Source organism: Prunus mume, linkage group LG1, assembly GCF_029339155.1.
Source record: "Prunus mume cultivar Tortuosa linkage group LG1, ASM2933915v1, whole genome shotgun sequence".
In the NCBI taxonomy this organism is placed as follows: domain Eukaryota; kingdom Viridiplantae; phylum Streptophyta; class Magnoliopsida; order Rosales; family Rosaceae; genus Prunus; species Prunus mume.
The window spans coordinates 16,571,047-17,124,627 of NC_142698.1; the positions used below are offsets into that span (position 1 = coordinate 16,571,047).

At 37.3% G+C, this 553,581-nt stretch overlaps 74 protein-coding genes, 6 long non-coding RNA genes, 2 other non-coding genes and 12 pseudogenes across 123 annotated transcripts; 52 read left to right on the top strand and 42 right to left on the bottom strand.

The window, feature by feature from the left end:
• Window positions 1–3,125: 3,125 nt before the first annotated feature.
• Window positions 3,126–4,175, top strand: LOC107882045 (uncharacterized). The gene has a single exon (XM_089044059.1). The coding sequence runs from the start codon at window positions 3,340–3,342 to the stop codon at window positions 3,979–3,981; it is 642 nt and encodes a 213-aa protein (XP_088900185.1). The 5' UTR covers window positions 3,126–3,339; the 3' UTR covers window positions 3,982–4,175.
• A 7,628-nt stretch (window positions 4,176–11,803) lies between these two features.
• Window positions 11,804–11,911, bottom strand: LOC148921159 (small nucleolar RNA R71). Its single transcript, XR_016123428.1, has one exon. It is a non-coding gene; the product is annotated as a small nucleolar RNA R71 (small nucleolar RNA).
• A 2,043-nt stretch (window positions 11,912–13,954) lies between these two features.
• Window positions 13,955–24,080, bottom strand: LOC103344531 (leucine-rich repeat receptor protein kinase HPCA1-like). Of its 2 annotated transcripts, XM_089043275.1 has the most exons (20): window positions 19,754–19,852; window positions 19,079–19,632; window positions 18,639–18,765; window positions 18,462–18,533; window positions 18,191–18,265; window positions 18,011–18,082; window positions 17,759–17,920; window positions 17,572–17,646; window positions 17,396–17,467; window positions 17,232–17,303; window positions 17,059–17,127; window positions 16,891–16,965; window positions 16,701–16,772; window positions 16,475–16,609; window positions 15,917–16,386; window positions 15,678–15,827; window positions 15,437–15,576; window positions 15,126–15,345; window positions 14,785–15,020; window positions 13,955–14,692 (listed from the first exon to the last, which is right to left on the bottom strand). In XM_089043275.1, exons 2-20 carry the CDS (start codon window positions 19,161–19,163, stop codon window positions 14,180–14,182), a joined length of 2,892 nt encoding a protein of 963 aa, XP_088899401.1. In that variant the 5' UTR covers window positions 19,164–19,632; window positions 19,754–19,852; the 3' UTR covers window positions 13,955–14,179. The 2 variants fall into 2 exon arrangements, with proteins under 2 accessions (XP_088899401.1, XP_088899406.1); XM_089043280.1 differs by lacking the exons at window positions 17,759–17,920; window positions 18,011–18,082; window positions 18,191–18,265; ... (2 more) ...; window positions 19,079–19,632; window positions 19,754–19,852 and adding exons at window positions 22,880–23,041; window positions 23,133–23,204; window positions 23,331–23,405; ... (1 more) ...; window positions 23,738–23,861; window positions 23,978–24,080.
• Window positions 24,081–25,536: 1,456 nt separating this feature from the next.
• LOC103344530 (uncharacterized) lies at window positions 25,537–26,502 on the top strand. Its single transcript, XM_008248127.2, has one exon. The coding sequence runs from the start codon at window positions 25,645–25,647 to the stop codon at window positions 26,365–26,367; it is 723 nt and encodes a 240-aa protein (XP_008246349.2). The 5' UTR covers window positions 25,537–25,644; the 3' UTR covers window positions 26,368–26,502.
• On the top strand, window positions 26,402–26,704 carry LOC148921160 (uncharacterized). Its single transcript, XM_089043288.1, has one exon. The coding sequence runs from the start codon at window positions 26,402–26,404 to the stop codon at window positions 26,654–26,656; it is 255 nt and encodes an 84-aa protein (XP_088899414.1). The 3' UTR covers window positions 26,657–26,704.
• Window positions 26,705–26,715: 11 nt separating this feature from the next.
• EMB1138 (DEAD box RNA helicase (RH3)) lies at window positions 26,716–31,910 on the bottom strand. The gene is made up of 10 exons (XM_008248125.2): window positions 31,178–31,910; window positions 30,644–30,780; window positions 30,140–30,554; window positions 29,824–29,922; window positions 29,164–29,388; window positions 28,612–28,989; window positions 28,319–28,462; window positions 28,136–28,231; window positions 27,734–28,035; window positions 26,716–27,203 (listed from the first exon to the last, which is right to left on the bottom strand). The coding sequence occupies exons 1-10, from the start codon at window positions 31,601–31,603 to the stop codon at window positions 27,119–27,121; spliced, it is 2,307 nt and encodes a 768-aa protein (XP_008246347.2). The 5' UTR covers window positions 31,604–31,910; the 3' UTR covers window positions 26,716–27,118.
• A 1,217-nt stretch (window positions 31,911–33,127) lies between these two features.
• LOC103344528 (organic solute transporter ostalpha protein (DUF300)) lies at window positions 33,128–37,230 on the top strand. The gene is made up of 7 exons (XM_089043294.1): window positions 33,128–33,479; window positions 33,640–33,984; window positions 34,564–34,637; window positions 35,037–35,186; window positions 35,509–35,794; window positions 36,006–36,239; window positions 36,343–37,230. Exons 2-7 carry the CDS (start codon window positions 33,829–33,831, stop codon window positions 36,706–36,708), a joined length of 1,266 nt encoding a protein of 421 aa, XP_088899420.1. The 5' UTR covers window positions 33,128–33,479; window positions 33,640–33,828; the 3' UTR covers window positions 36,709–37,230.
• A 1,208-nt stretch (window positions 37,231–38,438) lies between these two features.
• LOC103344527 (uncharacterized) lies at window positions 38,439–39,330 on the top strand. Its single transcript, XM_008248123.3, has 2 exons — window positions 38,439–38,594; window positions 38,778–39,330. Exons 1-2 carry the CDS (start codon window positions 38,577–38,579, stop codon window positions 39,183–39,185), a joined length of 426 nt encoding a protein of 141 aa, XP_008246345.2. The 5' UTR covers window positions 38,439–38,576; the 3' UTR covers window positions 39,186–39,330.
• Window positions 39,331–45,079: 5,749 nt separating this feature from the next.
• On the top strand, window positions 45,080–46,417 carry LOC103344526 (ubiquitin carboxyl-terminal hydrolase-like protein). Its single transcript, XM_008248122.3, has one exon. The coding sequence runs from the start codon at window positions 45,426–45,428 to the stop codon at window positions 45,954–45,956; it is 531 nt and encodes a 176-aa protein (XP_008246344.2). The 5' UTR covers window positions 45,080–45,425; the 3' UTR covers window positions 45,957–46,417.
• A 7,841-nt stretch (window positions 46,418–54,258) lies between these two features.
• PHYA (phytochrome A) lies at window positions 54,259–59,709 on the top strand. 2 transcript variants are annotated; one of them, XM_008248121.3, is made up of 5 exons: window positions 54,474–55,051; window positions 55,664–57,730; window positions 57,889–58,705; window positions 58,827–59,117; window positions 59,291–59,709. In XM_008248121.3, the coding sequence occupies exons 2-5, from the start codon at window positions 55,675–55,677 to the stop codon at window positions 59,499–59,501; spliced, it is 3,375 nt and encodes a 1,124-aa protein (XP_008246343.2). In that variant the 5' UTR covers window positions 54,474–55,051; window positions 55,664–55,674; the 3' UTR covers window positions 59,502–59,709. The 2 variants fall into 2 exon arrangements, with proteins under 2 accessions (XP_016652244.2, XP_008246343.2); XM_016796758.2 differs by having other exon boundaries at window positions 54,259–57,730.
• Window positions 59,710–60,463: 754 nt separating this feature from the next.
• Window positions 60,464–63,357, top strand: LOC103344573 (F-box protein PP2-B15-like). Its single transcript, XM_089048134.1, has 3 exons — window positions 60,464–60,853; window positions 61,833–61,888; window positions 62,175–63,357. Exons 1-3 carry the CDS (start codon window positions 60,560–60,562, stop codon window positions 62,491–62,493), a joined length of 669 nt encoding a protein of 222 aa, XP_088904260.1. The 5' UTR covers window positions 60,464–60,559; the 3' UTR covers window positions 62,494–63,357.
• Window positions 63,358–68,517: 5,160 nt separating this feature from the next.
• Window positions 68,518–73,271, top strand: LOC103344524 (Glutamyl/glutaminyl-tRNA synthetase, class Ic). Its single transcript, XM_008248120.3, has 5 exons — window positions 68,518–68,844; window positions 68,943–69,184; window positions 70,748–71,868; window positions 72,062–72,526; window positions 72,825–73,271. The coding sequence occupies exons 1-5, from the start codon at window positions 68,669–68,671 to the stop codon at window positions 73,041–73,043; spliced, it is 2,223 nt and encodes a 740-aa protein (XP_008246342.2). The 5' UTR covers window positions 68,518–68,668; the 3' UTR covers window positions 73,044–73,271.
• Window positions 73,272–73,895: 624 nt separating this feature from the next.
• LOC103344523 (germin-like protein subfamily 2 member 4) lies at window positions 73,896–75,376 on the bottom strand. Its single transcript, XM_008248119.2, has 2 exons — window positions 75,152–75,376; window positions 73,896–74,654 (listed from the first exon to the last, which is right to left on the bottom strand). The coding sequence occupies exons 1-2, from the start codon at window positions 75,258–75,260 to the stop codon at window positions 74,110–74,112; spliced, it is 654 nt and encodes a 217-aa protein (XP_008246341.2). The 5' UTR covers window positions 75,261–75,376; the 3' UTR covers window positions 73,896–74,109.
• A 2,177-nt stretch (window positions 75,377–77,553) lies between these two features.
• On the bottom strand, window positions 77,554–79,528 carry LOC103344522 (Pentatricopeptide repeat (PPR) superfamily protein). Its single transcript, XM_008248117.3, has one exon. It carries the CDS (start codon window positions 79,402–79,404, stop codon window positions 77,599–77,601), a length of 1,806 nt encoding a protein of 601 aa, XP_008246339.2. The 5' UTR covers window positions 79,405–79,528; the 3' UTR covers window positions 77,554–77,598.
• Window positions 79,529–79,728: 200 nt separating this feature from the next.
• Window positions 79,729–84,102, bottom strand: LOC103344521 (5'-3' exonuclease family protein). 4 transcript variants are annotated; one of them, XM_008248115.3, is made up of 18 exons: window positions 83,961–84,102; window positions 83,752–83,868; window positions 83,613–83,671; window positions 83,380–83,439; window positions 83,210–83,263; window positions 83,072–83,120; window positions 82,927–82,974; window positions 82,743–82,808; window positions 82,593–82,643; window positions 82,236–82,355; window positions 82,078–82,162; window positions 81,881–81,962; window positions 81,656–81,770; window positions 81,500–81,556; window positions 81,362–81,408; window positions 81,220–81,274; window positions 80,464–80,651; window positions 79,968–80,108 (listed from the first exon to the last, which is right to left on the bottom strand). In XM_008248115.3, the coding sequence occupies exons 1-17, from the start codon at window positions 83,970–83,972 to the stop codon at window positions 80,478–80,480; spliced, it is 1,251 nt and encodes a 416-aa protein (XP_008246337.2). In that variant the 5' UTR covers window positions 83,973–84,102; the 3' UTR covers window positions 79,968–80,108; window positions 80,464–80,477. The 4 variants fall into 4 exon arrangements, with proteins under 4 accessions (XP_008246338.2, XP_088908382.1, XP_008246337.2 ...); XM_089052253.1 differs by having other exon boundaries at window positions 83,564–83,671; window positions 83,961–84,065; XM_008248116.2 differs by lacking the exon at window positions 80,464–80,651 and having other exon boundaries at window positions 79,729–80,108.
• A 2,437-nt stretch (window positions 84,103–86,539) lies between these two features.
• LOC103344519 (protein NRT1/ PTR FAMILY 4.5-like) lies at window positions 86,540–90,109 on the top strand. Of its 2 annotated transcripts, none has more exons than XM_008248114.3 (6): window positions 86,540–87,088; window positions 87,182–87,269; window positions 87,371–87,588; window positions 87,674–88,090; window positions 88,201–88,325; window positions 88,772–90,109. In XM_008248114.3, the coding sequence occupies exons 1-6, from the start codon at window positions 87,086–87,088 to the stop codon at window positions 89,679–89,681; spliced, it is 1,761 nt and encodes a 586-aa protein (XP_008246336.1). In that variant the 5' UTR covers window positions 86,540–87,085; the 3' UTR covers window positions 89,682–90,109. The 2 variants fall into 2 exon arrangements, with proteins under 2 accessions (XP_008246336.1, XP_088899442.1); XM_089043316.1 differs by having other exon boundaries at window positions 87,001–87,069.
• A 3,357-nt stretch (window positions 90,110–93,466) lies between these two features.
• LOC103344518 (pectin acetylesterase 12) lies at window positions 93,467–97,719 on the top strand. Its single transcript, XM_008248112.2, has 12 exons — window positions 93,467–94,190; window positions 94,689–94,771; window positions 94,998–95,127; window positions 95,230–95,303; window positions 95,702–95,788; window positions 95,870–95,994; window positions 96,103–96,163; window positions 96,340–96,393; window positions 96,548–96,625; window positions 96,746–96,851; window positions 96,963–97,108; window positions 97,220–97,719. The coding sequence occupies exons 1-12, from the start codon at window positions 94,004–94,006 to the stop codon at window positions 97,334–97,336; spliced, it is 1,248 nt and encodes a 415-aa protein (XP_008246334.1). The 5' UTR covers window positions 93,467–94,003; the 3' UTR covers window positions 97,337–97,719.
• A 610-nt stretch (window positions 97,720–98,329) lies between these two features.
• LOC148921161 (pectin acetylesterase 12-like) lies at window positions 98,330–101,377 on the top strand. The gene is made up of 12 exons (XM_008248111.3): window positions 98,330–98,713; window positions 98,852–98,934; window positions 99,130–99,259; window positions 99,354–99,427; window positions 99,754–99,840; window positions 99,915–100,039; window positions 100,153–100,213; window positions 100,340–100,393; window positions 100,520–100,597; window positions 100,702–100,807; window positions 100,913–101,055; window positions 101,148–101,377. Exons 1-12 carry the CDS (start codon window positions 98,473–98,475, stop codon window positions 101,244–101,246), a joined length of 1,281 nt encoding a protein of 426 aa, XP_008246333.2. The 5' UTR covers window positions 98,330–98,472; the 3' UTR covers window positions 101,247–101,377.
• Window positions 101,378–105,756: 4,379 nt separating this feature from the next.
• LOC103344517 (transcription factor MYB61) lies at window positions 105,757–107,852 on the bottom strand. The gene is made up of 3 exons (XM_008248110.2): window positions 107,459–107,852; window positions 107,239–107,368; window positions 105,757–107,148 (listed from the first exon to the last, which is right to left on the bottom strand). The coding sequence occupies exons 1-3, from the start codon at window positions 107,589–107,591 to the stop codon at window positions 106,017–106,019; spliced, it is 1,395 nt and encodes a 464-aa protein (XP_008246332.2). The 5' UTR covers window positions 107,592–107,852; the 3' UTR covers window positions 105,757–106,016.
• LOC148921162 (uncharacterized) lies at window positions 107,732–108,285 on the top strand. Its single transcript, XR_016122910.1, has 2 exons — window positions 107,732–107,861; window positions 108,108–108,285. It is a non-coding gene; the product is annotated as an uncharacterized LOC148921162 (long non-coding RNA).
• Window positions 108,286–114,965: 6,680 nt separating this feature from the next.
• On the top strand, window positions 114,966–119,124 carry LOC103344516 (uncharacterized). Its single transcript, XM_008248108.3, has 2 exons — window positions 114,966–115,269; window positions 116,147–119,124. Exons 1-2 carry the CDS (start codon window positions 115,219–115,221, stop codon window positions 118,787–118,789), a joined length of 2,694 nt encoding a protein of 897 aa, XP_008246330.2. The 5' UTR covers window positions 114,966–115,218; the 3' UTR covers window positions 118,790–119,124.
• Window positions 119,125–119,373: 249 nt separating this feature from the next.
• Window positions 119,374–124,222, bottom strand: PIF3 (phytochrome interacting factor 3). 3 transcript variants are annotated; one of them, XR_016122912.1, is made up of 9 exons: window positions 123,232–124,215; window positions 121,837–123,076; window positions 121,647–121,748; window positions 121,463–121,528; window positions 121,049–121,114; window positions 120,413–120,946; window positions 119,867–119,996; window positions 119,663–119,753; window positions 119,374–119,584 (listed from the first exon to the last, which is right to left on the bottom strand). XR_016122912.1 is itself a non-coding variant. In XM_089043336.1 (8 exons), the coding sequence occupies exons 1-8, from the start codon at window positions 123,288–123,290 to the stop codon at window positions 119,749–119,751; spliced, it is 2,202 nt and encodes a 733-aa protein (XP_088899462.1). In that variant the 5' UTR covers window positions 123,291–124,222; the 3' UTR covers window positions 119,374–119,748. The 3 variants fall into 3 exon arrangements, 2 of the variants coding, with proteins under 2 accessions (XP_088899462.1, XP_088899459.1); XM_089043336.1 differs by having other exon boundaries at window positions 119,374–119,753; window positions 123,232–124,222; XM_089043333.1 differs by having other exon boundaries at window positions 119,374–119,753; window positions 121,055–121,114.
• Window positions 124,223–147,374: 23,152 nt separating this feature from the next.
• LOC103344514 (hydrophobic protein RCI2B) lies at window positions 147,375–148,148 on the top strand. The gene is made up of 3 exons (XM_008248105.2): window positions 147,375–147,567; window positions 147,672–147,771; window positions 147,948–148,148. Exons 1-2 carry the CDS (start codon window positions 147,487–147,489, stop codon window positions 147,753–147,755), a joined length of 165 nt encoding a protein of 54 aa, XP_008246327.1. The 5' UTR covers window positions 147,375–147,486; the 3' UTR covers window positions 147,756–147,771; window positions 147,948–148,148.
• Window positions 148,149–150,089: 1,941 nt separating this feature from the next.
• Window positions 150,090–151,266, top strand: LOC103344513 (hydrophobic protein LTI6B-like). Its single transcript, XM_008248104.3, has 3 exons — window positions 150,090–150,457; window positions 150,558–150,654; window positions 151,003–151,266. The coding sequence occupies exons 1-2, from the start codon at window positions 150,368–150,370 to the stop codon at window positions 150,639–150,641; spliced, it is 174 nt and encodes a 57-aa protein (XP_008246326.1). The 5' UTR covers window positions 150,090–150,367; the 3' UTR covers window positions 150,642–150,654; window positions 151,003–151,266.
• A 1,717-nt stretch (window positions 151,267–152,983) lies between these two features.
• LOC103344512 (anaphase-promoting complex subunit 11-like) lies at window positions 152,984–155,286 on the bottom strand. 2 transcript variants are annotated; one of them, XM_089043340.1, is made up of 3 exons: window positions 154,232–154,249; window positions 153,988–154,106; window positions 152,984–153,271 (listed from the first exon to the last, which is right to left on the bottom strand). In XM_089043340.1, exons 2-3 carry the CDS (start codon window positions 154,043–154,045, stop codon window positions 153,156–153,158), a joined length of 174 nt encoding a protein of 57 aa, XP_088899466.1. In that variant the 5' UTR covers window positions 154,046–154,106; window positions 154,232–154,249; the 3' UTR covers window positions 152,984–153,155. The 2 variants fall into 2 exon arrangements, with proteins under 2 accessions (XP_088899466.1, XP_088899467.1); XM_089043341.1 differs by lacking the exon at window positions 152,984–153,271 and adding an exon at window positions 154,560–155,286 and having other exon boundaries at window positions 153,980–154,106.
• A 1,870-nt stretch (window positions 155,287–157,156) lies between these two features.
• Window positions 157,157–158,036, top strand: LOC103344572 (agamous-like MADS-box protein AGL80 pseudogene; annotated as a pseudogene).
• Window positions 158,037–161,207: 3,171 nt separating this feature from the next.
• On the bottom strand, window positions 161,208–165,813 carry LOC148921163 (uncharacterized). 2 transcript variants are annotated; one of them, XR_016123274.1, is made up of 2 exons: window positions 165,595–165,813; window positions 161,208–161,554 (listed from the first exon to the last, which is right to left on the bottom strand). It is a non-coding gene; the product is annotated as an uncharacterized LOC148921163 (long non-coding RNA). The 2 variants fall into 2 exon arrangements; XR_016123273.1 differs by having other exon boundaries at window positions 161,208–162,041.
• On the top strand, window positions 163,791–164,586 carry LOC103344571 (agamous-like MADS-box protein AGL80 pseudogene; annotated as a pseudogene).
• A 3,263-nt stretch (window positions 165,814–169,076) lies between the features above and the next one.
• LOC107880536 (uncharacterized) lies at window positions 169,077–169,675 on the bottom strand. The gene has a single exon (XM_089053684.1). The coding sequence runs from the start codon at window positions 169,603–169,605 to the stop codon at window positions 169,201–169,203; it is 405 nt and encodes a 134-aa protein (XP_088909810.1). The 5' UTR covers window positions 169,606–169,675; the 3' UTR covers window positions 169,077–169,200.
• Window positions 169,676–171,243: 1,568 nt separating this feature from the next.
• LOC103344510 (D111/G-patch domain-containing protein) lies at window positions 171,244–176,282 on the top strand. The gene is given in 9 exon segments (XM_008248099.3): window positions 171,244–171,395; window positions 172,175–172,253; window positions 173,944–174,154; window positions 174,432–174,586; window positions 174,816–174,959; window positions 175,063–175,166; window positions 175,281–175,288; window positions 175,291–175,433; window positions 175,955–176,282. Coding segments are annotated over 8 exon segments (912 nt in total). The 5' UTR covers window positions 171,244–171,395; window positions 172,175–172,184; the 3' UTR covers window positions 176,033–176,282.
• Window positions 176,283–176,394: 112 nt separating this feature from the next.
• On the bottom strand, window positions 176,395–180,179 carry LOC103344509 (aspartic proteinase-like). Its single transcript, XM_008248098.2, is given in 16 exon segments — window positions 176,395–176,621; window positions 176,717–176,805; window positions 176,910–176,929; window positions 176,932–177,028; window positions 177,126–177,257; window positions 177,259–177,283; window positions 177,614–177,678; window positions 177,766–177,879; window positions 177,964–178,028; window positions 178,248–178,287; window positions 178,388–178,556; window positions 178,680–178,792; window positions 178,900–178,994; window positions 179,073–179,133; window positions 179,217–179,565; window positions 180,020–180,179. Coding segments are annotated over 15 exon segments (1,518 nt in total). The 5' UTR covers window position 179,565; window positions 180,020–180,179; the 3' UTR covers window positions 176,395–176,536.
• An 869-nt stretch (window positions 180,180–181,048) lies between these two features.
• Window positions 181,049–182,876, top strand: LOC103344508 (40S ribosomal protein). Of its 4 annotated transcripts, none has more exons than XM_008248097.3 (3): window positions 181,049–181,208; window positions 182,170–182,370; window positions 182,589–182,876. In XM_008248097.3, the coding sequence occupies exons 2-3, from the start codon at window positions 182,223–182,225 to the stop codon at window positions 182,729–182,731; spliced, it is 291 nt and encodes a 96-aa protein (XP_008246319.1). In that variant the 5' UTR covers window positions 181,049–181,208; window positions 182,170–182,222; the 3' UTR covers window positions 182,732–182,876. The 4 variants fall into 4 exon arrangements, with proteins under 4 accessions (XP_008246319.1, XP_088900291.1, XP_088900292.1 ...); XM_089044165.1 differs by lacking the exon at window positions 181,049–181,208 and adding an exon at window positions 181,284–181,862; XM_089044166.1 differs by lacking the exon at window positions 181,049–181,208 and adding an exon at window positions 181,284–181,858.
• Window positions 182,877–183,008: 132 nt separating this feature from the next.
• On the top strand, window positions 183,009–185,970 carry LOC107880535 (putative proteasome inhibitor). 2 transcript variants are annotated; one of them, XM_089044163.1, is made up of 8 exons: window positions 183,009–183,726; window positions 183,826–183,994; window positions 184,106–184,207; window positions 184,361–184,444; window positions 184,993–185,080; window positions 185,203–185,341; window positions 185,448–185,615; window positions 185,734–185,970. In XM_089044163.1, the coding sequence occupies exons 1-8, from the start codon at window positions 183,546–183,548 to the stop codon at window positions 185,754–185,756; spliced, it is 954 nt and encodes a 317-aa protein (XP_088900289.1). In that variant the 5' UTR covers window positions 183,009–183,545; the 3' UTR covers window positions 185,757–185,970. The 2 variants fall into 2 exon arrangements, with proteins under 2 accessions (XP_088900289.1, XP_088900290.1); XM_089044164.1 differs by having other exon boundaries at window positions 185,239–185,341.
• A 1,702-nt stretch (window positions 185,971–187,672) lies between these two features.
• On the top strand, window positions 187,673–190,582 carry LOC103344507 (putative L-cysteine desulfhydrase, chloroplastic). Of its 2 annotated transcripts, none has more exons than XM_008248096.3 (2): window positions 187,673–189,220; window positions 189,826–190,096. In XM_008248096.3, exon 1 carries the CDS (start codon window positions 187,864–187,866, stop codon window positions 189,214–189,216), a length of 1,353 nt encoding a protein of 450 aa, XP_008246318.1. In that variant the 5' UTR covers window positions 187,673–187,863; the 3' UTR covers window positions 189,217–189,220; window positions 189,826–190,096. The 2 variants fall into 2 exon arrangements, with proteins under 2 accessions (XP_008246318.1, XP_088910505.1); XM_089054379.1 differs by lacking the exon at window positions 189,826–190,096 and adding an exon at window positions 190,273–190,582 and having other exon boundaries at window positions 187,731–189,220.
• A 1,535-nt stretch (window positions 190,583–192,117) lies between these two features.
• On the top strand, window positions 192,118–194,230 carry LOC103344505 (putative L-cysteine desulfhydrase, chloroplastic). Its single transcript, XM_008248092.2, has 3 exons — window positions 192,118–192,291; window positions 192,406–193,797; window positions 193,921–194,230. Exons 1-3 carry the CDS (start codon window positions 192,235–192,237, stop codon window positions 193,933–193,935), a joined length of 1,464 nt encoding a protein of 487 aa, XP_008246314.2. The 5' UTR covers window positions 192,118–192,234; the 3' UTR covers window positions 193,936–194,230.
• Window positions 194,231–195,590: 1,360 nt separating this feature from the next.
• Window positions 195,591–197,382, top strand: LOC148921164 (putative L-cysteine desulfhydrase, chloroplastic pseudogene; annotated as a pseudogene). Its single transcript, XR_016125135.1, has 2 exons — window positions 195,591–197,010; window positions 197,134–197,382. The product of XR_016125135.1 is annotated as a putative L-cysteine desulfhydrase, chloroplastic pseudogene (transcript).
• Window positions 197,383–197,903: 521 nt separating this feature from the next.
• On the top strand, window positions 197,904–199,856 carry LOC103344506 (putative L-cysteine desulfhydrase, chloroplastic; annotated as a pseudogene). Its single transcript, XR_016126015.1, has 2 exons — window positions 197,904–199,495; window positions 199,623–199,856. The product of XR_016126015.1 is annotated as a putative L-cysteine desulfhydrase, chloroplastic (transcript).
• Window positions 199,857–203,172: 3,316 nt separating this feature from the next.
• Window positions 203,173–205,398, top strand: LOC148921165 (putative L-cysteine desulfhydrase, chloroplastic). Of its 2 annotated transcripts, XM_089050142.1 has the most exons (3): window positions 203,173–203,438; window positions 203,553–205,008; window positions 205,135–205,398. In XM_089050142.1, the coding sequence occupies exons 2-3, from the start codon at window positions 203,564–203,566 to the stop codon at window positions 205,187–205,189; spliced, it is 1,500 nt and encodes a 499-aa protein (XP_088906268.1). In that variant the 5' UTR covers window positions 203,173–203,438; window positions 203,553–203,563; the 3' UTR covers window positions 205,190–205,398. The 2 variants fall into 2 exon arrangements, with proteins under 2 accessions (XP_088906268.1, XP_088906263.1); XM_089050137.1 differs by lacking the exon at window positions 203,173–203,438 and having other exon boundaries at window positions 203,466–205,008.
• Window positions 205,399–206,051: 653 nt separating this feature from the next.
• LOC103344504 (uncharacterized) lies at window positions 206,052–210,244 on the top strand. The gene is made up of 4 exons (XM_008248091.2): window positions 206,052–206,316; window positions 207,070–207,416; window positions 207,507–209,470; window positions 209,850–210,244. The coding sequence occupies exons 2-3, from the start codon at window positions 207,073–207,075 to the stop codon at window positions 209,455–209,457; spliced, it is 2,295 nt and encodes a 764-aa protein (XP_008246313.1). The 5' UTR covers window positions 206,052–206,316; window positions 207,070–207,072; the 3' UTR covers window positions 209,458–209,470; window positions 209,850–210,244.
• Window positions 210,245–211,782: 1,538 nt separating this feature from the next.
• LOC103344503 (uncharacterized) lies at window positions 211,783–214,970 on the bottom strand. The gene is made up of 2 exons (XM_008248089.3): window positions 212,386–214,970; window positions 211,783–212,263 (listed from the first exon to the last, which is right to left on the bottom strand). The coding sequence occupies exon 1, from the start codon at window positions 214,836–214,838 to the stop codon at window positions 212,652–212,654; it is 2,187 nt and encodes a 728-aa protein (XP_008246311.2). The 5' UTR covers window positions 214,839–214,970; the 3' UTR covers window positions 211,783–212,263; window positions 212,386–212,651.
• A 1,227-nt stretch (window positions 214,971–216,197) lies between these two features.
• LOC103344502 (nuclear envelope-associated protein 2-like) lies at window positions 216,198–220,372 on the top strand. The gene is made up of 6 exons (XM_089043355.1): window positions 216,198–216,394; window positions 217,077–217,434; window positions 217,597–217,700; window positions 219,050–219,511; window positions 219,609–219,710; window positions 219,919–220,372. The coding sequence occupies exons 2-6, from the start codon at window positions 217,209–217,211 to the stop codon at window positions 220,081–220,083; spliced, it is 1,059 nt and encodes a 352-aa protein (XP_088899481.1). The 5' UTR covers window positions 216,198–216,394; window positions 217,077–217,208; the 3' UTR covers window positions 220,084–220,372.
• Window positions 220,373–221,041: 669 nt separating this feature from the next.
• Window positions 221,042–223,866, bottom strand: LOC103344501 (uncharacterized). Its single transcript, XM_008248084.2, has 4 exons — window positions 223,666–223,866; window positions 221,992–223,449; window positions 221,694–221,880; window positions 221,042–221,615 (listed from the first exon to the last, which is right to left on the bottom strand). Exons 1-4 carry the CDS (start codon window positions 223,793–223,795, stop codon window positions 221,429–221,431), a joined length of 1,962 nt encoding a protein of 653 aa, XP_008246306.2. The 5' UTR covers window positions 223,796–223,866; the 3' UTR covers window positions 221,042–221,428.
• Window positions 223,867–225,982: 2,116 nt separating this feature from the next.
• HASPIN (Protein kinase superfamily protein) lies at window positions 225,983–229,919 on the bottom strand. Its single transcript, XM_089044058.1, has 15 exons — window positions 229,796–229,919; window positions 229,626–229,713; window positions 229,418–229,519; window positions 228,973–229,075; window positions 228,288–228,838; window positions 228,028–228,151; window positions 227,832–227,941; window positions 227,591–227,702; window positions 227,323–227,415; window positions 227,179–227,240; window positions 226,969–227,099; window positions 226,800–226,870; window positions 226,664–226,716; window positions 226,478–226,544; window positions 225,983–226,280 (listed from the first exon to the last, which is right to left on the bottom strand). Exons 1-15 carry the CDS (start codon window positions 229,809–229,811, stop codon window positions 226,155–226,157), a joined length of 1,809 nt encoding a protein of 602 aa, XP_088900184.1. The 5' UTR covers window positions 229,812–229,919; the 3' UTR covers window positions 225,983–226,154.
• Window positions 229,920–231,502: 1,583 nt separating this feature from the next.
• LOC103344499 (uncharacterized) lies at window positions 231,503–233,962 on the bottom strand. The gene is made up of 2 exons (XR_515096.2): window positions 233,757–233,962; window positions 231,503–231,880 (listed from the first exon to the last, which is right to left on the bottom strand). It is a non-coding gene; the product is annotated as an uncharacterized LOC103344499 (long non-coding RNA).
• A 5,860-nt stretch (window positions 233,963–239,822) lies between these two features.
• On the top strand, window positions 239,823–244,320 carry LOC103344497 (putative receptor-like protein kinase At5g18500). 2 transcript variants are annotated; one of them, XM_008248082.3, is made up of 9 exons: window positions 239,823–240,210; window positions 240,492–240,563; window positions 240,960–241,644; window positions 241,742–241,846; window positions 242,105–242,227; window positions 242,300–242,470; window positions 242,615–242,744; window positions 243,131–243,343; window positions 243,886–244,320. In XM_008248082.3, exons 3-9 carry the CDS (start codon window positions 240,980–240,982, stop codon window positions 244,009–244,011), a joined length of 1,533 nt encoding a protein of 510 aa, XP_008246304.1. In that variant the 5' UTR covers window positions 239,823–240,210; window positions 240,492–240,563; window positions 240,960–240,979; the 3' UTR covers window positions 244,012–244,320. The 2 variants fall into 2 exon arrangements, with proteins under 2 accessions (XP_008246304.1, XP_008246303.1); XM_008248081.3 differs by having other exon boundaries at window positions 239,834–240,210; window positions 240,457–240,563.
• A 1,804-nt stretch (window positions 244,321–246,124) lies between these two features.
• LOC103344496 (pleiotropic drug resistance protein 3-like) lies at window positions 246,125–253,563 on the top strand. Its single transcript, XM_008248079.3, has 24 exons — window positions 246,125–246,507; window positions 246,850–246,973; window positions 247,158–247,243; window positions 247,352–247,436; window positions 247,608–247,767; window positions 247,857–247,933; window positions 248,052–248,105; window positions 248,201–248,291; window positions 248,426–248,727; window positions 248,813–249,091; window positions 249,208–249,521; window positions 249,618–249,778; window positions 249,865–249,968; window positions 250,114–250,267; window positions 250,360–250,488; window positions 250,586–250,656; window positions 250,768–251,100; window positions 251,195–251,485; window positions 251,580–251,663; window positions 251,770–251,903; window positions 252,145–252,372; window positions 252,476–252,647; window positions 252,746–253,000; window positions 253,125–253,563. Exons 1-24 carry the CDS (start codon window positions 246,125–246,127, stop codon window positions 253,389–253,391), a joined length of 4,338 nt encoding a protein of 1,445 aa, XP_008246301.2. The 3' UTR covers window positions 253,392–253,563.
• Window positions 253,564–253,640: 77 nt separating this feature from the next.
• On the bottom strand, window positions 253,641–256,176 carry LOC103344495 (S-adenosylmethionine synthase 2-like). 2 transcript variants are annotated; one of them, XM_008248078.2, is made up of 2 exons: window positions 256,025–256,176; window positions 253,641–255,124 (listed from the first exon to the last, which is right to left on the bottom strand). In XM_008248078.2, the coding sequence occupies exon 2, from the start codon at window positions 255,113–255,115 to the stop codon at window positions 253,943–253,945; it is 1,173 nt and encodes a 390-aa protein (XP_008246300.1). In that variant the 5' UTR covers window positions 255,116–255,124; window positions 256,025–256,176; the 3' UTR covers window positions 253,641–253,942. The 2 variants fall into 2 exon arrangements, with proteins under 2 accessions (XP_008246300.1, XP_088900082.1); XM_089043956.1 differs by having other exon boundaries at window positions 256,013–256,176.
• Window positions 256,177–257,484: 1,308 nt separating this feature from the next.
• TRNAF-GAA (transfer RNA phenylalanine (anticodon GAA)) lies at window positions 257,485–257,557 on the bottom strand. The gene has a single exon. It is a non-coding gene; the product is annotated as a tRNA-Phe (tRNA).
• A 412-nt stretch (window positions 257,558–257,969) lies between these two features.
• Window positions 257,970–262,441, bottom strand: LOC103344494 (uncharacterized). The gene is given in 9 exon segments (XM_008248076.2): window positions 257,970–259,026; window positions 259,029–259,836; window positions 260,025–260,087; window positions 260,226–260,315; window positions 260,418–260,466; window positions 260,557–260,765; window positions 261,129–261,431; window positions 261,676–261,860; window positions 262,280–262,441. Coding segments are annotated over 8 exon segments (2,439 nt in total). The 5' UTR covers window positions 261,844–261,860; window positions 262,280–262,441; the 3' UTR covers window positions 257,970–258,277.
• Window positions 262,442–265,908: 3,467 nt separating this feature from the next.
• On the top strand, window positions 265,909–268,350 carry LOC148921166 (uncharacterized). The gene is made up of 4 exons (XR_016123170.1): window positions 265,909–266,317; window positions 266,853–266,973; window positions 267,066–267,116; window positions 268,137–268,350. It is a non-coding gene; the product is annotated as an uncharacterized LOC148921166 (long non-coding RNA).
• Window positions 268,351–270,210: 1,860 nt separating this feature from the next.
• On the bottom strand, window positions 270,211–271,485 carry LOC103344493 (peroxidase 5-like). The gene is made up of 2 exons (XM_008248075.3): window positions 271,194–271,485; window positions 270,211–271,083 (listed from the first exon to the last, which is right to left on the bottom strand). Exons 1-2 carry the CDS (start codon window positions 271,407–271,409, stop codon window positions 270,316–270,318), a joined length of 984 nt encoding a protein of 327 aa, XP_008246297.2. The 5' UTR covers window positions 271,410–271,485; the 3' UTR covers window positions 270,211–270,315.
• A 1,842-nt stretch (window positions 271,486–273,327) lies between these two features.
• LOC103344492 (FACT complex subunit SPT16) lies at window positions 273,328–277,471 on the top strand. Of its 2 annotated transcripts, none has more exons than XM_008248073.2 (2): window positions 273,328–273,644; window positions 274,012–277,471. In XM_008248073.2, the coding sequence occupies exon 2, from the start codon at window positions 274,024–274,026 to the stop codon at window positions 277,240–277,242; it is 3,219 nt and encodes a 1,072-aa protein (XP_008246295.2). In that variant the 5' UTR covers window positions 273,328–273,644; window positions 274,012–274,023; the 3' UTR covers window positions 277,243–277,471. The 2 variants fall into 2 exon arrangements, with proteins under 2 accessions (XP_008246295.2, XP_016646773.2); XM_016791287.2 differs by having other exon boundaries at window positions 273,348–273,644; window positions 273,980–277,471.
• Window positions 277,472–278,449: 978 nt separating this feature from the next.
• On the bottom strand, window positions 278,450–283,025 carry LOC103344491 (FACT complex subunit SPT16-like). The gene is given in 4 exon segments (XM_089050348.1): window positions 278,450–279,879; window positions 279,882–281,911; window positions 282,449–282,539; window positions 282,805–283,025. Coding segments are annotated over 2 exon segments (3,225 nt in total). The 5' UTR covers window positions 281,842–281,911; window positions 282,449–282,539; window positions 282,805–283,025; the 3' UTR covers window positions 278,450–278,614.
• A 605-nt stretch (window positions 283,026–283,630) lies between these two features.
• On the top strand, window positions 283,631–290,993 carry ERMO2 (Sec23/Sec24 protein transport family protein). 5 transcript variants are annotated; one of them, XM_008248070.2, is made up of 14 exons: window positions 283,631–283,761; window positions 284,699–285,883; window positions 285,967–286,105; window positions 286,589–286,779; window positions 287,306–287,413; window positions 287,513–287,716; window positions 287,909–288,140; window positions 288,453–288,602; window positions 288,710–288,866; window positions 289,194–289,321; window positions 289,405–289,727; window positions 289,807–289,995; window positions 290,209–290,449; window positions 290,547–290,993. In XM_008248070.2, the coding sequence occupies exons 2-13, from the start codon at window positions 284,762–284,764 to the stop codon at window positions 290,440–290,442; spliced, it is 3,177 nt and encodes a 1,058-aa protein (XP_008246292.1). In that variant the 5' UTR covers window positions 283,631–283,761; window positions 284,699–284,761; the 3' UTR covers window positions 290,443–290,449; window positions 290,547–290,993. The 5 variants fall into 5 exon arrangements, with proteins under 5 accessions (XP_008246292.1, XP_008246293.1, XP_016651888.1 ...); XM_008248071.2 differs by having other exon boundaries at window positions 283,654–283,761; window positions 284,705–285,883; XM_016796402.2 differs by having other exon boundaries at window positions 283,670–283,761; window positions 284,702–285,883.
• An 875-nt stretch (window positions 290,994–291,868) lies between these two features.
• Window positions 291,869–295,588, top strand: LOC103344488 (RNA polymerase II subunit B1 CTD phosphatase RPAP2-like protein). Of its 2 annotated transcripts, none has more exons than XR_016124414.1 (6): window positions 291,869–292,637; window positions 292,817–293,572; window positions 293,674–293,864; window positions 293,965–294,228; window positions 294,623–294,806; window positions 295,075–295,588. XR_016124414.1 is itself a non-coding variant. In XM_008248069.2 (6 exons), the coding sequence occupies exons 1-6, from the start codon at window positions 291,977–291,979 to the stop codon at window positions 295,177–295,179; spliced, it is 2,136 nt and encodes a 711-aa protein (XP_008246291.2). In that variant the 5' UTR covers window positions 291,872–291,976; the 3' UTR covers window positions 295,180–295,588. The 2 variants fall into 2 exon arrangements, 1 of the variants encoding a protein (XP_008246291.2); XM_008248069.2 differs by having other exon boundaries at window positions 291,872–292,637; window positions 294,648–294,806.
• Window positions 295,589–296,379: 791 nt separating this feature from the next.
• LOC103344487 (shaggy-related kinase 11) lies at window positions 296,380–300,389 on the top strand. 3 transcript variants are annotated; one of them, XM_008248066.3, is made up of 13 exons: window positions 296,380–296,592; window positions 297,279–297,454; window positions 297,573–297,665; window positions 297,781–297,840; window positions 297,945–298,217; window positions 298,541–298,615; window positions 298,782–298,838; window positions 298,928–299,068; window positions 299,149–299,199; window positions 299,392–299,487; window positions 299,567–299,650; window positions 299,839–299,941; window positions 300,034–300,389. In XM_008248066.3, the coding sequence occupies exons 2-13, from the start codon at window positions 297,341–297,343 to the stop codon at window positions 300,117–300,119; spliced, it is 1,233 nt and encodes a 410-aa protein (XP_008246288.1). In that variant the 5' UTR covers window positions 296,380–296,592; window positions 297,279–297,340; the 3' UTR covers window positions 300,120–300,389. The 3 variants fall into 3 exon arrangements, with proteins under 3 accessions (XP_008246288.1, XP_008246290.1, XP_008246289.1); XM_008248068.3 differs by having other exon boundaries at window positions 296,384–296,592; window positions 297,303–297,454; XM_008248067.3 differs by having other exon boundaries at window positions 296,400–296,592; window positions 297,282–297,454.
• A 583-nt stretch (window positions 300,390–300,972) lies between these two features.
• Window positions 300,973–302,399, top strand: LOC103344486 (C2H2 and C2HC zinc fingers superfamily protein). Its single transcript, XM_008248065.3, has 5 exons — window positions 300,973–301,205; window positions 301,338–301,399; window positions 301,655–301,736; window positions 301,855–301,923; window positions 302,027–302,399. Exons 1-5 carry the CDS (start codon window positions 301,076–301,078, stop codon window positions 302,134–302,136), a joined length of 453 nt encoding a protein of 150 aa, XP_008246287.2. The 5' UTR covers window positions 300,973–301,075; the 3' UTR covers window positions 302,137–302,399.
• Window positions 302,400–310,539: 8,140 nt separating this feature from the next.
• LOC103344570 (polygalacturonase At1g48100-like) lies at window positions 310,540–312,550 on the top strand (annotated as a pseudogene).
• A 2,496-nt stretch (window positions 312,551–315,046) lies between these two features.
• Window positions 315,047–317,957, top strand: LOC103344569 (polygalacturonase At1g48100-like; annotated as a pseudogene). The gene is made up of 6 exons (XR_016123242.1): window positions 315,047–315,459; window positions 316,308–316,475; window positions 316,576–316,620; window positions 316,713–316,921; window positions 317,013–317,094; window positions 317,190–317,957. The product of XR_016123242.1 is annotated as a polygalacturonase At1g48100-like (transcript).
• A 1,803-nt stretch (window positions 317,958–319,760) lies between these two features.
• LOC103344485 (Peptidase C15, pyroglutamyl peptidase I-like protein) lies at window positions 319,761–322,750 on the bottom strand. 2 transcript variants are annotated; one of them, XM_008248063.2, is made up of 5 exons: window positions 322,590–322,750; window positions 321,354–321,681; window positions 320,702–320,806; window positions 320,550–320,597; window positions 319,761–320,259 (listed from the first exon to the last, which is right to left on the bottom strand). In XM_008248063.2, exons 2-5 carry the CDS (start codon window positions 321,612–321,614, stop codon window positions 320,020–320,022), a joined length of 654 nt encoding a protein of 217 aa, XP_008246285.1. In that variant the 5' UTR covers window positions 321,615–321,681; window positions 322,590–322,750; the 3' UTR covers window positions 319,761–320,019. The 2 variants fall into 2 exon arrangements, with proteins under 2 accessions (XP_008246285.1, XP_008246286.1); XM_008248064.2 differs by having other exon boundaries at window positions 322,510–322,742.
• A 1,112-nt stretch (window positions 322,751–323,862) lies between these two features.
• G6PD4 (glucose-6-phosphate dehydrogenase 4) lies at window positions 323,863–328,038 on the top strand. Of its 2 annotated transcripts, none has more exons than XM_008248060.3 (12): window positions 323,863–324,073; window positions 324,852–325,074; window positions 325,185–325,462; window positions 325,665–325,759; window positions 325,901–326,015; window positions 326,137–326,342; window positions 326,425–326,533; window positions 326,637–326,674; window positions 326,771–326,891; window positions 326,957–327,159; window positions 327,279–327,479; window positions 327,568–328,038. In XM_008248060.3, exons 1-12 carry the CDS (start codon window positions 323,918–323,920, stop codon window positions 327,803–327,805), a joined length of 1,983 nt encoding a protein of 660 aa, XP_008246282.2. In that variant the 5' UTR covers window positions 323,863–323,917; the 3' UTR covers window positions 327,806–328,038. The 2 variants fall into 2 exon arrangements, with proteins under 2 accessions (XP_008246282.2, XP_008246283.2); XM_008248061.2 differs by having other exon boundaries at window positions 323,867–324,073; window positions 325,200–325,462.
• Window positions 328,039–328,679: 641 nt separating this feature from the next.
• On the top strand, window positions 328,680–329,561 carry NIMIN-3 (NIM1-interacting 3). The gene is given in 2 exon segments (XM_008248059.3): window positions 328,680–329,302; window positions 329,305–329,561. Coding segments are annotated over 2 exon segments (345 nt in total). The 5' UTR covers window positions 328,680–329,025; the 3' UTR covers window positions 329,373–329,561.
• Window positions 329,562–329,976: 415 nt separating this feature from the next.
• On the bottom strand, window positions 329,977–331,796 carry LOC148921167 (uncharacterized). 2 transcript variants are annotated; one of them, XR_016123244.1, is made up of 3 exons: window positions 331,309–331,690; window positions 330,974–331,060; window positions 329,977–330,341 (listed from the first exon to the last, which is right to left on the bottom strand). It is a non-coding gene; the product is annotated as an uncharacterized LOC148921167 (long non-coding RNA). The 2 variants fall into 2 exon arrangements; XR_016123243.1 differs by lacking the exon at window positions 329,977–330,341 and having other exon boundaries at window positions 330,398–331,060; window positions 331,309–331,796.
• Window positions 331,797–357,014: 25,218 nt separating this feature from the next.
• LOC103344567 (GDSL esterase/lipase At1g09390-like) lies at window positions 357,015–360,454 on the bottom strand. The gene is made up of 6 exons (XM_089048150.1): window positions 360,398–360,454; window positions 358,355–358,616; window positions 358,004–358,201; window positions 357,745–357,905; window positions 357,348–357,612; window positions 357,015–357,247 (listed from the first exon to the last, which is right to left on the bottom strand). Exons 1-6 carry the CDS (start codon window positions 360,452–360,454, stop codon window positions 357,015–357,017), a joined length of 1,176 nt encoding a protein of 391 aa, XP_088904276.1.
• A 5,033-nt stretch (window positions 360,455–365,487) lies between these two features.
• LOC103344565 (GDSL esterase/lipase At1g09390-like) lies at window positions 365,488–367,286 on the bottom strand. Its single transcript, XM_016792292.2, has 5 exons — window positions 367,049–367,286; window positions 366,662–366,832; window positions 366,349–366,509; window positions 365,951–366,215; window positions 365,488–365,846 (listed from the first exon to the last, which is right to left on the bottom strand). Exons 1-5 carry the CDS (start codon window positions 367,284–367,286, stop codon window positions 365,614–365,616), a joined length of 1,068 nt encoding a protein of 355 aa, XP_016647778.2. The 3' UTR covers window positions 365,488–365,613.
• Window positions 367,287–372,682: 5,396 nt separating this feature from the next.
• LOC103344564 (GDSL esterase/lipase At1g09390-like) lies at window positions 372,683–374,315 on the bottom strand. The gene is made up of 5 exons (XM_008248158.2): window positions 374,039–374,315; window positions 373,726–373,896; window positions 373,413–373,573; window positions 373,016–373,280; window positions 372,683–372,915 (listed from the first exon to the last, which is right to left on the bottom strand). Exons 1-5 carry the CDS (start codon window positions 374,313–374,315, stop codon window positions 372,683–372,685), a joined length of 1,107 nt encoding a protein of 368 aa, XP_008246380.2.
• Window positions 374,316–376,391: 2,076 nt separating this feature from the next.
• On the bottom strand, window positions 376,392–379,024 carry LOC103344475 (GDSL-like Lipase/Acylhydrolase superfamily protein). The gene is made up of 5 exons (XM_008248054.3): window positions 378,659–379,024; window positions 377,657–377,827; window positions 377,322–377,482; window positions 376,925–377,189; window positions 376,392–376,819 (listed from the first exon to the last, which is right to left on the bottom strand). The coding sequence occupies exons 1-5, from the start codon at window positions 378,933–378,935 to the stop codon at window positions 376,587–376,589; spliced, it is 1,107 nt and encodes a 368-aa protein (XP_008246276.2). The 5' UTR covers window positions 378,936–379,024; the 3' UTR covers window positions 376,392–376,586.
• Window positions 379,025–381,471: 2,447 nt separating this feature from the next.
• On the top strand, window positions 381,472–384,498 carry UMAMIT25 (nodulin MtN21 /EamA-like transporter family protein). The gene is made up of 7 exons (XM_008248047.2): window positions 381,472–381,749; window positions 382,710–382,772; window positions 382,856–382,972; window positions 383,054–383,306; window positions 383,425–383,583; window positions 383,797–383,948; window positions 384,059–384,498. Exons 1-7 carry the CDS (start codon window positions 381,568–381,570, stop codon window positions 384,249–384,251), a joined length of 1,119 nt encoding a protein of 372 aa, XP_008246269.1. The 5' UTR covers window positions 381,472–381,567; the 3' UTR covers window positions 384,252–384,498.
• Window positions 384,499–385,273: 775 nt separating this feature from the next.
• LOC103344450 (ADP-ribosylation factor-like) lies at window positions 385,274–388,919 on the top strand. Its single transcript, XM_008248040.2, has 7 exons — window positions 385,274–385,407; window positions 386,122–386,278; window positions 386,383–386,453; window positions 387,825–387,944; window positions 388,246–388,364; window positions 388,490–388,571; window positions 388,662–388,919. The coding sequence occupies exons 2-7, from the start codon at window positions 386,131–386,133 to the stop codon at window positions 388,665–388,667; spliced, it is 546 nt and encodes a 181-aa protein (XP_008246262.1). The 5' UTR covers window positions 385,274–385,407; window positions 386,122–386,130; the 3' UTR covers window positions 388,668–388,919.
• Window positions 388,920–389,438: 519 nt separating this feature from the next.
• LOC103344563 (vignain-like) lies at window positions 389,439–390,737 on the top strand. The gene is made up of 2 exons (XM_008248157.3): window positions 389,439–389,825; window positions 389,961–390,737. Exons 1-2 carry the CDS (start codon window positions 389,786–389,788, stop codon window positions 390,572–390,574), a joined length of 654 nt encoding a protein of 217 aa, XP_008246379.2. The 5' UTR covers window positions 389,439–389,785; the 3' UTR covers window positions 390,575–390,737.
• ABCI20 (non-intrinsic ABC protein 9) lies at window positions 390,682–392,179 on the bottom strand. The gene is made up of 3 exons (XM_008248031.3): window positions 391,552–392,179; window positions 391,222–391,452; window positions 390,682–391,135 (listed from the first exon to the last, which is right to left on the bottom strand). Exons 1-3 carry the CDS (start codon window positions 392,143–392,145, stop codon window positions 390,917–390,919), a joined length of 1,044 nt encoding a protein of 347 aa, XP_008246253.2. The 5' UTR covers window positions 392,146–392,179; the 3' UTR covers window positions 390,682–390,916.
• Window positions 392,180–394,983: 2,804 nt separating this feature from the next.
• LOC107881422 (WAT1-related protein At5g07050-like) lies at window positions 394,984–397,131 on the top strand (annotated as a pseudogene).
• A 9,368-nt stretch (window positions 397,132–406,499) lies between these two features.
• LOC103344562 (putative cinnamyl alcohol dehydrogenase 1 pseudogene) lies at window positions 406,500–407,188 on the top strand (annotated as a pseudogene).
• LOC107880433 (WAT1-related protein At5g64700-like) lies at window positions 406,960–409,529 on the bottom strand (annotated as a pseudogene). Its single transcript, XR_016123254.1, has 4 exons — window positions 408,412–409,529; window positions 408,157–408,314; window positions 407,711–407,862; window positions 406,960–407,559 (listed from the first exon to the last, which is right to left on the bottom strand). The product of XR_016123254.1 is annotated as a WAT1-related protein At5g64700-like (transcript).
• Window positions 409,530–410,697: 1,168 nt separating this feature from the next.
• On the top strand, window positions 410,698–412,907 carry LOC103344426 (SNARE-like superfamily protein). Of its 2 annotated transcripts, XM_089044274.1 has the most exons (4): window positions 410,698–410,859; window positions 410,956–411,124; window positions 412,085–412,141; window positions 412,491–412,907. In XM_089044274.1, exons 1-4 carry the CDS (start codon window positions 410,800–410,802, stop codon window positions 412,685–412,687), a joined length of 483 nt encoding a protein of 160 aa, XP_088900400.1. In that variant the 5' UTR covers window positions 410,698–410,799; the 3' UTR covers window positions 412,688–412,907. The 2 variants fall into 2 exon arrangements, with proteins under 2 accessions (XP_088900400.1, XP_008246244.1); XM_008248022.3 differs by lacking the exon at window positions 412,085–412,141 and having other exon boundaries at window positions 410,699–410,859.
• Window positions 412,908–414,845: 1,938 nt separating this feature from the next.
• Window positions 414,846–415,380, bottom strand: LOC103344561 (uncharacterized). The gene is made up of 2 exons (XM_089048167.1): window positions 415,105–415,380; window positions 414,846–415,031 (listed from the first exon to the last, which is right to left on the bottom strand). The coding sequence occupies exons 1-2, from the start codon at window positions 415,378–415,380 to the stop codon at window positions 414,846–414,848; spliced, it is 462 nt and encodes a 153-aa protein (XP_088904293.1).
• Window positions 415,381–418,229: 2,849 nt separating this feature from the next.
• On the top strand, window positions 418,230–433,856 carry LOC103328489 (uncharacterized; annotated as a pseudogene).
• A 17,614-nt stretch (window positions 433,857–451,470) lies between these two features.
• On the top strand, window positions 451,471–452,829 carry LOC148921168 (uncharacterized). Its single transcript, XM_089048176.1, has 2 exons — window positions 451,471–451,595; window positions 451,700–452,829. Exons 1-2 carry the CDS (start codon window positions 451,508–451,510, stop codon window positions 452,827–452,829), a joined length of 1,218 nt encoding a protein of 405 aa, XP_088904302.1. The 5' UTR covers window positions 451,471–451,507.
• Window positions 452,830–465,980: 13,151 nt separating this feature from the next.
• Window positions 465,981–467,709, bottom strand: LOC103344415 (galactinol synthase 2). The gene is made up of 4 exons (XM_008248011.2): window positions 467,210–467,709; window positions 466,732–467,052; window positions 466,513–466,647; window positions 465,981–466,425 (listed from the first exon to the last, which is right to left on the bottom strand). Exons 1-4 carry the CDS (start codon window positions 467,534–467,536, stop codon window positions 466,192–466,194), a joined length of 1,017 nt encoding a protein of 338 aa, XP_008246233.1. The 5' UTR covers window positions 467,537–467,709; the 3' UTR covers window positions 465,981–466,191.
• A 2,073-nt stretch (window positions 467,710–469,782) lies between these two features.
• CRB (chloroplast RNA binding protein) lies at window positions 469,783–473,397 on the bottom strand. The gene is made up of 10 exons (XM_008247955.2): window positions 473,091–473,397; window positions 472,831–472,965; window positions 472,566–472,652; window positions 472,381–472,471; window positions 472,208–472,262; window positions 471,497–471,557; window positions 470,709–470,930; window positions 470,492–470,608; window positions 470,315–470,404; window positions 469,783–470,220 (listed from the first exon to the last, which is right to left on the bottom strand). Exons 1-10 carry the CDS (start codon window positions 473,202–473,204, stop codon window positions 470,041–470,043), a joined length of 1,152 nt encoding a protein of 383 aa, XP_008246177.2. The 5' UTR covers window positions 473,205–473,397; the 3' UTR covers window positions 469,783–470,040.
• A 295-nt stretch (window positions 473,398–473,692) lies between these two features.
• LOC103344380 (Clathrin adaptor complexes medium subunit family protein) lies at window positions 473,693–477,003 on the top strand. Of its 2 annotated transcripts, XM_008247983.2 has the most exons (8): window positions 473,693–473,875; window positions 474,074–474,173; window positions 474,312–474,422; window positions 474,511–474,600; window positions 474,911–475,158; window positions 475,632–475,841; window positions 476,079–476,286; window positions 476,549–477,003. In XM_008247983.2, the coding sequence occupies exons 1-8, from the start codon at window positions 473,841–473,843 to the stop codon at window positions 476,792–476,794; spliced, it is 1,248 nt and encodes a 415-aa protein (XP_008246205.2). In that variant the 5' UTR covers window positions 473,693–473,840; the 3' UTR covers window positions 476,795–477,003. The 2 variants fall into 2 exon arrangements, with proteins under 2 accessions (XP_008246205.2, XP_088900167.1); XM_089044041.1 differs by lacking the exon at window positions 473,693–473,875 and having other exon boundaries at window positions 474,084–474,159.
• Window positions 477,004–477,038: 35 nt separating this feature from the next.
• On the bottom strand, window positions 477,039–479,058 carry PPD1 (Photosystem II reaction center PsbP family protein). Of its 3 annotated transcripts, XM_008247968.3 has the most exons (5): window positions 478,842–479,058; window positions 478,476–478,611; window positions 478,267–478,353; window positions 477,728–478,165; window positions 477,039–477,469 (listed from the first exon to the last, which is right to left on the bottom strand). In XM_008247968.3, exons 1-5 carry the CDS (start codon window positions 478,868–478,870, stop codon window positions 477,248–477,250), a joined length of 912 nt encoding a protein of 303 aa, XP_008246190.2. In that variant the 5' UTR covers window positions 478,871–479,058; the 3' UTR covers window positions 477,039–477,247. The 3 variants fall into 3 exon arrangements, with proteins under 3 accessions (XP_008246190.2, XP_008246183.3, XP_088900168.1); XM_008247961.3 differs by lacking the exon at window positions 478,842–479,058 and having other exon boundaries at window positions 478,476–478,547; XM_089044042.1 differs by lacking the exons at window positions 478,476–478,611; window positions 478,842–479,058 and having other exon boundaries at window positions 477,728–478,158.
• Window positions 479,059–479,672: 614 nt separating this feature from the next.
• Window positions 479,673–484,030, top strand: LOC103344392 (alkaline/neutral invertase A, mitochondrial). The gene is made up of 6 exons (XM_008247993.3): window positions 479,673–480,955; window positions 481,398–481,557; window positions 481,772–481,983; window positions 482,417–482,910; window positions 483,003–483,051; window positions 483,314–484,030. Exons 1-6 carry the CDS (start codon window positions 480,161–480,163, stop codon window positions 483,638–483,640), a joined length of 2,037 nt encoding a protein of 678 aa, XP_008246215.2. The 5' UTR covers window positions 479,673–480,160; the 3' UTR covers window positions 483,641–484,030.
• Window positions 484,031–484,657: 627 nt separating this feature from the next.
• On the bottom strand, window positions 484,658–488,306 carry LOC103344404 (protein RTF1 homolog pseudogene; annotated as a pseudogene). Its single transcript, XR_001678181.2, has 2 exons — window positions 488,130–488,306; window positions 484,658–486,843 (listed from the first exon to the last, which is right to left on the bottom strand). The product of XR_001678181.2 is annotated as a protein RTF1 homolog pseudogene (transcript).
• Window positions 488,307–488,677: 371 nt separating this feature from the next.
• PGN (Tetratricopeptide repeat (TPR)-like superfamily protein) lies at window positions 488,678–490,991 on the top strand. Its single transcript, XM_008248154.2, has 2 exons — window positions 488,678–489,432; window positions 489,604–490,991. Exons 1-2 carry the CDS (start codon window positions 488,821–488,823, stop codon window positions 490,837–490,839), a joined length of 1,848 nt encoding a protein of 615 aa, XP_008246376.2. The 5' UTR covers window positions 488,678–488,820; the 3' UTR covers window positions 490,840–490,991.
• Window positions 490,895–494,372, bottom strand: LOC103344558 (pentatricopeptide repeat-containing protein At3g62890 pseudogene; annotated as a pseudogene). The gene is made up of 2 exons (XR_016127628.1): window positions 491,117–494,372; window positions 490,895–491,004 (listed from the first exon to the last, which is right to left on the bottom strand). The product of XR_016127628.1 is annotated as a pentatricopeptide repeat-containing protein At3g62890 pseudogene (transcript).
• Window positions 494,023–496,550, top strand: LOC103344338 (protein AGENET DOMAIN (AGD)-CONTAINING P1-like). The gene is made up of 3 exons (XM_089048180.1): window positions 494,023–494,079; window positions 495,099–495,518; window positions 496,319–496,550. The coding sequence occupies exons 1-3, from the start codon at window positions 494,023–494,025 to the stop codon at window positions 496,331–496,333; spliced, it is 492 nt and encodes a 163-aa protein (XP_088904306.1). The 3' UTR covers window positions 496,334–496,550.
• A 237-nt stretch (window positions 496,551–496,787) lies between these two features.
• Window positions 496,788–497,552, bottom strand: LOC103344327 (plant/protein (Protein of unknown function, DUF538)). Its single transcript, XM_008247937.2, has one exon. It carries the CDS (start codon window positions 497,445–497,447, stop codon window positions 496,956–496,958), a length of 492 nt encoding a protein of 163 aa, XP_008246159.2. The 5' UTR covers window positions 497,448–497,552; the 3' UTR covers window positions 496,788–496,955.
• A 2,091-nt stretch (window positions 497,553–499,643) lies between these two features.
• Window positions 499,644–505,182, bottom strand: LOC103344316 (Metallopeptidase M24 family protein). The gene is given in 15 exon segments (XM_008247928.3): window positions 499,644–500,022; window positions 500,340–500,400; window positions 500,783–500,838; window positions 501,054–501,124; window positions 501,456–501,546; window positions 501,670–501,762; window positions 502,145–502,179; window positions 502,182–502,251; window positions 502,361–502,427; window positions 502,637–502,740; window positions 503,023–503,229; window positions 503,663–503,755; window positions 504,141–504,404; window positions 504,575–504,649; window positions 504,992–505,182. Coding segments are annotated over 15 exon segments (1,431 nt in total). The 5' UTR covers window positions 505,040–505,182; the 3' UTR covers window positions 499,644–499,926.
• Window positions 505,183–505,816: 634 nt separating this feature from the next.
• On the bottom strand, window positions 505,817–507,134 carry LOC103344304 (calmodulin-binding protein 25-like). Its single transcript, XM_008247919.2, has one exon. It carries the CDS (start codon window positions 506,837–506,839, stop codon window positions 506,072–506,074), a length of 768 nt encoding a protein of 255 aa, XP_008246141.1. The 5' UTR covers window positions 506,840–507,134; the 3' UTR covers window positions 505,817–506,071.
• Window positions 507,135–507,734: 600 nt separating this feature from the next.
• LOC103344287 (rhodanese-like domain protein) lies at window positions 507,735–511,447 on the bottom strand. 2 transcript variants are annotated; one of them, XM_008247905.3, is made up of 9 exons: window positions 511,167–511,447; window positions 510,847–511,008; window positions 510,551–510,656; window positions 510,231–510,426; window positions 509,945–510,026; window positions 509,759–509,841; window positions 509,360–509,492; window positions 508,891–509,056; window positions 507,735–508,745 (listed from the first exon to the last, which is right to left on the bottom strand). In XM_008247905.3, exons 1-9 carry the CDS (start codon window positions 511,359–511,361, stop codon window positions 507,931–507,933), a joined length of 1,938 nt encoding a protein of 645 aa, XP_008246127.2. In that variant the 5' UTR covers window positions 511,362–511,447; the 3' UTR covers window positions 507,735–507,930. The 2 variants fall into 2 exon arrangements, with proteins under 2 accessions (XP_008246127.2, XP_016651139.2); XM_016795653.2 differs by having other exon boundaries at window positions 508,891–509,059.
• Window positions 511,448–511,784: 337 nt separating this feature from the next.
• LOC103344276 (importin subunit alpha-4) lies at window positions 511,785–516,874 on the bottom strand. Its single transcript, XM_008247895.2, has 10 exons — window positions 516,458–516,874; window positions 515,905–516,001; window positions 515,713–515,804; window positions 515,490–515,621; window positions 514,889–515,074; window positions 514,569–514,732; window positions 514,359–514,437; window positions 514,072–514,200; window positions 513,091–513,218; window positions 511,785–512,466 (listed from the first exon to the last, which is right to left on the bottom strand). Exons 1-10 carry the CDS (start codon window positions 516,674–516,676, stop codon window positions 512,091–512,093), a joined length of 1,602 nt encoding a protein of 533 aa, XP_008246117.2. The 5' UTR covers window positions 516,677–516,874; the 3' UTR covers window positions 511,785–512,090.
• A 10,683-nt stretch (window positions 516,875–527,557) lies between these two features.
• Window positions 527,558–529,586, bottom strand: LOC148921170 (uncharacterized). Its single transcript, XR_016122142.1, has 3 exons — window positions 529,327–529,586; window positions 528,606–528,675; window positions 527,558–528,513 (listed from the first exon to the last, which is right to left on the bottom strand). It is a non-coding gene; the product is annotated as an uncharacterized LOC148921170 (long non-coding RNA).
• Window positions 529,587–545,365: 15,779 nt separating this feature from the next.
• Window positions 545,366–547,316, bottom strand: LOC148921171 (importin subunit alpha-4-like). Of its 2 annotated transcripts, none has more exons than XM_089042141.1 (5): window positions 547,214–547,316; window positions 547,004–547,082; window positions 546,717–546,845; window positions 545,736–545,863; window positions 545,366–545,592 (listed from the first exon to the last, which is right to left on the bottom strand). In XM_089042141.1, the coding sequence occupies exons 1-5, from the start codon at window positions 547,225–547,227 to the stop codon at window positions 545,556–545,558; spliced, it is 387 nt and encodes a 128-aa protein (XP_088898267.1). In that variant the 5' UTR covers window positions 547,228–547,316; the 3' UTR covers window positions 545,366–545,555. The 2 variants fall into 2 exon arrangements, with proteins under 2 accessions (XP_088898267.1, XP_088898269.1); XM_089042143.1 differs by having other exon boundaries at window positions 545,390–545,469.
• Between the last annotated feature and the right edge of the window lie 6,265 nt (window positions 547,317–553,581).

A 553,581-nucleotide genomic window follows, 5' to 3' on the forward strand; every position in this document is an offset into this window, starting at 1 on the left:
TTAATTTTTAAGTGTTATGCATACAAAATAAAAAAACAAAAATAAATTGGTTTAGAAGACGAAATGTTTGGATTACGTCATGCATAGATTTTAAAAAATAATATTTTTATTTTAGTAAAGACTTTGCGTGACGAAACACACTTTGTCGCTCAAGACTTTGTGCAATGAAGTTTATTGTTTCGTCGCGCAAAGTCATGTTGAGCGACGATGTATTGTCGTCGCGCAAAAGTTAGTCACGCAAAGTGACTTTGCGCAATGAATTGTTTTTCGTCGCGCAAAATTTGGTCTCGCAAGACTTTGAGCGACGAAGTTTTGAATTTCGTTGCGCAAAGTGACTTTGAGCAATGAATAATTTTTCGTCGCGCAAAATTTGGTCACACAATGGTTTTTTTTTACTAGTGGTGGTTTACAAGATAAAGTATATTTAAGGTTAATAAACAAACTAGCCACAAATCGCCGTCTAGCCATACCAATAAGACCCTCAATTGAAGTTTTACAATAGAGTCCGACCACAACGACCGAATTGATTATCTTCATGCATAAGGATACTAGATTACCTAGTATAAAAGATTTTAAATTCCATAAAAAATGTGAGCTACATGAATCAAAAACTTAATATTCGGCAACTCAATTGATTGAGAGCATTTAGATTTAAACCCGAGATTTTGTGTTAGATTCTCCTCTTCCTAGAGGACACATTGGGACAAATTCTACTTTAGTTTGGATGGAAAAGAATCCTTTGTATCCCAAAGCAAACATAGCCTGGCCTACATCTGGCACACCTAAAATTATAGTAGCAAAACCAACCATGAACAATAATTATGATATCTTACAGCTTCTCCTATTCCTGTTTCTGAATTCAGTATCCCTCCTTTCCTAGTGCCTTCAATAGTGAGTTTGACCTAATTACCTTTGAGAGGGCAATCCCAAAGCTAATAGAATGTTATGAATCCTATGAAACAATTCAATTGGGTATCTCCTTAAGTTGTATTGGGGCATTTTCAGATAAAATTTTACACATTAATTCAGCCCGTGTGATAAGTTGAAGATAACATCCATACAACATGAAAGGCCGAAGATGACATATTTAAAAAAATATATTAAAAAAAATAAAAGATTAATGGATTTAATGTGGCTGTCGCCACTGTTGGTGGGGATTTAGAGTTGACATATTTTACAATGTGCATGTATGATCGGGACATATTTGCATGTGGGTTGGTTTCGTTTCTTGGTTCACGCTTCATTCATGGAGTCGAAGACGAAAGACAGAGACTAGCAGAGAGAATGTGTCAAAATAAACAACATACACTGTGAAGGGGTAAGATTTTTTGTCAAATGATCAAAACCACACAATCTCAATTAAGGGGATGGGAACAAGAAATCTTGACTTTTTAAAAGTTAGCCAGTTGGCCTGAGGCATGCGGACCTTTTCAAAGCACGATTTCATGACATTGGCTTGTTTGATGGAAGAAGCTTCACCAAATAAAATCTGATCATATGTCAAGAAAGAACAAATGGCATATCAAGGAGAGAGAATGATTCTCCATTTTTACAATATTGACTTGACTTGGAAGAACTTAGATGAAGCTACACAGGCATCCCAACTTTTGCACCATTTTCCACAAGTTGGCCAAAAGCTCTCATCTTAACCATTTAAGATTTTATAGTTTGATGGGGAGGCTGACAGAAAGTAGCATTTTTTTTTTTTTTGGTCGAACAGAAAGTAGCATTTGATGCACCAGAACTGCTGCTGCAAACTGGGTTCCCGAAAAGTCTGCAACATGCAAAAGTGACAACCAAGAGTGATGGTGAGGGGAAAATACACAATTATCATAGGAAATCAAGATCAAGGCCCATCAATTGTCTCACATTAATGTATTTTTGTATTCATAGCCCAGAGTTATTCTGGAAATCTGATTGTTCTGCAGATCAACAAGCTGCAGTTGTGGGTTGTGTTATGTTTCCCTATTTAGATCGGTGCACTAGATGTTATGTTACATAAGGTTTTGAGAAGAGTTTAAATTAAGTTACACCTTGATGCCCAACACCTTATGGAATAAGGAAAGGTTTTGAAGCCTATTAAGGGTCTTATTTATTTCCTTTTATGCGTGAATCGATTTGGTGAGCTTGGAAGATAAGTCAAGTCGGCCCTTGGTAATGAGTAGATACGACTTGACCTAGCCCTATACAACCTTAAGGCCCTGCTCTCATTAGACACGTTCTTTAACATATTCTCATCATAAAGAGAGAGCTGAAACAGATTCTGAGAGAGAGCAGAAGTCTTGAGCCGTTCCTATTCTTGCTAGAATTCTACTGCTACAGATTGGATGAGTTCAGAGGTTGTGTACTATAGGAAGCTGGCTCCAGGTATGTCTTCGTGTCTCTACGTATTTCAAATTGTGTGAAAGATCTTGAATATGTATAATAAAGAAATCTAATAGTTGGTATCAAAGCACATGGTTATACACACACACTGAAATCGTTGTTCAAGCATACCTACAATGATTTCATATCTGTGCATACTATTATTTCATATTTGTTTATGCTATGATGAGTTTTTTGGTTATGTTTAAATTTTGAAGTTTGGTTAAACATGTTCTCTAAAATATCAAGAATATTGAAGAATCTGGAAAAACATGTTTTTTATTTGGTTTTCATATTTTCAAAATTTTAAACACATTTTTGACCTATCAGATAACCTTAAAACCCAAAAAATGCCTTGCGTTACTTAGGTCATTACCTATTCAGAAAGGTATTTTGCGTTAAAAATGGACACCAAAAACCCCTAAAACACTGTTCACAGTAGTTTTTTTTTTTTTTCCCACTATTCACTGCAATGTAGGGTTTTTCCTTCTTGAACTGTATTTGTTTGGATATTTTCTGAGCTAGATAGATGTTTGTTTTTGCTCTGAGAATCAACAAACTTTTCATAACAAAACCAAACCTAAATACTCAAATCCTAAAGAAATAACTAAAAATTGCATCATACCTAAATTGCTTGGTAAGTTTATTCAACAAATAGAATTTATCAAGTAATTTGTTTGTGATGGCACAAGATAACATGTAATCTGTGTAAGTTATAAGTAATCTCTTGCCACAAATGTGTGATACTTAATTAATGAAGCTTGCATGTATTATTTGTTAGTTTTGTGAATAAGTAAAATGGAAAACTACTTTCTCTTAACAAATTGAGAATCGGTTTTATTGGAAAGTATTCATACTTTTCTCTTGCAAATCCTTACAGCTTTGAACACTCCCTCAATTCATTTCTCGCAAATTGAAACTCTCACTGGATCGAATTTCAAACGATGGAAGTTCGATCTTGATGTTGCACTAGGCATGAGTGATATCGATTATGCTATGACTCAAGAAGAGCTGACCAGACTTGTTGCAAATTCCTCTGCTGAAGTTAAGAGGGTGCATAAAGCGTGGAGGATGGCGAATAAGGTTTGTCTGCTAGTTATGAAGAAGACTATAATGGAAGCCATTTTTGGTGGAGTTCCAAAAACAGAAAGTGCCAAGCAGTTCATAGAATCCATTGAGATGAAATTTAAGGAATCTGGCAAGGCTGAAACGAAGAACCTCATGTCTAGGCTGGCTAATACGAAGTATGAAGGAGGAGGCAGCATAAGAGAACATCTCATGGGACTCGTGGATATTGCTGCCAAATTGAACATGTTGAAAGTACATATTGCCCCAAACTATCTAGTACATATTGCGCCAGAATCCCTACCTGATGAGCAGATGAAGTTCACCTACAACACCCTGAAGGAGAATTGGACAATAGATGACCTAATTACAATTGCTGTTCTTGAGGAGAATAGGTTGAAAGCTTATAGTGGTGTGGTTGATGTGGTCACTGCTAGGAAGTATGGAAATAAGGGTGCTGCAAAATTGAGAATAAAGAAGCAGAGTCAGTCTCAAAAGAACAACCATCTTGGCGTGACCCCTACCACTGAATTCAAGTGCTACTTATGCTAGAAGGAAGGTCACATGAAGAATTGCAACAATTACAAGAAGTGGTTCGAGAAGAACAAAAACAGAGGTAATAAAGAATTAGTCCTAGTGAGTTTTGAGTCTAATTTAATGGATGTTTCTTCTAATTCTTTGTGGTTAGATACAGGTGCCTCGATTCATATAGCTCATAATGTGCAGGAATTCATAAGAAGGAGAGAACCAAGAAAGCATAAAGTTAAAGTGTTTGTGGGGGAATGAAGAGCAAGTAGATGTGGAAGCCATTGGAGTAGTGCAGCTGAAATTGGATTCATGATTATTTTAGAGTTGGATAATGTAGTTTTAGTACCCTCAATGAAGAGGAATTTGATTTCTGTTTCAAGATTATCAAGACTTGGTTTTGTTTTTCAATTCAATAAAGATGGCTTTGCATTATCTAAGAATTCAAATATTCTTGCGATTGGTTTTCTCTCAAATGGATTATACTGTCTTAATTACAATAAATAGGGTGAAGTTTTAATGGCTGCATCGAGTGAGAAAAGGATTATAAGTGAAGGAACATCCACTAGGTTATGACATAGAAGTTTAGGGCGCATTTCAAAAGAAAGAATGAAAATTCTTATTAAGGAACAAATCTTGCTATCATTGACTTTCAGTGATGACGAAATTTGTATTGAATGTATTAAAGGAAAACTCATTAAGACTAAGAAGAAAGGTGCAACTCACAGTAGTGATCTTTTAGAAATCATCCACACATACATTTATGGACTGTTCCCTCATCAAACAATTGATGGAAATCGTTATTTCATCACTTTTATAGATGCTCACTCTCGTTTTGGTTATCTATATCTCATAGCAGAGAAGTCTCAAGCTTTTGAGATGTTTAAGATTTTTCAAACTGAAATAGAAAGGCAACTTGAAAAGAAGATCAAAATTGTGAGGTCAAGACAGAGGGGGTGAATATTATGGATGTTTTGATGAAGGAGGACGACGAGCTGGACCTTTTGCTAGGTATCTACAAGATAATGGAATAGCTGCTCAGTACACAATGCCAGGAACTCCGCAATAGAATGGTGTGGTTGAGAGAAGAAATTGGACTTTGAAGGATATGGTTCGTAGCATGATTTCGAAAACTGATTTGCCTAAGAGTCTATGGGGAGAAACTATCAAAACAGCAAACTACCTACTTAATAGAGTTCCTAGCAAGTCTGTGCCTAAGACGCCTTTTGAAATTTGGACTACCAAAAAGCTTAGCTTGCGACATCTTCATGTATGGCGTTGCAAGGCTGAAGCTAGAATCTATAACCCTCAAGAGAAGAAGCTTGATCCTAAAACGATTAGTTGTCATTTTGTAGGTTATCCCGCAAGGTTAAAACTGTCCAAACTGTAGTACTCGAATTGTTGAGACAGGTTGTGCAAAGTTCATAGAGCATGATGAGAATGCCACTGGGAATGCAGATTTTATTTTTGAAGAAGAAGGTGATGTAGTTGTGATTAAGAATGCTGAACAAGATGTTACACCATTGATTCCTTTAAGTGAAACTGTATTGGAAAATCCTCAGTTTGAAGAACCAGTTGAACCACAAGAACAAGCTATTGAGAATCCTGAGCTGGATAATCCACAAGAACCAGTAGAACCAAGGAGATCTGACAGACCAAGAAGATCCACAACAAATTCAGATTATGTGTACTTACAAGAAGCAGATTTTGACATTGGAGATGAGGCTGTTCAACAAGTTTTAAAGAAGCAATGAAGAGTCAGAATGCAGATAAATGGAGGGAAGCGATGTTGAATGAACTTGAAAGCATGAAGAATAATCAAGTATGAGAATTAGTTGAACCTCACAAGAGCTAGAAATTGGTAGGCTCGAAATAGGTATTTAAGACAAAGAAGGATAAGTATGGAAGAATCGAAAGATTTAAGGCTAGATTGGTAGCCAAATGATTAACCCAAAGAGAGGGAATTGACTACAATGAGACGTTTTCTCCAGTTTCCACCAAAGATTCTTTCCGCATCATTATGACTTTAGTAGCGCATTATAACTTACTTTTGCATCAAATGGATGTCAAAACTGCCTTCTTGAATGGTGAACTAAAAGAAGAAAATTATATGAGGCAACTTGAAGGGTTTGCAAAGGAGGGAAAAGAGCATATGGTTTGCAAACTTGGCAAGACAATTTATGGGTTGAAGCAAGCAAGCAGAATGTGGTATTTCAAATTTCACCAAGCTGTTTTATCTTATGGTTTTGAAGAGAACATAACTTACCAGTGCATTTATCTGAAGAAGTGTGGGAGTCGATTTATTTTTCTGGTGCTATATGTCGACGATATACTCTTGGCTACAAATGACCACAACTTACTAAAGGACACTAAGGAGCTACTTTTAAACAATTTTGAGATTAAGGATTTTGGAGAAGCTGTTTTTGTGTTGGGCATTGAAATTCAGAAAGACCGAGCTCGAGGCCTACTAGGCCTATCATAGAAAACATACATTGAGAAGATACTCAAGCATTTTGACATGAGTACGTGTTCTTGACAGAAAGTCCCATTAGCAAATGGAGATTTAAAGAAGGAGCATTGCCCCAAGAATAAAGAAGAAGAATAGGAGATGAGGAACAAGCCGTATGCTTCTCTAGTTGGAAGCATTATGTATGCACAAATGTGTACAAGGCCAAACCTAGCCTTGTGCATTAGTAAGATAGGGAGATTTTAGTCAAATATAGGAATGCAACATTGGATAGCTGGGAATAAGATTTTAAGGTACTTACAGAGAACCAAGGCTTATATGTTGATTTACAGAAGCACGAAGAATTTAGAGCTTGTTGGTTATGCTGATGCGAATCTTGGGAAAGCAGAGGATGATTACGTCTCTACTTTAGGTTTTCTTTTCAAGATGGCAGGAGCAACTATTGCTTGGAAGAGTGCTACACAATCTGGTGTTTCAAGTTCAACCATGTTTGAGAATACATAGCATGCTATGAAGCCACTTCTCATGCAGTATGGCTAATGAATTTTATTAAGGACATCAAGGTGGTGGACTCGATTTCTTGACCAATATAGATATATAATGACAACACTGCGGCTGTTTTTCACTGCATGAACAACAAGATGTCATATGGACTTCAGCATATTGACAGAAAATATTTAATAGTGAGGGAGAAGGTAGCAGACAAACTAGTCAGGTTTGATCATATCAGAACTCAAGATATGATTGTAGATCTGTTCACAAAGTTTTTGCCTTCAGAAGCTTTTTTGAGACATGTTGAGAGCATGAGATTATTTCCTAGCTTTGATGCTGCAATCTAGTAGGAGTCTTGTTCCCATTCTGACATTTTTACTAGTTTGTTTATTTTGTTGTTTTCTGGATTGAGGGATTTGCATTTATGGATGTTAATTTGGTTGACAGTTTTATTTATTATTGAATAAATTCTAGGGAGTTTCACTAAAACACCCAAAATGGAGGTTGAAATTATAAAAAAACCCAACACCCAAAACACTTTATAAACACACCCAAAATCCATCATTATACACACTCAAAACCCATTTATAAACACACCCAAAAAGTTGACTTTGGGGTTGATTTTGGGTGTGTTTCTATGTTTAAATAGTGCTTGGGTTTTTTTATAAATACATGTCTATGATTGGGTTTATTTATAAATTTGTATAAATTCTACCATTTTGACTATTTAGATGTATAAACTTATTATGCAATTTTGTTTATGCATGTGAGTTTATGGTCTCTTTTTGAGAAACTATTGTTTTAATAACATTGCATATTGACTCTTGCTAAGTCATAAAGAGGTACTTGTACTGAAAAAGCATAAAGATACACATTAAGGATCACATATTAAGATTCATGTTGTAGGTGCTTCATGTGTTTTGAGATTGCATTATGTGATTATAGATGCCTTGGTTTTAATAAAGAGAGCAGTGCTTGTCTATAGTTCGTTGTCTAATCACTTTTCATTGTAGCTTGAGGGGAATGACTTAATTTTTTAAACTCATGGCCAATACAGATTATCAAACCTTTCGGAATACAGAAGCTTAGTGATCTAGTGCTTGATCTAGTGGGAGAATGTTATGTTTTCCTATTTAGATCGGTGCACTAGATGCTATGTTACATCAAGTTTTGATAAGAGTTTAAATTAAATTACACCTTGAGGCCCAACACCTTGTGGAATAAGGAAGGGTTTTGAAGCCTATTAAGGGGTCATATTTATTTCCTTTTATGCGTGAACTGATTTGGTGGGCTTGGAAGATAAGTCAAGTTGGCCATCGGTGATGAGTAGAGACGACATGACCTAGCCTTATATAACCTTAAGGCCCTGCTTTCATTAGACACATTCTATAACCTATTCTCATCATAAAGAGATAGCTGAAACAGATTCTGAGAGAGAGCAGAAGTCTTGAGTTGTTCCTATTCTTGCTAGGATTGTTGCTGTTACGGATTTGATGAGTTTAGAAGTTGTGTACTCTAGGAGGATGGCTCTAGGTATGTCTTCGTGTCTCTACGTATTTCAGATTGTGTGAAAGATCTTGAACATGTATTTCACAAGCCTTTCTTCTATTTGAACAACCATCAATTTATTTTTGAGGCCAATAAAGAAACTTGGAATTGAATTTGGATCCAAAGTCAATTAACCTCAACTTTTCTCTTTTCTTTCACCAATTGAGTGAAGTTCTCTTCTGTTTTTTTTCTTTTCAATATGTAATATCCCTTCCCAAACTTAGCATGGAAAACACATCCAAATTAAAGCTCATGAGTTCCCTACAAAGGTAAATTCTTGTTTTTCAAGCTAAAGTTAGGAATTATAATTGGTAAAATGCATGCATACGGTTAGCTTGAAAGGCGCAAACGGTTCAAAGAGGGCCTTAATACCATTTCTTAAATGTCATGTAATCAAATTGCATAACAATGAATGACTTTTAAGTGCCTAGCCAAGTCAATGAATAATGAGATCAAACAACAACTCAGATGACAAGAAAATAAGAATATGTGTATAACACTCATGAATTGAAGTACAAGGCTCAAAGCTCACATTATATGGTTATACAAGTCTAATTCATGCTTGATACAATTCTTTGGATCATGCAAGTCCTTCAATTGGAGAATTATGAAACAAATGGCAAGTGCATAGAGGGTTACAAACATATCATGCTAGAACGTTGCCATTTAGTGAAAAATAATATTATTATTATTTTTAGCATTTTCAATCAAGTCATGCAAACATTCATCACAATCTCATCATATGTGTCTAGAAAATGACTTGAAAACAAAATGACTCAATACTGAAAAGAAAACAAGAATTTAACTGAAACGAAAATGACTTGCTACCCCTTCCCTAACTTAGAAATAAACATTGTCCTCAATGTTAAAAATTTAGGCATCAGCAGTGTTATAACTAGAAAGGAAAGGGATTAAAGCAATTAAATAAAAGAACAAACAAGAATTAAAACTACAACACAGTTGCAAAAATTAAAAAGAAACAAAACAAAACAAAAACCAAATAAAACAGGAAGCCCTAACAATAGTCCTACGCAAGCGGAAATCCAACCCATTGGAACGCCCAAACCAACTGAAAACCCAACCAAAACAAAAGCCCAAACGCTTTTTTGTTTGTTTGTTTGTTTGTTTGTTTGTGTTTTTAAAATTCAAAGAAACGTGATCAGAAGCAAAAGGAGCTAGATTTCTAAAAAGGAAGAATGTGGGCCCTGATGTCTCGGCCCTTGGTAAGTCAAGGGCAAACAAAGCGAGAGACGCATTGATATGCAAAGACCCCTCGCACATCCCTAAGCCAGAATTATTGGCTTCTTAGGAAGGCATGACAACTTTTTATTTTTTTAAAGTGTTGAAAGGTAGAATTGCAATTAAAATGGTTGGGGAATGGGTGAGGTGACAGAAGGGGATAGGCTGTAAGGGCCGCGCGAAACTCAGAAGCGCAATGGCTAGGGTTAAGCAAAAACTACGTCTATAAAAGGCAAAGAGAAGGGGGGAAAAACACAAACTCAGAAACACACAAAAACAAACAAAAGAAAGAAGAAAAAAGTGAGAAATCAAATGGCATCTTCTTTCCCATTTTCGTTGGATCTCAACCTAGCTCCACTGACTCAGACATGGGGTCAAGGAGCAGCACCAGTATGGATGCCCTACTTTGCGTCTTCACAAGGAACTGTGAATGTAAACGACTCAATACTCCTAGACAAAGATGTCGTTGTTGGAGTTGCGAGAAATTTAGTGACTCCTAGAGATATACGTGTGCTTGGGGCAAGGGATGACAACCGGGTCGTGAGTGATGCCCTGGCAATGAGCATGCAGAGTACAACATGTATTGCAAGTGTGGGTTATCGCCTAATTGCGAAATCCAATGAGGTGGAGGTGCTTAAGGCTCAGTTGGCGGCAAAGCGGAGTGTGGTTGAGGAATGTCTGAGTATTATAAAAAGCTTGAAATGGGAGAGGTCAAGGACGGTTGAGGTGAATCGACATCAACTTGAAGTTTTACGGGAAGAGAATAAGAACCTATCAAAGATGGTAGATTTTTACTCTCAAGACATGTGAAAGCAGCTGGAGGCCCTAGATCGACCGGTTAACGCAAGCAACTAGATTGTGACAGGAGTTGTGCTCAAGCTAAGAGTGCGATCTTTAGTAGCTCAAGTGATGGGCCCCAAGAGGTTGTGCGTGAAAAACTAGAAGAGGACATGTAGAGGGCCAAACTAAAAGCTCCTATAGTTGAGACACAAAGCACCGTGAAGAAATGATTTCTGTTGTATTATTAGTGTGTGTGTGTGTGTGTGTGTGTGTGTGTCTTTTTGTTTGTTTGTTTGTTTGTTGTTTTTTTTCCTTTAACTGGGAAATAAAAGAATAAAGTTTGCAAAAGAAAAAGAAAATACCCTTCCCAACTAGAAAGGACATTCAAAAACACAATGCACCAGAAAACAGAGAGGAAAAAAAAGTAAAGTGGAAGTAGAAATGCTTCCCTTTAAATAGACGTGACCATAAATTGGCGGGAAGTGAAGGGATCCAAGAGAAAAGGGCAATGATAATAACACAATAACTCTGTTATTTTCTTTACACTGCTCTCTATGGATACGACGCTCTAACTTCCGAGCTACACTGTTATACGACACCGTCACTTGAGTTTTGCAAAGTGATACAAATCAATTGGCGCCGTTGTCGGGGAGCGGCTTGTCAAAGAGTACAGAGATCCCCTTGGTCGGAGGTTTGCTGGTTATGTGAAATTCTTCACATCTTGTACACTTATTTCCAAACTTATCTCATTATTAATATATATTTTTGTTTATTTTTTTTTCCTTTATGCGACCTAGAGATCATCTAGGAAGATTTGTTAAAAAGATTGAAATTGTTAATTCTACTTCAACTTCTTTAACTGAAACATTTGACCAATCTGAAAGCATGGTAGAAATTATGAATAATGAACGAGAGGTTAATGCTTAAATTGTGAATAATGAAATAAGAGAAGAAGTAGTTGCACCTAGAACTTTAGATACATTATTGCATCTTATTCGTGCACCAAATCCTTCATGCATCATGTTTCCACCTAACATGCCAAATTATGATTTTAAACCTGGAATGATTCAATTGCTACCAATTTTTCATGGTATGGAAAGTGAAAATCCTTATGTGCATGTTAGGGAATTTGAAGAGGCTATTGGCACTTTTTACAATGGTCAACTTGATAGGCTTAATTTCATAAGGTTAAAGTTCTTTCCTTTTTCCTTAAAAGAGAAAGCTAAAAGTTGGTTATATTCATTAAGGGCTAGGTCCATAGGTTATTGGGCAGAGATGACCCAAGCATTTTTTAACAAATATTTTCCTAATCACAGGACAATTGCTCTTAAGAAAAAAAATCTCCAATTTCTCTCAAAAGGAAAATAAAACTTTATATCAAACTTGGGAAAATTTTAAAGAGCTTTTGAATTTGTGCCCACGCCATGGCTTTGAAAACTGGCGTTCTTGCTAGCTATATCTATGAGGACTTCTCCCGTGTGATCGCCAATTTGTTTAGTCTATGTGTAATGGAAATTTTATGCAAAAAGACCTTGATGATGTCCTAGAATTTTTGGATGAAATTGCTGAAAAAGCCCATCAATGGATTGCTCCCAGTCTAGTTGAAACCATTGATCGGTCAAGAATTGCCACATCGTCTACTAATAAAGGAATTTATAAATTAAAAGAAGAAGATGATTGGAAATTAAAATTTGAGGTTTTGACTAAAGAGATAGCCGCTTTAAAAATTGAAAAATCAAATTTACCTCAACCTGTTTATCAAGCTGATGTTAATCAAGTATGTGATTCTTGTTATGAAATTGGTCATACTTGTTTAAAATTGCCCAATTATGAGGAGCGTTGTGCTGCTATTGGAAACTTCAAACAACAGTATTCTCCTTTTTTCAACACTTATAATCCAGCAACAAGGAATCATCCAAGCTTTCGTTTGAGCAATGAGTCACAACCTCAGGTAAGTGACATGAATTCTTCCAATAATCAGTTTCAGGCACCTAATGCATTCACATTTAAGCATGAACAACATAAGCAAAATCAAAGGTATGATACTTTGCTTGGTCAATTGGTTGAAGAGTCAAATCTCCAAGTTGACTAACTTTTTGGCTATTAATGAAAAAGGAAAATTTCCTGCCAACACTCAACCAAATCCAAAAAGGGCTAATTCTTGTGAATCTTCACTCGAGCATGTAAAGTCTGTTATTACTCTTAGAAGTGGTAAAATAATTAACACACCAAGCTTAATAAAATCTACGAGTAATGATAAACTTAACATGTCCAACTTGAATGAATCAAATGAATATCATTTTCCTGCTCCTTTTCCCCAAGCTTTAAATCCTCCAAAGAAATTGAGTCGAAATTTCTGAAATTTTAGATGTCTTTAAAGAGGTCAAAGTGAATATTCCTTTGTTAGCTGCTATTAAACAGATTCCATCCTATGCTAAATTTTTAACTGAACATGTGAGTGCATTGTTACAATATAAAATTCCTCCAAAATATAAAGACCCTGGAAGTCCTACTCTTTCGTGTGTAATTGGAAATAATTTTATTGATCGTGCATTACTTGATTTGGGCTCCATTGTAAATTTATTGCCTTATTCAGTGTACCTGCAGCTAGGTCCTGGTGAGCTTAAACCTGATCAATCAGTAAGGACACCGCGAGGGATTATTGAAGATGTGTTGGTTTAAGTGGACAAATTTTATTATCTTGTTGATTTTATTGTTTTTGATAATCAAATTCCTGTGATTTTAGGACGTCCTTTCTTGGCTACGTGTGATGCTAACATTAATTGCAGAAGTGGAGTCATGAAACTTTGTTTTGGAAATATGACTATGAGGAAAGTTAATGTTTATAAACAGTCATCTGGGGAGGAAGATGAACCTGAATCTGTGAATTCTATCTCAACTTTATCGCATGATCAATTTGCGAAAACTAGTTCAGAAAAGTTTCAAATTAATTCTAATGGTTCTAATTTAACAAGAAATTCACAAATGACAGAACTTGATTCTTTACCTTTTTCATGAAACTTAATTTATTAAGATGAATTAAAGGGTGCATTACTCGGATATTTCGGAGCTTATTTTGTATTAGGGTTGCATTTTCCATGGTTATTAGCATTTTCAGAGGACCATCCTAACACATAAAGTTCTTAGATGACCAGGGTGGAAGAAAGTTGACAAATGTCATAGCAGTAGAATGGATGCCGTTACTTCTTTCGGCCCTTAAAGATTTACAATTAAGACTTTCCAGCATTACTACTCTCATGTAGATAATACAAATTCCGAGCATTAATGACGATTTTTGTACCATATCCGCCAAGACCAATCTGACAGCCGTTAAAAAAACAAAACAAAACCTGAAATCAAAAGATCAACACCAAGAATGTGAGTCCTAACACAACACAATTCTGAAGGTGATCAGGGTACGAAACTCAAAGTAGTAAAATTTCGATGCTTCTTTTAGGTCTTACTAGAACTTCCTTGCACCCAATCCGAAAAATAAAATTATAAAAAAAAAAAAACATTGTAGCATTCGAGTTTGAAGCCCATAGGAACATATTGTAACATAACACACTAAATTTCTATTTGGCAATTGAAATGACAGACCACTATATATTCTTTTCCTGTATCTACTTACATATATGGATAGAGAAGAGAAGGTACAATTACAAACGAAGAAATTAACTCTGCTGCAGGCCTTTGCTACTACTTGGGTTCAATCTTCGCCGAAACTGCGTATCCGCCACTGTAATCAAAGGCACCAGTGCTGTCATTCACTTCCTTTTTCGGCAAGCCATCGTTGTACGGATGCTTAGGAGCTCCTTTTGATGCTGCAAATTCTGTGGCTGATGAAGATGCTGATGTTGAGTTTGTGTTCATGCCATCATTCTGCAGAATGGTTTCAATAGCCTTCACAAGCTCACTCATTGTGGGGCGGTCTGCAGCTGATTCTTCAACGCATTGCAGGGCCAGCTCCAGGAACCTCCCAAACCCAATAAGGGTTCCAGAGTTTCGAATGCTTCGATCCATTAACTCCCTCAAACCATAGTGTTCTTCATCATTCTTGTCCATCATCAATCGTACCTCACGGACGATGTATTTTCCCTTCTCAATAGGCTGCCTAGCCGTTATCAATTCAAGCATCACCACTCCAAAGCTGTATACATCACTCTTCTCAGTTAACTGTTGAGTCATGTAGTATTCAGGATCAAGATATCCCTGCAAGAACAAAACAGAAACTTAAGAGTAAAAACTCAAGAATGTCTCAATGGGATGAATATATGTTGAAATGGTAATAACGTAAAGCTTACCAGTGTGCCTTTGACCTGAGTTGAGACATGCCCTTTTCCACTGTCAGCTACCAGCTTGGACAAGCCGAAATCTGCAACCTTTGCAGTTAAATGTTCATCTAACAGAATGTTGGTGGACTTGACATCTCTGTGAATTATAGGAGGATTTGCAAGCTCATGTAGGTAAGCTAGTCCTCTTGCCGAGCCAAGAGTGATGCGGAGTCTCCTCTTCCAATCAAGATGAATACCAGATCTCCCTGCAATTCATATTTAAGCAAAGGTGAAGTTGGTAACTATGTCTATTGCGAACAAGTTATCTCTATGCAATATGAAATAGCTGAGAATAAAATCTTTGAACTAACCTGACAAGCTTTCCCTGAGTGTTCCATTAGGCATAAACTCATAAACCAGCATCTGTTCTCCTTGTTCAAAACAAAATCCCAAAAGGCCAACAACATTTTTGTGATGAACTCGTGAGAGCAACTCGATTTCAGTCTTGAACTCAAGGCCACCCTGCATTGATCCTTGCTGAGCTCTTTTGATTGCCACCACTTGTCCATCAGAAAGCATGCCCCGGTAAACCTATGGACAACCAACCAAAAGGTAAAAAAAAAACATCCTTCACCTTGAAGCAGAATTCATAGATGTTACTGAAATACTTGAATTAATATACCTTCCCGTATCCGCCAAATCCTATCTCATTACTGTCAGAGAAATTATTTGTGCATTTCTTAAGCTCATCATAAGAAAACCATCTTGCTCCCTTTAACTGTGGTGCACCACCACTATCTTTTCCGCTTGGTGCCCAAGAAGCTAGAAGATAGAGAAAAGGAGTGATATAAGCAAACCAACTTCTAATGTCAATGACAGAATTTCAATGTACCCAATTATAAACAACAAGAATAATTAATTACCAAAAGGTCGGCTTAATCCAATGGCTCTTTCTGCACGTTTCTTTTGCCTAATGGCATATATTCCCACTACCACGAGGCCCAGTACAAGAACTACACAACTAACTGATATCCCAATAATAACACCAGTGCTCATAGAACTTTTATTCCCACCTGAAACAATTTTGGGTTTTTATTGTCAGTTTAATCAATCTTCTAATGCAGGGAAATGGCATACGAAGTAACGATGCGATTTAAATTACCTGGGAAAGTATAAGGAGCTGGAATAAAATAATAGGGTCCAAACTCCGGCGGTGGTTTGTAAGTTTGGTTGCTCAAATCAAAACCAATCCTTATAATCTCTGACCTATTAAAATAAGTTCCTGTAGGTGGAAAGAGTGCCAGCTGAATTTGAAGATAGTCATTAATGTCGAAGAAAGGGTTTTCAAGAGAAACTGAACCAGGAGTGAGGCCAAGTTTATCCCATAGACTAATTTCTAGTGAGTGAAATGTATTCACATTTGACAATTCCCTGAAAGAGGGTGCTCTGAAATACAATGTTCCTTCAAAAGGATATGCACATTGACAACTCTGAGGGCTGAGCTTCTGATTATCGGGGCATGTAATGCGTGCACAATTCGAGCTAGTAGTATACGTTTCTGTATCTTGTTGCGGAAGCTGACAGAATGAATTTGAGCTAGTTCCACTGGTGCAAACTGGGTTCCCTACAAGTCTGCAATATGTAAAAGTGACAACTAAGAATGGTGTTGAAAAATACACAACCATAGAAAATCAAGATCAAGGCCCATGAACTGTCTCACATTAATGTATGTTTGTATTCATAACCCAGAGTTATTTTAGGAATCTGATTGTTCTGCAGATCAACAAGCTGCAGTTGTGGACTGATGCTATCACCCAAGTTCAATGTATCGTTAAACGTATTGTTTTTCAGTTTCCTGTCAAGGGTTAGAAAAAAACATGAATGGCAAGTTTCCTAAAATTACAGTCAAAACTTGATGCTTTCTTCAGTATTCTCCTTAAACTTACACTTGCTGCAATGATGTGATGCTGAACATCTTCTCTGGCACAGTCCCTTCAAGTGCTCCAAATTCTAAAACGCTGTGTTCCGTAAAAGTAGAGAATTTCAACAAAAAATTACATGAGTTTTCCGGGTGTCCTTTTCCAAGACTCATTCATGGATACTAAGACATTTTTGTGTAACCTCCTAAGGACTTACATAGTGGTGATTGAGGGTAAGTTTGAGAACCAAGGTGGAGCTTCTGATGGGTCAAATGAGTTGTTACTCAGGTCTCTGAAGTAAAATCATTAGGATTTATCAGTACAACAAAACAACAACTTGCAGGAAACTTGAAACTTGAAATGACAGCTCCATGCCACTACTCACACATAATTGAGGGAACTCATTCCAGTTAAGTCCGGTAGAGGGCCTGACAAATTGTTGTGGGCCAAATTTCTGGAAGAGAACAAAAACTCATGTAAAAGATGGTTAAGAATAATTAAGACTAAGGTAACTGTTAACAGCACATTAGAGTATCCTCTTAGTGACTTCATACTCACAGTTCATTGACATTTGTTAGGCTGCTGATATTTGAGGGGACATTTCCTGTCAGAGCATTTCTATCAAGCCGACTGTTGCAAACAAGAAGGTTTTGAATCCAATAAGTGTTAAGAAGCAGATACTTATATGTGAAAGAATAACAAAATCGAGCTGTTGTACTCACAGAACCTCAAGAGTCTGAACGAGTGCTATGGTTGATGGAATCTCCCCAGTAAATTGATTTCCATCAAACAAACTGCAGTTGAAGAATGACAAGCAGTTAGATAAATAAAAGTATAGAACATAAACTGACAGATGGCATCTGGCCAAATTAAAAAATGATCGATGGGATCAACTTACATGTGTATCAGTATCATCTTAGGGCTGAAAAGTCTGGGTGGAATGGTACCTGAAAGCTGGTTCTTGTTGAAATGGCTGCATGTCCATATTATCAGTTTAATGTTTATGCAATAAGCAATGGCATAATCCCTATTAGAGTTTCATTTTTTCACAATGGAGAGAGTTTGGGAAATGGAAAAATACTCACAAGTGTTTAGCCTTGAATAGTTCATCTAAGCCCGAGTTATCGGGGGTTGAAATTGGTAGAGTTCCAGTCAACTGATTGTCTGCCAGGTCCAACCAGAAAAGTTTGGAGAGTTTACCCAAAGAAGGAGGTATTTTACCAGTAAAGTTATTCGTATTCAGAGCCCTGAAAAGAACAAAAGATTTATATAAAGTTGGGAAAGAAAAAACTTAAAATGGTTTGCACTAACAGTATAATTATCAATTCAATTCTTACAAGAAAGTTAGCTCTCCAAGATTGCCCAGAGCATCTGGAATATTGCCACTGAAGCCGCAGCCAGCTAGGATCCTAAAAGATGAAAAGAGTCTTGTATACTTATCCAATATAAAAACTTATATTGCATATACAAAGTTCAGAAGGTGCAAATATGAAAATTGCTTGCTAATTTGTTCTTACAGGATATTTAACTTGCTCAGATCTCCTAATCGTGGAGACAGAGAACCCGTGAGGCCTTGGTTGAATGAAAGGTCCCTGCAATGTTAACGTTTCTACTTCATTACAAAAAGGATGCCATGCTAATCAAAGATTGAGTGATAACAAAATAATTGATACTGCAAAAGAAATATGTTTTATGCATAGTTTACATAATCTGTTGCATTGCATCTGGGTTCAATTCATAATGTGCTGCAAACATAATGCTGGTACAAAGAGAAGCAATTATACTCACAAGGATCTTAATTCAGAGAGTCCCCCGATATCGCCTTCAATTTTTCCTTTCAAGGCCATTGCTGATAATCCCCTGCACATAAAAAAGTGCAAGGTTGAAAATTTGTGTAAGAAAGTAAGTCACCAATACCCAGAACTACAAGGATCACATGAAAATTCAAAGATGAACAATGCTCACAATGCGGTCACCCTCGAATTGTTGCAGGTCACTCCTTCCCAGTTCATTCCACAGGGATCATTTGATTTGTCGTTCCAGCTGGGTGGAAGATTCGTCCATGCCCTCTTCAAGGATATGAAAACAGCAACTGGACCAACAGACTTACAAATCAATCTACTACCTTAACGCAAAGTTTGTACACACATATGTGCAGGATGTTCAACTTACAATCAAAATTTAGCCAAAACATTAAGAAAAGCTTGCATTAAACACAAACTAAAAGGACTAATTACCAAGTTTGCATGCAAAAACATGAGAAACAGGAGGATCAACATGATATTGCAAAGTGTTTCCTAAGTCAACGCATATCCAGGCCAAAGCTCAAACTACCAAAACCCCAATTTCCCATTAACTAGGAAATCAATAAATGGACAAATAAACATTGATATTTGAGACCATACCATCACCGGGGTCTGTTTCAGAAGAGATCATATGAATCCCAGCATAGCAGAAAGCCAGAAAGAGCAGCAACCGCATGGTTGCCATGGTGGTGAAGGAGCAAGCAAATCAAGAAAACTAGTGTCTCTGTGAGGCTGATCAGCTAGTAAGCAGAGGTCAAAAAAAGCACATTTCTATTTACCCCAGATGGTCAAAAAAGCACTTTGCAAAGACTTCCCTCCTCACAGACACACCCGTCAATTCAATTCCTTCCACTCTACCAACTACACCACTAGAAGATTTTTATTTAATGAGTCCTTGACAGCATGCATGCATGTATGTACATGCGCATGTACATGTTCCCACCAATTCAGAACAAGTTTTGCTTTGAAAGCTTGATTTGGTGAGTCGGGTTTTTTCAACTGTCTTCAAAAAATACTTGCAGGCACGCAGAGAGAGAGAGAGATAGAGAGAGAGAGAACAGAAAAAGATTTGGGTTGGCCCCTTTGAGCTTCTTTTAAATGATTAAGCCTTGTCTTAGAAGCCAACCTTTGGCCTTAACAATAAGCACCTTCCACTAGCAAAAAAACCCACCAACCGAAATCATCACACAAAGTCCAAAAAAACATCATCATCTTTCCTCTATCAAAATCATCTGATAGCAGCAAAAAAACAAATAAAAAATGTGGAGGTTTTACCGTTTCCTCCGCCCGCCAGCGCATTTTCGGAGGACAAGTCACATAATACAAACACAGTTAAGCAGAAACAACTCTCTCATGAGCAAAGCTAGCATCTTTCGAATGGGAACAAAGCTACACAATTCTGAATATACGCCTAAAGTCTCCACTTTTTAATCAAATTTTAATTAATTAATTAAGTTCCAACTTGCATTGATATAATTTAATGCGTACAGTTGGCTTTAGGTGAAAATGGGTCCCACAAGCTGACATGAAAATCAAGGCTCTCGGGCGTGGCCGGGACCAAGTCATGGTTTGGTCCACTTACATGTTGAAGGGCAGAAAAGGTTTTCATTTTCGTAAGAAATGGATAAAGACAAGACCTTTGTAACTCAATGTTTTGTGGTGGCAGTTGAGGCCATTTTTCTGGTGGTAGGGTCTTTTCCTTTGTTTTACTTGGTATTCAAGCATTTAATTTAAGATGAGATCTACATGATGATTGTTTTCACAAAACAAAAATCTAATTCAAACAGTCAACTTCTATGGTAGGACTGTTTCTAAATACAACCAAGTTTATTCTACGAAAGATAAAGTATATTTTTTGTGCCAAGGGGTCAAAGGTTAATAAACAAACGAGCCACAAATTGCCGTCTAGTCATACCAATAAGAATCTCAATTGACGTTTTACCGATTCCAAAAAAAAATGAGCTACATGAATCAAAGACTTAATATCCGGCAACTCAATTGATTAAGAGCATTTAGATTTAAACCCTAGATTTTGTGTTAAATTCTCCCCTTCCCAGGGGACACATTGGGACAAATTCTACTCCAGTTTGGATGGAAAAGAATCCTTTGTATCCCAAAGCAAACATAGCCTGGCCTACATCTGGCACACCTAAAATTACAAGTAGCAAAACCAACCACGAACAATAATTATGATATCTTACAGCTTCTCCAATTCCAATTGCTGAATTCAGTATCCTTACTTTCCTACTGCCTTCAATAGTGAGTTTGACCTAATTACCTTTGAGAGGGCAATCCCAAAGCTAATAGAATGTTATGAATCCTATGAAACAATTTAATTGGGTATCTCCTTAAGTCGTATCGAGGCATTTTCAGATAACATCCATACAACATGAAAGGCCGAAGATGACATATTTTTTAAAAAATATTAAAAAAAATAAAAGATTAATGGATTTAATGTGGCTGTCGCTACTGTTGGTGGGGATTTAGAGTTGACATATTTTACAATGCTCATGTATGATCAGGACATATTTGCATGTGGGTTGGTTTCGTTTCTTGAGGGTTCACGCTTCACTCGTGGCGTTGAAGACGAAAGACAGACTAGCAGAGAGAATGTGTCAAAGTAAACAACATACAACGGTGAAGGGGAAGATTTTTTGTCAAATGATCAAAAAATCTCGACTTTTTAAAAGCCAGTTGGGCTGAGGCGTTTGCCTGAGGAACTTTTCAAAGCACGATTTCATGACATTGGCTTGTTTGATAGAAGAAGCTTCACCAAAATAAAATCTGATCACACTTAAAGAAAGAACAAATGGGATATCAAGGAGAGAGAATGATTATCCATTTTTTACAATATTGACTTGACTTGGATTGGAAGAGCTTAGATGAAGCTACACAGGCATCCCCACTTTTGCACCATTTTCCACTAGTTGGCCAAAAGCTCTCATCTTGATTGACCATTTAAGATTTTGTAGTTTGATGGGGAGGCTGACAGAAAGTAGCATTTGATGCACCAGAACTGCTGCTGCAAACCGGGTTCCCGAAAAGTCTGCAACATGTAAAAGTGACAACCAAGAGTAATGGTGAGGGGAAAATACACAATTATCATAGGAAATCAAGATCAAGGCCCATCAACTGTCTCACATTAATGTATTTTTGTATTCATAACCCAGAATTATTCTGGAAATCTGATTGTTCTGCAGATCAACAAGCTGCAGTTGTGGGTTGATGCTATCGCCCATGTTCAATGTATCGTTAAACGCATTGTATTTGAGCTTCCTGTCAAGAGTTTAAAAGAAATGATCAGTTTCATAAATTTACAGTGAAAACTTTGATGCATATATTCTTGAGTGTTCTCCCTGGAACTTACACCAGTTGTAAATTTGGAAGGCTGAAAAGCTTCTCTGGCACAACCCCTTGAAGTGATCCAAATTCGATGGCCCTGTGTGTGCCATAAAAGGAGAGAAGCTCAACGAAGGATTTCAAATAAAGTTTTCAAAGTTTCCTTTTCTTAGACTTGCAAAGATATACAAAGACTTTTATACAACCTCCTGAGAACTTACAAAGTGGTGAGTGAGGGTAAGGTTGAGAACCAGAGTGGAGCTTCTGATGGGTCAAATGAGTTGTTGCTAAGGTCTCTGAGAGTAAAACATTAGGATTTGTCAGTACAACAGAAAAACAAACAATTTGCAGGAATATTAGAACTAGAAATTATAGCTCCATGTCTTCTACTCACACATAATTGAGGGAATTCATTCCACTTAAGTCAGGTAGAGGGCCTGACAAGTAGTTGTGGGCCAAATTTCTGGAAGAGAATATATAAACCATGAAAAATCTGATAAACAACCAACAAGATGATGGTTAAATAGAACAGTAGAGTCTGCAAAATTGATACTCACAATTCGTTGACATTCGTAAGGTTGTTAAGATCTGAGGGGACACTTCCAGCCAGAGCATTTGTATCAAGCCGACTGTTCAAACAGGATTGTCTTGAGTCCAGTTGTTGTCAAGAAGCATATACTTAGAAGTGGAAAATAAAACAAAGAAATTCAAGATTTGGTTTTACTTACAGAACCTCAAGATTCTTAATAAGTCCTAATGTTACTGGGATAGTACCAGTAAATCTATTTCCGTCAAGCAACCTGCAAGCGAAGAATGAAAATCAGTTAGACGAAATAAAAATAGAGAACATAAACTAGTCGATGGGATCAACTTACAAATGTATCAGTGCCATCTTAGAGCTGAAAAGTTTGGCCGGTATGACACCTGAAAGCTGGTTCTTGTTCAAATGGCTGCGTGTTCATAAAATCATTTTAGTATTTATGCAATATACAGTGGCATAATCCCTATCAAACTTTTACTTTTTCACAATGGAGAAGAGTTGGGATATGGATAATTGCTCACAAGTGTTTAGCCTTCAACAGGAGGTCTAAGCCAGGGGAATGGTAGGTCGAAATTGGAATTGTTCCAGTCAATTGATTGTCTGCCAGGTCCAGCCAGTAGAGTTTGGAGAGTTTGCCCAAAGAAGGAGGTATGGCACCAGAAAAGTTATTTGAATTCAGAGCCCTGAGATGGACCAAAGATTTGCATAAAGTTGGGAAAAGAAAAAACTCATTGACTTGATGCACTAAAAGCATGATTACTAATATTTTCTTACAAGAAGGATAGCTCTGCAAGATTGCCTAATTCATCTGGAATTTCACCATTGAAGCTGCAACCAGCTAGGATCCTAAAGGATGAAAAGTGTCATGAATTCTCATTCAATATATATAAAAATATAAAAAATGTATGTTGCATTTTGCATATACAATGCTCAAATTGGAAATATGAAAATTGCTTGCTCATTTGTTCTTACAGGATACTTAAATTTTTCAGATTCCCTAATCTTGGAGAGAGAGGACCTGTGAGGCCAGGGTTGAAGGAAAGGTCCCTGCACAGTGTGAGTGTTTCAGCTTCAATAATCAAACATTAAGATATCAAAATAACTGACAATGCAAAAGAAATATGTTTCAAGTGTATGCTTTACTTATTTTAAAACTCACTTCAAATTGGCAGTATTCTGCAAATGCAATGCCGGTAAAAAGAGGACAAATCATACTCACAAGGATCTTAATTCATTGAGTCCACCAATGTCACCATAAAGTTTCCCCTTGAGGCTCATGTTTGATAATCCCCTGCACATAAAAGCAAAAATTTATGGTAAGGGAAGAAAGTGATATCATTGCCCTTTAACTACAAAGACAGATCAACAGCACCACTCACAGTCCAGACACCCTTGAATTGTTACAGGTGACTCCCTCCCACCGGGAATCACAGGGATCATTTGACTTGTCCCAACTGGGTGGCGTATTTTGCCACGAATTCTTCAAGGATAGGAGCACAGCAGCTGGGTCGACAAGCTTATAAATCAATCAAACTACCCTTAAGAGAGCTTTTAGGCATATATGTGCAGAATGTTCATTTTTCAATTAACATAAAAGAGGAGATCATGCAAGAACATACCATCATTGGGGTCTGTGACAGAGGAGATCATGCAAATCCCTGCAGAATAGAAGATAGCCAGAAAGAGAAGCATTCGCATGGTTGCCATGGTCAGGATGTCAAAGGCACTCAGCAAAGATTTGGTTTCTTTCTCTTCACCCTTCTTCTTCTGTGTATGTAACAACTGCAGGGTGCAGCCCTTGACTTTTTTGACTTCTACTGAATGAGGACTGAGTTGCAATGCATACATTGGCAAAAACAAAGTCCCCTTCCCAGTAATTTAATTAACAATGCTTTTCTTTCTGAACAAGGAAGCCGCTTTAGTCGATTGATTTTATATAAACAATGTGGACTGTCTAGTGCTTTTACCGTTTCCACCGCCTACCCGCGCATACCAAATTTCCATTGAATTGGTACAAACAGAAGCTCCAAGAAACCTTATCTGCCTCTTGGAAATTAAATTTAGCTATCTTCAACCAATCAGCCACATTTAGTGAGTAATTGGTTTGATGGATTCAATGATGGTGAGAGCTAGCTAGTTTATGTGACAGATGTTTCATGATCTCTTTACACATTTGAATTTATGTGTTTAGACTTCAAAGACTCTAAAATCCCTCTGTTGGAGAAAACCTGATGTCGCTACGGCAGAATTTCAAACCGATAACACATTGCCATCTGTTTTAACTTTTCGACATAATATTGCATGAAGTTTGAGATGACATCCCCTTGCACAGAAACACTTCTCCCTCAGTTGAGCTACTAGTTGAACCCTTCTCCTAATTGCAGCATAAAATTTCATTCAAGCTTCTAACTTTCATCCCAAAATAAGAGGCTTGGGATCAAAATCTTCCCAACCTTAACACTCTCATTCATTTGACATTGGTAGTCAACTTAACAACACGTAACTAATTTTGTGTTTTCCAATAATTCTAATATTTTTTTTATGATTGCATTCATCAACAGCAGTATCTATGTAAAGCGTATAGCCGATCGGCTATACTAATTATCATTTTAAATAATTAAAAAAAGACCACCGTAACGCCGGGCGGCTACACTGCTTTAAAAAAATTCCAAGTATAGCCGGGCGGCTACACTATTTATTTCATAAAAAACAAAAAGAGGACCAGCCTATCGCCTTGCGATTCGGCATCCACGTGCCAACATTTTTTTTTTAATAAAAAACGTTGTATAGCCGGGCGGCTATACGCTTTTTTATATTTAAAAAAGAACGGCTATACTATTTATTTTATTTTTTTAAAAACCCGAGCTGGCGACTGACCCCGTGCCACGTGTCAAAAATAGTACAGCCGCTCGGCTATACTATTTTCATATAACGTCACCACGTGTAAAAACGTATAGCCGTGTGGCCATACTATTTTTTCAATAATTAAAAATCGTAGTATAGCCGGCTATACGCTTTTCATAATAAAATATAAATAAGGGGACCCGCCTGGGGCTTTGCGCCATTTTGCCACGTGTCAAAGAGTACAGCCGGCGCGGAGAGACTATTTTTTAAAATAAAAAGTAGTATAGTCGGCCGGCTATACTGCTTAAGTATATTAGGATCAATGGGCCCACATGACCCACTAGACCCCAACTGGAACCTTCAGAAACTGGGAGTAGAAGCTAGAAACTCAAAGCCCAGACGCCTGGAAGACGCAAACTGATACCAGGAAGAAGAGAGATCAATGGCAGGGACGTTAGTATCTAGGGCCTTCCTTCTTCTTACCGCCTCTAACTACAAGTCCAATCCTTTCTCCTTTGTTCTCAGTAAGCGTCTCATAGCCATAGCTGCAGCCAACCACTCCAACAAAACCATCTCTTTTGCTTCTTCTTCTTCACTCACAGAAAACCACCACAGGAGGTTGCTTCTCCCACTATCGCTATCTCCTTTTCGTACCTTCAATAGTGTTAGGTTCTTCAGCTCCTCTGAATCCAGCACCAAAGTCAATACCAAGGTTAACTTCTCTCTCCCTTCAGACGACGAAGACGATGACGAAACGACGACGAAAACCCCCACCAAAGAGATCGACAAGTCGAAGCTCCCTACCCCGTACGACCCTTTCAACAAGAAGCCCACCATCGAGGACCCAGAAGACCCAAAAGACCTGCAAGAAGTCTTCCACAAGATGCGCACCGATGGCCTCACCAACAATGCAGTCAAGATGTTCGACGCATTGTCCAAAGACGGCTTAACCCACGAGGCCCTGGAGCTCTTTGCTCATATCAAGGACAAGGGTCATATGCCAGACGTCGTTTCACACACTGCCGTCATAGAGGCCTACGCCAATGCCGGCAAGACCAAGGAGGCTCTCAAGGTGTACCTGCGCATGTTAGCCTCTGGGGTCGCCCCGAACGCCTACACTTACACTGTTCTCATCAAGGACGCTGGCTGCCGACCCCAGCTGTAAGTTCCTTGGGGATGCCAAGAAGTATTTGCTGGAGATGATGGGGAAGGGAATGCAGCCCAATGCCGGTACCTACACGGTGGTGTTCGAGGGGTTTGCGAGGCAGGAGGAGAGGGCAGAGGAGGGGAGGGAGTTGCTGGTGGAGATGAAAGGTAAGGGGTTTGTGCCGGACGAGAAAGCTGTGAGGGAGGTTCTTAAGAGCAAGAGAGGGCCTGTGGTTAGAAGCGTCATCAACATTCTCTTCGGCCAAGTAGATAGATTTGCTCGTTCTATGTTCTCGTTTTTGTTTTGAAGTTTGGAACTTGAAATGAAATGCCAATTCAAACAATTCAAAGTTAAATCTCTGATGACTGGTGAGAAACAGAGGAAATATTGCTCTTCAAAACAATTCAAACTTTAGGACATGAGACATAACTTTTTCTTCAAGAAATGTTTAACACCTACGTAAATTTAAAAACACACCTACATTCACTGATTATAATGTCAAACAAAATACATACGTGAGAGAGAGAGAGAGAGAGAGAGCAGTTCAAAATTAATTCCTATAGCTCTTTTAGAAGTATCGTTCAATTTGATTCTTGTAAACACGCTGGAGTAGCAGCATCTCCCAATCTCATTGACCACGGATGCCCCACAAACACAAATAGCGGCGGCAGCAGCAGCCTCTAACCCACCATGGTGCTGGAAAACTTATGTCTAAGGATGCACGTAACCCACCAATGGTTCTGCAAAACTGATGTTTACGGATGCACATCTAATATCCTTGCTTGGTAGGGCATTCTGATGCCCTGTGGCCAGACCTCCCACAATTGAAACAGGAACCTCCAAAGCTTCTGGAACTGCAAATTCAGATATAATTTCAGTTGTGCAAATTTGAATATCAATCAAGGAGCAACCACTACCCTATGGGACCATAAGTTGAGAAAACCTTATTGATTTGAATATCAAACAGTAAGCTATTCTAGTAAATTAAAAGTTCATTATGCCAGGAATGCAATCTCTTTCCATCTCAGTTAGTTGAGCCCTGACTAATACATAACGCCGGTTTAGACCCAAGTCTCATTTCAGAGAAGGCAATTGATTATTAGCATAAGAGTAGGGAGGGAAAATTTTGAAAGAGAGATTAAAAACAAAGAAAAATAATTCCCAAACTCATCAACAATGTACACTAAGAACTGTCGTTGCTGGCTCATAAGTTCATAACAAGTTCAGACTCTGTATATATTTTACCAAGTGAGCACATTCTTCTACTTGAGATTATAAGATCACTGCACTATTAGATGTTTTTAATTTGCTAGCGTAACGGTTATTCTTCTTTCAATGTTAACTCAAGAAAGAATGAGAAACTTGAAATGTGTAGATAATATACCTGTCTCGGGATGATGACCTGCTTGATGGTCTACCTCCAATAAGCCAATCATCATCTATGCTTCTTGAAGTCCGAGATTGACTGTTGCTATTTCCATAACTTCGACCACCACCTCTACCACCACCTCTACCACCACTCCTAAATGAATCATCAGCACCATCACTGGAACCCCAACCCCTGGAACTTCTAAAACCTGATGATCCTTGACGATCCCTAGAACCTCCCCGTCGACTATTCCGATCTCTGCCTGAAAATCTGCCATAGTAGTCATTCACTGGCCCATCATCTTGCAGAGCTGGCAACTGACAACACAGAATAATACATGCACATAAACATCTCTGTTAGTAGTTTTTTCATGCAAAAGCTGCTATTATGAGAAAGTGACCGAAAGCAAAAGTAGACCTTGGTTATCTTGGAAATAGTGTTTCCAGGAGGTATTTGTCTATTTAGTAACTCTTTTGCAATCTCTTCTGGAAGATCAAAAACTGCTCCTTGAACCTGATATTATCACCATCAAATTTTTTTTCAAGTGAAATGAATTAAAGCACTGGATCAAAATAAGCATGAGATGTTGTAAATACAAACCCTTTCGTCCGCAATTATATGTATTTTTCCAACTTCATCAGCAGCTGCAGAATAAACATCTGAAAGAAACCCAGTGACAGATCTAGCAGACAGGAACCCTCTGGCAAAAGCTGGATCTCTAATAATTTGCAATGTCGTCCATCCCTGCATATAATTTTCCAGTTCAAATAATATAACAAAATACCAGAGGAAAGTTCCAAAACACACACACCCCCTAAACCCTAAATCTCACTCCACCAAGAAAATAAACAACCTAAACAGAAAATTAAGCCTAAATTGACTTTGATAATTACCTGCTCGTGAGTGATAAGGGACCGGGATGATGGAGGTCGAGAAAATCCACTCAACTGTGCTAGTGCAGCAGCAAGGGCATTTGTTCCCTGTTCATCAATCAATTTCTGTGCAGTTGGTGTGAAAAATTGTACAGATTCAGGATGAACTCCACTGAGAGTAGCAACCACGTGCTGAGCAGAAGATTCCAAAACTTCTTCAATAGTTGGGGGACTAACAAACTCAAACTTGCACCCCACATCACGCTCAAGAGTTCTAACTGTTCTCCTCTGGTTGTTAGTAAACATCAGAACGGCAGTACCTTGTTTCCCTGCACGTCCAGTACGCCCAGAACGATGTACAAATGTCTCTGAATCATTGGGAAGTTCATAGTGGATCACCTGGAAAAAGAAAAGGAAAAAAAATTATTGAGGCCACAGGCTTATCAAGGTGTTGGCAACTGAACTCTGGTAAAGACATACAGAGTGGTAATAGTTTCATATAAACGTGTACTAGGACCAAAAGAAGTATAATTAAAATTTGATTAGGAATCATAGGTAACTCCTGGAGCTTACCAAATCAACATTGGGAATATCAAGTCCACGGGATGCAACATCAGTGGCAACAAGCACAGTGAATTTCCCTTGCCGAAAACCATTTAATGTTCTCTCTCTTTGATGCTGCGATATATCTCCATGCAATGCCTCAGAAGCTATGCTAGTTGTTAATGACATTGAGACTTCATCAGCATCTCGTTTTGTTTGTGTAAAAACAATGGTCTTCCCACCCTTTGCATAAACCTGAAGATATGACATTCTTCAGTGCTATGCGATAAATGTTCCCTTTTTGAAATAATGTATAACTATGCGGATCCATCTTATGACAGGTTATGAGATACCATGGCAATAGTTAAGTTCTATCAGAAAGCCATGCATATGAAACATCTGTCAGTTCAAATAGATATAATCAACATCACCATCCGCAGTTATGAGAAAATTAGATACCATGAGGCAAGAAAGTTCTTTTTTTTTTTTTTTTTTTTCATAGTATGTCAGTTATGAGATATCATGACAATGATTAAGTTCTATCAGAAAGGCATGCATATGAAACATTCCTCCTTTTCAAATAGTGGACTTGGCTGGCTGAGATTTCTAACACATCAGAAGTTACAATATTTCCCTATCTTGTTCAAAATGAGCCAAAACAAGACAAAAATAAAGAGTTCCAACTCTTACCGTTATAAGGTCACTAAGAATGGTCCGCTTTGAAGATCCAGTGGTTGATAAAGCATAAAGTTTGATCCCTTCTGCAAGCTTCTCCTCTTGGTCACCAACCTTTGGAAAATAAGAAAGGATTTACTTTCCACTTTACAATATAAACATAAGAAATGCCGAATTAGGACTTTGACATTACTTTAAAGTTTAAACAACTACAACTTCCATTGGCTTTAAAATCCAGTATACATATTTGTAAGCTTAACTCCATGCCATATTCTAATTGCACAAGATTATAAACAAAGAAAAGAAAGAAACCTAAAGAATTAACATTTACCAAATCAATCGTCAATGGGTTGTCCAAGTATTTCCGTGCTAGTTTTTTCACCCAAGTAGGCATAGTTGCAGAAAACAGCATGCTTTGCCTCTGAGTTGGAAGCTTTTGCAAAATTACTTCCACATCCTCCTCAAATCCAACAGCAAGCATTGAATCAGCTTCATCGAGTACCAAATATTGAACTTCGCCCAGTTTGAGGCTGTTACCATTAATCAGGTCAATAATTCGACCAGGAGTTCCAACCACCACATCAACTCCACGCGAGAGAGCACTTTGTTGTGTTATGTACGAAACTCCCCCATACACACAAACAGTGTTTAGATAAGGTGCAGATTCTTTAATCTCCTTTTCCACTTGTTTCGCTAACTCCCGAGTAGGTGCAAGGACCAGAACTCTAGGAAGATAACCAGTCCGCCTATAAAAGGAGAAAATAGAGAAATTCATCAAAAGATTTTCAAAAAATAATATTCTTTAGTTCTAATGTGTGAAAAAAAAAATTGGTACCTATGAGAACTTCTTTGTTCATCATCCTCTGTGAGGCGCTTCAGTATTGGAATTCCGAAGGCTAATGTCTTTCCAGTCCCAGTCTTTGCACGAGCAATGATATCTCGACCTTCCAATGCAGGTACTAGCACAGCCCTCTAAAATTTTAAAGAAAAAAGTAAGTAGAAAATCATCATACACATACCTAGATAAACATTTTTGGATACATAAATATAAAAATGTTAAATTTGACAAGAAAAGGTCACTGTGTGATGAGATTAAAATATTTACGCGCCAATAAGACAAACAACGCAACATGGGAGTATGAACAAAGAAAATGCAGGTAGATAATGGATAATGTTATGAAGGGCACCAAAATGTTTTAATCTGCAGAAAGCTTACATACCGCCATACAAACACACAATCTAAAGGATGATGCTCAAAAGGGTTGTGACAAAAACTAAATTAGAGTAAGTTCATCATTGCAGGAAAAAAAAACATAACTTTTAAAATAAAAAGATAAGAAAAGCAAAACCAGAGAGAGGAACAAAGTACCTGAATGGGGAAAAGGCTTGAAATGCCACGTTTCTCAAGGCTGTTGACGAGGCGCTGGGGCAAACCCAACTTGGAAAGAGCGAGCTCATCATCATCACTGGCAGCAGAAGCTGGCTCAGTTTCAGAGTCATATTCCGAGTCCGAGTCCAGAGAGTCTTTAGAGAAGCCACCGAGCCCTTTGAACGCCTCTTCACTGAGCACCGAATTGGGCGTTGCAATAGCTGAAGCAACAAGACTAGACTGCCTGACCAGGCCACTCTTGGCTCTCAAAACACTGTTAAAGTGAGGCCTATCTGGAAACGCAAGAGAAAGAGAAGGGCTGCTAGTTGTAGCTGTTGTTGTTGTCGTTGAAGCTGCTGCTCTTCTGTAAAGCTCACTACATGGAGTCTGGGGATAGATAGAAGAAACGCCTATAATAGAAGTCATTTCTGCAACTATAGCAGAAGCGGCTTTGCTCTGTTCGCTCTAACTCGCCCTTCTTTCTTCTCTTATCTCTTTGACCCCAACGTGCTCGCTGAAAGTCCCAAGAGAAAAACAAGAAGAAGAAGATAGAGGATAATGAGAGAGACAGAGAGGCTCAAAGATAATTTAGGTCTGAAGATATGGGAACGATGAAGGGGCGGCCTCTGTAGGTTTAATATAGAGCGAAAGAGAAGAGTGAGTGTGAGAGGGAGATAAGGCCACACTACACCCTTTGCGAATGTATGGCCTCCCAAACCTCCACCTCGGTTTTAATGTTTCGCAGAGCCTCGGATATTTCTTCTCGGGTCCAAATTCAAATTGCGACTTGACCCGAAAACGCCGGGCTTTCTTCTACCCGGTGCCGGTAGTTACTATTATTATTATTATTATTATTATCCTCTTTCTTTCTTTTTTTCTTCTGTTTTTTTTTTCTTGAATCCAACCTTTCTAGGCACTAGTGTATTGTATTACAATGATCTAAACCATTTATCTTTTACGTATTGCATATAAATTTAAAATCATTTGACCACTCAATATGTTTTAATGGTTTTCAATTTATTTAAGGGTTAGTTTGAGAATGAAACACTTCTATCTATGAACGTATTTTTAGAATCGCTTTATTAAAGAAACGTCAACATTTTTGATCCACAAGCATTTATAAGTTTTTCTCTCGAGCACTATTTAGAAGCTCTATGAAGCACTTTTAATCCTTTTTAAAGCATTTCCTAATATGCCCTATTTTATTTTATTTTTAACGAATGACCTATAATTAAAAACTTAAAAAATAAACGATTTTGATAATTAAAATAAGGATAGACCTCACAAGATGTTCTAGCAACCTTCTCTCTAACCTTCTCATTTGGACCTTCTCCCTTCTTTGCTTGACATGTGTCATTCTCCTTACACTTAAAACAATATCATTAATATATTATACTAGCTAACTTTTGTTTTCCAAGTTTACCCTTATTAAATGTATTCAATTTATCCAAAAACATTTCACAACTTTCTTACTATCTTATTAATTTTTTTCTAACGTCAATCATTTTTTTTAAAGAACATATATGCTTTTTTTTTTTCAAAAAAGAGGAAATGTCCGTTTTTTTTAAAACACGAAGGACTTTTTTTTTTTTTTCTTTTTCTATCTAAACCCTTTGTTTGTTTTTTTTAATTTATTTTAAAAAAAAGGGACATTTCCTCTTAAAAGCAAATATGTTCTTAAAAAAAAATTAATAAGATGGTAAGAAAGTTGTGAAATATTTTTAGATAATTGAATACATTTAATAAGGGTAAACTTGGAAAACAAAAGTTAACTTGAATAATATATTAATGACATTGTTTTAAGTGTAAGGAGAATACACATGCCAAGAAAGAAAGAGAATTAGAGAAGGCCACAAGATTCCCCTAAAATATTTGAGGAATACATAGAAGGATACTGCAATTCTATAATTTTATAATTCTATATCTGGGGTCAGTTGGAGTTCGATTGCCAACCAATTATGGACTGACTCACACTATTTATGTTTAAGGGAAAATTAATATATATTTAATTAATTAATTAGGGGTCATTATTAGGTAACGTTAACATAAAAAATTTTAAAAAAGGTTGGAGCTATTTTCATAATTTTCATGGTGTATTTTGTTGATTAGTTGTACAGCGGGACTGGAAGGGTTCCAGCCAGTAAAGCATTTCCTGTGAGGCCTTTGCTTGTTCCTCCTCCTCCTCCTTCTTCTTCTTCCTTTGATCTTATCGCAGGCGACGGTTTCACATCTCATTCGCAGATCTCCAAATTGACCTTCACGCCTTGACTACCTAATTTTTAGTTCTTCAAACGCTTCAAAGGTAAAGTTGCCTTCAAGCTTTCGCCTTCAATTTGTCTTCCCAATTAAATTCAGTCAAAACCCTTTTTTTTTTTCTCCGCAGCCAATTAAACGGAGATGTTTGCCCGTTCTCGATTTCACTTTTTTTTTTTTTTTGATGAATTTATTTTCAACGGTTGCAGGCATTTCAAGCAATTCAAATAGAGTGTGAGGGTTAGGGTTTACGAATTCCCCACCCTTCCCTCACTTTGGTGGAATTCTTCGACTTCTAACAAGCGAAAATATTGCTTAGAGATATTGATAAACACTTCTGCTCAGGTTTTGATCATTGACTAGCTCAAAGGGGCTTGGTTTGATTAGAGGTTTTCAAAATGGCGGCATCCGTCCCAATCTACCTGAGCATTGTCGCTTTTTTCTGCACTGTTGGAGCCATGGCTTTGGCCATTTCGCACATCTACAGGCACCTCATGAATTACACAGAACCTACTTATCAGAGATACATTGTCCGAATTATCTTTATGGTCCCAGTGAGTATTTAACGAAGAAAACCCCACTTTGAAATGTTGTCATTTGTATCATTTGGATTTTATCATACCCAAATTTTCTTATCAGTTTCGTTGCATAGCTTTTTAGAGCTACGGTTACATTATTTCATTCGACTTTTGTGTGAAGTTAACTGAATGAATTTCTTCTTTGTCATTTACTGAGTTTTCGGCATGTCAATGTTAATCGTGGAGTGGTGATTATCTTCTGGTGCTGTTTTCAATTTCCTTGTGTTGTTTACTCTTGAGGTTGCTGCTTGCATGTGCTATGTATAGATTGTTTATGCATGAGCCTTTTAAGAAAATTTCCAGCATAATTGAAGGGATAAATGAACAATACGAGGGTGTGTTGCAATTGAGTGCTCCAGGACCTTGTAGTTCCTGTTGGTTCCACCACTTCCCCACCAAAAATTGAGGAGAACAGCAGTTTTCTGTGTTTTTTTTTTTTTTTGTTTCCTTTATTCGTCTTGGTTTTGAGATATTTTAGAGGTCGCACCTTGGAAATGCTTGTTTCTGTTGAATTTTTACTTACGTAACCAATGTGATCTTTATTTTCCTTGACAGATATATGCATTGATGTCTTTCTTATCCCTTGTTTTACCTGGGAGCTCAATCTACTTTAATTCCATCAGGGAAGTGTAAGTGTTTCTTTCATTTGTATGAAGCTCCCACTGTACATGTAATTACTAAATATTATGTTCCTTCTCTGCCCTTGTTTCCCTTGTTTAAATAAGAACGTAAAACGGGGAGAAAATAAGGTGATCTTCAGGTAACATGATAGGATAAATTCAACAATTTCACACTTCTTCGAGGAGTATTTCACCATTTTACCCTTAACGTCTGGCTATGAGGGTGACCTCTTGTGGAGAGGGATTTGTGAACCCAAGGGCAAATTTCCCCCTCCCATTTGCTACTTCTCTCTCTCTAACCTGTTTATTACAAGCTGGGGCTTAAGTATCTGTTTCTCTGAGTAAATGTAGGCAATTACAAGCTGTATCTTTTATCCTCATGCTATTGCTATATTCTTTCTGTTTCAGTTATGAAGCGTGGGTCATTTATAATTTTCTGTCGCTGTGCTTGGCATGGGTTGGTGGCCCAGGATCTGTTGTCCTAAGTTTAAGTGGTAGGATTCTAAAGCCTTCGTGGGTTCTGATGACATGTTGCCTCCCTCCCATACCTCTTGATGGGTGAGTTCACAATCTATGCTTAATTTGCCAATATCTGCAAGCCAGGAATTTCCGGTGTAAGAAAAATCACAGAATTCTATTATTACATGGGATCTGTGTACTATTTTCAAATGTTAGCAGTGCTCTTGGTCTTTCATGTATTACTTGTAAATAGCCTTGTTTTTATTTACATATATAAAATCAGAATCTCTACATAATAGGCAGAGCACTGCATAGCTAAGGAGATCTCTGGAAAATATGGAGGTTTCTTATATAACAATATGTCATAATGTTGTATTTATGAGATGATGATGAACTCATACACTTAAAACTGTTAATGCAGGCGTTTTATACGTAGGTGCAAGCAAGGCTGTTTGCAGTTTGTTATACTGAAGCCTGTATTAGTTGCCGTTACGCTCATACTTTACGCAAAAGGGAAATATGCAGATGGAAATTTCAGTCCAAATCAGTCGTACCTGTATCTCACTATTATCTATACAATCTCATACACGATGGCTCTTTATGCTTTGGCATTGTTTTATGTGGCTTGCAGAGATCTGCTTCAGCCATTCAATCCAGTTCCAAAGTTTATTATAATCAAATCTGTTGTTTTCCTCACTTATTGGCAGGTAAACATGCGTCTCACTTTATTAGTGGCAAAATTTTTAAAGATGCAAACTTTGTTTGGTGCCTTGTGTGTTAGCAATTTGCACTTATCTGTGGATCGCATGCTTATGCATTAAGAGCAAAAGATGTAGAATGTTTTTTTTCCTGTTGATAGGGAGGCTCATGTTGCAAACTTATTCAGTACGTTTCTGACTCTTATTGTCTACCTTTTAGGGTGTGTTGGTTTTCCTTGCTGCCAAATCTGGATTAATAAAGAATGCAGAGGATGCTGCTCAATATCAAAATTTCATAATATGTGTTGAGATGCTAATTGCTGCTGTTGGTCATCTATATGCATTTCCCTACAAGGAGTATGCTGGTGCAAATATTGGCGGGCCTCGAGGTCTGACTGGAAGCCTTGCACATGCCTTAAAATTGAATGACTTCTACCATGATACAGTCCACCAGGTGAGCCTTTCAAATTGTTATTTCTGCCATGGCCTAGCATAGATGGTTATATTTCTCTTTTAACTTGGCTCAACCTTTCTGATGAGTATATGTAACTGTGCAGTTTGCCCCTACCTATCATGATTATGTACTTTACAACCATAGTGAGGGTGATGAGGGAAAGAGGAAGTATCGGTCACGCACGTTTGTGCCGACTGGGCCAGAGATGGATGCTGTCAGAAGAAACAAGCACATTTTTGGGAACAAGATAGATGACATACAGCTTTCCAGTCTCTCATCTTCTAGTTCAAGCACTCCCAATAACTCTGGCCCAATCCCTGATTCTGCAAATTCAGATGCAATGAAGTCTTCCCTGCTTGTTGATACCTCAAATGCTTCATCAGTGCCATATGACATGTCACTTATTGACTTGGACTTGACCAGCTACCCCGCAAAGGTTCCTTCAGCAAATGAAGGTGGTACTAGGTGACAAGAACAGACTGTGGTAGCCAGTTATGAAGAATGTTCATACCGGGAAAGAAGTATTAAAAGGGTTATGGGGTTTCGGTGAAGCTTCATTTGCTTAATTGTGTGGTGATATTGGTGTTGGTATACTCCGTCTACCGCTCTTCAGTTTGATGCTCTGTCATCACAAACATCAGGCTTCCCACTGAAATTGTTTTCAATGGCTTGTTAGTTCAGTGTGCATTGTAGATACAGAAAATCTAATTGTCATACTTGCTAGATCACAATAGGAAACAAGAAATTGATTTTGTTTTTTTTTTTCCTCCTTTTTTGGTTGCCCAATGAAGAGTTCTGTTGCTTATTGGATTCTCATAGACTTGATATCGAAATTTTTTTTTCTGAGTTGGGCCTTGGTACATGGTTCGTCTTGTTGTTCCTTTTGTATTCTTGCCAAACAATCAAGGAGATGAGAGAGCAGTTTTAATTGTAGTTACCAATAATGATTTTACCAGTTGCATGGCAGTGCAATCAAAGATGTTTTGATATACTCCTATTATGTATGTGATTGTGCAGGTTTGACTATCCTTTGTTATTGAAATGATTGATTGAGGTTCTGATTCTTACATTTGATGAGGCAAGGATGATGCAGACTGACCGTGCTAAAATGCTAGTCTGGCAACCATGACTATCGGGTTTTTCGTCACGAACGAAAGCGATAGTCTTCTGGATATGATTGACTATTAATTTTTGTGTTTGCTGAATTAGCTTAGAATTTTGTTTAGTTTGCTGAGGTGGAGCAGAGTTTCTTAGAGAGCCTTAGACGCTAAGTCCTCCCATGACTCTTGGTGCATCTGGTTTGAAACTTGAGATGTTGTCATGAGCACGGGAGTTGAAAGAGCGACTATATAAATTGCAGCATGACCTACTTATAATTCATAAATAGTAAACTTGTAAAGGTAGAACATGTAAAATGTACGGGTTGGTTAAGACTTACATTACATGCATTAATCTCTTCTATAATTGGTATTGACTAACTTTTTAATAACTATTGGGGAGTTGATGCATTCTCTTTATTTGGTATTGACCTTTTATAATAATCGTTGGACAATTTTCTCATCTCACGCAAGTCACTCAGCAGCCTTGGCTTATCTGTCTTACTCTGTTGCTGCTTCTTCAAACAACTCAAAGCTAGTTTTATAATGGCATTTTTTAAAGTATTGAAGTTAGAACTCAACTTGGTTGAGGATTAATGCTCAAATGGCATAAACTAGTCCTATCATCTACATAAACACTCCTAATGAAGTGAAATCTGGCTATGTAGAATCCATTTTTTAGGCTATTATTGGGTTGTTTTCCTTAAAAAAACATATAATTAAGTGTAATCGGTTGCATATAACAGTGTGTTTATTTCTCTCATAATTGTGTGTAGTTGCAACGTAATAAGAAAGATAAATACAATGTTGTATAGAACCGGTGACTGAGAAGTTTTCTCATATTCCGAGTGCTGATTAGAATAACCTGAAAAGATGATCAAGTTGGTAAAAGCAAAAAAGTTAAAAGGATGATGGCATCATAGCATCATAGAACCTAACGATCCCATTTCTCTCATGCAATAACAAGAGTGAAGGAAAGAAAGTCCAAGAAGTAAAAGGGAAAGCCAAAACACAAAAGGCACGTGACCGTCTATCTAAAAAGACCATGAGCTTATCCGACCACGTGTTAAAGTAAAGAAAATTACTATATAGGATTGGGGAGAGAGAGAGAGAGAGAGAGAGAGAGAGAGAGAGAGGGATGCTAATTTAGAAGAGAAGAAAAAGCAATGAGGCAGCAAGCAAGCCAAGCAGTCTTGGCTAGCTAGCTCCTGTGGCGGCCCACTGCTCGCTTGCCCAACTTATGACTTCACCAACACAGGTTCGTATAATTTATGCACTTCCAGACTCTCAAACCAACCTTTATATTTCTCTTTAAACCCCCCACCCTCTTCTTCAACCTCCATCTCATAACTCCTCTCACACACCCAAAGGAAAAGACAACTAAGTCCTCTCTCTCTCTGTTTCTGTCTCTGTCTCTCTGTTTTCTCTGTTCTCCCTCTAGCTAAGTTCCTCAATGGCCGCCCTGTGGGGACAGAGCATTCACCATGTGGGCCCAAACCCATCAATCAGTAGAAGTAACTCATTGAATAGCAGCAGCAGCGGCAGTGGGTGCTATTACAACAGCTACATGGAGCTGAGCAGCAACAACTACACGATGATGGAGAAGAGGCAGCTTTTTCTTAGAAGCTATCAGTTCAGCAGGAAGAAGAGCCTGACAGAGAGGATCAAAGGGTCTTTTTGCAAAGCCAAGAAGGTCATATGGCTGAGGCTGCGTTCAGCTCGGAAGCTTAGGAAGTTGGTCTGCTTTAGACTCAGATATGGACTTGCCTACCGGAGAAGAAGACTCTGCCGTCTCCTGAACAATTACCACCATACCCGCAAATGCAATAACTCCTACTGTTTCTGGTAGAAGAAGTACTGGTACTCTTGTAATTTCTATTTTTTTTCCCTTTTTTTTTTCTTTTGGTTTTCTTTATTTTAGAAGAAAAAAGTGCCAAATTTTGGTGTTGTTCCCACGAGTTAACTAGTTATATACATTATTTCCATTCTATTTATTTGGTGATGCTAGTTTTTAATGTCATGCTATTTTTTATTTCTATTTTAAGGGTGGGGGTTTGGGGTAATTTATATATAATTGGTGTGAGAATCCCAAAATAATAAAATCTTAGTTTATGTATGATGAGATTGAGAATCTCAAAGTAGAATGGAATGGATACCATCTTCTAAGGGTTTGGTTTCTGGGTTACACAAAGTTTGAGGTCCATTTTTGGCTTGGAATAAGGCAGCTGTTGGCCTTAGCAAAGAGGCAAATGGGAACAAAAATTTGTGCAATTCAATCAAGTTGAAAGTTTGAACTCTATAGGGAGGGCAAAACCCAAAAAGGTCAAGCAGCAGCTCAAGGATCCAAGTTTGAATGAAAGATGAAGCAAAAAAGTCATTGTTGGGGAACTGTGACTTTTGCACCTTGCATTGCATGCTGCCCTTAGACTGTTTAAAGTCCTGTTGAAATTGATCACAAAAGCAATAGCTTTTACCCTTCATATTCTGTTTACACTTTGCCCCTTTTTCTTTTGCTTTTTTGGTGAAAACCCTTTTTTCCTAGTGATCCACTGGTATTGCCATCTCCACTGTTGCTTGCTGCACATTCAGATTATTAGGGCAAAGTGAGGTTGAGGTTGATTGGTATTTCCGTCACTAATTTTATGCAGGATAAATTAATAAGAGCCAACCAGACTATGTGACTCAGCTTTAAGTGTTCTATAAGCTAGACTGCTTATCTTATTAAATTCCAGCTCATCTGAGTTAACCCTTTTTCTTAATCATGATATTCTTGATTAAAAAGTGTTCCTACTGCCAAGATTACGCATAAAGATCTAATCTTTTTAGTACATTTTTTATTACTGGCAGAAGAAAGTGGCATGGTTGAGCATGCTCTTGCTCTTTATACAAATATATTATCACGGCATGGCTTCATTGCAAATCAACGTCAGATGTTGGTGGAATATATGAATGATAAAATGAGCGGGCTAGATTGATCAATATTTTTTTACACTCTGCAGCAGCATGACAGATGTATAAAAGGGTTTTTTCTACAAAGTGCTTATCTTTCATCTTTATGGGTTGGCTGGGTTTGCAGAATCTTTCATTTCAGATGCTGATAAAGACAGATACCATTAACAAGTTGAGTTGGGAAGCAATTTTAGGAGGGTTATAATTATTTTTGAGAAAATGAGATAAAAATTAATGGAATTAATACAACATTATTGTTTTCATGGACAAGACAACTCATCGTCAAGATGAATGTGCTCAGTTGACAATTCACCCAGTGGAAAAAAGGAAAAAACTTGCGCAAGAAAAGGATATGTGTTTGCTCATCATCAGGAAAAATAGGGTTTCTTAGAACATATATTAATCTTCGGCGACAAAGTCAACCAGATTTATAAAGTGACTGCATGGCAACGGTAACATACTTGCTAAGCAAAATGAGATGTGGAAAGCTCTTTATATATTCGTTTGACTCTTAAGTAGATCTGACAAGAAGGTTCTGCAGACTGCAACAGGGAGCTTAAATATCTAGCTGGAAAATATAGACAGAAGCAAAGTCATAATTCTTAAGATGGCATGAGTCATGATGAGGCACCTACATTTCCTTGTTCCAACAGTACTAATATTCCTCTAGTTATGTTCCCAATATTAATTCTTATGGGAGGGTATTTAACTTGTCAATTAATCTTGAGGGTACAGACAGATGTATTTCCTTAATCTGTGCAATTGATTAACAATTGGGTTTGGCTCCAGAGTATATGCCATAAGGTTGAATATTACAATACGAGCTATTTAGCCTATCAACATAACCAAGCTCATAATTTAGTGGTACTTTTCTTCTTAATATTGAAAGAGATTTTAAGTTCAAATTCCCTTTCCCGTAAAACCTTAAAGCTAAAACATGATAGAAAGCTTTCAATTTTGGATGGCTACAGTTTAGGTTTGGCAGTTGACGGCATGATATGAGAGAGACCAGAAGTCAATTAACAATTGGTATCATGAGAGACACCAAGTGGCTAATTGTTTGGTCTGCTAAACTTTACAGAACTAAAAGTTGAGAGAGGGAGGGTTTTTTACGCATCCTGATTAGATGGTGACTTTTATAAAAATTTTAGGAATTTTCTTATTGAGAGGAGCGATAGCGTACTAAATTCAGACACACTACACAAATGCTATGACTCAAACCTAGAATCTTGTCCAAGGAAATAAAATACTTCAAACCACTACACTAGTGGGTCCTTTACAGTGAGACCAAACTCATACCTTTCCACTAGTGCTCAATTTCTAGGCCTTCTTTTGGACTACATTGTGAAAATTTCAGATAATTTAGTTCTTGGGCTTCCTCCCTTTAATTAGGTCAACTACTATGGCCTTTCAAAATTGATCCCACGGAACTGATGAAGGCCCAACCAATATGGTGCAGCTTTTCTTAGTCAGACCAAAATAGGGTGCACAAAAAACCAACATGACACCTTAATTAAACCATTGCCAATGCCCAACCACTATTTTGTTCAATGAAGGACAAATTAGACCAACAGATCATAATCTTGACTTGATTATGGACTCATTAGTATCAGATTAGTAAAGAATCAAGTAAATCAGCTTTTGGCTAAAGATCGCAACTGCAAACTTCACTTTCTTTAGCAAATGATTGGCTCTGATTTTCAACCCTAACATGGACATCAATCATTGCACATGCCTGTAATATTCCTCTAATCATATAACAATTCCTCCATCTCATTTTAATAAACTCAAGAGAGCAAGAGAGCAGCTTACAATCACAGAGGTGGTTATGTATGTGGTGGTAGCCATGTGTTAAAAGGCAGATATACAAGGCATTATATCAATGTATCTGTCTCTCTTTCTCAATGCAGAGTATATTGAGCTAAAATATGAAGGTAGCCATGTGTCATAGGGAATCTTAATGTTACAATGTAAGTAATACCAGTCTCTTTCTGTTACTATTATGTGTTTGAATGAACATTAAAACCAGAATCTTCATACATTGCCTCCATTTAGCCCCCACTAGCTCTTCCTCTTTATATATCTGTAGCACTCAACAACACCAGAAGTCCTACAATCTCACCTCCTTTCTGCTTCTCCTATCTTCTTGGTCCTCAGTGCAGCAGATGGGTTTCCAGGACATTGTTGGGGGAAGGTTGGGATGTCAATATGAGAAGCTAACCAAAAGGAATGAAAAGGTGGGAAGGCCTGGAAGGCATTGGGTGAAGAAAATTAATGGAAGACTGAAGGGTCTGCGGTTATCGCGCTCCCGGAAGCTTACTTTGAAGATTTTTTCTTCAGTTGTATGGCCAAGCAGGTTTGCAAGGATATGCGGTGACATTGTGAACAGAATGAAAGCTGATGGAGCATATCCCAGTATTATCTTCTCCACTCAATGGGGGCTTCCAGTTCTGTCTCATTCATCTGTCAGGGCCTGCAGCATCAAATGCACCCCCAATATTGTACCAATTAGGAACTGTATCAAATAGCATGATACTTTGATTGTTATTGTACATTTCTCTGTCTCAAATCATATAATTGCTTTTCTTATTTGCTTTCACTCGGAACTAGTTTTTATGGTCTAGTAGACAGAATTTACAGTTCATGAAGCAAATGGAGCATATTGCATAGTTGTCCTACAAATGACTCCATTAGATTTCTCATAATTTATCCATTCACCATTTAATATAAGGGAAGCAGATATGGAGGAATTTTTATATACTTGGTGGACTAGACATGGTAATTCTAATTGATCAATTACTGTGAAGGAATTAGTTAAGATTTGCTACAGCTGAGATGATTATTTTCCGGCATAGAGAATCGAAGATAATTCATATGGCCGACCATAAGGTTGGGGTAAAGGCAAGGATGATGGTGATGATAATGATATTCATGCCAACACATATTTTCATAAGAATTACACAATTTTTTTAAAAATAGAAAGAAAAAAAGGGGTACCAATATGACAATTACATGTAAAGGAAAGGTGGAATTTGATTATGACAGGAACAGACTATACACAATGTTAAAGAAGTTGAACAAAAGCAAGGCAACCAATTGGCCGGGCCCCTTAGATGATCCCTTCCTTGTAGTTATTACAAGCAGACGTTTAGGTGGTTTTCCTGATGGAGATAGCCTAATGCACAATAAAATCAGCATTTCCCTACTAAAGCGACCTTTTAGATGCAAAGCCAGTCATGAATAGAAAATAAGAGTCTTTGAGGCTGAAGTTTGGCATGAGAAAGTGCCTTGTAATGTCCTTTGATCCCATCTTCTGTCCCTTCTTCGCCAAACGCCGTAGTCTTGGTGGCGGTGTAAGGCTTTCCTCACACGTCTCTGGCTCCTCCTTGATAGTTGCTAGCTTACTCTTGAGTATTTCCTCTATGTCTTTCCAGGAGTCAGTCCGGAAATTCTTTCTGCTCATGCAAGGCACCACCCGCAACATTTTTCGGTATGCCCTCCTCATCTGCTTTCAAGTTGAGTTCTTCTCGGACAAACTAGGTTTTTAGCAGAAAGTGGTCATGATCACACTAGTAATGCTCTTCTCCTTGCCTATATATAAAGGGAGAGAGATAGGATGTGAGAAGAGGGAGGGTTGAGGAAAGTGGGTTAGGGTTGTATTAGTTGGCTAGAAAATGGAAAGAGGAGGGACCAAAAGCCACAACCCTTGCTCCTTTACAGCGATGGTTCAATCATAATGATCAGCTTTTGTTCGTTAACCTTTATAAGACCAACCAAACCTTTATTCTATTGAACACATCATGAAATCCGTTTTCTAGTTTTGAAGTTGTATGCATATCTTGAACAAGGAAAGACATGTCTGCTACAAATTTCATGGATGACACTCTGTTCCTGGAAAGCTAAAGCCTTATGTCTACAAAAGTCATCTGCAGAATTATGAAACTGAAACACAAAGAACCAAATAATAGTGATAAAGACTTGTGGAAAGCAAATCAGGGTGGTTGGGAACACATTGGTGATCAGCAAGTTCAAAACCATATCATTTGATCCCATTCCAAATTGTTTATTAGAAGAGATTTCAGAAACCACACAAAAAATTTATGCCAATCTTCCAGCCTGTTGATACATCATGTTATTGAGGACATACAAAATCAAACCACTGATTTAATTTGTCCAACTGTCATACCTTACCAAACCTTTACTTTGTACCAGAAAATCTTGCAACTTACTTACATGTGCCAAACTTGTCATTATTTCTGTTCTTCTTGCTTCTTTTTGAAGTCAAAACTTCGAGTTTGAAGTGAACTACTTCGGTAACGTGTGAATCTACTAGACCACCACTGCATATTCTCAATCTTGGTGTTCCATGGTCCCAAAAAGCTCCTACTCTCTCATCTCATGGTTTGTGGTGCCAGTCTCCTAATGGCTCTGCTAAGAACATGTAATCATTAATTTACCAAGAAACGTGGAAGAATTCGATATTGATTGATGCGAAATTCATAATAAACAGCACCTAATTGTTATTTGACAAATTTTGGCAAACTAATTAATAAAATCTTAGCATGAGAAATGTTCACATGAAGCATCAAACAATTAAGAAGATCAGAATCGTGCGTTCCTGCTTGTATCAGAGGATAAAAGGACACGTGGAAGATTGTCATTTTCTTAATTAATCAGCTAGTCACCAAGTCTAAACCTAACAACAGGACCAGGCCATTTAAACCATCAAAAAACCACCACGTGTCCTCTGATCTCTATGATTAAGTGGTCAATTTAGAATCATACAGGGAAGTTTTAATTTGTTTTCTATTTCTCATGTGGAAAGGTTTAAAATTTAAATTCGGTCTACAGTTTCGTGGGTCGGAAATTTATAACCCAACGGTGTTTGCAACTCCTTGAGCCTCCTACAACTTTGGCGGAGAAATCGAGCTCCCCCTCATCTGAAATCTCTAATTTCTGTCCCTTTTTCAGGGAAAAACGATTCAAGTCGAATTCTCATCTGGGTCACCTCCATTTCCTCTTTTAGTCCAACCTTTTTTTTTTTTTATCAAGTTCATAACTTTAATGATCCATATATTATTGGTCCTTTTTGGAGTTTGCTTTTAGCGGTAAAAATAGTGAGATTGATTATATAAAATTGATGTCTTTGGTTGATAAGGAGATAGCAAGCGTTGGTGGCAGTGGTGGAGGCTCTGTGGGCGATGATGGTGACGATGATGATGAAGAAGAAGGTGGTGGGTCCCCTGGTAGATGCAAATGCGGTGATGGGCATACAAAGAAGCAGAGAGGGTTTAGGGGTAGTGGGTTGTCAAGAAATTTTGGAAAGGCCAAGCAGGTGGTCCTGCATCCCTTCACAAGATCCAAGAAGCAATTACCCAGAAAAAACAAGACGAGGGCTTCTTCTGCACCTTCTTGTTCTGTGTCTTTTTGTTCTTTTTCTTCAGGTAAGAGGTTTGGAGCTGGTGTTAATGGCGGTGGCAATAAAGGTTGTTACTTTTGTTTCACGCAACCCTCTACTCCGGGTTCACCAATTGGGTCTCAGACCAGCGACCCAGAGCACCCGAATTTCACTTTTGGGATGTTGAGTGCTTTTATGGAGAAGAATGATTTCTTTTCTAAAGAGTGCAATCCCCACTTGGATATTGTTGTCTCCCCAAATACTACCGATTGAAGGATATTTTATCTTCCTACACTATTTTGTTGTTGTTGTTGTGTGGAAGTGATTGTTGAGAATTTTGTCAAAATGAATTGAAGAGGTTGTGGAAGTTTCATACTGATGACAAGGCCGATTGGATTTTTTTTTTTTTAATTTAAAAGCCTTGTTGTTCTCTCTTTCATGATAGTAGGTGTACCTTATGGATGGATTATAGATGGTTTTGGGGCATTTTGACAGTTTGATATGTGGTGTGAGAATGTGATAATAGATGTTCAGTGCATATTAGTTTCAAGAATATATGCTAGGGCGGCTCTTAGACAGCAGATGCAGAAACCAGGCTTGATTTGGTTTCAAGAATTTATTCTTCTTGTTTTGCTTGGTACACAAATGCCTATCACATCTTGGGGAATTTGGGGAAACCGCATGCGTCCCACATTGTTTCCTGAAGAAATTGAAGCTTTTATTTGATGTTTGAATTCTTTCAGTTTGTAAATTCATTCATGCCTTTTGTTTTATGTGCTACTGTTTTCTGATATTGGGTAGACTCTAAAATTTGTAACTTTCTCAATCCAATGAATGATGAGCCCAGGCGTGCCTCATTGATAGGCTTCTTAGAAAAGATATTGCCGTCGTCCTAATTAAGCATCTGCGGTATGTCTTTTTCTACCTTTATTCTGTTTTGAGTGAGCTTTGGTCATCTGAGTGGACTTCATGGATTCGGTTTGAGAATCTCTTTTATGGTGCAATGTTGAGGTGGTCAGCCAGATGTTTAGGAATGTCATGCGTTCATTTTGAATAAGCTTCTCCAAATGCCTAAATTGTTTTTCAGCCTAAAATTGAATCAGGCAGCACAGTCTCTGCTTTTGCCCCTTGATCAACTTCTAGGTCATCGATTCTGTATTGAAAATTGTCAAAAAGATACATATTTTAACTAATCCTTAGATTGCAATGACAAAGATTTTCTCACAAAAGGATTTTGATTTCTAAAATCTTTGGAAGAGGACCATACAAAGTTTACAAATTTAGTTATATACCCAATCTTAGACATAGTCTTATAAAGAAACCCTATACCATTTAAAACTATAAACACATCCGAAAAAAAAACCTCAAAAATAGACAAACTGTAATTTTTTTCAATTTAATAGCTATTTTTTACCTTATTTGTATGTGTAAAAAACCTATATTGCCCTTGTACTATGGATTTAAGAAAAAAATCAAATCTGCCAAAAAACCAAATCAGATTCATTTCTTCCTTTCTCGCTGGTGCTTTCTTGGAGTTGGAGCAAGAGGAGCTTCTGTTGAAGCTCAGTCTCAAGTCCAACTATATTTTTCATTCATGATCTACAATTTTCAATATTTCACCTTTGATTTCTTGTTCTAAAATTGTGCTTTTATTCTTTTTTTTCTTCTTTTTCGGGATTGTTCGAAACCTTGAACGAACCTCGATCACATGCTCCTAGCTCTACTCCTCTTTCGCCACGTCGTCATCGTTATCGTCGTCGTCGTTTGATTTGGACTTGAATTTTTTATCTTTTGCTTGAATTTTGTGTTTTAATTCGGATTTTAGTTGATTTCTGGAATGTATTTTAAGTTTTGATGATCGATTTATCTTTTATTACTATTTCAGTTATAGATCTCATTTTTGTTTAACAGTGTACTTCAATGACAGAGTATTAATAATGTACTTCTATGACATAATAGTATTAACAATCAGAGCTCGGCTTGTTTTTAATACTCTGCGAATTTTTTATATAATAAATTGTTTGGGTTAAAAAAAAAAAAAATCTAGGCTCGGCTTGTTTTGAGTTGTTCTAGTTTGTTCTTTCTTCATCATTTCTTTGGTAGACATGCATTAGAAATAGCAACATGACAATAAACTAGCAATGCTATTACCCTAGACTGGAACATTACAGGAGTAGACATGCATTAGAAATAGGATGTCATAGGAACTAGCAGTGTTATTACCCTACTAGAACATTACAGAGGTAGATATGCATTATAAATAAGATGTCATAGGAAACTGGTTGTGTTATTACCCTAGACTGAAACATTACAACCATTAATCAACATGACAGTAAAGGTGTGGAATATTACAGTCATTATCAACATGACATGTTAATGAAGTTACGGTTTTTGAGATGTTTTGTTGGTAATGAATTGTTTGGGTTTTTTATTATTTATAAAATTGGGTTAGACTTGTTTTGGGTGCTTTTTAAGTTTTTTGTGTTGAGGTTCTTTTAAGTTGATCAGTGGTTGTCACGTAATTTATAGGAACCTCAACACTAATTTCTTATGTAGTAAATAGGTTTTATGTGTGTTTCTAAAGTGCATTTCATGTGAATTTTTTATTATTATATAATTTCAACCCCTATTTTGAGTATATTAGTGAAGCTCTCTAAAAAGTTGACCTTACTTAATCTCTCCAAGCATGTTGTAGTTTGGTTTTGAGTATTATAGCAGGATTAAGCCTTTTAATCAATTACAATTTACAGAACTAATTTTATTAGCAATGCTCCTTATTACTTCTTAGAGACACTAAGCTAATGCAATTCAATTTATCTGGTTTCCAAGATATTTTGGAGGATGCTGAAAGAACACAAGGTCAATTACTTTGAGCCTGTTTGTAAAGGCACACCCTTTTTGCAACAAAGACATTCTTTTTGCCCAATGGGATGTATGTGGATTTGAAATTAACCCCTTGGATGTTTTGTTGCCTAAATTTATACAAGCTAGACTGATGTCAGATATGTATTTGCTTTTCTGAAAGAAGCAGTTTAAAACTGTGAATTGTTTGATGCAATACTAGATTATCCTTGAGAGCTAAGACTAGTTGTGTTTTCTGGAAGTCAATTCGTAGTTCACAGGAATGAGTTGGTTCTAGTTAAATGACCAAGCAAAGCCAACAAATTTTTTCATAACAACGTCAAAATTCAATGGACATGCTTCTATTCTTATAGATAAACCACATATAAGTTCAGAATGTTGAGTACATGGTATCAAGAAACTACCTGTGTGATATGTATAAAATATAATATTTTCTATATTCCAATATACAGTCAAACAATATTGATAGAATATTTTCAGGTTGTATGTCATTCTCCAAAATGAGGTATTTATAATACAATGATGTAACCCTAGTAGGGTCAAACTATGGAAAAAGATAAAATCCTAATTACACAATATTTATACAAAATGAAAGAAATATAGTCATAATAAACTAGGAAATAAATCTCATAATTAAGTTAGAATCTCGCTAACACTCCCCCTCAAGTTGGAGCAAAGATGTCATGCATGCCCAACTTGTCAAGGGAGTTGAGAAAGACCGTAGTAGACACAGCTTTCGTAAGAACATCTGCCAATTAATACTCGGATGATATAAACGAAAAAGAAATAATTTCAGCATCCAACTTCTCTTTAACAAAATGTCGATCAACCTCCACGTGCTTTGTATAATCATATTGCACAGGGTTATGCGCAATTGCAATTGCAGCTTTATTATCACAATACAAATTCATGGGTTTTTGGGGTCCAAACCCAAGATCTCTCAACAATCTTCTCAACCATAGTAACTAGCACATACCTTGAGCTATCTCACGGTACTCATCCTCTGCACTAGACCTAGACACCACTTTTTTCTTTTTACTCCTCCAAGTAAAAAGATTATACTAACAAATGTGAAATACCCAGACGTAGAATGTCTATCAGTGATTGAACCAGCTCAATCAACATCCGTATACCCTTCCACATCTGTATGACCATACTTGCAAAACATTAACCCCTTACCAGGAGTTACTTTTAGATATCTCAAAATGCACATCACAACACCCATATAATCTTCACTAGAAGAATGCATAAACTGACTCACTACACTCACTGCATATGCAATATCAGGACGTGTATAAGCTAAATAAATCAATTTCTCCACAAGTCATTGATAACGCTCTTTATCTATAGAGACTTGATCATGATACACCCCAACTTATTATTTTGTTTATTAGGGTATCAATTAGTTTACAATCTAACATTCCAATCTCTACAAGTAAATTCAAAATATACTTTCTCTAAGACAGTAAGATACCATGTTTAGATATAGCAACTTTAATCCTAAGAAAGTACTTCAAATCACCCTATGATTTCATCTCAAACTCGGAAGCCAAATACTTCTGAAGATTTTGAATTTATGCCTGATCAACGCCAGTCATAATCATATCATCAACATAAATAATTAAAGCTGTCAATTTACATTTATGACGCTTTAGAAACAAAGTATGGTCTACGTTACTCTGCACATACCCAAATTTTTTCATAGGTGCTGCAAATCTCTCAAATCATGCTCTTGGAGATTGTTTTAATCCATATAAGGACTTCCGCAGCTTACACACAACACTCTCTTTAGAGGTTATAAGAATACCAAGAAGGAGACCCATGTAAATCTCCTCCCTTTATGATCCTTTAGAAATAAAGTATGGTATGAGTTACTCTGCACGTACCCAAATTTTTTCATATGTGCTGCAAATCTCTCAAACCATGCTCTTGGAGACTGTTTCAATCTATATAAGGACTTCCGCAATTTACACATAACACCCTCCTTAGAAGTTATAAGAATACCAAGAGGGAGATCCATGTAAATCTCCTCCTTGAGGTCACCATGTAAAAACACATTTTGGACATCGAATTGCAATAAGGGCCAGTCGCAGTTAGCAGCCAGGGACAATAGTACACGCACAATATTGAGCTTTGCCACTTGAGCAAAAATCTCCAAATAATCCACTTCATAGGTATGAGCATAACCTTTTGCTACCAGTCTAGCCTTGTAACGGTCAATGAAACCATCAGCCTTATGCTTCAAAGTAAACACCCATCTGCATCTAACAGCTTTCTTCCCTCGTGACAAAGGAATTAAATCCCATGTTTTATTTTTGTTCAAGGCATCCATTTCAACATTCATGGCATCCGTCCATTTGGGGTTAGATAAAGCATCCTACAGCTTAATTAGCACACATACACTAGATTATTGACACAAATATGATGCGTATAGACAAATGATGAGTTGACACATAGTGGCTAATGGGATATTTAGATTTGGCATGTATATCATGAGAATATTGTACTTTAGGTGTCCCACGAGTGGTTCGTGGGGGTAACTAATAAGTTGATACAGGTAGATCATTAGAAATTATCTCACTTGATTCACTATCACGAGTAGATTGTGGCACTGACAGGGCAGAGGGGGTATTGTATCGACCTCATCCATACAAGAATCACTGTCACTATTTTCATATACAGGCGACTGGTCACTTACTTCAATGTGACCGATTGTTTCAACACCGAGAGCACCTGCTTCATCTCCATATATAGGCAATCGGTCAAGTTCCAAAGGGCGACCGGTCGTTTCTTCACAAAAACCACATGTTTCATCTTTAGATATGGGTGACTAGTCGCTTGCTTTAATGCAACCAGTCGTTTCCTTCTCGAGATCAGTATCTTCAAAAACATTATTCTCCAATTCAAGTCCAAGATTCTCTAATCCAAGAGTCTCCAATTCACTCCCTATCTCCCCCTGAATTGAAGAGGAGGGAGAAACATAATATGACACTTCTTTATGGAAAGTCACATCCAAAATAATATGCACCTTCTGGGTAGGTGGATGATAGCACTTATAACCATTCTAAGTAAAAGAGTAACCAATAAAGACACATCGCAGAGCACAAGGATCAAGTTTACTCCATTGATTAGAGTAGACATGAACATAGGCAACACACCCAAAAACTTTAGGGGGTAACTTGGAGACGGAGACAGGGGAAACATGGTTACCAAACACAGCATGTCTTTGAATCTTGAAATCAAGAGCCCGGCTTGGAGTACGATTAATTAAATAGGCAGTAGACAGAACAGCATGACCCCAAAGATGATAGGGAACATACATATCCAATATGAGTGAGCATGCAACTTCAAACAATTGTCGGTTCTTTATTTCAAATACACCATTTTGTTTAGGAGTAAAAAGGATTGTCGTTTGGTGAATAATACCTTGAGTATGGAAAAAAGACTCCAAAGTATTATTCACATATTCGCCTCCATTATTAGTCCGAAATACTTTGACCCGAGCATGAAACTGAGTATACAGCATTGTACAAAACTCTGGAAGAATGGAAGCAACATCATGTTTATTTTTCAGCAAGAAAACCCAAGTGAATCTGGTACAATCATCAATAAATGTGATGAACTAACGAAATCTGTTTGAAGTAACACGAGCTGGACCCCACACATTAGAATGCACTAAATCAAAAGGTTTTACAACTTTACTGTCACTCAAAGGAAACACAATGCAATGACTTTTAGCCAAAATACATGTCTCACACTTAAAATTGGACTCATCACAAGAGCGGAATAAAGATGGAAATAAACGCTTAAGGTAGCCAAATGATGAGTGTCCCAAGCGACGATGCCATAACGAAATTTGTTGTTTGTCTTTAACACTACAACTTTGAACAGTATTAACGACACGATCAGGAACTAGGCAGAAGGCAATGTCAAATAATATAACCCCCTATCCATTTACCATGTCCAATCGTCTCGTGAGTATTGACATCCTGAAAAATGCAATGTGTATGATAGAAAGTAGCATAAGTATTAAGTGTATCAAGTAATTGACCAATAGATAACAAGTTATAATGGATATTGGGAACTAATAACATACGAGACAATAACATAGTAGGAGTGAGAGAGATTGTGCCCTCACTAGTAATTGGAGAGAGCAAGCCATTAGCACTAATTATGTATGGGTCACGGGTGTTACTAGATAACTCATCAAAAAATTTAGCATCATAAGTCATATGATCAGAAGCACCAGTGTCAATTATCCAAGTATTGAAGCTAGTACCTGGAATAGAGTCAGAAACACACAATTTTGTAGAAGAAGCATCAACAACATCAACAATAGAGTTATCACCCATAATTGCAGCAGAAACTTAACATATCACGGTAGAACAAAGGAACATAGCAGAGGCACAAATATGTCAGATGCACGAACACGATAGAGTACACAGCTGAACACAGCAAAAGCACAAATACGGTAGATGCACGAAGACAGGAATAACACGAACACAGTAAAGGCACGGACACTATAGCATAACACACAAACCCAGGAAGGCACACACGGCACAGGTAAAAAAATGTATATATATATATATATATATAGGGCTAGAACACAGTGGACACAACACACAGGTCACCAGAAAACCAGGCTCTGATACCAAGTCAAACAATATAGGTAGAATATTTTCAGGTTGTATTTCATTCTCTAAAAAGATATATTTATAATACAAGGATGTAACCCTAGTATGGTCAAACTAGGAAAAAAGATAAAATCCTAATTACACAATATTTTTACAAAAAAAATGAAATATAATCATAATAAACTAGGAAATAAATCTCCTAATTAAGTTAGAATCTCGCTAACATATACTACATGATCATGCGACCTGCACAAAATGGATGAATGATGTATAACTTGCTCTCTTCCAAGACATGATGGTGACGGGAAGAAAAATTGCTCACGTCCAAGTATTTCGCTTTCATTTGTTGATCACATTTTCCGAAGATTGGTACAAATGGTTTTCACATCCTTGCACTCTCATTTTCAACAAAAATGTACAACCAACAGATAATTCTCCACCGTCAAAAAATAAGAGGGGAACAACGACAAATGTTATCATGTTCAAATGTCTATCCTGAAATGCTCATTGCTATAAGATGCTTAAGAATATGGAGTGCAAAAAAGGGAAAAGGTTTTCCTTTTTCTTTTTTTTTTTATGGCCGGTGAAAAGGTTCATGCTGAAAAGTGAAACTGTATCTTGGAGACTTTATGTCATCAAATAATATCTCTGAGACTTTTAACAAAGATGGGCCTCAGTGTGATCAAAATCCATTTCCGATTTGGACCTAACCCATTAATATTTCACACACACATTCTGCAAAGCTCCACACTTAATTTACGGGACCAACTTAACTGCCTACGAATAATGTCCCCAACTTGATTACCTACAAGCCGAGTAACCCCACCCATCAAACGTGACCATAAGGATAAGGAAGAAGGCAAACAGATGGACCCTACACACCAACTGCGTCCACGCATGGGCCAAATCTAGTGGTTTGCGTCGAATGCCGGTTGCTAGGAGAGATGACCCTCGTGCAGAGGGACTGACCAACGCACAACTGAGCTGAGAGTGAAACCAACAATGCAACATGGCATACGTATTCTCACACTACAGAAGACTGTATCTGATATATAATAATACACTGATACACAGCAAACAGGATTGGGTTCTGCACGTGACCCCCATAAGTCCCCTTAGCCTTTCTTTTGTTGTTATTCGAGTTAAAAAAAGGCCATGCCTTTTTATTTTGTTTTCTTATCCCGACTCTCTCTCTCTCTTTCTCTCTCTCCTCCACCACTCTGCTGTGACCCAGCCTAATTTCTTATTAGTTTATTCATCACAGTGAAATAATATCATCATGCTTAACCACGCCATTGATATATTCTATATAACCTGGCCAATGGGTTGGTTTCTCTTTCCAATTTTCAGTTGGGAACCGCCTGATTTTCTGAATGGGAAACTTGTTTGGGTCAGCAAGAATATTAAAATGAGATGATATCTATTTATGGGTTGTCATCAACCACCTCTGTTTACCCTTTTGGAAAGGAAACCATATACTAAACCATTCCCTCCCGTTCCTATAGAACTTGCTAGCTTTCCAGCTACAGCTCTCTCTTGGATCCATTTCTTGGGCAACGGTTTGTGTATCAGAGTGGACCCATTTGAGGATTTTGCTTTCTAAAATAGTACATCTTTTGAATTTTATTATATTAAAGGCGACTCCTTTAACTGTTAAGTGCTGCTACTGGCTACTGGGTTTGGTGTCCGGAGACAGAGGAGGCTGTGATCGAGATTAGTGGGATTGAAGTTTGAGACTTCAGAGGATATTATCTTAACATTTTCTACCAATCCCAAGTTTTTCTCTGTCAATTTGGTTTTCTGTATAAGTTGGGTCACTTGACTCAGTTTGCAGCTGAGACTAACTGAATTCAGCAGACTGCAGCTAAAAAGGTTAGGCTGTTTTCATTCCTTTGCTTGCCTATCTTTATTTCTGTTTAATAGCAGCTATGTGGTTCTGATTATTTATAGGAAGTTGGTGTTTTTCCTTTTTGATGCTATAACTGTTGTTTACTCATAATCTGTATAAATTTAATTTGGCTTCTTTGATTACTAGTTGTTTTGACCTTTTCTCATTTGGGTTTCCATTAATGAACTAATTGGTTCTTAATTTTTTGTTCAAGAGACCAAAGCGACGTGGACTTAAGTAATTGTTCGCTTTCAGTAAGGTTTCTGTTAGTATTGTTTCATTTGTTTGTGTCAGTTGTGGCAAATGGGACAAAGACCTTTGTTTTCTAATGTTTTGGGAAGAAAGAGGTTTGTGTATCGAGTCGCATAATAAAAGGCTGTTCAAAAGTAGATGTAGTCTTGTAAGTATGTTAGCCTGATTCTTACTTTTAGTATTACAATGATCCTCATGGTGATGGCTGTGATGAAGATTAAATCAATCATAAGTAGATTCAGCTTAACTATTTTATGGAATCAATACTAGCAGTATCTTTAAAAGGGGTTCATATTGTTATGCCTCTTATATCTTTCCAAGTAATTGTGCTTTTCCGTTCTCAGTTTATGTGAGAATGTCTTCTTCAAGACCCAGCGACTCATCCACCAATTCAGGGCGGTCTAGACACAGTGCTAGAATTATTGCTCAGACAACTGTTGATGCCAAGCTGCACGCAGATTTTGAGGAGTCAGGTAGTTCCTTTGACTACTCGAACTCGGTGCGCGTTAGTGGTTCAGTTGGAGGGGATCAACAACCTAGGTCAGACAAAGTGACCACTGCTTATCTCCATCACATACAGAAAGGCAAGCTGATCCAGCCTTTCGGATGCTTGCTAGCCTTAGATGAGAAAACTTTCAAGGTCGTTGCATACAGTGAGAATGCCCCTGAAATGCTGACTATGGTCAGTCATGCAGTCCCAAGCGTTGGGGACTACCCTGTTCTTGGCGTAGGAACAGATATAAGAACAATTTTCACTGCCCCTAGTGCCTCTGCATTGCATAAGGCCCTTGGATTCGGAGAGGTTTCTCTCTTGAATCCCATCTTAGTCCATTGCAAGACCTCTGGCAAGCCTTTTTATGCAATAACCCATCGAGTAACGGGCAGTTTGATCATTGACTTCGAGCCGGTGAAACCTTATGAAGTCCCTATGACTGCTGCTGGGGCCCTGCAGTCATACAAGCTGGCAGCTAAAGCAATTGCCCGATTGCAGTCTTTGCCTAGTGGGAGCATGGAGAGGCTTTGTGATACAATGGTCCAAGAGGTTTTTGAACTGACCGGTTATGACAGGGTGATGGCCTATAAATTTCATGATGATGATCATGGGGAAGTGGTCTCTGAGATTACGAAGCCTGGCCTGGAGCCATATCTGGGTTTGCATTATCCATCCACTGACATACCTCAGGCTTCACGGTTCCTATTTATGAAGAATAAGGTCCGAATGATTGTTGACTGTTGTGCAAAACAGGTGAAGGTGCTTCAAGATGAGAAGCTTCCATTTGATCTCACATTGTGCGGTTCAACCCTAAGAGCCCCACATAGTTGCCATTTACAATATATGAAGAATATGGATTCTATTGCATCTCTTGTTATGGCAGTAGTGGTTAACGAGGGGGATGATGAGGTAGCCAGTCCTGATTCTGTTCAGCCTCAAAAAAGAAAGAGACTTTGGGGTTTGGTAGTATGTCATAATACAAGTCCAAGATTTGTTCCTTTCCCTCTCAGGTATGCCTGTGAGTTTCTAGCTCAAGTATTTGCCATCCATGTCAATAAGGAAATAGAGTTGGAAGATCAGATGGTTGAGAAGAACATCCTGCGCACCCAAACGCTGTTGTGTGATATGTTGTTACGAGATGCACCCTTGGGTATTGTGTCACAGAGCCCTAATATTATGGATCTAGTGAAATGTGATGGAGCTGCCCTATTATACAAGAGCAAGATATGGAGACTTGGCATAACTCCAAGTGACTTCCAGCTTCATGACATAGCCTCGTGGCTCGCTGAGTACCATATGGATTCCACAGGTTTGAGCACGGATAGTTTGTATGACGCAGGGTTCCCAGGGGCTCTTGCTCTTGGTGATGTAGTATGTGGAATGGCAGCTGTGAGGATAACTTCCAAGGACATGCTCTTCTGGTTTCGATCCCACACTGCGGCAGAAATTCGATGGGGTGGTGCAAAACATGAATCTGGTGAGAAGGATGATGGTTGGAGAATGCACCCTAGATCATCATTCAAGGCTTTCCTTGAAGTTGTCAAGTCAAGGAGCTTACCTTGGAAGGACTTTGAAATGGATGCAATTCATTCTTTGCAGCTTATTCTGAGGAATGCATTCAAAGATGTTGAAACTGTGGGTGTAAACCCCAATGCAATCCATGTAAAGCTTAGTGACCTAAAAATTGAAGGCATGCAAGAACTGGAAGCAGTGACAAGCGAGATGGTCCGTTTGATTGAAACAGCCACAGTTCCAATTTTGGCGGTTGATGTTGATGGGCTGGTTAATGGGTGGAATACAAAAATTTCTGAGTTAACTGGTCTTCCTGTTGATGAAGCAATTGGAAAGCATTTGCTCTCGCTCGTGGAAGATTCTTCAACTAAAATGGTGAAAAGGATGTTGGACTTGGCGTTGCATGGTATGTCATAACCCTATTTGACACCTTAGGCATTTTTAGATTGTCAAATATTACTAGCACGTATGCATGTTTGGATTCTTATGTGAGTTTATCTTTTTTTTTTCAATTGCAGTCTTCTATTTGTATTAAGTTCATCCTTTTCCTTTTCTTTTGATCAGGCAAAGAGGAACAAAACATCCAATTTGAGATAAAAACACATGGTTCTAGGAGTGACCTTGGTCCCATCAGCTTAGTTGTGAATGCTTGTGCCAGCAGAGACATTCGTGAAAATGTTGTGGGGGTTTGTTTTGTGGCCCAGGATATCACTGGTCAGAAGACGGTGATGGACAAGTTCACCCGGATTGAAGGTGATTACAAGGCAATTGTACAGAACCCAAACCCGTTGATCCCCCCAATATTTGGTACTGATGAATTTGGCTGGTGTTCTGAGTGGAATCCAGCGATGACGAAGTTAACTGGGTGGAAACGAGAGGAGGTAATAGATAAAATGCTGTTGGGGGAGGTTTTTGGGATCAACATGGCCTGTTGTCCTCTGAAGAGTCAAGAAGCTTTCGTAAATCTTGGTATTGTACTTAACCATGCCATGACAGGTCAGGTATCCGAAAAGGTTCCTTTTGGTTTCAGTGCTCGCAGTGGAAAGCACATAGAATGCCTGTTGTGTGTGAGCAAGAAATTGGACGGTGAGGGCTCAGTCACTGGGGTGTTTTGCTTCTTGCAGCTGGCTAGCCCAGAGCTGCAACAAGCACTCCATGTCCAGCGCTTGTCAGAACAAACTGCTGTGAAGAGATCGAAAGAATTGTCTTATATTAAAAGGCAGATCCGGAATCCTTTAGCTGGTATAATGTTTTCTCGGAAAATGATGGAGGGTACTGAGTTGGGAACAGAGCAAAAGCAGCTTCTGCATACTAGTGCCCAGTGCCAGCACCAGCTCAACAAAATACTAGATGACTCGGATCTTGATACCATCATTGACGGGTAAGATAAATTCCAGTCATTGACGAGATTTTTTTTTTCTATTTTAACCTCACATTAACACAACTACTTCATGATATTCTTGGTTGTCTTAATAATTCTCTGTTTTCTGATCCCTTGACAGCTACTTGGACCTGGAAATGGTGGAGTTCACTTTGCATGAAGTACTGCTTGCCTCTGTTAGTCAAGTCATGAGTAAGAGCAATGCCAAGAGTATCCGGATTGTCCATGACGCAGCAGAAGAGATCATGAATGAGACCTTGTATGGGGATAGTCTTAGGCTTCAACAAGTCTTGGCTGATTTCTTAGCCGTTTCAATTAATTTTATGCCAACCGGAGGCCAGCTTAATATTGCAGCCAATTTGACCAAAGATCAGTTAGGACAATCCGTTCATCTTGTGCATTTGGAGCTCAGGTAAAGCTTCACAACTAAATTACAACATTGATGTGTCTGAACTATGTCTTAACATGTATCTTGTACAAACAAACGGTTTTCTGATCTCTACTATTGATCTCATGTACAAGTGGGTTGCTTGTATTACAAGTTGAGCGATTAGTATGAAATGCTGAATAATATTTCTGGATCAGGATAACACATGCAGGTGGTGGGATTCCAGAAGGATTGCTGAACCAGATGTTTGGAAACGACATAGCCATATCTGAGGAGGGCATTGGCCTGCTCGTGAGCAGTAGACTGGTGAAGCTCATGAACGGAGACGTAAGGTATCTCAGGGAAGCGGGCAAGGCAACCTTCATCATATCCGTGGAACTTGCTGCTGCGCACAAGTTGAGCTCCTAATCTAAGACAATTTTCGACGGAAAATAACACAGATTCTCTCAAGTGTACAGCCTATATAAGGATTGATAGTTGAGGGTTTGCATCTTTGATATGCCTTATAATTTCAATTAACGTTCTTTTTTCTTTGGAACATTCGTTATCGCTTTAACTTGTAAATATGCACGTCTGTCTCAGTCTTGTTCTTTAAATGGTCTTACCTTGTGATGAATTTGCACAACTCTAGAGAAATATGTGAAGAAGATTAGAAAAAGGAATGGTAAAAAAGATTTTGCAACATTATATTGATGTTTAAAGCTGTCCGTGCTTCCATCGAAGTCATTCGCAGTGAAACCATGAATTTTTCGACAAGTGGACTAGCTATGTTAGCTTAAAATGTAATTTTTCTTTTTTCTACTTACAATTTTTATATTTCTTCTATAAAAAAAAATATTTATATGTTCAACAAAATAATATTTCCCTACATTTGTGTCGTAGGTTTTTTTTTTTTGAAAAGTTAGTTTTTGTTTTTTGTTTTTTTTGTTTTTTGCAATGACGAACGCAAAATGAATAATAGAGACAAACGACGAGGCTAATAGAGATTCATGCAATCTATACAATACAAATACATTATGATCCTTGAAGCTTACCTATATATATATGATAGAGCCCAACACAATACAAAATCTAAAGTTAGGTAAAACCACACAAAAAACACAGCAGCTCAACTGTGGCACACCAGGTGCACAATAGCCAGCACCAGCCATTTATTTTTCTCTCATGATATGTTCAGTTTCATAATGTTGTCATGATATTGACTGGAACCAAAAATATGTTCACTGTATGTTGTCATGATATTGGCCAGGCCCCAAAAAGAAAATGTTGTCATCTTAACGACAGAACTGGCAACCCTTTGCTACAAATTTAGTAGCTTAAGCTTGCTATAAATATAGGTGCTTCCCTGCATGCATTATCACACCAGTCAAACAAAACTTGAAACATCTTCCAAATCCCCATTGTTCCTGCTCTCTCTGTGTCCTACACTTCTTCTCAAACTATTTGGACATTACCACTTTTGAGAGATGAATTTGGCTCAGTTGCCCGAAGACTGCTTTGGGCATATTTTATCATTTACATCTCCCGGAGATGCATGTCGTTGTTCATTAGTTTCATGGTCGTTTCGCACCATGACTGATTTGGATAGTATGTGGGAGAAATTTCTGCCATTCGACCATGCTGAAATTCTATCTAGATTAGTGTGTCCAATAACTTATTCCTCTAACAAAGAGTTGTTTATCAGGTTATGCAGTCCAAATCTAATTGATGGTGGTAAGAAGGTAAACTTTCAATTATTATTTGCATTTAATTTGATTTTAAAATGACAACATCATAATTAAATAATTCTCATTCAAGTTAGAATGAACCTAATGAATGAGTTCAAATATATATATATATATTATTTTTTATTTTTTTTTTGCTTTTCAATCTTTTTAACTTAGTGTTGTGTGATGCCTCAAGGTTGCCTATGCATAATATGATTCAAATATTAAGACCATCTCCAACCATGTTGGAGCTAAACTCAAATTTTCACCTTTCAAAATACAACTATTCATGTATTTTCAGGACTCAAAATTTTTTTTCCTCCAACCTTGTAGACTCATAATTTGAGTCCTCAACTTTATTTGTTTAAGAATGATTAACCCCTAAATTTTGTTTCTTGTTAATTTTTCTTGACATTATTTTTGTTTCAACACTCGTGATTTAATTTTCTAAACATTTTAACCTAAAAAAAATAAAATTCCAAAACATAATTGAATTTCACTTAAAAAATAAAAATAAGTACAATACCATACGTATGCCCGGAATAATTCGAACTTTTCATTGAATTATGTAAGTGTGTTTAAATTATCTAAGTATTTTTAAATAAACGACAATCATTAAATTTTGCCGTTGAGATTGCTTAAAATTCATCATGATTATTGATTACAAATATAGTTGTTGGAATATTTAAAATAAAACAAAACAAAACAAAACAAAAACAAAAACAAAAAATAAACCAGCAATATCAGATTTTTGGCACAAAGTTGCTAAACAATAGAACCAAAGCCCAAGAAACATTGTGCAGCACATGGGCTTCAGTTAGAAAAAAAAAAAAAGCAGATTTTGGGCCCACAAAATTATCAGTCCATGCAAAAATGGGACTGGAATTCCACCCAAGATTTGAGATTTCTCAAATTTCCACCCCCCAAAATACATGGGTTGGAGATGGTTTTTGGAGGCTAAACTCAAAATTTGAGTTTCCACCCCAAAGGTTGGAGATGGTCTAACCATATATATGCGAATATATGTATGTAGGGTCAAGAAATTGATCCAATATTTGACGAGAGAATACATGGAAAATACCTCAAAAGGTTCCTTTTGCATTGACAGGCGGTGGATCAAATATGAATTATATAATTGTTTGAGCCTAAATTGGCACAAAACGGGGTGAACAATAATCAACTAAAATTCATATTTGTTCCATTGCCTGCGGATGCACTAGTGGCTTTAGAAGGCTATACCACACGAGGTTTTAATTAAATGGTTAAATTTTGAGAGTTTATTTTTTCTTTTGTTCTGAAAAACATGGATTTATATTATATCAATCCCAATAATTATTTTCCTGACTGATTAAAGCCTTAATTACTCTCAATAAAGCTTAAATGCTATTAAACACGAATTCAGATTTGCAGAGGTTGCTGAACTCAGAACCATTTGGTGGCTGGAAATATGTGGCACAATGAACACCCAAATGCTGTCACTAAAAACCATCTACGGGGCCTATCTTATTGCCAAGTTGGCTGATCGTGCGTATGGCTTAGACTCTTTGACCTCTGAGGTTTCACTTGAAGTTGGTAACTTCAAATCACAAGGTACAGTTTACTTGAGCACACGCCATGATCAAAGTAGGGAGCAAGCTGCTGCTGTTGATTTAGAACATGAACATTTTTTGAAGCTTCGAGATCCAGGGTTTTAGAAGGAGATCATGGAGGAGGTCTCTGTGCCAGGATGGCTGGATCGAAGTAGAAATAGGGAGCTTTTACAATGAAGGCTGTGCCAATAATGATGTACACAAGGCCTGATTTGTCATATTCTATCAATACTGTGTGTCAATATATGACCACACCTACAAAAACACATTTTGGTTTGGTCAAACGTATCTTGAGGTATATTCAAGGTACGATACAGTATGTCATTTACTTCACTACAGGCCCTTCGCATCTGCAAGCCTATAGTGATGCAAACTGGGCTGGAGACTTGAATACACGCAGGTCTACTGCAGGATTTGTGATATTTCTTGGTAATAATCCTATTTCTTGGCAGGCTAAAAAGCAGGGATCTGTGTCTAGAAGTTCGACTGAAGCAGAGCATTGGCCAATACAGCTGCAGATTTAGCTTGGATTCGACATGTCTTGTTGGATTTGAAAGTATACTTACCTGAGTCTCCTACAATTTCATGTGATAATTTGTCTGCATTGGCTCTTAGTTCTATATATCACTCACGCATCAAGCACCTCGACATTGATTTCCATTTCGTGCGCGAAAGGGTGCAAAGGAATGATAAGAACTAGTTGATGTCTTTACTAAAGGACTACATAGTCCTGTTTTCTTGAGCCATTGTGCAAACATGAGGCTGGGCAACCTAGAGCTAGGTTTGAGGGGGAATGATAACAGTAATAGTTAGCTAAAGAGTTTGTTAGTGTTGGCATGTGTGGTTCACATAGTTTGTTAAGCATTAGTTATAGGCTAAACATCTGATATAAAACACTATCTCTCTGTTATCTCATTACTTTCTTATTTTCAGAGAATTTTATGAAATTTATGGTAAGCTTCATATTCATGAGCAAATTTAAATTCTGGGGTGTTAGTGTAAATAACTATTGTTAATTCCGCGAACAACATTCATTGCTGCATGAATTAAAGGTCCAGCGTAGTTGCATTGAGAAAAGGAAACAATACTAGAAGAACACATAAATATCAAATATAAACTTTGCCTTTTTGTAAAACAAAATATTGGGAATGTTATGTAAAATCATTGCGGGGAGACTTTGGAAAAGACCTAATGAGAGAAATTTTTTTAAAAAAGCAAAAATGGACAAAATTGCCCTTATTTATTTTTGGATTTCCTAAGAAATCCTTTGCAATATGTCTTTAGTTTGAAAGTTAAGAGGTTTTTCTGTTTTTTTATAAATAAAAAAAACTTTAGTTTTTTTTCCAAAAGTGAATTTTTTTTTGTGTGGCTAAAACCTAAACTTACTTAATGATAATTTAGCAGAAATAAAGAAAACAGAGTAAAACCCTACATCAGAAAATCGATCAAAAACTAGAGAAGAAAAGGCTAAAGAAAGACGCCTAAGTTTTCCTGGAAGAGGAAGGACGGAAGAAGAGCGTATGGGACGGCCACAAACTGGTGACTGAAACAATACGGTTTAAGAGCATCTCCACCCACAAGGGCAAAGTCTAGGGCAAGGGCAAGCAAGGGCTGTTACTATTCACATGAATAGTGTCAGCCTTTGCATTTGTGGTTCCACCCACAAGGGCAAAGTCTAGGGCAAGTCTAAGGCAATTACTATTCATTGTACTTTATTTTCTATTTTTTTATAGTTTAAACCATTAATTTTGATAATCTTTTGTAATTAAATTTTCGGATAAGATTTTCACCCTCTAAAATTGTGCCACGTCTGATGTAGAACAAATGTCAGATTTTATCGCTTGAGCTAGAAAAAGGACGTAGTGGGAATTTGCAGATTTGTCGTCCAAGCTCCGATTAGGACGCAAAATACCGTTCGGAAAGGGAACGACGCCACGAGTCAAACTCACTGCTTTGCTGTGATGTATGATGGATTTTGGCATTTTGAGGTCGTTTGGCCTTCCAAAACGGCATTTAAAGTTTCGTAGTTAATTTTCAGTATTTTAGATTTTAATAAAAATTATTCAAAGAAAATTCCTTTTAAAATTGTGCCACGTGTCAAATGTTAGATAACATTTTCAGATATTTTTAAAAAATTTTAATCTCAGATTTTAGATAAGATTTTCACCCTCTACAATTGTGCCACGTGTCAAATGTCAGATAACATTTTCAGATATTTTTAAAAAATTTAATCTCAGATTTTTGATAAGATTTTCATCCTCTCAAATTGTGCCACGTGTCATCTCTATCTTCTAAATCCGTCTATAAACTAGACCTGATTTTCAAACCTCTCACACCATCTCTTATCTATTCCTTCATTTCTCAGATTGTAGAAAACACATTCTACTCTCAATGTCAAACTGTTGAGGGTGTTGGAGAGGCAACAGAAACAAAGGGAAGAAACAAGGCGTAGACGTGCTCAAGAAGATCGGGAAGCCGATGAAGAAGAGGAACTACTGCTTGCAGCAGCGGTGTGTATGATGGATCAATCAAGGCAAAACCGTCGTCCTCGTGCCCCGAATGTGGACAGACGTAGGGAGTCTCGGGGTAAGAATCTCATGGAGGATTATTTTATCCCAAATCCGTTATATCCTGCTTCTAAGTTTCGAGAAAGATATAGAATGCAACCACATTTGTTCCAAAAAATCATGCATGATATTTGTAATTACGACACATACTTCATTCAAAAGCATGATGCTGTTGGAGCTTTAAGGTCTTATCCCGGAGCAAAAAATGCTTTGCGGATGCTTGCTTATGGGGCATCTGCAGAGCAGGTGGATGAGATTGCAAGGATGGGAAAATCTACTGTCCTAGAGTGCTTGGTGAGATTTTGTGATGCAGTGGAAAATTTGTACACGAGGGAGTACCTTCGCAAACCAACGCCAAGAGACCTGCAACGGCTTCTACAAAAAGGCGAGGCCCGAGGTTTCCAGGAATGATTGGAAGCATCGATTGTATGCGCGGTGGAAGAACTGTCCTCTGCTTGGCAAGGGGAGTACGGGAATCGGAAGGGCCAAAAAAGTATAATTTTGGAGGCCGTAGCTTCATTCGATTGTTGGGTTTGGCATGCCTTCTTCGGGGTTGCCGGTTCTCAGAATGACCTCAATGTCCTTGGTCAATCCCCAGTGTTCGATGAGGTATTGCGAGGTCATTCCCCCCAGGTCACGTACCAAATCAACAATACCGTTTACTCTAGTGCGTACTACCTTTCCGACGGAATTTATCCTAGGTGGACGACATTCGTGAAAACAATTCCGAATCCCCAATCCGAGAAGGAAAGAAACTTTGCTTCCTTTCAAGAAGGTTACAGGAAAGACGTGGAGAGGTGTTTCGGTATCTTGCAAGCTCGTTGGGCAATTATTAGAGGTGCTGCTCGGATGCTAGATGAGGAGGTGCTGCGGAGTATTATGATGACTTGCATCATCCTTCACAACATGATTGTGGAGGATGAGTATGACTATGATGCTCAAGAGGTGTTTGAACCCGATCCAATGAACACATCGTTGACAAGAATATATGAAAGGCCGATTGGACCAAATGGACTACCACTGGAGCCCGAACCCATACTTCGGGATGGTCAATTCAACAACCCCATGATTGATCGGTATCAAGAAATGCAATCTTCATATGTTCACGAGATACGTCAACGTGACTTGATCGAGCACTTGTGGGAGATGAAAGGCAATCACAATGGATGAAGTCAAGATTAGTGCTTTGTTTGGAATTATGCTTTGTTTTTAATTATGCTTTGTTTTGTGTGTGGTTTTGTTTGGAATTATGCTTTGTTTTTAATTATGCTTTATTTTGTGTGTGGTTTTTTTTTGGAATTAGGCTTTTTATTATTATGCTTTTATGTATGGTTTGTTTTGTGTGTTGTTTGCAATCAATGAAGGTTTTTTTTAATTAATATTTGTTTTGATGCTCAAATGTTTTTAATAAATAGTCATTTAATTTAATGCTTTTTTGATTGAATAAAAAGGGAACAATACAACAAATTAAAGGATAAGGGAACAATACAACAAATTAAAGGATAATACAACAATACAACAACTTAAAGGATAATACAACAATACAACAATACAACATATGGCAAAGGTGTTTCAATTGCTTCCTAATGGTTTTCATCATTTAACCAATCCGTATTGCTAGGTCCGTCGTCATTGAAAAGTTTTTTCCTCATCACATCTCTTCGTCGTAGCTTCCAATAAGCCTTTGTTTCGGGAGACATATGGCTCGTATCCATAGCCATGATTTTAATCTCTCTATCCTCTATGTCTTTTTCTTGTGCCATTTGTTGTTGGAGAACAAATGCTTCCTCTCGTGCCTTGTCCATTTCATCTCTTTTCAAGTCTCTCTCCATTCTTAGTGAGGCGCTCTTAGCTATTTGCTCCAATAATTGTACACAATCATTGGTCGAAGTGGCCCCTCTCTTGGCCTTTGCCGCCTTTCTCCCAATAGGTCTTGGCGGACGTGGCACAAATGGTGACTCCGTTTCCATTGGGGAGTCCAATGGAGAATCGGTTGATGTTGAATCGTGGAGTGGCGTCTCATTCATCACAACCGGCGGACCGGTGGGAATAATTTTGAATCTCGAACAATCCTTCACAATTTCCCAACATTGGAAATGCACGAAACTTTTTTTGCCTTGCCCCATGGCACCGAACCACATTTGTGCTTGTACCATCTATTAAAAATAAATAATTGGAAGTGCAAGAAACAAAAATTATTATGCAAGAAAATATAAACTATTTTGAAATGCAAAAATAAAATTGATTATGCAAGAAAATATAGACAAATTAAAGGTGCACCAAGAAAAAAATTATGCAAGAAAAACAAATAGAATATGCAATAAAAAAAGTGACATTGAATTGATTAAAATGGCAATTATAAATATTTTACCTCATCGGTCAAATTTTGACCGCTTTGAATGTTCGCCTTTGCTTTTGTCAAGGTATTTCTCCATTTCCCTAACTCTTTATTAAGAAGTTTTCATCTACTAGACAACGCCATTTCGGTCCGAATAGAACCCGATCTTTGACAAAATTCTCCATGAATTTTGCTCCACATGTGATGAAACTTCATCTCATTACCCGTGATAGGGTCATGACTAATGTTCACCCAAGATTGACACAACGCAATATCTTCATTCGTTGACCACGAGCCTCCGACTTCAATAGAAGATGCCATTTGTTTTTTTTTATACAAATGGAAAGTAGTAGAAAGAGAGTAAAAAATATTGGAAGGAGAAGAGTTTGTATGGAGAATTGGTGTGGAAGTGAAAAATGTGAGTGGAGATGAACAAAAAAATTGGAAGGAGAAAAGTTTGTATGAAGAATTGGTGTGGAAAGTGAATAATGTGAGTAAAGAGTAAAAAATATGGGATGGAGAAGAAATTGTATGAAGATTTTAGTGTGGAAAGTAAATAAAATGGTTAGGTATTTATAGAGAAAAAATACAGAATTTTTGGATATTTTTTAAAAAATTTCAGATTTTTTCGATTTTTTGCAATTTTTAGCCAAAACGAGGACCGTCGGATTTCTGGAAAAATCCATCGGAGAGTCCCCGTCGCGCCACGTGGCACCCGCCTCGATGGTCGACGTCGTGGCGTCACGCCGACGGAACTCAAATTTTTTACGTTGGCGCGTGTAATTCACGCGCCAACAATAAAAATTTGAATTACCGTGTCTTTGGCGTCGGCGTGGACGCCACGACGCCACCAATCGGCCGGCAAGACTTGCCCTTGGGCTTCTCGCTCATGGGACCCGCCACCAAAGCTCACGGGCCTGCCTGAGCTGTCTCGGGCTGCGTCGGGCAGCCTTTCCCCCGGGCCAAGTCCTGCACTGGAGATGCTCAAGCCGATATAAAAGAAGGCAATCGTAAGTTTTCGTAATTTCCTATTATGACCCTAGGTATTTACATGAATTACAGTTTTGATTTGGGTAGTTGACAACAACTGGGCCCAATGTTAGAAACCCAATATTGTATTTCTGTGTCTAACTAATTACTATTCAATTAAGGCCCAATCAGAAGGTAAAAGGCTTCTTCCTCAACCAAAAAGGACTTCGCTTTAGGTTTTCCTATTTATATTAGGAAAATACTTCCCGGAAATTGAAACAAAACAGGAAAACTGGGTTCAGACCCTGTAAATACAGAGCCATTCCTTCTTGCACAAATCGCATTCAGAAACTAGAACTTTCTCGTCTCTCTTGCTTCGCCTTCTCCAACTAGAGCTCCAAGTGAGATGGCTTTAATGGAAAGAGATAGGGAAACGATTTTGAGTGAGATTAAGGTGCTTTCGTTCCCCGCCGAGAGCCCTCCGCTCTCGGTGCTCGTGGCAGCCAAGCTCGCCGGAATTTCTCTCCCCACCGACAACTCGCTATCCGCTGATTCTCCTCATCTTTTGCACTTCTCCGATGGGTAAACCCTAATCCCTATTTTTATTGTGCTATTGATTTGTTTGTATTGGTCTTTGTTTTCAAGCTTGGTTGAATGTATTTCTTCGTCCTTCGTTTTAGGTTGAAATTACATGGAACTTTTGTGCTTCTGCGATATATCGGTCGAATTGCTAACTTGTATGGGGAGAATGCAATCCAAGCTGCTCAGATTGATGAGTGGCTTGAGTACGCGCCTGTGCTTTCACAGGGTGCTGCGTTTGAGAATGCATGCAAACATTTGGATGACTATTTGGGAAGCGGAACTTTTTTCGTTGATCACTCTTTTTCCATTGCCGATATAGCAATCTGGTCAGGTCTTGCAGGTATTGCTTTGCTTCTCTCACTCTCTTTACCTCTTTAATTCTTATGTTTATTTGCCATGGTTATGTGAAGAATTAGAAATTGAAGGATAGGTCTCAAACTATGGATTACTGGGATTTCTTTATGTAAACATTCATACACTACTATAAAACAAAGACTAGCTACTGCTTTGAATTTGTGTCTATTGTTAATTTTAGATACAATTAATAGCCCCCTTTAAGCAATAGCAACTATGCAGCCACCATTAACTTAACAGTGTCCTAGCTTGGGGTGGGTATTGCTCTAAAGAGACCATTTGAGTCATCATTCCATCCGATTATACAAAATAGATAAATAATATATTTGAGTGATCAGTCCCTTTATTATTTTCTTTTAATATCTCGTAAGTTTAACTGCCTCTTTATAATTTTCTTTTTAGCAATTGATATATCAGTCTCCAAATGCATTTAGATATTTTTTTTAAAAACTTTCACACTTAGTAATAGTTGGTGCTGTGCAGCGGTTTCTTCCTTTTGATTTGAATTCATTAAGTTTTTCAATTTGTGATGTCCAAGTATCCAATAATAAGTGTTGTCCAGTGGTTTCTTCTTTTTGCTTTGAATCAATTTTTTGCCTTTCAATTTGTGATGTCCAAGTATACAATAGGATTCGTAACATGGTTACATTTCAACAAAAAACCATTCTCACTAAGCAATCCCGTGGATGAATCACACATAATTTTTTTATTTTGTTTTTTGTTTTCTTAGGAACAGAAGAAACCCAGAGGTTTAACCTTGAACTTGAACAACCATTCTTCTGTTCTGTAAGCAATCTTTAGGCCTAGGAATCGACCACAGTTCCTATAGTTCAAAAATCAGTTTGTAAGGATTGCATATAAAAATAATAATGTCAAAACAGAGTAGGTTGAAGAAAAGTGGGTGAAATAGAACCAAATCTTACCAATCACCCATGTTTGTTTGATCAATTGACAACAGCAAGGCAGATCGCTATTAAAAAGAACAAAACGGAATGGAAGACCATATCATTTGTGGCTGAATACGAGTATTAAAGCTTAAAAAGAGAGGGATTTTTAGATTTCAAAAATTGAAATTTTGGGGGAAAAGTTTTATACATGTCGTCAAAGCCTCAGTAGTAGTAAGTTATACTGTTGGAAAATGAGTTTTATTTTATTTGTTCTCATAATTCGATATGAGTGCGGAGGCATAGAGAGTCCCACCAGTCATTTGTCTGAGTTTGTGTCAGATAATATTTGTAACTGATAATATTTTTTTTGGATAAGAATTTGTAACTGATTACATGTTCTCCATTTAATCAAAAAAGTCTGATAAATTCAATTCCCACCACAAAAAAAAAAGAGACTGAAATTCAATTAAGTTGATTTGAGACAGAAATCTGAATGCCAACTTGCTAGAACGTACTGATGATCCCATTTGTACCCATTGTTCTCTAAGTAGTAACAGTCATTCATCTTTTGGCTGTTCTCAGTACTTAATATCGAGTTTTCTAATAGTGAATTTGTAACTGAATTCTTTTTTATATGCTTAATTAAAATCTATGCTTTGCAGGAACTGGGCAAAGATGGGAAAGTTTGAGGAAGTCAAAAAAGTACCAAAACCTTTCTCGGTGGTTCAATTCGCTATTAGCGGAATATGGTGATGCCCTGAATGAAGTCACAGCTACCTTCGTTGGCAAGAGAGGCTTGGGAAAGCCAACAGAAACTAAATCAAAAGGCACTCAAGCCAATCAGGAATCAAAGAGTGTAAATGGAGATGTATCTGAGAAAGGTAAAGCAGGAAGCAGATCAACATTTGAAGTAGATCTGCCAGAAGCTGAGATGGGAAAGGTTCGACTGAGATTTGCACCCGAACCCAGTGGCTTTCTTCACATTGGGCACTCAAAAGCAGCTTTGTTGAATCAGTATTTTGCTCAAAGGTATCAGGGTCAGCTTATTGTGCGATTTGATGATACAAATCCTGCGAAAGAGAGCAATGAGTTTGTGGACAATCTTCTCAAGGATATTGAGACTTTGGGCATCAAGTATGAAACAGTTACCTATACTTCAGATTACTTCCCTCAGTTGATGGAAATGGCTGAGAATTTGATTCGCCAGGGTAAAGCATATGTTGATGACACACCACGTGAGGAGATGCAGAAGGAAAGGATGGATGGCATTGAATCAAAATGCAGAAACAACAGCGTAGAGGAGAATCTAAAACTATGGAAAGAAATGATTGCTGGTTCTGATAGGGGTCTGCAGTGCTGTGTCCGTGGGAAGCTGGATATGCAGGATCCAAACAAATCTCTTCGGGATCCAGTTTATTATCGTTGCAATCCAATGCCACATCATAGGATTGGATCCAAGTACAAGATATACCCAACTTATGATTTTGCGTGTCCCTTTGTTGATTCTATAGAAGGTATTACCCATGCACTTCGATCTAGTGAGTATCACGACCGCAATGCTCAGTACTATCGAATTCAAGAGGATATGGGACTGCGAAAAGTGCATATATATGAATTTAGTAGGTTGAACATGGTTTATACACTTCTCAGCAAGCGCAAGCTTTTGTGGTTCGTTCAAAATGAGAAGGTTAATGGATGGGATGATCCTCGTTTTCCAACTGTTCAAGGAATTGTGCGCAGAGGTCTTAAAGTTGAAGCTTTAATACAATTCATTCTTGAGCAGGTAAGACACTAGTCTGTTTTAATACGATGCACGAAAGCAGTTATGATCTATGCCTAACATATAATGCCTTCCTGCTGCTTCTTATGTCCTTACACCAATTGTTTTTCCATACTTGGTACTAGTTTATTTGTATACAATGTCCACTCTTTTGAATGTTTTAATTTCATAACTGATTTTTATACTCATGTTTTAGGGAGCTTCAAGGAATCTCAATCTCATGGAATGGGACAAACTCTGGACCATTAATAAGAAGATAATTGATCCAGTATGTCCAAGACATACTGCGATCGTTGAAGAGCGTCGAGTGTTGTTGACGCTGATTAATGGCCCTGAGAAACCTTTTGTTCGCATCATTCCCAGGCACAAGAAGTATGAAGGTGCTGGAGAGAAGGCGACAACATACACAAGGACGATATGGCTAGAGTCTGCTGATGCAGAGTCCATCAAGGTAGATGAGGAAGTGACCTTGATGGATTGGGGGAATGCCATTGTCAAAGGGATTGAGAAAGACCAAGATGGAAACCTCAAACTCACAGGGGTTTTGAATCTTGAGGGGTCCGTCAAGACGACGAAATTGAAGCTTACGTGGCTACCCCAAACAGATGAACTAGTTAAGCTGTGTTTGATGGAGTTTGACTACCTGATCACAAAGAAGAAGGTTTGTTCCACTCAACGACTGTAAAATTATCATATTTTAGCATTTTATGTATTAATAATGTATGAATCTAAAATATATTGGAAGTTATTAATCTGTGGATTGTACAATACCTTGGATTTTCTTTTCATAAGGATGGATAGGGAACTTGTAGGGTTGGGGTTAGCAAAATATCTCGACTAACAACCATATGAACCTTGACTCATGCAAATGTGATAGTTTTGTGTAAAGTGATTTGTTGCTTATCCATGGTGAGCTGATTCTGTTGTTACTGTTCGTGTTTTGTAACTTATGATTACAGGTTGAGGAAGGAGAAGATTTCCTTGATGTACTTAACCCCTGTACAGAAAAGGAGACTGCAGCCCTTGGGGACTCCAACATGCGAAATATCAAGCGAGGGGATATATTGCAGCTTGAGAGGAAAGGTTATTACAGATGTGATGTTCCCTACATTAGGTCTTCAAAGCCAATCGTTCTATTCGCAATCCCCGACGGCAGGCAGCAGACCGGATTCAAGTGAAAACTTTCTGTTTTTTAGTGTGTTTCTACTTCCCATTTCAGACATGTTTAACTGCATTACTGATTGTTGATTTCATTTTTGACTGAAAACTTCATATTATTATGGAATGATAGAACCTTAATCTAAAACTTTGACGAATCAAAACAGGGCTTTTGGCCTTTGAGTTATACTAGTCTTGTATTTATAATGTTTTGTAATTGTTATATGAAACGAGACTTTTGCCGCTCATACTGGATCTTAAGGTGTGTATGGATGCAAAACATTGATGGATGAGCCTCAACTTGTTTTATATTGTGTTTGAATTGGCAACCACGTTGCAGTGATTTTGATATTCTGCCAAAAGACAAGGACTTGGATAAAGATGAATGCGAATATTGTTTACTTTATACCATACCTTTATTTAAACGTTAATACAAAATAAATATGCCCATGCTTCACTGCCGGATTTCTGGTCTATTCCAGTGGAAAAGAAACCCGAGTAGCAGAGCAGAAGCAACATGTTTTCTTTTCTTTCTTGTTTCATAATCATTTGGCTGAAATATTTTGAACTGGATGGGCTTTTCAATTATTTTTGGGGTTGGTGTGTCTTACCCGGAACATACAAAAACTTCTCATTAGCTTAGTGCTTGGATATCCTTAATAAGTAACAATTATTTTGGCATAATTTCATTTTCCAAAAAAGTTCATTTTTTACGGAGAGGACTAGTATTTGCATGCTAGAAGAATGAGAACAGAATAGAACTTCGAAAAAATCCACAAAAAGGTTGGTGAATTTCTGATAAGAAGGTGGACCAAAATGAACCAAGACTTAGGGAGGGTATCATTTCAAATTAGGTAGCTAGTCAGTGCAGCTGTTTAAAGACAAGTGTATTATTAGGAACCACCATAATAACAAAAACACAATTACAACAAAACAATTTTGCAGGAACCACCGGATCAACTACACCGTGCAAACAAATTTGGACTATGAAAGAAAGAAAATACGATGCCGTCTTATGAATATGAACTATGGCACATTCCCATCAAATTGTAAAACAAACACAAAACACAGGGAAATTAAAAGCCTCTAGGCCTTGGGAGCGAGCCTTGACTTGATTTTCTCAATGTCCTTGGTGCCGACCCGGAATGTCTGGGTCAAGACGTGATCCGGCACTTCCGGTGTGGCGGCGAACAATGTGAGAGCAATGTTCGCGGTGCCCTGCAGCTGAGAGTTAAATCCAGCTATCACAGCAGCAGGCACTTTCCCATTGTTCTTCTGGAAGTGAACCAACCCTTTTGGGAACACAAAGACTTCACCTTTCTTGATGGTCTTGGAGATGAGCTTGTTTGCTGTGGTTATAAACCCAACGTCCAATTCACCTTCAAGCACAAAGACAATTTCTGTAGCTCTAGGGTGAGTGTGAGGTGGGTTAATGCCACCGGGGGCATAGTCGATTCGAGCCAGTGAGACTCCGAGAGTGTTGAGGCCTGGGACTTTGAGCACATTGGCTGCAGTCACCAGTGAGCCAAAGGTGTTGTTGGTGAGGCCTGGTTTGGCTAGCCCAGCGGTGAAGAAGTCCTCTGCTGTTGCATTTGCTGCGTCCTTACAGACGAACCCATTGACTTTCACCCCTGTTTATTCATCACAATTCACTTAGGATCAAGCAAAACTTCCACTAAATTTTTTACTTAATTTCTAGAAAACATGAATTGGGTTTTTTTAATCAGTTTCAGGTGCTTTATTAGCTCAGTTTGCTAATGAGCTCATGATTACTAAGCTTAAAAACATTAAAGTGAAAAGAGAAAAGTAAGCTAAAACAACAAAATTTAATTAAACAATGGGTAAGCATAGCCGGCTAGAATATTGACACAGCTGCAAGTTGCAGCAATTATAATCTAAAGAAACGTCAAACAATCTTTCCACAAATCATTCAACTTGAAGCTCCACAAACAGTTACTAAAGGGAAAAGAAAAAGGATGAACAGGGTCCACTTCTAATAATAGAGGAGAAAAAGAAAAAAAAAGGTGGGATGCTCAATCCTTTTTCCATGGTTTTTGGTGTTCACTTTTAGCACTATAATACTGAACTATTTGAAACAAAGATGAGGGTTGAAGAAGAAGAAGTGTACCCGCAGTGAGGTCGGCGACACAAATGTCTTGAAGCAAGTCAGGATCAGCAGCAGAGTTGCCAAAGACCATGGCAAAAGCCACAACAAATAGTGCCAAGAGAGCCGCCATTGTTGCTGCTTAGAAAGAAAGGCAAACTAGTCAAGAGGATCAAATGTACAGAAAATGGTGTGTGAATGAATAGGAAGGGAGAGGTAGGCTGAGTATTTATAGCGGAGGTAGTTGAAGGTTGAAAGCTTGATGGGAAATATTCTTGTTTTGCTGGTAAAAATATTTGTTGTGTGTTTTGTGAGTGAAATTAAAGCATGGGGCATGCCTTCTTTTCTTTACACCCAAAGCAAAGTCATCACCACACACATTCCTCCTCTTGGCTTTGGTTGATCCTTCTCTCTCTGTTTCGGGAGCGTTGACCTCATTTGCGGCCATTTGCGCGTCCAGCGGATCTGCCACACATGGATTTCTTACTTTATTTTATCTTGATTTTTGTTTATGATTAATCTTATTTTAATGCTTAATTAATTGTAATTTAAAATGAAATGCTAGGTAGTAGGTACGATTCTTCCCAACACGACTGTCCAATTCTATGGCTCTATCTTTATGCACTCTGTTTTCTATACGCAATGGGATTTTGGACCCCATGAGAAGCATCACTCACTTTCACATTTAAACAAAAAATTTGTTCAATAGTTTATTGGTAATTGGATAGTTTTATTCTTCATGAGTTGTGATTAGGTTGTACTATTCTTTTCTTTTCTTTTTTTGAGACAAAGGCGATGGTAATTTTATTGATGATGAGTGAAAACAAGTATAAAAATCGGACTATGTCTTAGAGGATTAGGCGAGTACTCTACACCAAATGAACATATGGTCGTCGGACTACATTATAGCCTACTCTCTCAACCACGAAAGGGAGAAGGAATCTTGCCTCCGATAGAGCAGTCCCGCCCCCCTATGATCATACACGTAAAAACTATATTTTACAATCCTCAAACAAAACATCTAAAATAAAATCTGGTGGCTCTTCAAACCAAGTGACAGAAGCACCAATATGTAAAGCAAATCGAGCAATCCGGATGGTCATACTCGTTGTATAATTTACAAAGAAGTTAATTACTTTCGTTAATTACTCCATATAATTGGATTGGATAGTCTTACTGTTCATGTTGGCTTCTAATATACATGGTAGTTACATTCATCAACTTCTTTCAATTTTCAAACAGCATATATCAAACTCTGTGACTACGTTCAATCAATCATTCATATTTTTAAGTTAAAAGCTCATTAATTTTTCCCATTATTACTTCTTAATCTTAACAACTGCTTACCAATATAAGTTGTTACAATTAAAAACACATTATGATAATAGCAAGTTTTGGAAATACCCCAAGGATGCAAAAGAAAAAACATGCATAGGGGAATCACGAATATGGTCCATAATTCACCAAGGAAATAGGACAATCCATAGGGTCTTAATTATTTGTATCTCAAGTTTTTTTTTTTTTAATATATGATAAAATGCTAAGCGTTTGCAAAGGATAAAATAGATCAAATGACATAGCTCCAACCCTTTTTATTTTAAAGAAAGTTACAAAATAAACAAATTCCTTTCATGTGAAAGGTTGCCATTGTTGTTTGGTTGAGTTGTTAGAACGTATGCAAAGCTAAGACTGACTCTATCCATCCTCCAACCCAATTAACCTACTCCCAGTAGGGTCACACAAACTCTTTTAATTAGACTTCCTTCCTTTAGCCGTTCTCTATTTATTTCTTCTCACTTTTTGTCCTCTTTTGGAGGTTGCTTCCCACAATGGCTTTTCTGTCATCTGTTACACTGTTTGAAATAGGTTCATAACTGCAACCAGCTCCCCATGGTTGGAGGGTCTCCATCTCCAAAGTTCAACAATCATATTCTCAAGGACTACGTAGACTGTAACTAATGGTTTGCACTATTTATTGGAACTTATGTGTTTGGCAAACAGCTAGATGTCATTGGCTTTAAGAATGATTAGTTGGGTTTCTTGAAAGCGACCGACATAATGTGATGGTATATTGGAAATTTCCAAATGCGTAAATGGCAGGCTGAGACAGAGGAAATCCAGAACCAAACACCATGTTGAAAAGTTATGAAGAGGACAATCATGTTGCATGCTGCATTTGATATTGTGAGTCATTCTGTTTTAATTAAAAAAATAAAAGGAATTTAAATATGCAAGCCAATAGTTAATTGCCATTGCTATTATGAAAGAGTTGACAATCCAACACTCAATCGAACTGGATAAGGATGACGATTGGAACCTTTCTTCAGGAAGAAACACAAAAGGCATCTTTTACTTGTTCATTAAAAAGAAATACACATTGATGTGTTAATTTCCACTTGCTTGAAATCTAGAACTTGAAGACTGGATTTATAATGCTCAGTTGTTTTTATTCAAATCACTTGGATAATAAGTCACCAATAATCTTTACATGAACATAATCCACCCTTGAAGTGATGAAACCGAACTCGATCCCTGACAACTATTTCTCTATTGAATGCTTGGGAAACGAATTTTGTGAATGAATGGCAATCTCTACAAACTCTGAGGTTCTTTACTATTCGTAAAGATGTTCCTTCTGGGGTTCTTGCGAGGCCAAAAGCAATTGCCAGCTTCTCACTGTGACATGAACTGGAAGTTTCCAAGCAATCTGTGTCTGTGGAGGTAAATTCAGACACTGTGATAAGAGATCCCTCTTGCACATAACCATGCAGAGCAGCTTGATGAACAACAACCCTCAGCTTTTGATAAATTTCATTAGCATCTGGATGTGACTTGTCATCCACAACAAACTTGTGAACCTGATCACCAACTTCAATCCAGCTCCAACCAGGAGTGGTTTTCACTCCCTGGGTTTTAATCAATTTTCTCATCCTTGCAACACCATCTGCATCTTTTTCTCTAAAATAAATCGTAGCAAGAAGTATGTAGTCCCCTGCATTTGATGACCCTAGCTGGATTAGATTCCTCATAGCAATTTCTCCCATTTCTACATTTTTATGAATCTTGCAAGAGCCAAGCAGAGTCCGCCATAGGACTGGATCGTCCTGAGCACGCGAAGTTTTAATAACTTGAAGCGCCTTTTCGAGCATCCCAGCTCTGCCAAAAAGATCCACCAGGCACCCATAATGTTTGATTCCAGGTTTAATATTGAACTTGGAGCTCATCACGTTGAAGTACTCAACACCCTTCTCTACCAAGCCTTGGTGACTGCATCCACATAACAAACCAAGAAATGTGATGGAATTTGGCTGCACTCCTGCCATCAGCATCTGTCCAAAAAAAGAGATTGATTCGTCCCCACGACCATGTACTCCATACCCAACAATCATGGAGTTCCATGTAAAAACATCACGATTCTGCATCCTCTCAAAGACACTAAGAGCACTATCCAAGTTGCCACATTTGGCATACATATCTATAAGCGCATTCCCAACATAAACATTTCCCACAAGCCCCTTTTCACGAGCTATTCTATGCACTGTAACTCCTGTATTCAACGCACCCAAGTGAGCACAAGAAGATAGCAAGCCAACAAGAGTAAAACCATCAAGACCCACATTTTCTTTTCTCATAAGATTATACGTTCTCAAGGCCTCGTGGTGAAGACCCTTTTGAGAGTAACATGAAATCATAGAGTTCCAAGAAACTAAGTCTCTTTCAGGCATATTATCGAAAACCCTCTGTGCAGTATCAATCGAACCATTACAAGCATATGATCTTATAAGATTGGTGCAAATAACAACGTCGTTCTCATAACCGTAGCGAACCATGGCTCCATGAACCTCTTTGCACTTGGTCTGGGCCTTAACTTTCACGCAAGCCTTGAGCACAAACGAGAAAGTGAAGGTGTCAGGACAAGAATCAGAAGCAGAGGAAAGCATGTGATTGTAGTAAAAAATGGCTTGAAGAGGAGATGGGCTTTGGGAAAAGCCTCTGATCATGGAATTCCAGTCTTGGGTTTGTGGGTTTTGTATGTGATGATGGAAGAGAAGCTGAGCGTAGGCTAAGCAGCCCGAGACTGAAACAGCACAGAAGTTGAGCAGTTTGTTTGAAATGGCGGGTTGGTGTTGAAGACCGTTGGTGATGACGTGGGCATGAATTTTTTTGAGCTTTATGAGGCTGTTGCATCCTTGCAAGAGGGCAAGGATGGCTTTGGTTTTTGATGCTTGGAAAACGTCGTTTGGTAAAGGCTGTGATGGTAGCATGGCATGGCACATTGTCAATCGACTCCGTTTTGGGTTTGGGTGTGAGTGTGTAATGTTTTAAGAATAGTCAAGCTTTTTGTTGTATATTGTATTTTTTTTTTAATCAGAGCTTTTAATTTTTTGAGCTTGTATGCTTACCAGAGCCTTTCTGGTTAACAAGAGTGAAGATCCTTGGTTACAGTACGTCTTTACGGCTTGATAAACTGGTTTGAGCATTTGACGTCTATTTTATGTTGCATTTCAACTAAAAATATGAAGAAAAAAGCCTACTTTAATGGCTTTCCGGCCATACTCGACTGGTAAACAGCAGCTACCACTAAAAAAAGACAGTTCTAATTACATGGACATTCCAAATTTGTCATTAACTTGTTATCCAGGAAGCAAAGCCATATAACAATACTTCAAGTAGAGTAGACTGGCATACATTTTCCTTTCATTTGAAAATTGAATTTAAACAGTAAGTAGTTTGAATAGAAGCATATACCCAAAATTTCACATCAAACATGCTCCAGAAATCAACCTAAAATCTTGCAATCCTAACATAAGAAACCGGAACTGTGCTAATCCGTCGCGAGTCAGTTCAACTGATCAAAATGCAATTCGCTCAACTTGTCTGGTTTGAAGTTATAATGCAAATTTGACTATTTCTTCTTTCTACCACCACCAGCTTTTGGCTTTTTGTTAGCAGGTTCTTTGGCAGTGTTCTGTGGTGTTTCCTGTCACAAGGATAAACGGAATATTAGAAAAACAAAACCATAAATGCTCAGATTGAATAGTTTCTTGCTACACAGTTTAAGATGAAAGCTTTACAGTTCTCAACCTCAACCAACACACCACCTTTTCTAATAGTCTATGGGTTTTTGTTGGACATGTCAAGTGCATTTGTGACAAAAGAACCATCTAAGACAAAGCAAAACTGAAATATTCAATGTAGAAGCTTCGTTTTCATAAAGTTGGGCATTTTTGGTTGTGGAAAAACTTGATAGCAACAATTCATTTTCCCATTATACTGATGATATGATATAAATTAAAGGAGATAGGCATAAGCATAGATTGTCTCCGAAGCTTCACCAAGGTTTTCAGCTTCATGCGCCAAAACAGACACCTCTGGTTAATGGCGTGGAGTGCTTCAAGCCTAAACCAAGAATTGTCAGACTTATACTGCCACTGACAGTGGGCCTGAATGAATTACAATCTTGCAGAGAGAACATCTTATGCTTGATTGCTGGTTTGGGAGATTTAAGCACACAATTTGTTTCCTGTCATTCAATGTAGCAAGAAATTACAACAACCTGTTGGGTCCCTTTGTTCCTTTCATGAGTTAGGGAGGAAAAGGCAATCTGACAGAAATAGGTATCAAAATTGAAGAGAGGGAATGTGTAATGTGCAAAGGGGGTTTAAAGATTCAAACCAACAAGCAGTGATCAGATGGACATCACAAAATTTATTAAAACTTTCAACACATGCAAATTGCTTGCAGCCTTACAAGATTCCCCATTTCAGCAATTCAATAAAATGTGCCAGGGAAGACCACTTGTAAGTACATAGCAATGATGAGTAAGACCAAGAAAGAACTCTTAAGGATCAAATAAAACACAAAGAAAAGTACACTAAAGAAAAATGATATAACCAATTAATGCAGGCCAAGATATGATAATGAAGAATTAACAATCTACGGCATCTTGATGCAGCCAGAACTAGAAGTCGCATCTTGCGCATAATACAGAACCAGTGTAAGAACGCAGAAGAGTGTTGTCTACCTCTAATCCCGAATATAGACACAGTGAGAAGAAAGATTGAAGGCTAAAATGCTTAACAGAACCATACCTTCCGTTTAATGGGTACAGATGGGTTAGCGGTTGGTTTGAAAAAGGATTCTAGTCTGTAAATGACAACATGAACAATGGATTAAAGCCCAATAAATAAAGGAATTCATGAATTCATATCTATTCATCCTAGAATCACTTACCTGCCCTGTGACGACTTGTTCTTGGCTGCTTTAATTTTTTCTATTGCCTAATCAACAGAGAATAAAGCTTAGAAGATACTGAAATAGAAGCAACATGATCTTAGGGAAAGCCTGTAATCTTGATGAGTAGGAGCACACCTTTGTTACTCTGTCACTGTTGAATCCATTTTCATTCACCAGAAAGGAAATCAGTCCCTGTAAAATTGAGAAGTCAATTTAGGTACTTTGACATGAAAGAGTCAAAACAGGGATGATGCATATGATATAACAATTTTCAACTTCGAACGTATTTACTTCTTCATCTGGAGCACTCCATTTAATCTCAAGTTGCTCTTCATCACTTAATGCAACTGGTTCCTTAAAAAGCCTCCGAGCCTCTTGATATGGCCAATCCTCTGGTATTTGGTACCTGAAGATTAAAAAAAAAAAAGATGTAGAATTACTTTCCCAAAGTTCCTAATAGTGCAAAATCATATTAATGCATTGAGTCTATTTAAGCTGAAAACCCTAAAGAGAAACCTCTCTTTGTTTATGTTCTCCAGTATATTCTCTATGGAGCCATGTTGACGGATGAGCTTCAAAGCTGTCTGTCCTCCAATCCCTGTAAGGACAAATTCATAAGGTACTGAATACTACAATTTCAAGCCAACTACAAAAACGAGTATCATATATCACAGAAAATGAGGTCACAAACTAAATTTAAAAATCCAATATACCTCGGATACTGTCACAATAATCGCAGCCGGAAAGAATGCACAAGTCAATGAATTGATCCATAGTTAGATTTAGCTCCTCCAAAACCTGAAACAAGATCATCCTTAGAACAGTGAATTAAATATTAGGCCCTCGTGACAGTCTTCAAAGTTGTAAGAACCTTGGCAACTTCGAATTCCATGACTGGGATTTTTCTTGAGCTAGGATCCATTAAATGACGAAGAAACCTAGGAGCTCCAAATGTTAGGGAATCCATGTCTTCAGAGGCCACAGCATAAACCTATAATACATAAAAGGTTAATTATTAGTGCATATCGCTAAGAACATATTGGGGCCATGGAAAAAAAATTATCCTATTAGTTCAAGAAAATTTGATGGCATAAGTCCCCCTTGGCATGAAGCCTTTCTGCAAAAATAGGATCCGCCCAAATTCTGTAGAAACATAAGAAATGAAACTCTAAAATAAAGTTCGTTCTTGTAAGATTCCTTAAAAACTAATAACGAGCTGATCACTTGCCTTTCCTGATTTGCAAAGTGCAGCGCACTGTGCTTCTGCTTCTGAGGGAGCCTGTGAAAATCAAAGCATTATTTACTACAAACATTAATCTCTGTTTTCGCACTGAAATTCACATATGCAGCAGCTTACTTAAAATATAAGAAGTCCCACCTCAATTACAGGCACACCCATGAGCCTTAAAAGTCTTTTGCAGTCGTCATTGTGCTGCTTTGTCACCTGTCAAGACAAGTGGCACATGACCTCAAACCTTCTATTTCTCATGTAACAGATATTAAGTGCCGTGACGGTAATTATGATAGTGGATAGTAAGAAAGAACACAGGTAATGAACCCACCTTTACTGTCCGTTTACTATACTTCTCAATGTCTTCCTTATTGCCAACCTGCAAGCAATCAATGACAAGAAAAAAGCAGGCGTGAAATGCAATTTACAGTTTCTTAAAATTACCAATCAAAAGATCAGAAACATGATACACATACCTCCACTGCTGCTGCCAAATCTTCAGTAGCATCTGCTCTCTTTGAGTAACTGCATAACAAGTTCAGTATGACAAAAATTATTGGACAAATGCATTGATCAGTAACCATGGTTAAGGAATTAGGAAATACAATAGCTACCGTTTTGCCAGCTCTTGTTTCTTCAAATCTGGAGGCTTCCCGTCAAAAACATAGCTGAAAACAAATTTTGGAAAGACACTTGTTATGCTAGCTTTTTCGTTGGATAGTTCAACATGAAGGGCAATGTCAAGACTAACAAAAACAAAACTCAGGGTAAAGAAACAAATTACAGTGGCTTAATTCCAGCTTCCAGAAGCCTAATGGTCCGGGAAAACATGCCTTGCAGATGACTACAATGAACCCGACAAATAAAACCCATGTCATTATTCGAAAAAGAAAAGGTTCTTAGCAAAACCTACTTAAGAAAACTACCAAAACAAAATATAATCAAACTTTATCTAAACACAAACTCACGAAAAGGCGCCTTATGTCACTGAAAGCGAAGAACTTTAGTAAAGGGTACCTAGTAACTTCACCAGCCTCATTAGTGAGCATCTCAGTCCCACTTCTTCCCACAACAATCTACACAATTCGACACACAACCCACATCAAAATTGAGCTTCTTTAAACAAAATACATACAGATAAAGGGGCGGTACATACAAGAAACTGGTAGATGCTCATGCTAGCATCAATGGCAATCTTTCGGCCAAAGTAGCTCTCGAATTTCTGCTCTTTCATGGCCTTTGGGGCATTGTCCGCCAACAGCTTCGTTAAACCCTAACACACCCATCCACAATCATTTTTATTTTTTAAAAAGTAGCTAATAAATCCCAGCATAAATTGGAGAAGAGTGCTGAAAAAAATTGTACCTTTATACCCATTACAGTAGCTAAGAGAGAGAAAAAGAGTAAAATGCAGAGAGAAAAGAAAAGGCTTTTTGGCTAGAGGTTAGGGATGAAACTGCTTCCCGCCTTACTCCCAAAGGCCAAAGTCCCAAAGTCCCAAGTGAAGTGTTTGTCTTACACACAGGACAGCGTACACGTGTAACATAGGGTGGGTGCACCATGCACACGCACAAAGATTACTTCTTCTTTTTTTTCTTTTTTGGATTTTGGGCTTACCAAAGTGTGCATTGGTTAGCCAATTATATTTGGGCCCTGAAACTTGGAACTGTTTTGAGATTGATTTAGGATCATGGGCTGTAATTTTAGCTTTTACATGAACCACACAAGGCCCAGGCTTATTTATGAAATTTATATATATAAAGCAAATAAAGCAAAAGGCAGAGAATGGTGAAACATTCAAAATATCATAAAATACCATTGGTTAATCCAAACATTAAGAATTAAAATTATTAATTAAATGAAGATAATATGGTAAATTCACACTTTTTCATATTTAAAAAAATTAAAATTAAAAGAAAAATTAGATAATGAATCCTATTTTTATGGAACACAACTACCCATTATCTTTTTTAATTCTAAAATAAATTAAATTTTTTTTTTTAAAAGCCTCTGTCAAGCGAGGAAGCACGTGTGGAGAGGTAGTATATATAAAGCAAAAGGTAGAGAATGGTAAAACATTCAAAATACTAAAAAATGCTCTTAGTTAATGCAAACATTAAGAATTGAAATTATTAATTAAATTAGGATAATATGGTAAATTTACACTTTTTTATATTTTTTAAAATTAAAAGAAAAATCAGATAATGGATCGTGCGGAGAGCTAGTACATAATTAAACAATTGAAATGAACATGATTTTCTTTTTCTTTTTTGGCAGTGAAAAAGAACATGAACCTTAACAGATAAAATCTGACAAAACATGTACTTGCCATAAGCCCATGACAAATAACAAATGTGCACCAAACCAACCAAAAGCTGCAGCAGGCAAACAGGCTGTAGCTGACAGTAAAATCTTCAAGTAAAAGAAGGGAAGGCAGAGGAGAAGGTGGAGCATGAAACAACTTTGGAAAAAGGCATATAGAAATGAAAGAGGAATGGAGATAAGGGAAGATGATGGAAATGGAATGGGAGGTGGGGCAATCCCTTAGCTGTAATTATGGAACAGAATATTGATGGACAATGCAATGCAATGCACAGAGTTCTTGTGATGTGGAAGCATCAGCAATCTTTGTTGTGACTGCCTTTTGTTTCAGCAATTTCCTTGAAGCAAAGTTCAAGCCTCAATGCTCAAGGTGCCCACCAAATAAAGTTATCTTTCCTTTCCTTGTTTGGAGCCTAATAATCAATCTTTGCCCCACTAAAGTTGAAAGTGACATCAATTAATTGAACCTTTCTTTGGTCCTAATGGATTGAACTTCACCTCAACCTTTCTTTTCTAATTGATTGAACTTCACCTAATTGATTGAACAGAGATTTTTTTTTCTTGACAATGCATCCATTCGGGTGATTTTTTTTCCCTCTTCAAGACATAACTAGTTAGTTGTATGGCCACCCAAAGAATTTTATCATTTCTTCTAAAGTCTCTTTTAAGTGCTTTATCAAATGACATTTTCATCTTGCTTGGCAGCAACTTATTAAAGTATTTCTGGATGAAAAAGTGAACATAGAAATTTTGGATGAATTAATATATACATTTATGGATGGACCCAAGACCTAAAGGTTTAAGCTTTTAGACAAGTTGAGGTCTCTTTCTACACATGTGTTGAGGCCCATTTGGTAGTCTTCCATCTCTTCAAACTCTAGCAAACAGGTGGGAAGTATCAAGTATGGGAGCAGGAACTGCAGGACCCAGAAAGAATTATAAAAATATATTTTATTTCATGAACTTTGGATAATCTTTCTGTCTTGATAACTAATAAATCATATCTTATGGTACCAATTAGAATATAAGATCGATGGTACCAATTTGAAACCTTGCTTCATCCGTCACGGCAAGTGTGAAATTACCAAAGTATGCCAAATATCAGTCTGTTATTGGATAATGATTTCTGTGATTTGATGAATAATGCATAGTTATTATCAGGCTGATTTTGAAACTGCAAAGACTTAAGAAAAGGAAATCTGCAAGTGGATCTGCATAAAGTTTTGGGCATGCTAATGAGAGATAATCAAACAAAATAATTAATGAGGATCCAGAAAACATGATGAAATATCCTTTTGAGCTGTTCTGTCAACTCAAAAAGTACATTTGGAAAAATGCATAGGAGGGTTCATTTCATGTGCTCCCTTTAAACTTTTTCAACTGGGGAAGAGATGCTTCAAGCTTGGTCCCAGAGTCTCCTTTACATGGTTGGGATTGCCCTAACAAAATAGACTTGTTATTTGTTAAATGATTGCTGCACTGACAACAACATTCAGACTTGACCAATTACTAATCACGATCATGCAAAAACACCATCAAGTTATTATAATGGAATGTGTTCAATGCATTTGCTTTATTAAGATTTTCTGCAATATACTTTTGGCCCTCTTCTCCTCCTGCTTATGTATTTGCTTTAGTGAGATCTTCTTTCTTATGGGAAAATGGGTGAAATTGCAAATGGAATGCTTTTTATTTGCTTGATTTAAATGTGCTTGATAAGAAAGAAAATAAAAACAGAGATAAATATCCTAGTAGAAAGTATTTGACAGAGCAGTAATTTTGGCATAACATATGAATGCCACTGGCAGTTTGTTGACTACTGATAATAATTATGGTTAAAAATGAAGATAAACTAGACATTTAAATATACCTAGTAAAACATGACATGTTCTTGAAATGAAATGGACAAAAATTCACAAACAAAAAATAAATATAGAAATTCCAAGTTGCATTCCTCCAATTGAGGGACACACTATGACAGAGAGAGACAGAAAGAGACAGAGAGGCAGAGAGACAGAGACATGAACTGAGAGAGAGAACAATAAGGCGAACAATCTGATGCCTTAAACGTTAAATACTAGGCCTCTTTGCAGGCTATATGTTCAAGGCCTCTTGTGCCGAAAACATATTCTCACAACTTTATTCTCCTCAAGTTTCAAGTTTCAACCATGGTAAGTCAAAACACTTAATCCATCTTCTCTGCTTGTGTGCGTTTGTTTTTGTTATACTCTTGTTCATGTGTTTCATAATGCTGTCTACAACAGGGAGAAGAGAATGCCAAGGCAAGCTACAGCTCCCTCCGCCCAATGGACAAAAAGAAAGGAGGATTTACTGCTTCCAGCTTCATTTTTGGTAAGCAACCATGAACCATTCACAGCATACTATCAGGTTGTTTTGTTATATTCGATTCACATGTTTTCTTACATTTTGCTTCTTTCTTCTTGTTCATGTAGTCTTGCTGGCATTGGACAACATGGGGTTTGTGGCAAACATGGTGAGCATGGTCCTCTACTTTATGTTTGTGATGAAATTTGATCTGGCACACTCTGCCAACACTCTCACAAACTTCATGGGATCAACTTTCTTGCTCTCCCTCATCGGCGGCTTCATTTCTGATACATACTTGAGCAGGTTCACAACATGTCTGATTTTCGGTGCAGTCGAAATACTGGTAACAAAAATAAAGTTGGTCATTCTTCTTCTAGTTCTACTTCTACCTATGGCACCAATTTTAATAAAACTTCCTAAACATATAGGCTTTGGTGCTGATGACAATTCAAGCTTATTCAAAGGATTTGCACCCAAAACCTGGTTGCAAGTCAAGTTGTGTCGAAGGTGGTATGGCCTTTATGCTCTATGCATCCTTGTGTTTGCTAGCATTGGGATCAGGTGGTGTGAGGGGAGCGCTGCCGGCACTTGGTGCAGACCAGTTTAACCGGAAAGAGGAAGCGAAATCACTTGCAACATTTTTCAATGGGCTCCTGCTCAGTAGTACACTTGGAGCAACTATTGGTGTCACAGCCATTGTGTATGTTAGCACCAATGTAGCTTGGTATTGGGGTTTCTTTATCTCAACAATTGCAACTTTTGTCGGGTTTGCTGTGCTTGCTATTGGCAAGCCTTTCTACCGCCTGCAAATCCCCGGAGACAGTCCCATCATAAGGATCGTTCAGGTCTCTCTTTCTTTCTAATCAAACTCTCTCAAATCTAATTACATGAGCAGACATAATTAGTACACTTTTTTAATTACTGACACGCCTATGATGTCTAAATGATTTCACAGGTTATCGTCATTGCGATAAAAAATAGACGTTTACCACAGCCAGGGAGCCCTCAAGAACTGTATGAGATCAGTGAAAAAGAGTCAAATTACTCTGAAGAAAAAATTGCACACACTGATCAGTTCAGGTGACATATTACATTAATTCATGCTTAAAGTTCACCAATAGTGTCCAATAAACTCACATTCCTGCATGCCTGCCAAATATATTCAAACAAGACTCACCAAACGGCATGCCAAGATTCTTCAAGTTTCACATTCAAACAAAAAAGAAACAGAAAATCAAGAAGCACCTTGATAATACAATGACAAGTTGACATCACAGTTTCTGTTAACGTGGGAGGGTTTCCCTTTTGAAGTTGACTTGTTGACCATGATATATGTTTGCTGATTTGAGGGGTGAAAATGATGTGGAGTTTTTGGAAGCTTTTAATCAAAGTTTTTGACTTCAAAGGGTACCAATTAAGCAGATCACTTCACCTTTTGAAAAATGCTTGTCACATTATAGCTTACAGTACTCAACAAAATTTCACAGAGATGAGGTAGTTAATTACTGCCTATTAATTTTGAACAGGTTTCTAGACAAAGCAGCCATACTTGGCAAAGACACCAAGCCCCAACAATGGGTGGTTTGCACAGTAACACAAGTGGAAGAAGTCAAGGTCCTAACAAGAATGTTGCCCATTCTGTTCAGCACCATCATAATGAACACTTGTTTAGCACAACTCCAAACATTCTCAGTCCAACAAGGGAACGCCATGAACCGCTACTTGGGCTCTTTTGAGGTTCCGGCGCCATCAATTCCTGTCATCCCTCTCCTTTTCATGTCCATTCTCATCCCAATCTATGAGTTCTTCTTCGTTCCTTTCGCTAGAAAGATCACAAACCATCCTTCAGGCATCACGCAGCTTCAACGCGTCGGTGTTGGACTAGTCCTATCTGCAATTTCAATGGCTGTAGCCGGCATTGTTGAAGTGAAGAGAAAAAACCAAGTCCACAAGGACATAACAAAGCCCATAAGTCTCTTTTGGCTTTCTTTCCAATATGCTATCTTTGGAATTGCTGACATGTTCACTCTAGTTGGACTGCTAGAGTTTTTCTACAAGGAAGCACCAGCAGGCATGAAATCTCTCTCCACTTCATTCACATGGCTGTCACTTGCATTTGGTTATTTCTTGAGCTCCATCTTTGTTGATGTCATAAATGCTGTGACCAAAAGAATTGCTCCAAGCAAACAAGGATGGCTGCATGGAATTGACATCAACAAAAACAATGTGCACCTATTTTACTGGTTCTTGGCCATCCTTAGCTGCATCAACTTTGCAAACTATCTTTACTGGGCTTCATGGTACAAGTACAAAACAGATGAACCTGCTTCTAAGATTCAGCTGAAGCCTTTGAACCAGATCCCTCTTATCAATGGTGGCCCAAGTACTCAAGACAGTGTAATAAAGACTAAAGAAGAAAAGGTAACAGCTTTATGAAGCCCAAAAAAGAAAGCATATAGTAACCAAGGGGAGGAAGCTCACTGAAGAACAATGTGCTGATGAGGGTACTGAGCTCTGAAAAGGTTGAAGAAGAACTAGAGATAATTAAACTTATATTTTTATATTTTTAATTTTTGGGTTCAGTCTCTCTTTGATCTTATTTTTGTGTGTGTTTGTAATTGTAAGATAGTTTTTGGGTTTGGGACTGAGAATGAGTGGGGTATATTATATAGGGATGCTTATAGGTTTTGAGTTGCTCACTACTTCTGGCTTGACATGTTTTGAACTGTGAATTTAAGGATGTGTGGATTGAGGATTGAGAAGGGCCTTGTGAGGATTTTATCAATCCCTCCGTATAATACAGATGTATTTTAATAAGTTTTCTACTCTCTTTTTATAAATAAAGAAATGAAGTGTTCTGCAAATGACTCACTAGTGTAGTTGTTTGTAGCAATTACTCCTTTAAGAAAGGTCTTGGAGCTAGGACTCGAATCCAAGACCTTTCAATATGAAATGTCTTTCAAAATTTGGTCGAAATTGGGCTGAGCTGGTGCACTGAAGCTGAATTTATCAGGCTCAAAATCAACTGAGCTCAATCTTTCTTGGCCCAAACAAGATATGCCTTCACCTGTAAAAGTTGAGACCCAAAATACCCAATATATAAAAAGCTCTCCAACCCAAACCCAAACTTTAAATTCACAATTCCATCTTTCTGCTTTATTAGGTCAACCATGCGTCAGCATGAGAAGGGCACATGGAAGCATTAAGCAACTTTGAGGTCAAGTTAGAAAGTCTCAAGTAATCGGATAACACTTTTTGTTATCCTCAATTAATAACGCAATGACATATAGAATAACTTTTTTATGTGTTGTTGTGTTATTGGTGGGGATAACAAAACAGTCCAAACTTTTCTTATTTTCTTCTTTGTAGGGCAGTGACCATTATTGAAGCTTTTCTGAGAGTGAAATACTAAGACAGTAGGACAAGGACAGTGCCCGTTTTGTATGCCCTACAAAAGTACATGCTAAAAATCTGCAGGCATTTCATTACCCATAATATAATTGACATTGTTTTATTGATAAATAATAAAAGAAAATACAAATCAAAGTGATATTTTAACTACTCTAATGTATAAAAAGGAGAGTTAGACTCCAATATAAGGGACTGACCACACTACCTTGATCACCTGACCTAGCCATATATGTGAAAGTTCTTGTGTATTTGTCTTAGATTCGGATGATGGGTTTTGTTTGTGTGGTCAGTATAGAATATAGGATACCAACTAAAGAAAAAATTTGGAGTGCAGAGAGCAGACCCAGATTTTTGGTTGAGAAATATGCAGTGCGAGACAGAGCTTGGTGGGCTGTTTTGCCATCAAGCAGGCTTCAAAAGATGCATCATGTGATTATGGGACCAAGAGCTCAAGCTCACATGGCTCCCCTCTTTTCATTAATTCGATGGTTTTTATCTTCTTTCTATATAAACTTGGATTCATCATAAATTATTGTGTCTCTTACACGTGATTGGGGAGACATTTAATGGTTTATAATTTGCCAAAAAAAATGCCTGACATTATTTTATTTGAGCACTGTATGTTTTTATATTGAGAAAGAGATGGATCAGGCTAACTTTGACCATTTTCATATGGAAAGCAAATCACCTTAGATCTATAACGCGAAAACATTCATCTTAATTAGATCCCTTATGCTAAAAAAAGCCCTTTCTATATTTTTATCTTTATTAATAGATTAAAGAATTACAACAGGGAACAAACATCTTCCCTCCTATTTAAGCAATTACATAACATGGCGTTTTGAATAAAATTAAGGTCACCTCGAACTAAACAAAACTATCCCCATATTACTTAAACCAGACCTAGCAAGTCTGTGTATGCCTCTCAATGAGCAAAATTGAAACAAAGAATCATGAAGTTTTTATCTTTTATTCTCCTCTTTGCACTGGTGTATTCAATCCATACTTATAAAGATTTTGTAGAAGCGAACGACTTTCATAGAGTTGAAAAATTCTTAAATACATTCATAAAGTTAATAAAAGTCACTAGTAAATCGATAAAATTTTTGCTCTTAACAATTAGCCTTAAAAGTACTGAAAAGTCATTCATTTAATAAGCTTTTTAAAACTCATTAACTTTTTGGATACCACCAAAACTTTTAAAGACTTTTTGAAAGTCATAACTGGATACCACCAAACTTTTATAAACTTTTTAAAAATGTAAATTGAATACCTCCAGACTTTTAAAGTCATTTAAATTGGATATTATTGTACAAAAGACATCCAACCAATCAAAAATTTCATATGAATCACAATATCGTGAATTCAGTAACTATCCCAATCACATGCAAATTTTCTGTCTTTCCAATTCCCCTCTTGATAGTTAAGTCCAATTTTGCAGGGTTTTTATGTACTAATTACCACCTTTACATGGCAAGAGGCGCCGCACAAAACAAAAGTCTTCCCTTCCATCACAATTCATTCTAATGACAAGCAAGAAAACATGTTTGACGAAAGGTAAAGTAAAACATCAGTCGCCACCAGCAAGCACACATAAATCTCCACTAAAAAATATTATTGATTATAATTTGACCAAATATGTGAATGTATTTGCTTTTACGTGTGCGTGTGTAGGGATATGAGCATTATTATAGAATTAATGTGTGCATGACAGTTGCGTAAACGCAAAGGATATATAACTTAATTCAATTAGAAGAAGGAAGCATCAGTCGCATCGAAGTCTTTACTAAATTTGTGTGTCGCTGTTGTTGGAAGCATTAGTTTCTAGCTGGTAGCTGGTTTATGGGTGGACGGGAAGGCATCAAGGCCTCAAAGGGGCCTTGTTTAATTTGTTCATTTCGAACATGCCAAGCTTTTTCTGTTGGATTTGATCATTGAGAGAGCTGGCTATGTATACTTTATAAGACCCTCTCCAACCATTCACACCAAATCAAGCTTTCCTCTTAATTTTATCCCCATAATTGTCGGCAGCCTCACTTGAGTTAACTCCTTAAAAAAGAAAATAATTCATCCCTCTTTTACAATTGAGGGAAAAGTTAACAGTTATCTTTATATCTAAGAACTTGTGTTTGAATCTCGATATCCCTACCTAATATCGTTTTCGTAAAACAAACCTTGCTATTTCGTATCCTTAACTATTTCGGGTTTTTTTATTAATAAAATTCAAGAGATGGTTAGGTGAACAATCTCATACAAAAAGTAAAATCTTATGCTTACCAAAGTTGGAGAAATCTGCACACACATTTGGGCAACTTAAAATACTATTTAAGAGGAAACTCAGGGGAAAAATAGGAAGATGGCAGAATTACAGATCCATAATAATAGTAATAACATGTACTGTTTTCCATTAATCACCGGATAGACAGATTCACTATATTTTCAGCGAAACACACTGCACAAAGATCCGAACTCCAAAAACTACCATCAAGAGCAAAAGATCAGCTGAAACCATGAACAGGGTAGCTCCATAGATTATACTTTTTCTGACCAAAAGAATGAAAAATGTGGCCCCTACTTTAGTATGAGCCATTGATCAAGGCGGAATTTTCTGATATATGATTGTTTTGTGCAGAAACACATAAACCTGTAGGCTGTATGCATCTCAAGCAGACAAGCACGGGTTCCAGTTGATTCCATCGGTGGCCATAAAGCACACAACTTTAGAAGTTAAAACAATTAATGTAAGCCCAAAGAAGAAGAAAATCATTGAACCCCACACATTAAAGTCTTAACCATCTCAGTGTGGTCCTAGTGTGTCGCTAATCATATTCACCTCTCTCTCTCTCTCTCTCCAGAGTTCAGAGAACCAACCACTACTCTTCCCTCCTCCTACGTGGACCCCACTTTCGTTATATAATGTCACCGTCCCCGGTCCATCTTTTGCTCCTCTCTCAAATCAAGGGTCCAGATGGTCTGTGATATCGCTTGTCCAGTTAGTACTGTAGTTTTTGTCTTGCCCTCCTTCTAATCTTACGTAATTTAGATTCGAAACGTGCCTCCTGTGTAATAAAACCTTAAAAGGTTCTCTCTCTCTCTCTCTCTCTCTCTCTCTGATTTATTGAGTTTGATTTCCTTCCATAGTTGGCTCTCAACCTGAATACTTTCCCTCCCATAAATGTTGTTGTAGTTACTTAAACCAGTCACTAACTCTATGGCCAAATACGCATAACATCAGGGCAAATCAAAGTTTGCCTTTTTTTTTCTTCCTCTCTTTAGTTTTCTACTTTTTCTTTATTACATTTTTCAAGAGTTGGGTGGCAGAGGTATTGAAGCAGAGGAGAGCGAAGATGAAGCTCTGGTGGGTTGGCATTGTAATATCACTTGTTTTCAGCAAATGGGCTAATGGGTTTGTAGAGCACAGCTTTAATGAAACAGAGCTGTCTTTCTTGGAGGCCTATGGAGAATCCAAGGTCGGAGCTAACTATCTCATGGTAGGGCTAACCCTCATTCCAGGAGCTGGAGCCAAAAGAGCAGGTACACTTTACACTCCTATGTTTATCTCCATTGTTGATAAGTTGATATACATTTTGCATAGTGCTTGATTTAGATAAAGATGGTGCCTTTTATCTAGTGGCAATCTTAATCTAGAGCGTTTTCCCCTCCATTTCTTTATTTGTTTATTGTAGCTTGTATTGCAGTTTTTCCTGAAAACTTTGCACTCTTGTTTGTTGCTTGTGACACTGTTTTTTCTCCTTCCCCAATTGTAATCAAGGGGCCTGAGACTCCTTGTAAGATTCTCTCATCTGTGCCTGCTGGAATTATTAGCATATTATTTTGCGTGAGGCTGATGTAATTGTTGGTAGATTTGTTTACCCATTTTTTCCCCTTACATTGTATCTGTCCCTGTTTTGTTTTAAATTTCATTTTGTAAGTCATGCCTTATGCATTATTCTTGGAATTTTTATATTATTTGAGCTCTGTCTCAGTTTTGTTTTGGCCTCATTTACCTACTTGTGTTTTTGGCTTTTGCAGTCTGCTTGGATGGAACCTTACCCGGGTATCATTTGCATCGTGGATACGGGTCAGGAGCAAATAGTTGGCTCATTCAATTGGAGGTTTGTGATTGTGAGATAAACCAAAAACAAGGACATCATTTAGCTATCCATTCTCTTGCATATTTTTGCATATCAAAATCTTAAAGATAGTTTCTGCAAAAAAAATTTATGCTTTTTATCATGTTACCTTTTGGTTGATTGATTGCCAAATAAGCCTATCAAGTACTTGGATTTTACTGAAAATTGCTTAATTCAGAATTTGACTTGACTAAATATCTTGTGTCAGGGAGGAGGTTGGTGTAACAGCATTAGAAATTGTGTTTACCGAAAAACAACCAGGCGGGGATCGTCAAGATTCATGGAAAAAAACATAGCATTTACTGGAATACTAAGCAATAAAGCTGAAGAAAATCCTGGTTTTTCCCTCAAACTTAATGCTAACTTGTCAAGGGCTATACTTGCATCTACCTTTTTCTGGTTCTGTGTTGACCCTCATCTTATCATCTATGGGATTGCAGATTTTTTCAACTGGAACAGAGTAAAGCTTCGGTATTGTGATGGTGCTTCTTTTACTGGGGACGGTGAAGATAAGGTTAGTAGGATGTTCTCACCGTTTTCATTTTTCCACCAAATGGTGGGATGTTTATAATTTGGTGGCTAACAAATTGAGCAATGAAAATATGAATTTGGGATCTCACACACACCGCTCCAGTTCCACCTTGATATAGTTGTTTTGACAGTGTATTTGTGCTTTCCCGTGTGGTTTTAAATTGACCTCATTATACTTTTCTATTTTAGAATATCTACAGAGTTACTCAAAGTTTCACCATAAGAAGAGTGGTAAAAGGTTGGAGAAAGAGAATGCCTAATCTTATATGACTTAAAACAGATAAATCCAACATAAATCTGGTAGTTCTGGATGCTACCTCAACATAAATCTGGTAGTTCACATGCACACCAGATGCTAACAGACAGTGATTTTGATTCTAGGCCAGACAACTTCAATTTAGAGGACAGCGTATATGGTTGTCTGCAATGGAAGATTTGAAGTCAAAGGGCATGCGCTATGCCAAGCAGGTATAATACTACTTGCTTATTGTATATTCTCATTCCCGTGTTACGGCACTTCTTGCAGCATATTAACCAATTGTATTTCAGGCTCTTCTTTCAGGTTGCTCTGCTGGCGGTCTGGCAGCTATTTTGCACTGTGATGAGTTTCGGGGCTTATTTCCAAGAACTACAAAAGTGAAGTGCCTGAGTGATGCTGGATTGTTTCTTGATGCGTAAGTGCTAACATTAATACACTTTCCCTTTCCAGCACTGTTCACATAAAGACATGCTCTAGCTTATTAACACTTAAATTTCAAATGGTGATCCTGTTGGAACTGCAGGCCTGACGTTTCTGGTGGACGCACACTCAGGAATTTATATAATGGTGTTGTTGGCTTGCAGGTATTGGCATGATTTTAAAGATTTGTAATCCACTCCCAATCCATGTTTTTTCTTTTTCTTGAATTCCATGAAAGCAACAATATATTTTGTGCATAGTGATACTGTTTCACTCAGATCTAATCTGTGGTAATGTATGTCTTTCATGTATGCTTATGGTATTAAAATGATTGTCCCAGGGAGTGCAACATAATCTGCCACGGTTTTGCACTAACCACCTTGATCCTACTTCGGTAATCATTTCTTTTTCCTTTTTATATACATATTTTTGTTTGTAGTCCTTGATTTGAAAATAGGTGGAAACATCGAAAAGTTACGTGCACTGCTGCTCCCCCCTAAACTGACACAGCTTCTCCCCGCCCCCTTTTATTTTATCTTTCCTTTCAGTGCTTCTTCCCACAGAACTTGATCGCCAACATCCAAACTCCACTGTTTATACTCAATGCAGCATACGATTCATGGCAGGTAATTTTTCATTTCTATAACGTCTAAAATTTTGGTTCTACCTGATGTCCCATACTGTACATCAAGTGAAGTACTCTATTGAATGACTGCATTAAATTATGTTTCCCCACTTGAAATCAGATACAATCCAGTTTAGCTCCAGCATCAGCAGATCCTGCCGGCTTCTGGCACGAGTGCAGATTAAACCATGCAAAATGTACTCCATCACAAATCAATTTCTTGCAAGGTGATCCCATATTTGAGGAACTGTTTTAACTCTTAAGATTTTATAGCTGCTTCAGAAGCAAATGAACTAAACTTGTGCTGTTTGTTATGACTTTATGTTACTTTAAAACAGGATTCAGGAATCAAATGCTGAATGCAGTAAAACGATTCTCTATGTCTAAGAAAAATGGGTTGTTTATTAATTCGTGTTTTGCGCATTGCCAAACTGAGAGGCAGGATACATGGTTTGCTGATGATTCTCCAATTATTGGAAAGAAGGTGAGCCTGATGCAACAGAGTTTATTAAGTTTGCTTACAACATAAATCTCAAGAAATCTCATGAAACAAGAGTTTGAAATTCTAATCCTATGTGTGATCGACGATATGCAGGCAATCGCAATAGCTGTCGGAGATTGGTATTTTGACCGAACAAGTGTGAAGGCTGTTGATTGTCCCTACCCTTGTGACAATTCTTGCCACAATCTGGTCTTCCAAAGAGCAAATTAATGGATAGGCTCATTACATGGTCAACCCTTTGAGTCAACTTAATTTTCTGTTACATTACATAAAATAGTTTTATAGTTCATTTTTCTTTTCAGTCCAGAGCTTTATGGTTCAATTGAAATCAATAGAAGACAATAAAATGGAAGGCTGCTGAGAAGTGCAAAATGTCATCAGCAAGCGTTTCGCATTGATGTAATGTTTTGGTGAAAGCTCTTTATATCTTGGATTATGTTCCAATAAACTCTTTCTTGTATTAGCAAATTAGTAGTTGGAGAGGTAGACAAAAGTCACTTTTCTAAGGTGTTATTTTCCTCCACTCGCAAGAGTTTGTTGATAGGTTTATGTGAAAATTCTGATTCTGGGTTCTATTTAGAATTTTATGTAAAGGTTTAGCCATTTGATTTCTGCTAGCATAATCAACCAAACACATAATTAAGAAAATTAAATAAAAGAACATCACGAAATTAAATGGTTCAGTGTTGAGCCCTACTTCTGAAAGCAGGCACAATCAAATCTTCCACTGTATCAAGTAATGGGCAGCGAGAATCATCCCAGAAAAATATCAATCAAAATTGAAGAGTGTTAGTAATTTGATTATCCTGATGGTTTTTGTGTTAGTCATTTGATATAAATGACTTAGGAAGCACTGTTCCTTACATATATGACTAATAGACTAAGGTATTTTTTTGGGTCAATGACTTATAGACTAAGTTGGGTAAACTTTCATGCCGATAAAAAAGAGGACGGCCTTTGGACTTAATTTAAGTAACTTTGAAGCATGAATTGTTGTTGGAAGCACTGAAATAAATATAGATGTCTCCAGCCCAGCCTTCAGAAAACTCATGCTCACACCAGTGAACATTTCCTCTTATCTTTCCCATTTGTGGGCAGCTTTAGTTGAGTAATCTCCCATAAGATCTTGTCTCCTCTGTTGCAGTTCCTTTACGTCTATGTTATTTAGATGCCTATCTAAAGCTTTCTCGGTGTAATATAGAAGTGAGCAAGAATTTAAAAACTCTCTGAATTGGTAAATTTTTTGATGCGTACGTCTGGAGCTGTGAACAGCTTAATCCTATTAAAAGACGTGACGTTCATCGAAATTGTTTCCGGTTTAGGAGCTGAGTTTCATTTTTATAGCTATGTTTTCCAAGACTTGGGTGGCAGAGAGATTGAAGCAGAGGAGAGCCGTGATGAAGTTCTTGTGGGTGCTTGGTCTTGTAACAGCACTTGTTTTCAGCAAATGGGTTGACGGGTTTCTGAAGAAGAGTCTTAATAAGACAGAGCCGTCTTTGTTGGAGACCTATGGAGGCTCCAATGCTGCAAATAACACATTAATGGTAGAGTTAACCCTCATTGAAAGAGCTGGCGCTAAAGGAGCAGGTATACATTTTCTAAGTCTTTGTCTTAATTCTTCTTTCTTAATGATAGTGACTTCAGATAATTAATGGTTTTTATTTGAGCTCGGTCTTATATTTGTTTTGGCCTAATTTTACCTACTTGTGAATTTGGCTCTTGCAGTCTGCTTGGATGGAACATTACCTGCTTATCATTTGCATCCTGGACATGGGTCAGGTGCAAATAGTTGGCTCATTCACTTGGAGGTTTGTGAGTAAAATCAGAAACAATGACATCTTTTCAAATGTTAAGTATATCTTAAAGACAGTTTCAGGAAACTTACATTTCAGAGCATGATGTAACTGAAACTATCAGATGACAAGTTACATGTTTCCTTTTAGTTATCTTTGTTTTCAGTTGATTGATCGCCAAACAAAGCCTCTAAGTCCTTCTTGTGGCAGGGAGGAGCATGGTGTAACGACACCCGGAGTTGTTCTAACCGCAAAAATTCAGCATATGGATCTTCATCACTCATGGAAAAAGAGAGGGCATTTACTGGAATACTAAGCAATGAAGCTGAAGATAATCCTGGTTTTCCCCTCAAACTTAATGCTAAACACCTGCATCTGCCTTTTGTCCTGGTTTGGCCGTCTTGACCCTTATCATATCACATATGGGATTGCAGAGTTTTTCAACTGGAATAGAGTAATGCTTCGCTATTGCGATGGTGCTTCTTTTTCTGGGGACAGTGAAAACAAGGTCAGTAGGATGTTCTCGCCTTTTACATTTTCCCACCAATTGTTGGTACTGGTTATAATTTGGCTTTGAGCAATGAAGATGCATATTTAGGATCTCACAAGCATTGTCTCAGCTTTATATCGTTGATTAGGCAGTACATTGGTGCTTTCCTATAGAAATTAAGATTGACTTTCTAGTTTTTATTTTAGAGTTGCACAAAGTTACACTATGAGAAGAGTATATCAAATACTAAATTCAACATGAATCTGCTAGTGCTACAAGGTACCTCAACTATTTCTGTTGATATGTGTATATCAAATGCTAAAACGTAGCGGTCCTGGTTTTAGGAAGCAAACCTGCAATTTAGAGGACAACGTATATGGTTGTCTGCAATGGAAGATTTGATGTCGAAGGGCATGCGCTATGCCAATCAGGTATACCATTTCTTCTTGCTCAGGATCTATTCTTTTTCCCTTCTTATGGCACTTCTTGCAACATATTGTTTTAGGCTCTTCTTACTGGTGGCTCTGCTGGCGGTCTGGCATCCATTTTGCACTGTGACGAGTTTTGGGGCTTATTTCCCACAACTACAAAAGTGAAGTGCATGAGTGATGCTGGATTTTTTCTTGACGCGTGAGTACTATTAGTAATGCTCTTACTCTTCGCTGCATTTTTTATATGCAGACATGTTCCTAGCTAGTTATTAACACTTCAATTTTCATTGGCGATCCTGCATGGAATTGTAGGGTTGATATTTCTGGTGGACGCACACTCAGGAATTTATATACTGGTGTTGTAGGCTTGCAGGTATTGACCTTACCAGATTTGCAACCAACCTCCAAACCCTTTTTTCTTCATATGAAAGAAACACACGTACATTATGTCTTCTGCATACAGAGTGATAAACTGAGAATTCTATGATTGTTGTCCCAGGGGGTGCAAGAGAATCTGCCACATTACTGCACTAGCCACCTCGATCCTACTTCGGTAAACAAATTTTTCTCTCTCTTCTCTTGCAGTTTTTGATTCGAAGATAGGTGGAAAAATAAAATAAGTTGTACGCTTGTTCTTGCTCTTAAACTGAAGCAAATTCCAACCTTTCTTGCATTGCAGTGCTTCTTCCCTGAGAACTTAATCGCCAACATCACAACCCCGCTATTTATACTCAACGCAGCATATGATTCATGGCAGGTAAGTGTTCATTTTAGTAGGGTCTTACTCTTATCTGAGAATTACTAATGGACGGACTTTTTCTGAAATAATGGATTGAATTGTATTTTCCCACTTCAAATCAGATACAAAACAGTTTAGCTCCTTTATCAGCAGATCCCCACGGCGACTGGAACGGTTGCAGATTAAACCTTGCAAGTTGTTCTCCATCCCAGATGCAATTTCTGCAAGGTGACAGGCATCCCATATATGAGGACTTGTTTGAGCTCTTAAAACTTGTAGCAGCTTCAGAAACAAAGTAACTAAAACCTGTAAATATTATGTTTCTTGAAACAGGATTTAGGAACCAAATGTTGGATGCATTAAAACAATTCTCAATGTCTGATCAAAATGGGATGTTCATAAATTCATGTTATGTGCACGGTCAAACGGGGCAAGGTGCATGGTTTGCTCCTGATTCTCCTGCTGTTGGAAACAAGGTGAACCTGTTCTTCCATTCCAACACAAACACATGTATACATAGATAGAGTTTCAAGACATGATCCTAATGTTATGTTTCAAGATGTTGCAGACGATTGCAGAAGCAGTTGGAGATTGGTATTTTGACCGAGCAGAAGTTAAGGTTGTTGATGAAACTTGCCGCCATCTGGTTCCTTCAGTGACAGCATAGTTATATGATTATATCAATTGGCTCATTTCCATGGTCATCCTATTATTGAGTTATTATCCCCTGTACTTAATAAAACAACTTTGTAATGCAATTGAAATCAATGGAATTCCTTCTGCGACGAACATTGAAAATTGACACTACCTACACTAGATGTTTGCATATGTGGGCTTTATAACACTTCAGTCCAAATGCTGAAGCCCAGTACTATTCAAACCCATCTAAGCATACGTGGGCTTTTCAGACCTCAATCAAAAGTTTAAAGCCGAATGTTATGTCAAAAACCAGTCTCGCCAGCGCAATATGCAGTTGGATTATTAACCCAAACGGAAATTTAGCATATCCATGTCGGGTTACTGTGGTTTAATGCACCGCACAGTATTTTGTGAGAGTTGAACATAGCACTACTCCATACAGTACAGGTTAAACAATTCTACCCTTTACACTATATCAAAAGCAAAAAGAAGAAAAAAAATCACTGCAAATTGCCGCCGTACAACCCGTGGTGATTTGTATTTTACAAAGAACATCATCAACCCTGCAAAGCTAGCCTATGAACTATGAGATAAATAGTTTTGATCTTCCTCAGTCTGATAAAGTAGGGATCAATTGGTATCTTTCTTCAACAACAACAACCAAGACTCAGAGACTTCTCTTTGTACGTATCTTTATATTCTCTCTCTCTCTCTCTCTCTCTCTCTCTCTCTCTCTCTCTACATATATATAAAAATATACAAGTCTTCTCTGCTTTGTTATATCCTATTTGCTTTAACTGCTTCTCTGCTCTGTGTTCTGATTATAAAAATATACATGGTTCGAAACCAGACAAAGAGAGTTGATTTAATTTGTGATATGTGTTGCATTAATGATCCTAATGCCATGTTACCCTTCATAATTTGCAGCATATTATAATTAATGTTAGCTAGAGCCTAGAGAAAGGTCTTGTGTGCAGGAATCAAATTGCACTCAGTTCATATTTTGGGGAGTTGAAAATTAACAATCATCAATGATTGTGCCAAGATTTGAGACTTCCTCTAGAATTATTGGGATTATGATTAATTATAAGATTCCTTATCATTAACCCCTTGATTGTCTGCAGGGATGAACAAAAGCTCATGAATAATGTAAGTCTATATTGTATTGCTCTCCTGGGCCAAAGTCTTTTTGGTGTTTTCTTATGCTTTCAAGTTTCAATCCAAATAAAATAATCTGTACATTGAAATATAAACGGTGGTGGTTTAATTAATCCTTAGCTTTAATTTAAAAATCAAAGTAATATCAAGTACTTAAAATAAAGTACTTCTCATGATATTAACAATTAACAATTTGCCAGTTGGTAAGGAACTATATTAACAAAACCACAAAGTCATGGGAGGAGGTAATATATATATATATATATATATATATAGAGAGAGAGAGAGAGAGAGAGAGAGAGAGAGAGAGAGAGTTCTCCCATGTTCCCAAGGCACATAAATAAATAAATAGATGACTTTGTGCATGCCTGTGCTTGACATGAGATTTCTGCTACCAGTGGGGCTCATAGTTCCACTGTTAAACCTTTGTCTTTATAAGAATAAGTTGTTACCAGAACAAAAACTAAATGGCCACAAAAGAATATTTATTAGATGGTTCATCAATAATTCTTTGAAAACTATAGGGACCCAAATCAACTTAGGGAACAAGCTACAAGAAATGGGCTCATTCTAGCAAGTATTTTGAATTTATCCGTGGTTTATATGGAGTAGCGAATAGCCGTGCTCTTAAATCAAAGATTTATGCATTTCATTTAGCATTGATGTTTAGGCCATGCACTAGCATATTGTCAAAATGAGAGACAAGATGCTGGTTTTTCTGTGCTGCAGATTCTTCGATCGAATCTCTGCCAACAAAGAACAGCCAATTATTTTTAATCTTTTTTAATCTCCTTCTGAACCTCAAAGTGTTTAGGTGAAGAACATTCCATGAAAGTTGATTCTAATACAAGAAACATATTTAACTTTGTTTATTATGTTTTTGTCAACTTGTAGAGTTTAAGAAACCACAATTCCCCTACTGATTTCAAGACCCTTTTTTCCCTGACTTACCTGTGCCTGAATTCTTGTTCATCTTTATTTCTCTGTGCATACATGGATTATATGTGGTAGCTTTGAGATATATAAATCTTTGCAGCAGAACAAAATCTTCTGACAAATAATATTTTACATAAAATCATCATCTCCTCCACAGAGCAGAACTCATCATTGGGTTAATGATTATGAACACATTCATCTCATCAGTTGATAGAAAGTATTAAGCCTTAATAGTTTAGAAAAAAGAAAAGTAAGGATTCCAATTAAATTAAATTAAATTACACACTGGGTCATCTTGGTGTAATCCCATCTTCTCCTCTCTCCGTTTGGCCAATATTTGCAATGCTTTTTGTTCTTTACCAACACTCTTTAATTTGTAGGGCCCCAACAGATAGACCCAATAATTTGGTTCACATGCATGTATATATAGAAACCATACATATAACATTTATATATTGCCCTGAAATAAAGAAAAAAGATATTCGAATAAATAAAAATAAAAGACTTAGACATATTCCACGAGGGAAACTGTACAATGATGTATGTGTGCATGGACAAACAAAATGGTGCCTGTCGTGTATTTTAGAGGAGGAAAGGCGTGGCCTTTTTCCTTGAATAGGCTTTCCTTGAAATATACCCCAAACCCAACCCATGCACTATTGTCGTCTCTTTTTTTTTCCTTTTTGGAATGAAATGTTTTCAAATTTTGCCGACGGGGTCTGATCCCGTGGAAAAAGGTCTCGATAGTGTGTGTAAGAAACCTCCTCTCCTCGTAGCTTAGGCTATGGCTTGTATTTCAAAAAAAAAAAAATCAAAGTTTATCAGATTATTCCAAGGCCAGAACAGTCAATGTATACATACAGTAATATCATGATTTTACAGGCATGCATGCACATTGTTTCTCTTTTCTGTGTTTTTATTCTTTAACTGACTTTAATTCTCCTATGTACCATTGGGTTGTCCCCGAATTGTCAATTATGAATTCATATACATTTATATATGTTTTCCCTATCTGTTTTCATTCCCTAGAGCAAGATTTACCCTTGTCTTGCTCCATAAGGCGAAGATGCTTGGTGATGAATTCACCTCTCTTTCTTTTGGACCCTCACTCACTCACTCACTGTTATGAATTTTCATCTGATGAGCCTGCACTGCACGGAGTCTTTTCTGTTATCTTTTTTCTACACATCCCACTGAAAACTCTCTCTCTCTCCTTACTTCTTTTCTTGAAGTTTCAGCATCTTGGAGGGACCCAATTCTGTGGTTCCTCACAGAAGTAGTAAAAGTATAGGCCCACCCTAGGGACACCGCACACGGTATGCTCTTGTCTTGTGATATATTATAGTACGAAAAATTATAGCTAGCTTTGTCACAATATGTCACCTCTCTCCTCCTCCACCTCAATGCCACTGTACACTTAAATATCCTCCTCATTTTTCTTTTGTACTTAATGGGAAATTTTCTTCAGCTCTCATGTCTTGAAGATAATAATCTCTAGTCTATTTGCCACCCAAGAAAAACAATCAGACAAGAATTTATGGCCGTTGTTGCATTGCAAGTCATTTCTCATATATATTTTTTTCTTCACCAGTACTAGCAGGTGGATTTCTATAAACATATGATGTGGGAATCTTGCCTTGCCTCCCTCATTATTTTTATTTATTTATGCTTGGCACACCATGAACTTTATCAGCTTGTAGTAAAAGGAAGACAACCATTATTTCATGTCTTCATCAGCCATTGAGTCTTGGAGGGAGAGGAAGTGACTTAAAGACTGTTAAAAACATGAAAAGTGAAAAACATCTCCATCTCTAGGAGACATTGATAGACATCCATTTAAGAAAAATGCCCGCTTGAATTTCTGCACTGGAAAATATAATTTTTCTCTATCCATATTATTTAAATGTGAAAAGAATCAGGAAAGAAAGTGATGTGTATATATAAACAATATATATAACATCTAAATATAAATTTTAAAAAATGGATCCCAGGAAACCAAATATATTTGGATATCTTGCAGACGGAGTCACAATCACCTCTGGACTTCAGATTTGAAAAGGTGAAGGCGAAAGTGAAAGTAATGATACTGGTTGTGGTTGAAACTTTGTATATTTGGAAAAACTTAATTTTATTACTTACATAATTCTTGTACTGTATGACCTATGCTGGTGTGACAAGAATCACATGACATTCCACGTCAGTAGAATATTTCTCCCAGAAGAAAAAAGTGGGGGGGGAAGGGAAGAAAAAAAAGCATATACAACCACTATTGAATTTTCATCCACCACACATTGAACCCCAATAAATGTTTTTTGCTGTTTTCAATTAAATCTGCAATAATTGAATGAAGAACATGAAATATATATTTCATGCACAAACCTAAGCATTTGGATGAACATAAACCTCAGATGAAGATATCACAATATATATGGTGATTAACAATGAAATATAAAGGCCGATAAATTTGGTATTGGACGCATTTACAAAAAAAAAAAAAAAAAAAAATTCTATAAGCACACACCTGTAAATTGTAAAACCAGAAGAAGTCTTACTTCCAAGCCCTCTCTCTCACTCTCTCTCTCTCTCTCTCTCTCTCTCTCTCAAACTGACAACTTCTGATGATGATGTTGAAATTTTTTGTTCTCAAAGTTAGCTAGATAGAGTAGGTTGTCCTGCACCTGATGATTTTGAATGATAATAAAAACTAAAGGGTCTGTCCAAAAGCTACAGCAAGTCTCTGAAGATCCTTTGTACACATCTCTGAAGCTTGAAAAGCTTGTTGGTTCTGATGGTGCCAAGTTGAAGCTGTTGTTGTTGCACTTGAACTGCTTGACAAAAACTGCGACGTTTCTGGTTTGACCTGATCATGAGTGTATGTATTATTATGTTGAAAGGCTTGATGATGGTTTTGTATAGCGGTTGTTGTTGTTCCCATCAGAAATGGACTGTGGAGATATTCAGACCATTTTATCTCTTCTGCATCGTCAGATTTTACAGGCTCTGGCAGGCCCCAAGAAAAAGCTGCAGCGCTGCTGTCAAAGAAGCTGTTGCTGCTGTTGTTGTTGTTGTTGTTGTTGCTTTGCAGTTCCATGTTGCTGCTGCTGCTCCTGTTGCCATTGTTGCTGAAGGTGTTTGAATCCCAAGTGGATGAATTATCAGAGGGGAGGCTGATGGAAGGCTTCACACGTGTTGGGGGAGTTGTGAAGATTGATGAGCTTGATGACATGGTTGGAAGAAGACTTGGTGTCATGCTAGAACTGAAGTCTACCGGTAGCATCTCAGAAGACCTTGGATTTTGATTGAGGAAGCTGAAAGTGGTATTTGGATTTACTGCTAGCCCCATATCTGATCCATAATTGGATTGGTTTTGATGAAAAGAGAAATACCCCACCAAATCATAGGGCCTGCAACTGCTGGTGGAGCCTTCATGTGAGGTGGTACAAGCTCTGTCCAGGAAGAACTCTTGGGTGGGTGGATTAACAGCAGTCAAATTCTTGCTGCTGCTGCTGCTGCCATTGTTACTGTTGTTGTTGAGGACCTTGGAGCTGGAAGAAACCTCAACCGGGTACCGGTTTTCGGAGACTGCAAGTGGCTTTGAATTCACTGCCTCAGCAAGATTGAGTTCATTTGATCCCACAGAGGCTTTCTCATTGCTTCTGTAGGTTGGGGAGAGCTTGCTAATCTCTTTGTCATCTTGATCAAGTGCCTCTGAGAGTGGTTTGTGAGTGTTGGGGTCAATGCCTCTTTGTCTCAGCTTCTTCTTAATGCAGGAATTCCATAAATTCTTTATCTCATTATCTGTCCTTCCAGGTAACTGAGCAGCAATCTGAGACCATCTGACATATAGCAGCAGAATTGATTTTATTAATTGCCCAGAAGATGAATTGAAGAAGGAAAAAGAAAAAAACCAAGTTAACATAAAGTACCTGTTTCCAAGAACTGCATGAAGTTCTATTATCAAATTCTCTTCTTGCTGTGAGAATGGCCCTCTCTTCAAATCAGGCCTCAGGTAATTTATCCACCTTAACCTGCAACTCTTCCCACACCTTTGTAGACCTGCCAATATATCATACCACATGTCACATAAAGAGAAAGACCTGTAATTTTGTTCCCTTAATTTGCAAATTAAAAGACAAATTAGAGTACCTGCTAGCTTAGGCACTGAGCTCCAGCAGCCATGACCATGCTTGGTGATGTAATTGAGAAGCTTATCATCCTCCTCAGGAGACCAGAGGCCTTTCCTTAGCTTCTGCTTGTAGCAACAAGAGTGCCTCCCCATGTGGAGTCCAAGACACCTGCAATGCTGGCAGAAACTTTATAAAAGTGGCTAAGTTTTTTGTATATATGGAGACCCTGATGTGAATTTGTCAGCAACAGGAGAGGAGGCTTTGATATGTATGCTTTCTAGGAAGTGAAGTGGTGGAATTTGAGAACAGAGAGAGAGGACAGAGAGAGAGAGATGATAAGGAGTTAAGAAAATGAAATGGCAGCCTGGTAGGGAATCAATTTAATAGGAGGAGCCTCAAAGAGAGAAGTCACATTCATGAAGGTGATTGGAGATTGTAGTTTGAAAATTAGTGAAATTGGCTAAAATAGCCTCTCTCTTTTTTCACAATTTCTATTCTAAAATAGTCTCCCTTGCATTAAAGAGGCACTATAGGAACGACAAAAAGACACTATATGAGACGGGGCTATTATAGAATAAAAGTTGTAAAAAAGGGCTATTTTAGCACAAACCCCTTTGAATTAACATTGCATTTTTCTTAGAGTTGGGTTCCTCTACTTTCTACTGCAGGGTCCAAGTCAGCTTCTTGACCTACACACGGTGGGCTCCACCGCTATCCGACGGTCCAGATTGCAACTGAAAGTGCCTAGTTGATGGATAGGATCATATGAGTGAGATGGAGCTCCAATTATTTGACTTCGATAAGTCTCATCAAGGTTTGAGAATTTAAGAATTTGGCTTCACTTCTTGAGCATTTTTTGAAAGATATATAATCCGTCCATGGAAAAGCTTGGACTAGGAAAAAAAATAGTCTTAGAAGCGCGTGTTAATTAAGGTTTTAGGTGATGAAAATGAACCAGTCTACAAAACATATTTGGTAAAAATGGAAAATGACAACTCTTTAGTTCGTATTGAGTTTTAAGCAATACCCCATTTCATCAAAACTCTATCCAAAGATTCTTAACACAAAAACAGCCACGTGAATTTGAAAAGGGAAAATTTCTCTTGAAAAGAAATCTCCATGACTAGTATCCTTTGCTAATATAAGCTAGTGTAATAAATGATTGATAACTAAGGCTCAATGTATCCATTATTTAGAAATATCTTTTACACTTGTAAACCGTTTCATATGTTATGTCGTTAGATTGTTAATCTGAATGGTTGATCAAGTAAATTCTTGCGTATGATTTAATCCTTATTTATCATAAGATTATGTATGATAAATATTTTTTTAATTATATGTATTATTAAAAGTAGAATACTCCATTGCTACACACCCCTTTATTGACTAACTTTTCTGTGAGATACTTCTCGTATATTATATTGACCTCCTTTTTTTTTTTCCTATTTGCTTTTGGGTAATTTCCCCAAATCATGATTACTTTGAAAAGTTTCATAATTGATTGCAAAAGAATGAAATATTTCCAAGATATAGCTAAGAAATTGGGGTCTATTTATGCTTTCCTAGAAAATCACTCAAATCCTGCCAAGTCCTCTGTCATGCATCTCTTGTTTTCCAATTTACCTCTTAATTTTCTTTCCATTTCATTCAGTCTTCTGACCTCATTAGCAACTTGTATGACTATGTGTAATGCCAATTAAGGGTATGAAAATATGAAAGAAGTAACTACTAATTACAGGCACATTCTTTTTATATTGAAAATGACAATAAATAATGACAAAGGCATAGCTGTCCTTTATTTGGTTGATTAAGTATTTTGAAATCTGAATGAAGACAAATTGGTTGAATTATTAAAATTATTTGCATCAGATGAGTTCTCACAACAATATATCAGTTCATTTAAGACAATTTGTTTTTACCATTCTGTATGAGTTTGTCTATATGGGCAAAAACATAAGAAAAAGACCTACAACTTTTGTTAGCAGAGGCTTCTATTGGACAATATTGGTATTATGAATGATACAGTTGCATAATTTTTCTTTAGTATAAGCGATTGGGGGACGGGGGTGTCTCTGGGTTTCAAACTTCGGCCCACATGGGTGGAGTGGAAGAGCTCAACCAACTGAGCTATCCCCACTGGCATACAATTGCATTATTGAAGTGAAGCAAAATATACAGTGGCAGATGTTGTACGCTAGGACCTTAAAATGGTATATGAACAAATTAAATTAATCTTCTTTATAATAGTACAGATAAGCTAAATTAATGTAAAAACCAGAAAAAGAAAAAAGCAAAAGCCAAAATAAGGTGACGACTAAAGCATGTATATGTCTCCTTTTATAGTTCTGGATGGCAGAATATTCTATGTGCAGAGTATGCATGGCATACAAACATCCAAACAGGTGAATAATAAATAATTTTCCCAAATAAATTAACAATTTCCTTAAACACATTCCAAATTTTTAGAAAGAGGTTTAATCTAATAATAACTTCTTCCTTCTTTTTTTTTTTTCTGTGATAGCCTGTCAAGTTGTTCTTGCATTATGAAGCTTCCCTTGACCTTAGCAATGTCTGAATTCAAAACATCCTGCTGTGAATTGAATATTAAAAATGGTTCACAGACCCCATGAGAAGATGCTTGTAATCTCCATGCCTCATCATGAACCATATGAGCTGTTCTTACGAAGTCAACTATTGTTACATGTTTATTCCCTTGTTCTTTTTGCTTGATATATCATATGTTTATTAATCTGTCGGCTTTGCTGTCATTTCTATGCTTTCACTTTTATTTAATCAATTAATTATCTGCATATTGAAACTGGTTTTATCTGTGTGTTTACTTCCTAACTTATAATAATTTTTATCTTTTTGACCCTCCATTCTAGGGAATGAAAATCTCTGTCTTCTGTCCTCAAATGATTGGCAGGTTTTTAAAATTTCATAGGCCCCTGTACACACTTCTTTCATCTTGGTTAAATTAATGGGGTAACTGAGGAGTAATTTTTCGATGCGACCGTAACACCACAAAATCTTGTAAACAAGTTTATTCATGTTGACATTGATGAAAATAGTGATCTGTTAACGGATTAATTTTTCGATGAAACTGTAACACCGCAAAATCAGGTGAACAGACTTATTCAAGTTGATATTGATGAAGATGGTGTTTACATTACTGTGTAGTCGTCACCAAGAACAAGAGGTGCATATTAAGGGGTGTCTCTTAAGCACTTTAAGTAATCATGGCCAGACAAAGCTTGGGACAGATCTAATCCAAAATCGCTTCGAGAAATTAATGTGCATTTGTATATTACAAGTTGCTGAGCTGGATTTTGGCTAGAGAAGGTTGAATTGAATGAATATACTCGAGAACTTAACCATATGAAGGCAAAACATAGGTCCCCCAAGTTTAGCAGTTGCAAGGAAGAACACATCAAAATTGAACTTGCATAAAGAAAAAGGGTTGTTGTGGGGCTTTGCTAATCAATATTTCTACCCTTTAATTAATCTCAGTTTATTATATTGGTCCACCGTGTACCATGCCATAAAGGAGAAAGAGAACCGTTGAGTAGAAGAAGGCCTAATCTGCAAGCCTTTTGCAGCAGAGAGAGTTGTGTGGTGATGTGATGTAAAATCAATAATTTATTATTTATAATTTATAATTTTTTTCATAGGGGGAGACAGTGAATTTGTTTATTCAACAGTCATCACAACACCATCATTGTGTTGAGAGCTTTCCCTTAAACTCAATGCATTTTTCTCTTTCTTTTTTCTTTGTTTTCTCATCTTTTTGCATGTTTCTAAATCTGTATTAATTAATTAAATTACCCTCTATAAGTGTGTCATGGTTTCTCTGTTGATTTGAAGTCATTAGCATTGAGTCATAATTTCGACCAAGTGAAAAAGATCAGTGAACAGTTTTTGGTACATCAGCATTGTGTCACAAGTTAAGTTTCACATCAGGTAAGAATGAGTTTGATCTTGTGGTAATGATGGTGTAGGCCGGAAGCATCACCTAACATGCTAGTCTTTCGGGTCGGATGACAAGCCCCCAGCTTGTGACTAACGGTATCAGAGGAGACCCAAATCCGTTACGCGGAGTCACGCAACTTGTTTTTGTGATCTGGCTAGACAGAAAAGTGATATGTAACAACGTTAACAACTTAACATATAGGTAGTTGGTTTATCTACTCTCATTATTTTCCTCATTCTGTAAAAGATAAAGCCCTTTTGTACCAGTTGATTCTTGTGAGCTCACTTTACAGAAATCTTCCACTCAAGGGTTTTCCAGAATTCAGACTACTTGAGGCACATGTATTCTGTGGAAAGAAGATTAGCTAGTCTTATCAAATTTAGTTCTCTGTATCTTAGACAAAGTGTGAGTCATCAAGTGGGCAGGCTTTGATAACTATTGCTACTACTTTAACAAATTCATCATTCAAGCAAGTGTAAATTATACCATCTAATTAAGTAAAGAAAAGGCACTGATGCAAAAGGCCTGGTTGATGGGAAATTTGTAAATGAAATTCATGGAAAGAAAGATTTGGAAGATCATAATTAGAAAAGAAAGTCATTGAAATGGAGGGAGACACAATCCATACGCCCTTGAAAGATGGAGATGCCCTCTTTTGCATTATCCCGGAAGCCATCTTTTCATAAGCTTAATTCAAAAACAGACAACTAATTGACAGTCAAGAAGAGCAACCCGTGCTCCATATACCACAGAATGACACCTTATATTCCTAAATAAATTCTTTTTAACTACAGATGTTTATTTCCATCCACTCAAATTAAGGCAGCAGCCAATCTTCTTCCCACATTTTCTCTGCTGAAGTCTGCAAAACCAGGACAGCAGCCGAATTTTTCCAGTTTCTTGGGATTTTTGTTGGGTTTTTTGTGATTAAGCATGTTTCTGCATTAAGATTGTGAGTGAGGACATATCTTTTTCAGCCATTGCCCGAACTTTATGGCTAGAAATTGGTACATGGAAAACACAGGTGAGAAGGAAAAAGAAAATGTGGGGAAACACTCCACATTGTGTTGCTGGGCAAATGGATCTAATAGAGCCTTGAAAGGTTACATTTGAGATGACCCTAATGTATCTACTCAATTGGCCCATTCGCGCCAGTTGGAAACATAAGCACATGGCTATCTCATGAGATTTAGTTAAATCACAACTAAACTTAATTATCTTGTCAGAGAGTGTGATGATGATGATAGAAACATGAGCATCAGCATCATGAGCCATGACGTTTTCTTGATTGCCGTATAGGGAAGCTTAAGATCTCAAAAACAATCATGATTAAGTAAAAATGCCACTGTTCTTTCCCATTAATCCCCGTGTATTAGTTTTTTTAATAGCTTATTAGCAACACTTAATCATGCAGAAAGGGATGTAGCCCTTGATTTGTGTCAAGTTAAATTACAGAGTACATTGGGCAATTGACTTTAACAAGAAGGCAACATTATAAGAAGTGTGTTTGAAAGCCATTTAATTAATCCCATCAATTATCAAAAAGCTTTGTCTGGTTGAAATGCTCCCCTATGTACCCCATCCTCGAATAATTACATCTTTGCTTTTGCTTTATAGTGGGAAATGATAGTCAACTTTCTTGCCTCAGTTACATCATTACTTCTAATTTTGGGGGAGAGCCCCTGCCCTTAATGAACTGTTCGAGATTCTAATGGGAATGCTATGAGAAATTGAGCCTTCTCAATCAGTGTGCTTTTGAGAACTGATGGCATACTCTCATTGGTGCTTTCCTTAACAGATTTTGATTAAAGGTGTCTAATCAAATTTATTATGAAAAAAAAGGAGAAATAGGAGGTCCATGACAGATTGTTCAAAATCTAATCCATCACAGTACTAGGACCTAATTGGTAAATTCCTATATCTCATTGGCAAACATTTGATAGCTATAGTAGGTGGCGGCTAACCGTTAGTATACATGAATTCTACTATAAATGCATATGAACGGTTGACAATCATTCACACACGAGCATGAATGAATGAATGTATCTAGCATTCGCCTCAATATTATTATTTTCCCTTGACCACCCTTCACATGTACCATTTGCCCAACATGGCATGACCCTTTCATTAGCACAGCCTACTTAGAAACTGACACTTGGTTAGGGCTTCCTCACTTTTTTGGCTTTGGTTTACACTCTAGAAGTACCAGCATTATGCTTAAAGTTACACTTGGTGTCAGTAGAAAACCCATTGTTAAGCAGATTCAGGGCTAGCGTTTGAATCTTGTTATCCAGCATGCAATTTTATAGGTTATGAAATTACATTTTGAAAGATTTTCTAAGTTTAAAGATAATGGAATCAATGGACTGTTTGAACTTTGAAACAAACCATCTAATGGTGATGAAGACCTCATCTAAGGCTCTCACTATATAATTCTACCCTAATGGTGTATTCGAAACACCTAAAAATTACTCCATGGTATCGGGTCTCTTCTTAGAGTCTTGATCTGCATCTTGGTTTACACAAAAATAAAAAGAAAAAGAGAGAAAAAAACATCATGGATATAAAGTCTCTCAAACGCAAAAATCGAGATGAAAACAAAAAGGCCCAAACCCAAATTCCTAACAATCTTAGACTTGCAGAAGTTCTAAATGCTACAGTCGTCTTTTATTTTTGGGAAGGAAGAAAAGCCTCATGGCTATGAAGCTTGCCATACCATGTGATGCCCTCAAACGACTTCTGGGCTTTTGGTCTACGAGGCTCATACTTCTTTTGAAATGAAAAAGCGAACGCTCTTCAAAATGAAGCTTTTGCATCTGAGGCCCACAGTTCTTTTTCTTTTTAAATTTGGTGAGCTCAGTTGTTAGCCACATGCTTCACTTTTTCCTTTTTTCTTCTTTTTCTCTCTCTTTTATTCTTTTGCATATGAAAGGTTAATAAAAAGTTTACCAACAAAGTCTAAAAAATGTGATTGGGACGTGTAATTTTCTTCAGATTCAACCATAACATAATAGTATGCACTATCCACTTCTTCATATGTCATGATAAAAGAAAATTCAAATTAGAAAAACAACGCACGGATAGAAATAAAATCAAAAGATACATAAAGAAGCAAAAATTTCGTCTAAATGCATTTTCGTAATCGCAATCAAGCGATCCTCAAGTCAAAACTTCAATAAAAATATGTGAAAAATACCTGCGATCGAGTTTATAAGTCTTCCTAGTCCTCGCTACCTATATTTAAATACTACGTTTCTGATAATAATAAAAATATCTGTATTTCTTCAACTAGTTCTCCGTAGACTAAAAAAATATGCATAAGTTACACGTAGTGGATCCCAGCTTCATGGGATTGATTGGTGCTGTGCATGGCCGCCATGGCCCAACATGGACGCATAACTTGTTCTTGACCCAAAAATAATTTTCAGACCGTTAAAACGCAGGAGGCTCTGGTGCCGTCCACGCCCAACTGTGGCTGTCACTCGCTCCATTTATATATATATATATTTTTATTTCTGTTGATAAACAAAAAGTAATTAGTTTTCCAAGCCTAATCATTGCCAGTGTTGCCAGGACCATGTGATGTGGCCTGCCAATTGACAACCTGTTTTTCATTTGTGTGTGGTAGCTCTTCGTCTTCTTCTACTTCCCGTAACTTCACTTGGCCTTTTTTGGGTCGTTCGTTGCCAACAGTCTTGTTCTTCCTTTCCTTTCCCTTTCCTTTTCCTTTTTTATTGCCTCTGCTTTTCACTTGAACATCTTACTTCCTGCTGCTTGGTACAAGTGTTAAGCTTGCTCTTGATCCTCTCATGGCTACAGAAACTGCTGCATCACATCATGTTCCTACCACTGATGACGAGGTTAGTTCCTTCAGTGATCAAGTATGATCCTCCTTTCAGGGATTTCAAAGTTCATATGATCCAGAGTTGATTTTATGTGTTGTATTGTCTTATGTTTTGTGAGCTATAATCCATCAAAACCCAGTTATGATTATGCTTTAATTTGTTATATTTTTCATGTTATTGGGTATTAATTGATATTTTTCATGAATACCAACTTGGAGCATCATGCAAGTAACCTTGTCTTTCCATGGTTTGTGATTTGGAGGTGTCCTGCTTTTTACTTATATTCATATTGGATACATATATATATATATATATATATATATATTTGTATACCTTCTCAGATAAGAATATATAGGTATGCAACTTTCAAAGTAGGGGTTTCAAAATCTATCCATCTCATGAATAGCCTGAAGAAGATGATAGGTGATATGTGTTTTAGATTTTCAACAAGTGATATATTTTGAAATTTTTACCATGAAAATAATTCAAAACAAGTAGAGATATGAATAACACATAAAGGGCACCATCTTCTGTTTAGCAGAGGATGCCACAGATATCTTATTCAATATGATGCAGAGCTTTTTAAACCCAAAACAAAGTTTCCAAGTTCTACACATATGTGGTTGGCTTTCCTATTTGAATTGGACACAGAGATCTCAGTAACTAGTTCTTATCAAATTTATTTTTGGATGAGATTATAGATGCCCGAAGAGATTAAAAGCAATGCTTGTAGTGCTCTTATTGCCAGTTTCTTTACTTGATCTCTTTTGTGTATGTTTGATTAATACCTATGCACCTAGCAATACTTGGCTAGGTTGCTTATTTCTATGTGAAGCCCTCTTCCTCAATGGATTTATTTATTTTACTACTGATCATCTTTTAATCACTGCAGCAAGTTGAAAAGAAGGTGCGTGAAGAAGAAAAGGCTTCTGAAAAAGAAAATGCTTCTTTACCCCAAGGAAGTGGAGAAGAAATAACCAAAACTGAGGATGCAGCAAGTCTAGCAACACCAGCTGAGTCTGAAGGTGTTGATCATAAGAAGATTGAGCCTCCTGTAGTTGAAGCCATTGAGAAAACTAATGGTGCTCCTGTGCCAGATGTTAAGGTGGAAAATGAATCCATTCCTGATTCACAAACACCCGCTATTCCAAAGCAAGTGGCTGATGCTGCTGAGAGCCCAATAGAGGTTAAGACAAACATTGACTCTGTAGTAGGAGAAGCACCAAAAGAACCATCAGTAGGTATCATTGAAATAGGCCAAGTGGAGCAACCAAAGATAGTTGATGCTCCTCAATCATCAGTTGAAGCCATTGAGAAAACTAATGGTGCTCCTGTGCCAGATGTTAAGGTGGAAAATGAATCCATTCCTGATTCACAAACACCCGCTATTCCAAAGCAAGTGGCTGATGCTGCTGAGAGCTCAATAGAGGTTAAGACAAACATTGACTCTGTAGTAGGAGAAGCACCAAAAGAACCATCAGTAGGTATCATTGAAATAGGCCAAGTGGAGCAACCAAAGATAGTTGATGCTCCTCAATCATCAGTTGAAGCCGTTGAGAAACCAAAGGAGTCAGTAGCAACAGTCCTAAAAGAGATTAAAGACTCAGAGCCAGAGCTTGCTATTGCAAAAGTGGAGGAAAAACCAAAAGACCAATCTGAATTTTCTCAAGTAGAGAAAAACCACGATGAGGAGCCTGAAGAGCGCATGCAGGATGAAACGGTGAAAGATGAAGGGCCTGTAGCTGACAAGGTTGAGCATATCACATTCTTGGAGCAAGGGAAAATTGAAACAGTCAATACACCTAGTCTAGCAGTGGAGGAAGAACCAGAACAACCTAAACTTACAGCAGAAGAGAAGAAATATGATGAAGTTGAGCCTGGGAAAAGTGTGGAGGATGAAAGATTAAAAGATGAAGGATCTTTGATTGGTAAGGTTGAGGAGCCCACATTCCTGGAAGAAGGGAAAACTGATAAAGACGATAAGCCTAGTCTAATCGGAAGTCCAGAAGAGGCTTCACTTAGTCGGGAGGCTCAAATCAAGCTACAAGATGAAGGGGATTCTTCTCTACCTGAAGTCACAGAAAAGATCACTACTGAGGACCAAAAGAAAGAATCAAGTGGGGTTGATGTGGTTGAGAAGCTAGCAGAAGAGGCAGCAGTGGAGACTGAAAAGGTTGGAAAAGAGAATGTGGAGACAGGAAAGGTTGAAAGGGAGAATGTGGAAACTGAAGATTCAACTCAACCAATTAATGAAGACCAAAAGAAGGAAATAAGTGGGGTTGATGTGGTTGAGAAGCTAGCGGAAAAGGCAGTGGAACTGGACACGGTTGGAGAAAAGGAGGTGGAGACTGAAGACAATGTAAAGGAAACTATAGAGGATGAAAAGAAAGAATTAAATGGGGCTGATGTAATTGACAAGCAAACAGAAGAGGCAGAGGTGAAGTTCGAAAAGGTTGAAGGAGAGAATGTGGCAAAGAATGTTGAAACTGAAGATAATGAAAAGAGGAATGTTATAAGTGAGGATTTAGCTAAACCGATTGAAGAGGAGCAAAAGAAAGAAGTTGGTGGGGTTGATGTGGTTGAGAAGCTAGCAGAAGTGGCGGCAGTGAAGTTGGAAAATGTAGAGAATGTTATGAGTGAGGATTCAAGTCAACCAATTGAAGAGGAACAAAAGAAAGAAGTGGGTGGGGTTGGTGTGGTTGAGAAGCTAGCAGAAGTGGCAGCAGTAAAGTTGGAACATGTAGGGGAAGAGAAGGTGGAAAAGAATGATGTAATTGAAGAGAATAAAAAGATAAATGTGATAACTGAGGATTCAACTCAACCAATTCAAGAGGACCTAAAGAAAGAATTAAGTGGGGTTGATGTGGTTGAGAAGCTAGCAGGAGAGGCAGTGGTGGAAATAGAAAAGTCTGGAGAAGAGAATGAAACAAAGAATGTGAAACTTGAAGAAAACGAAAACAGAAATGTGATTAACGAGGTTTCAACACAACCACTTGAAGAGGAGGTCAAGAGCTCTATTTCTCCCCCTGAAGTTATAGAAAAATCATTTGAGGAAGCTGAGAAATATGTTGAACCTGCAGTGAAAAAAGAAAGAGCAGAACAGATAAAAGATGAGACTCCAGCTAAAGTTGAAACCAAGAAAGATGAGAGTGTGGAGGAAAAGCAAGATGAAGTTACTAGAGCTGTTGATGAACCACTTAAAGATTCCAAGCAATCTGAGTCAGAAGTAAAGGGAGAGGATAAATTGGAGGAAAAGCAGGATGAAACAGATGCTGGTAAATTGGAAAAAGTCGATGATGATGTTGCAAAATCTAAACAGAATATAGAGCCTCCTCCCACCAAGGATGGTGATCAAACAAAACCCTCCCAGGACCTGCCAAAAGAAGTTCCAGTTAAGCCCTCTCAGAAACAGTCAAATACCATTTTGTCGAAGGTAAAGCAGTCACTGGTGAAGGCAAAGAAGGCAATCATTGGGAAATCTCCAAGCTCCAAAAACCATGCCTCTGGAACCAAGGATGATATTAAAGTCAAATAATGAGATGGAATATTAGTTTGCATATATCACTTATTGTCTCTTCCCTCATTCTTGTGATGTTTATATGATTGTGGGTTCCCCCCCCTGGTGTTGCTGCTCACTCTCAGCTCATGGCTTGTGTTTTGATGGTAAAAGAATGTGTGCATATAGAACATATAGGCTCCTGCCAGACTCAGTAGTGTAAAGTGGTGTGTATATTGTTAGTATCTTCCCCTCTTGACACTTGATTTGAGTTGTAAATTGTAAGTACTCTCTGTGTTGGTGCTTGATGTTATCGCCAAGAAAGAAGTTTAATATCGTGAAAAATGGAATGTGGATTTATGTTCAAGTTTCAATCATCATTTTCATCCAAATACCATTTACTTTTGCCAATAGCTTGCATTTCAGTTGAAAACAAAATAAGATTGCAAGCCCAGTCAAGATCTATGAAGAATTGGTCGAGATTGGGAAAGACGACGTTTGCTAGCAACAACTAGGAACAAGCAAAATGAACATGGAACCATCTGAATAGCCAACAATCCTTGTTAAAGATTGTACCATATTTCACCAAAATGGCTTCAGAGAAAGAGAGAGTACAACATATGTATTATTAAGACATTACTCTGATTGTCATTAATTCAAAGAATTGTTATAATATGTCCAAAAACACACATTTGATACATATATTTCCGGTATATTCAACTCTTATGCTTTGCTGCATTACCTCCCCGGCTACAAAGTGAATGTACAAAAGCTAGAAGGGACTTCAAGTCTTCTCAAGGTACCAAAATCTGTGCAACATGTAATCGTGCTCTCCTGAAATTATAATTCAGATGGTTATTGCAAAGGTTCAAGATCGACTCAGAGGTGCTTTGTACTTTAAATTGTATCTACCCGGATCTGAAACAAGCAAAAGATCCAATCTCAAGATGCTGCATCATGGATTTCTCTCCTCCAACCACAGATAGAAGTAGAACTGCTTAACCTGAATGTACAAGTGGAGATAAGTTCATACTTCGTCCAAGAAAATGAAGTATTACTGTGTTGTGTATGTGAATATAAAAATTTGTGTATACGAGAATGCCCTTATACACTCACTAGCTGTTCTACTAAGCACAACGTCATTTCCGTTAGAAGATCTGTTAGCTCTGTTGTTATCGACATCGGCCGCTTGAACATTATTTCGCACCAAAGCAGGCTGTCCAAAGCCCTCATTAGTTGCTTGGCACTGGCAACACCAAAGAACAATAAAAACTTGATTTAGGCATGGAAAGAACACAAACTCCAAAGGTCTAAACAATTATATAAATCCTAGGACTTGTCCACCTATTACCAATTGTTTTTGGATTAGATGCTCCAACTTTAACATTGTGTCAAAGCAGGAGATTGTTTGGCTCAATGTGGTCATATGTCAAGAGGGGCATGTTGAAAATATAGAATCCAACATTGAGAATTTCAAAACTTGCATCTCAGCATACAAAATCTTGGGGTCTTTTCACCCATTGTTAATTTATTTGGATTGGATGCTCCTATGTAAGTGCAAAGAATCCCAATAAACATGCAGCATCAATTAAACAACCAAACTCTCAATCATTATCATATATTTTTACAAAAAAGAGTTCAGTTCATAGTAAATGCACAAACCTGACTAGATGTCTGATTCATAGAGCTATTGGCATTGGTGTTCTGCACGACTTGAGAGTTCATGTTCTGAACTGAATCCTTTGAACCAGAAACTGGAGCTGATTCCGCATTTTCCATAGGGCCTCCTGCACCACATGCATTTAGTCCTACAGATGACTTCATAAAGGGACCTCCTGATGAAGGAACTAAGGGCGGCCGTTGCATCGGCATGGGAACTCCTTGACCAGGAAGCCCAAACATCTGAAGGTTAGATCCTACCATTCCATTGAAGGCAGGATGCCCTGCCATAGGTGAATTAGGGAAATGTGCTCCTTGCATGGGGGGCACCTGAAGCATAGGGTAACTAGGAGATCCACCATTCATGTCGGGCATACCCATCCCAAAACCCATGCCTAATCCCATCCCCATCCCCATTCCCATTCCCATTCCAAGACCCATGGGCGAGAAATGAGCCATACGGGGTGCATGCATGTGCTGCATTCCTGCTGGAAACATCATTGGTGGCATATACAAACCAGCTCCCATTGACATAATCTGCAACGAGATTGAAATAATACCATGTTATACTTGAATATCCAATTTCTTAGACATTAACATGAAAGATGAATAAACTAAGGAGTGATAGAATAAGTTTACCTGTACCTGGAGCTGAAGTGTCTTCAAATATTCAATAGCCTCATCGAGCATTGAAGCTTTGTCCACCTTATTTTCCATAAAGAAATGTCAGCATAACCAAATTACAGAAGAAGATATTAACAAAAAACAGGTTATGCTTAAACTTCCATGACTATCAGTACCATTCATTATAACAAACAACTAACAAAGTTTCAGAAAGAAAGAAAAAAAAGTTTGAAAGACTGGACGTACATTTCAGATTTTAATTGATAGGCTTCCCTAGACATGGATACTATTTTAAAAATCGTTTTCACTTCCAAAAGTGTTCAAATTAGGTCATGGATTAACACCAAAACTGTAAACTTCTAAAGTCCATCAAACATCACAAGCAAATATCTGGCAAGACTAAAAAACTTTCAGGGAAAAAAATCCAACCTTATTGCAATTGGGTATGAGTTCTTGTAAAGCACGCATCTTCTCATTGATTCTATCCCTTCGCCTCTGTTCACAGAAATCCAGAACGAGTACAATTAAATAATCTTAGAGTTTACAAACAGCACTATGGAAAGAGCTAACATGTTCTCTGTCATGAATACTATTGATGATTGGTTTTGCTCACCCTTTCTGATAAATTATGCACTTCTGCTGCTCTGCTTCTCTTGGAACCCATGCCCCGAGCATGAGCTATTTTTTTCACACCCACAGATTCTTCCTCCACATCCTGCACATGAGGAGGTTTTCTTGGTTTATGGAGGGAAAGGAAACAGTAAGGAACTCCAAGAAATATTGACTACCAACTTTCAACTTACGTCACTATGGCATTCAGACTCGTCAGTATCACGAGATTTTCTCTTCAAAGCATGTGTTGGGTCATCTGAAGCTCTCTCTACACTATTGCCTGAGCAAACAGATGAAGCAACAACAGGCTCCAAAGTTTTTTCACCATCCCGAAGTACCCTATTTGCACTTTCACAAGGAATATGATTGGTGTTTGTGTCATTCTTAGAGGCATCCTCTTGGCATGCCGCCTCAGACTGTTTAGCAGCACATGATTCCTCAAGAGGCTTAGCTTCTGTTGGTTTCAATTCAACATTGGATGTCACTGTAATATGTTGGCATTGTGAATTTGACTCCTTTGGTAAACCGCTGCTTGAATCGATTAGAGTTGACTCAGGAGGTTTGTTACTAGTTGCAGCTGAAACCTTGCCCTTATTTCCAATCCTTTCCATGCTTGATAAACCTGAGCCAGCCACCACACCAATGCTCTGAAGATTAGATTTCACAAGAGCAGCTGGTCGTGAGAAATGGGAAAAGTTCACTACGGATGAATTATTATTACTAGGCATTACTGGATCTTGCCTCTGCATTTTTATGCCAGGAAAAACACCTGCAGATGAAACCTCAGTTGAATTCTTGCAAACAGTAGGATGGGTGGCACTACCCGTATTATCACCAACAATATCCGAAACCCTTGATCTGAAAGATGGAAATAATGATTGGGATTGCTGTGATGATAATGGGTACAATTGACTGGTACCAGTTTTAGGTCTGCTAACATCATCACCATCTACTGAAGTAACCTTTGGCGCATTCCTTTGCTCCAAATAAGCACCTTCATGTGCAGAGTTGGTATTGGAGTCCCTATATACCTGACTAGAACTACTCCTTTTATCCACTGAGGCAAGATTGCTATTGCTGGAAATCTCATTTGCAGTGACAGTGGATAATTCAGGCAAAAATTCATGACAGTATTCATGATGTAAAGGTTCATCAATGGAATAGTTCAACCAAGGCAATATTTCATCATCTTCACTCAAACCCATTTCGGAAGATGGCACCGACAACGGAATTTCATCCAATACAGACTCCACCGATCCAAACTTCCCTGTCTTCGCAATGTTGCCATTTCCTACATCTTTATCTCGATTCTTGGGGGTGTAAGATGGTAAGCTATTATTACAAGTTGGACTCTTTCTAGTTCTACTAGACTGGCCTTGCATCATAATTTGACCATTTTCCCATACTAGCTCAACAAAGTCATTTACAGGTCTGCATTAAATCCCACAAGGTGGAAAAGTGGGGAAAAGAAGAAAAATTTCCGCAAATGTTAAATGGGAAAACAGAACACATCTCAATGACACCAAAAAATAAATAAAAAGAGAGGTAAGAGTGCAAAGATGGTAAAAATGTGGAACAGAACTTACTCAAAATCTTGACTTGAATCAACCCTCCCGGCCATCCGATAAAGCTCGGACAAAGGCATGGTGAGGAGCTGTAAAGCACTGTGTTATTCTGAATTGCCACAAAGCTTCAAGAACATAGCCATTATTGGTAGCTTCTACACAGTAGGCTTGATCTAGGTGTCGAGTTCAAAGCACCATAAATAAGTATATATTATGTATATATATAGAATGCCAAGAGGCAAGAGTGTTTGAAGACGTAAACTCCCAACCAAAACCCCACTATAAGACAGTCCCAGTTCAACTTATAGTGGAGGAAAAAAAAAAAATTATATTCCTTGCAGTTATAATTTACAGAATAAAATCTTTCTTTAAATACTAAAGTCTCTATCAGTAAGTAAAATAAAATATACAACTTAGTTTTAAAAACATAAAAGTGAGCAGTCAAAGTAGTTCTTTAATGGCTGCCAAAGATCCCTAAAAAACCTCTAATTTGAGCTCCTTTGAGTTAAAAATTAGTTCTTTTCACTTTTTTTAGTCATTAAACGAAAAACCCAGAAAAGAGATTACATCTCCTTAAATTAATCAACAATCTTAAGCAAAACCCCAACTACCCAACAATCTAAACTTGAAGAACAGCTGAAAATCTGCACTACCCACTAATACCCATCTAGAAATATAATCATATACACGTAGGGCATTAACAAAAGGGATACAAGAAACTTGATTTTGGGGAAATCAGAGTTCCTCGAACTAGTCAAATTACACCAATCCACATGGTAAATCAGAAAAAGCTCTTAAGAGTTAGTAAAACTGAACTCGAACAAAGAGAACCCATGATTTCACACGAGAGAGAGAGAGAGAGAGAGAGAGAGAATCCACGTGGACGGTGGACGTAGAAGGCGGCGAAAGGCTTGCAGACTTGCAGGGGGACCAATGCGTAGAGAGAGAAAAAGAGAGAGGGAGAGAGAGAGAGAGTGGGGAGAGAGATACAAAGTTTCAACTTTCAACTACCAAAATTTGGCTGACGCCATTTGTGATGTTAACCATGGTCAAACTTCTTATCATGTTATAACCTATTTACCTTTGAATTTTGTTTCCGGTACTATTCTTTAAAATATATATATAAAAGTTATATTGAAGGATGTAAAAATCGAACATCTTGTTAAACGATAAATACTCTTAAGGGACATTTTAGAAAAAGCAGAGAGAAAAATTTTAAAAAAGAAAAATGAAAATTATTTATTTTTAGATTTGATATTTGATTTGAAATATTTTATTTTTGAAAAACTTTTTCAAAAGTGAAAATTTTATGTCTAAAACTTAAAACCTTACTCCTCTTAATTACTTCAACTACGAACTTATTACATATCACTAATTAGGTTTGTTTGTACTATAAAGAAAATCATATTACTCAATACACCCATCCAAACCAAACTCAAATTGTAACCTTAAGTTTCTTCCTTTTTTGGTCATAGGAGATAGGTGATGATAACTGCCACCACTAAGCCATAGTCTTGTCAACTTGTCATTACCAAATCCGATCACGATCTTTGCTACTGGCTAACCTAAAACATGGTGCTGCCATGACTTCGATGATCATTATTTTCTAAACCCCTTTTTGTTAACTTAAAGATAGACACATTTATAATAGAACTAAAATCTTCCGTTGTAGATTACACTTGAATTATTTGTATGTACTTGGTGTGGTGAGCCCTTCTTCCCTATCCTTTGAATTGATTTCCTGATGTGGTTTGATCATGGAAGAAAGGCCCACAGCTGGGTAGGTTTGTTTTTGTAGTAAGATAGGTGCATTTGGTGTCTCTGTTCTCTGTACTCGAATAGAATAGAGAGCATATTATCCTTTCGGTATTTCTATATGTTATCTTATCGAAATTGGATGTGGATTTGGGTTTTGTAGTTGTGGACTTTATGCCTGGATTTTTAATACAACAACAACAACATCATTATCATACGTACATGATACATCCATTGTTATAAATTTGTTTGGCTGGTGACCCTACTTTTTACCTTTTCAAATTTCAACATATGAAATTACATTAATAACTACGGTTTAAAGGCATAATAAATAAGTCTTTGACTTGCCCATGATGGGTTTTTAAAATCTGCCTCCCCTTCATTTTGGGAGAGACTTTACTGTTAGTGCTGGGATGTAGCATTCGCGGTGGTGATGTAATAAGCTGAAGTTTACTTGTACAAAATAATGTTAGTCCTATTAATATGAATGGGATTTGTGCACCATGAACTAGAATAATAATCCTTGTTTATGAAACCGACACCATATTGTAGGACCTCAAAAATCTACGGTTTATAATCGTCGCGTGAGTGTCTGTGTTCAGGTCAAACAAAACATGTAAATCATTGTTTTAAATAAATATATATTTTTTTAAAGTAATAAAAAGGTTAAGACAAAAGAAGGATTGAGCTTTATAACGTCATCTTATCCAAAACAATTAGTCTCAATTGCTTTTGAATGAAAATCATGATCCAGTCTCATTGAATAATTGAGTCTTATTGTGCAATCCCTTGATTAAGGTAAACAAAATGCCACACTTGCCCTTTAATCCACCAAAGCATAAAAATTTATATCAAGGACATGATTGCCTTTTCCAATTGATGTAGGATGTATCATAAAGCCAGCAATTAGGGGACACCAAAATCCCAAACTTTATACTCTTCGATTATAGGCAGGAACCCCACCAAATTGTAAAGTAAAAAACATATAATACAAGTTCAACAAAAGTGATAAGACAATCTGGAAATAAAGTTTGTAAAATCTATTAAAAACTGAATCTAAGCCTAATTTTGAAATGGTCTGTATCCTTTAAAATGTTCAATGAAAAAAGAAAAAGAGAAAAAGTGATAAGATATGATGTCTTACATGAAAGATTAAAAAAAAAATAAAGCGATAAGATATGTAGTTTGTATCGGTCATTTGTGATTATTGATTTTTTTAACTGAATTATAAATGCAATTGTTGAATTTCTCAAAAATAGTGAGCCGATTGATTGGATGGGTTTCGATGTCTTCAATGAAGAAGACGATTTGTCCTTTCATTTTTGCTTTTGCTTCATATGACAAGAAAATGTTTATCCAACATGTGCTTGCTTACTACCATTATATTTACATTTACAGTAGAAGTTGAAATTTGAAAAATCCACAAAATTAGGGTTTGTGATTCCATGTGGACCACCACAATGGGCCCCAAGCATGGGTGATATGGGCAATGTCCACGCGGAACCTTACTGGTTTTTTGTCCACGTGGACCCTTTCCTGACCCAACAATTGGATTTGGCACCTTCCATAGTGGACCCAATTTTGTGGAGCATCTTTTCTCTCATCTATTGTTTGGTTCATGCACCATTATTAATCAGAAATGAGATTGTAATATGGTCTTTTTTATTATAAATTTTCCAGAGATTAAAAGATTTGAGGTCCTAAAATTGACTGATCAGAGAGAGTTGGCTGGACGCTGGAGGTTTTGGATGTGGAAATTGACTTGTAGAGCAGGAAAGAGATTTGGAGGGTGTGGAAATTCACGTGCATGTGTGAACTTCACGTGACACTGTTTCCATGTCCATAGAATTTGGTATCCAGCAGCATAGAGCCTGTGCTGACATGAGCCCACTGGGTCTGTGATTTGCATGACATTGCATGGTAGGGTCTCTAGGTTTCTTCCACGTGTTCAGCCAACCAAGATGTCAAGACCCACAAATTATTTCTCAACTTCCCTCCCTCCGTTTCATTGTCCTAGTGTTTCTATTTCTGCTCATGTTATTTATTAGAGAATGAGAGAAAATAAAAAGCGGGACAATGAAGCGGAAATAGAGAAGTATTTATTGTAGGGAATGGCACTCATGATTGACATTGCAGTCATGGGAGCCACATATCCATTTTATGAGAATGAATTTACATCTAATTATCTTCTTTAATCTAAAGCACATGGATTACAAAAATTAAAACAGTACTTAGATATGTGGACAGAGATTCATGGGGAAAAAAATGACAAATTGGGTTTGCCTAAACATGTTGGAAATGGCATGCATGAAGATCCCAAGTAAGAAAATTATGAGAGAGAGAGAGAGAGACAGAGATGGTACTAAGATGGTAAAGAAAATATATACAGGGCGAAAAGATACGGGAAAACCAGAGGATAATATAAGAAAATGAAAATGATGAGGCTTCATGGGATTATAGAAGAAACCACTGACCTCTAAATAAATATAAATGCATGCCTTCTTCTTGGCTGCGGAGCCAAGATTTTAAATGGACCCAAAACATGGATCATGCTTTATCAACACTAGCAGTTTCTGCTGGCCATTGTCTATGCCTCCCCTGCAATCTGCACATGACCACCAGACCCATATATATATATATGTGTGTGTGTGTGTTTCTGATTTATTGTGACTGAAATATTTGATTGCTATGAATGAATGAATTTAAGGATATGCAGAAGCACAATGCCTGCAGGGTGCTGTTGAAAACAACAACCAGCTGCCTGCTTTTATTTTTTCTCTTGTTTTCTGGTTTCACCGTTATCTGAGATTCATGCAAATTGCTTCTGCTAGTCTTATCAAAAAAGGGCCTTCACATAGCATTTGCAGAGCTAAAATAATATTTTAAAAAGCATGGTTCCAATTATGTTGTTGACTGTGCTGATAAGATGATTTTTTCACTCTTTTTTTTTTTTTTTCGATTACACTTTTTTTGGCTTTTTAATATTTTTTAATTAATTTTGTTTTTTTGTTCTTTCTCTTTCTTATTCTACTTTTATCTTACAATTTTCTTTAATAAGAAGACATGTACAATCACTTACTAATATTATGAAAGAATAAAATTATGAGATTATTATACGTACCTTGCTCTCTGCATATCTAAGCTCCTAATGACAGTTTGGTTAGTATCATTATTTGGTTCTTCGACCTGCTAAAAATTTATTATCTATTAACTACAACAAAGATAAATAGTACTCATATACTTTATATAAAAAAACAAAGAATTTGACATACAAATACTTACATTTCTATTTATTTATTTATTTATTTATTTATTTATTTATTGTTAACTTTTCTTAAATTTAGTTATGAAAACCTTGATGTAGGATAAAGGTATTGGAAAGAGAAAGAACAAAAAAGAACAATATTAATTAAAAAAGTATTAAAAAGTAAAAGAGAGTGTAAGTGGAGAAAAGAGAAGTGGAAAAATCAATTCCTTTAATCAAATAGTGTTTAGTAAATGTGTGAACAAAACAACCTCTTTATTTATTTATTTAGGACATTTCTTATCGAGATGGACGATAATATACTAAACTCACACACATCATACATATACTAGAACTCAAATCCAGAACCTTTCATAAAAAGAACAATTACTCCAAATCACTACACTAGTGAATCCTGTACTCTTTATTTTGATTTTTAGTGTGTACAAACATGACATATGTACTCCAAACCACTTTAAGTAGAGAAGAAGGAAGAGGGCAGCCTTTTCGTTTTCCTTTTTTATAATAGTGTTATGAGAGCAATCATTTTTCAGGTTTGTGTAGGGCCCCATATATCTTTTTCTAATATATTATCTGATCAGCCCATATTGCTTCTCCGCCATGTTTATTGTGATGTTCAGGATAAAAGTAAAATAAACAGAAATCAGATATCCTAGATAGGGGGGACAACTGTAAAATACCAACAAGCGTGTGGGAGGAACAAAGTCAGAGGACAATATTTAAGCAGAAGATAAATGACAACTTGAGTCATTTGACCCAACCAAGTGATGAGAAATTATGATCCATTGATCTCTTTGGGTTTGGTAGGGACATTGCTTTTCCAACTCTTCAAGGTTTATATGATTGCAAGTTTGGAACTTCCACACATTGTTGTCTCAGTAAAAGACTAATGAAGGTGTTTGTGGTAGAAATGTATTGGGGTGAAAAGACCAATTTGTTTACTGCTTTATGATATAGTCTGAGACAAGGATGATAGAGTAGATGAGATAGGGTTACAATCTTAGCAGATATGCTAAAATACTGTTCTTGCAATGCAACTTGATCAGATGATGCAAAGGCAGATCCAAAGCAGATCAATTGAGCATCAAATCTCAAACTGCTCCACATTTGCCTATGCAATTTGCTGCTTTCACCATATTTTTTTCATGATTGAATAGATTAATTGAGCAAGACATGCAGATTGCATATAAATTCCTGCTTAAGAATTAAAAAAAGAAAACTAATCCTTGTAAAGCGGACTTATAACTAAGTAGGGTATTAAAGTGATTGTGATGTGACGGAGACTAAATTAGGTGGACAAAACAGAAAAACAGTGAAAAAAAGAAGAAGAAAAGTTTACAATGTGTAATTCATCTTCACAAGTCTCAGTAGATTAGCAATTGTTAACATCAGATACTAAGTTTACCTCCTAATTTGTGCATCTTGTCTTCAACAACAGACAATGGGCCCTTGAAGCAGAGTGATTCTTTAGCAATCTGGCCCCAATGGCCCCATATCCAGAAGGAATGATATGATCGGACAAAATGGAATTTAGTGAGGCAGCATTGTGAAGAAGATTCCATTACAATCAGCACAGGACATTGCAGAAAACATCGGAAATAAACCTGCACTGCTAGTTGTAGAAGACAGAAAAAGTAATTAGGTCCTAATTTGAGTCATAATGAGCTTAAGAAGAGATTTATAGTGACATCAGATTGCATGTTTAAAATATTTGATTGCACTGCATTTTGTTTTTGTCTGACTAATGGACTGTTTTAACATGAATTATTAAAAGGAAGGTATCCTGTTACAGATTATCGGTGCTTTTTCTTGAACAAGTATCAGTCTAAGCAGCCTTTCTTGTATGTATTTTGGTAATCAAATTCAGCAGCAGAGTTGTCCAAAAAAAAATAAAAAATTCAGCAGCAGTAGTTATTGACTTCCTTCTCAAAAGATGCATTTACCAAGAATCAAATTCCAATGACAGCTTATTATATAATAGTGATAATGCCCATACTGCATTGCAATTCCTCTCTCTCTCTCTCTCTCACTCTCTCAAAATATATATATAGACACACGTATGTATGACTACTATTGAAAGAAAAAGAACATCTTTGCCTTCCTATGAGGAACGACTGGAAGACTTATGCCCCATATTTTTGCTCCATTTTTTTATTACATAAAACTAAGACAGAGCACCTGTGCCACTATTGAACTCACCATGTGAAAATAAGGAACCAATTAAATGCCTCAGATTTGACGAGTGCACAATGCATTTGCTTTGCTGGTCATGGGATCCATACCCTAACCAATAAATAAATTAACAAAAAGAAAACAGATAAATAAAGAAGTAATTGCAGAGGGAAAAAAAAATAGAGAAAAAGGAGGATACAAGGGTTTCAAAATTACAAAGCATCAACCTCAATCTCTTAAAAAACTTGAAAATTTAGCAGTTGGACGGAAGTGTGTCCTCCTTCTTGCAAATAAGTTCGAATCCCCCTGCCATAGTTTGAAATATCCATTTGTCAAACAAATAAAAAGTAATATACTATTTGCAGAGAACAAAAATTAGATAATAGAAGGATACAAAGGATTTCAATCACAGAGCATAAAAAACAGCAAAGCAAAGCAAAGCAATATTTGAAACGTTTCCATTCTCATGGTGAGTTCCATTCTCAACTGTTTTTAGGAAATATTTGAAACGTATAGCCGCGCGGCTATACTCTATATTAGAATATTTAAACCGGGTGCGCAGCTATACTCTGTAAATATATTCGAATATTTAAACCGTATGGACGTGCGGCTATACTCCGATATTCGAATATTTAAACGGTATGTCTAGTAGGCTATACGCCTTAAATATATTAGAATATTTAAACGGTCTAGCCGGCCGGCTATACTCTGTAGATGTATTAGAATACTTAAACGGTATAGCCGTATAGCCGAACGGCTATACTCTCTAAATATATTCGAATATTTAAAGAGTATAGCCGCTCGGCTATACTCTGTGAATATATTATGTTTTAATTATTACTTATTTAGAGAAGAATTAGTATCTAAATATTTTAATTAATTTAATAAATTACTTATCTTCAATAATTTTGTGGAATTTCATATTATTTAAATATCCTAGAAAATTATTTTATAATTTTAAAAATGAATTCTATCCTCCATAAATTCAAGTCTCGAACCAAAAACCATAGCTATTGTTTGCCCTGGAAAACGTGTTTTCACATTTGTGATACCATGATGGCCAACACTACAGCACCATTATGCATGCGCATCTCCATCTTGACCCATCATATTAATTTTTTGTTTTGTGTTTTTACACATAGATTTGTTATTAAGCTTGATCACAAATGACATTATTGTTACATTGATGTATGCAATATCCAAATATATATTATGATTCTATGAAAAAAAAATCTTATTTATTTATTTTAACTACTCTTTGCTATAAATATTCAGCCTGGCTCTCCCCCTTCGTCTTATGGATTCATTCATACACATTTTCTACTATCTGCTTCTTTTTCTATTCGATTTCTTTCTGACAGTGGGTATGTTGGCATTTATTGTGACTTTGCCATTGTCTTTGGCAACTCTGCTGCTGATCCATACTTCGCTTCAAGACATTTATGTGGCCGAGTTAACCTCTTCTTCTTTATATTCCCAGTTTCAGTATAATGGTGCTAAAAGTGTACACATAAAATCATGGGAAATTTTAGTGCAAGTTTTGTTTAATCCTAAGCGAGTCCGGGACCTAAATGGGAAAGACCTGGCGAGCGAGATGGCTCAGCAAGAGAAGTAGCCGGTTTCATGGTGGGTCCCACCAGGGGCAAGCCCAAGGGCAACCGGGCTAAAGCTCGAGTTTTGTGGACGTCGGCGCTAGCATCACGCAGCATGGTAAAGCAGATTTTTCTGTTTGTGCGTGAATTACACGCGCCAACGGTAAAAATTGATTGTCACCATGGCGTCGGCGAATCCAACGGTAAAGTGCCACGTGTCGCGACAGGGACGCCGATCTTTTTCCATAAATCTAACGGTCCTTGTTTTTGGCTAAAAATTAAAAATTTTGAAAAATTTTGAATTTTTTTAAATACCAAAAAATTCTGTATTTTTTCCCTATAAATATCTAACCATTTTATTCACTTTCTACACCAAATCTTCATAAAAACTCATCTCATTCCAATATTTTTCACTTTCCACACCAAATTTTCTACTACAAAATTTCATTTGTGCAAAAATACAAATGTCATCTTCCATCGAAGCCGGAGGGTCGTGGACAAATGTTCGAAGATGTCAAAATCTTGGCAACGAGGTAAAAAAAAAAAAAATTACGTTTTATTCAATTTAATGTCTTTATATATATATATATATATTTCTTGCATTTCCAATTTCTTTTTTTTAATAAATTAGTCAAGGCAAAACAAAAAAGAGGAAAACCATTACACATGGCTCCTCAAGTGAACAATGTCCGCATCAGTTCCGGTGGTGCGTTCCGTGTTAAAAATAATGGCACTATTAAGTCCTCCGAAGGAAAATACTCCCCCACGTCGTGATCCGGTGGAACCGCCTCCGTCAATGATGGAGTTGTCCTTGTATTCCATTGTGTCGGACTATGAGGACCAAGAATATTTCAATTGTATGATGAGTGAGTAGGTATTTCAATTGTATGATGAGTGAGATGTGAATTTTATAATAAATATGGACATGTGGTAACCGAAAATTTTATCCAAAAATTTTATTTGAAAATTTTATTCGAAAAATGTTATCTTAAATTTTAAGTGAAAATTTTATAATAAATAGTGACACGTGACAACCGAAAATATAATCGAAAAAGCTTATCAAAATTAATGGTTTAAAGTATAAACAAATAGGAAATAAAGTACAATGAATAGTAATTGCCTTAGACTTGCCCTAGACTTTGCCCTCATGGTGGAATGCAAAGGCGACACTATTCATGTGAATAGTGACATGCTTGCCCTTACCTTAGACTTAGCCTTTGTGGATGGAGATGCTCTAAGTGAATTGTGAATATTCAAAAGAAATTAAAGTCAACGTGTTCATCTGACTTCTTCAACGCCGCCTAGCCAAAAGCCTCATCATGGCGGATCACGTTGGGACAACAGTCGGACGAAAGGTTGGAAAAATGGCCTGGGACAAGAAACCAAGCTGGCAAAGGCTCATCAAATTTTTTTAAATGACATGGCCTCAAAACGACGGCGTCGTTTTGAGCCAGTTAAAAATAAAAATAAAAATAAAAAGCAGAACAACAACCTTGCGAATGCCCCAAACCCTTCATTTCCAATTTCACACTTCCTCTCCCCACCCTCTCAAACCCTAACCTCTCCCCCAACCTCCCAACCTCCAACAACCTCCATCATCAACTCTTCGTTGGGCCACCAATCACCGCCGTTCGCCGCCGTCCTCCTCCCTCCTCCATTGTTTTCAACTACAAGTAAGCTTAGCTATGAAATTTATGGAAAATGTTTAATATATATTGTTGTTGTTGTTGATATTAAAATTTATTGTTGTTGTTGATATGAAATTTATGGAAAATGTTTAATGTATATTGTTGTTGTTGTTGATATGAAATTTATGGAAAATGTTTAATTTATTGCTATATGATTATTGAATTTATGCTTTATTGAGTTAATGCTTGAAATTTATGGATATGAATAATATTGATATTTTTTGTATGTAATGAAATTTATGGATATGATATGAATCATAGTGATAATCATATTAATGTAGATTGGTTGAGTTTATGCTTGATTGAAAATGTGAATTGATTGAGTATATTGAATATTAATTGATATTTGATATGATAATTTAGTATATTGAATATTGATTGATATGGGTTTATGGAGTATATTGAATTTTGAGAGTGGGTTATTGACATTTTCATATTCATATGATAATTTGGGTAAAAATTAATGATTGATTGAATTAATTGATTTGTAGATTTATGGAACGATTCTTTAAAAGAAAATTATCTACGGATAGTCCTTCTCCGTCTAATCCGGGTAGTTCAAATGCAAGACCAATTGAAGTAGGTGAGATCTTAGCTAATCTTCAGGCAGACCCTGGACTAAGAACTCGAATGGTGGATTATAGTCCTAATATTCGAGATGTTTATTCATGTAATTGATGGACAACTTGTGGAACTAAATGATCGCTTCAACGAGGTAAGTACTGAGTTACTTACTTGTTTGGCATGCTTGAGTCCGAAAAATAACTTTGTAGCTTTTGACAAACGAAAGCTAGTTCGTCTTGCTCAATTTTATCCTTATGATTTTTCGGATAGAGACTTATTGATGCTTGAAGATCAACTTGGTGTTTATATTCATCATATGCGTTCGAGTATTGATTTTCTCAATTAGAAGGATTAGTAGTCTTATGGAAAAAATGGTGGAGAAAGGAATGCATTAAATATTTCCTTATGTGTATTTACTTCTTACATTGACTTTGGTTTTACCGGTTGCAACTGCTTGATGGAGAGGGCATTTTCCGCCATGAATATTATTAAAAATCAGAATGGGAGATCAATGGTTGAATGATAGCTTGATTGTTTATATTGAGAGAGATGTTTTGCTTGTATTGATAACGAAACTATAATGCAACGTTTTCAGAATATGAAAACTCGTCGTGGACAATTGTAACTTGTATTATTGGTTTTGTTATGAATTATGAATGGAAGTACTATCTTTTTATCTTTTTAGCATTATTTTCTTTATAGAAAAATTTCAGAACTTTTACACTAAGCCCCTTGGCCACATAATCCTGGATCATGCAGCACCTTCGTTTAAATGGAGAATACAACTACAGAACAATGTGTCTCCTAATTTAAATTGCACCATTCATGCCAGTCTTAATTTGCATGCAATTATATTTTTGCACTTCCTCATTTCCATTTTTAACTGCACTGAGAAAAATAAGATGTCCAGCTATAATAACATCCTTAACAATGCAGAGTTCCTTTTTCTTCTAGCTTCTCTAATAAATCTATAACAAATTCATATATAAGAAACAACTCCAAAATAAAATTTGGGATCTGATTGAAGCCATTGCATTGGAAACATATATAGCTCAATGTGATATTTGCTAGAATATCTATTGTTCGAGAGTGAATTGTTCCGGAGATCATGCAAGATACACCGAACTTATAAATAAAAGTTCAATATAAAAATTTACACTTAATCATAAAGGTCATCGTATCAAAAGTCACAATTAGCGTGCTTTTGAGAACTGTTGTCAAGCTCTCATTTGTGATTTGCTTCTTATTATAACTTCTTTCTTGTATTTGCTTCATATGTTTCTATTTTCTTCATTGAGGTGGGCTTATAGGATGAATGGACAGCTAGGTATGATGAAAAGTTACTTATAACTTTTGCTCAACTCCTCCCTGTTCAATGGAGCCGGATTGCCACATCTTGATGAAAATGATCATGATGTGTGGGAGTCTACGGTTGGGAGCATGAAATGCATAATCAATTATATTTGCTGATTAGTTTTCTCCAATATCTTATTTGACTCTCATCACTTTGATTCACTTTGATATATGTTATAATATTTAACAAACTAAATTTACATGATGCGATGTTCACAACAAAAAACATTTTTATCTATAAACTATTCATGCGTTTGAAAATTATCACAAAATTCTAGTGAGAAAAGAAGACACAAGAAATTTATGGAAGACTTTAGCCAGGGTTCAAAATTATCACAAAATCCTCATGAAATTTGTTGGAATTTTGAGCACTTGTTCCCAAACAAAATTTTTTAAACCATAAGGATTGCAATTGCAGATCAATTTTGACGTGGTAATAATGTATTAATATAGTTTTGTTAGAAGTTTAACATTGCCATTTACCAAACTGTGGCTAACTAGCTAGTTCCCTTTAGGTATGATAGATTGCTTTGAGCCACTGTGATATTGGTATATTGATTTGGAAGTTTTGAGATTGTAATTAAGGAACCAAAAAAATACGTGGGATTTGGAAGCTCTCAGTTCACACTGACTCCAAAGGCACATGCAAGCAATAATTTATGATACAAGTCTGAAAATTTGGACATTTTTGTAACTCAAGGAAAAAAAAAATACATGGGGTTTGGAAGCTTAAAAGTGTGGTTGCCCACAAAATCTCCCTGTAGCCTACAGGCTACTCCATTAATGTAACCTTCTTCTACCAATTGCTTCCGAACGTTGATTTGTAAGTTGCAGTATTGTAAACCCGCACACCTAACCAAATTAATTAGGCTCATGCACAAACAATAATATAATCACATTTTTTTCTCTGCTTCATAAGTAAATTAAACCGATTTAAGATTGGTGGGTGGCGACATGGATAAGGCTTTTTTTTAATTATAAAAATTGTAATTAATTGTCATTCATAAGATTTGACCTATGTACTAAGTAGTTTCATGTTTTAATTATTTAGCAAAGTTGGTTTCTAATTTCAATAGGAGTATCGGGATTCCTATAATTAATCAGTTGATTATTAATTTATTTCCTAATCCTTGTTTTGTTTGTATTCCCACCTTTATAATCCTAATCATATGTTGATTATATAATTTATTTGCCCTAATAGCCTTACGTACTTTGTTTGTGCATTCTCTTGAGAGGTCACCACTGTAAAAGAAGCTTGACCCTCCTTTACACATGGTTCGTGAAGGTGACCTTATGTATTGCTGTTGGAGCTTGTTTCCCAAGTCCCTATCGCGCATATAGGCATATTGAAACAAACACCTCCCTCTCTCTCTATATATAGAAAGTAAAGTGGCCTAGTTTTTGTACAGCATCTAGCCTTCTACGTACGCTTCTACTTATAAGGTACGTCATCTGCAATCGCAAATCTCCATTGGTTTCTGGCACCATGTGTATGAGAGGTGGCGGCACCAGGTCCATGTGTACAAAAAGAAGCTATAGAGCAAGAATATCACAATACCTACCCTCCTCCTATCATGACCATGATCATGATCATCAGTCTGACTTTAAAAGATCCAAAAAATTGCCAATATCCTCATCAAAATTCACGAGTATTGATGACCTGCCTGACCACATATTGGTTGAAATTCTTTGCCGACTCCCACAGAAATCCACTTCTCAATACAAGTGCGTATCCAAAAATTGGTATCTTCTCATCTCTGATCCTTATTTCTTTCGTCGTTTTCTATGTATTCAACGTGAACGCCAAAACCCCATTAAACATACCCTCATCTTCTCGGATGATACAGATCGGAAGACGGAATTTTTTTCAATAGAGGAGCAGTTGGGAATACACAGCAAACACAGGCGCAAGTTCTCTTTCAGTTTCCTCCCTTGCTATGGAGCCACAGGAAGAGACGAACCACTTGTGGTTGGGACATATAAGGATCTAGTTTGTTGCTGCGCAACTTGGTTCAATCAACGTGACTACTACATCTGTAATCCCTACACTAAGCAGTGGGTTGCTCTTCCTCCTACTCCTCGATGTCACAAGGTAGTACGAGTGGGATTCATATGCAGTCCTAAGCAACCAAAATGATGATGATGATGACATTAGTATTGGAGATCAAAAACAAGAATCCTACAGGTACAGGTACAAGATTGTGCAAATAATAATTCCTAAGATTAAGAATGCGCCTAATTCCTTTCAGTTCAACTTGCAAATGTTTTGTTCTGAGAGTGGTAAATGGACAGAGGCAGTTGCATTAAGCCCACGAAGTTTTAGTTTGAATCGTTTGTCTGATGATGCTGGTGTTGCTCACAATGGGATGTTGTATTGGCGGGGGTATGAATTTATTTTTGGCTTGGATCCATTTTCCAATGATAACCCTAACACTAGTAGTAGTATGATTACTGATGATATTGTTAACCACCATACATTTCGTTGTCGTTTCATTGGTAAGCCGGATGAAGAGCGGCGTGCACATTTTGATTTCCTGGGTGTGTGCCGAGGGCGCCTGCGAGTGTGCCTGCTGTTTCCCTATAGAACTCCGGATGGTCGAAACCACCATGGTGTTAGTATCTGGGAGTTGAAAGACGTCAACAACAAATGGTGTTTGGTACACAGAGTTTGTTGGCGTGACTTGTGGATATTGACTTACTTTCCTTACACACCAAGGATTCCTATTTTATTTGTAATTGATTTACTTTAATTCCTGATTTCCTACTGTAAATAGATTTAGGAATTTATTATTTACTTGCCCATTCAGGTTTTGTTGTATTATAAATATGACCTCCTACAAGGAGAAGAATACATAGAAAATTCCCACAAACAAATATTCTCTTATATTTTTCATATTTTAGCATGGTATCAGAGCCACGATCTTGGAATTGCTGACTCTAGTTTCAAACCCCGCCGCCGCTATGGGGGTTGATGATTTTTCAACCCTCATGGAGGTAGCACCGCCGACTCCTTTTCTCCTTCTCAACCAACCATACCTAAGTTGAGTGCCCAAATGGCTCGGCTCCTACAGATGCAGACTTTGGCCCAATTTGATCCTGAATCGAGATCCTATTTTGACGACCCCAACCCGACCTCGACTATGACGACGGCGACCCCGACCCGACTCCGAAGACGATCTCGACCCCAACTCCGATGATGACCACAACCCCGAATTTGTCTATGATTGGACCTCGATCCCGATTTCGACTCTAGACTCGAGCTCGGATCCCGATCCGAATTCCTACTCTACCTATATCCTATGCATCTTCCGCTGCACATTATGACTTCTCGACTAACGACACCGACACATGGACTAGATTGCGCATATTGTGGTGATCCGAGACACACTCGTGAGACTTGTTTTAAATTGCATGGCTACCCCGATTGGTGGGCTACTCTTAAAGATCGAGGACAATGCAATACGACCGTAATGGTACTGGTTATGGATTCCATACTTCCGATAAGATTGATTCCGGAGTTGGATAATTGATTCCGGTGCAATCGATCATATGACGTTTGATCACGATGATTTTTCAATACTACACAACCTCGACGAACTGTATTGCAAATGCCAATGGCGTTACTTGTCCTGTGATGTTGCACTCTCATCCTCTCTCACACTGTCTAATACTTTACTTGTTCCATCTTTATCTACTAAATTGTTGTCCAGTTAGTACTGAACAATTGAATTGTTGTGTACTCATTTACCCGAGTTTTTGTTTGCTTCAGGATATTCACACTAAGGAGATTCTTGGTCGTGGTACTAAGAGAGGGGGGCTATATTATGTCGATGACTTCAGTCCTGGCATAGCTAACAGTGTGACGCATCCTTTGATAGCAAACAAAAGCAAATTTGGTTGTGGCACCGTCGATTGGGACATCCGTCTTTTAGTTATATGAAGCATCTTATACCATATTTATTCTCAGGTTTCAAGGACTCCGACTTCACATGTGATACTTGTATTTTGGCTAAGAGTCACCGTGTGCCCTACCCGTTGAGTACGAACAAGTGTACTACTCCATTTACGTTAATTCACTCGATGTCCGGGACCTTCACCTATCACTTGCTCCTCCGGTGTTAGATGGTTTGTCACATTCATAGATGATTGTACACGGATGACATGGCTTTATTTTGAAGAATAAAAATGAAGTGTTTTCCGCTTTTAATCATTCCACAAGCAGATGAAAACTCGTTTAATGCTCAAATTGATTCTTCGCTCCGACAATGGTGGAGAATTTGTCAATCATGACTTTCAAACTTACTTCCAACAACATGGAATTATCCATGAGACGACTTGTCCTCAGACACCGCAACAAAATGGTGTTGCTGAACGAAAGAATCGACATCTTCTTGAAACCGCCCGAGCACTTCGATTAGCGCTCATGTTCCTCGCCATCACCGATGATGCTATTGTCACTGCAGTTCACCTAATCAACCGCATGCCTTCTGGTGTATTGACTTTTAAAACTCCCTTACAGGTGCTTGCGCAATACAGACCTCGCCCTCTGTTTTGGTACTCACACCTCGAATCTTTGGATGTGTGGCTTTCGTTCATCTCCACAAAAATCAATGTAGCAAACTTGATCTATGTGCGCTTCGTTGTGTTTTTGTGGGTTATGCCACTCATCGAAAGGCTACCGTTGTTATCACCCTCCTACCCGACGTACCTATGTCACTTTGGATGTGACCTTTCGGAATCTGATGTTCTTCCATGACCCATCATCCAATTCTACGCTTGGGGAGATACGAAATGAAGAGCTGGAGCAACTTGGAAAACGAAGAAATTCTCCTATGTACAGAAATAATTGATCATCCCAGTCGGAGCACAAGATTACTCTCTGCCAAAGCGACCAATCGCTCATTCATAGCGATCAATTACCGACCCACCGATCCATACGAAGATATTTCGATCCGAGTCTCACACCTACTGGACAATACTGAACAACAAGATGAAGACCCCCTCTAACTCAACAGTACCAACAGACCAATCTCACGAGAATATCCTTGAGGTAAGTACTCCTACTAGACTTGTGCATTTAGAGGATAAAACTATTGGATATCAATTACCTTTCAGGCAAAATCGTGGGAAGCCACCAAATCGCTATTCACCTGATATTAGCAAGACATCCAAGTATCCAATTGCAAATCATGTATCTACGAGAAGCTGTCATGAACCACTCAAGGCTTTTGTGCATCGTTGTTGCTATCCATATTCCAACCAAGGTCTCAAGCATTGAAAGATCCTAAGTGGGTCCAAGCTATAAAAGAGGAGATGAAAGCTCTTGAGAAAAATCAGACTTGGACATTGGAGACTATACCACGAGAAAAAGACTATCGGATGTAGATGGGTGTTTACTATAAAACACAATGCAGATGGATCTATCGAGCGATACAAGGCAAGACTTGTGGCAAAAGGGTACACACAGACCTATGGTATAGACTATGAAGAAACCTTTGCTCCAGTTGCAAAGTTAAACACCGTCGAGTCTTATTGTCCATTGCATCTAATTTGGATTGGCCACTACACCAGTTTGATGTAAAGAATGCTTTTCTACATGGCGAACTCACGGAGGAGGTGTACATGGACATTCCTCCTGGTTATAATACTACTCAGATCGAAGCAGTTTGCTACAAAAGCATTGTATGGGTTGAAACAGTCACCACGTGCATGGTTTGGACGGTTCACCATGGCAATGAAGAACAATGGTTTCAAACAGTGCAACTCAGATCATACTTTGTTCTTGAAACATCGGAAAGGGAAGGTAACAAAGATTAATAATTTATGTTGATGATATGATTATTACCTGGGAATGATAAACAGGAAATATCACATTTACAAGACTATCGGCTGCGAGTTTGAGATGAAAGATCTAAGTGGACTCAAGTATTTCTTGGGAATTGAGGTGGCTCGATCTGAGGCATATTTTCTCTCAAAGGAAATATGTCTTGGACTTGTTGACAGACACAGGAATGCTAGATTGCAAACCTGCGGACACTCCTATTGTTCGAATCATCATCTTGGAGAATATCCGAATCAAGTTCCAACTAACAAAGAAAGATACCAAAGGTTAGTGGGAAGATTGATCTATTTGTCACATACTCGACGGACATTGCTTATGCAGTGAGCGTTGTCATCAATTTATGCACTCTCCAAGTGAAGACCACATGAATGCGAGTTCTTGGATACTTAGATATTTGAAGTCTGCGCTGAAAAGGACTTATGTTCTCAAAGCATGGTCATCTAAATATTGATGGTTATTCAGATGCAGATTAGGCGGGTAATGTGGATAGAAAATCCACATCGGGTTACTTCACATTTGTGGGAGGTAATTTGGTGACATGGAGGAGCAAGAAACAGAATGTAGTAGCTTTATCAGTGCAGAAGGCGAGTTCAGAGGCATGACTAAAGGGATATGTGAACTTCTTTGGTTAAGAAAGTTGCTTACTGAACTTGGGTATAAACCTACATCAACAATGAATCTCTTTTGTGACAACAAGGCTGCTATAGCCATTGCACGAATCCGGTTCAGCATGATCGTACTAAACATGTTGAGGTGGATCGACACTTCATCAAACGTAGCTTGAGGCTAAAGTGTTTCAGTTTCCTTTTGTGAAATCCGAGGATCAATTGGCGGATATTTTGACAAGGCGATTTCAAAGCATTCCACAATTCACTGGATCGTTGGGCATTGGCGACATCTATGCACCAACGTGAGGGGAGTGTTGGCGTGACTTGTGGATATTGACTTACTTTCCTTACACACCAAGGATTCCTATTTTATTTGTAATTGATTTACTTTAATTCCTGATTTCCTACTGTAAATAGATTTAAGAATTTATTATTTACTTGCCCATTCAGGTTTTGTTGTATTATAAATATGACCTCCTACAAGGAGAAGAATACATAGAAAATTCCCACAAACAAATATTCTCTTATAGTTTTCATATTTTAGCAGAGTTTACACCGACCAAATTGTTTCTGAAACTCCACTGATGAGTCGACACAAAAATATAAGCTTCTCAAAAAAGACTATAATGGTGCAAGATTTCGATCCAAATAACGAGGATATCTTGTATCTACAATTGTTTCAACGCCAAGTCAAGTACGACCTTCGTACTAGAACTCTAGAGGTCGTTATGCTTTGGCCATATAGTGCTATTGTTTGTCCTGGAAAACATGTTTTCACATCTGTGATACCATGGTGGCCAACACAACAGCACCAATATGCATATGCGTCTCCATCTTGACCCATCATATTAATTTTTTGTTTTCTTTTTTACACATAGATTTGTTATTTAGCTTGATCACAAATGACATTATTGTCAAACTGATGTATGCAATATCCAAATATATATTATGATTCTATCAAAGAATCTTATTTATTTATTTATTTTAACTACTCTTTGCTATAAATATTCAGCCTAGCTCTCCCCTTCGTCCTATGCATTCATTCATACACAATTTGTACTCTCTGCTTCTATTTCTATTCGATTTCTTTCTAACCAGCAACAGTGACGGGTATGTTGGCACTGTTTATTGTGACTTTGCCACTGTCTTTGGCAACTCTGCTGCTGATCCATACTTTGCTTCAAGACATTTATGTGGCCGAGTTCACCTCTTCTTCTTTATATTTCCAATGTTTCAGTATAATGGTGCTAAACGTGAACACATAAAATCATGGGAAATTTTAGTGCGAGTTTTGCTTAATCCTAAGTGAATTGTGAATATTCAAAAAGAAATTAAAGTCAACGGGTTCATCTGTAAGGACGCACACACAGCAAATGCAACAGCACAGGACTTCTTTAACGCTGGCCTAGCCAAACCAGAGTTCATGTGTGTCCTCTGGCCTAGCAAAATTTGATATCATGTGTGTCCTCTTTTAAGATGTCCAGCTATAATAACATCCTTAACAATGCAGAGTTCTTTTTACTTCTAGCTTCTCTAATAAATCCATAACAAATTAAAATATATAAGAAACAACTCCAAAATAAAATTTGTGATCCAATTGAAGCCATTGCATTGGAAACATATATACCTCGAGGTGACATTTTCTACGGGATTTAATGTTCGAGAGTGCACTGTTCTGGAAATCACTGCAAGATTCACTATACTTATAAATAAAGTTCAGTATAAAAATTTACACGAAATCATAAACGTCCTTAGATCAAAAGTCACAATATATTGGTAGTCTGTCCAGGAAATCAAATAAAATTCATTTAAATTAATGGTACTGCTACTTTTTTATAGTGGGAAATGATAGTCAACTTTCTTGCCTCATTTACATCATTACTTCAAATTGTGGGGGAGTTCCTCTACCCTTAATAAACTTGTTTGAGATTCTAATGGGAATGCTATGAGAAATTGAGCTCAATTATCTGCGTGCTTTTGAGAACTGGTGTCAAGCTCTCATTGGTGCTTTGCTTAATAGATTTTGATTTGCTTCTTGTTGTCGCTTTTTTTGCTGCTTGTTTCTATTTTCTTTACATGTTTCTAGTTTCTTGATTGAGGTGGGCTTACAGGATGAATGGACAGCTCGGGATGATACCAAGTTACTAACTTTTGCTCAACTCATCCCTAGTCAGAGGAGCAAGATGTTGAAGTGGATCGTGCTGATGTTGCAATAATCAATTATATTTGCTGATTTTAGTTTTCTCCAATATCTTAATTGACTCCCATCACTTCAATATGTTATAATGTTCACAACAAAAACATTTTTATGTATAAACTATTCATGCGTTTGAAAATGATCACAAAATTCTAGTGAGAAAAGAAGACACAAGAAATTTATCTTATCACAAAATCCTCATGCAATTTGTTGGAATTTTGAGCACTTTTTCCCAAACATTTTTTTTGAAACCATGAGGATTGCAGATCAATTTAGAAGTTTAATTAACATTGCCATTTACCTAACTGCGGCTAACTACTCATTGTGACAGTAAGCTAACTGTGGCTAACTAGTTCCCTTTAGGTTCTGATTGATAGATTGCTTCGAGACACTGTGATATTGGTACATTGATTTAGTGTTTCAAAAAGTTTTCCCTTGTTTTGATTAGAAGAAACATACTGCTCCACAAGGTTCTAGAGTCCGACAAGAAAGGGAAACTTGAATAAGGCTTTCATTTTTATGAAATGTTTGGGACATAGATTTTTATTGTAAGCTGAAAGTATTTACAGTCTATTCTGGTATCATCAGCATATCAAGTTATAACTTTTCAGCAGCCAAGAACCATTCTACCGTGCAAGTCATAGAGCAAAGCAGATGTGCTAATAATTTATTGAAGTATTTCCTTCCCCAATAAATGCGTAACGCTAGACGTTTGTACCACATTTGCAAAGAGTAAAGGCTAGACGTTTAATCCCCTAACCTTGTTTGCACCATATATGACTGGACCATCTCGTCAAGACATGTGGCATCAAACAAAGGCCCATGAAATCCAACGTAGTTGCTAAAGCCCACAAACTGCCATCAGCAAGGTTGACCTTCGGTAACCTACATGCCGATCCCGATTATTAAGGTACCAACCATGTCACTACCTCTTTTGGACACGTGGCAGCCTCTCAGGTGATGATTACAATCCCACATCGAAATAACAACCCAAGGTGCTCCACCCCAATGGTCTAAAGATATGGCTTTTGCCCCAATGCACCAAGTAAATAGCAACTTGGCACTAGTAACCTTATTATGTCCAATTACTTGCTCTCATTTTCCTTCTACTTACTTAAGCATTAGAGGGCCTTCTACCAGTACCACACCGATGCCTAAGGTCTCACCGTTTCTCTTTCTGTTCTCCTTGTAGATAACTCTCTCCTCTGCCGAGGAACTGACAAGACCGAAGGCAAAATCACTTCTAAGTTGGGTCCAAAAGTATAGGATGCATCTCGTTCCTACAAAGTGCACCTTTGGCATATCCTCCGGCAAATTTCTAGGCGTCATGATCAGTTAGAGGGGTGATCAGTTGTCGATTTCATCTTTGTGCTCACACCTTCATTGGTAAGGGTAGGCATGGGTTGGGTTGGGTTGATTTTAGTCACAACCTGATATATAAGCGTTTATCATTTCTTGGACCTAAGACCCGTTCATTATTAGGCCAACCCAACCCAAACCTTTGGTGATTGGGTTGGGCGATTCAATCGGGTTAACTCAAAATTAAGCATATTTTTATGTTTTTGTTTCAACCATAACTCAATCCGTAAATAGTGGTTTATGATTTTTTTAACCCAAGACCCACTCATTTTTAGGCCAATCCAACCTACTATCATAGGGTTAGGCAGTTCGGTAGGTTGAATTGAAATTGTGCCCACCCCTACTCATCAGTAGATGACACATCATCCTCTGCCTCATCAGAGCCCTAAACCCTACACCAATTAATGGCACATATGGCCCCACTATCCCTCTGTGGGCGTTACATGTTGACAGATCATCCAATTGGCAGGGTAGCATCGCTGACCCTGTTCTGACGGCACCCGATCAAGTCACCATCGAATACGCCATTCACTTCCAATTTAAAGCGTCCAACAAAGAGGCCAAACATGAATCCCTCTTGATCGGCCTTCGGCTAGCAAGAGATGTGGTTGTTCAATAGACAAACATCTACATCGACTCTCAATTGGTTGTCAACAAGATCACTATCGAATTTGCGACAAAGGACACGTCCATGATTGCATACTTGTTGCAAGCTCACCAAACTAAGGTCCATTTAGTATATAGAAAAGATATTTAAAGATTACAAAGCCTAATGGTTTTTTTTGAGTGGTGATTTCCCCACTCCTTTTTCTCATATTTTATCCACTTACACTCCTTTTTTATAACTAGTGGAAATCATTGCCCTTTTTTTGTGTGTGTATATATATATATATATTGGGCTTTATGGCCTAGATGACTCAACCATGTACTTCTCTTCAAAACCCATGTTACTAACTAGGCCCCAAGTTTGCAAACCATTACATTTGATTCTACATTGAAATATGAGATGCCCAATTTAATTGTAACACTATCGCCCCAATTTAATAATTTAAATAAAAATTTCTCAAACTAATTCCCAATGAACCAGGCAACCCTTTTCTTTTTTTCTTTTTTTGTTTTTTCTTTGGGATCCTGTTATTGGGCAGGTAGTCAAATGAAAAAAAGGTATTTTTTTAGTCGGCAAAATGTTATAAGCTATCATATATGTTTCAATTTTACAATGCCAAATTGTTGTCTTTTGGCATTGTAGTCAAATAAAACCCCACGTCGCATGTTATGGATGTGGGCATCAACATGAAGATTGAGAAGGACGGCGTTTGGATAAGTTTTTCTGTCGTTTGGAAAGAGCCTCCATCACGGCCGTTGTTGCAGCGCGCAGTGGCAACGTACGCTCCGTTCGATCTTCCTTACAGACTGGTCTACATTCCAGTGGGTCCCACCTTGCACCCAACAATCAAGTGGAATGATGTTATTATTATCATGTGAGCTCCCTAAATATCTCAAAAACCCTTAGATATTTTATGCGTATGTGACACAATTTCTTATGAAAAAATAAATTAAAAAATTATGTCGGTAGACACAATGGTCCATTCAGAACAAGATGAACGCGAGAGCCAGACACGTGTCACGCTCACCTATTTATGGAACGTAGCTGTATAAATCATTTTCCTTTATTCGGAAATATGTGCTGTGTGTGCACCCAATAAACAGCCTCCACGTAGTGGCGCCCCACAACAGCAGAAGGAGCAGACTCTATATAAAACCACACTCTACACTCTCAAGTTCCTGTCAAACAACACAAAGCAGTTGGATTTTTTCTCAGAGTTGATCTAAATTTTCCTCAGAAGAACCAGAAAGAAAGAAAAGAAAAACTTCATTAGAATGGGCACAGCAACTTTCGTTGACATCATCATAGCCATCCTCTTGCCTCCTCTTGGTGTCTTCCTCAAGTTCGGCTGCGAAGTCAGTATTTTTTTCACATAACATATATTTGTGTGTGTTTTAAAGACAGAGTTTTGATGTTGTAAATATATGCTTATGTTGGGGGCGGATTTATGATTTTTCAGGCGGAATTTTGGATCTGTTTGATTTTGACTCTTTTTGGTTATCTCCCTGGTATTATCTATGCCATCTACATCCTCACCAAGTGATCCTTCAACAATTTCTGTAAGCTTTTTATTTATTTATAAATATTTCTCTTACTTTTACTTGAAGGAGAAGTAAGAAACAGGAATGAAACTGCATAATTAAGCAAACATGTATGCCTTTCCATTGGGCCACATGACGTGACCTGCACTAACAACTGATGAGCTTCCTTTTGGTTGTCTTTTTTCGATGGACAGGTGGTAGAGATGTGAAGGGCAGCTGTGTGTGTGTTTTGTTTCTGTATGGAGGGCTTGTGTTTTCAATTGTTCACGTATAGAACCTAATAAATTATCTGGTGTATGTAGCCAAACGGATTGTTCATTTGTTTTTTTTTTCTTTTTGTTTTTTTTTTTGGGATTTTAATAAGAAATTGTAGAGGCCTCATATTTGACTCACAATCCATTTGCTTTCCAGAATGAAATCTCTACCCTATTTTTCTCTGTTTGTCAAATTAACTTTGTGCAAAGACTAAGTAGAGAAGGGAAAGAAAAAAAGATCTAATCTTGCTTCTTCACATGAGCTATAAGATTACCAAGCCATGTTTGAGAATTGGACCTGCATTCCACGTTCCAAAACATTTAACGTCATTAATTATATATAACTGATTACACTTGAGATTTTCTCGTCGTATTGTTAGTTTCAACAAACATTCAACCCGCTCGAAAAAATTCAACCGCGCATAATACATTTTTCCCTCATACATATCTAATACCATCTCCGCAAGCTCGTACGGTAACAAATGGGCCCAACGATTGCTCCATTTTTGTTTTTGGCGCAACCATTTTACGAAGAATATTGTCCAATTATTTCACCGAAAAGAAGAACATGGAACAATTAAATTGTAATAATAATCTAATGAAGAAATTCTCAAGCTAATTCCTATGTCCCACGAGACGAGAAACCCTATCCTTTTTTAATTTTTTAATCTTTTTCTTTGCGATCCTTTAACCTTTAATCAAAAGGCAATTCGCCAGCTAATCAAATCAAGAAATAAAATACAGTATTTTCCACATTAAGCATAATGGGGGAATCAAAACCTTCAAAACTATCACGTATGTTTCAATTTTATAATAGCAGATATGATTTAAACATCGAATTGTGTAATATTCTTTTGGTTCAGCCCATGAGCTCCATAAGTCGCACGTGGGAAGGGTCAAGTCTTATGCATGAAGATTGAGAAGGACGGTTACGTCACGTGCATAGTGTGCATGAATCATATTTGAAGCCTCCATCACCGCCGTTGTTTCAGCATGTCGCGGCAACCCACGAGCCGTTAGATTTTGGATACAGCCTGGTCGACATTGCAATTCAGAGGTCCAGCCCTCACGCGCCATTTCATGCTCCCGGAAAGTTACTATAACATTTCGTATAGAACCCCCGACGAAATGTTATTAATTATCATAATCTAGTATTAGTATTTTGGTACAAGAATACCAAGAAAAACACTTGGACCAATTACAAAGTTACAAGACTATCGAAGGTGACCAAAATCCACAATCAACAAGAAATCCAAGCATGAAAAAGAAAGAATGTTATTATCAACAATGTAAGTTTTTTAATAACGATAATTAGATCTCGAGTGTAGGGACAAACGTGCTTACAATTACATAATAACTCTTCAATTACGGTTATAATTTTAGTAGGATTTATCGATTCCATTATATAACTTAACTACTTGCACAAAAGGCAAAAGCTTTTCATGTTAAGGACCACATTTCACTTCAAACAAAACAAAAGGACCCCATTTCCACCATTTAAAAATTTGAGGGTCATGCCAAATACTAAAATTTAGCAGAAGTCAATTGTTACTTCAAAAACTCAAATATGCCACACTTTTATATATGTCATCGTCAACATATGGCACACTTTGGATAAGGGTGAATTCTATGTTTGGTTATCAGCGCCCATTGGATTCTAACAATATCCATCTTTCCATAACTATAATCTAAGTTTAAAAGCAAATATTTATTTAGGATAATGTTTGCTTCCTTTCATGTAAAGAGATACTTCTCCTTTATGCGAATCACAATTTGACACGCATATGCAAAAATAATTCATCAAAAACACACAAAAATCTTCTGCACGTATGTCACACTGCTATTAACAGGAATGTAGGAGAACTCCTACTTACAACGGTAAGTAAGAGGGAAGGGGAAGCTATACTGTACATGCTTTGACATTTTTTTGCATGAGTACACAAAATGGTCGATTAGGTTTAAGAAGAAGAGGAAGAAGAATAAGCACATGGGAGAGTGACATGTTCACCCATTTATGATTCTATTGGACCAAACATAGCTGTATATGATTCTTTTTCCTTTTTTTCTTTATTCGTATTCGGCTGTATAGCCTGTATGAATCTGAGAACAGAGAACCCCCCCCAAAAAGTAAGATTTACAGGGCTAAGGAACCGCGTACACACTGTATCTACACCCAGTGGCCAATGCATGACCTCCACGTGGCTCCTCAGCAGCAGGAGCAGCTGTATATATAACCACTCACAGTCTTTCAGTTTTTGTCACAACACAAAAGCAGTCTTCTTCTTGCACTGTCAAATCTCACGAAGTTCTCATTTTTCTTTAAAAGAAGAAGAAAAAAAGGGTCCTCCACATCTACAGCCATGCCGAGTGAAGGAACAGCAAACTTCGTAGACATCCTCATAGCCATCCTCTTGCCTCCTCTTGGTGTCTTCCTCAAGTTTGGCTGCCATGTTAGTATCTTCTAAAACTTGATTTGGAGCTCATTAATTTATTTAATATGTGTTTGTGCGTGTTTATAGAACTTAATTGTGGTGAATTTGTGATTTTCAGGTTGAATTCTGGATCTGTCTGCTGCTGACTTTTTTCGGTTACATCCCTGGGATTATCTATGCTGTCTATGCCATCACTAAATGAGACTTCAATTTCTGTAAGAACCCACATCTCTGTTTCACTTAAAATTTTATCTTCTGTTTGATGTTTCAATACAACAAAGAAAAGAGGGAGTTTTCCCAAAGTTAGGAAAGGGAAGGGGACGGGGGTTTTCTTACGCACACTGTAAATATTTCTGTAAGTTACGGCCATTTTCTACTGTGCTAAAAGATAAAAAAGAGGAGTACTTTAAACTGCATGATTAAGCAAACATCCCTTTCATTGGGTCAGCAGCCCAGCTATGATTCAATGGAGAAAATGGGTAGCGCTGTTGGTCCACATGACACGGCCTGCACTAAATTCACGCCATCATCGTTCTGACACTTTTACGTTTCTTCCTTGACAGGTATGTAGAGATGTGAGGGGCACATATGTCTTTTGGTCTCTGAATTATGGGATTGTTTTCAACCGTTTGATGGATAGTGCTTTATCTGGTGTATCCAGATGGACGGTTGATACTTCATGTAGTGTGGTTTTGTCCGTTGTTCATTTATTTTTCTTTCTTCCTTTTGATTTTATCCTCCTTCCACCTCGTTATCAATCTGTTGTAAAGGTGGATGGTAGGTCTGGTGATTCATGTCTCTTAAAACATTAGTTATTTATTTTTCAATGTGACTTGTGTACGTTCTAATCCCACCCTATTGGTTTGGAGGTGTCAGTGGCTTTTTGACTGCTTCATATATTATTATATGTAACTTTAGTATTAAGCAAAGGGAACATCAGAACAACCCCTCAAATCATAATCAGGCCCCATATTCCTTCTTCCATGTAGAATTAGCATATTGGTTTTTAATATATATTATAAAATTTGATTAGAAAATCCCGTATTGGGTTACTTTGGTTCTGTTCGAGAGAGGAAAAGAAAAGGAAGACTTTAAAAAAAGCAAAAGGAAAGATAAATTTTTTATAAAAAAAAAATCAAAATGGATAAAATTATCCTTATTTATTTTTGGATTTTTTAAGGAATTTTTATATTTGCATGTATTTGATTTGAAAGTTGAGAGATTTTTCTGTCTTTTTTGAAAAAGTTTTAATTTTTTTCAAAAGTGAAAGTTCTTTTATGACTAAAACCTAAATTTACTTTAAGAAAAATTGTTCATCCACATGACATGACATCTCATGTCTGCTGGCTTGTACATTTGTAGAAAAGAACAACGAAGGAAGCTACCTTGCATTGCATCCAATCCAAGTACTTTAATTAGGGCAAAACAGTACTGAAGCTCAAACGTGAGGTGTTTAATTACCTTCACTAACGGGGTTGAGATTTTGATAAAAGAGCGATAGTATTTTATCGATAAGAACTAATTGGGGTTGAGATATAAAAGCTATTTTATGCTCAAATACAAAAGCTTTTAGTTTATTTGTCACTTTCTTTGGTCAATAGTACTTTGTTCTACAATTTTCTGTTGGATTTTCAAAGACTCTGACCAACTGTACATTTGGAAACAAAATAGAAAAGAAAAGGCAGGAGAAGCACAGATGGTGTCTAATCTACGTGGTTGCGTATGAACCAAGTTCAAATATAAAAGTGAGAATCCATGAAAAGTTGAAGCCAACTCTCTAAACGTATCCAAATTGATAACCCTTTATGATATTCAATTCCACATTGACATGAACAAATCATCAAAAGATAAGATCACGAGCAGCAAAAACAACAATATTTACCAGTTTAAAGGGAGAAGCGGATAATAAGAGGCAGGTCTAAAAGCCTTGTACATCCACAATATTTCCATTACAAAACTACAAAATCCAGTGAAATTTTCAACTACATTTTAATGTGATATATAAACACATACCATCTGAGAAACGGGGTTCTTTTTCAGTTCGAAAAAGATTCTCAAAATTGCATTTTGTAGGAGAAAAAGACATTGTCCCAAACATAAGACTTACAAGTAATCACATAAAAACAGTCCATAATTTATATATTTTTTCAAATAGATTTATATTGTGGTAAATGGTAAATAATATTACTTTGCAGCTTACTAAATTTCTTAGGGTATTCTAGAAGAAGGAAAATAAATGTCTAGTGAAAAACAGGAGGAGAAATCATTCAATCAGCATATTGTAGCTAATCCTGCAATAAATGACGGTTTTGAGTTTTAGCCGCGATTAGTGACGAAATTGATGCCCCATCTGATCAAATTGTGTTTAGCAGCGGTTTTTTTCGTCGCTAACCGTAGGTAAAATTTCTTTCAGCGACGATACATGTAACCGCCGCTAAAAGTGGTAACTACTTTAAATTCGCCTCTCCACTCTGTGTCTCAATTGAATTACAAAACATGAACAGAATCTAAAAACGATGAAAATCTATCGCTTATCAGACCAAATAAACAAAAAGTGGTTTATGTGAAACCTTGAGATGGAGCTACTTTAGTTTACATCAACGAATACACAGTAGATATACAGAGGTGTACACTTTATATCAACCAGTATACAATCAAACAATTAGAAGCCCGCATTGGCAACCCCTGCACTTGAAGAGTGATTTCTACTTTTATCTCATCCTTTGAATTGCCACTCCCTGCGACACATGGGGCAATGCGCCTGAGAAGTCTGTGAATTTACCCATTTTAAGATGCAATGAAGATGGAAAGCATGGTTGCATGCACCCCAAACTGCAAGATAAAAGAATAATTTAGTGAATTATCATCAAGCTGTGCAAAAAATAAACCCAATAATTAATATCAAATTATAAACAAAGAAACACAAATCAGACTGCTAATGCAAACGATGAAATGTCTCAATCTAGTCAGTCAATGCACAAAATAATAAAGGCTTTCCCACCTTAAATGCATTGTAAGCAATTTGGTTGGCCTTCTTGATAACAGAACAAGAATATAGGGTTTGACTGTTAGTTTGGTAGGATACCATGGTAGCTGTGCATTGCAAACCATGTGTAAAATGATGTTCTAAGATGTCGGAAGATCTGCTGTTAGATATTTGAATCATATTTGGGTAGTTCATTGAAGAAAAAGAAAGAAAATCCAAATGCCAATGCTTGTAAATTAACAATGAACTCTATATTCCATACTATTGTGAAACAAAGCATTGATATGAATTGATGTCATTATATATGAATGAGTAGCAAGAACCACACAAATCAGAATAGAAAAATGTGAAAAAAGGCATAACCAAATGCGTATAGAGACACCATGTGCTTCACTACTGAAACATCACAAGTTTATAGGTCAATCTGAAAATCTATCGTGGTTTATAGGTCAATCTGAAACTCTATTCCAGACTTAGATCTTTAATAATAGGAGAGGCATCAGAATTAGGTGAAACATGAAATATTATGCAAGGCATCAAGCGAATAATGTTAGCTACTTACTTAGTGGGCAATCATCCCCAGGGAGCTTACAATCAGGACAACAACCATCAAATGCCATCCTGCAAATCCCACATGTTTCATCTTGTGCATCCCATGTCCATGAAGCAACAGCATGCCACCTGCAGGTTGAAAAGGATAAGAATTAGAGCTCCAAGAGTACATCATTGTTAAATTTATAAACATTCACAAGTGCAGCAATTGATTAATGAATATAACAGATAGAGAAGAGATAAAGAGGACATACTCTGTTTGAAAAGCCCATCAGATATTCGAAACGAGAGTCAGTTAAGAGAAAACTGTTTCTATAAAACGTGCAATACCTTTCACAACAAACACTTTTCAAGTAAAGGCAAATTAATTAGCAAACAAGATCACAATAAGTAATTCTTGAAGAAGCCAAATCATATGAATTTGATACCATCAAGCTAAAATTCATTCTACCACGATTAAATAAATGCAACAAAGTTAACACCATAGAAGGGAAAGAAAAGGAAAATATAAACGATAGTTATAAATAGTATAAAGGTAGTGCATTTAAAAGAAAGGAACTGAAAACACATGGACAAGGATACGCAAGATGTTGACTTTCATCCTCTTCTCCTGCAACTACAAAATCCCAAACCATCCATTTCAGAAAAGTGAATGATAATAGAATATCCAGTGAATGATAATAGAATCTCTTTGGTTCCATCAGTTTTGAGAAGATACACACTCAGGAAACAAAATTCAGAACCCTATTGATTTCAGCAATATTCATGGCAAACTGTTAAAAATACCTGCTGCTTGTATATTCATGGCAAACCAATATTGATTTCAGCAAATTTTCCAGCCACCAAAGTTTGGTGCTTTCCATCATATTCAAGAAATATATTTTATATGAAATCCTTGAAACTTCCAAACCAAACTATAAATAAGCCTATCCTTTAACTTATAAAAAAAGAGGCATTGGGGGAAAAAAACACATGTAGCAGTGGGTTGAACTATCCTTATTGGTTGTATAGCCAGAGTTGTCATCATAACGCCAATAGGATTTTGCTCAAGTTCTGCGTTACTTCGAAGACCAGTATCTAACATAAAGCTTACATCGCTGCCTTTCCAGGTCTCTGTCTTACAAAAAATACCGAGAATTTTCTCACTAATAATCCTTAAAAACCCAAATAATAAAATCAAGAATCAGCACCAGTTATACCAAATTCAACTCAAAATCCAACGCTAAAATCACTCAAACACATCATATTAGACCATAGAAAATAAATCGAAGTTTTCATCCTGCGACATCTAGAGAAGAGCAGCCATAGAGCGTACCTAGGGCAGAATCGGAGCCACGGAAGAAGGTGAAGCCCAAGTCTTCGTCGTTTGTTCGAAACTGACGTCTGAGGTTGGGTTCCAGAGTCCGGGCAGCTTTGGGCTTGGATACAAGACGCCCTGTTCCTGACTGACACTAAGCCCACCAAACCAAACTAGGGCTATGAATTTGAGCATAATTGGAATAGACATAATGCAGGGTTTTTTGGGCCTCCAAATATTTGACTATATTTGTGAATTCAAACCCATTAAAAAAAGCCCAAATTGTTAATTTTAATGATTTTATTATTATTATATATATTCGTCATTGTGAATTTAAAAGTTTAGATGGAATGAGTGTGATTTGCACGTTAAAATGAATATATTTCATTTCAAATAAGAAGCCAAACTTATATTAATAAAGGTTAAAATATCGTGTAAATAACTTATAGCTCAAGTGATTAAGAGCATTTATTTTGCATATGAGTTCCACCTCCCCAATATCGTTTGTATCAACTAAAAAAAAGAAATTAAATACCGTAGTTATTCTCTATGCAACATCCCTACACTTCAATTAAGAAGAGTTCGATCTTAACGTTTTGTCTACAACTTTCGTACGTTTGACATTCGTCATAGTCATCGCGAGATGAAATTTCAAATAGGCCAGTGGATTTGGATTCGTGGGCGCGTGTGACCATTAGGAGGACGGATGGTTGGCCAATCTTGGGCGGAGTTATGAGAGAAAAATTTTAAAAGAAGCAAAAATGGACAAAAATGCCCTTATTTATTTTTAGATTTCCTAAGGAATCCAATACATTTGCATGTCTTTGATTTGAAAGTTGAGTGGTTTTTTTGTCTTTTTTGAAAAATCTTTGACTTTTTCCAAAAGTGAAATTTTTTTTATGTCTAAAACCTAAAAAACCTATAGAAATATTATCAGCTACTCTCCTTAATCAAGTCTATTTCCCGATTGCTTAAGTATTAAATTATGAATTTTAATAATGTGGAACTCACATAACTTTTAATTCCTCATGTACTAACTAGTAAACACGTTAAAAATTAGGAACTAAAATAATTTCAATGCTCGTAGCACACCATAAATTTCAAATAGGTCATTGCATTTTTGGAGTGCTCGGTGAGCATTAGGAGGTGGGATGGATGGCCGGTCTTGGGCGGTTTGAGAGTCATGTTCTCGAGTCTGAGAGGCTTTTTTTAAATGCATGAAAAATTAAGAATAGAAATAATTTTGATACATACCTACTCCACCTAAGTAGCACACAATAAATATGGTGAAAGTAAAATTAGAAATATAAATTGTCCAGATATAGTATTTTAATTGTTATTAGGGCATGGGTCAAGAAAATAGAAGCATGACAGAAAAGAGACAGAAAAAGAAAAAGAAAAATCCTAAACAATAATGGATTGGATTACCTTATAAATAATAATTACCCAAGATATAATATAGATTGAATGAACCACATCAACATCTGTGTTGTAATGCATGCATGTATGAGAATTAACAGACAATTACTTCCATATAACCCAAGGGTGGATAAGAAGTCCCATGAATTTTTTTTTAAAAAAATATAGAAAAAAAACAACACACATAAAACATCCACCAAACTCAATTTACTAAATTTTCTGCATCATATTACAAATTTTTTCTTTTTGCTAATAAAAATCTACCGAGACATACCAAAATGTTCTATATTGATGTTCATATCTCCTGCTTTGTAAGAGCATTAAATTTCTATTTAGGATGTAATCTTCTAGAATTGGTTAGGTAGCCCTTCTGCTGCTATATAATACCCCAGGCTGTTTGGGGCTAAGCCATCTTCTTCTAAGGCTCTTCCTTCTTCTTCTTCCTCCCTAGTTTGCAATTTTTCTCTCTCTCCATTTTTTTTCTTCCTTTTGAGCCATGACTAGAAAGAAGGTCAAGCTGGTCTATATAGCTAATGACTCAACCAGAAAAGCCACTTTCAAAAAAAGGAAGAGGGGCTTGATAAAGAAGATAAGTGAACTGAGCACACTCTGTGACGTTCCAGCGTGTGCCCTGATATATAGCCAGTATGAGTCTCTCCCTGATATCTGGCCATCCCCTTCCGGCGTGCAGCGTGTTATCTCGCAATTCAGAAATATGCCGGAGATGGAACAAGGGCGGAAGATGTTCAACCAAGAGACCTTTCTCAGGCAGCGGATCGTGAAGGCCCACGAGCAGCTCAAGAGGCTGAGGAAAGAGAACAGAGAAAAGGAGGTGTCCAGGGTGATGTTCCAGACCCTCACTGGTAGGCCTCTTCAGGGACTGAACATGATCGACCTGAACGACCTAGGATGGCTAATCGACCAGAACGTGAAGGAGCTTGGTGAGAAGATTAAAAGCAAGAGAGAGGAGCTGCTGGCTCAGAGAAGTGAAGTCACAGTGGCAGCACCAAATGCAGCAGCTTTGCCTGCTAGAGCTGGAGACCATGGCATGGACCTGAACATGCAGCAGCCAGCAATGGAGAACACCATGCAGAGGCCTCCATGTTTCTCAGATGTGATGACCCCGCAGGAGCCTATGGGGTTTGGTGCTGCTGGTGGCGATGATGTGTTGCCCTTCGGAGATCAGAATCATCCTGCCTTTTGGCATAACAGTCCCTTTTTTCATTGAACTCTATCTGGTGTTTGTTTAGTTTTTGTTGTTTTTTTTAAAGTGATTTTCTTTTATGGATGTTTTGTTTTGATGGTGCTAGTCTCCATCTCAAACCACAGCAGGTTTCGTTTCTTAATTTCTTGAATTTAAATTTATGTACCCAAAAGTTTATATAAACAGTAGTTCAGTTGTTTGGTTTTCTCAATCGTATTCTTCGAGGGCTTATATTCTCTGATGTATTTGCGTACTTTATTATCTTTTTAATATATCCTTTTGAATTTAAGATTTGTTGCTATGTTATTGAGAACCAACCAACCAAAGCAAGAATGATTAACAAGAAAGGTCAATGGAGTTGGATATGTTTATCAGAAAGTTTTACATTTCTTAGATCGCAATATTATGTAGTTCTTATCTTCACTAAGAATTACTCCTAGACGTCCAACAAGATTTGAAAGATGAACTCATATAACATTTGAAGACAAACTTTTGTACCCTTGGTTAACTCTAATTATATAGATTGAAAACATATCAAAGAAAACTATCCGAAAGAAAATTACAATTAAAATCCTTTTGGTTATTGTTAGAAGAAACACATATTCAATTATACAACAAAAGGAAGGATCAAGTTATAATTGATGGTCTTATAGTACGAAAGAGTTTTATTAATGAGAATGATATACATGTAAGTTAATAACAATAAACGATGTCAATTTGCCATATATAAAACCTTAATAATGAGACAGCCATTCAATTTATTATCCGACGCATATACTATGTACATACATAGGGTAGGTATACCTACCATATATTTGTAAACAACATTACATACATATGGTAAGTATACATATCGTAGTCTATTGTTCTCGTCTTGTGGAAGTTGTTCATAAATCTTTTCTTATTACTTGAAGTATATATTCTCTTAAAGTTCATATATATAGTAACCTACTCATGAGGCACATCATTTAATTTAGGGCTTGTCCAATATAGATCCTTACATTTTCTATTTCCTAGACATATACCCATTACTCTATAAATCTATGTGTAAAACCCAATTTCAAATTTAAATGACCAGTAGGATATAAGAGACCTTAGTATTTCTATGTTTTTACATCATTGCCACTAAACTTCATATTTTATTTATAATTTATTTCAAGCATTTCATTAACTGCCATAATTGTAATTAATATACTCCCTATTAATAGCATATCAATCACCCCATTTCTTTTAGTTGTCATTCCCTCTCACATCTTGCCCCCTAAAATTGCAAACAAAAAAAAAATGTAAATTACATATCCAATAATGTACCTATGAAAAATATAATATAAATATATACATATAAAATATAGGTATATTATTTACCAAAAAAAAAAAACAAAGTCAGTTACTTTGTAATTGCTTATATTTTTCATAATTAAAAATAGGTACACAATAATTTATATAAAATATAGGTACATTATTTACCTACAGGTAAATTATTTTACAATATACCTGTAAATGTGTATAGGTACATTATTTGGAATAGATAATTATGTACACTTTTCATACTAGGTAAATTATGTTTTTCATAAAACAAACAAGTAATAGGTACATTATTTTTTCAACATAATTAGTATGTACAGTTTTATTCATAAACAATTGTAAAGTGGATTATTAGTCATGTATAATTCATAAAAAGAAAATAACATAAACATTTTATTAAACAAACCGATTACCTAAAAATGTTTCAAAATTAATTCCTACATCCATTATAACCATTTGGAGATCTTTCCAAATTCAACATCTGTCATTATATACAATCCAATTAAAAACTGTTTCCATATTGATTCCTACATTAATATACAAAATGCAATAATGGCTTAATTGGGGGTATTTTTGGAATCTGAAAAGTACAATTAATCAGATTTTATGCTTAATTAGGTAACTTGCTGAGTTGGATCCTAGTCATGGGTTTTTACTTATACAAATTGGGTATTATTTATAGGAACAAAAAGTGAAGGGTTTTAGATACGACAAATTGAATTTGAAGGGTGTAAACCAAATTTACTATTTAATTTATTATCTGATGTGGAGACTACCTATATTGATACGAATTCGAACCCTAGACCTATCATGAATCCTGGACCATATGTATTATTACTCAGTAAACTTTAAGTTTTTTTTTATCTCTTTTCACCTAGCCAACAAGAGGTTTTTTGCTAGGCTATAAGAAATTAAAATTCCTCAAATGGGAAGTGGGATTTTTTTTCCACTTTTGTAGATATTAATCAAGAACAACTTTGAAGTGCAAGAATCTCAAATTACTCTCTACAATGCACTTTGCAAAATGTAAAGAAGGCTCTGCTGACAAATATCTGTGAATTTTAAACAATCAATGTCCAAACAAAGCACAAGAACCAATCAAAAGGTACTTACAAGGGATCTTAGAAAAGTTAAACTTCACAGAATTATGTCTCGAATATGGACGTTTAGTTGAAGGAGAGCCATTCAGAGGGAGAGAAAAGTGGAGGACAGGAGAAAAGTACCCTCGAGCACTGATAAATTAGTACAATCAGAAGTACCACCTAGTTCACCAAATCAGGCAGAGGTTCATCATCTTTAATATTAATAAACTATTTTGATTTAAAACAAGTTGCGCCAAGTTGTCTGATTAGCGGATTCTAGTTTTGATTCAATGCTACAGGGGTAAAGATTTGTTAATAGACATACAGCATGCATAACATGCTTTGTTTCTGGTTCAAATTGATTTTTTGTGTTTCCTATTACTTTGGAGATTCGGTCTGGTATTTTGTTCTCTACCATTGCTTTTATTTCTGCTAGCTGTACTTACTGTCTGTGGAGAAACACTATGCCTAGCTAGATATGCATGTTGTACTAGGCTTTAAAAACTATGTATTTTTTTGTAGATTTATATTGTGGTAAAGGGAAACTAATTATTCTTTCGCAGTTTGCTAAAAAGGTTGGGGTATTCTAGAAGAAGAAAAATAAAAATCTAGTGAAAAACAGGGAGAGATAAATTCAATCAGCATATTGTTGCTAATTTGGAAATAAATGACGGTTTTATAGTTTTTGCAACGACTAGCGACGGTTTGTGGACATTTCGTGACGAAATTTAGGTGTCTTTATAGACAAATCTGTTTAGCAACGGATAATTTCGCCGCTAGCCGTAGGTGAAAACACTAAATGCAACGATATGCTTGTTCGCCGCTAAAAGTAGTCAATACTTTCAAATTGCCCCTTATCCTTGTATTTTAATTGGTGCAAAATTCCACAAAACATAAATACCACATCTTAAAAGCACTACCGGTAAAAAAATATTTTTATTATCACTGAGATCCCTATTAATCCGAATAAACAAACAATTGGTTTATAGAGAATACAATAAATCATTAAAAAGTGAAACTTTGAGCTACTTCACAGTTTACATCAACCAATACACAATAGACAGACAAGGGATATATAAACCATTTCAATCAAACAATTGCAAGCATGCATTGGCAACCACTGCATCCTAAATGTGATTCTAGTTTTTCTCTCATCCTTTGAATTGCGACTCCCTGCTATGGGGCAATGCGACTGAGAAGTCTCTGAATTTACTCATTTTATGATGCAATGAAGATGGAACGCATGGTTGCATGCCTGACGCACCCCAAACTGCAAGATAAAACAATAGTTTAGTGAATTCTCATCAAGCATCAAGTTGTGCAAACAATGAACGAAATAAGTTATATCCAATAAAAACTACAGACTAGAAAAACACAAATAGACTGCTAATGCAAAATGTGAAATGTTGGAATCTAGTCAGATCAATGCACAATATAATAAAGGCTTTCCCACTGTAAGAAATTTGGTTGGACTATTTGACGAAGCACAATGTAAGAATTTCAAGCCGATCAACAATAAGTAGTTCTTGAAGCAAAATCATATTCATTCAATACCATCAAGTTGATATTCATTCTACTGTGATTCAATGCAACAAAGTTAACACCATAGAAGCCCTCCTCTTTACCAAAAAGAGGAAAAAAAGAGTTAACACAATAGAAGTGAAAGAAAAGGAAAAGTAGTGCATTTAAAGGAGAGGAACCAAATAACACAGTGAGAAGGATACGCAAAGGCTGTCACTCATCCTCTTCTCCTGCAACTGCAAAACCCAAAACCCTTCATTTCAGAGAAGTGAATGATAATAGACTCTGTTTGATTCCATGGGTTTTGACATTTGGCTTATGATTTTAATGTGGAACCACATAATTTTTAAGTGGAGCAATTCCGATACACATTCCACGTAAGTAGCCCGCCATACATGAGGCAAAAGTAAAATTAGAAATATAAACTGTCAAGATATAGTACATCTCAGTATTTAGTCATTCGAAGGTCTCTTTTATTAGAGAATAGTTTGAGATTCTTGCATTTCAAAGTTGTTCTTGATTAATATCTACAAAAGTGGAAAAAATCCCACTTCCCATTTGAGGAATTTTAATTTCTTATAGCCCTAACACAAAACCTCTTTTTAGCTAGGTGAAAAGATGAATAAAAAACTTATTATTAAGTTTACTGAGTAATAATACCTATGGTCCAGGATTCATGATAGGTCTAGGGTTCGAATTCGTATCAATATAGGTAGTCTCCACATCAGATAATAAATTAAACGATGTGCCTCATGAGTAGGTTACTATATATATGAACTTTACGAGAATATATACTTTAAGTAATAAGAGACGATTTATGAACAACTTCCACAAGATGTGAACGATAGACTACGATATGTATACCTACCATAAGTATGTAACGTTGGTACAAATATATGGTAGGTATACCTACCCTATGTATGTACATAGTATATGCATCGGATAATAAATTGAATGGTTGTCTCATTGTTAAGGTTCTATTTATAGCAAATTGACATCGTCTATTGTTATTAACTTACATGTATATCGTTCTTACGCACGTAAACTCTTATAACCTACTTGAATGTCCTTCATAACCTATATGTATATCGTTCCTATGTATGTAAACTCTTATAACCTATATGAATATCCTTCATATCTATGTAACTCATTAATAAAACTCTTTCGTACTATAAGGCCATCAATTATAGCTTGATCCTTCCTTTTGTTTTATAATTGAACACGTGTTTCTTCTAACAATAACCAAAAGGATTTTAATTGTAGTTTTAATAGCAGAAAAAATGTATTCTCTACTTTATATATTGATATATTGTTTATTATATTAATTGTTAGGACGTGACTCAACAAAATAGATACACAGAAAAGAGACAGAGAAACAAAAAAAATCTAAACAATAATGGGCTCGATTACCTTATAAGTGATAATTACCAAGGATAGAAAGAAATATCGATCTTTTAATGATTTGAATGAGCCACAACAAAATCTGTGTTTTAATGCATGTATGTATACTAATTTAACAGACAAGCTTCCATATAAAACCAAGGGTGGATAAGAAGTCCATGAATTCCAAAAAAATAAAAAGGAAGATATTACATACGCATCCACCCAACTCATAGTACTAAATTTTCTGCATCATATTTACAACTTTATTTGTGCTAAAAAAAATTGCCTACCCGAGATTTCATATTTATCCTACCTATAAAACAATCTTAATTACCATTTATGTGAAAACCACATTCCCCTCACACATGGACAACAAATCTTCTTGTATTGACTCTTCCATTGTAAGCCGTCATAAATTTAGCAATGTACTAATATACCAAAATGGTCTATATTGATTTTCATATCTCCTGCATTGTAAGAGCAATAAATTTCTATTTAGGATGTAATCTTCTAGAATTGGTTAGGTAGCCCTTGCTGCTCCTATATATATCGCAGGCTGTTTGGGGCAAGCAAACCCACTAAAGCTACTAAGGCTTTTCCTTCTTCTTCCCTAGTTTGCAATTGTTTTTCCTCTCAATTTTTTCTCTTTCAGCCATGACTAGAAAGAAGGTCAGCCTGACCTACATCACTAATGACTCAGCTAGAAAAGCCACATTCAAGAAAAGGAAGAAGGGTTTGATGAAGAAGGCGAATGAACTTAGCACCCTTTGTGATATTCAAGCATGTGTTATTATTTATAGCCAGTATGAATCTCACCCTGAAGTTTGGCCATCCCCTTTGGGAGTGCAACGCATTGTCTCACAATTCAGGAGCCTGCCAGAGATGGACCAGAGCAAAAAGATGGTCAACCAGGAGACCTTTCTGAGGCAGAGGATTGTGAAGGCTAACGAGCAGCTGAAGAAGCTAAGGAAGGAGAATCGGGAGAAGGAGATGTCGAGGGTCATGTTTCAGAGCCTGACCGGTAAGCCTCTGCAGGGACTGACCATGATTGATCTGAACGACCTTGGGTGGCTCATTGACCAGAACTTGAAGGAGCTGGTTGACAAGATCAAGACCCGGAAGGAGGAGCTGGCTCAGAGAAATCCAGTCCGAGTCCCACCAACTCCAGCAGCTGTGCCTGCAGCTGGAGACCATGCCCTGAACCTGAACATGCATGCAACAATGGAGAGACAAGCTTTCGGGCTTAGCAACATGGGCAACACCATGCAGAGGCCTTCATGGTTCACAGACATGATGAACCCTAATGAGCAAATGGGGTTTGGTGCTGTGGCTGAGGTTCTGCCCTTTGGGGATCAATACCATCATGGTCTTTGGCCTAACAATCCTTTTTTTCCTTGAGATATCTAGAGTTTGTTTCTTTGGTGTTTTTTAAGTGATTTGTTGCATGTGTTGATGGTTTTAGTCTTAAAACACAGGAGGTTGTGTATCTTTCTTTAATCTTATGTAATAAAAAGTTTAATGACCAGTAGTTGTTGGGTTTGTTCGTATTCTTCGAGGGCTTATTATCTGATGTATTTGAGTATTATTAGTCTTTTTAATATCCATGGAAATATAATATATATAATATATATAAACATCCATGGGATGAGAGACGGGTTGCATGTAAGAAATTTTTTTATTAGTATAATCATAATTGACGATCATATTGTACAAAAGAGTTTTATCGATAACTAATTTAGGTATGTATGAAGGATATACATGCATGTTAATAACAATAGACAAGATGTCAATTTGCCATTTATAGTATCTTAACAATGAGACGACCATTCAATTTGCACTGAACGATACGTACATATGGCAGGTACACCTACCATATATTTGCACTGAACGATACGTACATATGGTAGGTATACCCACCATACAACTGTACTTAGCGGAACGAAACGTAGTCTTACAAACCATGGACCCTAAACCCTAGTGGTATACACCTACCATTTTACTGTCATATTACACAGTAAAATGACAATACTTCTAATCATTCATCTTTTCACCTAGCAATTGTCCACAATGGTGATAGAGAGAGTCATAGATATCGATGTTATTTATCAGTGGATGGCTACAAAACTAATTAATGACCAGAGGTTTTGTTAGGCTATAAGAAACTAAAATTCCTAAAATTGGAAGTGGGATTTTTTCCACTTTGTATATGTTAACTAAGAACGACTCTGAAATGCAAGAATTTTAAACTATCCTCTACAATGCACTTTGAAAAAAACGCAAAGAAGACTCTGCTGACTAATAACTATGACTCATAATCATAAATCACATGCAATCAAATAATCACAAACTCCATTTCAATTAAATACATAAATCATCATCAATTGGAAAATTGAGTTTAAGACTTACTTGAAGATTGGAAATTTTGAAAAATAATGGTGAGTTCGCGGCGACAGGACCCCGGCGGCATGTGGCTGGGTAGGGATTGGGGGTTAGGGTTTGACGATTTTGGCTGAGGATTTGGGGATTTGGGGTTTTTTTGTGGGGTGGGATGTGGGTTTAGAGTCGCATTGGGCGAGTTCCGTTCTTTCTTTTTCTTTTTTGGTATGACCTGGTTCAAAACGGTGTCGTTTGGGCCAGGTTATTAAAAAATAAAATAAAACACGCCCGGACATAAAGGTAGAGAAATAATCCCCCGAATACTAAACGACATGAAAATTAGTGGCAATCTTCACTCACTTTTAGTCCACCAAATGAGGCTCAGGTTGAACATCTTTAATATTAATTGATCAACTAATAACCAACTTGACACTAGTTTTTATTTATATAATATAAGCGATATTGAAAATGGAGGAAATCAAAACTAACACTTCAAATACATGAATAAATTCTCTAGAACTACAAGCCCCTCACAACTTGAAACTAATTTTGATTCAAAACAAGTTGCAACAATTGTTTCATAGGATTCTAATTTTGAATCGATGCCACAGTGGTAAAATATTTATTAATATAAGACTCAACATGCATAACATGCTATGTTTTTTTTTTTTAAAGACAGAGCATAACATGCTATGTTTCTGATTCAAATTGACCTCAATTATTTGTCTCCTATCTCTTTGGAGGGTTGGTCTGGTATTTTGTTCTCTACCGCTGCTTTTATTTCTGCTAGCTGTACGGTTCATGGAAATGTGTTAGATTCCAAATTTTTAGGCCCTTTCTTTATATTTGAACCAGTTTCTCACTTAAATTAAGATGCTAGAGTTCGGTTCTCGTCATTCCTCTCCCAAAGATCTTTTGGGACATTTCTTGTATATGACCATTGTACGGAATCATTTTCAAGCCTGGGCGTCCTTTGTCCCAAAGGAGCTCGAGGGGACAGCAACTTTAGTATTGTATAGTTGTTCTGAAACTACCTGAAAGAATACTATGTGATGGGAATGTTGAGATTGAGGGTCACAAATTTAAAGGATCTATATGCTGTTAAAAGATTTTAGTACACCTGCACCTCCAAAAAATCTCCTGATGTGCTACCGTATAGGTGACCGCCGTCTATTGTGATACTTTATTTAACAAGCTGAAAAACCAAGCTGCTGTAACATAAATTGATTAAAATTTGATGCCACACAGAGTCTGTGATGGAATTCTTGCAGATTGCAGATCAAAAGGCAACCTTGGTTTTTGAGAAAGATCAAAAGGCAACCTTAATTGCTTAAACCACAATGTTGATTGCAGATATGGGGAAGATTTGGTGAAGTAACTTAATTTTATAATTCATTGGTACCAAATTGTACATTAACCTAAATAATTATTTCATGTTTCATCCACACTGATTTGCTTCTTGGAGCCAACATAAATAACGATGCCATGAAAAGTATGCCAAAGTGTTCACTTATTTATTTTAGGAAACTCAAAACCCATTAGTTTGAAGATTTTGAGAACCAATCCAACATATAAGAATGAACGAAAAAATTGAAGCATGACGGTAGGCATAATCTGTACTTAAGAGGAAAGCGAAAGCTTTGATAAACAGAAACAAATACTTGATGACATTTATTATAGTGATTCACAAACTAAACTAGATACAACTTGTTTGAATAAAATGACAGTATGATACACTAAGAAATGCAGACAGGCATAGCTCCTTCTTAGGACTTTCCAGCAGGGTTTACAGTTAAGGTTTGGCAATCAGATTCTGAGACAATGCACTTGTGGATTCTGTCAATGAAAGCAGTAGCTTTGTTGTCGATGCCGGGCTCAGCTACCCACCCACCTCTGTCCTCCTCACTAATCCACACCCTTCTTGCACTCATATAAAAATCCTCCCCCATGTCATCTCCTCTGCGAGGCCTCCTCGATTTGAACAAGCTGAAGAATGAGAAGGAGGATTTTTTCTGCCTGTTGTTGCCTCCCATAACTCTTCTTCGACAAGAAAAAAAATTAAGCACGGTGCTTTAGGTGATGAGATGAAGAAAGTACAAATTTTACTCTCTTCGGTTTGTAGTGGCAAGAAGGAAGACGTTCTGTATTTATAGTAGAAAGTAGCCTTTGTTAAGATGATCCTAGTGGGTGGAGAATCTTGGAGGATTCAAACTTCCAAGGAAGTAATGGGTGGTGGAGATAACAAATTTCTTATGGTCCTCTGCTTTCTCAATTGACCAAAACAGAGGCATTATTGGCACTTTTATTTTTCTCAAGTACTTGTACTTCCACGGACCTTCCATTGAAATTTACACAGAGATCTTTTGGATAGTGATATTGCACCTAAAACTTACTGCTACCTTTTCCACTTTCATCTTCCCCATCATATAATTTCCAATGATGATCATCCAAATCTGACCTCTTCTTTTGGGAGTTTGTTCTCTACCACTGCTTTTGTTTCTGCAAGCAATACTTACTGTCTGTGAAGAAACACTATGCCTAGATACATTTGCATGTTGTACTAGGCTTTAAAAACAACCATATAAAGTAAAACGCTTAAAGGAACTGTGTTAGATTCCAAAGTTTGTAGGCACTTTATTTGGATTTCAACCAGTATTTCACTTGAATTAAGACATTAGAGTTCGGTTCTCGTCCTTCCTCTCCCTAATATCTATTGAGAAATTTCTTGTATATGACCATTGCATGGAATCATTTTTGAAGCCACGGGCCTCCTTTGTCACTAAAGAGCTAGAGGGGACAACAACTTTATTATTATTATGTTTTTTGTAAATCAACAACTTTATTAGTATATGGTTGTTCTGAAAACTGCCTGAAAGAGTACCATGTGATGGGAATGTTGAGGTCACAAATCTAAAGGATATGTTCTTTAAAGATTTTAATATACTTGACCTCCAAACAATTTAACCATTAATTTAGTTTGGTTTATTTAACAAGCTGTTCCATCAATCAAGTGAAATTTGATGCTACACACAACCTGTCATGGGATTGTTGCAGATTGCAGATCAAAAGGCAACCTTAAACCACTATGTTGATTGCAGAGATGGGGAAGATTTGGTTAAGTAACTTAAACCATTGGTACCAAATTGTACATTAATTTACTAATTATCATTCCTGAACTAAAAATTTACTGTTAATATCTTGAACCTGCTGCACTTCTGCTTATTTCATGTTTCTTCTACTATTTATTTATTTATCTATTTTCATAAAGAGAACACTGGAGAACTTCCACACTGATTTGCTTCTTGGTGCTTATATTATAACAATCTACTATAAAACATGATGAATGATGTCATGAAAACTAGGCCAAAGTTGTCATTTATTAACTATTTTTAAGGAAACTCAAAACCAATTAGTTTGAAGATTTTGAAAACCAAGATATAAGAATGAACAAAAACACTGAAGCATGATGGTAGGCATAATCTGTACTTAAAAGAGAAAAACAGAAGGTTTGATAAACAGAAACAAATACTTGATGACATTTATTGTAGTGTGATTCACAAACTAAACTAGATACAACTTATTTGAATAAAATAACGGTATGATACACTAATAAATGCAGAGAGGCATAGCTCCTGCTTAGGAATTTCCAGCAGGGTTTACAGTTAAGGTTTGGCAATCAGATTCTGAGACAATGCTCTTGTGGATTCTATCAATGAAAGCAGTAGCTTTGTTGTCGATGCCGGGCTCAGCTACCCACCCGCCTCTGTCCTCCTCACTAGGCCACACCTTTCTTGCACTCATGTTCAAATCCTCCCCCATGTCATCTCCTCTGCGAGGCCTCCTCGATTTGAACAAGCTGAAGAATGAGAAGGAGGATTTTTTCTGCCTGTTGTTGCCTCCCATAACTCTTCTTTGACAAGAAAAAAAAATTAAGCACAGGGCTTTAGGTAATGAGATGAAGAAAGTACAAATGTTACTCTCTTCTGTTTGTAAGAAGGAAGATGTGCTGTATTTATAGTAGGAAGTAGCCTTTGTTAACATGATCCTAGTGGGCGGAGAATCTTGGAGGATTCACACTTCCAAGGAAGTAACGGGTGGTGGAGATAACAAATTTCTTATGGTCCTCTGCTTTCTCAATTGACCAAAACAGACTGAAGGCATTATTGGCACTTTTATTTTTCTCAAGTACTTCCATGGACCTTCCATTGAAATTTACAAAGAGATCTTTTGGACGGTGATATTGCACCTAAAATTCATTGCTACCTTTTCTACTTTCATCTTCCCCATCATACAATTTCTAATGATCATCAACAAATCTGACCTCTTTTTTTTGGGGATATAATCAACTTTACTATGAGATGTATTTAATTAACAGATACCATCTAGGATTTTGACACCAGAACAGGTAAAACCCTCGCGATCTAGCGTTTAAATTATGATTTAGTTTGTGCTTAGCAGTAAAATTGGCATGATAAATGAGGTTTTTCTAGAGAAAAGAATTATTATCTTCACTTTCTTTCTCCTTTAAAGATAAGGCATACAGGAAATTACATAAGATAAAGAAAAAAGTGGTAGGTAGCTACTATAAAATGTAAAGAATGCAGAAGGTATAACAGTCAAACAGTTCCCTTTGTTCTTTGGAAAACAGCTTTGGTTCATGCATTGGTAGGTACTTGAAGGGTTTGAAAAAACAAAGGGCTGGTTCCCTTTTTCTTCTCAGAAGGCCTCAGCGTACCCAATGGACACAGTTTTTGAATTCTTATTGCAATCAACTGGTGCGCTTATTGCTCAGAAGTAAGGTTTCCTTTTTATGTAACATTGCATGCAAGCTGTCTAGCTTTAAGGTATCTGAAAATTTACTAATTAAAGCCAAAGTTTGGCATGCCCCAACTTATTCTTTGAAGCACAGAACCCTTTTATTCCATCTTTTCAAGTCACTTAAATAAGGTTTTCTTTCTAGCTGTAATCGCATTGATGAACTAAAGTTCATACAATATTAAAATTCTTCAAGACCAAAGAATCATGCTTGATATTTTTCAAGCGCTCAATTGCTTGATGATCAATGTGGGCCTGCAATATCTAAGTGATTAGTTTGTTGACACGTTTGTTAATCTTGATTAAGCAAACAAGAAAGAGAATTTGGAAAATGTATGAGTGGTAGCACAGAAGTTAGGCAGGATATGCTGGAGGAAGTAGAGTTCTAGATTGAGGTGCTTGCTTGCTCATAGGCTAGAAAATCTTGGAATTTCAATGCATAGAACTCTTTAACTACTTAAATAATTGTTGAGAGACAATATTTCTAGAGATGTTGGCAACGAAAATAATAAAAAAAACAAATTGGCATGGAGAAGGAAATGTTAAACAAAAAAAAATCTTTACCACGCAATGCATGATTTTCCTTGAGAGCTTATGTTATGAATTTCAAATAAATTGACTCATCTCGTACAAATTAAATGTCACTATGCGAAAAGTAATCACACATTGTCACATCAAGGTGATGATATCTTAAATTAATCATGCACTCTCATCTTAAACCAATCACGCTTTTAAGTATCGAGTAATTGGACGGTTCAGATCAAAAACTTAAACCATCCAAGGGTTTAAACGTCGAATGATATAGACCAAGCTCAGTTGAGCCCAAATGCGGATTGGAAGTTAGAACGACCCATCTTTAGTTTTGGGCTATCCAAGCCCATCTGATTTATCATAATCACGACTTGTTTTTTGACCAATGGAAGAGAGTCAGAAACAAGGGAAGTAGGCGATACCAGATCCTGAGCATCTTTGGTTCTTCCATTCGCTAGAAATTTTCAATTTCTGGTTCATTCGAGGTATGTATGCCTAAATTGAATTGGTTGGTATCTGCTAATGCTTTGATTTTGTTAATTGTTGCCGGCTTTTATCATTCATCACGGTTTTTTGTGTTCGAAAATCGGCCGCCTAGGCTTGTCTGGGCGGCTGGGCGGGTCGGGTCCCTTTTTTTGCCTGACTTTTAAGAAAACCTACCTCACGCTGCCTTTCCTTCTCTCTCGACAGACCACCACCACCAGGCCGCGACCCGCTCGGCCACCCGAGACCCGCGACCCCCTCGCCCACCCGCGACCCTCTCTCTCTGTAATTATCTATGCCATTTTTTTCCTAGGCGTCCGCCTAGGCCCCGATTACTCCTCTAGGCGCTAGGCCCCTGCCGCCCACCTAGCGATTTTTCGAACATTGCGGTTTTTTGTTTTATTTAATTATAATATTAATTTGTTGCTTCTTATTTGATTGCCATTTGAACTATTCAAAAGTATTTGTCTTTGCAAGATTGTTGATATGGGTTTTTGACTAATCTGAAGAAACAACTTGATTTTGTGTATTGGTTCTTCAGTTTGGGCTTAATTTGAGTTTTTATTCTTTCTTGAATGCCAGACACCTTTTGATAGCTGGGAATTGTGTTTCTCTAAAAATAGATTAAATTAAGTTTCTCTGATTCTGCTTCTTAAACTAATTATTAGAATTTTACAAGAGTAGCTAGAAAGTGGTGTTTGGTGCTTCATTATTGCAGTATGTGCTTTCTTTCAGTTTTGATATTGAATGCTAACATTTTCGTTGGTTCATGATTGTTTAGGTAAAAAATAATGGCCTACCGGTATAAAGGTAGACAGGAAACAAGCACCCGGGGCAACCAGCCAAATGAGAAAGATCAGGTAACTAATAAATTTGTAGGATCCTTATTTTTCTATTTATTTTAGATCTGGTGGAATGTTAATATCATTATTTTGTCAAACAGGCAGCTTTTGTATCAAACTCTAAAGTGGTTTGCAAATTCTAAGACTCTTGAATAGTTATATGCAGCTCTTCATAGAAATCATTATTTTTAGGGTAAATTACACTTTACTACCCGGAAGTTTCCCGAAATTCAGACTTTGCTACACAAATTTTTGTTTCAGTTTCATGCTTAAACTTTGATTTTACTATCACTTTCATACCTCTGTTAGTTTGACTGTCAAGTTTTTTGTTAAACTATGACGTGGCTCTCATAATTCCACGTTGACCCATTGAATTTGCTCCACGGGGACCAATAATTAAATAAATAATAATTTTTTTTATCTCTGGTCTCTTCCTCCTTCCCCTAACTTCACTGTTGCCAACAAAGCCTGACCACCACCAACCACCAAACGCCTGACCACCACCACCACCACTCCAACCCCATCGGAAAATCACCAACCTCCACCACAACCCACTGCACCCACCTTCAACCTCTAGACGACCACTCTTTCTTTCTCTTTCTGGAATTACAAAATGGGGATGCAAGCTTGCAAAACTGGAAGGACCTATTAAGACCCATCACCCTCCACACCAATATAACACTGTAAATCCATCCACCCACCCCACCATTGCTGAAATTTCAGAGCAAAGCAACCATCTTTGAGCAAATTGGATTGAAAAAAAAAAACCCAAAAATAAAATTCTAGAATGTATGAGGAGCTGCTTGAATCTGAGCACATGGGTTCAAATCTAAACCTGCTCAATGTTCAACCAAGCAGGCAGATCCAGATCCCAACCTTTCAACTAGCAAAACCCATTTGCAGGCATTGCCCACTTGCAGGCCATGCCCATTCGCGCCATGCCGCATGCGCCATCGAGATGATCCACATGATGTTGTTTATCCACGACGACTGCCTGTGTATGGACAACGACAAGAAGTCGTATGTGGAATCATTGTAAAGTATGTTCATGAATTTGGCAAAGAAGTCGTATGGAGGTGAAGAGAGATAATCCAGATCTGATTTTATGGGGTTGGGTCGTGGAGATCTTGGGGTGCGGCTGTGGCTGTGGCTGGAGGTGAAGGTGGTTGCTGGAGGCTGCAAAGGTGAGGCTTAGGGGAGAGGGTGCTATGGTGTATCTAGGTTTGGTCATGGGGATGAAGATGGTGGGGTCTGACATTGGATGTGGGAGAAAAAAAAAAAAAAAAAAAGGTGTAAGATAAAAAGAGAGATATAAATTCAGACTTTTTTTTTTTTTTCTATTTTATTTAGATTTACTTTTTTATTTATATTTATTTTATTAGTCCAAGTGGCACAAGATGTGTGAGTACACGTCGAGCTATGAATGCCATCTCATTGTTTAACGGAAAACTTGACAGTCAAACTAACAAAGAGGTATGAAAGTGGTAGTAAAATCAAAGTTTAGGTATGAGACTGAGACCAAAAAAACTTGTAGCAAAGTCTGAATTTCGAGAAACTTCCAAGTAGTAAAGTGAAATTTACCCTTATTTTTAATTTGGATTACTTTAATGTGTACTTAGCTAATTTTTGCATTAATATTTTGGCTTATTTATTTGCTAATGTGTGCATAGGGATTTGTAATTCTCAACTTGCTATGGTGCATTACTAGGACTTTATTGTGCAGGCATATCAGGATTCACTAGTTGATGATCTAGCTGAGGAATTTCGACTGCCAATTAATCACAGGCCAACGGAAAATGTCAATCTGGAAAATGTGGAACAAGCATCATTGGACACACACATAGCATCATCTAACATTGGTTTTAGGCTTCTCCAAAAGATGGGGTGGAAAGGGAAGGGACTTGGGAAGGATGAGCAAGGTTTGTTATTAGTGAAATATTGATGATTGTGTGCTATTCGTGTTCTGTAGTAATTAATTATTATCTATAGAAATTGACCACCTTCTTTCATGGATAACTTCGTTGTCAGCTTATTTCAGTCCCTTCAAGTTATATCACACTTCATGTCTTGCTGTTATTTACTTGTTATACTCTTAGTTTGACCCATAATTCCTTTTAGTTCTTGCTATTGTTGGTCTTACTGCTTAAGCTCTGGTATTCTACATTCATAATGTTTTATTGGGGGCTTTGTATACAGGAATCACTGAGCCAATAAAATCTGGGATTAGAGATCCAAAATTAGGAGTTGGAAAACAAGAGGAAGATGATTATTTTACAGCAGAAGAAAATATCCAGAGAAGAAAACTTGATGTTGAAATTGAAGAGACTGAGGAACATGCAAAGAAGCGGGAGGTATGGCTTTGATCTTAGTTGCTATAAGTATTAAGTTATAGATAGCATTGAGGTTGATGCTTTACTTTTTCTTAAACCCAAATTTAATAGCAGAAGGCAGCATATAGCATATATGTGTGTCTTTTGAAGGGAATAGGACCATCAACTTTCGAAGGTCCTGAGAATTTCCTGCAGTTTTTATTACCTGGTGGCTTCTACTGCCTGCTTCGTGCACATTATGAAAATCCAGGTGTTAGCAGAACGTGAGCAGAAAATTCAAACTGAGGTGAAAGAAATACACAAGGTGTTCTACTGTGATCTTTGCAACAAACAATACAAGTTGGCTGTGGAATTTGAAGCTCACTTGAGCTCATATGATCACAATCACAGAAAGGTAAGTGACCTATGTTGATCTATACAGTTCTTTGACTTAATTTTGTCTGTGGGGGTGTTTCCAATTTGGTCTGAATCGGCAAATCCTGAAATGAGACTTGCAGCGTTTTAAAGAAATGAAAGAAATGCATGGTTCCAGTAGTCGGGATGATCGCCAGAAACGAGAGCAGCAGCGTCAGGAAAAGGAAATGGCAAAGTTTGTTCAGATGTATGCAATCATTTTCCCTTCCCTGGTTTATATTCACGATTCATTTTGTATCTGCTTTTCTATAATCTCATGTTTATAACATTCTCTTTCTTTGTCTTCTTTAATTCCGTGTAGTGCGGACGCTAGGAGCAGCAGCAGCAGCAGCAAGAAGAAGAATCTGGGTCTGCCCCGGGTTCCACTGAACTGACAAGTGCTACTACACTTGCAGACCAGGATCAACGGAAGGCTTTGAAATTTGGGTTTTCTTCTAAAGGTGGCACGTCTAAGGTATGTGTACTGATATTATGGATCTAGAGTATTCATTCTTACTGTTTGTTTTAAAGATGAGTTGATTAAAGAGGAAGCTGATTTTTCATGGTGTATTTAGCATACAACTTCTATACATGAGGATTATTCTGTGAAGCATGGGTGTGTAGACTGAGAAATCTTACTTTTTGAGTTCCTTTAATGACTTGTTGCTAATAATCCTTTCTAAACTCTGTCGAAGTATATCTGGTTATATGTGATATTCTTGTTTTGGTAAAGTTTGTTTATGTGATACTTGAAATATGTTGTGATGTTTGCTGTCATTGCTTGGCTCCGATGCTTCAAGTTTTACTGCCACCACCAACACTTTTGTCAGACAATGAACTCTGCATATCACACTCTGAGCTTTGTGACTAAACAATTACATGGGACACATATTTCATGGCAATGTGATTCTGGCATTTGTTATTAAGGCAATCTGCTCCAAATGATTAATTTTATACCCTCTTTTAACATATTGGTACTTTTCTCCCATTTTACAGAGCTCGTTCAGTAGTGTTGCAAAGAAGCCAAAAGTTCCTGTGGCCTCAGTGTTTGGCAATGATAGCGATGAAGAATAAGTGACAGTGCCGCTGTAACCGGCCATCAGCTTTGTACCGTATAAAGTTTGCATTGCCTTTGCAGTTATGTAGTTTATGTGACCTACACCCGCAGTTATAGACATTTGTGATTCACGAGATGAAACATCGTGTTTTTATAGCCCAATCCAAGTCAAACATTGATGCTTATGAGTGGTTGGTTTGTAAAGATTATTTGTTGTGATAAGTTGACTCCTTGTTTATTAAAGTATCAGAGCTCCGATTGATAAAAGGAAACAATTCGATTAAATGAGGTTAACCCAAGTGATGTATGTGTGCTTCCAAAACATCTCCGTTCAAAGTGAGAAGGAAAAAAAAAATCTGTATTAAAAGAAAAGGAAATATAATAATATAAAAAACCATCTATATAAAGCTTAAACGTCGGGAGTCAAACATGAGAACATCATCTGATCACAAATGTACAACATCTCCATCTTAAAAGTTTCTGAAGATCACAGGATACAAAGAACCAAAATGATATGGCTGTTAAGCAGCTTCTGCGAATCCGATTCGAAGGTCACCAAAGTCGAACACAGTGTGGTATGGCCCCATGAATACGTCTCCAAGAATCCTGCATGCACATTATGTCAGCTAATCCTAAGCCACAGTAACATAAACCTTAAAAAAGATGCAGAGTGTATGAATGGTAAGGTTTTCATAAGGTACCACAGAGGCCCAGTTGGAGGAGCGAGATCAAGAGCCCCAAACCCGCTGATACAGATAGCAGCAATGCCTTCTCCAGTTTTCAGAATATACTGGAAAAATATGGCAAATGGTACCAGTAATTACTTCTCCAAAACAACTTACATAGGCAAGAAAGTATCAAGTACAAGAAGAAGCTGTAATGTCAAAATCTAACTTGTTCCGGAGTGAGGACAAAGGTTTATCTCCAATGGTGAAGGTCACGTTTGGCATGCTCGAAATGCTATTGCAGTCGATTATGGATTCTCCCAGTGGACTTGGAAGGCTCTCACAGAGCTGTTAAAATTTTGTACCAACATCAATGCTCAGCACAACTTGGAAATTTATTTATAATTTTGGCTTCTCAGAACAGGACATGGTACTAGCAACTCACCTCGTTGATGTAGCTTAGGACTTTGTCTTTTGCGCCTTTCTGTTTGAGCTGATTCTGGGCCCAAACAACAGCCATCTCACAAGCTGTGCACAAAGCACTGTCACCAGCAGATGAGCCCTCCCTGCTCTCCTTTCTCAACCACAGTTTCAATCCCAGTGCTGCCCAGAATTGGGTTTTAGACCATCAACAGTACATAAAAAGAGAAGAGAAGGGTATATGCTTGATACAGACAGGGTTTTCACAAGAAACCTTCAACTAAACCCAGTTGATATTATGAGTTCCAGTATTTGTGCTGCGCTTAACCTTCAAACAAATAACTTCTCCCCCTAAAGTAAGGCTGATCACTAGAATACCTACTTTAACTACCATGGTCACACCTTCCATGAAACTGCTTTCTTAAGATTAAATAACCTTCATAGTCTAAGGCATCGATACACTGCAGGCATAGTAAAAATAAAAGCATCATGTAACCATAAGAATATACTGACCTCACATACTGAGCCCCATTGAAAATGCACAAACCAAGCTGCTTACATACTTGGTCAGGTTGTACCTGCAGGATGCAGACCATGGATAATCCTTGGAGATATTGAGTTGAAATGAAAGGTTAATATTTGGTTGAAGAGAGAAAACAACCCACCCCTGATATTAGAAGATCCCAAATCAAGTCTCCATATTGAGACACAACTTGCTTACATTCTGCACTCACTACTCCTTCAGCTCCAATAGCATGGTTAATTTCAGTCACAATAGTCTGAAAAGAATAGCCAATATTAAATCAAGCATCGAGTCCTTTTGAAAGTAAAAAAAATAGTAGAAAATATATGGAAGCACATACTGTTGGACCAGTGAGTAAGGACGTTCCTGAATCCACAACAGCAGCACAACCCCCCTCACAAACACCTGGGTACAAGCACTAACTTTAGAAGTTTTATAAATTCATTGCATTTTCTTCAGAATTTTGATATTAGAATACTTTTCTAATGAATATAAGACAACAAGAACAATCAATGATCAGAAAAAATATCCCAAAGTTTCTCCTCCACAGTTGATATAGCAGGAATTCTCCATGATCTAACAAGGTATCAGAGCATGTCTATGCTTAAGGTGCTACTGAATCACCTGTTGACAAGTTCCCGATTACAATATCGCCCATTTCAAACTGAAAACAGGGAAGAGATGTTTAACTCATTAGATATTTAATCTCCAAGAATAAAGAACAAAACAAGATGCAAATGGTCCAAACATATAACTTCTAGCACCTGCCAATAACCCTTTCTAGTAACTGGAACATAGGTATGCTTCCCTTTATAATGCTTTGAGTCAACACCACCGAAAACAAGTTCACCTCCTACTTCTGCAGTTGTGTCTCGGTTAAGCCAGAATGAGAAGACATCATCACTTAGAAGACCTTGTTCTGCCATTGTTTGCCTGTAATCTTAAAATGAATCAACTATCCATGGCATTGGAGATTTTACGGAGAATAAAACCTACAAAGCATAATTTTGAGGAAAGACAATATAGATTTAACACAAAGTTTAAATATAACAATACCACACTGGTGTGGCATTCCCAACAGAGATTTCCTGAAACCCAAGGCCAAGAAGTCCATCAAACTTCGCCAAAACGAATGTGAGGCTGCCCTCCTTTGTTGCCTCAATGAAATCCTAAATTTACAAAGTAGATGAAGGTTACAGGCATCACAAAGGCTGCAGACACTATAGGCATCTAATCTGAAAATGAAAACGAAGAACAAAACAAGGCAAAACCCCACTTGATTTTTGACAACAAGGTCTCCAACTTCAACATTGTCTTGACTGAAGAAACCAGAAATTGATCCACTTCCATATGTTATTTTGGCCGACGTTCCTGAACCACAAGGAAACCATTATAAATCTGAACTTACATTTAGCAAAAGGTAACCCCTTTAAACTCATATCACATTACCAATTGCGGTGTATGTGCTGGACTTGCTTGACTTGTACCTAGTATGGAAATAGCATGCAATCTGCATGTAATTATGAAAACAATTAGTTACTTGGTAGACAGGAGATTATGGAACATGACAAGGTAAAGTTAACCAAAACTTACAGAAAAATAGCATTTTGATGATGGAACCCAAAGATTGGAACTGCCAGTATCAAATATGACAGTGAAGTTCTGAGGAGGTGAGCCAATTCCAATCTCCCCATAATATTGAGCATCCATGTAATTATTGAGAGGTACTATATCTTCATCTGAACTACCCAAATAGTGATTCTGATTCATGCCCTTTAGACTCCCTCTGTAATTTGCCTCCCTTTCTGCTCTTGCAGCTTTGATGGTTTGAAGATCCAAGGGTCGCTTCTTCAGACCGATTCTCACTAGGCCATAAGCAGGAACAAGTGAACATGTTAAGGCCCATAAGTAGACAGCCACCAAGAGGTATTTGTGCCACATCCTGTCAAAAGAGTGACAAAATTAACTGAATGTTGCAGAAGTCATACAAGAATCAAAGGATGAATCAATCACCCTATCTAGCAACTGAATTAGGATGGATCAAGAACATTGGCTCAAGGGCCCTAGCTATCAGTCTTTTTGGGAGTTGATGATATAAGTTCTTAAAATTTCCAAATTTAAGGGAGTTCAACTATAAGAAGAAGTAAATTGCTGTTGTTGGGTAAGTTTAAAAGCAGAGTAGAATTGAAGCAGAACAAAACTAGTTTGCTGATCAAGTAGGCAAGACCACTCACAAAGAACCCATCTCCAAAAAAAAAAAAACACTCAGCAAATTATTACACAAAAATAAAAGCTACTATGCATAAAAATCATGAAGCCATGTGATGAAATCAATCTTTTGGTTGACGTAGTGATGATGTTCATGATGATCATGAAGATTTAGTAAGTAGTCAAACCTTTGGTCAGCTTAGCTTTGGGAAAGTGGTGGAGCACTGCCACAGAACAGAAGCTGGGATGGTAGGAAACTGATGAACCAAGAAGTGTCCAGAAAAACATGTAATCCAGGAAAGTAGGAGCCTAGTGGATCCCTTCCTTCTTATATACTACGTGGTCCAATGTCCAGCATTAGTTGCTCACTCTGTCTGCATCAGAATCACAAGGCCACGCGCCTTTCTAGCTCGTGAAATCAAAAGTTTGTGCTTGCTGAATATGTTTCACAATTTTATTATTGTTTTCATTATAGGTAAAAGTCTGTTAAGGACATGCCCTTGTAAATTAGCTGAAGATAATATCACTGTCAGTTTTGTAGAAAATAATTATAATTATTATTATTATTATCTGATTGAGAAATGTTATGGATAAAGCCTAAAGGTAGGGTCGTACGATCATGATGCACAGTAAGCCATGCAATAATATCTGATGAAACAGAAGCTACCCAGAAGTTTCAAGGATGAAAAGCCGTGGACAGGAAGGAGCGGGGTGGCATTCGAATTCAAAGCTCTTGTCCTTTTTGCAAATAACTCCATTTTCAAAATCAAAAGACAATATATAAAAATGAAATAATTAAAAAACCAGACTTTCTTGGTGCAATCATCATGCACTACTAGTAAGAGGGCTAATGTTCCAGACACACCTTCTCTAGTAGTAGTACGATTTAACACACAATTATTTTGAGCTTTGTATTTGGTTTTCAAATTTTTCTACTATCGTCTTACTCGAGATTTATTTTGATGTACGAAATAGTAAACGATGAAATTGACATCGGTATTTTATCATCTCCAACTCCAAAGCATATATAATAGCTTAGGTGGTATGCATAGAGCCATCATTTTATTATTATAATTATACACTTATAACCGTAATTTAATACAAAGAAAAGAAAATGAATTACACTGACCACCAGAAAAAAGAAAAGGAGAACGAAAAAGAAAGGTAAACTTACACTATTATCCCCGGCCAAGCCTTAGCTAGCCCAAGCCCTTCTAGCTGAGCCCAATATCCAGCCCAGCCCATGCAGCCTTCTTCTTTACTTCTTCCTTCGCCTCTCACGATCATTAATCATTATCAGTCTCACACCCACTCCGAAAGTCCCACAATTTGTCGCTCTATCTTCAGACTTGTTTTGCTTCCCCAAAAGGCCAAAAGGTAATTTCCTACACGAGCTTTTCTTTGTCTGTAGTCTTATTTCTAATTCTTTGTAATGGCTCAGATTTTTGCTGTATTGTGTTGTATGCGAAACTTCATCTCAAACTGCCCCTTTTATGTTCGATAAATTGACGCACTGAGATAGCTTTTCAATTAGAAGATCACACCAATCCACCAACCATCATTGTACGAAGAATCAACCTCTTGAAGCAAACTGAAATGGTCAACAACAGTTTCGGGCGGGCGAGGTCGTACGTGCAGCGTATCAATTCACGCAAAAATGCTGAATCATCATCTGTCCTCAACACATTCTTTTTCTTTTTACTGTTGGTCATTTTTATCTCATTTATCTTTAGTTCACATTTGACGAGGTGAGATTTCTAAATTGCAAAAGTGTCAACTCATGAGATTTTTACCAAGTGAACGCAAGTTGTGGTTAGCAGTGATGAAGAGGGTTTAATGGTACTTGGTTTGCTGCAACTATATTGGAAGCTGTTGGGGGAGGACAAGTTCCTTATTGAATACCAGAGCTTGAGGACAGAAGATGATTCAGCATTTTTGAGAGAAGAGATTGATACGCTGCCCCTACGACCTTGTCTGCCCGAAACTGTTGTTGATCATTTCAGAGGTTGATGCTTTGTACAATGATGGTTGGTGGGTTGGTGTGATCTCAAACTGCATTTGTTATACAAATTTCTATTCTCACATCAGAATTCGTTGGCATTTTACCGTCGTATAAAAACTTTGTGTTTGTGATTAATGAGTATGCCTAAAGTTCAAGGCTTTGTGCAATATAAAAGTTGTTGAAGCAAGCATGGTATTTGGTTTTGGTAGCATTCAATTTGACATACTGACGTACTAGTATTTTGGTTTGTGTCATTCACTCAAGTCAGTGTCATTCCCACTCTCAAATTTCCAAAGTTTAATTTGGCAACTGAATCAAGCTTTTACCAATTTTCAGTGGAACATCCTAGGTGGGAAAGAAGCTTTAAATTGTAGCACAAAGATATACAGATGGCGTTGAGGCGCTTTTTAGGGTTTTCGGATGGCGAGCTGATGAGGTCGGATGCAAAACCTTGTTCTAGATTGATGAGACAGACTGCCGGTATTTTCAGTGTTGGCGGAGCATTGGGATTCTGGATCCTTTGTGGACTGCATTATGGTCTGTCCTACTTCTACTAGTTATGGTTTTGTTATTGTTGCTTCTGCTGTTCTTGTACATACACTTTCTCCATTCAATGCCATGATATGTGCCTGCTATGTTTGATTCTTGATCATTATGATCGTATGTGAAGTTTAAGCCAAAAACAAATGTACTCATCCATTCTAGTTGATGAACACAAAGCCATAGCTTATGTTGTTGCTTTTGTGCTCTTTCAGGACCCAGAATTACAGTTCCTAGGACTCTTCGTTGGGCAGCATGTGGTGCAGTTTCTATGAGCTCAACCACTGCTTTGCTGGTTCGCTTATTTAGTCCAGAGTGTGAGCCCCAAAACATAGCTACTTATGACAAAGGAAATTAGCACTAAGTTCATGAAAGTTGTAATGCTATTCTAAGCGAGTTCGGTTGGGTTTGTTAATCGTCATATAGGAGTGATTCAAATATAGATATTTGGTTTTATGCTACATGTTTTTTCCTTGAAATAAATGCACCATTTGATTATGAAATGAACAGATTCACAAGATCTTTGCACCTTACTAGTTCAACATGTTTCCAAACTATTGAGAACATCAACAATTTTCTTAGAATAAAAAATCTTTGCCATTTTCATAGGAAACCCTTACAACTGAACTTGTAAGATTTTTTCCGTCCAAAATGAGCAAATGCAAAAATGATTCTTGAGTGCCTGCGAAGGCTTGAACAATTTATAAGTTGGGCAATTAAGAGGAAAAGGAAAACCTTGGTCCTTGTATCTTGAAAGGGAACCCCACTAAAGACATATTGGATGGTATTGTCTTCATGTTTTGGCAAATTGGCATGGGAATTTCGGGTGCAAAATAATAAGTCCCAATAGGCTAAGGTGCAAAACAAAAAATCGAAAGAAAGAATATTAAAAAAAGACTCTTCAAAGTAGGGTGGCAAAAGCTTTGCTTGTGAGTAATTGACCTTTAAATATGTTTTACTTGTACAAATACAATTTTACATTCCACATGACATGAGTTTCCTTTATTTTTGAAACGCCGCAGCAGATTGCTTCCATCCCAAGATAAAAACTAGCCGTAAAGCCACGCTCTAGTGTTTTCCTTATTTTCCTTGCAGAACATTAGGGAAAACCCACATTTCAAGTTTCAATCACGCTGAGAAAAGAGAAAGCTTTAACTACAAGGTAGCTAGCCATGGCAAGCGGGAAGTCGGTGATGGCTTTGATCAAAGCCCTGAAGCCTGCATTTCGCAACGGCAACGACAACGACAAGGTGGTTTTTGCCGTTCACTCTTTCTTCTTAGCTTCCGGCTATGAGCTCACCGCCACAGGTCCCCCGGCCTTCAACCCCTCTGGCCTCACCTCTGCTTCCACAGGTACCTACCCAACTCTATAAAAGCAGTGTTCTTTCTGGAAATTAACGGATACAAGTTTCTCAAATTAATCGGTTTTGGTCTGTTTCTTTTTGGTTGCAGATGAAGTGGGTATTCAGGACTGGAACGAGCTTGACGACCAGTACGCCTTCATCTACGTGAACCCGGAAAAGGGTTCGAGGAAGGTGCTCGTCAAGTGTCTTGTAATGGAGGGAAAATTGCATGTTTATTATGCTTTGACTGATGGGTCTTCTAAGCATGTGGAACTTGAGTGAGTTTTTGTTGTCCTATGAGTCTCTGTGTCCCTGAGTACTTGGGTGATTTTTCATCAATTCTTGCTTGTTAATGGCGTTTGGGTGTTGTTTTTGTTAACCATTTGCAGTGTTGGCGACTATGTTGAGGAAAATGGAGGCGGCAATTACTCCAGACAGTTCAAGAATATGGAGATGCTAGTGACACGTCTGGAGTCTCTGCAGAATTTGAGGTATTTGGGTTTGGGTTTCATCTTGGATGGCATTTTGGCTATGTTTGTGGATTCTTTTTGTCACCCTGATACAAAACTAAATTTATGCCTACAAAGGGGACTTATCACTGCATTACTCATTATGGATTCTTTTTGTCATTTTTGTTGTTGAAGTTCAGAAACAAGTGAGACTAACTGTGTGAGGAGGATCAAAATTGAATCTCATTCTGGTCCTGTTCCTCAAACTCATCTGTCAGGGTCTGCTCTCACTCTCTCTCTCTCTCTCTCTCTCTCATGTGAAAACTGCAGTTTGTTTATATTTTCGTACTAGTTCAGTTTCAGTCCGAGATTTTTTTTTATGTCTATACGTGCATAAATGTGATTCTAGCATGTTCATGTTTGAGAGTTGTTTCTGTAATTTTATTGAGTCAAAAAGGATCAACAGCTTAGGTAGTAAGGCCTGAGAGGCTGAGACTGTTTGAAGTTTAATGGTTGGTGGTAGGCCCTTCCTTCTGCATTTGGTGGTAAACCTTTTTTTCCTCCTTTCATGTCCCTAAGTGAATTGGGAAATAGATAGAATGGGAATTGGGTTGGGTTGAAACTATTGTTGCCTGGTTCCACCTCAGATAACTACCAGAATTCTATATATCTGTCACGTTTTCTTCTTTTCCCCAAGATTAGATTATAAGCATAGGCAACGAAGAAAAGGAAAATGCAGGTCTACAAGCTCTAGTATAGAACGGCTTGATGCTTGCACAGTGGCTGACTTTTATGCATTCCACTCAATTCATTACATCTTTCTACAGACGCAAAAGAAAGGAGCTCCTTACTCTCTGTGAGGAGAAGGAAACTCCAGCTAACACCACCAATGTCGTCGTGGCCAGTTCTGTCAAAGTAATACTTTTATCATCTCTCCTCCATTGATAATCCATCATTGTCATCCATTTGTCTGCTCAAAAGTTTCGGAAAAATACTCCATATCCTCACATTACATTCTTGCAAATTAATGTGTCAAGTTGAAAGACTTCAAAGAGGATAAAGTTTCTATGCAGCATGTGTACAGCATAAGGCGAGTGAAGCAGAAGATAGGTTCAGGGTCAGATGAAGCAAATGGTCTTGGCATACTGATTGAGGACAAGAAAATGGATATTAAGGGTGAGTATAATTGCTTGCATTTGAGCTATTTTTATGTCCAAGAAGTTCATTTTCTAGTTGCTTTTCATTGAACTTATTATTTGAATCTGATTGTGGTTTGATGTAGAGCCTCATGATGTTCCAGCTACTGCCCTCATGGCCGAGCCCGTCCCTGCTTCTAAGGCTGCTGACTCTCTGCCTGCAACCCACTTCCATCATTTGTCAGATGAGATGCTACCATCACCTCTGAAGAAAATAAGTCCTCGCCATCTCCAAGATGGAGAAGTGTACCGAGGTGAGGCCCAAACTCTCTTGTATACCAAGGTGATAGTCATAAGTCTAATTTAAGGGAGAGGTAGATTCGAACTTGTGTACGAGGTGATGTTGATGCAAATATTTGTTGGATTCTTTAGGTGGCAAAAGGATGAAACGATGATGCTGTGTTGGAAAATAATCAAAGAAGAAAAGAGCCCAGAGGAAGCCTGAAACTTGAATGGACTAGTACGAGGCTTTGAGCCCAAATTTACAACATGAAGACATAAATCTAGCCCATTTTGTCAAATTTCTATTTTTTATGGGTTTGTAGCCCATAGTTATTAAGGCTAATAATAATGCGACACGTGGCACCACATCGCTGTCGTTGGTATCGACGATTAAAAACTTTAATCCATGAAGTGAAAGGGATTTGAGACCGAACAAAAACACAACGCAAACCCATTACTTGTCCTATTCTTGGATGCAAGTCATTCTTTAGTTAGGGCTTCATATATGAGCCTTAGATGAGGTCATATAATTTGATCCAACGATTAACTAATTTGATTTAATGGCTAAAAAATAGAACCTCAACTAAAGATCATATATAAAGACCCTTACTATAGAATTCTTGGATGCAAATAATACCTCGTCTAAACTGCTAAAGACGAATAATGATATTGTCCTCATGTTTTGGCAAATTGACATCAGAATTTTCAGATGCAAAACAATAAGACAAATATAAGACGACGGAATCAACAAAAATATAAATCCCCTAAATTAGCAGTGGTCCTATATTAATTTGTTGCTTTTATTGACAATTTTGTAACACAAAATGTTAAATTAGTTGGCACGACAATGTTATAAACCATTCAAGCATGTAAATTGTGTAGGCGGTTCTATACACGGATGTCTATGTGTCTCTTATTGGTCTAGATTCAATGCATTCAACGAGTAGTTAAATAGTTGATTTTGGAACCTTTAGTTAGGGTCATCCTTGGAATGGATGTCATGAAGACTGAGTTAAAAAGTTGATTTGGATCCTTACACAAAATGATGTTGATTTGGATCCTTAGCCTCGCACAGTTCCTTTATTTGAAAAATCTGATTCCGAACGATGACGGGCTGTGTTGTTTCGTTTCCCTTTAGTTAAGCTGTGCGTTTTAGTTTTAAGTTTGAACATTAGACATGCACCGTTTTGTTCAAAAGAAACCAGCTTACCCATTTATTCCTTCACTCTCCCAAAAGCCAAAGTTCCTAAACAAACCAACAGAAACTGCCTCCCACCTTCCACCATCAGTTCAGTCCACCTCCATAATCTACTCTTTTATCTATTCGAACTAGGTAGAAAGGCACTAGACTTAGAGAGATAATATAACCAAAAGGATATATGGTAAAGAATTGAGCAATAGTAAGAGAAATTTTGAAAAAACAAGTTTGATGGTTAATTTATACTCTAGAATGGCCTTCAGTACATTCAATAGCTGTTTTATATTTTTGAATGCAAGGCATAAAAACTGGCCTTTCAAAACATTGATAGTAACCATTTATCCCATACATAAATCTATAATGTGTTTTAGGTTGAGCCGACAAAAATCTAACTCATGCTCGTGTTTATAACGAAAAAAATTATTGTATGATACTGGAGTAAAGTCTATATTCATGATGATGCTTATAGACTCATAGTAACTGTCCTCCCCTCCACTAAAGAGTTTTATTATCTCTCTCTAATGGGTCCTCTTAAAAAGTGATTTTCACGCTGAGACTGAGGGGAGGCCTATCACAGAAGAAAACAAAGAGCCAAAGTGATGAAATGGGTTGAATCCATAGCCATACTTTCGAAAAAAGCAAAGAAATAAATAGTAAATTTCTGGTGGATTTGGAAATCAATAAAGAAAATCACTGTAAGTGAAAGAGAAAGAAAATGGTGGTGGGAAATCACGTGCAATCACGTGGGAGAAACGAGACAAATGGAAATGGTCAGCTGAGTCATTGAGTGTGTCTTATTTGGCGCCAGCTGACTAGTTAATTCAGTTAATGGCACCTCCAATGCGCCCCACTTGTCCCATTTCATTTCACCCCCAAAATTAATCTTCAATTAAATGGAAATTAATTAATTTCTGTCATGCCCCTCTCTCTCTCTCCCAAAAGCTCTAGCCAATCACACACCACCACACTCACTCCTCCCACCCCCAACAATCTTTCTTCCTTTTTCTCATTTCATGCTCATCTTCAGCTACAGCTTCCTCATCACCCCCTTCAAACCCTAACCCTCCAAACCCGAATTCCCCATGGCCTCCTCCCCTAACCACCACCATAACCACACTCCCAACGGGGACAGCAAAACCCACGTACCCAAAAAGCCCAAACTCTCCCCTGCTTTCATCACAGCCTCTGAAATCGCCTCCGAATTTTCTCACCACGACCCCAATATCGCCCGAATCAACAACGGAAGCTTCGGCAGCTGCCCGGCCTTCATTATCGAAGCTCAGAGACAATGGCAGCTCAAGTACCTGGCCCAGCCTGACCATTTCTACTTCAACGAGCTCAAGAAGGGAATTCACCAATCCAGAACCATCATCAAGGATCTCATCAATGCCGACCATGTCGAAGAGGTCTCAATCGTCGACAACGCCACCACTGCAGCCGCCATAGTGCTTCAACAGGCCGCTTGGGGATTTTCAGAGAGCAAATTCGACAAAGGGGATGCTGTGGTTATGCTTCATTATGCTTATGGTGCTGTGAAGAAGTCGATTGAGGCCTACATAAGTCGTGCTGGTGGGTATGTGATTGAAGTCCCTTTGCCTTTTCCTTTGACTTCTAATGATGAGATTATCACTGAATTTAAGAAAGCTTTGGAGAAAGGGAAGGCCAATGGTAGGAGGGTTAGGCTAGCTGTGATTGATCATATTACTTCAATGCCTTGTGTGGTTATACCTGTTCGAGAATTGGTTAAGATTTGTAGGGAAGAGGGAGTTGACCAGGTTTTTGTAGATGCTGCTCATAGTATTGGGTGTACTGATGTTGATATGAAGCTAATTGGGGCTGATTATTATACTAGTAATTTGCATAAGTGGTTTTTCTGCCCGCCGGCTATTGCGTTTTTGTATTGTAGGAAGTCCCCCAAGTGTCCAGAGCTGCACCATCCTGTTGTTTCTCATGAGTATGGTAATGGGTTGGCCATAGAAAGTGCTTGGATTGGGACTAGGGATTACAGTCCTCAATTGGTTGTTCCTTCGGTTTTGGATTTTGTCAATAGGTTTGAAGGTGGTATTGAGGGCATCAAAAAGAGGAACCATGAGGCTGTTGTTGAGATGGGGAACATGTTGGCCAAGGCATGGGGAACACATCTAGGGTGCCCCCCGGAGATGTGCGCCAGCATGATCATGATTGGATTACCGGCTTGTTTGGGGATTTCAAGTGAGAAGGATACTCAAAAGTTAAGGACACATTTGAGGGAGAAGTTTGGTGTTGAAGTCCCAATATATTTCCGAGCACCCAAGAATGGGGAGGTTGAGTCAATAACTGGGTATTGTCGAATTTCTCATCAAGTCTACAACAAAGTTGATGACTATTACAAGTTCAGAGACGCAATTAATCAACTTGTTTCCGAAGGGTTCACTTGTGCTTTACTTTCTAACTGATGAGGTATGCTCTGCTTTCAAGCATTTTAATTGTTTTAAAGTAAGAAATACTAAGGAGTGTAATTTCTTTGTTGTTTGGCTTTCCAATATGAAGATCCATATCCCTTCCATTTTCCCTTTTGCATCAAGAATCAGGTTCTCGCTGTCTTATACTGAGATTGAAATGCTAGTTAAATATTGTGATGAACCCAAGTGGTCTTACCACCATTTCCAGAAGTGCAATTATAGTTAGCTGGTGTTTCTTGCTTTGGTAGTCAGTATATTTATGTCTATAGGTGATTTGGTTAGAGCTTAGAAGATGTTTATTCGCAGGGCAAAAGTAATGCAGTATGACGATTGTTAGCTATCAAATATGAGGCTTATTGCTTAACAATTCTCTTCTGGATAACTTGTATCCCTAGAATTGCCCTATGTGTGCTTGCAGTTTATGATATGCAAGGAGGAGCTTTATTTGTATTATTTGGTACCTCTAAGAGGCTTGCTTGGATGAGCCATTCTGAGTACACCCAGTGATTGGAGATTATCTGTGGAAATTTGTGCAGTATTTTGTGAATGTGTGTTAATTACTTTTAAGTTGTTTTTGACATGTAACTTTCTGTATATTTGTAGTCTGACAAAGCACTGAAGAAGTTCTTCTGATGAATAACATCCATGGTTATCTGCCTCGCCTGCGTGCCTCAGTAGTTGCAATGGTTTCGGTACCATTAAATCCTAAATTAGTAGAAAATAGACTGCTGGGTGCATGTATCAAAGCAGAAACAATTTTCTTCATGGTTTTTGGTGTTTTGGATTCCTGGAGATGTTAACTGTCTGTTGAACGCTGTCGGAGTTGTTGTTGTTGTAAATGTTTAATGACTATTTGTCATCATTTGCATGCGTATTTAACTCTTACATAGTTTTCATTTAAGACAAACTTCATATCTGTTGCATCAATGTTTATTGTGGTACGAGTAAGACCTGCCAGCTTATATTGCCAATTGCAATTGCCTTGTCATGGATCATCAACTAGGGATTGTTAGTTGTCTGATTTATTTATTTTTCTTTTTTTCTATATAGCATTTGCACAGTTGTCTCCTGCAAATTATTGTAACACTTCATGATGGCTGGTGATTATTTGCTTCTTTCAAGTGGTGACTATTCTTTAGTTAGGGCATGTTGCAACTATCTGAGGGGGATATTTTTATGTAAATATGCTACTGGATGTACAGAAATTTTGCACCTTGAGAAGACTTGACTGGAGGAGGGTGTATCCACCATGGACCACCCCCTCACTACCCATATGATGGATCTGAAAAGAATTGTTTTTTAAAATGTTAATATTGAAAAGGCAAGACAAAGAACCGACTGGTCTCCAGATTCTCCACTATTCTTTCTGCCTTCAGTTGTTGGCTATCTTGATTTTATTCTGATTTCTTGTGCTTTTTGGTTTGATCATATTCATATTCCTCTGGATTCTTCTCATTCATATTCCTCTTTTTTATTCAATTGTTAACGGGGTTTTGAATTTGAAATCTTTGCTGGCTCGTTCTAGGATTTATTCTTATTCCCCGCATTTCATTTTCAGCTACATCTACCGGCGGCGACAGTCGCCGCAATTCAAGAAAGCAAATGTTTTATGTCAAAATTTGCAGCCTATTCAAAATTCATAGGTGCTGTGGGTTGATTGTCTTTTCGTAAGTTTGAAGCACGCATTCTTAGTAGATAAATGAGTTGAGGAGGCAATCCTATGAGGGCTCTTTTAGTCTCTCACGCCTCATAATACCATTAGATGAAGCAACCTTTGCCAAACATGACTAGACAGGCAATTTTCATTTTTATGATGATTCTTATGAAGAAAAAAAATTGTTAACCCCACCAGAATTATATCCATTATAAAGAGGTACCTCTTTATAATGAGGTATGTTACGGTCAGTCGTCCACCACGCGACTCATATTCCATCATCTAGCACCAAAGGCCCTACCATTTCATTTCATCTCATTATCGCCTGACATCTAATAATTTGAGAACATTCTTAGGACTAGGATTCATAATCATCATGAATCATGATGATTTACACGTTACTCATTTGGCATGTCATTTCTGCAAAAGAAAACGTTGAAGAGTGATGAAGCGAAAATCAAACGGCTTTTGAACAAATTGAAGCAAACGGGGAAAATAAGAAGAAGATTTCTTTTCTCAACCCCTGAATGCGACCCCATGTTTATCTATCCAACGCAAACACCACGAACATGAAAACCTTGTCTCCATCGACAGCCACACAACAAAATAGAATATGTTATGTTATATTATATTATCCACCGCCATTAATTTCGTGAAGGATTAGATTGAAAAGACAACATTGCACGCATATTTTCGCTCAAACTCAGACAACACACATGTTTGAAATTTCTCATTCAAACCCACGTAATAATAAAGACAAGTGAGTTTGGTGATTGGTCTTTGTCATGAGTCATGACAACCATTGATGCATCACGAGCTCAGTAGAGGAACCTACAATTTTTTTATATAAAATTTTATATAAATGATAGTTTAAATTACTCTAAATTAAGCTAATTTATGAGAAAGGAGATACAAACTTAATTGCAAGGGCAGGCGCAAACCCATTTTTTAATATGCTGACATACATATTTATAAGTTACTAAAATAATGTTTTTCTTGCAACAATGGCAAACCTCTCACTTGTCGAGATTAATAAAAGTCATGATTTTTTTAGTTCAACTCCATGCATAATAGCCAAATTCAAGCCACATTCAAAAGCATGATAAAATTGAAGATGACTTGAGTTTAAACATCTGACAATTCATATAGCAAGCAAAATTAAGACTTTCTTCTGCTGATCCAAATCTTCAGATAAGATTAAGATTCCATTCAAATCAACGCAATCATCTGTTGATTTTCAACACAATCAACTTAAACCTCCCTAATGTCACATATAAAAGCAGGTGATTTTGTTCCTAGCTCTCTCGTATAAGTTTTTTTTCCTTTTTAGGCAAAAGCTCTCTTGTATAAGTTGAACAATGACTGGGAATGCGGGATCATCCACGCAAGAAAACCACTTTGGACAACGGCTAAGGGTACTTATTAAGAATCATGTTTACTTAATTCTTGCCTTACCAATACATTTAGCTCTGATCCTCATTTGCTAATGTTTTTGTTGTGCATGAATGGTTGTGTTTTGAGTGACGCAGGTTATGGCCGAGAAGATTGTTATATTTTGCCGTTACTATGTTTCACCTATTGTTCTTCTTCCCTATCGAACCCTCCAATTCTTCTACCAAATCAAAACCCAAGTTCCCATTGAGCCAAAACACTCTTCTTCCTTCATCACAGACTCCGAAATCCAATCCGAATTTGCTCACCATGCTCCTGGTGTTGCCATGATGAACAATGGCAGCTTTGGTTGCTGCCCTGCCTCTGTCATCTCTGCCTTGCAACAATGGCAGCTCAAAATGCTCCGCCAGCCAAGCCATTTCCTTTTGAATGAGCTCAAGAACAGGATACTTGAATCAAGAAACATAATTAAAGACCATATCAACGCAGAAGATGTGGATGAAGTCTCCATTGTAGACAACATCTCCACTGCTGCTGCCATAGTCCTGCAGCAAACAGCATGGGCCTTTGCTGAAGGGAAATTCAACAAAGGGGATGCTGTCATTATGTTTAGCTGCACTTATGGTGCGGTGAAGAACTCAATCGAGGCCTACTTTTCACGTGCTGGTGGGTCCGTTATCGAAGTTCCATTTAACTTTCCATTGAATTCCAATGAAGAAATCATAAGCGAATTTAGGAAAGCATTGGAGAGAGAAAAGGGTAATGGTAGGAGAGTGAGATTGGCTGTGATTGATCATGTTACATGTGTGCCAACTGTTGTAATGCCAGTTAAGCAATTGGTTAAAATCTGTAGGGACGAGGGTGTTGAACAAGTGTTCATAGATGCAGCTCATGCTGTTGGGAACGTAGATGTTGATATGCAAGAAATTGGGGCAGATTTTTATGCTAGCACTTTGTATAAGTGGTTTTTCTGCCCACCTGTTGTTTCATTTCTGTATTGTAGGAAATCAGCTACACATTCAGATTTGCAATTGCATCACCCTATTGTGTCTCATAGGTATGGTATGGGGTTGGCTGAAGAAAGTTTTTGGGTTGGGACAAGGGATTATAGTCCATATCTGGTGCTTCCTTCAGTTATGGAGTTCGTTAACAGGTTCGAAGGCGGTCTTAAGGGAATCATAAAAATGAATCATGATGCTGTTGTTGAGATGGGGAAGATGTTGGCAGAAGCTTGGGGAACGAATCTAGGTTGTCCTCCTGATATGTGCGCTAGCATGATCATGGTAGGGTTACCGGCTTGTTTGGGGATTTCAAGTGATGATGATGCTGGGAAGTTACGGCCACATTTATGTGACAAATTTGGTGTTGAAGTCAGAATACATTATCAAGCTCCCAAAGATGGAGAGGTTGGATCAACGACGGGGTATGTTCGAATTTGTCATCAGATTTACAACAAAGTTGATGACTATTACAAGCTCAGAGATGCAATTAATCAACTAGTTCGTGATGGATTCACTTGCGCTCTTGAGGTATGTATATGCTCTGCCTTCATCCAGTTTATTGGTTTGTAAGCTAGACATAGTATACACTGCAACTTGCTAAATTTGGTTTGCGTACTTGTTATTGACATGGGATTTTATGTTAATCTGTAGATCAATGAGGCCTGAAGTCCGTTCGATGAAAAAAAGAAGCTATATGGTCCTATATCCTGCATGCTTTGCTAGTTGTGCAATGGATTTTGTACCATTAACTTCTGAAGTGCTCCTAAGCAAACAAGTATATATATATATATAGAGAAGTTGATGAATTTTCGGTTTGATATGCAGAAAAGTTCATCTATGAATACATTAACAATTATCTGTCGGTTTGGTTGTGATTCGCAGAGATTAGGACTCGATTGTGAACACAGCACCTCATGCTATCAGTTTGACAATAAGTGAAACACAATGTGTGCTTGAACAACCAACAAGACTTACCTAAAAGCACTTGCACTCCTTTGCAGTTTTATAATAATCAATTGTAGCTGATGCATTCCTTAAAAGCCCTTCAATTATTTACTCTTCATCTTTCTAATAAAGTGTGTTAAACTGTCTCTATGTGCTCACTTGAACTATGTGAGTGTTACTACAAATGGTATCAGTTCAGCCATAAGCTGCATTTGTTAATAAGCTGATATATTTACTAAAGTGATGTTTTTCTTGCCACAAAGGCAAACCTAAATCCATGGTTTTCTAGCATTCCATTTTCCATGCATAATTTCCAGCACATCACATGTAGATAGCCAGATTCAAAAGCATGAAAATATGGAAGCTGACTTTAGATTAATACACCAAACTTTATAAGATTGTCTTTTGTTGACCCAAATCTTAAAATCAACGTCATAATCTTTTATTTTTCTACCTAATCAATTTAAACCTCCCTAATGTCATATATAAAACAAGTGATTTTGGTCGTAGCTCCCTTGTCTTTTGTAGTCAAGACAAGCATTGAGACATATCAAGAGGTCCGCAAGAATATTACAAATTACTAAGTTGAACAATGACTATGAATGAGAGATCATTAACGCAAGAAACCAATTTCAACAAAGGCTTAAGGTACTTAAAATCATCATGTTCAATTAATTCTCGCCTCGACAATACAATCGGCGCTGATCCTCATTAATTTGCTAATGTTTTTGTTGTGTATGGTCCTGGTTTGAGTGAGCAGGTCATGACTAAAAATATTATTATGTTTAGCCGCTACTATGTTCTGTTGGAAGTTTGAATAAAATTCAAGAACCTTAGTCCTACATTGGTAGAAAGTAGAAAGAATTAGGTCTTTATAAGTGTGGAAGTCTCACACTTAGTAAATGGAAGCAATTTGGGCTTTGAATATTATATAAAATTATATAATATTTAATGGTCAAGGCACTTTCATATTTAAAATTATTTTTGGCGATTAGTTTTATTAATTTGGACTTTGATAAGGTTTCAGTTTATTTAAAAAAAAGGTCTCATGGCATTCACAAGCTTTGAGAGGAATATTATAGGCTTAACTCCACCCATTATATAATATTCACGTAATAGTAGTAAAAAACCGTTGCCATGGGGCAATTACTATTCAACTTTTTTACCACAATAATTAATTTGGATAATATTTTAGGATTAGGATTCATATCTCATAATCGGATAAAATTTTCAATTTCAATTTCAGTATTTATAGAAAAAATTCATTATTTTTTTTGGTGAATTAATAATTTTTTAGAAGAATTAATTATTAGTTTTATTAACTGTTTATATTCTGTATTATAATTTATTATAAATTCTGTTTATTATTTTTCCAACATGTTCCACCTATTCTTCTCCTTCCTTGTCAAACCTTCCAATTCCTCTACCCCAAGCTTTCATTTCAAGTCTCAAGGGCCTCTAACCACCATTTCCACAACCTCAAAGCTGATGAAATCCAAACCCATGTTCCCATTGAGCCAAAACTCTCTTCTTCCTTCATCACAGACTCCAAAATCCAATCTGAATTTGCTCACCATGCTCCTGGTGTTGCCAGGATGAACAATGGCAGCTTTGGTTGCTGCCCTGCTTCTATCATCTCTGACTTACATCAATGGCAGCTCAAATTGCTCCACCAGCCCGACCATTTCTACCTGAATGAGCTCCAGAACAGGATACTCGAATCAAGAACCGTAGTTAAAGACCTTATCAATGCAGAAGATGTGGATGAAGTCTCCATTGTAGACAATGTCTCCACTGCTGTTGCCATAGTCCTGCAGCAGACGGCATGGGCCTTTGCAGAAAGGAAATTCAACCAAGGGGATGCTGTCATAATGTTCCACTGTGCTTATGGAGCGGTGAAGAAATCAATCAAGGCCTACTTTCTGCGTGCTGGTGGGTACGTTATCGAAGTTCCATTTAAATTTCCGCTGAATTCCAATGAAGAAAACATAGGTGAATTTAGGAAAGTATTGGAGAGAGAAAAAGGTAATGGTAGGAGAGTGAGATTAGCTGTGTTGATCATGTCACATGCATGCCAAGTGTAGTAATGCCAGTTAAGCATTTGGTCAAAATTTGTAGGGACGAAGGTCTTGAAAACGTTTTAATAGATGCAGCTCATGCTGTTGGGTGCATAGATGTTGATATGCAAGAAATTGGGTCAAATTTTTATACTAGCAATTTGTATAAGTGGTTCTTTTGCCCACCTGCAGTTGCATTTCTGTATTGTAGGAAGTCAGTGACAAATTCAGATTTGCAATTGCATCACCCTGTGGTGTCTCATGAGTATGGCAATGGGTTGGCTAAAGAAACTGGTTGGGTTGGGACAAGGGATTACAGTCCTTATCTGGTGCTTCCTTCAGTTATGGAGTTTGTCAATAGGTTCGAAGGCGGTGTTGAGGGGATCAGAAAAATGAATCATGATGCTGTTGTTGAGATGGGGAAGATGTTGGCAGAAGCTATTGGGGAACCAATCTAGGCTGTCCTCCTGATATGTGTGCTAGCATGATCATGGTTGGTTTGCCAGCTTGTTTGGGGATTTCAAGTGATGATGATGCTATAAAGTTATGGGCACGTTTATGCAAGAAATTTGGTATTGAAGTCAAGATACATTATCAAGCTCCCAAAGATGAAGAGGTTGCGCCGACAACGGGGTATGTTCGAATTTGTCATCAGATTTACAACAAAGTTGATGACTATTACAAGCTCAGAGATGCAATTAATCAACTCGTTCGTGACGGTTTCACTTGTACTCTTGAGGTATATATATGCTCTGCCTTCATCCACTTTATTGGTTTATAAGCTAGACATACTACACACTGCAGTTTCCTGAATTTGGTTTGCTAACTTGTTATTGACATGGGATATTATGTTGATCTGCAGATCAATGAGGCCTGAAGAAGTCCGTTCGATGAATAAAAGGAGATGTAGTTCTGTGTGTCCTACATCCTTTGCTAGCTGCAATGGTTTTGGTACCATTAAGTCCAAAAGTGCTCCTTCCGAGGCAAAAAAACTATACAGAAAGTTCATGAACATTTCTTTTTTCCTTTTTTCGGTTTGATATGTAGAAAACTTCATGTATGAATACATAAACAATTGTCTGTCAGCTTCAAGGAATGTAATTTCCAGATATGTTGACTGACCAATGGGCTCCACTTGATAATCTGTGAAAACCCAAGAACTTAAACAACCAACAAGATTAACCTAAAAATACTTGCCCTTTACACTCTCTCCTTTACATTCTATAAACAGCAATTCGAACCTAAAAGGCGTTAAAAAAATTACTCTTCAGCTTTATAATATAGTGTTGAACTGTCATCTTTATAAGTTGGTGAGCACACCAAGAAGTGGGTCAGTCATTTGTAATGAACATAGCTTAACGAGTGCTATCAGTTCAAGGCCTCTAGGAAGCCACAAGCTTTCATAGATGAATATAGCTTAACGACTGCTATCAGCATTTGTAATAGATATTTCAAGAAAGGGCTGCTCTCTCCAACTTAATAATTGAAATTTAGAGAAACAAGTCTGAGCTTCAAAATATGGAGCAGACCTCTGAGTTCTTATTCCCTATTTATCATTCTCTTTTCATATCTTTGTATATGAATTTCTTGTAGTACTTTGCTGTTAGTATTATCATCAAATTCCAACATCATCCATGAAAGAAACTACTTTCGACAACGGCTTAGGTACTTATTAAATATCATGTTTAATTAATTCTTGCCTCAACAATACATTTGGCTCTGATCCTCATTTTTTAATGTTTTTTTGTTGTGCATGCATGGTTGTGTTTTTTAGTAATGCAGGTCATGGCTGAGAAGATTATTATGTTTTGCCGTTACTATGTTCTACTTGTTCTTCTTCTTCCTTATCGAACCCTCCAATTCTTCTACCACAAGCTTTCATTCCAAGTCTCAAGGGTCTCTAACCTAGATGCTGCTGAGGGCGTCGAAAACCATGCTCCCATTGAGCCAAAGCCCTCTTCTTCCTTCATCACAAACTCCGAAATCCAATCTGAATTTGCTCACCATGCTCCTGGTGTTGCCATGATGAACAATGGCAGCTTTGGTTGCTGCCCTGCTTCTGTCATCTCTGCCTTGCATCAATGGCAGCTCAAAATGCTCCGCCAGCCATGCAATTTCTTCTTGAATGATCTCCAGAACAGGATACTTGAATCAAGAAACATAATTAAAGATCTTATCAACGCAGAAGATGTGGATGAAGTCTCCATTGTAGACAACATCTCCACTGCTGCTGCCATAGTCCTGCAGCAAACAGCATGGGCCTTTGCTGAAGGGAAATTCAACAAGGGGATGCTGTCATTATGTTTAGCTGCACTTATGGTGCGGTGAAGAACTCAATCGAGGCCTACTTTTCACGTGCTGGTGGGTACGTTATCGAAGTTCCATTTAACTTTCCATTGAATTCCAATGAAGAAATCATAAGTGAATTTAGGAAAGCATTGGAGAGAGAAAAGGGTAATGGTAGGAGAGTGAGATTGGCTGTGATTGATCATGTCACATGCATGCCAAGTATTGTAATGCCAGTTAAGCAATTGGTTAAAATTGTTCGGGAAGAAGGTGTTGAACAAGTTTTCATAGATGCAGCTCATGGTGTTGGGTGCGTAGATGTTGATATGCAAGAAATTGGGGCGGATTTTTATGCTAGTACTTTGTATAAGTGGTTTTTCTGCCCACCTGCAGCTGCATTTTTGTATTGTAGGAAGTCAGCTACATATTCAGATTTGGAATTGCATCACCCTGTTGTATCTCATAGGTATGGTAAGGGGTTGGCTGAAGAAAGTTTTTGGGTTGGGACAAGGGATTATAGTCCATATCTGGTGCTTCCTTCAGCTATGGAGTTCGTTAAGAGGTTCGAAGGCGGTGTTGAGGGAATCAGAAAAATGAATCATGATGCTGTTTTAGAGATGGGGAAGATGTTGGCAGAAGCTTGGGGAACCAATCTAGGCTGCCCTCCTGATATGTGTGCTAGCATGATCATGATTGGTTTACCATCTTGTTTGGGGATTTCAAGTGATGATGATGCTATGAAGTTATGGGCACATTTACGCAAGAAATTTGGTGTTGAAGTCAGGATACATTATCAAGCTCCCAAAGATGGAGAGGTTGTGTTGACAACGGGGTACGTTCGAATTTGTCATCAGATTTACAACAAAGTTGATGACTATTACAAGCTCAGAGATACAATTAATCAACTCGTTCATGACGGGTTCACTTGCGCTCTTGAGGTAAACATATTGTCTTGATCCACTTTATTGGTTTGTAAGCTAGAGCCTAGACATACTACACACTGCAATTTCCTGAATTTGGTTTGCTTACTTGTTATTGACATGGGATTTTTATGTTAATCTGCAGATCAATGAGGCCTGAAGAAATCCGTTTGATAAATAAAAAGGAGCAATACATATAGTTCTCTGTCTCCCACATGCTTTGCTAGTTGAAACACATACAATCCATACAAAAAAGTTTATGAACTGGTTTTTTTTTTCCTTCGGTTTGATATGCCGAAATGTTGGTGTATGAATACATAAGCTATTGTCTGCAGCTTCAATGAATGTAATTTCCAGAGATGTTTTAGACAACCACTCACCAATGGACTCCATTTGAACACAACACTGACCTAAAAATACATGCCCTCAACTCTCTCTCCTTTAAATTTTTATAATAAGCAATTGTAACTGTTCTTAAAAAAAGAAAAAAGAAAAAAGAAATTGTAATATAGAGTGTTAACTGTTACTTTGAGCAGTGTGAGAGTTAAACTGTCTTTTTGAGCAGTGTGGTACTATATGCGAGTGCTGCAACAAATGCTATCAGTTCAGCTATTGACTGCACTTGTTAACAAGCTGATATGATTTTGAGTAAAAATTTCAGTGGATATATTTATTAAAAACTAAGGCATGGGAAATGGTAAGCTGATAGTACTAATTGGGCGAAAATATTGTACAAGTTAGAACAAGGCATGAAGTTGATAGTACTAATCAACTCGAATTTGTCATCAGATTTACAACAAAGTTGATGACTATTACAGGTTCAGAGATGCAATTAATCAACTCGTTCGTGACCATTTCACTTGCACTCTTGAGGTATATATATGCTCTGCCTTCATCCACTTTATTGGTTTATAAGCTAGACATACTACACAGCAGTTCCCTGAATTTGGTTTGCTAACTTGTTATTGACATGGGATTTTATGTTGATCTGCAGATCAATGAGACCTGAAGAAGTCCGTTGGATGAATAAAAGGAGCTGTAGTTCTCTATGTCCTACATCCTTTGCAAGCTGCAGTGGTTTTGGTACCATTAAGTCCTTAAGGGATCCTTCCTAGTGAAGGAAGTTGATGTTCCATCCCAAAACCAATTGGCAATTAAGGGAGTAGTTCAACTCCTTATAAGCCTTTGCTAGGTTTATCAACTTTCCAATGTGGGACTTTTTATCTTCACATTCTCACACCCAGGCAACAAGCTATGCAGAAAAGTCCATATTTTGTTTATTCTTTTTTTTTTTTACAAATTTATAAATAAACAATCCTAGACATATATTTATACTGCACTATTTAAACATACGACTCCAAAGTCAACATAAATTTTGTTATAATTTTCCATTTTGGATGTTTTAGTGAAACTTTTTTGGGGGGGTATTTGATATGCAGAAAAGTTCATGTATGAATGCATAAACAATTCTGTCTGTTTCAAGAGAGGTTTGACATGTAAGACTTGTTAGAAACCACTCATCAATAGACTCCATTTAAACACAGAACAGCACCTCCAGGAATCAGTTCAACATTTTTATAACAAGAATTGTAACTAATAACGCAAAAACCTAAACAACCAACAAGACTGTCCTAAAAATACTTGCCCTAAACTCTCTCTCCTTTTACATTTTTATAATAAGTAATTGCAACTAGGGTTAATTGGTGATTTGCCCCCTGAAACTGTACCTAACTTTTGATTCATCCTTTATCCTCTTTTTTTTAGAAAATTAAGGATATGAACTTTTTTTTTTCCACCAATTTCCCCCATACCGTCTAAATTCTTAACATTTCATCCAATTTTAAGGGTTTAACCAAAACTTCCACTTCTTGGTTCATCAGTGGGCCTCGTTAATGCTTGTAACCATCCATATCACAACCCGCTCAGCAAGCCCCAGACATTTGTATGGCTTGGACCCACTTAAGCTTATAGCGAGGGTAGGCACAAAATAGGGGTTTTCCTCTTGGTATTGCATGTCGATTGGCGTGCTCGTGCTTGAATTTTATCATTCTTAAAGAGCCATGGTCGAGTCAAAATGACGCTTAACGGGATAATTAGTGTAGGGTCATAGAGCTGGTGCATTTTATAGGCTCGTTACAACTCTTAGCGTGATGGATTTCATATTTGTTTGACATGGCACATGGATCATGACTCGTGCAAGCATGTATGACGAACTTTCGCGTGCCCAAATCGGGTTTCTTCTCCATAAGATATTGCATTGAGCTGAGAATATATTTGGGCCTAGCTTTGAATTTTTTGGGCCTCATGGGGCAATTCAATAGATCCCTTAAAAGGGGTTTGAAAAATTACTCTTCGTCTCTTTTTGATTAGAGCATTTCCAGTAGCTAAGGTTGGGCTCGGGCTGGGAGGCGGGGTTAGGGTCCAAAAAGCATTTCCAGCAACAAAGGCTAGCTTAGGCAGGAAGTGAGGGCCACGAGACTGCGCTAGCTCGAGGTGGAGTTTAGCTCGAGCGCAAGCTCGAGTTTTGGGCTAATGTCATCGACGCCAGGTGGTGTCAACCTGAGTTCAAATTTTTACGATTAACGTTAAAAAATTGCACGCGTGCACATTTCCACCAACACTAGCAACCACGTGGAGTCGTTTGGGTGCTCCAATTGCTTTTTGTCCTCCGATCTGACGGCAGCCAATATTTTTGCAATAACAATATGAACAAAATTTGGAATTTTTTTTTAAACAATACCCAAAAATTAATGATTTTTTTTTTCTTCTATAAATACCAACCAATACTCTTCACTTTTAACACTAAATCCTTGTACATTTTTTTCTCCTTCAACTATTTTCCACTTTGTACACACATTTTTATTCACTTTCAATTTCATTTTTATTCACCATCTTATGGCATCTTCCATCGAAGCCGGAAGGTTGTGTACAAACGATCGAAGAGGTCAAAATCTTGGCGACGAGGTAAAAAATTAATTGCCGTTTTATTCAATTTATTGTCATTCTTTTTGATATTTTCTTGCATTTCCAATTTAATTTTTTTAATAGATTATTCAAGGCAAAACCAAAAAAAGGAAAACCATTACACATGGCTCCTCAAGTGAACAATGCCCGCAATCAGTTCCCTTGGTGCGTTCCGTGTCGGAAATAATGATACTATTACGTTCTTCGAAGAAAAATACTCTCTTACGTCGTGATCTAGTGGAACCGCCTCCATCAATGATCAAGTCGTCCTTGTACTCAATTGTGTTGGACTATGAGGACCAGGAGTATTTTAATTGTATGATGAGTGAGTAATTATTTAATTGTATGATGAGTGAGATGTGAATTTTACAATAAATATGGACATGTGACAACCGAAAATCTTATCTGAAAATTTAATATGAAAATCTTATCCAAAATATGAGATGAGAATTTTATATAATAAAAAATGACAAATGGCAACCTTATATTCTCTAAATTAATTGTTTAAGTAAAAAAATAAAAATAAAAAACCAAAATGAATAGTGTTTGTCATTTGTCAGGGCAACGGGTGAAAACATACATTGATTTTTGTAAGGGCAGCCACTATTAGCCCCCTTGTAATGGCAAAGGGCAAATTGCTAGAAATGCTCTTAGTGAGCCACGTGGGTCATTATTGGTATTGGCTGTGTTCAGCCTTCCCTTTAGACTTTAGTTGGTGAGAAGACCAAAATGTCGACAATTATGCCTTGAAATAATTTCAAGAAAGGCTGCTCTCTCCAAGTTAATAATTGAACTTTAGAGAAACAAGTCTGAGTTGACCCCCAAAAAAAAAAAATTGTCTGAGCTTCAAAATCTGGAGCAGCCTTCTGAGATCTTATTCCCTATTTATCATTCTCTTTCTCTTATCTTTGCACCTCTTGGAGTAATTTGCAGCTAATATTATCATCAAATTCCAACATCATCCACGAAAGAAAACTACTTTCGACAACAGCTTAGGGTACTTATTATTATTAAAAATAATGTTTAAATAATTCTTGCCTCAACCATACATTTGGCTCTGATCCTCATTTGTTAATGTTTTTTGTTGTGCATGCATTGTTGTGTTTTGTAGTAACGCAGGTCATGGCTGAGAAGATTATTATGTTTTGTCGTTACTATGTTCTACTTATTGTTCTTCTTCCTTATCGAACCCTCCAATTCTTCTACCACAAGCTTTCATTTCAAGTCTCAAGGGCCTCTAACCTAGATGCTGCAGAGGCTGAGGGCATCGAAAACCATGTTCCCATTCAGCCAAAGCTCTCTTCTTCCTTCATCACAGACTCCGAAATCCAATCTGAATTTGCTCACCATGCTCCTGGTGTTGCCAGGATGAACAATGGCAGCTTCGGTTGCTGCCCTGCCTCTGTCATCTCTGCCTTGCAACAATGGCAGCTCAAATTGCTCTGCCAACCGGACCATTTCTACTTTAATGAGCTTGAGGACAGGATACTTGAATCAAGATACAAAATCAAAGACCTTATCAACGCAGAAGATGTGGATGAAGTCTCCATTGTAGACAACATCTCCACTGCTGTCGCCGTAGTCCTGCAGCAAGCAGCATGGGCCTTTGCTGAAGGGAAATTTAACAAAGGGGATGCTGTCATTATGTTTCACTGCGCTTATGGCGCGGTGAAGAACTCAATCAAGGCCTACTTTTCGCGTGCTGGTGGATATGTTATTGAAGTTCAATTTAATTTTCCATTGATTTCCAATGAAGAAATTATAAGTGAGTTTAGCAAAGCATTGGAGAGAGAAAAGGGTAATGGCAGGAGAGTGAGATTGGCTGTGATTGATCATGTCACATGCATGCCAAGTGTTATAATGCCAGTTAAGCAATTGGTTAAAATCTGTAGGGAAGAAGGTGTTGAACAAGTTTTCATAGATGCAGCTCATGGTGTTGGGTGCGTAGATGTTGATATGCAAGAAATTGGGGCGGATTTTTATGCTAGTACTTTGTATAAGTGGTTCTTCTGCCCACCTGCAGCTGCATTTCTGTATTGTAGGAAGTCAGCTGCGTACTCAGATTTGCAATTGCATCACCCTGTTGTATCTCATAGGTATGGTATGGGGTTGGCTGAAGAAAGTTTTTGGGTTGGGACAAGGGATTATACTCCATATCTGGTGCTTCCTTCAGCTATGGAGTTTGTTAAGAGGTTCGAAGGCGGTGTTGAGGGAATCAGAAAAATGAATCATGATGCTGTTGTTGAGATGGGGAAGATGTTGGCAGAAGCTTGGGGAACCAATCTAGGCTGCCCTCCTGATATGTGTGCTAGCATGATCATGGTTGGTTTACCATCTTGTTTGGGGATTTCAAGTGATGATGATGCCATGAAGTTATGGGCACATTTACGCAAGAAATTTGGTGTTGAAGTCAGGATACATTATCAAGCTCCCAAAGAAGGAGAGGTTGTGTTGACAGCGGGGTACGTTCGAATTTGTCATCAGATTTACAACAAAGTTGATGACTATTACAAGCTCAGAGATACAATTAATCAACTCGTTCATGACGGTTCACTTGCGCTCTTGAGGTATACATATTGCCTTCATCCACTTTATTGGTTTGTAAGCTAGAGCCTAGACATACTACACACTGCAATTCCCTGAATTTGGTTTGTTTACTTTTTATTGACCTGGGGTTTTATGTTAATCTGCAGTTCAATGAGGCCTGAAGAAATCCGTTTGATAAATAAAAAGGAGCTATATACATAGTGCTCTGTCTCCTGCATGCTTGCTAGTTGGAATGCAAACAATCTATACAGAAAAGTTTATGAACTTGTTTCTGTTTTTTTTTTTTTTTTGGGTTTGATATGCAGAAAATGTTCCTGTATGAATACATAAGCAATTGTCAGTCAGCTTCAAGAAATGTAATTTCCAGAGATGTTTTAGATAACTATTCACCAATAGACTCCAGTTGAACACAGCACTGACCTAAGAATATTATAGTAGTGCGGCCATAATATCTCCAAATTCTTAGGCAGCATGTGACATAAATGTGTCCTTTAAAAACTTGAATGTGTCAACTTTGATCCAATAGCTTCGATTGGGGTTCAACTTCAATGTCTATTAGCCATTTGTGGTTTATGAACCGAAAATGGGTTTGAACATAAAATGTCAACTCCCAAAGTACCCTTTTCTTTCTTCCAAGGCTTTGAAGATTATAACTTTTTATGTGCATTATGTGTTACCTATGAAATTAACATCTCACTTATTTTTCTTGGTTTCTAATGATACAACAAACTAAACCTCCCCCAAAAAAAAGTTTCATCCTTCTATGAACAAAGAAAAAAAAGTTTCATCCTCTGCTTATATTTTACAAATGGACACTTATTTAATTCACTAGGTAGGTCTTGTAAGCAAACAAAGTTGACATGGTCTTCACAATAAATTTAGTATGAAATGTATGGTTTTATTTTATTTCAATAAGAATAAGAAAAATCTTAAATTTTTATTTATTTGAAAAGAAAAAGAGGAAGAAAAAACTGGGTTGTGAAGTAAGAAGAAGTATGAACTGGTGGGAAACCAAATACCCACATATATATATATATATATATATATATACATATATACACACACATATCCCCTGCCCAGTGCCATTGACAATCCAACTGTAACGTATTCATATATCCAAAATACGTAGAAACAGTGAACCAAACAAACCATATTAACCACCATTCTCTCTCTCTGTCTCTCTCTGTCTCTCTCTGGGTATGATTTTGTGGGTTCACACGCATGCTTAAGCGTTCCCAAAATTCGTTGCTGCGAGCCCAATTCCAAAATCGCAATTTCAAAATCGAATTGGGCATTGGGGTTTGAGACCTCAGTCTCAATTCTAAAAGGTGATCATCTCAATTTCCGATCTTTTTTTTCTTTCACATATTGATCTATCGTTATTACAGAATTTAGGGTTTTCAGAATACCTTCTGCAGGATTAAATTTTTCACTTAAAAAGTCTAAATTTTTGGTGTTCATAGAGTATCGGCTCTTTCTTTTGGGATATAACTTGATATTCCAATTTGTTTCGATCGAAATTTAGGTGCCCATTTGCTTATGCTTTCGTTTATTGTTAAACCCCTTTTAGGGCCTTTGAAAGTTGCTGCCTTTCTCAGTTTGCATCTGCAACGAAGTTTAATCCTTTGTCCGGTTAGGTCCTTCCTAGCTGCCAAAGACTTGGATTTGGAGCAATTTTGTATGACTGTTTTACTTTTTGGTTTTCTTGAGAAATAAATATGAAATAATGAGTTTTAAAGACTGAAAATTTTAATTTTGTTTACATTTTGTGCGTTTGTCAGTAACCAGAAACAGCCCTATCGTAATTAGAAGTTACAGTCTGATCGCTTAAGTTTAGTATGCATTGATGTGTTCAGTTTAAGCTCAATTAAATTACTTAGCAATGAAATCTGAAGTTAAACTAGTACTTTTCCCCCTATTGCTGTAATATGAAGTGACGTGATGTCTGGTGAGAGAGGCACTCCTGTTTATGAAATTGTGCACAGTTAACAGACAAAATGTACTGTAGATAATATCTATTGCTTACTGATTCTGTTATGATGATTTGATACAAATGTGCTTGTTGTGTTTGATTGAGACAGATCATGGAGGGGAAGAAAATCATAGCAATTTGTCAGTCAGGGGGGGAATTCTTGACTGAGAAAGATGGTACATTGTCATATAGGGGCGGTGATGCTCATGCAATTGACATTGATGACCAGATGACGTTTAACGAGTTTAAAACAGAGGTGACTGAAATGTTTAGTTGCAGCAACGACAATATGTCCATCAAATACTTCCTCCCTGGCAACAAGAAGACCCTGATTACTGTTTCCAATGACAAGGATCTCAAGCGCATGATCAAATTCCACAGTGATTTTGCAACCGTTGATATTTATGTCATAGAAGAAATAGTTGCTCCTGATGTCTCCAACATGCCTGCCAGTAGGTAGTTCTCTTGATATGCATGCTAGTATTTAACTACTGTTTTGGAAATTTTCTTTTTGGTGAAATTTCAGAATTTCATGGATATTTTTAGGTCGAGCAGAACAACTCTATCAGAAACTGTGGTTCCAGTTGATGCATCTCTCGATGTTGTGGACTTTGTGGGCGATACCACCCAGCCCGATATCCCACTCGATGCCTCTCTTGATATTGTAGATGATGCCAGCCCTATTGATGCACATATTGATATACCCAATGAAATATCACCCATTTTCCCTCTTCTTGGCCACAATGATGAGAAGCATGCTAAAGGTGCACAGCAATGGCAGAATGCTATTACGGGTGTGGGCCAAAGATTCAGCAGTGTTCATGAATTTCGTGAATCGTTGCGTAAATATGCCATTGCACATCAGTTTGCCTTTAGGTATAAGAAGAATGATAGTCATCGTGTGACTGTCAAGTGCAAGGCTGAAGGCTGCCCTTGGAGAATTCATGCATCAAGGTTATCAACCACTCAGTTAATATGTATCAAGAAGATGAATCCAACACATACATGCGAAGGGGCTGTTGCAACTACGGGGCATCAGGCAACAAGGAGTTGGGTGGCAAGTATAATTAAGGAGAAGTTAAAATTCTTACCCAATTATAAGCCCAAGGATATTGTGAATGACATCAAGCAGGAATATGGAATACAGCTAAACTACTTTCAGGCCTGGCGTGGGAAAGAAATAGCAAAGGAGCAGCTTCAAGGTTCATACAAAGAGGCATATAACCAGTTACCGTTCTTCTGTGACAAGATAATGGAGACAAACCCGGGTAGTCTTGCTACTTTTACGACTAAGGAAGACTCCAGTTTCCATCGCCTATTTGTCTCATTCCATGCCTCATTGTATGGTTTCCAGCAAGGTTGCAGGCCTCTCCTTTTCCTTGATAGCATACCCTTGAAATCAAAATATCAAGGCACATTGTTGGCGGCAACAGCTGCAGATGGGAATGATGGGGTTTTCCCTGTTGCTTTCACTGTGGTTGATGCAGAAACTGATGATAACTGGCATTGGTTTTTACTACAACTAAAATCTGCATTCTCAATAACTTGCCCTATAACATTTGTGGCAGACAGGCAGAAGGGATTAAAAGAATCAATTGCTGATATATTCAAAGACTCATACCATGGCTATTGCCTGCGATACTTAACCGAGCAACTTATCAGAGACTTGAAGGGGCAGTTTTCTCATGAGGTGAAGCGACTCATGGTTGAGGATCTTTATGCTGCTGCTTATGCACCTAGGCCTGAAAACTTCCAAAGTTGTCTTGAAAGCATTAAAAGTATCTCACTGGAGGCTTACAATTGGATCGTACAAAGTGAGCCCCAGAACTGGGCAAATGCGTTCTTTCAAGGTGCTAGATATAACCATATGGCATCCAACTTTGGAGAGCTGTTCTATAGTTGGGCATCAGATGCACATGAGTTACCAATAACACAGATGGTTGATGTGATCAGGGGTAAGATTATGGAGTTGATCTACACAAGAAGGGCAGAATCTAATCAATGGTTGACAAGGCTGACTCCATCCATGGAGGAAAAGCTAGATAAGGAAACTCAGAAAGTCCGAAACCTCCAAGTGCTACTTTTGGTTGGTAACACTTTTGAGGTTCGTGGTGACTCCACTGAAGTTGTTGATGTTGATCGCTGGGACTGTAGTTGTAGAGGGTGGCAGATAACTGGGTTACCATGCTGCCATGCAATTGCCGTCATTGGTTGTATGGGCCGGAGCCCGTATGATTATTGTTCAAGATACTTTACCACCGAGAGCTACAGACTGACATACTCAGAGTCAATACATCCTGTTCCGAATGTAGACATGCCTGTGGTGAAGGCTTCTTCTCAGCTAGCAGTGACCGTAACCCCTCCTCCCACCCGCCGTCCACCCGGCCGGCCTACTACAAAGAAATATGGACCACAAGAGATGTCTAAGCGTCAACTCCAGTGCAGCAGATGCAAGGGTCTTGGGCACAACAAGTCCACTTGCAAAGAGTTATTGTAGAGTATTAGACGTTGTAAGTATCAACCTTTTTTGTGAATAATGTTCAATGCTTTACCCAGTTTACGTCTCAATTTTGATAGTTGTCAAAAGAAACATGTTGTTCCGATGCGTCCATGTTTTTACTGGTTTATTGATGAGTGTACGTGGTGGCTGCGCATTAGTATTCAAGTGCATTGTAGGTATGGCTTCTTTGTATAGTCTTGCATTTGTTTGAATTTGCGCCAGCACCAGCTTTTGTTTTGATGTCTCAAATAGAGTTCCCTGGCTGCTAATGAGGCTTAAAGGATTACATTTCTTTTTTTGGTTCAATGTATTTTTGGTTGACATGTATTTTAGCATAAATATACCTTAATAATTGAATTTGCTTTTTTTTTTTAAATTTTCCTTAATAGGATTGCATCAGAGGACAAAGGCAAGGGCATCACAATCTGTACCAGACTAGTGGAACCTCAGAGACAGAATGGGACCTGTTCCTTAGTTTAAAATAACCAAGCCATGGAACCTGACGTATGTAGTTGTAATTATCATTCCTCTTTGTTGTATTGCTAACTTGGTTATTTGCTAGTTTGACTTAGTGTAACGTGTGATGACTATAACATTGGTAGTAGGAGGAGCATGTTCTTAGAGTTACTTGAAGGTCCATGGAAGTTGGAATGGCATGAATAGATGCCAAAATCTAAGTAGTTTTGGTCCTCTCTCTTGTAAATTATCCTTTTGGTCAGTTGACGAATGATAAAAGCAGCTGACTTGAGCTTGTATTTATTGAATACAAGTTCTCCATGTGTAACATTCTGCTTCCCTTTTTTTTAATTTAAAATTCCGATATACAAGCGATACTGAAAAGGGGAAATCGATCACAAAACCACGGTGCACTGGTTCCCTTTGTAAAGTTGCAAATGTTAGATTATGTGGGTTGAATGAGAAAGCTGGAGAGTGGTACCAAATTGTAGGCCAACATGTGATCTGTGGACTTTATTTATATGATGATTATGTGTCAACACGAACATTTGGATCGACCCCAAGAAACCCCAAGGCCACTCTCCGGTAACCACACCAGAAAGCAGTGGCCACCGCTCTTATAAAAAATGGCAACTTGGTGGGTCTGACCAATCATACCAAGTGACTGATTAATGTTTATATGATATGAAAGAAGAAAATAGGCCAACAGGAATTTTAAAAACGAATCAGTTTTGTTTTGGATTTCTTGGGATTAAGGTACATGAAAGAATCTGTGTGCAGCCTAGCTAGAACGCATATTGGGTGAACGTTCAAGCGCATGTCATTGCCTCCCTCCCTGAATTCTATAAAAGCTTGTGTAAGCTGTTAGCCCTTTTGACGTCTCTTGCAAAGTACTCATCGGCTATGTACCATGCATAATGCATTTCTTGCAAGCTCAATGGGCTTCTTCAACGCTTGATCAAGAAGAACTGGTTTGGCTTTTGTAGGAGGCAATTGTCGAAGGCATCTCTGTTGGTATGAGGCATTCAGGCTGCCCTTAACATCAGCTGACTTTCTCCCAAACATTCCTCTGATCAAACGGCTAACACAGATTCAAGCTGGCCAATCCCCAAGTCTATCAGTCCAAAGCAACCAAGTTCTCCATTTTGGTTATCATCACCTTTTGGCTTATTGTGTGCCACATTTTTCATTGCCGCAAGGGTTGATTTGATAGCCGCTGTAAAATATTTTACCACATCAGCTTTGTTGCCAACCGGACTAAGAGTGTCTTGGCTAAGTCCCCTGTAATCAGTTCTGCCACAAATGTTGTCAAGGCTCATGTGGATGCCTGTGTTGTTCATCGGGTGTTCTATAGTCTTCTTGGGGCTATCTACATCCACCACGACAAGCACCACAACTGCAGCGATAACCACAAAGGAGACCCCGATCACTATCATGTTGCTAAGAATTTCATTCCCCTCTTTCTGATCTTCATCCATTAGGAATTCATGACATAAGAAGAGATGATGGCACAAATTGCTTGTTCTTCTTTAGTTTTCTCTCCTTTAATATGTGTGCGTGTATTTGAGGCTCAACAGCGCCTGCAACAAGAAATAGAACTGATCTTAACTGCATTTAGTTTAGTAGTTTGTTTTTGGTAACACAATACTAGAAGTTACAAAGCCTTTTTCCTCTGACTGCTATTTTTAAGCGAACTCTGATAAGACTGGTGTTAATTGACATTGACTGAGTCATTTGAAGGCAACTAATTTGGGAAAAAAATACAATCAATCAACCAACATTAAAATTAACCTTAGGAAAAAATTACACAATGAAATAGAATAAAACAACTAAAAGAGATATCCATCCAACCAACCAACCAATAAATAACAAAAGAAAATTAAGCTAATTTTGAGCCAACAAGAATTTTTATTTTTATTTTTTTAAAAGGAGGAAATTTCTGAAAAGTCTATCTGCAGACTGACACTTATCAATTTCCTCCTTACACTTCTGTTATATGTCTTTTATCAGTTCAAACTTATATTACTAAAAGCAAAACAAGGAGGGTTCATGAACCACTTGCACAGGGAAAAGCTGCCCTGCTTGAATCTTCGATCCCAACCTTCACCCCAGTTTGTCTATCATTTCATTCTTGACCCTTCTTGCCTAGGAGTAAAGTACCGCACAACAAGTGAGGTCCGAACAAGTCTCATTAGGGATGCTTGGTTCTGACTTGGCAATCTTCTACATTTGAAGTGGCTTCAATTTCTTTTGATTACATAAAGCTTCCCCAGGCAGCTAGCTCAAATAGGACATCACTGATTTGCATTCTGTCTTCCGCATCCATTACTTTTTGAAGGATTTTTTGCTGAAACATGTATAAAGTTAATTCAGAGATATAGAAACAGTTTACAATAAAAATTCCACAGAGATTTCATATACAAAGAATTACATTTGAAGCTGCAGGAACATATATGTATAACAACGAACCTTTCTTGGTCTTGGTTGAGGGTTAGAATCTGTACAAGAGATCAATGCGCATGGTACGTGAAGGTGAAGAAAACTATTGAACAGGGTAGGCAACAATCATACCCCCGATCCACTGCACTAGGCACCATAGCTACAAACTAGCTCAGCTGTGATTGATTTTGGAGACAAAATCTTCAATAGTGAACATGTAACAAAAGCACACTTCACCAAGATAGTTGAGCGACGAACGGGTCATGAATTGATTATTGGGACAGAAGTATCATGATTCATGTCACATCTAATCCCTCTGCAAGGATGTTGCTAACAGTATCTTGGACAGTACAATTATCATAGTCCAACACGTTCCAATCTACTTCTTGGCTAACAGCAGAACCAATAAGCAATCCATGAGTCTTAGCATCTGGGACCCAACCCTTTTCCAACATTATATCCAACAATCGACAGGCCTCAAGTTTATAACCCTCTTTCCAGAGGCCGTTAATCAGTACATTATAAATTGCTGAATTCAGAGCTTCGCTACTAGAAGCAAGCTTATCAATTGAATCTGAAATCATGTGCAGCTGAGAAAGGTTGGCTATACAAGACAGTAGATTAAATAGTCTCTCTGAATCAGGTATAAGACCCTTGTTGACCATCATACGGAAAAGCAATAGGCATTCTTTTACTCGATTCTGCAGACTCATGCTTTGTATGAGTATGCAATATGCATCCAGATCAAGATTGCAACCCTCCACCAACATTTTTGAGAGAACTACTAGCAGATCTTTTGCCTTGTCTAATTTTGACAATCCAAGCATAATAGCTGAGTAAGTTGAACTGGTAGAAGATGTACCAGAATAATAGGCCAATTTTTGTAGCCTTATTGCTTCATCAACCTTTCCTGTCTCACATACACCCTTGATCAACATATTGAACGAGGAAGACCGGATAGAGCACCTATTACTAGACATGTAACAGAACACTTCAGTGGCCTCATGAGTCATTTCCACCAGGCAAAGGCCTTTGACAAGCTCAGAGTAAGATGTAGGATCCAAAACCCAGCTTTTGGCACGGACGTGATGAAATAAATCCAGAGCATTTCTGTAGTTGCTCATTTTGCAGTTTCCAATAACTAGAGCTGAGTATGTGGCACAGTCAGGAAGAGAAGAAGACACCACCATTCTACCTAGAATTTCAAACGCTACACTAATCCTGGAATTCTCGCAAAGCCATCTGATAAGGATATTCCACGAATTACAATCAGCTACATCACTTTCAGACATTTTCACAAGTAGGTCTTTTGCCATAAGAAATTTACCAGCACTGCAGCAACCTTCAAGCAATACATTGCAGGCAGAAGTTTCTAGGATATGCTTATCTTCCAAGAACTTCATAGCATCATCTATCTTCCCTAATTTACAGAACACATTTACTACGTCCGCAAACACATCATTAGCTGGTGTCAATCCAGTTTCCATCATATCTTCTAGAACCTTTATCGCATCATTTAAACAAAGGTTCTTGCATAAACACTGTAACAGAACCCCACAAATCAATGAATCCGGCATAAAATTGGAAGCTCTCATCATTTCGAACAGTCTGATTCCCTCCTCAGGTCTATTATTCTGACAAAACAAAGGTATTAGGGTGGAATAAAAACTCAAATCAGGCTGACAACCAAGTTCAGGCATTTCACTTAAAACAATAACACCTTCATCCACTCTACCTTTTGCAATAAGAGCCTTTATGAGTATCTCAAAGGTCCTACCATTAGGGCTACACCCTTTCTTCTTCATTCTCCTATACTGACCCAAAGCAGACTCAATGTGGTCGGTCTCCAACAATGCCTCTAACAAATAATTCAAAGTTTCAATAGTTGGTAAGATCCCTGCCGTCACCATCTCCTTATAGACAAACAAGACATCTTGAAAATCTCTCTTATCCTCCACAAGAGAGCCCAATACAGCATTAAATGTCTCAATTGGGGGCCTATAGCCACCTGCCTTCATATTCACAAGTACCCTTATTGCCTCACTTTGCCTACAATGTTTAACAAACATATCAACCAATGCCAAAAGAGCCTCTTCAACACCTGGGCATTTATCTTTCACCATATTTTGACAAAACCCTTCCATTTCCTCAACCTTTCCAGCTAAACCCAGTTTCAGAATGATCCGATAATATGTATCTGCGGTGTGGTTAAACCGTCTTTGGAGGGAAGCCCATTTGAATACCTTCACTGCTGAGCCCAAATCATCAGTGTTATCTAAAACCCGTATTAAGTTATCAGGAACAAGCTTATTCCTCAAAGACTGGATATTTTGTTCAAAGTCGGATGAATTTGGTGGGTCTTGATTGTTTCCCGGGAAACATTCAACGGTTTTAGCACATGAAGCTGAAGAAATGCATGCACCTGAGCAGACCCAGAAAGGGATCCTCTTGGAAAATGTCAAAGGCTGGAGCTTTACCAGCATTGCAAGAGTTCATGAACAGTTTGTGCTATTTCCTCCGGTAAAACAAGAAGTTTATATGTAAAAGAGAATTAACGAAAGATTGATCACTGACCTGAGAAATGAAGTACAATACTGAAGGCAGAGAATGACATGAAAAATTGACATCTTAGGATTTTAGAAAGAGAGAGAGAGCGAAGTAACCAGGTTGTGTCAACTCAGTGAACTTCTTGGTTCTGCCGTGAAGAAGTGCAGAGAGTTTTGTTTCTCTGAGAAGTGACTTGGGCCTCTTGGGCCTCTTGGGCCTTCGGACTGATAATTGACTTGGGAATTTTGGGCCTCGGGAGCTTGTCTAGGGCAAAGCTACTTGGGCTTGTCTTGAGACTACTTTGGTGAGCTTGGTCCATTGTGGTCTACTTTTGTTTATCAAAATTTTTTTTTGATCTTCTTCATCATATAATATGTTTCCAATAAATTTGTTTTCTTGTAATTTTCAGCACTTCTCAAATTAGTGTTTGACTGGCCTCGTAATCTTTGACCTTTTGTTTTAACTAATGTTTAGGGAAAAAAAATTTATTATTTGTTATATTTGTTATGGTCTTTATTTAAGTTCATAAATTTGAGTTTTTTAATTTCAGATGAAGTTCTTTATGGAGAGTTTAATATCATTATTATGGGCTGAAATATAAAATGAACTGTAACGGGTTTGTAGCTCACGTAGTTAAGAACATTTATTTATGCACTCGAAGTCCTAGATTCGATTCCCTTACCCCAATATCACTATATATATATATATATATATATAAAGTGATCATTTAAAAAGAAAATTGATCATTTAAATTTGTGTGGAAAAATATATTTCAAACTACTAGTCAACCGAAAAAATAAAATAAAAACAAAGACAAGTAGATAGAGCCCAAAAGCAGGCCCGTTTAATAAGCGAACCAGCCCGTCATTGTTTAAAACAGGAAGATCCAAAAATGGTCCAAATAGGGCCAACGTGTCAAGACTCCATTGGTGGTGTCGAAAATTTGGATTTGCCGCGCTGTGGGTCAAACTGAAAACAAAGGAGGACCAAGCGATAGCTTCGAGAATCGTCATATTTACGAACCCGAGGCTCGGAAGCTCCGAACCAAAGCAATCAGGGCGTCGATATTTCGCTTAAATGCAACAACTTCCACTGAATAAAGACAAAAAATTTATAATTTTGTAAAGAAAATCCTACTATCAATTACCCTAATTTCATGGGTTTATTGGTGCTAAGTTGGTTTCCATTTTGAGCCCTTGGATGATGCCCGAAAGCTGATTCACCGCCGTCCGATTGTGTTACCTTCTCTGTTGTTGGGCTGAAACAGAGTATTAGTATTTGATTGAGGTCTATCTGTCTGTCTGTCATATGTTGGGAAGAAGACAAAGAGATTCCCAAGTGGGTTTTGCTCAGCAGCTCTTTGTTCAAACTGGGTCTGTGACTCAGCACCTGGTCTCTCTCTCTCTCTCTCTCTCTCTCTCTCTCCTCTGTGTGTTTCTGCTGGGATAAAAAACATTTCTTTGTGATCTCATGTTGTTGATGCTGGTGACTGGTAAGAGTTGCAGTTTTCTTAGTGTCTTTGGATCTGTTTTTGGGATTTTTAGGAACTTACTTGCAGACCTATTTGCATGTAGAGGTTAGGAGTTCTAGTTTATTGAAAAAGACTGGAACTTTTTAAGGTTTTGTTTGTGCTTTCTTTTTTCCTGCGAAATTTGATATGTGGGTCGGTTGTAAACTCAAATTAACTTAAACTTTTTGAATGGTGAATTTTGTTTTACTTTATTTTTCTGGGTATGAGCTTCAAATTTGAGACTTATCAGTTCAGATTTCTTTAAATTCAGTAGACCCAGTTGATGCCTCTCTCTCTTATTAACTCAATATTATTTATTGGTTGAGGTTGACGCACCTTAGGCATGCTTCTCTCTCTACCACTTCCTTCATCTTTCTCTCTCTTCATAATGGTTGGGTTGACGTTCTGAGGAGCTGTATTATTTGCATGACAAAATTTCAAAAATATGTGCAATTATCTTGGATTGGATTATCTCGAGAAAATGATGTTGGTAGAACTGTTCATTAAAAAAAAAATTGGCATGAATTTTCATTTTTTAAAAGTTGAATCCTTCAAACCATTTACAGTGTTTTTAAAGTTACAATTTATTTAAATAATCATTCTTTAAATTTCATTTCTTGAAGGCCATGAAAATTTAATGCACAACCACCGCTTTCACATGCAGCTATGAAGTTAATAGCTTTCACTGTAAGGACCAACCTCTGATCTTTGGGCCCTTACGACTTTATTCACTGTATTCACGCCATACGGATCTTCACCATCAATCTCACTTGGCTAAAAAGATTTGGAATTTATTATGTCAATTTCGGAGAAATCACTGCCCTGCTCGCCTTCTTCTTCCTCCTCTTCATTGTCATCGATGTCGGTCCAAGAGTTTGATCCATTGTTAAAAGATTTGAACGAGAAAAAGCAGAGCTTTCGGCGGAACGTGGTGTCTTTAGCATCGGAGTTGAAGGAGGCTCGGAACCGCTTAGCTTCTCAAGAGCAATCATTTGTAAAAGAAACACTTACAAGACAGGCAAGTTGTTGTTGATTTAATAACTTTAGGCTCTTTTTGTATTTTATATGACATGGTTTGAGTCTTGAAATCTAGCATTTCTCTTTTTTTGGGTGTTTGTGTTTGTGGGGTCATTTTGGTTTTGTTTATACAATTCTAAGTGCTTTTTGGGGATTTTTACAGGAAGCACAGATGAAGGCTAAAAACTTGGAAGAGGAGATTGGTAGATTGCAGAAGAGATTGGAACATAGAAATGAGAAGCTTGAGGCTTCAGCATCTACTGCTGAGAAGGTCCCACTCACATCCTAGTTCTTGATTATGTATAATTTTTCATTAGCTTTTTTAATTTTCTGGCTAGAAAAAATTATCATTTTCCTTTGGGTAGATCTTCTCACTTATGACATGATTAACTAATTACAGTTGTTAGCTTTTCTTTCCTAAGTTGATGAGGTCTTTTATTAGTTGTTTTTATTGCATCTTGCTGTTTTGAAATTATCAAACAAGACGCACATCTCATACACATCATTGGGGATGCCTTTTGGCTTTTCCTCTTTGTTTTTGGCGGAGCCCATAGGAGAAAAGGTGACCAGGTCTTATGGATTGTATATAATTGTTTCCCTCTTTTTGGTTGCTTGAACAATTCAAGTAATTTTTGCTAGGAAAGCTAGGAAAGTGAGGGAGTGCACCCTCCTAACAGTTCAAACTTTTGGGAACTGCAGTAAACAACCAATGATGTTAATTCTTCCACATAAGTCTCAAGATTAAACTTTGTGCAACCTTTGTTACATACATGACCTCGCATTAAGGAGTTGCCAAGTTTAGGGTTTCTTTACTGTTTTCCCAATAGAAGTTTTGAGTGATTATATGGAATGATAAATTCTGAATGAGAAACAAATGGGATTAAAATTTGCTTCTCATAACCATCTACTTCCCCCTAAACCTTTATTTCTTTTTCCTTGTATGCATTAAGTCCTAATGGGTTCAGATTAAAAGAAGCTAAATTAGTGTTATTCCCCATATCAACACATTAAATAGTTTAGCCTGAATAAAATGATAGAATTGTCTTCAAAACTTAGGAGATCAACTAATTTCTTTTTCAAGTTTCTGCAAATGTACACGTAGGTAGGCGCATAATAGTTGCATTTATAAACAGAAGATGCAACATATAACTGTTGTCCTGAAGGCAGAAAACCAATTTCAACTTGGATTTCAATTTGTGACTAGACATAAAGAAGTGAAGAATACCATTGTGAGATATGTGGAAGGTTAATATCTAAAGTAAATTGGAGTTTAAAGGGATGATGTGTATTAAACAAAATGAAGACAAGTGCATTTTGTTTTAAATTAAAATAACTGTATGCAGGAGCTTGTTTTGCTTGTTACCATTTGTTCAAAAAGATTTGGGTAATTGTTGGAGTATTAAGAAATTTTATTATTTTACTTTTATGAGTTTTTAACCAATAGACAAGTGTGATATGTTTGTATTTTGGAGCATACACAGTAGCTACTGTCTTTGAAATATCTAATTAGTTAGTAATTAGCAAGGTAACTGCTTGCAGAGCATAGTTCTGGTAGTTAGGGTTGTGAACTGTATTGGTGTACAATTTTCCCTGACTATGGTGTTGTTAATGTGACTGCAGTACCTCACGGAATTGGATGGTCTGAGATCACAGCTTGCAACCACTCGGGCAACTGCAGATGCTAGTGCTGCATCAGCTCAGTCGGCACACCTTCAGTGTTCAGCACTTTTGAAGGAATTAGATGAAAAGAATTGCTCATTAAAAGAGCAAGATGATCGTGTAATTAGGCTAGGAGAGCAATTAGATAATCTGCAGAAGGACCTTCAGGCACGAGAGTTTTCCCAGAAGCAACTGAAAGATGAAGTTTTGAGAATTGAGCATGACATTATGCAAGCTGTTGCAAAAGCAGGGGTGAACAAGGACTGTGAGCTGAGGAAAATATTAGATGAGGTTTCACCAAAGAATATTGAGAAGATTAATAAGCTTTTAGTTGCGAAGGATGAAGAAATAGCAAAGTTGAGAGATGAAATCAGGGTAATGTCTGCTCATTGGAAGCTCAAAACTAAGGAGTTTGAATCACAGGTACATTCATCATATGCTTTCTTTGTCCCCAGTTTGCTTGTATAAAGTCCTTAATAATAAATTTTTTTATTGAACTTCAACCTGTTTCTGGGAACAGTTGGAGAAACAACGGCGAGCAGATCAGGAACTGAAAAAGAGGGTATTGAAATTAGAGTTTTGTCTCCAGGAAGCTCGTTCTCAAACACGAAAGCTTCAAAGGGTAATCACTAACCTTTTGTTTTACTCTGTTTGTGTTATTGAAGTTGCATTTTAGTTCAAACCTTGTGCCTGCAAATGGTCATAGCAGAGCTTTAAGCAATTACACGGGCCGGTGTTGGTGTTCATGTAGCAACAATTAGGTCCTTATCAATCAATTTTTCACTGTAACTATATATTGAACTAGAATAAGAACATATTCATTGTGACAGATGGGTGAGCGAAGAGACAAAGCTTTGAAAGAGCTCAGAGATCAGTTACAGCGGGGTGGCGGTGGAGCTTCAGCCTCTGAAAGCCAAAGTTTCTGGGAAAGCTCTGGTTTCAAAATTGCGGTGTCCATGTCCATGTTGATCTTGGTGGTGTTCTCAAAGCGATGAAATAGTTGCACTATCGAGCTGTTGATGTATAAAGAACATGAATCTTTAGTTTTTAGTCAAGGAATTAGAAATAGTGCATAGGCCACAGTAGAAATGCTCATTGTAGAGGTTCTTATCGTGTAACAATATCCGAGAATGCAATTTTGTTTTTCTTGTTAAATCCACATTAGTGTATGGAAATTGAATCCATGTATGGCATTTTGGCTATACTGTATTTGCCAACAATGTTGTATTGGATTTATTTCCTTATTTATAATTTTATAGGAGACTTTTCTTTTTGACATGTTAATTAATGTTCAACTTTTCTAGTAGGGAACCTTCAATTCGTGACATGCGTAAATGAATGAAAAAGGACAATGGAGTATTCAATTTGGCCACTGATCTCCAACCCAATAGTTAAGCAACCAAATCTTAGATGGTGTTGTATTCTAACTCCAAGCATCTCCTCCAGTCAAAATGCGAGAAGGAAGGGCCAGATTTTGTGTGGATTTTCAGTTTAATTAACTATAATCTAATTTATTGATCCAACCCAATTTGTAAAAGGTGGTAACTTGGGAAGGTAGCAAATGGAACTTAGGCTGACGATTACTTTGTATGCATGGTATTTTAGTAATTTAGATTCGAAATTAGTATATGGGTTTTAGCTTGAAATGCTAAACTTCAACCACAAAATATAAAAAGAAAAAAGCTTGAAATGCTAAACGATGACACTACAAATATGCATAAAGTTTGATGATTATTACTTGTCTAGTAATGATAATGATGGGCATGGATCGAACATCATGATGATCAGAAGATCTTGATCCGGATACAATTAATGTGGAATTTAGCTCCATATGTAATGATGATAAGAACTGTGAAAGTAAAATCAGTCCATTCAGGGATATTATGTCTCGAAAATCATTACCCTGCCAGTTGCCTTAGTGCAGATCAGACGAGTGAAGTTGACTCCAATAGATAGCATAAATTTCTGTTCATGCAACTTTACTAAATATCTAGATAGAAGAGCAATATGAACTCTATTTCTAATAGTATGAGCACAGTACACAGACCTACAATACCCAACTAAAAGAGATACAGGGTCACAAATCTCTATTGCACCTCTCAACCCCAGAGTAAAATTGTTGTTTCCTCCCAGCTCAGGTTTAGATGTGGAGAAGCTTACCTTCACTTCACCCACAACCATCTCTACATCCCAAAGCTAATGCAAGACAGTAACTAACTATCATGTTTCCTCTAGCTTTCTTTGCTTGCATATGCAGTTATGTACAACCGTGATTCGTCGTGAGAAAATGTGCTTCTGAGGAATCTGATCACCCGTTAATTTACATGAGAGGTCATATTTTTACATGGTAAGAACAATTTTTCTAGTAACTAAGGTTGTTACCAAAAAGACGCAACCAACAGACGGTCGCAAACTAGCTGAAGTGGATGTTGTTGTGTTAAAACCAGGAGGGCTGTCACTCCCAAACTCTGGCATGGATCCTGAAGCCGGGTTGCTCGAGTTCAACACCGAAGGTGGAGTACCGGAGCTGCAAGTAGAGATGAAGTTAGTGATAAACTGGTAAATATAGTATAGAGATTGAAAGTCATGAGACAGAACACTATACCCTGATACACCTTCCCCAGGTGGTGGAATTGATGTTATTGCTGGTGGTGGAGTTGTTGAAGTTGATGGTGGAGTTGTTGATGTTGGTGGTGGAATTGTTGATGTGGGTGTTGGAGTTGTTGATGCTGGATTTGGAGTTGTTGGGGTTGAGGATGATGATGATGATTGGTAAATGCAGGAACCAGTGCCTGTTCAAAATTTCAGGAGAGTCAGATATATACAGATATATGGTTTAGATGATTGTTTAGCGTATAGCATGTATTAAATCATATGGAAGAAACAAAAATTTATGATCATACTTGGATTAGCATTAACTATTGTGGCAACCCCTCCGAAGTCACAGCTAGTTGACACCGGATTCTTCTGATAATAGCTGTTGAATGCATATGAGGCATGATTTTGAAGAGAATTTGGATTGTAACAGCTTCCACCCTGTTGGATCTGTGAACAGTCTGCGCCTCCCATTCCACATGCATAGTCCAATCCTGCCTGCAGTGCTGTTTGCTGTGCTCCACTCTTTGCCACACACCAGCTCTGTCCTGGAACTGCAGGAGTATTATTAGTTGTTGCAGGAGGTGAGACTGGGTTTGTGACAGGTGTTGTGACTGGAACGCCTCCAGATGGTGGCGGGTAAGTTGTCACAGGATTTGTCGGGGGTATGGTGACTGGTGTGATGGGGGTTGTGGCTGGATTGGTAACTGGTGAGCTCACTGAATTTGTGGGGGGTATGGTGACGGGTGTGGTGGAGGGAACTTCCACCGGCGCGGCAGGATTTACTGGAGTTACTGTTACCGGGTTTGTAGCAGGGACAGTGACAATGGTTGGTGTGGGGTTATATGGAGGGGTGGTAGGCAGTGGTGGTGTTGATATGGGAGTTGTAGGGAAGACTGTTGGTGTGTTAAATGTGTCATGTGAAGTTGTTTTCAGATGGAAACTGCTTAAGAGTTCTCTCCTAGAAGAAGGAAAAATCTGTTCCTCTTCCCTTTTGAGCTCTTTCCGTGCAAAATCATCCATGGAAGCTACTTCTGCATATAACCCAACTAACCTACCTGTAATCTGAGTGTTGCTTTCTAAAGCTTTCAAAACCTTAACAGAGAATTCGGCTACTTCACATGCACTGGGAGCTGCTGGACTTTTGATTGTCAAAACCATGGGGACATCATTACAAGGAAGAACAGAATTTGCAAGGCTGGCTCTCTCAATCACTGACTGAACAAACCTATCACCCATACTCAATTCTCCATCAATATTGGCTTCTACAATGACTGGAGATCTCACTTCATTGATATAAGTACAAATCCTATGCAGATCTCTTTCATGTCCTCTTCTCAAATTCTCAAGAGATGTCAAAGAAAATGCTACTGAGACCTTAATTCTTCTGTCAGAAGGAAGACTGACAAGGACTGCTGAGTGCATGTATTTCAGGGTGGTTAAAAGCGTAGGTAGACTAGATTTTCTTGCATAGTCACTGCCACTAATTACTATGCTGCTTTTGATGTTTGCTTGTGAGAGAAAGGGAATTACATGGGTTTTCAGCCATGAGATTGAGGAAGATTTGGAACTTATCATATTTTCATTCAAGTAGAGATCAACAGCAACATCAGTGTTGGGCAGAGTACTTAAAATCCTAGGATTTTCAACGAAGACTCGAATCTGAGATGAGGTGATCTTGTTTTGCTTCAAGAACGATATGGTTCTACTAGGTGATGAAGTTGTAGTGTTTCCACTTGCATGATATGAGAAACCCACCAGAGTTCCTGTAAGATGTGAAAAAACAAAAAGACAGAAACTTCAAACTACTTTTATCTTGTATTTTAGCTGTAACTAGTTTTAACCCAATTTAGAACAATAACCTGATCAGAATATTAAAAATGTAGATCCAACTTCACATTAATTAGTGTGATGTTCATAAAGAGAACCATGGTTTCAGAAAAGCAAAAGATCAAAAAGTATAAGTAATAGTTTTTACTTACCTGATGAACAGCTAGAGAGAAGAGACATGAAGAACAAGAAGAGGCACTTAGAAGCTGCATTGGCCATGATTATGTGAAGTGTTTCTGGGAATCTAGGCAGAGACCAAGCTGGATTTTTAATGTGATTCATAAAATGGAAATGCTTTTAAAACATTGCAGATATAATTGGAGTGAATATAAGCACCCATTGAGAGAGAGAGAGAGAGAGAGAGAGAGAGAGAGCAGAGTGTTGAAAATAAAGGTGAGGAAAGAAAAAGGACAAAAAAAGAAAGTGTGAAAAAGAAAGGTGACGAGTTGTAATGATAAAGAAAATATGTTTGCTTTGTCACTAAGGATATGGGGTTGAAAACCTTGTGTCTGCAAAACAGTAGAAAGAATCAACTATGCTTTTGTGCTTTTTTTTTCTTTCCCAAAGAGATATAAGCTCAGGATATAAAGTGGTCTAAACAAGTGGCAAAAGATAGCACATGATGCATCTAAAAATACACATGCCGTAACCCTAGATATCAGATTCCCATCCCACTACAGGTAATTTCTTTTTGGGGGGCTAAAGCTCACATAAGATTAAGATCCAGAGGGTGCTTAAGTATTTTATGGATGAGAAATTTGTATAAATACCACTTGAATTTTTTAAGTATGTGTATGGTTATCACATGAACTTTTAATTTTAACTATTAATCAACTAAACTTTGTAAAGTGTTACAATTAAACACCTATGCCTAACTCTGATAAAATTTAAGTTAATTAAGTTGTATGTGATATTTTTTGAAAGGCAATTTCATCAATTCACTATAACTAAATATTAAACAAAAAATAACTAACCTAATTATCTAAGTACCTCCACAATCCCTTCCAAGCCTCCTTTCTCCTCCACATGTCGTACTCATAACCCTAGATATCATATTCTCATCCCACTACCTCATTTGATCAATGAGAAAGGAAGCTTGGGAATGGGAAATCAACTGCTTTCCCATGTTTGATAAGTCCGGGCATGGGAAATAATTGTTTGACACATGGGAAAGTAGGAGGGAAAGTGAAGCCCTTCTCCCAACTCATGTTTATTTGATTTAATATGGATATAATTGAAAATTTATACAATCTTTGTTTTCCATTCCTAGTCAAAATAAATATAGGAAATGAAATAAAGTAACTTTATATATCCTGGTTACTTTCCTGACGTTACCAAACATGATAAAGGAATCTTCAATTTCTCATAAAAATGACATGGGAAATGATTTCCCCTCAAATCCGTTCCGTGAACCAAACGGGGTAAGATTCCCAGGCTGCTTAAGTATTTTATGGATTAAAAAATGCATATAAAATAGGGGTGATCAGCATCAAACAGCCGGCCTCTAGTTAATGGGTGTTAAAGATTTGTATTTGGTTGGAGCATTTTAAAGGAGGGAGGAAGGAGGCACAAAAGTCTAGCTATTTTGCTTAGATCAGCCAAGCACAAAATAACCAAAAACTAATGAATGAATCAATAAAAGGGAAACAAAAGTTGATTGAAAGGAAAGTCTTCCAGAGATTAGGCTTAGAAATTCACTTTTAGGTTTTGGCCTTTCCTTCTTGGATAAGGGTTTGTGGATGTGTTCCATGCGATTTGATATATTTTAAGAAAGCTTAACGTAGCTACGATCAAGGTCAGAAGGTCTTGAGTTCAATTGGCATCCGGATCAGCGAATCGTTTCCAGAATAAAGATGAATAATTTGATGCAACCGGACCACAACAGATCTAGTTGTGGCTGTGGAATGTGGATGGTGCACTACCACATACACGAACAAACCATGTGAAATTTACAGCAAGATTTCTTCTGCTGCTTTATATTTATCATGTATCGTTTTGAGGTGAAAGCTATCAAGAAAATGCAGGGTACCATGTTCTCAAATGCATGATAAGGACACAAGAGTAAATCTAATATTTCCAAGTAGCGCAGTGTGAAAAAGTAACCACAACCATTAGAGCCACCTTCTTTCTGCGGATTTAAAATAAGATAGAACATGCAACGTAAGAGTGGACAAAGACAACGCATGTGGAATAAGCTATTATGCTGCATTCAAATTTCAAAGTAGTAAATCAAAAGCAGCTTATCTGACTAGCTCTTAAGCCGAAAGCAAGCGAGAGAGAGAGAGAGAGAGAGAGAGAACAGTCACACCTGTTACATAAGTTCGATAGATTTAATATGAATTTGGAAAAGTGGCCTCGGATTAATATGAGGGGAAAAGGGGTGACAAACGTCAGGATATATCATATTGGCATATTCAATGTGGCAGAATTGCTTTGTGGTTTTGTTTGGTTGCTGATAAAGTTAACTTCTTCAAATCAAAACTATTGCACTTATCTTATATCTTTCATTCATAAAGTTAACTCCATCAATTATCTTGTACACTTCACAACATATTCACAATGTTCTTCCTACTCATTGGAGCCTCAAATATTTACAGTTGTTAATGCAAAATTACAACATCTTGTCATTCTTAGTTGTTTCTCAAATGCCACCAGCAACCAACAAATTACTGAAAGAGGGATCAAGAAGTGCTTCTCTGGCTGACTGATATTTGTCGAGACGCTTCTTCAATGAACGGAAATCTCTCTCGTCTTTTGAAGTTCGTTCCTAGCATAGAATGAATCAGTCAAAAACCTAAGTCATTTCTTCTTACAGTGCATAGTTTTAAAACATTAGACTTAAAATTGATCAGTTTTCACCCCTTTGTGGTTGCCAGCATAGAGAACCCTGCCGCTGTTGTAGCATTTGTATAAGAAAAATTACAATAGTAAGTGGTTGTGTAAAATTAAATAAGAAAAACTTACAAATGATTTCTTTAGCAGTAAGACATCCACCAGGTACATCAACCACAGTGCATTTGTTCGGGGGAAGCTATAAAGATCAAAAGTTAACAATGATAGCACTAAAAAAATTCTTCTTTACTTTTCAATTTTGACTAACACATTTTCCCTTTTTGTATATGATAATTAAATTTGATATATCAACCATACCTTCCCTCCCAGCAGTCTTCTGTTACCTCCTTCATCTTCCGGTATGTTTCTGACTGCAAATGATTTAACTATCATTTATTTTATTTCATACAACAAAGATAAATTTACTGGTACAACTTTAGTTTCAATTCCTTACTTGTTTATCGCCCTTTGGACCTTTAAAGAGCTCAGGATCCGAAGATAGGTCTAGAAAGAGTATGTCATCACCTGTGCATATTTGATGTTTGTTAAGTATGCTACATCAACAATTAATGTATCCTCTACCATACCAAACACATTGTAAAAGTATTTTAACAAGAATTCACCAGTGTTGATTCTTGAAAGAGTGAAATCTATTATTGACATCCCCAATCCAAATGTTTGGATAAACATCTGTTTTCCCTCAAGAGTGAACGGCATTGTAACAGAATCATTCCGACTTAAAAGGATGTTTCCCCTGTAACAAATGTATATTCCTAAGTCAGCAGCACTCATAGATTCCAAAGTCATTATTATACTCACAAATACAACCATACCAGTGAAGATCACGGTGCTCAAATTCATATGCAGCTTCAGCTACAGCAAGGGCAGCTGTAACCTGAAATGATAATCCAATCATTTAAAAACAAATTGAAGTTTCAGGAATCACCACAAGAATTCTGTTATAGTGTATACTTTACCTGGACCAATAAACTACGTGCCTCATCAGTGTTCTGAAGTACAAAGCTTTCCAGATCCTTGCCACCATGCTCTAAAACAAACACGACATAGCACTGTATGCAAAATTGTGAGTTGCATTGAATAAGTCTGAGTAACGTTAACCTCATAGTATATGAATCATTTATACTTGAGAAGATCACCAAGTCGTAGTTATGGAAGATTATTAGGGCGACTCTTAGCTTATATACCAAAAAGAATATTAGACAAGTTTAAGTAGAGAAGGAAAACCTGGTTATCTGGAAACGCCTTAGGGTGATCATTTTCTGAACCATGATCTTCATCCCAATCCTCCCATGCGCTGATCAAAGCAGCATCATAAGAGCCTTGGCACACTCTCAAACTGTAAAGGAATCAGATCACAGAAAGATGACAGAATAAAAATCTTGCAATTGATACGATCATTCAAGTAATCAATTCTATTAAGTCTTAAGCAGTTGTGGAATGATAGAACTTTAAAGTAAATACATACTCTATGGTTTCGATAAACATGGTGCAAGCATTTTGAAAATCACCCTCATGTCCTCTTAAGTAATTAAGAGTGCGGGAAAGTACGACCTCTTCTAGCAATTCTTCAGATCTCTGGAGCACAGTAACTTCATTACATTATCATTCAACAAAACGAGAAATCCCATTACTAGAAGAAGGCATAGTATTGCAGCAAGTACCTTTTGCACTTCCCCATTCACAAGTATGTTACCATCAATTGGGACTATTTTGCAAACATAGTTGCCAGCCTTGAAAGCTTCTCCAAATGTTCCTTCCCCGATTTTGGTAATCTTGTCTAGGTCACTGTTTCAAGAAATTTGTATGTTATGTTAGCTTACAGAAGCAGAGGATCAGCTAAAATATTGCGGGAAAAGGGGAGTTCAAATTGTAAGGGGAGTTCAAATTGTAAAGGCAAACATATTACAAACAAGGAGCTTACCAATAGGAAGAAAAAACATCCCTAAATTTTAAGGGAACTGACTGTCCACATACTGCTAATAGAGCACGAAATGGATCCAAATCTTCACTATCTGATGAAGATGATGCCAGAGAGAGTTTCTTTACAGAAGCTACTATATCTTCACAACCGTCATTGCCCACATCCAGCACCGTTTCAAGCACACTTCCATCAACCAAACTCAATTCAAATCTGCTTTGCGCAGAAGGCAAACGAGACTTGACTTTACTAGAATTTTTTGGGGTTTTCAAACTTGAAGATTTCAAATTGTTACCACCAATGGGTTCTGAAGGTATGGGCCGCATGGTTGAAGTCTGCAGTATCTTAGACAATGTGCTCGAAGGCTCGAAAGTGAAGTTTAGCTTCTTGAACAACCATTTATCTAATGGAGAGCACAACTTGGGTAATGCAACAGTATCAGTTTGGTTGCCCGCAACCCATGTAGTAGGTTTGGGAGAGGGGCTCTCCTCCACCAACTCAAAGGCATCAATCTCTTGAAAGTAAGCCTTCTCCTCTTCAAATTTGTACTTCCCCTGGAGATTCCAAACATTAAAAACAGCATACGATTGTGTTTAAACTTTAATGGAGTACATGCAATTGAGGCATTGCTATGCTAAGAACAACATGCAAAACAGAAAACACAATTTTTCTTTAAAAAGGAGCTCACTTTGGGAAGAGCAGCTTTTCCTTTTCTCTTTCCTTTTCTTTTAGGCTCCTTATGTTGAGGATGATAATCAAAGCAAACACCAACAGCAACACTTGTCCTCCCTCTATCAAGCACAAAAAATCAATGAAAAGCTGGAATGAGATAGTAGCTACATTATTTAAGCAAAAGTTAAAACAGTGACTAACTATAACAAGCTCAATCTATAGAATCAAAAAAGAAATTCAGTAAATGGGTGCTACCCAAACAGCCCCTCACCACTAAACACATAGTAATCAAGCTCGTACCACAAAACCGGGAAGCGGAAAACAAAAGGAATCATAATAAACACAAACCCAAAGCTCACAAGACAGGGCAGATAGACACAAGTTCAACCGCAATCTCGGAAGAAAGAGAACGGGTCCAACAGAGATAGAGATAGAGAAAAGGTGGGCGCTTTGAAATGAACCTTGTAGAAAGGGAACGGGTCCAACTGGTTTTCCTGTTGAGAGCTCCAGCAGCAGGAGCCAAACTCACCCGTCCCACATAACGTGCCGAACATGACTGCTTTCTGAGATAGGCAAAATCAAAAACACATTGAGAGCACAAATTAAGAAACTTTTTGGCTTCGCAAAACAAAAACACATAATCACAACAGAGATTAGATTTGAACATACGAGGGTTCTACATCTTGAGTGGGTTTGTTGGGCTTTCTTCTTCTGTAAATCGCTTCACACTGTTGTCGTTGATCAGCGACTTTACCTCCTGAAATGTATTCCTTAATAATGGAAATTAACTTGGGTAATGAAGAAAACTAATGGAAGAAATTAGGGTTTTGTCTCAGTACCTGCGTTGAAGTCCATTAGAGAGAGAGAAGGATTTTGAATGCTTCGTCTTTTGGGCGGGAACTGTTGTAGTACCGGCAGAGATAAAAGATGAAATGTTGCGTTTCGTGGAGAGGGAAAAGGGGTGGCTTAAAAGTCACCATTCTTACGACTTAAACGGTGCGTTTGGTGTACACGGCATTATTCAGTGGGCTGGGCTGCGATGGCCAATGCTTCTTTGTGTTTCTGATCTCCGATTGTATATTTAAAAAATTTTAAACCCCAACTACAGTCTACAGCCCAGGGTTGTGTTTCCCTTTTAAATTTTTTTAAAGTGATTCTATGTTCATTTCAATCTTCTCCAAATAAAGATGAAAGAGAAACTTATTTGTGGATTTGCATTAATTAAAGTTTTAGCAACCTTGTTGTTCAACCCTATTTTCCAAGTTCCCTATGATATAGAACCATTGCTTAGGCTTAAAGTCGGTCATGGCCCGATTTATTAGATCTTCAACGAGGAAAATTTGAACTTGGATGTAAGGGACGAATTCACTATTATGGAAAGGGAAAAAAATTGCTTTCATCTAATTATCTGTACCAACATTGACAGCTTCTCTAAAATGGTCAGTTTCCACTAATTAGATGAACTTGTGGGTGAACAATTAATTAATGCTTAGCTACCCTTTGCTTCTTTGTCCTGGCATTTGTTGTTTAGCAAAGCCTAGAAGCCCTTTGCATAGACAATAATGAAACCACCACTACTTGTTCACTCATTTGTTTGGTTCTTTTTAGCCATTTCTTATGGTGCTTGTTATACTTCATCCCAAAAGTATTTTTCTTGTGACTTTCTAACATGTTTGTATCATGCATGGATATATATTGCTCAACTCTGAGCATTATGTTCATCAATCTTAATTTGTTTGGAGAGCATAATTAATACTGATATTCAAGCAAGAAAAAAGGGGAAAATTTAAGCTTTATAATCAAAACTCAAATCATTTCGAAAGGACAATTAGACAAAACACAACCACCTAACCAGTATCCTACATAACCAAACCATATACCATATGGATGTTGAGAATAGCGTGATCAAATTAGACCATACATACTTATCCAAGTTCTAAGAATTTCAACATGTGGTATCAGCTAACACCCAAGTACCTATCCCAAAGACTCCCGATAATCGTTTCAAAAAAAACTTTCATGTAATTTATATCCACAAACCATTTGAGAAATGATATTGTTTTTCAGTCCGGAAAAGACTCCCAAAATTACGTTATGTAGGAGGAAGTCATTGTCTAAACATTAGAAACATACCAAAAACTTACAAGCATTTCCCTGCAACATGAAATAAGAACACTCCATGATTTTTTCTATTTGTGTAAATTTATGTTGTGGTAAATAATTGCTCTTCCGCAGTTTTCTAAATCGCTTGGGGTATTCTAGAAGAAGGAAAATAAATATCTAGCCAAAAAAAGGAGGAGAAATCATTTTAATCAGCATATGTAGCTAATCTGGTAATAAATGACGGTTATGTGTTTTAGCGGCGATTGGTGACGGTTTATGAACCTTTAGTGACAAAATTTAAGGCTACATGATTTTAGCAACGGTTTGTTTCGCCGCTAACCGTAGGTAAAAAATCTCTCAGTGACGATACACTTAACCGCCGCTATAAGTCGTCATTACTTTACAAATTCACCCCTCCGCCCGAATCTTAATTGGATCACAAATTTTAAAATGACTACCATCAAAAATTTATTTTTATGCTCACTGGGGATCGCTTATCAGACCCAATAAACAAAAATGCGGTTTATGGAGGAATACAATAAACGATTGAAAAAAAACTGAAACCTGGAGATGGAGCAACTATAGTTTACATCAACTAATACTCAATACATATACAGAGGAGGCGTTCGCTTTATATCAACCAGCATAACAATTGCAAGCCTGCATTTGCAACCGCTGCACTTAAGAGTGATTCCAATGTTTTTTTTTCTCAACCTCTGAATTGTCACTTCCTGCGACACATGGAGCAAATGCCTAAGAAGTATGTGAATTTACCCATTGATGCAATGAAGATGGAACCCGGGGTTGCATGCCCCCCCAAACTGCAAGATAAAAGAACAAGCGATTTAGTGAATTATCATCAAGCTGTACCAAAAATGAACGGAATAATTAATATCAAATAAAAACTATAAACCAAGAAACACAAATCAGACTGATAATGCAAAATGTGAAATGTCTAAATCTAGTCGGATCAATGCATGAAATGATAAAGGTTTTCCCACCTCAAATGCATGTACTGTAAGCAATTTGGTTGGCCTTCTTGATAATAGAACAATAATGTAGGGTAGGGTTTGACTATGTACATGATGTTCTAAGGTGTCGCCAGAAGATCCGACACCAGATATTTGAATCATATTTGGGTAGTTCATAGAAGAAAAAGAAAGAAAATACAAATGCCAAAGATTGTAAATTAACAATGAACTGCATATTGCATACTGTTGAGAAACAAAGCAAGACCCCCACAAAAATCAGAACAGAAAACTCGTACACATTCACATATCCCAAAAAAGGATAAGAATTAGAGCTCCAGAGAAGTAGACGAAATAGAACATATGCCAAAAAGGGGTACTTAAGAGTTAAATTTATACACATTGACACCTGCAGCAATTGATTAGTTCCAAATTGATTAACAAATATAACAGATAGAGAAGAGATAAAGAAGACAACGTGTTTGAAAAGCCCAGCGTATATTCGAAAATAGAGTTCTGTACTGTTTCTGTTTCTATACAACGATGTTTCAAATAGATGAATTCTGATCACAATGAGAAAACTCAGTTTCTTGTAAATTCAATAATATAGCTAAAATTCATTCTATTGTGATTAAATAAATGCAAGGTTAACACATAAATTGCATTTAAAAGAAAGGAATCGAATAACGAACATGAGACTTTGTTTGGTTCCAAGCAAGGACACTTGTCATTATAAAATGTGGACAAGTGTCATTCTGTGATTAGTTGCTTATATGGGTTTGTTAGAAGTCTGCTAGAGAGTTCGTTGGGTTAATTAGTTAAAGATGAAGGTGTTAACTGTATAAAGGTTAACCATTCTTGTAAAACTCTCATTATCATCAGAAATAACAACAATCTTCTTCTTCTACAATTGTCTCTGTAATTCTTTCTATAATTCTTCATTGTTTTCAGTTTTGAGAAGATATACTCTCAGGAAACAAAACTCAGAAGCCTATTACACAGCATAATGCACCAAAACAAATTTCAGACAAAACAAACATACTCTCAAGGTGCTATTACACAGCATAATGCAACAAAACTGTCATTCCAACAATCTTATGCCCATGACAACTTTCAAATTCAAGTCGTGTCATCCTTTCGAATTTGAATGATCATTTTTTTGCAATCTAAATTTGAAAGGTTTTGGCTTGCAAGAGCTAATTAAAGAATGTTATTTATTGGCATTGACAGACAAATGAAATTTGAAAATGCGGATTGGCACAACAACATTCTTTAGGAATTTATTCAGTTTCTCAACAGCAACCAAATGCAAACATAGAAGTTTAATGGATAAACCAAAATCATGACTTGCATTCATCTAAAAATAAAATGGAAATGTAGAAAATAAACAATAAAAATAGAAATTACATGAAAAGAAGAGAGCTTGAGGGTGTTAAAGGCAATGAGCTTGGCAGCCACACTGCCCCAGTTGTCACTACCCACAACACAACGGTGACTGGTTTTGTGAGGAGCTTCATATTTCTCCTAAACTTGATTTAGGATTATTGCATTTCAAGTTCAGAAGAAAAAAACCATATAATAAAATCTCCAATCAGCCCTAAATATATCAAGTTCAACTCAAAATTAAGACAAAATCTAAAACCACCAAAGGCATCATATAACACCAGAGAATATAAATCAAAGTTGTCATCATTGTAAGATCTAGAGAAAACCAGCCATAGAAACGTACCTAGGGCAGAATCGGAGCCACGGGACGTTCAACAGAGAAGACGAGAAGAAGGCGAAGGCCCAAATTGATGTAGAAGAAGAGACACTCGCCCTCACCCTCGCCCTCGTCGTCGTCGTTTGGGTTCCAGAGTCCGGGCTTGGACTTGGACCCGAAAGGCCATGTTCAGTCTGAGTCAAACTTAAGCCCATAAACAATGACTATGACTTGAGAAGTGTGCTCTAATTTGGCCCACCAAACAAGTCGTGATTTTTAAAATCCCAAATTTAGCCCTGGATCATGTCTCCTTTTTTATATATATATTTTTATAATCTTTTTCAGTGGTTACATGTTTTAATATGAGTAGCCTAGTAAAATTTGTAAGGTGTGGTGGGTGTTCAAAGAACATTTTTGGGCTCTTTGGGAGTGATTTTAAAGAAGTCGATAATCACTTTTATAGAGAATTACTTCTCTAAATAATTACTTTAAGTAATTTTATAGAGAAGCACATAGGAGGTGTGTATTCCCAGAATCACTTAAAATAATAAAAAGTGATTTTCTAGAGAAGCACGTGGGATATGCTTCTCCTCAGAAGTAATTATGGCATATTCAGAATCACTTTAAACGAGCCCTAGGTACTTTGATTAAACTTTTTATAGGAAATACTTCTACTTATAAGTAAGTTATAACCCAACATTATTTGTGACGCAAGATTCAATTGTAGAAAAAGTTGGCTTACATAAGCCTTTCTTCTCTTTCCTTTTCACATTCATATGGAAAACAGATAAGATCTATTATTTTGCCTCATTGTAAATTCTTTGTAACAACTCTATTTAAACAGTTCAAACTTATTTTAAAAAAATTCAGACACCCTTTACATTCCCGTATTCAGCTCCCCAAATTTACATCTCTCCATGCTCATATGGCTTTGCATTAACTAAATTTTAGCACCCTTGTTCATTGACATTCCCAGAGAAGATATATTTTCCAAGCTCCATTTGATATAGACCTGTTGCTTAAGCTTAAATTCAATCCTGGCCCAATGACAGATCCCAGTGTTTTTAATTTAGTGTGTCTTTTAGCTCTTCAATTGGCTTTAATTGGAACAGCTCTCAACAATCATGCATCAATATTTCCTTTTGCTTGAGAAATTTATTAGCAAATATCACTTTCTTTGTTTGGGAAGAAAAAAAATAGTTGGTACCATCTAATTATCTCTATCACAATTGACAGTTTCTCTAAAATGGCCAGTTTGCACTAAAGCCATCCTTGTGGGTGAACCCATTAACTAATGCTTAGCTACCCTGTGCTTTTCTGTCTTGCCATTTGTTGTTTAGTAAATCCTAGAAGTCTCACCACAACTTGTTCACTAATTTGTTTGGGTCTTTTTGGCCATTTCTATTTGTTGGGTTATATCTTCTTATAAATTCTTTTTTTTCAAGGGTGTTTTGTAATTTTCTTATATGTTATATCATGCATAATATATATATATCAATTTTGATTGGCATTATGTTAAATTTTAGAGACACGGGTTAGTACCCTACTACTAGTAATACCCATATTGTCCATAACTTAACTACTTACAAAACCTAGTAGATGTGAGGTTTTATCATAAAAAATCTTGGTGATATTAGTAGTGGAACCACTCATATTATATTTATTTTTATCAAGTTTCGAATGTGGGACTTATTATATTCTTCAACACACACTTTTGCTCCTTCCATCAAATCGTGCAATTACAAATGCCTTTAAAAATAAACTCATTTTCATCAATCTTAATTCGTTTGGAGCATAATTAATATTGATATTCAACCAATAAATTTAAATAATAAAAAAAGAAGAAGGGAAATTTAAAGCTTTATAATCAAAACTCAATGGGACAATTAGACACAACACAATCACCTAACCATTATCTTGTAGATTTTGGATAATGCTATATTAACCACTAGTGACCTTGTTTAAGTCACATAAGCAACCATATACCATATGGATGTTGTGGAAAGTGTGACAAATTAGACAATATACACATATCCAAGTTGTAAGAATATACAATCATCAATAATCCTAATTAATTTGCAAGTTAGCTTATTATAATATGGTGTGGGTAGGGCACAAGATGTCTAACTATTTTTTATTTATTTAAAAACTTGATGACATAATTATGTGATGATTAACTGAATCTGCAGGTTCAGAGGATACCAAACGATATCTTTCAAATCAAATTTTGTTAGGGTTTCTTTTTCAAAGTTTATGGATAATGTAGACTAGCCACCCTATATCTCATATCGCTGTTTGATTTTCAGTTGATGAGGAATTGTAATCAATATTTCTTTTGCAGTGCCATGTCTCTTTCTTTTTAGTTTATTCCCCTCTCTTTTCACCTCCTAAAGTCTTTTCTTGTCCCTCTATAAACCTTAGCTCATTCAGGTGGTATTTAATTCATGTTAGTAGTTGCATATATACTCTCTGCAATGGTTGAAAAGATGAACACTATTTTGCAAAAAAAATCCCCAAAAAAAAGGGATAATCTTTCTAAAATGACAATGTTACATACATTGTTTTATTTATACTTACACTTCCTGAGGTTTTCGGTGTTTCCACAAAACTCATTGAAGTTTTAAAAATTATACGAACACCTCATGAGGTTTCAGATTGTTTTCACAAAATCCATTCTCATTGATTGCTCGTCCAAAAATTGATGATTTCTTTACAAAAAAATATGTATGCAAGTGACAAAATTAACCTTAATGAATGAATGTGCAATCTAATTTCAAATGCTAACTTTTTCATTTGAAATTTATATATATATATATATATAATTACCAATCATCAAATGAAAAATTAACGGAAAGGGATTTTGTGAAAACAATTTAAAACCTTAAAGGGTTTGAAACCTTAAAGAATTTTGTGAAAAACTCAAAAATCTTAAAGGGTGTTAATGTAAATAAATTTTTTGTTTTGTTGTTATATAATATAGACTATGACGCATACAACAATTCCTATGATAGGAAGTAGAGCATGCTTATAAAACTATAAAATTTGGAATTTACGAGGACCTTTTGGTGGGCTAAAAAGTCGTGCTAGGTAGCACTTTGGTCCACATTCCCCCAAATCTCTGCAATCTGCATGGATTCCCCTCATTCACCGCATGGAATTGGCGTATGTCAATGTCATGCCAAGAATTATTTGTCATGCCACGGTATTCAGCAAGTTTTTATCATTCACTCAATTTTGTTTCATTATTCTTCCTAATCATCATGGTTGAGAGTCTCACGAGTCACAACATGTTACAAAAACCAGATGTGATTAGATAAAATATTAAACTTTGATTGTGCATTTACGTATTTCACAGAATTTCATCTAAAAAAGAAAACAAACTTATAGCGTAATATAAAATTGTGTATCAACTAGTCATTAACTTAATAGTATTTTTCGTTTCAACGCTAGAAGAAATCTTGTGTAAAGTCAACAACTCATCTGTTTCAACTATATAAACCTATTTTGGTTGAATGTAATGGTTGTCCAAACATGTCACTCAGCAATTTCGTAATCATATGATTCAAAAGAAAGATCAACTTCACAATCACCGGGATCCTAAAGAATCGAACTCAATTAATGCAGTCTTTTCAACATAAGAGTCACGGGTTGCGCGGCTAAATGAAGATGCATAATTTTAACCAAAATGATAACATTATGCCAGATGCATTGTGATCAATCAACGGACGTCGCTTACATTGCATGCAATCAATTTCTTACAATTAAGTTCTAACGGCAGGGCAATTTATTCCTTGAAAGCAAGTTTTTTGTTGTCGTTATTGTTTATAAGACATCTCTTATGTTTTTTACTTTATTACAAAGTAATATTCTAAACTGCTCTAATGTTAGGGAGAGAAATCAAACTCGGGCACAAAGGAACATGAACATTATCTTAGTCAAATGGCTTAACCCGCATATGCAAGACCTCCCATATGCTAAATTAGAATATTAATGGCGCACAGCTAAATCATAAACATAACTTAATTATATTTTATACCCATTAGTGCCGACCCAATTCGATGTCAACAGACTCAACAGATCATTGCATGGAAACGTTACGCTAATGCTGTGGTGATGATGGTCAGTTTTAGCATGAGGGTTTTGGCATGTCAAGCAAGGGATCAGATTCATCAGAAAGGGAAACCTAGTAAAGGATGGCAGATGGGGATTGCTGAGCTTTAATTATTTAGGTCCATGTCATGTGTTACATGCCTACACGAAAAAGCAACCGATAAATAAAATACAAAATCTATAAATATTTGTCCACCGTTATATATTAGCTAGGCCACAGTTATGGCTACGTACAAGATTTCAATACGCATGCACGTTTTAGACAAAACCATGCAGGCACCTAACATTCACGTACAATTATACAAGCCAATTGCGTGAGAGGGATTCTTTTGCCAAGTTAGGCACAAGCAATTGTTCAATACAGGGTTGATAGTGTCGACATTGAAAATGTTGTGGTGGTTGTTAATAGCTTGTACACATCGGTAGCTCAAGCCCCTTTAATTTGATGGACGATTTCCTAACGCCTAATAATTTCCAACACCAAAATAAAAGGCACCAATCGATCTACTTCTATGTTTATATGAATGGACATGGACATAATTTTGGTAGCTATGTGTAGGGCCATATGGGTATAATGATTTGCAAATTAACAAAAATTCAAAGAAAACTTGATTTGATGGGCGATTTACGGGCAGCTATAGGGTTGAAGTTTCTTTTCACTGCTTCTCGTGGCTTCACATAAAAAGAATAGACTACTTGAATAATTCGACGATCAAATATATATTAATATGGATAACACAAAGTCTCAAGCCTTAGTGTAAGTGTGTGTGCGCCCTAGTGATGATTTCTTCCAAGAGGTGAAATATTCAATAACTTGTTTACTTACCTAATGGTCAATTTGGGCTAAGAGACCATGTTACAAGAAAACTAAAAGAAGCCAGTGGTCCCAATTTTTATTTGTTAAATATAAAACTGAGAACAGGTTGCAGGAAAACTACCAGAAGCAGACAGCTTATGCCAGATACCAAATTGCCAGCGGTGATTTCTAGTACATATAATATAACTCAAATAAATCATTGAATATTTTTCCTTCTTTTTTTTTTCTGACCTATTAGTTTATGGATGAACTAATTTTTTCTTAAATATAGTTTTATTCGTTATTAAACCTATTAACATATTGATTGACTCAAAAAAAAAAAAAAAAAGTGAATGTTGGGTGGTGTTACAAGTTTTAAATTTGCAGCCAAGAGGGGAAGCACATTCTCTCTTCAAGCTTCAGGGAGGCACACTGAAAACTATATGATATAATAGTATTCTACTACTGCTTTTGCATAACAACTAATTCCCTATAGCATTGACAAACCACAAAGAAAAAAAATATATAGTCCTTGTAGCATGCTGCATTTCAATAGTTTTTTTAATACTGTTTTTGTATATTTTGTATATTTTTTCTTATTTCAGTATTTATGGTGAACCGAATTCCTTGTGGTGGTACCACATGCCTTGTTGTCCCGTGACCCACCCGTTCGTCTTTCTTAGTTCATAGGTTGATAGGAACTTGTGATGTTGTTGGATGAATAATTTGACAATCGTGCGTAACTCAAATGGTTAAGAGTATGCTAATATATATATGTATATATTTATCACAATTATAATCCTTTTGGCAAGAACTCAAATTTGAAGTGGCACTTATGAACTGGAGTATATTTTGGTGGGAGATTAGAAACCATTACAAAGTAGAAACAGAGCAAGAAGCAAAGCAATCTCTGTTTAAGTTGAAAAAAAAAAACTGGTGTTTTTGATAAGGTTGAAGACAACTGGTGACAGATGGCATTTACATTCCAAATTTCACTAATTGCTCGTACTAGCATTGCAGATCCGATATACTAACAGTTGGTTGCCTTTATAAATAACTTGTAACCTATGAACACAGAGGGAGGTGTTTGACTTGACCAAGTAACGGCTGAGATTCGAGAATTGTAATCTGAAAAAAAGGTAAATTTATTTTTTTATATTTTAATATTTAAAAATGACAACAGATGTAACAAAAGAGCAGAAAACCTGAGAGCTGTGACTACAGTGATATCTAAGATTCACACACCCAACTCAATTCACAACAGAAGCAAGCACACAAATACAGCAATCAATTCTAATAAATAAATACACAATAATGGAGAAAAAGAGAGAGAGATATTAAAGTAAATTACTGGTAATCAATCAGTCGTGTTCATATCAAATCAGGAAAATCTCAAGACCTTTACATCACAGAATTCCATGCTTCTGTTTTACTGTATGTGTTATGTTTTTGAAGGCATCTCAGTCTGAAGACTCCAAACTCACCACCTACCACTGATAACTCCATCCCTTCTTCTTATATCCCCACCACTCACAAATATCAGTTTTTTCCATGTCCCTCTACCATTTTACACAGGTACATGATCTTTCTTGTTATTTTTGGGTTTGGGTTTTTGAGATGGCTCAGTGCTGGTGCCAGAAAGCTCCATCTCAACTTAGATTCAGACACACATTTGCCCCACAGAGAAAACCCATATAGGAATTCCAGTTTTATTGGCTGTATATTTTATTTTTAACTTTTAATTTTAGTTTTGAGCACTGGGCTCATTTGGGTTTCTTAAAGAGGCTTTCTTGATATATGTTTATGGGTTTTCTTGGTCAGAGATCTGGAATTGTGTGTTTAATTGTTTGTCTTAGGATAAGGAATGTTGAAGGGGTTTCGAAGATCTGGCATTTCAAGGTTGCTCTTTTGAGTTCCATCACACAGAGGTGAGAGGTTGAAATTTTCTTTTCAATTATTAACATTCGTCTACGTTCACATTCTCACCCCCCCACAGAGAATGAATTTGTTTATTGAGTTATTGTATATGCATTATGTTCTGTCCATATGTTTATTGAACTGCTTTGGTTTGTCTACTAATAATTTGACGTTTCTGCTTAAGCCCTGCATCTTTCTTATTTGGTTTATGTGGCTCTGACAAGTTTTCTCCTTTATTGGTAGTTTTTTTTTTTCAGTTTTCATTTTTGTGTGAAATTGGTGAAAAGTACCAGGTTGTAATTTTTATCATCTCTAGTTGATGCAAACGGATTTGGAAGAAAAGATTTTGACAGTGATATAAATGATGAATCAGAAGCAATCTTAATATGAGATTCTGCTATGTGTAGGGTTTTTGGTATCTGATAGAATGGCCTCCGATCTGAAAGCAGAGTTATCCAAGGAAGCTTTCTTTAATCTGAAGGTCTGGGAAGTAATTGGAATAGCTGTTGCATTATTTATCATAATTATCCTCTCTGTGCTATCAATGTGCCTTACTTCACGTAAGAAATCAAGGAAAGCTAGGGACAAGATTCCCCTTAGTCAAATCCCAACTGTCTCAAAAGAAATTAAGGAAGTTCGAGTGGAACAAGTATCTGCAAGTGAATTTGCTCCTCGTGATGGAATTCTTCTCACCATTCACGACAAATCCAGTGACAAAGAATCAGATAAGATCATGCTCCATTTGGGTATGGGCAAATCGAAGAATGGAGAGAATAGCAGCCAGTCAGGTTCATTTAATCAATTAGAAAACGACGGTGGCCTGTACCAATCTGGAGAAGAAGGGAGTTCCAGCACTGTTACAGTGTATAAGGCTTCTTCATCGTATCCAATAACTGCCCCGTCTCCTCTAGTTGGCCTGCCTGAATTCTCTCACTTGGGTTGGGGCCACTGGTTTACATTGAGGGACCTTGAGCTTGCAACAAATCGGTTTTCAAAGGAAAATGTCCTTGGTGAGGGCGGATATGGAGTTGTTTACAGGGGAAATCTCATCAATGGGACTCCAGTGGCAGTTAAAAAGATCCTAAACAACCTGTGAGTTTGCTAATATCCCGACTCTATTGTGGTTTGTCCATTCACCATTCTTGTTTCCATGAATTTGTCATAACTTGAACTGTTTTAACGTCTTTAGAGGCCAAGCAGAGAAAGAATTTAGGGTGGAAGTTGAAGCAATTGGCCATGTGCGCCACAAGAATTTGGTTCGTCTACTGGGATACTGCGTCGAAGGGACTCATAGGTACCTTTTTTTTTAAAGTTTATTAAGTCTGATGAACTAACTAATTGACTCTATGTTTTGAATTGTTTTCTTATGAAAAAAATGAGATATCAAAGTACGTGTAGGTCCCCATAAATTAGGTGGAAACAAAGAAGCTTTTGTGGCTTTAATATCTGAGAGGTGGATTGATCTCTCAGTATTGAGTATATAATAGCCTACTGCTGTTGAAGTAACACCTGAACTACAATAGTTGGTCTCATTTGCATTTCAAAATTTCAGGATTTTGGTCTATGAGTATGTCAACAATGGAAACTTGGAGCAATGGCTTCATGGAGCAATGCGTCAGCATGGATATCTCACTTGGGAAGCACGCATAAAGGTTCTCCTTGGAACTGCAAAAGCGTAAGTCAAATTGCGTACAAATTTTTTTCCAGGTTTTCTAGTTCTCATTTAGTGTGATAATACTTGTCGCAGTCTTGCCTATTTGCACGAGGCCATTGAACCAAAAGTTGTACACCGAGACATTAAATCTAGCAACATATTGATTGATGAAGACTTCAATGCCAAGGTATCTGATTTTGGCCTGGCCAAGCTGCTGGGTGCGGGGACAAGTCATGTGACAACTCGCGTTATGGGAACCTTTGGGTTAGTATTATTTCTTGAGCATGACCCTTTTTGGCCCCTGACCAATGCTGTTTCTTTCAGTTTTAGATGCTCAGAATAAATCGATTAATTGATGCTAGAGGATTAATTATTTCTCTTGTCCCTGCTTCCCAAAAAACATTTCAGATATGTCGCCCCTGAATATGCTAATACCGGACTTTTGAATGAGAAGAGCGATGTGTATAGCTTCGGGGTTTTGCTCTTGGAAGCAATTACTGGAAGAGACCCTGTGGACTATGGTCGCCCTGCACATGAGGTATGCGCAAGTTATAAAAATCAATAGCAAAGAAACTTGTCCAACCATCCTAAAATACCAGACTCTTGTCAACATAGAATCATGAAGAAGCTTGATGCAAGTTGGATTTATTATGTATTAAGTAGTGAATGCCCCTTAAAAGAATGCATTCAATAGTGTATGGTAGTTTACAGTCTAAATCTACTTAGGAGTGCAGAATTATGTAGAGGATACTCTACAGACAGAAATGGCAATAAAGTTATAATATTGCAACTGTACACATGTTCATTGCGTTAATTTCTTTATCTCTATTTTGTAGAGGATACTCTACAGACAGAAATGTCAATAAAATTATAATATTGCAACTTTGTGGAGTTTTGTTTGACATGCAGTTTTAATGCTCACAGGTAAATCTGGTCGATTGGCTAAAAATGATGGTTGGAAGCAGAAGGTCTGAAGAAGTCGTAGACCCAAACATTGAGGTGAGACCATCAACAAGAGCCCTAAAACGGGCTCTCTTGACTGCTTTGAGGTGTGTTGATCCAGATTCTGAAAAAAGACCCAAGATGGGCCAAGTTGTCCGTATGCTCGAGTCCGAGGAATATCCGATACCAAGAGAGGTTAGATTCTCATTCTCTCTCTGAAACACAATTTCTGATGGATTGCAATTTGAATTTATCATGTCTGAAGAAGGATATGAACCTGCAATACTTTTGATCTTGTTTGCTTCTAAATCCCAGTATGAAATATCTGATTCCATTTCTAACTAACCACATTGCCTCTTACTTTGTCCTTGCTATATCTGCATTCCTAGACCCTTTTAGCTGTCTCCTGAATTGGTGTTACCTTTTTTCAGTGAATGAGACTCTAGTACTGTCTTGCTTGGAATAAATTATTCAAAATTTGATTCAAATGAACAAAATATTTTGTCCATGCAAAAGATTTAATCAATTGATTATCTCATGCATTTTAATTGCTCAAATTTTCTATCCACATCCCTTTCTCTACAACTACCTTTTGTGTTCCCATGCTCTAATCCATTATGGTGTTGGTCCTCATAGGATCCCAGCTGATTGACATTTACTGGTCAACCAATGGCTGGACATTTGATTTGATGATTTTCAGCTGTCTTTTGAATATAAGTTTTCTTCTTGATGTTCAGGATCGAAGACACCGAAGAACTGAAGCAGGCAGCATGGACATTGATTCCCAGAGGGAAAATTCAGATACTGATCGGAGTGATTATCCGGGTTCAAGATCAGAAAGCAAAGGCTATCAGCGGACGTAATTAAGCCAGTGGTTCAGTTGAGAATCTCAGAAATATAGAAAGTGAGGGTGATTCTTAATTTTTTTTCTACTCCCAAATTCTTGGGTGTCTGTCTGATCTGATGCTATTAGGGCAGGGGAGAGGGGGTTGATGGGGGAGAGAGATGATCCTTGTGTTCCTTTTTTTGTTCTCCCTTCATTTTTCCTTTTGTTTCTTTCTGGTAGATGGAGAGATATATTGTTTGTGTATCAAAGTGGTGGTGTTTGTGAAAAACCCAAGACAATGCGGGCTATGTACAGAATGATTGCTCTTCAAATTTGTTGGATGAAATGCTCCCTTTTTTTGTTAGAACGCTAATGAAGTCACGACAAGCACCACCACTTCAAATTTGGTGGTGTTTGTGTTAAGAACGCTGCAGCCACGACAAGCTCAGAAATTAGTAAAAGAACCGACTATGTTTTATAAATAATGACTCTAATGAAGTCAACTAGATGAATGTTGGTTGATTCAGTTTCTGGCATGGACAAAAGTTCATCTCCATTAACATGCTTCAGACTACTACTTTTGACTAACCAAATTGAATTGGACAATTTTGGATACAAGGTACAGCCTGTTTAAAGGACATAATGTAGTGCAAAATAGACTAAGAGAGCACCAAGGAAAAGAGACAAAGAAAAGAAAGGAAAAACATGTCTAATGTTGCTGTCAACAATCATAGCTATGTATGAGCTTTTCTGTGGCACCAAGAAAATGGACATCTCATTGTGCTTCGCAGGTTGCTTTGGGTTGAACCCAAACAAACAGCCAATCAGTACTAGGCTATATGCGTATCCAAGTAGGTTTTACATCCTGCCCAGGTTAAGGGGACACAGAATCTTCCATGATTTAACACCCTTTCTTTCATTCTAAGGGCCATGAAAGGCCAAGGTGAAAATAGGTACATGCTCAGGTGGTTGTTTTGGACAGATGGTATTTGATATAATTTCCATGGTCTTGGTTGTCTTCTGGCTTTAATGTTAAGAGGCAGGCAGCCAACTTTTATTTATTTATATGGTTACTAGAGGCATATCAGTAATTGTTTTTACTTTTCAGAAAGCCCAAGAAGTTGTTTTGTTCTAGTCAGGTGAGTGTTGTGCCTACACTACACTACATCTCTCAGAATTAGAAATCTTCTTGACCCTTATGTTGGCTGACATCTACATACATGTTTGGTTGCAGGGCAGGCTCTTTTTTGTGCATTTCACCGCTGATCATGAGCTTAGCTGCTGTCTGATGATTTTAAGGTATGGATTATGCTGTGGGGGAGTATGCTTAACTTAATCACTAGGGTTTAGTTGATGGTTTCTAGGGTTTCTCTTTTTGTTGGTTCCTGATACTCGAAAAGGGGTCTACTTAACAGAGTTTTACTGCAATATTTTTCGCATAAGAACATGGTATTTCTGTAAATGGTAATTCATGATCCAGAGACCCAACAGTACCAAAACGGGAAATTAGCAACAAAGAGACAATGACATATCATTGTTATCATGCATATCTTGCCAAGCAAGACAATGTTTCTAAATTAACTTATCTTTGTTCTGGTCAAATTGCTATTGATATAATTAAGTAATATTGACGTAGTTTAATGTTTTTTATTTCTTGCACAAGAAGGGCAGTGATCAAAGGCCCCATGTATGACCTATTCTTCCTCTACAATCTTAATTTCCCAAGTATTCTTCTCCATTAAGACTCCAATAAATCAGTCAGCTCAATATTTTTATCACATTGACTTGGACCTAGTGGATAGCCAACGGAGGAATAACTACTTTTGAGATATGGCAAGTTTGATCCCTGCAAAACTACATCATAGAATGCTTACTTTGCAAGCAGTTATGCGATTGATATTCAAATATATTGTGTCAGCATCTGTGACTTGATACGTGACATTTACTACAAAATGTGGTTTGCCTAAAGTAACATGTTTTCTCAGAGACAGCATTTTCAATTTCCTTGGATACCAAGAATAAGAATGATGCATCAGCTTACTTCATATCAACCTTTATAGTCTTAGTATATATAAATCAGCAATTGATCTTGCATATTTACATGTACTTCCACTTAGTTTTTCTTCAAAGTTCTCTCTAACTTAACGACTATGGCTCAGATGGTTGGCAGAGATGAGATAGAGTCACTAAGAATTGAGTTGGAAGAGTTTGGAAGAAGCCTTAGGTTATCATTTCAGAGTCGCTCCTCCAGTTTCCGAGGCAATTCAGTATTGAGTTCTGCCAAAGATGACTCTGATGCTCAATATGCTGAGCAGTGGGCAGCTATTGAGAGATTGCCAACATTTGAACGATTGAAATCATCTTTGTTTGATCAGGGTGAGGATGAAAATGAGGCTGATAGTGAAGGAAAGCGAGTGGTTGATGTTACCAAGCTTCGAGCTCTGGAACGACATCTGTTCATAGAGAAGCTCATCAAACACATTGAGAATGACAACCTTCGTCTCTTGCGTAAAATTAGAAATAGGATTGACAGGTAAGCCTTTTCTTCTCTTTTGCCTCATGGTCATATATGTATATGTGTAGGAACATAAATATATAACTACGATAAATTCAAATGGAGTTGATGCTGCACTTGCGGGCACTAATTTTAGTGGTATATGCCATTGATGCTTAGGCAAAGCTTAAATTTCAGACAAGGATGTTGCTATTTATTGGTTTTTACTTACTAAGAAAATGGATGTTATTCCTAATTTTTTTCCAATTTTCCGACTTGTTGATGCTTCTCTTTCCCCTTTTTCAATGTTTATACTCATATCAGTTCCTCTGTCCAAGCATGTGGTAACTAATAACTTCTTTGGATTCATACTTCTTGTAGGGTTGGCATAGAATTGCCCACTGTCGAGGTGAGGTATAAGGATCTGTGTGTGGAAGCAGTGTGTGAGGTGGTTCATGGAAAACCCCTCCCAACTCTATGGAATTCTGTCAAAAGCATGCTTTCTGTAAGCACACATCATGGCCAAGAGTAGTTTTACAACTCAACCATTCACAAAGTCAAACCCATTATTACTATACAACATTTTATATATAATTTGGATATGATTTTTTTTTTTGGCACTTTCAAATATGGCAGCTTATAGGTTATATTACATGTTCAACCAGAATTTATTTAAGATTTCCGTACAGGTTTTTGCCAAGTTTCCTGGTTTGAAGTCTCGTGAGGCCAAGATAAGCATTATTAAAGACTTTAGGGGTACAATAAAGCCTGGAAGGTAAGCTAGCATCCTTCAGTCTACTAAATTTACCTAAGCCAAGTTCATTATAATGGTTGTTACCTTGGTGGATTTCTCTTGTCTTGGTGATAATTGGTTCTGTTGCAGGTTAACTTTACTGCTTGGTCCCCCAGGATGTGGGAAGACAACCCTTTTAAAGGCTCTATCAGGGAATCTGGACCAATCCCTCAAGGTTTTCTAGTATATCTTTATACTTGAGTATCTTTGTAATGAGTGATGACCCATTTGAGGACCAAAAACAACCATTAGTAATGTGGAAGTAGTGCGAAGCTGTGACTTGTGATGCAAATTTTTGTTTTCCTATTTCATAGTTGCTTGTTTTGTCTGACTTTTTCTCTAATAGTGGTCAGGCGAAGTTACCTACAATGGACACAAACTAGGGGAGTTTGTCCCTCAGAAAACTTCAGCTTATATAAGCCAACTCGACGTGCACATTCCTGAGATGACTGTGAGGGAAACACTTGATTTTTCAGCCCGCTGTCAGGGTATTGGAAGCCGAGCTGGTAGGTTTTGTTGAGTTTAAGATAATTCGGTTTAGTTGTATACAACCCAATGGTGAAGGACAGTGATTTTATGTTTTCTGCCTACGAAGATATTATGCTGGAAGTGAGTGAAAGGGAGAAGGAGGCAGGAATTATTCCAGATCCAGATGTAGATACCTACATGAAGGTACTTCAAGCTTTACTGACATATTCATTCCATGTTTACAAGATCATGGTATCTTGCAGTTTGTGTTCTTCATTATGCACCCTATTGTTGATTATGACATTGGTCAAACTTATGACAGGCAATTTCTGTTCAAGGACTGAAAAGAACCCTTCAGACAGACTACATACTGAAGGTCATTCTCCTTCAACAGAGTTGAAGTTAATCTTCTTTCCTATAATCAACACAAATGCTTCTCAGATTGTTACAATATTTGCCATGGTTTTGCAGATCCTTGGACTTGATATATGTGCTGACACTCTGGTTGGAGATGCCATGAGAAGAGGTATCTCTGGTGGACAAAAGAAGAGACTGACAACAGGTAATGCAAATGGAGAAACTGATAGTTATAGAAGGTTATGCAATGTGCTCAAATCCATAACATTCACTGGTTTTACTGGTTACCAACTTCCAACATCCACTTTGACATACCTGGTGTCGATTAAAACTTTGCAGCGGAGATGATCATTGGTCCCACGAAAGCTTTGTTCATGGATGAAATAACAAATGGCTTGGACAGTTCCACTGCATTCCAGATTGTTGCTTGTCTTCAGCAGCTGGTGCATATAACAGATGCTACTTTGCTAGTTTCTCTTCTTCAGCCTGCACCGGAGACCTTTGATCTCTTTGATGACCTTATATTAATGTCAGAAGGGAAGATTGTTTATCATGGTCCACGGGATCATGTCCTTGAATTTTTTGAGGATTGCGGGTTTAAGTGTCCTGAGAGGAAAGGGGTTGCTGATTTCATTCAAGAGGCAAGTGAATTGCAGCTTATGATGCTTTTATTTCCATGATTTCATTTTTCAAATTAAAGCAATAGTTAACATCTTGGTTCTTCAGGTAATCTCTAAAAAGGATCAATCACACTATTGGTACCAAGCGGAACCTCACAACTATGTATCCATTGATATGTTCTCAAAAAAATTCAAGGCTTCTTCTTTTGGGAAGAAGCTAGATGAAGATATCATACAGACAGATGATGAGCCCCAAAACCATAAGAATTCTCTTTCCTTTAGTGTGTATTCTCTTTCTAAATGGGAACTCTTTAGAGCTTGTGCATCAAGAGAACTTCTTCTAATGAGGAGGAATTCTTTTATCTATGTGTTCAAGACAGTTCAGGTCATCATTTGTGCTTTTGCATTTACAATTCTTAACTCATTGTTTTGGTGGTAAAAACACTTTTATCTATGTCTAAGGACTTGGGGATTCTGAAGCATAAGACATTTTCACTGCAGCTTATCATCATTGCATTTATTACGATGACTGTATTTTTGAGGACTCGAATGGATGTTGATGTTCTGCATGGTAACTACTACATGGGTGCCTTGTTCTTTGCTCTCACCGTACTTCTCGTCGATGGAATTCCTGAGATGTCGATGACGCTTCAAAGACTGGAAGTTTTCTACAAACAGAGAGACCTGTGTTTCTACCCAGCTTGGGCTTATGCAGTTCCTGCAACACTATTAAAAGTTCCTGTTTCATTTGTGGAAGCCCTGGTTTGGACTTCTCTTACTTATTATGTCATTGGATACAGTCCTGAGGCCCAGAGGTGAGTTCAAGTTAAAGGTTTGCTTTTACCACAAGAAATTTCATATTCTGAGGTTGTGACTCTGAGCCTTCATCATCATCTGTGATTTTGTTTTAGGTTCTTCTGCCAGTTGTTGCTACTTTTTGCCGTTCACTTAACATCACTATCCATGTTTCGCTTCCTAGCCTCATTCTTTCAGACTATGGTTGCCACTATGACAGCTGGTAGTTTTGCAATATTGTTTCTCTTGCTATTTAGTGGATTTGTTATCCAAAAACGTAAGATTATTTCCCTCATTCTCCAGTCAATTAAAAAAAAACAAAGCTGAAAGAATTTTTTGAATTAGTTATGATTTTGCTTGCAGCTTCCATGCCTGCTTGGTTAGAGTGGGGTTTCTGGGTTTCCCCCCTGACATATGGAGAGATAGGCCTCTCTGTGAATGAGTTTCTTTCTCCTCGATGGCAAAAGGTGAGCATATCATTTCATTACTATTAGTTCCCCTAATTTAAGGCAACTGAGACGTAGAAAAGATTTGATCTTATTCTATGGCATTTACAAAAATAATAATCATACTACTCAGAGCACATAGATGCTTTTTGCTTTTTATCTGTAGATGCTATCCACAAACACTACTATTGGGAGAGAAGTACTTGGAAGCCGTGGGCTAAACTTCGATGGATATCTCTACTGGATATCACTTGGAGCCTTATTTGGGTTTTCAATAGTTTTCAGCATTGGATACACCTTGTCATTAAGTTTCCTGAAGTGTAAGCTGAATTTCCTATTATCCTATTTTAAATTCAAGAAGTGGTACTTGAATTGAAACACATTGATTCATCCCATTTTTGTTCACACTCAGCTCCGGGATCATCTCGTAGTATCATTTCACATGAAAAGCTCTCCCAAATTCACAGAGCTGATGACTACCTCAGTGATGCCAATGTAGAAGAAAAGTTGGCAAATCATCCTCCTAAAACCACCAATAAAGGTTTCTCAAATTCGTGTTTCTCTTTTTGTTCCTGTTTATTTGTCACATTAATATTCTGCAGCAATTTTACAGTTGCCTTTGTCTTCTTAATTATCAGGCAGGATGGTCTTACCTTTTACTCCCTTGACACTGGTGTTCCAAGATGTGCAATATTATGTTATTCCTTTGGTAACCATGCATATTAAGTGTTCTTTTCCTTAAGGTTCTGGTGGTTGCAGGATCAAAAGCTTTTCACATCACATGATGTTAATCTCCTTCTTTCTTGTATTTGTTTTTCAGGAAACCAGGGAACGTGGATTTAATCAGAAAAAACTCCAGCTTCTGAGTGATGTTACAGGAGCATTTAGGCCTGGTGTTCTTACAGCATTGATGGGTGTCAGTGGAGCTGGGAAAACAACTCTTCTTGATGTTCTGGCAGGCAGAAAGACTAGTGGCTACACTGAAGGAGACATAAAGATTGGTGGGTATCCCAAGGTTCAAGAAACATTTGCTAGGATATTGGGTTACTGTGAGCAGACCGATGTACATTCTCCACAAATCACCGTAGAAGAATCCCTGATCTTTTCTGCTTGGCTGCGTCTGGTGTCTCAGATTGACTCAAAAACAAAAGCTGTAAGACCTATATGTAAAGATATCCAATCAAAGTTTGGCTCTGAATTGATTAGTGAGATACTTTTGTTTAAAGCTGCTGTGGGATTTCTAACAGGAGTTTGTGAATGAAGTCCTTGAGACCATTGAGCTTGATGGGATAAAAGATGCCTTGGTTGGCATACCTGGTGTTAGTGGTCTATCAACTGAGCAGCGTAAGCGGCTTACAATTGCTGTGGAGCTTGTTTCAAACCCCTCCATAATCTTCATGGATGAACCTACAACTGGTTTGGATGCAAGAGCTGCTGCAATAGTCATGCGAGCAGTAAAGAATGTAGCTAATACTGGAAGAACAATTGTATGCACCATTCACCAACCAAATATCGATATATTTGAGGCATTTGATGAGGTAAAACAAATAGGATGTTTACAGATAAAACTCTGATATTATAATGCAATTGAAAAAGATTTTTGTTTGTTAGTAATTTCTCCTTTGAATGTAGCTAATTCTTTTGAAAACTGGAGGACGTATAATCTACTCTGGACCATTGGGCCAGCACTCAAGTAGGGTTATAGAATATTTTCAGGTTAGTCTGCAATAGTTCTGATTTCAGAAGTTCTAGCTGCTTTAAGTAATATAAAGTTTTTCAAAGCTTAGGTTCTTAATCTTCTCATTTATGAATTTTCTTGCAGAGTATTCCTGGTGTTCATAAAATTAGAGATAACTACAATCCAGCAACGTGGATGCTCGAGGTCACTTCTACATCAGCTGAAGCTGAACTTGGTGTTGATTTTTCCCAAATATACAGAAAATCTTCTTTGCATGAGTGAGTACAGTTACGGAAATTAATATTCCTGGTGTTGAGTAGTGTCCAAAAAAAGCTTATTGTTTAAAACATAATGGCAATGCAAAGGAGCCTCTATCACCTATGAGGATCATAAACTAGCATTGGCAGAAGATGTGATCCATCTGCTTGATCCCATCTTTCTAGAATAGCAGGAGCATTTAATGGTCTAATTATGACAAGCAGCTGCAATGTGACTCATTTCCTATTATACCATTTGCAGGAACAATATAGAGCTTGTAAGACAGTTGAGCACCCCACCTACTGGTTCAAGAGATCTGCATTTTTCTACCCGCTTTTCTCAAAATGGATGGATACAATTCAAATCTTGTCTATGGAAGCAGAACTTGTCTTATTGGAGGAGTCCTCCATACAACTTGATGCGCATCATGCATACGGTTGTATCATCCATAATTTTTGGGGCATTATTTTGGAACCAAGGACAGCATATGTAAGCCCTCATATCATGTTATTTTTTACACTGGTATAGGAGCTTCACTCATATCTAATTTGTCAGCCCTCATATCATGTCATTTTCCTTTTCTGTCTTTCAGAACCAACCAGCAAAACTTATTTAACATACTGGGTTCAATGTACGCCGGCGTCATCTTCTTGGGCATAAATAACTGCTCAACAGTTCTGCAATATGTTGCAACAGAGAGAACTGTTATGTATAGGGAGAAATTTGCAGGGATGTACTCTCCATGGGCTTTTTCACTTGCACAGGTACAATTTTCTTAGAAGTATTTATCCATGACTTTAAACTGACAACAAAATTAAATTCAATAAACCTCTCAAATTTTGGTAATTTGATATCCTCGTAGGTGGCAGTAGAAGTTCCCTATCTATTTATCCAGGCAGTCATATTTCTGATTATCACATATCCCATGATTGGATATTATGGATCAGCATATAAGATTTTCTGGTACTTCTATGCTGTGTTTTGTTCATTGATGTACCACAACTACATGGGATTAATGCTCGTGTCGTTGACGCCAAACTTCATGATAGCTGCAATTCTATCGTCGGTGTTCTACACGTTATACAATCTGTTTGCCGGTTTTCTGATTCCTAGACCGGTAAGCCTACTCTTTCTCTGCTGAAAGCCAAACCAATGACCCTTGTCCAGATTTTTGGAACAAAGTATTTACATAGTAAGTAACATATAGAAAATTGACTTGGGATCCGTTGTTGTTCTTGCAGCAAATTCCTAAATGGTGGATTTGGTTGTATTACCTGACTCCAACATCTTGGTCACTACACGGTTTGCTTACTTCACAATATGGAGACATAAACAAGGAGGTTATAGTATTTGGGGAAAACAAAACAGTGTCCGACTTCTTAAAGGATTACTTTGGGTTTCACCATGATCAGTTGGCTCTGGTTGCAGTGGTTCTCATTGCTTTTCCCATTGCTTTCGCATCCATTTTTGCGTTCTGCATAGGGCGGTTGAACTTCCAGAGGAGGTGAAACCCCCTCTTACCATAGATGAGGAAAATGTCATATGCACTAGGTAGCCATCTGTTTGTATGTAAACCTGTCAGTTGGTAATAATTTTCAAAACTATTATAGCCTACTAGAAGATATGTTTTAAGTTCTAAGTTTGTAATGTTAGATAAATTATGTTTCTCTTTTCCTCTCAGCCATTTGGATGGAATATTTCTAGGCTCTGAGCCAAATTAACGAAGGAACAAGAAATTAAAATTTTAAGAAAATGAATGGATCAATAATCATAATTTCGTTGTTTACCAAACAAATGTATCAAGACATTGATGTTGCTTTGCAGCTGATGCTTTCTTGCGCACAGCAATCTAATACAGAAATCAGCTTTTTTACATGTTTTCATCCACTAGACTCAAAATTCAATACATCTTCTTTAATGTGATCCAAACATGCCAAATGGAAATATTTGAAAAGAAAAAACAAATAAGGGAAACACAATGACAAGCAAGCAAAAGCGAGACTCCTGACTTCAAAAGCAGATTATTGACCAACTGCAAGTAGAGAGAGAAGCACATATTTTACTCTTGAGGCTTTTCCCACTTCAAGGGCTTCACCACTTCCCATGAAAAGTCAGGATCATCTCTACCAAAGTGTCCATAAGCAGCTGTTTTCAAATACCTACCCCTCTTGAGATCCAAATTTATGGCAATCATTCCAGGCCTGAAATCAAAGCTCTCCTTTACTATTTTCAGAATCTCCTTGTCCGGAATTTTTCCCGTGCCATAACTATCAACAAACACTGATAGTGGCTCAGGAACACCGATGGCATATGAGACCTGCACTATGCACCTGCGAGCAAGACCACTGGCAACAATGCTCTTAGCAGCCTGCCTAACAATGTAGGCACCACTCCTGTCTACCTTGGTAGGGTCCTTGCCAGAGAAGGCACCACCACCATGGGCTCCCCAACCACCATAGGTGTCAATGATGATTTTGCGGCCGGTGAGACCTGCATCACCGTGAGGCCCACCGATGACAAACCGACCTGATGGGTTAAGATGGAAAATAGTCTTCTCATCTAAGTACTTCGCAGGAACAACAGGCTTAATGACATGTTCTTTGAGGTCGGTAGCAATTTCGTCATTAGTAACAGTTTCATCATGCTGAGTAGAAATGAGAACAGTGTGGACACGGATTGGAACCATAGCCCCATGGTCATTGTAGTATTCAACAGTGACTTGTGTTTTGCCATCAGGTCTCAACCATGGCAGGGTCCCATTCTTGCGAACTTCGGTGAGACGGGCACCAAGCTTGGTAGCAAGGACATGGCTTAGAGGCATAAGCTCAGTGGTCTCATCAGTGGCATAACCAAACATGTGACCCTGGTCTCCAGCACCAATTTCCTCAGGCCTTTTGGTGAGGTGGCCATGGACACCCTGAGCGATATCAGGGCTCTGTTGCTCAATGTTAACCAAGACCTTGCAGTTGTCAGCATCAAGGCCAACATGATCTGAAACAAATCCAATCGTACGGCAGGTGTCACGTACAATTTTCTCATAGTCTACTTTGGCTTTGGTTGTAATCTCTCCAAAGACCATGACCATGTTGGTCTTGGTGCAAGTCTCACAGGCAACTTTGCTGTCAGGATCTTGCTCAAGGCAGGCATCAAGCACTGCATCAGAAATCTGATCACAGAGCTTATCAGGGTGTCCCTCATTCACAGACTCAGAAGTAAATAGGAAAGTGTCCATTTTTACAAGCTGAAAACGAACCGATATTAGAGTTAGTAAGTACCTCAGCATATAAGTCAGCAGTAGCTAAGTGACATATAGAGATGCAAAAGTAAATGAATAATCTATATTAAAAGTATGGGAAGAGAGTTTTCATAAAATTTTCCTCCAAAGTAACTATACCAAAGAAAAGGTCATCAGACAAGCTTCTATCACACACCCATTAAAGAAAAAAGCTAAAAACTCAATCAGGAAGAGAATCAGTCCCGTTAACCATAAATAATAGAGAGCTGGAAAGTACCACTCTTCCAGTTCAAGCGATCATAGCAACAGTAATGTAAGCAAGTAAAATTTGTCCACAAAAAGAAAAAATGAAAGCAAGTAATTGAGTTTGGTGCAAAACTAGGAAAAACATTTAACTACATCACAAGACTTTCAAGCAAAGAAACAAGAATACAAAGTCAGACAGAGCTATATCACCATCCACTCTCAAATTCTCAACCAATCACAAAATAATGGGCCAAAGACATTTACTTTTGACTCATTTCTCTTCTATGAATATATTCATATCCATTCACATGTCCTCATTACAAACAAAACAAAGAAATATAACTTCAGAATAAAATTGCCAAACTGCCAAGTTCAAACTGACTCAGGAAAATTATTTAACTCACAAACTAACTTTGCTCATTTCCACTTAAACTTGAAACAGAGACTTCATCACAAACGCATATTGAACACATAACATAAGAGCACCCAACAACAATAATAAGAAAAACCCAGAAACTCAATCTCAAAGAAAAAAGAACCCAGCTTTGAAAGTTCAAAAACAATTCAGAAAACAGACAATTCAAGCCGAGTACAAAGCCAAATGAAAAACAAGAAAAGCAAAAGCCTTGCATGGAATTTGGCTCTTACTCTAGTGCTTACTTATTAAGCGAATATCTGAGTCCTGAGGCTGAGCTTTGCGTGTTCACAGTGCCTTGGTACCCGAAAGCTGGAATCTTTGCCACAATGACACACAGACTCCGGGGCTTTATTTATAGACGGAGGAGGGTCTGGTGGCTTAAATATACAATGACAAATTGGCAAATTGTCACATTGACAAATATATTACTTATTTTTCATATATGTTTTACATCCGTGGGAATTGACGGTTAATATTTGTTTTTAGTTATGACGTATGAGAATGAAGATAGTGGCCGTTGGATGAGGATGGATTGAGGGCTGGGATTGAAGGGAGTCGGTGGACTAAAGCGACAGACCGTCCGATTTGGTTTTGATCCTTTACTGATGGAAGTTTGCAGCCCCTTTTTTGTTTTACACCTAATTTAGAGAATTGATTCATGGGGTTGGTGGGTTATTTGGCGGTTCACCAACTCCGGGATGTGAATTTGAGCGAAAAACACACATGCTGATCATTAAAAATTATGTAAATTCCATGACACTCTTTGCATGCGGCATGATTGCTCATGTTTATACTTCACAATTTGTATCAAATTCAATTGCCAAACAAATTAATAAGAGGCGCATTTTTTCATGTTGCAGGCTTTTTTTCTTTTAATCAACGAGAGGAGATTCGAACTTGATATCTCTTTCAACATTAGAAAAAGAAGTTAATAAAGTAAAGTAACATCAACATAATTGAGGACTTGCTTTTAATTTGATTGCTAAATACGCAATTAACGGTACCCGCGTGATAATCTAATGTAAAAGTTAATTACTTTGCTTTTACCTAGGTGGGTAATTAGGTTTAATATTGTAGCCTTAAAGGTGTGGTATGACATAGCTTAGTTGCGTAAGAATCAACAAAACACACATATAATCACACAAAAAAGGGCATAAATAATAAACTTAATTACATTTTAAAACTAATAAGATCATGGTCATGGGTAGGGTTGTATCATTATTCACCAAGTATTGGAGTCCACGTTGTCTACACATGATGCAAGCGCAACTGGTCTCCACCAAATCCCTCCTTTGATTTACACTAAAGGAAGAAGAACAAGAAAAAAGATGGCAATGTGAAGTTGGTTGTTGGGTTATAGTTGGTCTAATTTAAGCTGGTTCTTGAATATTAGCATGCATGATGTCACCAAAAAAAAAAAACAGTTTTTAATTGTGATTTTTCTCCACTTCTCTTCTTATACATTCCCTTAATTCATTCTTTTCTTTTATTTAATTCGTTCATGCATTTGCTTTCACAATGAAAATTAAATACTGGTTTTTATTTTGTCTTTTTTTAAGAAGAGAAAAAAAATAGTGATTTTGTTGTGTTTCATGCTGCCGCTGCTCTCACGTCACATTCTCTCTGTTTCTCAGCTTCGAGTAATACGACACCAAAGACTGCCGTTTGATAACTAAAGTTAAAATACAAAAAGTCAGGTTTTTGCGGTGAGCGTGGATCGAACACGCGACCTTCAGATCTTCAGTCTGACGCTCTCCCAACTGAGCTATCCCCGCATGCTTGACTTTCATGAACGTATAATACCATATAGACTACAGCTGTCGGATCAAATATCAAAGGAAAAACAACATAAAAAAATTCTAAATAAAATTCTGTAGATTCACAAAGTACAACCCAACCCCCACCTCTAGCTGTTTTGGTTTTCAGTTCTTATGAAGAAACTTATTTCTTTCAAAAGGGAGAAATAACATCAATCAAATAAGTCTCACCTAGATTCAGAATATCAATGGCAGGATGGGGATTATTTCTTCTAGCTATACTGCTTTATGCCAAGACTTGAGAAGTCTGTCTGGGGTTTCCAAATCTTATGATGCCAAAACACTTGGCAATCTTTCATTTTTTTTCTTTCTGATTGCTCACATTCAACTCAAATTATATGTGCAATGCATTCAAAGTGACGCCATTAAATGAATCACAATAAAAATCCAGGCAAGTAAAGCCATTCTTGTCTAACTGTTAATCACAATAAGAAACGCTAATCATCAGTCTATTAGGCATACCCAGAAACAAAAAAGATCATGTCTGTTTCAAGGCCACTTCTAAATAAAATCTGCTGCCACACATCCATTAACATCTACACAAGTATTTGCTAGTGCTGCAGAAAACATACAGACCACATATGAAACAGACTAGCACATTCATACAAAAAGAGATACTCCATCTGGTGCCAGCCCTCATAATTACAAACTGGTAGTTCTCCACTTGGATTAGACAAATTATCGTTTTATATGATCCCTCATGGTCATCTTCACGAGTCTATGACCACCTCCATTTTGCCAAACTCCATGCACTGGCAACCGTTCTGGTGGATCCTTGTCTCCATCTTTTTTTTCTTCACAATCACCAAGTTCTGAAAGTTCAGTAGCATCATTACCAAGCCGGTTTCTGAGAAACTTTGGAGTCTTTTTCCGTTGCTTATTACCTCCTCCCCCAGTTCCCAAATTTTTATTTGAGCTGCCACCAGTTGACTGAAAACCATTTTGACCCGTCAGCATTTGATTTCCTGGAATTACATCCTCAATTGAAATCTTTGATTTTCCTTTGGCAGAATGAATAGCATCCTTCAACAAGACTGCTGCATCTTCTACTGGAGGTTTATGATTTGATTGCAAATTCCTGACAGGGTTGATAGGACTATCTGGCAAAGCATATTTTGAACTGCTAATTCCATTATCTTCACACTTTTCCTTTCCTTTCTTGGAACTTTTGCTCCTTGACTTGCTGCTGCCATTACACAAATTGATTTCATGAGAACCACTGCTCTTCATATTAAAATTGTAAGTCTCAACAAGCTCTCTTTGCTTCTCAGCATCAGGACAGAGTCTAGCTAGCTCAAGAACCAGATGTGACAGGCCAAACTGGTAGACATAGGCAAGATATTCCTCTGTGTTAATTATATCCTTGCGGTACTCTGCAGATATTTCTTTAAATGCGGAGAATTTGTTCTCATCAGATTCTAAAGCATCACGGATTTTTCCACAAGAGACTTGTTGACAGTGTGTACATCTCCAACCCTTGGTAATCTCTGACTACTTGCAGGTTCTTTATTTGTTTGAGTAGCAGAAACAGAAGGAAAATCAGAGTTCAAAGAACCACTCTTGATAAGGTTTGGAGGTGAAGAAGAGCGGGCGACCTTGCTGGTTCCAGTTGAATTTCTTGAACTAGCAAAATTAGATGATACAAACCCAGTAGTTACAGCTTGTCTAACTGGAGCAGTCTTACTTGGGGAAAATACAGGAGAGCTAGATGATGACATGAGCCCAGAGGCCGAAGAGGGTTTTTTCTGGTGTGAACTACTGGCAGATGATTTAGGTTGTCGATTTGTGGTGGACCAAGATCGAGAAGAATTCAGGACTGTTACTTTGTTAAGCCGACGTATGCGAGAAGCCATTGTACTACCACTCAATCTTTCTGAACCATTTCTAAATCGCCTGTCACTTTGAGCCACCGGAAGTGGAGGGAAGGCTGATTCTTGTTGTAGTTCATTCCGGGAGTTTTCTCTTAATTCATGAGAGCATCTTGAAGATGGCTCAGATTCTGCAGTAGCCAATGACTCAAAAGAACCAACAATAGTTTCAAGTTCATTTGTTTCTTGGCGAACAAAAACTTCTTGGGTACTAGAGGATGTATTATGACACCTTTCCATGGTGGCTGTATCAAGGCTAGCTTGAAGGGCCAAGGAAAGTTGATTGTCTGCAGCATCAAAACGAGAACCATGTCCTCTACCATGAAGTTCTTGCTCATTACTTCTCCTAAACCGGAAGCTAACTGGTATCTGCTTTTAATAAAGAATAAGCAAGCACACAATTAAATCTGTATCATATAAGATCTATGAAAAAATGAGGATGCAAGTGGATACAGAAGATGGCTATAAAAAACCTATAATGGAATGGACACAACAAAGAAAGCAAGGGGAAAAAACTAAGAGTGATAACCGCCACATCAACTATATCACATACAAACCTGAAGAGCAATATTACGCCTAGAGCGAGACATGTTCCCTCCATGTTCCTTGGCATTATGCCTCTGCAGATATAAACTCAAGTGAGCATAACCTCAGCATAACATGGCAAGAAAAATCAACTATATGTTTACCTTATATTCAAGAACTAACAACAGAAAGGAGATGGATAAAGACCAAGTTGATATGCACTAAAATATCACCTTTATCTCAGACTCAGTTGCAAAAACAACAAACTTTTTTGTTAGGCAGTCCTCATCCTTGCATAAAAAATGTGCTTGAGAAAAATGATTCTGCAAAATAGGATGTCATGTCAACTGAGAAGCCAATCTCAATGATGAATTTGTACTTGCAAAGCATGAATAATAACCAGTTGGGAATGGAAAATAATTTACCTCCAAGTCATCATACTTATTATAGTATTCATATTGTCCTGGATGCTGCCTGCATTGAAAATGTGGTGGATGTAAGTTCGCTAAAACTTAACTTCGCATAAACAGAACAGGTTACCTTTGCATAAACAGAACATGTTACCTTTGGCACATATGGCAAGTATAATGGTCGGTAGACATATGCATGTACAGCTCGTTATCTCCATAAAATGGATTTTTACAAAAATCACACATAGGATGTCCATTAAATCCACCTCTTTCGGTCTCACTGCCATCTACCTCTGAATCACCTGTCTCTGTATGCCGATCCAATTGTGCTTTAGTATATAGCTTTTGCTCACAGATAAATATCTGTAGTAAAATTTGAAGTCAGAGACATCAGGGTGAAAATATGAAGCATCAGCATCAAGGTTCATGCTTCATGCTTCCAAATGAGAGAAGAATTTGGCAAGATTTCAGAAAAAAAAAATTGTATAAACCCCTAAAGCATCAATATATAACCAAAAAATGGAAAATATAGCAATGTTTATATGATATCTCATGTCTGTCTTACACAAGAGTGATCACTATTATATCATGTAGTGCATTATCATACAAGATCTACAGGAAAAATGCCTATCCTCAAAGCCTCAGTGTATCATTCTCTCAGAAGTACAACATTATGAGATACAACAATTATACATCATCATATAGTGTCATCTAAATGTTTCTCACCTTCCGACCCCCCAAACACAGACTGCACATGAACAGCCCATGACGATGGAATAAATGATTTTTCAGCAGCTCAACATTTTTAAACTCCCCTTTTCTCTTTGACCCTTCACTCCTTAGTTCATTTATCTTATCACAAACGCCACACGATAGCCTGCACATGGCCTTTATCATCTTGTAGTGATCAGGATCGTCAAAAAATGCTTGTGTTCCTTCATGATACCAGTACAGTCCAACTTGACCTTCCATTGGATCAGCTGGGAAAACTGAAAAGTCATTAATCATCCTTGTATAGTTGCCTAAAGCCTGGGGAAAAAGAAATTGTAGGAGCAAGAAAAATTTCAAAAAAAGGCGAAAAATAGAAGTAATTATACATACTAACTTGTCATATATTCTATCAATAATTTTACATCATTACTCATCCTCTATATTCTTAATAAGAAACCATCCTGGGTTGTATTGGATCTAACAAGATAGATGAAAAATACATGTTAATATGTCTGACAGTTCAATTCTACCAAAGCAAAAATAACATTTTGCAATGCCTAACCTTCGTGACAAAGATGATTCTAGATTCACTCTTGCAGATGCAGCAATGGGAGTCTCCACATATGAAACGGAGGCGGATAATGCAGGTGGAGCAGACCTCACGATGGCCACAGGGGCCATATGCTACCCATTGAAGTGTCTCCGCACAAACAGCACAGCTATCATCCATTGTATCTCTTCTCTCTTCTGCAAAACAGAATTTATTGGGTAAAACATTAGCCGCAAGGCCAAAAATGATGTCATTTCCACAAAGAAAAGACATCATGTGCTTCCACAAAACAAGAAGAATAAAGCACCCAAGTACTTGAACAAAAATCCACTCAGCAAGAAACATCTACAGAATGGCCTAACATATCAAAACAGATTGTTGAAGCATCCTTCACAATGTTCTTATCTTACATGTGCACTGCAAGAGTTTTTTTTTTTTTTTTTTGGCATACAGATAGGTACAAAACAATGAATGCATTTGCATACAAAAATGACCAAAATAAAACCCATTAATCCCTCATGCACATCAAGCAAAACCAAGAAAAATTACAACACATTACTCCTTTACATACCTAGCTAGATCACACATATAGTGCTATATGAAAAGCTAGACTTACGAAAAAAAAGCTCTAAGTAACTCAATCAAACAGTGAGAGAGATTGAGCTGGGCCGACGGTTCCTGAGAAGGAAATACCAAACAAATAATGAAGATTTTGTCGCTCAATCCTTTCGTTTTCGCAGCAAACGAACACGGATCCAGATGCAAACGGCAGAGAGTAAAGAAAGACTACTGCAAGTGACGTCGTATTGGCTTGCGATGAACAATCGATGCACTGTGTTTTTTTTTTTTAAAAAAAAAAAAAAAAAGACCAATCTGTGGCCCAATAGTTTAGCCGTATAGCCGCGCGGCTATACATTTTCGCCGCCCGGCTATACTCTAAAATATAATATTTTACAAGTATGCCGCACGGCTGTATTCTACAAATATAATATGCGTATAGCCGCCCGGCTATATGCCAGAAAAATAATATCTTAAACGTATAGCCGTTCGGCTACACTCCAAAATAGAATATTTTAAAAGTGTAGCCGCGCGGCTATTTATTAACTAAATACCTTATAAGTAAATCCAAAAATAAATAATGGCAATTTTATCCATTTTGGCTTCTTTTACAAAATTTCTCTCTCCTTTGTGTTTTTCCAAAGTCTCCCTAAATTATAATTACTAATTTAATTAATTAAATAAGGCAAATATATTATTTAATTACTAAAAATAAATTGAAAAAAATTCATTAACCTAAACATGCTAAGTTTATATACAAATTTATAAATAAACCCAATCCTAGACATGTATTTATAAAAAAACCCAAACACTATTTAAACATAGAAACACACCCAAAATCAACCCCAAAATCAACAATTGTATATTTTTTGGGTGTGTTTATAAAGTGTTTTGGGTGTTGGGTTTTTTTTATAATTGAAACTCCCAAATTTATATTTATGTAAAAAGAAAAAGAAAAAACTGTCGACGAAATTTCGTCAACATATGTCTCTCCTGGCAAAATTTGCCGTATTGGACCACTCCCGATGAAATTTCACGGTAGAGGTACTTTGTCGGGAGAGGTCTAATCCGCAAACATTTGCCTGCATAAACCTATGCCGACGAAATGTTGTTGGGAGAGTTTTTTTTTATTTTATCTAAATTTTAAAAATATAAAATTAGTTTCTTTTTCCTTATTCGAAGAACTACTTGTCACATTACAGCTGGACCCTACTTGTTCAACATATTGGCTGGAGGTGGAATTTTGTTACATGCTAAATTGAAAATTAACATCTTACATTTGCCCATCTTCCCCAAGATTTGGACATGAACAAAACTACAGAACTAAAATTGCCATATTATAAGAACATAGAATGAAAGTGCAAAGTAAATGAGTAATGTTCACATGACCAAAAAGGTGTAATTTGGCCTTTTATTATTATTTAAAAAAATATTAAAAACGTCATTACATTAAAATAGAAATCATTACCTAGATCATTGCCAAGCAAGGGCGGCCTTGGGGTGGTGCAAGTGGCATGTGCACATGCGAAAAAAAATATCTTTATATTATATATATTAATATTATAGGAGTTGAATATATACTTTAGCATGTTTACAATTAGCACAAAAGTGTGTGTGGTGGAGTTGGGCTTTCAACGCTTATCCCTTTAATAGAAGGCCCCGGCTTTTGTCTCATTGAGTCATTCCATCTGCTTTTAAAAAAAATTATTTTAACCAAGCTAACTAGCATCAGTATATATATATGCCCCCCAAACGCAAAAATAGGGTTTTCTCCTCCGAAAAAAAGTACTTTCTTCCACTCAAAATAAAACAAAACAAAAATTCATAGCTTCATCTTTCTCTTAAACTCCGATTTTCTCGTAAGTACTCATCATCATTCATCAATCTTTCTTTGGTTCTTTTTTCAATCCTTTGACAATTTTTGTTATTCTTTCAATTTAAAGAATTTCAACACCAAAAAGAGAAATTCTAATTTCTAATTCCTAAATTTTTATGAATTTGATTTTTTATTGTAATTACATGTTTATTGATGGTGACTTTTAGTTTTTAAAAAAATTTGTTTTATGACTTTAAGTTTGGCAAATTCTTTTTTATAATATTTTAGTATAGATTATGTGAAGCCCCAATTTAAGTTTTGCACAGGGCCCTCAAAATCTCAGGAACAGCCATGCTACCAAGTCCGACGTCATCGAAGCGATTATCCAATAGGCCCAAAGGCGCTGGAGTTATAAATAATTCCACACATCTCGTCATCTTTAGTTTCAATGTTCTTCCCAAAATTTCAATGAGCTAACCATAACCAAGCTTTGCAGGAATTTTCAACTTCCTCTTCTCACTTACGCACATTCCACTTTAGGACGAAATTAGAGAAAACGCTCTTCAATCTCAATCTAGTTAGCTCCAATGAGGATTGGGAGGGAAATGGCTTAGAAGGGCCATCAAAATAGGTTACACGTGAGCCTCACGTGGTTTGGTTTGACTTAAGATTGGATGAAATCTCATAAAATCTAAAGGCATTTGTGAAATTGGCAATTTTAATTAATTCATGTGCTAAATTGGCTGACTTTATAGTTGAAAGAGTTAAGTTCGATAAGGGTCCTAATTCAGGGGTCTTTCAACAATTTACTCTAATGAAAATGCTAAGAAAATTAGTAAAGTTCACACGACTAGAAAGTGTAATTTGGCCTTTATTTATTAAAAAAAGATTAAAAGTAACTACATTGTAACAGAATTTCATGCACTCCAGTAATTAGGTAAAACACATCTCTGACCCCAAAATATTAACATGGACTAAACAAAAACCACCATCTCATAAGTGGACTGTGAGCATAAATCCAACATTCTCAACCTCTCAAAATATACTCAACTTGCGAAGAGACTTGTACACATGAAATTTAAGTTTATATCCTCTCATAGGAATAAAGGATCCACGTTACCAACAATGCACGTCACGAGAACAGGGGATGCTTCAGCCTTGTCAGATAGAACCGGGGAAGGAGCAGCCAAATTCCAAGTATATTAGTTTTCAAAGTCCAACGCCAACGTGTCCACTGGGATTTGAGTGTCACCAAGAGGAGGCACATACGAATCCGAAACTGCAGTAAATGTGTATGAAGAAGGACCAGCCACCTTCGCATTCAAATCTTCAATATCACTCAAGGCGCTCCACTTCTCGCCCAACCCGATGTCATCAGCATCAGAAGCAGGAGGAATGTCTTGTTTGTGATTCATGGTAAGCCTAAAAGAAAACAGCAGGAAAAATAAATCAAAGCATTTATTCTGACAAAATAATAATACTAGTAATAATAACAAAGCACCTAGCAGTTTAGATATTCTCAATAGTAGACCCAAAAAAAAAACACCACTCTAGATATCATACCAAAAACTCTTTGAGGAAGGTTGAAGTTGTTGAAGGGTTTAGACAAGAGAATTTTCTGATACTATGTCAAACAAAATATATGAGAATTTTTTATATATGTATATTGTTCTCTAATATGGAGGTATTTATAAAGAAGTACAAAAATGTGTTAACTTTAAAAAAAATATAAAATATGAAATAAATCTCAATTACAATAGGACAATATAAACGAGTAAGTCAGACAATGTAAATGGGTAAGTAATATATATACAGGTAAGTAGGACTATAAGGATAGAGGCATCCTTGTTTGTAAACCTCTCGATGAAAAATGGTTCTGCTGCGCTCACAAAAACACATTCCTCACGCTCACGGCAACTCATTCTCTTTATCTCCCACACAACTCGACCTCACCTAACAATCCTTTTCGGTAACCTTCCCTCTCTGAACTTTCCTCCCTTTCTCTGTGATCTCATCTCTAGCTTGTTATACAAGTTATATTCAAATCCAAAGGCGAAGCCTTCCGACTTTTCGTCTCTCTCTCTCTCTCTCTCTCTCTGTCTAGGGTTTCGAACAAAAAATCAACAACATGATGAATAGCAACGTCAATTGTGAGCCTGAGCATCCAATTCCAAACAAAACTCTGGCTCTTCGTCGGCGAAGACGATGAAAAAGGCAGCAAAATAGTAGAAGTAGAAGTAGATATCTTCTCTTTCTGGAGGCCCTTCTCTAGATCCCAAGGTACCTTCTTCTCTTGTTCTTATTCGTCGTATTTTCATGTATCATATTTAAGATAAAACTTAAAAACAAAAAAAGAATTTATGTGAAGATCATCTCCCTTGTGTTCTCTGCCTGGGTAAAAGTTTGATTGGGTGCTATATGAAATCAATGGTTTAGTCTGAGGGCACCACTAGACCAGTAAAATCAAACTATTTCATTATTTTGTAATAATTTTTCTTGCTAAATTTCCCATATAAGATAAATTCCATTAATTCTCGAGATTTCTGAAGTATGACAAAGCCTTGTCATCTATAAGCCTTTGCATTATATTTTGTTGCAACTGATGTGCAAGAAGCTTGGCCGGCAGTGGAATCTGCTTTAGCAGAGTTTGGCATGGCATGTGAATTGGATATGGTACATTATAACAAAAGTTGTTTATAAATATATTGAATTTATTTTCATTTTTGTTTTTGCTGCGGACCTGCGGTCCCGTCTGTCAATTATTTTCTTCCTGGAAACAAATCTAAGTTATTAAACTCTAAACCCTAACCGCTAGGCTCCATGAAGAGTCAAACTAAGGACGTGTCTGCAATGCTGGTAATATGCAAAATCTCTTGTATGGTGTGCGGGATGAATATGTCAAGCTGAAGAAACTTCTCATGGCTATCCCCGAAAAGGTGCATATATAAAGTGTTGGTAGATCGAGTTTAGTTCTTGCTGCTTATCTTTTCTCTAATATCTTCTAACTGACAATATAATTGGGATGTAGGAACTTGTACAATACACAAGCTGTGAAGTGTATGTCCACCCAAAAAGGAAGGTTAGTGTTCCTTTCTCTGTCTGTATTGTAATTTTTTTTTGGCCTTCCCACCTCCACCTTCAGGAAAAACTCTCACTGTCATAGCACTGTTTGTTATCCTCAATCAATTACGTGATAGCAGAATAGGTGCAATCATGTAACATGCAAATTCTTTTCCGGATGAAGCAAGAGAATGATGAGTTTAATGCTTTAAAAAAAAAAATTGAATTGACTGGCCTGGTTGCCGCTATAGGTCCAATAGAAAGCTTGTAGATAGTCAGGACGCTTGTGTCGCATTGTTCATAACGTGGATCCTTTATCCATTATGATAGAATGTAGGCCTGGGCTAGGTTTGGGTTGGTTCGATTTTGGGCCCAACCTGAACACCGAATCGTAGACTTCGGTTTGGCTATTTTGAAAACCGAAACCAAACCATAATTGATGAAAACTGACCACTTCGGTTAACTGGACTTGGTGGTTTGGTTTGGTTCGGTTTCGATTTTTTGGCTTTTTGAGAGAGAGAGAGAGAGAGAGAGAGAGAGAAGAAATAAAAGCGATGGAGAGGAGAAGAAGAAAAAAAAAAGAGGGAGAGATGGAGAAGAAGAAAAGGAGAAAAAGAAAAGAGAGAGAGAAGAAGAAAAAGAAGAGGGAGACGGGGAGAGGGAGTGAAGACAGATATAAGAAGAATGAGAAAAAAAAAATTAAAGAGAGAGACTAATGAATACAAGACAAATGGAGAGATTGAGAGAGAAGAAAAAGAAAAGATTGAAACTATGTATTATATATATATATATATTTCTTATAATAATATTATATATAATATTTTTTAATATTTTCAGTTTGGTTTGGTTAAACCGTGATTTTGATTATTGCAAACTGTACATCGAACCATATATTTCGGTTTAATTTGGGTTCAAACCGATAACCAAAAAAAAAATTGAAAAAAAAACCATACCAACCCAACCCATCAGTTTAGTTTGGGCAGTTTGACCGGGTTACCGGTTTGAATGCCCAACCCTAATAGAATGTATGAACTTGCAGTTCAAAGGTTGAATAGCAATGTTCAACGGCGAGGCCAGGTAGCAAGTCAAGTTAAAGAAGTCGTTGCGGGACCCAATTCCAAACGATGTCAACCACCACATCCCTTGGGAGATCAAAAACTCTGGCTCTTTACGGGACAAACATTTTGACCAACTCATCGTAATAGTAGTCGCATGGTACCTTCCTCATGTTCTCAATTTTTTTTTTTTTTTCCTTTTTTCAGGGCAGAATCAGAAATTTTTCAATATGTGGATTAGCTAAAGTTATTAGCTTAAAATCTAATGATTTTTTTTTTTTACTAACAGTTTCTATAGTTTTTCTAGAAATAAAAGTATACATTAAATCATATAAATCATGCTAGTTGTAAACACATAATTTCTATATATTTTTTTTTCACTAACAGTTACTAACAGTTTCTATAATTTTTCAATAGGTGGATTAGCGCGGCTATACTGTTATAGCCGATCGGCTAGACTCGGTTCTTTTAAAAAAATAAAAAAATAGTGGAGTGATATTTTTAATCCTTTTTTATTTAAATAAAAGGCCAAATTACACACTCTCTAGTTGTGTGAACTGTGCTATTCATTTACTTTGCATTTTCAGTCTCTGTTCTTGTAGTATTGGAAATTTTAGTTTTGTAGTTTTGTTCATGTCCAAATCTCACGGGAGATGGGCAAATGTAAGATGTTAATTTTCAATTTCACATGTAACAGAATTTCACTTCCAGCCAATATGTTAAACAAGTAAGTGGATCCAAATGTAATGTGAGAAGTAGTTATTCGAATAAGGTAAACATCTTCTGCTAGCATTACAAGGACTTAGGGCTGATCACCCAGCACGTTGTTCTAGACCCAGCACTGAACACCCCCACAAACCAGAAAAAAACACACTAATTAAGACCAAACCAAACACAAATTAAGACCTAATGAAAGATTTCAAACAGACCACTAAAACCAGATACAAGTAGCAGACCCTGGTGCAGCTAGCCAAACTGGTCTCTGAGTCATGGTGTAAATGGGACTGAGCCACCAGCAGAAGGAACAGCAGGGATAGTGGGGAGGACTGGGACTGGAACACAGCCTCCAGGGAGAGTGCAGAGGCCTGATGGTCCAAAGCTAACCCCAGTAACAAACCCTGGAGGGCCTGGGAAGATGCCTCCTGCAGCTCCTCCATAGAAGTTCTGAGGCTTATCAACGCCCTCTCCATTCTCATCATGACTCTTGATCCGCCTTCCTCCTTCAACATCCAATGCAGCAACCACTAGGATAGTGGTCAGGATCAGCACCACCTTACTCACTCTCTCCATGCCTCAAAAGAAATATTAAAAGACCTTTTGCTGCTTTGAGCTCTCTCTCTCTCTCTCTCTCTCTCTCTCTACAGTTTTGAGTCACACTCTAAAATTTGTTACAGGGGTGAAGGAAGATCATGGAAAACCCACCCTTCTTATAGTACAAAAGATCTCCATTCCAGGAATAGAGGGATGCTTGCCTTGCTAAATGCAGTGGTTTAACTAATGGGACTTCAATTAATTCAAGGTCATTTTGGAAAATTCAAGTGATGACTGATATTTAACCATGGTAAAAATGACACTAACTAACAAGTTTTCAGTGAAGTTAATATTAGGTGTAGGTGGGGAGATGCCAACTGACCATCCCGCCTCCATCCCTCTAGTGGGATTTTATGGCATTGGCGTAGAATTTATGGTGGTACCTAACACAAACTGAGATGGGTAAGAGCCCTTTATTACCTTGCACTTTATTACCTTCCAGTTTAATCGACTGACCTGCTTTAATTCATAAACCTACCACACTGAGAACATATGTGACTTGGCAGAAAGAGGGAAAACTTTGATATTCAATTTCACAGAATTCAGTCTTTGACAAATTGGGTTGGACCAACAAATTAGTTTAGTTACTTTAGTACAATGATTTTGGTTACAGATGGTATTATTAATTCATTTGTTTTTATTATTTATATGGAGATGTTGATTGCCCCACATGGTTGAAAGTTCAAACTTAATGCATAGGTTTGCGATTGGAGTGTTTATTAAAAATTAAACACAAAAAGCTTACTAATAAATAAATTTAATGAATCAATTTCATACAATATTATGTGTGTGTGACCAACAAAGCAAAGCTCCAATTTCATCATGGAGCCAATAAATCCCTATATATGTATTCTAGTTCACAACCTTGCAGTTGTTCCTGATCTCACCTTGCCTTCCTGTGAGGACATCAATGGAGCCCATTTTCACCATGGCTGCTGCAAACTTATTAGCCCAAGCTGTACCAAATCTGGCATTGTTCCTCACAATCCCAGATGTCGAATGGCTGGTAAGAAGAGTTTGATCTGATGTAAGCAGGCCATGATGGTTCTTCAAATCAGTATAGTACTTGTTATCAAGCCTATTTGGTGTAAGAATATCAAGTGGCACCGTAACTCGATCATTGTTTGATGATCTAGGGCACTTCTTTTTCAAGTTCCTAGCAAAAATGGGATCCATTGAAGGGTCTTGTGGATGAGTGGCATTGAAGAAATACAAGCGATCAGAGAAGGATGAACAATGTGACACACCAATAGAATGTGCCCCGGATAATGTGACCATTTCATCCAAGCTAAGGCCTTTTCGGGCGAAACTCTCTTCAAGTTGCTTGGCGTTAAAGGAAGGTGAGGGGAGGTGCTGTGTAGGCTCATCTTGGAGGGAAACTCTTCCGTCTCGCCGCCCCGAAGGCACGTCATAATTTATCCCGCCAACTTTGAGTGCACTGTCACGAGCAGCAAATGCAAGGATGTCAGCACATGACACGGTTTTGGGGCATTTAGCTTCAATCTCGGCCTTGGCCTCATCAATCACTTCAAAGCCTCTCAAGCTTGGATTGTTTGCTGGATGTTCTTTTTCGGATGGTTGTCCAGGAGTTGAATCAAGTAGGATAGAGGCATCGCAACCCTGAAACAATAAAGAACACATGTTAGTAGTGTGATTATAATTAGTTCTAATATACTTGATTATATACAATAAAATGTAGAATATTATTCATCCATGTGAATGAAGCTTACCCTAACAAAGCAATCATGGAAATGCATTCTGATGAGGCCAGCAGCTATGCCTGGATTCTTTGCCACAGCTTTGTTCACAGCTTTTCTCACAATTGCCTCTGCAGCAGGACAACTCCGTTGATAGAAACCGACTTTCGGAGCTGCTGATGCCATGAAGACCACCATAGACATGGCCAAAAAGAAGATCAAACTCATTCTTAACTTTGCGGCACTCATTTTCAACACCTAAATTAGATCAAATGAATACTGTACTGAAAGAGAAAATTATATGAAAAAAGATGAGGAAGTGAGCTGTGGAGAGATGGAGATGATGGAAATAGCCGGTCTTAATTGCATATTTATAGTTTAATTAAGAAGAATGGTGAAGTATGGATTTGGTAAAACGTGTGTAGCTATAGCTAGCTGCAGAGCACAAACTAGAAGCTGTCTAAGTTTGAACAGTTCCATTTGAAATCTGCATGGTTGGAACTTTCTATGTTAATATATTTTTTTTTTTTTTTTTGAAAGATGTCAACTGGCAATGAAGAGGATGATTAGGAATCTTCCCAAGCACCACTTGCAAATCACAAACAATACTCATATTTAACACAAAGATTATAGCAAAAAGAAACAAGCTTGGTGAGAAATTAAAAACCATCAAAGAACTAGATTTGGTGTTTCACCAATGCCTCAATCAACTGATATCTTGTTGAAACGAGCAAAAGCAAATAAAAAATTTATATCCTGACTAAGTCAATGGCATTGCATTGCAGGCCTCTCCTACTGTTCATTGGTGATGACTAGGTAAGCCAGGCAAACCAGAAAACAAAACAAATATATTTAATATAAAAAAAAGTTGGTAAGCGGCCAAGCAAGTATGACAAAGACTGGCATGGCATTAGATTAGATGTTAACCCTTCTTTTGTTTTGAGGGACGCATTCTTATCAGATTTAAATTTCAATGAGTTTGGATTGGACCAAGCCATTTGAGTTCAGTCTCAGGAATTGGACTCATTCATGCATGCATACTGTTTCAAATATAGTAAAGTTAGGTTTTAGCCAAAAAAAAAAAACTTTCACTTTTGAAAAAAAGCCAAATTTTTTCCAAAAAGACAGAAAAACTCTTCAATTTTCAAACCGAAGACATGCAAATGTAAATGATTTCTTAGGAAATCCAAAAATAAATAAGGGCATTTTTGTCCATTTTGACTTCTTTTCAAAATATTTCTCGCTCCTTCAGCATTTCCCAAAATGTCCCTCCTTTCTCATACATTAAAAAAAATCCTAGTTTAAACCACACATTTGTTTATGTTGGCTCATAGGATGAAACCACACGTTTATTTCTGTTGTTGTAAGTAGTATGACTTAATGTTTTTTTAACTGGTTATTTTGACTTAATGGAGGGTTAATAACAGAACACAAATAATGACACATAGGAGATTAGGATAATTAGCAAGTTTAATGAAAGGTTATAATTTGTTCATAAAAAAAAAACATTGAAGGGTTAGTTTGTATTATTTTTTTTCCTTTCAAATTTGTCACAAAATTGATTTGATGGTTGACCACCACTGCTTCTCAGGAACACAATCACATGCCCACCAAACACAATCTAATGAGGCTACTAATCTTTGTTCCCAAACACATTGCCAAAATTGTAGCATCGTAAATACCAAATTGTAACAAGAAGATGGTAATTATTTTTTATCTTTTTTTGTTAACTGTTTTTTTTTTTTTTGGCTACAATTAAAAATAAAATTGCATTTTTTGAGAATTAAACTTAAAATGGTAAAAATCAGAGAATCAGACGGTTCACCGCTCATCATCACAGGTACTTATTCCCATCAAATCATGATTTCCCGCCTTATTTTCAACACAGCCCAATGTATTTCCCGCCACCGCTTAAGCAAAACGACGTCGCGAGGCCAAGCGCCAAACACCTGGTCCTGTTTCCCTCTCAAAGAAACGACGCCGTCATGCTCAAAACCCCTTGTCCTGACAGAACAGAACCAAATCCCCCAAAACACCCCTCTAAGAAATCTCAATGACCGCAAAAAACGCCCTACAAAGAAGTCATAAGGCTTAATGTCCAGTCCTTTTTCGTCACAACAGAAAAATCAGTTTCCTTCAAGTCCCTCTTCGAGAGCCCTCGAAAATCATAAATCTTTCACTCACGCACACTCTGGTTCAAAAACCTTTCTTCTCTAGTTTTTTCATTTTCATCGTTTTTATTATCCAAAGCAAACCCCTTCAAATCCCTCTCTCTCTCTCTCTCTCATCCTTAGTTCTGAAACCCTAAGTTTTCTTTCTCACTCTATCTCTCTCTCTCTCTCTATATATATATATATATTTGCTTTTTGGTTAATTTTATCGGGGACTTGTCGCCGCCAAGCCCTAGGGTCCGAAACCAGAACCCTAATTCACATTACGAAACCACAGAAGTTCACAGAAAGCTATCTCTGAAGTTTCAGAAAGGTGAGTTTCTTGTTCTTTTTTTGCTGCTTATACATGAATTAAGTGGTTTTCGCACTATTTTTCTATGTTTGGGGAAGGAAATAGGAAAACCTAATTTGTTCATCGAGTTGAAGATTTATGAATAGAAAATTAAAGGGGGACGATAACAATGATGCTCAGGGTTTTGCTAGATTTTCTAAGACTGGCGATGGCCATAGAATGCGAACTTACGCGAAACCCTAATTTACAATTTGGCTTTTTAGGGTTTTATAGCTAAACTATTTGAGTTTATTTCTGAATATTGAGAAAGTGTGAATTTTTTTTTTCTTAATTTTTTTTAAAAATTTAATTGGCAGGAAGTGATTAGTTGGCTCTTTGTCTTATGTAGAAATTGTTCTTAATGGCTGATCATCGAAATGGAAATAGCCAACCCCCTAATGGAAAAACCAGCACTGGAGCAGGAAGTGCCTATTCCATTGATGTGAAAAAATTCAGTGAGAGATTGAAGTTACTTTATTCTCACTGGAATGAACATCGATCTGATTTGTGGGATTCTTCTGATGTTCTTGCAATAGCAACACCACCAGCATCAGAGGATTTGCGGTACCTTAAATCTTCAGCATTGAATATTTGGCTGGTAGGTTATGAGTTTCCAGAGACGATCATGGTTTTCATGAAGAAGCAGATTCATTTCTTGTGCAGCCAGAAGAAGGTGTCTTTGCTAGAAGTTGTAAAAAAGCCTGCCAAGGAGGCTGTGGGTGTAGATGTTGTGATGCATGTGAAGGTAAAGAGTGATGATGGCAGTGGTTTGATGGATGCAATTTTCCATGCCATTCGTGCTCAATTGAAGGCTGATGGCCATGATACTGCTGTTGTTGGACACATAGCAAGGGAGGTCCCTGAGGGAAATCTCTTGGAATCATGGTCTGAGAAGCTGAAGAGTGCAAATTTTCAGCTAGGTGATGTAACAAATGGGTTGTCTGAATTGTTTGCTGTTAAGGACAATGATGAGCTTGTGAATGTCAAGAGAGCTGCTTTCTTGACTACTAATGTCATGAATAATATTGTGGTTCCAAAGCTTGAGACTGTTATTGATGAGGAGAAGAAGGTCACCCATTCTTCTTTTATGGATGAGACGGAGAAAGCTATACTGGAACCCTCTAAAGCTGGAGCAAAGCTCAAGGCTGAGAATGTTGACATCTGTTACCCGCCGATTTTTCAGAGTGGAGGACAGTTCGATCTCAGACCCAGTGCTGCCAGCAATGATGAGTTGCTTTATTATGATTCTGCTAGTGTGATCATATGTGCAGTTGGGTCCCGCTACAAGAGTTACTGCTCAAATGTTGCCAGGTCTTTTTTGATTGATGCTACTTCATATCAGAGCAAAGCATATGAAGTTCTTCTCAAGGCACATGATGCAGCCATTGGCGAGTTGAAGCCTGGGAAAAAAGTCAGTGCTGCTTATCAAGCAGCCATTTCTGTGGTGAAGAAGGAGGCTCCTGAATTTCCTGAATTTTTATCTAATCTGACAAAATCGGCTGGGACAGGTATTGGACTTGAGTTCCGTGAGTCTGGATTGAATATTAATGCAAAGAATGAACGGGTGGTTAAAGCAGGCATGGTGTTTAATGTGTCGCTCGGTTTTCAGAACTTGCAGAGTGGTCGCAGTAATCCAAAGAACCAGAACTTCTCTTTGTTGCTAGCGGACACTGTGGTGATCAACAATGACAAGCCGGAGGTGGTGACAATTAAAAGTTCTAAGGCTCTTAAGGATGTGGCATACTCCTTTAATGAAGATGAAGAAGAAGAACCTAAACCTAAAAAATTGAAAGGTGAGGCTAATGGGACGGAGGCATTGATGTCTAAGACAACACTGAGGTCAGACAATCATGAGATTTCAAAGGAGGAACTCCGCAGGCAGCATCAGGCCGAACTTGCTCGTCAGAAAAATGAAGAAACTGCTCGTAGACTTGCTGGTGCTGGATCTGGGTCGGGTGACAATCGTTCTGCAGCGAAGGCTTTAACGGATTTAGTTGCCTACAAGAATGTAAATGATCTCCCTCCTCAAAGAGATCTGATGATTCAGATTGACCAGAAGAACGAAGCTGTTCTGTTGCCTATTTATGGGAGTATGATCCCTTTTCATGTTGCCACTATAAGGACAGTTTCCAGCCAACAGGACACCAATCGGAATTGTTATATCAGAATCATCTTTAATGTGCCCGGGACTCCTTTCAGTCCTCATGATGTAAACTCCTTGAAGAACCTTGGGTCTATATATTTAAAGGAAGTTTCATTTCGATCCAAGGACCCAAGGCACATAAGTGAAGTGGTGCAGGTGATTAAAAACCTGCGAAGGCAAGTTGTGGCCAGGGAGTCTGAGAGAGCTGAGAGGGCAACACTGGTTACTCAGGAGAAACTCCAACTAGCTGGTAACAGATTTAAGCCAATAAGATTGTCTGACCTTTGGATTCGACCTGTTTTTGGTGGCCGTGGAAGAAAGATTCCTGGTACTCTTGAAGCTCATACGAACGGGTTTCGTTTTTCTACCACCAGGCAAGATGAGCGTGTGGACGTAATGTTTCCAAATATTAAGCATGCTTTTTTCCAGCCAGCAGAGAATGAGATGATCACTCTCCTCCACTTTCATCTGCATAATCACATTATGGTGGGCACCAAGAAAACCAAAGACGTGCAATTCTATGTTGAGGTGATGGATGTAGTTCAGACATTGGGAGGTGGAAAGAGGTCTGCCTATGACCCAGATGAGATTGAAGAAGAACAACGGGAGAGGGATAGGAAGAACAAAATCAACATGGATTTTCAGAGCTTTGTGAATCGGGTGAATGATCTTTGGGGGCAGCCTCAGTTTAATGGCCTTGACCTTGAGTTTGATCAACCTCTGAGAGAGCTTGGTTTCCATGGTGTACCTTATAAATCCTCAGCGTTTATTGTCCCCACTTCAACCTGCTTGGTGGAACTGATAGAAACTCCTTTCCTTGTCGTCAGTCTAAGTGAGATTGAAATTGTGAATCTGGAAAGAGTTGGGCTTGGACAGAAGAATTTTGACATGACAATTGTATTCAAGGATTTCAAACGGGATGTTCTTCGGATTGACTCAATCCCTTCCACAGCGCTTGATGGTATCAAGGAATGGCTCGACACGACAGACCTCAAGTATTATGAGAGCAGGCTGAATCTGAACTGGCGACAGATTCTGAAGACAATTACTGATGACCCACAGAGCTTCATTGACGATGGAGGTTGGGAATTTTTGAATTTAGAAGCATCTGATTCAGAGTCTGATCACTCAGTGGAGTCAGACAAGGGTTACGAACCATCTGATGTGGAACCTGAATCGGAATCGGAGGATGATGCTTCCGATAGTGAATCGCTCGTGGAGTCGGAGGACGAGTCGGAGGAAGATTCAGAAGCAGACTCAGAGGAAGAGTTGGGAAAGACATGGGAAGAGTTGGAGAGAGAAGCTAGCAATGCAGATAGGGAGAAAGGGAACGAGTCAGACAGTGAGGAGGATAGGAAGAGAAGGAAGATGAAGGCTTTTGGGAAGTCTCGAGCCCCTCCAAGTAGTAGCATCCCAAAGCGGACCAAGTTGAGATAGATTGTGCGATTGTGCGATTGTTTGTTTGTCTTAGCCGTTATATTGAAGTGGTTGCCTGACGTAGCTTGGAACTTTTATTTTCTACTAGTTTGTTTTTAAGGAATTTCCTCGTCATTTTGGTCTTCCTAAATAGATTATGTTGCAGACAAGACTTGACCTTTTGCTTGTAAATTGATAGCATGATTAGCAGCATCCTTGCTGGAAGTAAAAGCTTTATCGTCTTTTTTAATGGTTTGTATTTCTTTAGATTTTCGATTACCCTATTTTGTTATTGTAATTCCGCAGTCAGAAGTATTTGATTTGCCGAAAAGGAAAAAAAAACTCTTGTTTTTGCCGAAATGCTTACACTTGTTACGTCGATCCAAAAACACGTAGTAGTTAATTATATACCTTTCTTTTTTCAGATTAATAGTTTAACCAATTTCTTTTTAATTGAATTTAACTTCAGCGAGAAGGACTTTTAACGGATTTAATTGATGCCTACAACAGTTTATGTAAATGAGTGACGATCTTCCTCCTCCAACTCATAGAGAGTTGTGATGATGATTCATATTGACCCGAAGAATGAAGCTCTTCTGTTGCCCATAATATGGGAGTATGATCCCTTTTCATGTTGCCGCCATAAGAAGAAATAGTTTCCAGTCCAGTCAACAGGACACAATGGGAAATGTTTTCTCAGAATCATCTTTAATGTTGATCATGATGCCAACTCTTGAATTTGAAGCATCTGATTCAGAGTCTGATCACTGTTGAGGATTCAGAGGAGGACACGGGAGGAGTTGGTGAAGGAAGCAAGCAATGCAGACAGGGAGAAAGGGAACGCGCTGGACAGAGAGGAGAGGGAGAGGAAGACGAAAGCTTTTGGGCAGTCTCCAGCCCCTCCTAGTAGTAGCAACCGAAAGCGGTCTAGATCATGTGTTCTTTTTCCTTTTGGACTAAATAGATGATGTTGAAGACAGGAATTTTTGCTTGTAAATAAATGACCCACTGAGAGACAAACCCAAGTTTACTCATTTGGCGCATCTTCACCTGCAAGTATCACATTACCAAAAACAAAATTCACCAGAGGAATCATATAGCAACCAACATCAGTGAGTGAAACCAAGGTATGGTAAAAGGATATATGTAAAACCCTTTAATTTTGTTCTTTCCTAACATCTTACCAGAAAAAAAAAACGTTTGTTTTAACACGCAGAAGGAACAGAGAGAAAAAAAACCCATTTTGACTTTTTTTTTGTTAACTCATTACTCTACTTGCTTAACATCTTCAAAATGGAACACCCCTAATACTGGAGTTATACAACTCAAATCTAATTCTGTTGCTCAAGCTGCTGCGTAAGTTAAAGAAACAGAAGACAAAAGCAGACAACTGTCACCTAAATTTGGGCCTCTTGGGAAGGCTGCCACCATGATTTCTCTTGTCAGGAGGTGCCCGAGCCTTTCCAAAGGCCTTAACCTTCCTTCTTGCCCTCTCCTCTTCGCTGTCTGAGTCATTCCCCTTTTCCCTGTCTGCATAACTTGCTTCTCTCTCCAACTCTTCCCAAGTCTTTCCTTCTTCCTCTTCTGAGTCTTCTCCCGACTCTTCTTCCTCATCATCCTCGGACTCCACCAATGACTCGCTGTCATCATCCTCATCCTCCGAACCTGAATCTGACTGTATATCTGAAGGCACATATCCATGGTCAGACTCTTGAGAATTGTCGGAATCTGAATCACTAACTTCCATATTTAAGAATTCCCATCCACCATCCTCTATGAACTTCTCAGGGTCGTCAGTGATGGTTTTCAGTATAGGACGCCAGTTGAGATTCAACCTACTCTCATAATACTTGAGATCAGTTGTGTCTAACCACTCCTTAATGCCATCTAGTGATGTTGAAGGAATGGAATCAATTCTAAATACATCTCGCTTGAAGTCCTTGAAAACAATAGTCAAATCAAAGTTCTTTTGCCCAAGACCAACTCTCTCAAGGTTTACTATTTCAATCTCACTTAGAGTAATTACCACAAATGGTGTCTCTATCAGCTCAACCAGACAGCTCGAAGTTGGGACAATGAAAGCTGAGGCTTTATGAGGTACTCCATGGAAGCCAAGCTCTCTAAGGGGCTGATCAAACTCAAGGTCAAGCGATTTGAATGGGGGCTGCCCCCATGAATCATTTACTCGGTTCACAAAGTTCTGGAACTCCATATTAATTTTGTTCTTTCGTTCTCTCTCACGCTGCTCTTCCTCAATCTCATCAGGATCATATGCAGACCTCTTTCCACCTCCCAGTGTCTGAACTACATCCATCACCTCCGCATAAAATTGCACGTCCTTAGTCTTTTTGTTTCCTACCATAATATGATTGTGAAGATGAAAGTGCAGCAGGGTAATCATTTCCTTCTCAGCTGGCTGGAAGAATGCATGTTTGATATTGCTAAACATAACATCCACACGTTCATCAGGCCTTGAAGTAGAATACCGGAACCCATTTGCGTGGGCTTCCAAAGATCCAGTGAGCTTTCTTCCACGACCACCAAAAACGGGACGAATCCATAGATCAGGCAATCTTTTTGGCTTGAATTTGGCTCCTGCAATTTGCAGCTTCTCTTGCGTAACTAAAGTTGCCCTTTCAGCTCTTTCAGATTCCCTGAGGCAACCTGCCGGCGAAGGGTTTTAATTAGCTGTACTACTTCGCTTATATGCCTAGGATCCTTAGAACGGAATGAAACTTCCTTTAAATAAATTGACCCTTGAAACTTCAGGGAGTTTGCATCATGAGGACTAAATGGGGTGCCAGGTACATTAAAGATTATACGGATGTAGCAATTCCGGTTACTGTCCTGCTGGCTGGAAACACTCTTCACAGTTGCCACGTGAAAAGGAACCATGTTTCCATAAATGGGCAAGAGGATGGCTTCATTCTTCTGGTCAACTTGAATCATCAACTCTCTTGGAGGAGGAAAATCATTGACATTCTTATACGCGATCAGATCACCAATTGTCTTCCCAGCACCACGACTATCCATTGATGCAGAACCCCCACCCGCAAGCCTCCTAGCAGTTTCTTCATTCTTTTGGCGGGCAAGTTCAGCTTGGTGCTGCCTTCGTAGCTCTTCTTTTGACATTTCATGGTTATCTGACCTAAGTGTGGCCTTACTCATGGCACTCCTCCCAGCACCTTTACTTTCAGCTTTAGGTTTCGCCCGCTCTTCTACTTCATCATCATCATCATTGAATGAGTATGCCACATCCTTTACAGCTTTAGAGCTTGAATGAGTCAATACTTCTGGGGTCTCTTTACCAACAATAACTGTATCTGCTAATAAGAGTGAAAATATTTGGGTCTTTGGGTCTTTTGTCTGCGCCTGCAAGTTTTGAAAACCAAGAGAAACATTGAAAACCATGCCCGGCCTCAAAATTCGATCATTCTTGGCATTAAGATTAAGCCCTGACTCACGAAACTCAAGGCCAATTCCAGTTCCGGCAGTTTTAGTCAAGTTTGCAGCCAGCTCTGGAGCCTCCTTTTCAACTACTAAGAGTGCAGCTTGGTATGCAGCACTTAACTTATTCCCAGATTTTAATTTACTAATTGCAGCTTCTTGAGCTTTGAGAAGAACCTCATAAGCCTTGCTCTGCGTAGAATTTGCATCAATCAGAAAGGTTCGAGCAACATTTGAGCAGTAGCTGTTGTACCGTGATCCAACAGCACATATAATCACACTAGTAGAGTCATAACAAAGGTTCTCATCGTTGCTTGAAGCACTGGGCTTCAGATCAAATTCTCCTCCACTTTGAAAAATTGGAGGATAACAAATATCTACATTCTCCGCCTTCAGCTTCACCTTAATTCTTGCAGGTTCCAATATGGCCTTTTCCGTGTCATCCATCAATGAAGAATGGGAAACTTTCTTTTCCTCATCAATGACCTTCTCGACCTTAGGTACCACAAAACTCCTCATCACTGATGAAGTCAAGAATGCAGCTTTCTTCACATTTGTGATCTCAATCTGGTCTTTGACAGCAAACAAGTCTGAGAACCCATTAGTCACATCACTTAACTCAAAATTAGCATTCTTCAACTTCTCAGTCCAAGTCTCCAAAAGCTTCCCTTCAGGGGCCTCTCTTGCTATGTGTCCAACAACAGGAGCATCAGAGCTCGATTGGGCATTTACAGCTCGAAATATGCTATCCATTAGTCCAGTTCCATCCTGGCTTTTGAGTTTCACATGCATAACAACTTCAACACCAACAGCCTCTTTTGCAGGCTTTATCACAACATCAAGAAGAGAGGCCTTTTTCTGGCTACACAAAACATGGATCTGCTTCTTTGTGAAAACCATAATAGTCTCTGGGAATTCATAACCGAGCAACCAGATATTCAGTGCTGAGGATTTCAGGTACCGTAGATCCTCAGAAGTTGGAGGAGTCGCTATGGCAAGTGCATCAGATTCACCCCATAAATCACTATTATGTTCACGCCAATGTGAATATAACAGCTTTAACCGCTTGCTGAAGTTATTGAGATCAATGGCATATGAATTGGTGTTCCCTGTGGTGGTTCCTGATGCCTTCCCATTTGCAGGTTTGACATTACCTTTTCGATGATCAGCCATTGAAGAAACTTCAGATATGGATAGTAGGATTTTGGAAATTCAGCTAGTTGAGTATGCTGATCAGCATAAACTGTGAGAAATAACAAATGTTTATCAGTTTGTGCCTCGCTCTCCATATAGTGAAAAGTTGACCTGAAAACTTTGATTTAGCTTTGTGCCGTATAGTATCAAATAGTACAAATCGTACACAACATCTTGAGTAGGGTAAAATTTAAATATTTAAATATTACTCACTCTACAAAACTTAGCATCAAAATTTATAATCTCTATTGAAATTTAAGCTCAAAGAGCAATCAGAAATAATACATTATTTACCACCCTTTTCATATCTTCTAAAACTTATAAAACTTAGATCTTTTCTTTGTCCTAAACAGCAGTTAATATTGACATTCAAGATTATACTTATGGGCATCACCTAAAGATAAAAAAATTATGCTAAGATTTGTTTTCTAGTAACTCTCAGGAATGAAACAGAGTATCAGACACACAAAAACAGAGTATCCCTATCTGCAGCAGTCAACAAGATCAATATGAATCAACTTCTAATCATCCAAACCCAATAAATAAAAGCATTGAAATAATAATTAAATTTCCTTAAAGCACTTACTTTACGAGAGATCGAACAAATTGGCAAACTGGTTTCAAACTAATTTCTCATTTCTCGCAAATGAAGCTCCTGATAGTTTGATACGTCATACCTGACCTGATACCAAATATGAATTAACAAAATCATTGCCAAGTTGCTAAAGTTTTCTGCCCAAAATTTCAGAATCTGAAAAAAACCCAACAAGATCCGTATGGAGAAACTGATTGAATTCCACATTGACTAGCTTTCGATGCAGAATTCAAACACAATAATGGGATTGATGAAGCTAAAGCCAGGCTCTTGGTCAATAAATTTTCATACTTTGAAAGAAAAAAGCACAACCCAGTTGAATAAATTGATTGAAATTTAAACTTTACCAGCTTCTGGCGAAGAATTCGATGGAGCATTTCTCTGTCAATATGGTCTCTGAAACTGATTCCAAAATAGAAAAGTAAAGCTGATTTGTGAATATCCGAAGGACAAATTTGGATCGAAATGAGAGGTTTTAAGATGATCAATCCGGTGAAGATTAAGAAGATTGAGAAAGAAACTAATAATAATTGAGAGATAGAAACAGAGACGGATGAAGATGGAGCTATCAAGTAAAGGAAGCCACTTGACCTGATTTTTACTTTCTATTTATATTTTGAGCTGGACAAAATAATTGCCACCTCAGCAATACTTACAATTTTTTTTTGCCAACCTCAGCACTACTTACATAGTCGTTTGCCAAAAATAAAAGGAATTTAAAAAAAATGCAATACTTATTATTTTTGCATAAAATAAAAAAAGAACGAATAATAACTATTTTAGATGCTACTAACAATTCTCTTTATTTAACAGATAAAATCGATTTCTTAATATATGTATATTACCTCTAAAATAAATTAAAAAATTCACAATGAGTGGATTCGAATGTAAAACAACTTTTGTTTATTCGGAAAAATAAATAGTACAAATTATGAGAAGGAATTTTCCATTCACACGGTATGACTTATCAGTAATGTTATTAATTCATTCATATTATAAAATTTACAGCTCTATTTTTCGAAAACTTATGAAATCAAAACTTCATTTTATTTAGAATTGAAAAAGTTTTTTTTTTAAAAAAAAAAAATTAAAAAGAGAAAAGGAAGACTGACCCAACCCAACAACTTTCGGCCTTAATAGTAAAGATCCGATTGGGCCCAGCCCAAATTTGAATACTAAATTAAACGAGAAGAGGACGACGTCGTTGAGGTCGACGAAAAATATTAACCCAGTCACACTCTCTCTCTCGTCTCTCTTTGATTGTCAATCTCTCTCTAGACTCTCTGTTTCTCTCTCTAACAAAGGTAAGCTTCCTCTTCCTCTCTCTCTCTCTCTCTCTGAATCTCGATGTGCGTCTACGATTAATTCAACGCAACGAGTCTCTCTTGTTGGTGCATCAATAGAATTCACCTTTTCCTGCTGTGGGTATTTGCAAAATTCTGAGATTCAACTACCAATCCCAGTTGGGTCTCTTTCACTTTCGTATTTCCTTTGGGTTTTACGTACGATTTCCATATACTGCACAAATTTGGCTCTATTTTTCATGTGCGTTTTCTTATCCTCTCTGATCCACATGGATAATTTCTAAAACTCTGGGATTTATTAGTGCTTATTTCGATTGTTGATGATTAAGATCTGCTACTTTGTGTAAGTATTGCATGTTCAATTACGCGTCTTTTTTTGTAATTTCAGCTTTTGGGATTATGGTGTTATGATTCCTAGTATTAGAAATCATAATGTTAATATTTTGTTGTGAGCTTAATTGATTACACATTGGTGCATGTTTGGTTTTCATAATTGGTTATAGGGTAATTACTAATAGTATCTCATGATCCATCATGCATTGTTTATGTTGTGATCATGTGAGGCCTTAGGGGTTAAGACTTAGAATTGGGTGGTTACTGACCTTTGTTAGTGAAATCTTAAATGAAATGTTATTGGTGCTTGGGCCTAGTCAAATATTAGAAATGTAAGATTATGAAAACAAGACGACATTCTTTCTTGGGCTCCTTATGCATTTTCTGGTCTTGATCTATTCTCAAATACATTATTTGCTTATTCCATTGGTACTTCTTTGTTATGTTTGATGCATGGATCCCACTCACCATTGTTTTGCTCTCCATTAAAAAAATAAAAATTTGAATGTCCTTCTCTTTGTGTTTATATGTTTCCATACCCCAATGCTGTGAGTACATGTAATCCTACTTGGATGCTATTTCAAACCTCTTCTCTTGCATGTAGTAGCAGGTATAGGTCATGAGAGCATTGCTACTACTGAAATAGCAGGTGATTGTAACGAAAGTTATGGGGACTGAAAATCCTGGTCGTCCGAATTTTACTACAAGACCTGCCACTGCACCTTTTGCTGCTGCTCCTCAGACTATGATGCCTTTTTCATCTTCAGGTCCTGTGGTTGGACAGGAGGCCTCTGGTTTTAGACCTCCTCCACATGTCACTCAACAGACGCCATTTTCATCATCTGGGCCGGTGGTTGGATCAGATGCCTCTACATTTAGACCTACTCCACCAGTTGCTTCACACACTAATGTGCCTTTCTCATCATCTGGGTATGCAGTTGGACCACAAACCTCTCCTTTTAGGCCAACCCCACCAGCTAGGTTTAATGATCCATCTGTGCCTCCTCCGCCAACATCAAGTGTCCCACCTACCGTTGGACCTTTCTCCCGTTTCCCAACACCACAATATCCTTTAACAGCGCAAGCACCCCCTCCACGTGGTCCACCTGTAGGCCAACTGCCATTTCAACCTCCTGCAGGTCAAGCACCATTTCAACGACCGCAGCAGCAGATACCTTCTGTGCCAATGGGAGCTCCACCTCAAAGCATAAATTCTGCACCACCAAGTGTGAATGTTTTTCAGTCTCCATCAGATTCGTCATTCCCTGCTCCCCCACCAAATGTTCAGGCATCGTTTCCTGGATTTGCCCATAAGCAGTCTAGTGCAGATCCACAAGCCCCACCTGTCCAGTCTCCATTTCTTACTCATCAAGGAAACTATGCAGCTGCTCCACCAGCAGTATCTTCCCCTTTTGCTGCTCACCAAGGAGGTTATGCTCCACCTACTCCAGGTGCAGCTCCACTAGGTTACCAGTCAAGAGACCACATGCAACATCCTGGCTCCGGACCTCCCCTTGGTGCTGTCCAAACCTTGACGGAAGACTTCAGCTCACTATCTATTGGGTCTGTTCCCGGAACAATTGAACCTGGACTTGAACCTAAAGCTTTGCCTAGGCCTTTGAGTGGTGATGTGGAGCCAAAATCACTTGCTCAGATGTACCCCATGAATTGCCATCCTAGATTTCTACGGCTTACAACCAGTGCAATACCAAGTTCTCAGTCTTTGTCTTCAAGGTGGCATTTACCTTTGGGAGCGGTTGTTTGCCCACTTGCTGAACCACCTGATGGGGTTAGTGCATCTATACTCAGAATGATCACAGTTGCTTAAAATTGGATTCACTGTAATTATTTTGTTTCTTGTTCTCTCCTTAGGAGGAAGTTCCAATTGTTAATTTCGGTTCTGCTGGGATTATTCGCTGTAGAAGATGTCGGACATATGTGAATCCGTATGTAACATTTACAGATGCTGGAAGAAAGTGGCGTTGCAACATCTGTGCTCTACTTAATGATGGTAAATGGACTAGCTCTTCTTCTTTCTCTCAAAGAATAAATTATACTTATTTTTTCTAAACAAATGTACCATATGTGGAAGGATGAAATGTTGACACAATATGCATCTAAGATCAACTTCTTGCATTCCTATGTTGGGTAACATTAAGCAGCTGAGTTTGCCTTCCATTTTACTCATTGTTGTCCGTTGTACTTACCTAATAGGTATTTGTGCAATGTACCCTGCAACATATCTATGGAATACTTCTGCTTGCTCTGTAGTCCAAAATAAAGTTATTATATTCATTCACCAAAACTGTTGTCCATTCATCATGATGAATGGACAACAGCTTTGGTGTATTTTTGTTAAAGATGGTCTACCTGAATGCAGGGTCAAGTTTTCTTGCTGGATACTGCTTGTTTTGGTCTACTAAATTTAATCACTGTGTTGTGCTGTTTGGTTTTTGGAAATAACTATCATAATTGTAGTTACTTTCTTGTTCAGTTCCTGGTGATTACTTTGCTCATTTGGATGCCACTGGCAGAAGAATTGATTTGGATCAGCGACCCGAGCTTACACAGGGTAGCGTGGAATTTGTTGCTCCAACTGAATATATGGTGCGGCCTCCTATGCCGCCACTGTATTTTTTCCTCATTGATGTTTCCATATCAGCAGTCAGAAGTGGTATGATTGAGGTATACACTTTTTCTAATGCTTTTACAGACAAGCTGTTTGTTTTATGAAATATTACTAATATACAACTAAAGAACCTTTGGGCCTATTGTGTCTGGTCTGGTTCATAGATATCCAGTATTGCTTGTGTCTATTGTTCGTGGTTGCCCCTGAGAGTATAATGACACAGGTGGTTTGATTGAGATTAGGAAGAAACGACATACTTGTTAACAAACAATATCATATATGTTGTCTGGTTTTATTTTATAAAGTAGGCTGGTTTAGATGCCTAGCTTTTGGCGTGTTTTCTTACATGACACAGATAGAATAGGGTTTGCATGCAACTAGTACTCAAGTCTTGAGTGATTGAGTTACTGAAATTTTCTTGTTTATAAGTATTCATGTAAGGACTTTCACAGTATGAATCCCAATGGCCGGTTCTGTGTCTTTCCATTTATGGTATTTTATTATCTCTTTGATTAATTACTACTCAAGGCCTGTCTACCTCTCTGTTGGAATTGTTGAAATTTATTGATTACCTCTTTGCAGGTTGTGGCCCAAACTATACGGTCATGTTTGGATGAGCTTCCCGGCTACCCCAGAACACAAATTGGGTTTGCAACTTTTGACAGCACAATACATTTTTATAATATGAAGGTATGTGCTTTCTGTTACTGCCTGTTGTCATAGCGTATTATTTCCTGTTTCATCCAACTCCCAACGTATGTGCTGAGTTCCTGTGGGTTTCGCATGCAGTCTTCTCTGACTCAGCCTCAAATGATGGTGGTCTCAGATCTGGATGACGTATTTGTTCCATTGCCCGATGATCTTCTTGTCAATTTATCTGAATCAAGAAATGTTGTGGAGACTTTCCTTGATAGCTTGCCGTCCATGTTTCAAGACAATGTTAATATGGAGTCTGCTTTTGGCCCAGCTCTGAAAGCCTCACTTATGCTTATGGTCTGTTAGCTTTCTCACACGTGACATTTTGAACTTTGCCTTTGGCTAAAATATTCAATCAATTATAGAGTAGTGTGTTAATTTTTGTATTTCTCGAGTAATTTGCTATTCAGTTACTTCTTTATGCATTTCTAAGAGTTTGGTTGTTCATTTACTCTGCATTAACTTCTACACACATGTGTGTTTTTGCAGAGCCAACTTGGGGGAAAATTGTTAATTTTTCAGAATACACTGCCATCTCTTGGTGTTGGCCGCTTGAAGTTGCGTGGAGATGATCTTCGTGTCTATGGAACTGATAAAGAGCATCCACTGAGACTACCAGAGGATCCTTTCTACAAGCAGATGGCTGCAGAATTTACCAAGTTCCAGATAGGGGTAGATGTATATGCCTTCAGTGACAAGTACACTGATATAGCCTCATTAGGTACATATTGGTGATTTTATCTTATTCTGTTTTCACTATCATAGAACCAAAGATCAAGATGACGTTGGAAGTCGGAGGAATATCAGTAGAAGATCCTAGCTTTCATCATAGTTAATATTTTTGAAGAAAGAATCTGAATTTCCATATTTGAAACTTTATACAGCAGCTAATGCTAGGCCCATACCAGGGTGTGATGCTTATTGTGTTGAATGTATGCTCTCCCATGATCTTCTTGTGCTATGCAGAAAAAGTTCAGTCATGAGTGCATAGAAGTTGTATACTATATAACTGCTATTGGTCTTCCAAATGTAGGTACTCTGGCAAAATATACCGGGGGTCAGGTGTATTATTACCCAAATTTTCAATCCACAATTCATGGAGAGAAGTTGAGACATGAGTTAGCCCGAGACCTTACTAGGGAAACTGCTTGGGAAGCAGTCATGCGCATAAGATGTGGAAAAGGTCTGCTATTAATGATTCCCCAGAACTACCCCATTTGGGCTCACATACATATGTTATATGTCTGTTGGAAAATATGCTAATGTTTTGTTACTTGTTTATACTTTTAGGAGTCCGCTTTACATCTTATCATGGGAACTTTATGCTAAGGTCCACCGACTTACTAGCACTTCCAGCTGTAGATTGTGATAAAGCATTTGCGATGCAGTTATCTCTTGAAGAGACGTTACTAACTATTCAGACAGTATATTTCCAAGTTGCTTTGCTGTATCCTTCAGTTTTAACTATACATAGACATGCCTGTATGGTGCCTGTTTATCATTTGATTGTTCACATATCATGCTGTCAATGTCAGTTGTGAACACTACTTTTGTTATGACTATTGGTATCTCTTTAAATTTCCATTATAAAATCAGCCCCTTCTGATATTCTTCTTCTGAACCGAAGTACTTTTTTGAGGTTACATAATGAAGTTGTTTCATTCATTATACTCGATCTGGATATATGACTGTCTAGTTTAAATTGCTTTGGGGGCAATTCCACAATGGTATTGTGAAGGTTATCAATTTGTGAAGTGTCTTTAACATTTTAAAGATACACTGCATCCTGTGGAGAAAGGCGTATTAGAGTACATACAGCTGCTGCACCGGTGGTTACAGATCTGGGAGAGATGTACCGACAGGCTGATACAGGTGCCATTGTCACCTTGCTTTCCAGGCTAGGTAGGTAACTGAAACTCTATTCTAGTGGTGTAGTATATATTGTGAATCTCGATTTTCTCAAGTTCTTCAGAAATAATGTGCAGCAATTGAAAAAACTTTGTCCCATAAGTTGGAAGATGCTCGGAACTCTTTGCAGCTAAGAATTGTCAAAGCCCTCAAAGAATTTCGAAATCTCTATGCTGTACAACACCGCTTGGGAGGGAAGATGATATACCCAGAGTCTCTGAAGTTCTTACCTTTGTATGGATTAGCACTTTGTAAATCAGCACCTCTTCGTGGAGGGTATGCAGACGTGTCACTTGATGAACGTTGTGCAGCAGGCCACACAATGATGACTCTACCCGTTAAAAAACTGTTGAAGCTCCTATATCCTAGTTTGATACGGCTCGATGAATATCTTTTGAAGGTAATAAGATTCCATTAACTTAAGTTGAGTGATGTCATTTATCCATCATTAAATTTGTTTCTGCTTCTTGTATTTGCAGGCATATGCTGAGGCTGATGACTTTCAAAGCATAGAGAATAGGTTACCACTAGTTGCTGAGAGCTTAGATTCCAGAGGCCTTTACATATTTGATGATGGGTTTCGCTATGTTCTATGGTTTGGTAGAGTTCTTCCACCTGATATAGCTAAGAATTTACTTGGGACCGACTTTGCAGCAGAGTTATCAAAGGTATGACAAATTCCCTTAAAGACAAAGTTAAAAAAAGAAAGTATTATGAGAGGTCCAAAAGGAGGGGTGGGGTGGCAAAGAGTTTGATTATCTTTCACCTCCATGTGCAAGCATGCATCATTAATTTCTGCGTAGTCTTGTTTTTCAACTTTTGATGGATGTTTAAATTTATATTAGAGATCTTCCATTTTAATTTTTTTTGGCTGCGATCAGGTTACCCTATGTGAGCGCGATAATGAAATGTCGAAGAAGTTAATGAGGATACTTAAGAAATTTAGAGAAAGTGATGCTTCTTATTATCAGCTGTGCCATCTTGTAAGACAAGGTGAGCAGCCCCGAGAAGGTCATCTTGTACTTGCCAATCTGGTTGAGGACCAGATGGGGGGAACCAATGGTTATGTTGATTGGATAATTCAAGTACATCGACAAGTCCAGCAAAATCCATAGTATAGAGGTAATGTTCTCCCGTTAAATTTTTGTAATTATTTGATGATTGGAGGTTCGAAGAAAATTATCTGAACTGCTAAATGAAAGTGATTTCGATGTTGCAGGATATTTATTAAGCTAATTGCATGCCTCATCTGTAAAGTAGTGGAGCCTTTGTTCAATATGGTGAATAATTTGAATTTACCCATGGGATCATCCCCTGCCCTAGAGCGAGAGGCTGGTTGGGTTGAAGAAATGGGTGGTTACTATGCAAGATTTTTGGACAATTCGTTACTTCATCGCAGGATGCAATCATCAAAGGAGATGTACTTTAGTAGTCATATAATCTTTATCTTGCCGTCTTCATGTTGGGAAGAAACACACATTAAATTTTTGTATGTGATATCATTTTCTTTACTTTGTTAGCAATTTCCCTGCGTTGTTATATTCCATATTTTTCCCCCTCCAATCTTGTGATTGTTTAGCCAGAGGACAGAGGTGGTGTGATAAGTGCACCATGCTTATAAAACATGTTGGATTATTTTATTTTTTTAATTTTATTTTCCTGGTCAGATGTTGGATTTTGTTGATATATTTAACATTTTAATCGTAATACTTAAAAGGTTATTTCTCTTTTTCTATCCACAAAATTTTCTACATGATATGATAAAATTTATCCCAAACCACCATTTCAAGAATGTTCATGCTTCAAATGAAAATATTGGTAATATCATATTTTTCCTTTTGTTTCCTCCCCAAAGAAAGGATCGTTAAATTTATAGTTTATGTACCCTGAAACTCTTAACCTATAGATTTGTATATATCATAAAATGACTAGACTTAATAAAAGATTTAATTCCAACCTAATTATTTTCTATTATGTATATCTTCTTTATTAGGCCATAGTTTGAAAGGGGATGGGAAAAACTTCACACATCTTGTATCATGCGGGTTTAAATCTACGATCACTTAGAAGCACAGCAAAAACTTGAGTCAATTCAACTAACCCGTTGGTCTATTATGCACCATTCTCCTGCAAGAATATCAAAGCTTCGGATGCCGAAGTTGTCTTTCGCAAGAAGTAGGGAAAAGAAAGTAGAGAGGAAAAATAAGGGAGGTTTTGATATTTTTGCAAGAGGTTTTATATACAAGTTCGAATTTGGGACAAATAGATGAATTCATTGTCCTGGCCAATTGGACAAAAATTGAGTCCCTATCCTGGCCAATTGGGCCTAATAATGTTAGAATTCCAGCCATACACCATCAATAAAATAATTAAATGTACTATGTGGGAGAACAAAACTTATAATTTATGAAAATGTTTCTATAAATTTACCATGATAAAAAAGAGGTTTGGAAATTTTTTAATTTTTTATCCAAATAATGCCCGCCGTTTGACCACTCCTGGTTTGACCAAACAGTATAAAAATCGCGGACTCGAACAATATTAGCTAAACGAGAGTGGGAGAGAGCTTGAAATTCCTCAGAGTTCAAAACCTTAAACCCAAATCTCTGAAAACCCTAATTACTGTCTGCAAGCCCCTCTCTCTGTGGAATGGGAAAGGGCCAACCAGAGCAACAGCAACCACGGATTTCAGTGAAAGACACAGTGTACAAGCTACAACTCGCTCTCCTCGAAGGCATCAAGACCCAAGACCACCTTTACTTGGCTGGCTCTATTATCTCTCGCTCCGACTACAATGACGTCGTCACAGAGCGCACCATAGCCAACCTCTGTGGCTACCCTCTCTGCTCCAATGCCTTGCCTTCCGAATGTTCTCGTCCCCGCAAGGGTCACTATCGCATTTCGCTTAAGGAGCACAAGGTCTACGACCTCCACGAGACCTACATGTATTGCTCCTCACGCTGTGTTATCGAAAGCAAGGCTTTTGCTCAGAGTTTGAGCGAGGAGAGGTGCGATGTCTTGGATTTTGGAAAGGTTGAAAGGATCTTGAGGGCTTTTGGGGATGTAGGTTTTGATAAAGGTGAAGTGGGTTTCGGGGAGATTGGGGATTTGGGGATTTCCAAGTTGAAGATTGAAGAGAAGGTTGAAACGGGTATTGGGGACTTGGGGATTTCTAGGTTGAAGATTGAAGAAGAGAGTGAAACACATATAGGGGATTTGGGCGCCGTTGGTCCATCTAATGCTATTGAAGGCTATGTTCCACAGAAAGAGAGGATATCCAAGCCATTGGGTTCCAAAAAGAACAAAGAAGGTATGTGGGCTTGAAATCTCTATACGGGGTCTGTTGTTTTTGTGAATTTCATCATATTGAATTGTATGTATGTTGAAGAGTCTAATCTAGTGCTTGCTTAGGTTGCTAGAATTCGACTGTTTCGTGGTTGTTGTTTTCTGTTAATGTTGTTAAAGTGATTCAGGAATGTTATATTGTAGGGTCCAAAGGTAAAGATGCGAAGATGAGCAGTGGGATGGATATAATTTTTAATGAGATGGATTTCATGAGTACTATAATCACTAGTGATGAATATAGTGTGTCAAAAATCCCGCCAAGTGTAGGGGAGCCTGATTTTGAAACCAAGTTTAAAGAATCAAAAGGAAAAGTTGGTCTTAACAAGAATGATTCTGTAAAGAAATCCAGACAATCAAAAAGGGGGAAAAATAAGAATGTCAAGAAAGATGATGTTTGCATTCGAGAGGTGCCTTCGACCTCAGATGCTTCACAAACTGTTTTGAATGGAAGCACTAAAGAAGAAAAAGAGGAGTTCATTGATGAGAAGGCTGAACAATCAAGTGAGGCCTTGCTAAGATCCTCTCTTAAACCTTCAGGGACAAAGAAACTTAATCGTTCTGTTACTTGGGCTGACGAGACGATTGATAGCACTGGGAGCAGAAACCTTTGTGAGGTGAGAGAGATGGAACAGATAATGGAATACTCTGATGCATTTAGCAGTATGCACAAACCTTCAGTGGAAAATAAAGTTGGTTGCTCTAATACCTGGTTTGATGAGAAGATTGATAGCACGAAGAGTAAAAATATTTGCGAGGTTAGAGAAGTGCAAGATGCTGATGTTTTAGGGAGTTTGGACTTGCAAGAAAATGAGATTTTGGAATCAGCAGAAGCCTGTGCCATGGCATTGAGCCAGGCAGCAGAAGCTGTTGCATCTGGAGAATCTGATGTCAGTGGTGCTGGTATGTCACTGTATGGTTTAAGTGTATAATAGGTAATAAATTACACTTGTTGAATTTGATATGTAATAGTGTTTCTTTCTATGTGTCCTTTCAAATATCAGTTTCAGGAGCTGGAATTATTATATTGCCACGTCCAGATGGTTTGGATGAAGAGGAGCCTACTGAGGATGTTGATATGCTTGAACCAGAACAAGCTCCTCTGTGGCCAAGAAAGCCTGGAATTCCATGTTCGGATTTGTTTGACCCTGAGGATTCATGGTTTGATGCTCCACCAGAGGGTTTCAGCTTAACCGTAAGAGTGCATTTCTTTTTACTTTTAGAGGGGGGTGGGTTGATTTAATATCATTGTCAGGCTATTTCTCTGATAATATGCAACCTTTCATATATTTCAGTTATCACCTTTTGCAACAATGTGGAATTCACTCTTTACATGGATAACATCTTCTACATTAGCGTATATATACGGGAGGGATGAAAGTTTTCATGAAGAATTTCTCTCAGTTAATGGGAGAGAATATCCTCCTAAGATTGTCTTGGCTGGTGGTCGCTCTTCTGAAATCAAGAAAACTCTGGACGAATCTTTTGCTCGGGCTCTACCAGGAGTTGTTTCTGAACTCAGGCTTCCAACACCAATATCTAGTTTAGAGCAAGGAATGGTATTGATTTTGAATCTTTTTGTGTTTTGTTTAAATTGTGATGAAATATCATATGAACGGACTTTCATTAGTTTGCCCCTTCTAGTCAAATATAAAAGATGCTGATCTGCTGTATAGAATTCTAGTAGCATCCTTTTTATAACCCGCAATTGAAAATATATGTTAGTATCATGCTTTCCCTTATTTATGGTGGCTCTTGATGTGAGATAAACCAGGGTTATCATAATGCATTGACATGTGCATAATGATTGCTATGTTGGTTGTTTTCACACCTGTGATTTCAGTGTGACATGATTATGATAACTTGTTTTTAATTTTGTATAAACATAATTCATTGTTTAGTATCATGATTCTGTTATGAACCTATTTAATTGAATTATTTATTGTTTGGAAGCTGTCACTGAGAGGTTTCTGTACAGGGCCGCATGTTAAATACAATGTCCTTTATTGATGCGATACCAGCATTCAGAATGAAACAGTGGCAAGTGATTGTTCTTCTTTTCCTCGAGGGTCTCTCTGTTTGTAGGATCCCTGCACTCACACCTCACATGACAAATAGAAGGATGCTGTTTTACAAGGTGAGGCTGAACACTCTTTTCTTTCTCATTAACTTATTTGTTTACAATGAGAATTAGATGGAGGTAAGCTGTCTTAGATTTTCTTATCGGCTAAATGTAAGGATGCATAGACTAATGATAAATTAATAATGATGTTAATGCTGATGATCATGTTGTTCAGTAATTAACATACTAAATTTCGGATTTTGAATTTTATATACTGGATAGTCAGGGGCTTTTTAAACAAAAACCTTAAGCTGTACTTGCAATTTTGGTGTTGGCTAAATAGGTGCTGGAGAACACCCAGATAAGTGCAGAACAGTACGAGCTTATGAAGGATCTCATAATACCCCTTGGCCGAGCACCCCAATTCTCAGCTCAGAGTGGTGCCTAATGCCAAGGAACGTTGACTTCAAACGGTGTCAGCCTACATGCCATATACGAGGCCTGAAGCCGTCGCTACACTTGCAGCCAGAAGAAAGACTTAAAGTCTAGAGCTTTGTACATGTCTCTTGCAGCCAAAAGAAAGACTTGGAAGTCTGAAGCTTTGTACATGTTTTCTGAATATTCAAAGGAACAAAAATGTATAAAACTGAGAGATTTTTACATACTGAATTATTTAAATGTGTCATTATTGTGGGTCAAATTGTTGATGGATTAGGATAAGGAGTTAATATGACAGCACGACTTTGTGCTAGCCACAATCTTGTTAGTCTTGATTTGTTCATTAAGTTTGACTATTAGGCATCCAATTAATGTCTTTGTTTCAGATTCAGACACGTTGTTGGTCTGAAAGTTGGAAATTTTGGTTGTTATTATGAGTGGTTATCAATTCATGAGATCTGCTTAAGGTTAGGCCTCTTCTTTTAGCGGCAAAAGTTGTTGTGGCATATTCGCATGTTGGATTTTCACTCTGGGCGCTCCTCCTTGACAACAAGGGCACCCTCCACAGAAAGACAGATATGCCCACCCAAAAAAGACGTTATCCGGCGTTAGGTCTGTCTGATAAAAAATAGGGTAGAATTTTTCTGGGATTTGGACCTTTTATGTTTTATTTCTTTCTGTTATGCCAAAAAGTAATATATATAATTTTTTTATAGAACAAAAAGTAATTGATTAATGTGAAGCAAAACCGGCTTGTGAAAATGTGGGTGCCCTTATGCAAAAGGTGCCAAAATCAATAGCTTTTACAATTTGTTACTTTCCTGTCTTTTTAAAATTGTGTGTGAGTTCAGTTAGCCAGGGCATTGAGTTCGTTCTCTTATATTTGAGTTGGAGTTTCTTTTGATAGATTATATTAATTTAAACTATCAATAGTATAAAAAAAAAAAAATAAGAGAGAGTTGAAGAGCTTTTTAATATTTTTGTATGAAGTAGTTACGAGTATTTATCCTTACAGTTGAAGTCTTGTGTTCAATTATTTATCTTATGTATTAAAAAAAAACTAAAAAAAGAAGAAATTTAAAAGAAAGTTTGAATGGTCAAAAAAGCAAGGCACAGGCTTCTTATTTATGAGATTTTATATTTCTTATTTTAAAAACTGTATTAATATTTAATTTAAATAAATTATTAATAACTTCAAAAATATTGAGCCAATAAGAAAGGGTCCTTCTTTGACTGTCCCCAGCGCATCACAGCACCACCACACAAAAAAAGCAAAAATAAACAAAACACACAAACACACAAATCCAAAAGAGGAAACAGACCTAGATCCTCTCTGATCATGGATCTGCGCCTCTGATTCTACAAGACGGGCTTAGTTTTTCAGATGATCCCGCCTTGAGCTTCGCCAATTATTGCTTAATCGGTACAATTTTTTCCTCTGAGTATCTTCTCCTATAAAGCTCCTTTTTTTTTCTTTCCTTTTTTGGGTTTTTTCTGTGATATATTTGGTGGTTTTTGTTGGTTTCGTTTTGGGTATTTGGATCGGCTTGTTTTGGTATTCAGGATTAAGTGTCTGAACTCCCCTTTTCTCTATTTTTATTATTATTTATAAATAAATGTTTGTGTGTGTGTGTGTGTGTGTGTGGGGTAGGGAGAGAATGATTATGACTGGATATTTAGGTAGTTCATTGGTTATTCTTGTGTGAATTTTGGGTTGTATTGTTTGGCTTTAATTGTTGGATCTCGGGTTTCATGTTAATATGTTTATGGGTATGTATAGAAGGTCAAAGACTTGCCTTTTATTTGCTTCATCTCATTTGTGGGATTCATTTATTGTTCTTTTTTGTGCTGTACATAAAATTCCCGTTGTGGCCTTTGGTTTACAAATTTTGATTTCTTCCTGTATTTATCTATTTTCTGGTAAATATGAGTTTAATTTTCAGCTAAGCTGAGTTGATCGGCTACAAATTTCCTATTTTCTATATTTCATAAAACTTTACGTAGCTCTTAGTATGGATTGTGGATAATGGGTAAAGAAATGCTACTCAGATTGTACATATTGCAGTTTCATAGTCGCAATTTTAATTATCACTGCTTAATTGATTGCAGTAGGTTGATGGTTGGTTTAATCAGGGAAAAACAATAAAGAGAGCAGAAAAGGTTTGCAACGAATGGCTTCAGTGGGTGTAGCACCTACTTCAGGTCTGAGAGAACCCAGTGGTCATGCTGTTGGTGTGGATAAGTTGCCAGAGGAGTTGAATGACATGAAAATTAGGGATGACAAAGTATGTAAGCCATTGGTTATGTGTTTATCATAGTTTTTTCTCCTTGCAGTTTATTTTTTAGTTTTTGGATTATTAAGTGTCTGCTATTGAATGGTCATGGTCTGCCTCACTGATGCAGGAAATGGAAGCCACAGTCGTTGATGGTAACGGAACAGAGACTGGCCATATAATCGTGACAACTATTGGTGGTAGAAATGGCCAGCCAAAGCAGGTATATTGTTTCTCCTGTGCACATTAGTCTCCAGTTGATGTAGACACTGATATTTTCTTTCCCCAGTTCATTTAATTGCAACTCTAACGGAGTGTTGTATCTTTTGTAATATTAGACAATTAGTTACATGGCTGAGCGTGTTGTCGGGCATGGATCATTTGGAGTTGTGTTCCAAGTAAGATTATAGTCTTTTGCTTTACAATTCACTGTTGAAAATGTACGGCCTTTCAAATCAGTAGCAGTTTTCTGTTGTTGAATTCTAATTTTTTATGTGTACAGGCAAAGTGCTTAGAGACTGGTGAAACTGTGGCCATAAAGAAGGTTCTGCAAGACAAGAGGTACAAGAACCGTGAGCTGCAAACCATGCGTCTTCTTGACCACCCAAATGTTGTTTCTTTGAAGCATTGCTTCTTTTCAACGACGGAAAAGGATGAACTTTATCTTAACCTGGTACTTGAGTATGTTCCTGAAACGGTTCATCGTGTAATTAAACACTATAACAAGTTGAACCAACGGATGCCTCTGATATATGTTAAACTCTACACATACCAGGTATGATGTCAATGAAAGAATTTCATGTGTGCCTTTTCTTTTTTCCTTTGTGTAAGTTGCATTTGAAGAATACGGTGGTGTTTTCTTTGTTTCAACACTTTTTCCCTTTTAGAAGACAATTTTACATCAATTGAGCAGTATGCTGTATACTTTAAATATAGATTAAGAATTCAACTGTTAGACTAAGGTCTTACTCCATGAGTCCAAGGCTTAGGCTAATTGAGTCTTAGAATTGTGCCTCAAAGCATGTTGTTTGTTCCCTGCCCTTGAGTGTTTATGTGTTGGTTAGCTGAGATTTGCCTCATTTCATCCATATTTGGCAGATCTTTAGGGCATTATCCTACATTCACCGCTGCATTGGAGTGTGCCATCGGGACATTAAGCCTCAAAATCTTCTGGTATGTACTTTGATTCTCTTATCCCTATATGCCTATTAATATGTAGTTAACCATATAGTTGTGTGCAGCACTGCCTTCCTCTGTGTGTGTGTGTGTGGAGGGATGGGAGTGGTTATGGAGTAAATAAAACAGCAAAGGTTTGAAATTTGGTTCATATTTTTTGCAGGTGAATCCGCATACCCACCAAGTAAAATTGTGTGACTTTGGAAGCGCAAAAGTTTTGGTATGCTTGTTGTCCTTTTCTTCCAATTATACTCATATTGGCCTTTGCTTCATTGGCGTATATTCTTATACTGTATTATTATTGAACAGGTAAAAGGAGAGCCAAATATATCTTATATCTGCTCTAGATACTATAGAGCACCAGAACTCATATTTGGAGCAACTGAGTATACTACAGCTATTGATGTCTGGTCTGTTGGATGTGTTCTTGCTGAGCTATTGCTTGGACAGGTACATGCTTTGCTCTATTGCATTTTCTGAAATATATGTTTTGTACAATTCTAATAGAAAGGAATTTTCTATTGCATCAGCCTCTGTTTCCCGGTGAGAGTGGAGTTGACCAGCTTGTGGAGATTATCAAGGTAATTTTAACATCTTTATCAGTTCAGTATAAGTTTCATATTTAATCTTAGATATCAATGAATAGGGATAAAAGGATTGTTTAGATGCTTGCATTGGACATGCATTACTCTCTGTACTTGGTGAAAATATGGCATCTTGAACTTCAATCTTTTATCGTGTGGTGATTCACTTCTTGCGTTTTCTCTTGGTAGGTTTTGGGCACTCCAACAAGGGAGGAAATCAAATGCATGAATCCTAACTATACAGAGTTCAAGTTCCCTCAAATCAAAGCTCACCCGTGGCACAAGGTATTATGAAGGAAGATATTAATGTATTATTTTATATTTCTTAAACCAGACAGCATATTGATATCTGTTATTTCCTTAGATATTCCACAAGCGTATGCCTCCAGAAGCTGTTGATCTGGTTTCAAGACTGCTGCAATACTCTCCTAACTTGCGGTGCACAGCTGTGAGTACAGGAGTTTTTTTAATGTCCACATTGTTCATTCTTTCCAATTTTCCCCCTTTTTTCTTTTTACAAAACTCCATTAAGAAAATTTCATTATGTGTTAGTAATAGAAAATTCAGTTAATTTTTTATATTCCCATTATCTTCATTTTGTTAATTTTTCAACCATTGTTTCTGTTTCTAACGCAGCTGGATGCCTTGACCCACCCCTTTTTTGATGAGCTTCGTGACCTGAACACCCGCCTGCCGAATGGACGTTTCCTTCCACCTTTATTTAACTTTAAATCTCATGGTATGATGCTGTTCTGAGAGACAATTTCTTTTTTCTTTTTTTTTTTCCGCTAAGCTTTGTATCAAAGTTCTTACTCTTGGTTTATCAATCAGAATTAAAGGGGGTGCCTGTGGAGATTTTGATGAAATTAATCCCAGAGCATGCGAGAAAGCAAGCCCCGTTCTTGGCATCTGATTAGTTTCTGAGATGTGAGAAACCTCAAGTATGGTCCCATATGGAAGCTATGTGTTCTCCTGGCCTGCTATTTGTCTCCATTATATTTAATGTACCTCAATGTATGACCTTGTTTTGTAATAGCAGATTTAGATGTATTCTCTTGAATCTTGTATTGTCCAAACCTCAATGGGTATTATGATTGCCTTATCCCTGTATCCCCAGATTGTAACATCACATAGAAGACAAACTGCAGCATTTATCTAAATGTTTATCTGTATTTGTATTTCTAGAAGACAGACCAATGTTCTCTGGTTTCGTATTTCCAATGTAATCTAGTTGTTTGGCAGATAGTTTATTGAAGGCTACTTTCCTCTCATTGTACTAGGAAAAAAGCAATTCCCATAGATTCTGAGTTGAAATCATATGTGTCAACCTCAGCCTATGCTATTTTTAGACAATTCTGTCAAAGTGATGGATATTCTCAACAATAAACCTTCCAATCCAAGTATTGGTTTTCTTGATTCCATCGAAGTGATGAGCCGGAATTTGCGTCAATATGGCTTATATGGTCATCTAAGTGGGTAATGCCAACGAAGCTTTTACATCAAGGAAGAAAAATCAACTTCCCCCTCCTTTAATATCGCTTGTACAAAAAAAAAAAACCCCTACAAATTTAACTGAACTTTTTCGTTTTTGCTTTTGTTTTTTTTCTGTTTCTGGGTCACCAATTAAACTCGAAAAAACAAAGAAAGCTTCAATGTTTCATATTAATTTTGTGTTTTTTATCTCTACCATTTACAGCAAGCAGGATTTCTTCCAAGGAAAAAAAAAAAGTTTACTAAATCCACTGATCACAGTAAACGGTTAAAACTGAAGAACTCTGTGGACCAAAAAGAAATTTTTTCTGTCAGCCGAAAGGCCCAAAACCTATAAATAGTTAGAAACCTCGAATTCGATAGAAAGAAAGAGAGAGTTGCAATGCCGTTGGGGAAGTATTACTGCGAATACTGTGACAAGGAATTCCAAGACACCCCATCCGCGAGGCGACGCCATCTTCAAGGTCTCCAACACCTCAGAGCCAAAGCTCAATGGTACGACTCCTTCAAAGGTACATAAATACAACCATTATCTTCTGCTTTTGAGCTTTTCTTTAAGTCATTTTCCTTTGCTTTCTCAGCTACCAAGCATCCCTCTATGCATTTCTATGTATAATCACAACTCTGTTTGCCGTTGATTGCAGATCCCAGTCATGCTTATACGGAGAGCTTGACAAAAGGGGTTTGCAACCGCTTTGTCAAAACGGTATTGCTTTCTCCTTATCGCATTTTCATTGATTACCCAAGTGATTTCACTACTTCTACTATAATGGGTTGGATCCAGATTTTGATTTTTTCTTTAATCAACCCAATTAATTTGGTCAGGTGTTGACTCTGTTGAATAATGTGTTGGAGGCAGAGTTTGCTTTGATACTTGGTTTAGAATTGATTTTGGCTTTGGATTTATATGTTTTGGTTTCTTGTTTATTGTCAATTTCTTTTTCTTTGGCATGGATTGTAGGGATTTTGCCCATACGGGGATTCTTGTAGATATCTTCATCCCAAGAACAATCAGCAGAATATGGTTACTCAAGGGGCACCAGGTAAAGATACCTGAAATTGAAAACAATGCCCCTTGTGTTTTTTTTTTTCCTTAATGTGAGGGAGAAGGAATTAAATATGTTTTCAGTATCTAATTAAAGAGTTGGAATGTGTTGACAGGTTTGATTGATAATAATCAGTCTTCAACTTTTCAAGAGAACCAGTTGGTTGGGGGCAGCTCTTTGCCAGGTAACTTGAAATGATATGTTGCTTTAGACTTGAGACGGTAGGTGACCATTGCTGTCTTCGTTTTTGTTTTTAACAGAATTTATTTCTTCATTTTGATTCACAGATGTGGTGGTCAGAGATAGCATGGGAATGTCATGGGGCAATCTACCTCCATCTCTAATGCCTCCTTCAGAGGGTGGATATCCGCTGCTTCCTTTTGTGGACTGGGGATAAGTCCTCTATGTCTTTCGGACGCCATTTATCTAGTGCTTGTGCTACCGATACAGATCCTTATCTAGTTCCTGATTTCTTTCGTTTGATCTAGTTGACATGTAACATGTTACTAGTAAAGTTGTATGATGGGATATGGATTGTCATCAAGGCTTGTAGGCTTGTAGCTTGTGGTTTATAGTATTGACTAAAACATTTCCTTCATATAATTCTTCTACTAAAGAGAATGTGTTGTGTCTTGTGCTATAAAGTTCATTTTTCACTCACATGGATGGCAAGCTGCTTGTTTTGTCTGAATTGTCCGACTGTTTATGCTCTGAACTTTTGGAATGTCAAATAATATTTAGAGAATGCTAAACCCTAAACTCTCTACTTTTCTCACCCTGCTATTTGTTGTGCTTGTAGTGTTTGCCATATTTTTGTTTCAAAATAAACACTATGGTTCCACAAAACACAAACATTTGCACATAGCATCTCGAAAATCAAATTGGTCACGGCCACCATATTATGCACCCAAAAATTTGCCACTACCTTTGACACCGGCCGGCTACCCTAAGAGTCGATCTTATAAAAAATCAAAGTCTCCACAACCACATTTCCCTCGAGATGCAGGTTTACAATGTGTTGTCATTTGGTGCTGTGGGAAATGGTGTGAAAGACGACACTCAAGCTTTCAAGAACACTTAGAACGCTGGTTGCCAAGATCAAATCAGCACTTCATCTGCTGTACAACACATGTATTTCTTGTTCCTTAGAAATTTTCGTTCATGATACAACTCATCATTTTCATAGGGCCTTGTAAGTCCAAGCTTGTGTTTCAACTTCTAGGTAATTAATTATATTAATGTTGGCACATGCATTAAATTAATTATCATGTTACTAGTTATTTAAATGTATAAATATATATGTGTGTGCGTGCTCATAATTTCATATAATTTAGGGTGATTTATTTGCACCCCATTATTTGTTCTTTTCACCATGTACTAATTTAAAACATGAATAACCTATTTTACCCTTGTACATAATTATGGTTAAGGACAACAAAATTTAAAATAAAAATTAAATTTGCTCACTACACCACACATACATTCCTGCAACCCTAGTTAGACTTTTTTCTCAAACCATCATGTTCCTACAACCCTAACAAGGTTTATACGCTTATATTGGTGAAAACATGTCTAGTATTTATTCATGAAGGCTGAGACTGAAGTTAGGGAGGCTTCGAATGAGGTATGAGTTTATTTTTTTTGGTGTTTTTAAAGTTTAGGGTTGCACGGTAGTCTCTGGTTACGTGCACACCAGTACCGAACACGATAGGAAAATTCGGTGGCATACCATTGAAACATTGAACCTATTTTAGTTGTATTTGATCGACCGTTACATTAAGATGTTGTGGAAAGGGCTTTGGTGACGTATGACTGACTTTTGCCTATCATTCAGTGGCAACGAACCAAAATATATATATATATTTTTAGTAAATTATTGTCGACCACAAATTTAATGCAAGCTATTTTGACTTTACTCCTATCGAAGGAACAAAAACAAGGTGACACTGCTACTAAAGGCAATAATGTTGAAACATAATGTGTAATAGACTATAGTGATTTATTCACAACTTATTCGATAATAATCTTGAGTACCCTTTTTTTTTTTTTTGAAATCCTTTTTAGTATCATTAACGTGGCATTAATGTTTCAAAATTTTACTTTAAATAACATGAGTTTAATGTGTAGATATTCAAAGATAGAGATGCATTAATTAGATGGGCTCGTGCACAAGGAAAAATGAATAATATCATAATTGTAATTACAAGGTCTGATTCTGGAGGTGAGGGCAAGAGGAGACCTCGAATAATACTTGTTTGTGAGAGGAGCGGCAAATATAGGTCTTGCAGTCTAGTGAAACAATTGATGTAAGGTCGGATGCAAATAGTGATATGACAAAGTGTTTTAAGGACACTAAATGTGGATGCCCATTCTTGTTAAAAGGTGTCAATATTGGTGATGAGGATGATTGGAAGTTGGAGGTGGTTTGTGGAGTACATAACAATGTTCTTTCAGAATTTCTTTAAGGTCATTTATTCTGTGGGGCAACTTTTTGAAGAGTAGACTACCACTGAAAAACATAAACGAATTAGGTAGTCAACTACTGAAAAATGGAAACAAATTCAGTGGACTACCACTGAAACAATGCAATGATTTCGGTGGTAATCCACCGAAAGTAACATCTATTTTCGTAAGACCAGGTTCTAACTATACATCCATTTTGCGATGGGATGAGATTGCCTGATGGGTTTGAAATGGGATGGGGTTTGCAAAGAAATATGGGTTGCAGTGTAGGGAGTAATTTTAAATTTCACTAAAATTGATTTTTTTTTTGGGAAAAAAGAGGGGGGGAGGGGGGGGAGAGGAATGAAAAGAGCAAATAATGGGGTGCAAATAAAATCACCCTATAATTTAATGGATGAGATTAGATTCATGGAACTCTTATGCCTTTGGATGGACCCAAAGCCAAACAATGGCCCTAAAACACTAACAAGCAAGACTGGCTGCTTTTCAAATGAGTCAATGGAATGCTAAGGAAAAGTCAAATCCCCTCCCTGTAATTTATGGGGTTATATTGAGAAGTGATTATACAGTCGTACTGTAGTACGTGTTATAATATAAGTGAATATCTATTAATAATATTAGCGATAGATACACTGCATTGGGGAGGGGGCACTTAACTTGGGATTCGAACGGGTGACCAAGTAGGGGAAGGGGGAGGGACCTCACTACTGAGGTAAACCCCTCGGTCTATATTCCAAACTTTTTAATAACTAAATATAAATAAATACACAGAATAAATAAACAACGCTGGAAAGGAAAACAATGCATCAAGGGGCACCAAAGCAAAATACTATTTAGAGAAGAACAGCCCATAGAAAAATTAAAAAATAAGAACCATGAATTCATGGTGCATCCCAGAAGGAAGAATTTGAGATGGGGCTAATCATTTGAGTTGCTGTGTATTGTCTGCTACCTTGAGGCTACATGTTGTTCACTCCTAACTTGTGTGCATTTCTACTTCATCAATGTCTTCTATCTCTGCTTTTTGTGAGAGTGGGTGAGTTGTGCTTGTGCAAAACAAAACTCATGCAGAGAATAAGAACCAAAGCATTACTCGTGCACATATTTTTTAAACCATGTTAATTATGGAGATCCATTGCCTTCCCTTATAATCTGGCCAGAATGTGATATTGTTGAAAAAGTAATGCGTATTTGTGTAGATGTAACTACACAATTTTAGAAAACTCAAGAAACTACAAACGAGATAATGTCGGCAACACACACAGAAAAAAAAAAAATTGTAAAGAATATTCTAGATGAAGCCACATACTAGTGGGCCGAGAAAACAACAAGGCGGTAGAACATGATGGCTAAACAATAGGGGAGCTTCTACAATGAGGAGTTAAAGTGAGGAGTTAAAGTGAGGAGACCGATCCGACCGTCAAAACATTTAAAATATTTAAGTCCCATGATTTCTTTACATTTGTTGATGGTGAGATTTGACCTCCTCAAATAACCTCCTCATTTTAAGCTCTCATTATAGCATTTCCGTAAACAATAGCTACAAAAATAATATTGTACAATACATTAAGTTTCTAGTAAGGGCACTTCCAGCAGAAGACCTTTTGCCCGGGTAGGACAGGGCTTAGCCCACAAGACGGCTCCAATGTGCAAAGGCAAGCCTGGGCAAGGCGTGGGGCCCACCAACCTGGGCAAGCCCTCAGGCAGAATCAGCCAGTGTTGCTGCATGGGCAATTGATGTAATGTTGACGTTGGCAATAAATTTAAATAACAAAAAATTGAAAAAAAATAGGGGAAAAAAAACCAAAAAAATCATTTTTTTATTTTTATTTTTTATAAATAACTAACCATATTCTTTACTTCTCACATCAAAACTCTATACAAATTCATCTCCTCATATCTCATATGAATAGTGGTTGCCTTTGAGTTGTCATAACAATAGGTGGAAACACAACAAGTCTTTTGCAAGGGCTGCCACTATTCATGTGAATAGTAACAGCCCTGTCTCCCCTTATCTTTTACCATGACAAATGGGTGGAAGTGCTCTAAAAGTCACCACAAAAGGGACTAGAAAAAGAAGCCAAGTAGGTGGACTTGGTGATGTCGGCAAAGATGCCTATAAATAGGCATGCAGCCTACAATGGGATGTGGAGTCAACAAAAAGAACTCCCAAACGATGTAGGCTCAACTAATACAAGTCCCAATCTATGTGGGAGCAAACAAGCTACCCAAATCTAAGCTAGTAAGCTAGCAACGTAAACTAGCTAGCTAGCTATCTAGCTAATCAAGTAAATTTAAGGTAATGGGAGTTAATCACTACAACACCCAATCCACGAGGGAGCTACATGTAAGCTACCCAACCTATGGAAGAAGCTTGAAGACAAGAGCTCAAGCTAGAGCCAAATAGCCCAAACTAATCTAAATTAAGTGAGGTGGCCAATAAGCTAAGGAGGCCAATTAGCCTACACCAAGCTACGTACTATTCTCTTCCAATGTAATAAAATCACTTTGTTCAACTATTGTCCTATTGTCCTAAACCCCTTCACCCAATAATCTAACAAGTGGTATCAGAGTGTAACTAAAACCCTTCACACATAAACCAACAATGATATCACAAACACTCATAACAGCACCACCTAAATTCCAACAGATATCTTCCTTAGAATTCAAATTTCATCATCCAAACGCCAAATGAATGTGTCAGTTGCTCTCCCATTCCACGTATATGAAATTTAATTTAGATATTGTTTGCTAAAGATTCATTCACCATTCAATATTGCGAGAAGGGATTATACTAGTTTCATACACCAAAATAGGTATATAACATTTTGTTTCCTTGGTACAGCCAAGTTGAAACCAAGAAAGAAAAAATTCTAGGGAATTAAGAAGAGAAGAGCTTTGTCTTCATGTAGCACCTAATCTTGTTTTTGAAGAACACGAGAAGAAATTAATGTTACACTCGGAAGTTGGAACTTGAAGGTTGAATTTGGGATGGGAGTGAGATGTGGCCGGCCCACAATATATGGACGCGCCAATGCAAGTGCAAATAATGAATTATGAAAGTTAACCTAGGATTTGCTTGGTAATGCTTATACCAAACAATACAAGAAAGGCACAGTTGAGGTGAGAATGAAACTAATGCCTAATTCTGTGCCAAGAGAGAAGCCATAACTTAAGAAAGTGAAGCAGAAAATGGATAGATATAGGCCATGAATCTTGGGACTGAATCACTAAATGGACGCTGTTTGACAAATGACTTTTAAAATCCAAATGAAAAATAATTTTAAACAAAGCAGAAAAATAAAATAATTCAGGTCTTATAAATAGATACACGTATAATAACATGAGTAATCCCATATGGTGGTGCGACGGTCATACCAAAAAGTTTCTTGTTATGATATGAAACAAGTGTAGTAGTTGATTCTCACTTGAGCCATCTTTACTTTCATTTGCCGAGAGCCTCTACAGAGATTCTACAGTCTTTTTGTTTCAGGGTTATGTTTTGTCTTCTCTGTTTTGCTTCTGTTTGACTTTGAGTTAACTTTCGTTGAATTGCATCTGACAAATTAATTTGTTCTAATATAAGACTCCAATGAATTCAATCATCTTTTAGTCAAATGCAGCACGTTCTATTGTCAAATGACAGAGACCAAAAACTGCCATGATCAGAATCCAATTTCTGTTTATATTATTTCAATGTCAAAGGCAGGAACTTGGCTTCTACAAAGTGAAGGGAGCTACACTTTCGTTCTATAAATGAGCAATCTCATACCTTCAAATATTTCATGCACCAATAAAGCTTAATCAAGTTAAATCTATAAGCTAATTATATTTAAGCACGATGAAATTCTCTCATACGAGGTCGTCCTCATGAACGAGCAAGAGATCATTCCCAAACCAGCCAAATCGGCATAATAACAAGGATACCGGAAAAATTTACTAGTATCACCAACAAACAATCACGACACCGAACATTGTATCAGTTTAAGGAAAATGATCTAACGCCTTATTCGGGAGGGCAAACTAGATCAATATATCATTGGGCCCAACAAATGATCGAACGCCCAAGTGCCCAATCGATAAATCAATATGATTAATACAATTAGCAGTGGCCTATCTCTAACGGAGACATCCAACTGATCTATGAAAAACTACGTCCATGCTGCCCAATATTTGCAAGTGTTCGGCATTAAAAATGAATGAGATCGCAAGGTGCCGAGGATGCGATGGGAATCCATCACCTTATCTTGCTTGGAATTTTTAACGCAATCGGTGAATGTTATCTCGCCTGGAATACTGTTTTGCGTTAATTAATTAATTGAATTATTTTAAAATTCAAATATCATATAATGTTTTGGTCTGATTGAGTTTGTCATCAAATTCACAAAGAACATTCAAATCATCATTCTTGTATAGCTTCAGAGATAAATACACAAATTTTAACAGAATCAAAGCCTTAGTGCTAGGACTTTGATTTAGACAGTTGTATCATGGTGAAGCAAACGATTGCAGAACTACAAGCACTGAGTAGAAGAAGAAAAAATTAAACTCTAAGATTGATTTACTGTGAAATTTCTCTATTCAATATCCTGTTTTGGACATGTTGAAACTAGCCAATTAATATCAATAAAGTATAAACTAATGCAACTAAGAGGGTACTTTTTAAATTTTTTTTAATAAAATATAAAATACAATTACTAATTAAAGAATTAAATCAGTGACATATTTAAATATTCATTGAAGAAATAATAATTAATACATAATTACTAATTAAAGTAATTCAAAAAGGCTTACTTAATCACATATATTAAATTAAAGAATTAAAGTAAAGAAACTAATTTTATATTTTTTTAATTTAAAAAAAAAACTCTCTCGAAGAAATTTCGTCGACATTTGCCTTATTCGACATTTCCCACGAAATTTTGTCAAGCATAGGTAACTTTCGTCGGAGAAGTCAAATCCGACAAATACTTGCCGGCATATATCTGTCGTGAAACTTCGTCGAGAGAGGTGTTTTCTTCTTTTCTATTTACAAGGTATAGCGAGACTTTTAAAAATTCTCTTTTGGGGTAAGAAAACTAGAAAGATAAATTTTAGGGGGAAACAATTTTGAACTAGTACAGCTATACCATTAAAATATTATATTTATATACTATATTACGTGTTTTCAATTTTTTTGACGGCTATAATTTTGAAAGATAGATTGTGTTGACACGTGGTGCATAATCGCGAGGTTTTTTATATAAAAATAGTATAGCCGCTATACACAGTCTTTTTAATTTTTTAAAAACGTATAGCCATGCTGCTATACTATTTTACACTTGGGCGCCACCTGTGTCTGCTCTGCTATAAAATAATATAGCCGGGCGGCTTTACTTTTTTTTAAATTTTTAATTGTCTTTAATGAATAGTATAGACGACCGGCTATAAGCTTTTACATATATATACATATATATTTTTTAATAATGCATTTGTGTTCTATACACGTTTCATGTTTTTTAAGAAGCAAATGTACATATTTGTATTGTACATATACGTACATATTTCTAACGTTTAATACACGTATTTTTTACAAAATTTTCTATAAGGCACAAAAAATTCACATATATATATTGAATAAGAATAACATATGTTATAAAAAAATATATTGAAATATTATATAGTGAAAGATTAATATCTACTTTGGATATAAAGTACAAACTAATGCAACTAGGAGGGTCCTTTTTTCATTTCTTTTTTTCTTTCCATAGTACAGCCGTTCGGCTATACCGTTGGAATATAATTTATTTAAATAGTATAGCCGCGCGGCTATACTGACATATGGCGCCTGATCACTAGTACAGCCGCACGGCTATACTTCCTGAAAAAATAGATTTGTGTTGACATGTGCCGGCTATACTTACACATGGCGCCTAATCACTAGAGGGTCTTCTTTTAAAATAAAAAAAAACTAGTACAGCCGCACGGCTATACTCTCTGGTTTCAATTTCTTTTAAAAAATAGATTTGCGTTGACATGTGGCGCCTAATAGCTGGGGTCCCCTTTTTTTAATATTTAAAAATAGGATAGCCGGACGGCCATACTCATTTGATGTTTACGTTCCTGTGATTGATAGAGACTGGAAACTGTTAAATCCGAGGTACACTGCAGTTTATTGTAATTACCTGTTTAATTATACAATTTAAGTAATTACACATTTGACGCCAAACAGACAGAACCTGGCTTCTACCTATTGAAAAGGTTACTCAAGAACAGTAAAAAATTGAAGGAGCTTTTCCTATGAATAGGCAAATCTTATGTTTTGCTTCTATTCAAAATCAAGCTTAAGCTAAAAGGTATGAAATTCTCTCAGATCTTTGTTCCCCTCTTCATTGTCTTGTCAGTTCTTATAATTCTTGCCATTCAAAATACAGTTCATGCAGCTAATGTACACTTTCACAAGCTACCTAGAAAATCAGAATTACCCCCACATTCATCAAAATCACCCCCATCACATTCATCAAAGTCAGAATCACATAAACCAAAATCAAAATCAGCATCACATAATTCATCAAAATCAGCACCACATTCACTTCCACCTGGTGTGGTTGCTCATGATGCCAAGGTCTTCAGCGTATGGGGCGTTTGGTGCCGCAGGGGACGGTGTCACTGATGACACACAAACATTCAGTAAGGCTTGGGATGCCGCTTGCCAGGCGAAAGATCCTCTGTAGTTTTTCTTGTTCCTGATAAATATTCCTTCCTTACACAAAGTATCCTATTCAAAGGGCCTAGTAAATCTTACCTACTGTTCCAGGTAATTATGTGACATTATGTATGTTACTAATTAAAAAGAAGAAATTTTTTTGTTTTGCATAGATATATAAAACTGATGGAATTCTTGTCTGAAATGTGAAGCTTGATGGGAGAATTGTGGCTCCTAATGGAGCCAATAAATGGTCATCAAGAAATAGTAAATCAGATTGGCTGGACTTCTATGGAATCCATGACATGACAATGCAAGGAGGTGGGCTTATAGATGGAAGAGGAGAAAAGTGGTGGAATCTCCCCTGTACTTCAGTAAGCTAGCTTTTTCTTTACTAATGTTAATTAATTAATGCTTAATTGAGATTTTTATAAGACTGTTGCTGACATCTTTTTCCTGTATCAATTAATAAAACGGCAGAAAGGAAGTGACTGTGATCATACACCCAACGTAAGGCATACTCACAACTAGAAATTCGATTTTTGAAGAAAATGAAAAGTGATTGCATGCGTGCATTTGAATGAAGAAACTGTTGTAATGTTCTGTTTTGTACCTTTTCATAGTGCAGGCCCTAAGATTTTTGAAAAGCTCTAACTTGGAAGTACAAGGAATCAATGTTCAGAGCGACCCCAAGTTCCATGTCTACTTTGATGATTGTCAAAATGTCCGATTAGAGTTCATCAACATAAACTCACCGGCTGATAGCCCGAACACCGATGGAATTCACAAGAGGCTTCCAACAATGTGGAAATACACCATTCAATAATTTCAGCTGGCAACTAATTCTACAAGATCTTATTAATTCTTCATTAATTAAGTACCATTAAGCAAAGCTGATTAGTTCTCAACAAATGAACTTCTATGCAGGTGATGATTGCATATCATTAGGTGATGGTAGGCATGATGTGGACATAATGAATGTAACTTGTGGTCCAAGTCATGGAATAAGGTACCTCTTAATTTAATTAGGCTTCTATTCTAGTAATTAAAAGATTAATTAAGATTTTAGACTAAACCCTAAACCCTAATTCTCTTCTTGGTTTGCAGCATTGGTAGTTTGGGAAGAAACAAATCTGAAGCCTGTGTGAAGAACATCACAGTGATCAAGCAATCTGATAATGGCCTTAGGATCAAAACATGGCAAGGTGGATCAGGAGCTGTGTCCAAAATAAACTTCAACAACATAGAAATGGACAAAGTAAAAAACTATCATCAACCAATACTAGCCTCAAAGACCACTGCCCCAGTCAAACTGCTGCCCTCATGATTTATGATGTTTCATACACAAACATACACGGCAAATACAATGTGAAAACCCCACTTGTGCATCTTGCTTGCAGTGACTCAGTTCCATGTACAAACATCACACTTTCTCAGGTTCAACTGCACCCAGCAGTTGCTCAGGGAGATGGTGAGTTGAATTTGGACCCCCCATTTTGCTGGAAGGCTTACAGGATCATCGAAACACATGTCACGCGGCCACTGAGGTCCTGTTTGATGGGTGAACTTCCTAAAAATAAATTTGTTCTTCAACAGGATTCTAATACGCGGTGTTGACGATGCTGTCACGGTTAATTTGGTCATAGGTCTAGACGAAATCTGATCCTGCAATGTGCTAAAGTGTTCATTGCAATTTGCAAGGGAGTTGTACTTAGGAAAATGAATGTTATAGAACAAACCTTTTCCTTTTTTGATTATTTGGAAAACAAAAACTTCTCCAAACTGAAGTTATCCAAATTATGGGCGGCATCAGTTGAAAATCTGAACAACCCCCTTCTCACTTTCATGAATATATGGTTAATTGGATTTATCAAAATTTTACTTTTCACTTTTTACCTAGATAGCAACAAGATAAAAACTGTAGAGCAGTTGACTGGAAAACTGATGGTAAATAACTAATAAGGCCCTTTGGAATTTAAAAAAAAAAAAATTATTGTTCAATTCGTCCAATCAATTTTCTGTCTCCATTGGCCATGCTTAGGCTGGTCAACTTTCTTAGAATAATAGACGGGCTGATTTACATGATTTATAAATCATGTGGGCCTTGGGTGGGTTGCCATAGCCTGCTAGCACTGCAAGCAAATCAAAATTCTTGGCGTTTCTGCAAAGCTCAGGACCTTTTCCTTTACTTATTTCATTGCTGCTTTTTTATAATTAAAGATGTGCCTCATTCACCTCAACATTTTGAGGACTGAAATTGTCTAAACCAAGTGACCCTAATTCAGACATTCAAGAGAGAATGTCGACATAAAGAAGTGTCTGCTTCAAGAAGATAAAAGGACCTCACCAGCAGCCAGAAGCTATTATTGGTTTGGTGGGTCAGTGGATTGAGTTTCTTCAAAGCATGAAGTTTGCTTTTTGCTGACCTCATAATAATCCCAAAAGAAATATGATTTCATTTCTGTCTTCTTCAAGACTTTCAATCCCATCATCTATAATGCTTGGCTGCAAGCTATACGTATGTAGGGAATAACAAAACCTTCCAAAAATGGCTAATATCATTGCTTTTCTTTTTTCAGGCCTTTGCATCATGCTATACAACTTTTTTATTTTATTTTATTTTTCACAAGCAATATTATGGAGGGAGAATTAAACCTAGGATCTCGGGTGTGGGAGCAAATTTCGTCCCACTAGAATATTCGTCTAAGATTCCTTGTCTTCTCCACTTCTCTTTCTCCCTGTAAAACAAATCGGGATAAAAGGATCACACACGGGGGGTGTTGGCCAAAGGCCCTTCGATGCCTAAGTTAGGTAGGGTATTTCAAGGAAAACCGGGTGGCCGGAGCCATGTGTGGTGGCCGGAGCCTTGTGTAAGAGAGAGAAAGAAAGTGGTGGCTAGGGTTTGTGAGAAATAATTTCTGCAGAGTTTCAATAGGAATTTAGACTTACCTTCACCCTTGTGTGTGACCATCTTTTTATAGTGGTCTCGGAGGCTAGGGTTTCAGATGAATAATTCCGTAGTTGGTAAGGAATTATTCCTCCCCGACTTGGCATTGATTTGATTAATTAGGGATTTGATTTATTAGGGTAAGTCAAATCCCTAATTGTGGTAGGAATCAAATCAAATCTCAATTTAATTAGGTAATTATCAATTTAATTGGGTAACCCCCAATTAAATTGAGTAACTCTAACCCCCAATTAAATTGAGTAACTCCCAATTAGGTTGAGTAATTCCCAATTAGGTCAAATAATCCCCAAATGGAAGGAATTATTTGACCTAGGGTTTTGATTTAATTGGTTCCCACAGGGTGCATAGGCTATGGGTTATTACAAACAAAACCAAATGGGAGTTTTTGATACAAGCAATATTGGGGAGGAGGAAATCAAACCTAGGACCTCGGGTGAAGGACACAACTCCCTTGTCATGACTCATGCTATACAACTTCTAGTTTCACAACGAACTGCCATTTTTCTGATGAAATGGTGAATATAATCATGGAAAAACCAAAATGGGATTCATTTAAAGATCCCAAAGCAACAACTTTTCCTGTCCAAAATGGGTGCACATAATCATTTCAAATGCTATACCACTCAAAAATCTCTTTAATCCACCCAACCTTTTCTTTTCTTCTCTTGGCCGGCTATAGCTCCTCGCATGCAGACCCTTCTTCACATTGTGCCCAAAAAGCCAAAACAAGCTCTCTCTAAATCGAACTGGTCGGTCTCACAGCATGCATTATTGAATGGTGTTAGGCGTGGACTGACCTTCAAAAGTAGCTTCCCATTTCTGAAAAACGTACTTATTTCTAAGTATGAAAATGACGTACTTACACTCACTCTGCTGCAGCAATAGCCTCTTATCCCAAAGATTGTAGACTTGTAGCGTTATCTCTTGCAAGTTGTTTGGTGCTCAAAGTGGTCACATACTGTATAAAGCTTAACTCTTATGGTACATTCAACTTCCTAAGATCGTGGGTGCCTAGCTCTACAGTTCTATTTTTACCCTACAATGCCTGGCTGATGACACTGACAATTTGCCTGTCAAAATCCTTGTTGCCAGTTGCACTCTTTGAAATCCAACAGCATGAATTTGGCTATAAACTCTAGGACAATAGAAGCACTTTATTTCTATAAGTAGCTAAAAGTTCTTTCATTCCATTTGCTCCACATGCAACTAAGTGAAAGCAAATGCTGAACATGATATTTGCTCGGGTACTTGTTATTCAAATTTTTTTCTCCTCTTTTTGTTTCTTCTTTCCCCCGATACACAGCAGCCTTCAAAGTACTGACACTAAACATGATAAGGGTTTGAATCTGATGTCTCGAATTTCAATGCCGCCTTCTCCGGCACCAAAGGCTGTTAGCCCAAGCTACAATCCTACCACTATTTTCAATGTAAGATCTTATGGTGCCATTGGGGATGGTGTTACTGATGACACACAAGCATTCAAGCTGGCTTGGGACACGGCTTGTCAAACTGAAGATTCAGAAGTTCTTGTTCCTAAAGGTCATTCCTTTATGATACAGTCTACAATATTCACAGGGCCATGTAAACCTTGCCTCAAAATGCAGGTAATTAATCTAGGTCTCCTCTTAAAGGCTGGAACTTTATTTAAATTTGTTGGAATTTTAGGAGGTGTGTGATGAGTGTTTATGATACCATTGTTGGTTTATGTGTGAAGGGGTTTAAAACAATAGGACAATAGTTGAACGAAGTGATTTTATTACATTGGAGGAGAATAGTACATAACTTTGTGTAGGCTAATTGGCTTCCTTCTTAGCTTATTGGCTTATTAGCCACCGCACTTGATTTAGATTAGTTTGGGCTATTTGGCCCTAGCTTGAGCTCGTCTTCAAGCTTCTTCCATAGGTTGGGTAGCTCACATGTGGCTCCCTCGTGGATTGGGAGTTGTACCCACCACCTTTAGTTGATTAGCTAGATATCTAGCGTTGTTGCTTAGTTTCCCAGCTTTTCTAGCTTAGGATTTTAGGTAGCTCTGGGCTCCCTTATAGTTTGGGAGTTCTTTTTGTTAGACTCTCTTGGCTCCCTTATAGTTTGGGAGTTCTTTTTGTTAGACTCCACCTTGTTTTATTGCATTGCATGCCTATTTATAGGCATTCTTTGCCGACATCACCAAGTCCACCAACTTGGCTTCTTTTCCTCCGGCCACAAGTGTGTGGCTTATACTAGAAACTTCTATATTGTACAATATTTATTTTTGTGGCTATTGTTTAGCCATCATGCTCCACCTCCATAGTCTAGCAACATGAGTATTCTTGAGTTTTCCAGAATTGTGTAGTTACATCTACACAAATATGCATTGCTTTTTCAACAAAATTCTTTGAGAGACAGAGATAAATTTGGCAACTTTTTTGTCTTACCGAAATCTAACGTGTTCTTTGGCTGGTTGATGGGGAAGATTGATGGGACACTAATGCCACCAGATGGACCTGATTCATGGCCAAGAAATAACAGCAAGAGACAATGGCTTGTTTTCTACAGAATCAATGAAATGTCAATGCAAGGAACTGGTGTAATAGATGGGAGAGGAGAGAAATGGTGGAACCTTCCTTGCAAGCCGCACAAAGTAAGCATCTTTATTATTCTTTCACAGCACCATTGGTTTTATTTTATTACTCTTAGGCCAATTTCTCACAATGTTTTTTTATATATATGCAATGGAACAGGGTTTTACTGGAACAACACAGCCTGGTCCTTGTGATAGCCCAGTTGTAAGTCACAGTAAAAAAAAATCAGAACTTGTGAAGTAAGCATTGGTCAACTTTGGTGGAAATATTGTTTACATATGAACTTTATGTTGCAGGCCATAAGATTTTTCATGAGCTCTAATCTGAGTGTGATAGGACTCAAAGTTAAGAACAGCCCCCAGTTTCATTTCCGGTTTCGATAACTGTCAAAACGTCTACATAGAATCACTTAACATAAAAGCACCTGCTCTAAGTCCCAATACAGATGGAATTCACATAGAGAACACAAACAATGTGAAACTATATAATTCAGTCATCTCCAATGGTAATTACACAACAGAAGCTTCCAATTTGTTGTCCATCATGCAATCTCTCAAAAGCTTACCTTGCTCTTTGGTTATTGATACTTCATGTAGGTGATGACTGCGTATCAATTGGAGCAGGTTGTTATAATGTGGAGATTAGGAATATTACTTGTGGTCCAAGTCATGGAATAAGGTACATCCACTGCTTCAAAGCACATATGGATGGTTTCTAAAGTTCCATTATTCTCAAAGATTCACTCAACCCAAATCCTCTTTCTTCCCATGTAGCATTGGAAGTCTTGGAATTCGCAATTCTCGAGCATGTGTTTCAAACATTACAGTTAAGGACTCAATCATCAAGCACTCTGACAATGGGGTTCGAATCAAAACTTGGCAAGGTGGATCAGGGTCTGTGTCAAGAGTAACATTCCAAAACATTCATATGGACACCGTTCGAAACCCGATTTTGTTAGATCAGTACTATTGCCTCACCAAGAAATGCCCTAACCAAACCTCTGCAGTTCACATATCAGATGTTTTGTACTCAAGGATAAAAGGTACATATGATGTGAGAAGCCCACCTATGCATTTTGCTTGCAGCGACTCCATGCCATGCACAAATCTCACTCTCTCTGAAGTGGAACTGCTTCCTGCCCAAGGAAAATTTGTGTCAAATCCAATTTGCTGGAGTGCATATGGAACAGTGCAGACCCTTACAATTCCACCAGTTTTCTGCTTGTTGGGGGGCACTCCAGAAATGTTGCCACAGAATGGTAATGAAAGGTGTTAACCAATCAAAAGTAACTGAGATACATATAAAAGAAATATAGCTATTCTAAACGAAATGACAAGTAATTAAGAAGTCCAAGAGTCTCTTATATATAGTATATTGTGTAGTAGAATGCTTTATTTTTATGTTTTGTTCTTAATATCCAAGAGCTTATAGATAAGCTAGAAATTGGGTTTGTACTTAAATCTAGTGCTTTTTCAATCTCGTTTAAATCCAAGTTGTGTTCAGTAATCAAATTAGTAAACATCAAAATTATTTTCACATAATGTGGAGTTTACTTCTAACACAGCTGGCCTTTCATTACGGCTTCTTAACTGAGCAATTGTTGTTGGTTTTAATATAGTTGGGTTGCATTGGTGCAATCAAGTTTGTTGTGGCTTTTACATGAGTTATCAAATTGCTCATAGTATTTTAGGGGAAGTAAAACAAACGTCTACCCCAAAACACAGAGAAAAATACATTTCTCAGTGAAAATGTGACAGCAAACCTCTTGCAACGGTGTTTTGATTTCTTGCGACGGTTTTCGTGGGTTTTAGTAGCGAAAGAAACCGTCGCTAAGCGCTGCAAAAGAGTGTATTATCCGCAGTTTGAAAGACTGCCGACTTTTAACATATTATCAAAGTCTCATCCAAATTATCACTATTATTACTCAGGGCCCGGCCATTGCAAAGGTAAACTTCCCAGGTGATGTCATTGTTCAATATTCCTTCATTGAAGTGGATCATACCGTGTAATCTCCCTCTGAACATCCCCTCAATAGAACAATTAATAGGGAAATTTGGATTTTGTAATTTGCTTCCCATGCTTGGTCAAATCCTTCAAGCCTTCACAGAGCATACCCTGCATAATGCAGACGAGATTATAATTCGGAAACAAAACTATTATACTAGAAATAACAACCAGAGCTTATTAAGGAAAGAGCAACAGAATCATGACAACCAAATAATTTAGAGGCCAAAAGTGTAACTCTCGACGATTCATCATTCATCAAAAGACAATGTGTCTGAATTTTCCCTTGTTAAGAATCACAATCCTATATGAATAAATTTTGGATATTAGAGTTGCAATCCTATTTTGCCAATGTTACGAAGCAAAACAATTGATGTGAATGCCAAAAGAAAACGGTGAGTCATGCAAAACTATCACTAATAAACATAGCAGTAGACCAGAAAAAGGTACATCCACAATTACAAAAGAACTTTATGGTCATAATTCACATGTCTGCATATGCCTGCCTGGGGTTGGGTAGGCAACAGCCTCCACTAGTTTATAGTGAACCATTGGACTTATGGTGAAACTGGGTTGAAAAGACTTCAGCAAGAAAATAAAATGACAAAACCAAAAGTTGAAAGTTTACTTTCTTACATAGAATTTTATAAATTTCGAGGCCGTCCATCTGGTTACATACCCAAAAAATTGAGCTTTACTCATTACTAGTGATGAATGTTACTCATTAAAAAATTCTTAAGTCATTTGTTGAAATTTTGACAAGTTACATGAAGAGGGACGGACTTTCAAAAACTTTTTAAGTCATTTCTTAAATTTTTGAGAAATGAAACAAAGAGAAAGACATACTTAAACAATATATACTATCGGAATATGCAAGTTTTTTCTCCGCTTAGTGATGTTTTTAGATTGGTCCATCTAATGGGGGACCATAGAGCACCATTATAACATCTAGCATAATAGGTCATACAGGACCACATCACATATATCTCTCGATAGAGAAAGCATTGACTTTTGGCAATTCTTGATGCAACCTCAGAGTGCCAAGTAATTGCCATACCCATTACTATGAAAATAGTAGCGGTTTGTTAGTCATTCATTGTGCATCATACCTTATCTCCACAGAGGAAAGTTTTTCTCCCACTCTTCTTATGAACTCAAGCAATTGTTCTGCTCTCTTTTGACTTTATTGCTCTGTTTTGGATCCTCCCCTGTTTTTTGTATATGGCAAATCTACTCATTTGATTTCAGTTTCTTCACCTCATGTACTTTTTTTTTCTTCTTTTAATCCAATAATATCACACTGAAAGAGATGCACATAACATAAGTATTAGCAAGCTCCATGAGCAAAGTGGCATGTCATTCACAAACTGGATTGAAAAATTTCGGCAAGTTACCGGAACCTGCTGGAAAACACTTATGGAAAAATACATCATAATTAAGAATGTTCTTTCAATACAGTTTCGCTTTGATTACACTTCCTGATTATTCAAGCATTTCCATTTATGAAGCGTTGATCCACATTAATAAACGTGGCAACTTCATACTAGCTTTTCGATCAAGCTCTTTGGCATACAGATGTGGTTGGATGATGATGGACTGCTAATTTAATGAAGTGAGCACCTCTAACAAGGAAGCAGCAAATTGCATTTGTGTGTCCTCATCTATGGTCAAGAACAAAGGCACATGAACAAAGAGCGATTTGATCCCGTTTTGCTCTGCAAACCGAAGGGAATGGTAGTAGACATAGTTGCATACAAAGCGGCCTGCATCATCTGAGGTCATCACCTCGAAACCCTTCTTTGCCAAGGCCTTTGTTATGTCCTCAACAGGAAGAGAAGTCTGCACATAATCAGAAGAAGAAATCGTTTCAAGATTGAGGAAAATGAGGAACCATTGTAGTCACATACTCAAATACAAAATAAGACCTCTGAATCAACCGTTATGTAACCATCATGGAGAAAGAAATTTAAGGTATAAAGTCAACCTATTTTTCAAGACAACTTCAGTCCTTCAAGCAGGTATTCTTCAAGTAATCATAAAAAAAATTATAATGATTTATGAGGTGCAAGAGAAAATACTTGAAATCTTTAGGAAGCATATGATGAAAAAATCATGGCCACCCAGCCTACCTCTCGTATATGTGAAATTCCTCCATCTGAAGGAATAATGGGGACTTTCTGCAGAACATATGATAAAAGTTAACAAAATCTGAAGAACTTCGAAGCTGATGTCAAATAAAATCCCAATTCACCAGAGACAACCCCTACGAGTTCTATCTAACCTGAGGCTTCCATCCCATCTCATCAGGGCAACGAAAAGTAGCTTCATTGACAGCTTGATGCTCAATAGCAAACCTTGTTGCACCACTATTAACACCAAAGTGTACCTACATAATTACGGTTAAAATTAAGAAAGGGTAAGACACATGACACATGAATACACCTGCGCAAGTACTATTATCGTAGCGATGAAATGCTCTTGAACAGATGTGATGGAAAGTTCTGTTTTTTATTAAAGTTCTAGTAAAATATTTAATATATGTGCACAAGCTTTTTCTCTATAGATGATGTTGATAATGACTATTTTCTAAAGTTTTATAGTGATAAAATTTCTTTCACATAATAGAAAAACCAGATGGAAAAGAACCAATCATGAAATCAAATTCCTATAAATTCTTTGAGCTGTATCCAGTTCCTATATGAACAAATCAAAAGAACATTGCTTAAAGGAGAAATGAGAAATGAATTTGAGTCCCAAGTTTTGAACCCAAACCATGCTGATATTCTTAGTTATGTAGGGGTCTTTAAAGTCTACTAGCTAGTTATATGTGCTTAGCAGACTAGCTTCTAAGGACAGAAAGAAAGGAACTTGAAATAAAGTGTGATCCAGCTTAGAAAATGAGAAGCGATGGACCAGACATGAGAACAACTCACCCAAATAATTCTACTGGAATTTGAAGAATCCTGCTCGCTGATAGCAGATCGCAATGTCTGGTATAGGGGAACAACTGCTCCTTGTCCTGCAGTCTCAAGAATGCTGCAACTTCCAAGAACCAGACCCTTTGGTGAACCCTTCTTCTTCACATACTCTTTGAGATTACTGACAATAGTCTCAGTTGGATTCTCTGAAACTCCATGGAATTTCTTAAAACCGGTCACATGAATTGTTACTGTTGAAGGCCCTTCAGACCCCATTTATGAGCTATTAATATCTAATTGAGGAATGTGTTATAGCATCAAATCGGAAGTAATATCTAAGTACCTGCATCAAACAACCAGAAATGAGTGAAAAAAATGCAGAGGCATAAACACAAGTACATAGAGAGTAAAGAAGTCTAGGTCTACAATCAGCAACCTGTCTAGGTTTAGCTCCTGCTGAGTTTACACCACTGAAAGTTTTTATCTATGAAACACATTGGTTACTTTAAAATCCGAAAGCTGATTCTTAACAGATTCATTATATCAATGCTCTTCCTTGAAATCATGCTCGTAGCATAGTAGTAGTTAATACCATAATATAATAGCTAAACAATTATATGAATGGATACTGTTGAAACACTTAAACTATAAACAATTAGCAACTGTCTGTCTAGCAATTACAATTTTAATACTTGATGAGCCGATCAAGTTCAGTCAGACCAATCAAAGGACTGAAGCCCATTTGTTTTCATTTCTTTTAGATAAGCATCTTTATGGATGAGACTGCATACACCAATTTTTTATTCGAAAAACCACATCAAATGCAAAATTGAGAAATCCCCATGGCAGAAACTCAGAGTCAGCAGTCACCACCAAGAAGAGAAAATGGCTCTGTATGAAGGCAGAAACTAAACTAACTGACAAACAATAATTTTTTTAATTGGATATAAATTGAAAACTCAGTATCCTGCAGTGCATGAAGATCAAATAAAAGTGGATATCAGATTGTATTAGACCCTCCAAAATTTAGCTCCCAAGACAAACCACACAGATGAAACACTGGATTTAAACAAAGCCATCCGAACCCAAAAAAGTAAAACCAAAACGCGAATTGGAATCAGACTGATGAGGCATCCAGATGATGATATAAGTCAAAGACCCAGAAATCTACCTTGAAAAACAAAGCCTTTGAATTAAAACATGCAAGATTCTGAAAATTATATCGAAAGAAAAAAGAAGAGCTTTTCTTGCCTGAAATCTTCACAAGCCTCAACCACCGGTCTTATCTGCTCAAGATGATTTATTTACAACTGGTAAAGATTCCAAGTGGATTGATTATAAGAGAGAGAGAGATAAAGAGAAAGAGAGAGAAGGGGAGGAGGTTATGCAAGGAACGTGTTAGTGGAGGGTCACTATCAAACAACCAAAAACAGAGTATATATATTCATGATTTATGGATGATTTATAATTGTTAATTGATATATAATATTGGGGATGAGGAACTTTGGATGGATAGCACGCACCACATATTTGCATACATTCTTTATTGGAGTTGGCAACTGTGCATTTAATTTAGGTGAGGAACTTTCTTTTTCTTTTCTTTGTTTCTCTCTGTTTATTATCCAATGATTTGTCGTCTATTGTTTGTGCTTGAGTTTTGGTCCTACCAAAGATAATTTAGCTACTAAACCCAAAGATTCCTTCTTTTCCATTGAGTTTTGCTATGATCACATGTGGGTTTGTCACAGATTATACCAAACTACTTTAATTATTGTACTAAGCACTTCCCTTTTTGAAAAGAAAAAAAATTGTTTTAACGCAATAAATGCATCATAGTATTTGTAGCTCAACCACCCATAAAAAAAAACTTATATAAATGAATATCTCACCGATTATGATAATTAATCACGTGACGAATATATGAAAGACGATTATAAGAGTTATTGTGTAAACTTGTTTTTATGCGTGAGACTTTCCATACAAGAACTAATGTAGGGCATGTTTATGCAAAGTCTAAATATTGGGTGAGTAAAATCAATGGTCGGTGTTTTTTTTCCTTTGATTGCCACATTCCAACTTACCCTTGGTCAGTTGGTCAATTGTAAGGAATTAGAGAACAAATGATAGCAGCCATGAGAAAGTGTAGGGTACAAATGGGCCACGGACATTCAAAAAGACCAACATCCGATCCAACCTAAATAACCAAACAAGGTTTTATACCAAGCCCATGAAAAATTCCCTGTTGTTGTTGTTTTTGTTTCTGTTTTTTTTTAATGGATAAGAACAAACCGACAAAGCCCCCGGTTTTAAAGAAACGACAAAAATAAAAAGTACGTGAACATGACGTACCAAGACACAATGATAACGTAGTACAGATCAAAATCTAAAGATTGTAAGATTAAATAACACTCTCTCATCCCATCACAACCGTCCATTTTCTCACCCGCCGGCCAATCATTTCTGGTTTAACCCCTTAAAACTTATCAACCGATCGATTAATCTCACGGGGTCAATGATAGTTTTGTCGGGTGCACCCAAAACCACAAACCTTTGGTTGCAATCGTCCTCTGTACTCTTCAATGAGAGTTCACAGTCACAGAACATCAAAAGAATGTAGAGCCCCAGCTCGTAAACAGATCAAAAGGATGTCGATGTCATTTTCAGCTGTATCTGTACCATCCTCAGTTTCAAGGCCAAGCTATCTCTGCTCCAGTGCTTACCAGTTCTCTTTTGGGGTGAGCTCTCAACTATCAAATATGTATATTCATTTGTACTTTTATCTTTGTGTAGTGATGCATAGTGTTTAGTGTAGTATTTGGTGAAATGGGGTGTTTGGTTTCTGGGAAAATGGGCGAGAAGCAGTGAAAATTTTGGATCTTTTAGACTGAAAAAGGAAAAATGGAAATTATCAAATTTGTTTTTCTTTTGCTTTGCTTTGCTTTGTCTTGTGTTTTTTTTGGACAACCAAGCTGAAGCTATAACTGAGATAGGGGAAAAGGAGGACTTTTGTAAATGGGTTCTAATTAATTATAGATGTGGGGTGATGAGATTTTGAGTCTATGCACCATGAGTGAGGTCTTGTTAGTTAACTTGTCTTAAACTCCTAAAATCCAAAGTGCTGAATTTGGGGGGCAGGTCTGTGAGGAAGATAGAGTAAGGTCAAGATGGTTTGAACTTCAGGCTTTGAGTTAATGACATTTTTATCCATCTTCCTCTTTCTCTCATTTTTTGTCTAATTAGATTCTAGAGGGAATAAGAGAGTGAAAAGAGGGATTTTGGGGTGAGATGAAATTGGGTATAATTTTCATTACCAATAAAAATGTGTGTATTGGTGTTTAATTGATTCATTCAGTGTCATTGACTATTTCTAGCTCATCCAAGCTCATCCCACAAGTGGGAATGGGCAGGGACTCGGGATGGGGGCATACTATTGTAGCTTTATCAGCTCCATCAGGGCTAGTTGTCATCTGTACTAATTAAGGAAAAATTCTTTCTTTTTTGGGTTGTTTGTAGGCTCCAGCAAACTACTTCCGTTCTGGGTTGGGTGGACGAGTTGTGCTTCATGGAGGACCTCTCCATTTGTGCCGAAAATTTTGTGGCTTAAAACAATGGATACTTGAGAACTTACACCGTCAGCATCAGAGAAAACTTGGACCTACAAATGAGTATAAGAGTATTAAAAATCAATTCAAAGATCACTCAACAGATCAATCTGGTTCGACTTTATCACATGAAGGTATATCGCATCAACTTTAAAATTGGTTGATGGTTAGTAATTAAAAAAAAAGGGGTGTTTTACAATTACTGTTCTCCTTTTCCTCATGGTGAAGTCTTTACATGTTCTAGATGATGTATCTGCAGACTCCAATGATCAAACTTCGAAAATAACTTCAGAACTTGAAGAAAGTTCATTGCCAAGTTCCCAACCACATGCTTCTGTAACAGAGCCCACTACTTCAGTGGAATCTCCTTCCATGCCACAAACACATTCCTCCAAGTTTCTCGTTGAGTGTGGTGAAGAACCCTCACTCTGCATTGCGGTCATAGGAGCAACTGGTGAGCTAGCTAGGAGAAAGATTTTTCCAGCGCTTTTTGCGCTGTATTACAGTGGCTTTCTTCCTGAGGTAGGATGACTTTGCTATCGTTGTCCAGCCAGATTTTTATGGGCATTTCTGTTGTGAGACTATCATCAATCCATGATTAATATGGTTCTAGCATGTACAATGAAGATCCTGTTTGGCCAAGAACCAAGTTATACAAAGTTGTTCTACATTTCATTGAGTAAAAAGTGTTTCCTTCTTTCATTGTTTTACTTTTTGACTGCAGAATGTAAGTATCTTTGGTTATTCAAGAAAGAATATGACAGATGAAGATCTGAGATCCATGATCGCTTCAACTTTGACTTGTCGTGTTGACCATCAGTATGCTTCTTGTGTCACCTTATATTCCATGATATGTCTTCTAGTTTTTTATTTTTTGTTGTATGTAATAGCATCTGTTTTCAAAGGGCCTAAAGATGTCTGCATTTTAAGTTAACCATTGGACATACAAATACCTCTCAGAGAAAACTGTGGAGACAAAATGGATGTTTTCCTTAGTAGAACACACTACATTAATGGAGGTTATGACAACAGAGAAGGGATGTCAAAACTCAATGTGCTGATGAAGCAGTTTGAGGTAAAATGAATGCACAGATATTAAGAAAATATTTTCTGTCTTAAATAGCACTTATTTGCCTTTCAAAATTACTAGCTGGATGCTTTTGATAATTGATTCTGTAACAGCTAACCTACCTCAGGGAAAATCTGAAGCGAACAGGATATTTTACCTTTCTGTGCCACAAGAAGCACTTATAAATGTTGCATGTTCTCTCGCTGATAATGCCCAAACCCTGAAGGGCTGGAATCGTGTAATCATTGAGAAACCTTTTGGCTTTGATGTATTATCATCTCATCGGTTGACGCAGTCTCTGCGTTCTAAGTTTGAAGAGAAACAAATATACAGGTCTCCTGTTTATACTTTCTACACATATCAAACAGAAGATTGACATCATCCATTCATGTATTGACAGTGTCTCATATTTCAGGATTGATCATCTTCTAGGAAGGAACCTTATTGAAAATCTCACGGTTTTAAGATTTGCTAATCTAGTATTTGAGCCACTGTGGAGCCGTACATATATACGCAATGTACAGGTAAGTTATCTTTCTTTTTTTTTTTCATCTAATGAAATATATGTAGCATGTACATATTCATATGTATATATATTTTATGTAAAACACTTGAGTTGTGTTGCAGGTCATTTTATCAGAAGACTTGGGTGTCCAAGCAGGAAGGTAATCCTGTTGGCTGTATCCTTGCTTTTAGAGTACATACAGTAAAACCTGAGAAAGAACTGCCATGATAACTTATTTTCTTTTCCTTTTGTGAAGGTACTTTGATGGTTATGGGATCATTCGTGACATAGTACACAGTCATATACTTCAAACAATAGCATTGCTTGCCATGGAAACACCAATAAGTCTAGATGGGGAAGATATACGAAATGAAAAGGTATGCCTGCATGTTATACTCCTACGGAGTGCCTATAGTTGTTTTTATGACAAGCTTATTTTCAGGCCAAACTTCTGAGATCAGTCCGGAAATTGGAGCCCAGCGATGTTATACTTGGCCAATATAAAGGGAGTACTAGAGATAAGGTTGATCTATTTATGAACAGCCTGACCCCCACATATTTCGCTGCTGCATTGTACATTGACAACGCACGCTGGGATGGTGTGCCGTTCCTGATCAAAGCTGGCATGGGACTCATCCAACATAGGTTACATACATTTTAGTACTACTTTGTGGGGAAAATTCATTATATTAGTCAAACATTTAAGCTAGAATCTAGTTTGACAACTTAGAATCTTCTTGCTGAGTACAAATTGTACAATGCAGGGTGGAGATACGCATACAGTTTCATCGTGTCCCAGGAAACCTTTATCGTGAGTGTATGGGGCACAACATCGACCTCGCTACCAATGAACTGATTCTGCGTGATACACCTGATGAAGCCATCCTAGTCAGAGTTAACAATAAGATTCCAGGATTGGGGTTCAAGTTGGATTCTCCGGAGCTGAATTTACTTTATAAGGATAAGTAAGCACTCTAGCATAGCATTGCCAGGTTTACTCCAGTACACAATTTTTATATGACTTAAAAGTGCTTGTTTGCGTTACTATGGCAGGTACAATGTAGAGGTGCCTGATTCGTATGAACATCTCCTTCTTGATGTCATTAATGGAGACAACCATCTGTTTCTGAGAAGCGATGAGCTCGCAGCTGCATGGAATATTCTAACCCCAATTCTGAATGAGATAGACAAGAAAAATATAGCACCAGAGCTGTATGAGCTGGGGGGTAGAGGCCCGGTAGGAGCATACTATCTGTGGGCAAAACATGGGGTTCGCTGGGCAGAGGACTAGCAATTTAAGATTTCTGTATAAGTTATTTTCTTGGGGCTCTTTCTTTTGCCTTATCATGTAATTCATGATTATTTTCCACTTGGGTTGTGTTAATACTTATACTTCGCTTCATAGCTTTGTGTTTCCAGAATTCTATCCAGAAAATTCTGTGGTCAGCAATGGTGCAAGATGGCTTCTGCGCTGCTTCACATTGCCTTATAATATGTTTCTTTTTTATGTATTTTTTTGGATGAGATACTGTGTGTTTCAATCATTGATCATTTTAGCAAATTGTTTATACTAAGTGTTGCTAAATCAAATAATCATTAATGACTCAGTGTACGATATTGAGTTAACAATTTATGTTCTAAGGAAGTCATGAGTGCACGATTGATTCGCTTCTCTGTCTGTGTAAGATAGCTTTTTCTTTTCAATCGATGGGATGGAGAGATTCAAACTTATAATCTCTTTTAACCTTGAAAAGATAGCTTGATGGGTTTAAAAATAAAAAAGACTACATCATGATATGACCCCATAATGTAAATATATCAAGGAATCAAGGAATCAAAGGCCAGCAAGATGTCATGTTATCACATGTCATAATACTGTGGTCACTATGAAGTTGGTGGAACCTTACGTTACGGGGATGACGCTCACAATTATTTGGGCAAGGGCAACCAATAATGTGAATTGACCTTTGCACCACTGGTTTCTTACACTATGCAATCTTGTGCGAGTCAAAATATGCAGAGTTTCGAATGGGCATTCTTGTCAATGTGTCATCCTCTGATCAATGACTCTTATCTTTCTTGTTAAAAAATTACGCGGCAGCGACTTATAAAGAGTCAAGCAACACACTTCCGAGTTCATAAGCGATCGATTAGCTATTCTCTTTCTCTTTCTATGTTGCACACAAAACCAGTTAAAGAAATAATAGAAGCGAAATAATAGAAGCAATGCAGAAGAAAACAAAATGATGTCCATTGCTTCTCTCTCTCTCTCTCTCTCTCTCTCTCTCTCACACACACACACACACACACACACATTAAGTAATGGGCACTACTCCATAGAAAAAGACCATGTTCAGATGTAATCTTTAGAAAGAAAAGAAAAACTATACTAGGCTACTAGCCCATATCTGATATCTCCTCCCCCTCTCTCTCTGTCTCTCTGTCTCTGTCTTCCTCTCTGTCTCTCTCTCTCTCTCACACACACACACAAAACTAAGAAGAGAAGAAAACATGGAAGGAGAGAGAAAGAAAAGGAAGATAGAAACTGAAGAAGAGGATGAAGAGGAAAAGATTGAGAAATTCTTTGCTCTGATTAGAAGTACAAGGGAGGTGCGTGAACTTTTGAGGGGCAACTCAAGCAATCATGAGTCAAAGGATAAAAAAGATGAGAAGAAGATGCAAGAAGAAGACAAGGCTGCTGATGCTGGGGCATGGAACCCAGCATTTCAACCAGAAGACTTCCTTGAGGATGATAAGAGCTCTGGTCATCATGTAGAAGCGGGTCCTCTAAAACAGAAGAAGATGATAAGAAAGAAGACAAAGGAGGTAATGGTTTAGACCTAAGGCTTTCTTTGTAGCTTAGGAGGCACGCAGGTCAAATGATCTGACAGTGCGCCTTCCTCCACGTGGAATTCAGGTTGACTATGTATGTATCTTATATATTGTAATGCATGTGCATTAAGAAATTAAGCACCGTTAATTAAGCTTTTGTAAATTACTAATTAAGTTGTTTCTATGTGCTTTGCTAAAATCTTTCACTGTCTCAATGGTCTGGCCATCTGTGAAATTATTATTACCAGAAAATATCTTCTTGGGTTATAAATAAACTATTATATTAGGGGTAGTTTTAACCACTTACTACTAGCATGAAATCGATGAAAGAAAGAGAATAATTGAGTGATGTTATATCATGACATCAGCAAATTAAACCACCAGGTTTGATCCATTCAATGCAACCTTTGAAAGTGAGCAAACTTATTAGTTGATTCACATCAAACACTGAACCACGTTTGAAGACATCACAACCTACAATAGGTCCCACTTGGATATCTTTTCTCTATATGGTTTGAGAGAGTGATCTTCTCTACTTATCTAATAAATCTCATAAGATGGATTTCATGATGTTGTGGGATCCATGTAAAACCGACGCCATGTGAGAGGTTAGAGAAGTAGCAACACTAGTTGACTCCATAGAAATTTTTTTGCTGTTGTTTATTTTAAATACAAGCGATATAAAGGAATGATTCGGACAAGACCTCTAAGTGCAGAGATAACTATTCTTAACTTCCTTAATAGTAACTAATTACTGTATTTTTTTTTTGAGAAATGGATTTCATTCATACTGTTAAAAGAGCAAGGACTATAGCCCAAACCTAGGGATGTAACACATTATTCATCATAAACTCAACTTTTTAATACCCAAGAACATCTTAAGATAATCTCTCAGTTCCTTGACACCAGGAGGCATTGTGTGTACAAAGCAGGCTGACACCAATCACTAGCTTCAATTCTCGATCTGAACCTCCTATGGCCACAACCAGGTCATTCTGTTCCATTGAAAACAAACCACACATTGATTAAGTTCATTATGGAAAGACCCGAATAAACAAATTATCAATACAATCGTCACTTCTTCGAATTCAAGTTCCTACATCCCAATTACATTGTTCAAAATCGAAGACAAGAAACTCAACATGATCTAACTCACTTTATGCACCTTTATGAGGATAATCATGAGACGTTTCTTCCGATTACGATATACATCCCGCACACCAAATACAAGAGATTAGATTTTCATATTTATAGGGAAAAAAATGAGGCAGAAAATTTAGATTTTGCATATTCATTCCCAGCAGCATTACAGACAGGTCTTGGGAGCTAGAGAGCACCAGAAGGCTATATAATCGTCACCGCAATTCTTGTTCGACCAAAAAGAGAACAAAAATTCCTGTTTCACTAAACCCTAACAAAGGTGTAAAACCTTTCCAACATCAAACAAATAATCTAATCACCACGTTACATAATACTCAAATTAAAAGGTCCAACACTAAAACTACAGTAAGAATGCTTGTTCGAACATAAACGCTAAGAGTTTAATCATTTAGATTTGTTCTCACAAAAATTTGCAGACAAGGCTGCAACAAAAACAAAAATGGAAGCAAATTTAAGCAATGCCCACCCTCGTGATCCTATATTTTGTGCAAATCCCATTCATATGATGCCCAGTGCGGATCATGTCATATGGACCTTCTAGTATTCTTAATGCCTGAAATCAAAATGTTCTGCACTCAAATCAGAAATTCAATGCAAATAGCTTGACAAATCAGTTGGATGAGAAAAACACCATATTAAAACCATATTCCCTAAATATGCAAACTTCGAAAATATTTTCTCAAAAAATCGAACTCAGAATCCTAAACCCCAAAAAAATCGATATTAAAACCCTAATATCCAAATATCTTGGAAATATTTATCCCAAAAACAAATTCAAATACAACCTCAATCCCCACATACCGTAAAATGGGTTGTCTCTCCAGGTGGTTGTGGATCCCAACTCATCGTAGCCTTCTGTCAATTGACTCTATGTTGTTGTCCTCTCCGAATGAATGAAGGAAATCAAGTGGAAGAGTTTGCTTTCCTCAGAATATCGGTGTGGATGATTTTTTCGTTTATGGTGCTTAATTTTTGGTTTTAAGGAAAAAATTTCATTTAATTTTGCATTGGAGGGCTTGAGTTCAAGACAGAGGGTGCCAGGCGGAAGAACAAGAAAATATGTTCAAAAATTCCCTTAGAAGGACTTCAAAACTAGAGAAAAAGTGGGACTCATAAGTGCCACGTAAGCAACTAACAGGACAATTAATAGAAACCCTAATGGTGGAACCATATTGTAACAAATTTAAAAGACTAGAGTATGTCATTATAAAAATTGAAAAGGTAAGAATAACATGTCTTAATTGTATAACCACAGGGTACTAAATTGCCATTAACCCAAAAAAACCTTTGAAAATGAGCAAACTTGATTCACATCAAACACTGGACCAAATTTGAAGACATCACAACCTACAATAGGTCCCACTTAGATGATGAATCTTTGGACTCTTCTCTTAACTTATCTTATAAATTACATGAGAAAGAAGTCGTGATGTTGTGGGATCCAAGTAAAACCCACACCATGTGAGATTGTTAGAAAAGAAGGAAAAATAGTTGATTTCATAGATTTTCTTCTTACACAAGCCGTATTAGAAGAGGATGATTCGAATACATAACCTCACGTATTTGGATAACTGTTTTTAACCATTTAAATTAAGAGTGTTTTTCTTATAGCATGTTTCTAATAGAAATATATTCAATTAAACTCAACCTTCACGAAATTGAGTTACTGATAAAGAGGAAGGACTATATAAGTGGCCCCATGATTGCCTCCCTAAACATGCTAACCAAAGGGTACACTCTAAGCCAACTCAAAGGCATTATACTTTGACAACGCTAATGAAAAGAGCGAATTTGATGAAACAAGTTCACACAAAAAAAGGGGAAAAAGGAAAAATATATTCAGCTCGATTCAAGTAAAAATAATGAAATTAAAAAATACAAATTTATAAATAAACCCAATCCTAGACATGTATTTATAAAAAAATGGTTGAAAAATAGATTCCCAAACGATTTAATAAATTAAAAAAACTTGTAAATTCGAGATTAAGAGAATCAATTAGTAACAGTGGTGTAATTTGTCCTCCGATCATTATTCATCATAAGCTCAACTTTTTAACACCCAAGAACACCTTAAGATAATCTCTCAATCTCTTGACACCAGGAGGCATCGTGCGTACAATGCAGCCGGACACAATCTGCCTCACTAGCTTCAATCCTTGATCTGAACACCCTATGACCACAACCAGGTCATTCTATTCCATTGAAAACAAAACACACATTACCCTCATTCTTGGAAGTTAAAAGGTACAGCACCAGAACTACAGTAAGAATGCTGATACGAACATAAATGTTAAGAGTTTAATCATTTAGATTTGTTTTCAGAAAAATTGACAGACAGGGTTGCAACTTCGAGCAAAAATGGAAGCAAATTTAAGCAACACCCACCTCTTGATCTTATATTTTGTGCAAATCCCATCAAAATGATGCCCGGTGCGGATGTTGTCATATGGACCTTCCAGTATTCTTAATGCCTGAAATAAAAAATGTTCTGCACTCAAATCAGAAATTCAACACAAATAGCTTGAAAAATCAGTTCGATGAGAAAAGCAATACTTTGAGGTTTCAAGCAAAAGCAAACGTCACCGTAAGTTTTTATCAGTAAAGATAGATAAATTGAAACTGAGCTTTTCATTGAGACGTAAACATTCCAACAATAACAAAAGATAAGACATTTGTACCCGATGAACGGGAACTCTGACTGACAGAAGTAAACGAAGATGTCTTATCTTGGAAACAGCAGCTCCGACCGTACTCAGGGTTGTTGACAATGTGATGAAATACTGATCCTAACCAAAATTAAAAATGCAAAAATACAAAAATTTAACATGTGCAACAAAAGATACATTGTTTTTATAAAGAAAAAAAAAGGGACAAATGAGTGATTGATCAACCTAGAGTAGATTATACGAAGATCAAATACACAAAAGTGAATACATTTGTAAACAACATTTATTATAACATACCAGATCCAGTGCACATGCAATGCCATACTCTTTTAAAGCAGATTCCAACTGCGGCCAAGACTCTTGCAAATCGGCTGCTGCAAAATAACATGCAAAGAGACATAAGTGACAAGGCTTTGTTCTTTTACATAACTATGATAGAAATAATCATACTTTAAAAATCTCAAGAATGATGGAAAATAGTTTAATTTCACTGGTGTATGTGGTGGTACCCTCAGACTAAGCCATTGAATTCATATAGCAGCCTAGACTAAATAGGTAAAACTGCCTAATCCATGTAAAACGTTGAAGAATATACGAGTCCCAAATCGAAACTTAACAAAATAGAAAGTCTCATATAATAAATGGTTCCATTCCTAATAACATCGAGGCCTTTTGTATAAAAACCCCACACCTGCTAAACATGTGATTAAGTTAGGGACAATATCGATGTTGCTAGTGGTGGGCCAAGGGTCCATCCCTCTGAAATCTTGACAAAACAGATGGGGATGCCATGTGGGTTTTTAAACTTTTTATTAGGCGTAGAGAGAAAGATAATGAGTTCAACGCTGCTGTGAGAAACGAGTTTGTTGATGAGGGCGTAGAACAACTTCTCCTCTCTAAACTCCGCACAGGGTTTAGGTATTCTGGACTGCGATATCTGTATCCCTATTAAAAGGGAAAGATATAAATGTGGTTAAGAAAAGGACTCGTAATTTCTGTTTAGATTTGTTTTCAGACATATTGACCAAAAAGACGAAAAATATTATATATATATATATATAGATATATATATATATATATATGCCAATTGAACGTTGAAGCCCATCCCAGTTGTTAGTTTCTTTCTTCTGAAAAAGAAGAAATGCTAGGGATTATTGAAGCTGAGATGGATGGATCCTACACTTGTTTTATTTTCTAGATCTGAATATTGCTATATATATAACTCCATCAATTTTCTGGATTTTGTTTAATATTTACTTTTCTCCTGGTAAGTTTTGTAGAATTGTAAGTAGTGAGCCTGATTTCTTTTAAGCCTAGAGTGTTAATTGTGTATTCACTTAGTCCTAGACAATGAAAAGTGTAAGGCTTCAAACATGTAAGGCTAAAATAGCCAAGAGTGGTAATCCTAGATTTGAGACAGATGGATGGCTGGGATTCATTGATGCTTGTGTGAATCTAGCTCAAAGCTAACGGTCATGAGTACATGAAGTGTGAGCTCATTCTTACAAAGTGTGAATATACAAAACTTTGCTTACAGACTTTGTAAGTAAGCAGAGCAGTTATTCAAAACATTCTCTATTTCTTCTTTTCTCTCTAACTGACCAATACACAAAAACCCAGCTTGAATAGCAAAACACTAACATGGCCTCCGAGCCACGTTCGATCAATTGAATCTGGGCGTTTTTCAAATCTGTGAAATCAAGCTAAATCGGTGCTCACTCAAGCTCATGGTGATCGATTGGAGCTCATTTTGATATCTTAAACAAGTTGGTTTTGGTTATATGAGATTAGCAATGTCTGGATCTGGAGGCTCAGAGTAAGAACTCTGATATTCTCCGATGAGAACTATGAGTTCGGGAGAATCAATATGATAACCATCTTCAAGTCATATGGGTTGTGGACTCTGGTAGAGAAAGGAATTACGATTCCAGAATCGAAGAAGAAGAAGGCAGTTGAGGAAACATCTATAGAGGAAGATGATGAGAAGATGGCTATGATTCTTATGAAGGATGCAAAAGCTCTGGGGATTATTCAGAACTCAGTTTCTAATCAGATCTTCCCTCACATTGCTAATGTTGATTCAGCTAAAATTGCATGGAATCTGCTATATGGAGGATATCACGGTGGTGACCATGTCAGATTGGTAAAGCTTCAAAACCTTAGACGTGAGTTTGAGTATACTAGGATGCATGAAAATGAATCTCTGTCTGCATATCTTACTTGTTTGAATAAGCTAATTAATCAAATGAAAACATATGGTGAATCTCTATCAAATGAAAGGCTCGTTCAAAAGGTTCTAATCAATTTGAAAAAGGTTTATGATCCTATTTGTCTGGTGATTGAGAATACAAAAAGTCTAGAAATAGTAGATTTACAGGAAGTTATTATCATTCTAAAGAGTCAAGAGCAACGATTTGAGCTGCATAATAATGATATAGCTGAGAAGGCATTTGCCTCTTTTTCTGTGAATCCTAAAAGCCAGAACAAGGGAGGCTTTCAATCTAGTCAATCCAAGTCTCAGAAAAATTGGAATCCAAAAGGCAAACCATGGGAATCAAATTCCAAGCCTCAACACACCAATTTTGCACAGAACTCATCATCAACAGTGGGTCAAGAAGGTTCAAAACCACAATGCAAAGTGTGTTCTAAATTTCATTTTGGTGAATGCAGATACAAGGGAAAGTCTAAGTGTTACAACTGTGACAAATTTGGACATTTGGCTAGAGAGTGTACTGCAAGCAAGAATGTGCAGAAAGCAAACTGTGCAAATCAAATGAAAGTGATTGGAAACCTATTATATGCCAACAGTGCTATTGCTGCCACAAATGTTACTGGAGAATGGTATATAGACAGTGGTTGTAACAACCACATGACTGGAAATGAGAGTTTGTTGACATATATCAGAACAAATGTGGTAGGCAAGGTACAAATGCCAAATGGTGAGCTTGTGAATGTTGTTGGAATGGGCACATTGGCAATTGATACTACCAAAGGCAGAAAGTATATCAAGGAAGTGATGTATCTTCCTAGACTAAAAGAGAATTCATTAAGTGTGGGCCAAATGGATGAACATGGTTACTATCTAGTATTTGGAGGAAAATTGTGCAGCATATTTGAAGGTCTTTCACTAAAGTGTCTTGTAATCAAAGTACATATGAAAAGGAATAGGTGTTATCTCTTGGCACTATTACCTAATGATCATATTGCACTAAAGGCAAGTATATCTAACTCTACTTGGGCATGGTACAAAAGGTTGGGTCATCTACATCTAAAAGGACTAAGTCAACTCAAAGAAAATGAGATGGTGCATGGACTGCCATTCATGCAAAAGGTTGATGGAGTCTATGAAGGATGTCAGCTTGGAAAACAGCATAGAAAATGGTTTCCAAATAACTAAGCATGGAGAGCAAACAATTCTCTTGAGCTAGTTCATGTGGATTTGTGTGGACCTATGCAAAATGAATCCATTGCTGGCAACAAATATGATATGGGTCTATTTTCTCATATACAAGTCTGAAACACTGAATTGCTTTCGAAAGTTCAAGTCAATGGTAGAATTGCAAAGTGGCTTTAAGGTGAAGTGTTTGAGAAGTGACAGAGGAGAAGAGTTCACATCCAGTGAATTCAACAAGTTATGTGAAGCTGAATGGATTCAAAGACAACTCTTTATGGCCTATACTCCATAACAAAATGGAGTGGTGGAGAGAAAAAATAAGATTGTGGTTGAAATGGCAAAAGCAATGCTTCAAGATAAAGGACTGCCTTACTCCCTGTGGGCAGAAGCTGTGCACACAACTGTCTACTTACTAAATAGGTGTCCAAATAGAGCACTCGGAGATAAAACTCCATTTGAGGCATATAGTGGGAGAAAACCAGGACTTGCACATCTTAAAATATTTGGTTGTGTGTGCTATGTACACATACCAAGTGAAGTGAGATAGAAATTAGATGCAAAAAACACCAAGGGCATTTTTGTGGGGTATGCAATCTGTGAAAAAGGTTATAGAGTGTATGATCTTGCTACTAAGAAGATTCTACTCTCAAGAGATGTTGTGTTTGATGAGAATGCAGCTTGGGATTGGAAACAAATGTCTGATAAACAAGGAACTGTGATAAATCATGAAGAACAATCTGATCTGTCTAATGACTCATCACAAATGACACCTTCTAGAAACTATGATCACTTTCAATCACCAAGAACAAGTGATATAAACAGCATCATGAGAAATACTCAAGCTTTTGATCACACTCCATTAAAATGGAGAAATCTGGATGATGTTCTAGCTCAATGCAATCTTTGCATTATGGAACTAGAAAAAATTGATGAAGCTGCTAAAGATGAATCTTGGATAAAAGCAATAAAGGATGAACTGTCAATGATTGAGAAAAATGCAACATGAGAGCTGGTGGACAGACCACTTGATAAGCCTATAATTGGAGTTAAGTGGATATTCAAAACCAAACTAAACCTTGATGGTTCAGTACAGAAGAACAAGGCAAGGCTAGTTACCAAGGGTTATGCTCAGAAACCTGGTGTTGACTACAATAAGACCTTTGCACCAGTGGCTATACTTGATACAATCCACACATTAGTTGCATTGGCAGCACAGAAAAATTGGAAATTGTATAAGCTAGATGTCAAATTTGCCTTTCTAAATGGTGTTTTGGAAGAGGAGGTGTATGTAGATCAACCAGATGGTTTTGTGGTAAAAGGGGAGTGAAGACAAGGTATACAAGCTTCATAAAACTCCGTATGGCCTAAAATAGGCACCAAGAGCTTGGTATGGTGAAATTGACACCTACTTTGCTCAGTGTGGATTTGCCAAAAGTCAAAGTGAGGCCACCTCTATACCAAAACTAAATGAGAAGCAGAAATTCTAATTGTGTCCATCTATGTAGATGACATTGTTTATACAGGGAATTGTCAGTCAATGTTAAAGGAGTTCAAGCAAGACATGATGATGAAATATGAAATGATAGACTTGGGGCTCTTGCATCATTTTTTAGGAATGAGAGTCATTCAAACTCACACTAGCATTTTTCTTCACCAAAAGAAATATGCAACATCTTTGTTGGGCAAATTTGGCCTACGTGAATGTAAACCTGTCTTTATACCTCTGGTTACAAATGAGAAGTTAAGCAAAGATGATGGAAGTGGTCCAGCAAATGAAGAGCAATATAGGAAGATAGTGGGAAGCTTGCTATACCTCATAGCTACAAGACCCAATATAATGTATGCATATAGTCTACTTGCTAGATTTATGCATTGTCCTACAAATAAGCATTATGGAACTGCTAAAAAAGTTCTCAGGTATATTCAGGGGACACTTGATTATAGGTTGGAGTATGTGAAAGGAAGGAATACAGTTTTAATTGGCTCTGTGTGATCTGGAGTGGCTCAAAGTGGATGACAAGAAGAGCACTTCAGGATATGCTTTCTCTTTTGGCAGTTGTGTTTTTGCTTGGGCATCAGTCAAACAAAACTATGTTGCTCTTTCTACTGCAAAGGCAGAATACATCAGTGCATCAGAAGCAACTGCACAGGAAATTTGGCTCAAATTTGTTTTGGAAGACTTTGGTGAATTTCAAGCTGAAGCTACACCACTACATTTTGACAATACAGCTGCAATTGCTATCACAAAGAACCCTGTGTTTCACCAGAAAACTAAGCATATTGACCAAAGGTATCACTTCATCAAGGATGCCTTGCAAGAAGGAATCATTAGCTTGATTTACAGTCCTACAAATGAGCAGCTGGCAGATATCTTCACAAAGTCATAGGCTAAAGATCGATTATGCTATCTCAGAGACAAGCTCGGTGTGAAATCAGCTCAAAACTTAAAGGGGAGTGTAGAATTGTAAGTAGTGAGCCTGATTTTTTTTAAGCCTAGAGTGTTAATTGTGTATTCACTTAGTCCTAGAGAATGACAAGTGTAAGGCTTCAAACGTGTAAGGCTAAAATAGCCAAGAGTGGTAATCCTAGATTTGAGACAAATGGATGGCTGAGATTCATTGATGCTTGTGTGAATCCAGCTCAGAGCTAACGGTCATGAGTATATGTCGTGTGAGCTCATTCTTACAGAGTGTGAATATACAAAACCTTGCTCACATACTTTGTGAGCAAGCAGAGCAGTTATTCAAAGCATTCTCTATTTCTTCTTTTCTCTCTAACTAACCAATACACAAAAACCCAGCTTGAATAGCAAAACACTAACAAGTTTGAGTTGTCTGGCATGCTTTCTCTTTTTCTTCAGATTGCTTGTAATGGAAGGGTTCCTTATACTATATTTTCTTCTGTTTTTGAATTTGCTATATGGCTATTTCATTTATTCTCTGTTATCCTTTGTCCTTGAGGAGATATAAACCATATCAATTTGAACCTCAAGTTTTCGTTTATGGATTTGAAAATCATGTACGTACCAACACAGTTTTAACAAGTTCTCTTCATGGCGCGATTAATATCACCATTTGGAATTATCATTGTCTGCCAATTAGATAGATTAACACTCAAACAACTAGATCTGGAATTATCATTGTCTGCCAATTAGATAGATTAACACTCAAACAACTAGATTGATCATGACATGCATTTGTTTTGCTGGTTTTTCTTTTAGACATAACAGACTTTAGAAAAACACAAAGGAGAGAGAAATTTTGTAAAAGAAGCCAAAATGGACAAAATTGCCTTTATTTATTTTTGAATTTCCTAAGGAATCCTTTACATTTGCATGTCTTTGATTTGAAAGTTGAGAGGTTTTTCTGTCTTTTTTGAAAAAGCTTTGTGTTTTTCCAAAAGTGAAAATTTTTTTTTGGCTAAAACCTAAATTTACTTAACATAAATTACTTAGCCAAAAATTTGATACTTTAAAATAGGATATGGATCCTTTCCTTGGATTTGATCGACTCTTAAAATTCATATATAGCTTGGTGTCTTCTAAAATTCTCACCTATAGTGTTTCAATCATTGTTCATATTCCTTTTATTGTCTTGTATTTTTTGTTTGGATTACTGTTCCATTGTATATATATATATATATATATATATATGTACATGTTTGGTAATAATAACTTGAAGCTCAAGAAACAGATTTTTCATCGACATTTCACGAATAATTCACATTGCATCCACATAACATGACGAAAGTTAAAACACCAAGCATTCTAGGATGGCAAAGCAAAAGGTAACGAACGATTCAATACAAAAAAGAATGTATGGAGGGAGACTGTAAAAATCATCAATTATTTAAATATTATCTGTGTGTAAATCCGTGATAAATAGCAAGCAAGCAATTATGGTTTGCATATATAACAACAACATCCATACGAGAAAATATATCATCCCGAGAGTTATATGCTTGAGCTACAACAAGTGTATCTCTCTTTTGCCTTCACAAGGATCTTCTGATCACTCATAATCCTCCAAAAGGAAAGGAAAATGGTTTTGATACAACAACCCACCAAAGTGAGAGAAGTGTGACCGTATGACGTCAGCACTCATAAGTTAACTCACTATCTTTACAATAATTGAAGAAAATATAGCTACTGGATAATGTAACACATTATTCATCATAAACTCAGCTTTTTAATACCCACGAACATCTTAAGATAATCTCTCAATCCCTTGACACTATGAGGCACTGTGCGTACAATGCAGGCGGACACAATCTGCCTCACTAGCTTCAATTCTCGATCTGAACCCCCTATGGCGACAACTAGGTCATTATATTCCATTGAAAACTAAACACACATCAAACTTGTTAGTACCGTGACTGACCAAGCAACTAGCTAAGCTAAATCATCCACATGTCATGCTTTGAGAGGTCATCACCTTATCCAAAGAAGCATTATTACAAGTCACAACTCTAAGCAAAGTAAGAGGAGTCCCACATCGGAAAACTACAAGAGATGGAGACTCCCCCTCGCCTATAAAAGAAGACTACTCTCCTCTGAGAAAGGGGAACCCTCTTCTGGATCCCTGGGTTGGGCTTTATCTTTAATCATGGGCTTCTCCTTTCTTATCTTTATATTTGGGTCCAACCCCATATACAAATGTAAACATATATTATTATAATGAGAACATACTTCTCTATGGACGTACCCCATTCATTAAAGGTGAACCACGTATATCTCGTCATCCATATATTTATTGTTTGCCCAATCGTCACACACATGCTGAAAGTCCTCACCTTCACACATCATTCACCATTCCACTTCTATCTAAGTTAACCCTCCCAAAAAGAAGGTCAACAAAACTCATTCTGGGAAGACAAGAATAAACAAATTTACGATACAACCATCAAAAGAAGACTAACCTTTGGGCGCATATAAATTTCAGAGTCTATCAGTTCTTCAAGTTCCTACATCCCAATTACATTGTTCAAAAATTAGAGAGACAAGAAAAGCAGCAGAAACCAATATGATCTAATCAATTTACACACCTTTACGGGGATATTCATGAGACGTTTCTTCCGATTATGATATATATCCTGCACACCACACCATACAAGAGATTAGATTTTCATTTCTATAGGAAAATAAAAAATAAAAGAGGCATAAAACTTAGATTTTGCATATACATCCCCAGCTAGCATTACAGACAGATCTTGAGTGGTGGAGAGCACCAGAAGGCTCATATTCCTCCTATAATCATCACCTCAAGTCTTGTACGACCAAAAAAAGAACAAAAATTCTTGTTTCACTAAACCCTAACAAGGTCTAAACCTTTCTAACATCAAACAAATAATCTAATCACCACGTTACATACGGAAATTAAAAGGTCCGGCACCAGAACTACCGTAAGAATGCTTATACGAGCATAAATGTTAAGAATTTAATCATTTAGATTTGTGTACAGAAAAATTGACAGATAGGGCTGCAGCAATAACAAAAAAGGAAAGAAATTTAAGCAATACACACCCTTGTGATCCTGTATTTTGTGCAAATCCCATTAACATGATGCCCTGTGCGGATGATGTCATATGGACCTTTCAGTATCCTTAGTGCCTGAAATCAAAATGTTCTGCACTCAAATCAGAAATTCAATACAAATAGCTTGACAAACTCAGTTTGATGAGAGAAGCAATACTTTGAGGTTTCAAGCAAAAGGAAATGCCACCATAAGTTTTTATAAGTAAAGAGTATGGAATCACATTGAAGAATTGGCATGTTGTTGCCTTGTAAGAGTATGGAATCACATTGAAGAATCACAGATAATTTGAACTTGTTGAATAACTCAAAGGTTACCGATAAGAACAATATATATCAAAAGATCAGACATTTGTACCTGATGAATAGGAACTCTGACTGACAGAAGTAAATGAAGATGTCTTATCTTGTAAACACCATTTCTGACCGAAGTCGGGGTTGTTGACAATGTGGTGAAATACTGATCCTAACCATAATTAAAAAGACAAGAGTTTAACATGTGCAACAAACGGTACATTGTTCTTAGAAAAGAAAACAAAAAGGACAACCGATTGATTGATCAACCTATAGAGTAGATTATACAAAGAAGAAATACACAAAATTCAATACTTTTGTAAACATTTATCATAACATACCAGATTCAGTGCACATGCAATGCCATACACTTTTAAAGCGGATTCGAACGCGGGCCAAGATCTTGCACATATGTTGCTGCAAAATAACATGCAAAGGCTCATAGGTGACAAGGCTTGGCTCTTTTAAACTTTTTGGATTAAAAAAAACTACAACAGAAATCATACTTTAAATATCTCAAGAATGGAACTTTAACTTATGATGGAAAATAGTTTAATTTCACTGTTGCGGTGACAAGGCAGCCTAAACAATTTGAAATAGTTGAAAGCCTTATATTTTCATTTCAGAGTTGGTTGTTTTACTTCAGCTGAGAGGCCCAAACACAGCAACAAAGAATTACAGCTATGTTAGAACTTCAGTGGACTAAATAGGGGTTTTTTATTAGGCCCTCATTTAAGGGCTAGTTTAGGGTTTCAAATTAGGGTAGAAATTTGGGATTGTTTCATGTAAATTTAACAAAAAATAAGAATAATAAGAACAAGAGAAGAAGGTACATACCATCGGATCTACCGAAGGGCCTACGGAAGGACAAGAATTTTTCTTCTGGTATCATAGTGATGTCTTCATCGTCTTTGTCAAATACAACGATATATTTGTCTCGCTGCTTTGCAGCGCCGTTGACGTTGCTATTATTCATGATGGGTGGCTCGTGTTGTGGTGGTTGGTTTTTTGTTTGAAACCCTAGACTAGACAGACACAAAGGCAAAGAGAAAAAAATAGACCGACGTCGTCGTTGATGGCCGGGTTGGGTCTGGCTGGGCGCAGAAAGAAAGAGAATGAGTTTCTGTCAACAAACACCGCCGTGAGAAACGAGTTTGTTGATGTGGGCGCAGAACAATTCTCTCTAAACTCCGCGTGGGGTTTAGGTTTAGGGGATCTATTCTGGATTGGGATATTTGTATCCCTATTAAAGAAGAAAACAAATGTGGGCCCGTGGAGCTCCTCCAATTCAAAATATGTTTTTTCTTTTTCTTTCTTTGAAAACTGGAGTTTTCGTTTTCCACTGTCGAAAATAGAAGAAATCACCCTTACCCTCCTTTCGAATGAATGAATTGAAAATTATATAGAATTCTAAAATGACAGAATTCTAATTTCTATCATTTTTATTTCTGGCAATTAAAGATTTCAGTGTTTAGATTTATGTATGTTGAATTTTTCAAATGACATAATTTTATAAATGGCACTATAGTGCATTTGGATTAGGGAAATAAACTTGAGATTTTGACAGAAGTTAGAATTTCTAAATTGACATGAACCAATTCCATGTTTGGATTAAAAAAAAAACATAGAAATTTAGAAATTCTACATGGGGAAAAAAATGGAATTTTGAGGTCATAAATCTCAATCTTTAATTCTATCTTAAAAGTCGTCATTTTTAAAATTCCAAAATAGAATTAAAGGTTAAATTCTGTATTTAGAAATGACGACTATGGAAAGCAGCGCTGCTGAGGGTAGAAGGGAAAATGAGTTGATAGTGTGGGGGTTCAAGAAGGTTTGCTTCAAGTTGTCGAAGGAGTTGATAGTGCGGGGGTTCAGCTGATAGAACCAGTTCAAAGCAACGCCACTGAGGGTAGAAGGGAAAAAGAGACACATGCCTTCATTGCTGAGACCCTTACATCCGAGGGTGGATTGGAAAAAGTGGATATGGGTGAGGGGATCCTCCTTACCCGTGTAGAAGACAATGCAGAGCGGCTTGTTTTTTTTTAATTTCTTTGGTCAAAGTTTTGATTGTGTAGTATTTAATTTTGTCATACTAACATGTGAATGGTTTTGTATAATATTATGTGAATAAGTTGAAATCATCGAATTCCCCCACTTACAGTGATGAGTTATATAATTTGGCGTTCGGCCCGATTCGAGCTTAATTGTTCTCGGGTTGTAATGTTAACGGCATCAAATTTTTGGGGGCTGCACGAGATGACAAGCTGTGTACGCAAAACAACGGTGTCCATATCCCAGGTGGAGGTGAAAATACGGATATTGATTTCTATGACAAACTCACAACTGTCATACAATTTCTTTACAAAGATCGATACCAAGTAATCATGTTTAAGTGTCAATGGTTTGATACCAACCCAAATAGGCTCGGGCGTGTTAAAATTGACCATGACTTACTATCTGTGAACATTAATAGAACTTGGTATGATGACAACCCTTATATTTTGGCAAACATGGCAATACAAATAGTGTATCTAGATGACCCTAAAACCGGAAGCGGTTGGAAAGTTGTTCAAAAGATGGATCATAGGAACGTGTATGCTATACCAGAACTAGACCCAACTGACAACGACGTCGACAATGTGGCTGACCAACGTTTAAAATCTTAAATGAAAAATGATGTGGAAACACTTCGAGATACAAATGTTATACAAGAACTGTTTCAAATACAAGGAGTGTCTTCAATCGAAATACTAAGTCAGTCAATTACAATTGACCTCGGTGATTTTCTGTGATACGATGTTGCAGTGGGCCCGAGCAACGACGATGATGTAGTTATAGAGGAGAGGAGGAGGATTGGGAGACCGAAAGTGATGATAGCGACGATAACGAAAGTTATTATACTTCAGATGATGAATAATAAATTTTTTGTAATTATATTATGTTAGTGTATAGATTTTGTGTATATAAATGTTTGAATATATGTAGTTGTTATATCAAAACCTTATATATGTGGAGAAATGAAACATTATTAAAATAAATTTAGTTATAAAACATTGGTAAATCAATGTATCCAAGCCCTTTTAATAATAATTTTTTAAAATTATTTTGACAAAACACTTTTAAAGTATGAAAAATGAAAAACAATTTTGTTATAAAACATTGGTAAATAAATATATCCAAACCCTTTTGATACAAAGTTTGAAAATTATTGACACAAAACATTTTTAAAAAATGAAAATGATACACAATTTGGCCTAAATATGTAAATGGTGCCAAATCCTTGCGCGACTAATCTCTTCTCGTCGCGCATCGTTTGCGCGACGCAGAACCCACTCGTTGTGTAAAGTTAGAATTTTGCGCAACAACCAAACATCCGTCGCATGAAGACGTTTTGCGCGATGAAAATATACCTCTCGTCGAGCAAATATATATTATTTTACTGTAATATAATATATACACACTTATATATTTGAAATTGACAATCGAATTAGTTCAATGTATTCATATAAGGTCAATGAGTGTAGTTGTAAAAAAATCATCAAAATCGGAGTTCAAATAACCGTTAAATCATGACTTTTCATTTATAACCGTCGAAAAGTTTTGTCCCGTTACTTGATCTCTGAATGTTCTTTTTTTCCGATTTTTGGGGTCTATGATCTCGAAGTATAAACAAACAAGTTTGACGACTGGATTACTGAAACTAGTTTTGTAGAATGCGTATGCCATCAAAACATTGTATTCATCAACAATGAAGAGTTTATATATACTTTCGTTAAATATAACATAAGATTATGTGGTATCCCCTAGTGTAAATATCTTAAATTGAAGATCAAATTCAGTCATTGTATTCATATAGGGTCAATGAGTGTAGCTGTAAAAAATCATCAAAATCGGAGTTAAAATAACCGTTAAATCGTGAGTTTTCATTTATAACTGTCGAAAATTTTTGTCATGTTACTTGATCTCTGAATGTTTGTTTTTTCTGATTTTCGGCGTATACGATCTCGAAGTATAAAAAAAAAAGTTTGCCGGTTGGATCATTGAAACTAGTTTAGGGTTTAGGGATTGCATGACGAAGAGAGTGTGTCGGTCGCGCAACGTGTACAGTGTGGCATGCGCGACGACACTAACGATCTTTGTCGCGCAATGTGTACAGGACACATGCTTGCGCGACGAGATTATTACTTCTTCGTCGCAATCTCATTCAGCCCTTTCACCTGTCTTCCCCCCTCCCTTTTGAACACTTAGGCCAATTTTTTGGCGAATAACAAGCTTGCGCGACGAAACTAGTGTTCTTCGTCGCACAATGTGTACATGACACATGCTTGCGTGACGAGAGTATTACTTCTTCGTCGCGCAATCTCATTCAGCCCTTTCACCTCCCCAAAAATTTATTTTGAACACTTAGGCCAATTTTTGGCGAATAACAAGCTTGCGCGATGGAACTAGTGTTCTTCGTCGCACAATGTGTATAGGACACATGCTTGCACGACGAGAGTATTACTTCTTCGTCGCGCAATCTCATTTAGCCATTTCACTGTCTTCCCACCCCCTTTTGAACACTTAGGCCAATTTTTTCGTGAGTAACAAGCTTGCGCGATGAAACTAGTGTTCTTCGTCACTCAAAGTGTACAGGACAAATGCTTGCGCGACAAGAGTATTACTTTTTCGTCGCGCAATCTCATTCAGCCCTTTCACTGTCTTCCCCCTCCCTTTTGAACACTTAGGCCAATTTTTTGGCGAATAACAAGCTTGCGTGACGAAGAAGAAAAAATCTCATAAGTGATGATAAGGCAATGTTCTTTTCGCTAAGCACTAAAAAAAAACAAGGTCGATCTAGAGAAATTAACGATGCGAACGTCCGTTAAACAGCCCACCCTAGATTAACAAATAAACAAAGTAGCATGTCCTATTAATAATAATATAGACAAACAATGCAACCGTAGGCAATGCTGGGGGTTGATGCTGTTATTCTTTCTTGCTGCTCTGCAGTTCCTTGAGAAAATCCTCATTGTCAACCAGCTGTTACTAAAGCACTTGAAAGGATCCCCAGAGCCTCCCTATACTTGATCGCCGACGCGGTGCACGGCGTGAAGGAGGCACTATAACTAATGTTGCTTAGCTCAGCTGATAACTACTCTATTGATGGGAGGTCTAGACTCTATAGTGTTCCTCATATCAATCAAATGCTGCAATTTGAAGATGACGAAGATTGAGTTTCTCAAGTTAAGTTTGTGAGTAGTAATATGCATTTGTATTTTGCAAGTTTTTCAAGTTAAGTTGCTTATAGAAAGTGGTGATTTGGATCATGGGGTCATCTCATGTCCTCCTCAATCCAATTCCAAATTCCAATTCAAGTTTAACCGAACTCTCCATATCATTCTAAGAGAGCCAAGAGGTGCTGGACCAAACCCAACTATTATTAGTATTGCTGTCTGTCTTGGAAAATTAGGCCCTACATCCTATCCTATCTATTTGGTATTTCAATGAAGGCCTTGGTTGATTGAAGAAGTATTTTCATAATTTGTACTGGAACTGTTGGCAATTATTTGGCACTCACGTCTTGTCCTCATTTGCAGACAGACAGAAATGCACCATTAGTGAATATTTAAATATTTTACCGATTTCATAAATGGCTTAATAAATTCTAATGAATTATTTTGTTGAATTTGTTTTTTTTTTTCAATATTATATAATAATTAAAACATAATATGTTTAAAGAGTATAGCCGCACGGCTATAATGTTTAAATATTCAAATATGCATAAGGAAATATGACAAAGGGAACTTAAAAAGATATGCAACCTCTTGGTATCACTCCTCATACACATTCAACACAAACAAGGCATAAATATTCCCTCAACCCTAAGCGCACACATAGGAACAAAGCTAGAAATACATACCGTGTCTAATTGATTCATTATCTCAAGGCTCAACTTTGCTACAGAGAAATCTATATTTTTAATGTTTATTATAGCCGCACGGCTATACACTATAAATATAAGATTTTAAAGGTATAGCAGCGCGGCTATACGATACTTGGTTAAACAAACTGAACTCTATATGTTTTATTTATGTGCAGCGGCACATCTGCTCGCTGAATGGTTAAACGGCAATGGGTTGCCGTTGAGCTTCAATCCTGATTTCCTCCTTCATTTTTCTTATAAAGTCTTCGAATTTTTTATTGAGTTCATATGTTCTGTACTAGTGGCTAAGTAGTCATTAACATGATTTGTTTCCAGCTCTGGTGTGTCCATCTCTTCTTCTCGTAGCTTTATCAAAGATTCACTTCCTCCTCCTTTTTCTTCTGCACTAAAAGCTTGAGGTATTTCTTCTGCCTGCAACGGAGTCCCATTTTTATGTTCTTCCTGTTGTCTATCTCCATCGTCATCTTCTTCTTCTTCTTGTATAGTTGGCGATTCCCCTTCATCTTCACCAGCAGCATAAGCGATGGCGTCATGAATAGAGGTGGTCCTGCAACTGGAACTGCAAAGTCTAGGACTAGGCACAGAGATTGCTTAGTTTATGGCAGCAACATTTTTTTTGTAGTCATGATGTAAGCTTGGTGAGGTAGGATTACGAATATAATCATCATCACGGATTCACGGAACGGATGATCAAGTGACATAAATTCATTGGACAGCTAGCTTTTAAAAAGGAGATAGCTATAGATAATAGACAGAGAAGTTTGACCAGGATCTTCTTGACAAAGCACCTTAATTTGCAAGAATAATCATGCCTTCCAATTACGGGTTCATCAAAACATCCCCCATTTAATTAGGAAATGGAAATACATTACGCTTGGCAATGGCATTATGGCAAGCCGATGTTAATGAGGAAACTGACATTATTAATTAATTATTGTATAATTTGAGGAGCCAATCTCTCGCACTCAAATGCATGTACAGAGTACAGAGATGATGTATTCACCTCACTTGTACATCTGTTAATTGGTTGGTCACAGCAAAAGTAAGTGAGGAAGGCAAGGCATACATATATAGGGACTTTCTCTATTGCGAACTCCAAGTGTGCGGAGTGGATGCGAACTTCTATTTGTGACCATTAGATGCCTTGTACGCTCTAGATTTAAAACATCATTGAGAAGGGTTTCAGTCTTTTGGTAAGAGCCAAAATTCCCGCGCTTACACCTCCAATCTACTAACATTTGTTTCCTTCTTCCAACACAACACCTTCTCTTCCCTGTGCTTTCATTCCCGCGCATATACCTCCAATCTACTAATCTCTCTCTGTTTCTTTCTTCCGCCACAAGACCTTCTCTTCCCTATGCATTCATCCGATGCTTTCATCAATTGCTATTTGTGACTCTGTATATGCAATACGTCATTTCCCTTCTTCCCTACGTTGATTTTCTATTTCTTTTTATCGTGATATCCTCGCTGATTTGGGTTTGGGCTTTACTTGGTCTTCGTATGAACTTGGGTCACTTTTGTTTTGTTTTGAGTTTGGTGAGGTGTTGTACTGCTGGGTGGGATTTTTTTATATGACCTTGGCTGATCTGTTGTTTAATTATACTCTGTATTTACCTGACGTTTACAATTACTAACTATATTTCATTTGCATATGAGGATATTGAAGCTAATTATGATCTCTTGATATGATTCAAAGATTCATGCCATCTTCGGATGATTTGCAAAGTTTGTATACAGGATACCTTCAAAAGTTTAGAAAAAATATAAACATATAAATTATTGAAATAGATGGTCCCAAGACTCCATTACAAGACAAAGGAATTGAAGCTGCAACAATAATTGACGTTGTGGGTACAAGTACAAAATTTCAGCCTCATACAAAATTATTGCTTGAACAATAAAGAACTAATCCAGCCACAACTACATTCAAAGTTCAATTTCCACGACTATTACTTCACAAAACGATTATTGATATTGGGTGAAATATTTTCTGCATCCTTGCACAAAGAGGACCTGCATAAGAAATAAGAAATTATATATTTAAGATAAAATAATCAAATAAATTGAAATAAAAAATTTAACTTAGTTTCTTACTGATTAATGTGAGTTGTACAAGTTCTTCGGTCATGTCATGCTTGTCCACACCCATGGCAATGACGTTTACTCTTATTCATTGCTTTCTCTTTTCCTCTCTTCAATCTTTTACCGCAGCCCTTCGCCCTTACTTGAAGAGGGTCATTCAAATGTGGTGAAAGATAACTACTAGTTGCATTTTTATCATTGCCTCCACATATATTGTTACTACTACGCACCACAAAATTTAACTTTTCTCGCATACCTTCAAAACTTTCTAATAGAACTTTACTTGCCTCTTGAGATACCAAGGCACCATCAATAAGCTCAAAAGCAAGTTTAGACAATCTTGTTTGCCTCATTAATAATGAATTATCACCACTTTCAGTTATTTGCCTTCCACCCTCTTCCACAACTATTTCAGATTTTGCTGCTCTTGTCCACCTGTTTAATATATATTTATTTGACAAATACTCAATTTGTTTCATTTTCATGTATGCCAACTCATGCCTGCATAAGATTCCTTCAAATTCAAATTTCTTACATATACATGAAGCATAGTCTGCAACTTTGTGAACCATGACTTCTCGCACCTTCAACTTGAAGCTACCATCTTTTTTTCTCTCCATTACCTTATAAAAGCATAAATTGTCATCCTCTCTTGCAAGTTGAAGCACACATGCCAAACATTTCCACAACTCTTTTTGAAACTTGTAGAAAATTTTACGAGTATAAATGGTAGCCATTTGCTTCTCCATTGTCAATGGAGATTTCAACATAGGCTGCTCATTGATATCAACATGATCAGTAATTATCTCTTCATGACGTTGTTGGGCAAGCGCTCTATTAAACCGTAATATGAAATCCATTAAAGAATTTCTTTTTGAAATATAGAGCTTGAAAAATGCATGAACACCTTCTACTCGTTGGCTACTTGACATTCCTGCTGAAAAAATATATTTCACATATGCTGGCACCCATCTTGAACGTATTCTATAGATTGAAGATAGCCACTCATCATCATTTAGTTTACCTTTGTTGACCACATCCATCCACTTTGACTCAAATTCTTCTTTTGTGTCTGATTCCCACACACAACTTTGAAGTTCTCTATTTTCATCCTTATAAATGCAAGTGTTTATCTTTTGAGAAAACTTGTTCAGAATGTGCCAAATGCAATATCTATGAAACACACCTGGAAAAGCTTGTGAAATAGCATTTCCCATCGCTGGATTTTGATCTGTGATAATTATTTTGGGTGGACCAGCAGGCATAGCTTTCTTAAACTGCTCAAACAACCAAAGAAAAGACTCAGTGGTCTCATTGCTCAAGAACCCACAACCAAAAAGAATAGTTTGACCATGGTTATTAACTCCTACCAATGGGGCAAATACCATACCATACCGATTAGTATTGTAAGTGGTATCAAATACAACCACATCACCATAAAACTTATAAGCTCTTCTAGATGTTGGATCAGCCCAAAAACAATGTTTAAGCCTATCATCATTGTCAGCAAAGATTCATTTTTTGCTTGCTCACCAATAAAATGCTCACTCAACGTCTGTGCATCATGCCTCTTCATCTTTCTCTGCAATTGTCTTTTGTAGTTATATAAATCTTTCTTTGTATATCCAATGTTTTGCATTCCTCCTGCTTGCACTTCAAGAAGACTAAATTGTTGATGTGTTGGGATATTAACATCACCAAATCGTTGTGCCAATGCTTTATTAACTTCAAAAATTTTACGATGCGATCTCAACAAATGTACCATTTGAGGGGCTGTCAAAGCATGATTATGGCCCTCCACAAAGTTAGAAATTATGTATTTTGTGCCTTCTCTTACCTTCAAAAACGCAGTCTTAGCCTTACACCCACTTCGTACTACACCTCGCCTCCTTTCACTTCCATTAGAAACTTCTTTGGAATATACTCCCTCTTTGTAGCACACATATTCTTTTCTCAAGATCTCCTTAGAAGTTTTACTCTTTTGCTAACAATAACTTCGAACACTAAATCCCGCTTGTTTTGCATAGTTGTTATAGAAGTTATAGGCATCCTCAAGTGATTCAAACTCTTGACCAATTTTTGGTACATGATGATCTTCTACTTGAGGATTGAAAAATAAATATGAATTATTTTCATTAGTATCTTCCATAAATTCATATGTCCCGAGTTCTTCTTGTGGGCTTCCAATCTCTAAAGTTTCATCTATTAAAGCAAAAAGTAACAAAAATATTGGTCAATGGGACATTGGTAAAACAATGGCAAAGAATACTGTAGCAATGCTTAAACCAAAAGCCAAACTCGTAAGTGTATATCAAACCTGAATTAGATAAATTTTCAACCAGAACAAAATAGAATAACTGAGCCAAAACCATACAAAAACAAAGACCAATTAGTAGCCAATCCATATAACCCATACATCAGTGCTTTTTGTTTTTCCGATTCCAACCTTCGTGATTTCCAACGAAACCCAAATATTTTTAGTAAACAATCCCATACCATAAGAAAATCAGAAAACTTTGTATAAACAAAATGGAAAATACGCATATATCATAAAGCAAAAAAAAAAAAAAAGAAGAAGAAGAAATAAAAATATTCTAACCTGGAGGAGCAGCTATGATATTGCCAGGGATGAGAGCACATGGAAGAGAAGGTGTTAAAAAGAAGAAATAAAAATATTATAACCTAGAGGAGCAGCAGTGATATTGCCAGGGATGAAAGCACAGGGAAGAGAAAGTGTTGTGTTGGAAGAAGGAAACAGAGGTTAGTAGATTGGAGGTGTAAGCGCGGGAATTTTGGCTCTTACCAAAAGACTGAAACCCTTCTCAATGATGTTTTAAATCAAGAGCGTACAAGGCATCTAATGGTCACAAATAGAAGTTCGCATCCATTCCGCACACTTCGAGTTCGCAATAGAGAAAGTCCCTACATATATAATATATGTAATATATTAATTAATTGTCGAAGGAAACATGACCGCCCCCTGTGAAGTCTTTGAGTTGGGTTTCTTCAAGCCAGGCAATATTTCAGGCTGGTACTTGGGCATATATATGGTACAAAAATGTCCAAAACAGAACAGTTGTTTGGGTGACCAACATAGACACCCCACTTTCAAATTCATCAGGAGCTCTTTTGATGACTGGTGAACATGGAAACATTGTCCTTCTTGATCCATCTGGAAATGTCACTTGGTCCTCCAATCACACCCAAGTTTTGAGACCAAATGTCCTGCTTTTGGATAAAGGCAATCTTGTGATCAAAGAAGGAACCGAAAACAGCCAAATATTTTTCTGGCAGAGCTTTTATTATCCCATCGGATGGAAGTTGAGCACATGTTTAAACAGGTACTTGACCTCATGGAAAAGCTCAGAGGACCCATCAACAGGGGACTTTTCTATCAGACTAGATCACCATGGCTTCCCGGAGATTTTCCTTTGGGACATGAGTGTATATGCAGATGGTGGCCAAGATCTCTATGTTCTAGGCGGGGGCTAGGCGGGCTAGGCTGGGGCTAGGCTCGCTAGGCAATCTAGGCGGTGGCTAGGCTCGCTAGGCGATCTAGGCGGTGGCTAGGCGGCCTCTAGGCGGTCTAGGCGGGCGACATGAGGGTATATGCAGATGGTGGCCAAGATCTCTATGTTCTGGGCGGGGGCTAGGCGGGCTAGGCGGTCGCTAGGCGGGCTCTAGGCGGTCTAGGCGGGCGCTAGGCGGTCTAGGCGGGTGGGCTAGGCGGGCGCTGCGCATGGAAAAAAAAAACGCCATTTTGGAATCTCCAAGGTCAGGGAAGAGATCACGATGGTGCTATGAGCGAGAGACAGAGAGATGAGGATTGAAGAAGTCTGAGCAAGAGAGAGGGGCTGGAAGACGGCTCTTGTTAGAGTTAGGGTTTGAAAAGGAAAATTGCATTTATATGTTGAAGAAAAAAAAAAAACCAAAAGAAGAGATGGGCCCCCGATTACTCCTCATTCTGAAACCCCTTTTATTTTCTCTATTGTCTATGCAATGCAGGTGCCAAAGACTGGCAAAGGCAAGAAAAAAGGCTCAACCCGTTAACAAGGAAGGATATTTTATCATCAGCAAGATGTTTCTCCATGGGGATTCAATTAGCATTGTTCTTAGGAGTATTAAGTGAGGTGTATTGTATGTAGCTTTGACAATTCCAATAGACTTGTGCAAGTAGAGTCCATGCTGAAGATTTATATGCACTGAAGTTGGGAGCTTTTATATGCACTTTTTTAAATTAGAGCAACTTTCAAGTGCTGTATATTTCTTTGGATTTGTTTGTGAATTTCAGTTTACTTGTATTGAATGCACTTTTCAGTCGTATAGTTCTTGAACAAAACTTAACTCGTTGAATCTGTTGGTGAATTCAATTGATAGGTACTTGCACTTCACCATATATAAGTGGTAATTTTAATTAATTTATCTTGTGCAAGACGTGGAGAAATTATAGAGTGGTAAAGTATCACTACGATGTTTACTTTTTAGGAAATGTGTCTTTCTTACTATTATAACCGAAATTATATACTTTCTTTTGAAAGGAACAATGACAACACATTGTCCCATTAACTATACAAAAGATCATATAGCTTTTTTAAGAACAAAAATAATTTAAATTTGATCTTATACATACATACATATATATATATATAACCAAGTGCAAAACAAATACTAAGACACACAGCACTTATTTTTCATTCACTATAGAAATTAAATATTATTAAATAATATAAAATTTCCAACAAATTTCACCGGTGCGGTGACAAGGCAAGCCTAAATTATTTGAAATAGTTGAAGCTCTTTTATTTTTGTTCTAGAGTTGGTTGTTTTACTTCATTGTAAGACTAATTTGCCCTTCATGAAATCACAATTGAAGTCAAAAGACTTTTTTTTTTCTTGTCAAAAAAGGAAATTCCACTCAAATTTACAGAACCTTTGACAATTGTTTTTAAAAGACTAGCTTCTAGAAAAATATTTTATTTCAGAGTTTGTTGTTTTACTTCGTATGCCAAGTCCATAATAACAATAGAAGGGGATCCCTAATTTTATAATACAAAATGTGTAAGCGGAGGTTGCTGAGTGGGGCGTCTGGATTTAAATTCGACTTGCCTTGCTGCTGCTCAGCCTCGCCCTTGATGATGTTTTTATTCATCGCCAACGGGTCGTCGTCGTGGTTGCCCATTTTTGTTTGAAACCTTAAACAAAGAGAAAACTCAAACGACGTCCTCAGAGTTGAGTTTCTGTATCCCCATTACGGGGGAAGGGAAGAACAGTGGAGTACGTGGGAAATAAATATGGGCCTGTTGGGCTCAAATCCAAGGGTCCATCCCTAAAATTTTAATATCGGAAAGACTAATTTTCCCTTCATGAAATCACAATAACTTTGACTTTTTTTTCTTTTTTTTAAGACTAGCTTCTATAAAAAAAAAATATTATAGGGCAAGCAAATCTGCATGTCTCATACCATGCATTTTACCACTGTGATTCCGAATGCCTTAGTATATAAACTAACACTCATATCAATCATCTCATAATTCTCCTTTTGCTAGTTGTCTTGTCTAAGTCATTGATCTCTAAGCCCAAATCACCTAATCGACAATTATACCGTCGATATCCTAATCTACTATGCACAGGGGCTCACCTGAACTTGGTCCCTACAATGGTTAGACTCAACTACACAAAAGATCCTTCTCATTACCGTCTTTTCCATAATTTCTTTATCAACCCAAGAATTCTAGCCATCATCGATAACATATGAACATGTCAATATCAATAAAATAATATAATGATAATTAACAACATGTAAACACCTAATATCAATAATAATTAAATAATAATATCATGCATAACATAGTGTTCACGAAATTTAAATAAATCAATCTGTGTAAAGGCTCTCCAAGAAACCCCCTCCCTCAATTCCAAAGCTAGCTCACAGTTTAAGAAAACACAAGTTACACTCTCTTCCACGACGCACACACACACACACACACACTCTCTCTCTCTCTCTCTCTCTCTCTCTCTCTCTCTCTCTCTCTCTCTCTCTCTCTCTCTCTCCCTCCAATTATAGCATGAGGTGTCTCATGCTCTGCAAGGTAAATAGATGAACAAGGTGATATTGCATGTAATGAATGTAAGACTGCTAGGTATAAAACGTAATAGCAGAAGGTGTTGCAAATGCAATGGGATTACTTCACTTTTGAACTTAGCCACTTAACATGCATGAAGTGGACGACACATGGACAACAAAACTTCTTTATATATTTGTTTAATAATCAAAGAAACTAACTATTATTATAAACATAGAAATATATAAGTATTATTATAATAATATTCATAATAATTATTATAAAAGTATAACAACAATATTTACATATACGTACCAACAATTACACACATAAATATAACCAATATATATATAATCAATTAAAATATATAACTAAGTATGTAGTAAAATATTTAATTCTCAAATTATTAATACATATACTTTTAAAAATACAGGTCTTCACAAAGAGAATGTTTTACAACAACATGATACACTTCCTAAAACTGTAATTTCCTATTTGGACATTCCAGTACAACAATTTCAAGCCTTGAGCATGATTTTCAAACCCTAGACTAACTGCAACAAAAGAAATCAAATGGAATGCGTGGAGTGGAATAATTCGTGGAAAGTATCTTTGAGGCCACGATGGTGTTTGCAGCTTCGGTGTAATGAATTCCATCCCAGCTCACAAATCGGGATCCTTCGTCGCAAACATGAGAGCCAGGTTGACCGCAGAGCCCCCTGACATTGAAATTGTACGGAGGACCTCCGTTGCCACAGCATGCCATTAGCGGCGTAGAGAAACCTACATTGTAACACATTCATCAAAATTAAATTGCACTGGCCCTAAACTAGACTGAACTAATTCACCAGCAAGCTACTTGCTTTAACATAAGAAGGCTTACTGTATTTGGTGGAGTTGGCAATAAGATCATACTTGATGGCGTATATATCTACATAAACTATCACAGCATCCTTCAATTCAGATCTCATCGCGTTGCACAAATCGAGCAATGCTTCATTGAACGATCTCGCAGCCGCATTGTAACTCGAAAGACATCCATATGGATCCAAATCCTTCTTCTCAACTAATGAAAGTTTTTGAGGGAGACAGCCCAACGGCCCGGTGTTGTGTATCCAAAAGTTCCTTCCACCTTGATCGTATAAAGCCTACAATTGATGCGGTATAAATTTCAGCATTGATATAAAGTGATAACAAATCAATTTCGCTAAGGATTTCTGTCGTAATTTCTTTACTCTGCCGGCCCTTTTTATGATCGTTAGTATAGACGCCGAACTCACCTTAACGGCACTCTTGATTTCTTCAATAACTGAAGGAATTCTCTCTGTTACTTGAACGTACGAAAGGTCTTTAGTGAAAGAATCAGAAAGGTCATTTTGTCCGATATCAATCATGTAAAGTGCTTTCCGAAAACCTTCATCATTTATCAAATGTTTGGAACCTAAACATACATTGAGCAGTGTCATTCAGTCAGCTGGTTTTCACAAGAACATCTTCACAACACAGGAACGTTTTCACAAGCTCAATATCTATGTTCACATTCATCAGTGTACATTCCAAATATACCTGCAGTAGCCTTGAAGTGGATGAACTGCATGACTTGAATACTCAAAGAAAAAGGGACACGCTTCGGCATGGTAGAGGACCCGACAACGGCAAAGTTTGCCCCATTTGAGAAGTTGGAGCCTGTCAAAGAGTCTAGGTATGGGCTCAATAAACTCACATTCAGACTCTGGCCTGCACAAGAAAACAACATTATCTTGGTTTCCATTTTTTAATGCATGCTGCATGCTCCTCTCACTCTGTCATAAGACCACAAGGGTGACAATTAAATTTAATCCTATGATCCTAACAAGTATAAAGGAGGGAGCGAGGGTGGGATCTACTTACAGAGGAGGTCAATGACGAGGCGTCCATCGGAGAGGCGACCGGTGGAGCTGCGGAAGAAGGTACGGCCATTGGGGGGATTGACGGAGTAGCCGAGTCCGGCGGCGAGTCCACCCGTGTCCGAGTTGGAGTCGCCGAAGTTGAAGATGTGGACGGGCCTCGTCGAACAAAGTTGGCCATCGACTGAGGATGAGAGAAGGATCAAGAGCACCGCTCCGGAGAGTATTAATATGAAACCCACTGACTGATCAGCCCAACCCAGACCCTGCACATACACCATTTTTATCCAACTCAATAAGTCTCGAGAGTGAAGAAGAAGCCTAAAGAAAGAGGTTTGAAAATTCTACTTTTCTCATTATGAATAAATCATTACAATGAGGCCTTTTATATATACAAAGCCTGTGTACGTAAACTTAATAACTGAAAAAAATTCCTCCTAACAAACTAACTATCCAATGAAGCAAACTAAACCCTAATTAATAGTGACTAGCACGTGTTTGTTTTAACCGGTCTGTGTACGTAAACTTAATAACTGAAAAGATTATTCCTCCTAACAAACTACCTAATGAAGCAAACTAAACCTAATCACGCGTTTATTTTAATTATATATATATATATATATATATCTCTTCCTAGCTTATGATTATAATTATTTTAACTTAAAAACGTGGTATCATTCTTTATAGTGAAGTGAAAATTAACATGAGCCGGAGTTAGTAAGGATGAGGTGTTAGAATTATCCTTTGACTAGCAAGAAGTGGCTTTAGATGGGAGTTGGGGTCAATTTCATGCAATTGTTTACTTTGAGCTGGAGCACGTGCAACTATTATTTATTTCTTAGGATTGATGTGTCAATCTTCTAGATACTTCATCTACTTTTGTGAAAGGATTAATATTAGTGTATATTATATAACATAGTTTCCATACATTCTTAGCCGCCAAATAATTATCCAAATGGGATCTTTGTTGTTGCCGACTTATGCTAGTATAAATAGGACCTCTCAGAATTGAACTAAGAGTAAGAAACGAGAAAGAAGAAAATGAGAGAGAAAGTAAGAGAGAAAAAAAGGAGAGAAAGTGGTGATGAAACTCTTGGAGCTTGGGTTAGGTCGTAGTACATGGAGATAGGTAGATAGGTTGTCTTGCCAATTTATTTTATGGGATCTTATTATTGAGGTGAGTGGTTTATGTAATATGTTCTAAAAGTTCTTATTTTGTGATAAAATATGAAACCATGAATTATCGTGGATTTGTTCTATTTACAAATATCTCTCTTTTTAAAGTCAAACATGTCTAATTTGGTGCAATCTTTCACACTATATATATTGATTGGAATATTTGTGAAGTATGTATTATTCATGGAGCATGAGAACTTCAATGTTGGGGTATCCAAGGGATAGATGTGCCACATAATGATATAGGGCAGTGAGGCTAATAGGGGTAACGTGGTTGGTTATATGCTATGGAGATATGAAATGATGATGTGATATGATTTGAATTGGTGTATCTTTTCATGATATTTGCTAAAGTGTGTAAAACGACATTGCTTAACTGATATATTACATAATCTACTCATTGAGCGGTGATTGCTCACCCCTCACCTTGTTTAATTTTTCAGATGAATTGGTGGGCAAGACAATGACTAAACCAGTTGAGGCTAAATCAGACGATAGTGATAGAGCTTTAATTATTTATTGTACACTTGTAAGACTTTGCCGGAGCTATTTTTATAAGGTAAGTTTATTTTAAACCCATGTTTCATTTTTTTTCTCACGCGCCAGGCACAAGATTTTCTTTCAAACCCTAGGTTCGGGGTGTGACTGGGTCGATGATCCAATGGCTGGAGGAATTGGCACTGGAATGAAATGTGTGCCCTAGCGAGTTGCAGGTAGTATTTGTTAGAAATATGCCCTTAAAGCCAACTAATTATGTAATAGTTAGAGTTAATGACATCTTTCATAAAAGACATATTGTGTTATCAATGGGCAAGAAATGTTGTTTTATACATTAAATCATCCTATATTATCTTTCAATATGTAGAACAACTATAGTCCAAGGAATACATAAGTGGATATGAGAGCTATGTAATGAGATTGCATACATGGTGACTTCTCATCATCCCTAAATCCTGAATATGTTCATGGTCATAGGAATATTGATTGGACGTCAATATTCTACAAAGACCAGTACAAGTATCATCTCTATATGTATGGAATGCAAGGTCTCAAGTCATTAAGTGTGAAGACACATCAATATGTGTGTAAGTGCTTGTAGAAGAACAAGCACACTGAACGCGATCCAACACATGAGTTACAACATGGAAGTCTTTACTCACATGTCAAGCTGGAACTCATAAATTGTAATGGTGCAAACTAATCCTTAGACCTGAGACATCATAGATGTTTTGTGGTTATATTGTTAATCTTTGAGGGCACTAAACGGTCATGGTGAATTAGGCATAGCTTAAAGGTTCTCATCATGATTCTCAATAGATTCATGGAAGCAAATGAATGATTCATGAAAGTAAATGAATGTACAACAAGGAATCTCTATTCTCAGTAAAGGAGATAGAATACTCCAAGATATGATTGGTCAAATCTCTGCGCAAATTAGTGGATAAGACTTGAAAGAAGAAGTCTTCAAATCTTACCAAGATAATCATATAAAAGGAATGATTCATATTAGGATATTGATAATCAGATTCCATGATATAATAATGTGAATAAAGAGTATTGATATAAGAGAATGATTCAATTGCACGATCATTCCAATTTGAATAGGTTCTTTCACAACGTCTTATTTAGCTCGAATGACCATAACTTGTTGTGACATATCCCGGGATCAACTCCACCGTAGCACGATATTGTCCGCTTTGGGCCCCCTGCCCTTACGGTTTTGTTTCTAGGAACTCACAAGCAACTTCCAAGTAGGTCACCCATCCTTGGATTGCTCTAACCCCAACTCACTTAACTTCGGAGTTCCCATGACTCCGAAGCCAGTGAGCTCCCAAAAGGCTTTGTGCTATATGGAGGCAGGAATGTACATATCAAGCACTTCACCCCTTCTCCGTTGGTCGATATGGGATGTTACAATCCAACCTTTTAGGGACCCAATGTCCTCATCGGCACATTTGCACCACATGGCAAAGTGGCTCTGACACCAAATTGACACATCCCGGGATCGGCTCCACCGTAGCACGATATTGTCCGCTTTGGGTCCCCTGTCCTCACGGTTTTGTTTCTAGGAACTCACGAGCAACTTCCTAGTAGATCACTCATCCTAGGATTGTTCTAACCCTAATTCACTTAACTTCAGAGTTCCCATTACTCCGAAACTAGTGAGCTCCCAAAAGGCCTCGTGCTAGATAGAGGTGGACATGTACATATAAGGCACATCACCCACTCTTCGTTGGTCGATGTGGGATGTTATATGCTGCTAGGCAACAACCATGGTTTATGGATGTCCTAGAAGATTTCAATTAACCTTTATTAATATGAAGAATTTAATTGTGGAATTTAATTCGTATATCATCTCTAAGGAGTTGAGTCAACCCACTACCTTACTAAAGGGAACCTACGAATCTGCACACCCAAAGAATGTGATTAGATATACAAATGAGGAGACACAAGTCAATTGTTGATAATCAAATGTCAAAGTCAACGGTCAAAAGTCAACATGTTGACCGGAGGAATTGACCAAAGTCAAATAGTTCGACCGGATCAATTAAGTAAGACTATAATTATAATTTAATAGTTAATTTATAATTAAAAGATTAATTATGGAATTAATATTAACATATATAAATATTGGATTGAGCTTTTAAATATGATGTAAAAGGAAATAGACAAAATAGTCTAAAAGGTTATTGGGCCCAAGAGATAAGTGGCATAAGATGACATGACCCATGGAGCCTCAAATACCCACCTAATTGCCTTTTGTGCTGTCCTATATTAGCTAAGTGCTGGAGAAAACCTAGCAAAGGTTTTTGGTTTCCTACTTTGATTGATGAGTAATTGTCTTTGTATCTCATCTTCCATAAACTAAAAATTGGTCCAATCAAGAAGTAGACTAGCATCCATACTTCTTGATTGCCTTCTCTTCATCTCTAGGAGCATTTGGTGTGGTGAGGTAGAGGACTCTAATCTTGGACCCTTAAGGTGAAGGAGTCAAAATCAAGATAAACAAAAGGTTTTTCCAACAAAGGTGTTCATTCTTGAGAAATCAAAAAAAGGTCATCAAGGGTAAATGATCTATTCCTATTTCCCTTTTTCTATTTTTGTTCAAAGAGACTAGGCTAAGATACTTGGTTTAAAATGAAAAAGGTTTAGGTCATCTAGTATAAACAAAATGAATCCGCCATTTAAAATGTTTTTGTTGTATAGGTTGTAGCTAAAGTTCATTTCTTAAGCATTAAATGCATGTTTCCTTCAATATTTGGACAATATCAAAGGTCTAAAGCTCAAATTACTTTCTTTTTTCTTTTTTTTCCTTTTTAAAAATAAATTACTCGAGTTACTCATTACTAGTTAGTATTATGCGTAATATATAAGTTGTAATAACAATAGTTGGTCGTAAAATAGTTTGCATCTCAAATTTTATGTAATTATCCAAACATAGTGTACGTATGTGGAGGGAATGGAACTCGGTTGACAGAGTGATATCATATTTGTTTCTCTATTTGATCAATTAGAATATTAACGATGGAGAAAGCCATGACTTATTTGGCACTTAAATTAATTTGGTCACTTCTGTTTTTCAACACCCTTCCTCTTTAGCTAATTTAATCAATTTGGTCACTTCTGTTTTACAACACCCTTCCTCTTTAGCTAATACACAATTTTCCTTTCTTTTCATAATCTTACACTTATACAACATGCTCTTGAGTCTTTCATGATTTTTATTTTCTTTTTTTGCAGCACCCTTATGCGCTTGAGTCATAAGGTTGCACTTACAGTTAAAGGGTTTTTATTTCCCCCTGACATTTATTATTTTCTTCAAAAATGGTAAAATTTTGGAAAGATGATATCAAAAAAAGAAAGAAAGAATTCGAATCATAGGAGAAAGAGAACAAAGCAGTAGCTACTAATTTTAATTACAATTAGCAAACTTTAATTTGCCCTTAGGAGGGTGGGGTCCAGATAAAACCACCATCGTAAGTTCATCATAATTAGAATCTCAACCTAGAGATGAGATGAGATTATTACTCAAATTCATTGTAAACTCAAGTTTTTATCACCATGGAACGCTTTAAGATAATTTTTCAATCCCCCCCAATATGAGGAGGCACTTTGCGTCCAATGCAGTCCCACACAATAAGCTTCACTAGTTTCGCGGCTTGAACAGAACCCCCTTATAGTGGCAACGAGGTCATCCTATTCATTCTATTCAAAACAAACAAACAAACAAACAAATTTGTACTTAGGTGACGAGGGGTAAATTTAAATGCTATTCAAGCAGACACGGTGATCTTCACACATTTTAAACATTGACCAAATATTCTTATGACTAGTCAACTACTAGTCATGAGAAACCATAACGAAGAACACACACACAGAGCATAACAATATGTACATGCAAGCCTAGAATATTACTAGTGACAACCTAGGCACTTAGAAGGACCTGTCAATCTAGGCATCCCCTGTGCTAGCAACAACTATGGTGAAAGTATGTGAAAATATCATAATCAAGTAAACAGCAAATACCAGATAATGATGACTAATCAACCCCAAGAACACAAAGCCAGAAATGCATGAACATGATGCAATGACTAGTCAACTATCAAGAATACAAACCCAGAAAATAAAGAAGTTGCAAACCATAAATTGTTTACCAAGAAACCCACCATTGGGAAAAACTGGGGGTCATCAACCAACCAAGCAATTCATTAAGCAAATTAAAGAAGATTCTTACCAAGAAACACAAACAAGTTCAAGAGATCCTAGATCTATTTAGGAAGATAAGCCATACTTCCTTTATGCAATCTTCTTCTCGAACTTAGCAAAGCTAGCAGCTTAGTCTTTCATGGCAATGACAGCTCCTTCTTTAGCTCTTTCATCCCATGACACCAGCTAGCCTACTCAAACTGAAAACAGAAACCAACAATTTGGATTCAAGGAGAAAATACCAATTTCTTCAATAAACCACTCTCTTCAAGAAACCAATCTTGAATTTGACCTAGATGTATATAAGAATGTGTTTGTTCTAGCTAGATGCAGATTTCATATTTCAAACACAATTTTCGAAAATCAATTTAGAAAACTCATATATGAAAAATGGTGGTTTTCTCTTGAGAAAGAAGAGAGAGCAAAAGGATGAAGAAACCTTTTCAAAACTTCCTATCAAAATAGACAGCTGCCAAATGAGGAATCAATGGGTATTTACCTAAAAATTCCTAGGTCAAATAAGTACACATAGCAGTTGAGAAAATTCCGATAATAGGACAAAAAGGTTTGTTAGGATCCAGTTGGAAACCAATGAGCTGGAAATCCTACTGATGCAAAGGATAACTAGTCATATAAAAACAAGATGACTAATCATAATCTTAAGAAATCTAATGAATGCAATATGATGCAATGCACAAATTACCTTTGCCAGTATTGATCTTCCATAAGATAGCAGCCAGATAAGAAGACTTAGAGAAACTATTCTCCATAGCTTGGATCATTACAATGTATGTCCTATTACAATATTGTCAAGGGAAGCCAAAAGAAAAATTAAAAATATATACACTTAACAGCTCGTCGTCATGGTTGCCCATTTTTATTTGAAACCTTAAACACAGAGAAAAGTCGAACAACGTCGTAAGAGTTGAGTTTTTGTATCCCCATTACGGGGGAGGGAAGAAGAGTGGAGTACGCAGGAAATAAATGTGGGCCCGTTGGGCTCAAATCCAAGGGTCCATCCCTAAAATTTTAATACCGGAAAGACTAATTTGCCCTTCATGAAATCACAATTGAAGTCAAAAGAAAACAATAACTTTGAAATTTTTTTTTTTAAGACTAGCTTCTAGAAAAATATATTATTTCAGAGTTTGTTGTTTTACTTCATTTGAAAGGCCCAAACACGCTAACAAAAGAATTATATCCCTAGTCCATAATAACAACAGAGGGGGCTCCCCAATTTTATAATACAAAATTGAGGCTTAAGAGAATGCTTTACAACAACATGATACACTTCCTATAACTGTAATTTCCTATTTGGACATTCCAGTACAACAATTTCAAGCCTTGAGCATGCAGTGATACTGATTTTCAAACCCTGGACTAACTGCAACAAAAGAAATCAAATGGAATGCGTGGTGTGGAATAATTCGTGGAAAGTATCTTTGAGGCCACGATGGTGTTTGCGGCTTCGGTGTAATGAATTCCATCCCAGCTCACAAATCGGGATCCTTCTTCACAAACATGAGAGCCAGGACGACCGCAGAGCCGCCCAGCATTGAAGTTGTACGGAGGACCTCCATTGCCACAGCATGCCATTAGCGGCATAGAGAAACCTACATTGTAACACATTCATCAAAATTAAATTGCATTGCCCCTAAACTAGATTGAACTAATTCACCAGCATGCTACTTCCTTGCTTTAACATAAGTAGGCTTACCGTATTTGGTGGAGTTGGCAATAAGATCATACTTGATGGCGTATATATCTACATAAACTATCACAGCATCCTTCAATTCAGATCTCATCGCGTTGCACAAATCGAGCAATGCTTCATTGAACGATCTCGCAGCCGCATTGTAACTCGAAAGACATCCATATGGATCCAAATCCTTCTTCTCAACTAATGAAAGTTTTTGAGGGAGACAACCCAACGGCCCGGTGTTGTGTATCCAAAAGTTCCTTCCACCTTGATCGTATAAAGCCTACAATTGATGCAGTATAAATTTCAGCATTGATATAAAGTGATAACAAATCAATTTCGCTAAGGATATCCGTCATAATTTCTTTACTCTGCCTGCCCCTTTTTATGATCATTTGTATAGACGCCGAACTCACCTTAACTGCACTCTTGATTTCTTCAATAACTGAAGGAATTCTCTCTGTTATTTGAACGTACGAAAGGTTTTTAGTGAAACAATCGGAAAGGTCATTTTGTCCGATATCGATCATGTAAAGTGCTTTCCGGAAACCTTCATCGTTTATCCAATGTTTCGAACCTAAACATACATTAAGCAGTGTCATTCAGTCAGCTGGTTTTCACAAGAACATCTTCACAACACAAGAACATTTTCACAAGCTCAATATTTATGTTCACATTCAGCAGTGTACTCAGCCAAATAACTCATGGAAATTCAAATTCCAAATATACCTACAATAGCCTTGAAGTGGATGAACTGCATGACTTGAATACTCAAAGAAAAAGGGAAACGCTTCGGGATGGTAGAGGACGATGCAACGGCAAAGTTTGCCCCATTTGAGAAGATGGAGCCAGCCAAAGAGTCTAGGTATGGGCTCAACAGACTCACATTCAGACTCTGGCCTGCACAAGAAAACAACATTATCTTAGTCTTATTAAACTGCATATTCACATGCTGTTACAGATTAAGGATCACAAACAGATGGTCTGGCAGAAAAACATAAAAACTTGCCCTATAAATTATTAGAAACTAGAATTTAATCCTCGAAACTGCCAGTTCCTAATAATCCTATATCCTAACAAGTATAAAGGGAGGTGGCGAGAGTGGGTTCCACTTACAGAGGAGGTCGATGACGAGGCGTCCATCAGACAGACGACCGGTGGATCTGCTGAAGAAGGTACGGCCGTTGGGGGGATTGACAGAGAAGCCGAGTCCGGCGACGAGTCCACCCGTGTCCGAGTTGGAGTCGCCGAAGTTGAAAATTTGGACGGGCCTCGTTGGACAAAGTTGGCCATCGACTGAGGATGAGAGAACGATCAAGAGCACCACTCCGGAGAGTGTTATTATCAGACCCATTGACTGATCAGCCCAACCCAGCCCCTGCACATACACCATTTTTATCCAACGCAATAAGTCTCGAGACTTGAGACTCGAGAGTGAAGAAGAAGCCTAAAGAAAGAGGATTGAAAATTCTACTTTTCTCATTATGAATAAATCATTACAATGAGGCCTTTTATATATTCAAAGCCTAACAAACTAACTAATGAAGCAAACTAACCCTAATTAATAGTGACTAGCACGTGTTTGTTTTAACCGAGTCTTTATACGTAAACTTAATAAGTGAAAAGATTATTCCTCCTAACAAACTAACTAATGAAGCAAACTAAACCTACCTAATCACGTGTTTGTTTTAACCTAGTCTGTCCATATGGAATACAGTTGAGTCGATGATCCAATGACAGGAGGAATTGGAGCGGGAATGAAATGTGGGCCCTCAGGAGTTGGAGGGAGTATTTGGGCAAGATCAAAGTTATAAAGCCCAAATTACTTTTCTTTTTCTTTTTTTCTTTTTAAAAATAAATTATTCGAGTCACTCATTACTAGTGAGTGTTATGCGCAAGGTATGTATCTCAAATTTTATGTAATTATCCAAACATAAGGTGTATAACTAAAAGACACTTTTTCGACAATGTCGATTTTGAAAACTACTATAGTGTACGTATGTGGAGGGGAATGGAACTCAGCTGAGAGAGTGATATCATGTTTGTTTCTCTATTCGATCAATCAGAATATTAGCGATGGCGGAAGCCATGACTTATTTGGCTATCTACTTGTGAGAATGTGAAGGTAAAAAGTCTCATATTGGAAAGCTGAGAAACCTAATAATGACTTATCAGAGCGGGTTAGCCCACCTCAAAACCAATTGGCAATAGGGGGAGTAGCTCAACTCCTCATAAACCCTTGTTAGATTTCTCAACTTTTCAATATGGAACTTTTTACCTTCACATTCACATACTAATCAATTGGTTCACTTTTGTTTTGCAATTCCCTTACTCTTTATCTAATATAAAAGCTTCTTTTCTTTTCATAAGCTTACATTTACGCAAGCATGTCTTGTCATCACGATTTTTATTTTCTTTTTGTGCAGCACCCTTATGCTCTTGAGTCACACTTACAGTTCAAGGGTTTTATTTTCCTCCTGACATTTATTATTTTCTTCATATATGGTGAAATTTTCTAAAGATGATATTAAAAATATATTTTTAAAAAGAAGAAAGAATTCGAATCATATGAGAAAGATAGAGAACTAATTAGTAGCTACTAATTTTAATCACAATTAACAAACTTTAATTTTTTTTCTTGGGAGGGTGGGGTTCAGATAAAACCACCATCATAAGTTCATCATAACTGGAATCTCAACCTGGAGATGAGATCAAATTATTATTCAAATTCATTGTAAACTCAAGTTTTTAAGACCATGGAACACTTTAAGATAATCTTTCCATCCCCACTAATACAAGGAGGCACTTTGCATCCAATGCAGTCTCACACAATACGCTTCACTAGTTTCGCAGCTTGAGGACCCGTATTTAAAAATATATATATATTGAATATTAAATAGTTTGCTATTTCTTTTATAAATTATAATTATTTTAACTACATGTGAAAACGTGAAAACGTGGCATAATTCTTTATAGTGAAATTGATACATTCAACTACATGTGAAAATTACATAAGCCTGAATTCGTAAGGATGAGGTGTTAGAATTATCCTTTAATTAGCAAGAGGTGGCTTTAGATGGGAGTTGACGTCAATTTCATGCAATTGTTTACCTTGAGCTAGAGAACATGCAACTATCATTTATCTCTTAGGGTTGATCTTCTAGTTACTTTATCTATTTTTGTGATAGGATTAATATTAGTTTATATTATATAAGGTAGTTTCCATGCATATCTCCTTTCTTAACCGCCAAACAAATGGGATGTTTGTTGTTGCCGACTTATGCTAGTATAAAAAGGGCCTTCTAGAATTGAAATAAGAGTAAGAAACAAGAAAGAAGAAAATGAGAGAGAAAGTGAGAGAGAGAAAAGGAGAAAGAGTGGTGATGAAACTCTTGGAGTTTGGCTTAGGTGGTAGTACATGGAGATAGGTAGATAGGTTGTCTTGCCAATTTATTTTAGATAGGTTGTCTTGCCAATTTATTTTAAGGGTTCTCATTATCTAGGTTGGTTTATGTAATGTGTTCTGAAAATTCTTATTTTGTGATAAAATATGAAAACCATGAATTATCATGTATTTGTTCTATTTATAAATATCTCTCTATTTCAAGTCAAGCATGTTTTTCACACTATATATTGATTGGAATTTTTTTTGAAGTATGTATTATTCATGGAACATGAGAACTTCAATGTTGGGGTATCCGAGGGATAGATGTAGGACATAGGGCAATGAGGCCAATAGGGGTCAAGTGGTTGGTTACATGCTATGAAGGATAACCGAGATATTATATTTTCTAGAGTGTGTAAAACGACATTGCTTGACTGACAAATTACATAATCTACTCGCTGAGCAGTGGTTGCTCACACCTCACCCTGTTTAATTTTTCAGATGAATTAGTGGGCAAGACAAGGACTAAACCAGTTGAGACTGAATTAGATGAGAGTGATAGAGTTATTTTTTTAATTTATTGTACACTTGTAAGACTTTGGAGCTATTTTTATAAGATAAGTTTATTTTAAACTCATGTTTTGTTTGTTTTGTTTTTTTAATCATGCACCGGGGTCCAAGCGCATGATTTTCTTCCAACCCCTAAGTCCGGAGCGTGACAGATTATTGATCAAGCAACCAAGGCGTAAAGCCCAAATTACTTTTCTTTTTCTTTTTTTCCTTTTTTTCCTTTTAGAAAAAAAAATTACTCGAGCCGCTCATTACTAGCGAGTGTTATGCGTAAGATATGAGTTGCAATCTTTTGTTTGATTCATTTATGTAGTTTGTATCTTAGATTTTATGTAATTATCCACGTAAGGTGTATAACTAAAATAGACTTGTTGGACAATATCGATATTGAAAACTACAATATAATGTACGTATGTGAAGGGAATCAAACTCGATTCAGAGAGTGATATACTGTTTGTTTCTCTTCTCTATTTGATCAATCAGAATATTAGCCATGACTTATTTTGCTATCTATCAATTAGGTCACTTTTGTTTTGTAACGCCCTTACAAAATTTTCTTTTCTTTTCATATGCTTGCACTTGCACAACATGCTCTTGAGTCTTGTCATGATTTTTCTTTTCTTTTTTTGGCAGCGCCCTTATGCTCTTGAGTCATAAGGTTTTTATTTTCCCCCCGACATTTATTATTTTCTTCAAAAATGGTGAAATTTTGGAAAGATGATATCAAAACAGAAAGAAAGAATTCGAATCATATGAGAAAGAACACCAAGCAGTAGCTACTAATTTTAATTACAATTAACAAACTTTAATTTGTCCTTGGGACGGTGGGGTCCAGATACAACCACCACCATAAGTTCATCACAGATGGAACATTTTAAGATAATCGTTCAATCCCCCCTTGATACGAGGAGGCACTTTGTGTCCAATGCAGTCCCACACAATACGCTTCACTAGTTTCGCAGCTTGAACAGAATCCCCTATGACGGCAACTAGGTCATTCTATTCATTCAATCTAAAACAAACAAACAAACAAACATTAAACTCGTATCATTAATTTTATATATATTCTCACAATAATAGCCTACATTCTCTCTTCTCTTTTCTTTTTTCTCCTCTCTGCCTCTCTCTTCTCTCCTTTCCCCTCGCCAAACCCAACCCCTCACTCACCCTATACCTAACCCTCCATGGAATTACTCAACACACCCAAGCCACCACCACCACTCAAATTTTTTTAAAAAAATCTCCTCGACCGCCACTTCCCATATTCTCTCTTGGTAGGGGTAGTATTAGTGAGAGAGAGAGAGAGAGAGAGAGAGAGAGAGAGAGAGAGAGAGAGAGAGAAGAGAGAAGAGGGAGATGGGTGGGGTGCGATGGGGGTTGGTGGGGGAGGGGAAAGAAGAGAGAGGTAGAGAGAGTGAGGTGACAGAGAGATAGGCAAACAGAAGAGTTAATATAGATAGCTAAAATTAATAGAATGCTTACGGCATGTTAGCACCCTTAACGGTTTTGTGGACAGAAATGGACGGAACTGGTAAAGTGACAAAATTTCAGTTTAAGTGGGTAAAGTGAGACTGAGCGTCCGTTTCAGGGGATAAAATAGTGAATAAGCCAATTTTTTTTATACAAATTTATAAATAAACCAAATCCTAGACATGTATTTATAAAAAAACCCAAACACTATTTAAACATAGAAACACACCCAAAATCAACCCCAAAGTCAACAATTGTATATTTTTTGGGTGTGTTTATAAATGGGTTTTGAGTGTGTGTAATGATGAGTTTTGGGTGTGTTTATAAAGTGTTTTGGGTGTTGGGTTTTTTTATAATTTCAGCTCCCATTTTGGGTGTTTTAGTGAAACTCCCTTTTTTTTATTAGGCTTTCATTTAAAGGTTTGAAATTAATTAGGGTAGAAATTGGGGATTGAATTTAACATAAAAAGAAGAATAAGAACAAGAGAAGAACGAAGGTGTGTGTGTACCCTCAGATCTAGGGAAGTGCCTACGACAGAGGCCCTTATTTTCATATTTGTCATTCCTTTTCTTACTATTTATTGGAAGAAAATAAGTTTCTTAAAGTGTAGAAATTTATTTCTGGCATCATATTGACTTCTTTATTAGGATCTACGTCGTATAATGGGACACCAAACTTGTCGGTCTTAATGAGGAAGCGGAGGTTGCCGATGGGGGCATTTGCATTTGAATTCGACTTGCCTCACTGCTGCTCAGCCTCGCCCTTGGCGACGTTGTTACTCCCAGTGGGCTCGTCATTGTGGTTGGCCATTTTTGTTTGAAACCCTATTCACAGAGAAAAGTCAAACGACGTCCTCATAGTTGAGTTTCTGTATCCCCATTACGGGGAGAGGGAAGAAGAGTGGAGTATGCATGAAATAAATGTGGGCCCATTGGGCTCAAATCCAAGAGCCTTTCCCTAAAATTTTAATACCTGAAAGACTAATTTGCCCTTCATGAAACCACAATTGAAGTCAAAAGAAAACAATAACTTTGACTTTCTTTTTTCCTTTTTTTCAAGACTAGCTTCTAGAAAAATATATTATTTCAGAGTTTGTTGTTTTACTTTCATTTGAAAGGCCCAAACACACTAACAAAATAATTATATGCCTAGTCCATAATAACAACAGAAGGGTCCTCAATTTTATAATACAAAATTGAGGCTTAAGAGAAAGTTTTACAACAACATAATACACTTCCTATAACTGTAATTTCCTATTTGGACATTCCAGTACAACAATTTCAAGCCTTTGAGCATGCAGTGATGCTGATTTTCATACCCTAGACTAGCTGCCACAAAAGAACTCAAATGGAATGCGTGGTGTGGAATAATTCGTGGAAAGTATCTTTGAGGCCACGATGGTGTTTGCAGCTTCGGTGTAATGAATTCCATCCCAGCTCACAAATCGGGATCCTTCGTCGCAAACATGAGAGCCAGGTTGACCGCAGAGCCCCCTGACATTGAAATTGTACGGAGGACCTCCGTTGCCACAGCATGCCATTAGCGGCGTAGAGAAACCTACATTGTAACACATTCATCAAAATTAAATTGCACTGGCCCTAAACTAGACTGAACTAATTCACCAGCAAGCTACTTGCTTTAGCATAAGAAGGCTTACCGTATTTGGTGGAGTTGGCAATGAGATCATACTTGATGGCGTATATATCCACATAAACTATCACAGCATCCTTCAATTCAGATCTCATCGCGTTGCACAAATCAAGCAATGCTTCATTGAACGATCTCGCAGCCGCATTGTAACTCGAAAGACATCCATATGAATCCAAATCCTTCTTCTCAACTAATGAAAGTTTTTGAGGGAGACAACCCAACGGCCCGGTGTTGTGTATCCAAAAGTTCCTTCCACCTTGATCGTATAAAGCCTACAATTGATGCAGTATAAATTTCAGCATTGATATAAAGTGATAACAAATCAATTTCTCTAAGGATTTCTGTCGTAATTTCTTTACTCTGCCGGCCCTTTTTATGATCGTTTGTATAGACGCCGAACTCACCTTAACGGCACTATTGATTTCTTCAATAACTGAAGGAATTCTCTCTGTTACTTGAACGTATGAAAGGTCTTTAGTGAAAGAATCAGAAAGGTCATTTTGTCCGATATCAATCATGTAAAGTGCTTTCCGAAAACCTTCATCATTTATCAAATGTTTGAAACCTAAACATACATTGAGCAGTGTCATTCAGTCAGCTGGTTTTCACAAGAACATCTTCACAACACAAGAACATTTTCACAAGCTCAATATCTATGTTCACATTCAGCAGTGTACTCAGCCAAATAACTCATGGAAATTCAAATTCCAAATGTACCTGCAGTAGCCTTGAAGTGGATGAACTGCATGACTTGAATGCTCAAAGAAAAAGGGACACGCTTCGGCATGGTAGAGGACCCGACAACGGCAAAGTTTGCCCCATTTGAGAAGTTGGAGCCTGCCAAAGAGTCTAGGTATGGACTCAATAGACTCACATTCAGACTCTGGCCTGCACAAGGAAAAAACATTATCTTAGTTTCCATTTTTTAATGCATGCTCCTCTCACTCTGTCATAAGACCACGAGGGTGACTATTAAATTTAATCCTATGATCCTAACAAGTATAAAGAGAGGGAGCGAGGGTCTACTTACAGAGGAGGTCGATGATGAGGCGTCCATCGGAGAGGCGACCGGTGGAGCTGCTGAAGAAGGTACGGCCGTTGGGGGGATTGACGGAGTAGCCGAGTCCGGCGACGAGTCCACCCGTGTCCGAGTTGGAGTCGCCAAAGTTGAAGATGTGGACGGGCCTCTTTGAACAAAGTTGGCCATCGACTGAGGATGTGAGAATGATCAAGAGCACCGCTCCGCAGAGTGTGAATATCAGACCCACTGACTGATCAGCCCAACCCAGCCCCTGCACATACACCATTTTTATCCAACGCAGTAAGTCTTGAGACTTGAGACTCGAGAGTGGAGAAGAAGCCTAAAGAAAGAGGATTGAAAATTCTACTTTTCTCATTATGAATAAATCATTACAATGAGGCTTTTTATATATACAAAGCCTGTGTTTGTTTTAACCGAGTCTGTGTACGTAAACTTAATAACTAAAAAGATTATTCCTCCTAACAAACTAACGAATGAAGCAAACTAAACCTAATCACGCGTTTGTTTTAACCGAGTTTGTCCATATGAACTACAGTTGGATCGATGATTCAAAGGCCGGAGGGATTGGTGCAGGAATGAAATGTGGACCCTCGCGAGTTGGAGGGAGTATTTGGGCAAGATCAGAGGCGTAAAGCCCAAATTAGTTTTCTTTTTATATTTTTATATTTTTATATTTTTATTTATTTTTAATGTACTAAATGACCATTTTGCTCTTATTTTTAACTGCAAATTAGATGAAATGTTGTGAATTTAAACAGAGAGGGGAAATTGGCGAAAAAAAGAAGGTCATATCCTTAATTTTCTATAAATAAATAAAAAAAGAATAAGGCGTAAATTGAAAGTTATGTACAAATTCAGGGGGCAAATCACTAATATACCCTTCATTTTTTGGCAGCAACCTTATGCTCTTGACTCTTGAGTCATAAGGTTACGCTTACAGTTTAAGGGTTTTTATTTTTCCCCCGACATTTATTATTTTCTTCAAAAAATGGTGAAAATTTTGGAAAGATGATATAAAAAAAAAGAAATAAAGAATTTGAATCATATGAGAAAGAGAACCAAGTAGTAGGAGTAGCTACAAATTATAATTACAATTAACAAACTTTAATTTGTCCTCGGTAGGGTGGGGTCCGGATAAAACCACCATCATAAGTTCATCATAACTGGAATCTCAACCTGGAGATGAGATGAGATGAGATTATTATTCAAATTCATTATAAACTCAAGTTTTTAAGACCATGGAACACTTAAAGATAATCTTTCAATCCCCTCTGATACAAGGAAGCACTTTGCGTCCAATGCAGTCCCACACAATACACTTCACTAGTTTTGCGGCTTGAACAGAACCCCATATAGCAGCAGCCAGGTCATTCTATTCATTCAAAACAAACAAACAAACATTAAACACGTATCATTATTTTTATATATATTCTCACTACATTCAACTGCAGCTAGAGCTGGAAGACCAGACCAAACTAGAAAGAAACAAATTTGCAATGCAGCAACCATCGAAGGAAAAGAAAACAAAATAAAGCAACACTACTAACATTTGGGCGGATATAATTTTCACATCCTGTAATTTCTTCAAGTTCCTACATTCATCCCAATTACATTGTCAAAATAAAAAATTAGAGACGAAGAAAAGCAGCAAAAACTAAATACTTTACGCACCTCTACAGGGAAATTCAGGAGACGTTTCTTCTGTTTTCCATATTCATCATGCACACTAAATTTAATAAAAAAAAGAAGAATAAGAACAAAAGAAGAAGGTAGGTGCGTTCGTACAGTCAGATCTCAGGAAAAGTGCCTACTGAAAGAGTAGAAATTTATTTCTGGCATTCTATTTTCATCAGCATCTACGTCGTATAAAGGGACACCAAACTTGTCGGTCTTAATGGGGACGCGGAGGTTGCCCAGGGGGGCATCTGAATTTGAATTTGACTTGCCTCGTCGTCGCTCAGCCTCGCCCTTGACAACATTGCTATTCATAGCCGGTGGCTCATCGTCGTGGTTGCCCATTTTGTTTGAAACCGTAAACACAGAGAAAAGTCGAACGACGTCCCCAAAGATGAGTTTTGTATCTTCGTAATGGAGGGAAGGGAAGAAGAGTGGAGTATGCAGGAAATAAATGTGCGTCCGTTGGGCTCAAATCCAAAGGCCCATCCCTAAATTTTTAATACCAAAAAGACTAATTTGCCCTTCATGAAAACACAATTGAAGTGAAAAGAAAAAAGAAAACAATAACTTTGCCTTTTCTTTTTCTTTTATTTTAAGACGAGCGTCTAGAAAAATATGTTATTTCAGAGTTTCTTGTTTTACTATTTGAAAGGCCCAAACACACTAACAAAAGAATCACATGCCTAGTCCATAATAATTAGGGATACAAAATTGAGGCTTAAGAGAATGTTTTACAACAACATGATACACTTTCTAAAACTGTAAATTGCTATTTGGACATTCCAGTACAAGGAGAAGGAAGTAAACCGCTACAATTTCAAGCCTTGAGCATGCAGTGCTACTGATTTTCTAACCCTTACTAACTGCAACAAAAGAAATCAAATGGAACGCGTGGTGTGGAAAAATTCTTCGAAAGTATCTTTGTGGCCACGATGGTGTTTGCGGCTTCAGTGTAATGAATTCCATCCCAGTTCACAAATAGAGATCCTTCGTCGCAAACCTGGGAGCCAGGATGACCGCAGGTCAGCCCGACATTGTAGTTGTACGGAGGACCTCCGTTGCCACAACATGCCATTAGAGGCCTAGAGAAACCTACATCGTAACACATTCAAAATTAGTTGTACTGCCCTAAACTAGGTTGAACTTAATAACCAGCAAGCTACTCGCTTGCATTAGCATAAGTAGGCTTAGGCTTACTGTATTTGGTGGAGTTGGCAATGAGATCATACTTGATGGCATATATATCCACATAAACTATCACAGCATCCTTCAATTCAGATCTCATCCCATTGCACAAATGGCGCAATGCTTCGTTGAACAATCTTGCAGCTGCATTGTAAGTCGAAAGACATCCATATGGATCAAAATCCTTCTTCTCAACTAATGAAAGTTTTTGAGGGAGACAACCCAACGGCCCGGTGTTGTGTATCCAAAAGTTCCTTCCACCTTGATCATATAAAGCCTACGATTGATGCAATAGAAATTTCAGCATTGATATAAAGTGATAACAAATCAATTTAGCTAAGGATTTCTGTCATAATTTCTTTACTCTGCCTGCCCTTTTTATGATCGTTTGTATAGATGCTGAACTCACCTTAACGGCACTCTTGATTTCTGCAATAACTGAAGGAATTCTCTTTGTTACTTGAGCGTATGAAAGGTTTTTAGCGAATGAATCGGCAAGGTCATTTTGTCCGATATCGATCATGTACAGTGCTTTCCGGAAACCGTCATCATTTATCAAATGTTTTGAACCTAAACATACATTGAGCAGTATCATTCAATCAGCTGGTTTTCAGAAGAACAACATCTTCACAACACAAGAATATTTTCACAAGCTCAATATCTATGTTCACATTCAGCAGTGTAATCAGCCAAATAACGCAATATCCAGTCAAAGCAGCAAGGAAATTCAAATTCCAAATATACCTGCAGTAGCCTTGAAGTGGATGAACTGCATGACTTGAATATTCAAAGAAAAAGGGACACGCTTCGGGAGGGTAGAGGACCCGACAACGGCGAAGTTTGCCCCATTTGAGAACCTGGACCCTGCCAAAGAGTCTAGGTATGGGCTCAAAAGACTCACATTCAGACTCTGGCCTGCACAAGAAAACAACATCATCTTAGTTTCCATTTTTTAATACATGCTCCTCTCACTCTGTCATAACACCACAAGGGTGACTAGGCTGTGTCTATAGTATTCAGTTTATTAGACTGCACATTCACATGCTCTGAGACAGATTAAAATCACAAACGATACAAGCCCATACCCGTATCGACAGATTGTCTGGCAGAAAAAACTTAAAAACTTACCCTATATTAGATTAATCAGATCTCATTGAAAACTATAATTTAATCCTTGGATAAGATCCAAATTAGATTAATCACTGGTGAAAGATTAAATATTGACTTAAGTCCTTTTGACCCCATATCCATGGCAGCATACTTACATGACTTGCTGCACCTAATTCAAATTCACTACACATATTCTGAAATAAGTCAAAACTATATTCACATTGTTGACATTTTTAATAAGGTGATTATATCGTGCAGCTTCCCAAAGTTTCGATCGAATAGAATCAATCAAATTTTCACAGCATATCTAATTGCACGTGCAGAAGAACTAACCAACGTAGTCAAAAGAACATTACTTTAAACATCAAGATTTTCACGCGACGTCGTGTCATCGCATAATGCAACTTATTTCGGGTCAAACGACGTCGTGTCGTCATGTAATGTAATTTGTTTTGACTCCACGACGTCGTTTCCTCGCATAACAACAGTAAACTCCAAGCTCCAAAACACACACCCTCGAAACTGCCGACACAGAGCCAGCCAACTACTCCCCCCCAGAATCACAAGATCGATTTCATCGACGTACGGTTTCTAATCCAATGATCCTAACAAGTATAAAGGGAGGGGTCCACTTACAGAGGAGGTCGATGACGAGGCGTCCGTCGGAGAGGCGGCCGGTTGATCTACGGAAGAAGGTACGTCCGTTGGGGGGATTGACGGAGTAGCCGAGTCCAGCGACGAGTCCACCCGTGTCCGAGTTGGAGTCGCCGAAGTTGAAGATGTGGACGGGCCTTGTTGGACCAAGATGGCCATCGACTGAGGCTGAGAGAATGATCAGAAGCACCGCCCCAGAGAGTGTTAGAATCAGACCCACCGACTGAGCCCAACCCAGCCGCTGCAGCACATACACCATTTTTATCCAACTCTATTCACTTCGCTTCACACTGTGACTTGAGACTTGAGAGTGGACAAGAAGCCCACATCTTTTAAAAGCTCTGCTTCCAATTTTCAGACATGGAATTTTCTTTTTTCTTTTTTCTTTTTTCTTTTTTTCTGACATAGAAGAATAAATAATTGTTCCCTTTTTAAAGTAAATTTAGGTTTTAGTCAAAAAAAAAAAATATTTACTTTTCTAAAAAGCCAAAAAAATTTCAACAAAAACAGAAAAACCTCTCAACTTTCAAATCAAATACATGCAAATATAAAGGATTCCTCAGAAAATCCAAAAATAAATAAGGGCAATTTTGTCCATTTTGACTTTTTTACAAAATTTATCTCTCCTTTGTGTTTTTCCAAAGTTTCCATTTTTTTAATTTAAAGTTTTTCTCTATAAGCAATATTAAGGGAATGGAAAATCAAACTTATGATTTAAATTACGAGAACAACTTGCATGCTACGACTGTGTTATACAAGTTTTTCTCTTAAGCTTGCCCATTTTTATTTTTCTACTACCACCGACACCTGCATTTGCTCTCCAAGTACATAAAGAAAAAACAAAATAAAAATAAAAACTATGCATCACACACACATAACATAACACATTGTTCAAAATATCCTCTCTTCCCTAAATAAAATTGTAAAGAAATTTAGGAAGCGTTTGGTATCCTATTCAAATAGGGAACTCAAAAACTTTGATTTCTTTTTTTTTTTTTTAATAAGGAGTTCTTAAATCTATTTTAAAGATTCAAAAACTGGTTTGGTATGCAACTTGAAAACTGTTTTCAAATCTTAAAAATTTGAGAACTTGTAGGTTATTAGAAAAAAAAAATTGAAAAACAGATATTTTTTGTTTTTAATAATTGGGTGATTTTTAGTTGTTCTTGAGTTCGAATTTTTAAAAATAGGGCTACCAAACAGGTTTTCTTTGTTTTGGACCCAAATTTTGTTTTTAAGTTTAAAAAGTTGAATTCAAGTTGAATACCAAACAGACCCTTATTATTTATTTATTTTTAAAATTGAAAGAATTTGATGAAGCATTCAAAATGATTTATAGCTTCCAGTTAAATGAATCCCATGGTCAATTCAAAATTTAGTGAAAAATGAGGGTACCTTTTTCTCATCATCAGGTGCAATTCTTCCATGGTTTGCAGCAGCTGCATTTTTGTCTGGGATTTGTTGATGATGGAATGCTAGATTAAAAGGACGAGAAGGACGACCAAAAGTGCCCTCCCCAACAACTCCTTTATCTTTCCTCTGAATTCTTCCACTCTCAAGCAAAGATTCAGCGTCTTCCTCCTCATCTTCTCCCTTTGTTATGCCTGAACCTTTCATATCTTTGTACATTGTTACGAGTCACACAGGGTCAACACAGAGATGAAGCGGGTGTTGGATACAATTTCAAATCTAAGCCGCTAAAATCAATTATAAAACCTCCGCAATTTTAGCACCACCTCCCTTACTGAAGGTCAATATTGTGCCTATTTGAGTTATGACCCATGTATTTTTATGAACCTAACTCATATATGAGCCAAAGATATATCTCATTAAGGCTGACGCCCAAATTCATTCAGGATAGTTGGATCGATTGTCCGATCCAGTCACATCTCCCAAATATCCAGCAAGTTTTGTTTTAAGTTTGAATCTCCTTCCCCACGAAATAAAAGGAAAGGTTCGTCTTCAATGCTAACTTGCATTAGGAGATATAACATTAGCACAATTATGGTTCTATACTTCTTTGTAAAGAATTAATAAGTGATCTCTTACCCTTGGAACCATTATGTGAGATTCATGTTAAATTGGCGAGGACTCTTATATTATATAGTGAGTGATGAGGACGTAAATATGATTGGAAATTAACGTGTACACTTATAGCTAAAGCTAGTATCGTATTTGGAAGTTGGTAGATCCATATATATTCAGGTTTCCCTTTTAAAGTAAATTCAATACATACACTCTTTGCGGTTGATTGTACAAAGCGAATTCATTGATAACTTTTATGTGATTTTCATATTTGGTGATAGATCCAAAGGTACTAATTAAACCCAAGCATTCGTACATCGAATATTAAGAAGAGAGTTCTTTCTAAATATGAGTCACGATGATGAGATGAAATGATAAATATAAACGATATTGAGAAAAGAGAATCTAACACAATATTTCAAGGACTTCCGGGTGTAAAGGTGAATGAAATTGTTTGCATCAGAAAATATTTTAATGCGTTACTTTCAATTGGCTACGCCTACTACCAACCTCATCAGCTTGGCTGACGTTTACCTAATAATTGCTTAAAAGACAAAAACTGAAAGCGTCTTTATGTGGTAGTGGCAACCTCATTTAGACCATGTAGCCATGCATAAGCCCAAGTGTTACAAGAAATCAATCTTCAACGGCTTCTTTCTCTTATTTCCACGCAAAACTCTCTTCTACTTTCTGTTTTGCTTATTATCCCAGCTAGCTATAGCTAGCTCAATACATATGCCCTGCACATTTCTCATTCTCTGAAATCTCTCTCTCTCTCTCTCTCTCTCTCTCTCTCCACTTGCCTTTCGTGTATATATAGTACACATTAGAACTTGAGATCAGAAAACAGAAAAAACAAAATATCAATGGCTGGCTATGGTGATTACTTGCCATTCTTGGCCATGGTGCTTGTCCAAATGAGCTATGCAGGAATGAACATCATTTCAAAGCTTGCTATCGAATCTGACATGAACCCTCTTGTTCTTGTTGCTTATCGCCAAGTTTTCGCCACCCTTTCCATTGCCCCCTTTGCTTATTGGATGGAATGGTAAAAATTACAACCCTATCTCCTAGTTTCGGTACATGCATGTCACAAAATCCTCCTATATTTGAGTTTTATTATATATCATCCAGTCACATTAGCTTGCCAGGTTTGCTATGCATGTGTCAAGTTTCATGGATTTTTGTCTCTCTGACTTGCTTAGTTTATTTGAGTCAAATGAGTTTCAAGATTTTCAATGTATAAACAAGCTTTCCCTGTTTGTTTCTTATTATTTTATACAGAAAGTGAGTTTTGATAGTATAAACAAGTAATTGTTTAATTTGGGTTTTGTTGGTCACTGAAAAAAGAAACAAGAAGCTTGGGTTAGCTCTTTTTTGGAGGATGAAATTTTAGGAGTTGTTAAGTCTTGATCTGTACTAGTTAGTTGTTGTTTCTTTTTTGGGTTTGTCCCCCTTATCTCATTAAAAAAAAAAACAAGAAGATCTAGAAAAGAACAGAGAACAAAATGTTTCTCTGTCCTCTTTTTTTTGTTCTTCATCTCAGTTAGATTATTATTTTGATCAAATAGAAGCTGTTTATTGATTTGAGCCTCTTGTTTTTCCTTCCTTCTTCGAAAAGTTAAAGTGGTTTTAAGAGTTTTTTAAGGCTGAAAGTGTGCAATTAATTTAAAGTTGTTCTTGGAAAATCCGGAGACGCAAAAAACTCTGATGCAGAATTGAATGAGATCTGTTTTGGCATAGAAGCACGCGATAAACGCAGAAGGCCATGCATGATAATTGTGTCCAACTTTTTATCAGTCTGTCTGTATTTGAGCTTAATTTAACGTGCCGCCTAGTGGTTTGACGGATGGCATAAGTCAAAGCCCCACCAGCTTTGCATGGTTGCCATGTCATCTTTCACCATTTGTCTTTTCCTTCTTCTTTGCTTAGCTCTAGGCCACAGCTAGGTCCAAAGAAAAAAAAATCTATTTCAAGTTTATAAGATGTGTTTTTTTTTTCCTGATAGGAAAACAAGACCCAGGATCACAGTGCCTATTCTTTTCCAGACTTTTCTATGCTCTTTAACTGGGTAAGTGTTTTGATTAACTTCTAATTAAGTTCTTAATTAAGTGTATCAATGTTGCTAAGCAGCAAGATGAATTCAAAATGCAGGGCAACTGCAAATCAGGTTTTCTATTTTGTTGGTTTGAAAACTTCGACCCCAACCATTGCATGCGCATTGACCAATACACTTCCAGCAATGACATTTATCCTTGCACTCATTTTCAGGTAATGTGCTGTACTAATCAACATGTTAATTAATTGTGTTAGGATTGTTTGATGAACTTAATTATGTGTTTAATTATGCAGACAAGAATCTGCAAAAATAAAGAGCAAACCAGGATTGTCAAAGGTGATGGGAACAGTTGTGTGTGTGTCTGGAGCCATGCTGCTTTCATTTTACCATGGACACATCATTGGCTTAGGTGAGTCCAAAATTCACTGGGCATATGCTCAGAGAATGGGAGAGCAGGCAAATTCCAGCTCCAATGGAAGTTCCTTTGTGGGCCCCCTTTGTGTAATCATAAGCACCTTAGGTTGGGCATTCTGGTTCATAATCCAAGTAAGTTAAAGTACTGATCCTTACCCATTTTACTGTTCTAAGTTTTGTTGTGCATGCAGATTGCAGAATAATATTGTTACAATAATTTTATTTATTTTCTCTTGATTTTTAATTTCAGGCAAAAGTGGGGGAGAATTTTCCAGCTCCTTATACAAGCACCACATTGATGTGTTTGATGGCCAGCTTTGAGTGTGGGATCATTGCTGTGATTGCTGATCACAAAGTTTCTGCTTGGTCATTGAAAAATCCCATGTGGCTTATTTCAGCCCTCTATTGTGTATGTGCTCTTGACTTGGCTTAATTAACAGCATTTTAACTAGAATTTTCTTACTAAACAGAGGGTTGAATGTATGATTATGCCTAGTTTAGTAGTTTGTATGTATCTGATTAGCTTGCATACCTAGTTTGTCCCAACATAATAAACTTAATCATGAGTTATTAAGCTTTTAATTAGTTTCATACTAAATCATGATCATGATGCTAATCTCAGGGAATTTTGGGTTCTGCACTAGCTTTCTTCCTCTCTTCCTGGAGTATTCAGAGAAAAGGCCCTCTTTACGTGTCGGTGTTCAGCCCCTTGCTCCTCATCATTGTGGCCATTTCAAGTTGGGCTCTGCTTGAGGAGAAATTATACCTTGGAACGTACGTATATAAAGTTTACTCATCTCCAAGTTCTTTACTTCATTATGTTTAATAAACACCTGCTTTAATTCTGCTAATTAATCTGTTGGTTCATATTGTGCTTGACTTAGTGCCATAGGGTCGATTTTGATCGTTTGCGGGCTCTATCTTGTTCTGTGGGGGAAGAACAACGAGACGGAGGTTGAGAAGCCAACAAAAGAAACAGACACAACAAAGGCAGATCATGCCAAGGAGTATGAGAGAAACGACTTGGAACTGCAGCTGCAAGTGCACTCGAAAAGCGACAGTGACGTTATGGGATGATACACAACAGCAAAGGCAAACTTCCCCTGTTGCATCGAATCTATGCTGCCATTTCATTTTCTATCTGAGGTCACTTCATGAACCTCCCAGATAAATGTAATATTAGATTGGCCAACAAGGACCAGTTGTTGCTTTCTTTAAGCTGCATTTGGAAGTTTCTTCTAGCAAAAATGACTCCAAATTTCATGTCGTACTTGTGTTTGTCCAACTGTAATGTGATTTTGTAATGGGAAGTTGCTTTCTTTTACTTCTTTTGTTTTGTTCTCATGGTTCAGTTTTGATTGATCATCATCCGCAATCCCCCGCCACCCAATTGCTATATATATATATATATATATATATTTGTCATTAACCAAATGCACATTAGTAGCCATGTGTTCTCTTTCAAACTCAAACCAAGTGCCATAGCTAATGCCCAATGCATGGAAGATGAGACACAAATATCAGAATTGAATACATATAATGGTGAAATAATTTTGCAATCTGCCAAGTAGAAATAGACCTCATGCTTAAACCCTGCGTGAAACTTACTACATAACAATGAGTCTCGTTCCAATTGAAAAAAAAAAAACCAATTGAGTAGCGCTTATGTGTCTCGCAAATTTCTTATTAGAGTTAGGCAAATTGTACCACGAGTCTTATAAATTTCTTATAAGCAAGCTAGGTATATTATAAATGACGTGCTTGATATATTTTACAAATCAGTCATATATATACGTACAAATCGGTGAAATTTACCATATAACATGTGTAATTAATCTTTTAGAGCCAACCAGTGATTGTACTTACAAATTAGTAAAACTCACCTCATTTCCACCCTTCCTTCTTTAAGAGAAGCATTAAAAACGTACTTATTCCGTATAATAGGCTTTGTAAGGGGCAAATCGACAATTAGATAAACTATTGGACCACATTGGAGCATACACACCCCCAACTCTACACCTTGTCACACAATATAACTATATTTCACTCGAACCCTAACGGCACCTCACGTCTGAAAACCGTTGCTCAAATCCTTCCCGGCCCCCAAACGTCGTTAGAAAGATCGTTATCTCCCACATATTTAAATGCCCAAATAGTCTCCCAATACTGGAGCCCATTTCTCATCGTACTTCCTCTCTCTCTAGGGCAGCTTCTCAGATCTGCCCCTTCTAAGGTCCGTCTCTCTCTCTCTCTCTCTCTCTCTCTCTCTCTCTCTCTCTCTCTCTCTCTCTCCAATAACGTTTTCCTGTACATTTTTCATGTAGATTAGTAGGGCATATTAAATTTGGTTTATAGGTTGGTGTACTTTTGGTTTAGAAGTAATGGGTTAGCGTTATTTTGGCTTATGATTAGTCTGCGTTTTCTCTTTTTTCAATCAAGATCTGTTTTTGGGTTTTGATGTGAATCTGCTATTTGGATTTCACTTTCTTTTGTGAAATTTCAGGTCAAGATTTTGTTTTTATTTTGAATTTGATGGGTAGCTTTTACATTTGTTTTTAGATCTATTATTGTCGTGCTTGTTTGGGTCGTTCTGAATGCTATTTGTTCGAACTGAGAAATTTGTAATAGAGTATTTGATAGAAAGCCAATAAGCCCATAGAAAAAGAAAAAGAAAGGATTTTGGTCACATGATCTGAAAAACATGCCCATATCCAACGCAAACGATTTGTGTCTATTTTTTTTTGATATATTTGGATTTTGATGAAAGTTCAGATCTTTAGTCATATGAATGTCCAATTCTGCATGTTAGTAACTTTTTTTTTCCTTCAAATTCTTATAATTTTTTTCATTAGATTTCGTCCATGCACTATAAGTTGAATATCCAAGTTGAGTGTTTGTGACTTAATGATATATGAACTTGTATCTGACTGTTGAATTCTGAATTCAGCTTTTCAAAATGGGGTTGTCTTTCACCAAGTTGTTCAGTCGTCTTTTTGCTAAAAAGGAAATGCGAATTCTTATGGTCGGTCTCGATGCTGCTGGTAAAACTACCATCTTGTACAAGCTTAAGCTCGGAGAGATCGTGACCACCATTCCAACAATTGGTATCATTTGCAATATTATTATCATGTTGTAATATTTTTATTTAACATGAGTAGTGTACCGTTTTTAGGTTTTGACAAGTTATATCTGTTTGCAATTGTATCAGGATTCAATGTTGAAACTGTGGAATATAAAAACATTAGCTTTACGGTTTGGGATGTTGGAGGCCAGGACAAGGTTTGTGGAATCATTAACAAGTTATCTAAATTTTATATGGTGTAAAAGATATGGCACATTTTGAATGTATTACGTATCTCCTTTAGCATTATATGGATACACTTGTAGATCAAACTAAAGTCTCCGAATGATATTTTCTTTGATGGATGTTGTTAAATATGCAAGCGATAATGGTTATTTATAATTTATACGCATGTGTGTTGTTTTGTAAATGTTTGTGTTTGTTTTTTTCCTAAGTGCTTATGGACGGTCTTGTGCTGATTAGATATTGATCCATTAGCACACAACAAATTCATAAGCTACATGTATTGTTGCCACCTTGTCTTTCAAGTTCTTGCTCAATAAATGTGAGGAAAAGCTATCCACGTTGTGGCGAAAATTTCACATTGCCTTTAGGCAGACTGAGTTGTGTAGAGGCAGTTGTTGGTATTTTTTCTTGCAGAGGGTCTATGCTAATTAGATGGTTTGGTACTAGGATGGCAGTATGAGATACTTCTTCCATGGTTATCCATTCTATGGATTTATGTGCTTAATGACGGTCTTGTGTTGATTAGTTGTTCTCCATCATCACATAACATAATCATAAGCTACATTTACTTGTGCCAACTTGTCTTTTTAGCTTTTCCTTATCATATAGGGAAATGATATCCTTGTTGTTGCTGACATCTTCTATACTTTAATGATTTAATTATATGTTTGATCTCCTTCTTGCTTGTGCTTATTGACGGTCTTGTGCTGATTAGTTGTTCTCCATCAGCACATAACATAATCATAAGCTACATTTACTTATGCCAACTTTTTTTATTTATTTATATAAAGTTTTTCCTTCATATATTGGAAATGCTTTCCACGCTTTGGCATACATTTTCTATTCTGTAAGCAAATGTTAAATCTGCTGTCTTGCACTTGTTGATTATTCAATTGTGCATATCATTTTGTTTTTGCAACTGGTCTATATGTGTGCTTGTCTATGCACTTAATTATAGATCATGAGCATCGTTGATCATGAGCAGCACTGCATCCCTCAACTCAACTCATCCTACAGAGCAGCACTGCATCCTTGTGTGCTTGCATTCGGAAGATCTTGCTTGTTTGCGAAAACAAGCAGCACTGCATCCCTCAACTCATCCTACAGATTCAAGGACTGACATAATCATATACATGAAGAAAAAAATGCTTTTAAAAGTCACGTGATGGATTTCAAATGACCTTTCATATATTTTAAGTGCATGACAAGCACACATATACTTTAAGTGCATAGACAAGCACACAAATGACCTTTAAAAAAATACTTTAGTGATTTTGATCAATCATTGATCATGAGCATCGTGCCCTCTTACATGTGCATTATATATTTGTGTGGCCCTCCAGATTCGACCTTTATGGAGACACTACTTCCAAAATACACAAGGGCTGATTTTCGTGGTTGATAGCAATGATCGTGATCGTGTTGTTGAGGCTAGGGATGAGCTGCATAGGATGTTGAATGAGGTACTGAAACTTTTGAAGGCTTTGTTAGTTTTTTGGCCCTTGAGAGATTTTTTAATAGAGTAATTAGAAACACATTATATTTGTATGCTAAGTGTAGTAAGATTGTTTTGGAAAGCTCTTTTGGAGAAAGAGTTTAGGATCTTATTTTAAGATAAAACCATGCTATATTGATGGAAAACGTACTAGACCTTCACCAAGTTTGTTAAAATATATGAAAGGTCATTTGAAATCCATCACGTGACTTTTAAAAGCATTTTTTTTTTCTTCATGTATATGATTATGTCAGTCCTTGAATCTGTAGGATGAGTTGAGGGATGCAGTGCTGCTTGTTTTCGCTAACAAGCAAGATCTTCCGAATGCAATGAATGCTGCTGAGATCACTGACAAACTTGGTCTTCACTCTCTTCGTCAACGCCACTGGTATTTTACTTAATACTCTCTTCATAATTTCTATGATTACTCTCTCTCTCTCTCTCTCTCTCACTTACACAGAAAAAGCAATTAAATGTTGATTAAATCTGATACATTCTGTGTTATTGATTCAGGTACATCCAAAGTACATGTGCCACCTCTGGGGAAGGGCTCTATGAGGGTCTTGACTGGCTCTCCAACAATATAGCAAACAAGGTGGGTATCTCGTGTTGCTTCATTGCAGTAAAAATGTCTTTGATGGTTCTGAAACTCATGTTTGCTTGCTTGTATTTACTTTGGTTGCAGGCTTAAAACGATGACAAAAACTTCAGCAGCCTCTTGTTTTGAATGTGTCAAAAGTGGAATGTCATTATCTTCTGTTTATGAATTTCTTAGTGTTACTATTCTAAGAATGTATTTTGTTTAGATAATTACTACAAAGTGATTGATGCCGTTTGGCCCTGTAGATTTAAATAATTCAAGATTTTTAGAGTCTCCCTGCCATTCCATACATTCTGTTGTGTTTAGATTTCCAATCAATGGATGGATGTTGAATCGGTACCATTTCTTTGTCATATTAGAATGATTGGCGTTTTTATCTTTCATCATGAGACAAAAAATATTAGACTTCATTTGTAAACTATACAAATACAACAAACCCGCGACAATAAATTTCCATGGTATTTTACTTATGCTGTCATTGGATCCCACAAGAATGGGTAGAACTTCCATGTAACATGATTCATATGCTTTCCATACACAACCAACGAGATGAAATGTCAATAAACGTTATGATTTTTTGGGCTTCAAGTTTGCAATAAAAAGGACACGCTAATTAAATTCAGAGGAAGTTTTTTTCGTATAATTCAAAACCCTAATTGAAGGACACGCTAATTTTCTTGTTACCTTGGTAAAATGGATAAGACTGAAAACCAAGCTCTGACTATCGATTGAATCAATTCATTTATTTCCCTTGATTTTAGCTCAAAATTAAAAAATTATTTACTCCCTCACAGGGAGGATCTAAAATTCACACGGTAAAAATATTAATCTTGGGGAGTTATCACACACGTAAAAAGTCACGTTGACCTGCACAATTTTTTGTATAAAATCCCATGCCCATTTTCAATGTGTTGTACCAATCCACAAAGTAAATCCTATTTCCAAACTGCACTGAAAATACCCCTACATTCTGAAAAATACGTCTTCATCATCATCATCATGCCTCTTCTGCTCAGCACAAACCAAGGCCAATCCCTCTGCTTGGCATCATCTCTTGTCCTCATTTTGGCCTTTTCTCCTCCCAAGCATTTTCTAGTCGCCAACTTCATGGTCCAGCGATCATCTCCAAGTCTCTGAAAGTAGCTCCAAATGATCATTTTCGATATGAAAATGTCACTAACTTGCCATCTGATGTGAACTTTAGTTCAATGGGGGCTGTGACTCCTGTCAAGTACCAAGGGGAATGCGGTAAGCATGCAAGATTAAGAAAGCGTTACCGTTAAACTGTGAATCTGAATCACACATTTAATTTTAAACAAGTTTTTGATTAATTATGCACATTTGTTGTCTCAATATTAATATATTATGATGATGATGTTATAGGGTGTGGCTGGGCGTTTGCAGCAGTGGCAGCTGTAGAAGGGCTTAACAAACTCAAAACAGGGAACTTAGTTTCGCTATCGGAGCAAGAACTTGTTGATTGCAACGTCGGTCTGGACAATGATGGTTGCCGTGGTGGTCACTTTGGTTATGCCTTCCAATACATGATCGAGCGCAACAGGAGCCTGGCAACTGAAGCTGATTACACCTACCAGGGTGTAGATGGAGGCAGTTGCAAGGCTGATGATTACAACAAGACTGATGCATCTGGTGCCATAACCATAACCGACTTCGAAAATGTGCCCGAAAATGACGAAAATGCTCTGTTGAAGGCTGTTGCCTACCAGCCGGTTTCCGTTGCCATTGATGCCAACACCGTTGAATTCCAGCAATATTCTGGCGGTGTGTACGGTGGACCATGTGGTACAGACTTAACCCATGCTGTGACTATTGTTGGATACGGTACAAGTGATGATGGGGTCAAGTATTGGCTGATCAAGAATTCTTGGGGAGAAGATTGGGGGGAGAGGGGATACATGAGGTTGCAGAGAGACGTTCTTGCCAAGGAAGGACTCTGTGGCATTGCTAGGGAAGCTTCTTATCCAATTGCGGCGTGACACGTTAAATTAAAGAAACGGCTAGCTGCTGCTAATTCATGATTATTATTAGTATCCCTTATTAGTATGGTTTAATTATTTCATTGTTATTCTTTGTGTTTCTTGTTGGCTGTAAAATGGTGTGGTTTTATCAATAAATAATGATTGTATTACATGGAGAGAAGCCAAGCTCATGGTATTTTTCGTTACATAAAGAATACAAACAGATTGAAATACACACTAAAATTGAATACAAGGTACAAATAGATTGAAATACAAAGGTTTCAAGGTCCCATAACTATGGGAAAATCAGATCAAGTGTAAGCAAATATTGCCAAGATTTTGAGTGGCAAAGTATATCCACTATTGCCTTAGAACTCTATTTGAGCTGAAGACAAAGTTCTCTTCTCCAGCAATGGTGGAATTCAAGCGTCCGGCTGCCCAGCCATTATTCACTGCACGAACATCACCGCCACTTCCCTCATTTGGTTGCTCAAACTCAGGAAGGCCCTTTGCCTTTCTCTCATTTCTTCTCTTCCTCTCTTCATCACGTTCCTTCCTCAGCCAACTCTCAACTGTTCTCTGCAAATCAAACCCAATCCAATCTCTGTAAATTGAGCTAAACAATTAGAAATTGAATGTAAATTGAAGTTACCCTTTTGACTAACCATGAGTGACAACTTGTACATCTCCTTAACTCTATCCATAGGCAGAGCTAGCTGCAACTTTCCATTAGCTACATAAGCAATATGTGAAGGCCAATCCTCCAACCCATCAAATATATGTGTAGCATAAATGATTGTGGCGCCTCTCTCTTCACATTCCTTTCTCAAAAACTTGAGAAGGTCAGCTCTTGCTAGCACATCAAGGTCCACAGTTATCTCATCAAGCAGAAGAACCTATTTCATTTCGACAACAAATTATCAAACACTTGGTGAGCATTAAAAAAACACACTAAAAAAACACCTACGAAACTATCAAACCTGGAAATGAAGTACCTTGTATGGCTTGAGCAGGCCCATGCAGATCTGTACTCGTCTTCTCTGACCATCGGAGACCTTGTGCAGCCTCCATGAAAGATCAATATCCAGGACCTTTATTAGCTCTGCTCTCCTTTGTGGGTCGACCCCCGATACCCCATTGATCAACTTATCGGCCGAAACGTCCATCTGTATCGGGACATCAAACCCGGCAAAAGCCACATCTCGCCTCCACTCTCCGCCGAGATAGGAGAGGTCGCCGGAGCCGGTCAAGGCGGTGTCGTGAAACGCCGACCTTCCGAGCACGCGAACCATGTGGGGCTCGACCATGTGCTTGCCTCCCAAGATCTTCAAGATCGTGGTTTTGCCGGCGCCGTTGGATCCGACGAGGAGGCACCGATCGCCAGCGTTGAGGGTGAGGTTGAAGTCCTCGATCAGAGGCTTGGAGCCCGGTGGAGGATGGCCGTTGATTCCTGGGTAGGTGAATTTGAGGCCGTTGACCTCGATCGTTGGTCCGGAGTTGAGCTTCACACCCATTGTTGATTGCTGTCGAAGGCAGACGGGCAGGGATGAGATTGAGAGAGAGAGCGTTGTGAGGGTCGACATGAACATGGTGGAATCTTTAAAGCTTTCGCGGGGTGGGTGAGTTTGGAGGGGAGGAGGCGTGGCCTGTTACGAGTCACATCTCGGAGGCTTGCGGGCTTGGTGCTTCCTATTACACCTCATCCAGTTAGAATTAGACACGTGGCTGCAAATAAAGAGTCCAAGTGGAAATCAACAAAATAATAATTTTTTTTACCAACTAGAAAAATAACCGTTTCCGGAATGTGCAATGTGGCAACGAACCGAGGGAGGAATGGTGGCGGGATGGGAATGAGGAATGGTGACGGTCTCCATGTAGTTGTAGACTAAGAGATATGGTCAGTGGCGGAGCCATGTAGGAACCAGAGGGGTCCAGGCCCCTACTCAAGTCTCTCTCTCTCTTTTCAAGTCATTTCACTCTCATTTTCAAGAAGCTCCACAAGCAGTGGGGGAGGTAGAGTTTGATATTTGGAGGGGCCACAAGCTTAAAACTATGGGATTTTTGTGTGCAATCTGTACTACACTCTTTATACAGTCAAAGAGGTGAGAAGATGTTGGGGGGGCTCAGGCCATCTCAGGCCTATGAATAGCTCCGCCCCTGTTCACAAGAACCTATAGCTTTTATACTTTCATTCCCTTTATTTTTATATTTTGTAAAATGACCCCCTCTAACCTCAATTCCTGGCTCCGCCATTAGATATGGTGATAAAGAGGCGGTAAAATGGTTACTACATGAGAATGAGGAATGGTGACGGATGTGCGGGAGAATAGAGAGGGGAGGACAAACTCAATCTCGCATCGTTCTTGTTAAACTATGAACTTGCTCAATTTCTATTGGATTAAAATCTCATTGTCCCAAGATTGTTGTACGAGTTCGAATTTAATTTTGATGGCTAAAAGGAAGGTTTTGTTTTAGTCGGTTGGTTATAAAAAAAGTTGCAACTTGAGAATGAAAGTATTCATCGATTGCATATTGAATTTTACGATGAATTTTACGATGGGGGTTGAAATTATAAAAAACTCAAACACTATTTAAATATATAAACACACCCAAAATTCATCATTACACATACTCAAAATTCATTTATAAACACACCCAAAAAGTTGACTTTGGGGTTGATTTTAGGTGTGTTTCTATGTTTAAATAGTGTTTGGGTTTTTTTATAAATACATGTTTAGGATTGGAGTTTATTTATAAATTTGTATTAATATAATGTCGACAACATTAATCAAACATATTTATTTTGAGACAAATTCGGTCAGCATGATATAACTTTGTACATTTTTGTATAATAATTGGTTTTATTTTTTATTTTTTTATTTTATTTTTAGATTTAAAAAAGATAACATGGGTAGTTATGTTCCATAAAAGTAGGACATATTATCTGATTTTGTTTTTAATTTTAATTTTTTTAATATGAAAAAAATGTGAATTTACCATATTATTCTCATTTAATTAATAACTTCAATTCTTAATGTTTAAATTAACAAAGGGTATTTTCTGGTATTTTGAATGTTTCACCATTCTCTATCTTTTGCTTTATATATATATATATATATATATATATATATATATATAAATTGAACAAATAACTCTAGCCCAATTAGCTGAACTGGTATTTTAGCTCTAAACACTAAAATAATATGACAAAATTGTATATGTAAAGTGTATAGTCCGTTTGGCTATACTATTAAAATATATTTGAATATTTTTAAGATATCGCCGCGCGGCTATACTCGTAAAATATATTATTTTAGAGGTACAGCCACGCGGCTATAAGCATTAAATATATTATTTTAGAGGTACACAAGGCTTGCACTCGCAGTCAGCCATTTCGCTTCTCTATAAGAGCTTCTAAGCTTCAAAGACTCGGTCTTGAACCTCTCTCTCTCTCAACTCAAGGTTCGATTTTTTTCTTTTGTTTCGGTTGCTGCGTTGATTGGATTGGATTGAATCCTCTCCATGAAAACCATCAAATGTCGTTCAGCTATTGAAATCTCCACTATGATAGCAACTCTGATGCTATAAAATCTTAAAATCCTTTGAAGAAACTCTCCGATAATCGTTTTTCCATTTAAACAAACAAAAAAAATTGCAAAATCAGAAACATACGTAAATTGGACGCCATGGTAGCAACGGAGAGAGACTCGAACTCGTAGTTAGGCGGTCCGGGCCGAGCTAGGCGGTCTGGGCGGATCTGGGTGGCCCCAGGCGGTCTGGTCGGAGCTAGGCGGCTGCTAGGCGGTCTGGGGGGATCTAGGCGGCCCCTAGGCGGTCTAGGTGGATCTGGGCGGCCCCTAGGCGGTCTGGGGGGATCTAGGCGGCCTGCGTGGGTCTAGGCTGGTCTGCGTTGGTGTTGAGGTCTGCTGCTCTCATAAACCAGAAGTGCCATGTGAAGAACTAAACCAGAAGTGAGAAGAGGAGTGATTAGATTTTTGGGATTTCTATTTGTTAAGAGTGCTTTTTCTGATTTTGATTTTGAGTTTTTCATCTGTACTCTTTTATTTATTTATTATAAATCTTGTATGGAAATTTTGATGAGCAAGTTTTACTATATTTTGGGTTTCTGTTGCCAAACATAAATTGTGGAATTCTGGGATTATTTTATGCAGGTTAATGATTTTTAAAGTGAGAAATGTGATGGCCAATCTTTCATTTGCACAATCTTCAGTTTTTAAATGTTTGTCTTTGAGCCAAAATCGGGAAGAACACTTAAAATAATTTCCACTAATAAAAATGCCCCAAAAATGGTTCTTTATAGTTGCACCATCAGGGAAGTTAAACTCTGGAAAAAGTAAGGTGTCAGGCCTTTTAGAATTGCTAAACTAATTGTGAATTCCGCTTAAAAACCAACCCATTAAAACTTGATGCAGTGATCGCCATTTTTAAATTAGACCAAGAAAGTTTCATATCCATATCAATGGAGGGATGCTCTTATTACTTGGCAATGGCACTGGTTCAGCTCATATATGGTGGATCAAACATCCTCATAAAATTCTCCCTTGCAGAAAAACTCAATCCAATTGTCTTCTTCGTTTACCGCGGCATGTTATGGCCATGGTTTTGGTAGGACCATTTGCTTATGTACTTGAAAGTTAAGCTATCGATTCTTGCATCTCTTCATATTTCCAGGCAGTAAAAACAGAGAAAACTAATTCTTGAATGGATTTGTAAAGCAGGAAACAAAGGCCTTCACTCTCATTTTCTGTAGCTGCCAACATTTTTGTGCTTGCCTTGTTTGGAACCACCATCCATCTGAATGTGTACTATGCTGGTTTAGCATACACTTCTCCAACAGTTGCATGTGCCCTGAGTAATGTTATTCCCAGCTTGACATTTCTAATGGCAGTTCTACTTGGGTATATTCTCTGTCCTTTCCTTTCCCTTGCTTAATTAGAAAGGGGAATATAAATGTTATTTTTTCCTGTTCTGCAATTTGCTTGTTCCTACACAGGTTGGAGAAGTTGAAGTTTAGAACTGCTAGAGGTCAAGCTAAGGTGGCTGGCACACTTTTCTGCATTGGTGGTTCTCTTGTTTTCACTTTCTGGAAAGGAGGATACCTATTTAAAGGTTTTGTAAAGAGGCCACTGATAAATATGTCTGTTGGTGAGATGAGGCATGTTAAGGAAAACTGGATCAAGGAGGCTCTTCTTATTCTGACGAGTCACATTGCATGGAGTGCATGGCTAATCCTCCAGGTGATTTTATAATTGAATTAAGATGACACCCTTTTATGTCATGTAATGTCCAAGTTTAGTTCTTTGTCCAACTTTGGCTCTCTGGTCTCACAGGCTGTGGTCTCCAAAGTCTACACTGCTCGATTATCGCTAACCACGATGATACGTCATTGCAATCTTCTTTTCTTGATCGCAAGAAATCCAATTTCATGGAGACTGGAGTGGAACCTGCAACTTTCAACCATCGCCATGAGTGTTCTCTTTCTAATATCTTATTATTAGGTTCGTTGATTTCAACAATTCATCATGCAAATTCTTATATCTGTAGTTCGATTTAAAAACCTCACAGCAGAACATCAGGGTAGAATATCACTAAAAAAAAAATTTCATGGAGACTGGAGTGGAACCTGCAACTTTGGACAACCTCTTCTCTTCTCTTCTCATATACAAGGAAACAAGTATTCTTCTTAATCTCTTCTCTTTAATGATGTGATAGATTGCATGTTGAGAGAGTTAAATTACAGATTTCCAGAGCAAACAATTGAACTTCTTATTCTTAGCTCAGCATTGGATCATCTCCTTCAAATCATTCAATATTGGGCATCTATGTAAATTGAGAAATTCTATCCTGGATTTCAGTCAAGTGACTTAAAAGGTTTGGAAATTGAGTTGAATTTTCAAAATGATATGCATTAAGGACCTCACCACTCTTCCTCAGTTATGTCAACAATGGAAACAACTTTGCATGATTGATTCTTGATCAACGACGAGCTTTTCATGTATGAGAATTATTAAGAATAGACTTCGAAGCACCATAGCTGATGAAATTGCATGACACATTGAAAGAGAGTTTGCTAATAGTATCGATAATAAAGAGATAATTGAAGAATTTAAGATTTCTAAGCCTCGAGGGTACAATTTTAGATTAAAATAGTTTAGTTTTTGTGTTGCATTGCATTTACTTCTTGTTTTTTTGTTTGTTAAGCTTTTATTTATGTATAGATATGCATATGAGGGTAAGGTCTTTTGTGTGTCTGCCTGACTTTTGTGGATAAAGTAAATAAATGGGACATCCTATTTTGTTGTGTCTTATTGGGTGTTTTTCTCCTTGTTGGTATAAGATATATTTGAATATGTCACAAGTTCTGGTCTTCATCCACTCCTTCATTACTTTTGCAATGGGGAGTTGTAATCTTAGCATTAGCCTACAACCTGCAAAAATGGTGCATCAGTTACAAGGGACCAGTCTTTACAACTATGTTTAGTCCACTTCAAGTCATTATAGTGGCATTGTTCTCGCCAATTTCTTTCGCAGAGCTACTTCACTTTGGCAGGTAACCTGAAGAACACAGACACCTTCTTCCTATTCCATCTTACTACTTCCACATTGGATGGTTTCACTTATCCATTCTATCACGGTAGTTTGTTTGTCATGAAAATTAGTCACAAATTTAATGTGGATTTTGTGTAAGTGGTGGTGTGCAGCTTGATCGGAGTTCATTATATATACTTGCAATTGCAATAACAATTGGATATATAAAACTGTCATTTCAATCATATGAAACATGCTAATGTACCGAAATGAAGGCTGGCAGGACTGATTTTGGCTTCACTGGGGAATCCCACCATAAGACCAGAACTCCACCAGTTTCAATAGTTCCATGTATGGATGTGATGGAATTTCAAAAGCCGGATGACTTACTAAAACCGAGACATCCTACCAAAATTTTGGCAAAGTCTCCCTGTAAAATGCTCAAACCCAACAACATTCAACATGCATAATTTACATAATATAAATCCCAACTGCCAGCATGCTTTCAACATACAACAATCCAAAGTAAAGTGGCCTCCGGCCTCAAGTAACAACCTAACATGGGCCGATAACAGAGCATCTAACATAATTTATTTACAACAAACAATTGAGTAGAATGAATTTACACAAGTCCTATCTACGGATGGAATGTTTTGAGCTCGTACTCTGCTCGAACGCTTCCAAGAGCAACTACTCTGGGGGGGCAAAACAGAAATATGTGAGTGGACAAAAATAAAGTTTGCATTTAAAACAACATAGTAACCCCACCGTGTAAAAATAATGCTCAAGCATGCAGTTTCACAATCCATAAACTAAATACTCAAAACATAAAATCTCAAAGTCCAATAACTCTCAAAATCTCCAACCACAACTCCATTCCCAAAATATGCAACTCTCGCCAACCCATACATATATATATATATATATAAGTATATAACTATAATATAACATATACTTTCTCTCCATACTAATGTACCGGGGAAACAATCCAACCGGGGGATTGTTTGGCTGGTACGAGGATTTCAAGCACTAACCCGCGTCCGAGGATGAGTAGTCCAACCGGGGGCGGAACTCCATAGCTCACACGCCGACACTGCCAACGACACGTGTAGCTCACATATCTCATAACAAGTCCTACGCGCGCAGACGGTATCATCACCCCACCGGCACTACCAACGACGTGTGTGATAATACTAAGCAATATACATACTCTTCCCATCGCCGGCACTGCCAACACATATGGGAAGTGTCTCACTGCCAGCGACACGTGTGAGACCCTCAATCTTATGGCCTTCCCACCCCACCGGCACTGCCAACGACGTGTGTGGGAAGCCTAGTAACTAGGGAATGGTACTCACCTAACATACTCATACATCTCACAACCATCCCTCAAACTCATATCTTTCCACAACCTCACAACAACAACTCCCCATACTCTATACATAGGCAATATAGATAGACATCTCAAAATCCATATAAACATATTCATCATATTCAAATATATCCATACCCAAAATATATTGCCAATACGTATAAGAATATCTAAATCCATCAACCAAATACTTATTAAATCACATTTACCATTTAAAAACATATGCACAAATCTTTTATCAATAAAACCATGCGAATGCTTGAAAACAAAGTCCACTCACAGATAATCCCAAGCTGCCGGCCCCGAGAGGTCTGCTGCGTATGATCGACCGAAGTACCATATTTCGAGATAAGAATTCTTGATTAATATAACGCACTTCAAAATGGAAATTCACAAAAGGAAATACTTAAATCCCCAAGTTCCCGGTGCGTGTACGTCCAATAGGATATCCTAAGGTCCGTTCTGATTTGGGAATCGCTTCCAATCGTATGGTTATCGCTAATCCCACAAACTTCGAATTATTGAATCGGAACATCTGGGGCTTCGATTCACGATCCGTGAATTCCTATAGGTTTCTAAGAGTACCTAGATCAACATACTTTAATTTGGAAACGATCTAACGGTTAGAACCTATCGAACCTGGATAACGCACAATATGAGAAATCCGTTTGATACTCAAACGACATCCAAATTGAGATCCGTAAAATCCTACGCGCTCGTGACAACCTAAGGATCTCATCAAGATAAAAAGCAACTTCACCAGCCTTGCCCACGCACCGCCACATGCGTTGGCAGCGCGTGGGTGTGTAGAGAAATTTCCGGCGACGGAAAATCTCCACACCAACGCTCACCCTTCCTACCCTAGCTTCTTCTTAAGGTCAGGATCACTTTCTTCAACTACCATAAGGTCCAATTCATATGGGAACTGGCTGGAATTTCAAATTAAAAACCGGCCAAAACCTAACTTCCAAAATCAATTTCCAAACTTCAAAATCGTTCTAATCTAACCCCATAAACAGCTAGAGCACGTAAAAAGGAGAAGAAACCTCACCTGGTTCACCGGAAATGGACGGCGGAGACGGCGGTGCGATAGCGCGAAAACCTCTAGTTTGAACCAATCAATATCGTTGTCGGATTTCTAGCTTTCCGGTCGGGATAACAGGTGGGTTTTGATCGGGACTTCACGACGAGTCGATCAGGACCGGTCTTCGATGGCGTGGATCGTGGGCGGCGGCGCACGGTGGTTTCCGTTCGGTTTGCACAGTGACGGGAGAGCCGCGACGCAGAGGGAGGAGACGCGGGAGAGAGAGAGAAAGTGAGGGGTAAAAGTGAAAAATCTGATTTTACCCCAAACTCTTTTCAAATTAATTACGGTTTCGCCACCAAGCCTATTTTGATCGCCAAAACTTCATTAAATCTCTGATTCAAGCCTACCGTCTGTCTACAGATTCGTCTCAGTACCACCTACGCAACAAACCACTCGTGGTCCCAAAATCTTCCCGGATAAGAAAATGACCAAAATTACCCTTAACCCAAGAGTAAATTCATAATTTCTCTTAAATTTGATTTTGGAGTCGGGGTGTTACATGATCACCAGATGCTATATCAATTATAAAGTCTACTGACTTCACCAGGGCCTACATAGCAAACAATAACCGATAAATACTAAACCTATAGGATGAGCCATCATTTCCACTATTTTTTCTATTGTTCATGTGATGAGGTAAGAAACTTTATGTATTTTTACCTTCATCTGATTTCTGTCAGATGAGACCACAAAGTTATTTGCACCCAGCTGACTTAAAGCTTCCTCTTTCTTGGATATATAGTGCTGAAAATTGTTAAATTCAAACCAAATGCCTTGCCAAACCTCACTGCCATGTGACCTAGGCCACCAAGGCCAATCACCCCTAGAGATTTACCAGGTTGGTTCATCTTATGGCGTACCATCGAAGCATAAACAGTAATTCCAGCACAAAGTAGAGGGGCTGCCGAAAGCCAATGGATAGTTTGCCGGTATTAATGTATGATCGGATGCAGTTTGCTTCTTTATTAAACCAACGTCCTCATGAAAGGTTGGATCTCCTACTCTTGCGAGATACAAGAGAGGTATTGCACTTTTCTCCCTCTTAACATTGGGAATTTCAGGTGCACGTGGATATGGTATATGTAATAATGAGATGCTACTTCTCATCTAACACGTTGTTTGAAATCTCATTTAGAATAGTTCGTATATATATCAATGCCATATGACCTTTGATACCTTCAATTTATTTCAAAACTCTTCTCTTCGTTGTCTCATTAGAATGTTTTGTATCCAATTTTTCATGCGCAGAGATTATATTGATGTATCTCAAAGTAGAAGAGCAGGTTGTCAAGTGCAATGAGAAAAATGTTGTCATTGGGTTTAGGTGATAATTACCATGGATGCATCTTAGAAAGTAAATTCTTACACTAGCAATTTTATGCTATGAAATTCAAGATTCTTTTATCCCCAAAATGTTGGTGGATCCCTATTTTTTGTTGTTGTATTTATGGGTTTAACCCGTAATATTTCACATAAATAAAATCCATTTTTTATTCTTGCCTAATGGACTAATAGCTGGAAATTATTAGAATGTGATGTATCAGAAAGAATTCAAATTCTCATTCCTCAATATCACTGGTATAAATAAAATAATTGAAGAAATATCTCTATCCTAATTAGCTAAAGTGGTATTTTAGCCTTAAACCCTAAAATAACATGACAAAATTGTATATTTAGACAGTATAGACGGGCGGCTATACGGGTTAAATATATTATTTTAAAGGTATAGCCGCTCCGCTCTACGGTTTGAATATATTCGAATATTTTAAATGTATAGCCGAACGACTATACTCTTTAAATATATTTCCAAACAAACACGAAACTTGCACTCACAGTCACATCCATTTTGTTTCTCTATAAGAGCAACTCCACTCATTTGCCCTTTGCCATGGCAAGGGGGGGCTAGGGCAGCCACTATTCACGTGAATAGTGGTTGCCCTTGCAAAAAGCCATTTCGTTTCCCTTACTATTCATTTTTTTACCTCAATAATTAATTTGGATAATATTTTCGGATAAGATTTTCGGGTTCCTACGTGTCAAGACTATTCATAATGGATAAAATTTCCGGATAAGATTTTTAGATTCAAATTTCGGATAAATTTCAAAATTCAAATTTCAGAGAAATTTTTGGGTTCAAATTTCCGATGAATTTCAAAATTCAAAATTCAGATAAATTTCAAATTTCAGATAAGATTTTCATCCTATCAAATCAAGCCACGTGGCATCTCTATCTGACCAAAATTTTCTATAAAACCAGAGGCTCAGCTCATACTTCTCACACAACATCTTTCTATATTTTCATTTATCAGAGTTTAGAATTCATACTCCATTCTCAATGGAAGATTTGAGGAGATGCTTGGAGAAGCAAGAGCGAGAAACAAATGAGAGCCGTATAGACAAGCTGAATGGCAAAGGTTGCAGAGAGAAGAAGATGAACAAGTTGTCATAGCAGTGGCTTTGCTTGATGAAGAGAACCAAGGTCGTTGCCGTGGTTCACAAGTCAGCCGCGGCCCGAATATGGACAAACAAAGGCATTGGGGTAAGAATCTTTTGGAAGATTATTTTATCTCAACTTCTTTGTACTCTGATCTTGACTCATAGGGGAATCGAGAGGTGAATCCGATATCGTTGAATCATGGAGTGGCGTCTCGTTTAACATAACGGCGGGACCCGTGAGAATAATTCTGAAGCGTTTACAATTTTTCACCACCTCCCAACATTCATGATTGTTGAAAGTTTTTTTGCCTTGCCCAATTGCATCAAACCACATCTGTGCTTAAATCATCTATTAACAAAAAAATAATAATAATGGAAATGCAAGAAATATTTAAAATATATTGGATATGCAAGTAACATAAAAAAAAAAAAATGGAAATGCAATTAACCTTACAAATATATTGGAAATGCAACAAATATTAACAAAATATTATTTATGCAAGAAATATTAAGAAACAATTGGAAATGCAAGAAATATTAACAAAATATTGAAAATGCAAGAAATATTAACAAAATGTTGAAAATGCAAGAAACATTAAAAATATATATATATTAGGACATTAAACTTAATAAAACGAAAATTACAAAATATTTACCTCGTTACTAAGATTTTCCCCGCTTCTATGGTTGTCCCTCGCTTTTGCCAAGGCATCTCTCCATTTTGCCAACTCTTTTTTGAAAATTTCCCACATACTAGACAATGTCATTTCCGTACGAGTCGACCTCGGAATTCTTTCACAAAATTTGGCATGAATTTTTTTCCACATATGACAAAATTTCATCTCATTGCCTGACACGGGACAATGACTAACTTGGAGCCAAGACTCAGATAAGAAAATATCTTCCATGGTGCTCTACGCCCCTCCGCTTTCGATAGAAGAAGCTATAAAGATAAGAAATAAAAATACAATTTGAAAGAGAGGAAAATGTTGAGTAAAGAGTGAATAATAGTAGAAGTAGAAGAAAATGTACGAGGGTTGGTGTTGAAAGTGAAGGGTATTGATAGGTATTTATAGAAAAAAAATTCAGAATTTTTTTGTATTTTTTTTTCATAATTTTATTGCCAAAAAAATGCTAGCCGTTGGATTTGAGGAGGAGAAGCAGATTGGAGCGCCCAAGCCTTCACATGTGTCTTCTAGTCGTTGGAGATTGCGCAGGGCTGACGTCAACGCACGCGAGTTCAAATTTTTTTTACCATTGCACGCGCCAACGGTAAAAAAATTTGAAACCACGCGATGACGTCGCGCATTAGAATCTAAATTCTTTCCGATACCTCCCATTCTAATGATTTCCGACTATTAGCCCATTGTGCAAGAATAAAAAACGGATTTTATTTATGAAAATAATACCGGTTAAACCCATAAATACAACAACAAAAATAGGGATCCACCAACATCTTGTGGATCAAAGAATGTTGAATTTCATAGTATAAAATTGCTTGTATAAGAATTTACTTTCTAAAATGTATCCATCGTAATTATGAACTGACGTGAAAGTGAAATTCCCAATGTTAAGAGGGAAAAAAAAAAAACAAGATAAACAATACAGGAAAGAGGCATGGACTAACAACATTCAAGGGTGCTCAGCATCCCCGATTAACATCTCTAACTAATCAACTGATATGCTAGCTGTCGAATGTAATAATATAAACAAGGCAGAATGCCCGATTCGCACTAGCACTCGTCTTTTATTCTAGGCAAGTACTACTACTAAGAAGTCAGAATTGTAACTACTAAAAAGAAAACCTGCACGACCCTTTGCAGAAGATGCAAGCAAGTAATTGAGCTTCAAATCCACCCACTATTAGCACATATATCTATCATGGCCTGGATGATTCGCATACTTTGATCCAATACTGACTTCAAATCTGTGACGTAATCACTGATTGGTAATTCTAACTGCGAGAAATGTGCTTGAATGCAGAATTCATGCATGGTTAGAGAATAAAACGATGAGAGAACTAAAAAGCAAAACGACATGAAGTTTTTATTCCGAAAACATATAGTTGAAGACAACTCTGACCTGAAATAGCAGATTGGATTTGACATGTGGATCATCTAAGCGGTCCTTATCCACTTTATATCAAACTCAGGTTCAGTATTGTCCAAGCCATAATAAGCTGGATTAAACATCCGTAGAAAACTACGCTCGTGTAAGATTTGTACTAATGGCACATTTAAAGGCTTTTAACTTGTGTCTTCACCACATTTAAGTACAAGAGGATCATTGTCACAGCAGCAATGCAAATGATGGGCGTTCTGAACTTTAACAGCAAAAAAAAGATAGGTATAGAGTATTGAAAAAATAAAAAGGAAAATGGTTTATTGATTAGATTTAGGACTGCAAGACTTCATCCATTGACTTTATTTGATTTTCTGATATTCAAAACCCCAAACAACCTGATTCCTAGTATTTGAGGCAAATATTCAAAAAGTAATATGATTCGTGTTTATTGATTGTTAGACGCGGGCGGATTGTGATAGACATATACTCCCATCTTTCTTGTAGAATCTGAGCAACTGTTGATTATAAAAGGAGAAAAGCATGTAATCTGATTCACATATTTCTTTCTTTCCATTTTTTACTCTATATAGTCACGTCATTTGCAATATATCTGTGATTGATATTGGAAAATCAACATATCTCTTTGTTTTCCCATCATAATATTATGTTCCCTGCAACTGCAAGAGAATCAACACTTACGTAAATTTGTTCTGAAGAACAGCTGCTGCAATATACTCCTGCTAGAAACCTTTGTGAATATAGGAACCAAATGAAAAAGATAGCGCACAAATTTTGCCTTACCTTAATAATGACCTAGAAGGTTTACACCGCATGCCAATGTGCTGGTACAAACCAATACCTATAATTTAATACACATGCCTAATCAGTATTTAGATTAAGAAAATGATCGTTTTATATTCTCTTTTCCTAATGTGTTTTTCAGGAAAGACTCATGCTTATTGAGGTAAAACAGAAATGCCTGAATCTTGTTCCTCAACCAGAGATCTATCTTTGTCATTTAGCCGGCATGGTGTAATCCAATGCCAAACTGCAAGGTGTGCCTCAGGTTAAAGAACCATCTGCTGGGCTTCTTCTGGAATACTAAGAAACTGCCTTGGATGTTCATCTGACGTTGCCAACTTCAATAACAGAAAAGCACACAAAAAATCGAATCAACGCAGTTGCCGAAACTGAAGAAAAAATAAAATTCAAGCTTGAGTTGAGAGAGAGGCTCAAGACCATGTATTTGAATTTTGAAGATTGGACTGCGAGTGCAAGCTTTGTGTTCGTTTCTCTGTCTCTTCATTTCACTCGCACACCACATTCCTTTGCGAGTGCAAGCTTCGTCTGTCTTCATTTGGAAAAAAAAAAGGACGCTCAGACCTGCCCAGGCCGCCTAGAACCTCCCAGGCCGCCTAGATCCGCCTAGGCGCCGCCTAGATCCGCCCAGGCCGCCTAGACGCCGCCTAACTACTTATAGCATCATAGTTGTTATCTTAGAGGAAATTTCAATAGCTGAACGACATTTGATGGTTTTCATAGAGAGTGTCCAATCCAATCCAATCAACGCAGCAACTGAAACGAAAGAAAAAATTTCGAAGCTTGAGTTGAGAGAGAGAGAGAGAGAGGCTCAATACCGAGTCTTTGAAGCTTGGAAGCGCTTATAGAGAAACGAAATGGCCGTGACTGTTAGTGCAAGCTTCGTGTTTGTTTGGAAATATATTTATCGGCTATACATTTAAAATATTCGAATATATTCAAACCGTAGAGCCGGTCGGCTATACCTTTAAAATAATATATTTAACCCGTATAGCCGCCCGGCTATACTATTTGAATATACAATTTTGTCATGTTATTTTGGGGTTTAGGGCTAAAATACCACTTTAGCCGATCGACTAAACCCAATGACAGCCTTTTTCTCATTGCACTTGACAACCTGCTCTTCTACTTTGAGATACATCAATATAATCTCTGCACATGAAAAATTGGATACAAAACATTCTAATGAGACAACGAAGAGAAGAGTTTTGAATAAATTGAAGGTATCAGAGGTCATATGGGATTGATATATATATATATATACACGAACTATTCTAAATGAGATTTCAAAAAACGTGTTAGATGAGAAGTAGCATCTCATTTCTTACATATACCATGTCCACGTGCACCTGAATTTCCCAATGTTAAGAGGGGAGAAAAGTGCAATATCTCTCTTGTATGTCGCAAGAGTAGGAGATCCAACCTTTCATGAGGACGATGGTTTGATAAAGAAGCAAGCTGCATCCAATCATGCATTAATACCGGCAAACTATCCATTGGCTTCGGCAGCCCCTCTACTTTGTGCTGGAATTACTGTTTATGCTTCGATGGTACGCCATTAGATGAACCAACCTAGTAAATCTCTAGGGGTGATTGGCCTTGGTGGCCTAGGTCACATGGCGGTGAAGTTTGGCAAGGCATTTGGTTTGAATGTAACAATTTTCAGCACTAGCGTATCCAAGAAAGAGGAAGCTTTAAGTCAGCTGGGTGCAGATAACTTTGTGATCTCATCTGACGGAAATCAGATGAAGGTAAAAATACATAAAGTTTCTTACCTCATCACATGAACAATAGAAAAAATAGTGGAAATGATGGCTCATCGTATAGGTTTAGTATTTATCGGTTATTGTTTGCTATGTAGGCCCTGGTGAAGTCAGTAGACTTTATAATTGATATAGCATATCACCCTTTTGATCCATACATGGAACTATTGAAACTGGTGGAGTTCTGGTCTTATGGTGGGATTCCCCAGTGAAGTCAAAATCAGTCCTGCCAACCTTCATATCGGTACATTGGCATATGTTTCAAATGATTGAAATGACAGTTTTATATATCCAACTGTTGCAATTGCAAGTATATATAATGAACTCCATGCATTGGCCTTTTGGCAGGTATGAAAACCTTTTCTGGTAGTGTAACAGGTGGAACAAAGGATATCCAAGAAATTATAGATTTCTTTGCTTCAAATGGAATTCATCCAATGATTGAAATAATTCCAATTCAATCTGCAAATGAAGCTATTGAGAGGCTACTAAAAAGTGTTGTGATATACCGGTTTGTGATTGATATATTGAAAACTCCCTGAAATGACACCATGAAAGAGAACAAGGATTTCTCTTGTTGATTTGTATTAATAAGTTCATATGGATTGGATTGTAGGGCTCAAACCATTATCAATTTGGCAATCATTTATAGTTAGGCGGTGTGCATTTACCTCTGTGAAATTTTATCTGGGATTGATCTTCTGTATAATGTGTAAAAAGAAACTGAACTCTTATGATCATGTCCTTTCTCTAGTGACTGGATTTATGACTGAAATATCATTCTCCAGCACTTTAATGTCTTCAAGTACCCCTTTTCCATTCTCTGTCTGTTCATCAGCAACAACATTGTCTTTCCTTCTTTCCCCACAGCACACAGTAAAGGCCCACGATAATGAGAAACGCTCCGATCAAGCTGCACACCACCACTTACACAAAATCCACATTAAATTTGTGACTAATTTTCATGACAAACAAACTACCGTGATAGAATGGATAAGTGAAACCATCAAATGTGGAAGTAGTAAGATGGAATAGGAAGAAGGTGTCTGTGTTCTTCAGGTTACCTGCCAAAGTGAAGTCGCTCTGCGAAAGAAATTGCCGAGAACAATGCCACTATAATGACTTGAAGTGGACTAAACATAGCTGTAAAGACTGGTCCCTTGTAACTGATGCACCATGTTTGCAGGTAGTAGGCTAATGCTGAGATTACAACTCCCTATTGCAAAAGTAAGGAGTGGATGAAGACCAGAACTTGTGACAGATTCAAATATATCTTATACCAACAAGGAGAAAAACACCCAATAAGACACAACAAAATAGGATGTCCCATTTATTTACTTTATCACACACACACACACACACACACACACACAAAAGACAATGTTCTCTTCTACATGTTCTGCTGTGAGGTTTTTAAATCGAACTACAGATTCGGATAAGAATTTGCATGATCAATTGTTGAAATCAACGTTGTGAACCTAATAATAAGATATGAGAAGAGAACACTCACGCAGTAGGCGATGGTTGAAAGTTGCAGGTTCCACTCCAGTCTCCATGAAATTGGATTTCTTGCGAAAAACAGATCAAGAAAGAAGATTGCAACAACGCGAAAAAGCATATCATCATGGTTAGCGATAATCGAGCAGTGTAGACTTTGGAGACCACAGCCTGTGTGTGAGACCAGAGAGCCAAAGTTGGACAAAGAACTAAACTCGGACATTACATGACATAAAAGGGTGTCATCTTAATTCAATTATAAAATCACCTGGAGGATTAGCCATGCACTCCATGCATTGTGACTCGTCAGAATAAGAAGAGCCCCCTTGATCCAGTTTTCCTTAACATGCCTCGTCTCACCAACAGATATATTTATCAGTGGCCTCTTTACAAAACCTTTAAATAGGTATCCTCCTTTCCAGAAAGTGAAAACATATAAAAAACTGAAGATTGTGCAAATGAAAGATTGTCCATCACATTTCTCACTTTTAAAATCAATAACCTGCATAAAATAATCCCAGAATTCCACAATTTATGTTTGGCAACAGAAACCCAAAATATAGTAAAACTTACTCACCAAAATTTCCATACAAGATTTTTAAAAAAAGAAAAAAGAAAAAAGAAGAAAGTACAGATGAAAAACTCCAAAGAAAAATAAGAAAAAGCACTCTTAACAAGTACAAATCCCAAAAATCTAATCACTCCTCTTCTCACTCACATAAATCCCATCAAGAAACTTCCTAATATCCTTGTTCTTCACATGGCACTTCTGGTTTATGAGAGCAGTAGACCTCAACACCAACGCAGACCAGCCTAGACCCGCGCAGGCAGCCTAGATCCCCCCAGACCGCCTAGGGGCCGCCCAGATCCGCCTAGACCACCTAGGGGCCGCCTAGATTCACCCAGACTGCCTAGCAGCCGCCTAGCTCCGCCCAAACCGCCTAGGGCCACCCAGATCCTCCCAGACCGCCTAGGGGCCACCTAGATCCGCCCAGATCGCCTAGGGGCCGCCTAGCTCAGCCCAGACCGCCTAACTACGAGTTCGAGTGTCTCTCCGTTGCTACCATGGCGTCCAATTTACGTATGTTTCTGACATTGCAATTTTTTTTCTTTGTTTAAATGGAAAAACGATTATCGGAGAGTTTCTTCAAAGGATTTTAAGATTTTATAGCATCAGAGTTGTTATCATAGTGGAGATTTCAATAGCTGAACGACATTTGATGGTTTTCATAGAGAGGATTCAATCCAATCCAATCAACGCAGCAACCGAAACAAAAGAAAAAAATCGAACCTTGAGTTGAGAGAGAGAGGTTCAAGATCGAGTCTTTGAAGCTTGGAAGCGCTTATAGAGAAGCGAAACGGCTGTGGCTGCGAGTGCAAGCCTTGTGTACCTCTAAAATAATATATGGTTACAGCCGCGCGGCTGTACCTATAAAATAATATATTTTACGAGTATAGCCGTGCGGCTATATTTTAAAATATTTTAATAGCCGGACGGCTATACGCTTTAAATATACAATATTGTCATATTATTTTAGGGTTTAGAACTAAAATACCAGTTCAGCTAATTGGTGTAGAGTTATTTCTTCAATTATTTTTGGCTTATTATCACAAAATGTCTCTAAAGTTTATGAAACTATTAGATTGCATCCTTAATGTTTTTTTTGTGTCATTCGTGGTCTTCAATGTTAGTATGTGTGATCACAAATGATCACTGCCGTTAGGTTCCATTAAAAACTCCGTTAGTTTGCTGACGTGATATATATATATATATAACATCCCTGAGCTTCATCCACCTATCACAAATGGTCCATACGAATTTTTTTAATTTTTTATATTTAAAATTCATAAAATTTTGGTTTTATTTTTAAAATTTTATGAATTTTAAATACATGTGACACTATATTATTGTAGATGTGGGCTCTATATATATGCCACATCAACAAACTAATGGAGTTTTTAAAAAATAATTTAAAATTCATAAAATTTAAAAATGAAAAAACTAAGGGTTTAGGGTTCATAAATGGTCCTCAAGATTAAAATCCTTCTATAAATGATTTTTTCATTTATAAATAATTTTAAAAAGAAAACTACAATTTTATGAATTTTAAATGAAAAAATTAAAAAAATTCATAGAGACCATTTGTGATAAGTGTGTGAACCTCAAGGATGTTTTGTGATATATATATATATATATATATATATATATCACGTCAAGAACTAATGTGAGTTTTTATGTAACTTAACGGCATAGATTATTTGTGATCGCACATACTAACCTTAAGGACCACAAGTGACACAAAAACACTAAGAATGCAATCTGATAATTTCGTAAATCTTAGGGACGTTTTGTGATAATAAGCCTAAATAAGCAAATAAAAGCGCGTAAAAAGAAGTCCAAAACAATGAGATTTGGCTCGAGAAGGATTCGAACCTGCATCTTCGCGCTAAACATCAGACAAGTAAGTAACGATTCGCGCAAATCAACTGGCTCCGGATTCCCTACAGTATTTCGGGTCCGACCCATTTATTCGGGTTTTATATCTGAATCTGGGCTAAAGGTTTGATTTCCTCTGTTTGATCAAATAGGCATCTTCTTCTTCGTTCTTCTATTTTGTTCATATATTTCTATTGGATTCCGAAATACCCCTTGGAAATGGCAGCAATTTACAGCCTATACATCATCAACAAATCAGGTGGATTGATCTTCTACAAGGTAAAAGAAACCCAAAACTCTGGTAATCGGAACTTCAATTTTCATCTATTATCGAATTTTGATTTTTTTCTCTTTTTCTGGAAAAAAAAAAATTAGGATTATGGGTCTTCGGGACGGATGGACACTAATGATAGCTTGAGGGTTGCAAGCTTGTGGCACTCTATGCACGCCATTTCTCAGCAGCTGTCGCCGATATCGGGTTGTTTCGGCATCGAGCTCCTCCAAGCTGACACTTTCGATCTTCATTGCTTCCAATCACTCACTGGTACATTTCAAAATTTAACCTTTTCTGTTTCCAAACTCTGTGTTGTATTTTAGTGGGTTTCAATCACATTGACCAAATTTGGTAAGGCTGCCAAGATTTGAGTTATCAACCAATTTGCAACCAAAATTGTGAATTCTCTCTTAGATATAGTTGATTTGTATGATCTGGTGTTAGCAGTTATTGTAACATGTCAGATAGGACTTAGATTGTATCGAGCATTTTGATTTTGTAAATTGTAAATAGAGTGAGGTTCTGAGGACTTTTTGGTCGGATTGACACCGATATGCGTCTTTTTAATTTGGTGAGCTTAAATTGGTATAGTAGGAGCCAAAGAAATAATCTGGCGATCTACTGCTTGTAATACTGGTTTAAACTAAGTCTCGCTTGTGACATTATGTTGTGCATTGCATTGTTTTAGGTTGCGACCTCGTGAATTAAAAATAGTTAACTTATTTCAGGGGGGAATAAATTCATAAGTGAGGTGAGTGCTAAAGATTGTCATTGATTTGAGTTGATGTGTTTAACGTCTTACATAACTAATGGTGGCATTCTTGTAAGCCATTTGGAGGCAGCATATGTTATGTGGTTCTGTATTTTGGAAGATGGGCTACACAATGAGAGTTTCGGAAGTGAGGTGAATGCCAAAGATTTTCATTGAGTGAGTTAATGTGTTTAATGTCTGGAACAACTAATGGTGGTGTTTTTGTAACTTGTAAGCCATTGGGTGTGAGGTTTAGGCAACATCTATCTTGGGGTTCTATATTGAAGATGGGCTAAGCAACTAGAGTTTCCCTCTACATGATTGAGGGTGATATTATCAATTTCCATAGAACTAGATTATCTTGTTCTGGTAAAAGAAAGTATGAAAATTCATAGTCTTCATATCTAACAATGCCCTCTTCCTTGCATCATGTTCGTGTAGTAAATATTAGATTTTCTAAGTTCTTTACTTTCTTATAGGATACATATCACTCCTGTTTTTCTTCCTAAGCAAAAAAGTGACTCGAATGATACAAGGTATACAACATCTTGACAAATTCTGTTCTTAAGGTTAATGAGGTGGGTTAATATCCTGGATGCGAACTCAGATCTGTCTGCCTGGTCCGAAATTTGCTCAGCACAAAGTTAATGTGTCTTTCAGTGTTGACAAGTTTAGCTGTTCAGTTTTACAGAGCAACTAAGTCTCTGTTATTTTAGGCTTGGCCTTTTTCCCTTTTGAATTGAAACATTCTTATTGAGTAGGGTGTACGATGCATTTTCCTTTTTGTTCCTATGACAGTTCACTTAATCCTTGGAAGTGAAATTTCATGAATGTCTTAGATTGAAAAACTAGTGCTTTTTGATAAGGATAATATCTCTGTTGCAGGGACAAAGTTCTTTGTTGTCTGTGAGCCTGGGACACAGCACATGGAAGGTCTCTTGAAACATATCTATGAATTGTACACAGATTATGTCTTGAAGAACCCCTTCTATGAGATGGAGATGCCTATACGATGTGAGCTCTTTGATATCAACCTGACACAGGCAATACAGAAGGATCGTGTTGCCTTGTTAGCCCGATGATCTGCCTCAGGAGTCACTCTTGTCTCTTATGTAGTTGTTGCTTGTTCTATTTTCTCCAGATGTACATCTTTTGATGAACATTATCTTCCATACGTGTGACTCAGGAGATAGTTTTTGTACGGTTAGTTCGACTTCAGTGTTCATTCTATGAGCATTCTGATTCAAGGATGGTTCCATGTTTTATGTGAATAATTTGAAGTTTTAATATGTTTTACATCAATGTCTGCTGCATGCTAGATGTTAATTAAACTTGGTGCCGTTGAGTTCATGTACTGAAATTAAAGCCATGGGAATGACAATCCTCATTTGCCTGTTTCGACCGTCTAACGGATTCCCGCCACTTGGCAATGACTGTTCACAGCTGCCTTCAGCTCTGGGTGTCAGTCTCCGACGGCCTCGTCACATGCTATGAGAGCATTTTTTAACGTTGGGTCAATTGTGTTTTGAACCATGGATCAATTTTGTTGTTGGTTTATACACACAAGTACATGAATTGAGAAAATATATTAGAGAAATTTTGGGTCAATTGTGTTTTGAACCATATAGGTAGGAGCTAAAGAGATAAATTGGTATAAATTAAGTATTACTATAAAATTAAGCTGTAGAAATAATATCTTTCCATTCTTATAAAAGACCACACCCACTTATTGCATACATATAATGTGTTGGTTCTTGATTTTCCCAAAAAAACAAAAACAAAAACAAGATTTATTAAATCAAGTGGTGCTCTTCATCATTCGGTGACCAAGAAGTTCATGGCCAGTGACCACAGCCATGGCAATGAGAATTCCCATCTGCCTATGGATCTCTTTCAGCGGGTCCACCGGACTAGGTGCGGTTATGAAAGTAATTTCACAGCTGCATATGGATTGTTAACATTTTTTCATCTAATTCCTGACCAATGGGGCAGGATTGCTAGGGGAATAGGGGATTGCAGCTAAACCCAATGTATGGACAGACTTGAATTACTTCTAATTAGTGATAAACACATAATCTGCATAATGATGAGTCGTCTTCTTTTGACGTGTCCTCGATTGAAGTACTAGTAATTGATAAAGTGTGGGAGTGGATGGTTGGGAGCATGAAATAAACAATTATATTTACTTATTAGTTTTCTCCAATATCTTAATTGACTCCCATCACCTTGATTCACTTTGATACATTTATAATGTTTAACAAACCAAATTTACATGATGCAATGTTCACAACAAAAACATTTTTATATATAAACTATTCATGTGTTTGAAAATTATTACAAAATTCTAGTGAGAAAAGAAGACACAAGAAATTTATTCAGAACTTTAGCCAGGTTTCAAAATTATCACAAAATCCTCATGAAATTTTTTGGAATTTTGAGTACTTGTTCCCAAACAAATTTTTTGAAACCATAAGGATTGCAGATCAATTTTGACGTCGTAATAATGTATTAATATAGTTTTGTTAGAAGTTCAACATTGTCATTTACCTAACTGTGGCTAACTACTCATTGTGGTGACAGTAAGCTAACTGTGGCTAACTACTTCTCTTTGGCCCTGTTTGTGGGCTGGACTGGATGTGACATTTTCAATTAAAATGGACATGGATCCAGTCTATTATTTGGTGAATTACATTTTGTTTGTTTTTTTTTAGGTTATAATTCTGACTTGAGCTCATATAATTTTTTTTTTAACTTATCGAAAAAATATTGCAAAAGATACATAGAGAATAGAAGGCCACATTTTAGTAATTTGCCTAGGGCCTCCAAAACCACATTGGATTACATTGGATTAATTACAGCTTCTTGATGGAATTAATTGATAATTTTACTACATTCGATACAAGTGATATTGTGAGAAGGGAGAATCAAACTTATGATTGCAAGGATTAATATGCTTAACTACCACTTAAACTACAAGCTTCTTGGAATAATTCATTTACATTTTAGTCTAGGATGATTAGACATAGTCAAATTCAAGTTATTTTTAGACGACCAAACACGTGACTAGAATTGTGAATCCTTTGCCAAACATGTAGCTTCAATATTCATAACATAACACAGTCAAAGTTTAGTGACCATTAATAATCTAATAATTATACATATAATAGCATCATAATCAGATAACTTCTAAAACTTTTTCTAAGAGATCCAAATGGTTGGTTGCTTCTAGAAGACCTAGCTCTAGTTGTGCTGGGTAGCCATTAGGTCATGCAAAGAAACCAAAGCCATAGCAATCAAAATCCTCATCTGCCTAGTTTTATTAGTAAGAGGGTTCTGGGTGTTAGGCGGTGTGCTGAGTGAGTCTTCGCAGCTGGCCTCAGCCCTCGGTGTCACAGTCTCATACCTCTGCACACTCTCGGAATCCTTCTGGAAAAATGACAGCGCAGCCGAGTCAAACGACTGCATTTTTGAGTGCAGGGTCGTTTGTGTTGCCAAGCACCTGCCTGATAAAGTCGTATGTCTTGGTGGCATTGTCTGTGGCGCGCTCTATGGTTATTTGGGTGAGGTCAACAATATCAGCGTTTGGAGACTTCAAATTCTCCTTGAAAGTTTGGCTGCAAAACCCAAACTCCTCCATCTGCCTGCAAATATGATCGATCAGTTGTTGGGTGTCTTGAGCCAAAGATGGGGTGATATTGATCACGAGGAAGAAGAGAACCAATAGCATTGGAACACGTGGGGATGAATGAGACTTATAATAGTCAGGAGAACCCATTGTTTTGATCTTTGTTCAAGGCTTCAAGTAGGGTTTGGTGAATGGAAAATGATGTGGAGAATTGAAGGAGACAGTGTATTTATAGGAAAAACGTTGTCATGTAAAGTCAACGTAAGCTTCAAACCCTTTTGATTTTTCTTCATATTGTATCTCATGCAATCATAACACTGAATCAGAATCCTACATTCCTATTCAATTCGCTTATTACTTAATTTTGCATCCCAAGTGTTTTATATATAACGAATCTGAGAGAGTTATTCTTTGATTTTAGCATTAAATCCCAAATTATAAAAGATAATCTTGTGATACATTGCTCGGATTGAAAGCCCTCAATTTAGGCAAGGATATAATTATTTTCCTTGTACGTATATATGAACAAAGTCAAAACTAGATGTGTATAAGGGCAATGAAGAGCAAAGTAGATATGATGTTTGTTTACACCATAATCAACCGAGCATATCCAGCCTCAAAACGACTAGCATCAAGGCAGACATGTCTTCTCCATTGCTGAAGGAAGACACTCTTCCGAGGTGCCAGACATTCGCCAAAGCTCCAACTGCCGAACCTAATCTCCAAGGACACGTGTCGTCATCATAGCGATTTGCACAAAGTTCCACATCGAAACTTTGTGCAAACCACCCATTTTCACTTCCCTATAAATAGGGAACAATACCCAAGTAAAAATGGTAACTTCTCTCTCACTGTTACTGTTACTCTGCCTATTTCACCACTCATAGCCGACTTAAGCATCGGAGAGCCTTCGGCCGGCACCACACTTGTGTCCGAAGCTTAACGATTGCTTCTCTTACTTTATATTTTGCAGGCCCTTCCCTTACTAAAGGTCTTCACCTTCTCCATCACTGAAGACAACCCCTTTTTCTCTAAATTGACCTCTCAAAAAGAGCATCAACAGTTTGACGCCGTTTGTGGGAATCGACCTATCAATCCCATTTTCTCTACTAGCCCAGCTAGCTCCTTCTCCCTTCAGGCCCTGTCGCCTCTTCTACACCCCACACTCTGCTATGCCGATCGAGGATAGCCACGATACTCAGCACCATACCTCACGCGGGGTACCTCCCGAAGGAAACCTTCGCAGATGGCAATCTGTGCAAAGGTGGAGCTCATTCGCGCCAGCGTTGCCAAGATGTCCAATAAATACGAACATCTCCATACCAAAAATGTCGAGCTGGAGCATGACTACTGACGCTAAAGCGTAACTGGGAGATGACTCAAGCCCAAGGCTCCCAACGTGACTTAACCGAGGATGTTGAGCATACCCAGCCAAACCAGCCGGTGCACTCCCGCCATAGTGCCCAAAGATGCAGTCTAGGCTCGGCAAGGGTAAAGGTCTTCTCTATTCAGAGACGACCAGGCCAAGTCGTGGCTCTTTCATATCTCCCCCCCGAAAGACCGGCCCTATGAACCGATGAAGGTATACAAAGATTGCAGAGACTATCTATCTATTGGACCGTCAGCAAGACCTTATTCCTATCCCTGTTAATCTCTAAGACCCAAGGGTGACACACCTAGGCCCTGTTTGTGCCTAATAAATCACGGTCATAAATTGACTGAAGGGACCTCATCTCGGCCGTAGCACCTATTCATGAACTGAAACGGCCACGTTTCATTAGGCATTTCGCCTTCTTGAAAACAAAAGAAAAGCTGCAAAGGCAGAATCCTCTAGGCCTCACGACCGCGGTATTATAGGCCGAAGTGAAGGCCGTAAAGACACGGCCGAAGATACTGTGGTCAAATCGCCACGTGGCCTCAGGGTCCCACGCCCCATTTAATGAAGTAATGCCTCTGACTATCGCGCAAACTCACTAGTTGCAAGAAGCATTTAATGCACGAGGAGAGGGGAAGTGTGAAGTCAGGATTTGGTAATTGAAATCGGAGTGGTTATGCACAAACATTCTCACAAGTATGCTTACAACTTGAGGTCAGATCACCAACCACTAGACCAGGGCATTAAATGCGTTCCCACGGCTAAGGGGGCAGAACCCACGATCAGGGCGGTGGCCGAGATTTACCCGGATCCATAGGGGTCACACCACCATGTTTCACGATCCCAAATGCCGATTTGACTACCCACTTGCCCCGATCAGGCTATATCACGCAGATCTTTTCAGCCTCGATTGTCCCTCTAGGACTCCCCCTATAAATACTAAGCTCAAGACTACATTCAAAGGGTTCAAACACCAAACCAAAAGCCTCCCACGGAGCAAATTATACTTTCATGTAATGCACTTTCAATACCTTAATTTGCTTTCCTATGAGTAGTAGTAGATTGTAAGGAAAATCCATTCATCAATATATCATACGACCCTTGATTTTCAAGGCGCCGGAGCACCATCTTTGTTGTTATCTCATTCACCTCATATATCATACGACCGTCGCTCTCTGAGCAACGCGCCGGAGCACCACCTAAAACTCGCCACCAACACCACCACTAAACGGCCTTGTAGCTCAGGCCATGAACCTGACGGCCAACATCGGTTCCTCTCTCGGCCACAATCGTTTGATTAGGAGTCGAACTCAAAACAGGCGCATCATTTAACCATCCTCTACCCAAACCTCATCACCATCTCGATGCACGGTAGACCGTCTGGCACGCCCGCGCACAACCGCACCGCATTCAAAAGAAGGACGCCACGTGTTAATGCACATCCCCTCGCCCCGGAGCACCAGGCCGTGAGATTTGCGCAGCCAACACTTTTGACACGCCCGGTGGGACTCTTGTCAAAAACTCATGGTGGAAACTAGGGCACCGCAAAGCTCAAAAATAAAACAATCGAAATGACTTCGAGGCTCCCGAGTCCACCTCACTAATCACTATCACGAGACCGAACATGCGGTCGAATCTCGCCGCTCCAATAACGACGAATCGTGCGGCCGAGTCCATGGGAGAGCAAGCAGTAGTGGAAGATCTGATGGCTAAGCGGGCCTACGTGATAGAGACATCCTTTATGGTCGAATGGATGATTCTCCTCGAGCTACGGACGCTCTTTCGTGAGAGGATGCCAACGTCATCCCTGACGCTCCCAAAGCGGGACAGAGAAGCCAAGAATGCGAGAGGTTTGAGCCCTACGGCGAAGCAATGCCTCGGCACCTCTGCCCGCACCTGCGTCGAGCTACGGCCAGATTCTCACCCGACAAATAGTGAGGGCAATCCCACCAACATGGGTAAATCCGACCGACCTGCCCACGAAATAGTGGTACGCCCACTCCATGCTTTGGTCAGATCACCGGGCAAGCAGCCCAATGCATTCCGCGGTCCAAGAACTCCTGACCTAGCGATTCACACCATGGCCCTGCACCCATCCTGCCCAAGCGTGACGCCGCTCTCACGGTCGAGTAATCCGACCGTTTCACCATTACAGCGTCGTTATTTTCAGCTCTCACTTTCAATACGGTTCGCCATTCTAATAAAGAATACATGCGCACCGGTCAAACCTACGATGCGTATCTAGTGCCGCCACTCGGCCAGAACGGCCGAACCCCTGCTCAAGTGGCCCCAGATAAGGCCGCAAAACGATGCGCAACAGTCCAGCCACTTCAACCCAAATGAGTCGCCTCAAGATCCTCGGACCGAAGATGTCCGGCACGACTAAGGACGGCTTAGCCCAGAGGCAGCCGGGGCACCAAGTTATCGAGGCCGTACCCACCCGGGAAGCCTAGGACTTGGCGCGACTTGCTCCCTAAGGGTTTTTAGGCACGCCGCACATCAAAACACTCGGCCATGGGCACATCTCCTTTTGTCTTGACCTACGGGCATGACATTGATAAACTAATGGAGCTAGAGGTTCGATTTCTTCGAGTTTTCAAGCAACTTAGGTGAAAGACGAAGAACTACGCGCAAACCGTGCCCCGGAGTTTAGAAAATTTAGAAACAGTCAAGGCTCGACGCTTACAATTCGGTGCGTGTTCAAGAAAAAATGGCACCGAGGGCCTACGACAAAAAAGTCAAAAATAAAAGGAAGGGGAAGTAGGCGAGCGAGCTAAACAAAGGGTACGACCAATATAAATCGAACAACATACATTCAATCATTCATAGAAGAAGGCCCACGCTTTGTATATAGATTAAGAGATCTTTTTTTTTTTTACAAAAGTAAAAAAGAACGGCCACCATGGCTGATCAGATCAAAAAAAGAAAAAGAAAATATATGCGTATATTTGTATGTGTCTATGTGGAAAAAGAAGAAAATGTTTAATTATTACATCCCAAGATCTTTAAACGGCTGCCCATCTAAACCCCCTCGCTGAACATCCCCCAGATTAGGCATGTTATCCTTCCTCGAGCAATGTCCCCACCATCTATATCAGCCGCCACCTCGCCCAGCTTCCTCTCGCCAATGCCCTTTTCTCGATCGCCGCCTTGAGGATTTGCTCGGCCAAGAATTCAGCTCGATTTCGACCGCGACCACACCATCTCGGCACCGAAGGATGAGATCTCGACGGCCCTGAAGCTCGGCAATCAACCTCAACCTGCGTAAGTTCCTCATTCTCTCTTTGGACAACGAGGTCATTTTCCTTCAAACGGGCCATGGTAGGTTGGACTTGTTCTTTTATCACTAATAGCTCTTGCTCGAGCGAGCACCCCTCGGTCATCCTCATGTTCGCCTCAGCGTATCGACCGATCATCTCCTCGCCCTCGGCCAAGCGAGCAGTAGCTCATCCACCGAGCCGAGTCCACAGACCTAACGCCGTGGCTATATCCAGGCAGGACCTAAACTCCATGAATGCCTCGGCGATGGTCATTTGGTGAACCCCAAAAAATAGGAACTCTCGGAGCCTTTCAATGACGGCCCGAATCCTCGTCCAAGGGAGCCGAGGCCGAGCCTCCTTCTTCATGGAGGTCATGATAACTCTTCGAGATCATTGAGGAGGCGGTCTCACGAAAATGGAAAATGAGATTTAGATGGAAAACAACCAGCTGGGACATGAGGAATGACAAGGTGAAAATCTAATATACTCAGGCCGATGGCGCCCGAGAACTTCGCAACCACAAGCTCGGTCAGACCGCCAAGAGATAGGCGGCGGACTTGGCGCAAGAGCTATCGCCTCAACCACCGCAAGCTCGATTACCGTCGAGTCACGGGACAACGGCGCTGGGGCATGCTCACAACCGTGGATAGCGATAAATGACGACCGGGAGGCTAGAAGCAAAAAATTCGGTCAAAAGCATGTGGAGCAATTCTAAAAATAAAACAAAGTATAGTGGAAGCAAACGCTTACCTAAGCGGATCACAATCTGCTTGAGCGACGAGGAGCGGATGGTAATGGCTCGACAAACGCGGTAACGGCCAAGATAGGCACGGCAGAGGCAAGCCGAATGGACTTCCACCAGGCGGCTGCGGCGGTTCCATGGCAAGGACCTCGTCGTGGCATGTCCGCGGCAGCCTCCTCTGGCACCTCTACGACCGCTGCCTCGAAATCGGCAAGATTTCGCCGCCCGGCTGCCGCCCTCAACCGCCACCTCGGCACGGCTTCCTCCTCGCTTTGCCCCGAGGAAAGGACCAGATTATCGTAATAAATAAAGAGGGGAGGGCGTGGCCTAGGAAAAATGGGAGGGTAAAAAGGAATCAAGGAAAAGTACTTACGGTCACGAGAGGGGCTTCACTCACGATCACAGGAGGGACTTCCTCTTAGTCCTCGCCCTCCGAAAGAACAAGGAGGACCCTTTTTCTTGGCCGCTCTGACACCGCCGTCTCGACCGCAACACTTTCGACCGGCGCGACCTCAATACTTGAGGCCTCTCGACCCCTCTTACGACCCGGGGCTACGTGTACAGATAGAGAAGCAAAAAGGTAAGAAGTAAAATAAACAAGGACAAAGGTGGCTTAGAGAGGCCGATGAAAAAATATAAAAGAAAGAAGGCTTACCAATGGTAACGATCGGTCGAGCCGGCGGGAGATGGCACGGTCCTATGCGCCAAGGTTTTTCGCACCTACCACACCGGCGCTCTGGAGGTTGGGGCCGCGATTGAAGTCACGATCGCTCTGCCAAAGGAGGCCGCCACCCTGGTACGGCCGCGTCGGCGATTTGGTCGAGAAAGCACTGAGACCTTCTTCCTCTTGCCAGGAAGGAGGGTCCCAATCTGCATTCTTTAAGGTCCTCACGGCCTCTTCAACAGCCGAATGAATCTGCTGAGATGCACTCGCACCACTCTTCCATCCTCGCCATACGCATTAGATGCAACCAAGGCCAAAGTGAGGAAGGTCATTCCCTTTGAAATTGAAGGAAATGCCAACCACGCCGTCGCTAGATGGCGTCGCCCTCCAAGACGAGAGCCGGTTGGTTGACAATGGGGAAGTAGTGCCGTCTGGATTAGGCCAAATTGCCGCGCCACGAAGTTCGACAGATAAACCTCGGCCCCACTTGAGCAAAAAGGTCGCGCGCGACCGAAATGAGCCCCGATGGCGAACCACGAGAGGTCGTGTGCCGTGAACAAAGGATACGGCCGAGCAAGGCACACTTGAAACTACGTCGGTCCTTTCGATCAAGCCGTAGAAAAATTTGTAGCAAAAAGTCGAGGTATTGTGCTTCCGGGCCCGGCGAATGCGTAGCCAACGGCTTGGTGTCGGCAATATTGCGCCTCACTCGAGAAGTAAGCTTGCAGCCGTAACTAGAAGGCCCATAGTGGACCACCGTGCTTCGGCTTCATCCCATCCGTGACGACGCCGTGAAGCGTACGGTAGATATGACCAAGGAGGAATGGGCCGAGTGCCACCTTCCGTCCGCGCGAGATAGTCGGCCGGATGGGCGAACTCAAGGTGACTTTGTTCTCCTAGGTGCAAAACACAAACTTGCATAGGTAGTACAGCAAGAACGTGGCATGCTCAACCTCGCCCAAGGGAACGATGGAGTCATCATCGCGCTGTCCTCCACGCCGGTTGCCGTAGGTTGGAGTAGTTGAGCATGTTCTTCGCCTTACTCCCAAGCTTGGCTAACGTAGGCCAGCGGCTTTAAAGCTTTCTTCACCTCGTGGCGACCAGAGCGGCGCATTTCCACGCCAAGAGGGGAGAGGCCGAATAGGGCGCCATGTCTAGAACGGTCGGTCTCATCATGCCAAACCGAAGGTTCATAATATTTGTGGCCGACGACCGAAGCATATGGTCGCGGCCCAAAGCGACCGGTCCATGACGAGTGGCCGATCGAACAACTTCATCAAGTGGTAGATGCCTTGATCCTTCCATTGCTGGCCGAAAAAGTGCTCCATCCTCGGCAGCCATTTTTCCCACCGGTCGAGGTTGGCCATTGGGGCTACGGCTGGCAACATTCTAATCTTGGAAGTCCCCACCGTCAAAGGCCGAGAGGTCCACCAGATTGTTCTTCAAATGAGCCACCAGCCTCTTTGGCATCTCGCCATCTACAGAGGGGCCGAGGATGCAAGAATCGGTGGCAGCGCCATCATCATCAGGTGTGACGATGTTGGGTAGGACCGAGCCCGATTTTCGGAAAATGTCTTCAAACTCACCGAAGACTTGGGACCGCGCTTCAACAGATGTAGAGGTGCCGAGGCTATTGAAAGAGATTGAAGTAGGGAGTGTTAAAGGAAAAAGTCAAGAAAGAGTGATGAACACGGCTACAAAGGAACTGAGCACTTTCGAAAAATGGGCGAAGAGTTCGTAAGTTTTCTCGAGAAATGCAGAGGAAGCAATCAAGTCGTTGGTTATTAACAAAGGGATAATCTGGGCAGAAAGAGGTGGAGTGCTGAAATGTGAAGTTCGAAAGGGTTGAAGAATTGAGAGAAGAGTTTGGCAGAGTTTGGGCGTCTGAAAATTCTGAAGGCGTAAGGAAGGAATGAAGAAGGATAGGCTTTTATATTGGCGCTAGAGTTTAAAACGAAAGGGCATAATCCTCTCGAGAGACGAACGGTCTAACAAAGATGCTCAAGGAGCGCGATGACGTGTCGTAAACCCAGAGACCGTTGCTTCATTTGACAAGACGAAACGACGACTCGCGCAAGTCGTAATGATGGTCAAGACGTGCTTGCGCATTAAATGTGTAGGCATTTAAGGCGCCATCAATCACTTAAGGAATGCAAAGGGTCCATTCCTTGGAATCCATTCGACCTCTGCCCGGTGCCGTGACCGAAGAATCCAGGATGTGGGGGCAATGTTTGTGCCTAATAAATCACGGTCATAAATCACCGAAGGGACCTCCTCTTGGCCCTAGCACCTACTCATGAATGAACGACCACGCTTCGTTAGGCATTTCGCCTTCCCGAAAACAAAGAAAAGTTGCAAAGGCAGAATCCTCTCGGCCTCGCGACCACGGTATTATAGGCCGGCCAAGTCCGTAAAGACATGGCCAAGATATCGTGGTCAAATCGCCAAGTGGCCTCGGGTCCCATGGCCCATTTAATGAAGTAATGCCTGACTATCGCAGCAAACCCACTAGTCGCAAGAAGCATTTAATGCACAAGGGAGAGGGGAAGTGACTGAAGTCGATTTGGTAATGGAAATCAGAGTGGTTAGGCACAAACATTCTCACAAGTATGCTTACAACTTAAGGTCAGATCACCAACCACCAGACCAGGGCATTAAATGCGTTCTCACGGCCAAGGGGATGAACCCACAATCAGGGCGGTGACCGAGATTTACTCGGATCCATGGGGGTCACACCACCATGTTTCACGATCCCAAATGCCGATTTGACTACCCACTTGCCCCGATCAGGCTCCACCATGCAGATCTTTTCAGCCTCGATTGTCCATCCAGGACTCCCCCTACAAATACTAAGCTCAAGACTACATTCAAAGGGTTCAAACACCAAACCAAAAGCCTCCCAATGAGCAAATTATATTTTCATGTAATGCACTTTCAATACCTTTATTTGCTTTCCTAGGAGTAGTGGTAGATTGTAAGGAAAATTCATTCATCAATATATCATACGACCCTTGATTTTCAAGGCGCCGGAGCACCATCTCTGTTGTCATCTCATTCACCCCATATATCATACGACCGTCGCCGAGCAACGCGCCGGAGCACCGCCTAAAATATGCCACCAACACCACCACTAAACGGCCTTGTAGCTTAGGCCGTGAACCTGACGGCTGAGATCAGTTCCTCTCTCGGCCACAATCGTTTGATTAGAGTCGAACTCAAAACAGGCCCATCATTTAACCATCCTCTACCCGAACCTCATCACCATCTCGACGCACGATAGACCGTGCTGGCTCGCCGGCGCACAACCGCACCGCATCCAAAAGAAGGGACGTTACGTGTTAACGCACATCCTCACCGAGCACCAGTGCCGTGAGATTTGCTCACCAACAGCCCCCAATCAAAGCCTACCACCTACCCGCTGGAAAAGGTGCAGGGGACTCGGATGACTGGGAAAATTATCATTCATAAGACTAGGAAAATTATCACACCGAAGTGTTAGAAGATTAGGAACCTTACTCAGCCCCTGCCAATCCACACCCCAGGCCTTCAGCACCTTATGCCGACTCAGCCATGAGGCTTCTCTTCGGGAAGGTTTGACATCTGGAAAGTGAGTAACACCGCAACCACCAGCCCTTCTAGGCAAAGCCACGATCCGGGCCCTTTACCACCAGGATAAGGACATTAAGCCACTCTGTATCGCCTTCTACACTAGCATGAAGGATTCTCTCACCCATATCCACTCCTTACAGTCTACCCTCGGATGCCAAGGCCTTAGTGACGAAGGCATGTGCCTCATCTTCCCTTCCACCCTTAGCGCGCGGCCTTGAATTGGTTCTACAGGTGAACCCCGCACCATCAACTCATTCAACATCGAAGCAAACCTTCTGGACCATTTCATGATCGGTGATCGCCTATACTTGCATACGACTTGTACATGCTTCGGTAGGGCGATTGTGGTAACCAAATTAAGTCAAAACCCTAGGTCAAATAATTCATTCTATTTGGGGATTATTTGACCTAATTGGGAATTAATCAACCTAATTGGGAGTTACTCAATTTAATTGGGGGTTACCCAATTAAATTGAAGACTACCTAATTGGGTTGAGAATTGATTCCTAATTCCTACCCCGATTCTCAATTAAATGAGGAGTTACCTAATTGAAATAGGATTTGATTTGATACCTACCACAATTAGGGATTTGATTTACCCTAATAAATCAAATCCCTAATTAATCAAATCAATTCCATAAAGGGGAGGAATAATTCCCTTCCATCTACGGAATTATTCCTCTGAAACCCTAGCCTCCAAGACCATTATAAAAGTATAGCCACACACAATGGTGGAGGTACGTCTAAATTCCTACTGAAACTCTGCAGAAATCATTTCTCACAAACCCTAGCCACCACTTTCTTTCTCTCCCTTACACAAGGCTCCGGCCACCATATACGGCTCCGGCCACCCGGTTTTCCTTGAAATACCTTACCTAACTTAGGCATCGGAGGGCCTTTGGCCAACACCCCCCGGGTGTGGTCCTTTTACTCCGATCTGTTTTGCAGGGAGAAAGAGAAGCGGAGAAGACGAAGGAATCTTTGACGAATATTCTCGTGGGGAAAATCATTCCCTCCAGCGATGATGAACCCCTTAAGGAGTATTAGCCCGCTTCAGCCACGAATACTCTCATTGCCCAGAGACAGACGATCGCGGCGCCTTCGGTGCTTTCATGAGTGGCCTCCGCAAGTCCAACTTCCAGATACATGGTCCACAACAACCCTTGGAACACATATCTTGAGCTAATGAAGCAGGCAGCATTCACACCAAGGCTGAGTACTTCAATTCCAAGCGTGGCTCAACCACCTCTGCACGCAGCACCTTTGGTGATCCTCCACCTGCTTCAGCCGTCGCAGCCCCACCTCAATATTCTGCCCGGACACCAAGTACCTGTGGTGCCCAGACCCCAAAATGAATGATAGCTACCAGCCTACCTTCAGCAGTAGCAAGGGGCAGACATGGCAACCACCACGAGCCCAGCGGAAGCAACCCTCCCTGGACAAGTGATCGTGCCCCACTCCTCTTCACACCCAAGCCTAGGTTTGAGGTCTTCACCACCCTGAACACTACCTATGAGAATGCCTTAGTACACGAGGCACCCATAATAACTAAGCCTCCCCTCAGGAGACCGACCAACAAGCCTATGCCAAACACAGGTGTCTTCGCCATTTTCATCAGTTCAGTGGCCATGATACCGAATCCTGTGTTGCCTTGCGCAACATCATTGAATGACTTATTCCTGAAGGGAAGCTAGATAAATATGTGCACAACCTCCCACCCCCACCTAACTGACAAGCTCATATTTATATATATTTTACATCAAATTCACTTGTCTTTTTTTAGGTAGTTCCTTATATTTTTGAGCTATTTACTCTGTTTTTGTGTTTTTGGATCTGTCAAGCAAAGAAAAGAAAAATAGCACAAGTGGGCTTTTAAGTCACAAATTCGTCAAAACTGCCTGTGCAGGTGAGCTGACTTTGGAAGCAAGTTGCGAACAGCTCAGAATGAATTAGAGAACGTGCCATATATGCTTGGAAAGCTACAGATGTCTATTCTCTGGGGCATTTCGTGGATTGTTCATATCATTTTTCTAGAAGCAGTAATGACCGTTTTAACACTGAAAGGTTCACAAGAGGCTGAGCAGTTTGTAACTGCAATGAAAGCAATAAACCCAATAAACGTGACAGCCAAAACGGAAGCTGAAAAAACAAGCCAGCGGAAACCTATTCAAATATCTGAGGAAATGGAATTAAAGATGGGGATTAGGTGGGAGTAATTGGCTTAAAGGCCACCCAAAGAGTTACAATTGTTTTACCATTTTCTCTCACTTATTGTCATCAATAAATAGCTATTAGTGGAATAAGTTTTGGGGAGAGCGATCTGTGGAAAAAGAAACAGAGAGGCAAGGCAGGAACGTTGGAGGAGGGAGGAAATCTTGGCATTCTCTTCTTTCGGTTTTACCTTCCCAAACTCATGTCTTTCTTTTGGTTTAATTTAAGAATAATGTGTAACTAAATTTTTAGTAGTTAGGGGCTGTTTTGAAGCCCCATATATGATTGCAAATATGTTATCACATTTCGTTTCAATTTCTTTCATGAAAGGATGAAAATTGCTTCACTACTTGTCTCGTTGATGAATTCTTTATGTGTTTTCTACGGATGCATACTTAGTAAGCATATTTAGGATTTTAATGCTATGAATATGTGTATGCCTGCCCTTGTTGAATGAGGACCTACATGTGTTCTAGAGTAGTACTTGTTATTTGCATTTAACATGTGAATCAATTTCTAGGATAAGTAAGACAACGCCAGTACTTATGATGCCTTGTGATGACTCAAACTCTTTTCGTTCTTAATGATTTCTACTTGTTAAATCTATGAACACGCCATTCTAGATTGCATGCTAGGGACTAAGTTAAGTTGAAAACGTCATTCTCTTAACATACTACATAAGAAAGAGTAATAGGTTGAGTTCTAACATTGAGCCAACTTGAGCATCTTCATCCGAAAATAAAAGGAATCTGATTGAAACATAACATGTTTGCATGACTATTTGGTGGTGGATAGCACTTCCCCTAACTCATTTTCCTAATTGTGAAATATAATCTGTTCTTCAAAATCTGTTTATGTTCTTTTGTTGTCCGATTTAATCTATATAGTAAATCAACTCTAAAAATCCCAAAAATTTGTGTGAGTGTAGCTCTGCGTGTCTAGTATCTGTGCATAAAATTTCATAGACTTTCGATATGTGTAAGTGGGGATAATAATTATTTCTTCGGTGGCTGGTCAGTAGGGACAGCAGCCCAGTTTTTGTGACATTTCAAGTAGTTAGATAAGACAATCTTCTGCGGGAAAGACCCTTATTTTCATATGCTACAATTGATGAATCTTAGTGTTAATAAGGAAAATCAATAGGTTATTTGTGTGCTACTTTGTGGTGTGCTTTTAAACCTATCAATTTTTGGCGCCGTGTCGCCGGGGATTGTTATTTCTAATCACTTATTTTTCTATTGTTTTTATTTTCTTGTCTAATTTGTGTTTTTGTTTTTGTTTTTATTTTAGGTACTCTTTGCGGTATATGCATACTCGAAGGTCGAAGAGCATTGACCTAGCTTCCTTTGATCCTGAGCTTGAACAAACACTTCGAAAGCTTCGGAGAAAAATCAAGCAGCAGCATGCATCGGTGTCCTTGCCACCATCTTCTCCACCACATTTGAGTTCAGAAGAGGAGGAAGAACCACCAGAAGACATGGCTGATAACCGTACTTTGAGGGAGTTGGCAACGCCAAATACGGATCAACAGCCATTGTGCATCACATATCCAAGTGCAGAAGGAGGATTTGAGCTCAAGTCTGGCATGATTCACTACTTGCCTAAGTTCCATGGCTTTTCAACAGAGGATGCCAACAAGCATCTCATGGAGTTTCACGTGGTATGCTCAGGAATGAGACCAGCAAATGTGAATGAGGAGCAAATCAAGTTGAGGGCATTTCCATTTACATTAGAAGCTAAGGCAAAGGAGTGGCTTTACAATTTACCTCCGGGATCAATGAACACATGGAACCAGGTAAAGCAAGCATTCTTGGAGCAATATTTTCCGGCCACAAAAGCTGCAAGCATAAGGAAAGACATATCTGCAATTCGACAACAACATGGAGAGCCCTTTGGAGATTACTATGAGCGGTTCACGCATTTGGTTGCATCTTGTCCTAATCATCAAATTTCTGAGCATCTTCTAATACAATACTTTTATGAGGGATTGTGTGGTACTGATCGTGTAATGCTTGATGCAGCAAGTGGAGGAGCATTCATGGACAAAACACCAACTAATGCTAGGGCATTGCTAAAGAACATTGCTGGCAAGACATGACAATTTGGAGGGAGAGATGAGCTACCTTTTAAGAAAGTTAATGAGGTAAGTACTAATTCTAGTATTGAATTACAATTAGCTAACTTGACTAATCTTGTGCAACAGGTTATGGTGGCTCCAAAACAAGTGTGTGGTGTATGTTCAATCATGGGACATGCCACGGACATGTGCCCTTTGTTGATGGATCAAGGTGGTCATGAGCAAGTTAATGCGTTAGGAGGGTTTCAGGGGCAACAAAGGCAAAAGTATGATCTATACTCCAACACTTATAATGTAGGGTGGCGCGATCATCCACACTTCAAGTGGAGTAATCAAGACAATGGACAACAATCTGTTCCCAACAACTATAACCGTCCACCTGGCTTCTCTCAAGCAAGACCGCATGCACCATTGCAGCCTCAACAACAACAACCTCCAAGTAAGTCTCTTGAGGATTTAATTGCTTCTTTAGCTAACTCTACTCAGTCTCATCAACAAAAAACAGACAAAGCAATTGAGAACCTTGAGCGCCAAATGAGTCAGTCAGCGGGTTTGATAGGGCAACAACAACAGTCAGGAAGGTTGCCTAGCCAAACTGTGGTGAATCCAAATGCAGAGCAAATGAATGTTGTGACTTTAAGGAGTGGAAAAGAAGTTTTTGAGCAGCCAAGGATGCAAAAGAGGATTAGAAAAGATACAAATGGGCAAGGGGAGCAACAAACCAAAAATTTTGAGCAAAATGAGGCTTCAACAAAAACTGAAGAGTCTCTTAAAGCTACAGAATTGGGCAAAAACAATTCTGATAAGGTAAGTAAAGAAGTTCAAAATTCATTTAACTCATGTGTCCCTATTCCTTTCCCTCGCAGGTTTATGAAGTCTAAGAAAGAGCAAACTGATAAGGAAATCTTGGATACTTTTCAGAAAGTCCAAGTGAACTTACCTCTTTTAGATGCCATAAAACAAGTGCCCAAGTATGCAAAGTTCCTTAAAGAGCTTTGTACGAACAAGAGGAGATTCAATGATCAAGAAACTGTGGCATTAAACGAGGAAGTATCAGCTGTTTTGCAGAGGAAGCTGCCACCGAAGTTGAAGGATGCCGGTAGCTTTACCATTCCTTGTGTAGTCGGAGGGAAAGAGTTTGGGAGAGCATTGTGTGATTTGGGGGCATCTATCAATCTGATGCCATATTCAGTGTATGAATCATTGGACCTTGGAGAGTTAAAGGAAACAAAGGTAGTAATCCAGTTGGCAGATCGTTCAAATAGATATCCTAAAGGCTTATTGGATGATGTACTTGTGCAAGTGAATGAGCTCATTTTTCCCGCTGATTTTTTTGTTCTTGAGATGGAACATGACCCTATGCCTACTGCACTTCCTCTTATATTGGGAAGACCATTCCTTAGAACGGCACGTACGAAGATTGATGTCTACGATGGTACCTTAACCATGGAAATTGATGGAGAAAGCGTCAAGTTCAGAATCTTCGATGCCATGAGGTACCCTAGTGATTTGCATCTTGTTTTTCTATTGATAAGTTTGATTATTTTGTGTAGGACTGTTTTAATAAAGGTGTGGGACAAGAAAATTTAGAGAAGGTGTTAGTGCATAGCATTACACGTGGAATGCTTAATTATTCCGAGCACATTGAAGAAGAATTAATCCAAATAGTGGCAGCCCTTGAGTCTCTTTCACCAATTCGTGGTAAGTCTTCTTCCTATTTTATTTCTCTTCCTACTTCTAATGAAAAGACTTTTCCTTCTGTAATTCAGGCACCCAAATTGGAGCTTAAACCGATTCCTAAACATTTGAAGTACACATTTTTGGGGGAAGATGAAACATTACCGGTCATCATATCGTCACAACTCACAACAGAAGAGGAAGAGAAACTGATTCGAGTACTGAAGGATCATAAAACTACCATAGCTTAGAGCATTGCAGATATCAAAGGTATAAATCCAACTACATGTATGCATAGAATTCTGTTGGAGGAAGGTGCAAAACCAACAAGGGAAGCTCAACGCCGTTTGAACCCACTCATGATGGAGGTCGTCAAGAAAGAGGTTATCAAACTTCTTGATGTTGGCATCATATATCCTATCTCAGACAGCAAGTGGGTGAGCCCTGTTCAAGTAGTTCCTAAGCGATCCGGAGTCACAGTTGTTAAGAATAAAGCTAATGAGCTAGTACCTACACGAGTGCAAAATAGTTGGAGAGTCTGTATAGACTATCGGAAGATAAATAGCGCCACACGCAAGGATCACTTCCCAGTCCCATTCATTGATCAAATGTTGGAAAAGTTAACTGGGCATTCTCATTATTGCTTTCTTGATGGTTATTCTGGATATAATCAGATTGTAGTTGCTCCAGAGGATCAAGAAAAGACGACTTTCACATGTCCATTTGGCACATTTGCATATCGAAGGATGCCGTTTGGACTTTGCAATGCTCCCGCCACATTTCAAAGGTGTATGGTAAGTATCTTTTCTGATATGATTGAGAAAATAATTGAAGTGTTCATGGATGATTTTTCTGTTTATGGTGATTCTTTTGATACTTGTCTACATAATCTGTCCCTAGTTCTAAAACGTTGTCAAGAAACTAATCTAGTATTAAATTGGGAAAAATGTCATTTCATGGTTTCACATGGATTAGTTCTAGGACATATCATATCTGAAAAGGGAATTGAAGTTGATAAATCTAAAGTAGAACTTGTTAGTTCATTACCCCTACCTACTACTGTCAGGGAGGTTCGTTCTTTTCTTGGGCATGCAGGTTTCTACCGTAGGTTTATAAAGGACTTCTCAAGGATTTCTAGACCCTTATGCCGTTTGCTTCAAAAGGATGCAACATTTGATATGAATGAAGAGTGTGTGGTAGCATTCAACAAGCTTAAGGAGTTGTTATCCACGGCTCCTGTGATCATGCCACCAGATTGGAGTTTACCATTTGAGTTGATGTGTGATGCTTCAAACTATGCCGTCGGTGCAGTTCTAGGGCAGCGTGTCAACAAAGTGCCACATGTCATCTATTATGCATCTCGAACACTCAATGATGCACATTTGAATTATTCAACAACAGAGAATGAGCTTTTAGTTGTTGTATTTGCTTTAGACAAATTTAGATCTTATCTGATTGGGACTAAAGTTATTGTGTTTTCTGACCATGCAGCTTTGAAGTACCTACTCACAAAAAAAGATGCAAAACCGCAACTCATTCGATGGATACTTCTGCTTCAAGAGTTTGACTTGGAGATCAGGGATAAGAAAGGGAGTGAGAATGTTGTAGCAGATCATCTTAGCAGACTTGTGCATTCACACACAGAGGAAGATCTCATCCCTTTACGTGAGAGTTTTCCGGATGAACAATTGTTTTCCTTAAAGGCCACTGACCCTTGGTATGCAGATATTATCAATTACAAGGTCACCAAAAAGATTCCGGATGATTTTACACGTGCTCAGAAAGATAAGCTTGTCAAAACCGCCAAATATTACGAGTGGGATGATCCTTATTTGTGGAAATATTGCCCTGATCAATTGATTAGAAGGTGTGTCCCCAAATCTGAGTTTAAATTTATTCTAACTTTTTGTCACTCTTATGCATGTGGCGGCCATTTTGGAGCAAAAAGGACAGCGCTTAAGGTGCTAGGGAGTGGTTTTTATTGGCCTAGTTTGTTTAAGGATGCGTACGAGTTTTGTGCAACATGTGATTGTTGTCAACGAACAGGTAACTTGGGCCCAAGAAATCAAATGCCACAAACCCCTATTTTAATTGTTGAAATCTTTGATGTGTGGGGCATTGATTTCATGGGGCCTTTTCCATCTTCAAATGGTTTTCTCTACATTTTATTGGCTGTGGATTATGTTTCTAAATGGGTGGAAGCAAAAGCCACCAAAACAAATGACTCAAAAGTTGTTTCAGATTTTATTAAGACTAACATTTTTGCAAGATTTGGAACACCTAGAGCAGTCATCAGCGATGGAGGGAGTCATTTTTGCAATAGAACATTTGAAGCGTTGCTTAGGAAGTACAATGTCACACATAAGATGTCTACACCTTATCATCCGCAAACAAGTGGTCAAGCAGAAGTATCAAACCGAGAGGTAAAGCAAATTTTGGAGAAAACTGTGAGTCCAAGTAGGAAGGATTGGAGCATGCGCTTGAACGATGCATTGTGGGCTTATAGGACTGCCTATAAGACTCCTATTGGAATGTCCCCATTTCGGTTAGTTTATGGGAAACCATGTCGTCTTCTAGTAGAATTAGAGCACAAAGCTTATTGGGCGATCAAAGCCTACAACATGGACATGAGTGTTGCTGGAAAGCAGAGGAAGCTTCAATTGAATGAGTTAGATGAAATCCAGAATGATGCGTACGAGTCTAGTCGCATATACAAGGAGAAATCGAAGGCATTTCATGATAAGATGATCTTAAGGAAGAGCTTTGTCATTGGACAGAAAGTTCTTCTATTTAATTCTCGCCTTCGGTTATTTCCAGGTAAGCTTCGTTCTCGTTGGGTTGGTCCATTTGTTATAACTAATATTTTTCCTCATGGTGCAGTAGAACTCCAAAGTGCAAAGACCGGAAACTTGTTCAAAGTGAATGGGCATAGACTCAAGCCATATTATGAGTCTTTTACGGAGCATGATGTGGAGGTTGTACCCCTCCAAGAACCAGCTCCCCTTGGATGATTACTCTTGATACCGTCCGGCTGCGGATGTAAAAGCAAGCGCTTATTGGGAGGCAACCCAATATTTCTATTCATTGTCTTTTTAAGTCATTTTCAAAATTTTCATTTTTTTTTTCTTCTGAATTTTCTTGCGTGCTAAACTGAATTATTTCTTTTCTTTGTAGGAACATTTGGTTGTGTCCACCATTGGAGTTTATTGCAGAATTAAAGTTTTGGGGGTCATCGTTTGATTTTACTGCAAATTGGGAAAGTTTTCAGTCCAACTGTTTTATTTTGTTTATTATTATTTATTTTATTTTAATTTTGATTTTATGATTTATAGTGGTTTCTGACATTGGGGACAATGTCCAGTTTAGGTTTGGGGGTAAGGATTAAAAAATGACTCAATGATAAATTTTATACCTTCCACTAAGAACTGGTTTGTGTTGTTTCCTTGTTGTTGCATTTTTTTAATTAGTTTTGTTTCAAAAAAAAAAAAGAAGAAAAAAAGGGTCTTATTTTCTTTATTGTTTTGAAGTAGGCGATTGTTAGTTTCCCGACCCAATGATATAATTGGATCGAACTGGAACCACCATGATCAAGAACTTAGTAAGCATGTGCTGTGTGAAATTCCTGATTCTCTTGTTAGTTTTGTACATGTTTAATCATCTTTGAAAAACCAAATGCACATAGCTTTGTTGATATGAAACTAGAGCATGACTTAGAGCTTCATATGTGAATATAGTGACCATATACAACCTATGTGAGTTTTTGAGCCTATTGAAAGTGTGTGCACTTTTCATACACTCCTATTCTTTCATGTGTGATGAACTTATGTGACTTACATCTCTAGAACTTGCGTAACGATCTTTCGAAATGTTTGTCATTGATTGCATGAACTTGAAAAGGATAGAGGCATTAGGTTTATCACCATGGCCCAAACAAGCATGTATCCTAAAGAAAAATGATATCATTAGTTTGCCGACTTGAGCCGTACATGTTGAGCCTTTTATTTCTTATCACCAGATATGTCTACCATTATACCTTAAACATTTTGCCTTACCCGTTCCAAGCTAGCTAAGTGAGCCATGTGAGATTGTCTTATGAGAAATCTTTGTGTAAGTACTTTGAAGGAGTTTGGCAAACGAATAAGTGTGGGGGTATCTGATGTTTGTATTTAGTTATGTGTAAAATTGCTTCAAAAAAAAAAAAAAAAAAAAGAGTTCCTACAGTTTCAGTTAAGGGGTGTGGTTGGAGGTATTAGTAGAGTAGTTGGAAATCTTGAGTTCTTGTAAATCTCAACAAGAGAATTGCTAACAATGTAGCTTGGGACTTGTGTTTACATATCCTTTCATTTCTATGACCCTCTCCCTAAGCCTCATTACATCCAATAAAAGTCCTCTTGATTTAAGTTTTGCAATTATGATTGTGGAGATGAGATCTTTATGCAAGCTTATGGTAGATCTTTCACATTTGATTCTTTGAGCGAAACACGTTAAACTAAACATGTGTGATTGAGTGTATGTTCCGTGAGAAGGTCACTCGTTCGCATATGGTGTTTTAAAAAAAAACTTGAAATTGCATTAGCATGGCTATTACACACACTACACTTCAAGGATGATTAAAAGGTTTCAACTAACATTTGAATAAGGAAGATGAGCTTGGATTAGCTTGTTTGGTGCTAGCTAAGGTTCCTGATGAGTTGGTTTCTTGAATGAAATTCTATGACGGTCACATAAGGGAAAGCTAATGTTTTTCATTTTGCTACTTTTTCATGTTTTCTTTGTTTTGATCGAGGACTAGCAAAAGCTAAGTGTGGGGGTATTTGACAAGCTCATATTTATATATATTTTACATCAAATTCACTTGTCTTTTTTTAGGTAGTTCCTTATATTTTTGAGCTATTTACTCTGTTTTTGTGTTTTGTAGGATCTGTCAAGCAAAGAAAAGAAAAATAGCACAAGTGGGCTTTTAAGTCACAAATTCGTCAAAACTGCCTGTGCAGGTGAGCTGACTTTGGAAGCAAGTTGCGAACAGCTCAGAATGAATTAGAGAACGTGCCATATATGCTTGGAAAGCTACAGATGTCTATTCTCTGGAGCATTTCGTGGATTGTTCATATCATTTTTCTAGAAGCAGTAATGATCGTTTTAACACTGAAAGGTTCACAAGAGGCTGAGCAGTTTGTAACTGCAATGAAAGCAATAAACCCAATAAATGTGACAGCCAAAACGGATGCTGAAAAAACAAGCCAGCGGAAACCTATTCAAATATCTGAGGAAATGGAATTAAAGATGGGGATTAGGTGGGAATAATTGGCTTAAAGGCCACCCAAAGAGTTACAATTGTTTTACCATTTTCTCTCACTTATTGTCATCAATAAATAGCTATTAGTGGAATAAGTTTTGGGGAGAGCGATCTGTGGAAAAAGAAACAGAGAGGCAAGGCAGGAACGTTGGAGGAGGGAGGAAATCTTGGCATTCTCTTCTTTCGGTTTTACCTTCCCAAACTCATGTCTTTCTTTTGGTTTAATTTAAGAATAATGTGTAACTAAATTTTTAGTAGTTAGGGGCTGTTTTGAAGCCCCATATATGATTGCAAATGTGTTATGACATTTCGTTTCAATTTCTTTCATGAAAGGATGAAAATTGCTTCACTACTTGTCTCGTTGATGAATTCTTTATGTGTTTTCTACGGATGCATACTTAGTAAGCATATTTAGGATTTTAATGCTATGAATATGTGTATGCCTGCCCTTGTTGAATGAGGACCTACATGTGTTCTAGAGTAGTACTTGTTATTTGCATTTAACATGTGAATCAATTTCTAGGATAAGTAAGACAACGCCAGTACTTATGATGCCTTGTGATGACTCAAACTCTTTTCGTTCTTAATGATTTCTACTTGTTAAATCTATGAACACGCCATTCTAGATTGCATGCTAGGGACTAAGTTAAGTTGAAAACGTCATTCTCTTAACATACTACATAAGAAAGAGTAATAGGTTGAGTTCTAACATTGAGCCAACTTGAGCATCTTCATCCGGAAATAAAAGGAATCTGATTGAAACATAACATGTTTGCATGACTATTTGGTGGTGGATAGCACTTCCCCTAACTCATTTTCTTAATTGTGAAATATAATCTATTCTTCAAAATCTGTTTCTGTTCTTTTGTTGTCCGATTTAATCTATATAGCAAATCAACTCTAAAAATCCCAAAAATTTGTGTGAGTGTAGCTCTGCGTGTCTAGTATCTGTGCATAAAATTTCATAGACTTTCGATATGTGTAAATGGGGATAATAATTATTTCTTCGGTGGCTGGTCAGTAGGGACAGCAGCCCAGTTTTTGTGACATTTCAAGTAGTTAGATAAGACAATCTTCTGCGGGAAAGACCCTTATTTTCATATGCTACAATTGATGAATCTTAGTGTTAATAAGGAAAATCAATAGGTTATTTGTGTGCTACTTTGTGGTGTGCTTTTAAACCTATCACTAACCCTCACCAAAGGCAGATCAACATGATCTCCACCATCAGTGGTAGTCCTACCATGGCTGGAACGTCCAACAACTCCATCAAATACTATGTCCGCTCTTCCTATGCGCACCAGGTCTTCAGCACTAAGCACGGACGCCTGCCTAAGACGCAAAAATTAGGCTGGGCCCCCATCACCTTCTGTGAGGAGGAAGAAAGTGGTGTCATTCTCCCACATGACGAGCCACTCATTATCCGCGTAGACATTTCTAACTTTGATGTTGGACCTATTCTGGTGGACACTGGCAGCTCGGTCAGTGTGATGTTTGCTGATGCTTTCAGCAAGCTCCAGATCCCTGCTCACTTGCTAGACCGAAGCATCACACCCTTTGTGAGCTTCTCTAGTGATGTTGTCCAGCCCATTGGTAGCATCCATCTCTCTATCTCTATTGGTTCAGCACCCCAGCGGGCGACATTCACTACTTTTTGGACAATGTGGTATTTTGAATTACTATGATCTATGAAAAGGGAGATTCGAATTCTGAGTGTAAGGAACCGGCAATTTGGGCTATTAATTTAATATTGCGTTTTCATACTGGTATATATTGTTACGAACACCAACTTCTTGCTCCCAACTTATGTGATATATATAACATTGAAATCCATACTGTAATATATTTTTGGTGTGACATAACACTTTTCGTAATTAAATTTTCTTGATTCTAATTGAACTGTAATGGTAAAAAATAAAAATATTGTGCATGCTATTTAGCCTATTAATACATTTCCTTATTGGTTTATTTGATTGGGGAAGAGGTTAGGGAAGATTTAATAATTTGGAGTAAAAGTATTATCTTAGTTTATAAAAAAAAAAAAATCAGATCACAAAATTCAAGAGAATCAGTAATTAATTTAGTGAAGGCTAAGACTTGAGTATAGATCAAGACAAATTATAGCAAACACAATGATGTCGTACGAATCTCCTTAGTTGTATATGACATATCACTTGGGGCTAAGCTCAGGAACAACACACACAAGAAGAAGAATTCTATACTGAGGGCCTTATATATTTCTCTTAGGTGAGGTCCTATCTTTTAACCATTAGATCAAATTGATTAGCTGTTGGATCAAATTGGTTACTCTAATCCAACAATTAAGAGATATGACATCACCTAATTACCATATATAAGACCATCACTATAGAATGACTCTACACAACAAACCATAGCGGGCTTGGTTTAAACATCAGTCCAATAAACAAAATATATGAAGTTCATGCCCAACCCAAATCAACCAATCTTAAGTTTATGTGGCATTTTAATGTGGCATTTTAACTCCAAATTAATATGTCAGTTTTGTTGGATTTAATTAAGAACCAAGTGAAACTGCATATTCTTATATAAATGATTCATTAACCTAAGCAATTGCCAGTATTTAAGTTAGTAATCCCACTAGAAGGCCACAGAAAAAAAAAAAAAAAAAGAAGCTTTCATCTAGCTCTGCAATCTGTTGTGCTATTGTGATTGTTGCTTCTTTTTTCATAGATTCTTCTTTTGCAGTCTCTAACAAGACCCTGACCAAGATTTGCATCCAAAACCCAAAACCCAAAAAAAAGTGTGACAAATTTACAAACTGTCCAATGCACCCCCTCAGCTGACCTGCCTAAACTCTCACTGATTTCTATAGAACTGCCAGGGAAGCAAGCTGACCAAAACCTTGAGACTTTCAGAGACCTAAGCCACAATGCCACTGCAGCTAAGATGAAAGAGGAGTTTGATGCCTGTGTGAGATTTTACAAGGAGGTACGGTGCGATGTTGGCACTCTCCATTAATGCTTCTGGAACGTCCATTGAGAGTTTTTAAAAGGAATTAAATTGAATTTCTATAAGCTAAACTAGGAGTGCCAAAATTGTTACCCTAATTATTTCTTGTGTTATATAACATTATAGTTTCCCTTTTGAAATTAGTCCTCTTCAATTTTTGTTGTGTGTGTACATAGACTGATGTGATGATCAATCCAACAGGACTTCAGAACAACTTACAATATTTTATGATGGGATTATCAATGTCTATGACAATATTCCTGCTGATAAGGTGAATAGTTTAAAGAAATACACACAAATTTTTAATTTTCAGGAAATAATCATGTGCCCAAAGCTTGAAATCCATGATGTCTATGTTGTGACTGCCATATTTGACTGTTCAACTTCTTTTTCCTGAAAATAATTTTCTCGAACAATTTATTATAATGTTATATCTTACCAAATTGTGAATAATTATATAAAATTATCTGCTATATTGATTCCCATAGATATTGTCATTGTAGGCTCAAGCGATTATGCGTCGTGCCAGTGAAAACTCATTGGTCAAACCTCTTGTTGCAGAAAGGTTAAAAACAGACAGGCAAAAACCACCTCTCAAACCCAAATCACTATCAGATTCCAAAATAAGAGCATGTATGAGTAGTTCATTTCGACATGTACCTCAGTTAGTTAAGAGCATTCACCATACATATACCTGAAATTTTGTGTATTGAATACTCAGCATTGCTCAGATATCAGGTGATTTTTCGTTTGCCATAAAATCCATACATGCCAAGAAGATCCTATCTATTTTCATAAAGAAAACGATGTTGGTACCCATAAATTTGCTCACTATACCTGCCTAAATAATTGATGGTCAACAATTTTTTTACTGTTTGACAAAAGAAAAAATTATAGAAGAAAAGAAAGGAAAAAAATCTGAAAGGAGATCGAGTTTTTTCTTTAACCGTATAATGAGCAAATTGATTGGCATCAATATCTAGAGTTTGCCCTTTCATTGTTGCCCTAGAAAAAATTTAAGATTAACATGGTTTCTATTTCTTTATTCTTAAGGCACAAAATATTTAAATTTTTTCAAAACACATAATGATATTTAATTATAACAGATCAATTTACAGAGCACTTTACACATGACTTATGTTTTGGCAGGATCATCAAAAATTCTTATGCACTTCATTCTAAAAAACAGGAAGACAATTATGAGGCAACTGTAAACAACGAGTCGAATGAAAGCGATAAACTTTCACTTTTACCATTCCCTTCACATTTAGGATACTTTTCTCCTAGGTCAGTTAATCAAGGCTCTTGTTGAGGGAATATTAGGGTTTATATACCTTAGGTTCTTGCCTACGCAATTACCAATTCATTGACTGGCTATATATATAGTCAGATGTATAGTTTATGTTATTTTTAATAAAAGAAAAAATTATATGTCTTATGATAGATTATATTTGTATTTGAGGAGGAATATGAATCATATTATAAATGGTGTGGTTTGAAATTTTCTCCAATTCTCCATATTGCCTCGACATGTTGTTACATTAATACTTTAAACCTAAACACAAATTGAAATTTATACAAGATCTCCTGTCCTGTCCCTTATGCTAGACTCATTGTGATAAATATTTCTTTGAAATTTTTTTTTTTTTTTTTAAATGTGGACATTTGGAACTCTAAAAATGTTATCATGACTCAAACTCCGGAGACATCCTTCCCAAGGCTCAAGCCCAGCTTGTCCATTGATATCGAGTTCAACCCAACCACCTGGACCCGAGCTCAACTCGGTCATTTGTACTTTAGCCCAGCTTGACCAAGACCTCACAAAAAGAAATCCCCCAAGTCCCAAACGAGAGTTTTGTGTGGGGAGTTGCATCTTTTGGACAACTCCTTCTTGGGACCTTGGTTCCCTTTATCCCCACTTACGTTTTGCGAATTTGGTATGCTAGCTGCATGCCAAAACTTGTATATGTTGCTTGTGTTTGTTATACCAAATACCAATTGGATCATGTTTGTGAAAAAAAGGGCACATCAATGTGCACCTAAACTGAGGCAAAAATCCAATATAATTGTATGCAATTCCATGTGCTTGCCAATCTGAAACTTGACCCATGCATATGCAATGCCTTTGGGTTTCAAAAATAGAAATCCATGAGATTCTGAAGGTGAATATGAATCTGCCAATACTTCATCAACCAACAACAAACCCCTGCCTGCATTCCATGAGTGCCATGCCTGACAAAATTTCATGTATGTTGGTCAGAATTGTTAAACTCTGCTGCATTTAGCTTCATATAGGTTGCTTAAGCTGTATGAAAGATACGATTTTGCATTAAGATTTAGAGTGTGAGCTTACATAAGCTAGGAAGCCTATATGTTGGTTGCTGGAATAGAAGCTGGTATTCTTTTTGCCACTAATAATCTCCAATTGCAAGACCCCGAAGTTGTAGCCATAAGATTTTTCAGAAAACATCTCGCCCATGGCATACTCCGGAAGCAATAGCCACTGCACAATCAATTGAGAACTGATGAAATTGCTTCTTAATTTGTTTATAGTCTTGAAAAAAATTATACCAGAAAAGTTAAATCTAAACGCCATTAAATGCAACTAATTTTTAGTTACTTATGAACACAAATAGAAGGGAATTGGAGCGAGTTAAAATTGCAGGGATGTAAATTGAAGTGCTGGTACACCTCGATTTACCAACACATTAATCCCAATGTTCGAAAAATCACTATGTAGTAAGGGGGCGGCAGCAGGCAAGGACTAGCGCCTAGAGGAGTAATAGTGGCCTATGCGAGTGCCTATGCTTTTTTTAATAAATTATTTAGTATTATAAATTATAAATTTATACCAAAATCATGAAAAATAAAAGGATATATAAAATATATATTAAACAAAAGTATAATATTTTTTTGATTTAAAATATTAAAATATTTATTTGTTACTTATTAGTGGTTACTTTACTTTAGTGATTTCATAATGCAAAATCCATTTAATGTTGTATTTTATGAAGCCCAGGCCCTTCTCTCTCTTCCAAGCCCTTTTCTAAACCCTAAACATAACTCGCAACCTCTCTTCTTCTTCAATCCTCGTTTCTCTCTCTCGCCTCGTAGCACCATCGTCATCTCCTCCCAGAACTTGGAGTTCCAAAACGACCTCTTTTTTTTTCTTCTAAGCGCCAGCGCCGCCTAGCCACCGCCTAGACCGCCTAGCCCGCCTAGCTCCCGCCTAGCGCCCGCCAAGCCCACCTAGCCCCTGCCTAGCCCGCCTAGCCCCTGCCTAGCCCGCCTAGCCCCCGCCTAGAGCCCGCCTAGTTAAATGTAATAAACTTCAGTAATATTATATTATCCATCAGCTGGGGCTTATGGTCTCTATTCCGTCATCTGTAGGTCGTTGTTGCTCCAATTTTGTTAGGTTCTTATATGCAGAGTGCATTTCTTGCCGTGGTTAATAGTGTGATACCTTTTGCACCACTTGTTGCTGTTCTAGCTGCATCACTGCTTGCATGCAGGTACATTTGTTGTGCATATAAAAACCTGTGGTTCCTTCCAAACGTGCTCTCTTCCTCAAACATACTAGATTTTATTTTGTGGGCCAGTGTATGCTCTGAAAATGTTGTCCGTCTCAAAGCTTCAATGGTTGTTGTAACATTGCCGACTGATCTGTCCCTAATGGCTCATGCTCAGACAGTGTTATCTGGAGAAGTTGGGGTTATTCTTTCTGTGCTGTTAGTACATATTGCTAGTTTCTTTGTGGGGTAAGTTGCTTTTAACTGTTGGTGACTTTTATTGTTAAGTGTGTTGTTATGGAAAAAGCTCAAGGTTAATGCATACATTTTTTTAAGTATGTAAAGATTCACTCTAATTTCAGCTCAAAAATTCTTAAAAAAACTACGTTGTAGCCTTGTATTAGTGTATTATTGCTGTTTGATTTAGCTTCAGTCAAGTTTGATATATAAATTATAGAGTGAAGTTAACTATACTTTGAAAAAACAAGCAATAGTTGAGAAACTATAGTTTGCTGTCATTATGACTTCATAGCCATAAAAGCTATTGCAGTAAGAAAATATATATTCAATCTTCTTTGTCTATGTGGATTTTAATTTGACATATGAAGATAGAAGCCAGTTTTGTATACGAGCATTGTTGGCAGAGTTTGCACTCATACAAATATTCTTTAAGGTTGTGGTGCTGGGCCTGTTTGTTTAGTTTGTTTTGGAGTTTTTGCGCTGCAAATGTGCAACTTGAGGAGTCTTTTTTGATCAAGGAGAGTCTTAATTTGCAGGTATATATCAGCAGCTGTTTGCGGGTTTAGAGAAGCACAAAGACGAGCAATATCAATTGAGGTATTAATCAAATAGAATGTAAACCTTAAGACATGATCTGGCTTTCTGTGAATTCTTGTGTTCCAGTTTTGTTTCGGCTTTGGTCAAATTGGTAATAAAGATATAAAAATTCTCTTCATAAACTTTATTGTAAGTCCATAGAAGATCTTCATTGTTTTATGCTCAGATTGAAATGTCGAAACTTTCATAAATTTTGGTGGCCATGCAGCACTAATCCTTCATTTACATGTTTGACACTCGCAGGTTGGCATGCAAAATTCTTCTTTGGGTGTGGTTTTGGCCACTTCTCATTTCACCGCGCCGATGGTTGCATTACCTGCAGCACACCTCTCATTTCACCTCGCCGATGGTTGCATTACCTGCAGCATTGTCTGCTGTGAGTATGAATACAATGGGCAGCAGCAGTCCGGGTGTCCTTGGAGATATGTATCCTTTTGGCTCCATTTAGTCTCCTACAGTTGATGTTAAGTGACAGTAAAAGCCTTTTCTAAGTTTCCTGGCATACTTATGGAGTTTAGATTCTTTGTTTTATTTTTTTTATGTGAAGATATTGTTACCTAATAGTCTAAAACAATGTCGTTTGAGGTCACACTGATACTTCAAATATAAAAAAGCATCCTATTTTATCATTAATATGTTATGTACCTCTAGAATCTCATGGCCTTTTCCTCTAGCATCTTGTGGTGCTTAGTTTTGAGCCATATTTGAACCCTTCTACTGAAAATAGTATAAGCGCGCGGCTATAATGTGGTCTTGTTTTTTTAATTTTTTAAATAAATAGTATAGCCGCGCGGCTATATCTTCTACATGGATACTATTACCCTTTTTCCCCGATTTTTTTTATCGATAGTTTAGAGTATTATTGATTACAATTAGGCGTTTACACTAGTCTCTATTGTACCCTTTTAGGTGCTTGTTGCTGAAGAACCACATCATCAGGATTGGTATGCTTGCAGGGACGGAGTTTGTTGATTTCCTACCGTATTAAATGTTATTTTCATAGAAAACATTCACAGGCTCACCATTTGAAAAGGTGGTAACTGACTGATGACGGAGCTGGTACAACTTCACTGCAATCCATAATGTAATATCTTTTTTGTGTGATATAACACTTTTTGTAATTAAATTTTCTTGATTCTAATTGAAAATGTAATGGTAAAAAATCGTGCATGCTATTTAACCTATTAATACGTTTCCTTATTGGTTCATATCGCGTTTTCTTAATAGTAGATATGATGTTTTTTATCTTCGTTTTAACAAAAATTTCAATTCACAAAATTCACAAGAATCAGTACACTAGTAAAATATAACCCTTGAGCGACCAAATTTTGCGCGACGAAAAATTATTCGTCGCACAAAGTCACTTTGAGCGACGAAACTCAAAACCTCGTCGCTCAAAACCTTGCGCGACAAAAAAAAATTCGTCGCGCAAAGCGACTTTGTGCGACCACAATACATCGTCGCTCAAAGTGACTTTGTGCGACAAAACAATAAACTTCGTCGAGCAAAGTCCTTATAAAAATAAAAATAAAAAAAAATATTCTTTTTTAAACTCTTTGCATGGCGTAATCCAAACATTTCGTCGCCTAAACCAATTTATTTTTGTTATTTATTTTATGTATGCATAACATTTAAGAAATTAAACTGTATATATATTTTTATTAAGTAGCTTTAAATTTATTATTTTAGATCGGATCGGATTTTTGTTAGAAAAATATATTATTGTTGTTCGGATTGGGTTTTTGTTAGAAAATATATTTTTTAAATTGACGATTGAATTAGTTCATTGTATTCATATAGGGTCAAGGAGTGTAGCGGCAAAAAATCATCAAAATCAGAGTTAAAATAACCGTTAAATCGTGATTTTTCATTTATAACCGTCGAAAAGTTTTGTCTCATTACATGATCTCTAAATGTTTATTTTTTCCGATTTTTGGCGTATATGATCTCGAAGTATAAACAAACAAGTTTGACGGTTGGATCATTGAAACTAGTTTTTTTTTAATGCGTATGCCATCAAAACAATATATTCACTAACAGTTAAGAGTTTATTTTTACTTTTATTAAATATAACATAAGATTTTGTGGTATCCACTAGTATAAATATTTTAAATTGACGATCGAATTAGTTCATTGTATTCATATAGGGTCAAGGAGTATAGCTGTAAAAAATCATCAAAATCGGAGTTAAAATAACCGTTAAATCGTGATTTTTCATTTATAACCGTTGAAATTTTGTGTCCTGTTACTTGATCTCTGAATGTTTATTTTTTCCGATTTTTGGTGTATATGATTTTGAAGTATAAACAAACAAGTTTGACGGTTGGATCGTTGAAACTAGTTTTTTTGAATGTGTATGCCATCAAAACAATATATTCACTAACAATTAAGAGTTTATTTATACTTTTGTTAAATATAACATAAGATTTTGTGGTATCCACTAGTGTAAATATTTTAAATTGACGATCGAATAAGTTCATTGTATTCATATAGGGTCAAGGAGTGTAGCTGTAAAAAATCATCAAACTCGGAGTTAAAATAACCGTTAAATCGTGATTTTTCATTTATAACCGTTGAAATTTTTTGTCCCGTTACTTGATCTCTGAATGTTTATTTTTTCCGATTTTGGCGTATATGATCTTGAAGTATAAACAAACAAATTTGACGGTTGGATCGTTGAAACTAGTTTTGTTGAATGCGTATGCCATCAAAACAATATATTTACTAACAATTAAGAGTTTATTTATACTTTTGTTAAATATAACATAAGATTTTGTGGTATCCACTAGTGTAAATATTTTAAATTGACGATCGAATTAGTTAATTGTATTCATATAGGGTCAAGGAGTGTAACTGTAAAAAATCATCAAAATCGGAGTTAAAATAACTGTTAAATCGTGATTTTTCATTTATAACCGTTGAAATTTTTTGTCCCGTTACTTGATCTTTGAATGTTTATTTTTTCCGATTTTTGGCGTATATGATCTCGAAGTATAAACAAATAACTTTGACGGTTGGATCGTTGAAACTAGTTTTGTTGAATGCGTATGCCATCAAAACAATATATTCACTAACAATTAAGAGTTTATTTATACTTTTGTTAAATATAAGATTTTGTGGTATCCACTAGTGTAAATATTTTAAATTGACGATCGAATTAGTTCATTGTATTCATATAGGGTCATGGAGTGTAACTGTAAAAAAGCATCAAAATCAGAGTTAAAATAACCATTAAATCGTGATTTTTCATTTATAACCGTTGAAATTTTTGGTCCCGTTACTTGATCTTTGAATGTTTATTTTTTCCAATTTTTGGCGTATATGATCTCGAAGTATAAACAAACAAGTTTGACGGTTGGATCGTTGAAACTAGTTTTGTTGAATGCGTATGCCATCAAAATAATATATTCACTAACAATTAAGAGTTTATTTATACTTTTGTTAAATATAACATAAGATTTTGTAGTATCCACTAGTGTAAATATTTTAAATTGACGATCAAATTAGTTCATTGTATTCATATAGGGTCAAGGAGTGTAGCTATAAAAAATCATCAAAATCGGAGTTAAAATAACCATTAAATCGTGATTTTTCATTTATAACCGTTGAAATTTTTTGTCCCGTTACTTGGTCTCCGAATGTTTTTTTTTTTGCGATTTTTGGGTTATACGATCTTGAAGTATATACAAACAAGTCTGACGGTTGGATCGTTGAATGGTGTGTGTATATATATATATATATATATTTATTTATTTACTTATTAAGTAGCTTTAAATTTATTTATTTTGTACGTATAACACTTAAAAAATTGAATAGTAATATTCTTTCGTCGCTCAAAGTGGCTTTGCGACCAATATTTTTTCGTCACGCATAAAGTCCTTTTGCGCGATCAATATTCCAATATTTTCATTAAGCAAAACTTTGCACAACCAACAATATTGTTCGTTGCGCAAAGTGATACGGTTTTTAAAACGAAAATAACTCGTCCACCATTTTCTCAATGTCTTTCTCTACTCTTACCTCTCCTCTCTCTTTCCCTCTCCCCAAATCCCACCATTTCTCTCACACTCACTCCTCTCACTTAATCTCTCATCATCTCTCTCTTCACTATCTCTCACTCTCACTCACTCTCTCATCTCTCTATCACTATCTTCTCTAATTCTCTCACACTAACTTCTCTCTCTCATTCTCACTCACTCTCAATCTTGCCAAAAGGTATATTCTCTCCAAATTTTAAATTTTTTTCATTAATATGTGTTTTTGGAGTTAGTTTTGAGTTTGTGTGGGGTTTGGGATTGAGTAAAGGGGAGTGATTGGAGTTTGGGTTGGATTTGTGGTATAATAATTTTAGGGGAGATTATCCCTTCTTCTTTTTTTTTTTAATTTGACCTTTTTTTTTGTACGGAATCATCGAGACTTTGACGGCTAAAGTTGAGGATTAGGAAGCAATCAAAACATATTCTCCGCCACTACCACCACAATACGCTTGTATTAGGATTTTATTATTGTATTTTGTTAATTTATGTGTACATTTTGAATATTATATATATATTTATTGGATGATTTAATCACTATTTTTCATATGTAATTTTATTTTTCATATGTCAATTTAAATTAAAGTAATTAAAAAAATCATACAATTAAATTAAATTTAAAAAGTAAAAATTTGAAAATTTTAATATAATTAAATTAATATCAATTTAAATTAAAGTAACGAAAAAAAATCATACAATTAAATTAAATTTAAAAATTCAAAATTCAAAAAATTAATATAATTAAATTAATATTAAAGAAATAATAAAACAAAAAGTCAAAAACAAAATATTTCATCGTGCAAATATTTGCGCAACATTACTATTTGTCGCGCAAAAGTCTAAAAATTTGGGCGGGTATCAAAAATGAGACGCAAGATTATTTTTTTTATTTTTAAATTTTTTAAAGACTTTGCGCGACCAAAGTTTTCTTATTAGTATTGTTGCGGACACCAACTTCTTGTTCTCAATTTATGTGATATATGACATTGCAATCCATACTGTAATATCTTTTTGGTCTGATATAACACTTTCCATAATTAAATTTTCTTGATTCTAATTGAAATGCAATGATAAAAAATCGCACATGCTTTTTATCCTATTATATTAATACATTTCCTTATTGGTTTATTTGATTGGGGAAGAGGTTAGGGAAGATTTAATACTTTGGAGTAAAAGTATTATTTTAGTTTTAACAAAAATATCAAATCACAAAATTCACGGGAATCAATAATTAGTGTAATAATTTGAGTGAAGGCTAACACAAAGATGTCATACGAATATCCTTTGTTAAATACGACATATCATTTGGGGCTAAGCTTAAGAATAGCAGACACAAAAAAACCATAGCGGGCTTGGTTTAAACATCAGTCCAATAAACAAAATATATGAAGTTTAAGCCCAACCCAAATCAACCATTCTTAGAAGTTTACGTGGCATTAAGATTAGTATGTCAGTTTTGTTTGATTTAATTAAGAACCAAGTGAAACTGCATATTCTTTATATAAATGATTCATTAACCTAAGCCTAAGTTGCCAGTATTTAAGTTACTAATCCCATTAGAAGGCCACAGAACAAAAAAAAAAGAAGAAAAAAATGGTTTCATCTAGCTCTGCAATCTGTTGTGCTATTGTGATTGTTGCTTCTTTTTTCATAGGTTCTTTTGGCGTCTCTTACAAGACCCTGACCAAGATTTGCTCCAAAACCCAAAACCCCAAAACATGTATGACAAATTTACAAACTGTCCCATGCACCACCTCAGCTGACCTGCCTAAACTCTCACTGATTTCTATAGAGCTAGCAGGGAAGCAAGCTGACCAAAACCTTGAGACTTTCAGAGAGCTAAGCCACAATGCCACTGCAGCTAAGATGAAAGTGGAGTTTGATGCCTGTGTGAGATTTTACAAGGAGGTGAGGCCCCAAATCCAAGCAGCACATCTCTTGTCACAGAAGAGACAGTACGAGAACAATTCAGCTTTGCTTCAAGCAAATGAGTTTGCGTTAAGATGTTCATTAGGCATCTCTGTTGTCTCACTGGAAATTAATCAGCTTCAAGAATCTGTGCTTTTAAAGTTGGACACTTCAATCAGTGTGAACCGATATATTGCTCTGGCGCAGCTAAATAAGTTTTAGCTGTTCGTTAAAGTAAATTATCGCTTATATATAAAAAATAAAAAAATTAATATTAACTGATGAGGGTTTCCCCATATTGGTTGTTTGAACCATTCATACTCTATATTCGTTTCTTGCTCAACTCTTCATGGTAGTTTGTTCTAAGGTTGGACTTCAAATGAAAAAGTGAAAGTGACAAATTGCAAATATATATAAATGAAAAATATACTTTAAAAAAATGCCTACCAAGTTAAACAATCCTAGGGAGACAAGAGAAAAAAAACCAATACTATTATTAAAACAAAACAAAAGCCCCCTTGAAGTCCAATGACTCGTCCTCCCTCTCCATGTTTTCCTCCTTTCCAGTATACCTCCATGACTTAGAACCATAAACAAATACAATTACAATTTAATTAGTAACTAAGATATTAATATGAGATTAAAGATGTGATTAGTACTCATATAAGCACAATAGTGAACAAGTTTGACATGGTCAAGCTGAATGCTTTCAGGGTGAAGCCAGAGCATGGCCAACACAAGGTTATAGTTTGAAGGGATGGGCCTGTACTTGTCCCTGAAAAACACGTTCAGAAAGTCCTGCCAAAATTGGAACAAATTCCATGTCAGATTATAGAGCATCTCCAACAGAGATGTTAAATGCAAAATGTTAAATTTGAATTTGGTGGCTTATGTGCCAATTTGACACTTTGGAAAAAAATTTACTCCACCCGAAATGCCAAATATCATATTATTTTATTATATTTTTAAAAGCAAACGAGGCTCATATGATGCGTAAAGTTTTAAAAGAAAGTAAATGATAGTGGAGTCTATGACTAAAAAAATATTAAAATAATATTTAAGGACCTTTTATATTGAGAAGGGCTTTAATACACTTTTGACATTAAGCTTTTTGATATGTTATTTTTCACATATCTCTTCCAGCCTTCAAATTCATGTAGGATTTGACTACTTAGTTGGAGCAATTTTAACTTTCAATTTTTGCCATTTCATGTCCATGTGGCAATTTGACATATCAGTTAGAGATGCTTTAAGATGCACAAACATAAAATAAAGGGTTATCTACTGTAGACGTCCTAAACTTAGCTCCCAATTACAATTGGGTCCAAGAGGATTACTTGATCTTCAAATTTAGTTGAACAAAAGCGCGATTGGCATTAATTCGGTTGAAAAAAGGAAGCAATAATATTACCCCAAAAGCATCTTCGTTTTCCTTGGAATCTTGTGGCCAAACACACCCCAGCAGATTAGCTTCTTCTGATTATAACACAATCGGTCCAACTGAATAATTTAATAAAATAGAGTTTCACTAAAACACCCAAAATAGGGGCTGAAATTATAAAAAAATTCAACACCCAAAACACTTTATAAACACACCCAAAACCCATCATTACACACACTCAAAACTCATTTATAAACACACCCAAAAAATATATAATTATTAATTTCTTTCCTAATACTTGTTTAGTTTGTATTTCTTTCCCACCTAAAAAAGTTGATTTCTTTCGGAATCCTTATTTTGCTTGTATTTATTTCCCATCCTATCGCGCATATGCATATTGAAACAAACACCTCCCTCTCTCTCTATATATAGAACGTAAAGTGGCCTAGTTTTTGTACAGCATCTAGCCTTCTACGTACGCTTCTACTTATAAGGTACGTCATCTGCAATCGCAAATCTCCATTGGTTTCTGGCACCATGTGTATGAGAGGTGGCGGCACCAGGTCCATGTGTACAAAAAGAAGCTATAGAGCAAGAATATCACAATACCTACCCTCCTCCTATCATGACCATGATCATGATCATCAGTCTGACTTTAAAAGATCCAAAAAATTGCCAATATCCTCATCAAAATTCACGAGTATTGATGACCTGCCTGACCACATATTGGTTGAAATTCTTTGCCGACTCCCACAGAAATCCACTTCTCAATACAAGTGCGTATCCAAAAATTGGTATCTTCTCATCTCTGATCCTTATTTCTTTCGTCGTTTTCTATGTATTCAACGTGAACGCCAAAACCCCATTAAACATACCCTCATCTTCTCGGATGATACAGATCGGAAGACGGAATTTTTTTCAATAGAGGAGCAGTTGGGAATACACAGCAAACACAGGCGCAAGTTCTCTTTCAGTTTCCTCCCTTGCTATGGAGCCACAGGAAGAGACGAACCACTTGTGGTTGGGACATATAAGGATCTAGTTTGTTGCTGCGCAACTTGGTTCAATCAACGTGACTACTACATCTGTAATCCCTACACTAAGCAGTGGGTTGCTCTTCCTCCTACTCCTCGATGTCACGAGGTAGTACAAGCGGGATTCATATGCAGTCCTAAGCACCAAAATGATGATGATGATGACATTAGTATTGGAGATCGAAAACAAGAATCCTACAGGTACAGGTACAAGATTGTGCAAATAATAATTCCTAAGATTAAGGATGCAAGGCCTAATTCCTTTCAGTTCAACTTGCAAATGTTCTGTTCTGAGAGTGGTAAATGGACAGAGGCAGTTGCATTAAGCCCACGAAGTTTTAGTTTGAATCGTTTGTCTGATGATGCTGGTGTTGCTCACAATGGGATGTTGTATTGGCGGGGGTATGAATTTATTTTTGGCTTGGATCCATTTTCCAATGATAAGCCTAACACTAGTAGTAGTATGATTACTGATGATATTGTTAACCACCATACATTTCGTTGTCGTTTCATTGGTAAGCCGGATGAAGAGCGGCGTGCACATTTTGATTTCCTGGGTGTGTGCCGAGGGCGCCTGCGAATGTGCCAAGTGTTCGTCTATTCCACTCTGGATAGTCGAACACACCATGGTGTTAGTATCTGGGAGTTGAAAGACGATGATCGTGATCATGAGTCCAGCAACAAATGGTGTTTAGTACACATAATTTACACCGATCAAATTGTTTCGGAAACTCCACTCATCAGTCAAAACAAAAATGTAGGCTTTTGGAAACATACTATAATGGTGCAAGATTTCGATCCAAATAACGAGCATGTCTTGTATCTACAATTGTTTAGTCGCCAAGTCATGTACGACCTTCGTACTAGAACCCTAGAGGTCGTTATGCTCTGGCGATATCGTGCTATTGATAGTCCCGGAAAACGTGTTTTCACATTTGTGATACCATGGTGGCCAACACTACAACACCAATATGCATACGCATCTCCATCTTGACCCATCAAATTAATTTTCTCTTTTCTTTTTTGCGCATAGATTTGTTATTAAGGTTGATGACAAATGACATTATTGTCACATTGATGTATGCAATATCCAAATATATATTATGATTCGGTGAAAAAAACAAATTTATTTATTTATTTTAACTACTCTTCGCTATAAATATTCAGCCTTGCTCTCCTCCTTGGTCCTATAGATTAATTCATTCATACACATTTTCTACTATATGCTTCTATTTCTAAAAGATTTCTTTCTAACTAGCAACAGAGACGGGTATGTTGGCACTGTTTGTTGTGACTTTGCCATTGTCGTTGGCAAACTCTCCTGCTGCAAAAAAAAACTTACATGTATTTATAGGAAAAAGGTTGTCTTGTGAAGTCAACTTAAGCTTCAAACCCTTTTGATTTTTCTTCATATTGCATCTCATGCATTACTGAATCAGAATCCGATATGTTGGTTTCGCATTGTTATATATATATATATATATATATATATATATATAATACAAAGTCGTACACCCGATGCTAATATAAGTATTCCTCATACAATTAAATGGTCTGAGATTAATTTGCCTAGAGATTGGACTTTAATAAATCACTGATCTCTAGGACTCTTATTCAGGGCTTGAAAATTCATATTTGTACCTGTAACTTTATAATATATTCTGTAAATCAAAGCTATAGGTTGGGTACCTGGTAAAACATTATAACCGGAAGTCTTAATATTCAGAGTTAAAGTTTTAAGAATATGGGGATCATTTAGACTTATTGTAAAATTAGGATAACAATCAAAATGTACTGGACCATTACAAAGACTTGACTCAATCATACCAAGCACAGAATCATTAAATACAGTAAATCTAGCATCACGTAAGCAAAGTAAAATAGAAGCTTGTAATCCTAACCGAGTTAATGGCTTAGCAACAACTTGAACAAGACCTATATGCAAGAAATTATTGCCATCATGCTTATGTTTTTTAATGGCATCTAGATTGAGTAATTGACAAGACTCATGTTCTTTGCTTAAAGCATATACTTGTTCTACTGTCTTTACATGTGTAGTTGTATTAAATGTACTTAATGACCATTTTTTCCTATATATATTTTTATCAGGTACTTTAGGTATATTCCAGTCTCTAAAATCTAGTTGTTCATTATCATTATTAGAATTATACTCAAATTGTTCTTCATTCACTATTTCGGGTAGGCGACCTATAGTGGTTCTAGAGCTGCTCGAACTACAAGAATTTGTTCTAAAGAGACGACTCATAATACTCAAGTGTATGGGGTTGGAAGAGTGAAGAAGAAGATAAATAGTAACTTCTAAATCTTGCTTTTTATCCTAAAAAAAATACTCTCAGTGACCTCCCTAGCTCTCTGTCTCCTTCCCACCACTCCGTGCCTCACCTGGGACTTATCGTTTGGAAAAAGGACTCACGGGTCAGACCTTAAGGGAGAAAACCAAAAAGAGACTTGAAGGATAAAAGAAAGAAAAGAAGAAAGCAAGAACTTCAACTCAGAAATCCTAAACCAGCCACTTGGGTTGGATGAGTTGCAACTTAGACAAAATTCTCACAACTCTTACGGCTCTGATACCAGAAGGGGTCTAAAACCAGAAAGGATTAGCATATACAGTTGATAAACATACAAAATAGAAAAAGAATAAACAAATATTGAATGTATAGAAAATAATGAATGTATGAACATAATGATATGAACATAATGATATATTTAAAATACTTCAAATTTTATAAAGACATAGGCTTATGAGAATGCTTACAAAAGATAGCTTCTTAGTTATGCTCACACTCAGCTGTTCTTCAGATCATTGTTTCTGAGAGAACAATTTTAAACTTAAGAAAACTAAATTTTACATTCTGTCTACAAATGAGACCAAGGCCTCCTTAAAAAGAAAATCTTAACCTTAGAAAAGAAAAATAACCAGGGTAAAATAACCAGAGTACAATAATTACAAATAGTCTTTTACTCAGATGCTTTAGCTTTTACTAAAGGCTTCAACTTTTGACCTGGCTTCAACGCAGATGCTTTTACTCCAACTTTGGCTTTAACTCAGATGCTTTTACTCCAACTTTGGCTTTAACTCAACTTTTGACTCAGCTTTAACTCAGATCTCTCAGGGAATCAAATAATTCAACTTTCAATTTTGTCCGTAAACGGGCACTCAGTCGGAATTCAAATCGTAAGCAGCATAAGCTTCATTAGGATCTTGACCATGGGGATAGTCAGACCATCTCATGGGTCGATCAGGACTGGGACTAGGGCTCGTCTGGCGAGGCTGGCAACTGGAAGAGGATTGTGACTCATTGTCTTCATCATCATCTTGCATTTGTGAGGCTTGTAGGAGTAACTGCTTAGCCATATCTTGTAACTCAGTTTTAGATTTTCCTTCCACAGAAAGATTTGTCTGGGAGGAATGGGAAGAGGTCGTCTCAGGCTCATGTTTTGGTGGCTTAGGGAAATCTCTGTAAAAATACTCAGCAATACGGTGGATTTCAAAACGATCCCACCATTTAACAGAAAATTGACGAGAAAAAATACGGGATTCCCAATTAATATTGTAAGACCATTTCATAATCCAAGGAATCTTATAGCGAATAAAAAATAATAAGGGCATAGGAAAGAATATAGTAATAAGCCTACACCACCTGATATCCAATTTGAAGAAAGAAATAATCTGAGTCAATTTTCTGTCTCCCCTGATAAATTATATGAATGGAATATAGATGGTTTATCTGAGCAAGAAATTATGAATAAATTAACTCATATGTCTATGGTTGCCAATAGTTACAGTACTAATCACAATTTAAGACAATCTGAGATAATTCCTTTGTTAGAAACTGGCTTTACAGGAACCCTAAGATCATGGTGGGATAAGCATTTAACTGATGAATCTCGTAATAGTATTAAACATGCAGTAAAATTAGATACAGAAGGTCTTCCCTTGTTTGATGAAAATATAGGACAAGGTATAGAAGATGGTGTTAATACCTTACTTTATACAATAATTGAACACTTTATAGGAACTCCGAGTCATACACAGTCTAGAATTCATGATCAATTAAGCAATCTAAGATGCCCCCAATTAAGCGACTTTAGATGGTATAAAGATGTTTTTATTTCCCGGGTAATGCTAAGAGAAGATAGTAATCAGGCCTTTTGGAAAGAAAAGTTTATTAATGGATTACCTAATTTATTTGCTCATAAAATTAGAACTGTCTTAAGCAATGAGTTAGGCCACATAGATTACGATAATTTGACATATGGAAATATAATTAGTACAATTAATCAAGAAGGAATGAAAATGTGTATTGATATGAAAATTAATAAGCAAATACAGTCTAAAAGAAAATCTGCAAAATATGAGCTAGGCAATTTTTGTGAACAATATGGTCTATTTACTCCTCCCTCTAGAAAAAACAAATATAAGTCCCCTAGTCACCTTCGTAAAAAACGTCATTATAAACGCAAGAATCATTCTTATCAGTCTAATGATGAATTCTACAAGAAAAGGTCTCGCTTTAAGAAAAGATGGTCAAATAAGCCTAAAGGAAAGAACTTTAAGAAAACCTTTAAGAAAAGAACCGACATGAGTAAGGTAAAATGTTATAAGTGTCAGAAATTCGGACACTATGCTAATAAGTGTAAAGTTAAAGATACTATCAAACAATTACAGATCACTGATGCATAAAGATAAATTAATTAAAGTTCTTGAGTTAAGAGATTCTGAGTCAGGAGATCTAACCATGGTAAGTGATTCTGAGTCATCCAACTATGAGTCTTCTGATTCCTACCTGAGTTCACCTAATATTCAAATAGGTTGTAAAGATAAGTGTTGTAATACTCTTAAGTCTGTTTCTGTTTTAACTAAGCAAGAAGAGCAAGAAGAATTACTAATTGATCTGATTAGTAAAATAGAACACCCTGAATTGAAATCTGATTATCTAAAGAAATTTCGAAAAATTATAGCTCATACAGATATAGCTCAACCCTCTTCTTCTACTATAAGTCTAAATACTACCTTAGAAAGGTTTCATAGGAAAAAAGAGGTCTCTTTGCATGATTTACATTCTGAAGTAAAAACTGTAAAAAAGGAAATAATTGAATTAAAACAATTAAGTTATAAATTACAGACTGAGAATTATGACATCCGACATAGATTAAATTCCTTACTAGAAAAAGAGTTGTCTAAAACTGATAGTCAACCAAGTAGTCCTACCCATTCTGAAGAAAATGAGGAATCTGGTCAAGCCGTTAATTTAATTAATCATGTCTCTTTTAGAAAATGGTACTCTAAAGTCAATATAATTATTAAGGATTTTGAATTAGAAACTATTGCTTTGTTTGATTCTGGTGCTGATCTTAATTGCATAAAAGAAGGATTAGTTCCCACTAAATATTATACAAAATCTGCGGAATCCCTAAGTACAGCGTCTGGAAAAATGCTACACTTAAATTATGAAATCCCTAAAGCCCATGTTTGTCAAAACAAGATCTGCTTTAAAACTTCATTTGTTTTAATTAAAAACATAACTGATAGAGTCATTTTAGGATTACCCTTTATAAGTCTTTTATACCCTTTGCAAGTTGAATTTGATGGGGTCGTCTCAAACCCTTTAGGAGAAAAAGTTAAATTTGATTTTCTTACTCGTTCTGAATTACATGAGCTGAAAACTGCAAAGAAAAATATTAATGCGGTAACTACTTCTTTAATTCTTGATAAATCAAACCAAATTAAACATCTACAGGATGAGGTAAAATCTAAACGAATTGAGTCTCAATTAGGTACTCCTAGCATGCATGCTCAAATTCAGGAATTTGAGAAAAAATTGATTGCTGAAATATGTTCTGATTTACCTACTGCTTTTTGGCATAGAAAGAATCATATTGTAAGTCTGCCTTATATAAAGAATTTTTCTGAAAAAATATACCTACTAAAGCTCGTCCTATCCAAATGAGTCATGAAATATTGGAATTTTGTAAAAGCGAGATAAATGACTTATTACAGAAAAATATAATTAGACGAAGTAAGTCTCCATGGTCTTGCCCCGCTTTCTATGTACAGAAAAACGCTGAGTTAGAGAGAGGATCACCTAGATTAGTTATTAATTATAAGCCTCTTAATACTGTTCTTGAATGGATTAGATATCCTATACCTAATAAAAGAGATTTAATTAATCGCCTAAGCAAAGCTGTTATATTTTCTAAGTTTGATTTGAAAAGTGGATTTTGGCAAATACAAATTACTGAGTCTGATCGATATAAGACTGCTTTTGTAACTCCCTTTGGTCATTATGAGTGGAATGTCATGCCCTTTGGTCTTAAGAATGCTCCTAGTGAATTCCAAAATATAATGAACGAAATTTTTAATCCTTATAGTCAATTTTCTATTGTTTATATTGATGATGTGCTTATATTTTCTGAGTCCATAGAACAGCATTGGAAACACTTGCATAAATTTCTACATGTCATAAAAACCAATGGATTAGTCGTTTCTGCTAAGAAAATTAAGTTGTTTCAAACGCATATTAGATTTCTTGGATTTAATATAAGCCAATCACAAATACATCCTATAGTTAGAGCCATACAATTTGCAGATAAATTTCCTGATCAGATTATTGATAAGAACCAATTGCAGAGATTTTTAGGATCACTTAATTATATTTCTGATTTTTATAAAAATTTGAGGAAACAATGTAAGCCCCTATTTGATAGATTACAGACTAATCCTCCTCCTTGGTCTTCTATTCATACTGAGCTTGTTAAGCAAATCAAGAGTCATGTTAAGACACTTTCCTGTCTTGGCATTCCTACTACAGATTCATTTAAAATTGTTGAAACCGATGCTTCTGATATAGGTTATGGAGGTATTCTTAAGCAAAAAACTGATTCTATTCCCCCTGAGCAAATTGTACGTTTTCATTCTAGTACTTGGACTAAGTCGCAATATAATTACAGTACAATTAAAAAAGAAATATTAGCCATTGTATTATGCATTACTAAGTTTCAAGATGATTTATTAAATCAAAAATTTCTTATACGGGTTGATTGTAAAACATTATAACCTGAGTCAAAAATTTCTTATATATATATATATATATATATATATTGCCTACATTCCTATTCAATTCGTTTATTACTTAAATTTGCATCCAAGTGTTTTATATAACAAATCTGAGAGAGCTATTATTTGATTTTAGCATTAAATCCCAAATTATAAAAGATAATCTTGTAATACATTGCTCGGATTGAAAGCTTTCAATTGAGGCAAGTATATAATTATTTTCCTTGTACGTATACATGAACAAAGTCAAAACTAGATGTGTATAAGGGGAAATGAAGAGCAAAGTAGATATGATGTTTGTTTGTTTGTTTGTTTGTTTGTTTGTTTGTTTTGGGGACAAAGAGGTATTTTGAGTTAATATAATCTATGGGAAGGGAGATTCAATTCTGAGTGTAAGGAACCAGCAATTTGGACTATTGATTTAATATTGCATTTTCTTATTAGTATTGTTGCGGACACCAACTTCTTGTTCTCAATTTATGTGATATATGACATTGCAATCCATACTGTAATATCTTTTTGGTCTGATATAACACTTTCCGTAATTAAATTTTCTTGATTCTAATTGAAATGCAATGATAAAAAATCGCACATGCTTTTTATCCTATTATATTAATACATTTCCTTATTGGTTTATTTGATTGGGGAAGAGGTTAGGGAAGATTTAATACTTTGGAGTAAAAGTATTATTTTAGTTTTAACAAAAATATCAAATCACAAAATTCACGGGAATCAATAATTAGTGTAATAATTTGAGTGAAGGCTAACACAAAGATGTCATACGAATATCCTTTGTTAAATACGACATATCATTTGGGGCTAAGCTTAAGAATAGCAGACACAAAAAAACCATAGCGGGCTTGGTTTAAACATCAGTCCAATAAACAAAATATATGAAGTTTAAGCCCAACCCAAATCAACCATTCTTAGAAGTTTACGTGGCATTAAGATTAGTATGTCAGTTTTGTTTGATTTAATTAAGAACCAAGTGAAACTGCATATTCTTTATATAAATGATTCATTAACCTAAGCCTAAGTTGCCAGTATTTAAGTTACTAATCCCATTAGAAGGCCACAGAACAAAAAAAAAAGAAGAAAAAAATGGTTTCATCTAGCTCTGCAATCTGTTGTGCTATTGTGATTGTTGCTTCTTTTTCATAGGTTCTTTTGGCGTCTCTTACAAGACCCTGACCAAGATTTGCTCCAAAACCCAAAACCCCAAAACATGTATGACAAATTTACAAACTGTCCCATGCACCACCTCAGCTGACCTGCCTAAACTCTCACTGATTTCTATAGAGCTAGCAGGGAAGCAAGCTGACCAAAACCTTGAGACTTTCAGAGAGCTAAGCCACAATGCCACTGCAGCTAAGATGAAAGTGGAGTTTGATGCCTGTGTGAGATTTTACAAGGAGGTGAGGCCCCAAATCCAAGCAGCACATCTCTTGTCACAGAAGAGACAGTACGAGAACAATTCAGCTTTGCTTCAAGCAAATGAGTTTGCGTTAAGATGTTCATTAGGCATCTCTGTTGTCTCACTGGAAATTAATCAGCTTCAAGAATCTGTGCTTTTAAAGTTGGACACTTCAATCAGTGTGAACCGATATATTGCTCTGGCGCAGCTAAATAAGTTTTAGCTGTTCGTTAAAGTAAATTATCGCTTATATATAAAAAATAAAAAAATTAATATTAACTGATGAGGGTTTCCCCATATTGGTTGTTTGAACCATTCATACTCTATATTCGTTTCTTGCTCAACTCTTCATGGTAGTTTGTTCTAAGGTTGGACTTCAAATGAAAAAGTGAAAGTGACAAATTGCAAATATATATAAATGAAAAATATACTTTAAAAAAATGCCTACCAAGTTAAACAATCCTAGGGAGACAAGAGAAAAAAAACCAATACTATTATTAAAACAAAACAAAAGCCCCCTTGAAGTCCAATGACTCGTCCTCCCTCTCCATGTTTTCCTCCTTTCCAGTATACCTCCATGACTTAGAACCATAAACAAATACAATTACAATTTAATTAGTAACTAAGATATTAATATGAGATTAAAGATGTGATTAGTACTCATATTAGCACAATAGTGAACAAGTTTGACATGGTCAAGCTGAATGCTTTCAGGGTGAAGCCAGAGCATGGCCAACACAAGGTTATAGTTTGAAGGGATGGGCCTGTACTTGTCCCTGAAAAACACGTTCAGAAAGTCCTGCCAAAATTGGAACAAATTCCATGTCAGATTATAGAGCATCTCCAACAGAGATGTTAAATGCAAAATGTTAAATTTGAATTTGGTGGCTTATGTGCCAATTTGACACTTTGGAAAAAAATTTACTCCACCCGAAATGCCAAATATCATATTATTTTATTATATTTTTAAAAGCAAACGAGGCTCATATGATGCGTAAAGTTTTAAAAGAAAGTAAATGATAGTGGAGTCTGTGACTAAAAAAATATTAAAATAATATTTAAGGACCTTTTATATTGAGAAGGGCTTTAATACACTTTTGACATTAAGCTTTTTGATATGTTATTTTTCACATATCTCTTCCAGCCTTCAAATTCATGTAGGATTTGACTACTTAGTTGGAGCAATTTTAACTTTCAATTTTTGCCATTTCATGTCCATGTGGCAATTTGACATATCAGTTAGAGATGCTTTAAGATGCACAAACATAAAATAAAGGGTTATCTACTGTAGACGTCCTAAACTTAGCTCCCAATTACAATTGGGTCCAAGAGGATTACTTGATCTTCAAATTTAGTTGAACAAAAGCGCGATTGGCATTAATTCGGTTGAAAAAAGGAAGCAATAATATTACCCCAAAAGCATCTTCGTTTTCCTTGGAATCTTGTGGCCAAACACACCCCAGCAGATTAGCTTCTTCTGATTATAACACAATCGGTCCAACTGAATAATTTAATAAAATGGAGTTTCACTAAAACACCCAAAATAGGGGCTGAAATTATAAAAAAATTCAACACCCAAAACACTTTATAAACACACCCAAAACTCATCATTACACACACTCAAAACTCATTTATAAACACACCCAAAAAATATATAATTATTAATTTCTTTCCTAATACTTGTTTAGTTTGTATTTCTTTCCCACCTAAAAAAGTTGATTTCTTTCGGAATCCTTATTTTGCTTGTATTTATTTCCCATCCTATCGCGCATATGCATATTGAAACAAACACCTCCCTCTCTCTCTATATATAGAACGTAAAGTGGCCTAGTTTTTGTACAGCATCTAGCCTTCTACGTACGCTTCTACTTATAAGGTACGTCATCTGCAATCGCAAATCTCCATTGGTTTCTGGCACCATGTGTATGAGAGGTGGCGGCACCAGGTCCATATGTACAAAAAGAAGCTATAGAGCAAGAATATCACAATACCTACCCTCCTCCTATCATGACCATGATCATGATCATCAGTCTGACTTTAAAAGATCCAAAAAATTGCCAATATCCTCATCAAAATTCACGAGTATTGATGACCTGCCTGACCACATATTGGTTGAAATTCTTTGCCGACTCCCACAGAAATCCACTTCTCAATACAAGTGCGTATCCAAAAATTGGTATCTTCTCATCTCTGATCCTTATTTCTTTCGTCGTTTTCTATGTATTCAACGTGAACGCCAAAACCCCATTAAACATACCCTCATCTTCTCGGATGATACAGATTGGAAGACGGAATTTTTTTCAATAGAGGAGCAGTTGGGAATACACAGCAAACACAGGCGCAAGTTCTCTTTCAGTTTCCTCCCTTGCTATGGAGCCACAGGAAGAGACGAACCACTTGTGGTTGGGACATATAAGGATCTAGTTTGTTGCTGCGCAACTTGGTTCAATCAACGTGACTACTACATCTGTAATCCCTACACTAAGCAGTGGGTTGCTCTTCCTCCTACTCCTCGGTGTCACAAGGTAGTACGAGTGGGATTCATATGCAGTCCTAAGCACCAAAATGATGATGATGATGACATTAGTATTGGAGATCAAGAATCCTACAGGTACAGGTACAAGATTGTGCAAATAATAATTCCTAAGATTAAGGATGCAAGGCCTAATTCCTTTCAGTTCAACTTGCAAATGTTCTGTTCTGAGAGTGGTAAATGGACAGAGGCAGTTGCATTAAGCCCACGAAGTTTTAGTTTGAATCGTTTGTCTGATGATGCTGGTGTTGCTCACAATGGGATGTTGTATTGGCGGGGGTATGAATTTATTTTTGGCTTGGATCCATTTTCCAATGATAAGCCTAACACTAGTAGTAGTATGATTACTGATGATATTGTTAACCACCATACATTTCGTTGTCGTTTCATTGGTAAGCCGGATGAAGAGCGGCGTGCACATTTTGATTTCCTGGGTGTGTGCCGAGGGCGCCTGCGAATGTGCCAAGTGTTCGTCTATTCCACTCTGGATGGTCGAACACACCATGGTGTTAGTATCTGGGAGTTGAAAGACGATGATCGTGATCATGAGTCCAGCAACAAATGGTGTTTAGTACACATAATTTACACCGATCAAATTGTTTCGGAAACTCCACTCATCAGTCAAAACAAAAATGTAGGCTTTTGGAAAAATACTATAATGGTGCAAGATTTCGATCCAAATAACGAGCATGTCTTGTATCTACAATTGTTTAGTCGCCAAGTCATGTACGACCTTCGTACTAGAACCCTAGAGGTCGTTATGCTCTGGCGATATCGTGCTATTGATAGTCCCGGAAAACGTGTTTTCACATTTGTGATACTATGGTGGCCAACACTACAACACCAATATACATACGCATCTCCATCTTGACCCATCATATTAATTTTCTCTTTTCTTTTTTGCGCATAGATTTGTTATTAAGGTTGATGACAAATGACATTATTGTCACATTGATGTATGCAATATCCAAATATATATTATGATTCGGTGAAAAAAACAAATTTATTTATTTATTTTAACTACTCTTCGCTATAAATATTCAGCCTTGCTCTCCTCCTTGGTCCTATAGATTAATTCATTCATACACATTTTCTACTATATATGCTTCTATTTCTAAAAGATTTCTTTCTAACTAGCAACAGAGACGGGTATGTTGGCACTGTTTGTTGTGACTTTGCCATTGTCGTTGGCAAACTCTCCTGCTGCAAAAAAAAAAACTTACATGTATTTATAGGAAAAAGGTTGTCTTGTGAAGTCAACTTAAGCTTCAAACCCTTTTGATTTTTCTTCATATTGCATCTCATGCATTACTGAATCAGAATCCGATATGTTGGTTTCGCATTGATATATATATATATATATATATATATTGCCTACATTCCTATTCAATTCGTTTATTACTTAAATTTGCATCCAAGTGTTTTATATAACAAATCTGGGAGAGCTATTATTTGATTTTAGCATTAAATCCCAAATTATAAAAAGATAATCTTGTAATACATTGCTCGGATTGAAAGCTTTCAATTGAGGCAAGTATATAATTATTTTCCTTGTACGTATACATGAACAAAGTCAAAACTAGATGTGTATAAGGGGAAATGAAGAGCAAAGTAGATATGATGTTTGTTTGTTTGTTTGTTTGTTTGTTTGTTTGTTTTGGGGACAAAGTGGTATTTTGAGTTAATATAATCTATGGGAAGGGAGATTCGAATTCTGAGTGTAAGGAACCAGCAATTTGGACTATTGATTTAATATTGCATTTTCTTATTAGTATTGTTGCGGACACCAACTTCTTGTTCTCAATTTATGTGATATATGACATTGCAATCCATACTGTAATATCTTTTTGGTCTGATATAACACTTTCCGTAATTAAATTTTCTTGATTCTAATTGAAATGCAATGATAAAAAATCGCACATGCTTTTTATCCTATTATATTAATACATTTCCTTATTGGTTTATTTGATTGGGGAAGAGGTTAGGGAAGATTTAATACTTTGGAGTAAAAGTATTATTTTAGTTTTAACAAAAATATCAAATCACAAAATTCACGGGAATCCATAATTAGTGTAATAATTTGAGTGAAGGCTAACACAAAGATGTCATACGAATATCCTTTGTTAAATACGACATATCATTTGGGGCTAAGCTTAAGAATAGCAGACACAAAAACACGATAGCGGGCTTGGTTTAAACATCAGTCCAATAAACAAAATATATGAAGTTTAAGCCCAACCCAAATCAACCATTCTTAGAAGTTTATGTGGCATTAAGATTAGTATGTCAGTTTTGTTTGATTTAATTAAGAACCAAGTGAAACTGCATATTCTTTATATAAATGATTCATTAACCTAAGCCTAAGTTGCCAGTATTTAAGTTACTAATCCCATTAGAAGGCCACAGAACAAAAAAAAAGAAGAAAAAAATGGTTTCATCTAGCTCTGCAATCTGTTGTGCTATTGTGATTGTTGCTTCTTTTTTCATAGGTTCTTCTTTTGCAGTCTCTAACAAGACCCTGACCAAGATTTGCATCCAAAACCCAAAACCCCAAAAAAATTGTGACAAATTTACAGACTGTCTCATGCACCACCTCAGCTGACCTGCCTAAACTCTCACTGATTTCTATAGAGCTAGCAGGGAAGCAAGCTGACCAAAACCTTGAGACTTTCAGAGAGCTAAGCCACAATGCCACTGCAGCTAAGATGAAAGTGGAGTTTGATGCCTGTGTGAGATTTTACAAGAAGGTGAGGCCCCAAATCCAAGCAGCACATCTCTTGTCACAGAAGAGACAGTACGAGAACAATTCAGCTTTGCTTCAAGCAAATGAGTTTGCGTTAAGATGTTCATTAGGCATCTCTGTTGTCTCACTGGAAATTAATCAGCTTCAAGAATCTGTGCTTTTAAAGCTGGACACTTCAATCAGTGTGAACCGATATATTGTTTTAGTTGTTCGTTAAAGTAGATTATTGCTTATATATAATTTTTTTTTTTTTTTAAATAACTGATGAGGGTTTCCCCATATTGGTTGTTTGAACCATTCATACTCTATGTTGGTTTCTTGCTCAATGCTTCATATTCGTTTGATCGAAGGTTGGCCTTCAAAGGACGAAGTGAAAGTGACAAATTGCAAATATATATAAATTAAAAATATATTTAGAACTAAATAACAGAGGACATGAATGATACTCTTTAGACCAAACAAAAAAAAAGGTCCTCACACATAAAAAAAAATGACTCCCAAGTTAAATATTCCTAGGGAGACAAGAAAAAATAAAATCCAATACATTCTATATAGACTTCATTCTCTTTGAGAAACAGCAGGGGCCAACTAAGCAGCAGATGGGGCAGTTCTGAAATTGACAACGCCAGCCTCCGACAGAGCAGCCTTGAATGCCTGCAGGTCCACGTGGTCTGCGCCATTTCCAGCCTCGGCTGCAGCCACAATGTTCTTGAAGTCCAATGACTCGTCGTCATAAATGTCCCACCATTTCTTTACCAGCATCTTAATGTCCTCCCTCTCCATGTTCTCCTCCTTCCCAGTATACCTCCATGGCTTAGAACCCTAAACAAAAAACAAAATTTAATTAGCAACTGAGATCTTAATTAGTTGGGTGATCAAGCTGTGATTAAAGATGTGATTAGTACTCACATCAGCACAATAGTGAACAACTTTGACTTGGTCAAGCTGGATGTTCTCAGGGTGACGCCAGAGCATGGCCAAAACAAGGTTGTAGTTTGAAGGGATGGGCTTGTACTTGTCCCTGAAAAACACGTTCAGAAAGTCCTGCCAAAATCGCAGCAAATTTCATGTCAGATTATATAAATAAAACCCAATTGAGAGGTGTTTTTTTGGCGGTCCAATCTTCACCTGCTCAGCAAAAGAGGTGGTGGGAGAAACTTGGAGGGTTCTGAGGAGGTCATGGTAAACGGGCAAGCTTGGCTCATACACAAACATGCCAGCGTTGAAGTAGAGAGGAGGCCTTGGGCCCAACTCAGGGGCCCACTGGACCTTGTCAGGGCATTGCTGGCAGTACCCAATCTTGTACTGTGGGCTGGAACTCCAAGTTTTCTCACAGAAGCAGTCCATCACAGCATAGAAGTAGCCATCTGGGTAGTCAAACAGGTGGTCAATGTTCTGAAAAACTTGGATGTCACCGTCCAAGTAGATCATCTTGCTGTACTCCACAAACTGCAAAAATTCAATAAAAAAATTTAGAACAAATAAAATAAATTTACTATAGTGCCCTTATAAATCTAACCGACAGGACACGCGTTGAAACCCAATAACCTAAAATAAAGACACACGTGTAGAAAGCATGCAAACGCAGAAATAGAAAATACGTTACCTCCCAAATGCGCAGCTTGGAGTAGTTGATGACGTAGTAGGCCATGGCGAACTGAGTCTGGTTGGGCGGAGGGTACACAGGCTCGATCTCCTTCACTATGCAGCCTTGGGAGACCAGGATCTGACGGTGCTCCTTGGGGACATCTGGCAAGATGGCCACAACCAGAGGGTACTTGCTCTTCACTTTTCTTAGCCCCTTGGCCAAGCCAACCACACCCTTCACATAGTCACCGGTGCCGGCCAGGAAGGTGACGTAAGCCCTGCTGGGCCCACTGGCTGCCTTGGTGGCGGGGACCATGGTGGTGGCGGTGGTGATATTTGGAGCCATGGTGGTTGAGGTGAAGTGGGTTTTGCTAGGTAGGAAGAGAGGATGGTTAAGGTTTTGAGGAAGGTTAAGGGTTTGAGGAAGTGGTTAAGGGTTTGAGGAAGTGCTTAGAAGAAAAGCGCTTGTGTTTGCTTAAGAATGTTTTGAGCTTGATGTTTTGGATGATGAAGTTGAAGTGGGGGGTGAGGGGGTTTATATAGGATTTGGGGGCAGTAATTTTTTATTTTTTTAATTGATTTTGGGATGGAGAAATTACTGGGTGGGTAGGATTAATTATGGTTAAAAATGCAAGCTTATGGTAAGTAGTTAACAATACTGGTGGTGTACGAGGAAAGTTTTGGAGGAAGATTGGTCTTGCAGTGTCTCTTTTTCCACTGGGGGCCCATTAGTCATTAACATAATATATTCAAAGATGAAAGAATCTTCCTCCTAAAATCTTCAAGGCGTTATCTAATTAAAAATCAACATCAAATTCAATGTGGTGGATTTATGCCGACAGTTACAGTCTTACAGAGACTGGAGGAGATTATGGCATTGAACCATGCATGACATGGGCTACAAATTAATTAAATAATAAACTGTTGATCCTCTAAGTCTAAGTCCGTTGTTTTGATTTTCATAGACGATTTTAACCTTGTATTGTTTTCATTATTACACGTGCAGTTCATACGAAATTGTCGAGGCTGCTGTCATGTAGTGGGGAAATTTATTATCAACCCAATATCATCTTTTAAAATATGGGGAAATTTATTATAAAGTAAATTATATATTAAAAAATTCCACTTTTTACTGAAATTAATGATTTTTTATTTCCACGTAAAAATATATTTATTTGTTTTTGTTTGAACGTGAAAATATCTTTCTATTAAGAATAAAAAGCGCTAAAACCAATGATTTTTATTTTTATTATAAAAAATACAGGGGTAAAATGGTAATAGAAAATTAAAAATACTTATGTTTACATTTGCTCCACCACCACCGACCAGAGAGGTTGCTGTTCCAACCAAACGAAAAAGACCAAACCTCTAAATCTCCTGACACGAAAACTCACCGGCTCTTTGCCACGTCGAAAAAAGCTCTGAAACGTGGCACGCTCTCTGTCGACTCAAATTACTGACGCGGGGCCCTCAATCACACCTCTCCACGTAAAAACCAACCACCCAAACTACCGGTCACTTTTGGGATATTCTAGTGCAGTGGGGTCCATTGGATTTTTTACGTGTCCCGCGATTGCAAGGGGAGCGACATGTGGCAGCATCCAACTTAGAGAACAAAGTTTCGCCACGTGGCATAAGGTGGACCGTAGACCCTCCTAGAAGCAACCAGGCATCCCTTTTTTTATTTATTTTTATTTATTTTCTCCTTTTTTCTAGTTTTGTTAGTTGGTCCAAAGTATGAGCGTGTCTGAGTTTAATTAGCACAAGAAATTAAATAGGTGGGGCCAATTTAAATTAAATTAGGATAAGAGGGCCCCATTACTTCATAGGATAACGCTAACCGACCAGATCTTTTGGATAATATTTTGGGTTTTTATAGTAAATATGTTTAAGATAATGTATTTATGGAGTGTGAACTGTCGGACTATTGACTGACCTACTTGGCACGAAAATAGCAGCGACTGAAAATGGATAATTTTTTATAAAGAGAATATTCGGTCACATATTCTTGGATGACCGATTCCTTAAATTTCGGATCTCTGATTTAACGGTCAAGATTTTTCGGATTATTTATCATTTCCTGATTTTGAGCCACTGATTTGTATCTACTCTCCTTTTGGCATTGTTTTTAAATTTAGTGTAGGAACTTTCCTGCTTAAGCTGCGAATGATAAGTTCAATTGATTTGATATGTGATTTTCTCATTCCAAGAACAGTTTTCCAATTAAATTAAGCAAAAAATTCTAACTTTAAAAGAAGGATATACTCAGATGCAAATACAATAAACTTGTAGTTCCAGTTGTTAATAAAAGCGCTCGAGATGATGTGTTCGGATTCAATTTATTCTCTGTACCAACTGATGGTGTTTGGTTATTCACTATGTCATGCCAAAATCGTCCCAAAACTGCTTCGAAGAGGCACCGATATTCAAAATGTACCCCAGAAAGAAAGAGCAATGTGGTTGAATCTGAGTGATTGCTTGGAATTGTTTTGTTTATCTTTGATTGTTGATAGTTGTTAAATTTATGAGACATATTTCATTGCCTTACGCCAACCCAATCCATTGGAACAATTCAGAGGGCTAGTCACACAGTTTATTTTTTTAATAATTTGTTGGACTTTTGCACTAACATTTCTAGATAGTCTCTGGACTTGACACTGACAGTTTCTAGATAATGTTTGGACATTGGACTAAATCCCAACCTCTGAAGGAAGATGGTTGCTAAGTGGCTCAAGGGGATTTGCATTGAAGAAAAATAATTTGGAAAATTACAGCACCATAGATTTGAGAAGTAACAAGTCTCTTGATCCTGATTGATGAAAATGGAGGGAGCAAAAGAGATGATAGCAATTAGCTTTGGAGAACCAGACTCTTCCCAAGAATGATGTCATCTGTTGAGAAATCAGCTTCTTTCCTGAAAGTTCCTCTACCAAAGTCTAGGTTGTAGGAGTCTGCAAGACCTTCCACCAGGTCAAACTCAGGTTTCAAGCCAAGCACGCTCTTTGCTTTGTCAATCGATGCAAAGAAATGCTGCAACAAATCAACAACATAATCAGTTCCACCTTGTTCAAGCTGTAAACTATTTGGTTTTTTCAAGCCATGCATGCTCTGCAACCATATTCACCTGGTCACGGAATGGAAATGCCTTCTTCTTGCCGAAATCAAACTCTTTGGGGTTGTAGTGAACGATCTCAGGTTCAGGAAAACCACCAGCCTAACAAAAGAAAAAACATATGACAGACTTTAGTTTGAGAATATCACAAATCTTTTGTCCATCTACAAACTTATCGACAGTCATTACCTTTGCACATGCTTTTGCTAATCCATCAAAGGTGACGTATTTTTCTCCAGAGATGTTGAATACTTCCTTGCTTGCCTTTTCATTCCCAAGAACCTTAATGAAGGCTGTCGCTAAATCCTGCAAAAGAAATCACATTAAAAACTTGCCCTCATGCTGCAATTACAATATGTATATATATATATATCTAAAAGTACATTAAGACTGGCACGTCACTAACCTTAACATGACCAAGTTGTGTTATTTGTATCCCTGAGTTTGGAACTGGGATTGGGCGGCCAGCTTTCAACCGGTGGAAGAACCACTCTTCAACAGGGTTGTAGTTCAATGGTCCATAGATGTAGACTGGCCTTATAGAAGTCCAATTGACACCCTTTGATTCGAGCAAGGTCTCTGTCTCAAGCTTTCCCTTGTGCCTGCTCTTTGGATCAACTGCATCGGTCTATCACCAGGCCCCATCAAGTTAAGAATTATGGAAAGACAATAAAATGAAATAGGGAGGAGAAAAAAATAGCATAGAGGAAAAATAAGTCAGGAAGAGCATCATCGATACTCTAGAGCAACTAATTAAGCTTCAATTTCCACAATGCCATGATAAGATTGATTTGAAATTTGAATCACACTACAAGAGTACTACTAAAAACTACAAATGTCGGCTAAGAAGAGACTGAGCTCAACAATGAGAAAAGCATGTTTGCATCTTCTGACATGCCAAATTCAGGCAAGTATAGTCTGGATTGGCCTTAATTATTTCCAAACTTGATTTTCATCTGCTCAAATCAAGTTAAAAGTTTTAGAACCTTTTCATTTATAATTTTGTCTAATTGGGAAGGCTATTCTTCAATCTCTGCCTTTGACAAAGATCAAATTACATTTCACAGTTGTATCCAGAAAACAAAGCCTATGCCTTCAAGGTTTCAAGCTTGAGCCTACATTAATCATCACTTTAAACAAAGATCCAACTTCCCAAAACATGAATAAGTAAGCCATTTATAACATCAAACATACCTCAAAGTGAGGTAACTGATCAGATTTGAGATAGACACCGGCTGAAGAGCAGTATATATACCTGAGAATCAGTGGAATTCTTAGATCTTCCAAAATTTGGCATTATATAGAAGAGAAAATAACTGCAATTCTATAGCTTTTCAGCATCAAAACATTAGTTCTGCCCTGCTAGTGTTTGGTTAAGTTTTAGAACAATGTAGTCAAACAAACCATAATCATTAATCTGCACTATAAAAGTTGATTGTTCCAGGTCATGATTGATTCTTTAGTTCCATTTTGACTCACAATACATCTCTCACTACATCATTACCATTGAACTTCTGTACACCTGATTATATCAGCTGGCTTCTCCTCAATTTAAACATATTTACCAGGCTTATTTTCCTTACGGAGATAGTAAAATGATAAGCCCCAGTAAAAGGTGCTTGACTTTAGGACGGAGAGATTGTAGAATTTCCAAATCTTCCATACTCCAGAATATTTTGATAAAATCTCTTATGATAGTCTTGTTTCTTCTAACCAGAAGCCAATATTACACACAAAGCATAACATGTTTGCTAATTAGAGTTGACTTCTACTTCAACGAGTCCCAATCTAAAACCGTATCCAGGACAAGATGGCTATACTGGCGAACCATCAAGAAATAAAGGTGAAATAATCAAGTTGCTTTACTAATTAGGATATGAAAATCCATCAGTAGGCTGTTCTTACTGTTCTAACTTCGGTAGTCCCTCCAGTATTGGCACAACTTCCTCTGCCTCTCGTCCTGAAAATTTCCAACAGAAGTACAGATTATTGCGCAGAAGCGTAAGTATGGTAAACAAGAACTTTATTCTAGTGCAAAACTTTAAAGTACAGAGGCTAAAGGTGAAGACTATGCGCACCATTTATATCATAAACAACATCAAAGCCTTCAGCTGAAAGACTGGATTTCACAAACTCATAGTCTTTTCTGTCTCCTTTCAAGTGCAAAATCTAGCCGAACATGATTATTAGAAAATGGAAATCTGGGAAAGAATTCCAAGTTAAAGTAAAGGACTTCAAATCCTCAGTGACACTAGTACAATACCTTTGAAGCAAAATCTGTGTAGTCCTTATCGGATTCACCTGGCAACTGTTGAGTGATTGGTGCTTTTCCTCTGGTAAACAGAGTCACCTGCCAAGATAAAAACTTGATGTTATAACTTATCAACGTATTGAAAACATTGTTCAAGGACAAACCAGTTTACAAGTACATTGGTACAAATAACTTGAAAAAAGAAAATAAAAGCAAAATCATAATGGGAAAATGATAGAAAGGAAAAGGTTCGAAACTTGAAAGAGAATGAGAATACCTGATGACCTTCTTTGACAAGGAGTCTTGACAAGAACAGACCAATGAATCGGGTGCCCCCCATTATAAGAATCTTCTTTGCACTTGATGCTGTAACTTGCAATGCTACTTTTGGCTGTGACACCCTTCTTTTACACTGCAACAATTAATAGATGGCCGCTAACTAAGAAATGCATGTAAAGTTACACACTTTCCTACAAATGAGTTAAATTGACTGAACAAGCTAGCTTCTACTCATTACAAACAAGAGAGAGAGAGGACCTGGAGTTGGGAGTGAAGTAGTCTGGTGCCATTGAAGTCAGACAGAGAGGAAGGAGGAAGGAGAGAGAAGGAAGGGTGTCTCTGCTGCGGCTGCACAGCCACCAACCGTGCCATGCCTCTCTTCTATTACTAGAATTCTCTATCCACCACGAGACCAAGCTTCTTCTTCTTCTTTCTTTCTTTCTTTCTTTCTCTCTTTTGGGTTCACTGAAATTCTTGAAATATTCATGTCGTCGTCGTCGTCTTCTTCTCTTAGCGTTCTCTCCTTCGAACATTCAGTGAGGATAAGAGGGTATGACCCACCACCACTCTTTTTTGATTTGTTTATATCCACACTGCAACGACTCCTCAGCCACTCAAAAAAACAAAGAAAAAACATCAAAACGACGCCGTACACTTTCGCGCCTTAAAGCGGCAATGCCCATTGCTCCGAATCAGCAATGAGTTGGGTTGGGCTTTTCAGTTGGGTTAGGTTTCGGGTTAAATTTTGGGCCTTTCTTTCATTCTACAATTTTGGTTGATGGTAAAAAACCCAGTAGCCCAGCAATCACAGAATCTGAATCCAACAAGGTGGATGCGAAGAAGAAGAGTTCTGCTGTTGAAGAGGTTAAAGCAGGTATTTTTTTTCTTCTGTTTCGTTGGCTTCGGAGAGAGAGAAAGAGAGAGAGATGCTAATGAGCTAATCTACGATTGTATTCATCTCCGCAAGCTCACTCTCGTTAAATTTACCGCCTTGACGAAAATAGAGAGATGTTGCAGTGCATTTTTCTGCTATCAGATTCTGGGTAAGTCGCCAAATCTGTGAATTCTATTATATCATAGCTAATTACTATTTTTTTGTTCTTTTGTTGAATTTGTATTGCTTTTATTTAGTCATTGAATTTTCTCTTTTAGAGATTTCCCATTTGATCTCCAAATTTAATTGACGAATTTTAGTAGAACAAAAAAGATTTCACTTTATGCTAATTTTTGGGATTTCACAGTGAGGTAATGCTGGAGAAACAGCTTACTGGGCAGCGTGTGGACCGTTCCATATGTGCATGGTTTTGGGAACATACCATTTCTCAAGGTGATTTCCCCAAGGTACCTATGGCAATCTGGCCTTTTTTTGGGATACCAAATTGTTTATTTTCTAGCTTCATTCTTAAGTTTTTTGGTTGCCAAATTATCAGTTTCCATTTTTTATGCTTCTCAATATAATACTTGTGGTTTTGTTATTAGCTGCAACCAGTGATTGCTTCACCAACCCATTATCTTTTCCAAATTCTTCGCGAGGGGATAACGTTTTTAGCATGTACGCAAGTTGAAATGCCGCCTTTGATGGCAATTGAGGTGAATATCAATGCTGAATGTAGTTTGCATTTATGATGTCATTATGTATGCATTAAACAAGATTGACCTTTAACCATTTGACTTATAGTTCCTTTGCAGGGTAGCTGATGTCCTTTCAGATTATCTTGGTGGCTTGAATGAAGACTTGATAAAAGATAACTTTGTCATCGTATATGAGGCAAGTATCTTAAGTATACTTATTCTGCTTATTTTGATTTCATAAGTGAATGCATTACTGTCATCTAGTGTCTTAATTTCTCCTAGAATGCGTGTCTGTTGTGTGGACAAATTTTACCCTCTAAGTCTGTGATTGTTGCGTCAACAGCTTACAATGTAGAATTTAGCAAAGTGGCCAAGTTCAACATCTTACCCTCCATTGCTGTGATTGTTTACTGACTAGGACCTGGCTGCTATTTAGATAGAATCTAGTGTTTTCCATATTGAGTTTTGCTTATTAAATTGACCAAAATCTTTACTGCAATGTGCAGCTTCTGGATGAGATGATTGACAATGGCTTCCCTCTCACTACAGAACCTAATATTCTGAGAGAGATGATTTCTCCACCAAATATAGTTAACAAGATGTTGAGTGTTGTGACAGGCAACAGTTCCAACATGAGTGACACACTTCCAGGTGCAACATCATCTTGCATTCCATGGAGAACAGCAGACCCGAAATATGCTAACAATGAAGTTTATGTTGATCTTGTTGAAGAAATGGATGCAATTGTAAACAGGTCAATCTTTTTTTAATGCTTTGATAAGATATCTCCATCCTTTTCTTTTTTGGTATGGATTAAAGATTCCATGTATTAATGACTATGCTTCCTGTTTGTAATTGGTGACTCTTTACAATCTAGAAACAGACAGATAAGGAGCTTGGGATATTCTATTCATTTTTCAAACTATATGAATCACATGGCCTCTTCAAGCGAATGCAAAATTTTGTTCACCCTTTTGCTTCAGCAATCTTTTTGAATAACTTGGATGAGAATAGTAGTGCCTTATCTGAAGTTTGAAGAGGAGAATAATCTACTTGAAGATAATGGTTGCAATTTAATTTATAATTTTATAAGACATGTTATCATTTATGGATGGTGATGATTATTGTGTGAAGATTTGCAGACTTGGTAGTTATAATTGAATGCTTTGTATGATTATGATTTATATCTCAAGGTTTTGTACTTAAAGTTGTGTGTGTGCTGCCCAGGGATGGGGTCCTGGTGAAGTGCGAGATATATGGTGAAGTGCAAGTGAACTCCCATCTCTCAGGTGTTCCTGATTTGACTCTTTCATTTGCAAACCCTTCTATTCTTGATGATGTAAGATTCCATCCATGTGTTCGATTTCGCCCTTGGGAATCCCAACAAATTCTGTCATTTGTGCCTCCTGACGGACAGTTTAAACTGATGAGCTACAGGTGTGTGGTGTTAAAAGGACACTTAGGTTATAAAAATTTACACTGTTTTTATTTAAGTTTTGGATAGTACTGTAGCTTGTTAAGAGTAATATAGTTAATTATTATGGTGCTCAATATCTAAATGTGCAATATGGATGAGTTTGGGGAAGATACTAAGACTACTTAATAAAATGTGCAGTATTTCAGTATCTCTGGCCTTGTTTTATTTTCTAAATAATTCTATACTTCTTTATGCAGGGTTAGAAAGTTGAAGAGCTCTCCAATCTACGTAAAGCCCCAGCTAACCTCAGACGCTGGGACATGTCGTGTGAGTGTGTTGGTTGGAATACGAAATGATCCTGGAAAGACAATTGATTCAATAACTGTGCAATTTCAACTGCCTCCATGCATTTTATCAGCTGACCTGACTTCAAATTATGGAACAGTGAACATTCTTGCTAGTAAGGTACGAACAACCCAGAATCGTGATTTAACTCATCCTTGGCATGACAACTGCCCTTAAATTTTGATTATCAGTTGTAATTCTTAGATGAAATTGTAATGAATGTCTTCTGTTTTTCTTTTCTAAAGACAAATAATATTCTTCACTTTTGTTATGCATTCTGATTGCAATATCTGCTGTTTCAGAAAAAGTAAGTATGAGAATGCTTAGTTCTCCTGGTTGGATTTTGGTTTTAATATAATGAAAGCTTCTTTTTTTTTTGTAGACTTGCTCGTGGTCAATTGGGCGGATTCCTAAAGACAAAGCCCCTGCAATGTCTGGAACATTAGTGCTTGAGACAGGATTAGAGCGCCTCCATGTGTTTCCCACATTTCAAGTGGGTTTTAGGATCATGGGTGTTGCTCTATCTGGCTTGCAAATAGATAAACTGGATTTGAAAAATCTACCAAAACCGCCTTACAAGGGTTTTCGAGCTCTCACTCGAGCAGGGGAATTTGAAGTCAGGTCATAAATATGAGTTTTAATTTGCGAAGTTGCTCAGAATGAGGTTAATTGTCAACATGTACTGCAATGCGTCATTTGTAAATTTGTTTTTTGTAACATAGCATCTTGGTCTTGAGAGTTACTTTATTTTAGGTGTACTTCATATCTGAAGATTTTGTTCCCTGTACTCCAAATTACAAACTGACTGAACCAAAAAAAATTACAACGTTTGTTTGAGATGGTGTTAGAATTTTCAATATTTCACATTTGAATTGCCTCATGTTCATTCAATTGGACAAATTTCTCAAATGTGGACAACATAACATACTACCAAAGAAAAATCTTACAACAACTAAGAGCATGCATCAAATTAAACAATCAATGTTTTGCAGAACCAGAACTGAAAATTGGCATCCGGAGAGAAAGGATGACAAGGAAAAGGAAACCTTGGATTACAAAATTTTGTACAACCTTATGGTATCTAAGCAGCAATCTTGTTCACTCTGAAGGACTCCATAACCCGGCGAAGATCACTTTCTTCTTCCACAAACACATTTTCTGGTGTTTGCAATCTCAACTCGTATAACTGATTGTTTTCAACTCCTAGGACAGAAAGGTACCGTCTGTCCCATTCCATGCGAACTAATCGGTCTTTCGGCATAACAGCCAGCTCGTTGTTGTTTGCATATGATTTTATGTTTACCTAGAAAACACATTTCAAAAAAACACAATAAACAAAGTACTCAAATAATGCACGCAAAGAACTTAAAGCAAACAATCAAAGTGAGAAATGCTTCTTTCAGAATTAGTTGGCATACATAGATCATATAATTTCTACCAAACCAAATGAAGCCTAGAGTTCTTCAACCCCACCATTGAGGCAGATTATGGCTGATCTAATAAGTGCTGTAAAATGCATAGAAGAGACATTTACAAACATCTCAGTCAATCACCACCTTACCTCGACTTGATAATAAAGCTTCCCATCATCAGCAATTCTTGAAGATGTGGAAAGAATTTTTGATTCGCGCCTCACACCAAGTCTTGTAGACATGAACTCTGTCAGGTACTGCTTAAGTACTTTCTTTCCGGCTTCTTGAGGCGGACCAAGATCTTCCACGCTCTTGTAGTTGGAGGATGAAGGAGAGGAAAACTCCACAGAGATATTTTCATCAAGAACATAAGGGTCTCTAAAGAATATGTCTGCTCCAGCACCTCGGACTTGGATCCAGTTCGAAGGGTACTTGAATGAATACCCATCAAAACTATCTATGTATTCCCTTAACCCAATAACAGATTGTTGAGCAAATGCAACACTCTGAAAACTGACTCCAGAGAAGATGTAAGATGACAAGATTAAGGCCATTGCATTCCTCCTAGGAACTGCAAAATCTTCAGTCTGAGTATATATTAGCAATATATATTAAGTATAAAATATTATGTGGAATTTTCATGTCAAATTCACAAATGTGTGCCATAGAGGACAACTTTCTAGCATACCTTTGAAGAAAAATCAGCACAATCCTTATTTGATTCACCTGACAATTGCTCTGTGATGGGTGTTCTTGGTCTGCTAAGCAAACTCAGCTGCCAAAGTTAGTTCAAAGTCAAGTGCCTGAGACATAAGAAATGGAAAACTAGTACAAAAGACAGAAGACACATATGCAAAAGGAAAAAGAAAAGACAAATTTGTTGAAAATGGAAAGTACCTGAAGACCATCTTTGATGAAAAGTCTTGACAAGAACACGCCAATGGATTGGATGCCACCAGCTGTGAGACTCTTCTTTGCATTGGATGCTGTAAAATATAATGTTTCTTTTGGCCGTGGATACATTTCTCCTGTACTGCAAATGGTATATTGATGTTAAGAACTACATTACTTGTAGCCAAGCTCTGAGAAGGATGTCTTCAAAGATAATAGGGCGTAAAAGAATTGCCAAGTTATAAAATTATCATCAAAGAAAACAAGCCATCCATTTTTTAGGTAAATCAGTCCATTGAGATTCCCAACATTGTGGAACTTAGAACAGAAAATAGAACAAAATTTGTCAAAGACAGACACAGAAAGCAGAACCTGGAGTTGAGTGTGGAGTCTGGTGCCATTGAAGTCAGAGAGAGAAGAAGGGAGAGGAGAGAGAGAAGGTTGTCGCTGCTGCTGCTGCTGCACCACCACCAGCCTTGCCATGTTTCCCTATCCTCCTCCTCCTTTCCTTTTCTTGGATTTTGTTGCTTATATCCACAGCCTTATCATTCATATCGTATCATTAACTAACTACTATACCCGACACAGCCAAAAAATGCTAAAAGAAGAAAAAAACACAGAGGTAAAAGATGACTTTGAGGCCCAATACCAAGTCAGTCCAACACAAATGGGCCATATCTCCAAACCCATTTGAAAGAGGTTTTGGTTTTGAATATTGGCCCAGATTTTCTGAAATGAGCCCATGACCATTATTCTTAGCAGGAATTCTATAGTGGTGCCATAGATTTTTTTAATTTTTTTATTTTTAATTTTTAATACAAGTAATATTAAAAGAAAGAAGAACCGAACCCACTTAAAACTTCGAATCCAGAAACAAATGTTCTTAATCACTTAAACAACAAATTCTATATGTGGTGTTGAGATTTGTGTTGCTTTCAAGCACACATTTGCTGATGAAAACATTGAAAAGTAGTGGATACCAATCCATGGACACGTCACCAACACTATCCCTCACCTGCAAATCCAATATAATATAGCTCCAAAGCCTTACGTCCACGAATTAAACGGCCATAACGAAAATTAGTAAATACCATGATAAAATAGAAAGTAGCTATATTTTTGCATACAATTAAAATAAAAATCTTAACTAAGACTTGCCCGAGGCCTCTAAGTACCGTATAACGTGGAGAAGCCGCCATTTTTATGCTTTTGGAGGAAAGATCAAACTTCTCTACATCTACATTTTCTATTTTTCTTCTATACTTAGTTTCTGCCAAAGAAAAGCAAATCTACTTATAAATTGTCATAAATAGAGTTTCCAATATAATTTTCAAGTTCTTCATTTTTTTTAATTTATATAAAAAATATCTAAGAATTAATTTCCTTTGCCAAGCAAGCCCTTTTTCAACGCAGTCTCCAACGCGCCACCGCTTACGTATAAAAGCTAACTTCTCTATTTAATCTGAGCCTATCTCTCATCCAAAATTTTCAGACACCATTTCTTTTGCCACAATCTCTCTTCCTCTGATGAGCGGCTTCCCTCTCTGTAAGTTTGAAGAAAACCCCAACGCTGTTATTTATATCTCAGTCTCCGAAGGAACAGGGTAGCTGTATATGCATATAGTTATAATATCTCGTACGTCTTTTAAAGATTTGAATTTGCTCATCAATCAGATTTCTTATTCTTTGTTATGAATTCCCTTAGTCTGCTTTGTCACTGGACAATGAAACCCACTTGTAGAATCCTAACTAGTTGTCGAAACTCGGCGCTTTTCGGGTTCCCACCTGCAAAATGCTACCATGGTTTAGCAAAGAAGGGAAATTTGTCCAATTTTTGCGTCAAAATTGAGCAGATATGCCAATTTCAAACCAACCCTTTTCGTGTTTCGGGCTCAGGACACGTTTTCAATGATGCACTCAAAGCTTCTCAGGTTCCCAGTTGGAGTTTTGGCCAATCTGGGGTTATATCTAGGTCTTATAGTGTTGGCACAACTAGAAGGGGTGTTTCTGTGATTGCTAGGCTTGCGTCCAAGTTTCGAAACCTTTCGACATCAATTGAGACCCGTGTGAATGAGAACAATTTTGAGAGGATATATGTTCAGGGTGGTATCAATGTCAAGCCTGTGACAGTGGAAAGAATTGATAAGGATGAGAATGTTGTGAGAGAGGAAGAGTCGAGGATAGAAGTTAGTGATGAAAAACAGAATGTAAGTAATCAGGAAGGTTTGGATGAAGCTAAGGTTGTGAATGCACAGAGAGAGTATTCAGATATTGAGAAGGACGCATGGAAGCTATTGAGGGATTCGGTTGTGACGTATTGTGGGACTCCTGTGGGGACTGTTGCAGCAAATGATCCGGGTGACAAGCAAACATTGAATTATGATCAGGTCTTTATCCGTGATTTTGTTCCGTCAGCGCTTGCATTCTTGCTTAAGGGAGAAGGAGAGATAGTAAAGAACTTCCTTCTTCATACATTGCAATTGCAGGTAATCATTCACATCCGCTTATCAAACTTCGTGCCTCTCGAGCATTGATTATACATGTTATCAGTTTTTTAATGAATGATTAACCCATATGAATAGAAAGTTTGGAACCTTATTTATCTTTGGTTTATCAATTAACAAGTTGTCAAATATTCAAATTTCCTTTTTATTGCATTTACACATTGCTAATTTTGGATTTCAAGGATTGACATCATGCATATTTTCTTTCCAAAACATATATTCCATTGATTTTGGTGAAGCTTTACATTCTTCTGTGGTGATACGTATCAACTGCTATATATTTTAACAAAAATGGTTCTCCCTCAAGTTATTGATGTTATAGATAACTTCAGCAATTTTTTATGTGGACCACTCTTCGCTAGTGAACCTTGAATTAATTATTCAGGTTTCTTGAATTCCTAATTATATGTTGCTTTCATCTTAGAGTTGGGAGAAAACTGTTGATTGCTATAGCCCAGGGCAGGGATTGATGCCTGCAAGTTTTAAAGTTAGAACTGTGCCTCTCGATGGGAATAAATACGAAGAAGTTTTAGATCCCGATTTTGGTGAATCAGCTATTGGCCGGGTTGCACCTGTGGATTCTGGTAAGTATATCAGAACTTTATTGGTTGTGCCAATGAAAAATGTGATTCTTTTATAGGATGCTGCACGCAGTCTGCTGCTGTTGCCATCCTGGTGTTATTGGGTCCTCATCCTGTGCATCTTGTAGATTTTCTTGGAAGGATTCATTTTTAAAGAATTCCTCTGTTGTAGTATATAATGACTAATGGTTTGTTATTTGTGTAACTTCTCTGGCAGGATTATGGTGGATTATTCTATTGAGGGCTTATGGAAAGATAACTGGTGACTATGCATTACAGGAAAGGGTGGATGTTCAAACAGGCTTGAAAATGATCCTGAACCTGTGCTTAACTGATGGGTTTGATATGTTTCCTTCTCTTTTAGTCACAGATGGCTCCTGCATGATAGACCGACGTATGGGTATCCATGGTCATCCCCTTGAGATCCAAGTGAGTTGAAAAGCTGCTTTGCATAGTCCTTGAGGGTGCTTATTAGATGTTAAAGTATTCATCAATTTATGTTCTTTCTGTAGTCTACAATAAGAGGGCTACTTTGTTTGAATGTCACACTTAGAGCCCTTTTAGAGATTGTAAAAAAGGATGTGGAAAAGGTTATAGGTCCAAATTAACGATGTTGGTGGTTTCCTTGTTGAACATAAATACTGAAAATTGTTAAAACTATGCTTCCTGTTCACGTCCTTCTGTTTTTTAAGAATCTTGGGTTGTGTCCTGTTCATGTCCTTTTGTCTGATACCATGCCAGTTTTTATATGGTCATTCCATCCTTATTACAGCCATGTGTTATCGGTTTTAGTGCATCATATTCAAGTTAAATTATGTATCGCATTGGGCTGATATCATTTGTGCCAAATATGATTCTTTAGGCCTTATTTTACTCGGCTCTTCGGTGCTCCCGTGAGATGCTTGCTCTAAATGATGGATCCAAGATTTTGGTAAGGGCAATCAACAACAGACTTAGCGCGTTGTCATTCCACATCCGAGAATATTACTGGGTGGATATGAAAAAGATAAATGAGATATATCGATATAAGACAGAAGAGTACTCTACAGAGGCCACCAACAAGTTCAATATCTACCCTGAACAAATTCCTTTGTGGTTAATGGACTGGATTCCAGAGGAAGGCGGGTATTTTATTGGCAATCTACAACCAGCTCATATGGACTTTAGGTTTTTCACTCTTGGAAATCTTTGGTCCATTGTTTCATCTTTGGGCACTCCAAAGCAAAATGACTCTGTACTGAATTTGATAGAAGCCAAATGGGATGATCTTGTGGGGCATATGCCACTTAAGATATGCTATCCTGCCTTGGAATTTGAAGAGTGGCGTATAATAACTGGCAGTGACCCGAAGAATACGTGAGTTGCCTGCACATTTTTTTGCTAATTGTCTTGTTGTACCATCAAATTTGTTCATGATCACTGAAATATGTTTGTCTTGACTCCTACAGCCCTTGGTCATATCATAATGGTGGATCTTGGCCGACACTCCTGTGGCAGGTAAGCCTTGCCTGGCTAGATAAATACTTTGAGGAATTCTCATTTTTGTGGAATTGGATGTCATGATACAACCATTGTATGTTATGGGATTGGAAACTTTCAGAATTTATGTAGTTTAGGTTCAGTGAAGAAGTTAGGCAGGGAAGGTAGCAGAGACTTAAAAATGTGATCTATGGTCATGTTCAGCATACCTCCCTTCTTCTTTAAGTATGTATTCAAATTTAGCTTTTCCCTCTCAAATTCTTTTGCTATCCTATTTCAGTTCACATTGGCGTGCCTCAAGATGGGCAGAATTGATCTAGCTCAAAAGGCAGCTGATTTGGCTGAGAAGAGGCTTCGATCAGACCGCTGGCCTGAATACTACGATACCAGAACGGGGAAGTTTATCGGAAAGCAATCGCGACTGTACCAAACATGGACCATTGCTGGGTACCTCACAACTAAAATGCTATTGGAGAATCCGGAGAAGGCGGCCTTGTTATTCTGGGACGAAGATTATGAACTTCTTGAGATCTGTGTTTGTGCACTTAGCAAGAGCGGCCGCAAAAAATGCTCCAGAGGCGCTGCTAAGTCTCAGATTCTCATATAATGAGACTCATTCTTTCAAGGGCAAATATTTGGCCTTTGTACTGTACAGCAACAAGTTTAGGATAGGGTACTAAAAGTGGATATAGAACAGTCGTCGACTTCAAAGTGCATTATACAGTTTTCGTTTCTTATATTCTGATACTTGCATTTGTTTTGCCATCCGATTAATCAGTTGAGTTGATCGGAATGAGCAACTAAAATGACCGAGTATGGTGGGAATATTAAGGGTACCGCAGGAAAGGTAATCTGTCATCTGTATGTGCTTGTAACAATTACTACTTGTTTACATTACTCCATGTTTCTTTTACAGAATGCCTTTTGGTTTCTGATCATTGACATTTCTACTTGTACTTAACACCGAATATTGGATAATTGAATTGTATTGTATTAACAGAGTAAGAGTTTGATTTTGACTTCTTTTGGATGGAGGAAATAACTCTGAAGTTGGCTAAAAGTTGGAAATTGAAGATGAGAAATTGTTATTTCCATTGTTTGGTAACTTAAGCATGAAACTTATTAAATGATGTGCGGAAAAAATCATGGAAATTGAAATGTAAGATTCTCGAGTTTAATTTCCGTCAAAAAAAGTGCCATTTTGCAATTTCTATTTAGCAGTAATTCATTTTTCACTATAATTTATGTCATTTACAGAATTTGACATACATAAATCTAAACGTATTAAATGCCAGAAATTTAAATGACGGATTCTGTCATTTAAAAATTATGTATAATTTTCAATTCATTCATCCAAACGGAGGAACTTTCAGACTTATTTTGACTTTTTCTTAAAGAAAACCTGTATTTTTTTATTTATTTTTTTGTTTTAATTATTACCAGGTTCGTGAATGGTTTGTTCACTTAGTTGAGGCTCATTAAATTGCCTTTTTCCAACTTTTTTTTGTTTGTCATAGTTTGAAAGGGGTAGGGGGAGGTCTCATTGGGGTTTGAACTTGAGACCATTCATGCAAATGCTCTTACCATTGAGCTATGGACCCATTGATCTTTTTTCACTAAGTACTGAGCATAAAATTTGCATTACTAACAATAAACCAGATAATGCAATATGATAGACTTAGAGAAAATGGACTGAAAGTTGGGAGAAAAAACAGTCCTAGAAAGGTGCATATAAATTTAGACTAACGATAACAAGTCAAACCCATAAGAGCGGCTTCACCCAACTAAAGAAGCAAAGCTTACAAACCACTACTTAAAACGGATACCAGGGTGGAGCATCTAGTTGAGAAGCCCTCTTCTTCTGATATAGTCATTAACAGACAGTGTCGAAGCATGCTTCTTCCCGTCGTCCCGCACTCGGCACCCAACTGTTGCTTCTATCTTTTGTTTCCTCGTCATGTATGCAATCTGAGCGCCCTGAGGTCCACCAAGCTTCTGAAGTGGAGCCAACGAGATTGGCAGGTCGAAATTGTGCAGCATATTTGACTCTGTCCCTTTGTCCACTGGAGCACTTGTATCAACCAACTTCCCTGCACCAGCTGCAGCTTCCAGCGCTGCCTCTGTTGCTTCCATGCCACTCTTTCCTGTTGCTGTTGCTTTGTCCTCATTACTGGCTACACCTGCAGTTCTGTCTGTTGCCTCAGCAGCTTCATCACCTCCTCCTCCAGGCCTTGCAACATAGTAATTTCTCGATCTAGTCCATCGTCTTGAGAATGGATCATAACCAGCCTCCCCAGCTTTCAGATTCATATTCACTCGTTTCAATCCTGAAGCATTTTTAAAATTCTCAACCCTGTTCTTCCTGTTCATCTCAGATAATCTAAAAGCCTTGGTATCTTTCCCCTGGGTTTGCCTGGATGCTTCCAATTCCTGGAGCCTTGTCTTGATCTTCTCAACTTCCACCTCATCATCCTTACTTTCTGCAATTTCCAACTGCCTCCTCAATTTATCCTTCTCAACTGCAATATTTACTGGCCTTGATGAGGCATACTTTTTCTCCTGCAGCATTTGCTTCACAGTGGTTGCTGAGTAAACATATGTATTCGATTTTTGAAGCATCTCCCTCTTTTCTAATACCTCTTGTTTGCTTGGCATTCGGCCAGCAGTACACTCTACTTCCTTAAACCACTGTTTAAACTCCTCCTCCTGGGGAGCAGAATCTGAGACCATAGCCATCTGCCACTTGGCAGCAGAACTTTCACTGCCCCAAACACAATTCAAATATTTATGCGTGACTTTACCCTCTAGCTTGTACTGCCGGTCAGGATTCATGGCATCCACATTCTGAACCATGCAAAGCCTGTAGACAGGACCACTTGATGATCTCCCAATTCCAACCCTAACAAAGCAACCCACAATTAACTCCTCAAAAAATGGTTCCATAAACCATTTTGCAAGTTTTGACCTTGGGATAGTAATTTCCTTTATCTCCTGAAATGTTGGTGGCTCTGACACGTCTTCATCGCTGTCAAGCAATTCACCATCTGCACTTGATGCTTCGTCTTCACTGTGTAACCCACTTGCATTCTCAATTTGACTGGAGTTACTCAGACTCCACTTGCTCTTGATCGGTGAAGTACCCTGGCTACCTTCACTTGCTCTTGATGCGTCCCTCAACTTATGGTGAGCCTTCGAGTCTTGTTGCTTCAGACGTTTTGCTCGTAATTGATTTAATGCATCGTCCATAGCCGCTGACTTGTCAGCAGTCCTAGCTGATGAGCGTACACCGCGAGACAATGGAAGAGGAGAAGTCTCTTTCCTTGATTGGGTAGATCTTGCATTGCCTCTCTTTGATCTCAACTTCTCCATAAAAACCTTACCATCTTTCTTTTCTGCTCGATCTGTCAAAATCATCTCTCTTTCAAGTTCACTCAACTCTGCCAGCCATTTTCGGTCAGCTTCATTCTTGTATAGATCAGGGCCAACATCAGAGTCATCACTGTTTTCACCCTCATGGTCAGAACCATCGCCATAATCGCTTTCTTCATCACTGCTCATTTCATGTTCAAGCCTCTTCTTCAGAGGAACTTGAGAGGGCTTCCTGCTTGCATAACTACGATCATAATCAGAGTCTTCATCCCTGGAGTCACTTCCGTCATCAGAATAGGAACCTCCATGTTGCTTCCTCGGTGGAAGTCGCTGCCGTTTTTTCCCAGCTGAATTGGTTCTTCCTGCTGCCTCAAGGAGCAAATTTTCTAAGTCTGCCATGTCCGGCTGTCTGCCTCTCTGCTACAGTAATGCCTCCCTTTACTGGTTGTAATGTACATAAGACATAGTTCAACCACAAGAGGAAAGATTAATATATATTTAGGAGATGTTTCAATAATAAGTTACCATAAGTGTATCAAAATAAGACATACACAATAATCATATTTGAGTTACAAGCAATGATGGTAATCTACGCCAATGTAGGAAAGCTTACTTATCACAAAATCAGAGTGACACACAGAATCTAAAAGTATATGATAGCAATGCAACTCAAGTTGACACCAGACTGAGTCAAGATATTCAGCAAGATTCTCATGCATATAAAGATAATACCCTGATTCTTTTATTTAAGAGACGGTCTTAACAATGCCGTTACACAAACCCGCAACTTTTATAACAGATCTTATAATTCCATTATCTGGCAATTTAAGAATAGATCTTAACAACTTAAGAATTGATAACCCATATGCACGAAGCAAATGCGCATGCGCGTGCGTGCGAGTGCAGCAGAGAGAGATAGAGAGTAGGTTAAAATGCTACCGTTTTCTCACCACATGTTAGTTAGAACTATAACCTTCATGAGGCTAAATTTATTTTTGGAGAAGAACAGTATCCAGATAATTGAATGCACCCTTCTCTCATAAATTATTAACAAAATCAGCTCGGGAGATATATCACAAGCGAATGAACAAGAACCCTAACTCATTTAACTGATAAAGAAAGTGACAAACAAAGCAAACAGGTTCTAGTTTATGATACTTCCAGACTGATTCATTTTCCACATAATTTACTGTTTCCGGGGATTCCACATGCTAATGTAAAGCAAGGCTCTCCAAAGTACTAGTCAAAATTCCACCTCACTTTCTAGCACAAAAAACTTGCACAATTCACCTACTATAATATTACAAAGAAAATATCAAAAAGGAGAAAATAAAAGCAACAATTATAATTGCATGGATGTAAGAATAAAGTACATAAAAAAAGTTGCAACCTTTATACCTAGGACAAGAAATTGCAACCACTGAAGGAAGAAAAAAAAAAAAAACAGAGAAAATCCATACTAGTAACCAGAAAAGCCCAAAGTCTCTAAGTTCTGCACCAAACCATAAAATAAAAAGAGAATAATATGCTGGTGTTAAAGTAAAACACCTACAGTTGCTCAAGTAGACAAGAACTCAAAGAAACAGTGACAAATATTCTAGCACAGTGCAAGAGTTAACAGATAACCAACCAAACAGCATTTTCGAAAATAAAAAATAATAATAAAAAAAACACATAAACCCATGTTTGGCTGCTGAGGAAATTTGAGGGAACGAGAAAGATGCTACCTTTATGATCAGAGAGTAATGAGAGCAATTTTCCTAAGAAACCAGAAGAATTTGGTTCAGTAGGAACATGACTGGGATGTTTGGTGGCCGAGAAAGTGCGGGAAAGTAGTCAGAAAAGTGATATTTTCAAGGTTTCGTGAGAGACCCTCGTATGCTATATGCGTGTACACTCGGTGGCAGCACCAGTCGACGAGTGTGCCTTATATAGAGGAGGTTGGTTGATATCTAACTAGGAATAGTAGAAAAGAATCCGCCAATTTAAAAAAGGAAAAACAGCCTAATTTCCAACATAAAATAATATTAAAATATGAATAATTTAATGGGCAGCGTGGCCAACACAAGGCTACTTATTAGACAAAACTTTTGGGCCTTTAGCCCATCTCAAAGGATTTTGTGTAATGGGTATGTCCTGGAAGATGAACCCACTGATTTTTTTTTTTTCCAGAATAGAATCTATTGATTTAAGAGTATTTAAAAAAATTATTTTGTAAACGATAATTTAAATTACTTTAAATTAATTTAATTTACAAACTTGAATTTGGGTGTAATGGAATGGGCTCACTATCTTTAACCAACTGGCCTAATCCACGTCTACAAGAGTCCCTCAGTTCAATAGATGAACCAAATTGCAAACTTTGGAACACCATAAATAGGAGTTTAAAGACTTTGATCATGTTGAAGTGCGGCACAAATGAGCACACAAAAATCACTATCCAGAACTCATTTCCATCTCATGCCACCCATAATCAGAAACTCGCTTCAGTGGGCCCGGAACTTTACCACCCATTCAAACACATCATTTTTACCAAAAAGACCCAATATTTTAGCTACAAATTTAATTAAATCATGTTTTGAAAGGGGATTAATCAAAGAAGCACGTAAGCTGTTCGATGAAATGCCGGAGAGAGACGTGGTTGCATGGACTGCTATGATTGCTGGGTACACGTCTTGCAGTCACCACAGCCATGCATGGGCTCTGTTCTGTGAGATGGTGAGGAATGAAATGGAGCCAAATGCTTTTACTTTTTCTAGCGTGCTGAAGGCTTGTAAAGGTATGAAAACTCTTTCGTGTGGTGCATTGGTTCATGGGGGAGCTATCAAGCAAGGCATGCAGGGATCCATTTATGTGGAAAATGCACTCATGGACATGTATGCTACTTGTTGTGCTAGCATGGACGGCGCATGCATGGTCTTTAATGATATTCATGAAAAAAATGATGTATCATGGACTACTTTGATCACTGGCTTCACTCACAGAGGTAATGGCTATGGCGGGCTTCAAGCTTTCCGCCAAATGTTGCTGGTAAGTGGCTAATTCATCCTTACACATTTCCTTAAACGAATTGGTTTTTCGAATAATTTTATAGGTAATATGTAAATATCTTGTTACAGCATATGTAGAATTCAGTCTTCGGATCAGTGTACATAATTTTATGCAATGTACGTGAAATATTTGAATGTGTTGGCAAAACAGGAGGAAGCAGAACTGAACCCATTTAGCTTTTCAATTGCGATTAGAGCGTGTGCTTCAATCGGGTCGCATACTTTTGGCAAGCAAATACATTCAGCAGTGATTAAACACGGATTTGAGTCCAATCTTCCTGTCATGAATTCGATACTGGACATGTATTGCAGGTGTGGTTGTTTATCAGAGGCAAATCAGTACTTCCATGAAATGCCTCAAAGAGATTTGATCACATGGAACACCTTAATTTCCGGATACGAAAGATTTGATTCTAAAGAGTCCCTACTTATATTTTCACATATGGATACAGAAGGCTTTAGTCCAAATAGCTTCACATTTTGCAGTGTCATATCAGCATGTGCTAACTTAGCAGTTTTAAACTATGGTGAACAAGTTCATGGCAGAATTATTCGGGGAGGCCTTAATAAGAATTTGGCATTGGCTAATGCCCTTGTTGACATGTATGCCAAGTGTGGAAGCATAACTGACGCGCACAAAATTTTCAGTCAAATGTCTCATAGAAATTTAGTCTCTTGGACTTCCATGATGATCGGATATGGGGCTCATGGATATGGAAAAGAGGCTGTTGAATTGTTTGATGAGATGGTAAAATCAGGTATAAGACCTGATCAAATAGTGTTCATGGCAGTTCTGAGTGCTTGCAGTCACGCCGGACTCGTCGATGAAGGCTTGAGGTATTTCAAATCAATGATAAATGATTATAAGGTTACTCCAGATCAGGACATTTATGGGTGTGTGGTGGATTTGCTAGGCCGTGCTGGGCGAGTTGAGGAGGCTTATGAATTAATCGAGAGTATGCCATTTAAGCCGGATGAGTATGTTTGGGGTGCACTTCTTGGAGCTTGTAAAGAACATGAACTTCCACATCTAGGCAAAGTGGCTGCTCGGAGGATGTTAGATTTGAGGCCAAATATGGTGGGCACATATGTGATGTTGTCAAATATTTATGCAGCTGAAGGTGAATGGGGGGAATTTGCGAATACAAGGAAGTTGATGAGAGGTATGGAGAATAAGAAAGAGGCAGGAAGGAGTTGGATTGAGGTAAGAAACCAGGTTTATAGTTTTGTTGTAGGAGATAAGGTGGGTTCTCATATAAAGTTGGTATATGGAGTTTTGGAAGTTATGATTTTGCATATGAAAGAGGCAGAGCACATAAATGATTTAAATTGTTCTATGCATGACCTAGATGATGGAACTGGAACAGAAGCCGAAACACCTTACTGATAAAAACAGAACGTCCTCAGATTTTTGTAAAAGAATATGATACTGGGCAGCCTGGTAAAGAGGATTAGTTTTGTTATTTTATTATAAGCCAACATGTACAAAACGATCTTGGGAAAATCCTGCTTTCCAGAGAATCAAGAGTTCTTTGTTAACAGCTCTCCAAACCTGCAATATTATTCGAAAAGAATTGAATTAACATGCAGAGATAAATATGAAACAACAAAGAAACAGCTAAACAACATCAAATTTAATGAATTGCATTGTCATCTCACTGTACCTTATTAAGTTCTCTCCCATATCAAATTCTAAATTCTAACAAAACAGCATCCAAGCTCACTGGAGTAAGACATTCCTTAAAAGCAATGCTCACAAGTTTCTTATTGTAATTGTTGCTCACATCATTATATGTTGGGATGCTATTACAGAGAGTGTCTTCAGATTTAGAACCAGTGACCATGAAAAAGAGAGAAACATGAGACTTTTTGTACAGTTCAAATCATTCCATTAGATGTCCACCACTGGTTTCTCGAACTCTGAATTCATCCTTCTATCCAACATAATAAACTTCACTGCCTTCCTTCACCTTGCAGAGGTAGTAACTGCATTGATCTTCAACCCCGTGATCTATTTGGAGTTGTCAGCGCACGTAGCTTGATTGCAAAAGCATCATGTTGGTGCCACACCCTGCCTTTCCAGTTCTTGGTAGAACCGGAGAAGTTCTAAAGCAATAAACCAACATTAACAAGGTGGATAATGTTCTTACCAACTTAGTTATGTGATACTAGTCTGCTACCAATAATCCTTGCAAGAACAAGATCCTTGCTTAAAGTGGTGAAACCGGTGCCGATCCCTCAGCACAATGTCTCGACTGAAAGCTTTCGAGATGAACTTTGCTGCCATGTGACAATCATTGCATATTCGCAAATTCTTTATTATTCTTATTGGTGTTGGCGGACTTGTACAGATAAGCCCAAAGGCAATGGCGAGTTTCTCACTATGTCTGAAAAGAGCAGTTTCCTTCTCTTCTTCATCAATGTCAAATGAAACCTCATTCGTATCTGGTGCATAACCTTCCATCTTCAGTTTCTTAGCCATTTCATCTAGCTTCTTCTCAATCTCCTCTATTTGAGGGTGTTTGTTATCTCCTGCTAAAAACTCATGAACTATTCCATTTGCTTCAATCATGCTACAACCTGGCATCTTTACCACCCCATGTTGCACCATTATTTCCCTAATCTCACGAACATCATCCCAGTTACCTTTTGAAGCGTATATATTCGACAACAATACGTGGAACCCATCATGGTCAGGATCAAGCTCAATGAGCTTTCTTCCTATCCTCTCTCCCATATCGTGGTCCCCGTGTTTCTTACAGGCCCCTAGTAGGGCACCCCAAGTAGCAACATCTGGTGTCATTGGCATACTCTCAATGAGTTCCTCTGCTTCCTTGAGCATACCAGCACGCCCCAGAAGATCAACCATGCAACCGTAATGCTTAACGTTGGGTTCTATCTTGTGTTCCTGGACAATGGAATCAAAATGGCGGCGCCCTTCATCGACTAAGCCCATGTGTCGACAAGCCCCGAGAATTCCAATAAAGGTTATCTCATTAGGTGCCACGCCACATTTTTTCATCTCTGAAAACATTTCAAGTGACTTCTCCACCAACCCGTTCATTGCCAACCCAAGAATAAGAGCATTCCAAGTAGAAACTCCCTTTTCTGCAGTCCCCTGGAAAACCTCCAATGCGTTTTCCACACACCCACATTTCATGTACATGTTTATAAGGGTTGTTCCCAAAAATACATTAATCTTAAGGCCATTTTTCCTTATATAAGCATGAATCCATTGGCCGAGATCAAGGGCCGCCAAATGAGTGCAAGCTGAGACAACACTCACCAAAGTGGTCTCATCAGGCCTGATTCCAAGAAGCTGCATCTCCTGAAACAATGCCAAAGTTTCTGAGAAGCGGTCATGTTGAGCATAACCTGATATCATTGCACTCCACGACACGATATCCTTCTCGGGCATGGAATCAAATAATGTCCTAGCCTTTTCAACTAAACCACATTTCAAGTACCCTGATATCATCGAGTTCCAGGATATCTGATCCAAGTGGTAGGCTGCATTGAACAGTTTTTGGGCAGCCATAATTTCCCCACAACTTGAATACATGTGAATAAAGGCATTTTGAAGATTAACATAAGCTTCAATTCCAATTTTCACAACTAGCCCATGGATCAATTTCCCTGTCTGGACAATTGATAAGCGTGCACATGCAGAAAGAACAGTGACCACCACAACCTCATCCACCATAACTCCATTAGCAACCATTCCAGAAACAGAGCTAAAGCCTCCTCATACATCTCATTTTGCTCATAACAAGAAATCAATGCGCTCCAGGAAACCATATCTTTTTCGGGCAGTTCATTAAACAATCGACAAGCCTCAGTTACACAACCTGTCCTACCAAACAACACAATCATAGAATTCGAAGCAATTGTGTTCCTCTCAGGCATCCGATCATATATAAGCTTTGCCTTCTCCGCATCCCCAGCCCTAACATACCCTGCCAAAATCGAATTCCAAGACACTGGATTTAAAACAGGAATTTCATCAAACAAGTTCCGGGCATCACTCATATTCTCACAAACAGCATACATATTGATCAATGTGTTCTGAACATAAACATCTGAATCAAAACCCGTCTTCAAAATGTGATTATGTATCTGTCTTCCTTCAAACTCTGATACCAGGATGGCGCACGCTTGAACCAAAAGTGGGTAAGTGTAATTATCAGGATCCGCATTCTTATCCACCATCAGTTTGTATAAATTTAAAGCCTTTTGAGGGCAGTTTCTTTGTATATAAGCTCTCATCATAGTGTTCCAAATGAACCCATTTGCGTCCTCAATCAGATTGAAAATTCTCAGGGACAAATCAATGTGAATGAAGGAAGAGTCGCTGGAGAACTTGAGAATTCTACTTGCAGCATATGTGTCCCTGATGAAGCCAGTGAGGATCATCTGAGAGAGTATGGGATTGAATTGCTTGAGATTTTGGCATTTGGGCAAATGGGTCTCTAAAATTGACAAATTTATGCTTGTTTTGGACATGGGTTTGTGATTCAAAGTGGATTTTGCAGCTAAAGTTAGAGGCTTTAATTTAGCCAAACTCATTAAGATGGAGAGAAAGCTAAAAGGTTTGAACTTTGTTGAAAAACCCAAGTGGCAGTTCTTGGTAAATGCCTAAATGGTCTCGTTCTCTTCAATCCCGCCATGTTTGTCCCCTAAAGTCCCGCCATGTTTGTCCAATAAACTATTGACACGTCGACGTAATATATACTGCTCAAAGTACATAGTTGAAAGTGAAAGACCACAACTAAAACATTGACTGGCGTCAAACTTGCCAAGCACGAACCCAAAACCCCACAATGCCTCCGAGACGCAGAAACAAACCCGATCCAAACATCAACCGCCGATCTGCAGTCAATAATTTGGAGCCTTCCCTGAGAAGAAGAAGAAGAAGAAGAAGGAGAGGTAAGAAAAAATTTCAAACTTTTCAGTTCTTATAGTTCGGTTTTTACTTTTTTCGAAAGGTTTTCTAGGCTTGTTTGGTTTGTAGGAAAATGGCCCAAAAAATGTTTCTTTTTATTTGTTAGAGATTGACCGAGGACCCAGACCCTTTTTTTTTTCCTTAATTTCCTCCAGCTAGAGTGAATATGATTTATTTAAATTTCTTACCGATCAATTTGTAAAAAGTAAAAATTAGATAAACAAGGAAAATGTATGCATGTAGGCTAAAATAAGTAGGAATTGTTGTGCTTGAGCTTTAGTTTGATCAACTGCAATTTGGGTTAAAAGATTGCAAGGGATTTCTTGCATTGGGATCACAATATAATACTTTGGGAAATAAGACAACTAGCTAGCACCCTTAAGATTTTGAGGTCCAGTCTCCTTCATTAGAAATTAAGCATCAGAGTTTCACATTAATAAAATGACCAATGATGATGCCTCACAAGGGCCAATGCTGACTAGAGGTTTTAAGATTTGAAACTCTTAACAAATTTATTTGGATGATATGAGTCTAAAGAGCATAGAAAATTATATTTTATTTCCTTTGTGGTTTTTGTATACCAATTTTGGTCTGTCAGCATTTCTTCCTTTTTCTGGGCACATTCTTTTTCTTTTTATTGTTGGTCATTTTTATCTCATTTATCTTTAGTTCAAATTTGACAAGGTGAGATTTCTAAATTGCAGAAAGTGTCAACTCATGAGATTTTTACCAAAGGAACCCCAGTTGAGGTTAGCAGTGACGAAGAGGGTTTTAATGGTGCTTGGTTTGCTGCAACTATAGTGGAAGCTGTGGGGGAGGACAAGTTCCTTATTGAATACCAGAGTTTGAGGACTGAAGATGATTCAGCATTTTTGAGAGAAGAGATTGATACGCTGCACATACGACCTTGTCTGCCCGAAACTGTTGTTGATCATTTCAGTTTGCTGCAAGAGGTTGATGGATATTACAATGATGGTTGGTGGGTTGGTGTGATCTCAAAGGTTCTTAGGGGCTCAAGATACATAGTCTACTTCAGGGGCACCTATGAGGAAATTGAATTTCAGCACTCTGAGTTAAGGCTTCATCAGGATTGGATTGGTGGCAAATGGGTTATGGCTTCTCGGGTATGAACTTCTATCTAACTTTCAGCCACTCTTATTGACATCAGGGTTCTACTTTGCCATGTTCAAGGTTTTTGTATATTGAAGTATTCAGCCAAGTTTTACCATTTTCCAACACATAAATTTGGAGAATGCTTGAGAACCTAAACCCTTTTACATGAGATGAGATGCAGAATAATGTAGAATCCATGTGGATCCTCCTCCTCATGTGAGTCAGTTAGAGAGTTAGGAAAAGAGCTGAGTTCTAACTTCTGTAGCATCTTCCTAAAAATTTTACCAGCATGCAAAATATGAATAAAGTGAACAAAAATTTAAATAAAATGGGAAGAACTACCAAATCCAAGGATGTTTTCAAACAGCCTTGTCCAAGTCTCAAAATTTGGTCCTATACTATTCATTTTCGAAAGGAAAATGATATATGACATTTAAAGCTTGACTTCCATTGGTTTAAGCATCTTTCCATGTTCCCGGCTAAGTGATGTATGAAATCCCTGTTCCCATTCTGCTGCGCGCATTGATCCTTATTTTTGGTAACATAGGGCCTTTACCTAAAGATCAATAAATAAGGAAGGTGGTGCAGAAAGTTGTTCATAAATAATCATCTGAAAAACGTTGTTCATAAGTGAATAAGAGTTGAAAGTTGCAGTTCCACCTGCCTGCTGAAACCAACCCATGTGTGCAGTTTCAGCGTTAAATGATGATGATAGTATGACTATGAGCACCGTCAGATATTTCCTTATTTCTATAATATATTTGTTCTTGGAGCTTTAATTAGTTGTTGTCTGATTGTGTATTTTTGGCAGGCTTTGCATCTGTGATTACTGGTGCAAATGGAAAGGTTTCCTACGAGTACTTGTTATGGTAGTAGAGGTTAAGTTACAAAACTAGCCCTTGTAATCAAGAAGCAATCTTGAACTCCTGAATTTGGTACTCTTTGTGGCAAGTGTCAAGTGTTAGTTGCAACTTTCTTTTCATTATGGTACTTGAATGCCCTTGAATTGGTTGATCTTGAATGGCTTCTGCGATTTGGTACAAGGCATTGGATGGGGTGGTTGTGTTTGTTCAAGGTTGGTTGAATGATCAGAATCTAATCCAAAGTTTCTGGTTTATGCTTCTCATAGGTTCTGGTTTTGGTCCAAAATCCGAAGTTTGCAAGAAATCTGCTTGAGAAGGCTTTCATTTTCATGGTTATTAGCTATTAATTTGAATGTTAAAATGATAATTGCTAACCATAAGGAAAGACTTAAAAGATTTGTCTTCTGCCCATCAAAATACAAAGGAAAAAAAACTCTAATTTTATTTCATTTTAAAGTAGCACTAGTAGAAGGACTGGAAAGCAACAGAACACAATCAGAATGACAAAAAGCAAGAACCAACAAACAAAGACAAAGCCTTTATATGAAAATTCTTGCAGTCATCTTGACATTTTAAACCCTCTTCTTAGACTTCCACAGCTCCCTTGGCTTCCTTCACTTCCTTCTTGTCCTTGACATCCTTGTTAGCAGCTTCCTCCTTCTCAAAAGCTGACACAGGGAAAGTCCTAAAAAGCCCAGAAGGAGTCTTGAAAGTGATTTTCCCAGTTGGAGGGTCATCAACGTAAATGTCACTGAGTGACACCCAAACCAAGAGCTCCTTGGTCTTGACCCCAGTGAGCTTCTTGATCTTGCCTTTCTCAACATAGGCTGTGACTTCAGGGGCATAACTGACCAGCTTCCCAATCTTTTCAAACTTGTGGGTTGTGCTCTTCTTCTGCTTAAGCCACACAAACCCAGTCTCCTTCACATAACCACATTCCTCCATGTCTTTCAAGGGCAAGAGGCCATTGGGCATGCTGATTTCTGTGAGCAATTTCTGTGACTTTTCTTGGCAGATTTCATCTCCATGGTACAACTCATCAGCCTTGCTCTTGATTTCTGCTGTCACAAGAGACATTTTGATCTTCTTGCTTCCTTGTCGAGTTTCTTTTACTTTGTAGAGCTTTCTTGGGTTTTGAAAAATGCTGAAGAAAGTGAGAATGTGAGGTTGGGAGTTTGAGTTGAAAGTCGTGGGGTTCATATAGGTGTGAAGCCAAAACTTTGCCCTTGTATATTCTCTAAATCTCCAACAAGCCATTCAAAATTTGCCCTTCTATCTCCCCAAAAATTGCAAAATGTGCCATTTTGGTTAAGTATGATAGTTTCATAAAGAATAAATAATTTGAAAAATGGATTATGAACTCAAGATGGAGGTAAACTTATGATGATTGTCATCAATCATGATAATAATCATGTGTGTTAGATAAAGCCAAGCTAATTTATCACAGAAGCATGAGAAACACTTGTGTAAAATGAGGATAGTAGTGTTTTGATATTCCGGTCAATCATGACATGCAACGTTTGATAACTTTTTCATGTGTGATCAGTTGGGGATAGAAAAACAGTATTATTCGTTTCTCATAATTTTTTCTGCAGAAGCATGGGCACTTTGTAATTTTGATGTAGAGGAGGGGGTACTGAATAACTATGAAGCATGCATTCATGACACAGCTGGGGAGGAGTTATGGCGAAATTAATGGGGAAGAGGAGGGTTAAGGAGGCAACCAATGAGAATTGCTCCACGTGGGATCTAGTTGGGAACGGTCACCTATTTATGGGGACTGAAATATAAGTGAACTGTTGGGACTGGGAAGAAGGAGAAGGAGAAGGAAGGAAAGAAAATGAGGCACTCTCTCACCTACATCTAATAAATTTTCAGTATATATGGGGTCCCTTTATTACTTCAATTTAGCCCATCCAACCAAATTTTAAAACAGTCGGTACGTAGACAAAATTAAATGAGTACGTTGAGTTTCAGATGTATGTATGTACTATTTTTTTGTTTATCCGAAGTAGATATGTACTATATATTTTGTTTTTCACAAGAGATTGAGGTCATCAATCTCGTAGAACAAGGGAACTAATTTACAACTCTTTCACGTGCAAAATTGGTTAGGGCACGACACGATAGTGCGTTTGCTCCATTGCATCTGAGTTACTCAATCTATTTTCATTTTACTTGTTGGAAAACTTATTCTACAACAAACATCTATTTATTTCGTGCTAAGTTTTCTTAATTTGTAAGATTTTGTTTTTCGAAGTTTTGGCGTCATTCATAATAAATCCAAAGAAGGTTGTTCAATTGAATTAACTAAATAAAATTTTGGTTTCTCACGGGACTAATATATTTCGTATAAGCCAACTACAAATCTTTAGAGGAAAATTGGGTCCACGAAAGGCGTTTGACAAAGGTTTTTAAATGTATTTTACTACTTGGTTGATATTTGAATGATCCAATCAATCACAATCACGTTGGATCCATGAACCCTATTATAAATTACATGAATTAGAAATCACACCAAGCTCATGTTATCATCATTCACGGATTGTTTGATAAGGTTAGCGCGATTGTGCCAAATTGAATATTTTTAATAAATTATAGAGTACATAAGCTAAAAGAGAAGTGTTAAAATCATCCATCGTTGTCGAACTTTTTCTAGGTGCGGCGCTAAAATAACCGGAGCGTAGGAAAGAAAAAGTTTTATATGCATTGATTATATATAACCATTGCCTAACAATACAAATTAGCACTCATAATCATCCTATAAATGCAACAACTTTAGCTTCAACCTATTCCATCAATGGTTAACCATGACCACCCTAACTACGAACATCCAAACCAAACCATGTAAATGCACTTGAATTGAACAAGTCCACTGGTCAAAACCCTCCATACATATATATATATATATATATATGGGCCATAAATAATTTTTAGGTCTGGTAATAAATAATTTTTAGGTCTGCTAAGGGCCAGAACATTAAAGTAATTTTAATTTTTACGAGTCATTCTATAGTGAAAGCCTTATATATGGCCTTTAGGTGAGGATTCTATCTCTCAACCGTTGGATTAAGCTAACCAATTTGATTCCAACAACCAATTTAATCCAACAATTAAGAAATAGAACATCACCTAAAGACCATGTACAAGGCCCTCACTTTATAACAATAAGTAAGAAGGTGCTTAACTAATCCACATTGTTTTATCATTTAGAGAAAAAAGTCCAATTTGCTTTCGAAATACGAGTGGGGCTTAGATATAGATATATAGCTATTTGGAAATAATATACTTGCATTAAAAAGCAAAACTTGTTCTGTGGCCAAAATGATAATAGCAATAGAACAAAATGGGAACAATTATAAAGATTGAAAATTTTGATACACAAGAATTAAGTTAGCTAAAAGCCCACGTCAAGTATCTGCAGGAAAATGCCATGCCTTGAATAAGAACATTTAGCGAGCTCTTTGCTTTTGAATGACATGAATGGTCGAGCGAATTCCTTTTATCTGTATTGTACGCTTATTTTACAAGGGCACATCAAATGGATGAAGCTCTCTCACTGTTGTGGCTCTGCATTATACTTACCATGGGGAAAGTTGTTTAGCAAGGATTCAATGTGTTTAACTTCTTTCGGCATCGACCCTGTCAGGACCTGGCATGCACAGAAATATCATGCTTGTTACGAATTTACAGCAGCTAGACAGAATGTGTGACGCTGCTTGGAGGACAATTGATATGAAAAGAGACAGAGTGGCCTTTGTCTCTCATAATAGGCAATGGATTAATATCTGCCCCCTAACTAAACCTTTTATAAAATCAAAATCCAATTGGTATGGCTATTCAAAGAGGCATTAATTAAACAGAAAATCACAAAACTAGGATCATCAAATGAGACCCGGGGAGGTTCAAGCAAACCTAAATTGTTAACACTAAACAAAAATCATATCCAATTTCTCATTAATGATATACCTCATAACCTGTCTCTGTAATGAGGACCTCATCCTCAATCCTTATTCCGATCCCTCGATACCTGCATCATATATCCCCAATACATCAATTTGTGTATCAGAACACTTAAACCAAAAAGGTTGAAAGATATGGTAAGATGATTGATGTCCTATGCATGAGCATGAGGCGTTCAACAGAGTGAAAAGTTTCTCATTCAAACCCACCATTGGATAAAAGTAGAGCAAAAAAAGTTAAAAGAAATATATGATGTTTGAAGTCAGCTTATAGCATTAAAACTTTTTTGTAGGGTGGACTTGTCAGTTGAACCTCTTTGAGATCAACTGCTTGTCCAAGGGCAATGGTACAGTGTACATGGGCCTGACTAGTAAGGAAACTGATTTGAAGCATTTCAAAGTTGGTTAAAAAAACAATTATTTTGTCGACTGAGCTAAGCCCAAAAATACCTCTCAGGACCATTAGAAGACAATGGGATGTAGATTCCTGGTTCAATTGTTATCACCTGTGCACAAACAAAACAGTTTTGTCAAAAACGAAAAATTAAGATTAGAGCATACAATGAATCGTTCATGCAGTGCAAGCATTTAGCCAGAGTTTGTGTATATACAATTGGATAAAGACACTATGAAAAAAGACAATTTGAGGGGTTGTGTGTGCAATATATGTACTTGCATTCTATCTCCTATATCCTTAAATATGCTATGGGAGGCAACTTACAACGCCTGGCTTCAAAGGACGGTCATAACCAATGATAGAACAATCATGGACATCCATTCCTAGATAGTGACCTGGACAGTAGAAGGGAACAAATTTATCAGTTAAAAAATATATTGGTGGCACATATCATCTTGATTAACTAATACAAATAAGTGTTAACCCACATCCTAAAAACTTAAAATTTTGGGAACAGTGATAAATCAACAAATCTTATCAACCACGTTTAAACAAAACAAAAAAAAAAAAAAAACCACAGAGAAGGTGGTCAATAACAAAATATCATCTTTGTAATACTTCTTGATTAACCAATTCAAACTTCAGCAAACTAAGACCATATCTTCATTCATGCCTAAATCGGCAAAACAACAAATTAAAATTTTGTCTAGGAATGGACAGGGAAACCTATGGAAGTTGGGTTCAGCTGATGGTAGGAACTGCTTCTAGAATCCTTCAGAATTCCAATCTCGTTGAGTCCTTTGATAAGCATTTCAACCTATGCACGAGATAGTGATTAGGGTAAGATAAGGGTCTCATTGCTTATGAGAGGGTGCAGAGAAGATGAAATTCTCAAGTGAAATGAACAGAAACATAACAACTTGGACTCAAAAGATCATACTGAAAAGCTGTGTATTTCTCGAATGCTAGCACCAGGTTTGCAAAGCTCCACACAATCCTTGTTTGTTTGCAGAATAAGATCATAGAGCTCTTCCTGAAATGTAGATTCATGGATAAGTCTCGTTTATTAATATTATGCCCCAATGCACTAAGAGAATTACAAAATAAAAACAAAGTTGAAGAGTTCCAAAAAAATAAAATAAAAACCAACAAATTAAGCTAAAAGCTGTGTCAAGATCTGGCTCCTCCTGAGAAGACTCATTGGCTGCAAAAATCTTCGATGTCGTGTTAAAAAGCTTTGAAGCTAAAGCATATTTCTGTTAATAAGATTGCACGCCACTATGAAAATACAGTTGTAAGCTCTCAGCCTAAATGGAATAGAGATAAAGACAAAAGAAATACTAGCTTCTTGAGTAACAGAGGAATAAAAACGAAAGCAATCAATAGAATTTGTACAAGAAGCAGCAATGCCTTACTTGTGTTGAAGAGAAGCTGCCGTAGGGTGGCCAGTGCGTGTAATATCACTGACATAACCGTGAAGCTCGCAACCAACATCCATCAAGACAAGATCCCCATTTTTTATCTGAAAAAAATGTGCATAAACCTTTGTAAACATAAATGAAGAATATTTATGTTCTCTTAGTCTATATTATGACACAAAAGGTAGATAGTGGATTTGATAATTAGCTCACTTTCTGATCATTCCGAGAATAATGTATTACACTAGCATTAGGCCCGCCACCAACCACAGGATTGAATCTGGTAATGGAGGATGAAATTAGTAAATCCTTGCTAAACATGAAAACACTGGAAAAATCTCTCCAACAATACCATCACAAACCAAATTTCAATTACAATGTTTTCTGTTATTCCACCAGACATTTTCTAGTGTAAATAGCATATATAAAGTGGATAAAATAATAAATTACATTTTCAGATCCGACCATCCAGGAAAGGAAAATTCTTACGCCATTCTCTGGGCTCCCTTCATTTTGCATTCATATTCAACCTTAGCTGATAGCCTACCCTCATAAGGATGTGTCTTTGAGTGAAACATTGTCTGCAGTAGAGCCTGTCCAAGACCAATATATGTCTACGATTAATACAAGTCAGGGAATAATCTATGATGAACATTCAATGTTAACCTTATTCAAAGATATAGAAATACTATGAACTTGTACAGAAACTACAACATGATGGTGCAAATATAACTTTTAAAGAATGACGCCAACTGTAACACCCCAACACGGTTCTCATGTGAAGCCACATACATATAGATTCGTGCAATGAGATAAAGCATTGTAAGATATATGGGCTGATAAAATAGTTAGCAATAGTATTGATTTGGAAGTACTTGGCAAGCAATTGATGCGGACTCTCTCATTAACTTAAGCTCTGCATGTGACTTTATCAACCGCAACTCATGGGTGAAAACCGAAACATCTTTCACTTTTCCAGAGGAAGCTGCTTTCTGAAAAGCATCCAATTCCATATATGTTGGTACAGCCGTCTGCACATTGTGGAACAACTGGGACGATCCCTTCATAATATCTGGCAGGATCTGCAGTCAGTAAAAGAAAAGGAAACGTATATATAATGATAGCATGCATAATAAAGGAAAGTAAGAATGTTTTTAAGCTATGACAAGGTTAGAGGGCAGTTTACGGGCATAACTACGAGTGATGCCACAACTGCCCAGCACTTAGAAGTTCAAATTATAAAAACTCAACTCAGGATGGAGCTGTTCAGGTTAAACAAGTTCTCACATTTTGGTATGACTATGACAATGTCACTTTAATTTGTATTAGTGACACAATGTTCATTTTAAAATGAACATTTCAATGATATTGATTATGTAAAAAATCTCTATGTAGTTGATTTTAAGCACTCTTATCGAACAGGGCATGGTTATTCTGACTAATAGATTGCACTCAAATAATTTGTTATACTTTCAAATCAGAACTGTTCTCCAAATTTCAAATTGTCAGACACACCTGCCGTAATTTGCTCATTGGATATGCTCTATCAGCCTTGAATACTTCCAGTGCTGCACTAACTCCCGCAATTTGCCCTTGCCAAATAACATCCTAACCAAAGAATGACCCAGAAAAAAAAAAAGCTTATAAATTTATCTACAGCTTAATATTTGTAAGTTATGTAGTAGCCTGTACTGAACTATATACGCAGTCTAAACCTCTCTACAAGAATAATAGCAACATGATACATGCACATTTCAGAAGAATGAAACGATAAAAATTTAACATTCTTCCTTGAAGACCAATAAATGAAATAAAGATACAATTCGATGTTTGGTTATTGCTCAAGTTATAGGTCCCAAATTGCTAGTGCATCTGAAACTGCTAGTCCATATGACCATATTAATAGAAATGTGAAGCTACAACAACTGGAACTATGCTAAATAGAACAAAATATACTATAGAATTAAATATTATCACAGAAGTAGAGGCATACATGAGACGTCGCTTCTGGCATGAACATGCAAAAACCACATTCATGACCTAAAACTGCCACGCCACCAGGTTGTTGGCAGCCGGTAATATACAAGAAATCAGCATCTTGACGATATGTGTAAGGCACGACATCAGTCATCATCTTTACAGGGGCAGCTGCAAAAATGGCCAAACCCTTCTCTGGGAGCACCTCCAACAACTTATTTCTTCTCAATGTGTACTCCTCTGAAGTTATGCCGGGTGTAATTTCCCCTTCTTTCAGTAACTGCAAAAGCAAACAACAATTATAACGTAATAATCTTACATCAAACAAAGCATAAATCCATTTTTCTCTTTTCACTTTAAGCCACAGTGAACGCTAGCACGTCCACCCTGCTAGTTGTACAAATTTATCTATGCATCCAATATGCATTGATGTTAAAGCATCAGCAGCACCTGGGGATGTGACGCAGGAGATGGCTGTCCAATATCAACAATTTTCTTGATAGAATATGCACGGCGTCCAATTGCCTGTAAATCCAATTCATAAAATACCAAATTTAGAGCGTTTAATCAACAACACGGAAATCTCAAGAAGAAAAAAATACAAAAACCGAAATTGAAAACAGAACCATATAGGTAATTTGAAAGACACCATTTTATCATCAAAATCCAACAACAATTTGGACTTCATTGTCATCATTTTCATAATTTGGACTCCTATGGACCATTTGAGAACTACCCACTTGATAATTCAGCTTGAAAAATCAAAGAAACAGATTAAGCATCAAGCAAACATGCTCAAATAAGAAAACAAATTAAAAATAAAACACAACTGTTTGAGACGCATATTGAAAGTGGGAGGTAAGGTACCTGTCTGAGTGACGTTCTCTGCAGAAGTCTTCCTAAAACGATCTTCATTTTTGCGTTGCTTTCGCCCACTACAATCTCTGAAGCTGGTAAAGTATTTGTTTGTTTGAAGATGGCAATTCTGGTACTTCAGTTCAGACTCCCCTGTATAGGGTTTAAGACAGTCTCAATGGGGGTTTAGCCATAATCCAAATTACCAATACACCCTTGTTTCACAATTTTCTCTTTATTGGGTAAACTTTGGGCTACTGCTCCTTTGGGCTTTCTTTTGTGTTCTTTACTGCCCTATTTTAGGCCCCTTTTTTGTTCCTCCATAAGTGGGTTGGGCCAATTGAACAAGTTAATATGTTTGTTCTCTCGCACCCGAGTTGGCCAAGCTAATGTATCCGCTGTCTTGCACTTGAGTTAGATCCCCCTTTCCGTACTCGAAAATATAGAGAAAAAATATGACGAAAAATAAAATTAAAACTTACTAGAAGAACGGTCTTTAGGATCTGAGTAGGGACATGCAAAGATATGCCAATAAGAGGATGCTTTAATATAAAAAGTATCATGGTTTTATCTTAATTGTCAAAGTATCTATCAAAACAAATGATAAAAATTGCCAAAGTATAGCACTTTTAAATTAAATATTCCTGCAGTGCATGCCTTGAGTTGGTAGTTAGTCATTCATATTAGATTTAATTAAAGACCTAAGATGTCATTAGTTATCTGATGAGGTCAAGTCAAGCGCAATTTAAGTTTCTTTTTGCTTGACTGACTAGCTCAACTCCAAAATCAGATATTTTCAATTAAAATGGCAAAATAGTAAATAGAGAATGTCAACAATTAGCATACAAAAAACTCTAATTCATTAATTCGAACTAATAACAGAAATCCATACATCACTGTTCCGTTCGGTAATGAAATCATATAAAGGGAACAAAGAGAAGAAAAAACTACTAACCGAATTAAAAATAAATAAATAAAAAAAAGAGAAAAACAAAATACATATTAATATTAAGTCGTATAGACAGGTACGTCAGCACATACACCACCATCACCGCAACGTGTCGCGTGATGATTCGTCAAGTCAAATGGATCTCACATGACCTTCCAGGACTCCAAAGTGGGAAAGCTCGAAAAGGAGTCAAAACCTAATCCCCCAGACGCAACGCCACCTGCCGATGCTACGTCTTCACCAATACTCGTCTGCCCAAACGACGTTGGGCCAAGCCCAGTCAATGTCGTATTGAGCCCAGCCCCCGTCATCGTCGTGGGCCCTACCAGCTGCTGCTGCTGCTGATTGTGATGCTCTAGGAGAAACGCCGACGTGTCAAGGGTCGGCATGCAGCAGCCAATCCCGGGTAACCGGCTACCGGGTCTCTGAGGTTCCGGCTTCAGAATCGACGGCAAGGGGACTTGCTCGTTACCGAATCTAACGCCGGTCACCTGCTGCACCATCTGGCGGAAGTTGCTCGGGTCCGCCGTGATGAAAGTCGTCTGGGACCGTTTCGCCGCGCGAGACTTGCGTTTCGAAACCTTGCCGCCACCAGCACCGGACACCGGAATCGCGTTTCGCTGCTGGCGTTTCGGCGGCGCTGGGCTCGTATCGGGATCCTCCGAGCCGGACAGCCCCGAAACAGTAGGGGTGGTCGCCGTTTCGGTTTGGAGGATGTTGTTAAGAAACGGCATGAACATATCGGAGGAAGAATCTAGCGATTCTGGGTTGTTGGAGAGAGACTTCTGGAGGGCCCTGGTGAGGGTTTTGGTGTCGCGCGAGAAGGTCTCGGAGATCCACGAGTCGGCGAACGTGTTGGTCCTGAAGGCCCAGGGCTCCATCATGCTCGCTACGTTCTCCGACGACGCCATCAAAACCAGGAAAAGCAAAAACTCAGAGTCTAGCAAGATAGAACCTTTCGTCTTCCCTTATCTAAACCGTGTCAGGTTATCGGGTTACTCGGTTATTAAAGTTCAGATCATGTTCTGTTTTTCAAAATTGGAATGGGTTTTGAGGCGATGAAATGAGAAGAGTGAGTGGGTTGTATGTTCTGGTAGATCCGTACAGTTCTGAGTGTGGTGTTGACTGACTTGGAAGACCTTGAGGCTTGTATGTTAAGTAAGCAAACAGGGGAGCTTGGTGGTGGTCCAGATGAGTGCTGAGGAGGAAGACGATAGGTTAATATATAGGGCGGTGGACAAATAAAGGAAGGAAGAAAACGCGTTGTTCGCGGGGGACACGCGTCAGCTTTCCGTACGCATTGTTTATTATCTAAAAATCTAAGTAAGCGGCTCCCTTGTAATTAAGTAATTAAGTGAGCTTGGCAGCTAATAACTCAACCATGGTTGTGGGGTTGACTGGTCAGTGGTGAGGTGGTGACCGCTGATTGGCTGAAAAACTTGGAGCTGTGAGGTTGAAGAGGGTAGGGAATCTATCTAGAGACTGGTTGGTTTTGTTAATTGCAATGTTTGACGGTGAAGCCGCGTCATGCTGATGGACTTAACGCGTAAGCGCGCTTCCCGATATTTTGTTTTGTTTTTCTTTTTTTCCAAAGTTAATTATTTTGCTTTTTTAATTTTTTAAATTGTTGCTTACTGTCTGTCAGTACTGGACACTGACCTTGACTTGCAACAAACAAATCCAAAATAAGATGCCTTCTCTTTTGTACTGTTTTACTGTTTTTGGTAAAAGGAAATCAAATTTGTCATACCACAATAAGGCCAAGATGGGCTCACAAGATCCAAACAGCAAACAACAGTACCAAAAAGGCCCAAATAAATACGCAGACATGAATTAGGTCAATTGGCCGAAGACAATGTGCCCGTTTGATCGTCATACATTAGGGTACTTCACTTATGTTTAATGAAATGATAACGTGTCTAATATGAAGGTTCACATGAGGGAATGTATATGACTAGGATGGTTAGAATATCGTTTTGTCAAAAACAGAATGGCCCAAAAGTTAAAGAAAGCGGCCGAGAAAGTCCTTGACCTGATCGATGTAAGGAGGACGAGTGGGAATGATATGACCAGAGTCGTGTTCAATGGTAACAGAGCAACCCTTATCAAATAAGGAGGCAAGCTTCCTGCTTGCTTGATTTGCAATCTGCCTGTCTATTCCATGGTCACTGCCAAATATGTGAAGCGAAGGGCATTTCAGCATCTGAATTTTCTCCTCCTCAACCTCCATTAACTTCATAAGGCCAAACCCCGAGCACAAAATCACAAATCCAAACTCCATTTCCCCAGTTTGTAAAAGTCTCCTTTGGGTTTGTTGGGCACAAACTAATGCAGCTGCCATTGCTGCTCCCTGAGAAAATCCCAACAGTCCATCAAAGGGCCCCTCCTGAGCATACAGAGTTTTGATGTATGCCAGTGATTCTTCAAACCCAGCTGTTTGCTGCTGGTACTGCAGAGGATCAAATGGACCATCTCCCATTTTCCACTCCCTGTCCGGGTTGTCGCTTTCACTCTCACTCTTTCCTCTGAAATCAGGTGCTACGAACCACGCAAACTTTTTCCTGCAATGCTCCGAGGGCGGTGGTGGACTTTGTTGTAGTAGTGATGAAGGCGGTGATGTACAATTCTGATGCGACTCTGTGACAGTTGAGGGTTGGTATATGAATGGTAATTCATGAGGTGCATCCACAAACACGAGCTCAGCAATGTTTTTGAGTTTCTTGGCTAAGGATGCCGTTCTTCCTTTAAAACTTGAGGCATTCTGTCGAAACCCATGTAAGCACAAGATTCTGAGTTTTCTTGGAGGAGACCCAACGGCTGTGGACAACAGTTATTACAACATTAGGAACAAAACAATGAAAATGAGGAACGTCTAATACTTCAGGATCCAATTGCAAATGCAAGATGTGTCGGTACACTTGAAAGCACGGTTGTTCAAAGAGATTAAGATTACAGACCTTACCCTGTCTCCAAGGCAGCTGAGGCGAGGGCTTAGCATCTGAAGATACAGTTTCACGCTCAATTTCTTGTGGTATTGAACTTAATCTTCCATTTTCAGAGGAAGAAACCAACTCAACACCCTTGTGATGATTCTTGCAAAGCTCACAGACATATACAGAGCCCTTCCTCTGCTGAGACAAATTCAAAAATTCAGTAACAATGACACAAATACGTGAATCTAAAGAGAGTGCCACCAAAGGACAGTGTACTCAGGGAGACTTACACACAAAGGACATACCATTTTAAATGCAGGATTTTTTATAAAACAAAAGCAAACATCTTCTTGATCCACCCTAATATAATATAGGAACCCAAAGACTGGTGACCAAATTCGCAGTGAAGCTTGAACTAGCTCACTAACACAATGAGATTGCTTTTTAAAACAGTCAATCATTCAATTAGTAATGATAAAACTAAGTTAGAAAACATACCTGGCAACTATCACAAACTAAGACAAGCATTCTACAATAACTGCAACGGAGGCGTGAAGAATAATCATCAAACGACACACCACAGAGAAGACAGGTTCCCAAAATATTTGCATCTGAACTCGCAACTGAAATCCTAGTCACAAAGAGAAAAGGTATTCCAACTTTTTTATTTTGAATTTCTATCACCAAAATACTCAATGATATTGTTTAATTAGTATTAACCTTCATAAACATATAGATATAGATATAATTGACAAGCCAAACAGAAATAGGGCACAGGGTGTGGGTACAAATTCATGGGCTTTTCTTCACATGCATCTATTTGGCAATCCAAATCAGAGAATAAAAAAGTATACCAACTATGACCACAAGAGGCATTCAGCACCTAAAGAATCATACCGGTGATCAAAAACAAAGTTCTTTCCTCTGAAAAACCCACCATCTGGAAACTGTTCCAAATAACGCTGTATACCACCAAATAACTGCAAATAAATTCATATAGCATGAGAGGTCGTCACGATCATCATCAAGAAGCATGAATCTTACTCTATAAAAACAAAAGGCTTCTTCTTTACAAGAGTGCACCTGAAATACGTTCTCATATCCAGCACCTTTTGATCTAATATAGGCTGATGCCATTTCGCACCTGATTCCTCCAGTACAATACCTGTAACAGCACCAAAATATGAAGTGAGCGGCGTATAAATTTAATGGATGTAGTTATGCCTATTGAAAACTGACCGATTATGCAACAAGAAAAAAATAAAACTAGTTGCCTTGGAAGATTTTCTCTGAGAATCTAACAGCAGAAACTAATTTGCAAGTAAGATAAGATCGAGTGACAACTTATGTTCAAGATATAACCACTCACATGAGAACATTTTTCCCTTGCAACTGATCAGAGTTATCATCAATCCATGAGGGCAGATCACTATACTGCCTAATGCCTGGATCCAAAGTTTCCACATCTGGTGTGTGGAACTTCCCAATTCTTGTCTCGTACAAATTCCTTGCATCCAACAGAACAAGTTCTCTATCGCGCTCTGTGCTCTCTTTGTCTAGTTGTCCTGGAAAAACATACACCAATTATTGAATACCATTATACCTGTAAGTTTTCATTTTCCTCTTCACACGTCCAACAACCAGAACAGCCATGAATAAAAAGGAAAAAATCAGACGGGAGTCACTAACCAGCTCGCTGTAGCATGGAATGAAACTCGTCTGCAGAGAGATGCTTTCCAGCATCTGAAAACTCTGGTGATTTTAGCAGAGGATTAGAGCTAAGAGTAACCAATTCCTGAGTTCAAGATAAAAATATGTAAATACATAGACATATATAAATCAATAGAATGGTAATAAGCATAGTGCTAATCTTTAATTCAAAATATCCACATCAAAATAAATGCACACTCCAAATCAAAGCCAAATTCTTGAAAAATAAAAGCAACCACCTTAACAGACAATAAAATTTAACGGCAAGAAATCACCTTGACAATGCGAATTGAGAGAGAAGTGAACCCGCATTCTTCAGCAACCTTGTCATTCAATGGGCGACCACAAGCCGCCAGCTTGAAGTCGGTTCCTTGGAACAAACTATTCGTCTCAACCGCAGCAATGTGCTTCTTCAGTGCAGACAACTTCCCCCCAACCTAAAACCAAGCCCAAACTATCAATTACAAAACGCCCAGAATAAAAAATCCACACGAAATGAGGCATATCAAAACAATTGTTAGTTTTTGCTTGAAATTATGAAAAACCCATCTCATAAAACTGGGGAGCATTATGTTACAAATGAAACAGAACGTACGGTGACGTTGACGCCAAGCGGAGAGATTCGAACGCGGCCGAGGAGAGAGAGAGAGTTGCAGTTGGAGTGGTAGAAGGTGAAGAACTCGTCGAGGTCTGGAATTTGGGTGTATTTGTAGTATAGAAGAACCCCATATTGGTCTTCTTCTTCGTCTTCTCTCTGTTCATGGTCTTTGTTGTTGATATTGGGTTCCATTGTTGAAAGCTCTCTTCTTCGGCAGGTCAGCTTGAACGTGAAGTAGCAAGTTTTCACTTCACACGGGAAGGAGCAGCAAACCCAAATTTAACCCGCAAAAGCTGGAGTTGGGCTGCCCGCTTCAACGTAACCCAAATTTAACCCGGGTTCGAATTTTATAATATATCTTTGATTAAATATCAAATAAAATAAAAAATATTTTGAGCTTTGAGCTATTATATATCTTGCATTTGAATTTTCTCATCTTACATGAGAGATGATGAATATATCAAGATTATATTCTATAGGTGATGATCAGTTGTCCTTTTGTGAGATTTTGTTGCAAATGGAGCACAGACCAGATCAATGCGGGCAACCCGAGCCAAACACGAATGTTTCATCGGTTAACATAGAATTCAATAATTTTTCTCAACACAACTAATATCATCAATCAAAAGATTCTTAAAAAGTAAATTAAAAAAAACAAAAACATGCTGAGAACAGAAGCCATTATTTTTGCTCCAATTCCGGGTAAACACAAGGAGTGACAATTTTTTCCTATTAGAAGTATGGCAATGCAAAATATTAATGGAAAACAGCCGCTTGGGCACATCTATCAAATTCCATAGACAAGCCTACGTGCCAACCAAAAAACCCTGGCCCTTGGCAGTGAGGGAAAATCAAAATGAGGTTTGGAAATTCATCAAAAGGAGGTAAAGAAACCTACAATGCTAGAAAAACAGAATCCTATCAAAATTTGAAGCCACCAGGGGGAGGGTTGGGCTGGTTTGCTCCAAAAGTAAAATCATGCTGATTTCCATCCCCATTCACCTGAATGTTCTGTCCTTCTTCTTCCTCGGCCCAATATCTCTCCAAGATCTTCACAGCCTTCTCATAAATCTCATTGTTATCATGTGTCTGCAGATTCTCAATCTTATCCAAACCTTCACATTCATCGACCAGTTGTGCATAAAGATTGATCCCGTCATTCATTCCCATTTCTTTGTCTGCCTCACCCACCTTCAGAATGTTCTCAAGACCTTCAAGGCACACAGTTATAATCCTTGGATCTGGGCAGATTAGAAGATCACAGAGCGGTTTAATACAACCTCTGGAAGCCAGGTGTCTGCAAGAACATTAATCATGCATGTAAAATATTGGAAGATATAGCATGAACACTATCACATAATCAATCTGGTAGAAGAAACTCAAGTAAAGAACAAACTTGAGTATTTTGTCTTTGCCATTGTCCAAATATATACCAGAAGGTCATCACTATCAGTGTTTTTCAACATTAGAATGGCAGCCAATATATTGATTTCAAGTTTCATTTTCTTTTAGGGAAAAAAAAGGAATTTCAGTGCTTAGTACTTGATAGTTGATATATGACATTCAAATTGATCAGTTATGTGAAGTGGAAAACAGCAGAGTCAAACAAAAGAAAGAGATTAAGGGGAAGAACATCCACTCAAAAGCTGATAAAGCTGAGTAGCACCATGTATTTCCATTTATTATCTGGCTGGAAAATGTTGCACAACCCAACTCTTTCCCCAACTTTCTTTCAACTCTCTCAATGAGGTAGGACCCAAAATATTGTGGAATCAATCCTGTGATAGAGTTGGAAGTAAAATTGGAAATAGAGTTAGGTTGTATAGCATCTTCCATGTGGGTGTCCGTATTTATCTGTCCATGTATGCAAGTGGAAAAATGAAGGCGGAAAAACTAATCCAGTGGTAAAGGTAGAGCATACTGAATCTGGTCATGAGATCCTCCAGAAGTGGCATTTGAGATGGCCCACGCGGCCTCCTTTTTTATGTCAAATTCTGCATGTTGGAGAAGTTGCACAAGCGGGAGGATTATATCGGCTTCAATCACAGCCTGTTAAATGGAATTTAATAGACAAAAAATGTAAGAACTGTATCAAGTAACATCCTCCCAGATCAAATTAATTGTGGGACAAGGCAAGAAAAAAGATCAAGGAAACTTCCTACAAGCAAAAGGGATTAAGAAAACAAATTCCAATACATTTACAGAGACCATTCAAAACATCCATAGAAATTTATAAGCATTTTCTTTGCCAAGTAATTATATAACTGGTAAGAAACAATATCAGTCAAAACAAAATATAAGTGTTAATAAAATAACTAATAAACAAAATCTCCCTTCGTTGTCACAACTAGGCTATGTAAGTGTGGGGCTCTTACCCAACAATCCCCCAACTGATCTACTACTAAATAAAAGAGTACAAATAAAACCATCCAGTTATATCATGCAGTCATCCTACTTGTAGAGATGGTTATGAAACACCAGACACCCACCCTGAACATGAAAACGTAGTACAGTGGATTTAGTGGGTGCCATGCATTAACAAAATGCATGAGATAAGAAAAACTGATAGGTGCAAAATTTACTCATGTTGCGCTACGATTGGTACTTTGGTACCCTTAGAAGAAAATATTTGAATTTGACTTCTTGGTCCATACTGTCTAACAAGAGAAGTAGTGATTTTTATATTTAATAAAATCCACACTTTAAATACACTTATTTGGAACATGATGAACTTCAAATGCTCAAGAAATATATGTTCTTATAAATGCTTTTCTCAATTCATGACAAGTGAGTATCACAACTTTCTTTTCTTGTTTTTCTTTTAACATTTGATGCAAACAATTTAAACTAAGTAGTCGAATTTAAATCCAGAAATCCAAATGCAATTTAACGGAATTTATACCTGTATTTGAATTTTATTCCCGGCTGTGATATTTGAAATTGTCCAACAAGCTTCTTTCTTGATGCTCTTTTTGTGATTTTGTGTGAGAAGTTGATGGAGGCGAGGGAGCACTTGGTTATCAATAACAAACTGGAACACATACAGAGGTCACTTTGTTGCCATACATAGCAATGAAAATCAAGGCATTATAAAAAACAAAAACAAAAACATAGAACTGCTGTCCTGCAGGAAGAGCAGATTCGGATGACATTGGGCTCTAAAGGGTAAATACAAATTAGTGTTAGTACCTGAGTCTGGGAATCATCACCAGTAACAATGTTTCCCACTGTCCGAAGAGCAGGTATAAGAACCGTAGGTGATGGATGACTGGCATAAACAAATCATAGTGAATAAAAAATCACTCAAGGTGAGTATCCTAAACAACTATGCTAAGATAATATGGACCAGTGAAGACCACTGCCACAAGTGAATAGTTTGTAGAGAGTATAGAAACTTACATCAGAAGCTCCATAAGTCGCTGGCAGACGCCCGCTTCAATCACAGCCTGAATTTTGTCATTTGGACCATCTGAGAGATATGATAGGGCCCAGCAAGCGTCTGTCAAGACTTCTTCATCATTTAAGTAAATAAGTTGTCGAAGAATTGGTAAGGCAGGCTTCACCTGAAACAAAAAACATGCAGATAAGCAAGCAGAAAGGGTACTTATTACAGTCACGTAAGGCATCAACCAAAATTAAATTAGGAAGGGATACCAACTGACATTTAACATATATTATTAAGGTTTTAACCAGAAAAAATTCTCAAAATCCCCACAAACCTGATCAAATGGTGTTGCTGGCTTGCCACGACAAAAGTTTGATAAAGTCCATGTAGCATTCCTTAGCATGGATAACTTGGAATGTTCATTTAATTGAGCTAGCAATGGCATTAGTGCACCTTGTCCAAGAACAAGATCCCTGCAACTAGGAGAGTCGCCAGCAACATTTCCTAGAGCCCACACTGCCTGTTAGAGAATCAAGAAAGCAAGGATTGTCATCCAGTACAATCAAACAAATGGAAATTTCTGGCAGTCAAAAGGGAGAGAAACTATGAGTTGTGGAACCAGTAAAACTTAGAACGTAAAGAAGCATATATACCAAAATAATGAGCAGAATACTTTCTGAAACTTATTACTAACTTACATATCATATTGAAATTGGAAAGAATTTCAAACATGCATAACTTAGAATCATTCAGAAAGCCCAAATACTTTTTCCCCGTGTTCTGAAGTCAAATTTCTAAAACTTATTAATAACTTATATATCATATTGAAACTGGAAAGTCTTTCAGATATGCATCACTCGAAGTATTTAGAAATTCCAAATCCAAAGGCAATGCTCTCAAGTTGATGAAAAGTGTGAAAGGTAGTGAGAGACAACCTGCTCTCTGACATCATCACTGCCAGAGCTAAGAAGCTGCACAAACATGGGGACCGCACCATGTTCAATAACAACTCGTGTATGATCTGATGTTCCAGATGCAACATTGGTCAAAGCCCATGCAGCTTCAAACTGCATATAAAGATGAAAGTCAACCTCGGTGTTTGATTACACCTTAAAGGATAATTTCATTTTAACAACAAACATCAAAAATATTCCGTACCTGCAATTGGGGCATATCATGTCTCCCAAGAAACTCCACAAACCGAGGGACTGCACCTGCTTTTATAACCTCATCAATTGGAGGGCTGCGTTCTACACAAAAACGAAAAAACAAAAGTCAAGAACATCACACGAATATTTCACCTAAATAGGAATAGGAAATGAACTTCAAGTATTGGAGCTGCTCCCAAACCAATTGATAATAGCTTCCTAAACTGAGTGGTAGCCTCCAATTGCAAAGCAGGATCATCAGACCATACTCCTTGCACCATTGAGGGAATACTTTCCAACTGTTAAACAACACCAACATCAATTAATGACCAACCCTTTTAATATAAGATCAAATTGCAAGAAGAGGAACATAAAGAGTCAACTTTCTAAAGATCTCATGCATGAACATTCTTCTTTGCCCCCAGGACTTGAACAAAAAAGAAGGAAACTATACAACTTACTTCTTGAATAAACAGAAAATTCTCCGTTGCCTTAAGCAAATTATCGATTCAACATCCCTTATAATCAATTTCTTATAAAACGGTAATTCTCATTTTTAAATCCGTTCCCTTTCCTTCACTTTCTCAGCAACCAAACACATCCATACAAACTAATCCCACAACAATTCAAACTAAAAAATCAAACAAACCCCGCAACCACAACGATTCAAAATCCCTAAGACATTAAGCTCAAAAAAAAACAAACCACAATGTATTACCAAGAAGATTTAAAAATAAAATAAAACGAAGTAGTACCCTCTTCTCGAAAACGACGGCGGTTTGGGTGCCATCAAGCAGTTGCTGCTGGGACGGAGGCAAGCCTTCCCTTCTCTTCTTGAGCAAATTGTCCTCGCGCTTGTTCTTCCTGATCTCCACCAAGTTGTCCTCCCTTCTCCTCCGAGCCTGGTCCGCATCCACTCCAGTCTTGTACGATTTCTTGCGCACCTCGGTGCGTGTGCCCGGGCGCAGAGACATTGTCTTCTGATTTAGGTCTTGGTTCGCTTTCGGGTCTGTGAAATAGCCCTCGCAAAGTGTTCGATGAAATTACTCAAAAGAAAACCACAGCGAAGAAATTGATTCAGGTTTCGGGGTGGGGGTGATATAAAACAAGAAAAATAGGCGGGTCTGGGGTTTGGCCGGGATCGTATGTTCGTATATCTTACGACGCAAATACATTCTACTTCAAATCTATAATATTCAATAACACGATCTACGGCTCACCTAAGATATGAGAACTTGTAATTTAAATTTGGCAAATCTCAGCCGCCCGTTCAATAGCGTATAGTCTACGACATCTAACAAATGAGAATGACATCATTAATAATTTTCCTTTTTTCTGTGGGATAGCTTTTCTCATTTCTTTACCAAACTTTAAAAATAAATAAATCTAACTCGTATCAGACAAATGAATTATTGGAGGAGAATGTCAACATAGATCGAATAGTGCAAGATTACTTGCGAATCTGAAATAAGATAGTGAGTCATTTGAATTGAAGGGATAATGTGTACAATAATCAAGGAGTTGATATAATTGGATTTTTTGAATATCGTGATTGATAATTTCTTTTTTCGTGGATGCTTGATTTTAGCTCAATTTCAAATTGTAACTTTATTTTAAAACGTTTGAAAATTTTCAAAAGTTGACCATATACTGAAAAATACTTCTAAATATTAACTATGATTTTATTTATTTGGCTAAAGTTAGGAAAGGGAGGAAGGAACTCATACATCGGTACCATTCAAGATTATTTCTAGGTATGGTTCTTGACTGATTATAACTACTAACACTCCACAAATATAACCCCTTCACGTAAAGTAAATTTAGCCATACCGTTTTGAAATCCTTGAATCGTCCTTGACTATTTGAGAGCACATATGCATGTGTCAATCCAACTAACACCATATTGATATGTTAGTTAACAATAGCTAAAATATCCTCTCACCCATGAATTGCATAATAAGAGCATTTAGGTCTGCACAGGTTGGATTCTTCCTTCCAATATCGGTTGTATCGGAAAAGAAAAAGTTCCATTTTCCGGACTTGCCATTTGCACGAGCCAATAGAAGAAAGCCACTATTTTCTAAAACTTTTCAAAACTTTTTGAACGTAATTGAATTCAATCTCGTTGTCGTTTTTTAATTTTCCCTCCAAACTATTTTTCAAATAATTGCACATTTTGTCTTATTAACAAGAATTTCCCAACTAGTGCTGCACATCTCTGATCCTAACCCCAATCTCCGCCGTGGATCAACGGACCCCACTTATTTTCATTTACCATTTTGCCATCGCCCTCCTCCATGTATAAAAACCCCGCTCCCTCTCTCCCTCTCTCCCTCTCTCCCTCTCCTCCTTACAAATACAAACCCGGTCGAAACTAGAGAGAAAGCAAGCGCCGGGTCACTGAAGTGAAGACTGCAGTCGAGAGAGCAAGAGAGAATGTCCTGGTGGCGGTCCGCGTCAGCATTCAGATCGCCGACGGGGTGGGCCTCGCGGAGCCTGCTAAGGTGGTGGCCGGAGCTGAGCCTGTCGATCGTGGACGACGTCGTTTGGCCGCTGGTGACAGCGTTCGAGTCCGTGGCCTTGGTCTCGATGCTCTTCTTCTTCTTCGTCTTCTGCGGATGCACTGTGTGAGCATCACGCGCGTGATTTTGGATCATGAAGCAGTGAAGGGCAGGCGAATTTTGGAGGCGGAGACGCAGATGTTCAGCTGTAGGTAGGAGAAACGTTGAGCACGTGAGGGGAAGTGGGGGAAGTAAGTAGATAGGAATAGGAAGTGGCAGAAGCAGGTGTTATTTATGTGAAATTTTAATTTTTGGAATTTTGGTGGTGTAATTGTGATAGATGGTTTTAATTTCAAATTTTGATTTCTCTGTTTCTGGGCAATTTTATTTCATATTTTTATATCTGCATAATTTGATAGAAGTTGGGCTTACAAGGATACATGGGTTGGCCATCATGTTTTTATTTTAGATACGATTTGAATTATTGATATTTAGTGAAGTTTTCAACGTGGAACTCATATTCTTTAATACTAATATCTATACAAACATAACTCTTTCGTATAAAGTAAATTTAGCCATGCCATTTTGAAATCATAGGGTCGTTCTTGACTACTTGGGAGCACATATGCATGTGTTAATCCAACTAACACCACATTGGTATAGATTATGATTAGTTAACAATAGCTAAAATATGTCATGAAAAAACTATAGCTAAAATATCCTCTCACCCATGAATTGCATAATAAGGGAACAAGCATTGAAAAGTTTTATAAGGTCTCAATATTAATATTTCTCAACCATATGATACATTAAAATTACATAAAGTTTACAATACTACTTTTATCCCAACTCACTCATTTATCATTCATTTACATTTTCTAGGTTTGATTTTTTTGGGTATTTTACAATTTTTTGTTGATCTCAGAAACGATAAATTAATCATTAAAACGACGTATGAGAACGATAATAGAGCGGAGGCAAGCGACCCATCCACCGTCACAAAGCACAAAAAAATTGTAGACAAGCAAATGAAAAGCCGTATTACAATTGCTAGGAACATGAGTAACAAACCGACCTAAGTTATTGTGCCATGACTCTATATCGTGGATAATTTCTTCTAACCTCCTTGTCCTTACATCAAGATTGGTTCCTCCCCGAAGAGCATCTATCATGATTTTTAAATCTGCCTCCACCACCACCACCTTCACCTACTGCCAACCTTGTTGGACTTTCGCCACTGTTCCCCGCATGAAGGGCCTCATGGCGAAACAACCTAAACTCATCCTGGACCACCCACCCCAAGCTGCCACCAGCCATCGAGCTCGAGCAACTTGATCTATACAAAAAATGACATAAAATTGATAGTTTCCCTAACAATAATGATAACTATTATCACAAAATTTTACTCTCCATAATAATACTATATAGCTATTAATGAGCTTAGCTCAGGTACCATGATGTATGTGACTGAAAGTAGAGATATTAAGTTCAAATATTCATGTAAGTAAACGATATAAAATAGCAAGTTTTGGTTAAAATATTAGTCGATAATAATTTTTATATACATTTCTACCTAATATTCAATAATTGAGCCACCTACCATCCCTAATTGGTAACACAACCTACCTAGTTTTTTAGTACATATATGGAAAATATGTTAATTAATTAATAATTTAATAAATATAAGAAGTTTACAGCTCAAGTAATTAAAAGCATTTAATTCTGCATAAGTTCGATTCTACCCTCCCAATATCAGTTGTATCGGAAAAGAAAAAGTTAAACAATTGCGGTATCCATTTTCCAGACTGGCCATTTGCACGAGCCAATAGAAGAAAGCCACTATTTTCTAAAGCTTTTCAAAACTTTTTGAACGTCATTGAATTCAATCTTGTCAAGTCGTTTTTTAATTTTCCCTCCAAACTATTTTTGAAATAATTGCATATTTTGTCTTGTTAAGAGCATCCACAATTGACTCTCTAAACCACTTCCTTAGACAAATTTTGGAGAGGAATCGTAAAAATGCAATTCCAACCACACTCCCTATCCACCTCATAAAGTAGGGAGTCCTCTAGGAGCTCATAAATCTGAGGAGAGAGAAAGGACTCTTAGTGACTTCCTATAATTTAATGACTCTCTATAATTTAATGCTGCTTTATTTAATGAATATTTCAAACCTTTATTTAATGCTAACTATTTTTTATTTTATTTTTTTAATAGAGATGGACCAATCAAAAAAGAGTTATATCATTTATGACTCTTCAAATTATGGAATATGATTGGAGTTGAAATTTTTTAGAGAGCTCCTAAAATAGCTTTTTTATATTTTTAGCTAAATTTTAGTTAAGAAATAGAGAGCATCATTGTGGATGCTCTAACAAGAATTCCCCAACTAATGTTGCACATGTCTAATCCTAACCCCAATCTCTCTCTCTCTCTCTCTCTCTCTCTCTCTCTCTCTCTCTCTCTCTCTCTCTCTCTCCTTACAAATGCAAACCCGGTCGAAACTAGAGAGAAAGCAAGCGCAACGCCCAGGTCACTAAAGTGAGGATAGCAGTTGAGAGAGCAAGAGAGAGAATGTCTTGATGGCGATCCGAGCATTCCGGTCGTCGATGGGACCTCGCGAGCATGCCGAGGTGGTGCTTAGCTTGTCAATCGTGGACGACGTCGTTTGGCCACTAGTGACGGCGTACAGTCTGTGGCCTTGGTCTTCATGCTCTTCTTCTTCTTTGTCTTCTATGGAAGCAGTGTGAGCATCATGTCCATACGCACACGCGTAATTTTCAATCGTGAAGGGCAGGCAATTTCAAAGTCGAAGATGTGGATATTCACTATAAGTAGAAGAAACGTTGATATGATAGGAATATTGTTTGTACCATATTTGGAAAATGAGGCAAATATTGTTTTATTTCTCAAATAAGATTTGTTAAACCCAAGCCCAACCTTTTTCTTTTAGAAACGATGAAAAAGGCCTTTTGGATTTGGGCCAGCAATGGGCGAAATCCTCTCAAAATCTAAAAGACCCTGAATTAGTCCATATTAAAGTTAAGAAATTGGGTAACCGTTGCATATCGACCCACGTAAGGGTTTGAAGAGAGGTTATCACCATTAATGACGACTTGATCGCTGTCTCTTCAAAGAAGAAAGCAAGTCGAACCGATTCCAAACGATTTTACGAAAGGACACAAGTTAGAGAGGCATCCTTGTGACCATAAGTTTCATCTGAGATATCCTTTCCTCCCACATATGGACCGACTCACAAGGTGTTGGCGGTCACAAATCTCACAGCCGGTGCTCGACCGAGGGGATGTGCGTTAACACGTGACGCCCTTCTTTGGATACGGTCTATTGTGCGTCGAGATGGTGATGAGGTTTGGGTAGAAGATGATTAAATGATGCGCCTATTTTGAGTTCGACTTAATCAAACGATTGTGGCCGAGAGAGGAACCGATCTCGGCCGTCAAGTTTATGGCCCGAGCTACAAGGCCGTTTAGTGGTGGTGTTGGTGGCGGGTTTTAGGCGGTGCTCCGCGCGTTGCTCAAAGAGCGACGGTCGTATGATATATAGGATGAATGAGATGACAACAGAGATGATGCTCCGGCACCTGAAAAATCAAGGGTCGTATGATATATTGATGAATAGATTTTCCTTACAATCTACCACTACTCCTAGGAAAGCAAATAAAGATATTGAAAGTGCATTACAGGAAAATATAATTTGCTCCGTGGGAGGCTTTTGGTTTGGTATTTGAACCCTTTGCATGTAGTCTTGAGCTTAGTATTTATAAGGGGAGTCTTGGAGGGACAATCGAAGCTGAAAAGATCTGCGTGTTAGAGTCTGATCGGGGTAAGTGGGTAGTCAAATCGGCATTTGGGATCATGAAGCATAGTGGTGTGACCCCCATAAATCCGGGTAAATCTCGGCCACCGCTCTAATCGTGGATTCTGCATCCTTGGCCGTGGGAACGCATTTAATATCCTGGTCTGGTGGTTGGTGATCTGACCTCAAGTTGTAAGAATACTTGTGAGGATGCTTGCGCCTAACCACTCTGATTTCCATCACCAAATCCTGACTTTAGTCACTTCCATTCTTCCCTCGTACATTAAATGCTTCTTGCGACTAGTGGGTTTGCTGCGATAGTCAGAGGCATTACTTCATTAAATGGGGTGTGGGACCCTGAGGCCACATGGCGATTTAACCACAATATCTTCGCCGTGTCTTTTACGGCCTTGGCTTCGCCCATAATACCGCTGTCGCAAAGCCGAGAGGATTTTGCCTTTGAAGCTTTTCCTTTGTTTTCGGAAGGCGAAATGCCTAACGAAATGTGGCCGTTTCAGTTCATGAGTAGGTGCTAGGGCCGAGAGGAGGTCCCTTCGGTCACTTATGACGTGATTTATTAGGCACAAACATTGCCCCACATCCTTGGATTCTTCGGTCGCGGGGCGGAGGACGAATGGATTCAAGGGATGGACCTTTGCCTCATGAAGTGATTGACAATCGGCGCCTTAAATGCGAGGTCGGTCGGCGCATTAAATGCGCAAGCACGTCGTGCAGGCCATTATTGCCTTAATTCACACGAGCCGTCGTTTCATCTCTTAAATGTAACGTACTGAAAACACTTGAACAAACTTCAAGATCTTTTCAAATAGCTAATTTACTGTTTAGATAACCAGTTGACAACTCATGTGTTTATCTTTTATTGCTCTGCCATCTTCATGGTATGACTCTTGTTGAAATAATCAATTTGAATTTCTATAAACATATTTTCTGTTTAAATTGGATAGAGAAATATCCTATTTCTTCTATATTGTAATTTGTATTTAACAACAGCTAAATAGATAAATCTTTGGCTCTCGTTTCAACCTAGCGTCATACTAGAGTTGGATAGAGAAATCTTCAACGTCTGGAACCCTTTTACTTTTTGAAATTTACTTTAGTTACTTTTTAAATATCTATCGTTTATTTGCTTCATATATTTTCGTAGACAAAATTAATTTTCCTCTTTTACATATTTGAGTTTCTCGTTATTCGGACCCAAGCTAAGGGTTTTAGGCCCTAATAGGGCTTTATTAGCCACAAGATAAGGGCCTATCAGGGACCGAACTGCATTATTGGGCCCGAATTGGCTGTATCTTAACCCTATCTAGGGTCATCTCAGGGTCATACTAGGTTTTTGAACCCGATCGAAGGGACATTAACCACAACATCGGTTTTTCTTCTTGTTTGATCAAGTACTGCCCTTATATATCAAATCAGCAACTCACGAGTGAAATAATATTGAAGTCATCTTAATTGAAGCATAGAAAAGAACTCATCCAAGTCAGTACCCCCTTGGAGCACAATGGCTTGATCAGAAGTCCAGAACAAGCGCGAATCCATCAAACATACACACTACTTCACATGTACCAGGTATTTTGGGCTGGTCTTATACCCAATAGTGGCACGCCTACGCAATTTGCTATCAGGTCAGAAGAAACGAATCATCAAGGTCCAACTCGAGCTCGCCTGGTCTTTTCCAACCTGATCCAACTTTCAATTTTGTCCAAAAGTCGAAGGAATCCTCTTGCGAGCCAGAAATCCAATCAAGGCATTGGTGTTGACTCAACTCCTTTCCATTCTCCAAAGCATATCAACCCGGAAGAGAAAGAGTCAAAAAAGGGACTAACAAATAGGAAGTGGCAGAAGCAGCGTTATTTATGTGAAATTTAAATTTAGGAATTTTGGTGTTGTAATTGTGATAGATGGTTTTAATTTCAATTTTTGATCTCTCTGTTTCTGGGCAATTTTATTTCTTATTTTTGTATCTGCATAATTTGATGGAAGTTGGGCTTATAAGGATGTATGGATATACGAAAGCAATCATGTTTTTATTTTAGATACAATCTGAATCATTGATATTTTCCTTTATAATTTAAGAACAATAAATGCATAAACTTAATTCCCAAAAGTATGATGTTACATGAACATACTACTAGAAAAACTTAATAAAAACTAAAGGATTATCAACCAACTGAGGTGTATGTACAATTATTAATGAAAAAGGAAAGCAAATGAAATAATTATCTCACAGACTAGTCTAAATAAAATATTAACATTCTTGCGGTTATTTAAAGGAGTGGTATATGTCTTGTAAATTTCTCACCAACTCCTCTTTTATCTTACCACACAAAATAGGAACCTCACAAATTTCTTCAATTTGAATTGACGGTAGATATCCAACTTTAAGAGGCACAACACGTTGACTATTTTGTCTTTTCAACTTCTCATACAGTTCATCAATTGGCTTCTTAAAATGTACGAGTCATATAATGTATGTTGGTCCTTGATTTATGACAACATTTCCCATATATTCTCCATCAAATTGTCTTTGGAATCCTTCATGCGCTTTCACATTAATGTCATGTGTATAATTGTAATCAAGCTTGTCAAAGAGAAAGAACAATAGTTTGGAAAGATAATTAGTTAAGGCATCGTAATGATCGAGAAGCGCTCTCAGAATTACCCTGCCACATACCATTTCAAAACCTCATTGTTTTAACATCTGAAACATGCTCACATATCCACCGCTACATTCATACAAAAAATGTTGCATATAATAAAGCTCTTGTCACATGTTGTAACAATTCATTTGAATTATGGACTTTCAAATGGCAAGCATCCAAGTATTGCCCAGCATGTGAACCACCGCTTCCACTCAGATATCCTGTGCAACGATTGAATTTGAATTTTACCTCTACTCTAGAATGCTTCACTTTACATACTTAAATAACTTTATATATACCCTTCCATCCAAACATAATAGTTGACGCCTTGAATTTTAGTTCCTTTTTTTTTGCCATCTTTTAATAAACTTATAGACTTTCTCTGAAGCTTTACATATGCCATTAACTATTTCTCCATGATAACTAACGTGTTGTTCCACATATGCTAACATTTTTTTATATGCAATTGTGGGTATTTCGTACCCTAGTAGCAAATACATTGTAACTCTCCATATGTAAATATTTGTTTGAATCATCATTCTTTATAAATCCTTTTCTCGTACTAAATGTAGTCCTCAAATTAACACCAACATATATTGTTCCACAACTGTCATTAGAGATATAAGCGATGTTTGGTATGCCCCATCCCTCGTCTTGGTAAAAATTTGAAAGTTATCAAGTAAAAAATGATTAAAAAAAAAGGATAAGAATATGCATCAACCAAGTATATATAGTTTTTCAAAACCTCTTTGTTTTAATACCTTAAACACGCGCACATATGCACCACTACATTCATAAAAAAAGATTGCATATAATAAAGCACTTGTAACATGTTGTAACAATTCACTTAAATTATGGATTTTCAAATGACAACCATCCAAGTACTGCCCAACATGTGAACCACCGCTTTCACTCACAAATCTTGTGCAACAAATTGATTTAGAATTTACCTTCACTTCATAATACCTAACTTTACATACATAAGGAATTTTTTATATATCCTTCAATCTAACCTTCCATCCAGATATAATAGTAGATGCCATGAATTTAAGTCTATTTTTTTGTCCATCTTTTAATAAACTTATAGGGTTTTTCTGAAGGTTTACGGATGCCATGAACTATTTTCTCACGATAACTAACGCGTCGACGGCCTCGTCAATGGGCAGGGCGGGCTAGCCCGCCCAAAATTTATAGGCTTGGCCGGGCCGAGCCGGGCTCAAACACGTAAAAGAATATTAGCGGGCCGGGCCGGGCTGGGCTTTTTTCAATAATTCAAAGCCCAGGCCCGAATCATAGGCCGGGCCTTAATGGGCCTTATCGGGCCGGGCCGAGCAAGCCCAATTGGGCCGGGCCGAAATGGGCTTACTATTTAAAAAGTCAAATATATAAAATTCATTTCATTCTTGCTAAAGTATGAAGCTTACAAAATGTCTTACAAATCTTATATCCTTCCAAAACAAAAAGGTCTTACAAAATCACAATCTAATCACAATCAAATTAGAGTCACTAACAATCTAATCAAAAACTTCATTGCAAGGCAAACACTCAAAAGCATAATAAAGTCGGAAAGTCCATTACTACAACAAACATCCCATGCTTGCAAAATAAAATATAATCCTATTACATAACATTTCAACTTTGAATGGTCTCATTTTCAGATTCACCAACAATCTCAACTTCACTGTCTGCCATCCAATCTGGTCTTGATGCTCTTATGTTCATTAATTCTTCAGCTTGTTGCTCATCTACTGCTGCATCTTGCTTTCTTGAATCTGCCAAGGCCTAATCTTTCAAGCAAATTAAAGCTTCTATTGTACTCGGACTCAAACTGGCCCTTTTCTCTTATACAACTCTACCACCTGCACTAAAACATGATTCTGATGCTACAGTAGAAGCTGGAACAGTTAGCAAATCTCTAGCCATGAGGGAAACAATAGGGTATGTTAATTTATTGTTTTTCCACCAATCCAAAAGACTAAATTGATTATCATCAACTACTTCTATTGTTGGTAAATCAAGATAAAACTGTAATTCAGAAGTGTTAGTGGAAGAAGAAGAAGAAGAAGATAGCCTTTTTCTTTTCAAGCCTTCAATCGAAAAATTTCTCATTATAGGGACAGATATAGGACCAGAAGTTTGACTCAAAGTAGTAGAAGTTGCAACATTTTGCACATTTTGAACCACATCAGGAATTACATTCTTCTTGTAGATATCAAATAACTTAAATAACAAAGTCTTTAAAGCTAAAATTTTTGAGTCAATGGTTAATTGATCAATACCTATCATGTTCAACCATTCAGCAATTGCAAATAATTTAAACCTAGGGTCCATAATAGTAGCTAAGCAAAAAACCATAGGAAGCTCTTTCCAATATTTATCAAATTTTATTTTCATTGCAGTCAAAGCATCCTTAAGAACAGAAAATTCAGAATATGCAGCAAATGATCCATGAATATCTATTAAACAATTAATAACACGACTTGAAGTAGGATAATACACACCAGAAAATATCTTAGTTGAAGAATAAAAAATTTGTAAAAACCCACTAACAAGTTGTGCTATTGTCCAATCTTCTTCACTAGGTACATGTAAATTACAGAAACGTGATTCATTTACCTTTTGAACATACCTATGCAAAGGGCTTTATATTTTATAGCAACATGTAAAAGCTCATATGTTGAATTCCATCTATGAGGCACATCAATATCTATATTTTTCTTTCCCATATGGAAATCACTACAACATTTAACCCAAATTTCATGTCTCTTGTTAGATGAATTCATGCTACGAACAATATCAGTAATTTTTTCAATAGAAGGAGATAAAACTTTAAGTCCATCTTGCATAATCAAATTCAATATATGACAACAACATTGTACATGAAACAACTTTTCATGCACAGAATCCAACAAAAGAGTTGATGGAAGTATACTTGCAGTTGAATCATTATTTGATGCATTATCTAATGATAAAGTAAATACTTTGTTGTGAATGTTCCAAGATAACAATTCATCAAATATATGAGTTGCAAGTGACTCTCCGGTGTGTGGGTACTCAATCATTTTAAAGCAAATTATCCTCTTATTCAAACACCAATCTTTATCGATAAAATGTGCAGTAAGTGACATATAACCCATTTTTTGTCGTGATGACCAAACATCAGAAGTTAAACAGATTTTTGAATCAAGTTGGGCAAAAACAGCAAGCAAATTAATCCTTTCTTTATCAAATTTTTTTAGCACATCCCTTTTACATGTAGAGGCTGAAATTCCTTTATATTGAGGACAAAATGCACGCTGAATCAAGCCTTTAAAATCATGACTTTCAACAAATTTAAATGGCAGCTCAGCTCTAATAATAAAATCCACAAGTTCTTTTCGAGCAATATCATGATCATAAACAAAATTAGTCAAATTTCCAGCAGCATCAACATTTAATAACATTTGACCTGGATTTACCCTAGCTTGTGCATCTTCATGTCTTTTTAAATGACGAGATAAATGACTAGTGCCACTACTAGAATTACCAACCAACAAAGTATTACAAATAACACACTTAGCCTTAATTACTGGTTTACCATTTTCAATTTTGTTAACCTTTTCAAAAAAAGACCAAACTTTACTTGTTAATCTAGATGCACTAGGTGACTCTGAAGGGGGATTGAAATCATTTGTACTTTCAGTTTCAGTCAAAGGTGACGCACTAGAAGAATCCATTTTGATGATATTACGAAACTAAAGATAAAATGGAAGATGTTACTTGATTTTCCAGCAGAGCACAAGCTTTACTTTTGCAGCACAAGCACAAGCTTTACTTTTGCAGCACTAACTCCTGCAAAATAAACTAAGAACTCATTAATAATCAAAGTTCAGCACAAAAACAGAAAGATATATTAACAAACTAAAACAATTAATATTCCTTACCTTTTTCCACCAACAACCATAGAAAATGAAAAAAGGCCTTGCAATCTTCAAAAAAGCAAGACACAAACTCCTGCAATAAAAATGAAAATAAATATTTCATCAATAGTTATCTCAAACAAGCTAAATGTAGACGAAAACAAATAATACATAAATTTGATTTCATAAGAAAACAGATAATACATAAATTTAACAGAGATGGGAAATTAAAATGCTCTACAAAGAAAAGATATATTAAAATGCTCTGAAACTTGACTGAGATTGTGATCCATCAAAGCTACTTTACGTTTTAGTGTTCTGAAATGGTTTTTTGGGAGGGCTTATTGCTATTGGGTTTCAGGCCTTAAACTACATAGGAGAAGATCTTGGGCTGTCTGTGATAGAAATCAAATATATAAATATAATTTATATCTATACAAATCTGGAAAATGAACCATAACAGAACCAAATTAACAGAGACTTCAATTTACACACACAAGTAGAATTTCCAGATGCAATCAACAAAACCAAATTAAGCATAAAAAGTCATAAAGCCAAAGCAAATCATCACAAACTAAGAGCTAAACATAAAAACAATAACAATAAAAGAAATAGATGAACTTCTATACAGCAAGCAGATTTTAGCAAAAGGATAAAGATGAACTTCTCATAATCTCAGTTTCTCTTGCATTCAAATAAGATCAAAGAGAGAGATCTTAGCTAAAGAAGAAATTCAGATGGATACCTGAATTATTGGACTTGGATCGTTGTTTTCGATCTGCAATCTTAGTTTCTCTCAGACTTGGATCTACAAGATTGAATGAGGAGAGAGAGAGCCGAAGAGAAATGAAGAGGTTGAGAATCGAGAAAGCCAAAGAGAAATGAAGAGGAAGACAGAGCCGAAGAGGAAGAGAGAGACTCAGGCAAGAGTGTGGGTGCGGCGCTAGGTTTAGAATTTGGAGAAATGAAGAGGAAGACAGAGCCGAAGAGGAAGAGAGAGACGCAGGCAAGAGTGGGTGCGGCGCGAGGTTTAGAATTTGGAGAAATGAAGAGGAAGACAGAGCCGAAGAGGAAGAGAGAGACTCAGGCAAGAGTGTGGAGTGCGGCGCTAGGTTTAGAATTTGGAGAAATGAAGAGGAAGACAGAGCCGAAGAGGAAGAGAGAGACGAGCAAGAGTGGGCGCGAGGTTTAGAATTTGGAGAAATGAAGAGGAAGACAGAGCCAAGAGGAAGAGAGAGACTCAGGCAAGAGTGTGGGTGCGGCACTAGGTTTAGAATTTGGAGAAATGAAGAGGAAGACAGAGCCGAAGAGGAAGAGAGAGACGAGGCAAGAGTGTGGGTGCGCTAGGTTTAGAATTTCGAGACTGATCTGAAAATTTTCTTTTTATATAGAGGTATTGTATTTGTCTGACCTAAATGGCTATTGGGCCTTTTCCCTTATTTATTTATTTTTTCCAGAAACAAGCACAACCCCTAACACTATATTATATAAAGGCAATATATACGGGCCTAACGGGCGGGCTTTTGTGGGCCGGGCTGGGCTTTAGACACCTAAGCCCAAGCCTGCCCAATACGGGCTGGGCCATCCAAAAGCCCATATCGGGTCGGGCCGAGCTATTCTCTCGATGGGCGGGCGGGCCCCCATCGGCCCATGAGCCCGCGGGCCAAATGATGAGGCCTACGCGTCGCTCCACATGTGCTACCATTTTTTTGCAATTGTGGGTATTTCCCACCCTAGTGGCAAATACACTGCAACTTTCCATACATAAATACTTGTCTGAATCATCATTTTTTCGTAAATCCTTTTCTCGTACTAGATGTAGTCCTCGAATCGACACCAACATATATTGTTCCACAACTATAATTAAAGATATAAGCGATGTTTGTTGTGTCGCATCCCTCGTCCGGGTAAAAATTTGAAATTTAATAGGTAAAAAAAGATAAGAAATGCCTCAACCAAGTATATATAGTTTTTCAAAACCTCGTTGTTTTAATACCTCAAACAAGTGCACATATTCACCGCTACATTCATAAAAAATTTGCATATAATAAAACCCTTGTCACATGTTATGACAATTCATTTCAATTATGGACTTTCAAATTCCAACCATCCAAGTACTGCTCAGCATGTGAACCACCGCTTCCACTTACAAATCTTGTGCAACGATTGGGTTTGGATTTTACCTCCACTCCAGAATGTTTAACTTTATATACATAAGGAACTTTATCTATACCTTTCCATCTAGACATAATAGTAGACGCTTTGAAATTCAATTTATTTTTTTCTCATTTTTAAATAAAATTATAGGTTTTTTCTGAAGCTTCACAGAAATCATTAACTATTTCCCCATGATAACTAACGTGTCGTTCCACATGTGCAAACATTTTTTTGCAATTGTGGGTATTTTCTGGCAAATACATTGCAACTCTCCATATGTAAATATTTTTCTGAATCATCATTCTTTATAAATCATTTTCTCGTACTAGATATAGTCTTCGAATCAACATCAATATATATTGTTCCGCGATTGTCATTAGATATATAAGCGATGTTTGTTGTGCCCTATCCTTCAGCCGGGTAAAAATTTGAATTTATTAGGTAAAAAAAAAACAAGAAAAAAAGGATAAAAATTTGCCTCATCCGGGTATATATAGTTTTTCAAAACTTCCTTGTTTTAATACCTTGAAAAAACGCACATATTCATTGCTACCTTCATAAAAAAGGGTTGCATATAATAAAGCCCTTGTCACATGTTGTAACAATTCATTTGAATTATAAACTTTCAAATGGCAACCATCCAAGCATTGCCTATCATGTGAAGCACTGCTTCCACTCACAAATCCTGTGCAACGATTGGATTTGGATTTTACCTCCATTCTAGCATGATCACCGGCGATACAATCGAAGGAAGGAACGCTGGAAGAGGTCAAACTTCGCACAGCGTAGGACACAGCAAGACGTCAAAGAGTCAGATCTTACGTCATAACTTTACATGCATAAGGAACTTTATCCATACCCTTCTATCCAGGCATAATTGTAAATGCCTTGAATTTCAGTTCTCTTTTATTTTCTGTCATCTTTTAATAAACTTATGGGTTTTTTCTAAAGCTTTACAGATGCTTTTAACTATTTTCCCACGATAATTAACGTGTTGCTCCACATGTGCAAACATTTTTTTTTGCAATTGTGGGTATTTCCTGGCAAATATATTGCAACTCTCCATATATAAATATTTGTTTGAATCATCATTCTCTATAAATCATTTTCTCGTACTAGATGAAGTCCTCAAATCAATACCAACATATATTGTTCCACAACCGACATTAGATATATAAGCGATGTTTGTTGTGCCCCATCCTTCGTCTTGGTAAAAAATTAAAATTTAATAGGTAAAAGTAGAAAAGAAAAAAAAAGACGAGACCATGCCTTAGCCAGGTATATATAGTTTTTCAAAACCTCATTGTTTTAATACCTCAAACACCCGCACATATCCACTGTTACATTCATAAAAAAAGGTTACATATATTCAAGCTTTTGTCACATGTTGTAACAATTCACTTAAATTATAGACTTTCAAATGATAACCATTCATGTATCGCCTAGCATGTGAACCACCGCTTTCACTCACAAATCTTGTGCAACGATTTGATTTGGAATTTACCTCCACTCCAGAATACCTAACTTTACATACATAAGAAATTTTTTCTATGTCCTTCCATCTAACCTTCCATCCAGACATAATAGTAGACGCCATGAATTTAAGTTCTATTTTTTTCGCTATCTTTTTATAAACTTATAGACTTTTTTTGAAGCTTTACGGATATCATTAACTATTTACTCACGATAACTAACGTGTTGCTCCACATGTGCTACCAAGTTTTTGCAATTGTGTATATTTCCCACCAAGTGGCAAATACACTGCAACTCTCCATATGTAAATATTTGTCTGAATCATCATTCTTTATAAATTCTTTTCTCGCACTAGATGTAGTCCTCGAATCGACACCAACATATATTGTTCCACAACTATCATTAAAGATATAAGCGATGTTTGTTGTGCTCCATCCTTCATCCAGGTAAAAATTTGAAATTTATTAGGTAAAAAAAGATAAGAAACAAAGGATGAGAATATGCCTCAGCCAAGCATATATAGCTTTTCAAAACCTCCTTATTTTAATACCTCAAACACATGCACATATCCACCGCTTCATTTATAAAAAAAATGTTGCATATAATAAGGCTCTTGTCATATGTTGTAACAATTCATCTCAATTATGGACTTTCAAATTGCAACCATTCAAGTACTCCCCAGCATGTGAACCACATCTTCCACTCATAAATCTTGTGCAATGATTGAGTTTGGATTTTACCTCCACTCCATAATGCCTAACTTGACATACATAAGGAACCATCGCTACATTTATAAAAAAGGGTTGCATATAATAAAGTCATTGTCACATGTTGTAACAATTCATTTGAATTATGGACTTTCAAATGACATCCATCCAAGCATTGCCTATCATGTGAAGCACCGCTTCCACTCACAAATCTTGTGCAACGATTGGGTTTGGATTTTACCTCCACTCCAGAATGCTTAACTTTACATACATAAGGAACTTTATCTATACCCTTCCATCCAGACATAATAGTAGACGTTTTGAACTTCAATTTTTTTTTTCCCATCTTTTAATAAAATTATAGGTTTTTTTTTAAGCTTTACAGAAACCATTAACTATTTTCCCACGATAACTAATGTGTCGTTCCATATGTGCAAACATTTTTTTTGCAATTGCGGGTATTTCTTGGCAAATACATTGCAACTCTCCATATATAAATATTTGTCTGAATTATCATTCTTTATAAATCATTTTCTTGTACTAGATATAGTCTTTGAATCAACATCAACATATATTGTTCCGCAATCGTCATTAGATATATAAGCGATGTTTGCTGTGCCCCATCCTTCGGCCGGGTAAAAATTTGAAATTTATTAGGTAAAAAAAGATAAGAAAAAAAGGATAAGAATATGTCTCATGCGGGTATATATAGCTTTTCAAAACTTCCTTGTTTTAATATCTTGAAAAAATGCACATATCCATTTGCTACATTCATAAAAAAGGTTGCATATAATAAAGTCATTATCACATGTTGTAACAATTCATTTAAATTATGGACTTTCAAATGGCAACCATCCAAGCATTGCCCATCATGTGAAGCATCGCTTCCACTCACAAATCATGTGTAACGATTGGATTTGGATTTTACCTCCACTCCAGAACGCCTAACTTTACATGCATAAGAAACTTTCTTCATACCCTTCCATCTAGACATAATTGTAAATGCCTTGAATTTCAGTTATCTTTTATTTTTCCGCCATCTTTTAATAACTTATGGGCTTTTCCTGAAGCTTTACAGATGCTTTTAACAATTTCCTCACGATAACTAACGTGTTGCTCAACTTTCCATATGTAAATATTTGTCTGAATCATCATTCTTTATAAATTATTTTTTCGTACTAGATGTAGTTCTCAAATCAATACCAACATATATTGTTCCACAACCGACATTAGAGATATAAGCGATGTTTGTTGTGCCTCATCCCTCATCTTGGTAAAAATTTGAAATTTATTAGGTAAAAGTAGAAAAAAGAAAAAGAAAAAGATGAGAATATGCCTTAGCCAGCTATATATAGCTTTTCAAAACCTCCTTGTTTTAATACCTCAAATACCCACCCATATTCACCGTTACATTCATAAAAAAAGGGTTGCATATAATAAATATGTTGTCACATGTTGTAACAATTCACTTGAATTATAGACTTTCAAATGACAACCATTCATGTATTGCCCAGCATGTGAACCACCGCTTTCACTCATAAACCTTGTACAACGATTCGATTTGGAATTTACCTCCACTCCAGAATACCTAACTTTACATACATAAGGAATTTTTCTATACCCTTCAATCCAACTTTCCATCCAGACATAATAGTAGATGATTTGAATTTAAGTTCTATTTTTTTCTCCATCTTTTAATAAACTTATAGGCTTTTTCCAAAGCTTTACGGATGTCATTAACTATTTCTTCATGATAACTAATGTGTTGCTCCGCATATGCTACCAATTTTTTTGCAATTGTGGTATTTCCCGCCTAAGTGGAAAATACATTGCAACTCTTCATATGTAAATATTTGTCAGAATCATCATTCTTTATAAATCATTTTCTCGTACTAGATGTAGTCCTCGAATCGATACCAATATATATTGTTCCACAACTATCATTAAAGATATAAGCGATGTTTGTTGTGCTTCATCCCTCGTCCAAGTAAAAATTTGAAATTTATTAGGTAAAAAAAGATAAGAAAAAAGGATGAGAATATGCCTCAGCCAAGTATATATAGCTTTTCAAAACCTCCTTGTTTTAATACCTCAAACACGTGCACATATCCACAGCTATATTTATAAAAAAAAAGTTGCATATAATAAAGCCCTTGTCACATGTTGTAACAATTCATTTGAATTATGCACTTTCAAATTGCAACCATCCAAGTACTGCCCAGCATGTGAACCATATCTTCCACTCACAAATCCTGTGCAATGATTGGGTTTGGATTTTTTCTCCACTCTAGAATGCCTAACTTGATATACATAAGGAACTTTATCTATACCCTTCCATCCAACCTTCTATCCAGACATAATAGTAGACACCTTGAACTTCAGTTAATTTTTTTTCCCCGTCTTTTAATAAAATTATAGGTTTATTCTGAAGCTTCACGGAAGCCATTAACTATTTCCCCACGATAACTAACGTGTCGCTCTACATGTGCAAACATTTTTTTTTTGTTGCAATTATGGGTATTTCTTAGCAAATACATTGCAACTCTCCTTATGTAAATATTTGTCTGAATCATCATTCTTTATAAATAATTTTCTCGTACTAGATGTAGTCTTCGAATCAACACCAACATATATTGTTCCAAAATCGTCATTAGATATATAAGCGATGTTTGATGTGCCCCATCCTTCAGCCTGGTAAAAATTTGAAATTTATTAGGTGAAAAAAGATAAGAAAAAAAAGGATAAGAATATGTCTCATGCGGGTATATATAGCATTACAAAACTTCCTTGTTTTAATACCTCGAAAAAACACACATATCCATCCCTACATTCATAAAAAAAAGGTTGCATATAATAAAGCTCTTGTCACATGTTGTAATAATTCATTTAAATTATAGACTTTCAAATGGCAACCATCCAAACATTGCCCATCATGTGAAGCACCGCTTCCACTCACAAATCCTATGCAACGATTGGATTTGGATTTTACCTCTACTCTAAAACGCCTACCTTTACATGCATAATGAACTTTATACATACATCCATACATAATTGTAAATGCCTTGAATTTCAGTTCTCTTTTATTTTTCCGCCATTTTTAATAAACTTATGAGCTTTTTATGAAGGTTTACGGATGCTTTTAACTATTTCCTCACGATAACTAATGTGTCGCTCCAAATGTGCTAACATTTTTTTTTCTTCAATTATGAGTATTTCCCACCCTAATGGGAAATACATTGCAACTCTTCATATGTAAATATTTGTTTGAATCATCATCCTTTATAAATCCTTTTCTCATACTAGATGTAGTCGTCGAATCGATACCAACATATATTGTTCCACAACCGTCATTAGAGATATAAGCAATGTTTGTTGTACCTCATCCCTCATCTTGGTAGAAATTTTAAATTTATTATGTAAAAATATAAATGAAAAAAAAAAGATCAGAATATGTCTCAGCTATATATATATATATATAGCTTTTCAAAACCTCCGCCATCCTAGTTTTATTGGTATGCTCTCTATTTTAGAGATAAGAAAGAAAGAAAAAGTTTGCAGGTTCTCTATTTTATGACATAATATATCTATGCATTTGTTGTTATTCTATGTCATGTTGAAAACAGCTTGTATGTTAAAAGACAATTTATTCAGCTAAGTTATTTTGGTGCTCGCATGATGTAGAACCGATATTTAATAATATATTTATTTGTTGATGGGATCATAATTAATGTCATTCCTTCTAACTTCTTTGACATTATCACCCTTTTTTTTTTTTTTTCCTTTTGTATTTAACAATGTAATTGCATGGAAATCAGAGGATGAAGAATAAGAGGATTGTAAATCAGAGGTTGAAGAATCAGATGATGAAAAATCCAAGGATGGAAAAAGTTATGGTAATCAATTGATTTTAGGGGCAATAAAAAAAGGAAAAAAAAAAGTGCCTTCAGCTTCTCTATTTACATATATATTCTTTTTTTTTTTTCTCGTATGACATAATATCTATATATTTGTTGTTATTCAATGTAATGTGTTCACAATACTGATTTTTGGTTTTATAATCTTCATTCATTCATTGTCTTAAAAAAAATGATTATTTTTATTACTTTAGTTGTATTTAACAATGGATCTACAAATTGCATACATGCGAATGTAAGTATTGTTTAAAGGTGGATAAGCACCCTACACAACTATGCTCTTATAGGTATCAAGTCCTAAAGAACGCAATTGTTGGCGAGAGTTATGTGGTTGCATGTCTCATATATGGCTGCCTCTTTGGAGACTCATGTTGTGCTGATTGTGGCCTAAGCATAGGATATGCAATTATCAAGGATTGTACAATCTGTGGGAAGCAAGAAGAACACTCGAATCATGAGTGCTCGAAAAATTCAAACCAAAAATCAAACGAACTCAAAGTATTACCAAGAAGATTTAAAAATAAAATAAAGGAGTAGTACCCTCTTCTGGAAAACGATGGTGGTTTGGGTGCCATCAAGCAGTTGCTGCTGGGACGGAGGCAAGCCTTCCCTTCTCTTCTTGAGCAAATTGTCATCGCGCTTGTTCTTCTTGATCTCCACTAAGTTGTCCTTGTTTCTCCTCCAAGCCTGGTCCGCATCCATTCCAGTCTTGTACGATTTCTTGCGCACCACGATGTTTGTGCTCGGGCGAAGAGACATTGTCTTCTGATTTAGATTTTGGTTCGCTTTTGGTTCTCTGAAATAACACTTGCAAAATGTTCAATGAAATTACTTGAAAAAACCCACAGCGAAGAAATGGATTCAGCTTTCGGGGTGGGGGGAATATATAGGCGTGTTTGGGGTTTGGGCGGGATCGTATGTTTGTATATTCAACAACATGATCTACGGCTCACCTTAGATAGGAGAACTTGTAATTTAAATTTGGCAAATCTTAGCCACCCGTTCAATAGCACATAGTCTACGAAATCTAACAAATGACGTAATTAATAATTTTCTTTTTTCCTTTTGGGATAGCTTTCTTTACCAAACTAGAAAAATAAATAAAGAGTTAATTGTATTCTAGAGTTAAAGCAAAAGAGCAAGGAGTGCTATTTTCCATAAATGCTATGCATCCTATCATTTTGATGTCTACATCGTGTATTGTTTTATTGTTTTTATCGCAAATGAATTGCAATTTGCAGCACATGTTCTATTATATTGTTATGCTTGAAGATGTGAGAATTCATCTATTTATAAAATGTCTAAAGTAAAAGGTGGTTTTTATCTCAACATTTTGTTCCTCTCTTATGGGGTTAGCATACTGAATTTTAATTTAAAGACATGCTAAACAACTAGGCATGAATGACCATTGTTATGTGCAAAAGTTTAAATAACGAAGGTAAAATGCAAAAGTTTAAGAAAAGTTTTAAGTTGTATGTTGGGTGGAAGTTGAGTGGATCTGCCCTTTCTGTTGGTGGTGCTGTTTTCTTATCGAAGTCTAAGGCAAGTGGCCATTGCTGGGTTTGAGTTTTGGCACTGAGCTTGTATGTTATGTTTGCTCTATCATTTATGTTTGGTGTTGCCTTGTAGAGAGCTGGATTTGTAGTTAAGTTTGTCCTGGCCATGTGCTTATTGTTATTGATGTGTATACAGAGTTGGCTGAAACCCTCCATGATTTGAGGGCTTTGCTTAGCTATTCAATCCTCTGTAATAGCCCCTGTTAATGAATGAATTTCACTTCTTTATTCTTTAAAAATAGAAAAAAAGTTTACTATTTGAAGTGAAAGCCACCTATTGTCGACTAACAAAGCCTACTATTAAACAAGAAAGTAAACCATAAAAGAAACAGAACATTACATTGCAAATGCCTCAAAATCTTTTCTTCTATCAAAATCAAAATCGCATTTGGCAAAAGTTCATTGCTAACTCTTGTGCAACTTTTCTATTGTGTAATCTATTCAAAAGCATCACTGTCACTTGGGTAACCTCTCAATAATCAAGTAGTGAGTCATTTGAATTGAAGGGATAATGTGTACAATAATCAAGGAGTTGATGTAATTGGATTTTTTGAATTTCGTGATTGACAATTTCTTTTTTTGTGGATGCTTGATTTTAGCTCAATTTCAAATTGTAACTTTATCTTAAAACGTTTGAAAATTTTCAAAAGTTGACCATATACTGAAAAATACTTCTAAATATTAACTGTGATTTTATTTATTTGGCTAAAGTTAGGAAAGAAAGGGGGAACTCACACATTGGTACCATGGGCGTTTGAACCTAAGATTATTTTTAGAGATGGTCCTTGATTGATTCTGACTACTAACACCCCTACAAGCATAACCCTTTCACGTAAAGTAAATTTAGCCATACCATTTTGAAATTATGGGGTCGTCCTTGATTATGGGAGAACATATGCATGTGTCAATCCAACTAACTCACTATTGATATAGATTATGATTAGTTAACAATAGCTAAAATATGTCATGAAAAAACAATAGCTAAAATATCCTCACTCCCTATTGCATAATAAGGGAACAAGCATTGAAAGGTTTTATAACGTCTCAATATTAATATTTCTCGACCATATGATACATTAAAATTACATAAAGTTTACAATACTACCTTTATCCCAATTCACTCATTTACAAGGGCGGAACCAAAGGGTGGCTGGGTTGGGCTCCAGTACAGCCCTGTTTTTTGTTTTTTTTCAAAATGGGCCTATATGTGCAATTTAATATAGCTAAGTTAGAAATCAGCCCATTGGTCCATTAAGCACAATCAAAACTCTGATCAAAGAAATTTTAATTAAAAAAAAAAAAAACAAGCCCAAAACATTGTATGCCTTCATTCCCCTCGAGAATGGGCTCCTCCTTCCTTCCCCTTTTCTTTTCTCTTTTTTGGTTCGTGTCTGTCATTTTTGTCTTCTCTCTCATTTTTCTTCTTTTCTTTCTCTTTCTTCTTCTTCGTCATTTCTTTCTTCTCCTTTCTCTTTTCTTTTTATTTTTTTCTCTCTTTTCTTGTTTATATATTACTAATGATATATGTTTTATTTTTGGTTTTCACTGTATTAATTAGCATACCCAAAAAAAAAAAAATTGGTTCTCATTGTTTATATAGATATTTCATATAAAATAAAATAAAAAATTTAGCACACCCCTAGAAAAATTCATGATTCCACCATTGCTCATTTATCATTCATTTACATTTCTCTAGGTCTGATTTTATGGGTATTTTACTTTCTTTTTTTTTTTGGTCGAATTCATCTCTCATTTCATTAAAACGCCAAATAGGCAAGTGTACAAAGCACAAACCAATCGCACAATAGAACCATAACACAACCGGAAAAGAACATCTAAATTCAAACCAAGTCTAGAACAAAGTTGGCAAACCCAGCACAATAACAAAAAAACTCAAAATAAAACAACACATCATTTTGATGTCTACATTGTGTATTGTTTTTATCGCATATGAATTGCAATTTGCAGCACATGGTCTGCTATATTGTTATGCTTGAAGATGTGAGAATCCATCCATTTATAAAATGTCTATAGTAAAAGGTGGTTTTTATCTCAACATTTTGTTCTTCTCTTATGGGGATAGTATACTGAATTTTAATTTAAAGACTTGCTAAACAAGTAGGCATGAATGACCATTGTTATGTGCAAAAGTTTAAAGTTTAAAGTTGTGTGTTGGGTGGAAGTTGAGTGGATCTGCCCTTTCTGTTGGTGTGCTGTTTTCTTATCGAAGTCTAAGGCAAGTGGCTGTGGCTGGGTTCGAGTTTTGGCCTGAGCTTGCATGTTATGTTTTATGTTTGGTGTTGCCTTGTAGAGAGCTGGATTTATAGTTAAGTTTGTCCTGGCCATGTGCTTATTGATGTGTATACAGAGAGAAGAAATTGGGCACAAAAAATTTCGGCATCCGATTTAGGAGAAGCCCCTCTCAGTGGCTTAAGATCAATACCAGTTTCTCCTGCCAAGTCATAGAGTTGTTTGTTTTAGAGACTTGGTTTCTTCAGTATCATAAATTACTTTTGCCTTGAATACTATATCTGTCAATCCACGAGTAACAGAAAGGCAACTGGAAGAGGGCACAGGCTTACCCACAAACAGCTACTCTGATTAGAAAGAAGTTGGCTGAGTGCACCTTCAGAAACATGTTTTAGGGTTGGGTAAGAACCCCGCAAACTTACAAGATTTGGGATGATCAGGCAACGACCTTCAGCACAAAGAAGCAGCATTTGGGGATAGCTGTGTACAACCTTAAGATCAAGTCCCATAACACTCCTTTGCAGCGACGACCTTAATTCAGATATACTTTTTCGTCAATCAAACGAGCATTATCAGACACAACACTACCTTCACTTTAACACCATGAACTTCAACTTCGTAAGGACGCATTTTTGACAGGAAACTGTAAGGAATCATGTTGAGACGAAACAAAAATAGTTTTAGGAATGAGTAATCATGGACGTTCTGTTCATATATGTATATATAGGCTGAGTTTGGTTAATTTATTTAGGTATTGGACAGTGGAAAATTAAAAGTGGTTCGATGCTGTAATTGTATTGATTGTGAAAACATTATATTTGTAAAGGCTATACTCAGTATTTCCTTTTTTAGGAATGAGTAATCATGGACGTCCGGCAATACTATGTATTTTTCAAAAAAAAAATAAAAGAAATAGTGTGGTCACAGGGATATACTCCTTATATATGGCACTATGTTTTTAACACAATTTTTGACACAATTTTTCAACCTTTAGATTAGAGTGCATTCAATGGCACACCTTCTTAGTTCTTTAATTAATTGCATAATACAATATCTTTTCTCTTTCTTCATTCATGTTTTAATTTATTTAATTAAACCTCATTAATTGCCACGCCTTCTGCCATTAACAACCTTTCTTAAACTTTTTCTTCTTCTTCTTCATGCCTGTTACATTATGAGATTGACCAATTAAAAAAGAGTCCCTAAACTAGAGAGCATGATTGGAGTTTAAATTTTATAGAGAGCTCCTAAAATAACTTTTATATGTTTTTAGCTAAAATTTAACTAAAAAATAGGGAGCATGATTGTGAATGCTCTAACTATGTATTTATTGTTATTCTATGTCATTTTGAAAATAAGTCGTATGGTAAAACGATGATTTCTCCAGCCAAGTTTATAGCCAATATTTGATAATGTAGTTATTTGTTGATGGGATCATAGATATCATTCCTTTCAGCTTCTTTGACATCATTACCTTCTTTTTTTTTTTTTTTCATTTTCTTTTTGTATGTAACAATGTAATTGCATGCAAACATGTAGTAAGGTTGATGAAGTTAGGAGTTATATTGGTATTTTTTTGAATTTTTTTTTATACAAGCAATAGTCTAAACTAGAGGTGAGTTTACCATGGTGTTATAGAGGTTTGAACTTAAAACCACTAATTTACAAGACAAGACTAAACTCTATTGGCTTATTGATTTTAGAGTCAAAAATAAAAAAAGGAAAAAAAAGAAGATAGCCCCACTCCTCCCTCATAACCCTGTTGGTATATATGCTTTTGATTATATAGACAAAAAAGGACCCAAAAAAAATAAAATTTGCGTCTGCAACTTCTCTTCTCTATTTAAATATATTTCATCTGTAATGAGCCCATTCTTGTTCTGCCTTTGTGCGTTTGACCCATAATAAGAAAATAAGTTTATTTACACTCATGGGGAAACTTTTTCATATATCATTGTTGGGTTAACTGTTGATTTACCCCCCAAACTTATTCGCTATTTTCAGTTTCCATTTTAAACTTTTTTTTTTGGAAAATTAAGTATGCGAACTAATTTTTATTGTCAATTCACCCTCTACCGTCTAAATCAACATGTCATCCAAAAAATTATTTTTTTGAAAATTTTTTTGAAAAAAATTAATGAAAAAGAGAACACCAAAAAAAAAAAAAAAAATTCAATCAATCGAAGAGACCTAGAACTCCCTACCCTGTTTTCTTCTTCTCCCATTCCCTATGACCACCACCCTCTACTCCCAAACAAATCCCCCACCCCACAGACCTCTCCCCACCTTCCCCCTTTGTTTTTCACCCTCGAACCCAGCCCCAGGGTTTTCTTCTCCTCCCTTTCCCCATGACCACTCCACTCCCAAACCAATCCCCACCCCACAGGCCCTTCCTCCACCTCCCCTTCTGTATTTTTCACCCCTTGAACCCACCCATCCCCCTCTCCTCCAAGTTTTCTTCTCCTCCCATTCCTCCATGACCACCACCCTCCATCCCAAACCAATCCCCACCCCACAAACCCTTCCCCCACCTCTCCCTTATGTATTTTTCATAATCATACTGATAGAACTATAGAGATTCTTATCACATACAACACAAAAAATCTCACCCTCTCTCTCTCTCTCTCTCTCTCTCTCAAATGATTTTTTTCATTTTAAATTTCATTTCATTTTATTTTAAATTATTAAATTATTTTAAAATATAAAATAATCAATTTACCCTCATATTTAACGAAAAATTGTATGAAATGTTGAGATTTAGACAGTAAGGAGCGAATTGGCAATAAAAATTAGTTTATGTACTTAATTTTCCAACAAAAAAGTTGTGGGTGCAAATTGAAAGTAGCGTACAAATTAAGGGGATAAATTGATAGTTAACCCTATTATTGTTATATTATCTATATATATAAAGCAAAAGGCAGAGAATTGTGAAACATTCAAAATACCAAAAAATACCCTTGGTTAATTCAAATATTGAGAATTGAAATTATTAATTAAATGAGGATAATATGGTAAATTCACTTTTTTAATATTAAAAAAATTAAAATTAAAAAAAAAATCAGTTAATAGGTCCTACTTTTAAGAAACATAACTACCCATGTTATCTTTTCTTAATTCTAAAAATAAAATATTTAAAATAAAAAAAAAAACAAACAAAAGCCTATCCCTTTGAAGGAAAAATCAAACAAATAAAAAAAAAAAGCCTATAAAGCCTATAAAACGAAAAATTGAATCCTATGACGCAAAAGATCAAACACAATTATTATAAAAACTAAATTATATTAAGCAGCTCTTATAAAATTGATCTATAATATTTATGAGAAAAATATAAAACTTTAAAAAAAAATACAAGAAATTGTATAATTTACTCTAAATTAATTTAATTTATGGGTTGGATAAATTCAAACTTGGACGTAAGGGGCAGGCTCACTATCCTAATTAACTGGCCTAACCGATGTCAGCGAGATAAAGTAAATTAAGGATACACTAAATCAATTGGTTTTACTACTAAACCTTCAGAAAATATACATTTTTTAATCAAATTTAAAAAGAGATATAAACGAATTTAAATTTGTGGTTGACACAACCTTATGCTCAGGCTTCATTCAACTAATTTAAATTTTTGGTTGATGCAACCATTTATTTTTTTGGTCTACATTCATAGATCATCTTTATAAAAAATTACACAAATCGAAAACCGATTCAACATCCAATTGTGCCCTACAAAATCAATGAACACAGTGCTTTAAGAAAGTACTATAATTTCACTAATTCAATTGAGTGGTCAAATGAAATCGAATTCAAGTGATATTTTGTAGAGAATATCTTGGAATAAATATCTACAAAATAGAGGGTTTAGATTAATAAATACAATACCGAGTGGGCCCTACAAGGATGTCCCTCAAATATGCTTATTTGAGGGATCCCTCAATTCAAACTCTATATATATAATAGCCCAAATCAGATTATAGATATTAAGTGGAAGGAACATTATCTCGGTCGTAGGATTTTTTGTGCAATATTTTCCCAAGATTTGAGAGTTTTATCTTGGTAGTTGGTTTTGTATAATGCAACGCTAGCTATTGGGAAGCTCAAGTCAGTAATGCTCTCATCCAGAATACTCACTTTCTCTTGAGCTCTTTTCCTCTCTTCTTCTGTCAGATTTCCATAAAGGAGGGCCAAGTGCGGCAAATCATCTGCAAAGGGAGACATGAAAATAATTATTAGGGTTTGAGTTATGTAACAAGAAGAATACTAGTATTTCTTTTATGCTTCAGTAAAAACTAGTAAGAAGAAAAGTAATATTTGGTGTGAATTCAAAGAGACCGAGATCAACATTAGAAAGATCCTCATTGCTTGTTAAATTGATCTTAAATTTTGAACTGGTAATAAACAAACGACAAATTAAAACCAAAACCTCAGCTCCCAACTGTTTATTCTTTTTAGCAACATTCCAAGTAGAAAGTATGTATGAAGATTATATTTACTTAATAATGAGGAAAAAACTTACGACTGAACATGTCGAAATGTCTGCAGCAGTAATCTAATATCTCATACATCTGAGAAAATATGCAATAAATATGTTAGTAAAATATCAATGAGGGGAGTATTTTTATTTTCTACAAACTGAATAAAAATAAAATATCAACAAAACAAACTGAATAAAATAAAATGAAGGAAAGAACAAGAAGTGGACCTTCTTGAAATAGGGTTGCTGAAGGAGGATGCAAACACACTGGTAATAGGACCTCCTGGTAATCACAGCTTCAACTTTAGGAACGTACCCTTGGATAGGATCCCCTAAGGCTTCAAACTTCTTGAGCACGTAAAGCTGAGTAGCACCATGTATTTCCAGTTATTATCTGGCTGGAAAATGTTGCACAACCCAACTCTTTTCCCAACTTTCTTTCAACTCTCTCAATGAGGTAGGACCCCAAATATTGTGGAATCAATCCTGTGATAGAGTTGGAAGTAAAATTGGAAATAGAGTTAGGTTGTAAAGCATCTTCCATGTGGATGTACGCATATATCTGTCCATGTATGCAAGTGGAAAAATGAAGGCGGACAAACTAATCCAGTGGTAAAGGTAGAGCATACTGAATCTGGTCATGAGATCCTCCAGAAGTGGCATTTGAGATGGCCCACGCAGCCTCCTTTTTTATGTCAAATTCTGCATGTTGGAGAAGTTGCACAAGCGGGAGGATTATATCAGCTTCAATCACAGCCTGTTAAATGGAATTGAATAGACAAAAATTGTAAGAACTGTATCAAGTAAAATCCTCCCAGATCAAATTAATTGCGGGACAAGGCAAGAAACAAGATCAAGGAAACTTCCTACAAGCAAAAGGGATTAAGAAAACAAATTCCAATACATATACAGAGACCATTCAAAACATCCATAGAAAATTTATAAGCATTTTCTTTGCCAAGTAATTATATAACTGGTAAGAAACAATATCAGTCAAAACAAAATAGAAGTGTTAATAAAATAACTAACAAACAAAATCTCCCTTCCTTGTGACAACTAGGCTATGTAAGTGTGGGGCTCTTACCCAACAATCCCCCAACCGATCTACCACTAAATGAAAGAGTACAAATAAAACCATCCAGTTATATCACGCAGTCATCCTACTTGTAGAGATGGTTATGAAACACCAGACACCCACCCTGAACATGAAAACGTAGTACAGTGGATTTAGTGGGTGCCATGCATTAACAAAATGCATGAGATAAGAAAAACTGATAGGTGCAAAATTTACTTATGTTGCGCTACGATCGGTACTTTGGTACCTTTAGAAGAAAATATTTGAATTTGACTTCTTAGTCCATACTGTCTAACAAGAGAAGTAGTGATTTTTATATTTAATAAAATCCACAATTTAAATACACTTTTTGGAACATGATGAACTTCAAATGCTCAAGAAATATATGTTCTTATAAATGCTTTTGTCAATTCATGACAAGTGAGTATCACAACTCTCTTTTCTTGTTTTTATTTTAACATTTGATGCAAACAATTTAAACTAAGTAGTCGAATTTAAATCCAGAAATCCAAATGCAATTTAACGGAATTTATACCTGTATTTGAATTTTATTCCCGGCTGTGATATTTGAAATTGTCCAACAAGCTTCTTTCTTGATGCTCTTTTTGTGATTTTGTGTGAGAAGTTGATGGAGGCGAGGGAGCACTTGGTTATCAATAACAAACTGGAACATATACAGAGGTCACTTAGTTGCTATGCATAGCAATGAAAATCAAGGCATTATAAAAAACAAAAACAAAAACATAGAACTGCTGTCCTGAAGGAAGAGCAGATTCGGATGACATTGGGCTCTAAAGGGTAAATACAAATTAGTGTTAATACCTGAGTCTGGGAATCATCACCAGTAACAATGTTTCCCACTGTCCGAAGAGCAGGTATAAGAACCGTAGGTGATGGATGACTGGCATAAACAAATCGTAGTAAATAAAAAATCACTCAAGGTGAGTATCCTAAACAACTATGCTAAGATAATAGTAACCAGTGAAGGCCACTGCCACATGTGAATAGTTTGTAGAGAGTATAGAAACTTACATCAGAAGCTCCATAAGTCGCTGGCAGACGCCCGCTTCAATCACAGCCTGAATTTTGTCATTTGGACCATCTGAGAGATATGATAGGGCCCAGCAAGCGTCTGTCAAGAATCAGAGGATGAAGAATCAATGGATGGGAAATCAAAGGATAAAGAACCAGAGGATGACGAATCAGATGATTGGAAATCAGAGGTTGAAGAATCAGATGATGAAAAATCTAAGGATGGAAAAAGTTATGGTAAGCAATTGATTTTAGGGACAAAAAAAAAGGAAAAAATTGTGCCTTGCAGCTTCTCTTTTTACATGTATATTCATTTTTTTTTTATCGTATGACATAATATCTATGTATTTGTTGTTATTCAATATAATGTGTTCACACTACTGATTTTTGGTTTTATGATCTTCATTCATTCATTGTCTTTAAAATAATGATTATTTTTATTGCTTCCATTGTATTTAACAATGGATCTACAAATTGCACACAGGGGAATGTAAGTATTGTTTGAAGGTGGATAAGCACCCTACACAACTATGCTCTTATAGGTATCGAGTCCCAAAGAACGCAATTGTTGGTGAGAGTTGTGTGGTTGCATGTCGTGTATGTGGCTGCTTCTTTAGAGACTCATGTTGTGCTGATTGTGGTATGAGCGTAGGACGTGCACTTCTTAAGGAATGTACAATCTGTGGGAAGGAAGAAGAACACTCAAATTTTGAGTGCCCGGAACGCGAGGAGAAACGTAAGAATTCTGGCTTTACTTACGACCCTTATACTGGTTCTTTTTCTGTCGAGATTCGCCCTTTGAAATAGGAGAGAAGGAAGAGTTAATTGTACTCTAGAGTTAAAGCAAACGAGCAAGGAGTGCTATTTTCCATAAATGCTATGCATCCTATCATTTTGATGTCTACATCGTGTATTGTTTTTATCACAAATGAATTGCAATTTGCAGCACCTGGTCTATTATATTGTTATGCTTGAAGATGTGAGAATCCATCTATTTATAAAATGTCTAAAGTAAAAGGTGGTTTTTATCTCAACATTTTGTTCTTCTCTTATGGGGTTAACATACTGAATTTTAATTTAAAACTTAGCTAAACAACTGGGCATGAATGACCATTGTTATGTGCAAAAGTTTAAATAACGAAGGTAGAATGCAAAAGTTTAAGAAAAGTTTCAAGTTGTATGTTGGGAGGAAGTTGAGTGGATCTGCCCTTTCTCTTGGTGGTGCTGTTTTCTTATCGAAGGCTAAGGCAAGTGGCCATTGCTGGGTTCGAGTTTTGGCACTGAGCTTGTATGTTATGTTTTATGTTTGGTGTTGCCTTGTAGAGAGCTGGATTTATAGTTAAGTTTGTCCTGGCCATGTGCTTATTGATGTGTATACACAGAGAAGAAATTGGGCACAAAAAATTTCGGCATCCGATTTACGAAGCCCTCTCAGTGGCTTAAGATCAATACCAAGTTTCTCCTGCCAAGTCATAGAGTTGTTTGTTTTAGAGACTTGGTTTCTTCAGTATCATAAATGACCCAATTCTACTTTTGCCTTGAATACCATATCTGTCAATCCACGAGTAACAGAAAGGCAACTGGAAGAGGGCACAAGCATATGAATGATCATAAAGTTCGGCCACTATATAATAATTCGATATATATTATTTTTATTCGGTAATATGTAAAATTGTGTGTATAATACGTGAATTTTGTGTGTATTGTTTACAATTTTGTAAAAACACGTGTATTAAACACACAAAAAATCCGCACGTATCGTACGTTTTCCTTGTGTACGGAAAATGGAAGTATTGTTCAAAAATACGTATGTATGTGTATAACACGATTATTAAACGGCAATATGTTATACTATTTATTATTAAAAATAAAAATGAAAACAAAATAGGGCCCCCAGTGAAATTAATTAAACTAATCTGAATTAATTAAAAAAAGAAAAAAAATTTATTAATTCGAAACTAAATAATTAATTTAAATCTTCAATGCCCAAGTGCCCCATGGCCCAAGGCCATCTTTTTGATAGTTAAATATTATATATTCAACGCCCAAGTTGAATTTGAAGCCCAATTGGCTTCCACTTGGCCCAACTTCCAATTGCCTTGTGCTGGCCAAGAGAGCTTCTACAATGAGGAGTTAAAGTGAGGAGATCGATCCGACCGTCAAAACATTTAAAATATTTAAGTCCTATGATTTCTTTACATTTGTTGATGGTGAGATTTGACCTCCTCAAATAACCTCCTCACTTTAAGCCCTCATTATAGCCTTTCCGGTCTGGCCAAACTTCCAAGTACCCCATGTATTTTAATAGTATAGACGCCCCATGTATTTTAATAGCATAGCCGTGCGGCTATACTATTCTTCAGAGAAATTTTCAAAAAACCCGAGATCGCCGTATGGCTATACTATTTATTAAAAGAAACTTAGCAAGAGTACTGTTTCAGAAAAACAAAAGGACAAAAAATAGCGGCATATATTGCGGCTAAACTATTCTTCAAAGATATTTTCAAAAAACCCAGTATAGCCGCGTGGCTATACTATTTATTAAAAGAAAATTAGCAGGGGTACTGTTTCGGAAAAACAAAAAGGTCAAAAAAAATATATACTCCTGAAATATATTATATTCAATAGTATAGCCGTGCGGCTATACTATTTGTTAAAGAAAATTTTAAAAAAACCCCTGCAAGAGTGGGTATGAATCGATTTCTTATTTTTCCTTGGGCTAACTTACCTTACTACCAAGCATATGAAAGATCATAAAGTTCGGCCACTATATAATAATTTGATATATATTATTTTTATTCAGTAATATGTAAAATTGTGTGTATAATACGTGAATTTTGTGTGTATTGTTCACAATTTTGTAAAAACACGTGTATTAAACACACACAAAATCCGCACGTACGTGTATTGTACTTTTTTCTTGTGTACGGAAAATGGAAGTATTGTTGAAAAATACGTATGTACGTGTATAACACGATTATTAAACGGCAATATGTTATACTATTTATTATTCAAAATAAAAATGAAAACAAAATAGGCCCCCCGGTGAAATTAATTAAACTAATCTGAATTAATTAAAAAAAGAAAAAAATTTATTAATTCGAAACTAGATAATTAATTTAAATCTTAAATGCCCAAGTGTCTTAATAGTATAGACGCCCCATGTATTTTAATAGGAACGGCTATACTATTCTTCAACAAAAGCCCAGTATAGCCGTGCGGCTATACTATTTATTAAAAGAAACTTAGCAAGCGTACTGTTTCGGAAGGACCAAAAATACAGTATAGCCGGCCGGCTATACGCTTGAAATATATAATATTCAATAGTATAGCAGGGCGGCTATACTATTTATTAAAAGAAATTTAGGAAGGGTACTGTTTCGGAAAAAAAGAGGTCAAAAAATACAGTATAGCCGGCCGGCTACACTCTTGAAATATATTATATTCAATCGTATAGCCGTTCGGCTATCCTATTTGTTACAGAAAATTTTAAAAAAACCCCTGCAAGAGTGGGTATGAATCGATTTCTTCCTTTTCCTTAGGCTAACTTACCTTACTACCAAGCATATGAATGATCATAAAGTTCGGCCACTATATAATAATTCGATATATATTATTTGATGATGAGATCATAGATGTCGTTCCTTCTAACTTCTTTGACATTATCACCCTTTTTTGTTCTTTTTTTCCTTTTGTATTTAACAATGTAATTGCATGGAAACAGGGAGCAAGATTGAAGAATTAGAGGATGAAGAATCAATGGATTGGAAATCAGAGGATGAAGAATCAGAGGATTGGAAATCAGAGGATGAAGAATCAGAGGATTGGAAATCAAGGGTTGAAGAACTAGAGGATGAAAAATCTAAGGATGGAAAAAGTTATGGTAAGCAATTGATATTAGGGACAATAAAAAAAGGAAAAAACAATGTACCTTGCAGCTTCTCTTTTTACATGTATATTCATTTTTTTTATCGTATGACATAATATCTATGTATTTGTTGTTATTCAATATAATGTGTTCACACTACTGATTTTTGGTTTTATGATCTTCATTCATTCATTGTCTTTAAAAAAAATGTTATTTTTATTGCTTCCATTGTATTTAACAATGGATCTACAAATTGCACACAAGGGAATGTAAGTATTGTTTGAAGGTGGATAAGCACCCAACACAACTATGCTCTTATAGTTATCGAGTCCCAAAGAACGCAATTGTTGGCGAGAGTTGTGTGGTTGCATGTCTTGTATGTGGCTGCCTCTTTAGAGACTCATGTTGTGCTGATTGTGGCGTGAGCATAGGACATGCACTTCTCAAGGATTGTACAATCTGTGGGAAGAAAGAAGAACACTCAAATTTTGAGTGCCCGGAACTCGAGGAGAAACGTAAGAATTCTGGCTTTACTTACGACCCTTATACTGGTTCTTTTTCTGTCGAGATTCGCCCTTTGAAATAGGAGAGAATGAAGAGTTAATTGTACTCTAGAGTTAAAGCAAAAGAGCAAGGAGTGCTATTTTCCATAAATGCTATGCATCCTATCATTTTGATGTCTACATCGTGTATTGTTTTTATCACAAATGAATTGCAATTTGCAGCACATGGTCTATTATATTGTTATGCTTGAAGATGTGAGAATCCATCTATTTATAAAATGTCTAAAGTGAAAGGTGGTTTTTATCTCAACATTTTGTTCTTCTCGTATGGGGTTAACATACTGAATTTTAATTTAAAGACTTAGCTAAACAACTGGGCATGAATGACCATTGTTATGTGCAAAAGTTTAAATAACGAAGGTAGAATGCAAAAGTTTAAGAAAAGTTTCAAGTTGTATGTTGGGAGGAAGTTGAGTAGATCTGCCCTTTCTCTTGGTGGTGTTGTTTTCTTATCGAAGGCTAAGGCGGCAAGTGGCCATTGCTGAGAGAGAGAGAGAGAGAGAGAGAGAGAGAGAGAGAGAGAGATAGATAGATAGATAGATAGATAGATAGATAGATTTTTATGAATTTCCCAATTTGCCCTTAATTTGACGGAAAAACCAATGATGCAACATGAGACCTAATTGAAATACCACCGTAACAATTTAACAATATGAGGGACGAAAAGTAAAGTTTGGTCTTAGTCTAGGGACCATTGCTACAATTTTGTCCCAAAAAAAAAAAGGAAAAAAAAAAACCAAAGCTCAATTCGTAGTAGATCCAAACCATAAAAAAAGATGGAGAAACGAAGAGAAAAAAACAAGGGAAGGGCATGGGCTAGAGAGAGAGACTACATGGGTATTGACAACTAAAAAAAAGGCATGGGCTATAGCCCATACAGCCCAATAGTTGGATTTGTTACTGCTTCCACCCATAGTGTCTGCCCTACCTTTTTTTATTTTGCTTTTCCATCCATTGTCATGGCAAGTAAAGGCAACCATTATTCACATGAGATTTTATGAGAGAAATTTGTATGGAGTTTCGGTGTGGGAAGTGAATAACTTGGCTATGTATTAATGAAAAAAAAGTCTAAACTTTTTGGTATTATATAGTCCAATTCTATTGAGTGATCTCTCAAATAATTTTATTTGAGGGACACCCCTTAGAGTCCCCTACGATTTTTTTTTCAACGATCCAAACCATCTATTTTTTAAGTCTATATTCATAGATCATCCTTGCAAAAAATTAGACAAATCGGAAACCGTTTCGATATCCAATTGTGTCCTACAAAATCAACACTACCTTCACTTTAACACCATGAACTTCAACTTCATAAAGACGCATTTTTGACAGTAAACCGTAAGGAATCATGTTGAGACGAAACAAAAATAGTTTTAGGAATGAGTAATCATGGACGTTCATATATATATATATATATATATATATATGTGTGTGTATATGTATATAGGCTGAGTTTGGTTAATTTATTTAGGTATTGGACAGTGGAAAATTAAAAGTGGTTCGACGCTGTAATTGTATTGATTATGAAAACATTATATTCGTAAAGGCTATACTGTATTTCCTTTTTATTTTTATTTTATAAAGAAATAGTATAGCCGTCTGGCAATACTATGTATTTTTAAAAAAATTTAAAAGAAATAGTGTGGTCACATGGATATACTCCTTATATATGGCACTATGTTTTTAACACAATTTTTCAACCTTTAGATTAGAATGCATTCAATGGCACGCCTTCTTAATTCTTTAATTAATTGCATAATACAATATCTTTTCTCTTTCTTCATTCATGTTTTAATTTCTTTAATTAAACCTCATTAATTGCCACGCCTTCTGCCATTAACAACCTTTCTCAAACTTTTTCTTCTTCTTCTTCATGCCTGTTACATTATGAGATTGACCAATTAAAAAAGAGTCCCTAAACTAGAGAGCATTATTGG

Coding starts and splice junctions, on each gene's coding strand:
- LOC107882045 (XM_089044059.1), top strand. CDS start 3,340: ATGAGTGATATCGATTATGCTATGACTCAAGAAGAGCTGACCAGACTT.
- LOC103344531 (XM_089043280.1), bottom strand. CDS start 24,065: ATGGCAACCATGCGAATGCTTCTCTTTCTGGCTATCTTCTATTCTGCA. Junction 23,406..23,577: donor CTCAATGAATTAAGATCCTT/GTGAGTATGATT, acceptor CACACTGTGCAG/GGACCTTTCCTTCAACCCTG. Junction 16,773..16,890: donor TTACCCTCAATCACCACTAT/GTAAGTCCTTAG, acceptor TACGGAACACAG/CGTTTTAGAATTTGGAGCAC.
- LOC103344530 (XM_008248127.2), top strand. CDS start 25,645: ATGGCAGGGACGTTAGTATCTAGGGCCTTCCTTCTTCTTACCGCCTCT.
- LOC148921160 (XM_089043288.1), top strand. CDS start 26,402: ATGATGGGGAAGGGAATGCAGCCCAATGCCGGTACCTACACGGTGGTG.
- EMB1138 (XM_008248125.2), bottom strand. CDS start 31,603: ATGACTTCTATTATAGGCGTTTCTTCTATCTATCCCCAGACTCCATGT. Junction 30,781..31,177: donor CAAGCCTTTTCCCCATTCAG/GTACTTTGTTCC, acceptor TTAAAATTTTAG/AGGGCTGTGCTAGTACCTGC. Junction 29,389..29,823: donor TTCTTAGTGACCTTATAACG/GTAAGAGTTGGA, acceptor TCATATCTTCAG/GTTTATGCAAAGGGTGGGAA.
- LOC103344528 (XM_089043294.1), top strand. CDS start 33,829: ATGGCGGCATCCGTCCCAATCTACCTGAGCATTGTCGCTTTTTTCTGC. Junction 35,187..35,508: donor CCTCCCATACCTCTTGATGG/GTGAGTTCACAA, acceptor CTGTTAATGCAG/GCGTTTTATACGTAGGTGCA. Junction 35,795..36,005: donor TTTTCCTCACTTATTGGCAG/GTAAACATGCGT, acceptor TCTACCTTTTAG/GGTGTGTTGGTTTTCCTTGC.
- LOC103344526 (XM_008248122.3), top strand. CDS start 45,426: ATGTCTTTGGTTGATAAGGAGATAGCAAGCGTTGGTGGCAGTGGTGGA.
- PHYA (XM_016796758.2), top strand. CDS start 55,675: ATGTCTTCTTCAAGACCCAGCGACTCATCCACCAATTCAGGGCGGTCT. Junction 57,731..57,888: donor GTTGGACTTGGCGTTGCATG/GTATGTCATAAC, acceptor TCTTTTGATCAG/GCAAAGAGGAACAAAACATC. Junction 59,118..59,290: donor CTTGTGCATTTGGAGCTCAG/GTAAAGCTTCAC, acceptor TTTCTGGATCAG/GATAACACATGCAGGTGGTG.
- LOC103344573 (XM_089048134.1), top strand. CDS start 60,560: ATGAATTTGGCTCAGTTGCCCGAAGACTGCTTTGGGCATATTTTATCA. Junction 60,854..61,832: donor TTGCATTTAATTTGATTTTA/AAATGACAACAT, acceptor ATATGTATGTAG/GGTCAAGAAATTGATCCAAT. Junction 61,889..62,174: donor CATGGAAAATACCTCAAAAG/GTTCCTTTTGCA, acceptor CTCTCAATAAAG/CTTAAATGCTATTAAACACG.
- LOC103344524 (XM_008248120.3), top strand. CDS start 68,669: ATGGCTTTAATGGAAAGAGATAGGGAAACGATTTTGAGTGAGATTAAG. Junction 68,845..68,942: donor CTTTTGCACTTCTCCGATGG/GTAAACCCTAAT, acceptor CCTTCGTTTTAG/GTTGAAATTACATGGAACTT. Junction 69,185..70,747: donor AATCTGGTCAGGTCTTGCAG/GTATTGCTTTGC, acceptor TATGCTTTGCAG/GAACTGGGCAAAGATGGGAA.
- LOC103344523 (XM_008248119.2), bottom strand. CDS start 75,260: ATGGCGGCTCTCTTGGCACTATTTGTTGTGGCTTTTGCCATGGTCTTT. Junction 74,655..75,151: donor TGTCGCCGACCTCACTGCGG/GTACACTTCTTC, acceptor ATGAATAAACAG/GGGTGAAAGTCAATGGGTTC.
- LOC103344522 (XM_008248117.3), bottom strand. CDS start 79,404: ATGTGCCATGCCATGCTACCATCACAGCCTTTACCAAACGACGTTTTC.
- LOC103344521 (XM_008248115.3), bottom strand. Junction 83,121..83,209: donor AAACAAGAGCTGGCAAAACG/GTAGCTATTGTA, acceptor CTTGTTATGCAG/TTACTCAAAGAGAGCAGATG. Junction 82,163..82,235: donor TGGAATTCGAAGTTGCCAAG/GTTCTTACAACT, acceptor ATCTTGTTTCAG/GTTTTGGAGGAGCTAAATCT.
- LOC103344519 (XM_089043316.1), top strand. CDS start 87,016: ATGTTCAAGGCCTCTTGTGCCGAAAACATATTCTCACAACTTTATTCT. Junction 87,070..87,181: donor CACAACTTTATTCTCCTCAA/GTTTCAAGTTTC, acceptor TGTCTACAACAG/GGAGAAGAGAATGCCAAGGC. Junction 87,589..87,673: donor TCGGTGCAGTCGAAATACTG/GTAACAAAAATA, acceptor CTAAACATATAG/GCTTTGGTGCTGATGACAAT.
- LOC103344518 (XM_008248112.2), top strand. CDS start 94,004: ATGAAGCTCTGGTGGGTTGGCATTGTAATATCACTTGTTTTCAGCAAA. Junction 94,191..94,688: donor AGCTGGAGCCAAAAGAGCAG/GTACACTTTACA, acceptor TGGCTTTTGCAG/TCTGCTTGGATGGAACCTTA. Junction 95,995..96,102: donor GCTGGATTGTTTCTTGATGC/GTAAGTGCTAAC, acceptor TTGGAACTGCAG/GCCTGACGTTTCTGGTGGAC.
- LOC148921161 (XM_008248111.3), top strand. CDS start 98,473: ATGTTTTCCAAGACTTGGGTGGCAGAGAGATTGAAGCAGAGGAGAGCC. Junction 99,841..99,914: donor GCATGCGCTATGCCAATCAG/GTATACCATTTC, acceptor ATATTGTTTTAG/GCTCTTCTTACTGGTGGCTC. Junction 100,598..100,701: donor CAGCATATGATTCATGGCAG/GTAAGTGTTCAT, acceptor ACTTCAAATCAG/ATACAAAACAGTTTAGCTCC.
- LOC103344517 (XM_008248110.2), bottom strand. CDS start 107,591: ATGGGGAGGCACTCTTGTTGCTACAAGCAGAAGCTAAGGAAAGGCCTC. Junction 107,369..107,458: donor CTCAGTGCCTAAGCTAGCAG/GTACTCTAATTT, acceptor ATATATTGGCAG/GTCTACAAAGGTGTGGGAAG. Junction 107,149..107,238: donor CATGCAGTTCTTGGAAACAG/GTACTTTATGTT, acceptor GCTATATGTCAG/ATGGTCTCAGATTGCTGCTC.
- LOC103344516 (XM_008248108.3), top strand. CDS start 115,219: ATGGCTACAGAAACTGCTGCATCACATCATGTTCCTACCACTGATGAC. Junction 115,270..116,146: donor TTCCTACCACTGATGACGAG/GTTAGTTCCTTC, acceptor TAATCACTGCAG/CAAGTTGAAAAGAAGGTGCG.
- PIF3 (XM_089043336.1), bottom strand. CDS start 123,290: ATGCCTTTGTCCGAGCTTTATCGGATGGCCGGGAGGGTTGATTCAAGT. Junction 123,077..123,231: donor GATTCAAGTCAAGATTTTGA/GTAAGTTCTGTT, acceptor GATTTAATGCAG/ACCTGTAAATGACTTTGTTG. Junction 121,115..121,462: donor TCATACCCAATTGCAATAAG/GTTGGATTTTTT, acceptor ATGGAAAATAAG/GTGGACAAAGCTTCAATGCT.
- LOC103344514 (XM_008248105.2), top strand. CDS start 147,487: ATGGGCACAGCAACTTTCGTTGACATCATCATAGCCATCCTCTTGCCT. Junction 147,568..147,671: donor TCCTCAAGTTCGGCTGCGAA/GTCAGTATTTTT, acceptor ATGATTTTTCAG/GCGGAATTTTGGATCTGTTT.
- LOC103344513 (XM_008248104.3), top strand. CDS start 150,368: ATGCCGAGTGAAGGAACAGCAAACTTCGTAGACATCCTCATAGCCATC. Junction 150,458..150,557: donor TCCTCAAGTTTGGCTGCCAT/GTTAGTATCTTC, acceptor TGTGATTTTCAG/GTTGAATTCTGGATCTGTCT.
- LOC103344512 (XM_089043341.1), bottom strand. CDS start 154,678: ATGGAACCAAAGAGATTCTATTATCATTCACTGGATATTCTATTATCA.
- LOC107880536 (XM_089053684.1), bottom strand. CDS start 169,605: ATGTTAACAAAGGCTACTTCCTACTATAAATACAGCACATCTTCCTTC.
- LOC103344508 (XM_008248097.3), top strand. CDS start 182,223: ATGGCGTTGAGGCGCTTTTTAGGGTTTTCGGATGGCGAGCTGATGAGG. Junction 182,371..182,588: donor CCTTTGTGGACTGCATTATG/GTCTGTCCTACT, acceptor GTGCTCTTTCAG/GACCCAGAATTACAGTTCCT.
- LOC107880535 (XM_089044163.1), top strand. CDS start 183,546: ATGGCAAGCGGGAAGTCGGTGATGGCTTTGATCAAAGCCCTGAAGCCT. Junction 184,208..184,360: donor GAGTCTCTGCAGAATTTGAG/GTATTTGGGTTT, acceptor TTGTTGTTGAAG/TTCAGAAACAAGTGAGACTA. Junction 185,081..185,202: donor TCGTGGCCAGTTCTGTCAAA/GTAATACTTTTA, acceptor TAATGTGTCAAG/TTGAAAGACTTCAAAGAGGA.
- LOC103344507 (XM_008248096.3), top strand. CDS start 187,864: ATGGCCTCCTCCCCTAACCACCACCATAACCACACTCCCAACGGGGAC.
- LOC103344505 (XM_008248092.2), top strand. CDS start 192,235: ATGACTGGGAATGCGGGATCATCCACGCAAGAAAACCACTTTGGACAA. Junction 192,292..192,405: donor ACTTTGGACAACGGCTAAGG/GTACTTATTAAG, acceptor TGAGTGACGCAG/GTTATGGCCGAGAAGATTGT.
- LOC148921165 (XM_089050137.1), top strand. CDS start 203,516: ATGTTTTTTGTTGTGCATGCATTGTTGTGTTTTGTAGTAACGCAGGTC. Junction 205,009..205,134: donor GGTTCACTTGCGCTCTTGAG/GTATACATATTG, acceptor GTTAATCTGCAG/TTCAATGAGGCCTGAAGAAA.
- LOC103344504 (XM_008248091.2), top strand. CDS start 207,073: ATGGAGGGGAAGAAAATCATAGCAATTTGTCAGTCAGGGGGGGAATTC. Junction 207,417..207,506: donor TCCAACATGCCTGCCAGTAG/GTAGTTCTCTTG, acceptor GGATATTTTTAG/GTCGAGCAGAACAACTCTAT.
- LOC103344503 (XM_008248089.3), bottom strand. CDS start 214,838: ATGCTGGTAAAGCTCCAGCCTTTGACATTTTCCAAGAGGATCCCTTTC.
- LOC103344502 (XM_089043355.1), top strand. CDS start 217,209: ATGTCAATTTCGGAGAAATCACTGCCCTGCTCGCCTTCTTCTTCCTCC. Junction 217,435..217,596: donor AACACTTACAAGACAGGCAA/GTTGTTGTTGAT, acceptor TTTTACAGGAAG/CACAGATGAAGGCTAAAAAC. Junction 219,711..219,918: donor AAACACGAAAGCTTCAAAGG/GTAATCACTAAC, acceptor TCATTGTGACAG/ATGGGTGAGCGAAGAGACAA.
- LOC103344501 (XM_008248084.2), bottom strand. CDS start 223,795: ATGAATCACATTAAAAATCCAGCTTGGTCTCTGCCTAGATTCCCAGAA. Junction 223,450..223,665: donor TCTCTCTAGCTGTTCATCAG/GTAAGTAAAAAC, acceptor CACATCTTACAG/GAACTCTGGTGGGTTTCTCA. Junction 221,881..221,991: donor AATAGTTAATGCTAATCCAA/GTATGATCATAA, acceptor AATTTTGAACAG/GCACTGGTTCCTGCATTTAC.
- HASPIN (XM_089044058.1), bottom strand. Junction 229,520..229,625: donor ACTCAAGATGTAGAACCCTC/GTATGTTCAAAT, acceptor TGCCTATCTCAG/AAAGCAGTCATGTTCGGCAC. Junction 228,839..228,972: donor GAAAAGCTGCTCTTCCCAAA/GTGAGCTCCTTT, acceptor TGGAATCTCCAG/GGGAAGTACAAATTTGAAGA.
- LOC103344497 (XM_008248082.3), top strand. CDS start 240,980: ATGGCCTCCGATCTGAAAGCAGAGTTATCCAAGGAAGCTTTCTTTAAT. Junction 241,645..241,741: donor AAAAAGATCCTAAACAACCT/GTGAGTTTGCTA, acceptor TAACGTCTTTAG/AGGCCAAGCAGAGAAAGAAT. Junction 242,471..242,614: donor CGCGTTATGGGAACCTTTGG/GTTAGTATTATT, acceptor AAAACATTTCAG/ATATGTCGCCCCTGAATATG.
- LOC103344496 (XM_008248079.3), top strand. CDS start 246,125: ATGGCTCAGATGGTTGGCAGAGATGAGATAGAGTCACTAAGAATTGAG. Junction 250,489..250,585: donor TCCTAAAACCACCAATAAAG/GTTTCTCAAATT, acceptor CTTAATTATCAG/GCAGGATGGTCTTACCTTTT. Junction 250,657..250,767: donor AATATTATGTTATTCCTTTG/GTAACCATGCAT, acceptor TTTGTTTTTCAG/GAAACCAGGGAACGTGGATT.
- LOC103344495 (XM_008248078.2), bottom strand. CDS start 255,115: ATGGACACTTTCCTATTTACTTCTGAGTCTGTGAATGAGGGACACCCT.
- LOC103344493 (XM_008248075.3), bottom strand. CDS start 271,409: ATGAGTGCCGCAAAGTTAAGAATGAGTTTGATCTTCTTTTTGGCCATG. Junction 271,084..271,193: donor TCCATGATTGCTTTGTTAGG/GTAAGCTTCATT, acceptor TTATTGTTTCAG/GGTTGCGATGCCTCTATCCT.
- LOC103344492 (XM_008248073.2), top strand. CDS start 274,024: ATGGCTGATCATCGAAATGGAAATAGCCAACCCCCTAATGGAAAAACC.
- ERMO2 (XM_008248070.2), top strand. CDS start 284,762: ATGGGGACTGAAAATCCTGGTCGTCCGAATTTTACTACAAGACCTGCC. Junction 286,106..286,588: donor CTGTGCTCTACTTAATGATG/GTAAATGGACTA, acceptor TTTCTTGTTCAG/TTCCTGGTGATTACTTTGCT. Junction 289,322..289,404: donor CACCTTGCTTTCCAGGCTAG/GTAGGTAACTGA, acceptor AATAATGTGCAG/CAATTGAAAAAACTTTGTCC.
- LOC103344488 (XM_008248069.2), top strand. CDS start 291,977: ATGGGAAAGGGCCAACCAGAGCAACAGCAACCACGGATTTCAGTGAAA. Junction 292,638..292,816: donor TTCCAAAAAGAACAAAGAAG/GTATGTGGGCTT, acceptor GTTATATTGTAG/GGTCCAAAGGTAAAGATGCG. Junction 294,807..295,074: donor GAAGGATGCTGTTTTACAAG/GTGAGGCTGAAC, acceptor TTGGCTAAATAG/GTGCTGGAGAACACCCAGAT.
- LOC103344487 (XM_008248066.3), top strand. CDS start 297,341: ATGGCTTCAGTGGGTGTAGCACCTACTTCAGGTCTGAGAGAACCCAGT. Junction 298,839..298,927: donor TTGGAAGCGCAAAAGTTTTG/GTATGCTTGTTG, acceptor ATTATTGAACAG/GTAAAAGGAGAGCCAAATAT. Junction 299,942..300,033: donor ATTTAACTTTAAATCTCATG/GTATGATGCTGT, acceptor TTTATCAATCAG/AATTAAAGGGGGTGCCTGTG.
- LOC103344486 (XM_008248065.3), top strand. CDS start 301,076: ATGCCGTTGGGGAAGTATTACTGCGAATACTGTGACAAGGAATTCCAA. Junction 301,737..301,854: donor GGTTACTCAAGGGGCACCAG/GTAAAGATACCT, acceptor ATGTGTTGACAG/GTTTGATTGATAATAATCAG. Junction 301,924..302,026: donor TGGGGGCAGCTCTTTGCCAG/GTAACTTGAAAT, acceptor TTTGATTCACAG/ATGTGGTGGTCAGAGATAGC.
- LOC103344485 (XM_008248063.2), bottom strand. CDS start 321,614: ATGGGGTCTGAAGGGCCTTCAACAGTAACAATTCATGTGACCGGTTTT. Junction 320,807..321,353: donor ATTCCAGTAGAATTATTTGG/GTGAGTTGTTCT, acceptor GTAATTATGTAG/GTACACTTTGGTGTTAATAG. Junction 320,260..320,549: donor GAATTTCACATATACGAGAG/GTAGGCTGGGTG, acceptor GATTATGTGCAG/ACTTCTCTTCCTGTTGAGGA.
- G6PD4 (XM_008248060.3), top strand. CDS start 323,918: ATGAGAGTTCACAGTCACAGAACATCAAAAGAATGTAGAGCCCCAGCT. Junction 324,074..324,851: donor CTTACCAGTTCTCTTTTGGG/GTGAGCTCTCAA, acceptor GGTTGTTTGTAG/GCTCCAGCAAACTACTTCCG. Junction 327,480..327,567: donor AATTTACTTTATAAGGATAA/GTAAGCACTCTA, acceptor TTACTATGGCAG/GTACAATGTAGAGGTGCCTG.
- LOC103344567 (XM_089048150.1), bottom strand. CDS start 360,454: ATGTATGCAATCTCATTACATAGCTCTCATATCCACTTATGTATTCCT. Junction 358,617..360,397: donor TATGTATTCCTTGGACTATA/GTTGTTCTACAT, acceptor GTGTATGTGCAG/GGTCTGGGTTGGGCTGATCA. Junction 357,613..357,744: donor AAATCAAGAGTGCCGTTAAG/GTGAGTTCGGCG, acceptor CATCAATTGTAG/GCTTTATACGATCAAGGTGG.
- LOC103344565 (XM_016792292.2), bottom strand. CDS start 367,286: ATGGGTCTGATAATAACACTCTCCGGAGTGGTGCTCTTGATCGTTCTC. Junction 366,833..367,048: donor CCTCGTCATCGACCTCCTCT/GTAAGTGGAACC, acceptor TTTCTTGTGCAG/GCCAGAGTCTGAATGTGAGT. Junction 366,510..366,661: donor CCACTTCAAGGCTATTGTAG/GTATATTTGGAA, acceptor ATGTATGTTTAG/GTTCGAAACATTGGATAAAC.
- LOC103344564 (XM_008248158.2), bottom strand. CDS start 374,315: ATGGTGTATGTGCAGGGGCTGGGTTGGGCTGATCAGTCAGTGGGTCTG. Junction 373,897..374,038: donor CCTCATCATCGACCTCCTCT/GTAAGTAGACCC, acceptor TTCCTTGTGCAG/GCCAGAGTCTGAATGTGAGT. Junction 373,281..373,412: donor AAATCAATAGTGCCGTTAAG/GTGAGTTCGGCG, acceptor CATCAATTGTAG/GCTTTATACGATCAAGGTGG.
- LOC103344475 (XM_008248054.3), bottom strand. CDS start 378,935: ATGGTGTATGTGCTGCAGCGGCTGGGTTGGGCTCAGTCGGTGGGTCTG. Junction 377,483..377,656: donor CCACTTCAAGGCTACTGCAG/GTATATTTGGAA, acceptor ATGTATGTTTAG/GTTCAAAACATTTGATAAAT. Junction 377,190..377,321: donor AAATCAAGAGTGCCGTTAAG/GTGAGTTCAGCA, acceptor CATCAATCGTAG/GCTTTATATGATCAAGGTGG.
- UMAMIT25 (XM_008248047.2), top strand. CDS start 381,568: ATGGCTGGCTATGGTGATTACTTGCCATTCTTGGCCATGGTGCTTGTC. Junction 381,750..382,709: donor TTTGCTTATTGGATGGAATG/GTAAAAATTACA, acceptor TTTTCCTGATAG/GAAAACAAGACCCAGGATCA. Junction 383,584..383,796: donor TTATTTCAGCCCTCTATTGT/GTATGTGCTCTT, acceptor TGCTAATCTCAG/GGAATTTTGGGTTCTGCACT.
- LOC103344450 (XM_008248040.2), top strand. CDS start 386,131: ATGGGGTTGTCTTTCACCAAGTTGTTCAGTCGTCTTTTTGCTAAAAAG. Junction 386,279..386,382: donor GACCACCATTCCAACAATTG/GTATCATTTGCA, acceptor CAATTGTATCAG/GATTCAATGTTGAAACTGTG. Junction 388,365..388,489: donor TCTCTTCGTCAACGCCACTG/GTATTTTACTTA, acceptor TTATTGATTCAG/GTACATCCAAAGTACATGTG.
- LOC103344563 (XM_008248157.3), top strand. CDS start 389,786: ATGGGGGCTGTGACTCCTGTCAAGTACCAAGGGGAATGCG. Junction 389,826..389,960: donor CAAGTACCAAGGGGAATGCG/GTAAGCATGCAA, acceptor ATGATGTTATAG/GGTGTGGCTGGGCGTTTGCA.
- ABCI20 (XM_008248031.3), bottom strand. CDS start 392,145: ATGTTCATGTCGACCCTCACAACGCTCTCTCTCTCAATCTCATCCCTG. Junction 391,453..391,551: donor GCCTGCTCAAGCCATACAAG/GTACTTCATTTC, acceptor GAAATGAAATAG/GTTCTTCTGCTTGATGAGAT. Junction 391,136..391,221: donor TGTACAAGTTGTCACTCATG/GTTAGTCAAAAG, acceptor TTTGATTTGCAG/AGAACAGTTGAGAGTTGGCT.
- LOC103344426 (XM_089044274.1), top strand. CDS start 410,800: ATGGCAGCAATTTACAGCCTATACATCATCAACAAATCAGGTGGATTG. Junction 411,125..412,084: donor TTGCTTCCAATCACTCACTG/GTACATTTCAAA, acceptor ACTTTCTTATAG/GATACATATCACTCCTGTTT. Junction 412,142..412,490: donor AGTGACTCGAATGATACAAG/GTATACAACATC, acceptor TCTCTGTTGCAG/GGACAAAGTTCTTTGTTGTC.
- LOC103344561 (XM_089048167.1), bottom strand. CDS start 415,380: ATGGGTTCTCCTGACTATTATAAGTCTCATTCATCCCCACGTGTTCCA. Junction 415,032..415,104: donor CATACGACTTTATCAGGCAG/GTGCTTGGCAAC, acceptor TCATTTTTCCAG/AAGGATTCCGAGAGTGTGCA.
- LOC148921168 (XM_089048176.1), top strand. CDS start 451,508: ATGACCTGCCTGACCACATATTGGTTGAAATTCTTTGCCGACTCCCAC. Junction 451,596..451,699: donor AAGTGCGTATCCAAAAATTG/GTATCTTCTCAT, acceptor CGGATGATACAG/ATCGGAAGACGGAATTTTTT.
- LOC103344415 (XM_008248011.2), bottom strand. CDS start 467,536: ATGGCTCCAAATATCACCACCGCCACCACCATGGTCCCCGCCACCAAG. Junction 467,053..467,209: donor CCAAGCTGCGCATTTGGGAG/GTAACGTATTTT, acceptor GAATTTTTGCAG/TTTGTGGAGTACAGCAAGAT. Junction 466,648..466,731: donor CCACCTCTTTTGCTGAGCAG/GTGAAGATTGGA, acceptor CGATTTTGGCAG/GACTTTCTGAACGTGTTTTT.
- CRB (XM_008247955.2), bottom strand. CDS start 473,204: ATGGCACGGTTGGTGGCTGTGCAGCCGCAGCAGAGACACCCTTCCTTC. Junction 472,653..472,830: donor TTGTCAAAGAAGGTCATCAG/GTATTCTCATTC, acceptor TTATCTTGGCAG/GTGACTCTGTTTACCAGAGG. Junction 471,558..472,207: donor GGACTACCGAAGTTAGAACA/GTAAGAACAGCC, acceptor ACTGATTCTCAG/GTATATATACTGCTCTTCAG.
- LOC103344380 (XM_008247983.2), top strand. CDS start 473,841: ATGTTGCAGTGCATTTTTCTGCTATCAGATTCTGG. Junction 474,174..474,311: donor CTCAAGGTGATTTCCCCAAG/GTACCTATGGCA, acceptor TTTTGTTATTAG/CTGCAACCAGTGATTGCTTC. Junction 475,159..475,631: donor ATGGATGCAATTGTAAACAG/GTCAATCTTTTT, acceptor TGTGCTGCCCAG/GGATGGGGTCCTGGTGAAGT.
- PPD1 (XM_008247968.3), bottom strand. CDS start 478,870: ATGGCACCAGACTCCACACTCAACTCCAG. Junction 478,612..478,841: donor GACTCCACACTCAACTCCAG/GTTCTGCTTTCT, acceptor TACCATTTGCAG/TACAGGAGAAATGTATCCAC. Junction 477,470..477,727: donor AGCTTTATTATCAAGTCGAG/GTAAGGTGGTGA, acceptor TGTGTTTTCTAG/GTAAACATAAAATCATATGC.
- LOC103344392 (XM_008247993.3), top strand. CDS start 480,161: ATGAATTCCCTTAGTCTGCTTTGTCACTGGACAATGAAACCCACTTGT. Junction 481,984..482,416: donor GTCATCCCCTTGAGATCCAA/GTGAGTTGAAAA, acceptor ATGATTCTTTAG/GCCTTATTTTACTCGGCTCT. Junction 483,052..483,313: donor GGCCGACACTCCTGTGGCAG/GTAAGCCTTGCC, acceptor ATCCTATTTCAG/TTCACATTGGCGTGCCTCAA.
- PGN (XM_008248154.2), top strand. CDS start 488,821: ATGAGCACACAAAAATCACTATCCAGAACTCATTTCCATCTCATGCCA. Junction 489,433..489,603: donor CTTTCCGCCAAATGTTGCTG/GTAAGTGGCTAA, acceptor TTGGCAAAACAG/GAGGAAGCAGAACTGAACCC.
- LOC103344338 (XM_089048180.1), top strand. CDS start 494,023: ATGGAGAGAAAGCTAAAAGGTTTGAACTTTGTTGAAAAACCCAAGTGG. Junction 494,080..495,098: donor AACCCAAGTGGCAGTTCTTG/GTAAATGCCTAA, acceptor TCTAAATTGCAG/AAAGTGTCAACTCATGAGAT.
- LOC103344327 (XM_008247937.2), bottom strand. CDS start 497,447: ATGTCTCTTGTGACAGCAGAAATCAAGAGCAAGGCTGATGAGTTGTAC.
- LOC103344304 (XM_008247919.2), bottom strand. CDS start 506,839: ATGGCGTCGTCGGAGAACGTAGCGAGCATGATGGAGCCCTGGGCCTTC.
- LOC103344287 (XM_016795653.2), bottom strand. CDS start 511,361: ATGGAACCCAATATCAACAACAAAGACCATGAACAGAGAGAAGACGAA. Junction 509,493..509,758: donor AACTTTGTTTTTGATCACCG/GTATGATTCTTT, acceptor CTTTGTGACTAG/GATTTCAGTTGCGAGTTCAG. Junction 509,060..509,359: donor TAGTTTGTGATAGTTGCCAG/GTATGTTTTCTA, acceptor AATTTGTCTCAG/CAGAGGAAGGGCTCTGTATA.
- LOC103344276 (XM_008247895.2), bottom strand. CDS start 516,676: ATGTCTCTGCGCCCGGGCACACGCACCGAGGTGCGCAAGAAATCGTAC. Junction 513,219..514,071: donor GGAATAAAATTCAAATACAG/GTATAAATTCCG, acceptor TCCATTTAACAG/GCTGTGATTGAAGCCGATAT. Junction 512,467..513,090: donor GGATCTCATGACCAGATTCA/GTATGCTCTACC, acceptor ATGTTCTTGCAG/ACACCTGGCTTCCAGAGGTT.
- LOC148921171 (XM_089042141.1), bottom strand. Junction 546,846..547,003: donor GTGATGATTCCCAGACTCAG/GTATTAACACTA, acceptor TATATGTTCCAG/TTTGTTATTGATAACCAAGT. Junction 545,864..546,716: donor GGAATAAAATTCAAATACAG/GTATAAATTCCG, acceptor TCCATTTAACAG/GCTGTGATTGAAGCTGATAT.